The 545055-nt window shown below is 45.5% G+C and overlaps 43 protein-coding genes and 4 long non-coding RNA genes across 97 annotated transcripts in view; 23 read left to right on the forward strand and 24 right to left on the reverse strand.

Annotated features, from left to right (window-relative positions):
• si:ch211-202p1.5 (uncharacterized protein LOC103909337 homolog) overlaps positions 1-872 on the forward strand; it is a 2160-nt gene extending 1288 nt beyond the window's left edge. Inside the window, exon 3 of the mRNA XM_058079904.1 lies at positions 20-872. Coding sequence (XP_057935887.1) covers positions 20-152 — 133 coding nt within the window. The 3' untranslated portion in view covers positions 153-872. The remainder of the gene's footprint in view (positions 1-19) is intronic.
• Positions 229-2262, reverse strand: LOC131134525 (protein CEBPZOS-like). The gene is made up of 4 exons (XM_058079917.1): positions 2105-2262; positions 1836-1953; positions 1693-1737; positions 229-868 (listed from the first exon to the last, which is right to left on the reverse strand). The coding sequence occupies exons 2-4, from the start codon at positions 1951-1953 to the stop codon at positions 786-788; spliced, it is 246 nt and encodes an 81-aa protein (XP_057935900.1). The 5' UTR covers positions 2105-2262; the 3' UTR covers positions 229-785.
• Positions 2263-3638: 1376 nt separating this feature from the next.
• On the forward strand, positions 3639-4520 carry nkx2.2b (NK2 homeobox 2b). Its single transcript, XM_058045890.1, has 2 exons — positions 3639-3801; positions 3943-4520. Exons 1-2 carry the CDS (start codon positions 3639-3641, stop codon positions 4401-4403), a joined length of 624 nt encoding a protein of 207 aa, XP_057901873.1. The 3' UTR covers positions 4404-4520.
• Positions 4521-10167: 5647 nt separating this feature from the next.
• Positions 10168-11304, forward strand: nkx2.4b (NK2 homeobox 4b). Its single transcript, XM_058078950.1, has 2 exons — positions 10168-10552; positions 10709-11304. The coding sequence occupies exons 1-2, from the start codon at positions 10168-10170 to the stop codon at positions 11302-11304; spliced, it is 981 nt and encodes a 326-aa protein (XP_057934933.1).
• Positions 11305-11753: 449 nt separating this feature from the next.
• On the reverse strand, positions 11754-26732 carry xrn2 (5'-3' exoribonuclease 2). 3 transcript variants are annotated; one of them, XM_058089847.1, is made up of 31 exons: positions 26512-26732; positions 25242-25369; positions 24417-24528; positions 23981-24092; positions 23839-23897; positions 23685-23774; positions 23535-23607; positions 23298-23348; positions 23044-23201; positions 22896-22970; positions 22532-22665; positions 21413-21470; positions 21220-21327; positions 21099-21143; positions 20890-21021; positions 20732-20776; positions 20277-20380; positions 19563-19698; positions 17893-18000; positions 17732-17821; positions 17574-17646; positions 16957-17040; positions 16757-16854; positions 16592-16671; positions 16440-16496; positions 16259-16327; positions 16025-16153; positions 15556-15698; positions 13309-13366; positions 12419-12635; positions 11755-12023 (listed from the first exon to the last, which is right to left on the reverse strand). In XM_058089847.1, exons 1-31 carry the CDS (start codon positions 26584-26586, stop codon positions 11958-11960), a joined length of 2967 nt encoding a protein of 988 aa, XP_057945830.1. In that variant the 5' UTR covers positions 26587-26732; the 3' UTR covers positions 11755-11957. The 3 variants fall into 3 exon arrangements, with proteins under 3 accessions (XP_057945840.1, XP_057945830.1, XP_057945827.1); XM_058089844.1 differs by having other exon boundaries at positions 11758-12023; positions 20277-20383; XM_058089857.1 differs by lacking the exon at positions 20732-20776 and having other exon boundaries at positions 11754-12023; positions 20277-20383.
• An 11259-nt stretch (positions 26733-37991) lies between these two features.
• Positions 37992-47539, forward strand: LOC131130134 (uncharacterized). The gene is made up of 3 exons (XR_009129960.1): positions 37992-38051; positions 41604-41737; positions 47245-47539. It is a non-coding gene; the product is annotated as an uncharacterized LOC131130134 (long non-coding RNA).
• On the reverse strand, positions 38041-39562 carry LOC131130126 (insulinoma-associated protein 1a-like). The gene has a single exon (XM_058074321.1). It carries the CDS (start codon positions 39560-39562, stop codon positions 38606-38608), a length of 957 nt encoding a protein of 318 aa, XP_057930304.1. The 3' UTR covers positions 38041-38605.
• cfap61 (cilia and flagella associated protein 61) lies at positions 40227-53400 on the reverse strand. Its single transcript, XM_058074309.1, has 26 exons — positions 53139-53400; positions 52816-52966; positions 52671-52747; positions 52530-52597; positions 52296-52440; positions 51052-51184; positions 49778-50038; positions 49408-49493; positions 49247-49286; positions 49025-49161; positions 48834-48957; positions 48470-48547; positions 48173-48379; positions 47926-48054; positions 46725-46852; positions 45265-45357; positions 45026-45194; positions 44733-44910; positions 44319-44429; positions 43819-43841; positions 43126-43308; positions 42737-43064; positions 42524-42606; positions 42241-42446; positions 41606-41699; positions 40227-40683 (listed from the first exon to the last, which is right to left on the reverse strand). The coding sequence occupies exons 1-26, from the start codon at positions 53279-53281 to the stop codon at positions 40522-40524; spliced, it is 3537 nt and encodes a 1178-aa protein (XP_057930292.1). The 5' UTR covers positions 53282-53400; the 3' UTR covers positions 40227-40521.
• A 484-nt stretch (positions 53401-53884) lies between these two features.
• On the forward strand, positions 53885-58046 carry crnkl1 (crooked neck pre-mRNA splicing factor 1). Its single transcript, XM_058086148.1, has 14 exons — positions 53885-54063; positions 54350-54502; positions 54567-54658; positions 54769-54927; positions 55020-55186; positions 55260-55438; positions 55523-55693; positions 55766-55957; positions 56035-56094; positions 56151-56231; positions 56319-56558; positions 56637-56738; positions 56827-57075; positions 57149-58046. Exons 1-14 carry the CDS (start codon positions 54016-54018, stop codon positions 57461-57463), a joined length of 2208 nt encoding a protein of 735 aa, XP_057942131.1. The 5' UTR covers positions 53885-54015; the 3' UTR covers positions 57464-58046.
• naa20 (N-alpha-acetyltransferase 20, NatB catalytic subunit) lies at positions 57497-59975 on the reverse strand. 2 transcript variants are annotated; one of them, XM_058086171.1, is made up of 6 exons: positions 59732-59957; positions 59163-59187; positions 58919-59009; positions 58490-58625; positions 57804-57949; positions 57497-57733 (listed from the first exon to the last, which is right to left on the reverse strand). In XM_058086171.1, the coding sequence occupies exons 1-6, from the start codon at positions 59782-59784 to the stop codon at positions 57648-57650; spliced, it is 537 nt and encodes a 178-aa protein (XP_057942154.1). In that variant the 5' UTR covers positions 59785-59957; the 3' UTR covers positions 57497-57647. The 2 variants fall into 2 exon arrangements, with proteins under 2 accessions (XP_057942154.1, XP_057942144.1); XM_058086161.1 differs by having other exon boundaries at positions 57497-57949; positions 59732-59975.
• Positions 59874-69397, forward strand: cd109 (CD109 molecule). Of its 7 annotated transcripts, none has more exons than XM_058086091.1 (34): positions 59875-60425; positions 60753-60924; positions 60992-61158; positions 61229-61257; positions 61349-61588; positions 61658-61783; positions 61860-61899; positions 61967-62048; positions 62126-62219; positions 63590-63722; positions 63786-63895; positions 63976-64221; positions 64309-64410; positions 64493-64558; positions 64676-64849; positions 64920-65066; positions 65178-65255; positions 65567-65636; positions 65706-65823; positions 65884-66001; positions 66081-66194; positions 66278-66496; positions 66566-66698; positions 66777-66953; positions 67019-67100; positions 67174-67402; positions 67466-67637; positions 67694-67884; positions 67953-68087; positions 68159-68224; positions 68388-68527; positions 68601-68757; positions 68836-68938; positions 69006-69397. In XM_058086091.1, the coding sequence occupies exons 2-34, from the start codon at positions 60860-60862 to the stop codon at positions 69179-69181; spliced, it is 4299 nt and encodes a 1432-aa protein (XP_057942074.1). In that variant the 5' UTR covers positions 59875-60425; positions 60753-60859; the 3' UTR covers positions 69182-69397. The 7 variants fall into 7 exon arrangements, with proteins under 7 accessions (XP_057942118.1, XP_057942074.1, XP_057942083.1 ...); XM_058086100.1 differs by having other exon boundaries at positions 60761-60924; XM_058086109.1 differs by having other exon boundaries at positions 59875-60140; positions 60672-60924.
• A 1306-nt stretch (positions 69398-70703) lies between these two features.
• On the reverse strand, positions 70704-122556 carry col12a1b (collagen, type XII, alpha 1b). Of its 2 annotated transcripts, XM_058065484.1 has the most exons (77): positions 122428-122556; positions 122169-122332; positions 119922-120038; positions 117860-118003; positions 117702-117758; positions 117222-117473; positions 116941-117105; positions 116035-116208; positions 115670-115960; positions 114984-115586; positions 113033-113311; positions 112686-112961; positions 109010-109279; positions 107454-107720; positions 106894-107086; positions 106596-106720; positions 104969-105118; positions 104273-104392; positions 104036-104200; positions 103814-103960; positions 102723-102865; positions 101299-101428; positions 99890-100035; positions 99690-99819; positions 99403-99539; positions 97879-98008; positions 97656-97795; positions 97434-97566; positions 97328-97345; positions 95226-95365; positions 95009-95138; positions 94771-94910; positions 94535-94664; positions 94210-94349; positions 94008-94137; positions 93791-93930; positions 93498-93627; positions 93278-93417; positions 92698-92827; positions 90665-90804; positions 90460-90589; positions 89963-90102; positions 89713-89842; positions 89391-89530; positions 88619-88748; positions 87671-87813; positions 86336-86465; positions 86113-86255; positions 85194-85323; positions 85001-85120; positions 84786-84932; positions 84585-84701; positions 83119-83271; positions 82965-83039; positions 82326-82465; positions 81207-81330; positions 80996-81139; positions 80677-80841; positions 80562-80600; positions 80348-80486; positions 80028-80170; positions 78993-79102; positions 76862-77020; positions 76420-76497; positions 75883-75969; positions 75556-75609; positions 74952-75047; positions 74604-74657; positions 74115-74168; positions 73988-74041; positions 73779-73850; positions 73676-73711; positions 73528-73594; positions 73260-73445; positions 73102-73170; positions 72782-72952; positions 70704-70866 (listed from the first exon to the last, which is right to left on the reverse strand). In XM_058065484.1, exons 2-77 carry the CDS (start codon positions 122245-122247, stop codon positions 70745-70747), a joined length of 10662 nt encoding a protein of 3553 aa, XP_057921467.1. In that variant the 5' UTR covers positions 122248-122332; positions 122428-122556; the 3' UTR covers positions 70704-70744. The 2 variants fall into 2 exon arrangements, with proteins under 2 accessions (XP_057921467.1, XP_057921468.1); XM_058065485.1 differs by lacking the exon at positions 97328-97345 and having other exon boundaries at positions 94762-94910.
• A 1581-nt stretch (positions 122557-124137) lies between these two features.
• LOC131123730 (cytochrome c oxidase subunit 7A2, mitochondrial) lies at positions 124138-125706 on the reverse strand. The gene is made up of 4 exons (XM_058065487.1): positions 125549-125706; positions 125147-125236; positions 124367-124451; positions 124138-124296 (listed from the first exon to the last, which is right to left on the reverse strand). Exons 1-4 carry the CDS (start codon positions 125564-125566, stop codon positions 124238-124240), a joined length of 252 nt encoding a protein of 83 aa, XP_057921470.1. The 5' UTR covers positions 125567-125706; the 3' UTR covers positions 124138-124237.
• A 763-nt stretch (positions 125707-126469) lies between these two features.
• Positions 126470-132919, forward strand: myh6 (myosin, heavy chain 6, cardiac muscle, alpha). The gene is made up of 2 exons (XM_058065486.1): positions 126470-132326; positions 132430-132919. The coding sequence occupies exon 1, from the start codon at positions 126505-126507 to the stop codon at positions 132304-132306; it is 5802 nt and encodes a 1933-aa protein (XP_057921469.1). The 5' UTR covers positions 126470-126504; the 3' UTR covers positions 132307-132326; positions 132430-132919.
• A 422-nt stretch (positions 132920-133341) lies between these two features.
• LOC131135128 (complement C1q tumor necrosis factor-related protein 3-like) lies at positions 133342-134149 on the reverse strand. The gene is made up of 3 exons (XM_058081057.1): positions 133958-134149; positions 133758-133895; positions 133342-133677 (listed from the first exon to the last, which is right to left on the reverse strand). Exons 1-3 carry the CDS (start codon positions 134121-134123, stop codon positions 133406-133408), a joined length of 576 nt encoding a protein of 191 aa, XP_057937040.1. The 5' UTR covers positions 134124-134149; the 3' UTR covers positions 133342-133405.
• On the forward strand, positions 133671-139103 carry LOC131135146 (uncharacterized). 2 transcript variants are annotated; one of them, XR_009131547.1, is made up of 3 exons: positions 133671-135804; positions 135921-136030; positions 138297-139103. It is a non-coding gene; the product is annotated as an uncharacterized LOC131135146 (long non-coding RNA). The 2 variants fall into 2 exon arrangements; XR_009131541.1 differs by having other exon boundaries at positions 133680-134280.
• On the reverse strand, positions 134151-138140 carry LOC131135114 (cell cycle control protein 50A-like). Of its 3 annotated transcripts, XM_058081045.1 has the most exons (7): positions 137736-138134; positions 136993-137106; positions 136818-136925; positions 136669-136756; positions 136460-136606; positions 136195-136398; positions 134154-136125 (listed from the first exon to the last, which is right to left on the reverse strand). In XM_058081045.1, exons 1-7 carry the CDS (start codon positions 137967-137969, stop codon positions 135956-135958), a joined length of 1065 nt encoding a protein of 354 aa, XP_057937028.1. In that variant the 5' UTR covers positions 137970-138134; the 3' UTR covers positions 134154-135955. The 3 variants fall into 3 exon arrangements, with proteins under 3 accessions (XP_057937010.1, XP_057937019.1, XP_057937028.1); XM_058081027.1 differs by having other exon boundaries at positions 134151-136398; positions 137736-138140; XM_058081036.1 differs by having other exon boundaries at positions 134152-136125; positions 136195-136606; positions 137736-138137.
• Positions 138232-147209, reverse strand: LOC131135107 (filamin-A-interacting protein 1). 3 transcript variants are annotated; one of them, XM_058080991.1, is made up of 6 exons: positions 146437-147209; positions 144170-144402; positions 142486-142659; positions 142161-142339; positions 139539-142095; positions 138232-138517 (listed from the first exon to the last, which is right to left on the reverse strand). In XM_058080991.1, the coding sequence occupies exons 2-6, from the start codon at positions 144380-144382 to the stop codon at positions 138407-138409; spliced, it is 3234 nt and encodes a 1077-aa protein (XP_057936974.1). In that variant the 5' UTR covers positions 144383-144402; positions 146437-147209; the 3' UTR covers positions 138232-138406. The 3 variants fall into 3 exon arrangements, with proteins under 3 accessions (XP_057936974.1, XP_057936985.1, XP_057936994.1); XM_058081002.1 differs by having other exon boundaries at positions 144170-144426; XM_058081011.1 differs by lacking the exons at positions 142486-142659; positions 144170-144402 and having other exon boundaries at positions 146437-147208.
• A 1108-nt stretch (positions 147210-148317) lies between these two features.
• Positions 148318-150549, reverse strand: LOC131135136 (lactoylglutathione lyase-like). The gene is made up of 6 exons (XM_058081071.1): positions 150466-150549; positions 150287-150369; positions 150075-150215; positions 149568-149635; positions 149402-149491; positions 148318-149336 (listed from the first exon to the last, which is right to left on the reverse strand). Exons 1-6 carry the CDS (start codon positions 150529-150531, stop codon positions 149242-149244), a joined length of 543 nt encoding a protein of 180 aa, XP_057937054.1. The 5' UTR covers positions 150532-150549; the 3' UTR covers positions 148318-149241.
• A 306-nt stretch (positions 150550-150855) lies between these two features.
• bub1 (BUB1 mitotic checkpoint serine/threonine kinase) lies at positions 150856-159765 on the reverse strand. Of its 4 annotated transcripts, none has more exons than XM_058076076.1 (20): positions 159574-159765; positions 158394-158437; positions 158243-158319; positions 158126-158175; positions 157865-158052; positions 157701-157774; positions 157292-157589; positions 154909-155028; positions 154697-154807; positions 154556-154634; positions 154365-154458; positions 154134-154305; positions 153990-154053; positions 153234-153916; positions 152989-153089; positions 152760-152921; positions 152519-152676; positions 151445-151619; positions 151268-151374; positions 150856-151188 (listed from the first exon to the last, which is right to left on the reverse strand). In XM_058076076.1, the coding sequence occupies exons 1-20, from the start codon at positions 159651-159653 to the stop codon at positions 150990-150992; spliced, it is 3036 nt and encodes a 1011-aa protein (XP_057932059.1). In that variant the 5' UTR covers positions 159654-159765; the 3' UTR covers positions 150856-150989. The 4 variants fall into 4 exon arrangements, with proteins under 4 accessions (XP_057932059.1, XP_057932052.1, XP_057932068.1 ...); XM_058076069.1 differs by having other exon boundaries at positions 158394-158449; XM_058076085.1 differs by having other exon boundaries at positions 158394-158499; positions 159574-159704.
• A 494-nt stretch (positions 159766-160259) lies between these two features.
• Positions 160260-164895, forward strand: syncrip (synaptotagmin binding, cytoplasmic RNA interacting protein). Of its 3 annotated transcripts, none has more exons than XM_058067715.1 (12): positions 160260-160414; positions 160810-160969; positions 161133-161251; positions 161321-161542; positions 161617-161793; positions 161877-162012; positions 162083-162288; positions 162355-162504; positions 162574-162695; positions 162765-163146; positions 164210-164289; positions 164357-164895. In XM_058067715.1, the coding sequence occupies exons 2-11, from the start codon at positions 160810-160812 to the stop codon at positions 164249-164251; spliced, it is 1716 nt and encodes a 571-aa protein (XP_057923698.1). In that variant the 5' UTR covers positions 160260-160414; the 3' UTR covers positions 164252-164289; positions 164357-164895. The 3 variants fall into 3 exon arrangements, with proteins under 3 accessions (XP_057923698.1, XP_057923702.1, XP_057923687.1); XM_058067719.1 differs by having other exon boundaries at positions 164213-164289; XM_058067704.1 differs by lacking the exons at positions 164210-164289; positions 164357-164895 and having other exon boundaries at positions 162765-163712.
• Positions 164896-165304: 409 nt separating this feature from the next.
• senp6a (SUMO specific peptidase 6a) lies at positions 165305-175489 on the forward strand. Its single transcript, XM_058072163.1, has 24 exons — positions 165305-165555; positions 166335-166428; positions 166509-166572; positions 168205-168311; positions 168390-168503; positions 168584-168601; positions 168689-168759; positions 170025-170089; positions 170157-170499; positions 170673-170905; positions 172084-172215; positions 172296-172329; positions 172389-172577; positions 172653-172846; positions 172914-173092; positions 173156-173272; positions 173339-173461; positions 173533-173625; positions 173695-173945; positions 174040-174119; positions 174196-174278; positions 174375-174443; positions 174522-174672; positions 174893-175489. Exons 1-24 carry the CDS (start codon positions 165525-165527, stop codon positions 175127-175129), a joined length of 3072 nt encoding a protein of 1023 aa, XP_057928146.1. The 5' UTR covers positions 165305-165524; the 3' UTR covers positions 175130-175489.
• Positions 175490-176147: 658 nt separating this feature from the next.
• On the forward strand, positions 176148-194850 carry myo6a (myosin VIa). Of its 5 annotated transcripts, XM_058086313.1 has the most exons (36): positions 176148-176290; positions 178343-178477; positions 179713-179782; positions 179861-179934; positions 180505-180634; positions 180729-180834; positions 180894-180949; positions 181038-181135; positions 181234-181398; positions 181594-181674; positions 183864-184044; positions 184122-184266; positions 184344-184501; positions 184576-184667; positions 184748-184820; positions 184998-185125; positions 185211-185306; positions 185384-185554; positions 185664-185702; positions 185809-185902; positions 187334-187464; positions 187533-187610; positions 187700-187829; positions 189451-189541; positions 189863-190013; positions 190102-190310; positions 190389-190467; positions 190631-190791; positions 191004-191042; positions 191307-191342; positions 191522-191560; positions 192041-192138; positions 192217-192351; positions 192772-192798; positions 193382-193600; positions 193664-194850. In XM_058086313.1, exons 2-36 carry the CDS (start codon positions 178361-178363, stop codon positions 193861-193863), a joined length of 3897 nt encoding a protein of 1298 aa, XP_057942296.1. In that variant the 5' UTR covers positions 176148-176290; positions 178343-178360; the 3' UTR covers positions 193864-194850. The 5 variants fall into 5 exon arrangements, with proteins under 5 accessions (XP_057942296.1, XP_057942304.1, XP_057942313.1 ...); XM_058086321.1 differs by lacking the exon at positions 192772-192798 and having other exon boundaries at positions 193664-194847; XM_058086330.1 differs by lacking the exons at positions 191307-191342; positions 191522-191560 and having other exon boundaries at positions 193664-194849.
• Positions 192862-203957, reverse strand: LOC131137894 (interphotoreceptor matrix proteoglycan 1-like). The gene is made up of 17 exons (XM_058086300.1): positions 202707-203957; positions 202237-202461; positions 201992-202158; positions 201628-201668; positions 200659-200705; positions 200447-200577; positions 200193-200342; positions 199810-199868; positions 199681-199701; positions 199352-199536; positions 199218-199270; positions 196506-199131; positions 195899-196428; positions 195590-195809; positions 195288-195498; positions 195146-195189; positions 192862-195071 (listed from the first exon to the last, which is right to left on the reverse strand). The coding sequence occupies exons 1-16, from the start codon at positions 202753-202755 to the stop codon at positions 195156-195158; spliced, it is 4749 nt and encodes a 1582-aa protein (XP_057942283.1). The 5' UTR covers positions 202756-203957; the 3' UTR covers positions 192862-195071; positions 195146-195155.
• Positions 203958-204738: 781 nt separating this feature from the next.
• mei4 (meiosis-specific, MEI4 homolog (S. cerevisiae)) lies at positions 204739-214438 on the forward strand. Of its 5 annotated transcripts, none has more exons than XM_058086483.1 (6): positions 204739-205108; positions 205809-205914; positions 206437-206592; positions 206661-207118; positions 207225-207350; positions 207842-214438. In XM_058086483.1, exons 2-6 carry the CDS (start codon positions 205893-205895, stop codon positions 208112-208114), a joined length of 1035 nt encoding a protein of 344 aa, XP_057942466.1. In that variant the 5' UTR covers positions 204739-205108; positions 205809-205892; the 3' UTR covers positions 208115-214438. The 5 variants fall into 5 exon arrangements, with proteins under 5 accessions (XP_057942466.1, XP_057942451.1, XP_057942474.1 ...); XM_058086468.1 differs by lacking the exon at positions 204739-205108 and adding an exon at positions 205336-205720; XM_058086491.1 differs by lacking the exon at positions 204739-205108 and adding an exon at positions 205336-205720 and having other exon boundaries at positions 207845-214438.
• On the reverse strand, positions 208571-214409 carry snx14 (sorting nexin 14). The gene is made up of 28 exons (XM_058086407.1): positions 213758-214409; positions 213029-213149; positions 212874-212947; positions 212713-212791; positions 212597-212640; positions 212443-212530; positions 212290-212374; positions 212072-212228; positions 211934-212009; positions 211827-211871; positions 211674-211754; positions 211492-211606; positions 211266-211421; positions 211069-211193; positions 210946-211004; positions 210733-210865; positions 210479-210665; positions 210331-210414; positions 210157-210257; positions 209971-210082; positions 209866-209906; positions 209667-209786; positions 209468-209591; positions 209230-209394; positions 209060-209155; positions 208888-208979; positions 208747-208800; positions 208571-208677 (listed from the first exon to the last, which is right to left on the reverse strand). The coding sequence occupies exons 1-28, from the start codon at positions 213886-213888 to the stop codon at positions 208672-208674; spliced, it is 2751 nt and encodes a 916-aa protein (XP_057942390.1). The 5' UTR covers positions 213889-214409; the 3' UTR covers positions 208571-208671.
• Positions 214439-214594: 156 nt separating the features above from the next.
• On the forward strand, positions 214595-217259 carry psmb6 (proteasome 20S subunit beta 6). Its single transcript, XM_058086509.1, has 7 exons — positions 214595-214863; positions 215386-215453; positions 215525-215590; positions 215667-215732; positions 215801-215930; positions 216872-217016; positions 217081-217259. The coding sequence occupies exons 1-7, from the start codon at positions 214702-214704 to the stop codon at positions 217206-217208; spliced, it is 765 nt and encodes a 254-aa protein (XP_057942492.1). The 5' UTR covers positions 214595-214701; the 3' UTR covers positions 217209-217259.
• On the reverse strand, positions 215865-218385 carry LOC131137993 (uncharacterized). The gene is made up of 4 exons (XR_009132017.1): positions 217705-218385; positions 217558-217606; positions 217075-217184; positions 215865-216966 (listed from the first exon to the last, which is right to left on the reverse strand). It is a non-coding gene; the product is annotated as an uncharacterized LOC131137993 (long non-coding RNA).
• Positions 217579-220807, forward strand: LOC131137951 (kunitz-type protease inhibitor 1-like). Its single transcript, XM_058086441.1, has 10 exons — positions 217579-218074; positions 218214-218374; positions 218448-218589; positions 219474-219644; positions 219720-219761; positions 219832-219960; positions 220033-220083; positions 220157-220327; positions 220393-220452; positions 220518-220807. The coding sequence occupies exons 1-10, from the start codon at positions 217684-217686 to the stop codon at positions 220694-220696; spliced, it is 1497 nt and encodes a 498-aa protein (XP_057942424.1). The 5' UTR covers positions 217579-217683; the 3' UTR covers positions 220697-220807.
• Positions 220808-220918: 111 nt separating this feature from the next.
• LOC131137929 (pleckstrin homology domain-containing family G member 3) lies at positions 220919-232481 on the forward strand. 4 transcript variants are annotated; one of them, XM_058086360.1, is made up of 18 exons: positions 220919-221033; positions 221487-221530; positions 224584-224945; positions 225084-225184; positions 225403-225472; positions 225542-225588; positions 225663-225813; positions 225923-226054; positions 226131-226313; positions 226384-226476; positions 226545-226631; positions 226850-226877; positions 226954-227040; positions 228874-228906; positions 228979-229001; positions 229221-229289; positions 229391-230564; positions 230691-232481. In XM_058086360.1, exons 2-18 carry the CDS (start codon positions 221494-221496, stop codon positions 231449-231451), a joined length of 3438 nt encoding a protein of 1145 aa, XP_057942343.1. In that variant the 5' UTR covers positions 220919-221033; positions 221487-221493; the 3' UTR covers positions 231452-232481. The 4 variants fall into 4 exon arrangements, with proteins under 4 accessions (XP_057942343.1, XP_057942374.1, XP_057942353.1 ...); XM_058086391.1 differs by lacking the exon at positions 221487-221530 and having other exon boundaries at positions 220930-221033; positions 224638-224945; XM_058086370.1 differs by lacking the exon at positions 220919-221033 and having other exon boundaries at positions 221050-221530.
• A 95-nt stretch (positions 232482-232576) lies between these two features.
• Positions 232577-240494, forward strand: cep170bb (centrosomal protein 170Bb). 4 transcript variants are annotated; one of them, XM_058086286.1, is made up of 18 exons: positions 232577-232762; positions 232978-233118; positions 233185-233274; positions 233347-233425; positions 233569-233627; positions 233813-234092; positions 234154-234654; positions 234721-235679; positions 235739-235879; positions 235950-236055; positions 237449-239020; positions 239095-239299; positions 239368-239521; positions 239597-239689; positions 239788-239867; positions 239961-240054; positions 240132-240183; positions 240259-240493. In XM_058086286.1, the coding sequence occupies exons 2-18, from the start codon at positions 233014-233016 to the stop codon at positions 240390-240392; spliced, it is 4704 nt and encodes a 1567-aa protein (XP_057942269.1). In that variant the 5' UTR covers positions 232577-232762; positions 232978-233013; the 3' UTR covers positions 240393-240493. The 4 variants fall into 4 exon arrangements, with proteins under 4 accessions (XP_057942269.1, XP_057942261.1, XP_057942245.1 ...); XM_058086278.1 differs by having other exon boundaries at positions 233813-233915; positions 233991-234092; positions 239368-239689; XM_058086262.1 differs by having other exon boundaries at positions 239368-239689; positions 240259-240494.
• Positions 240495-241064: 570 nt separating this feature from the next.
• tnfaip2a (tumor necrosis factor, alpha-induced protein 2a) lies at positions 241065-247005 on the forward strand. Of its 2 annotated transcripts, none has more exons than XM_058086420.1 (13): positions 241065-241321; positions 241744-241854; positions 241954-242429; positions 242566-242777; positions 242847-242961; positions 243030-243152; positions 243222-243316; positions 243389-243481; positions 243662-243788; positions 243858-243983; positions 244656-244805; positions 244885-245009; positions 245107-247005. In XM_058086420.1, the coding sequence occupies exons 2-13, from the start codon at positions 241755-241757 to the stop codon at positions 245300-245302; spliced, it is 1938 nt and encodes a 645-aa protein (XP_057942403.1). In that variant the 5' UTR covers positions 241065-241321; positions 241744-241754; the 3' UTR covers positions 245303-247005. The 2 variants fall into 2 exon arrangements, with proteins under 2 accessions (XP_057942403.1, XP_057942413.1); XM_058086430.1 differs by having other exon boundaries at positions 241957-242429.
• ckbb (creatine kinase, brain b) lies at positions 245362-248506 on the reverse strand. Its single transcript, XM_058086454.1, has 8 exons — positions 248339-248506; positions 247619-247812; positions 247163-247317; positions 246747-246879; positions 246278-246449; positions 246066-246189; positions 245803-245992; positions 245362-245728 (listed from the first exon to the last, which is right to left on the reverse strand). The coding sequence occupies exons 2-8, from the start codon at positions 247803-247805 to the stop codon at positions 245550-245552; spliced, it is 1140 nt and encodes a 379-aa protein (XP_057942437.1). The 5' UTR covers positions 247806-247812; positions 248339-248506; the 3' UTR covers positions 245362-245549.
• Positions 248507-249703: 1197 nt separating this feature from the next.
• Positions 249704-255276, reverse strand: LOC131104391 (photoreceptor outer segment membrane glycoprotein 2-like). Of its 3 annotated transcripts, none has more exons than XM_058051635.1 (5): positions 254138-255276; positions 253304-253404; positions 251620-253233; positions 250676-250922; positions 249704-250241 (listed from the first exon to the last, which is right to left on the reverse strand). In XM_058051635.1, exons 3-5 carry the CDS (start codon positions 252198-252200, stop codon positions 250026-250028), a joined length of 1044 nt encoding a protein of 347 aa, XP_057907618.1. In that variant the 5' UTR covers positions 252201-253233; positions 253304-253404; positions 254138-255276; the 3' UTR covers positions 249704-250025. The 3 variants fall into 3 exon arrangements, with proteins under 3 accessions (XP_057907618.1, XP_057907708.1, XP_057907530.1); XM_058051725.1 differs by lacking the exon at positions 254138-255276 and adding an exon at positions 253512-254063 and having other exon boundaries at positions 249704-250208; XM_058051547.1 differs by lacking the exon at positions 254138-255276 and adding an exon at positions 253512-254061.
• cdc42bpb (CDC42 binding protein kinase beta (DMPK-like)) lies at positions 250631-274835 on the forward strand. 2 transcript variants are annotated; one of them, XM_058050869.1, is made up of 38 exons: positions 250631-255189; positions 255636-255727; positions 256272-256355; positions 256478-256573; positions 256667-256815; positions 258946-259039; positions 259121-259321; positions 259711-259959; positions 262452-262671; positions 262757-262864; positions 262933-263066; positions 263148-263390; positions 263627-263737; positions 263831-264075; positions 264157-264262; positions 264348-264472; positions 264548-264653; positions 264763-264911; positions 266333-266430; positions 266581-266660; positions 266895-266966; positions 267034-267105; positions 267182-267287; positions 267362-267498; positions 268937-269076; positions 269145-269226; positions 269293-269509; positions 269722-269784; positions 269855-270096; positions 270173-270527; positions 271026-271123; positions 271205-271289; positions 271363-271480; positions 271563-271680; positions 271897-272118; positions 272468-272576; positions 272661-272722; positions 272790-274835. In XM_058050869.1, the coding sequence occupies exons 1-38, from the start codon at positions 255021-255023 to the stop codon at positions 272889-272891; spliced, it is 5259 nt and encodes a 1752-aa protein (XP_057906852.1). In that variant the 5' UTR covers positions 250631-255020; the 3' UTR covers positions 272892-274835. The 2 variants fall into 2 exon arrangements, with proteins under 2 accessions (XP_057906852.1, XP_057906930.1); XM_058050947.1 differs by lacking the exon at positions 271897-272118 and having other exon boundaries at positions 250634-255189; positions 272790-274833.
• Positions 273484-277359, reverse strand: vipas39 (VPS33B interacting protein, apical-basolateral polarity regulator, spe-39 homolog). Its single transcript, XM_058051413.1, has 18 exons — positions 277018-277359; positions 276761-276860; positions 276543-276683; positions 276430-276468; positions 275611-275675; positions 275472-275528; positions 275306-275398; positions 275191-275224; positions 275025-275127; positions 274933-274960; positions 274788-274861; positions 274644-274719; positions 274424-274558; positions 274325-274366; positions 274075-274251; positions 273882-273971; positions 273709-273813; positions 273484-273638 (listed from the first exon to the last, which is right to left on the reverse strand). The coding sequence occupies exons 1-18, from the start codon at positions 277108-277110 to the stop codon at positions 273618-273620; spliced, it is 1473 nt and encodes a 490-aa protein (XP_057907396.1). The 5' UTR covers positions 277111-277359; the 3' UTR covers positions 273484-273617.
• Positions 277360-277993: 634 nt separating this feature from the next.
• On the reverse strand, positions 277994-291759 carry brf1b (BRF1 RNA polymerase III transcription initiation factor subunit b). Of its 2 annotated transcripts, XM_058051218.1 has the most exons (19): positions 291558-291759; positions 290955-291142; positions 282423-282503; positions 282153-282326; positions 282044-282075; positions 281901-281973; positions 280530-280679; positions 280365-280458; positions 280167-280293; positions 280066-280105; positions 279896-279991; positions 279531-279833; positions 279386-279453; positions 279239-279320; positions 279119-279171; positions 278778-279061; positions 278662-278710; positions 278431-278590; positions 277994-278358 (listed from the first exon to the last, which is right to left on the reverse strand). In XM_058051218.1, the coding sequence occupies exons 2-19, from the start codon at positions 291136-291138 to the stop codon at positions 278312-278314; spliced, it is 2097 nt and encodes a 698-aa protein (XP_057907201.1). In that variant the 5' UTR covers positions 291139-291142; positions 291558-291759; the 3' UTR covers positions 277994-278311. The 2 variants fall into 2 exon arrangements, with proteins under 2 accessions (XP_057907201.1, XP_057907285.1); XM_058051302.1 differs by lacking the exons at positions 290955-291142; positions 291558-291759 and adding an exon at positions 284375-284609.
• Positions 284325-290458, forward strand: LOC131104161 (uncharacterized). Its single transcript, XM_058051085.1, has 18 exons — positions 284325-284461; positions 284543-284580; positions 284645-284719; positions 284787-284911; positions 284980-285117; positions 285192-285269; positions 285406-285576; positions 286786-286882; positions 286965-287188; positions 287276-287441; positions 287540-287739; positions 287901-288018; positions 288090-288298; positions 288397-288514; positions 288603-288772; positions 289036-289133; positions 289222-289337; positions 289410-290458. The coding sequence occupies exons 1-18, from the start codon at positions 284340-284342 to the stop codon at positions 290420-290422; spliced, it is 3276 nt and encodes a 1091-aa protein (XP_057907068.1). The 5' UTR covers positions 284325-284339; the 3' UTR covers positions 290423-290458.
• A 198-nt stretch (positions 291760-291957) lies between the features above and the next one.
• On the forward strand, positions 291958-294891 carry xrcc3 (X-ray repair complementing defective repair in Chinese hamster cells 3). Of its 3 annotated transcripts, XM_058073997.1 has the most exons (8): positions 291958-292118; positions 292598-292735; positions 292804-293016; positions 293097-293263; positions 293355-293567; positions 293645-293682; positions 293769-293987; positions 294089-294891. In XM_058073997.1, exons 1-7 carry the CDS (start codon positions 292058-292060, stop codon positions 293980-293982), a joined length of 1044 nt encoding a protein of 347 aa, XP_057929980.1. In that variant the 5' UTR covers positions 291958-292057; the 3' UTR covers positions 293983-293987; positions 294089-294891. The 3 variants fall into 3 exon arrangements, with proteins under 3 accessions (XP_057929980.1, XP_057929971.1, XP_057929983.1); XM_058073988.1 differs by having other exon boundaries at positions 293769-294891; XM_058074000.1 differs by having other exon boundaries at positions 293097-293251; positions 293769-294891.
• A 156-nt stretch (positions 294892-295047) lies between these two features.
• serpina10a (serpin peptidase inhibitor, clade A (alpha-1 antiproteinase, antitrypsin), member 10a) lies at positions 295048-298651 on the forward strand. The gene is made up of 6 exons (XM_058073978.1): positions 295048-295247; positions 295670-295960; positions 296023-296313; positions 296388-296661; positions 296722-296869; positions 296940-298651. Exons 1-6 carry the CDS (start codon positions 295232-295234, stop codon positions 297117-297119), a joined length of 1200 nt encoding a protein of 399 aa, XP_057929961.1. The 5' UTR covers positions 295048-295231; the 3' UTR covers positions 297120-298651.
• Positions 298247-311209, reverse strand: ppp4r4 (protein phosphatase 4, regulatory subunit 4). Its single transcript, XM_058073954.1, has 25 exons — positions 311027-311209; positions 308395-308468; positions 308127-308229; positions 307893-308040; positions 307759-307832; positions 306483-306589; positions 306163-306270; positions 305937-306058; positions 305753-305863; positions 305524-305663; positions 305325-305444; positions 305139-305216; positions 304962-305045; positions 304700-304885; positions 304517-304622; positions 304201-304348; positions 303987-304131; positions 301921-301959; positions 301783-301854; positions 301644-301707; positions 301482-301550; positions 301314-301404; positions 299730-299791; positions 299224-299653; positions 298247-299091 (listed from the first exon to the last, which is right to left on the reverse strand). Exons 1-25 carry the CDS (start codon positions 311123-311125, stop codon positions 299052-299054), a joined length of 2820 nt encoding a protein of 939 aa, XP_057929937.1. The 5' UTR covers positions 311126-311209; the 3' UTR covers positions 298247-299051.
• A 1027-nt stretch (positions 311210-312236) lies between these two features.
• On the forward strand, positions 312237-322156 carry LOC131129962 (ankyrin repeat and SOCS box protein 2-like). The gene is made up of 11 exons (XM_058073966.1): positions 312237-312492; positions 314257-314402; positions 314581-314853; positions 315924-316034; positions 316108-316277; positions 317487-317642; positions 317718-317963; positions 318059-318230; positions 318320-318899; positions 320814-320967; positions 321048-322156. The coding sequence occupies exons 3-11, from the start codon at positions 314588-314590 to the stop codon at positions 321182-321184; spliced, it is 1992 nt and encodes a 663-aa protein (XP_057929949.1). The 5' UTR covers positions 312237-312492; positions 314257-314402; positions 314581-314587; the 3' UTR covers positions 321185-322156.
• A 271-nt stretch (positions 322157-322427) lies between these two features.
• si:dkey-85n7.8 (COX8 domain-containing protein) lies at positions 322428-323562 on the reverse strand. Its single transcript, XM_058082615.1, has 2 exons — positions 323397-323562; positions 322428-323154 (listed from the first exon to the last, which is right to left on the reverse strand). Exons 1-2 carry the CDS (start codon positions 323529-323531, stop codon positions 323041-323043), a joined length of 249 nt encoding a protein of 82 aa, XP_057938598.1. The 5' UTR covers positions 323532-323562; the 3' UTR covers positions 322428-323040.
• Positions 323563-328222: 4660 nt separating this feature from the next.
• Positions 328223-333602, reverse strand: ubr7 (ubiquitin protein ligase E3 component n-recognin 7). 2 transcript variants are annotated; one of them, XM_058065227.1, is made up of 12 exons: positions 333448-333602; positions 333016-333159; positions 332768-332901; positions 332621-332681; positions 331242-331337; positions 331101-331154; positions 330909-331014; positions 329146-329210; positions 328914-329084; positions 328678-328843; positions 328542-328603; positions 328223-328453 (listed from the first exon to the last, which is right to left on the reverse strand). In XM_058065227.1, exons 2-12 carry the CDS (start codon positions 333151-333153, stop codon positions 328364-328366), a joined length of 1143 nt encoding a protein of 380 aa, XP_057921210.1. In that variant the 5' UTR covers positions 333154-333159; positions 333448-333602; the 3' UTR covers positions 328223-328363. The 2 variants fall into 2 exon arrangements, with proteins under 2 accessions (XP_057921210.1, XP_057921211.1); XM_058065228.1 differs by lacking the exon at positions 333448-333602 and adding an exon at positions 333236-333401.
• A 1549-nt stretch (positions 333603-335151) lies between these two features.
• Positions 335152-338361, reverse strand: tmem251 (transmembrane protein 251). 3 transcript variants are annotated; one of them, XM_058065232.1, is made up of 3 exons: positions 338203-338316; positions 338035-338115; positions 335152-335758 (listed from the first exon to the last, which is right to left on the reverse strand). In XM_058065232.1, exon 3 carries the CDS (start codon positions 335748-335750, stop codon positions 335397-335399), a length of 354 nt encoding a protein of 117 aa, XP_057921215.1. In that variant the 5' UTR covers positions 335751-335758; positions 338035-338115; positions 338203-338316; the 3' UTR covers positions 335152-335396. The 3 variants fall into 3 exon arrangements, with proteins under 3 accessions (XP_057921215.1, XP_057921212.1, XP_057921213.1); XM_058065229.1 differs by having other exon boundaries at positions 337959-338115; positions 338203-338314; XM_058065230.1 differs by having other exon boundaries at positions 338035-338361.
• LOC131120499 (uncharacterized) lies at positions 338324-348429 on the forward strand. Its single transcript, XR_009127058.1, has 4 exons — positions 338324-338674; positions 339032-339124; positions 343949-344102; positions 345611-348429. It is a non-coding gene; the product is annotated as an uncharacterized LOC131120499 (long non-coding RNA).
• LOC131120346 (runt-related transcription factor 2-like) lies at positions 348152-464497 on the reverse strand. Of its 7 annotated transcripts, none has more exons than XM_058065220.1 (11): positions 464424-464497; positions 464274-464346; positions 462787-462835; positions 388595-389096; positions 388240-388363; positions 369035-369303; positions 367191-367347; positions 363420-363524; positions 352611-352778; positions 352173-352334; positions 348152-349437 (listed from the first exon to the last, which is right to left on the reverse strand). In XM_058065220.1, the coding sequence occupies exons 5-11, from the start codon at positions 388295-388297 to the stop codon at positions 348956-348958; spliced, it is 1401 nt and encodes a 466-aa protein (XP_057921203.1). In that variant the 5' UTR covers positions 388298-388363; positions 388595-389096; positions 462787-462835; positions 464274-464346; positions 464424-464497; the 3' UTR covers positions 348152-348955. The 7 variants fall into 7 exon arrangements, with proteins under 7 accessions (XP_057921203.1, XP_057921202.1, XP_057921206.1 ...); XM_058065219.1 differs by having other exon boundaries at positions 464260-464346; positions 464424-464489; XM_058065223.1 differs by lacking the exons at positions 464274-464346; positions 464424-464497 and adding exons at positions 389354-389505; positions 463287-463451.
• Positions 464498-545055: the final 80558 nt, after the last annotated feature.

Consider the following 545055-nt stretch of genomic DNA (forward strand, 5'->3'; position numbering starts at 1 on the left):
ATACATGTTGTCCTTGCAGCAAGGTGCTTCCTTACGGGTTTGGCTCGGGTCGACTGAGGAGGGAAGTGGGTCGCTGCACGTGCACATGCGTGCACGACATACACTGTGTGGGCTTCTGCGCCACGCAGGTCAGACCGGTAACAAGACGCTGAGCAGGAAGGAGTTTGTCATCAGGGGCGGGACATAAAACCTGTGACTTTGGTGTGACTTCAAAGGTCAACGGAAGGTGGCCGTTGCTTTTGCAATAGAAGGGCTGGTTGACATGTCAACATATTGAAATGATATGGAAATATTACACACATATGGTAATGTCAATATACATATGTATACTTCCTATTTTTACAGGTGTGACTTAGGCTGGCCACAATAAAAGGCCTCTCAAAAAATGTGCAGTTTATGTGGGGGTGGGTTTATGGTATGGATGGAGTGGTCCATGGCACAAAGGCTATGAATACTTATGTACTGTGAATACGTATGTATACGTCTTGCTTTATTTGTACTACATGTGCAAACAAACAACCAGCATGGCCGACGCTGGTGACGTCTGAGTCAACATCCTACAAACTTGTTGTGAAAGTCCTTCCAGCGCATCCCCGGTTTCCATGCAGCGGCACCCGAGTGAGCAAGTCGCACGTTAACCATTCACGCCGCGGTCCTGTGATGCTCAAGTGGGACACCCAACATGACGACCGGACCGCAACGTCCACGGGAAGACAAACTTCAACAAGAGGAAGCAGATGGGCTGACCCAAGACGGTGGGTGGGAACAGGAACAGGAAGCAGTTGTCAGTCCCGTGTGGCCATCCAGTCCAGTTGGTCTCTCTCCCGAATGCCGTGAACACCCGCCAGCTCATTGGACTTGTAGTAAACTGTCAAGGGAGACATTTTCATCCTTGTTGCCCTTTCACAATAAAGCTCACATTGGGGAAGCTTTTGAATACATCATCTCAAGCTCATGTTACTTAAGATGATGTCACTGGTATGTGTTATTATTTTGATTGACATGTCAGACATCCGGCGGCACGGTGCTTGAGTGGTTAGCGCGCAGACCTCACAGCTAGGAGGACCAGGGTTCGATTCCACCCTCGGCCATCTCTGTGTGGAATTTGCATGTTCTCCCCGTGCATGCGTGGGTTTTCTCCGGGTACTCCGGTTTCCTCCCACATTCCAAAAACATGCTAGGTTAATTGGCCACTCCAAATTGTCCATAGGTATGAATGTGAGTGTGAATGGTTGTTTGTCTATATGTGCCCTGTGATTGGCTGGCAACCAGTCCAGGGTGTACCCCGCCTCTCGCCCCAAGACAGCTGGGATAGGCTCGAGCACCCCCACGACCCTCGTGAGGAAAAACAACTCAAGCTTGCACTGGACCTTGCCATCATGGCTTTGTTGAAGAGTCTGCCAATCATGTTCAACTGGGTCTGGTACTGATACTTCTACAGTAAGTAACCATTGAGATTCATTACCTCGTCATGTTTGACCAATCAATCAAAAATGTTGACTCAGCCAAAAATGAAAATGGCCTAAGTCACCCTCTTGACATAAGCCATTGTCCAGTCGGGAGGGCATAAAGATCCCGGTCTGACTTAGGCCATGCTTTTATTATGGTGACAACATGTCACCCAAACACAGGAAGTGAATCAATTCTTTCGGCAGCACAGCGCCCCCCTCAGGCTAAAAGAGTTTGACTCACCTTCTAGAATGGCTGGAAACCTTCTGCTCATCCTGCTCCTCAAATCTCAACACACAAATGATCGCCATGTTAAATTGCCAAATATAATGCCATACAACGATGAAAAACAAGAAAGTGATTTCAGTGTACGTTTGTGTGTGCACCTTGGCTGCTGTTCATCATGTCAAAGAGCTTGTAGGCTCCAAAGATTCCAAGTAGCTCAACAACAATGACGACCTTCATCAATTTTTTGGCCAGTGGTGCCAAAGGTTTAGGAGACATCTGCAAACATCATAAATATTACGATAAAGTACTACTGTAGTGTCACACAGTAGTTTGTAGTAGTAGCTCTACGAGCGAAGCCTTTCGAAGGTGGTCAGTAAAACGGAAATATTGTTACACAAATAAATTAGAGCCACACAAATCTTCTCACCTCTCGTTGGCGACCAAAGCAGTTAGTTGGTTGCACAAAGATGTGTTTACTGGTAAAATCGTGTTTTTAAAGGTGGTAGTTGGTGTCCCTCGGTGACAGTAGAGAGCAATTAGCTAACTACGGAAGCTTACCGGGGACAAAACAGTGCAAAACGCGTTGTGGTTACTTCCTGCTGGACATGACACGGAACGCAGGTATTTACGCTTATGCTTAATCACGAGTGTCATTTTAAAACAGTACTTACAATTATATAGTTATTATTATGGTTAATTAATGTATTACAAGTGAACTTTAGATTGTTGGCTAACACACATTTTTTTCTTTTACGGCTTTCCATACAAAAGGAAGTCAGGCTGCAGTTAACCTTTAAGCCAGCAGGTGACAGCATTGGCTCAGTCGTGTGTACTTTATACATTCCGTATTCATTCCTAACGTTTTCTTACCTTTTTGCATTTTGATTTTCCCCCTCTTGCTTGTAAGAACACTAAGATCGTAATTTTTTTATCATTTTTATTAACCACCTAAAGAATATCTTTATTCAGTTTTAAAATTAATATTTAAAATGATCATCGTGATTTTTTTACAACGATCAAGTAGTACAGTATATTAGCGCAGTGTTGTACATAATAATCATACGATAAATAGGTTGTATTTTCGTTCATTAGCACACACAAACATATTTTTATGGAAGAAATTCCATTCATTAAATATAAATAACATTTATTTACTTTAGTTTTTTTCAATAGTTTGCTTTAAATGTTCGTTCGCTTTGAATTTTCTTTCGTATTTTAATGATTTCATACATTTAGTGATTAAAACGGTTGAAATGTCTTCTGTGTGTGGTCATGAATAAACACCATAATCGTTGTATTCAAGCTGAAAACCATGACAACTGTTTGTGTGTGTGTGTGTGTGTGTGTGTGAGACCATCCTGCTGGGTGGTCGGCCTGTGCAAACAAACACACGATGAGCCCAAAGACACAAAGACTGACCAGCCTCCACATTTAAACCATTTATTCCCCATGAATACTTTTTAATGGCCTCTCACGAACACACACACACACACACACAGATGTGAGCCTGCAAGGCAGTGTCATAGAACACACACACACACACACACACGATGAAGAATGTTTGAGTAAAAAATGTACTTAATTAGAATACAAATTAATAATAGAAGCGTATTAAAGATATTTAACATATTTTCTTATTAATATTATTATTAACGCGTGGCGTTATTATATTAACGTTTTTTATTATTATTAATTATTATTATCACAATTGTCATAGGCATAATTCATCTTCAAACATCGCATGAAATGATAGCGTCGAGGGTGTGTTGTACTTCCTGTCTCGGTTTGCGTGGGCCAAATATGGTCAGAAGCTAAACAGGAAGTTGATGAGTGACTAATGACAGTCATTGACCCTCCTCGTCCCCCCCGCCCCCCGCCTTTTTAACGTCCACGCGCCTGTCACGCGCGTGCTGCGAGGCGCCATGAGCATCATTGATGGAGCAGAACCTTTAAGCGGAACCATGTCTTTAGCGAGCGGCACCAGGAGCGGCTTCTCAGTCAGGGACATTCTGGACTTACCCGCCGCTTCCGGTTCGGACGACCCGGAGGAGGCCGACACCGACGAGACTCCCGCGAAGGCTCCTTTCGGACGAAACCGCGAACTGGACCACCTGCAGCTGTCAGGTGAGCACATCCGGTCAACTTTTCAGGTGTCACGTGCTTCAATTTGACGTTGATTGACGGGGCTGGCGGAGGACCGGAGGTCGGGACGGAACATTCCCGGGCTTTCTGTGGACGTTGACGGTCATTACCTGTCCCGCGCAGTGCACGCGCGTCAGGATGCGTCCGTGGACGCGCGGCGGGAGACGGCGAGCGGCGCGGCGGCGCGGCAGTCCGGCGGCAAGAAGCGGCGCGTCCTCTTCTCCAAAGCGCAGACGTCCGAGCTGGAGCGGTGGTTCCGGCAGCAGAGGTACCTGTCCGCCACCGAGAGGGAGCACCTGGCCGGCCTCATCCAGCTGACCCCGAACCAGGTGAAGATCTGGTTCCAGAACCACCGCTACAAGATGAAGAGGGCCCGGGTCGAGCGCAGCCTGGAGGCGCTGCGGCTGCTGCAGGCGCGGAGGTTCGCCATTCCGGTTCTGCTGCAGGACGGCAAGCGCGCCGAGCGGGTCAGAGGTCAGGACCTGCGTCTGAGCCTTCCTGTGTGCGCGTACGCGCACGTGCCGAACCCGGAGCAGGCCGGCCTGAGGCAGCTGACGCAGACCTGGACCGGCTGGACCTGGTGAAGCGGGGCCGGACCGGTCCGGGATTTGACTCTTTCGATGTTGATGGACTTTCTGTGTTGACAAGAAGAAAAAACACGTGAGCAAATCTTCAAATTCAAGCACTTTTTTTTCTTTCGAATGAAATTCTGTTTGGTTTTTTTTATATTTTAAATGTTAACAAATATAATAATGTTAACATTGAATCTTTTTATTGTGACCGATTTGATATTTTAGTGTTAATTGTTTACATGGATCCCATTTCTAGAACGGAATAGTAAATATTTCATATCATGTCAATGTTTTGCCTGCTGACTGTTTTTATCTTCAATAAACTTGTACAACATCTTATACTTTCTTGTCTATTCTTTTATTTCAAAGTAAACTTCATGCTATGGAGTACTATGGAGTACTACGCTGTCCATGTATGATCAAGTGTATTTCGTGTGTTTTTTGCAATGTGGTTAAAAAGACAATTTGAATGTTAAAAGTCTCTTGTAAATATTCAATCGTGAATTTATATTATATTTTATTTATATATATTCTGAAAGGCTAAAACGTTGAAATGATATTTTCTTGTTCTTTAAAATGAAAAAGATGGTTAAAAAAAAGAGAAATGAATAATTTCTTCCATAACAGTGGTTTGTGATTTCTACCGCATTGAGGTTATTATTTTTCTACGATTTTGTTTCTGCTGGGAATGTTTGATGGGAGGATTTAGTGGGGGTCACGCCCCCCCCCAGCAGGACCACCTTCCGCCTGAAAGAAACAGAAACGCCAACAGAATATTTCAAAGTTCTCATTTGCAAAAAAAAAAAAAAAAAAAAAAATCCTCTGGTTTGACATTCTATATCTTTGGATTGGATTATTATGCTAGATATTCATAATAATAATTTGATGTGTTTTGCTATAAGATAAAACATGCTATGTATTCAGAATCATATTTGTATGTATTTTATTGATAGGACTATTATCATAATTCACTATTAAAGAACCAGTGTTTCATTTACACAGATCATTTATTCACGAATCAATAGTTAATTAATGTATCGTAATAACAATAAATAATTATTAGCATAAAGCTAAAACTGATTTGTTTTGAAATACATGAATAGGACACACTCGTGTACATATTTTTAATAAGATGTCATCCTATTCGTATACTTTTATTTTGAAATGACTTGAAGGCGAGAAGATCTCGTGCTAGTTAGCTAGCATCGGCATCACCAAACTAGAATAAAATGGAGGCCATCAGATATGAAAGTTCCTTGCTGTCACGGAAATAGATCAGCATTCATATATATACAAATAATAATAATAATAATAACATATTTATATAATGTACATTCTTACATTCTAGCTGTCGATGGGAGCGAATCAGGGTTGCCAGATGTATGATACAAATCCAAACGTCCCATAATTTCACCCTTTAATGCGTGACACAAGCATTCAAATATTATTCAATATTACGGAAATATTAAAGGTAAAATCTACACAAAGTTGAAAGGAGAACCAAAAGAATACAAAGTTGTTGACAAAGTGAACAAACATGACCCATCGCCATCATCTGTCATCATCCATCATTCATAATAAGTCGCTTTGCATTCTGTCATATTCATACGCTGTACTCTTTTAATTTCTACTGTATTTCATATTTCATATCTCTTTATTTATCAATATTGTCATCAGTGATTAGGTTGTATATAATTCCATGTAACATGTCTTTCTTTGATTAAAAAACGTGTTAACATTTAAAGAATGTGCGACATGAATTATTAAGGACCCCAAGTGTGGACATGCAGTTCATCAAATAGACGCCAGATGGTAGCAAAAACCAAATTACTGCCTTGATGCGATTTTACGCTGTGGCGACTCCATAATCAGAAGAAGAATGATATTATGTTTTGTATTCTTTTTGTTCGAGATGCTATTATTGTTTTATACCATTGTGCGTTTTATAGGAATTGTTTGAATTTACTATTGTTATGTTTTATACTATTATTACATTTTATATTACATTATATACTATTGCAATGTTTGTCAAAAGACAACATAAAGCCTTTGAATATTTATATCATTTGTAGTAAGTATTAACACATGATATGATTTAATTTAAAATGTAAAATCTAAAATACTAACATACTAACCCCTTACGTTTTTTGTCAAAAATCATCGCCCTCAAGCTCTGGCATTTTATGCCATTTTTGGATGCTTTTGGGGCCCCTGTTGAGTGTGTGTGAGGTTTCCTCGTTTTTTTTCACCAGAAAAGTGCATTAGAAGCAAGTTGAAAAAAATGAAAAAAAAAGAAAAAAACGACATACTAACCCCTTACGTTTTTTGTCAAAAATCACAAAATTCAAACTCTGGCATTTTATGCCATTTTTGGATGCTTCTGGGGCCCCTGTTGAGTGTGTGTGAGGTTTCCTCGTTTTTTTTCACCAGAAAAGTGCAATAGAAGCAAGTTGAAAAAAATGAAAAAAAAAGAAAAAAACGACATACTAACCCCTTACGTTTTTTGTCAAAAATCACAAAATTCAAACTCTGGCATTTTATGCCATTTTTGGATGCTTCTGGGGCCCCTGTTGAGTGTGTGTGAGGTTTCCTCTGTTTTTTTTTCACCAGAAAAGTGCATTAGAAGCAAGTTGGAAAAAAATGAAAAAAAAACGACATACTAACCTTTTACGTTTTTGTCAAAAATCACCGCCCTCAAACTCTGGCATTTTATGTCATTTTGGATGCTTCTGGGGCTCCATTTGAGTGTGTGTGAGGTTTCCACTGTTTTTTCACCAGAAAAGTACATTTGAAGCAAGTTGAAAAAAACGAAAAAAAAAACAGAAAAAAACGACATACTAACCCCTTACGTTTTTTGTCAAGAATCACCGCCTTCAAACTCTGCCATTTTATGCCATTTTTGGGTGCTTCTGGGGCTCCATTTGAGTGTGTGTGAGGTTTCCCTTGTTTTTAAATTTCTTCAACTGCACTTTTCTTCTGCAGGAGGATGTAGAAACCTCCCCCATCGTCATCGGAGGTCCCGGCAGAACCCAAAGAATGCTAAAATGTCCACTTGTTCCATGTGTTGATTATTGTCAAAAATTGTATTATTATTATTATTATTAACAGACAACCACTGGAGGGTGTACCCTCCCTTTCGCCTAAAGTCAGCTGGGATAGGCTCCAGGATACATTTGACATTGACATGCATCAACCTCATGGTGGCACTACACACACGCAGACACACACACACAAACACACACACTCACGTTCTTTCAAATAAAACCTTGTTAATGTTTCTAACAATTCAATTTGGAAGTAGTTGACAGCACCCACACTCTCACTGTGTTCTTGGAGCCAGGTGGTCTGGACCCCCCCCCCCCCCCCCCTCCGCCCCCCCATGGCCTCCGTGTTGGAGTGGTGACCTCTTGAAGGATTAAAGTGAGAGCAGAACCAGAACAAAACAGAACCTTGTGGGCCAATCAGAGTCTTCAACAGACTGGCTGGGGGAGGGGAGAAGGGGGACACAAAAAATCCAAGACTGGTCTTTAAAGTAAAAATACGGCAAATTAAAAATGCTGCAATCACATAGATGCTGTTGGCTCAAAGAAAAATGCAAAAGAAGATGTTAGCCAGGCTAACAGGATGTTAGCCATGATAGCAGGAAGTTAGCCACGCTACCAGGATGTTAGCCATGATAGCTGGAAGTTAGCCACGCTACCAGGAAGTTAGCCATGTACCAGGTTGTTAGCCATGATAGCAGGAAGTTAGCCACGTTACCAGGATGTTAGCCATGATAGCAGGAAGTTAGCCACGATACCAGGAAGTTAGCCACGGTACCAGGTTGTTAGCCAGGATAGCAGGAAGTTAGCCACGCTACCAGGATGTTAGCCACGCTACCAGGAAGTTAGCCACGGTGCCAGGTTGTTAGCCATGATAGCAGGAAGTTAGCCACGCTACCAGGTAGTTAGCCATGATAGCAGGAAGTTAGCCACGCTACCAAGAATTTAGCCATGGTACCAGGTTGTTAGCCATGATAGCAGGAAGTTAGCCACGCTACCAAGAATTTAGCAATGGTACCAGGTTGTTAGCCATGATAGCAGGAAGTTAGCCACACTACCAGGATGTTAGCCATGACAGCTGGAAGTTAGAGGTTAGCCACGCTACCAGGAAGTTAGCCATGCTACCAGGTTGTTAGTCATGATAGCAGGAAGTTAGCCATGATAGCAGGAAGTTAGCCACGTAACCAGGAAATTAGCCACAGTGCCAGGTTGTTAGCCATGATAGCAGGAAGTTAGCCATGCTACCAGGATGTTAGTCAAGATAGCAGGAAGTTAGCCGTGCTACCAGGATGTTAGCCATGGTAGCTGGAAGTTAGCCCCACTGCCAGGAAGTTACCCACGGTACCAGGTTGTTAGCCATGACAGCATGAAGTTAGCCACGCTACCAGGAAGGATGAAACTGTGTTTACATGCGTTGCTGTAGACCAGGGGTCTCAAACTCAATTTACCTGGGGGCCACTGGAGCTAGGGTCTGGGCAAGGCTGGGCCGCATCAGGTTTTCCAAAAAAAAAACAAAAAAAACCCCGCATTTATTAAAAACAGAAAAATATACAAACTTTTTCAGTGCTTTGGTTCCGATTTTCAACAATAAAAGCTCTGATAAAACATTCCACTGTTCTCAAATATCTTAAGTTTTATTTTTCTACACAAAATAAGATGAAAAATAAATAAACAAATCAAGGTTAAAGAAAATCAATCAAGCAGTAATAAATAAATAAATATAATAATAACAATAAAACGGCAAATAATAAAAACTTAAGAAACCACATATAGTTGGTGGGTAGACAAATGATTTTTTTCAGATTAAAATGAACAAAGCATTATTAGAGCCCTGTAGACATGACAAAACACGACTATAGTCACATTTATACTCTTTTTATTTACAACATATTGCGCAACTCTTGAGACACATGCTAACTCGCAAACTAGAGAGCTAGTGACCTAAACGGTAGCCTTCGAGTTATTTCCTTTAAACTTAAATAGCCAAAAACTTACCACTTCCACACGGATAGGGAGGATAACTATTAACAGTTATTTAACCTTTAACATGAACATGAATCAAACGAACGTGTTTGAGGCCCCTGCTGTAGACTTTCTCATGTTATGTTTAGAACACAATGAATGCAAACATAAATAAATGAAATAAATGTGTGCTTTTTATATACGTTGAACACATTGCTGCATTTGATAACAATTCAATCATTTACACAAGCTGGCCTGTGCTATGGTTGCTGTGATTAATATGAATAGAAATGTCTATTATTCTAGTCTATTATGGGGAATATGATACTTTGTAGTATTGTACTGTGTATACCGTATAATAATGCATACTTTATATGCAATATACGTATGTACAGTATCTACATGTAATACTGTATGTGTACATATACACTTTTGCTGTTTGAGCAGCTCATTGAAGGTCAATGACGTCATCAGGTGACACGTGTGACTACCCTTTTTCAGGTTCCACTGAGTCACGTGACGTCGGCATCCTTCTGTTTTTTTTAGAAAACTTGTAAACTTTGTAGGACTTAAAGCAAAAAGGAAGATCACGCGCGTGCTGTCGTCTCTGCAGGAATGCGCGTGCACGTCCAACATGTCAATCAAGGCTCTCGGCCCCGCCCCACCCCCCACCCTCTCAGGCGGGATAAGGTCTCCTCTTGCACGTGGACAGGAAGCAGCAGGACCGAGGGAGGGAGGGGGAGCAGGACCAGAACCAGCCGGAGACACCCAGCATGTCCCTGAGTCCAAAGCAGTCCACCCCCTTCTCGGTCACGGACATTCTGAGCCCCATGGAGGACTACCGTAGGTTCGGCGCCATGGAGCCCGCCGGGGGGAGCCTCGGAGCCCAGCTGGGGGCGTACCGGCACCAGCAGGTGTCCCACGCCGCCATGCAGCAGCATCAGCACCAGCATCTTCATCAGCACCTGTCCTCCTCTTCCTCGGCTGCGCTGCAGGGCCACGGGGGCTCCTACCATGTGACCCACGGGGTGCCACAGTTCTCCGGTTCCGTGGGGGGGTTCTGTACCGGAGGAGAACTGCCGGCCTACCAGGACTCTGTGAGGGGGGGCGGCCCGGCGGCGACCTGGTACAGCGGCCCGGAGCCGAGATACACACAAAGTTAGTTGTTTTTTTTTATGCGGTAGAAAAAATCTTAAAAATTATGAATTATGAAAAAAAAGTCATAATTCATTTGACGAAATTTCATCTTTTATCAGAAAACGAATTGAAACGATTCGTTTTGAATGTGAACTGAGAAAAATGTGATTTATTTAGTTTCCAGGCTGGTGGGCTCCTCGGCAGGCATGAACATGAGCGGCCTGGCGGGGTTGGACGGGACCGGCAAGGCCATGGTGAGCCTCCACGCGGCCCCCAGGAGGAAGCGGAGGGTCCTGTTCTCTCAGGCCCAGGTCTTCGAGCTGGAGCGCCGCTTCAAGCAACAGAAGTACCTGTCCGCCCCCGAGCGGGAACACCTGGCCGGCCTCATCCATCTCACCCCGAACCAGGTGAAGATCTGGTTCCAGAACCACCGCTACAAGCTGAAGCGGCAAGTGAAGGACAAGGCGGCCCAGCTGCAGCAGGACGCGGGCGGCCTGTGTCCGGCGGGCCGCCGCGGCTCCTCCGCGTCCTCCTCGCCGCTCCACGCCAAGACCGTCAAGCCGAACCGGAGCGACTGCAGCGGCTCCAACCGGACCGCGGAGCGCCACTGCAGTTCGGCGGAGAACCTGACAGCGAGCCAGCAGCTGGACGAACCGGACCATAACCATAACCTGTCTCCGAGTCCGCCCCTGGGCCTGCACACGGACACGGGTCTGCTGGACTATGCCGGCGGCATGGTCGGGTCCAATTTACTCTACGGCAGGACTTGGTAGGACTACACGAGGATGGACGGGTTCAAGGAACTTACTGAGGAACTAAAAGACTTTTTTTTCAGCTTTTGGTTCTTCTGAGACACAAACTCTAGCGATCAGAACCTCCACCAAAATGTCATTTCAACTTCTTGTGGGAAGAGAAAAACATCTTGGGAATTTTCCAATTGTCAATAAACATTTTCATCTTTTACTAAATCAATAAGAAATATTTATCATACCACAGTAATCAATATTTAGCATCATAATTATTCCTTTATTTGGCATATATGATTTATACAATTATTCATTCGAATAAATAATTATTCATGACTACTAGATATTTAGAATATAGATTAGAATGAATAAATATTTCATACATAAGAATGATAATAGAATGATTAGTAAATAAACCATTTGAATGATGAATAGATCATACGAAATAAGGCCAAATAAATTTGAAGATAATGAATAAGAGTGAAGTTGAGCGATGTTTTGTAAAAAGAATAAAAGTGTTAAAGTTGGATTCATCCACGTGATCTTTTATTTCATACGTTAAAAAGATGTTGGAGAATCTCTCAAAAAGTACAAAGTGGATTTAAAAGTGGACAAAATTAGAATTACAGAGGAGGAAAAGGAAGGACTGTTGAGGAAAAAGCAAAAGCGGCGTCTCTGGTTTACTCCCAGGTGTATCTCTTGGAGGGGGGCGGCATGCCGTAGCCTCTGTTGGAGCTGTTGAAGCCCTAAAAGGAAAACAAGTCTTTAAGTGTCGGCCGGCTTGATTTCAAAACAAAACGTTTGGAAGGTTTAAAATGTAGAAATTATCTTTCCAACATGGAATTTTTGGAAAATGGAGTCTAAAGAATAAAAGCCATAGGATTTGTGTGAAGATAAATGAAATACTACATTTACACGCCGACACGTAAAACATCTTTAATATTCATAATATACATCATGTTCCGGTCAAAATGTTGACATGGGAGATCATAAAGAGAGTTTGAATAAAAAGTTATTTTGGTAAAGAGTTAAATAAAATAAATCACATCCGCATTCTGAATATTATTTTGAAGTATTGGACTAAAAGGATGCTGATGGGGAGGAAACCAAAACAATCTTTTTCAAGAGAAAAACTTTTTACCTGGTAGGGTTGTCTCCGCTCGTCACGTCCCCGGCGGTCCTGCCAGTTGTCTCTTTCCTCGTAGCGTTGCTGGTAGCCGCTGGGACCCGCCCCCCCGCCGCGTCTCGCGTTGTGTTGGTACGCCGCCTGCTGAGACTGCTTGGCCCGATCCCAGCCGTGACCGCCACCGTGGCCGCCGCCGCCGCCGCCGTGTCCGCCACCACCACCGTGATGTCCACTATCGCAAAGACAAGGACATCAGTCTGCACACTTTTCTTTACTCATCCTATATAAAAAGTACATTTCAAAATAAAAGTTTCAGTAAGATGAAAGAAAAAAAAAATGTCTGATTGTAGACCATGACAACGTATCCCAGGCAGCATCCATCACTTATTTGTACTTTCCTGCCTGGGGATTTCAACTGAAACGGATCAACAATGCTGACGTACAGTAGACGCGCACCCGAGGGTTCATCTAGAAGATGCACCATCAGCTCCAATCAAAATACATCACTTGCTCCGAGTATGATGTTAGCGTAAAGCGGCATCGCTGGGAAGAACAGGAAGTGGATTTGTGTTCCTTCCATTGGAAGGTTAACAAGACAGAATGGACGCCGCTAATGAGCAGTGACCTGAGCTGACCCCCCCCTCGCCACAATGGGCCTGAAAAAGGTTCTGCTGCACAACTTGAGGACGACTTTGGAGAGGCACGTCGCCGGTTTGGTTTCGGCAGAATTAGTGATGCCTCATTAAGCTACACAAACCTCCTCCAGGGAAATTGAGCTTAAAAGAAAAATCTGAATTCAGCAGCAAGACCCACATCGTCGCCGCCGCCGCCGCCCCCCCCCCCCACCCGTGCTGGGGTCGGTTCCGCTGCTGCAGCGAAGCGTTGAACAAAAGGTGCGGACTCACCGTTGAAAGTGAGGCTGGAAGGACGGTCGCGTTCCCATGAAGCTGCCGGGTCTAGAATCTGAAACAGAACAAAGACCACAACGGTCACAAGAGGTTCTGCTCGCTATGCAGGACCAAGCGGCCATGTTGGACCCACACATCAACACGTGTTTGTTTGCACATGAAGAAACGAAAAAAAAGTGTCAAGTCAGCGCGTCAGTGGACATGAAATCACCCCCGTCCTCGGGTAAAGTCTCATTGGGCGGGGAGGGGAATCAAACATTGGCACGTTTTGTTGAGGAAACGAAACAAGCATTCAGACGGCGGCTTTGTGGACGCCTCAAGTGGGTCGCTCCATCACGCAGACCCTTCACAAAGACGCACTTAAGAGGCGGACACAAAGAAAACGCAGCCAAAGCTTCTCCTGCATCCACCGTTGCTATGGTGATGGCCAGCTGCACCTTTCTTTTAGTCACGCACACTCGGCAGCACCAGGAAGTACACACGCTAAATCACATGATCAACGAAAAACTAAAGAGTCTCATGAGAAACTAAACCAGAACTCCGATGGTCACCATCATCGCCATCCTTCAGCATCTTCTCTAAAGGAAAATCCACACAGTGGAAACATTCCCACACCGAAGGAGAAATGCATAAAATGATTCTTCACATAAGGAAGAGTAACAAATGTTGATAGGCAGCTAGGAGAGGAACTCTTGTTTGCGTTTGGTATCATAGAAGCGATGAAGAAATCTAACAGCGAGCGGGAAAAGACTTTGATTGGAGGTTAATTCCTCCAAGAAGTAGAATAACGGGCGCCTGCTAGCGTATCATCTGATGATCTCTTCCACCAACAAACTCAAGTGGACCACCCAGTGGGCTTCCAATTACACTCGGGTCTTCCTTTGCTGGGTGCCGGCGTGGGCTGAAAGCAGAGAATGACAAGTGGACAGCTGTCAATCTCCTTAATTAGCCATGATCTGAGCGCGTCTGGGCCTCCAGTGTGGACGCACAAAGGCCAACAAAGGATTACGCCTTCAATCCCGCCAGCGCGCATTGGCCACTCTATTAGGGACGGATTACGAGGCGCTCCACAGCTAAACACCGCTTTTCAATGTAGCCGGCGACTATTTGACTCGCATCCCGGCTGGCAGAACAAATAAAAAACACTAACGGCTTTTTGTTTGCGTGCAGAAGGTGGGCGGGGTCAAGCAGCAGCACGGCTTCTTATCTCATGGAAATGTTTTGTGGTCGAGATAACTTTTTCCATGAAAATGTCCCGTTGTCAAGACGACGTCTCATTCCGTGAAAATGTTACGTCTTCAAGGCGACCGCGGACGAAAGATGAAAAGTGAATCGATGTTGGAAGTGACTGAGGAGGTCAGACTTGTTAGCTTGTTGCTTCAGTGCATGGCGTCCATAACGGCCCCCAGCAGAGCCGCAATGTGGACCCTTCCAGGGTGCCAGCTGGTGGGGCCGTCGTGCACAAAGCCCTCTGCCCGCATCACCACAGGGAGCTAGGGGGGGGCAAGCGACGGCATCAAAGCAGAACGTGTTAACTTGGCTTTGGAGCCTCTTCGTGTGCCATCAGCGACTTTCACAGCGCGGCGTTCGTGGCGCCGCTCTACCGCAAACTCATACTCAGCCATGTTGTCCACTCCCGCAATCCTTGCAAGCCAACCAAGAAAATGAGTGATCCGGGTAATATGGTGGCGTTATTATTGGTTACCAATATCAACGTTTATATATTTTGATCTATTTTTCACATTTTGCTGCTTGGTTTCACTTTATGTCTACAATGTTCTGTGGGCCAATAAGTCGCAGACCACAAACGGCCCCTGGGCTGCACTTTGGACACCCATGCTTTTATAACGTCAGGGATGTTGTAACATGGGATGTTTAGACACACCCTACAAACCTTGCAATCCTACCTACACTCAATGTTGCCACTCGCGCCAGTGAGCTATGAGATGTTTGTTTTGGGGTTTTTTGGACACTTGATCAAACTTAACATTTGTCAAATCAAAACATTGCTGCGTGAGACCTGAAAATGTGAAAAGCTCCCTTCTGTGGAACTGCAGTACTTTGGCACTCCAAGCATCATGAGAGCTGTGGTTCTATCACCGTTTTACGTTTCAAAGCATGTAAAAAAAGTAGCAAAGGACAGTCAGGAGATCCAACAACTGAGGTTCAAGTGAGCCTTGAGGTTATTTGTAGGAAATGCAAGTCCATTGTCATGAGAAAGCTTTGTGATGGTGTTTGTCTTACGTTGGTAGGCCTGATGATGGCCGCCGCCACCCCGGCCACCATGGCCGCCACGGGGGGAGTGGTAGTTTCCTTGGTGGTTGTAGTTGCTGGGAGGCGGGGCATTGCTGTACTGTCTTCCATCTTGGTTTCTGTTCAAGGAATGACTGCAGGGAGGAGAAGAGGGCGTCAAAGATCTTTCCTTCATGGACTGTTCAGTGGAAGACTTGCAAGGTGCACATCATGAATTCCAAACACGCCGTCTTCAGGAGGCGCCAGCTGCTCAATGATTCCCATTTCTTAATGATAATGTGGACGTGCAGAGGAGGAAGCACACATCATAATCAAGCATGGCCGCTAATGGCCAGCAAACATTTACACTCTTTACAAAAGATTGTACTGCTAATTTAGCAACAGCACTCATCAACTTGCTTGCTTGGAAGTACACACACAAAGCACACATGAATACGTATAAGAGCTGGAAGAAACCCACCCCAGAGCTCTGAAGCCTGACTGGTCCAAGTGAGCCTGCTGCCTGTGTGGGTTGAAACCCAGCTGGGGTCTCCAAGGCTGATTTTCCCGCCTGTTCCAGTCCTCTGGCTTCAGCACGTTATTGGGAATCCTGGAAGAACAGAAAGCAGCTGTTCCATCACGACACAACATGGCAGATGTTGTACGTTGATGAAGGCACATGAATTGGTGCCAGAGAAAAGTTCAAGTCACTCACTTGGCTCCAGGAAGCAGGACCGCCTTGAACACGAAGCCGTCTGCGTACTGAGGATCACTGAACTTCACTCTGGAGAACATTTCAGGTGAAACATATGATGATTATTCTGAGAAGTCATGGTATAGAGTACATAAAACTCTATGGATGCACCAAGTTCTACTAGGAAAGACCGAGCTCTTACCCGATGGCAGTGTTCTGTGCAAGGTCACGTAGCATGGGTATAGGTGACCTCACCGTCCTAAAGGGCAGAGGTCAAGCAGGAGTGAATCAGACGGTAGATCAGCTTGCCTTGCGGCTGGCACAGCCTGACTAGAATGTGCAGGCGTTCCTTACTTATCTGGTAGAATAGGGTCGTCATCGAGTGATAAGATGCCTTGGATTCCATGACAGAGCTCAGCAGGGATCTCAGTGCCCTAAAGACCACAACACGCATCAGTACCAAAAGCAGTCTTCTCTACTGGACTCGCATGCTTTGATGCCAACTTCTAGTCCTGTTACCTCATGAGATTCTGCACGGTAGAGTTCTTGGATGAAGTCCGAGAGCAGGTGAGACTTCCCAACAAACACCATGTCGCTTCCCAGACTGTTTCTCCTCACTGGAGCACAACAATGCAGTTCAATCATTAGCATCTCGTATCCTGCCAGAAGTCCAAGGACCGCTGACAAACGCATCAACAACTCATCAAAGTGCCACTCGCCTTCTTCTGTCGTGAGGTCGGGATAGACGTCAGCCAGAGCCGCCCGCAGACGCCGCTCGTCCACAAACGGCAACAAGGCCACACCTTCAACAGGGAAGACAGATGGGAAAAGTCCACTTTGTTTGCAGTCAATGTGATATGCAAGCTTCCCGAGCACACCACCATCTCGGCCAGGATGTCCAAAGTGTGGCCCAGGGGCCAATTTGGGCCTGCAGCACTATTTTTTTTTATTTTATTTTTAATTGGACCTCATCATGTTGTAACAATACATTATTGGTGAGCTACTGTACATTACAGCTATAACACAAAACTAAGCTGCCTTGTATATTAGCTAGCTTTTGAGTGTAAAGTTGCTGTGTGATGATTTTAGCAGTAATTTGTAAGATGACAGAGAGTCAGACTGTTACATTGAGTAATGACTGTGTGATTTCAACCACGTACAGCTTGTGATTGATTGACTGATTCGCAAGCGAACATTCGAAGTGAACAAAAAGGCACGAGATTCAAACATAGCCATAAATTAGCTACACAGCTGTATATTCATTTTTATGTGTGCACCCCTCAGTAGAAAAACTTGACACCCGTGCTCTTGGAAATGAATTGTGGACCAAGCTCACCTTGCCAGGCGTACTTTTTCCCATTAAGGTCAATGGCAAAGTCGTCAGGATAGAAGTCGATGATAGACGAGTCCTGCATACCAAAAAGTTGGTCTCTATTTAGTCAACTCAGAAGATGACAACGCATCTGTGTTGCTTATTCGTGGAGTCAAACTCACTGGACTGCTCATCAAGTTCCGCCAAGTTTCTGGCAGGAAGTTACCACTGGCAGCAGGAAACACACCCATCAGTTGTTCCAGAGGCTTGAACTGAAACCAATAGAAAAACCACATTGTTGCTTTCAATTCCGTACCAACCAGCACTTAAGTCACTTTCTTACCGGTTTGGTTTCTTTCTCAAAGTCAGTGAACATTCCTTGGATGTCCTTGAAGTCTGAGGCAAAGGGGGCGTAGTGAAACGGGAAGAACCACTTCCAGGACGCGCAGCCCTGCAAGGACACATTCACTGTTAACCTCAGAAAGAGGCAGCAGGTACGTAGCGGGGCACAGAATGGAAATTAAAACAAACATTTCAACTGGAATATCTTTCACGAAGCAAAGAACTTTTTCAACAGAACCTCCAGGGAGCTCTGACATTTCAGCATCACACTCCTTTCTTGTCACTCTGAAAGCTGCCAAGATGAAGTCACTAGACATCTTCCGCCATGTCAAAGCACTCATCCTTGCTGGGCAAACACGCCACGGAGCCCGCCCGCACCTCCCACGAACCACCTCTCACATAAATCCGCTCCATCTTAGCCCGTCTCACTGGTAAAGATGCTCATTTAAATGTTAATATGGCCGTTAGCATGATAAAAGGCTGAGAGGCCTGCTCGCCATCATTTATGCTAAACAAATCACGTTTGGTTTCCACGACAACTTGCTCTATGATTGCCAGGGGTCCAAAGGTCACAGAAAATGATTCATGTAACAATATTTCATCTTGATTAGCTTCAGCAAGACAATATTTTGTCAGTGGATGATTTTGGAGAGAATGATTTATCTGCATCACTAGTGGCATCTTTCATTTCATCACCTTTTATTGTCTAGAAAAAAGTGCTTTATAAAGAAAAAGTACTATTATTAGACAGTATTTATTCTATTATTTTTATTAGCTTAAAAAAACGGCAAGTCAAATTGTGTAAAACTAGCATTCCGGCTGTGGGTTTGTGCTTCATATGCTAGAAAAAAAGTCAGCGGGGATGATAAAAATGATTTAGGGACTAAAGTGTGAATCACGTCTTCAGTGTTTTGGGTAAAGTCCGCCCCCCTCAGGGGTCACTTGGCGAGCTGTGCGTGATCGTAACGGCGAGACCGTGAATGTGCAGCAGCGGCGAGCAGACACGTCCCGTCTGCCGAGGACCTTTTAATGAATTCATCCAGAGCGGCCCCCTGAGACCTGCTTTGGGTGTGTGCGCATGTGGAGACCAGCCCCCACCCCCAAATCTGTCCCCCTCATTCTGATCCACCTCAACTCTTGTGAAGAGGGCGCCAATTATTCATTCAGCATTTGAAAACAATAATAGCATAGCAAACAACGCCTCCGACATACTTGAACGTCAGATAATGAAATTGTTACTCAGGTAACAACAGATATGCACGTTAAAAGAGACTGCTTGCAACTCACTCAACAGGGCATGCAGGGCTCCAGACTCGGGGACTACAGTGACTTAAAATTTAAACTTTTAGTTCTTAAGTTGTTAAGTTTTTCCTCTAATTTCCCTGTAATACTCCAACACATGGTTCACCATCCACCCCGTTTCTGTCGCTGGCTTTGTCATAGATTCAGGCATCATGTCTGAACTTTTAACACCAAGAGTCAATTAAGACCTCTGTCAGCAAACAAACATTCTCTCTTCCTACGGCACTCAGCCATGTTTGTAGTTTACATTCCACTTAAGATGGTGGACCTTGTAAGATCCCAGTGAGATATTTCCTGCTTCCGAAGAGATAGGCATAAAACATTTGTGCAGGTATCATTGAGGAACAGGAAGTGACGTGTAAGTCTGACCTGGTAGTAGTAGCGCAGCACCCAGCACAGACCCTCCACATACGACTGGACCACCTTGTGCCTAAAATCTATGTCAGACAGTTCCACGTCAAACTTGCTCTTGTAGTAGCGCTCCTTCCAGCCTTCCTCCCACAACCTGCAAAACACACACACACACGTACGTTTGTTTTTTAGGATGGCAGTGGGGGACACAAGTCCATAAAGTGGGCAAGTCAAGCTAGTCCACGTCTTCCAATAAAGTGTGTTTCGTGTGAAGATGCCCCCTCTGAGACTGATACTTGCTAAGCTTTGACATCTTGGGGTATTCTCTCTTGTGCGCACATAATAGAGGCCGTGCGACGTCTGTGCCGCTGATGCCTGCCGCGGCCTGCAGGGAGCGCCGCCTCCAGAAGGGGAAGTCTCCATGAATACCAATTCATCCCCGTGGATTTAGCAGATTTGTTAAGTGCGTCACACAGGAATTTACTACCACGTTCCTGCTTTCCATCTTAATAACCTGAAGAGCAGGCTGTGTGTGTGTGTGTGTGTGTGTGTGTGTGTGCAGGTTAAACAGCTTGTGTTGTGTATTAATGAGTACGTCTCTGGTTCTTCTTGTTCCAGTGTTGTCGTGTTATTAACACATTGGCAGGAGAACAGTCGCCGTTAGGTTTCTTGTACACAACAATGAATCCTACACACCAGTCGCCGGGTGGGTGGGGGTCCGAGAATATTTACCTGATGTTGTCTTCTGGCTCGGGCTCGTCGTCGCTGTCTGCACTTTTCCTCTTTATACCTCTGTTGTTGTTGGCATCGTCACTCGGGCCAGCAGACGCCTGTGCCTGCTGAGACAGCACACGACCAAGCAAAGGATGAAGAACATCAACACTTTGTCATGGAAATGACTGACATGTTTGGGAATGCTTTAAAAAGGAAAACTTTGGGGGAAATTTTGGCCATTATTCAATCTTTAGGTTACTTTGTCATGAACACACATCTTTCCATTTTGTGTGCATTCTAAAAGAGAAAAATAGCTAACACGAGGCAATTAATGCATGTAACAGGAGTTACCTATTTTGACTAAAAAGCCTCCAAAAATGAAAATAAACAAAAATGTTTATTTACATAACATGACATGCATGTCCTTTAAGTGAGTCCCAATGTGAAGTTAATGTTTAAAACAAGCAACTCACATTTCCACCGTTCCTCAACGCGGCTTTCAGGGACTGGGCGGCGTCCTGCATAATAAAACCCATTCAAGTGGCTACTTATGGATTTTTTTGGACTTATGGTTTGAATCAGAGCGTTACTCGTTCATTACACCCCCTCTTAAGAGCCAGCAATAGCACACCTTGTTGGACTGCATCCTCATGTCATAGGCTTGGTGGCGAGCATTCTCCACGGGGCCTGGCTGGTAGCCTCTCCCCAGCGCATGAGGGGCAAACTGGCCTGAGGGGATGTAGGAGGGGCCTTGATGCTGCATCTGCGTTCATTCAATGGAGGGAGGAAAGCCCGGTGAACACGGGTGCCGTGAAACAAGAATCCCTCCATGCTACTCACCTTCATCCTGTTTCGTTTCTCTTTCATCTTTCTCTTAAAGCTTTCCTATGACAGACAAGCCTGATCAATGACAGCATTTCTACAGAGCTGACCGGTCACATGTCCTGTTTAGAAACCTTACGTCATCTTCTTTGCGTTTTTTGAAGATGTTGTCTTCGGCCACGCCCACCGCCTGCATGATCAGCTCAACTCGCTCCAGGTTCACGTAGCCGTTCTGCGTCAGGTAGCCCTGCATACACAGTGTCCGTCAGCCACCACACACACACACACACACACACACAACACAAGAAACACACAGACGACACCGTACGCACTCCAGTTTTGTGCACAACGTCTTTGTAGATTTTGACCAGTCGATCGATCGCCCCTTCTCTGAAAGACAATTCAAAGTTACTTGTTAGGGTGACAAAACTTTTAATGAACCAATCACCAATGCATGTAATTCTTCAGGGCTCTACATTACAAACAAAATGACTTGCCCATGGGGAATCCTTAAGGTGAGAACTACTTGCCCGAACTTGCCCCATGTAAAATGAAAAGACTGCCATAATGATATCATCTCATTTTTGTTGCATCACATGAGAATCTCAAATAAAGATGAAATGATTATCATTTCTTGTGGTTGTTTTCCTACATAGATCATGATGTTGCATGGAAATCTGGATTGTCAAAAGACTTCTAGGCACTTTGCCTTTTAGATGTTGTGCACCACAATGAAACATTATTGAATAGACACATTTGTGTACTAGTAAAGTGTTTTGAATCCAGAAAAAAATGCTCAATGCTCAAACAATAATTTGTGAAGCAAAGGTGAGAAAAATCCACAGAGCAATGGAAGCGCTAGATTTTGTAGCTTGTGCAAAATCTGCACTTGGTATTGGATCTAATGGGTGGTGTTTCATTGTGACCACTTCAAATTGTCACAGCAATGTGATTCACTCACCTGTGCCATCATTTGATTTGCTGCCGCTAATAAAATACTTGTTTAGGAGGCACTGCTTCATCACTTTTTGCTGTTTTCCTTCACAAGTTGTTGAAGAATTAGACCATGTTGGCAGGGACGCCATGATAGATGTTTTCATAGTCAAACCATCGCTGATTGGTTGATCGCGAACAAGAACGGGTGTGGGTAAAACGCGGACTGTGGACCGCGGTCTAAATAAACAATTCTGATTGGTCCATTTCAAGATTTGCAAGGATTGGTTTGCAAATTACCACCGGAATTACACAGTCCGTGTTTTACCAACACCCAACAAGAACCGCTTTTAAAGTGCACTTGTCATGCCAAAGTGCACTTACCCGACGGGAATATCACTGATTGGATTTACTTGCCCCAATTTTGTTTTAACTTGCCCCGGGCCATCGGTACATCGTTATTGTCAAGCCCTGTTCTTATACATATAGACATACATCCACAGAAGTGTGGACATCACCTGATTTCTAAGGACGGCAGGTGAGGGAGGAAGTCGTTTCCAACAAAGAAGCACATGAAAACCCAGTCGTCGACGCTCCTCTCAAAGTCAAAAGGAAAGGGCAGGCTGGCCATGGTCAGCTCTCTTGACAGATACTGAAATACACCACAGCACCAAAAAAGTCAAAAGCACTCCAACATATGTCAATACATGCTAAGCTATGCAGTCTGTGTCTTATAGTTGACAAAGCAAACAGTTATTGGTGTGAGTCCTGTTATCTTACAAGTTGGCTTATTCATGAATTAATTTGATGCTTTGATTATGCTATGGGCCAATAAAAACTAGCCATGGGATGTGACATGCGGAGTGCAGGTGTATACCGTACCTCCCTCAGCACACACAGTCTGATGAAGATGAATTCCTGCTCGGACGCTGGCACCGTGTTGGCAAACTCATCATGCTGGAAGACATTCATGTTCATCATTTCACAGAACAACAAGACGAGATGCGTCACGTCAGAGGCGGCCTCACACCTCTCCTTGCTTCTCTCGCGCCATGCCCTGACATTCTTTCATCTCGTGACCAATCTGTCCGCAGAGGGTGCATGGGCGGGGCTTGAAGGGCTTAAACTCCTCCCTGATGATGGTGAAGTTGGGCTCGTGTGTGGCCAGACCCAACATGATCAGGTCGGCTGGTCACAGAGAAGGTTAGTTTGACATTCAGGACAATAATGCATGTAATCAATGCGATTAATAAGGTGAATTCATGACATTTCCAGAGTACTCACCGTCAGCGCCACACAGGCAGTGGTGTGTGTTGGGGTCGTGGTTGGGCTGAGCTGTGGACCACCAGTAAAATGTGACTGGATGTAAATGCTTCAATGTTTGCATCTTTAGTGCAAATGTATTTGTACTGCATCCAATTTTTTTAACCCCATTTAACCCCTTCAGTCCCAAAGGCTATGCTTGTTCACATGACATATGTGTTGGTCCATGAATCATTGTGGATGATTAGCGAGCAGCACCTCTCTGTCTCCTGACGAAGTCCATGATCTTGTGCTCCCCTTCACCAGGAACACTGGCATCAGATAGGAAGACCTGCAATCAATGTACATTTGTACCTAATGCAATGTAGCGATCATTACAACTGAGCAGCAGCAGCAAGATGAGCTCACAGTGACATTCTGCCATCCGGGGTTGTTACTGAGTCTCTCTGCAACGTAGTAGCGAAGACAGTTTGCCAGGTTGTCCATGAACTCTGTCCCCTGGTGACAAAAGAGGTCAGTCAATTACTCGTCAGACTAGTTAACAACAAACATGAAAACTTACTGGGGTGATGCAATTGCTGTCAAACCTCTCCTTGATCTCCTCTGGTGGAAGGTACCCTCCTGGGGGGGGGGGGGGGGGGGGGGACACTCGTCACCACATGTGATGTTTGTGCCATTAGTTTGTCTCTATTTGTCCCACCAACCTTTTTGGATGATCTCCTCCCTGATGCGTTGCTTCTCGTCCGCGAGCTCCAGCCCTTCCTTGGAGGCCCGAAAACGCCGAGAGCGCTGCTGGTTCATTTTGGCACGTGGAGCCTGGTTAGAGACGAGATGGTTTCTGTGCACAAGTGGCTGTCCGAAAGGTCGCACTTCACAAATGGATTTAGAATAGAATCAGCCGATACTACTCTCGCTGTGTTCAGGTTGCACAGCAGCAAAGTGGACAGTGATGACTGTGGTAAATGTATGTCTATGTCTAGTAGTCATGTGTTTACACGATCTAGTATATAATAGTTAGCTTGCTCCATCCAGCAACAAACATGGGTGTGGGGAACAACAGTACACATATACACCCTGATGAGGTCCAGTTCTGTACTGCCAAAAAAAGAAGAAATAACAAATGAGAGATAAGTTTCTTACCACGCCGTCAATGGCCATGTATAAAATTCTTCTTGGCCTCACGATATTGAACAGGCGATCAATGTACTCAAAAATAGCAACCATCATCTCATCTTCGTTTTTAGGCGCCGGTCTGTGAAGGCAGACATGAAAAGTGAGCAGGCGACATTTGAATTAAAAAAAATATTTGTATAGAACTGCAGGGGGAGAAACGCTTCCATTTAATCACACACCTGCTACACGGTCATTTTAAAATCTAAACCCGCGGTGGGCAAACTACGGCCCAGGGGCCACATGCCGCCCACTAAGTGTTTGAATCGGGCCCGCCAGTTGCTTTCTAAGTATTTCAACTTTTAACATACAAACTGGCAACATGACTTGCAAGTCGGATGCCTTATTTAGTTTAAAAAAAACAAAAAAAGGAAAATGAAATGACATAGTTTGACGTAGTCTGATGTTTAAAGTGCTCCTGAAAAAAGGGACATGCCAACATACTGATAGTATAACACTTTTACAGATGAAATTAGACAGATAATTCAAGGGAAATTATGAGCATAAAATAGTGTGTAATGTTCTGGCCCCCCTGGACAATTATGTTAACGCGGCCCACGAGTCAAAATATTTGCCCACCCCTGATCTAAACTCCTTTAAAAAGTTTTAGGTCTCACAATAACGTACACAAAAATACCATACTTACTGAGGACTAATGAAAAACTAATTAGTAGTAGTAGTGGTGGTGGTGGTTAGTATTAGCTAAGTTAATTCCTCATTAACTACTGTAATTTGGTGTACCTAATTGTAAAGCGTTAGATAAAGATAGCGTTTTATAAAGATAACAGTTCCTACTTGTCTTCCGGATGCGTACAAGGATGAATAATCCCGTTCATGTCCAAGTACAAATTGTCAAATTCCACCTCGTTAGGGTTTGGCTTTGTCGTGTCGACAGGGATGCGGACTCCATTACACTCCCTACCCTGCAAGGCACAAACATCAACGTCAGTGTTTTAGATTGCAGTATTAAAACACAAGGGAAGAAAGTAAACAATATGAAATATTTTTAATAATTTATTGGGCCCATGCCATGTTTGCATAAAATGTTACGGAAAATACTTGATTCAATTCAATACTATTTACTCTATTGATGGGAATTATAGGAATGGTAGAATCGTATTTTAGCCATGCACGATAAACTGTGCATGCCCGCTCGATTAAGAGATTCTGTGGGAACGTCCTTAAAAATCTGAAATGTCATTCAAATCTGACGGTGCAAAATATGTTCATTTTGTCCCGGAATGACCGTGTCCATATAACGGCGTGGAAATTAATACAGCGTGTTTCTGCAAGTGAAACTTAGGACACTTGATTTGCTTCTTTGGGCTTTTTAATTTAAAAAAAAAAACGGCTACTCCGTTGACTTTTAAAACAAATGTCCTAGCCCAACTTAATATACATTTGATCACATTCAATGTTAAAGCAATGGGAACCAAAGGCACTATTTCCCAGAATTTATATATTGTTTCTTTCTTGGGTTTGAGAGATGAATGAGGTAATTGAAGTTCAAGTCATGTTTTACTGTATATAATTCATCAAACAACTTGATTTTACATATTTCAAAATTGTGTACCATTCCTAGGAATAGTGGTGATCATCAGATAGTCATTGAAGTACATTTAGGACAAATGTAAATGCTTCGGGTTAGGCTCAAGTACTGAAGCTGAATGTTTTGCTGCCACTCACTTCCCACAGAGTTATTGTGAAGGTGCAGAAGAGGTGTGATAAATGTGTGTTTTCACGCCTGTTTGTTACAAGCCTGGCTAAACATGTTCCCAATTCATTACATGCACAGGAAATGACGGCAACTGCTTGATGTTTCGGCGTCAAATCAAACAAATAGACTGAAAGTGAAACGTCCCACCGTGGCAGCACTGGCGGGAAAATGAAACCATAACAGGGGAAAAACTGAGCTCCATTTCTCTTATTTTTCAAGTTCATCGGATTCAATGAACCTGGAGTGGCATTCGCGGCCAACAAACAAAAGACGACACAATAGCAGTAAGACGTCGTCATATAGAATGCACAGACGTCTCCATTGCTAGCTAAGACGCTAACTACCTACCTTCTCCTCCACACAGTGTACAATAATGGAGGGGTATTTCCTACTAAGCCAACGGAAAAACGCCGGGACTCCCATCTCCGGTGAACTATCGTTTCTCGTCGGTGTGATAAAAACCTATAAGCGCGGATGAAATGTTTTTTTTTAAAAAGTGTCAAGTAAAACAGCAATCACGCTATGATTGAGTCCGCTATGCTTGCAATTACGTACATGCTGCTTGGCTATATACTTCCGGGTTATGGCGATCGTTTCCGGGGAATTCTCAGAACCGGGCGGGGCCACAGCGACGCCCCCGGTCATAAGCACAAGTGCAAGTACAGCACAGCTTTGGTACGGGTTTTCATCCTCTCATTCAATACGTTGCAATAGACTTCAAGCGATTTAAACTTCATTAATTACCAAATTAAATTAATTTAAAAATTACACTAAAAATAGTAAATGATGACTTGTGTGTGTGACAAATGCAACCTGAGTTATGACATCACCACTGCATTGTACCTGTGTCTAATATATTTTTATCATATTTTTATTTTTTTCTGAGCATTCTGTCACTAAGAGGTTACTGTATGAGCTACAGTATATTTATCATAATATCAAAGACAATGCATTGACTTATGGATATCTGCACTGGAAAATATAAAGGCAACTGGTAAATATTTTTGTAAATCTTCCATTTGTTCACATTTGAGCAGCTATGTTTATCAAGCATCTGCTTTCACAACAAAGGATGTTGTATGGCCTTGTGGATGCTTGTCACCGGTGTCCATAATTCCTATAATCATGTTCCAATTTCCAGCATCTAAACTTCCACCATGCTCCTCCTCGCCTGCCACGGCTGCTGCAGCACTTTGAAAGTGAATGACAGCTTCCCCTCTTTGTGGATGCGATGCGATGTGAGACGAAGAGGTCATTTGTCTGCCTCTCTCGACGACAAGAAAACACTTGGCCCCCCTCCAATGCACATTTTTCATCAATATTTACACAGCATGTGCAGACAAAATAATGCAAATCACATGAAGCCTATGAAACATGGAATATGCTTCAGATTAAATAAATATGAAAAACATGACATGTTTTTTATTGTTAAAAGAGCAGTTTAATGTTTATTATTATTTTTTAACTAAAGATTGTTTAAATAAATTGTATTTATTTTACACATTTTATTTTATTTTAAAAATACATTTATTTATTAATTTATATTATTTATTAATTTGATTTATTATTATTATTGTTAACTGTCACACTGTCTGGAATATTTTGGTTAGCCTACTTTTTAGTATATACACGAAGTACACGAATACACAAAGTGGAAGTTGGAAGCTAAAACAATACAGTGGAAGCTTGCCCCCACCCGCCAAACACTACTATTTTTTTCACTATTTTTTTGTTAGGTTGCACATTGCCTCAAAAAACAAGTAAGCCAAATTTGACTGGACGATGATTGTCCTACAAATGTCAGCAATCGCCATTATTGACTATTTTCTTCTTCAGTAATTATATTGCATAGTAATGAAAGTGCATCTGTCTCTTTTAGCGGAAAATGCCATGAAATAAAACTCACAATCCTAACCAAAACAAAAAAAAACAGACCCTGTCTCTGTACAAAAACCCACTAAAAACCACACACACACATTTATGTGGTGCATTGTTAAACTAATCATTTAAACTAGTCATATTTGAGCTGGGCCACATATCTGTGTTGGCAGAGGAAAATGCAATGTTTCTGTTGTCCTTCAACCCATCTTCTTTCACCGGGTCATCATTTGTGACATGTACATGTACCTTCTCCCAGGTAATTCCTACTTTCCTAAAATGTTGGCTTTTCAACCGTATTGAAAGGTTGCATTTCTTTGGAAACCATTTTGCAGTGTTTGCCGACCAACGCCTCAGTAAGTTTTTCCTTGTCACTACTTTCAAATAAATGCGACACATCGGTTGCTTGGTCTTCGTTCTGTTGAAAAGCAAAATATTCCCACACCGCATGCTGGCCCATGAGGCTAACTTGCTGTGTGTATCAACTCACGAGTATAGACCCGCCTCCACGTACTGGGACAAAGAGAGGAGGGTTCACTCACTCCGTTCATTCCAACGTGCACAGACAGATGCAGAGAGAACCCTTTTGTCATCCAGCCTGTAAAGAGAGATGAGAAATTAAACACGTATACATCCATGTCAGTTCATCAAAGCTGGTGAATAATCTACTTTAAAAAAAATTTTTCAATTAATATATTTATTAAAAAATGTTTTGAAATATTTTTTTGCAGTCCACAAATCCTTCAAATACAACCCTGCAAGTCCCCCTTTCCTCAAACACAACACACACACCCTCAACTGTTGTTGACAAATCTTCAACTGCGGAAGGTGCTCCAAAATATGGCACAGGCTCCCCATAAACTGCATTTGATTTAGTATCCCACCTCATCCTGACATGAGGAGGAAATACATAGGAATTTTTTTCCTTCCCCCTTGCAGTGCCCCCGAGGGAATGCCGCCCATAGCTAGAACTGCCACGGCACTGATGACATCAAGACAGGCTTTGTAGCCGACTTCAGTTTCTGGTTGACATTTTGTTGGCAAGCTAGCTCCTTTTTTAGAAGCTAAAGATATACATTGGACTCAGGTGGTGTATTAATAACACACGCAGTAAGTTTTCCTCAATTGTCTCTTTCCAGATGTTTAAAAAATGGACGGTAGGTGCCCCTATATGAGCACTGATAATGTTTCTGACGTTTTAAATGGACACCAACTGTTAAAAAAGGAATAAATAATTGAGACATGCAAGCAATGTCTTACTCCTCCATCACGTGGAAGTCAAACATCGCTGCACTGCTCCCTAGTGGCGAAACTAGGAACGTCCCATTCATTTATTTGTCAAAACCAACTGTCTCAATCATAAGTGCCATTTTGCTTACAAGAACAATGTCCCAAATTACAATGTTCTATCAATTCAGACAAAATAAAATTCATCTTACAAAAGTGACCATGCATTTTGTGTGCGTTGATTGAAATCATATCATAAAAATGCATTTCATATCAGTGGACACGGTGGGTTAAGGTGGTTCTCATCAGCATATACCGCAACTAATTGTTTCCAGACTGAGCCGTCAGGATTCAATATTAATAAATGGAATGTTTTCATGGTTAATAGGGGTGTCAGCAGACACAAGCCCACACGCCAGACCGGCTCTATATGAGAGACCTCATAGGCCTGCCTCCACCCACCAACATAAAGAAACAGTACCAGTGACAAAAGGGCTCACTCCGTTCATGCTGTTCTTCACGCAGGCACATGGCTGTGCAGCAAATCCTCCCCGGCCTAGCGCTCCCAAGAATGTTTTTTTTCTGAAGAAGAAATCTTCTCTCGCTTGAATCTTGCGGAATCTTGTGACACCCCTCGCGTTTATGGCATAGAAAACCTGTTTGCAATCTTCTAAATACGAGTTTTAAAATGATCAAGAGTCCTGTAGACATGAAATAACACCCCTATAGTCACCTTTAAATTTGTATTACTCAGTATATTACATACAATCAGAAAAAATAAGACATACTAGATATAAAAAAGATAACACAGACACACACTGTTTCTGGACTTACTTCCCGCGGTGGCTATGGTCTCCTCAGCAGCGGCTTTACATGGCCATTACCCAATATTGACATGATTGAATAAGCTATACGAGTCATAAACAAAACTGTGTCACAGTAAATGTGTTCCCCTAGCGGACCTTAATGGCAGGCGGACAGGAAGTGATATCGGAACTTGAAAGTTGAGATTAATCTTGTCTCGGGGTATGGCGCTAACCGTAGCGTGTTATTCTTTTATTATTATTGTACCTGTTGTGAGATCATTTCAAGTTTTTCTGGCCCTTGACTTACTGAATACTGACACCTAGTGGCCAATAGAGAATACTGCATTCACAATTAGAATGCACCTGCTGCCTTGTATGTGTATTTTACTTAATTTAGGCCAAGAATGAGCACAATATGGTTAAATACCTATTGGCTCCATGAGGTGACTGGACACCTGCTGCCCCCTGGTGGTGAGACTTCAGCAGTGCAGGGCGGATCATCATCATTATCCTCATCCTCATCCTCATCGTGGATGACAAGAATGAAGTGGATGTGTAGAGAACGATGTCACTCAGTGTTAAAACAAAGCTGAGTGAGATGGCGGTGTTCCTCAGGTGGACATGCGACCGTCGTCTTGTCCTCTTGTCTGACCTTCAAAGGTGGACCTTGCCTTCCTCTCGTGACCTTCAAAGTGGAAGCTTTGTCAAGAAGGAAAGAAGGAAAGTAGACAAACTTAGGATAACTTGGAGCGTTTTGATGTGTGACCGGCTGCTCGGCCGCTCGCCATTAGCCGGCACATCAAAGGTGGACGGCTCCTCAGCGGGGGGCCGGGGGTCGAGCGTAGGCCGCCGCCGCCTCTTATCTTCGCTTAGCGAGCTGGAGGCTTTTTAGCGGCTCATGCACAAACAAGCTGGGTTGGTCTCGTTAGGAAGGAGGCGGAGAGGGGGCGGCACGGTGCCTCATTACTCCGTGCCATGACGCCACGGGAGCGGCTAAAACCAGAAGAAAGGAGTTGAAGACTTTTGTCTCACACGCCCAACGTTCCCCCGAGCGGGTGCAGGAGCTTCTTTGGTTCCGCTCAAGCAGGACAGGAAGGACATTTGAAGTGGTCCCTCATGTTCACTCTCACCTTCTGGTATCTTATCTGCTTCCGCTTCAAAAACATTCTTCAAAAAGCTAGCATGCTAACACTAGCGAGGAACAAAGACGCATTTTATTTTGAAAGGCTGCATGAATATTTCATAAGTTGGCGGCAAAAAGAGCATCCGACGTGATGTCGACATCAAAGCGGGCATTTCAAATGGGGAACATCCGCTTTGGGTCGCGGCGCCGCCTCCTCATTTGTCAGCAGTGAGCAGCCTTGCCTTGGAAGTACCAGACGCTTCCCAGGGGGCGGACCGCAAACGTTCCCGCCGCCGCACCGCATGGGGCGAGCCAAACAAAAGCACAAAGCCGCAGCAAAGACGCTTTGTAGCCGGGTTCTAATGTGGAGGCGGTCCGCCGATTGACCCGCAGAGGTCAATGCCGCTGTTTGTTTCTTTAATGGACCGCTGAGTCTTTACAACACCGGCATGATTGGCCCACTTTGGTTCCTATGCGGTCACATGACATCCCAACCTGACTTGGGGACTGAACTAACCGTGCATTTGCACTCGGCCCCTTGGGGCCTGCCCACGTCACACTGAAAGGACGGTTCCCTGCACGGGTACGACTGGAAGAGGTGGACCAGGGCCCGCCAACGCTACACACACACACGTGCACACACACACGCACGCAACATAGCCGAAGCATAGAATGACTGGAATGCGATCGCTCCTCGCAGGTTATTGATGATAACCACACAATTGATATATAAATCAAACACAAACACTCAAAATAATTAAAAAGTCAAACTCATTCACCTCGACTACATTCTGGATCCAACAAGTTTATGAATGTACATGTTTCATATATTTCATATTCATATCACTTAGCCATAACACATTTACTGCTTATTACTTTATCCTGACACTGACAATATTTCATCATTCAAACCTCACTTCCTGTCGGTAAATATGAGCCATTTTCTAATTAAGACAATACAATAAAGCATATATAAATCATACCTCACAATAAATAACATGTAAGCGATATGTAAAAATTAAAAAAAAAAAACAGAATAGACATATAGCTTGTGTATAATGTTAAAGGGAAAAAGTAGTAGTAAATAAAATAAGAATATAATATAAAAAGAAGTAAAGAAAGTAACACATTTGAAATTGTTAGAATAAGTAAAGACATTAAGGCCAAGTGAATAAATAGCTTTTCAATAAATATGTTATTATGTTAAATAGAATATAATATTACAATATATAATGATATCAATATTTTAGTAAAATATGACAAAAACACACAATTCCTACATTTATGTTTGATATGAAGCAGTGATGAAGAAAAACAGGAAAGGTATTGAATATAACATATTGAATATAAAAAGAGAATAGAATAAATAAATAGAATAATAAACAGTTAGAATAAGACATATATAATACCGGAGTACAATTTTAAACTGAAACAATTCTGGATATTGATGAATCAATAACTTAAATTAATAACATTGGAAATGATCGATGAATGAGATATGAATAATATCAATAATCATAATAATAATTGTTATTGTGGTGACTTTAAGAAGCTCAGGAGGTCGGGTTCAGACTGATTGGTGCTGCTTGTTAGCTCGCTTGTTTGTGGATTATTATGTGTATGTTTCCTTGGGTCAGGGGTTCTGGAAAAAACGCACTTTGACGTTTAAAGAGCAGCCAGTGACGTCACCATTCAGGTGAGGGCGCAAAGACGGACGCGAATCATTGACGGGTTCTTTTGTGGAGTTCTGCTGACACCTGCTGGCGACTTCAGGCTACTTACTATCAGAGGTTAATACGAATAATGAAACAATTATCAAACACATAACATTTACATATTTACGTTTGGAATTATGTGGAAAAAGTTCGTGTTTACAGTTTTTATTTGTTTATGTGTCATTTGCACATCAGGTGACTTGTCAAAGCGGGATAGAAATCTGTTACCGCAGAGCAACGTGACAACTGAAGGTCTCTTTCGCCACCCAGTGGCTGAATGCAGTACAGTCCGCTGAGTGTGTGTGTGCGTGTGTGTTGTGTGTAGGATGTTGGAATGACATGTATCAACATGTTTGAGCAAAAAACACCTCTGTGTGTTAGCATCATGGAAATTATGTGCATGTGTGTGTGTGTGTGTGTGTGTGTATGTCAGCTGCATCATGGGGATTGTGTGTGTGTGTGTGTGTGTGTGTATGTCAGGTGCATCATGGGAATTTTGGGTTTGCCTGTGTCAGGTGTATCATGGGAATTGTGTGTGAGTGTAATATTTGCCAGTAATGGAGATGCTGTGACATGAAAACAAGAATATGTTCTTTAAAGTACTTTAAATATGAATATATATATGATGATGGCGTTGTGTCCCTGCTCGGCCCCCCATGTTGAACCAACCAGCAAAAATAAAAGAAATGCTGAGAAAATAATCATGTTAATCATCATAATGTAATAATTGAGATGTTGAAGATGTATTTGTGTAGTACATACAATCATGCCATTCACGTAGAAGCACATGGCGACTGTCAGCTCTGTGTGCCGCTACATGGAACACACACACACACACACACAAACACACAGTTATAGTTGTTGAAGGAGGCGAGTGTCGATTGTCGTTTTCAGTCCAACAATACACAAAGCTCTTCACGGTGAAATAAACAACCTTGTCACGTACAAACACACACACACACACACATGTGTAGTAAAGTAGAACCCACACGTGGGTCAAGGTCACTCAATCACTAGAATGATCCAATGTGTTGTACACAAAGATACAACCCCTACACTATACCACATCTATACAAACATCCACTATACATTCATTACACCATCCTACATTGACCTTCAGTGGGGACCCAATCCACTTCTTAATAGAATCACATCTATCACGTCACAATAACACAAAGCATCAATAATATAGAAAAAGACAAGATGACAATGTGTGGCATGATGGGATTGGGGATGAATACTATTATTACTACGAAGCAACAACCCCACGTTATCTTCCAAGGCATCATCTCTAAACATCTCCAAACCTGTACACTACAACATTGATTCATTCACTACCACTATCACGGGGGGTGCTGGAGCCTATCCCAGCTGTCTTTGGACGAGAGGCAGGGTACACCCTGGACTGGTGGCCAGCCAATCACAGGGCACATATAGACAAACAACCATTCACACTCACATTCATACCTATGAACAATTTGGAGTGGCCAATTAACCTAGCATGTTTTTGGAATGTGGGAGGAAACCGGAGTACCTGGAGAAAACTCACGCATTCACGGGGAGAACATGCAAACATGCAGAGGGTGGAATTGAACTCGGGTCTCCTAGCTGTGAGGCCTGTGTGCTAACATCATCTGGAGGAGGTCACATGGAGATCCTAACTCTGATCCTAGTTGTTCTTTCATTGACTAATATTTAATTTTGTTTGATGATCTGAAACATTAATGTTTGACAAAAAATAAGAACTCAAGAAGGGCAAGTAGAAGACTGATGGACACTGAGAAAAATGACGGACACAGAAGAAAAGTAGAAGAATGATGGGCATATAGGACAAGGAGAAGAATGATGGGCATGTAAAAGAATGATGGACACGCAGGACAAGTAGAAGAATGATGGTGCTGGCTGACTCCACTATGTAGTGTGGTGTAGTGTGTCAGTGTCCCTGGGGTCCAATTAGGACGTCTCCAAGGCAGGTCTCAGCTGTGATGATGGTGCTGAGGGCACGAGGGAGGTGATGCTGTTGCTACAGCAGGGACCTTTGTGTCCGTCCCTTCACGGGTGTTGCATGTTCCAACATGCACGGACTCCTTCGTGTCCATCACTGCTCTAGTCCCGCCCATCACAACCCCAGCATGGGTCTTGGCGTAAGGGGAGGCAGGAAATGCTTCTGGAAGAGGAAGCCATCCAGCCTTCATTTGCATAATTCCAAGATGGCTTCCTGCCGCAAAAAACACACAAGCTGCTTGACCTCTAGTGACCTTTCAGCAGCTGCAGCTCTCAGCTGCTCCGGGAATCAAACACACGCATCGCCAAAAACCCAACACCACATTTCTATTTCCTGTCCACTGAGATGCCATCTCACCACCAAGGATGCAAGTCTCATTTCTACAGCTAAACAAGACAAAGATGCTAAAGATGCTAAATATGCTAAATATCTTAAACAAGCTAAAGATGCTACAAAAAGACTTCCTGATGCTGTCCACGAGGACTTTTTCCAAAACAGCTTGTGAGAAATAAGACGTTCCAATCAGCTGTTGACATCAAGAAGGAGATTAACGTGAGATGAGATCAGCACCATGTGGTCTGATCATCCATGTTCACCTGCTATATTGCTAATCATATTTGCAGCTTTGGGAGGATTAGACGAGGACGTCCACCGAGCAGCACCTCCATCGTCAATTCATCTTTCTTTTCCAGACGGGAGTCCTTCGTTAGTGTTGCCTCCAAACACGTAAAGTCACACCAAAAAGATGCCGGAGTGTACTTGTAGCTTTTCAGTACCTCCAACCCAAGAAAGATCTCCATCAAAGTCATCACGTCTTTGCTTTTTTTTTCCATGTCTTACTATGAGGCTGTCTTCACATAAATTAGTACTAAACTAGTTTGTCACATGAAAAAGCTTGAGTACCTTGTGTGTTTTAAGTGTGTAGATATAGTCTAGAACAGGGGTGCTCACACTTTTTCAGCATGCGAGCTACTTTTAAAATGACCGAGTCAAAATGATCTACCCACTACAAAAATGCAAAACATCTATTTATTTTCAAATGTATTGAGGATTATTTGTACGTACAATGTATGTTGATGTACCTTACATAACCAAATGAGCCAATATTGCAAAACACACATAATTAACTATTAACATTTTTTGTAATTACCTGAGTTTACTTTGATGACTTGCACTGAATTGAACCAGCCAGGGATGCATAGTCCGGACAGTAGCTGCTGATAGCCAGCCTCAAGCACACTTCCAAATGTTTATCAGTCATGGATAATATCCGTATCATAATATCCGTATAATATTCCATATCCGTATGGAAGTGATATGTTTTTTGCCTTTTTACTTGGTCCAGTTTTTGCCTTTTTACTTGGTCCAGCTCCTTCACTCATTTTAGTGACCATAAACTTTAGCGAGGGCTTAAAATCTCGCAATTCGCCGACTAGCTTAGCACTTTGCATCGTTGTTTACGCATGAGCGGTGACCTAAAGGTCAAAATTCAGTTGTCATCTGACTGGTTGTCCTGTATGTCAATCAAGTAACGGGGATGGATGATAGGCTGACATCGTAAGTTCTGCTGCACTTAGAGACGTTGTTTGATTTGATTGGTCGCCCGAAGGGCAACATTCAGTTGTCATCTGAATGGCTGCCCTGTATATCAATCAAGTGACGGCATTGATGCTGGGATGATATTTTTTTAATGTCACGCCGCGATCGACCAGCGATCGACCAGTACCACCGCTCGCGATCGACTTAATGAGCACCCCTGGTCTAGAAGTAGGGTCATTGTATTTTGTACCTAGGCCTTCAGTAGGTACTTGGCATATGTATGGCATAGAGCAGGGGTGGGCAAATATTTTGACTCGTGGGCCACGTTGAGTTAGCAAAATTGTCCGGGGGGCCAGAGCATACGTATATTAAAAACACACACACTATTTTATGATTATAATTTTTCTTGAATTATTTGTCTAATTTTATCTGTAAAGGTGTTATACTATCAGCTCTATGTTCTCATGTCCCTTTTTTCAGGAGTACTTTAAACATCAGACCACATCAAACTATGTCATTTAATTTTACAGTTTTGTTGGTTGTTTTTTTTTTTTACTAAATAAGACATCCGATTTGCAAGCCGTGTTGCCATTTTTTATGTTAAAAGTTGAAATACTTAGAAAGCAACTGGCGGATTCAAACACTTGGTGGGCCGCATGTGGCCCCCAGGCCGTAGTTTGCCCACCCCTGACATAGAGTGTTGCTGCTACTGGAACCCAAAATGTATCAATGAAATCCCTGAGTCAATCTAATCTTATTAATATTGGTGAATCTGAGTGAATATTACCTTCGTAGAATAGTTACTCAGGATGCTCCGATCAGGGTTTTCTGCTGCCGATTCTGACACCAAGGCACCCTGGCAAATAGATCATTGTTATGCTATTTTGTGCTCATTTGTCATTTTATAAAGTCTAATAAATAATAATATAATTAAAAATGTCCAAGACTTGAAGCAAATATTCTTTAACCCTTTGTAGTTTGCAGTATTCAAAATGAGATAGTATCAGCATCATAAGGCTGGCCACACTATGAGTTTATTAAACATATTTATGTTTTATATTTATTTGTTTATTTATTTGTTTATTTATTTATATTTATATTTATAAACAACATTTATTATTAAACATCCACATACAAATAGTGTTTTTGAGGATAAGACGTGATTAGTGTAATGATAACAAGAGACTTGAAAAAGTTTGTACGTACCCCATGAACGTGACATCCGCTTGTGGCTTCCATGTGGACAAAAATGAATTCTGAATTAACCACATTGTTTTAAAACAAAGTGTCACTGTGGAGAAAAGTCACATTTGGAGTCTGAAGACCAGAAGCTAGGCGGCTAACTCCAGCTAGCTGCTAGCAAGCTAGCTGGCTTCCACGAGTGCCAAGTACAGCCATTGCCAGCTAGGCAAAGTGTGTCAACAAAGATGCAAGAATAGTCCAACTGCAATAAGTTTGGTAAGGGGGTGATCAAACGTGCTGGCATCGATTGGCATAGTCTGTGTCAAACTCGATACCAGACAACCCCACGTGACGTTGCAGACACGTGAAATTTGCCGCCACGCACAGGATCGGAGCGTCCCTAAGAGTTACAGGTACATACGTATATCGTGTCTGTGTTTGAAAACGAGGTAAATCAAAGGTTTAGTTTTGGTCTTTATTATATTTGGACATTTAGCAAAGACTGTGCAGAAACATCCCAAAGCAGAGTAAGAGCAAAGAGTCACAATGTTATTTGACATGATTGCATTCAGCTATAAAAATGTGCTCATCAACAATGAAATCATTTGGCTACACAAACACACAGTAATAAGACAATAACTTAATAAATACATAAATAATAAATACAAACTAGATATAATGGTCATAGAGAAAGCTCTGTGTGAAACAATAAAGGTATGAAAGATGTGTAAGGCAGTTTTACAGCAGGATTTGTCATTAAAGGCATTAGTGGCTACACAAATCATCATGCTAACACTTGTGCTAACACGTGGTACAAATGATAAAATAAACAAGATGCTTCATCACCCAACTACTTTTCCTCTCATTCACTACACATTTGCGCCAAAACCAAACAAACTTTCCAGTGGCTTGCCTTCACAGAGATTTTTAGCATTTTAAAGGCCAACTCAGCACTTCCATAACACAATCACGTGATAGTGGCGTTTCGGGCGAGGGCGGGGCTGTGGGCGTGTTTTCGCGGGAAGACGTGCAGCAGCCGAAAGTGACACTCGCTGCTCGTCCCGTCGTTGCTCAAGTTGAGGGGCGCTTGGTGCGCGTGCGCGGCGGCCAGGTGTTTGCGCAGGTAGGCGTGACCTTTGAACTTTTTGGCGCACTTGCCGCACTCCACCTGTTCGTCCTCCGAACCGGACTCAGAGGGTTCCGGACTGGGCGTGTCCCGGTCACCGGAGATGACGTCGACGAGTTTGGGCTTGTGCCAGCGGCGGTGAGATGCCAGGTTGGCGGGGCAGCTAAACACCTTGGCACACTCGGGACACCGGTACTCCACCCGAACTATTCTGGAGCACTTGTGCTGGGCCAGTCCGAGTGGGTCCGGGTACGCCTCCCTGCACAGCTGACACACAAACTCACCGTCGCCTCCTGGAGTCTTCCGGTCGACCGGAACCTCCTTAATCCTTAGACCCAGGACCGGGGAGGTGGTGACGTCATCGTCAAAGTGCAGCTTCCGCATTGACTTGCTTCGCTTGGGGAGCGGGGGTTTACCTTTCGCCCGCTTGGTCGCGATCGCGGTGCTGGATTCGGTTCGGTTGCCCATCTTGAGGTCCGGGCCAAAGATGTGGTCCAGAGCCGCGAGCGCAGCCGCGGCGGGAAAGGACTCGGCAGAGACCGGCGAGCCCAAACTGAACCTTCTGTCCGGGTCCAGCGCTCTGCTAACGGGCCGGGTGGGGCTGTACAGACCCTGGTACATCACCTCCGGGTCGCCGAACTGGACTGCTTCGGTGGTCCTCTCCGGGGCAGCCGGCCAGCAGGGGGGCATCGGCGGTAAAAGTGAAGGCTGCGGCTCGTCTTCCTCATCCTCGCCTCGGAACCGGTACGAAACCGGATTGGACCTCTTGCTTCTCTTGACGAGGAAGCCTCGTGGCATGATGGCAAGGCACTGTGTGCGTGTGTGGAGGGGGGGTTTGGGGGGGTGGGGTCCACGTGCATGAGGTTCTGTTTAGGTTCTGATGGCTTGTCAACATTGCTGCACTCTTTTTAAGGACACTTTAACCCCCACCTCCCATGCCTCATCCTCGACCAATCACAGGGAGGCGCCCCCCGCCCCACCCACCACCACCAACCGCCCCAACCTCCCTTGCATTTGTGTTATGAGGATGAGGAGGGGGTAGATGATGATGATGATGGGGTGGCCGGGGCGACGCAGATTGCAAAGCAGATGTTCCTGAGCGGCTTCTATTGCCCCCCCCCACACACACACACACTTGATCACTTTCTGCGCGTGCACACAGACACGTGCATGGCGGTAAGTGCGTGCACACACACAATCAATAATTGCTTTGCATCACAAGGACGACTTTATTGGAAAGCAAATGCACAATGGAACAGGGGGGCGTATTGGGGGTAAGGGGGTCACATTAGAAGGGTCACACTGAGAGGGGGTTCCAGGCGCGTGCTGAGTGTAATTATGTGTGTTTTTTGGCGGTGGGGGGGGGGGTGTCCAAATGGGCTTAAGTGTGATTATGAAAAATTATGGTGGAATAACGTGGTCATGTGACCTGAGCAGCCAATTGTAACAAAGTTGTCATCATCTTATTGTCCATGCTGACATTTTAGAAAAGAATCAAGTTTGTTCATTGCAATGCTAACTTGTGCTATTTGACAGCTGTTGGCTGACTGTGTATGTGTGTGTGTGTGTGTGGCTCATTAGCATACAGCTGGAAGAGCATATGATTCTTATTTCCTACATTTCATTTACAATTTTTTATTTTACACTTAAACCATTCAAGTGACCTCAATAAGGCGCTCAGTATATTAGGGACACCTCTTGGTGTCACGACATGCCTGTCAATCAAAAGTCACCATTATACAGAATTGGATGTTGTGTTACTTGTCCAGGGGGCAGTAGAACATGGGCAGCAGGTTGCTGTTGAAAGACAAATACTTGGCAGCGCTCCTCCTCAGTGCCGCTTTGGTGGCGACGTCCTTCAGCACGTGCTGAGCGGGGACGCCCTCGTCTAATGTCACCCTGTGTGTCAATTCGCCATCCTGCAGGGGTGGGGGGACAAAATGTCACTCAGCCAGGGGGTCGTGTGATCGTAGGATGTCATCACAATTCAGATTTTCCGGTGACAGATTTCTTTTGAGTACGGTAAGGGAATGCAAAACATCTTATTACAGCTCTCGTGTAAATAAGTCAAATAATATATTGTGTAAATAACTAAAAAGTGCTAAATGCTAGAAGGTAGAATATTACTATTTTCAACTTGTACAATCCCCACTTAAAAAAAATAAATGACCACATGTTGACAATGTTTCCTAGGACAATAGACATTTTTTTCCAAATACTCTGACTTTAGACTTGTATTTATATTAAAATATTCTAATATATTTTCCTGGCTGTGTTCCAGTAACAATGCAATATTTTCTCATGAAATGATTACTTTGTAATGTAAAATTACATCTTTTGTCTTACATACAATAAGCATTGATATAATGTACAGAAGTGTTCATTCATTTTCTACCGCTTATCCTGACAGAGGGTTGCGGGGGGTGTTGGAGCCTATCCCAGCTGTCTTCGGCCGAATATAGAAGTATCATTATTATTATTATTTAAATAATAGTTGTGGTTTGCTTGTAGTAAAGTGCAAGGATGCAGACAAGTGTGTTGAAGCGTAGTATTGATGTAGGCCCGCCCCCCATCTTTACTGAGCACTGCTTTCATTTTATCCACTTGTCCGTTTCCGTGTCGCAGTGGGAAGGCCGAGTGCTCCCAAACAGACTTTTTCGAGCTCTGGCTTCTCCTTGGCACTACGACTAGGCAATAGACAGGACTGCACTGTAGCAGACGCCATAAACACTTCCTGTCGCTCACTTATACCGTGTAGGGAATCGTACGTCTCTATACCGTCCAGTAAAATACGGTTCAAAATACGTGTACTAATACAGATTATCATGTTGGACAGCAGACCTTCACGTTGGCTGAGGTGAAATGAAAAAGCTCCTCCTCAAAGTCACAGAAGCGGTCGTGAAAGATGGCCAGACACCAACTCTGCTTGAAGAAGCTGCAGCACGGGGAGGCACAAGGTCAAAGGTCAGGCTGGTGGGTTCACTCTAAATATAACCTTCATCATGTAAACACAACCAAACATCATTGACCCAAAGGCTTCCTCTCACTTTCATCATCTTCTTTTCATCACAAGACCTAAGTCATCTAACTTTAAAACACACACACACACTTGTCTGTGTGCAATCAATGATTACAACAGCCGCTGATGACCCGTCAGCTCCTATAATGACTTTACGAGTCAGCTGACCTGCCGGCTTTTCAGCACGTTGGGTGGTGGGGGAGTTTGGGCTGTTGTTACGCGGTTGGGGGAGCGACGCGGGGGAGCGTCTTTGTCTTGTTCCGCACTGTCCGCAAAGACAGATTGGCAAGCTGCATAAACAGATTAGGAGGCGGAGGACAATAGGCGGCCATGTCTGGGGAGGGGTCAGGGGCGGGAGGGGGGGGTCATTTGTGTGGAAACCTCAGAAGCAGGTCACCTGCTGTCTAACGCATGCACACACATGGCAGGCAAGAAGAGATTGGTGATTGGTGGGCACCTGTACAAGTCGTGGATCTGACCCAGATGTAGGCGGATCAGGAGCTGACCCAGGAGCTGCTGGTGCTTGCCGTACAGACACAGGAGGTTGGGGATGGGGAGGGGCTTCAGGGACAAGCAGGTGAGTGTCTCCACCACCTCGTTGTGGTCCAGATGGAGACAGAAGTAGTCGCTGCTCTTCGCCTGGCCCGTTGCCACATGTCGGCCCTGTAGGGGATGCGTGGGGGGAGGGGCTTCATTTAGATTTATGTGGGTGTGGTTAGAAAGCAAGCGTGTAAACGTACACGTCCAACAGGACGTCCTGGCAGGCGGTTGGCAGCTGGTTTGGTGACGTGAAGATAGTTGAATCTTCCTGGTAACGTCCCACCTGCACACACATACACACACACACACATGTATATGATAAAGCATTGTGTCATATCTCATGAGATTGTGTACTTGCATGTACTGCACAGATGTACTCATTCAGAACGTAGAACACAGTGTGGGAATTGGACCTTGGATCTTGGGTCGCGTGTAAATGGGAACCAGTCGGGTCAAGGCGTCTGGGGACTTGTCAGCAGGCTCAAGCGTGGGGTCAAAGTGAGTCAGCAACATGGCCGCCAGCTCCTGGCCCACCTCCTTGGAGTTGAAGCTTGCGTGGGACCACTCGTCGCTGTAGTACGAGCGAGAGAATTTGGTAAGTGGGCCCGCGCCCCAGATGGCGGCGTCATTTGTGTGAAACATGGCGTCGATGACCAGTCGGCCGTCGAAGACCAGGAAGGAGCTGCTGATGCTCCTGAAGGCGTCATAGTCCACTCCTTTGTTGGACAGGTTGATGAACACCTGGCGGGAGGACACGCGTGTACAGGTGATGTCATACATGTCCACATGACACTGGACTTACTTTGCATTGCAGGTGGAGAGGTTCTGAAGGGGTGCTGAAAGAGACCAACGTGAGAGGATCAGGATGGCCTCCATTGTTCATGTGGGTCAGCACGCAGTCCCGGTGGATCCGGACCCGGGCTTTTTTCAGGGCTGACATCACAGAACTCTCCACAGCCGGGTCAGTAAAGTAGGAAACACCGGGCTCATGGGGTGGTTCACTGGAGACGCTACTGTCGGATGGATCCGTGGGTGAGTCGCAGCCAAGCGACTCATTGGACACATCACTCTCAGGTGGCGACTCATTGTCAACACTGGCCTCAGGAGTTGTTTCATTGGATAGACTGGGATCAGGAGCCAGGTCATTGGATGTATCAGGCTTGGGAGACTGGTCATTGGATACATCGGGTACGGAAGGTGGATCATTGGATATATCAGGGTTGGGAGACTGGTCATTGGATACATCGGGCTTGGGAGGCTGGTCATTGGATACATCAGGGTCAGGAGGCTGGTCATTGGATACATCAGGGTCAGGAGGCTGGTCATTGGATACATCAGGGTCGGGAGGCTGGTCATTGGATACATCAGGGTTTGGAGGCTGGTCATTGGATACATCGGGTACGAAAGCCGGGTCATTGGATACACCGGGCTCAGGAGACTGGTCATCAGAGACACCAGGATCAGAAGGCGGGTCGTCGCATACACTATCGGATGCACTGGGTTCAGGAGGGGGTTCATCTGAGACACTGGGCTCAAGAGGTGGGTCATCAGATAATCTCGGTTCAAGAGGCGAGTCAATGGGCTCAAGAGGTGGGTCATCAGATACCCTGGGTTCTAGAGGCGAGTCAATGGGCTCAGGAGGTGGGTCATCAGATACCCTGGGTTCTAGAGGTGAGTCAATGGGCTCAGGAGGTGGGTCATCAGATAATCTGGGTTCTAGAGGCGAGTCAATGGGCTCAGGATGTGGTTCATTGGAGACAATGGGCTCTGAAGGCGGGTCTCTGGGGTTACTGGGCTCAGGAGGTGAGGTACTGGGGACATCACTCTGAGGTAGAGAGTCATTGGGTGCACTGGACTCTGGGACTGGGTCACAGTCAGGAAGTGACGTCTCCATCGGTCCGTCCCTCTCAGGTGATGGATGTGTGGATGCGGCACAGCCAGGAGGTGGGTCATGGGACAGGTCAGCATCAGGAGGCGAGTTTCTACAGGCAACACGTTCCAGAGGAGGTAGGACCAGGTGAATACGGGCCCCTCGAACTCCAATATGAAGCAACATCTCCACGGTGGTGAAGACGTCAACGCCGTTTCCATAGACTATGGCGTTACCTGGAGAGAACGGCAGCGTTAGCGTGATGCTCCCAAGAGGTTCATGAAGAAACATGACTGGTACATCAACGTCATCATCATGACTGTAGGAAGGAAGGAATATTGCCAGGATAGAATAAGGAATGCTGTATTAAATGAGAAGAAGATGATGAGGATGTTTCATGAAGCCTGAGGAGCAGAGATTGCTGCTGTCCATGGTGCTGAACCATCAACTCCCTATTGCTCTTTTTATCTTAGTGTGGTCATGTAAGAAAAAAGGTTTGTATTAGCTGTTAGTGTGTGTGTGTGTATGTGTGTGTATACCCTTCTTCTTCACAAAGTTGTCAAGCAGCCACTGGCGGGCGGTCTCACAGTCGTGGGGGTCGTTGAAAGTGAACAAATTGGACGGTACCAGGCCAGTGTACCTGGGTGGGCAGGACAGCGCCGGCTGCTGGTTGTCTGTGTCCTCCTGGTTCTGACCTGCTCCTGTCGGGCACGGAACCTACAAGATGAAGAAGAAGAAGAAGCACAAATACAAACAGTGAAGATGTGAACGTTTGGATTGTGTGTTATTTATTGATAGGAAATGTTAAACAGGAGCATGGAGCAGAACTCGCCTGGTACTGAAGGCCCGTGCAGAGGACCAGGTAGTCGTAAGGAACTTTAGCACCACTAGACACCAGCACGTGTTTGGACTTCCTGTCGATGGCGACCATCTTGGCGGCGACCTCGGTGACGCAGAAGCGCAGGGGCAGCTGGTCCAGGTCTCTGCGGCTGTAAGCGTGGCTGCAGGAGGCGGGAAACCATGATCACAACCCACACGCTCAACACAGGGCAGGGTATCGCGTGCACTCGCCTCGTGGACAGGAACTTGGCGCCACGGACGCTGCGGTCGTTGGGGAAACCGTGCGTTGAGATGAGAGTGAGGTTGTTGAACCTCAGGTGAGGGCTGCGGAGACATCAACACTTAGCATGAGTCAGGACTTTTGACTTCCTGGACGTGTGTCCCAATACTTGCATTGCAAAATGCACATTTTGGAATGGCCTTTTATTGTGGCCACCCCAAATCATGAATACATCTTGGAGGTGGGCTCAAAAGGAACCGTGTTGTGTTGATATTTTTGTTGCCTGCAGACGGAATGGAAGGTAGCAGAACAATAAGCTTGTTGTGTTGATGTCCAAAGAGAAGAAATAATATCTGTTAGTAGAATAATAATCCCGGCAGCATGAGACAATGTTTACATGCTAATCTGCAGCAGAAGGTGGATTGAGGCACATTATTGCTGTCTGCATGTAAATGAGGCGCCGCTATCAAGCGCTGACAGACGGCCATCGTCACCCCGAACCGCAGCCGGACCACAGCCGAGCTCTTTATCCGTCTGACCCCGTCCTGGCTGCTAATGGGGGGGGGGGGATTTACTGCTTCTGGAATCAATGAGCACACAAGGAAAGCGTGCGGGGGCAGGGCTGGGTTTGGGCAGGGCTGATAAGGGGGCCCCAGCGGGCTGACCCATCTTTCACCCTAGCCATCATTTGGGCGTTCACTAACGGGCTCGTTAGTCAACTCGTTAGCGGCATCTAACATGGACGCTGACAGGGACACAGTGGAGGCTAATTAAAGGCAAGCAGCGCCACGCACGCTCATCACCAAACAGCTGCGCTCTCCAACGCTGCCTTCACCGTCTTGCCAGCCGCCACTCAACACAAGCACCCTGGTTGCCTGGCAGCTATCAGCTGGTCCAGGATCAGCAGCATTTCTACGTCACTGACCTTTGCTGAGGAAATGTCACAAATGACACCTCCAGTCCTATTTACTGTACTACGTGTGTGTACTGTGCAGGCCGCTTACCATTATGGCCACTTACCAGCATGGTGGTTGCATTCACATGTTCTGAGTGTGGATGTATTTTCTGGGATTTCCGAGCATACTTAAAAGCAGCAAATTGGACCTCCATAGTAAGACTTCTGTTAGTGAGTGATAAGAATATTGGTGGGGGCTGTTTTCTTTAAATGTAAAAAATATGAACGTGTTACCCTTCATCTTTTGATTAAGGTGGAAAGAGTTTGGACATTCCTGATGTTCTGAACACATCATGTTAATTACAATGTAATGCCACACGCTGGTGAAATGTGGCTTGATCACGACTGTCATTCTCGCAAAGCAGCACAGATTAGTTTCCAGTCTTCTCTGTGGGAAGATGACAAGCAGATGGTGTTTTTGGGGTGGGGGCTAATGGGGTTCATGGCCACCCACAACAAATCTGTGCCTCAGGCTTCCAGTGCAATGTGTCATGTGTGTCTTTGACGTCCACTCACCAGAAACAAAGCACCTCAAGGAAGGACAGGCCCGTGTTGGACGCCCCCACCAGGACAATCCTGGAGTTGACCGTGACCTTTGGCTCCATGGTCAGCTTGCGGCTGATGAGGCTCAGAGCAAAGGGGGCCTGAGAGAGAAAAACAACGACAATGTGTCACATTTGCTGCTTTTAGCCGGGTGACTGCAGGGCATGTTGCAGCCTAAAATAATTGGTGTCGTGGTGAGAATGATGAATAATCATGAATAATCATGAACGTCATTATCACCCATGGGCTGTGTGATGTCAAGTGTTAAACACAGATGAGGTTAGCTTTCACTCAACCTCTTAAACTCTGCCTTGGGATTCTTGCGAGAAAAAGGGAAATGATATTTGATTGGATGGTGTTGGTATGAAAGTACCACGTTGTCCACGTTTAAACGTTCATGCGTGATATGCCTTTTTTATAAAATTGCTTTTCTTGCGCTTTCAATCACAGTCACTGATGTTGGACCTCTCTTGTCTGGCGACTTCTTCCACAGCAAACTCATCCGAGCATGGTTGGCTGGACCCAGCAAGAGGGCGGCGTCTTATACTTTCCACAGGATATAGACAGCAATCAGCGATCAGCTGCAGCACGTCCATCAAGATCGGAGGTGCCGAAGGGGGCCATTTGCGGGCTGGGGCACATTCTAAAAATCAGCGGTAATTTTACAAGCGAAATGTCAAAATATTAAAAGAAAAAAGTTGTAATCTAAGGGGAAAGGTCATCACTTGAGGAGAACAACCTAGGAGGAATATTAGGAGGAAAATAATGTCATTTTAGTAGCATAAAGTAAAAATATTAAAGAAAAAAGTCCTAATCTTCAGAGAAACAAACAAAACAAAATAAAGTTGTTGTTTTTGGAAAATTAGTTTGTGGAAAAACTTGTAACAAAATAAAGAAAACAAAAAAAAATGTAATATTAAAGTCATACCGTTGCAGCAAGAAAACGTGTGCAGATTAGAAAGTTGAAATATTTGGAACATACACAACAGCCAATATGGGGACAAAAGACTGAAGTTGATACTAATAATACGTTTTTCTATCTACGTGACAATGCTTTTTTTACTTAAAATATATGTAACCTTTGAGCATATTTGACTAAGTGGCCATTTTTCACAATGTGGCCCCCTAGAAAAAGAGGATGCGGGAGGAAACAGCACCATCTAGTGGAGCCCACCTGCAACTCCGTGATGCTGCTGGCAGGAGCGTTGATGCCCAGCTCCTTCAGAGGGTAGATGATCTGACGCCTCGGACGCACGGGGACGGCACAGTTGAAGACAAAGTCCAGCTGGTGGACACAGCAGTCCTGAGAGCAGAGCAGGTTCAGAAAGTTCAGTCCAGTATTTGCTCGTTGGCAGCGACATCGACACCTGCTGCCCCCCCCACCGCAGTGAAACAAAACCATGAGACGGCGTGAGCGTCACCTCCTGGCTGGAGCCGAGCGGGTGCACCCGGTGGTACAAGCAGGACTTGTTGGCCAGCCGCAGAGTCTCCTTGAACACGTGCTTGCTGAAGTGCTGGAAGCAACGCTTGAGCACAAAGTGACGGACCCGAGCGTGCTCCTGGTCACCGTGATGGCTGAAGTAGATGAAGTTCTCAATGTTGTAGTGGGCCCGAATGTACTCCATGTCCTGAGGAGGCAGAGAGGACACTTCATTAGGTACGCACCCTAACGACACGCAGCACAAACACCTCTCATCTTCGCAACCTTCTATCCTCACCGTCTCGTCTCCGATGATCAACGTGCCAACGATCTTGTCGTCTACCTCGGCCACGAAGGCCTGCAGAGGACACCCGGCCTGCCCAGCAGAGACATTGGCATGAGTGTGTGTGTGTGTGTGTGAGGTAATTATCAGAGTTGGACAGGCAGCAGTGACAGCTGGGGCGTCAGTTGGAGAAGAAACTCAACGGAATTGTCACCAATCTGTTCCTTGGCGCGTGCACGTGCTCGTGCACCGGCCTTGTTTCTTTGAACCATTCAAGTGGTCTACATCACCTTCTTAAATGGCAACATCATGAGGTTCTGGTCACAGGAATTGCTAATTAAAATAGGGACGGTGTGTGTGTGTGTGTTTGGGGACTGACTGTGTCAGTGTGAGTCAAGACAAGGTCCAAGTCCTTCAGTAGGGCGCGGCCCAGCCTATAGTGCAGCACCAGGTTGGACACAGCGGGCTGGTCAGAAGCGGTCGCCGCTCGCACTGTGATGTTCCTGCAGGGACATCCCATAATTTTTAACAGGAACTTTAGCAGCGAGCCCCGCCCACAGGTCAGCCCACCTGAGCCCGTCACGGTGCAGTATGTAGAGGTCAGAGGGCAACAAGCTGCTGGCTCGTGGGGGAACTCTTAGGAAGTTCTGCAAGAGCGGGAAGTCTGGAGAGAAGGTTGGCACCGTGATGATGCAGAAGTCCAGGTCCTGGCAGAAGACACGTGTGACGCCTCCAAGTATTACAATAATAAAACAATAATAGAACAGCATGACGGTGGGAGTGGTTACTCACAGGGAAGAGCTGGAAAATGTATGGAATAAAGTCCAGTGATCTGGAAGAGAAGAGGAGGAAGCTGCAGGTTTCCATGGTAACAACACATTGCCACACAGCAGCAGCTGCTAGGTGGGGCGTCCAAGTGAGGTAGGTCTCACCCACTGAAAGTCTGTCCTCACCTGATCTCGTAGTTCTTCTCCGAGAAGAAGAACTGAATACAGAAGGCGTTGGGTTCCTTTGAGGTCCATTCAGACGAAGCCTCCTGCTGAGGAAACCACAGCAAGTCGTCACACTTTGACCTAGAACCTTCAACCCTGGCCACATATGGGATCCGATTAATTAATTGTCTTACGTAATCATACAACTCATTAGTAATATGCCAAGAGACAATACAAAAAAACAAACTATGTCCAAAAAAAGGCCCCCAAGCCACATTTTGGACACCCCTGTATTACTGACTTCATCCTGAGTGTTCCGTTCACAGGGGGGGCGCCTCCTTCTGGGGACGTTAGGTGTTGCAAGACTGAAATAAAGCAACATGTCGCTCACCAAGGGTGAAGCCGGCTGTTCTGGTTCTGCTTCTGCTTCTGGTTCTTGATCTGGGTCATCTTCTGGCTCTTCTTCTGGTTCTTCTTCTGGTTCTTCTTCTGGTTCTAGTTCTTGTTCTGGTTCTTCCTCCTCATCGGAAAGATCGTCGCCTGGTTGTCGTTTGCACAAACCATGAAAGTGTCTCAAGTCAAAATGTTCCTGCAGTTTCCTCACGTCCACCTCAGCTGTGACGCTGATGAAACCCGTGATGGCGCCGTCGCTCTGTCACGACACACCGCATCCGCATTCACTTTTACATCATCACTAGTAACTTCAAATCAGCTTTCATACATTGTAACAATGTTTCATTGTTTTAAATCATCTTTAGTCAATGTATTTTATTCATTTTGGAATATGTTTTTTTTAATAATATTTAATGATATTAAATAGTAGGGGTGCTCTGATCGATCGGTCAAAAAAATCCAAAAATACTTGCTTTAAAACGACGATCCCCTCCCCTATCAGCCCCCACTGCAGCATTCAGAACAAACATGTCAGGACTTCCTGTCTCACCAGGGTTTTGTAAAGCTTCACATTAGTGCGGCATTTGGGGGCGAGCACTTAGCAGGGTGTGGTGCGTTTGAGACTAGCGATGTGATCGTCCGTCAGGTAGCAGCTAGAAAACAAAACCCGGTCCCAACCCACTGTACTTGCAAGTGTGGGCAAAATTTGGGGATGAGTACGGATTTGGGAGCATGCAGAACCTATGTAGAAGTTTGAGTGCAGGAGGGACTTTAGTTGTGTGCGGGTCTGCGTCAGGCTAGGTGCCCTCTGCAACCACTTCTGTGGGTGCAAGTCAGTCTCGGCACTTAACCAGTATGGCTGTCCAAGGAGCGCATACAGCCAGTCGTACATTTAAGCATTTCAACTGCATGTATATGATCGGTATCGGTATCGACCTATTTCAGTCCTGGATTATCAGGATCAATATCGGGAGCATACATCCCTGATCGGAACATCCCTACTTATTAGTCTTGAATATTGATCATCAGCACTGGGCTGCTTATGCTCGTTGTAGACAATATGTTTAGTAAGTTTAGTGAGAGCAGGTCTTGGCCACGTGTCAGCTACAATCTGACATATGTAAGCCCCGCCTCTTCCCCCCGGGAACCAATCCTGGCAGGATTCTGACAAGGCGTCAAAGCGCCAGCAGACGGCCAACATTCACTGTGGCGAGGAAGAGGACCGATGCGAGCGCAGATGTCAAGATCCATCCAGGATCCACTCCAACAGACCTCACACACGGCAGCGTGGTTGTGCTCGTCCTGGGCCTCGATGAGCTCCGACAGGAAGTAAGGCCGGTCCATGTAGGACAGCAGCCTGGTCTGCTCAGCCACAATGTGCATGACGTCATCATGGTCTTCAACCCTGACACACACACACACAGCTATTACTTTATTTACGTGTGCCACATTGTAAAAATGACATAGTTTTATTTTACTGTGAGGTAACTAGCTAACTAAGTCACAGACTCAACTTCAAACTAACTCACCTTTTTGCCTCCAGTGAGACTTAGGGCATACATTAGCCTACCTCCCCTTCCTTTGTTCATCCAATCACTAGTCACAATGCTCACTAAAGCTCTGTTGATGCTTAGTGGCCATCATTGAGGGGCTACTGTACAAATAGTTTACTTAGCAACATCACTGCATTCATTCATTTTCTACTGCTTATCCTCACGAGGGTCGTGGGGGTGCTGGAGCCTATCCCAGGTGTCTTCAGGCGAGAGGCGGGGTACACCCCGGACTGGTCGGCAGCCAATTAGAGGGCACATATAGACAAACAACCATTCACACTCACATTCATACCTATGGACAATTTGGAGTCGCCAATTAACCTAGCATGTTTTGGGAATGTGGGAGGAAACCGGAGTACCCGGAGAAAACCCACGCATGCACGGGGAGAACATGCAAACATGCCGAGGGTGGAATTGAACTTGGGTCTCCTAGCTGTGAGGCCTGTGTGCTAACCACTGGACCGCCGTGCAGCCCCTACACTACAACATCATCTGGAGGAGGTCACATGGAGATCCTAACTCTGATCCTAGTTGTTCTTTCATTGACTAATATTTAATTTTGTTTGATGATCTGAAACATTAATGTTTGACAAAATAAGAACTCAAGAAGGGCAAGTAGAAGACTGATGGACGCTGAGAAAAATGACGGACACAGAGAAAAGTAGAAGAATGATGGGCATATAGGACAAGGAGAAGAATGATGGGCATGTAAAAGAATGATGGACACGCAGGACAAGTAGAAGAATGATGGTGCTGCACACAGAGATGGCCGAGGGTGGAATTGAACCCTAGTCTCCTAGCTGTGAGGTCTGCGCGCTAACCACTTAACCGCACCTCACTGCATTCAAATATTACAAATAATGATGTGGACATTATGTGTGAGTGTGTGTGTGAGTGAGTGTGTGTGTGTGTGTGTGTGTGTGCGTGTGTGCGTGCGTGTGTGTGTGTGTGATGCAGAATCACCTGGCAGGACGGACAAGAAGTCTTGGACAAAGTCTTTGTCTCTGACACATCAATGCTGTCAGCTGAGACTCGTCTTCTTCTTCTTCTTCTTCTTCTTCTTCTGTCAGACGCTGCAGAGGCTCGAACAAGTCGGCCAGAGATGGTTCTATACACACAAACATATACAGTATGAATTCATAAGCATGTATAAAAATGAAAGTGTGGATGTTGTATTGCTGGAATGATGAAGCTGACCTAAGTAGACAGATTTCGGGCTCAGCAGGCACACGTATTCAAGCTCAGCTGTGGTATTGAACACCGCTCTGCATAGAAACAACTTGTCAGAATGCAATCTGGTATCTATACATCTATACATCCCTGTGATGTCTCAATGACCTGATGATGTGGCAAAAGCTTGCCGTGGCGAAGTCGTGCGCTGACACAAACAAGTGGATGAAGAGAGTGTTCCAAGGCTGCAGACACCAGGAGAAGATGAGGACGACGAGAAAGAAGATGAGAAACAAAGTTCACGTCTACTCACCGTAAAGGCCTCAGCTCTGAAGCGTTTCTGCAGGAACGTTTCCCACTCAGCAGCATCCACCAGGTCCCAAGCAGGATAGTCGAAGAACGAAGCGTGGGCCACCACCTCGTCCTTGTCATTGGCCAAGGTCACCGCCAGGTTGGCTTTTTCCCTCCACGAGACACAAGAGGAACAAGAACTCATCACAAGATGGCTAAGAGGAATGATACAATAATAAACATATTGCGCAATCGATGTATCTCTGACAGTGTCCAAGGTTGATGGATGTTTGGAAATGTATGAACAGTTACATATTTGTGTCACAGCTGCTCGTTTCCTCTTACAGGAGATGAAGGACATTGACTGGACCAAAAAGCTCCTCGGTCGCAGGGGTGATGAGCCGGGTGATGCCCTCGGCATCAGCTGATTCACTTCGCCTGGCGCTCACACTTTCCACTTGCCCACTGCTTGAAGTTATGTTCCTCATCCTGTTTTGAAGCTTCTACTGCGGCAGCAAATAAACATCTGTCACCTCCTTGCAAGCACCATACCTCTCTCCAAAATATTAACAAAAATATTGATCTTCCTAAAGATAGCACCAGTAGTTTGTTCTATTAATCGTGTGATGCTCAACAAAAAGGTCACAAAACAAGAACTATCTAGATGTAGTATAAATATAAATATATGTGTATAAAATGTACCACCTCCAGAAAAAAATAACCTAGCAAAAGTCTGTATGGTTGAATTCCCACTAACAAACATCGTTACTATGGTGACGAGGAGTCGCAAAGCATGATGGATACTTTCTTACAGCCCACGAGATCCACCATGTACCCGGTAGTGATGAGTAACTCGATCCCTCTTACTGACTCGAGTTCGCATGAATCACTCACTGATTTGAGTCGGTACTCTAGTCACCCGTGGTAGAAAAATGTTGTCTCGCATTTAATCACGACCTGACACATTAGCTGGATTCTTTATTTAAGGTACCGATATGATGGGATGAGTTAGTGAACGAGTAAACGAGCCAAGTCATAGTTTTAAAAAACCCACAAGATTTTATCGACTCGTTCATGAGTCACACATCTCTGGTACCGGTAGCAAAGCTGGAACACTAGTACCCAGAGCGCATTGCGACGCCTCGACACAGTACTCAGAAACATTTAGGCGCTTTTTTTTAAAACTTCGTCTTAATTGAGTTAATTAGGTTTTAACGCCAAAATGGCTTCGACGGCAGCGGGCAAGCAGCGAATCCCGAAAGTGGCGAAGGTAAAAAAAAAAGTCGTGACAGAAACATGGCAAATGCGGCCAAGCTAATGCTAAAGCTAATGCTAACTGGAGCGCTAAGCCATAAATGTTGAATCGAAGCAACTGGACATTTCTTGTTTGAAAACGTTTTATCTTACGTCCAAAAGTCTTCCTGATACGTTTTCAACAACCAAGATTCAAACTTTGCTGTTTACTGTGGCCATTCACCCGGATGACGATCTACACACACATAGCAGTCATCGGAGTTCGAATAAAGTCAACCAGGTGACTTTTTGTCTGTTTCTAGGTGAAGAATAAAGCTCCAGCTGAGGTTCAGATTACAGCTGAGCAGCTTCTGAGGGAAGCTAAAGAACGAGAACTAGAACTTCTTCCCCCACCACCAAAGCAAAAGATCACCGATAAAGAAGAACTCAATGACTACAAGCTGAGGAAGAGGAAGGTGAGCATCTCAACACACCCAATCGTGCTTTTAAGACAAGATCATGTTTTCATTGGCTTTGTAGGCATTTGAGGACAACATCAGGAAAAACCGCACCATCATCAGCAACTGGATCAAATACGCACAATGGGAGGAAAGCTTAACAGAAGTTCAGAGGTATGTTTGCCTCCTTTAGTTCATCCAAAGCAGCCACCAATTAGATTTGCCAGTATTTTACAGCCCTGAGCGTTCACATAATAACGGCAGCAATGGAATATCCTCTTTAGAGCTCGCTCAATTTACGAGCGAGCGCTGGACGTGGACCACCGCAACATCACACTGTGGCTGAAGTACGCCGAGATGGAGATGAAGAGTCGGCAGGTCAACCACGCTCGCAACATCTGGGACAGAGCCATCACCATCCTGCCCCGCGTCAACCAGTTTTGGTAAAAGTGCACGTGTGTGTTTGCGGCCTGGCTGGACATGCAGCATGGAGGATGCGTGACTCTCTCTGTGTGTGTGTGTGTGTGCGCCACAGGTACAAGTACACCTACATGGAGGAGATGCTGGGCAACGTGGCGGGCTGCAGGCAGACGTTTGAGCGCTGGATGGAGTGGGAGCCGGAAGAACAGGCGTGGCATTCCTTCATCAACTTTGAGCTGCGCTACAAGGAAGTGGACAAAGCTCGCAGCATCTACGAGAGATATATCCTTCTACCGCCGCTTCTTCGTAGTGACGATTACGTGTGTACGTGCAACACTCCTTGACTCCTCTGCACTCGTCATGGTTCACCCTGAGGTGAAGAATTGGATCAAGTATGCTCGTTTTGAGGAGAAGCATGGCTACATCGCTCACAGCAGGAAGGTGTTCGAGCGGGCTGTGGAGTTCTTCGGGGAGGAGCACGTGGACGAGAACCTCTTTGTTGCCTTTGCCAGATTTGAGGAGACTCAGAAGGAGGTCAGTTTGTGTCGTCATTCCGCTGGCGTGTGCTCTTGTCCGCACCCAAAGATGGTGGACTGACTGATGTTTCTGCCTTGTCAGTTTGAGCGGGTCCGTGTGATCTACAAGTACGCTTTGGACAGGATCCCCAAGCAGCAGGCCCAGGAGCTCTTTAAGAACTACACCGTGTTCGAAAAGAAGTTTGGAGACCGGCGGGGAATCGAGGATGTCATCGTCAGCAAGAGAAGGTTCCAGTACGAGGAGGAAGTCAAGGTGGACACCCTGATTGCTCTCATCTCAGTTGTTCCGTCCGTGGCTCCTCCTCGCTCATGCTTGTGTCTGTAGGCCAACCCACACAACTACGACGCTTGGTTCGATTATCTCCGCCTGGTGGAGAGTGATGCCGATCCCGACACGGTGCGAGAGGTGTACGAGCGTGCCATCGCCAACGTCCCGCCCATCCAGGAGAAGAGGCACTGGAGACGCTACATCTACCTGTGGATCAACTACGCGTTGTACGAAGAGCTGGAGGTCACGGTGGGCAATGTTCTCCTCACGTCCCCCAGAGGGCGTCCTCAAATGCTTAACGGGGACTACATTGTGTGTGTTGTCAGGATGTTGACAGGACGAGGCAGGTGTACCAGGCCTGTTTGGATCTGATCCCTCACAAAAAAGTAAGTCAATGACGTCTCACGTTGTGAACACATTTGACAACCATCTTGTCTCTCAGTTCACCTTCGCCAAGATTTGGCTGCTCTACGCTCAGTTTGAGATCCGACAGAGGAACCTACAGGGAGCGAGAAAGGTCATGGTGAGGGTGACCGGTTCATCTTTGCGTCCCCACACTCTCGAGTGAGGGGTGAAAGGCGGCGAACTTATTCAAGGCACTTCTTTTCAGGGCACAGCGATCGGGAAATGTCCAAAAAACAAACTTCTGAAGGGCTACATCGAACTGGAGCTGCAGCTGCGGGAGTTTGACCGCTGCAGGAAGTTGTACGAGAAATACCTGGAGTTCAGTCCTGAGAACTGCACCACCTGGATCAAGTTTGCTGAGCTGGAGACCATCCTGGGCGACGTGGACCGAGCCCGTGCCATCTTTGAGGTCGCCATTGGACAACCACGGCTGGACATGCCCGAGGTACTGCATGGCACGCCTCAGCCCGTCTGGAATTGAAAAGACATGAGTGACCCAAAGTGACCATTGTGTGACTGGCAGGTCCTGTGGAAGTCCTACATCGACTTTGAAATCGAGCAGGAGGAGTTCGGGAACACGAGGAACCTTTACAAAAGACTTCTGCAGCGCACGCAGCACGTCAAGGTGAGCCCCGCCTCCATCTGGAAACCACAGCAATGTTTGACACGTGAAGTGAAGCAAACCCCGACCTCCACGACCATGTGGTTTGCAGGTCTGGATCAGCTACGCCAAGTTCGAGCTGTCCGTGGAAAGCAGCGACAGGCTGCAGAAGTGCCGTCAGATCTTCGAGGAGGCCAACAAGAGCATGAGGAGCTGCGAGGAGAAGGAGGAGAGGCTCATGCTGCTCGAGTCCTGGAAGGACTTTGAGTCAGAGTTCGGTTCCGACAGCAACAGACAGCGAGTCCAAAAGCTGCTGCCCGAGAAGGTGAAGAAGAGGAGGAAGCTGACTGCGGAGGACGGGGTATGTTGCCCTATACTTTATTTCGGCATCTCCACTCGGGAATGTTCTGGAAAGGTTTTCTTTTTCTCTGCAGTCGGACGCCGGCTGGGAGGAATACTACGACTACATCTTCCCCGAGGACGCCGCCAACCAGCCCAACCTCAAGCTGCTGGCCATGGCCAAGATGTGGAAGAAGCAGCAGCAGGTTGCCACGGAGGAGCAGCTTCAACAAAAGACTTCAGAAGATGTTGCAGAGGACCCTGAGAGGGAAACGGTAACTGAAGCGGAGAACACGTATGATGACCGAGATGACAGCAGCAGCAGCAGCAGCAGCAGCAGCAGCAGCAGCGAGGACGACCAAGATGATGGGGAGAAGCCGGCGAAAGACAACAATGATGCTCAGGATTAGATTGACATTTGACATCATCATTACAGAAGGACGTCATCTTTAAAACAAACTTTATTTAGAATGTACAGCAATTGAAGAGTTCTGAGGACATGTTGGTTTACTCTGTGGCTCCCTGATGTCCACCAGCGTGAGGAGCTGTGGACAGTCCTTGTGTGACGCGAGGGTCAGAGAGCCACAAGGATTGTTATTCGATGTCTTCGGGCCTCACGGGATGCGGCAGTGGAATGATGGACTTCTTCTCCGTGTCTCTGGACAAAGCTTTCCTCATGTCTGCAGACACGGAGATGACACGTGTCTACGTCCACCAACATCACGAGGACAAACACAACAAGCATCTCACCGTAAGCGTCCTCGTCTGGCTCTCCGTTGCTGGCCGAGTAGTACTCGATGACAGTCCTGTAGACGCTGTAACCCAGACGCTTGTACATGTTGACCGCCACCTGGTTGGACACGCGCACAAACAGATCCACGAAGAAGCCGCCCTTCCTGAGGGACAGGACCAGCGGCTCAGCAAAACAAAATATTTTGTACTTGTGATGGAAATAAACTATTATGTCTGTGGCAGCATCAGGAATTTAACTCCAATCATTTAAACATGGACCCATGTGACCACTCTACATGTTTAGCAATCCAAAGACAACTACATAGCCATACAGCTCAACTAGTTCTAAAAATCCAAACAAAGCCAGGTGGTCCGCCATTTAGTGGTTACGAATGCGTTCTCATTATAAAACATTTACTTTTGGCCCGTAAACACTTGCTCAAGAACAAGTTAGCGTATGTCCGAGAAGGCAGGGTGGAAGAAGACTGTCACACCCATCATTAAGGATAAAGATTGCCAGAAGGGTCACAGATTCAGTCCGCTTCCAGACTAGGATGGAATCGATATTTTAGGATGCTAATACAACCAGAGGAATTAAAGTAAAGATTCCTCCTTTTTAGGACCAACCAGGGTATACCCTGAGAACCACCTGGAAATGTACGGTGGTGCAAATCCGACATTCTGTCTGGTGTGATGTCACAAACCTCTCAGAGATTTCCTCCAGCATTTCCATGAGTTTGGCAGCCAATCCCAGCCTTCGGAACTCGGGAGCCACGGACAGGGCGGTGACGTGACCATGCCACTCTTCCCGAGCCACGGATCCCTCCGCCTTCCCCATGACTGCAAGAAGATTCATCAACAACTCATCGCCACTCACACACAGACTGTACGGATGTTATGGTACTGTAGTGACGGGGAGGATTGTGAGGTTCTGGGATGCTGTTCGGGAAGTGGCCTGCAGGGGGCAGTATCGTGTTGCATACTGGGTTCGACCCAGCCTCACTTGTTTACAGCCACCCTGTCGTTCAATTATTCAGCCAATGTTACGATATTAGTTATTAGTCCTTGGCCAAAGAAAGTTGTGGAGCGTTTCTAGACGTTATTGGTGTCACGTTAAAGGAAAAAGAACTTACTGTATCCCATCAGTTCACCTCCAGGAGCCTCAGCAACAATAAAGTACTCAGGCCAGTGGGCCAGGTACTGCAAGTAGAACGGGATCCCATACTTTAGTACAAGTCAAAGAGAAATGTTGAATTCATTATCATCACTAATGAACACAATGAACGACATGAGTCAAGTCTTGTCTGCTTGCTGATAAACTGCTTCCCATAAAGCTAAGCTAAGCTAGGGCTACATCTAGCTCAACATGAAGGATACAGTTTCTGTCAAAGGGTCCAAGTTGCTGTGGAATGAAATGAAAAGCAGACATTTATATCGTTAGGCAACAGTTTCACTTGCGCTCCCTTATAAGATCATTTCGTCAGTGTATTAAACATGACATCATTTATAAACATAGGTGGCGCCAATATACATCAAATATTGATATATCCATCATTATTAAGGTTCATTGATACATTCAATGTATGTACAATTGCAAACAAATGCAATTTTGCCTATAATTAGCATAGTTTGCCATTCACAACACCTAGCTTCGGCGGTTAGCTATCATTTAATGGTCGTACGATGTAATGCAAATAGATTGTGTCATTCTACACGAAAGTTGGTAGAAACATGAACCAAAACATGAGTTATTTCATGATATAGTGATGTTTTCGTGTGGTGCCCCTCAAAAATCCGATTGCTGAACGGAGTTTGTGACGGAATGAAAATCGCTACGGATCCTGCCAACGTCGCTACGAATTTAACATACAAACGAACAATGCAAAGAATCCATAAACAACATAAAGCGCCTGTCAACGTGTTCAAATAAGTCGAGTTTCTCTTACATGTTGTTGAATTTAAACAAGTCGTCGCACGTGAAGGGTCTCAGCGTTGTCATCTTGGCTTGATTTAACACTGATACTGCACGAGGAGCGCCCCCTAGCGGCCGGAGGTCGCTAATGCCAGCCAAGTGGAGTACGACAATAGTAACGCTCAGGACTGGTCGCAAATTAACCTTACATGTATGTTTTTGGAATGTGTGAGGAAAACCACGTACGCACGGAAAGAACATGGAAATTCTCCTGACTGTGTGGCCAACATGCTAACCACTTGCCCATGTAACGGGGATACAGGACATAACAGTCACCATTACGACTGCACTTGAACGCCTCATGGCACGAGGAGAACAACTGAGCTGAAAGGAGACAGGACGTGGATGTTAGTCATTGCTCTGTGCATTATAAGAACAAATAAGTAGGTTTAATGACTACTTTGTGAATTAATAGTGTTTTTATTTGATTTATATTGGTGTTCCAAGCTATATTGGTGACAATGTGAGTGGGGGTTCCCCCGAAAAATGAGGATTTATCGTTGTCTGTATCTGTTTAGCATAATGCTTTGTCATGCTAACCTTTCCCCTTCAGTTTGGTATTAAATTAATATGCAGATTTAAACCACAGCCACCGTAAGTGGACCAAAAGTGACGCTCAAATTCAACCCATTCAAACGGAAGGATTCCAATATCAGACTGGAACAAAAGTAGGATTATTTTTCTATAAGGAATCATGTGAAACTTTCTCAAAAATGTCACTATGCGAAATATACATCTGACACGGAAGTACTATCAAATGAATAGACCAATTAATTATGTTGGATACTTCAAGTTAATGAAGATAAAAAGGTGACTTTTCTGCTTCTAAAAGAGAGAAGCGTAAAAAACAAACTTTCTTTCGGATACATGAACACCACATGACCTTTGTCTATTATTTTGATTCTTATTGAAAGTAGACCTAGCCGCTATTGTGCTGAAGGTCCCCACCTAGTGATCAGTTGATGAGCAGGGCGTTGGCGTGTAAACCGATCCAGGTTCTCAGCTCCTCAGGGGAGGCTGAAAGAGAAAAGGCGGCCTATTTGGGCATAAAGAAAAACGTCCAGCGTGGAGCTACTCACATCTTTCAGGTGAGGCTGACCTGATGGAGCATCTCCAGGTGTTCATGGCGCTGCTCGCCCTCGCCACTGCCCAGAACATCACACACAGGTGAAGAAGCCATGGACTTAGTCAGTATGAAAGCATGTTTCTCATGATGTTCCTGCGCTTGTTTCAGCTCTCAGGATCATCCATCTTACCTGCTGCTGGCTCCTACCTACCTTCAAGAAGCTCGTCCAACATCCTTGTCCATGACCATCTTGATTCCTACTCCCGTCCTGGTGTCTGCTCGCATCCTTCATGACACCCATGTGGTGGCCTCAGAGTCCGTCACAGTGGAAGGAGGTACTCAGCTTGGTGTTCCTCACAAAGAAACATTTAAAGTGCGACTCTGATTCCAACTCTTTGGTTGAAGGTTCCACTCGGCTCCTGACTCTTTCACCTGTGAGTGTCTTCCACCGTGATGACACTTTGACTGCATGAACATTGTGCAACTTCATCATCATGCAAACATCTGAGCTGTCCGCCCCTGCAGGTCAACATCAGCGAGTCCAGTTACCAGCAGCCCTACATCCTGGAGGTCACAGGTTACGTGGACGGCACACAGGTTTTGTACAACAGCACACATCTGTACTTTCAGCAGAAAGATCTCTGCACCACCTTCATCAAGACAGACAAGATCAACTACTATCCGGGTGAGGCGGTCCGCATCAGGACTGTGTCCGTTCAGACCGACGGGAAGGCCTGCGGCAGCTCCGTGGACATTGTGGTCAAGGTGAGCCTGATCAGGGTCCATGATGCATAATCAGCTTCACGGGAAGATACTAACGCCGATCTTGTCCAGGACCCGCGAGGGAACCTGCTCAGGCAGTGGCGGTCTGTGGAGGCGGTCCTGGGGGTGGTCTCCAGAGAGTTCCGTCTGTCTGAGAAGCCGCCGCTGGGCCAGTGGACCATCTGCGCGCTGGTGGACGTGAGTGTGAGAGGTCTCACTCGGTCACCGATCCGCGGACCTTTCCAAACATCCAAAGATTCCCTTTTCTCCGCAGGGGGCCACCGTCTACAGAAACATCCATGTGCTTGATCACGGTACATGCACGCTCCTCCTGCTCATGTCCAGGGTGCTGTGCGGTCTACTAAATGTGTGTACTTGCAGAGACACCAAAGTTCCTGGTGCTGCTGGATGTTCCTTCCATGATACATCACGAGGACACGCTGCAGGGCGCCGTCACGGCAAAGTCACCAATCTTCATCACTCTCCATCCTCCTCCTCGTGTCACCCCCTTGCTAAACACGGCTGCTTGTGTCCTGGCAGGTACATGTCCGGGCGGCCCGTGAAAGGACACGCCAACATCACCTTGATGCATCGCTCCCACGGATATCAAGATGCTTATGATCAACTCACACAGGTGCCTGGCACACGCACACCCACATGGGACTATGGGATATCTTCAAGTAGCTAAAGTATGACAACCTAAATACAACACTGTATACAGTGTGGTATTGTATCATATAGTATGATGTTTTATTGTGTAGTACAGCATAGTATCATATGGTATATCAGATTTTCTAGTATGGTAAAGCATAATGTAGTATATGATATTGCATGGTATGGCGAAGTATAGTATAAAATTGTATGGTATGGAATTGTATAATATAGTATGTTTTAAGATAGTATAGTACAGTATGGTATAGTATAGCAAAGTATATTTGAGTATAGTGTGGTATGATATAACATGGTATAGTATGGTATATAATGGTGTGAAAAAGTGTTTTTTCCTCAGCCAGTCCTGAAGCAGCAAAACGGCCCCAGACCATCACACTACCACCACCATATTTTACTTTTAGGATGATGTTCTTATAGTATAGCAAGGTATATATGAGTATAGTGTAGTATGATATAGCATGGTATATAATGGTGTGAAAAAGTGTTTTTCCTCGGCTACAATTTGTAGAACCCAAGGGTTGGAGAACCCGGGTCGGTTTCAGCTTGAGGTCACCAACAGATGGCCGGACATTTTGCTAGACATCAGAATTCATGCTCTCATTGATCACAGCAAGTCTTCCAGGTCCTGAAGCAGCAAAACGGCCCCAGACATCACACTACCACCACCATATTTTACTTTCAGTATGATGTTCTTATAGTATTGCAAGGTATATATGGGTATAGTGTGGTATGATATAGTATGGTATATAATGGTGTGGAAAAGTGTTTTTCCTCAGCCACAATGATCCAAGACACACCAGCAAGTCCACATCTGGACTTTTTTGTAGTTTTGTAGAACCCAAGGGTTGGAGAACCTGGGTTGGTTTCAGCTTGAGGTCACCAACAGATGGCCGGACATTTTGCTAAACATCAGAATTCATGCTCTCATTGATCACAGCAAGTCTTCCAGGTCCTGAAGCAGCAAAACGGCCCCAGACCATCACACTACCACCACCATATTTTACTTTTAGTATGATGTTCTTTTTCTGAAATGCAATGTTACTTTTACGCAAAAGCTACATTTTGTGTTTACTAGTTGTGTGGTCATTGACTAATATTTACATTTTTTTGATGATCTGAAGCATTTAAATTAGGAAGGGGGCGAAGACTTCATCACACCACTGTATCATGATATATAAAGTACGGTACACCACAGTACAATGTGGTATACTATGGTATTGAATTTTGTATTGGTGTTCTTGTACTGTGTAGTACGGTATGATACTGTATAGTACGGTATGGTATACGGCAGTAGTATACTGTGGTGAAGGAGCGTTTGTGTTTGTGTTCCAGATCGATGGCAGCGCTGACTTCAAATTTGTGCTTCCTAACTTCCATCCCAGGATCACTAGATCTTCCTACAGTGGAAGCTACATGGAGGAAGAATCCCTAAAGATCACAGTCAACGTGACTGATCATGTGACAGGTGCTCCAGCCTTGCAAACCTTCTGACGGACCTTTGTCTCATTTTGTCTCCCGTCCTCATCAGGTGTGACCCATGGGGCCAGCGCCAAGGTGTACGTGTCCATGCAGAGGTACAAGCTGTCCTTCAGCGGTTATCCAAAAGTACTGAAGCCATCCATGAGCTTTACAGCCAAAGTAAGACACCCCCCACCCTCATGTCTTCATGTTGTCCATCACGTTGGAGACAAACTGTCTCATGCTTGCTTACGTTCTAGGTGCAAATATACAAGTACAACTATGAGCCCTTGTCCATGGAGGACCTCCAAAAGACACTCATGGTGTCCGTGATGCAGTACCGGGCGTGGAACATGGACGCTGGGGACCAGTTGGTTCCCAGAATGCATCCACATGATTATATGGAGCAGACGTCCTCCCAGGACCTGGACTTTACCATCCCCGAGGACGGTGTGGTGGTCCTCAACTTCCTGCTCAAGAACGACACAACAAGTCTGACCATCGATGTAAGTGGCGCCCACTCCCACGCCCCCCCGTCCCCGCCGGGCTCTTTGTGTCACTGCCTACTGACTAACTTGGCATTTGACCTTCAGGCGTCCCTGGAGGACAGCCACAATATGCTCCGGCTGGACACCTACTACAAGTCCCCCAGTCGGTCCTACGTCCAGATCCATAAATACTCGGACAGCGCTGAGGTAACAGATCTAGAAGCTAGATCTAGAACAGATCTAGAAGCTTCCACCAGAAGATGTTTGAAGGCTCTCCCCAATCCTTTAGGTGGGTTCCCCCTTCATGCTGCACGTGGACAGCAGCTTCCCGCTGATGGGGGGCGTTCACTACGTGGTAGGTTTCTTCATGACCCCTCCCTTCAGCGATGGAACACTCGCTCTACTGCAGTTGACCACCAGGTGGGGCAACCATGTCTGACGGCGTACGTTGTGGTTGGGACTTCCTGGCCAGGTCAAGTCCAGAGGTCAAATTATTTCTGCTGGGAAGAGTTCTGCTCATCTCACGCTGACTCCGGAGTCCTCCTGGGCGCCGATGGTGGCCATCGTTGTCTTCGCGGTGAGACCAGACGGCGAGGTCGTCAACGACATGGTCCGGCTGCACATCACTCCATATCTACCCAACCAGGTGGGCTGGCAAGACGTCTGTGGACGTCCGCAAGGCGGCGCTGATGCTGTCACCTACGGGTTCTTCTCAGGTGTCTCTGAAATGGAGCGAACCAAAGACCAGACCCGGCAGCGAGGTCACGCTCACGGTGTCCGTAGAAGAGCCCGGATCTTTGGTTGGGATCTTGGTGCAGGACAAGGCAACAGAGTGGGCGGGGCCATACTATGACATGACAAAGGTGAGGGCGGGGCTGTTTGTCTTCCCGTCCTTTTTAAGTCCGTCCATGAAACTCTATCCTTGGACACGCCCGGGATGTTGATCTTTGTTTTGTCTTCTGTGTCTTTGGCAGGACCAGGACTATGGCGCCTCCATGGAGACCTATTATCCTGACGCCCTGAAGATGGGAGATCCGTTCTCTGTCTTTATGGTCCCTGCACACCTTTTTGTCTCTTTGTGTCCCTGCAGTCTTCAATTTCAAACACGCCTGTGATCAAAAGTGTTGGGACACCCCCAGGGAGTCACAAAGTGAAGACAAAGTGTCTTTGCAGCAAGAACATGGAAGACGTGGCTCTTCCTCAAAGTCTGAAGCACACCAATGTCCCAATACTTTTGCTCATGTCGTGTATCATGTCAGTCTGGTCACAACATTAGGTACACGTGTCTCCGTCGTATAGAGGACGTACCTGATGGTGTCCACAGGTGTCTTCTCTGTCCAATGTTCTCCATGTGTTCTTCCAGTTGTGTCACCTTCTGGTTTTGACCGACTCTACGCTCCACGCTTACCATCCTGGGCTGAAGGACCATGCAGGTAATGATCTTGAGAAGGTCAAGAAGACGAGGACCATGTGATCCTGGTGTGGCTCGTCTTCTTCAACAGGTGAGGAAGACTACTCCATGTTCAGCATGGACTCCGAGTACCACAGTGGACAAGAGTGGGAGCCTCCAGAGATCGGGAGTTCTCCGGAGACGTGGATCTGGATGGAGACATCCACAGGGTGAGACAGCTTGCATCACGGAGACGATCGGATCTTTTCATGACGAGGATGTTCTCTCAGCGAGTCCCGGTCGGCGGACATCACAGTGACGGTTCCTGACAGCGTCACCACATGGACCGCCGTCGCCTTCGTCATGTCGCAGAACCTCGGCCTCGGCATCACCGAGCGGCCCGCGCAGGTGTGAAGGTCACGACCCCGACAGGCACTCCATGACGCCTCAGTCCAACGCCGCCTTTGTGTCATGTGACCTCCTCCAGCTGACCGTCTACAAGGAGTTCTTCCTGTCCTTGAACCTGCCACCTGCCATCATCAGAGGGGAGGAGCTTCTGCTGGAGGTCGTCCTCTACAACGACCTCTATCAGGACCTGCAGGTGGAAGTCGTGGTGACACGGGGGGCGAGGGGGGGCGGGGCTAGGGCGTGTCAACATGTCAGTTGTGTGTCGTCCCCCTTCAGCTGATGGTCGTGGTCGCTCAGAGTGAAACCTTTGAGTTCATCTTCCCGGACGACGAGCAGCTCGCCATGCCGGGCGTGAGGCGGGTGTCCTTGGCCGGGAAGAGCGCCACCTCCGTCCTCGTTCCCATCAGGCCGCTGGTCCTGGGCGAGATCCCCATCTTGGTGAAGGCCAGCTCGTCTGTGGCGTCCGACACCTTCCGAGGGAAAGTCCTGGTCAAGGTGGGGTGGAGATGACTCAGCAAAATCAAATATCTGTCCTCCATTTTGTGTGTGTGTGTGTGTGTGTAGCCCGAAGGCATTGAGCAAACGTTCTCCACTTCGAGGCTGTTGGACGTTCCACCAATGCAGTCGGAAGCGTTGACGTTCACGTTCCCTGACGGCGTGGTGGCAGGAAGCGAGACAGCCTGGCTGACGCTGGTCGGTACGTAAAGACGCAAGACTAATCCCGCTCCGTAGGTGGCAGCGTAGAACGCACTGACTGGTTTCCACGGCAACACAGGCGACATCCTGGGCCCGTCCATCAGCGGTCTGGACTCTCTGATCCAGATGCCAAACGGATGCGGGGAACAGAACATGATCCACTTTGCTCCAAACATCTACGTCCTCCAGTACCTGAGCGCCAGCAGGCAGGCCGAGCAGGAAATGACGGACCGGGCCGTGGCGTACATGATGACAGGTGATCCTTGGCGGACATCTTTGTAGCGTTTCAACAAGGACGCCGGCTGAGGTTTGTGTCCTCAGGTTATGAGCGAGAGCTGTCCTACCAGCGAGCAGATGGCTCCTTCAGCGCCTTCGGAGAGCAGGACTCGTCAGGAAGCACGTGGTGAGTGGAAGCCGGCCGAGGCGGAGGAAACAATCATGGCGGACGTGAGACAGAGACGCTGCGCTCTGTCCAGGCTGTCCGCCTTCGTCCTGAGATGTTTCCTTCAGGCGCGCCCGTTCATCAGCATAGAAGAACACGTGCTGTACGCCATTGCCGCCTGGCTGGGAAACCAGCAGGGGGCGGACGGCGTCTACGAGGAGCCCGGACGCGTCATCCACACGGAGCTCCAAGGAGGTCTGGACGGGCCCGTCTCCCTCACGGCCTACGTCCTTATCGCCCTGCTGGAGGACCCGAACATCAAGGTGAGACCTTGACCTTACTGGTCGTGCAGGTCACCATAATGGCTTCTGGTGTTTCTCCGTCAGGCCCAGTACGCCTCCCAGGTGTCGGCAGCGCTGATGTTCTTGGAGACGCGTCTGGTTCTGGGCGTGTCCAGTAACTACAGCCTCAGCCTGCTCACCTACGCCTTGGCGCTAGACGGCAGCGCCAACGCCCACGTGGCGCTGGATGAGATGATGGGTCGAGCTGACATGACGGGTGAGTCCGTGTTAGCATAGCTTAGCATCACCAGGTCACTGACCAGATGCCTTCAGATGGCGTGCCGAGGTGGACGTCACCTGGCAGCGGCCTGGCGGAGTCATGGCAGCCTCGCACGACCGATATCGAGATGGCGTCCTACGTGCTGCTGAGTCTGCACATGACGGACCGCCTGGCCGAGGGCGTCGGCCTGGTGAAGTGGCTCGGCCGCCAACGCAACCCGGGCGGGGGATTCGGGAGCACTCAGGTGAAGGTCCAGATGTTGAGTGACGTTCCCAGCGAGGAAAGGGTCTGATGTCGGCTGTTGTGCGTCAGGACACGGTGGTGGCACTCCAGGCTTTGTCCGTGTCCGCAGTCCATCTCGACCGTGACGTCAACCTCACCGTCAGCGTCAACGGCGCCGTCTTCCACATCCACCAGAACAACCGCATGCTCCAGCAGAAGCAGCAGGTACTCCTCCTCGCCGCGTCCTCTTCCTGTTCCTCGCCACGCCGACTTCCTCTTCTTCGCATGTCCCTCAGGTGGACGTACAGGACACGCTCAACCTGGCGCTGTCGGCGGAGGGTCACGGCCTCGCCTTCCTTCAGGTAGCAAACATCAGCGGGGTTCACTTGAAGGAAGTTGTTTTTAATGGAGCCGGGATAAGCTCCGCCCACCTAACAAGGACATGTCCTTGGATTGGAAGGTTAACTTCATTCATAAAAAAACATGTAAACAGGAAGTAAGAGTCCTCCTCCTCCTTGTGGTCAGCTCAACGTCTTCTACAACGTGAGGGCGGAGGAGGCGATGCGACGAAGACGAGACCCCAGCGAGCACGAAGCGTTTGACGTGCGTGTGCGCCTCTTTGACGAGCCCACGAACCCACGCGCGCACCTGGAGGTGTGCTGCAGGTGTGTGAGCCAGCGTCAGCAATGCGAAGCGAGGTAAGGGTTGCCATGACGATGTCATGTGACGTCACTGCAGCCTTTGGAGTGGGCGGGGCCTGAACGCCACGGGCATGTCCATCATGGAGGTCGGTCTGCTGAGCGGCTTCAGCATCCCGCCGGACGCCATCCGCCTGGATCGCGTCGTCAAGAAGGTGGAGACGCAAGCGGGGAAGGTCATCCTCTACCTGGACTTGGTGAGTTCACGTCAAGATGGCGGTGACAGGAGACGTTCCCGTGTAGCAGTGACAGAAAACGTGCACGTGTGCGTGCAGGTGACAACGGAGAAGATGTGCGTGATGATCCCGTTCTTGGTGGACGTGAAGGTGGCCCGGGTTCGCCAAGCGTCGGTGCTGGTCTATGATTACTACGAGCCACGTGAGTCGCCGTCACGCCCCTCAAGCATTTCCCGCTTCTTGATGCTGACCTTTGAACCCTCACACAGGCCGCAAGTCGGTGAGGGTGTACGAGTCAAGATGGCGACAGGAAGTGACCTCGTGCTCCTTCTGTGGTGACGACTGTCGCCTGTGCACTGACTGGCCAGAGGTCAGCTCCGCCGCACGCTTTAGAGTCCGCCCCCTTCACGCCCTCTTCCTCCTCCTCCTCCTCACACTCCTGTGATGTCACCTCATCTTCATCATCATCATCATTTATTTTGTGTGTGTCTGATCAATCAATCAATGGGATTTGTTGTCTTGAGTTTTGGAAGTTCTTTCCTCGGCCAGCAGGCGGCAGCCTCGGCCAACCTTTCAATGACGTCACTAAGGTTCAGTGATCTTAGTCGCCATGACTACCAATGAATTACAAATATGTGTACATCGCTGCCAATAAAATTCATGAATGATTCAAAGTATTCGTGTTTGTCAGCTTTTTAAGAAATATTACAAACGTTCCATCATACATTAATATTAACATCGTAGTACTATTAATAGCATTAAGTTAACAGTATGTGTTGTATTGCTTTGTGTGGCTAGTAGTATTAGCAGTATAATTGGTTGTATTGTTAGTAATATCAGCAGTATGGGTAATGCTCGTATTATTATAAGTATAGTAGTAGTATAAGTGGAATATTTCACAGCTCGGTGAAAGCGATGATCACGTTGTCCGCTAGGGGGAGCTAGTGTAGGACGGTGTTGGTCCTAACCTAAGGTGTCTGTGACAAGGACCAGGACAAATCCAACGAGTGCCAAGGTGAGCGAGACGAGCGTCCAGTGTGGGTTTTATGTGTCACATCGGTACCGACTTCCTACACTCCCTCGTTTTTCAGGGTGCGGATTGCGTCCACTTTGTGTCTGCGTGTGAGGACATGCGAGCAGTAAGAGGCCTTGTCTCATGTGATGGACGAGCTGACCTACTTGACTCATCTTTGAGACGCCGAAAGGTCAGGACAGGGGGACTGCAGGTCAAAACAAACGTTTGATGCCTTCCAGTCCAGCTTGAGGACAACTATTTCAAAGTACGCTCCACGCGTCTCGCTGACATGTTGACATCTTGTTGATGGTACTTCATGTCCCATCCGTCCTCACCAGGTTGACAAGAACGTCTGGACCAAGAAGCCTTGATTACACCCTAAATATCAGCATGTGCACGCACGCCACGGAATGATGTCCCAAATATCGCCTTGTCCCACATTCACCTCCTGCCCCAACTTGTCCACAGGGTCAAAGGTCATGGACTTCTAGCACCATCTTTAAAGAAAAGGTCAGAGATTTTAGCAGCCAGGATCCTCAGCAGGACATTTAGTGGACACTTCCTGCTGTGGGACGAGTGATGGCGAGGACGTTCCTGCTGGCCCGCTCACATTCCTCAGCACTGATGTGACGTTCCAGCGGGAAGCTCACCCCTATCACGTGACCTCATGACGCCATTTAAGGCCACCATGAAGGCCGGCGTGTGGGCCAGCTCACACACACACACACACGTACACACACGCGCGTACACACGGGGTAGTTTTCAGTAGTTTTATTGAAAAATGCCTCTTGTGTGAGAAATAAATAAGAACGTGCATTTGGCGACAAAATGCATCCTAACGAGGTGACGGCTGATTACAGGACAGAAATAGAAAAAGCTGCGTTTAATGAACCTGCGCTGATACAAAAGCAAATATGTTACAACCCCCCCCCCCCCCCCCCCCGGTGCCCACTAATCAATATTCACACACGCTTTGAAGAAGAAGACGGCGTCTTATGATGTTAGCCTGTCGGACGCCTTCCTCGCCAGCGACCTCTTCCGGCGCCGCTCCTGGGATGACTGGCCTTCCTCGGGGACCGGGACCGCCCGTGCGTCGGGAGCGGATGGGTAGCGGCCTGCTCGGAGAGAGCACGCCGCCCGCTTCAACAAAGAGGACTTTCTCAGGGGGCGGGTGTTAGTAGGCGGGAGGGGCGGGGCCACTGCAGCTCATTTGCATGTATCCGTGTTAGTCAACAAAGTGTCTTTCACTTTATTGGGCAGCGACTGGCGAGCCGCTCACGGGGATTCTAACCGCTGGCCTTCACACGCCATCGCATGCATGATGAGATTAGATTAGATTAGATATGATTATAAGACTGATGGCAAGCAGCAGGTTGCTAGGCAACAAAGCAAGTAGAGTTTGTTTCCACAGTTAGTATTTCCCGTTGTTGTTGTTGTCGTCCGCATGCTCCTCCTCCTCCTTCTTTGGTCTCCACGATGCAAACGTTAGTATCGATCCTGGTTCTGGTTCTTGGTGTTTGGCGGCAAACTTTGTTAAAGCCTCCTTCAAACGGCTCCACGGCGCACGAGCGAGCGTTTCAGGAAGTCAGTGAAAGCGGCACAGGCGCCAAACAAACGACTACGCGGAACCTGGAAGGACGACACGTGTCAACACAACAAACCGGGACTCGGGTCCTCGCCTTCTCACGCATGCACGCCGACGCATGCACGCCGGCGTCCGCCGCCCGAACATCCATCGTTCTTCATCCATCATTCTTCATCCATGCTGACCTCATTATACCTCATAACCAATACTAGCCTCATTATACCTCATAACCAATACTAGCCTCATTATACCTCATAACCAATACTAGCCTCATTATACCTCATAACGAATACTAACCTCATTATACCTCATAACAAATACTAGCCTCATTATGCCTCATAACAAATACTAGCCTCATTATACCTCATCATGAATACTAGCCTCATTATACCTCATAACGAATAATAGTCTCATTATACCTCATAACGAATACTAGCCTCATTATACCTCATAACGAATACTAGTCTCATTATACCTCATAACGAATACTAGCCTCATTATACCTCATAACGAATACTAGCCTCATTATCCCTCATCATGAATACTAGCCTCATTATCCCTCATCATGAATACTAGCCTCATTATACCTCATAATGAATACTAGCCTCATTATCCCTCATCATGAATACTAGCCTCATTATCCCTCATCATGAATACTAGCCTCATTATACCTCATAACGAATACTAGCCTCATAACGAATACTAGCCTCATTATACCTCATCATGAATACTAGCCTCATTATACCTCATAACGAATACTAGCCTCATAACGAATACTAGCCTCATTATACCTCATCATGAATACTAGCCTCATTATACCTCATAACGAATACTAGCCTCATAACGAATACTAGCCTCATTATACCTCATCATGAATACTAGCCTCATTATACCTCATAACGAATACTAGCCTCATAACGAATACTAGCCTCATTATACCTCATCATGAATACTAGCCTCATTATACCTCATAGTACTCCATTATCAATGCCCATCTCATAATGTTCCGTCATCAATAGTAAGCTCATAATACTTCATCATCAATACCAACTTCATAATACTCCATTGTCGATGCCCACCTCATCATGTTATGGCATCATTAACATCAACCTCATAATACTCCATCATCAATACTAACTTCATAATACTCCATTAACACTAACCTCATAATACTCCATCATTAATACTAACTACATAATACTTTATCATCAATACTAACTTTATAGTACTCCATCATCAATACTAACCTCATCATACTCCATCATCAGCTTTTTCAGTATATTCGTAGTACATGTGTAGTAGTATACAGTACTCGATGTACATCATGCACGCGTGATGAGCGTTAAAAAGCGTTAGCATCATGTGCTGAGCGTGCTAGGCTAACAATCTTTAGGCGCTAGTGATGTACCGGTCGTCCTTGGCGATGCCAACAGGAAGTGACGTACCTACGTATCCTTGGCCGTTGTAAGGAATACCGACACATTGGGAGGAGTCGCAGTAGCCCGCAGGTCCGGGTGGGCCGCGAACGCCGGCATAACCGGGACGACCGGGAGGACCACGTGGTCCTGTGGAGCCTGATGGTCCTGGAGGTCCTGTCCTACTTTCTCCTGGTGGACCTGGTGGGACAAACATGATGGACAGATGGACGCCATATTGTGAGTGACAAACACGACAAAGGAAAAAGCAAGCAATGTGATGAAGATAAGGACAAGGAGCCAACATGGCCGCCCATCGGGGGCGAAGTCAATTGGAGGTTGAAACGTACCAGCGGGCCCCCTGGGGCCTTTCTGTCCCACTCCTCCTAAGCCTCGCTCGCCCTTCTCTCCCGCCGGCCCTGAAGGCAACACGCACAAACCAATGACGACTCAGCATTTTTGGCGTGGCGACACCATGTGATCTTGAAGCTCCAGCAGGACGTCCTACCTGCTTCTCCGGCCTGACCCGGTAAGCCTGGATTTCCAGGGAAGCCATTCCTTCCGGCGGGTCCCACTTCTCCACGCGGTCCGGTTCTGCCAGGGGGTCCGGGCGGGCCGGGGGGGCCCGGGTTGTTGTTGCGGTGAATGCCGGTAGGGATCTGGTTGAGTAGGTTGTTGACGCGGTTCATCTGGGCTGCAGCGGGACACATCGGGTCGGGTGAAGTCGGGTTCGGACCGCCAAGTCAGGTCGGACCGCCAAGATGGAGAAGACTTACCGTTGACGAGCTGCTCGCAAACCTGCCTGGCGATGGAGCGCATCATATTCTGAGGAGCAAAGTCACCCTGTGGAGCACAAAATCCAGAAGGTGAAGGTCCAATCTAGCGCTAATGGCCGTCATCGGTACCACTTCCTGTTCTACCCACTCGCTCTCCCTTGTCTCCCTTCGGACCCACGGAACCCTGAAAGCACAAACACAAAGACTCAGTCCAGCGGAACTCTCAACCAGACCTGCAAGCCAACACTCACAGCAGGTCCAGGAGCTCCGGTGTTTCCTGGTTTCCCTTCTGGCCCTGGCGCTCCTGGAGATCCCGGGGGTCCCTGCAAGGAAAGTCCAATGAGAGCAAAAAGCAGGACCAGTTCTAGCAATTGTGGTTCTGTTTAGAGTATGGTGGTCCTGATGACAGAACTCTTACTCTGCCATGGTTTGCTGACTAAGACAAGTTGGAGAGTCTTACCATGGGCCCAGCAGGTCCTCTGGGTCCTACAAGTCCGTCCTTTCCTTGGGGGCCCTGAAGACCAGAAGAGGACAAGTCAGCTGATCATGTTCACTCCTTAATACGTCGGCCAGTAAAGGCAACATACCCTCACTCCGGCTGGGCCGATGGGTCCAATAGGCCCGCGAGGTCCTGGTGAGCCCTGCAGTCACACACACACACACACACGCACACACACACACAGTAAATCTTCCTCCACGAGAAAGTAATTTTTTATTGAGGTTCCGGTCGTTAGGCGCTGCATTCATTGGAAGGAAATATATTCCACATCCTTTTATTGGCCTTTAGGAGGCGTGGCCTGGCAGCCATGACAAAATGATATACAGTATACAAGCCCCACCCACACAAGCCACACCTTGCTGGAGGTCAAAGGTTAGCAATGAAAGGTTAGCAAACACGGCCCAGTCTGCATACTGGTTCTTGTCAGTCCCGGCCAGTCCAGACCGTCCTGCCACATGATTATATATTTGATGTATGATAGGTTCCGCCCAGGGTGGTCTCCACCTTCAACCTTCCAGAACCCTCGCTAGCTGAAACCGCATCTGGAGCAAAAAAGCCAAATTCACCAGAACCTTACCTTTTGTCCAGGTAGGCCCGAGTCACCGGGTTCTCCTTTGGGTCCAGGACGGCCCTGAAGGAAAAACCACAGAGAGATGTCTCACTGTGTACAATCTTTCCCATGTCGTTTAGGAAACATGTTGATTAGCACGCTTTCAGCTAACAGGAAGACATCACTGACATGAGTCTAAACGCTTCCAAAATAAAAGACAAAGAATGTTTGATTTATTAGCTGGAATCGTCCATGACGTAAAGGAAGGCTTTTTACCACTCAGCTCATAATCCCTGCTCATCCTGGATTTACTGTATCTCTTTCTCCCTCTGTGTGTGTGTGTGTGTGTGTGTGTGTGTGTGTGTGCGTACTCACAGCCTCTCCTGGTATTGAGCGTCCACTGGGTCCTTGTGGGCCGGGCAGGCCCATGGGTCCAGGTGCTCCGATGTCTCCATGCGGTCCCGCTGGTCCCTGTGAAAGAAGTGAAAGTTCAAATGTATCATAGTCACTTCATTGCACTACTGTACATATTACTGTTATTATATCTTGTCACATTCATATATATATATATACACATTTATACCCCTGTATATATCCACACTGTATCATAGTCATAGCCTGTTATAGTTTGTACACATATCTGTCCATTTACAGCTCCATTCTATTTCTTCATTTATTTACTAATAATGTATTTATAAATTTGCACTTCTGGTTGGATGCGAACTGCATTTTGCAATAAAAATAAAGTTGAATCTAATCTAATCTAATCATCAGCACTAACAAACAAAAAACAACAAATAGTACACACAAATAAATGACAACAATCTTTATCATCATTATTACCACTAATATTAATAATAACTTAGGCCTGCTTTGCATCACCGACAAGCTTCCCATTATTCATTCATTCTATACATATAGTTCTATACATACATTTATGTCATAGTTGATCTAAAGTTGTGTGTATTAAGGAACTTACCGGAGAACCGAGCTCTCCTCTTTCACCGCGTGGTCCTTTGCTTCCAGGTGCACCCTGAGCAGGAAGAGGAAGGTGCTGATGTCAGCATGATGTCTGGTCATGTGACAATATGACAGGGAAGAAGCACTACAAAGAAAGCATGATGCTGCTTGTGCGGTTGCCATGACAACCTGGCCGTCTTTTATGTTTATTTGCTGTGCATCTTCCAGCATATAATCTTGACATAAAATGTCCGCCACAATGGCGTCCACCTGCTGGTGGTGTGTGTGTGTGTGTCGTCATGGCGACCGCTTTCAGCAGCGATGAGGTGCGTGTGCTGCTTCTTACCACCGGTCCCTGCGGTCCCGGAGGGCCGTTGCTGGTCGTGGTGCACGTGCACGCGTTGGGCAGCGACGGACACTTGGTCTCGTCTCTCTGATGGACAAAGGACAAGAGGAGACGTGGGAAAGTGTGGTGAGGAGGAAGAGGAGGAAGAAGACCCGAGGGGAGCCAGGAGGCGTCAGGCTGACAAAGTCCAGACTGTCAAAGCTACAAATGTTCCTCTCAGCGCACAAAGCTACGGATGATCTACACGCTGTAGCTCTACGTCGCATGACTAATGAGTAAAAGGTGTGCGTGTGCGCGTCACATGGAGTGTTTATTTGTCTGACTTTGTGACACAGGCGGTGCTGATTGGCCTTGGAGAGCAGCTGCGCTCGTCAGGAAGCTTTTTAACGAGACACGTTGCTGCGCTTTGGAGGCCGTGAACTTTGCGCGCACGCACTTTGAGCCAAAGCAGGTGTAACGCGCACGGCGTCCCAGGTGAAACAAGAAAGACAAGTACTTGGACGTGTTTGTTGCGCAACGGTCGCCGTGGTTACTGACCAGGGATGGAAGGTCGCAGCATCGGTCCCTGCTGGTCCACGCCAACGTGCACACAATATCGAACATCTGCAGCTGGAACTGCAGAGACGGGAAAAAGAAAAAGATGCACGTCTCTGACACATCCTTCATCACCGACAAAGAAGGAAATCCAAACTTTACGACTTTCATTTGCACGACAAAAGACTTTATCTGCAGTTGTGGAAAAACTCTCTCAGCGCCACACTCCATCTTTCCTTTTAATATCTGACGAGTGGCTGAGAGAAAATCTTCTCCTTCTGTTCCAGCTTCACACACATTGAGATAGTCCAAAGTTCTAGAAGGCTTCTGTCACTAAGCACAGTAAAAGGATCCGCTACAATACAATACAAGCAGGGGCTGCAATTCATAATAAGAGATGAATAATAAAACATTTTGCTTGGCGGTCAAAAGTTTGGACACTTACACTTGCTGACTCTCCTCGGGAGCCGATGGACTTAGACATTTTTCCCAGGACTTGGTAGCCGTCTTTGGACGTGCTTCCCGCAGCTTTGATGGGCTTCTCGGCCACGGTTTGGCAGTCCACGTTGAGTTTGACGTCCGTGGAGGAAACCAGGATGTGCAGCTTGAGAGGAAGAAGAGATACAAACATTAGATTTTTTTATTTTTAATTTTGGAATCATCACTGTTCCAACTGAGTGGACCACTGCCTCCCTTCAAAAATAAAGCATTTATTTTTTACTCTTGCATTAGCAATATTAGTATTTATGTCTGTACAGAATAAGTCATCATTTTAACGCTATAATAATAATAATACATTTTATTTGTATAGCGCTTTTCAAGATACTCAAAGACACTTTACAGAAAAATGAAGTTGAATAAAGCAAGTAAACAGAATAGAAGACACACCAAAATACAGCATTCATTGGTTAATACACAATTAAAACATGAGTAAAAGCGGGGCGGGGCACAGCAAAGCATGCTGGGAAATGCTTAATCTGCCCATTCCACAGCTGCGTGTTCTTGTGTTACTGTAAAAACTGCAGATTTTGCCCGGCCATTGATAGAAGTATCAAGAGGTGGTTGATCAATAATAACTTTATTGAAACAAACAACTACACCAACAGCCATAGTCCGATATCTGCATATAGGAAAAGTGACATCTCAAGCAGGAATGATCAGACTCCTCCACTTCGATGTAAAAACATGTCCAGGCGGGTGGGGGGTAATGTCCAGTTTGACCCACAACGTCAAGTGGGCTTTGAGTTTTGGCCCCCAGTTTGACACTCCTGGTTTAACCAGTCCAAAGCCCCCCAAATCCCTGCCGCTCCATCATCACCATCATCACCATCATCATCAGGCTCACTGAAGCCACAGGGGACACGGCTCCATCGTCCGTGTCATGATGTTATGATGTCACAAAGCTACGTCACTCGGCACTAAGTTGGAAGCCGTGCCGAGTACACAAAGACGTGTATAAAGAATTCCCACAGACACTACATTGCTTTCCAGAAAGAAACGGACCATGTGTTGAGCGAGAAGAAGAGCGGTGCCAAGCTCTTCAGTCCACCTGGCAACATACAGATGCAGGCTGCAGCTTTATGACCCAGCCTGACTTCTGACCCGCGTGTGGAGGGAAGGGGGTGGTGGGCGGGGGGGGTCATGCATGCGTGTGAAGCCAGCACATCTGACGCAAACATGTGCAGGACTTGGTCCAAGACATCCATGAAGAAGTGCATGTGAAGAAGCCAGGGTTAGACTTTGACGCTCGTGGACGCCTTGTGACTCCATCTGGAGTCTACAAGCGCTCATTTCCACGTCTACTCTGACATTTTCATTCCTCGGCCGCCTCAGCAACAAGAAGGAAAGATTCCGATAAAAGACGACAACCAAGATGGATCGCGTCTGAGGGGGCGTGTCCTGAGAGGGGCGGCGGGTCATCATCAGAGCGTCCATCTAAATCACTGACATCCTCCATTGTTATTACAAATTGTTAAAACTCCAGGAGCCCCCCGCCCCCACCCCCTCCATTGGCAGCCCTGCAGCATGCAGCAGCACGCTGGGAGGCTCAACCACAAGAATTCCCAAATGTGCTACCAGAAGCGAGCGAGCGAATATGAGGCAGGCGTGTGTGGGGGAGAGGCTCCCCCCTTCCTCCCTGCTGGTGCTGCTGGGCTCCTATGATGTCATTGTTTTACTGCAATAGCACTGACCCAATATTTTCCAGGCGAGGCCGCCAGCAGGGACCGCGGGGCCTACGAGTCGACCCTAATTGTGCGGGAAAAGCAGCGGGCTGGAATGTTTGAGGATTGTTGACCATCAGAGGGAATATTTGACTCCATCAGGAACCATCTCTCTGCAGTGCGGACATGTTTGCTAACAAAGAAGTTTCCAACCGGCAGCCACCATCGATTCCATTCATGGAATGTCAGGCATCATTACATAATCCCAGCGTAAGGTTCTGCTGAGACCATCAAGAAACTTCTGTTAGCTTTGGGAGTCAGCGGGGGATGTGTCGTGTTATGGACTTGCTCCTAGCCCATCTTTTCCAAATCCCAGTGACTTCTGGGTGGGATGGTGTTCATTACGGTGCTCACCTTGTGAAAGCTTCCATGGAAGATCTGCTTGACCTGAGGTTCATCGAAGGTGACCCGCTGGATCTCCCCGCGTTCGTCCTTGTTGTAAAAGGACACGGTCTGTCTGGCGGCTGAGGACACCGGGAAAAAAATACTGAGTTCCGGAGTCACAACAAGCTCCTTGAAGCATTGATTGGCCAATCAGAGAGCTGCATCACAATCAGTAAATCTAATAAACATGTTCCTTTTCATTCAAAGCTCACATGGAATAAAACAGCTACATTGGATTTATTCTGGTGGCCCACTAGAACCTCAAATAGACTCCAATGGTGTCATGTTCAAGGTTAATGGAGCTAAGAAAACATTTCTGTCTTTAGAGCAGAGTTGGCCAAAATCCTCCCCTAAAGATGAAATGAAGCATCAAGAAGAGGATGAGGCCCACTTTGAAGAGAGAAACAGTGGAAGGAGATATTACGCTAAGAATAATAATCCTAATTATTGTCATATATTTCACATATCTTAACCGACACGGTGGTTTTAACGCATTTAATAAAATTACCATCATTATATCCAAGTGGCCCCCGCGTTCTTTAATCTTTCTACATGTGTGCAAAATGTTTGGATACCTCTGGTTTCGAGGAACTGGTCCAAGCTGTCAGCCAAGAACCAAAACCACTGACTTCCCAAAACCGGGCCTTATAGCTTTCAGGAAACTTGTCCTAAGAGGTTTCCCAGGGAGCCCAAAGTGGCCCCACTTTTCCCACCGAGGGCCGCATACGCTCAGCTCCATAAATATTGGGACATCAACGCAATGCTTTTGCACTTCCAAAACCGATCAGTGACCAATTGATCAGAGCACCACTACTTATAAATAATTATGTATTTCATTAATAACCAATTCTTGTGTTTTTACAATCTAATCTAATAAAAAACAGTTGGCCCCAGGCCACACCTTGGACACCCCTGCTTTAACGGTTGTAATGTTGTGGTGGAGTCATGTTTATATTTATGTATATTTATATTTATGGCAAAACATATATATATATTTATATTTACAGTCAATGGTGACTCCGGTCTCTGGTTTGTGATCCGAACTGGACACCTGCCAGATGTCAAAGGCCTCAGTCGGTGAGTCGGGTAGGAGGCGGAACATGAGAATGATGGTGTAGACATGAGGAAGGCCTTCAGGGTGCACGTCTCTGTCACCAGAAGACATGTTGCATGATTACAAAGACGCTTTTCTGCCCATGCAAAGGCAACATTCCACGCGTGTTGACTCGGGACCACCATCAAGTTCTGGTCGGTCGTACTTCTCTCAGCATCATGAACTCAGTCACTTAAAGCAGAATCATGGTAACAAACAGGAAGTCACTCACGTGCTGGGCATTGCCAGGAAAGCGTTTTTGTGGAGTCTGTAGGATGTGAAGCTGTTGAAGGATCCAGGCTCCATGGAGACGCCTCTCACCTGAGCGTAGGTTTTCTCTGTCAGGTTAAAAGTCTCCAGCATCCTGAAACCTGTCCCATAACAAGTCATGATAGTTTGTCTCCTTCAGCAGGAGGACACGCATCATTGGGGTCTGGTCTACTCACCAGGAGACACAAAGCCGTTGACGAAGATCAGCGGGCACGCTGCACGACAACAAAACAACATGAAAGGACGTCCTCCTTCCACTTCCTGTCCACTCTCACCCTGACGAACACTTACTGGATGTGGCCGTTTCACAAATGAAGGTGATCAGGTTCTCCTTGATGGTGTCAAAAGCATCAAAGTCATCCACAACAAAGACGTGTCTTTCGCTGGGCTTGCTGCTGATCTCCTGCAGCTCCACAAAGTCTACGTCAGCCACGCCGATGGCAAAGACGCTGTAACCTGGGAGACGAGGTGAAAAGAAAACACTCTCATGTCCTTCAGCGGACAACAGAGGACTACAATGATGAAGACACGTGAAGACTTCCAATCTTCAAATGTTTTACTGCTGTATGAGGCCCAGGGAGTTTGAACACAACTTTAGCAAAGTGCTTACCTGCGTGTTGCAGCTTGGCAGCGCTCTTCTTCACTTCATCCTGAGAACGTCCATCTGTGATGACCACCACCACCTTGGGGACGTTCCTCCTCATGCCGTTCTCCAAAGAGAAGGCCTTTTCATACGTGTGCTTCAGAGCCACTCCTGAAAAGCAAAGCGTATTTATGGATGTGTGTGTGAGTGTGTGTGGGTGAGTATGTGAGAGACTGACCCGTTTTGGTGTTTCCTCCTCTGTAGCGGATGTGATGAGGCGCCAACATGGCGACACCTTTGTCTTGGTACGCGTTCAACTTGAACTCTGTCTTTGCGTCGTCGCTGTACTGCACGAACGACACCTGGATGCAAAGTGACATCATCGTCTTAAAAAAAAAAAAAAAACTAGTGCAAAAAAACAGTAGGATGACCAAAACATTACACACAGCAAGCACAGCAAATCTTCTTCTTAAAGCAGGGTTATCCAAAGTGTGGCTCGGGTGCCATTTGCTGCCTGCAGCTTGTTTTTTGTGGACAAAACCGCCCCCTGTTTTTATGCCACAGCCTGTTATACATCATATAAAAACTTATTTCCCTGCTATTCAACCTATGTATACCATTTATACAGTACAAAATGGTCCTATTATGATGGCAGTGAGTAAATGTACTCCCTTAAAGTATTTCCATAAAGATACACTAATCGCTGTGGCACACTTGTATCGGTTTTGTCAGATGCGTATATTATGTCATATTTTATGGATTGTACATTGGTTAGCATTGGTGCATTAGCTAATACAACAACTGTGAAGGTCAGACTTTTGACTGACAGCTCACAGGAACCAATAGATCTGTTTTGACTGTCTGCTGTGACACAAGAGCCGATGGACTTGCAAGAGTACCAACAAGTACCAGCCCCTCTTCTGACATGTGTAGTTCAGTCCAGTTGCATGGAGGAAAGGAGAGCATGGACTGTGCGTCAATACCACATCCACTTTGTGCCTTTAAAGTTTTTTTTTCTGTCTTATTTGACCAAAAACCGTAACAAAACTCTTGGAAAAACAAGATAGAGACTCAGGAAGCGATGGAGTGAGTGAAGGCTTTGATCAAGAGTCTCAATTTGCACACATCTGGAACGCCTCATTCGAACTTTGGAAATACTTTAGTGAAATACTCAGTGTGGTATCACGTCATAATTGACATGGCATTACATATGGACTCCAGCTATGGCCAAGCCGTACAGTATATGATGTCTTAGTACATATACAGGGCTTGGTTTTACCCCGTATAAAAAATGACAAAAGCAGAAGATTCTTCTACTACCTGTTGGTCTTCATTGTGGACCGGCGGTGACACAAACCTGCATCCCAGCGGGGCCGATGACGTCAAAGGCTCCGATCATGCTGGAGACGAAATTCACAACTTTGGTGAAGCTCTCCTCGCCGATACTCCACGAGCCGTCGATGAGGAACACCAAGTCTGCCTTGGCACCTTTGCACACTGTGGCAGGAGAACAAACCGTGAGGAGCTTTATGGGCCACCGGTACCAGACCAGTCCACCATCAATGTGTTCACAAAGAAAGCAAGGGACTGTGTTTCTGTCACAGTTAGTGCTCCATTGGGTCATGCATGGCATGGACTTCTTTTTACAACAGCGCCGTTTTTAGGGGCCTGTTCCCTTCGTGAACCAGCGCCACATGTGGCAGCCATTAATGTGCTGGCACGGGCTCGGCCTAGAAGGACCTGGCACTCGGAGCCAAGTCACGGCCAAAAGGCTTCTTGTGGAATTTTCAATCTCGGCCGAGCCTGAATGAAAAGACCTGATCCATTCAGACCAAATGTTCACTTCCTGACGGCGCTCATCAAGTCACATGATTCAAATGCCTTCGTAGATCAGCCGTCAGTCACGTGAAGGCAACACGGCCATCCTCAACTAAACAAAACCTCTTCATAACTCAAACACATGGAGAACATGTGAATGACAATAGGTGACGCCTACCTGCCCATGATGGGGGTATGGTGGGCGGGGGGCTTGGGGTAGGCGGGAGCGTAGGTGCGGGCGTTGGCTTGACCACTGCAACAAACACGGAGGCTGTCAGCAGCATGTTTGGATGAGCTCATGTTGTGGATGGGTGCTGGACACAAACACTCACAGGTTCTCTCTCTGGCGCTGACGCCGGGTCCTTCCAGGTTGGGCGTCTGGACAAAGACGGTGGCGGTGTAGAGGGCGTCGGGAGAAAGTCCATCAAAACAGTACTGGGGAAGGCCGGCTGGGATGGTGATCTCGTGTTGACCTCGACTGGACGCTGTGAGCGAAGCAGAAGGTGATAAAGGAATGGACACTTTGAAAGTTATTGTCAACGTGTTGTTGTTGGCTGGTTTGTTTAACCGCTTATGCCCAAAGTACCCCATGGGGGCTTTGCTGTTTAACTAATAAATGATAATATAAAAATGCAATAAATTCCAGTGCGTCATTTCTCTACTTAAAGCTTTCTAACTTTGCTCTGGTTTGTTTGATTAGAAACAGGATTCAGAGTCTTAATTCCAATTGAATTTTTAAGAGCCAAAATTCCATATTCACAGCATCAATACAGCGTTTCCCATAATTTCCATTATATATGTTGGCCCACAACAGATTCATTTGGACCGCCACAAATATATTTTCCGCCACCTGTTCGTATAACGTGACTGTTCTGCCAGAGAATAAGATGGTCAGCGGGGAGGGATCAATGTTGCCAATTTTGCTAATTTGTCCTATAGTTAGCGAGTAAGTACTAAGATACTTTTTCAAAAAAAACAAAAACAAAAACAAATCTAGTGAAAAGACTTTTGGCAATTCAACATGAAACCTGCAGCGGGCGCCTCTATAAAGCACAATAGAAAGTACGGACAGAATAAGACTTCATTTGTCACTCATGCTTGGCAGAGGCGTCATGGCCTCCTCCCCCACAAATAGATTGCAATCCTGTGGGGAAAGACATGAAAGTCTCACTTGACTGTGATAGCAACACTTGCAGATGTCATTTCCAGGCAACATGGCCAGAGAGGTTGAAACTAAGTGTGCCGTGGAGGTTTGAAAGGACACATGAAGGTCACATGATGAGGTGATGTCATCACACTTCTGAACACGAGAGGTTGATTTCAGCCGGATATCCGACCCCCTGCTCGCGGCTTCAGCTGCCATCTGCGTCTCACGCGAGCAGAGCCGTGTTTGTTCTGGCAACACGTCACAGTGCTCCGGCCCCGCTAATCACTACCATATAGATATTTACATGCTGGCCCCCCCCAGCCGCTTCCTCCTGCTCTTTAACCGCTGACCCGTCTCCGTGTGACAATCCCAACCAGATGGCAATCAAAGAGCCAACAGTCATTGAAGAGGATGTCCTCTTTGCAAACAGACGCAATTAAAAGACGGTGGTCAACACCTGCAGCGTGGAATAATCACACGGAACATAAACGGCCTGAATGTGGGCGCCCCAAACCAATGCATCGGCGGCATCCTAATGATCTCATCTGGAGACGTGCCTCCAAACATCTGCTGCCCGTATCCTCACAGGCTTTCCAGAACGGAGCCACACGTGTAGAACCACTAATAAGTGATGAAGAAAGCCGCACTCACGGTCTACTGGGTTCAGTCGGAGGCGGTACGATGTGGCCGCTCGGTGAGGCGTCCACTTGACGCAGAACTTATCGTGAGCGATGTTGTATGTCTCAATGTTGGTCACGTTGAGGAACACTGAGGGAAGACAAGACCTTCAGCTGAAGCACACTGACCTGCTTCTGACTTTGACGAGTGGAACTAAGAAAAATCACAACATACACGTTGTTCCGCGCCCATCGAGTGGCACACTCGAGCCGCCGCTGTACTGTGCCAGGACTTTGACGTCATAGGTGGTGCCGGGCTTCAGGTTGTGCAGAGAGTAGGAGGTCACATCACCCACAAAGACGTCGATGGACTGGTCAACGCCTGCCAGAGAAAGTAGGTGGAGTCAAGCCAGGAAGGAGAAGAAGATCAAGGGTGTGGAAGCAGCTAACCGTGTGGCGAGTAGATGAGTCTGTATCCTTCCACAGGAGCCGACACGGGGTCCCAGGCCACTCGGAAGTGTGTGTACCACTCATCTGACACGCGCAGGTTCCTTGGACTCAGCCGGCCCACTGAGAGACAAACACCGCCACGCGTCAGAATTCCTATTCCTTCAGTCAGCGACCAACAGGCTGTCCCAATCACCTGTGCGTCCGTTCCCATTGAGGAGTCCTCCGGGGCCCTCTGAATAGATGGCCTCCACTGTGATGTTGTACGGCGTGTCGGGGAACAGGTTCTGCAGCCTGGCGTTGTTTCTGTTCCCAGGAACGACAGCCTGATGGGGACAAGCTTCCAGGTTACGACATTAAAATAAATACAACATAGACCTAAAAACAAGAAACTTTGTCACATGTCAAGTTGTTTTGCTTCTTTCCACTACAGCGGTTCTGGTTCTGTCCAATCAAGTGAGTTTGGAGGTTTAGTTGGGTTTCTCTCTATTAGTCACAAACGCTAAACAATTATGGGAAAGGTGGGAGTTACGATCCTGAATGATTTGGTGCCAGAATATGAATGTTCATTCATTTTCTATGTAAATTTTGTGGCGGAATTTCGCAAAATATTGGAATTTTTGGGGGGTTGTGGAGCTATGGTGTCGTGTCTCGAATGAGCGGAACATTTTATTGTTGAGTAATTTGGGAAGTGTGGAAGAAGCCGAGTGTGAATAAATGAGGGAGTAAAAATAACGTGTATAAAGATGGTCTGCCATTCCTAAATGTTAGCCAACAGGTGCTTTGCTAACACGCGGGAGAGCTTTAAGGGAGGCGGAGTCACATCTGCATTTCCTCCAGCTGCCATCCATGGTTCAGCTCCTCATTAATAACATTATAATGATTATGTTTGTTTAACTGACTCTGTAATTACTTCAAACAATCAGCGTCATGTGATTTATAAGCCCAGGATGACATGTGACTTCATCGCATAGTTTGGACACAACATCACGGCGAAGGCTGCGTGGCGAGAGCGTATTGAGCGGACATGGATTGAAAAAGTCGATGTGTGTTGCATACACACATTTACATGTTTGTTGGAGCCCCTGAAAGCATCATGTGTGCGGTCCACTCACATATTCCGTAATGGGGTCTCCCGTCATGGGGGCATAGATGATACGGTACTGCCTCACGGGACCCTCAGCGTGGTCCCACCCGATGGTGAGAGAGTTGGTGGTGGCTTCAAACACCCGCAGGTTCCGCGGCCCGGCACGGGGTACTGTGGAAAAAACACACGTTGAAAGATGAGATGTGCTTCGGCTAAGAATCCTGCCAACATCCGCTCATGCTGGACCTTACATGTTTTCCCGTTGCCCTTCAGTGACAGTCCTTCGCCATCAGGGTACATGGCGGACACGCTGACCCGGTAGGGAGTGTCCGGGATCAGGCTGTCAAGGAAGGCATTGTTGACATTCCCGGGAACCAGCACCTTCGTGGAGATGACACCCGAAGGTCAAACAACACGGTGATGTCATCATTTCTTTTGCTTGTTGGCAGCCACAAAGCACATCCCACATCATCACGTTATCTCCAGCGTCTCTGCTGCCAAAGTCTTCCTTCCAAACCCTAACAAAGGAGGACGGATCACGCAAACACCCTTCATCCACCCTTGCTGCTGAGAAGTGGAATCTAGCGACTCCACCGTCTTGATCCCGGTCTTCATGCCAGACTGTTTACAGCACTGAGCTCCGAGTTGACATTCCATCCAAAGATTAAGTTTGATTTAAGCGTGTCAGTGATTAGCTCGTCAACATAGTTAGCTTGGAGATATAGTCAGACAAGTGCTGGGTCTTTGTGTAGTAGCACTTAGGGCCCGGTCTAACTTGGGGACAGGAGGGGTAAGGAACTAGGGAAGGACTTGAGTTGAAATAATGGTGGATGAGGAGCAACCCGGTGCAACGGAAAGTCGTGACCAGAAGAAGAAGGTAAATATTGTCGTGATTTTTGGTCAGCTATAATGACAGTATAGTGGATTTGCACAGCACTACGCTGCCAACATTCACAAACCGAGAAACTAAACACACAGTCTACACCAGGGGTGGGAAAACTACGGCCTGGGGGCCACATCCGGCCCGCCAAGTGTTTAAACACGGCCCATCCCGTTCTTTTCATTGAAAGTCAACATACAACCTGGCATCATAGCTTGAGCCAACCTTACGATGGTTTAGGTAGCTTTTTTTTTTTTTTTTTAGCAATTTGGTGATTTGATGTGGTCTGCTGTTTACAAAGTGATCCTGAAAAAAGGGACACAAGCACATATAGCAGGTTGCATGACACTTCTAGGTGGACTGTAAAATATATAGTCTGGCCCCCCGTCAATTTTGTTAAATTCATGCGGCCCACAAGTCAAAAAGTTTGCCCACCCCTGGTCTACACGGTATACTTATTAAAATGTACTGATGGAACAATTCTAGAAATGGAGCAGCATGTTTGTGATGAACAGAGCGCATCCCAACATTCTTTGCCAGTAGAATTGCTAACGATGTTAGTTCTCCTGGCCTTTAATGATGATAAAAAAATGCAACTGAAGGTTAGCAATCCAGAGATTCCATCAAACAGAAGTAGTGAAGTAAAGGTCTGTGTGGTTTTAGCAGCTCTACTATTGGCAGGCTGACGTCCCAGATGGTTACTCACAAACTGGGATGGTGCGGCTCCGCTCACGGGGGCGTATTCCACACGATACTGCTGCACCTGGCCCGAGGCCGCCTCCCAGCGCACGTTGAGGCTGTTGGGGGTGGGGTTGTACACCTGGATGTTACGTGGTGGTGTGCGTGGAACTGGAAGGTCAAAGAGGTGAAGAGAAAGTCTGGTTGAGGAGCAAGAAGGAACAAGATGAAAGTGCTCATCACCTGAATGAATCAATCTGCTTCTTTTCTCGTTTAGGCAGCAAATGAAAGCATGTTGGACGCAATTTGCTTGACTGGCTTTCCTCAAGGAAAAAGAAATCAATATTCTGTACAGTGAGCGTCCTGACGGAACGTTCTTTGTGCAGAAGCTAGTCTTCTAAAGCAAACCAGATGTGTGGACGCATACATGGCACTTGGATCTCTTTCACCTCCCCAAAATAGGAAAACAAATGAATGGAGTAGGTGGATGCAGACAGAAAGACTTTGTGGTCAGCAGTTACACAACTGCTGTTGTGTAACCTCCATTAGAGCCTGCAGACCACGCCGTCCACAAGCTTCTTCTTGGAGCCTTCACTCGTCTTTGCTCATCATCTCTCCTCGACTTGCTGCGCCTTCACACGGGTCTTTACGACAAACTGGTGGCAGTGTTTGCGGAATCTTAGCGGAGCGCTCCAATTAAAACGTGACTTTGCTGAGTGAGCGCGTCACGCCGTCTGAGCAGAAACAATTCCAGCACACACAGCAGGACATCAAACCGCACAAACACGCACACGCACACGCCCCCGCCCCCATGTTTGGGGAACGTCAAGAAGCCAGCGAGTGCAGCTTGGTGAGAAATAGTTCAAAATGATTTCTTTCATCATCCTTCCTGGATTTTTATGATGACCCTGCGGTCTGAAGGAGGTCGTCTTTCATGGTGACCATCCTGCCGTCACATTGGAAACCAGTGACTTACGTGTGCGTCCCATCTCAGACTGGCGCAGACCTTCTCCCTCTGGGTAAACGGGGACGACGGTGACGGTGTAGGAGGTGTCTGAGAGGAGGTTCCTCAGGATGGTGCTGGTGGTGCCTCCTGATACCTGCTCCTGCTCACAGGAAAAAACACCACCAAGGAGTCAAACAAATGGGCCATCGATGTCAGGATGTCAGGGGTGTCCAAAGTGTCACCGAGGGCCATTTGTGGCTTTTTTTTAATTTTTTTATTATTGGCTCATGGAACATTCTAAAAATAGAATTTAAATCAGCAAACAATTGAAACATCTGCAGTAATTTTACAAGAACAAAGTCCAAATATTAAGAAAAACGTAATGTAACGAGTCATAATTTTACAAAAATTATTAGGACAAATGATGTCATGTTAGTAGCATGAAGTTTAAATATTACACACAAAATGTCACTTTTTAAAAAGCTCTAATAAGCGACAAATAAAACAAATATGTTGTAATTTTTGGAAAATTGCAGGATTAGGTTGAGGAAAATGTTCTGAGAATAAAATCTAATTATTATTATTATTAATAAAGTCAGAATTATGAGAAGAAACAAAGTTGAAATAGTTGGCAAATTTAAATATACATAATACATAACTTCTTAGCATATATATATGCGTTCAAAAATATCACAGTGACCCTCCAATCCTATCATTTTCAGTATGTTGGCCTCGGTGGAAAAGGTTTGGACACCCTGATCTATGTCGAGACAAGTGATGTTAACGGTAACAAGGGACAGACCATGTCCTCTGCGCCGCCGGCCGCAGGCACGTAGAAGAGGCGGTACTGACGCACGTTTCCCTCCGCGGGCTCCCACTGGACCTTGAGGGTGCTGGTGGTGGGATCTGTGACCTGCAGATTCTTCACGCCGCCCAGCGCCTCTGTCGAGCACAGCAGGCAGTTGTTCTGTGAGTGACAGCTGGCGTTGCAGCTCAAAATGATGCCAGATAGATTTAACCCAAAGTGTCAGACGACACTTGGCGACATCTGCTGGCTTACATTTATTTTTTACTTTCACTTCCTGTTTCACCATCATTCAGAGTCGTAAAAACAAGACACTCACTCGTCTTCCCATTCTCCGACATGCGTTTTCCTTCCACGTCGGGGTAAATGGGCACCAGGGTGACCTTGTACTCTGTGTCAGGCTGCAGGTCTCTCAGAACGGCGTTGGTCACCATGCCAGATTCCTGAATCTTTATACAACGGAAACACAACATTTGTTGGTCTTCTTTTGACTCCAATCACAGCATTTTGTGTCACTGATTGATGCAAAGAGTAAACAAACTTGTTTTCTTAACAATGGAATTAATGACCATGAGCTCGTCTCCTCCAGCAGCGGGCACGTAGAAGATCCTGTACTGCCGGACGTCGCCCTCGGCCGCGTCCCAGCGCACTCTTAGGGAGTTGGTGGTGGGGTCGCTAAGGCGGAGATTCTTCACGCCACTCAAGGGTTCTGAAAGAGAGACAAGTGACAGCCCAGCTTTGTCATTTTAACCGTCCTTGTCCTATCCTTGGGGAGGACGGGTGTGCTTTGGGAACATCTGGTCATCTCCCACAGATGTGCACATGCAAAGCGCTTCATCCTCATGACAGGAGTCATGCTAGCATGTTTTGCTAAACATCATGATCTGCTTCTAGCACATTCCAATGCTTGTTGATGGGCTTCACGATCGCTGACGCTGACAGATCGCATCCATATCTCAGTGCAGTCTGACAGAAGATTAAATTATCCGACTGGGACACACAGACATGTCTGGAATGTGAGGCTGTTTGCTCCCATTGTCTCCGAATGCCTCATTCATGCACTTACTGGTCTTTCCCTTATCAGCCTCGGGAATGCCCTCCACATCCGGATAAATGGGAACCACTACCACATTGTAGACGGTGTCTGAGTCCAGGTTTCTCAGCATGGTGCTAGTCGTGCCACCTGACACCTCCTCCTGCACAGAATATTCTATATTAATGGCGTTAAACGGGTGGCGGGGTCAGATGATGCGGACAAGGCAAACGGCCACCGTTTGTTGTTCTCCATCAGGCTCTGCTGAGTAGGTGACCTTGTAGCTGCGAACATTGCCCACCGCCGGCTCCCAACGCACTGTCAGAGTGTTGATGGTTGGGTCCACCACTTGCAGGTTCTTTACGCCCCCGAACGGATCTGACAAGGACGAGGCGTTCAAGTCTTTCAGTCACATTCACATTTCAAATCTCAAATGAGCTGTCTTATTAGCGAGGTTGGGACCATCAGTTGTGTTGTGTGTGTCCAAACCTTTGGCCTGGACTGTAGAATAGTCTGCAGGATGCACTTTGCCATGCAGGAACAGGCTGCAGGATTAACTATTTCATGTCGAAACAGGCTGCAGGATCAAATATTCCATGTAGAACAAGCTACAGGATCAACTATTCCATGTAGAACAGGCTACAGCGCCAACTATTCCATCTAGAACAGGCTACAGGGCCAACTATTCCATCTAGAACAGGCTACAGGATCCAATATTCTGTGTGTAACAGGCTGCAGGATCAACTATTCCATGTAGAACAGGCTACAGGGCCAACTATTCCATCTAGAACAGGCTACAGTATCAAATATTCTGTGTGGAACAGGCTGCAGGATCAACTATTCCATGTAGAACAGGCTACAGGATCAACTATTCCATGTAGAACAGGCTACAGGATCAACTATTCCATGTAGAACAGGCTACAGGGCCAACTATTCCATCTAAAACAGGCTGCAGGATCAAATATTCCATGTAGAACAGGCTACAGGGCCAACTATTCCATCTAGAACAGGCTACAGGATCAAATATTCTGTGTGGAACAGGCTGCAGGATCAACTATTCCATCTAGAACAGGCTACAGGATCAACTATTCCATGTAGAACAGGCTACAGCCGTGTTTTTCAACCTTTTTTGAGCCACGGCACGTTTTTTTTACATTGGAAAAATCTTGTGGCACACCACCAACCATAAATGTTACAAAATGTCACCTTGATCTCACATGTGCATCAATAAGTCTATCGGAGGAACAAGGTAGGTGTTGTTTTTCGTCTGTCCAGTCTTGAAATTTAGTTTGAATCAAAAACAAACTTTGCTTAGTCCAGTGCCGATTGCTGGCCTCCATTTTTAAAAGTGAAGAACGTCTGGAGTTGTGTGTTACGTCATATCTGAGCATGCACTGAAAGAACGCACCCGGGATCAATTTAAACAGGAAAATAATATTTTATAATTAAACTCGGGACATGTTTTATATAGATATATATTTTCTTTTTGAATAAAACTGCACTTGTGAATGGCGTCTAGAAGGGTTTAGATTCTGCTCCACAGATGGCGCTAATGCACACGAAAGCGGCTTGCCAACCGCCAATAAACAACAGAAGAAGAAAAACACCACAAAGAAGAATGCACCCTGACAAATTTCCATTTGAGCGGGAACAAGATACCTCAATTGGATTGGTTAAAGGAATATTCCATCCCTGTTCAATTATTTCCATTTGAGCAAATATACCAAATGCAATTGGAATATTTGGGTCCATATATTCATGGCTATTGACATAATATTTGCAAATGATGATTAATAAATGTTAATTATAAAAAGTGATATTGGATAATTCCTCACGGCACACCTGACGGTTTCTCAAGGTACACTAGTGTGCCGCGGCACAGCGGTTGAAAATCACTGGGCTACAGGGCCAACTATTCCATCTAAAACAGGCTGCAGGATCAAATATTCCATGTAGAACAGGCTACAGGGCCAACTATTCCATCTAAAACAGGCTACAGGATCAATTATTCCATGTAGAACAGGCTACAGGGCCAACTATTCCATCTAGAACAGGCTACAGGATCAAATATTCTGTGTGGATCAGGCTGCAGGATCAACTATTCCATGTAGAACAGGCTACAGGATCAACTATTCCATGCGGAACCATCCACAGGATGAACTATTTCATGTGGAACAGGCTACCTGATAAACTATTCCAGAATCAACAATCAGTTGTTGCTCCCTTGTGATGCTAATTTCAAGTCTCATATGTCTGCTGCTGGCGACTCACTCGTCTTCCCATTTTCGGACAGCGGCAGTCCCTCCATCTCATGGTAGACGGGCACCACGGTGACGGTGTACTCGGTGTCGGCCTCCAGGTTCTTGAGCACAGTGGAGGTGGTGGATCCAGAAACCTGGTCCTGGTTTGGGGAAGGAGAGGCGGCAGTGACTTGGGGGTAACTTTGTACACACGCTCACTGGTGTACTGGTTATTATCAATGAACAGTAGGACATGGGCTGCACGGTGAAGAGTGGTTAGCATGTTGGCCACACAGTCAGGAGATCGAATCTCCGCTTGGGCATCTCTGTGTGGAGTTGTCATGTTCTCCCGGTGCGTGGATTAATATTGTCTATTGGTATGAATGTGAGTGTGAATGGTTGTTTGTCTATATGTATGTGCCTTGGGTGTACCCCGCCTATTACCCCAAAATTCAGCTGGGATAGGCTCCAGCATACCCACACGACCCTAATGAGGATAAGGGGTATAGAAAACGGATGGATGGAATAATAGGACATTTGGGTGTGGAAGGTCAAGCTCTTCCATCAAGTTCACTTATCCATAGATTCTGCTCTTTTGACATGTGACTCACCACATCCTGGTCTCCGCCTCCACTCGGCACCCAGATGACAATGTACTCGCGAACGTTCCCCTCGGCGGGCTCCCAGCGCACGTTGAGGGTGCTGGTGGTGGGATCAAACACCTGAAGGTTCCTCACCATGCCCAGCGGCTCTGGGAAGTCACACGGCTCAAATGCTTCTTTATCTCTTTGGATAACAACAACACACGATCTGGTTGTCATGTGACCTCACTTGTCTTGCTGCTGTCGGTCAGACTCGGACCGTCGCCCTCGGCGTAGACGGGGACCACGGTGACAGTGTAGCGGGTGTCTGGGAGGAGCTTCTCCAGGACGGTGCTGGTGGTGCTCTCAGACACTTGCTCCTGTCAAATTACACAACATGATAGTTTGTATAGCAGGGGTGTCCAAATATTAAATTTAGCATTTACATGGAAGTTGGCCTTTTGGATTTGGAGTTTTTGTGTTGGATCGGACCATCTCTAGTAATAATAATAGCGTTGCTACCTTCTGCTAGTTGACACTCACCATGATCTCCAGGCCTCCATCTTCTGGCACGTAGATGACTTTGTAGCCCTGGACGTTTCCGTCTGCAAGGTTCCAGGTCACAGTGAGAGTCGTGATGGTGGGGTTGGTCACCTTCATGTTGCCCACGCCGCCCAGAGGCACTGCAGGAACGTTTGGAATGTTTGTTTTCCAAGGATGTCACACGGATTGGTGTCCCTAAATCCATACACTGACTTACAAGTCTTTCCGTTCTCAAATTGCCGTTTTCCCTCCCTGGCCGGGTAAACTGGTAAGACGGATACAGAGTACGCCGTGTCAGGAAGAAGGTTCCTGAGGATGATGGAGTTGACACTGGCAGGAACTTGCTCCTGTTGGAAGTTCCCACATTTAGCGTATGACAGCTTCAACTTGTTTTCTTCTGAGTCGACCAGCCTTCTCACCATCTCCTCGCGGCCGCCAGCGACGGGCACGTAGAAGACCTTGTACAAGCGAACGGCCCCGTCAGCCAGGTCCCACTTGACGTTGAGCGAGGTCATGGTGGGGTCAGTCACCTGCAGGTTCTTCACACCCCCGAGTGGCCCTGAACACAACATATGATGTCAGTGATACGAGTCTGACATCTAAAGTCCACACAAACGCCACAAATGATTTTGGACAACTGAATACTTCTATCACACAAAGCAAGGCCATAAAAAACATGTTTAGAGGAGTAAATAAGTCAAAACCCGCACATTCCAAAATCCGTAAAGAGTGGAAGCCACTTACGCGTCCTTCCATTTTCAGACATGGTCTTGCCATCTCCCTCGGCGTAGACAGGCACCAGGGAGACGGTGTACAGGGTGTCAGGCTGCAGGCCTCTCAGGGTGGTGCTGGTGGTGCCAGCAGACACCTGCTCCTAAAGTGGAACATGTGAGAGCTTACAGAAGAGCGAAGAGTTCTGTGGGAGGGGCCAGTAGCTGCGTGGAGCTCATGTGGTGGCATGATGGTCCTACCAGTCCTACCATGCTCTCAGCTCCTCCGGCAGCAGGAGCGTAGATCACTTTGTACTCCTTGACACGACCCTCGGCCGGCTCCCAGCGCACATTGAGCGTGGTCATGGTGGGGTTGACAACCTGTAGGTTCCTCACACCACCCAGAGGCTCTGAGGGACAGGAAGTGTAACATGTATTATGAACGGACACCTGAAGACATCATTCAGACACTTAAGAGGTGATTGGGAATGCGAGAATGTATTCTCACTGGTTCTTCCTTCTGCTGAAACATCTCTGCTGAGGCCAGTGGGGTACACAGCGGTCATGGTCACCACATACGGCGTGTCAGGGGACAACTTCTGCAGGATGGTGCTGGTCTTCTTGCCTCCGACCTGCGTCTATGAACACACACATGAGTAGAAACACGTTTGTATTCTATCTGTTGTTAATACTTTACATATACAGTACAGTGAGCCGAGACGTACTGAGAGAGCCTCGCCTCCCGCAAGCGCAGCGTAAAGGATCTTGTAGTTCTGCACGGGGCCGGGGGCCGGGTCCCACCTTACCGCCAGCGTGCTGACGGTGGCGTTGTAAACCTTCAGGTTTCGAGGAGGCTCCGGCCGCACTGAGACAGCACAAAACAAACAAAGGCTGTTTAGACGTGATGCGAGCTTTCAAGAGATATGACGGCAGACAGGATGATGATGATGAGGAGGATGATGCTCCCGCATGGAGCTGAAAGGATGAACGGCTGGATGGAAGAAGCAGGATCATCATAGGATCAGTATGTGATGTTGAAGCAGGTTTAATGCAAGTGATTTACCAAGACATTCCTGTTTTATCTTCAATGTGATCATACAATCCAGTACTGTATGTTACATTCTTCATACTATTTGAGAATCATTTTAAATTCTTACCATATCTTTTTATGGGTTAAAAATAGAACATAAGGAATATTTTTGGCAAATGACTCATAATGGCAAATGAACCTGCAAAACATGCAACGAGTCTGATGAGGTGACACTGGTGTGATGATGGAATGATGTTACATGAGATGAATGATGGACAGCAGCCATTGACACACTCACACTTATCTAATGTATGGATGCACCACCTACCCTCATAGTCTGGTGCACCAATCAGATTACAGTGTGCTGTTTAGTAGGCGGAGCTTAATTGGGCTGTACCTCAATTAGTGTACTTGTTTACTCACAGTCTTTTGAGTGCATAAGTGCAGATTTGTGTACTTACACTAATGTGAAAACGTGTTTGCCCCTTCATTTCTTATATTTTTGTCACACTTAAATCAGATTTAAATATTAGTCAATGACAACACAAATGAACACAAACTGCAGTCTTTAAATGAAACTTCTTAATATTAAAGGAGAAAAAAAATCCAAACCTACATGGCCCTTTGTGGAAAAGCGATTATCCCCCTGTTAAAAAATAACCTAACTGAGATTAACTGAGCTGTATCAGACTGGAAGAGGTTGTAAAGCCATTTCTAAAGCTTTGGACTCCAGCAAACCACAGTGAGAGCCATTATCCACAAATGGTGAAAACATGGAAGAGTGGTGAACCTTCCAAGGAGTGGCTGGCTAACCAAAATGACGCCAAGAGTAGAGCGACGACTTATCCAGGAGGTCACAAAAGACACACCACAAAGTCACAAACAATGTATCAACTTTGCCAGAAAACATCTTGATGATCCCCAAGACCTTTGGGAAAAATACAAAAGTTGAACTTTTTGGAAGGTGAGAGTCTGATTACATCTGGCATAAAAGTAACACTGCATTTCAGGAAAAGTACATCATAGCAACAGTAAAATATGGTGGTGGTAGTGGGATGGTCTGGGGATATTTTGCTGCTTCAGGACCTGGAAGACGTCCTGTGATAAGTGGAACAAAAAAATCCCAAAGGAGAATGTCTGGCCATCTGTTGGTGACCTCAAGCTGAAACCAACCTGGGTTCTGCAGCAGGACAATGACCCAAAACAAACCAGCAAGTCCACCTCTGAATGGCTAAAGAAAAACCAAATGAAGACTTTGGAGTGGCCTACTCAAAGTCCTGACTCATTGCAAGTTATCACAAATGCTTGATTGCAGTTGTTGCTGCCAAGGGTGGTCCAACCACTTATGTATTAGCTTTAGGTGGGGAATCACTTTTTCACACAGGCCCATGTAGCTTTGGATTTTTTTTCTCCATTAATAATACAGTTTCATTTAAAAATTGCATTTTGTGTTCAGTTGTGTTGTGTTGTTATGGACGGAAGTGTGCAGTGATGGCCACTTAACCTCGATATTCACCATCTTGGCAACATAGCAAAAAGGGAGGGGCTAGCAAACAAAAGGTTTGGTCTTTTGTGCTTCATTTGAAGCCGGGGGTACACATGATAAATAAAAAGTCCTAAGAAATGCTTCCATGTTTCATTATTGTGTAGAAATCTCAGATATTGGGGCGATATCGGTAAACAGAAAAATGGAATTGTTGAAGTTCTAGAGGTCCTTCCTTCATCATGTAAGTTTTGTGTCGTTCACGTTAGCCTCACGCACACACTCAACATTTCATGATAAGGAAGTTGACATACCGTCCACAGCCTTTAACACTAAAAAGAAAAAGGAAGGTTATTTCAATGCAGCAGAAAATACTTTTTGTAGGCACCACACTACCTCCTCACTGCTCGCAACACTTACATGTGCGCTCGTTGCCCATCAAGTCTTCACTTTCAGACTCATCTGGGTAGATGGCCGTCACAGTCACCGTGTATTCAGTGTCCGGGTCCAAATTCTGCAGAACGTGGGATGTCTCATCGTTGCCCAAGATAGTCTGGTGATGAACGCACAAAGACAAAGTGAAAAGAAAGCAGCAAGGGAAGTGTGTGTGTGTGTGTGTGTGTGTGTGCGCTGCGAACATACAGACTGGACGTCGTTCTCGCCTTTCTTGGTCCATCCGATGCGGTACAGAGCCACATCCGGTGCTCCATGCTCCCACGTGGCCCTGAAGGAGGTCAGGTCCACCTCAGAGAACTGCAGGTTCTTTGGTGCTGGTACAACATCTGGTCACACAAACCAGGCCAAACAGATGAGTTTCCTGAATTCCCATTTTGTGCAAAAAGTGCAAAAAAAAAAGCTTCCAGACCCGTGATTGCGTTTCCAAGCATGGGGATGGCCGGCCCTTCGTCGTAGACTGCCGTCACAGCCACGTCGTACTCAGTTTGGGAGGTCAGGCCGGACAGGTCCAGGGTGGTGATGTCACCAGCGACCTCACGCTATCACAGGGAAACATCAGGATCACCTTGGACTCCACTCAGTCTTCATTCAAGATTTATTCCCTTTACCCCCATCCAAGAATGGAAATAACATGAAAACAAGATTCATTCATTTTCTATCGCTTATCCTCAAGAGGGTCGCGGAGGAATGGTTCAGAAGCTGTCTTCGGGTGAGAGGCGGGGTACACCCTGGACTGGTGGCCAGCCAATCACAGGGCACATATAGACAAACAACCATTCACACTCACATTCATACCTGTGGACAATTTGGAGTCGCCAATTAACCCAGCATGTTTTTGGAATGGGGGAGGAAACCGGAGTCCCCGGAGAAAACCCACGCAAGCACGGGGAGAACATGCAAACTCCACACAGAGATGGCCGAGGATGGAATCGAACTTGGGTCTCCTAGCTGCGTGGCCTGCGCGCTAACCACTCGGCCGGAAATCAGGATTATAAAGGAATTTGTATTGGATTGAGGGAAATAATCAGCAAGCACCTAATCTCGGATTATATAGACAGTATTGAATAACATGAGTGCAAATGTGACTGTAGGGGTGTTATTGTATATCTAGAGGGCTCTAATAATGGTAAAAGCCATATGTAGAAAGCTTTATATGAATAAGGAGTGCTACTTTGGGGAAAGTGATTTATCACGATAAACAAGGGATTACTGTACGAGGGCTGTCCTATCTAGTCTTTCAGCATGGACCGTTGAAGAAGATATTCCATTATCTGCTGGAAAGTCCTCCCAGGGGAGTGGAAGCTGTTCTGGCTGCCCCACATGTGGCGGCCTCTGTTAGAGTAAGGTAAAAGTCCCAGCGCAGGCTGGCTGTGTAAAGCTTGCTTAGCGAGGACGCTCTTGCTTTTCAAGTGGAAGTGTATTTGAGTCACATGGGAGATGAAAGATGAAATGCTGAGACGCGTCTGCACACGAGCTTTTTCCATCCTATGCTGAGAAGCAGCAGACAGGAAACGCTGGCATAGGGCCGGCGTCGGTGCAGCAGAGAGCAGAAGCCTTCAGTGGTAATCCAGAAGACGAGCGGAGCTGCTTTGTGTCATCCATCAGGACTTTCTGGAAAAGTCTGGCCGGCGTGCAGTGTGATTCATCCCAGACTGTTTGTCCTTGGAGTGAGAAATAATGAAGACAGAGTGGGGCAGGGATGATGGGAGCTAGACTTTCCACAATGCCATGAGGTCTCATCCACCCTGAAATGACCTTTGTAACTCGATTAGCAGCCACCTCGCCGCTCGCTGGGAGGGGAGTCGCAGCAGAAAAGCGCTGCCCCACCATATACTGTACGTCATCCTCCTCCGCTCTTCAGGTAAACTCCCACTGAACGGAGCCGTTGGAGCCAAAGTTACAAGAGACAGCTGGTGAGCAGGCGGCGTTTTACCTCTTTGGCGTCTCCGTCCTCTGCCCTGTAGACGACCAAGTACTTGCGCACCAGTCCGGGGGCGGGGTCCCAGTTGAGCCTCATGCTGCTGTGAGTGACAGACGAGATCCTGAGAGCTCCAGCAGGAGGCATAGGCACTGAGGGAGGAGGCCATAAAAGTAGTTCTAAACCAGGGGAGTCCAAAGTATGGCCCGGGGGCCACAAGAGTATTCGATATGCAACAATGGAACATTATGGGGCTTCTTCATCAAAACTAAGTACTGGATTCTTTTCAACAGAGAACATACACGTGACTCCGGTGCCCTTCTTTGGCTCGCTCGTAGCTTCGCCGTGCTGAGCCAAAACTGAGATGGAATACGCCGTGTTCGGAATCAGCTGTGTCAGCTGCACGTCACTCACATCTCCTCGGACACGGACCTGCGAGCACAGAGCACGATGTGAGCGAGGAAGAGGGGTCTCATATGATTCATAGCTAAAGAGTAGTTACCTCCTTATCCAGCTGAGGCTCGGTGGCGTTGATGGAGCGGTACAGCACAATGTAACCGCTGGCTCCGCCCACCCTCTCCCAACGAACCCTCATAGTGCTCATGGTCTCGTCATAAACATTCATGGACGTGACGGACGGCAACGGCACTGAAGGGGAAGAGACAATGTGAGCTTTTCTATCCAAACACTCTTCCATCACGGCCTTTTTACAAGACCATGGCAGCCACATACACATCACATGACATTTACAGCCAATCACTGACAGCTATGAACCCACTGGAAGCCATAAGAAGACTTGCGTCAAATGCGTCCTATACGACTTTGTGCTTGACTTGAACTCATAAAGTCTCTAAGTCACGCATAGGAAACATTTACACTAGGGGTGGGCAAACTTTTTCATGGGCCGCGTTGAGTTAACTAAATTGTGGGGGGGCCAGAACATATACACACACACTATTTTAACAGTCCGCCTTGAATTATTTGTCTAATTTTATTTGTAAAAGTGTCATTCTATCAGCTATATGTTCTCATTTCCCTCAAACTACGAAATTTAATTTTTATTTTTTTTAACTGAATAAGACATCATGTTAAAAGTAAAACACTCCGAAAGTAAATGGCTTAACCCAAGACCCCCGCTATTGGAGGACTGGCTTTGTGTGATGAACACAATACATGACATGGAACTGTTAACACATAGATTGAGGACTGAAGAAGACATGTGTGGAGAAAAATGGGTGAAATGGACACTGTTCACAGACAAAATCAAGGAAATTACTCAAATTGCACCATGACAGGGAATGTAGGATAACCAAATTGTGTGATGTGTATGTCCAGTGCCCCCTTTTTGTTTTTGAGTGTGTTTGTATTGCTGTTGACGTTTTGTATAGAAAAATAGAAAAATAAATAAAAATAAAGTATATAAAAAAAAAAAAATACTCCGAAAGTAACTGACGGGCCGGATTCAAACACTTGGTGGGCCACATGTGGCCCCCGGGCCGTAGTTTGCCCACCCCTGATTTACACTCTCAGTATATGGCTTCCTCAAAATGGCAGTGAGTGAGGCAAACGTTTCTTTTTAGCAATTTATAGAAAACAAACACATAGAAATTTGGCATGGCGAGCACAACAGATGTAACATCCCAAATCAATTAGTAGTGAACAACACGGCTAATGTATTCTGTGTGTTTGACTTGAAATGGATTCTTATGGGTTAAGATGGTGACGCACGCTGGCAGCATTGCATCATGGGATATGTTTACTCCACACTCGGATCAGAGATTTATGTGGTAAGAGGAGAAATGTTTAGCAGATTAGCAGAGGGAGATCAGGTAAACATGACTTTAAAGCTGGTCACCAGCAGGAGCGTGGAACACCACTCCAAACACGGACCAAGGAGGAAAAAACTCTTACAAGTGGTCTCGCGGCCCACCAGCGGCTCGCTGCTCTCCTCGCCAGCCAGAGAATAGACGCTCACGAGGTACTCGGTGAGAGAGCTCAGATCGTCCAAAACCGTAGAGGTCACAGAGCCGTCCAGCAGCATCTATAAGAAAGAAGAAATGACAGCTCATCACTGGCATCTGTTTTCTCTCCAAACAAACATCTTCCTGCTCGGACACTGCAAAGCAAGGAAATGATAACATTATCAAAACATCTGCATGGTGTTCAGCCTTTGCATCCTGATTAGTTTACACAAACACAGCAACTGTCTCAGGTGATTTTACAGGAAAAAAAGACACATTCTTGAATCCTGGCTGCTCGTAGATGAGCGTAGATAAGAAGGTTGTGAAAAGGTTTCCAAACGTAAATGTGGTATAAGTCAAGTGCTTTACGGGAGAACATAAACAGACCAGAGACAAGACGCTCTGCTCGTGGCGTGAGGTCTAGAACTTCAGACTAAGTGGATCCAGAGGAATCTCTGCCTGACTGTAATCAGACTCTCCCAGCAATAAAAGCACAAAAGGATGGAACACAGCCAAGTCTCCATCTGACAAGATGAGAAGTGGTTTCACTCCACCTGAACAAGACATTTCATGGGAACATTATTTCGGGATGTCGCCATCCAATTGGGACGATATTAGCAAAAATCATATAAAATCTCGGCTATAGAAAGTCTTTTCCAGATCCCCCCCCCGGCACATCTATCTAGCAGTGACTGGATAGAGCCCATGTGATCACAAGAATAGCAACAACAGTGTTTACTGGAGTGCTAAAGTGACAAGAAGCAGGAAAAGATGTTGCAGCTGAGAGCAAAACCTCATCGTGCACAAGTTTCCTGTGGCGGCACAGAAGTGGGAAAAGTTTAACACCACCAACCTCATCTCACACACGGGAAACGCCCACGGCACGGCCAGAAGTCATTAGCTATAACAGCCTGTGTCGGCTCATTGAGCACCGCAAAAAAAAATAAATGGTTGAGTTTTCCTCATACCTACTGTTGCAGACTATTGTTATCCGCGGAATACCACTTTTCTAACATTCCACACCACAAAATCTATCCATTTTCTATACCGCTTATCTTCACTAGGGTCACGGGCGTATGCTGGAGCCTATCCCAGCTGTCTTCAGGTAATATCGGTATCAGTCAAGATTCAGGACTTGAGGAGACGTTCAACCAGTAGATTCTTGTGTTAGCTACGACGACACGCTAGCACCTCACAATCTTAGAATCTCTCAAAAAGTCGAGATAAAATGTAGATGGAGTCTATGTTTCACCTTGATGGACAAAGAAATAATAAATGTAAGACACACTTCATCTATTTTTCAGACTCAAGGCAAGGGGCGGAGCCTATCCAACACCTGTCAACCACAGGATATATTTCCAAGTTATGACATACCTCCTGTGCAGGTCCTCCGGCCGCCCTCACGTACACGACGCGGAATCTCTCCACGGGAGTGTCGGGCGCGGTCCAGGTGGCGCGGAAGGAGCGGTGGGTCACCTCGGAGGTCACCAGGTTGGTGGGCGCCTCCAGCGCTTCCCCTGCGGGGGCACCGGCACACATGATGCGACTCGTCAGGCGGTTCAAGCGGCGAACTCATCAACCGCAAATGTGACATGAGGACTTTCTTCCAAAAGCCTGTGCTGTAAATCACGCTTGTACTTCCTCTTAAAAGTGATTTACACGGCGGAATGTTCCACTCGCGGACTTTATCACCTTCTGAGTGCTTTATTCTGCTTTCATTCTGCCTTCCAGCCAGCAAGCATACACATGGCTGTATACTATGACTTATAGATACAGTATGGATTCATGACTTCACTCCATGAGATGCAACGCCCCCTCCAGTGCTTTTAAAAGCAGCCGTAAAACTGCAAAAATGTTAAGTTGTCACTCTTAAAGACAGTCAAACTTTCAGAGGTTTCCATCTGCACCACACGACCAGTAATTAGTAGAAGGTGCAAATCTGACTCTGAATTATGGCAACCAGGCCAGAACTTGGTTAGTGGCTCCATTCATTCATTTTCTACCGCTTTTCCTCACGAGGGTCGCGGGGGTGCTGGAGCCTATCCCAGCTGTCTTCGGGCAAGAGGCGGGGTACACCCTGGACTGGTCGCCAGCCAATCACAGGGCACATATAGACAAACAACCATTCACACTCACATTCATACCTATGGACAATTTGGAGTCACCAATTAACCTAGCATGTTTTTGGAATGTGGGAGGAAACCGGAGTACCCGGAGAAAACCCACGCATGCACGGGGAGAACATGCAAACTCCACACAGAGATGGCCGAGGGTGGAATTGAACCCTGGTCTCCGAGCTGTGAGGTCTGCGCGCTAACCACTCGTCCGCCGTGCGTTAGTGGCTCCAGTTTTGCCTTATTATATTCTTTATAATGCAATCCTTTAATGGTCTGATGTTATGAAAACAAGCAGTGCAGATTATGTAGAAACACGTCCATCATTGTCACAACCTTTTATATTCCCACCTGGGCCCTTGACGCTGTTACAAAGGTTGACGGTGAGGTCATCCACGATGTCCAGCAGGAACTGGAAGTCGTTGACGTTGTACATGTGAATGGCATCGGGGTCGGAAGCGATGGACCGCAGCTCATTCTCATCTGCGTTCTTCACGCCTGGGAAAATAGACAAGCGTTTTCCGAATAATATTTCCCTGATGGACGTCTTAGCTTTGCGTCACAGCGACCCACCAATGGCGTAGAGCTCAATGCCGCTGTCTCTCAGGTTCTGCGAGTTGGTGATAATTTCGTCCTGTGATTTTCCATCTGTGATCAGGATGCCGATTTTACGAGATTCTTCGCGCATTCCCACGTTGGGTTTGAAGTTGTTCTGGAGGATGTAGCTCAGCGCCATGCCTGGATCACAAGAAGAGACGTTTCATCACTCAGCTTTTGGAGCAACCCCCAATGAGGATGCTATGCTGTCACCTGTCATGGTGTTTCCTCCTTTGTAGGGCAGGTTGGCTATGGCATCCAGCAGGGATGCCTTGGTTGAGTGAGCGTTCAGGTGCCACTCGGTCTTGGGGTCACCGCTGTACTGAGCCAGACCTGCAGAGAACACAGGAACAGTTGCTCATCTTTTGATGGACACCGTGACTTGGCAAAGCTGGCAAGGACACGCTCCAAGGTGGCATCCGTGGCGAGTGTGTGGAACATGGAAATCATACGTGTCAAACTCGAGGCCCAGGGGCCGGGATCAGCCCGCCATATCATATTATGTGGCCTGCAAAAGTCTGGAAATCATGCAGGCCAAAAAGACGCTTTTTTTTATTTACTATTATCATTAATAGAATTGTAATATAACTGTATACTTAAATGTGTGCTTGGCACCTTGACTTATTTCAATGGAAATGTGTTGCTATCGCAGTACAAAGTGAACATGCTAATTATCAAATCATAATATCATTGAGGTGATTATAGATTAATATGGTTGCCACAATTACAGGTGGCCCTCTGAGGGTCACCATAATGGCGATTTTGAAGCTCCTGATTTAAATAAATGAATTCTGTACAACATTCTGATGAACAATAAAAAAGGAATTTATGATTGGGCCTGCCCACAGTGTAGTAGTAGTAGTTGTAGTTGTAGTAGTAGTCAGTGGCGTGTTGATGAACAGGAAGTACCAATCTGGACTTTGTCCGGACCGATGTCAAAGACGCTGACCATGCGAGCGATGAAGTTGCGAATGGTTTTAAAGTTTATGCGGCCAATACTCCAGGATCCGTCCACCAGCAACACCACGTCGGCCTTGGCTGAGGTCTTACATTGTGCGTCTGCGTGGACAAGACACAAGGACAAGGCTGAGTGCTGAGGTGTCTCATAGGGGGCGGCTGCTGTCCAATGTTTGGGAAGGTTGTGAGGACAAGGTGGGAAAATAGATGAAAGAAGGAGCAGTGGAAGTGACATCACAACAGAGCATACATGGTCCTGAGACATTTTACAACATCTGCTTTGTTTTTGTACATCCAGCGACATCCGGGCAATGAGGCGAATCAGTGATCCGTTGGGACTCTTCTTCCTCACAGTCCATCATTTTATCACTGCGGGAAACCTGTTGGAGTGAAAAATGGATGCTCTGCGGCGGCCACTGAAAAGCTGGAGCCTGTGGCCTGCGTGTGTGATTGAAAACAGGTTAGACCACAACAGATGCAAACATTTTCAACGTGACACCACTGGCTAATCGTTAAGGAGGTCGGACCATACCCTTGTAATGCTTCACATGGTTCAATACCCCCCTGTGATTGACAGGATACATTCATGAGTCCTGACTGCGTGTGTGAGAGGGCAGTTGAGTTTGCTGATGTTGTTTTGGCACGGCTGGGCCGAGAGTAGCCTGTTTTGTTTTTGCAATAAAAATATTGTTGGCTGAACACCTCCTGGTTATCAGGACAACGATATCATCTTTATCCTTTATGATAATCGCCACAGTCAAGCAACTGAGACAACTTAGTGCGGCCAATATCAAGTATATAGTCCACAGAACTATAGGCTGTAACTACTTCTTGTGTTTATAGACCAATGTGCCAATTCATGCAATAACATAATAATAAGATGTTTTTTAGTGTACGTAAACGTAGCGACGGTGCTCCCATGGCTTAGACTACAGTATTAGTGTTAGTGACCCTCCAATGCATGCTTTCAATGGAAGCATCTCCTAGCAGAGCCAGTTGTCTGCTCCCCATTACGGCCGGAATTCCTGCCCAGGGTCAGTACTTCCTCGGGGTCCGAGAGTAGCATAACATTTTCCAGGCCGCGAGCATGTCAAGGGTTGCTGGGATCGAGGATCATTAAGAGCATGTAATTGTGTTTTCCGGCTTGAGACAGGATGACAGTGGTGGCATTCCTAAAAAAAAAAATCAACATTTGGGCAGCAGAGACTCCCAAGGGGAGCTGATCGGTAAAGATCTTTGTGATGGTGATGCCACCTTAAATATGTAACTTGTGCTGCAATTCCCAAACATGAGTGTCGACGCTCCTGCACATCTGTGCTTTTGCACATCAATTAACTCACACTGACAGAGAAACGAGGTGAGCCAAACAGCTCTGGGTAATTAGCCTTAATCGTAATCATGTGCGGCCGGCTTCATCTCGCCATTCCAGTGTCATTGATGTTAATTGCCTCCGACAACGCCAAGTTCAACCCTCTGGCGCTGATTTGGGAGAAGTCAAGGCCAATACAAGCTGCTGAGGAACAACCGGAGCCGGCCCGTGTGTTGTAGCGGGAAGCGTGTCGGAGACATCAGCTTTTACCAGAAGGACCGAATGCGGGCGGCTCGGGAGCGTCAGAGAGCGTCGTCTTCTCCTCTCCCGCCAGAGGCAAACTCTCTCCTCCGTCGAACATTCCGAACACCGCCACGTTATACTTTGTTCCCGCCCTGATACGACACACATAAAGAATTCCCGTTATTCCCACATTGCCGATACTTTCCCACCTGGGATAAAGCTACACTTTTTCCACACATCCCCTTCTTGATGCCAGCTACTTGACTTACGGTTACTATTGCCGTGTCTCATGCTAATGCTAACGCTAATGCTAAGATGCTCTCACCTAAGTTCCTCCAGAACCACAGTGTTATCATAGGGGCCCACCAGCAGCTCGGCCAGGTCGATATCATCCCCAACGGGATGGAAGGTCACCTTGTAGCCTCGAACGTTCCCGGGTGACGGGTCCCAGGAGACCCTGAAACTGGTCTTGGTGGGCTCTGAGGTCTGCAGGTTCCTCGGAGCCTTGTAAGGTGACACTGGAACACAAGAACCCGGCCGGAACGTCAAAAGGCTTGGAAGGTTGACAAAACGATTGTTTTCATCAGTGCGCTCATATCGTGCTATTGCTAAGTGCTAAGTGGTCGAACGCGGCAGTGCATGGCTAAGATGTGGTTCTGTGTCAGTGGTGTTTAGAGAGAACCTTGCATACTGGAATTAGCATAACGTTATTGTGTGTTTTCTTTCATTCCTTTGTGCAGTCAAATAAGCAGTAATATTATTTCTATACAGTATATTTCTATTTATGAGCAGTGTGTGTTTTCGGTCGAAGGATGGATGTGGTCGTTTGAGCGTGAAATGTTTGCCGTGTTTGTGTGGTGTGATGTTGAACGATGGCCAACGTACGTGTGCTTCCTACTCCTTGCCTTGCTTTTCCTTCCCCGCGCTTGTAGACGGGATGGACAGTGATGCTGTACGAGGTCAAAGGTTGCAGCCTCTTCAGGACGGAGGAGGTGACCCCGGCTGGGATCTTCAAGACCACTTCCCTGCCCCCGGCGCTGGGAACATACTTGAGACGGTAGTGGAGTACCTTGCCGGGTGCCGGCAGCCACGTGGCTTTCATGCTCCGCTCCGTCTCGTCCGACACGCGCAGCCTTTTCACCTCGGCGGAGGCTGCGAGCAACACGGGGACGAAAAGACCTCGCTTTAGCTCCTCATAATTCATAGAGTGAAGACATCAGCACATTGCAAGCACGTCCCATGAAAGGCAATTATTCATTACTTCATCAGAGCAAGGAAAGTTTGTCAAAGTACTTTTAAGCCTTTTAGTGCTGGAAAAAAGCTGTGGAACGTCTGACTGACTGAGTGAAGACATGTGTTCAATTATTTCAACGCTACTTGCATTTAGCTGACATGGACGTCTGTGCTGCTTTGACAAATGTTTCCCTGCTGGATTCATGTTTTATCTATGTTATATGGGGGGGTTGAGTGTTTTCAGACATGTTGACATACCTATTGGCTGTAAAAGAGTGTGTTTATTAAAAAAAAAAAAAATGCAATGACCGAGCAGTCCAGCGTGTACCTGACTCCAGCATACCCCTGTGACCCAAAAAGGACAAGCAGTCAAGGACTGTCCCGGGTCTTCCCCGAGGCCTCGTACAGGTCGGACACCTCCACAGAGAGGAGTCTGGTGCAGATAGGCATTAACCACCTTATGGCCACGTCAGCCGCCCAAACAATGGAGGCACGGAACATGGCCCGCTCAGACCCAACATCCACTGCCTCCCTCGGGACACGGTCAAAGCTCTACCGGAGGTGGGAGTTGAAACTCCAGTCCCCCACACTACATTTGGGCCTGCTGGGTCTGACTGCCATCCTCCCACACCAGGTGGTGATGCGTTGACAGCTCCGCCCCCTCTTCACCCGAGTGTCCAAAATATATGGCCCCAGATGTGGACACCCTTGTAAGCACCATAATGAACCATAATACATTCAAAATATTATTCAAATAATGTTAGAATATTATGAGAAGAGGGCTGCACGGCGGTCGAGTGGTTAGCGCGCTGATCTCACAGCTAGGAGACCCAAGTTCAATTCCACCCTCGGCCATCTCTGTGGGTACTCCGGTTTCCTCCCACATTCCAAAAACATGCTAGGTTAATTGGCTACTCCAAATTGTCCATGGGTATGAATGTGAGTGTGAATGGTTGTTTGTCTATATGTGCCCTGTGATTGGCTGGCCACCAGTCCAGGGTGTACCCCGCCTCTCGCCCAAAGACAGCTGGGATAGACAAAGATTATTGCAGAAGAAAGTTGAAAAACCCAAAGGAAAGAGGGAAAAGACCAAAGATTTTTTTAAAATATAAATATATATATAACTTATTTGCATATCTCCAAACTTCAAAGCGAATTATTAATAAGCGAATTACACAAAATTATTGTTTGTCGAGCAGGCCACTCACCATCAGTGGTTTCCTGTCCTGAGAGCGCCTCGCTGTCTTTGTGCTCATAGGCTGCAACCACAGAGACCTGGTAGAGCGTCTCGGGGCTCAGACCTTCCAGCACGGTGTTGGTTTCGTCCCCTCGGACCATCTTCTCGCCAGACTCTTGGGAATACATGGACTGCCATCGGACTCGGTACATTCTGACGTTCCCAGGAGCGGCCGTCCACCACACGGAAAAATTGCTGTCGGTCACGTCCCGCGTCAGCAGGTTTTTAGGGGGACCCACCTCTAGAATCAGAGAATCAAAAAGACATGAGATTTGGACATGCTTTTAAAAGCCACCCTTGGTGTGAATTCTATACTTCATCCTACCCTCATGTGACTCAGGTACTAAAGCAGACGTTGAGCTGAAGATTTATTTACGCCACATGAGCGCAGCAGGCAGACATATAGTCGCTGGCGTTCCCACAGGCCGATGGAAGAAACATAAGGCGACGGTGAAGAAGGCGAGGAAGACGAGCGACAGCATGGCCTGACGAGACCCCGCTGAGACCCGGTGATATTTTTACCACGCGTGAAATGATTTGCTTTCCCAAGCGTGTCAACAGAAAGACATCTTTGTGGGCGGCATTGACATGCTTTGTGACAGAGTGTGTGTCTGCACACAAACACAATAACACATAAAAGATGTCTGGCGGAGCAAATGATCTTCCCGTGACTCTCAAATGAAAAGGAAACGTGCACCAGCACAAATAAAAGCTCATTTTCATAGCTGGGCTTTTATTTTGACACCACTGGGCCCTAGCCAAAACTTACTTTGTTGCTGGGAGCACGCAGGCGATCATCGAATGGAATATCGCAAGGAACATCCCACACTATGTGGACTATGGCGCAAAATACCACACGGAATATTGCGAGCTATACCGCATGGAACATTGCATGGAAGATCACACAGAATATTAAATGGAATATCACATGGAACATCAAATGGAATACTACAAATATCACACAAAATATTGCATGGAATAGCCCATGGAATACCACGTGGACTATCATATGGAATAGCACATTAAATACCACGTTGAATATCATATCGAATAGCACATGAAATACCACGTGGAATATCATATGGAATAGGACATGAAATACCACGTGGAATATCATATGGAATAGGACATGAAATTCCACATGGAATATCATATGGAATAGCACATGAAATACCACGTGGAATAGCACATGGAATAGGACATTAAATACCACGTGGAATATCATATGGAATAGCACATGAAATACCACGTGCAATATCATATGGAATAGGACATAAAATACCACATGGAATATCATATGGAATAGCACATGAAATACCACATGGAATATCATATGGAATAGCACATGAAATACCACATGGAATATCATATGGAATAGCACATGAAATACCACATGGAATATCATATGGAATAGCACATGAAATACCACATGGAATGTCATATGGAATAGCACATGAAATACCACATGGAATAGCACATGAAATACCACATGGAATGTCATATGGAATAGCACATGAAATACCACATGGAATGTCAAATGGAATAGCACATGAAATACCAAGTGGAATATCATATGGAATAGCACATGTAATAGCATGTGGAATATCATATGGAATAGCACGTGAAATACCACGTGGAATATCATATGGAATAGCATGTGACATACCACGTGGAATATCATATGGAATATCATATGGAATAGCACATTAGTTATATAGTTACATTAGTTATATTATTAGTTATATTATTATGAAATAGCACATGGAATATCACATGTAAGAGGACATGAAATATTACATAATGCAGAATATCCTATGGCCTACGATATGGAATATGTGGCGCTGAGCAGAAATGCAGTCAGACGTGTTTCCAGGGTTTAATTGAAGACATCTTGTTTCTCAATGAGTGATTGGAAAGTAAGTTCCAGAATAGAAAGAGAAGAACATTTGATGGTGGTGAATAAATCACTGCGGTTTGCTGAAAAGTCATGAAACTTGTGTGGATTTTGGCCAGCCTGAGTAGTTAGCGGCGAGGCAGTTAGCTGCTGAACATTAACAAGCTCCATGGAATCAGTGTTTCCTCACAAGCTGACCGGATGACATGTAAAACACAGGTACGCATAAACCTTGATGACAGCGCTGCTAACGGCTCGCTAACGGCACGCTAACTAGCGCCACGTGAGGCTGGCTTGTTTCTGTGGAGCAGAAAAGATTGAGCGCAGGTTTTTCAGTGAAAAACGCTGCTTGCAGTGGAAAGTCTGTTGGCGTCCTCCACTATGTAAACTTGGCTCCTCCACACGTTCCATCTTCCATCAGACATTTAAAGAACCCCAAGGAGCCCAGGATGACTCAGCACTTTTTACGCGGGTGGCCCAGATGGGGAAAAGTGTTGTGTTATCTTTTTAAAAACGGCCTGTTAATCAAAGTCAGCGAGGGACCAAACAACAGGGACACGGCGCCACGTCGGTGCGGAATATTCCACAGGTGAGCTGGAAGGTTCGGCTTTCTGCTTGGTCACAATTCTCATCATGGGAGGCAAGAAGGACAAAGCCTTATGTGTCTATCCTCATCTCTCCCAATTCTAAAGATGCACACACACCAAAACAATGTTCCTTTGTCCGCTTCCACTTCTAACCTTCCCTCTCCAAGTTTCTCCTACACTCAGGAAGTGCTCCTTGGGCTTCCTCCAGCTGAGTCTGGGATCAGACAAGGCTACAGTACTTCCCAATGTGTGCATTTTCTCCAGCATCACTTGATAGGACTTCTGACGTTCCACATTCTGTGTTCAGCCTCCAACACAGACTGTCTGAGCAGAGTTCCCCTCACTAGATGTGACGGGAAGAATACGCCATGTCCCAGTGCCTCGGAACACCTCCAGTACTCCGTGAACGCAACACAGCGGAACAAACAGACACGACGCATCAGAGCCACGAGCCAGCTTCATTCCAAGCAAGTGTGGAAATGTCAGCAGTTCACCTGAGAGTCATCAGAAAGGTCTCGGATTTTTTTTTTCCTCTTCACAATCTTCATAACAGAATTCCTGAGCTTCCGTCTGTTTTTAATTCCCTTCCCTGACCAGGAGTGGAGCCAGCCCGGCAGACTCGGGTTCATGTGTGACACTCTGGGAATGTGGGAATGAGGAACTGTTACCTGGAGGTGGACTAACTAACTGTTTAAACACCTCCAAACTAAAATGGCATGTGAATTGCGTACTTTAGTAGTCTTAAGTGTAGTCTTTATAGTAGTCTTTAAGTATGTTCACACTGACAAGTACACTGTCAGTACTCCAATGCTGTACTCAAAACAAACAAATCAAACTGCTGAGCGTGCAGCAATGGACCCTCAGTAGTCCCCATTTTGGCTACGTCACGGAAAGGGAGGGATTAAAGTGAAGTACACAATGTACACAGTACTTATGGACTTGTACTGACGGACTATCGATGAGACATGACAAGTCATTCCAACATGACGGGAGCTTGTCAATAAGTCAACACTGAAGCTAAAGGCTAGCATGAGTGGTGTGTGTGATGATGATTGCCGCACACAAACACGTAACAACACAAACACAACAGCAACATTAGCATCAGCAGCAAAGCATCACGGATCATGGAGTGTCACCATGGCAACAAGAACAAATCGCATCTTCACCTTCTTTGGTGGTGCCATACGTCTGCAGTGGTGGTCCAGACCCAGACTGGTACTCAGCGGTGACGGTCACCAGGTAAGTGGTCCGAGGTCGGAGCCCCTGCAGCACAATGTCAGTCTCATCGCCGAGCGTGGTCACTTCCGCCCTGGCGCCTGCCTCTCCGACAGGTTCAAAGGTCAAGCGGTAGCGGATGACGGCTCCTGGCGCCGGCTGCCACCACACCCGGAAGCTGTCTGTGGTCTCCTCTGACACTCTCAGGTTGCGTACCGGACCTTGTTCTGCGAGCGACAATCAGCACTTTAATTTCACGTGTGGACCACCGAGCTGCTTCTCTGAGAAGCTCATTTACCCTCCAGGGTGGTCTCGTGGCCGCTCAATGGCAAACTGTCGCCTCGCTCATACTGAGCAGAGACGTTAACTTGGTAGCGGGTCAGGGGGGTGAGGTAGGGAAGGACGGCAGTGAGGGTGTCCCCGGGGACGGACATGGACACCAAATGGGCGTCAGGGATGTCCACAGGCTTGAACTGAACCAAATAGGACTCCACGTCGGTGGCGTCAATTTCCCAAGAGGTGCGGAAGCTTCTGGAGGTGACCTCGGAGAAGGACAGGCCTCTGGGCTGGACTAGCTCTGAAGACATGTACAAAGGTGAAAGGTCAATCAAACACCTTTAGACTGGACTAGCTTTATAAAGAACAACATTAGAATATGTAACAAATGGGTAACACCCCATACGCACCTTATCTTCTAGGGAATAAGAAGATGTAGCAGGAGGGATCTGCGTTATAACTTGGTAATATTGTTGCTCTATTTAGCGAGTGATCAGACTCCTACAGATACAACTTTTCAGGAAACCAACTTGCAAAAAATGTCGTAAAAGGAGAGAGGGAGAGGCTGTGAAAAGGGTGAGATGGGATTGAAGTGGTTTAGACTGGCACAGGTACAAATGTGTGTCCTTTATTTGGTGGATTGATTAACCATGGGCACACATGGCTCTTCTCAACAAGCAGCAGGGGCTGCTTTCAAAGCGCTAATAAGCGGTTCGCGCAGGCCTCACAGCTAGGAGACCCGAGTTCAATTCCACCCTCAGCCATCTCTGTGTGGAGTTTGCATGTTCTCCCCGTAATCTGGTTTCCTCCCACATTCCAAATTGTCCATAGGTATGAATGTGAGTGTGAATGGTTGTTTGTCTATATGTGCCCTGTGATTGGCTGGCCACCAGTCCAGGATGTACCCCGCCTCTCGCCCGAAGACAGCTGGGAAAGGCTCCAGCACCCCCGCAACCCTCGTGAGTATATGCGGTAGAAAATGAACTAATGAATGAAGTGTCCATTACAATTACATGCTAATGCATCATGGACAATTATGCAAATGAGATGATGTAATTGAGTCACCTCCATTGCCACAAATAGATTGCAGCCCTGTGGGGGCACTGAAGAAAACCCAAACTGCTAAGTACTAGCTAGCAAACATTAGCACACACCACGCTAGCTGAGCGCTGCTAAGAAAATAAGCACAAGAAGAAGGGTCAAGCGCAGCAAGTAGACAGAGACGTAGACAAGAGATGTGATGGCTTCGCTGTGGGTAGGATAGATGGGAAAGTGATGGATGTGAATGCCACTGTCATGTATCGATGACATACATGACAGTGGCGTGATAGATGTACTGTAGATGCGCCACATGTGAACATGATAGATGGAGATGTGATGGACAAGATAGATGTGACAGGCGTAATAATCTATGTTCGTATTTGGGTGTTAGGCGGAGAGCTAGTGAGAAGTGGTGCAGCCTTGATGCTGACATGAATCATATGGTATATGATATCACAGATGATATCATATGTGCTATTTTAGGCTTGGCTTTGACATGATACTGTATTATCCTCTGTACTGTATTATCGATATCACTCTAGAAGAAATGTGCTCTTCCAGCATGCGAGTCAAAGTGTCTGTCGGCACAGTAGAAAGCAAAGTGGAGAAAGTCGAAACGAGCAGATGTCACATGTTGGAACTCGACGAGCAGATGGTCCGGCCGACTAATGGCTCCAAGGAATGCATGTCAGCGTTTGTTTATTGCCCCGACACGTAGGACACACCTACACCGTCACCTGGCGCTGCAGCCGGCTTTTAAAACATGTCTGCAAGCGCCACTTGACCCACTTGTCCTCTTTCCAGTGCAGGAACTCTGCCTGACATCACGGCTGCAAAGGTCACCATGTGTGAAGCACATGAAGACAGGAGGAGTGTTTGCACGGCTGCTTTTGCATCAGACAGTAGAAACAAAATGGAGGCAGGTGACTTACGTCTCTTCTGGATGTTGCGAAGCTCCTGCTCGATCCTCAGGCAGATGGACTGCGTCAGCTCTTTTGAGATCCTCTGGAAAGCGTCAAAGTCCTCCACGGTGTACACGTGCGTCTCGGCGGGCGAGTTGGCGATGGCCTCCAGCTCGGACCGCACGGCGTCCTTCACGCCCACAGCAAAGATCTCCACATCAGCGTCCCTCAGCTTGGTGGCCGGCTGCTGGAAGGCGTCGGAAGACTTGCCGTCCGTGATGAGGATGGTGACACGAGGAACGTTGGCCCGCGCACCTCTAGCCAGTTGGAAGATCTTGTCCCTCACGTAGGTCATGGCCTTGCCCGTGTTGGTGGAGCCACCTCGGTACGGGAAAGACCTCACCGCCTTGACCACGCCGCTCAGGTCGTGGTGAGTGTTCAGGAAGAACTCGGTGTGCGGGTCGCGACTGTATTGGACCAAGCTGATCTGGACTTTGTCTGGTCCAATGTCAAAGGTGGTCACCAGCACCTCCAAGAAGGCTCGGACCTTAGCAAAGTTGGCCAGGCCGATGCTGTAAGACCCGTCCACTAGGAGAACCACGTCAGCTTGGACGTCCACGCCCAGAGAACATTCTGGAATGGGAGACGAGCACAATGAGCGCCTGTGAGGAACGCGTGTTTGTACCAAGGGAGGTTGCCCATGAACTTCTACTCACCCACTGACACCTTCACTGGCTGAGTCCTCTGCAGGACCACCACGGGCTCGCTTGGCGTGAGGCCTTTCAGGGCAAACAGGCTGACCTGGTACTCCATGTCTGGCGAGAGGTCCCGGACCACTACGGAGGTCTGGCTCTGGCCCACGTACAGCTCCTGACGCTTGCCACCAGCCATCATGGGGATCATCTGCACCTTGTACCCAGAAACATCGCCGGCGGATGCGCTCCAGCTCATCCTCATGGTCTTTGAGGCCACCTCCAGGACCTGAAGGTTGGAGGCGGGCTCGACGACTGCAAGGAACCACAGAGTGGACATTGTGAACACACAAAGAGCTTACATGTGAAAGATCTTGACAAAATCTCACCTTCTTCTCCACTGGCCAGGGAGCTGAGCTGATCTTCAACGCCCGCACACACCTGACCGATGACCTCCCTCTGAACATTCTGGATGCTGTCCAAGGCGGCCACTGTAAAAATGTGACTTCTGGAAGGAGATGAGGCCAGCTCCTTCAGCTTCTCCTGATCACTCTCCTGAATTCCTACAACGTGGGATGAAGTGACTTCAGTGACTTCCTTCTCCTTCATCTCTGCTTTCTATTACGCCTCACGGAGACAAGTATTTGGACCACTGAAGACAAAGTTGAGTCTTTGCAGCCACCAGTGTGTGAGGTCAGAGGTCACAAGATGTTGCATCTGTTCTAGTTCTTCCACACCAAACTCCTCTGTGCAGCATAGTTGGTAATGTAGCGTACGTGAACTTTCTTGGAGCAAGTAAAGGTGCGCCCAATTTTTTTAAATGGGCATGGAATTTAAATATATACAATATGTACTGTACACAGTTACAGTATGTACAGTACACAGTGCAGTATCTAGTGTACTTTGTGGCACAGTGTACATTTTATGTATCATTCTCTTTGCACTGTAGCTTTGGTGTCCTGCTTCACACTTGGTCTTCTGTGTTGTACTGTAAGAAAATGTGTGTGTGTGTGTGTGTGTGTGTGTGTGTCTACATGGGGTAAGTGGAGCCCCCTTCAGGTTGTTCCCCAGCGGTGCTTTTATCTCTTCCAGCTGAAGATGAGCTGATTGTTTATCTCAGTGCCATGGCAACAGAACACTTGTGTTTCTGCGTCCACTTTGTGGAAAGGCTGACGGCGCTCACATTCCTGCTTTCCCCCATTAACCGTGAAAGAATCTAAGCAGGATTGCACTCCTGTTGCTAAGGAGCAAAAGGGAAGCAGAGAAAAGAAGAAGGTTGTGTTGTGACGGCGTACCGACAACAAAGATCTCCACGCCCGCGTTTCTCAGCCGCCTGGCGGAACGTTGCGCGGAATCCTCCCACTGGCCGTCTGTTAGGATCAACAGCACTTTGGGAAAAGCCGTCCTGGCGCCCGCCGCCTCCGTGAAGGTGTTGGCCAACAGGTAATCTAGAGCGTCACCTGCAGCAATCAAACACAAAGACATGAATAAAGAAATGTTTATCATATTTTCATGCTTAATTGCCCCCCCCTGCCCCTCTGGCTATAACGCATTCATGTAACGGTGTTGCGCCCACCTGTTCTGGCGGGGTATCGGTGGTGCACCAGCGCGCTGATGGCGTGCATCACAGTGGGTCGGCTCATGTGTTGGTCCAGTCTGAACCCGGTGGGCGTATCCCCGCCGTATTGAACCACTCCCACACGGGTTTTGTCTTCACCGATCTGGAAGGAGCCGGCCACGGCCGCCACGAAACTGCGAACGCTTTTGAAGTTGCTGCGGCTGGCGTCCACCAGGAAGACCACGTCTGCCACGGCGCTCACGGAGCATTCTGGAAAAAATTGATCAGCAATCAGACATCACGTATTCTCTGGTGTTTTGTCACCAACCGTCACGCTTTCCACTTCTCGGCACATTTCTGGCATCTTTAGCCACAATTATCACAATGGCGGCTGTCGAGGGTGATACTTTTTAAGCGTCCATCTCAATATTGGAGTACTAAGAGTGTACTGCATTTTTCCGTTCTTCTCAGTGTACTCAGTCTATGAAAAAGACTTACTGAGGGAGGTGGAGTCTGGTCTTCTTGACGGTCCTCGCGAGGCGCCGCCCGACTCAACTGCAAAGGAAAAATCATCTTAAAATTGGAGCTAAAAACGAGCTGTCGGTATGTCACATGACACCTTTTCAGGATCACAACCGGCAGATTCAGGCACTCACTTGTGATCTGGCCCGAAATGGGAAGACTTTCCTCTGAGCTAGAGTACGCGGATATGCTAACAGAATATTCCACATCTGCATTAAGGTCGGAGATGGAGGTCGTGGTGGCCGACGGCGCCAAAGCGAATTCTCGTGTTAGTTCTCCTGCGGGGAAGAAAAAAAACAAACACCATGACGTGAAACGTTCATCACCCGCCCCTGCCAGACGAGACGCTTGAAAAATGTCTCTTCTCAATAGCAAGCTTTCCATTTACATTACTGACAAATCTGGAGCAGATTAGGATCAGACCTGATTTGACCCTGCATAGCTCCACGTTGGAACCTTTAGAATGTAAACGGAATGGCGGCGGGAACAACATGGAGATTTAAAGACGTCACTTCAAGCATGTTTTCATGTTTTAAAACACTTCCACATTTCGACACTGTAGCGTGGGCACACCCACTCCGCTGTGATTGGTCACACTCCCAAACTACTTCCTGACGACTACGAACAACACTTTCTATTATAGCGGGCATAGGAGTTGATAACGAATAATTAGAGCTAATTACGAACTCAAACGGTAGGTACCTCTCGTGCTCCTCCTACCTCGCCTGCCCGAGGAGGAGCACTCATTGTCAGACACACTTTGTCAAAGGCACCGCTGGTGCCGTGGATCTCAGAAGCCGGACGTGAGGGCGCCGCGTTTACTAACTGAAGACAATCTTGACAAAACATTAGTGGAAATGATTGTCATGGTACGTTTTTTGCGGAACTACCATGTTGCAGACGGTGAACACTGTGGTTCTCTCCATCTCCGTGGACGCACAGTGTGTCCAACATGAATGCGCCTTTCCCGGGGAGAGCGAACGCTTCCGGCTTCAGCAACAGTTGGAGGATATTTTACATTCATATTCACAAAAACAGTCCCATGTGAAAATATTTTAGCTTCCCTTGTAAACAAAGAAGCAGAGCTTGGGGGAGGGCGGCGAGGAGGTCCACCCCTCTGTGACATCACAAAGGGGCAGTTTAACCACGCCTTTTGAAACAGAGCGTTTTGAGCCATCCCAAACTTCTTTTAGGGCTCACTTCCAAATGCGCAAACCTCTTTATCTGAAACTTTGGCATGGTTCAACACGAGAATACAACATTCTAACTACATTTATAGGTCAGGGAATTGGAAAAATCATAATATGTCGGCTTTAACACGTCCATGTTTTGACATTTTTGTGCTTTATTTTTTCAATGATTTAACATTTTAATCCTTAAGCCTTTCAACAAGTTCACGTTTCAAAGTTTTAGTGCTATAACATTTGAATGATTGGACATTTCCACCTTCATTCATTCATTCATTTCTACCGCTTTTTCCTCACGAGGGTCGCGGGGGTGCTGGAACCTATCCCAGCTGTCTTTGGGCGAGAGGCGGGGTACACCCTGGACTGGTTGCCAGCCAATCACAGGGCACATATAGACAAACAACCATTCACACTCACATTCATACCTATGGACAATTTGGAGTGGCCAATTAACCTAGCATGTTTTTGGAATGTGGGAGGAAACCGGAGTACCCGGAGAAAACCCACGCATGCCCGGGGAGAACATGCAAACTCCACACAGAGATGGCCGAGGGTGGAATTGAACCCTGGTCTCCTAGCGGCGAGGTCTGCGCGCTAACCACTCGGCCGGAAATCAGGATTATAAAGGAATTTGTATTGGATTGAGGGAAATAATCAGCAAGCACCTAATCTCGGATTATCTCGGATCTCGGATTGCCGCCTACATTTCCACCTTTTAGGGTTTTAATGTTTAACAATTTAACATTTCGAGGTTTAGCATGTGATTTAATGTTGTAATGCTTCTGCGTTTTAATGTTTCAAAACTTCATTTATTAATGTTTTCATGTTTCAACATTTGACTTACCGTTCTTCTGTTGTCACTCTTTAATGTTTTCTTGTTTAGCCCCAAGTAAAAAAAAAAAAAGATGTTTTTCTTGGCAGCATATGTGTGGCTTCAGAAATAACAACAAAGTCTTCTTCTTGATTGCAGGGCGTGTCGCTGGTGTTGGACGTGCTTGCGCTCGCTCACCTGTGTCAGAGGTCACGTGTATCCTGTAACCGTCAATGTCGGAGCGTGACCGTTTCCATGACATCTGCACCGTCCTCTCATCCAAAATGTGAAAGGTCAAATGTGAGGGTGGCTCCACTGCGGACACATAAGGGGAAACGTTAAAAAGCTGCCAGTGGATGCGCTGTTGTGTATTTTGTGTTGTTGGATTAGTTTGAACACATAAAACAACTTCCAACACTCCACTACATTCCAGAAGGAAATGGACAGAAGACAAATGAACATTCTGGAAGCAAAGAAAAGCCATTGTTGAAAAAAGGACAACAGAAAGAGAATCCATTGTCCGCTAATTTTCAAAAGTTTTTTTCCATCATTTTTTTTTTACTAGAATGAGGTTGAATTGTATCCACTAGAGTGAAATTTTAAAAAAGGAATGAATTCCTGAGGCTTTTCTTTGCTCACATGAAAATTAAAACATGTTTTCATGTCAAAGATAAAGTGTTAAAAACTACAAGGCGGATCCCAGCATCAATCCAACTGCTGGGAGTTGAATTGTAACTGACGCTGGATCGAGTTCTGGTTCTGGTCTCCCCACAGGCCTGGAGTCCGTGAACAAAGGTCAAAGGTGGTGTGACGTGACCGACCTCCGTCATGCATGTGTACATGAAAAGTTGTTGGCAACAACTTGTGGACAAAATGTGTCATGTACACAAAGACCGTGTGTTCTTCATCAATATTTCAAGGTGATATTCTTCAGGTTGACGTTGTCACTACGCAATCCGTACCGGAAACACAATCCTTTCTGCACATGTGCAAAACGCGTCTGCTAGCAAGGGAATGTTTGGATGAATGGAAGGTACTCTAAGTAACTTAAGAAAAACCGGCTAACAGTCGTTTACATTAAATATGATAGCATTTTGAGGTTTGTTTTTGATTATTTATTTGTATTTATTTATGCAGATCTATTGGTTTTCCTTTGTTTGCTACGTTTATATGAAGTATAGTGAGTGACAATGTATTCAGAAAGGTCAAAAATACTAATATCACAGTATGCGACCGCCCCCCAAAAAATTGAGTGGAGAAAGTGACGTAGATCTCGCGCATGTGCAGAACCGATCGTGGTGCCAGTACGGATGGAGTAGTAACAGGCGTGGAAAAGCACTACCTAGCTAGCTAGCTTCATTTCACATTATAATCTTTCCTAGTAAACCATAATGACAATCTCTGTTATAGCTGTCGTAAATAACTAACTCGGGGCTCTAACTCAAAGATTCTAAAGGCGCAATTAAATCATTTTTGCTGACAGAATCTTCTTGCAATTAGCGTAACTGTACTGTGTCACATGACTTAACCTTACCTAGCTAGAATTGCCTGGCATTAGCTACACTCTAATGCACAATCATACCAAGAAATATGCTAGCAAGCTGTCACTTCTTAGCGTTTGGTGACAAAAAATGCTTACAAAAGCGAAATTCAAGATTCTAGTTCCAGTTTTATTCTCTCTTCATGTCTTTCCTGAATCTTGTAGAAGCTTTGGTGAACACCAGCAACCTCTTGGGTGAAGAATATCACAGTGAAATATTGCCATCAAGTCTAGATTGAGGTCCAGACTTGAGCGGGAGCTGACATGGCGGCAACAATGGAGGAACACCAACCTTGGCCAAGACGCTTCTTCTGCCTCCACAACATTACTAAAGTGTCCAGAAGACGTGCGCGTTTCATCCAGATGACGTCAATAAATGTTTGGTTCCTTATAAAAACACTTCAAACTAAATCAGGACTGCTTTTTCACTCAACTTTTTGTCAAGTGTATTTAGACTTTCGCTCCTTTACTTGACAGGCTGACTTTAAGCACGAGCTCCTCCTAGCGGCCACCTGTGTTATTACCGGAAGCCCGCTGCTGTTTTTCATGGAAATCATCAAATTATGCATCATAACATTTCATATAAGGATAACAAGAAATATCACATAGAACAACAGGCATTTAACAATCAAACAAATGAAAAATATATAGCAATATAAAAACAGGAAATATAGATAATATAACAAGAAATAAAATTAAACATTATGGTATAATCAGATATTTTAATGCAATATGCATTTGTGGTCTCAATTACATGAATAAATGATCACCCACTCCACACACACACACACACGCACTCACACACTTGCTTTCTCCTCAGTTTTTATTGACATCTACAGTAAGAAGCACTAGGAAAGGCAGAGGTGAAAGGTCACATGTGCTGAGGGTGTGGGGGGTGGTCTTACCTTGGTCCTGGGCCTGGCATGAGCAGGACAGCAATAGCGCCAGTAGGGCAGTGAGAACCACAGACGGAGCGCTTTTCATTTTCACCTCCTGTGGATCACCACAGCATGGAGATAGCTGCCAGGAGGACACCAAGTGAGAAGAGCAAAAGTGTCGGATGAGAAATCTAAAAGCATAAAAAAATAATAACACTAATGATGTAATAATGAGAACCTCAGAAGGTTCTGGTCCGAAAGAAATCCTAAAAGACCTCAGACTGACCTGGAGATTGGCCTGGAATCTTCTCAAAGGTGACCAAAAGTGTGTCAAAGGAGGAGGAAGAATGGGTTCGGATCAGCGAGTTGGTCCGAGGTCCAGGTCCCGAGAGCTCAGCGGGCGACGTGGAGTCTTCCTCCAAGTGGGCCGAGTCTCCTCTCAGCGCGCTACTTAACGGGGGGAGGGGGAGGGGCGGGGTGCCCACACACCACACCGAACCGGACCAGAACTCGCACTTGGAAACTTTGAGATGGTTTAGTGCATTCCATTGTGCTGATGGGGCGGGAAAATGTGACAAAGAAGTGCGCTCATAGAAAAACTTCAACTTGGAGCCAGTATTACTGTTTGGAACTCATATCAATAACTTCAACTCTACCCAAGTCTACCCGGGTCCACCATCATTACACACCTCGTCACGTGCTCCGTGCAACACCTGAGACAGCCTCGAGTCCGAAAAATAAACCCTTCCATCCTCCCTCAACGGCCTCTAGTGGCCGCTACGAGAACTTCAACACGACCACTCATAGTGGACCAACGGATCGCAGGTGGGCTGAGATTATAGACCAAGGTTTGGACGTCTGTGTGTCCCAACCCTGGGCAGACGTTATGGGACGGCGTTGACATATGAAGTGTCTTCCAAATGGCCACAACATAGTAAAAGCACTTGGAAACAGCGACCTCCAGCGGCAGCACATCGCCATAAACGCAGCATCGCAGGCTGAACTGTATGAATTATTAAAGCTGCGGAAGGACATCTCACTTGCACAAAAATAAGCAATAAAGTAGATAGCTAAAAAAAATACTATTGAATAACACTGCATGGTAATGTAAAGTATAATACTAGTATTATACTATACTATATTATATACTCTATCCACGTATACATCGGCATTACACCACTACTTTTCTCCAATTTCGTTGTACTTGTATAACGACAATAAAGGCCATTCCATATAGTTAGCATCACCTTCACATGTAGGAATTGTCCATTGTCTGGGAAAAACTGTTGATTTGTTTGTTTATTTTTCTCTATCGTGTATTTTGTACTGCTTAACTGACTCTGTACTCTTGCTGCTGTGCAATACAAATTTCCCCACTGAGGGACGAATAAAGATATATCTTAATGGTGGTTGTGTATATCTGTCCTGTGATTGGCTGGTGACCAGACCAGCTGGGATAGGCTCCAGCTCACAATGAGGAATCTTCACAGCTTGTATAAACACTTGCCTTTGACATTTTCCACCTTAAGCTGCCGACTCTTTACTCCTACCCGTGAACGAGGGTCACATGACTTCAACATATGACATCACAGTTGCTCACCAGTCATCTTGCAGTCAGCCCAGGAAGAATTTCCATTGTGAATCAATCCAATGCACGTCTGTCTCGGTTGTTGCACTTGCATACTTAACACTTAAGCCTATTGGGTGCAGAAGTTCACACCTGCACACTTAAGAGTTCATATTCAGAAATATGGACATACGCGGAATGCCAGTACTTGGATGTTACACTCAAAACGGTGCGTGTGCAACGACTGGCACTCAGACGCCATCTTGGCTACGTGGCAGCAGAAGAGGGACTAACTTGAAAGCAGTGGAAAGTAGTGGATTGTCAAAGAAGGTAGTAAATATTGTGATGATAATTTCCAGTAATGACACACTCATGAACCAAGTACTTACTGAAGAGTAGTTACCGAAGTGTACTGACTCATGAAAAAACTTTGACAAGTTTAGACTTTTAATTGATCCTCAGGAAGAAATAAATATTGATCCCATGAACATCATCTTTTTTACAACACGCGGACGACGTATACACCAAGTCAGTCTTTCTTCTGAGGGTATGACGCCTTCACCAGCTCGTACAACACGTAGCCCACACCTGTGCACATCAACACGCACATGAGGTTTCCGGCGAGGCTTTTTCGTCACTCGCTTTTCACAACACTCACCCAGGACGGTCAGCGCCATGGTGGTTCTGTAAAGCAAAGCGTCGGTCGTTCCGCCTTTTAGATGGACGGGGAGGCCATTGTCCTCCTGCAGGGAAGAAGACGTTAAAATGTGCTATCCTCGTGGGTCCCAAATGACATAAGAACACCACCATCGGCTAGCATACGGTAGCTTTCAGACAGCAAACCGGCAAAAAATGGACTATATTAACAATTGCCAGTTAAATTGAAGCAGCCCCTTTAAGTCACAACATGATATCTCACACAGGAATGTCGTGAGGGCTTATCATCAAGTTACTGCAGAACTTTTAAAATCAAGTCAAGCTTGCAGAATAAGAAAAATACTACAATATATCAACATGTACGCTATTCATCATCACACTTATGCAAGCAGCCGCACATTTCCATTCCACAAAAGACAACTCGATGGATCTTTGTCTGCTTGGCTGTGCACACTTCCACTTGATTGGCGGCTGTGGTTTCTGGACGGCGACAAGCCACCGCAGCGCTTTAAGTTTAAACTTTGTGGCCAACGTGGATTGTGTGCGGAAAGTCATCAGGTTCAGAGTCTTCTTCGTGTCTGTGCTAAAACACTTTTCTGTGTCTCAATTTGTGTACTTATACTTTGCTCTTAGACCATTGAATCTGAAAACGTTACAACCTACAGTCCCTTTAAAAGCATGACTAATATTTTCAATATTATATAATCATCAAATCAAATGTGTTATCCGTGCCCATGATGCCACCAGTTTGTGTTGTCCCTGTAGAAGAAATAAGTCTGACCTGGAACAGTTTTTGGTTCTTGGGGACCTGATTGTCCACCTGACGCCGAGAAGAGCTGCAGATGGTCCGCCGCGCCACCTGCTGGAGGGCCTGGGAACAACAGCACAGCCGTCGTGTATAAGGAAACGCAGACCATGTGAATACATTTGATAACAATTGGTGTTGTTCTTTGTAGTTTAAACACGTGGTATGCTACAATGTTAAAAGACCAAACAGCTAAAAAATAAAGAGAAGTTATGTCATAGCGACAACATTAGCCGCCTTTGACCGCTAGCTAGCACTTTGAGGCTAAATGCAGCTCGGTGTACTCTTCCATTACAAATATACAAAACAATATACGACCCAAAACTAACTAAACCCTTACAAAAGTAGAATGGCAATTAAACTAAAATACTGTCTTACAAATATGCTTCTATTCATCGTTAGCGTCGTCCGTAGTCGTCTTTCTGGCACAAGGACATCAAACTACTTCCTGTTGCTCTTCTTCGCCAATCTTAACGATCTTCTTTGCTCACCGCACGATCTGCTGCCCCCTTTGGTCGCAACTGGTACTACCTGACTCACTTGATAACGTCCAGATAATTACCACCATTACAGTATTAATACCAGTCGACTATCCTGCGTTTTCCACGGGAAACTACCGTATTTTGCATACTTTCCCTGCGCCTCCTATTTTTAAATTGAATGTAAAAAATCTCTGCTTCCAGTCAGTATTATATTTAATGATTCTCTGTCACTTTTCAGAGTGAAGTTACTGCAAGTGAGTGATTTAACATTAACCATCATACAAATGGCTTAGGTATTCATGTCCTCAGTCCTCCTGACATTGTTTTAAGTGTACACTTAATAATACAAATTGTTCATGTGGTCCTTACCACGCTGATAAAAATACACGCTGATAACACACATACACTGATGCACACAATCTCACAAAAACACACAATCTCGCAAACACGCACTTAAAGACAAGTACAATTTAAATTTGAGACAAAAAACATTTGTTCTGTTCTTCATAAAAACAAGTGTATGTTTAGGGGTGTGTGTGTGTGTATGGGCATCGTACTGTACGTGCTGCAGGACACTCTGGCCGAGTGGGTCTAAATGAAGACGTGTTAGGGATGGGGATCATGATAACGAGTCTGGCATCTTCCTAAAATGGACCGGTGACAGTAAAAGGTCTCCTATGTGACCTCTCCTTGTCTCCTCAGACAAAATTAGCGTCCACCTTTTTTTCTCCTTTTCTTGGCTCCTCTCCTTATTGGGTGTCGCGGGTGTCTTTAAAAGCGTATTTGTGCCGCCTCGCAGCACAGTCCGGCTTCACCTGGTTTCTCTACTCAGTCCTGTGAGTCGTCTTGAAAATGTCAGATGCAATGATGGCAGAGTTCGGGAAAGCCGCTCCGTATCTGAGGAAGTCCGACAAGGAGCGCTTGGAAGCTCAGACAAGGCAATTCGACATAAAAAACGAATGCTTCGTGGTGGATGACAAGGAGGAGTACGTGAAGGGACAAATCCAAAGCAAAGACGGAGGAACCGTGAAGGTCAAGAAGGAGGACGGGACGACAGTGACCGTCAAGGAGGCGGACGTCCACCCGCAGAACCCCCCCAAGTTTGATAAGATCGAAGACATGGCAATGTTCACCTTCCTCCACGAGCCGGCGGTGCTGTTTAATCTGAAGGAGCGCTACGCCGCCTGGATGATCTACACCTACTCTGGCCTCTTCTGCGTCACGGTCAACCCGTACAAGTGGCTTCCCGTCTACGACGCCGAGGTGGTGGCCGCCTACAGAGGGAAGAAGAGGAGTGAAGCTCCACCGCACATCTTCTCCATATCGGACAACGCCTACCAGTACATGCTGGCCGACAGGGAGAACCAGTCGGTCCTCATCACCGGAGAATCCGGGGCTGGCAAGACCGTCAACACCAAGAGGGTCATCCAATATTTTGCCAGCATTGCCGCCGTCGGCGGAGGAGGCAAAAAAGACTCCAGCAAAGGGACGCTGGAAGATCAGATCATCCAGGCTAATCCGGCACTAGAGGCCTTCGGTAATGCCAAAACCCTGAGGAACGACAACTCTTCTCGCTTTGGAAAGTTCATCAGAATCCACTTCGGGACCAGTGGCAAGCTGTCCTCCGCAGACATCGAGACCTACCTGCTGGAGAAGTCCCGCGTCACCTTTCAGCTCAAAGCCGAACGAAACTACCACATCTTCTACCAGATCCTGTCCAATCAGAAGCCGGACCTTCTGGACATGTTGCTGATCACCAACAACCCCTACGACTACTCCTACATCTCCCAGGGAGAAGTTACGGTGGCCTCCATCAACGACTCCGAAGAGCTGATGGCGACAGACAGCGCCTTTGACGTGCTGGGCTTCACCCCGGAGGAGAAGATGGGGGTCTACAAACTGACGGGCGCCATCATGCACTACGGCAACATGAAGTTCAAGCAGAAGCAGCGTGAGGAGCAAGCCGAGCCAGACGGGACCGAGGCGGCAGACAAGTCTGCCTACCTGATGGGGCTCAACTCCGCCGACCTCATCAAAGGGCTGTGCCACCCCCGAGTCAAGGTCGGCAACGAGTACGTGACAAAAGGCCAGAGTGTAGACCAGGTCTACTATGCCATCGGTGCCCTGGCCAAGTCCGTCTACGAGAAGATGTTCAACTGGATGGTGGTCAGAATCAACCAGTCTCTGGACACTAAACAGCACCGGCAGTACTTCATCGGCGTGCTGGACATCGCCGGGTTTGAGATCTTTGATTTCAACACCTTTGAGCAATTGTGCATCAACTTCACGAATGAGAAGCTCCAGCAGTTTTTCAACCACCACATGTTTGTCCTGGAGCAGGAGGAGTACAAGAAGGAGGGGATCGACTGGGAGTTCATCGACTTCGGCATGGACCTCCAAGCTTGTATCGATCTCATTGAAAAGCCCCTGGGGATCATGTCCATTCTGGAGGAAGAATGCATGTTTCCCAAAGCCAGCGACCAGACCTTTAAGTCCAAACTCTACGACAATCATCTGGGCAAGAACAAGATGTTCGAGAAGCCCAGAGCCGCCAAGGGAAAGTCAGAAGCTCATTTTGCTCTGGTCCATTACGCCGGCACCGTGGACTACAACATCTCCGGTTGGCTGGTGAAAAATAAAGACCCCCTCAATGAAACGGTGGTCGGTCTGTACCAGAAGTCGTCACTCAGGCTTCTGAGTGTGTTGTTCTCCAGCTACTCGGGTGGCGACGGCGGCGACAAGGGAGGCAAAGGAGCCAAGAAAAAAGGCTCCTCCTTCCAGACGGTGTCGGCTCTTCACAGAGAGAACCTCAACAAGCTCATGACCAACCTGAAGACCACACACCCCCACTTTGTACGCTGCCTGATCCCAAATGAGAAGAAGACTCCTGGAGTCATGGACAACGCCCTGGTCATGCACCAGTTGCGCTGTAACGGTGTTCTCGAAGGCATCCGAATTTGCAGGAAGGGTTTTCCGAACCGCGTCCTATACGGAGACTTCAAACAGAGGTACCGGATCCTCAACGCCTCCGCCATCCCGGAGGGTCAGTTCATCGACTGCAAGAAGAGTGCGGAGAAGCTGCTGTCGTCTCTGGACATCGACCACACGCAGTACAAGTTCGGTCACACCAAAGTCTTCTTCAAAGCCGGCCTGCTGGGGACTCTGGAGGAAATGCGAGATGAACAACTCTCGCGAATCATCACAAGAATCCAGGCCAACGCCCGTGCGCTGTTGATGAGGGCGGAGTTCGCCAAGCTGGTGGAGCGCAGAGATGCTCTTCTGGTTGTCCAGTGGAACCTTCGCTCCTTCCTGAGTGTCAAGAACTGGCCGTGGATGAAGCTCTTCTTCAAGATCAAACCCCTGTTGAAGAGCGCCGAATCGGAGAAGGAGATGGCCAACATGAAAGACGAGTTCAATAAGCTGAAGGAAGCTCTGGAAAAATCTGAAGCGCGTCGAAAGGAGCTGGAGGAGAAAATAGTGACTCTTCTCCAAGAGAAGAATGACCTGACTCTGCAAATTCAGTCGGAGCAGGACACCCTAACAGACGCCGAGGAACGATGCGAGCAGCTCATCAAGAGCAAGATTCAACTGGAGGCGAAGCTCAAGGAGATGAGCGAGAGACTGGAGGACGAGGAGGAACTAAATGCGGACCTGACAGCCAAGAAACGGAAGCTGGAAGACGAGTGCTCTGAGTTAAAGAAAGACATCGATGACCTTGAGCTGACATTGGCCAAGGTTGAGAAAGAGAAGCACGCCACAGAGAACAAGGTGAAGAACCTGACAGAGGAGATGGCGTCCCAGGACGAGAACATCATGAAGCTCACCAAAGAGAAGAAAGCTCTGCAGGAGGCCCACCAGCAGACACTGGATGATCTTCAGAGTGAGGAGGACAAAGCCAACAGTCTGAACAAATCCAAGGTGAAGCTGGAGCAGCAGGTGGATGACCTGGAGGGCTCCTTGGAGCAAGAGAAGAAAATCCGGATGGAGCTGGAGCGGTCGAAGCGGAAGCTCGAGGGGGACGTGAAGCTGACCCAAGAGAGTTTGATGGATTTGGAAAACGACAAGCAGCAGCTGGAGGAAAAGCTCAAGAAAAAAGACTTTGAGGTTTCCCAGGTCACCTCCAGGCTGGAGGACGAGCAGGTTGCTTCAGGGCAGCTCCAAAAGAAGCTGAAAGAAAACCAGGCGAGGATCGAGGAGCTGGAGGAGGAGCTGGACGCCGAGCGTGCAGCTCGAGCCAAAGTGGAGAAGCAGCGCTCAGATCTTTCCCGTGAGCTGGAAGACATCAGCGAGCGTCTGGAGGAGGCCGGTGGAGCCACGTCAGCACAGGTGGAGCTCAACAAGAGGAGAGACACCGAATTCCAAAAGCTCCGCAGAGATCTGGAGGAGTCCACCCTTCAGCACGAAGCCACCGCCGCTGCGCTGAGGAAGAAGCACGCCGACAGCGTGGCCGAACTGGGCGAGCAGATCGATAACTTGCAGCGGGTTAAGCAGAAGCTGGAGAAGGAAAAAAGCGAGCTCAAGCTGGAGCTGGACGACTTTGCATCAAGCATGGAGAGCGTGGCCAAGAACAAATCCAACGTGGAGAAGACGTGCCGAACGATGGAGGACGCCATGACGGAGTACAAAAGCAAATACGAGGAGGCTCAAAGGTCCATCAATGACATGACCACCCAACGGGCCAAGTTGCTTGCGGAGAACAGCGAGTTTGGACGTCAGATGGAAGAGAAGGACTGTCTGATATCTCAACTGACCAGGGGGAAGAACTCCTACAACCAGCAGGTAGAAGACCTACGCAGACAACTGGAGGAGGAAGTCAAGGCCAAGAACGCCCTCGCCCACGCTGTGCAATCTGCTCGCCACGACTGTGATCTGCTCCGAGAACAGTTTGAAGAGGAGCAGGAGGCCAAGGCTGAGCTACAGAGAGCTCTGTCCAAATCCAACACCGAGGTCTCGGCTTGGAGGACCAAGTACGAAACCGATGCGATCCAGAGAACCGAAGAGTTGGAGGAAGCGAAAAAGAAGCTGGTCCAGAGATTGCAGGAGGCGGAGGAGGCCATTGAGGCGGCCAATGCCAAGTGTTCGTCCCTTGAGAAGACCAAGCACCGACTCCAGAATGAGATCGAGGACCTGATGCTGGACCTGGAGAGGTCCAATGCAGCTTCTGCAGCGCTGGATAAAAAACAACGGGCTTTCGACAAAATCTTAGCAGAGTGGAAGCAAAAGTTCGAGGAGTCGCAATGTGAGCTGGAAGCCTCCCAGAAGGAGGCCAGATCTCTCAGCACCGAGCTCTTCAAGCTAAGAAATGCTTACGAGGAGTCCCTGGATCATCTGGAGACCACAAAGAGAGAGAACAAGAACCTGCAGGAGGAGATCTCCGACCTCAGCGACCAGCTAGGCGAGGGCGGCAGAAGTGCTTGTGAACTTGAAAAAATGAGGAAGCAACTTGAGCAGGAAAAGGCGGAGCTCCAGTCAGCACTGGAGGAGGCCGAAGGTTCCCTGGAGCACGAGGAGAGCAAGATCCTGCGAGTCCAGTTGGAATTCAACCAAGTGAAGGCCGACATGGAGCGGAAACTGGCAGAGAAAGATGAGGAAACGGAGCAGGCCAAAAGAACCTACCAGCGAATGGTGGACTCGCTCCAGTCCTCTCTGGAGTCTGAGACCAGGAGCCGCAATGAAGCGCTGAGAGTGAAAAAAAAGATGGAGGGCGACCTCAACGAGATGGAGATCCAGCTCAGCCAAGCAAACAGGCAGGCGGTCGACGCCCAGAAGCAGCTGAAGACCCTCCAAGTCTTCCTGAAGGACACCCAGCTGCAGCTGGACGACACCCAGCACGGGAACGATGACCTTCGGGAGAACATCGCCGTCCTCGAACGTCGAAACAACTTGATTCAAGCCGAGCTGGAGGAGGTGAGGGCCGTCCTGGAGCAGACGGAGAGAAGTCGCAAACTGGCCGAGCAGGAGCTGACCGACTCGACAGAGCGCATGCAACTCCTCCACTCCCAAAACACCAGTCTGATCAACCAGAAGAAGAAGCAGGAGGCCGACCTCCTCCACCTGCAGAATGAAATGGAGGAGGTCATCCAAGAGAATCGCAACGCCGAGGAAAAGGCAAAGAAGGCCATCACAGATGCGGCCATGATGGCTGAAGAGCTGAAGAAGGAGCAGGACACGAGCGCACATCTGGAGCGCATGAAGAAGAACATGGAGCAAACCATCAAAGACCTGCAGCACCGTCTGGATGAGGCCGAGCAGGTCGCAATGAAGGGCGGCAAGAAGCAACTCCAGAAACTGGAGGCTCGAATCAAGGATCTCGAGAACGAGCTGGAGGCGGAGCAGCGCAAAGGAATCGAGTCCGTCAAAGGCATTCGCAAGTACGAACGCCGCATCAAAGAACTCACCTACCAGAGCGAGGAAGACCGCAAGAACGTGGCTCGCCTCCAGGACTTGGTGGACAAGCTGCAGGTCAAGGTGAAGTCCTACAAACGTGCCGCAGAGGAGGCCGAAGAGGCGGCCAACGGCAACGTGGCTAAAGTACGCAAGCTGCAGCACGAGCTGGATGAAGCTCAGGAGCGGGCCGACGTGGCGGAGTCACAGGTCAACAAGCTGAGGGCCAAGACCAGGGATGGAGTCGCCAAGAAAGGCCTGGACGAGTGAGGAGCGCCACCGCCGCTAATGTGCGTCCGGTAGTGGTCACATGATTACATCACATTGAATGTAGCGCTAAGCTAACATAGCACAAGGACTTCAATGCTAACAATGTCATCACGTGTTTGACAGGCGCCTTCCTGACGACGGACGGACCAGTCACGTGACAACACTTCCTTGTTCAGAGGGTGGCAAGTTACAATGGCTGTGATCGAAACCGCATACTACTACTACTCATACTAACTATTTGAGTATGCGGCGTGTCTACACTACATTCGCCAGAAATGTTGATTATGTATCAGCTTACTACTCACACTCAAATTACCCAGGATGCAACGCGACGTGACGACACCGCGAAAAAAAAAACGCTGGCTGAACACTGAGCAGCAGGATGGACCAAACGGCAGTGTCAAGCACGATATATTGCGAGTTGGTTCGCTTCTTGTTTTCAAAGTAAAAGCAGTGATTTATCTCTATGTTTTTTTTGTATGAGAAAAGTAAAATGGTGTTTTATTTTGTAAAAATAACCAAAAGTGCGTTGCTCACTTCGGTTAGCTTAAATTTAGCCGATTTAGTCCGAAAGAAATTGTAAACGGTTTTTATTTGGACAAATAAATGACACACTCGGGATCTAAACGGTCACTTTCTCACCTGATTAAAATAAATTTGAATAAAGTGATGTATTTAAAGAGTTTAGAGAGAAATCAGCTTCAGCCTGTCGATTTCGGGTCGTGCATGAGCGCAATGCATTGTGGGCTATGTAGTACGCTGTAGTGTAAACGCTTTGCATACTGTCTGATGGATTGGGTATGCAGTGTGGAGTGTGGACATGGAAGTATGTAGTATTTAGTATGTGGTTTCGAACACAGCCAGTAAGTCACTGCTTTTCAAGGTAGAACAGAAGTAAATTGACACCTTTCATCACAATGCAGCTTCCTGTCTTTTTCTTTAAAATAAGAGTCACCTTTATTGAAGTCACTTATCAACATAGCGACACAAATAAAATGGGTGTGGCCTATCATCAAATCATCACACACACACACATTGTCGTGCTGCAAGTGTTTTATTGCTTCCTGTCCAAAGTGTAGGTCATGTGACCCGATGGGGTTTACAGGGGCTCGATGAGGAAGCCGCTGAAAGTGCTGAGTCTGCTCTGGTCAAAGGTACTCTTGTTGACCCACAAGGTGACCCACAGCTTGTCTCCCGCCTCCAATTCCAGCGTCATGCCGTTGGTGGCGCTGCCGTGCGTTCCCCTGGTGTCGTAGACAGCGAACATGTTGACGCCGTTTTTCAGCACCGCTGCGTTCATCGCGCCAGAGTTTCCCACGCTGGCGGTGAAGATGATGAAGTAGATGCCCTTGACTGGGGCTGTGAAGATGCCTGGGGGGAACGGAGGGGGGGTCATTGTCACTGTGCTAGCTTACAGTGGATGTAGAGAAATGCTATGCTAGATGTGGTACCTGTGTTGACGTCATAGCCATTACCCACGTTGGTCACCACCCTCTTGAAAACCAGCGTGGTGTCTGTGTTGAAGGGTCCTACGTGGGTCCAGTCTGTGGTGCTGACCAGCGCCGCCGAGAAGGCCACATGCGTTTTGGCTGCGGGATGAAAGGTCGCAGGTCAAGTCTACTCGTTAAGACCTCTTGTCGTTCTGACTTACTTGCTTCTGCGGCATCCCTCTCCAGCTTATCCACGCGAACTGCCAGATTCTGGAGGAGGAGCTGTTGTTCTGGGTCAGTCCAGTACTGGCCGCCCATCATCAATTGAGCACGAAGCCCAACTACGACGCACAGCAGCAGGGCCGCTCTGAACCACACACACGCCATCGCTTGACTGCGGAGGTCGGTGGACTCGCTCTGTACGCAACGCTGGACCAACGTGTGGACTCTGAACTTTGTTCACAAACATTCGCTGGACAAATTGTAACCAGAACCTTCCAGAAGTCATGCTAGGTTACTAACGGGCTAGCTGCTAGCTACTGATGTAAGTCATGACAGGTTACTAACGGGCTAGCAGCTAGCTACTTATGCAAGTCACGCCAGGTTACTAACGGGGTAGCAGCTAGCTACTTATGTAAGTCACGCCAGGTTACTAATGGGCTAGCTGCTAGCTACTTATGTAAGTCACGCCAGGTTACTAACGGGCTAGCAGCTAGCTACTTATGTAAGTCACGCCAGGTTACTAACGGGCTAGCAGCTAGCTACTTATGTAAGTCACGCCAGGTTACTAACGGGCTAGCAGCTAGCTACTTATGTAAGTCATGCCAGGTTACTAACGGGCTAGCAGCTAGCTACTTATGTAAGTCACGCCAGGTTACTAACAAGCTAGCAGCTAGCTATGTAAGGCTGGTGACCGCCTTACATAATGACCGTACAATATACAGTATCTAGCATAGCTACTTATGGAAGTAATGCCAGGTTACTAACGGGGTAGCTGCTAGCTACTTATGTAAGTCATGCCAGGTTACTAACGGGCTATCTGCTAGCTACTTATGCAAGTCATGACAGGTTACTAACGGGGTAGCAGCTAGCTACTTATGTAAGTCATGCCAGGTTACTAACGGGCTAGCTGCTAGCTACTTATGTAAGTCATGACAGGTTACTAACGGGCTATCTGCTAGCTACTTATGCAAGTCATGACAGGTTACTAACGGGGTAGCAGCTAGCTACTTATGTAAGTCACGCCAGGTTCTAACGGGCTAGCAGCTAGCTACTTATGGAAGTCATGTCAGGTTACTAATGGGCTAGCTGCTAGCTACTTATGTAAGTCACGCCAGGCTACTAACGGGCTAGCAGCTGGCTACTTATTGAAGTAATGCCAGGTTACTAACGGGGTAGCAGCTAGCTACTTATGTAAGTCACGCCAGGTTATTAACAGGCTAGCAGCTCGCTATTTATGGAAGTAATGCCAGGTTACTAATGGGCTAGCAGCTAGCTACTTATGTAAGTCACGCCAGGCTACTAACGGGCTAGCAGCTGGCTACTTATTGAAGTAATGCCAGGTTACTAACGGGCTAGCAGCTGGCTACTTATTGAAGTAATGCCAGGTTACTAATGGGGTAGCAGCTAGCTACTTATGTAAGTCACGCCAGGTTATTAACGGGCTAGCAGCTCGCTATTTATGGAAGTAATGCCAGGTTACTAATGGGCTAGCAGCTAGCTACTTATGTAAGTCACACCAGGTTATTAACGGGCTAGCAGCTAGCTATTTATGGAAGTAATGCCAGGTTACTAATGGGCTAGCAGCTAGCTACTTATGTAAGTCACGCCAGGTTACTAACGGGCTAGCAGCTAGCTACTTATGTAAGTCACGCCAGGTTACTAACAGGCTAGCAGCTAGCTACTTATGTAAGTCATGCCAGGTTACTAACGGGCTAGCAGCTAGCTACTTATGTAAGTCACGCCAGGTTACTAACGAGCTAGCATAATGACTGTACAGTATACAGTATCTAGCATATTACACCAAAAGGATGCAAGAACCACTGTGATATTTTGCAAAGCAACACATGTACGTGAATATGTTGCGAAAAAGTTTTTCCAGAGAAAAACTGGAAAAACAGTTATATTATCTGTAAGCCTATTATTAGTATCCAAATATTTCAACTTTCTCCTTTTGTCTGACAGGAGATTTTTGAAGAACCATCTGGGCGTTCCATTCCTCATAGGTTGTTGTTTTGGTGGTGAAGAACCAGCAGGACCACCCACAGGAAAAAGCTAACAGAGCCCACCACCAGGTAGGCGACGCCCAGAAATGGGTTCTTGCCTCCCATCCAGGAGGAGGTGCTCAAGATCACCCATTTCCTGCCCTGGAAGCTCCGAACTGGATAATCTGATTGAAGTGGTTGAGGCACGGATGAAATTTGGTTAGAGGTCGGGTGAAGGACGCGGTGAAGGATACTGTAAACCACGTGCAGCGTGTAGTTTCCTCGTGCAAGAGTCGGCATCTTCTTGGTTTTGTGGATGATGCGGTAAAGCTTGCGGAAGGTCGGCAGGGCGGCGTTGCGCATCCAGACGATGAAGTCCTCGTTGATGAATCCGTTGTTTTCGGGGTCCTGGTCTAGCTCGCTGACGGGCCGGCGCCAATTGAGCGGGCGGCTGGTCCCTGGTGTGGTCAAACGTCAGCAGCTTTGCAGAGCTCATGTTGCTCCAAATGCTGAGGATACCTTGGAAGACGGTTGTGAGGTTTTGGTCCTGGCCTCCTGGGTTCTTGAACTTCAGGTGCTTATCCGTCCACCAGGCGATGCCCTTACCCGTCAGAGGGATTCGGACGTCGCCAACAGTGGGCACATTGCGAAACAGATCCAGAGTGTCTGCCAGTGGAGGAAATGCTTTTGAAGGCGCTCTCAAATACGGCGTTCCTTAAAGGTCTCACCGTTGAACATGCTGTTGGCTATGGCTCCACAAGGTGCGATGGGTTTGTTGTCTCGGAAAGCGTACGGCTCACAGTCCTTGCTCGGTTCCTGGGAAGACAGGAAGTGATGACATGACAGTCTGACAGACAAACTTACACTCCCAGTCTACCATCAAGGACTCCATGTTGCCGTTCAGCTGGCTGTCGTGGCGAGAACTGACGAAACGGCGGTGGTTCTGGTAGAAGTTGGACAGGCCGTAGTACATGAAGACGGTGCTCTAAGAGGGACAACACAACAAGAGGTCACATGAGGACAAAAGTAGCCAATAGGACGCGTTGTCGTACATCAAAAGACCGATCCAGGAAGAAGGGGACGGTGCACTTGCACGTGTTGTTCCAGCTGGAGCTTTTCCAGCAGCTGAAGCAGGAGCTGGATTTGTCCATACCCGTGTAGTCAATCTGCAACAACAGTCAAACGTCACATAGTGTCCACGTCCGCCAAGCCTATAGAACAATCAAATCTTCCAAAAAAATTTTATAATATAAAGACTATAAATCATATACATTTTAGGGGTGATCGATCAATTTAAGCAATACAAAATATGAGGCACGGTGGTCTAGTGGTTAGCGCGCAGACCTCACAGCTAGGAGACCAGGGTTCAATTCCACCCTCGGCCATCTCTGTGTGGAGTTTGCATGTTCTCTCCGTGCATGCGTGGGTTTTCTCCGGGTACTCCGGTTTCCTCCCACATTCCAAAAACATGCTAGGTTAATTGGTGACTCCAAATTGTCCATAGGTATGAATGTGAGTGTGAATGGTTGTTTGTCTATATGTGCCCTGTGATTGGCTGGCAGTCCAGGGTGTACCCCGCCTCACGCCCGAAGACAGCTGGGATAGGCTCCAGCACCCCCGCGACCCTCGTGAGGAAAAAGCGGTAGAAAATGAATGAATGAATGAAAATATGAGGAGCCGTTTGGTAGGTGAAAGAGTCGAAAGTGAGTCGAGTCAAAGGAGTCGCTCTACACACTAGTGCCCTGTATGGGAGTAGAACTGCAATAGCATGCATACTAAATGCGCATGTGTCTACCTTAACTTCCTTAATATTGGCGGACGTCGCCGACAGGGCGATGCCGATGGGGATGAAGAGGAGTCCAATGATGAAGAGGGCCAGGCATACGGCTCCGGTCGTGAGAACGGGCTTCCATGCGGGTAGTTTCTGCTGTCGAAATGACGACTTGTGTGACTTCTTCTCCGTATCTGCCTGTCGGGGATTGAACACAGATACTTGCCCGCCGTCGGCATTTGCAGTGAAGCGAGACATTATATTGGCTCCTGTGGCGAGATTTAACTTCCTTGTTGTCGTCAGTGTCCCTTACAAATATGTCCCACGGGGAACAAGTCATTTTCACAATCATTTTGTGTAAGTGAATGGCGTCACACCGGGATCGAACAACAAAGTATATATTTACGAATAACCGGCGAGCGGTGACGTCACTCTGACGTGCAACGGAGGCGTCGACCCAAATAAAAGTCTGATTACTGTAATATATTGTTTCACATACGTGACACAAACTTGAATATATATTTTATTTGGATGCTCTCAAATATTCAATACACAGAAATGAAAAACGTATGTATTTATTGGCAGGCGCCAGATATCCAGCATAGAAAACAACATGGACTCCAACGTGGCCAAACGATCAGCAGACCAGATCCCAGATCAGGCCTCATGAGAACGCCATGGCAACGCCTGCTGCCTCAGCTCTCACCTCCTGGCGCCGAGGACTTCCTCAGTTCGATTTTCAGCAGCTGGCCCTCACGTGACTCTAACCTTGTCGCCGTGGATACGCCCAGAGCCTCCCAACCGGGCTGGAAGATGAAAACCCGTTTAGTGGAAGTCGATACTGCACAATACGTTTTATCGTATTTGACGTATGTATTTCACACATGAGCTGATCTAGCATGACTGACGGTTGATGATGGATTGACAGATAGAGTGGTGCATGGCATGTTTTGTAGAACATTACCAATGGATTCGGACTACAATGTAAATCAGGGGTCTCAAACACGCAGCCCGCGGGCCAAATGTGGCCCGCAGGACACTAGTTTGAGGCCCCCGCCTTGATATGAAAGTTTAATGTTCGTGCGGCCCGCGCAAGCTTGATATGGATGCTGTATGGTATCATGTACCCAGAAAAAAGGATTACGTTTGATTAATGTTCATGTTAAAGGTTAAATAACTGTTAATAGTTATCCTCCCTATCCGTGTGGAAGTGGTAAGTTTTTGGCTATTTAAGTTTAAAGGAAATAACTTGAAGGCTAGCGTTAGGTCGCTAGCTCTCTAGTTTGCGAGTTAGCATGTGTCTCAAGACCCTGCAGTTGCGCAATATGTTGTAAATAAAAAGAGTATAAATGTGACTATAGTCGTGTTTTGTCATGTCTACAGGGCTCTAATAATGCTTTGTTCATTTTAATCTGAAAAAAATAATTTGTCTACCCACCAACTATATGTGGTTTCTTAAGTTTTTATTATTTGCCGTTTTATTAGTATTATTATATTTATTTATTACTGATTGATTTTCTTTATTCTTGATTTGTTTATTTATTTTTCATCTTATTTAGTGCAGCAAAATAAAAATTAAGAGAAAATTAATATATTTGAGAACAGTGGAATGTTTTATCAGAGTTTTATTGTAGAAAATCGGAACCAAAGCACTGAAAAAGTTTGTATATTTTTCTGTTTTTAATAAATGCGTTTTTTTTTGGGGGGGGGGGGGGGGGACCTGATGCGGCCCAGCCTTGCCCAGACCCTAGCTCCAGTGGCCCCCAGGTAAATTGAGTTTGAGACCCCTGATGTAAATGATGGAAAAATGAAAGAGTCGGCTCTCACCGCAGATTGCGTGGGCCTGCACGGCGCCGAGGTAGCGGGCGTGATGGTTAAGCTGCTGGTCATTTTGCTCCCGCCCGAGGGTTGGCGAGGGGGACGGAGGACCGTCCCGGCGGGGATCTGGTCTGAGGGTCTCAGGTGGATGTGAATCTTGTTGTCCTCCGTTGTCACGATGTTGTTCTTGTAATTTCGAAGCGATGCGGCACCAGAGTCCTGGATCACGGTGCAGCTCGCGCCCGTTCCGGGACGCTCCGGCGAAGCACGCGCTTGCGTTACCGGGCTGGTGCTGACGGTGATGATGGACACGGCAGGCTGGCAATCCTGAGAGTGGCTCTTGCTGGGACTTTTGGCTCGAGAGATGGTTGTTATGGTAACCGGGGACATGGCTCGGTCGGACATGCTTTTCCCAGTCACCCCCGTGGCCTTCGGGACAATGGTGATGCGAGGTTTTTGATGGCCCAGGGTGGGGATGATGGTGGTGCTGGAGAAGAAGTCCTCAGCTCGCGGGCTGCTGATCTCCAGGGTGGCGCTGCTGTTCGTAGTGTCGGGGGTCACCCGGATGTGAAGCGGCTGGCCTGACGTTTGGGATGAGAGAAGAGGCGTGCGCTTCATCCATGGCATCCAGGACCTCCCGGCCTCGGATTCCGCCGACACCGGCGGGTGGCGTTCTGGGACTTTGGACTGTTGGAGACCCCGCTGCCTGAGATTGCTCATGAGGTGTTTCTCCTCTAGGACCGACTTGCGGATGAATCCCGCCGCTGTGTCGTCGTCGTCGGCGGACTCACCGGCCAACACGTCAGTCTGCACGGCTGTGGACGTCAACGCCGCGTCCACCATCCTCCTTCCGTTCATTCCAGGCCTCAGGGCGCGGCTGTATCTCCTGGTGGCTTCCAGTTCCTGGCTGAGGTTGGCCGCCTCGTGACCGATACTCTTCCTCCTCTCCTGCTCCTCCACAAACCTTTGCTGGAGGACGGAATAATCCACCTTGAGCTGGGAGAGCTGGTCCTCCTTGGTCATCAGTTCGTGGATCTTCTCCTTCAAGGCTTGAATGTCTAACTCCAGATCTCTGCTCTTGGCTTCTTCCATCTTGCAGCGCATCCTCAGCTGGGCCTCCGGACCTGTGATCTCGCCTTTCTCCACAGCTTTGCTCCTGGCCAACTGACTTTTGGTTTCTTCTACAAGTTTGGAGAGAGAGTTGGCTCTGTCCTGCTCCGTCCTGAACTTCTTCTCCAGCAAGTCGTATTCATCCTCCGTCTTCATCAAATCCCCCTGGACAACCTCCAGCTGCTTGAGGCGGCTCCTGAGGCTTTCAGTTTCCAGCATGAGCTCTTTGATTCTGATGTCGTCATCCGCTTGTTTATTTGTCCTCGTCCTCTCCATCTCCTCCAATTTCTCCATCGTTGCTTTCATCTCACACAGCTTCCTGCTCAGCTGCCGGCAGCTCTCCTCCTCGCTTGACAGTTTCCCTTTGAGTTTGTCCTTCTCCTCCGTCACAGTTGTGACTTTCAGCTCCATCTCAGATTTGACTTTGAGAAGTTTTTTGCTCTCTTCGATCAGCTTCTCCGTGACCTCCATGACTTTACTTTCCTCCGCCTTCAACTTCCCGCTTAAATCTTGGCTTTTCTGCTCTTCGCATTTCAGTTTGTCGGCCATGTTTTTCCTCTCATCCGCCAGAATGACGGTGAAGGACTTGAGCTTCATGAGATCGTCTTTGAGTATCACCTCCGTCCTCTCCAACTTGGCCTCCAGGGAGTCCACTTCTTTGAGCCGAGTCTTGATCCTTTCCAGCTCGCCAGCCAGGTCCGTCACAGCACGTTTATCCTTCTCCAGGTTTGTGTGGAGCAAAGAACATTCCGTCTGGCTCCTGCTGAAAGCAGCCTCAAGCTTCTCCAGATCGGCCATTCTCTTGTGCAGCTTGTCCACCTCCAGCTTCAGCTCCTTGCTGACGTTCACCTCATCCTGGAGCCTCTTCCGAAGCTCCTTGCACTGGGTCTCCATATTGGTTATCTCCTCATCTTTGCCTTCCATTTCCAGCACCTTCTTCCGGAGAGTTTCCAGCTCAGCACTCATGGCTGGAAACTCACCTTTGCTGATCTTCTCCCTCAGCTCCTGCAGCTCCTCCTCGGATTTCTGCAGCAGCTTGTTGCTCTCCTCCAGCTCCTCCATCTTGGCCGCAAGTCCAGCTAACTTCAGTCGCAGTTGTCGGCTTTGGGACTCTTGGTTGGATAGTTTGGTGGTCATCTCCTCGTGCTCTAGTTTGGAAGTGGCCACCTTGTGCTCCAGTTCAGCCTCAAGCTTGAGGACCTTTTGGCTGTCTGACTTGGCAGCATCGGCGACCTCCGCTAACCGCTGCTCTTTCTCCTGTGACTTCTGAGTAAGCTCCTGGACCTTTTGGCTCTGCAGCTCCAGCTGCTCCAAGTGCAGCTGCCGCTCGTCCACCAACATGAGAGCCAAGGACTTGAGCTTGACCAGCTCTGCTCTGATCTTCTCCAATCGTCGGCTGTGCTCGTTGTCCTTACGAGCCTGGAAGGTCTTCTCCTGCTCCAACAGCTTTTTTAGCCTGGAAACGCATGCGAGAAGAAGGTTTGGGACAAGGAACACGCCTGATGCCTTCTCAGCGCTCACCTCTCCCTCTCCTGCTCCAGCAGGTTGGTGAAGTCGTCGCTTTTGTTCATGAAATCGGCGTGTTTGCGCTTCTCGCTGTCGAGCTCCATGACGGTGCGGCGGTGACATTTCTCGGCCAGCAGCAGCTGCTCCAGCATGCGGCGGTACGTCTCTTTCTGCTTGTGGTCCAGACGCTCCAGCTGAGGACAGACACGCATTGTGGAAAAACTGGGAAGCTGAACGGGAAGATCTCACTGCGCCGGGTTCCTACACGCCATCACCGTCTGCACCAAATACACAATGATGCTAACCGCTATCTTCGGAAAGGAAAAGCTTTGGTCTTCACCTCGGCCATGGGCTTCTCGTACACGTCGTCCGTACAGCCACCATCCTGGGTGAGCACGCCATCCCTCTGCAGGGCCTGCAGCGCTCCGGTGGGAAGGGCTGAGCCGTAATGAGATTCCAACTTCTCCGTTGGGCTTTTCTCCAACCTCAGCAGGCTGATGATGTCCTCTCGGGCCTGACCACACGAAACCTCGTCTTGAAAGCTTTCCATATCGGCCGGCTAGTCTATGCTCACATCGGTTAAAATATTGCTTTGTGATTTATTGCATTTGGTCCACAGTTAACTCATAATTAATCTCATATAGAAAAAGTTCTTATCTGTAATAAGTACTTCAATCATTTTCAAGTTTTTAATACAGCAATCAGAATGAGACTAGATTGCTTTAGTGATGCTGATATTGGCATAAATAATAGCAATATTGGTAGATATTGTTATGATGAAAAGCGATTTTAAAAAGGCCCCTCGGCGTTGCGTTGCTAGTGCAAATAGCACCGACGTTAGCCTACTTCTTAGCTTATAGCAGCGGCGGTACGGCCTCGTTGTTGTCAGTCAACATTTTTGTTGGTTTTTACCATTTTTACACAACAAGCAAGGACTCTTTAGCAACAGCTAAGTGGCGACAACAACCTCATGAGGACGGTGAACGTCTAAAACAAAATCACCACGATGAGGTTGTTCCACGACAGGAGATGAAGTGGATGATGTTGGACAATATCGGACATTCCTAGTTTGCTTCTGTTCATTCATTCATTCATTTTCTACCGCTTATCCTCACGAGGGTCGCTGGAGCCTATCCCAGCTGGACTGGTGGCCAGCCAATCACAGGGCACATATAGACAAACAACCATTCACACTCACATTCATACCTATGAACAATTTGGAGTGGCCAATTAACCTAGCATGTTTTTGGAATGTGGGAGGAAACCGGAGTACCCGGAGAAAACCCACGGCCGAGGGTGGGATTGAACTCAGGTGTCCTAGCTGTGAGGTCTGCGCGCTAACCACTCGACCGCCATGCAGCCTGCATCTGTTCATTTATTTATTTATTCTGTTGACTTGATTTTTTGCAAGTGCCTTACCACTTTACCACAGAATTGGGATCATTATTTTATTTCATTTTTTTATTTATCTTTCCACCCTCGGCCATCTTTGTGTGCATGTTCTCCCCGTGCATGCGTGGGTTTTCTCCAGGGACTCCAAATTGTCCATAGGTATGAATGTGAGTGTGAATGGTTGTTTGTCTATATGTGCCCTGTGATTGGCTGGCCACCAGTCCAGGGTGTACCCCGCCTCTCGCCCCAAGACAGCTGGGATAGGCTCCAGCACCCCCGCAACCCTTGTGAGGAAAAGCGGTAGAAAATGAATGAATGAATGAATATTTATTTTGCAGCCTGCAGCTTGTTTTTTACGGGTCCATAATGTAAAGGAACAAAACGATTCCAATGGAATGGTCTTTCACAAAGAGATTGACGTTCCTAGCAACTCACAGCTCGTAACCCAAATTTTAGCAAACATCAGCTGAGAGAAGGCTCGCGTTTAAAAAAGTATTCAGATTGTTGTGACACTGAGGCCGTCAAGGCTACCTTTGACAGCCCTGGTATGTACAGTACGTGATCCCTATGTACGGTATATACGGTATATACGGTATACACAGTACGTCATCAATAAGCAAAGAAAGCCACACCTGGACCTCCCCCTCCATGATCCCCAGAAGCTGGAGCAAATCATTCTTGGACAAGTTCAATTTTGCCGTCTTTTTCTCCTTCTCCTCTCGCTGGGGTTTGACCTTCCCCTTGGAAGGCTCTGCCACGTTTTCCTCTTGCTTCTTCAAGCACTTCGATTTTGGCTTCCCCTGTCCGTCATCTTGGCTTTCCATGGTGCACTTCCTGGCTCGCATGTTGGCCTGGTGTGCCTGGCCTGGGGGGTGGGGGACAAAGACGCCTAGCAAACAATCATGACAGCTCAATGAAGACAGAAGACGTGTGGAACTCGCTTCCAGATGACAAACAATGATGACATCATGTCCTGCGGAGGCCTGCTGATGTTCTGGATGAAAGTAGCTGATGACTCAGCCTCAGAGAATCCAGGCGGCGACCTTGTTATTAATAGCTCCTCCACGTGGGGGGTTACATTGGGAGGCGGGAAACAAGAAGCCACAATGTCACTGTTATCCTGGAACTATTTGATGTCCCACTGGAAGCCTGACGGACATGTATTTTATTTTTACTAGCGAAGAACATGATTGGAACATCAGATACTCTGTTCCAGCAGCTTCAGCTTTCCTGTTTGGTGACGACGCAGTAAAAAAGTCCTCCCAGCTGAGAACATGTTCAGGTAAGCATCCACTGTAACACTGTATAATATGAGGAAGCTCCTGTTAGCATCTTTAGCATGTTTTTGTCTTCATGCAAGCTCCCACCCCAGCTGGACTTCCATACCGAGTTACGTGGATGGTTTGTATCCCAACAAAGTCTAACTTTGGTCCCTTCCTTGTCTCTGTCTGGTCATTCCTGTCCTCTGCTGTTTGCAGGCCACGTGGTCAGGTGACTGATGGACACCATATTATCACATACTACAGTATTAATTGGCCCTGTACCCTAGAAACCGCCCATGAATGATACGGGAAAAGGCCCAAATGATACTGTGTCAAAGCCCAGGGCAGTGATACTGATAAAATATAGAGTTTAACCATGTCCAGTATCAGCCCCTGTAGCGCTGCTCTGGTATCGTGCCCGTGAAACAACCAATCAGAGAACAGCGCACGAGCGTGAAGACACAGCGTTTGTTTTGCTGCCGTCTGTGCTCTGTCAACATGTCAGCGTTTAAATAGTCAATAGTAAAAAGTATAGTAAATATTAGCATAATAGTAAATATTAAATAGTACGTGAATTGGCGACTCCAAATTGTCCATAGGTATGAATGTGAGTGTGAATGGTTGTTTGTCTATATATATGTGCCCTGTGATTGGCTGGCCACCAGTCCAGGGTGTACCCTGCCTCTCGCCCGAAGACAGCTGGGATAGGCTCCAGCACTCCCGCGACCCTCGTGAGGAAAAGCGGTAGAAAATAAATGAATGATTGAATAGTATGTGATAATAAGATCATCACATGGTTTGTCTGGTATCAGGCCAGGTATCATGCCCCCAAGTGTCAGTATCAGGTAGAGGGCTGATACTGGCACTGGCACCATGTGATAACCTCTAATTACGGACCATATTATTATTATTGATATATTGTCATTGTGTATGGCTTTCCAAATAAAGTGTGTTGAACAACATTTGATGATTCTCGTGTCTGCATCGGGGTCTAAACCAAGCCGGTGCATCACACACCAATCTGGTGTGGAAGCAGCGTTTATGAATGATGTTAATTGCCGATGGTGACCACCTGCTTCGTTGCCCCGCCCTCATCAAGTTGGATCCAAGCCGTGACGCCATTTTTGCTACCGAGTGTCCACTGTCAGCCTCCAATGCATGACAACATGCCCACAAAACCAGGTCTTCTCTGATTCGTGGTTTTGCGGGTTTGCCCCTTCAGCTGCTCTGCCTGACATGAACACAAACACTTGTTTGCTGCCATGGCAACAGCCTTCCTGACAGCAAACAAGAAGACGACCCCCGACGCCTGAGCTGAATTAGCAGCGTGATGTCATGCTGTCTCATCGGTCGGCCATCAGCTGTTGCCCACAACTCAACCCACGGTTGCCATAGAGATCACAGACCAACAACAATATAACACTGTCATGCAAGTGTAAAAAGAAGTAAACACCTTTCACTAAGAATAGGCTTAAATGTGATTCCCGTCTCTTGTTTGAACTTGTCATATAAGCGTAAAAAGAAGTGAAGCCTCACGTTCATGATCAGTATCACTACAGGTGTTTGATATGGTACATGAGTGGTGCCACACAACAAGACACTCGTGCACGGTACCGGCGCAGAAGATGGCGTCTCACCTGAGGGTCACACTGCGCTTGTCTTCGTTCTCAAAGGAGACGTTGATCTACGGCTCATCTTCATGGCGTCCGAGTTGTCCAGCCTGCCACACCACCTCTATTTATAAGCTGAGGGCTCGGATCAACTGTCAGCTGCCAGCCTGGCCACGCCTCCACTTCCTCCTCCGTGCGGCGTAGTAAAGATTGACATGATTATATTGCAGCATGTTGTTACGTTCCAGTGCTATTTGGGCAGGTATAGACTTGATCAATCACACAAAAAGACTTGATGGCGACTGCCACTGCCTTCAAGGGGTCAAAGGTCATAAAAGGTCCCTTCCGCAGCATTCTGAAAGTAGCTGCTATCTATTGTACTTGCTCCAAATGTACATGCATGTTCAATGTCCATAGGTATGTGCCCTGCCATTGACTCTCGCACATAGTCAGCTGGGATAGGCTCCAGCATAACTATGCGACAACATTTTAAAAACAGCAGCACTTTTCCAAGGCTAATTTCAAAATATGAAGAGAAAAAAAGAAAAACAAACAAAACAAAATAGTAATTTTTGGAAAAAGGGACAGCCGTGATAAAGAAAGTACAAGTAAAATGTAGAAGTGTTTTAAAAGTGTATATATATTTTTTTTTTGTCCCGTCCAGCCATTGGGGCAGATAGTATTGTTGATCTAATGCCCTTACATGCTAAACAGATTTGCTCTGTGTCAGGAAAGGTATTGCCTACAACTTCCCTGTACCATGAAATTTTATTTGCCGTTATTTGATGTTTTTGTTATGCCATTTGGAGCGACCGGACCGGAGCAAGAAGAAGAACAGAAAAGAAGAAGAGAAAGGTGGGGTGGGGGGGGGGGGGGGGGGGGCAGTAGAGGGAGAGACAATACAGCAGCAACAAGAATTCCCATAACAACAACAGTGACAAACAGAACAGTTAAATGTCAATGATGGCTAAGGGTCACAATGGAGATGATATCAGTGAAATGAAACAGTCCAACTTACCAGTAGCAATAGTAACAATGAAGACATGACCCATGATAGTAAACACAATTACAGCCATACAGTTACAGTAATTAAAATCTCACTGCTTGACATCATTATTACTGTAATAATAGCATACTAATAGCATATAAACATCAGGGATAAGATGGTAGATTGTGTAGAGAAGCACCCATGTGCTGTGAGTGCCCATATGGAGGTGTGTTGTGTATGTGAATGCGAGTGTGTGAATGTGTAATTGTCACTGAGAATGACAAAAGGAGAGAGACTGCCTTCTACCACCCAGCAAACCCCGCCCCGCGCAGCCAGGTCAAGCCCCCACCGCCAGAGATCCTACGGCCCCGTGGGTGTGGGCAAAGCCAGGGCCGACTCCCCAAGACCCGCCCCCAAAGCAACTCCCCGAAGAGACCAGCAAGAGGCCATGGAGGAGCAATCCCAACCGGCAACAGGGCGCCAGCAGGCCGGAGGAGAGCCGCACCCCTGAGACCAGCGGGAGACCATACCCCACTAGGGCAGAAGGGCATCGAAGGCCACACACCTGTGGGCACAGGGGCGCCCCCGCCAACCGGAAGGGAGCCCGTCCACGGCCGGAGACGCCGCCCCCCACACACCCCCAGGAAGCAGAACCCGGCCCGCCCCAGGTAACCCCAGGCCTGACCACCAACATAGGACCGCCCCGGGCAGGACAGAAGAGGCCCGGGCACACTGCCCCACGGAGGACCGGGCGGTAGAGATGGAACGCCCTGCGCCAGACCCCCGCAGAGCCCCCCCCCCCCCCCCCCCCCCCCCGTATATCTATATGGCCACATACACATATATATATATAATTATAATAAAACTAATCATTATTTATCTAAGTATTTAAAACAATAAATACATAAAATAATCACTCAATACGCACACACGCAAGCACACTCTGTGGACGTCCCCGGGTGGGGCGTCCGGGGCATCACAGGGCGGGGGACCCAGGGGTCCCAGACCCACAACCAGGCCCCGAGCCCAGGGAGGTACGGACCGCCAAGGCATAGCACCCCCAGACTCCCCTCGACCATGGCATCGGGGCTACGGCAGTGTGGCAGACAAAGGAGCGGGCGAGGGGAGGAGGCCCGCACATGAGCAAGCGGAGGGGGCGAGCAGGCGAGTGGTGAGGCGCTCCACCGCGCCGGCCGACACCCGCCGGGCAGCTCACCCCCGTGAGGGAGAGCCATAGCTCCAAGTCATGGGGAGGCCAAGCACCAGAGCCGAGGAGTTAAGACCAGCGCAAGGCCACCGACGGACCCCACCATATTTAACCCTATAGCACCCCATGTTTGTCCTCATTAGGGTCACCAGAGGGGGGTGGGGGTACACGCTGGACCGGTCAGCAGCCAATCACAGGACAGAATGCATCCATGTTATGTTAGCATATGCTATCGTGGCTTGGCTGGTTGAGGAGCAGACACTGTAAGTTCTACCAGAACCTTCCGGGTTTTTTGGGGGGGGTCAGAAAAGAACACTTGGTGAATTTGAAATTTGAGTATTTTATCGTAACGTAAAGGAAATGATTGGTGTCACCCATCACTACTTTCCACTAAAGGAGAGCCGAGCACGCGAGGCATTCGTTACATAAGCTCCGCCCCCAACTACGCTAACTGTTTGTAGAAAATCCAAATGACGTTTGTGCTTAACACATTTGTTTATTCAAGTTCAAATATAGTTAATATATTATATATTAACCATATAGTTAATATAGTTCAAATATAATAAGAATAAGTATTACGATTCCTTTATGTTATCGTCTACAAATTATCGTACATGTCAACAACCGTGTCTTCTGGCTAAGGTGACATCAAGGGCGCCATCTTGTGGGGATTTAAGATCTCGATCCAGTAGCCATCAGGATCCCGAATGAAGGCCAGCCCCTTCCTCTTCCCTACAAGAAAAACACTTCATGTCTACCTGGACGCCCACGTTGTGTCCAGATAGACTAGTCCTCACCTGAGTCCGGTTTTTTGATGAAGGTCACTCCTTGGGATTCAAAGTATTGGCAAGCGACGTGAACGTCAGGCACCGCGATGCCAATGTGACCTTTTGGAAGCAACACACGCGAGGACGACGTCACGTGACAGAAAGTTGCATTCTGACGAGCAGCTGCAATTCTCACCGTAGCCGATGGGGTCGCTGTTGCCGTTGTGATAAGACGAGCTTGCATCCTTTTCAGAACCCCAGTTACTGACACACACACACACACACACACACACACAAATTTGTTTTGTCTTCTATGAAAAGATGAACAAAGTGAAACGTTATTTGTTGTCATACATACGGGCGACTATTACAAAAAAGAGCACATTTAGGCAGGGGCGCCAGAAAAAGTTATAGGACAAAAAAAAAGATAATTATTAAAAATTTAAAAGGGGAAGGGGGTGGCAATGTGTAGGCGTTCAGAATAGCTGGCCGTGCCCCTGCATTTAGGACAGTAAAATGGTTAAATATTTCTATAAATCCCTTTTTGTTCATGCCAGGAATGCTATCCATTCAACAACTGCTCATGATGCAACCCTAATGAAAATGGATGGATTTTTTAAAACCTTCTGGTCACCTGATTGCGGTCCGGCACGTGCAACCTCTTTTACGGCAAAGATAGCATTAGATGACAAGGATGCCTTACTGCGTCAACTCCAAGGTCCCTCGGCGGGAAAACGTCCATGCCGTCCTCTCCCTGATATCATCTGGAATCTCGGCTTTGTCCTCGTAGCCCAGGAAGTACAAGCTGAAGCGCACGGAGGGGAAGTCGATCTTCTGCAGCAGTCTGACACACACACACACACACAGTGTTGGGAGCGCTGTCTCCGTAGCAGCACTAAAGTTCTTTGGTCTCACGTCAGGCCCAGGACGCGGGTGTAGAAGTCCAGGGAGCGAGCGGGATCCTTGACCCTCAGCATGGTCTGCTGCATCATGTAGTCCTGCACACAAGTAGTGTTAAACTACTACAGGGGGGCCCTGAACGCCCCATCAGAAGCGAACAGGTCAGCCTAAAATGTGGTCCAGAGAAGTGAGACCTTGGTGGCGGGGTCTGCATCCTTGCAGGCAGCTGTCACAAGTTGGTCAGACAAACCAGCGTCCATGACTTGTTTGGAGCGCTTGCTCTGTGCTGCATTCAAGTACCACTGGGAATGCTGTGTTTTCCGGTTGACACTTATTCCTCCCCCCACACGTTGCAGTTTGCAACACAGCGGATGAAAGTGTTGCCGCCAAACGGAGATGATCGTCTTTGCAGAGGCAGACACAGCCTTTCCACAAGCACCAGCAAGTGTGGAATACCAACAATAACCAGTGCACATGAAGGCATCACAAAAGGTGTGGAAAGGAAAGAATGTGGCCTGTCTGGACACGCCCACGTGCGCGTGTCTGAGGTGCCACCTGCAGGTCAGACTGAAGACACCAAATGCTATTGCTTGTTTGTCTTTATTGTTTTCTCCGTCCAACACCAGAAGATCATAACACCTACTCATCAACTCCGCTAAAAAGTCACTAGGGGGCGTAACACGGGAGGCCGGCCGTGTGCGGATGGGGTGGGGAGGTGTCATCTGCGAGCGGCCTTGATGCTCTCCAGCAGGAGAACCACCAGGCGGCTCTTTAGTGACGCCATCTTGCTGCTGTAGTTGTCCTGCAGGACGGACTCCAGGCGGTGGCGGAGGGCGCTCAGACTCGCCAACGGGCCGCACTGGGGGATGTTGAGCAGCGCGTGGAACAAGTCCAGCCACATGTCGCTGTGAGGGTTCCTGGGAGGAAAGAGCGCTCACGTTTGTGGGATGGATCGAGAGGCAGCGCTAATAAATGTGCGACGCGCACAGGAAGTACCTTCGAAACACGGCGGTGGTCCTCCACACGCCGCCGTCGTTCACCACTTGCATGTACGTCCCAAACAGCATGCAGTGCACCGTGCCCGCAATCCCAAAATAGTCCGTCTGGAAACACAAACACGTTAGAGAGGATGACACCACGATGTGACCATGCACCAAATAGTCATGTGATCACCTGGTAGTTCCAGGGTTTCCCGTGGAGCATCTCAGTGCATTGGAATCCTGATGTCAGACACTTGGCGGTGAAAGCCGTTCCTTCTGGGAAAAGGTCCATGTCGATACTTTGACCCAAGTCGATGAGGACCAGACCCTGCTCCAAGTTGTCACAAGCAAACTTGTTCTCCAAGAACCTGAGCAAAAACAACCGTGTACAGGTTTACAGTGAAGGATTATGATGGTGCCCCCATCTCAGGTGGGATCTCCTTGTCATGCCAGTAATGTTGGAAGCCATCAGGACTGTCATGGTTCCATTTTCTCTCATCAGTGAACAAAAGGTTCTTACACCTTTCAGTGTTCCATGTTTGGTTCTTTCCTGCAATTTTGTGGCGTAGAAGCAGACTTGGACGTCTTCATTCATTCATTTTCTACCGCTTATCCTCACGAGGGTCACAGGGGGTGCTGGAGCCTATCCCAGTCGTCTTCGGGCGACAGGCGGGGTACACCCTGGACTGGTGGCCATCCAATCACAGGGCACATATAGACAAACAACCATTCACACTCACATTCATAATTATTAGAGCCATTTAGCCATTAAATAACACCCCTATAGTCACCTTACCACTTGTTCATTCATTTATTTTCTACCGCTTATCCTCACGAGGGTCGCGGGGGTGCTGGAGCCTATCCCAGCTGTCTTCGGGCGAGAGGCGGGGTACACCCTGGACTGGTGGCCAGCCAATCACAGGGCACATATAGACAAACAACCATTCACACTCACATCCATACCTATGGACAATTTGGAGTCGCTAATTAACCTAGCATGTTTTTGGAATGTGGGAGGAAACCGGAGTACCCGGAGAAAACCCACGCATGCACGGGAAGAACATGCAAACTCCACACAGAGATGGCCAAGGGTGGGATTGAACTCGGGTCGCCGCGCTAACCACTCGACCGCTGTGCAGCCCCCTTTGGTCTTTTTCCTTCTTAAAAGTCTGATGGTCATTGAACGGCCCTCTGCATCAGTTGATTTGGCGTTCCCCTGGTGTGACGTGTGTGTGTGTGTGTTTCCACAGCGTGCTAGCATACGTACTCGTGTGAGAGCATGAAGTTGTCGGGTTTGATGTCGGCATGGATGATGCGGACGGTGTGCAGTTCTTCCACCATACGCAAGATGCACAAGGTGAAGTAGATGACGAGCGGCTGAGGCATGACCTTCTCGCCGAGTTGCTTGTACACGTTGATGGCGTTCTGAAGGGGTCACACAAGAGGTGAGAAGGGGAGGCCGCCCCAAAACAAAAAAAAGAGGGCGGGGGACCCGTGTGGCGATGTACCAGCAGGGTGCCGTAGTGATGCAGGTCAGCCATCAGGATGCTGCCGTTGGTGAAAAGGTGAGCAGAATGGACACGGCCGTACAGGCGACGCGTGTGCGGCGGCAGGCGAGCGTCCAGCTGAGTGTTGATGTAAAACTCCCAGGGATTGGACGGCTTCTGCACCTGTGGGCGGCAAAGATCAGCAAGCGGGCGATAGCAAAGATGCCGCGCGTTACCCACGCCTTCTTACCTTCAGCACCATCTGCTCTGAGCTCTCGGGGTTGGTGGCCTGATAAACCGTGGCGAACGCTCCTTTGCCCAGGACGCGGTCCACTCGCAGAGACCAGTTTCCTGTCAGAGGGCACAGTTAGCATCCACGCTTAGTGTCATTTCAGGACCTCATTATGGATCATTATGTATTCTTCCGCACTGCAACTAGACACTGTCATTGAAACGGGAGTTCAGAACATTCCGAATAAGACTGGCTGCGTTTACCCACGCTGATGCTCATCTTGGGCGTGATGTTGGGGAGGCTGTGCCGCCAGCTGACGTATCGCGAGTGCGAGCTGAGAGGCGGGTTCATACGTGACAGGAGTTCAGAGATGAGGTCGCTGCTCCACGGATTCGAAAGCAGCCCGGTGAGGCTCGCCCCGGGAACGGGGTCTTTTTCCGGGCTCGCCATAGGCTCATCGTGCGAGGCGAGCGGCGTCGGGCTCATGGGCACGTCACATGGAGGTTCTGGACTCATGCAGACATCCAGACCCCTACGTGGACTGGGGAAAGCGTCCAGGTTGGGCTGGGCTGTGGGGGTGGGCGGCCAGTCGGACGCAGCGGGAAGGTCCCCGGCTTTTTGCCTGCTGTGTTCTAAGTTGTTCGGGATGCTAAACGGACCCCTGAGAGAGGTGCAGTCTGCAGGCGGCGCCGGGTCAGAGGCCACGCCCCAGTGAAGTCCACTGGTCCTGGGGGCTGATGAGTCACAGGGGCCGAGCGTCTGCTCCCTGAAGGAGAGCACGGTGGGCGGCGGGGGCATCATGGTGGAGGTGGATGCAGTCAGGTGGCAGTCGGCGCCGGCGGCGGAGAGCGGCTCCCCCATGATGGTGCAGTGTGACGCTGCTGAGGCCACATTGGATGCGGCGTCGGGCGGCTTGTCGTCAGACGGACTCTGCTCCATGATGGGGCTGTGGGAGGAGTCACACGAGTCAGCAGGCTTTGAACAGGAAGTGACGAGCGGGCCGGTTGGGCGTGGCTAACCTGAGCTTGTGTTGACGTCTGATGAAAGCATTTTCATTGGCTTCTGTGCCATCACACTTGTTGTCTGCCGACAAGAGCAAAGTGGTCCATCAGACCCTTAGGGACATACCAGCCGCCCCCGGCAGAGGGCGGGACCTTTGTTACCTTCGTCCTGGAAAACGTTGGCGGGCGCTTTGTGTGTGAAGGGCGTGGACACGCAGTGTGCCAGCATGGCGAAGTCGGCGGTGCTGTTGGGACACGCCGCCAGAGAGCTGAGCACATTGTCGCGAGCGCCCCACATGGTGGTCTCCTCAGGCGTCTTGTCCTGGGGACAGTCCTGCAGGGACACAGCACCACTTTCACTTCCTGCCCATCATCATCATCATCATCACACACCTCACTCATGCTGGTCTTTTTCCACTCGGACAGTGGCAGCTCAGACAAGGCTCGGACTGGTTTACTCTTGTGTGCGGCTTGGGGCGGGGCGGACCTGGGGACCAAAACACCTTATCATGTGACTGTCACTAACAGCCACTTGATTAGGCACACCCGCACTTCTATGTGCTAATTCCATGAAATGTTCTTACGTGACATTTTCTTTGTGACAGTCATCCTGGTAGACGGTGAAGGGCTGGTGGGCGCTCACGTCGGCCAGCAGGGCGGGGACTGAGTGGAAGGGAGCGCCATTAATGCCAGGAGACGCAGGCCAGGATCACCTCACTTTTTACCATATGTTGAATTCCCGTCATCCAGCGGCCTCCCGCCAGCGAGGAAAGCTGAGATGTTGTTGGAAGGGTCCTCCAGGAGCGTGGGGGCCTGGAACATGTCCATGATGACACCTGCATCACACACACACACACACACACAAAAAGATCATGAAGATGTCATGAGGTCACACCCGTGTAACAGAACTTTCTAGAAGGTGTAAAGAAGAACTCACCCAGAGCCTCGCGTGTGTTGACAGTAGGAGATGGCAGCACCCATGATGGAGTGGCGTGCGCCAAAGCCAGTGAGTTGTTGGGAGTGATGTGGGAAACGCTGGCGGTGCCTTCCTGTGATGCTGACACACACACACACACACACACACACACACACACACACGTGGTCTAGTCAGTGTACATCAGGGGTCTCAAACTCAATTTACTTGGGGGCCACTGGAGCTCGGGTCTGGATGAGACTGGGTCGCATCAGGTTTTCCAAAAAAAAAAAAAGAAAAACGCATTTATTAAAAACAAAAAAATAAAAAAAAACTTCGCTTTGGCTCCAATTTTCTACAAGAAAAGCTCTGATAAAACATTCCACTGTTCTCAAATATCTTACTTTTTATTTTTCTACACAAAATAAGATGAAAAATAAATAAACAAATCAAGAATAAAGAAAACCAATCAGTAATAAATAAATATAATAATAATAATAAAACGGCAAATAATAAAAACTTAAGAAACCACATATAGTTGGTGGGTAGACAAATTATTTTTTTCAGATTAAAATGAACAAAGCATTATTAGAGCCCTGTAGACATGACAAAACACGACTATAGTCACATTTATACTCTTTTTATTTACAACATATTGCGCAACTGCAGGGTCTTGAGACACATGCTAACTCGCAAACTAGAGAGCTGGCAACCTAAACGGTAGCCTCCAAGTTATTTCCTTTTAAACTTAAATAGCCAAAAACTTACCACTTCCACACGGATAGGGAGGATAACTATTAACAGCTATTTAACCTTTAACATGAACATTAATCAAACGTAATCATTTTTTCTGGGTACATGATCAAACTTGCGCGGGCCGCTCTAACATTAAACTTTCATATCAAGGCGGGGGAATTGCTGCAATTACTTTACATTGGGAAAAATTGCAAGAATGTACACGACCACTCGAAAGTTTGGGATCACTTGGAAATTTTTTTGGCCAGTCTGAGATACGCCTTTTTCTTGGCAGTCCTACCATGAAGTCCAGCATCTTGAAGTCGCCGCTTCACCGTTGATACTGACACTGGTGTTTGATGGCTACTATTTAGTGCAGCTGCCAGGTGACGACCTGTGAGGCGTCTTTGTCTTAAACGACACACTCTCAGATATTTGTGCAGCGTTTTTCTGTCCTTGTTAGACCCAGTTTGTGCTGCTCTCTGAAAGGAGTAGTTAACAGCATGGTAAGAGATTTTAGTTTTAGTTTAGTTGGCTTTTCTAATAATCTATTAGCCTTATAAAATGATGAACATGGATTAGCAGCCATACCAAGAGATTGACGCAGAGGACTGACAGTTGTTGATAGTAGGCCTCTATGCAAAAATGTACATCCTTCTTTGAAAATAATCTGATTAATTTTCATTGTTTGTGAAATTGATACAAATGTTTGTGAAATGGAAAAAAAAAATTGTGAAATGCATGAAAATGTGTTTTTCTTTGCAAAACAAAGAAATTTGCAAGTGATCCCAAACTTTTGAGCGGTAGCATACGTATGGGTCATTACGGTAATCAACAGCTACTGCATGTGTATGTAGATTAGATTAGATATACCTTTATTCCTATGTATGTACAGGATGTTACCAAAGTGAGTACACCCCTGTTTTCTCGCCTGGCGTCTGGGAGAAGCCTCTGCAGCATCCGCTGTAGAACAACCAGGTTTAAAGACAGCTACTTCCCCCTGGCCATCAGACTGCTCAATGCCAAATAAGCCCCTTTACCTGCCCACACGCACAACCAAAACTTGAAAAAAAAAAAAAAAAGAGTAGTCAGGGTACAGCTTGGATTTAGAAAATATGCTTATGACCTCCTTAAAATCCAAAAGTGCAAAATGTACACTACCGCTCAAAAGTTTGGGATCACTTGCAAATGTCTTTGTTTTCCAAAGAAAAACACATTTTCGTGAATTTCACAAACAATTTTTTCCATTTCACAAACATTTTTATCCATTTCACAAACAATTAAAATGAATTGGATGATTTTCACAGAAGGATGTACATTTTTGCATAGAGGCCTACTATCAACAACTGTCAGTCCTCTGCATCAATTTCCTGGTATGGCTGATAATCCAAGTTCATCATTTTATAAGGCTAATAGATTATTAGAAAATCCATCTAAAAATCTAAACTAAAATCTCTTACCATGCTGTTAACTACTCTCTTCAGAGAGCAGCACAAACTGGGTCTAACAAGGACATAAAAACGATGCACAACTGAAAGACTTGTTTAAGACTTACGCTTATTTCAAAATAGAGTTGCTTTGCTGTTAAAGGTTTCCAAGAAATCGTTTAAAAAGCATAGCGGGCTATATCTTGCCGTTTCTGGATGGATCGTCTTAAATGTTTCGAACCTACCATTCAGCGTCTCCAATGATTCCGATGGGCGTCTGTCTTCGGACCCAGAAGTGTCTTTGAGCAAACTTTTCCTCTGCTCAGCCAAAACGGATGCATGACGGAATTCGTCTGAGCCGATTGTGTTGCCGCCGGGCGTTGTGGGGAACCTCCAGCTTTGAGAATGTTCTGGTAGAACACTGGACTTTTGAACGAGGCTGAGCGGGGGTCTGCTGCTCAGGCAAGAAAAGGCACGAGGACGCCCAAAGTCCTTCAGGTCAGGCTCGGGATGCTCACCTTCCACCCTGTGTGCTGCAGGCAGCTGATGACAACCATTCCATTTAATGAAGTTAATATTGTGAAGGAAAGGAGGAAGTGATGAAGGATGAAATGAAGAGTAGGAACAAACACCCATGCCAAGTTGTGATATCACCTTGCATGGCAGGATAGGTTTCATTTCAAGTTCAAGGCTGTCGAGTCTGCTCTGATTCCTCACCTTTTCCTCTCCTGTCAGCCAGAAAGCACAGGTAAGAAAGAAGGCAGCAAAAAAAATAAAAAAAAACGACTAAATCCCGTCAAGGTCATTTGATGTCTTACGGATTCCTGTCTGCTTGTTCTGCAGCTTCTCTTGCATCTTTTGGAAGAACCTTTGAGCTCGCACTTCCTCGAAGCACAACTCAGAACCTTCACACGCGAGCGCATCCTTGGAGTACTGCGGCACCAACGTGACGTTGGCGCTTTTGCCGGAGGAGGAGATGGCGGCGGAAGTCTCAGAGCGTGACATCCTGGGGGACAAAATGCATTTTCGTCAGGGCAGGGTAGACTTTTGAGTTGTAGACGTCTACAAAAGTGACATACGTGGTGACGGTGATGCGGGACGCCGCTTTGGCTTGGAAGTCCATTGCGGCCTGGGTGAGAAGATGTGTTGGTAGTGGTGATAATAATAATCACAGTAATAATCATGATGATGAGCACCTCTGAGTGACGAGCCGCCTCCCTTTGTGAAGACATCTCGTTTGTTAACCGGGAGTCTCTAAGCGGCTTTTGACCTCCTGCGCGACATCCAATGAGAATTCATGAATGAACGAAATGAATGACAAGATGATCGCTAGCACGAGGAAATGACCTCTGGGTGCCGTTCCCTGGCTTCTGCTTGTGGATTGAAACTTCCTGAGGATGAGACTGGGATGAGTGTTGGCATTCCAGTGTTAAGTTCATGTCATGCTCTTATTCTGGAAATACTCAAGACAGTTATAAGAAATAAAAGACATGAAGTTGTATGGCATCCCATCAGCAGTGCAGTGCAAACATTTTCTTGTTAGATTACAACTTTTTTTCTGAATTGACTTTATTCTCAGAAAATTACAGCAAATTTTTCCAATTTTGCTTTTGTTTTTTTTATTATTTTTCTTGTTAAAAACAAATGACACATGAAGTATAAATGAAATGGAAAGTGCACTTTTTTATATTTTGTCCATCATCCACAATCCTGGTGCGAGACAAAAACACACGTTCTTTTTTCCGTGTGGTAAAGATAAACGGGCAGCTAATTCCTGCACACAGCTATTCCGACTACAAGCCCGCCTCCAACGATGCCTTATGGTTTTATATCCATGCTATATCACAATAACGTAATATTTACAGTCACATTATGTAATGAAGCGTTGTTGGTGGTTTTTGGAGTTTCCTTCAAGAGGCTTTCAGGTACATTTTACCTGTTTTGATATCTTTAGAATGCACAGGAAAGAGGAAAAATGTGTGCTCATGTCTATTAAGGATTGGGAAAAGTGAAGTTTTCCTTTAAATTGTAGTTTTACAATGTGCTGCGGAGCAATAACAAAAAACAGCCACAGGCCTCCAATGGCCCCCGAGCCGCACTTTGGACACCCCGGTCTAGTTCTTAGCAGTTCCAAGCAGTATATTGATTGAGAGGGTGGTTCTGGCTGAGGAGCGTTGACGTTCACACAAGGCAGAACATTTCAAACCAAAATAAGATTTGAAAATGGATCCTGAAAATTGCCGGGAAGCCATGACAACACTGTTTTGTGTTGTTTATTCGGTTGTTTCATTTAGCTAACCAGCTGGAGGTGGTGTCAAGTTGTCTGGTCCAGACCAGACAGACTCTATCGGTGGTCCAAAGTAAGAAATGAAAGGTACGCTTTTATCTGAGCCAATTATCTTCAATAGAACAATCTCAAGATGTTTAATGAGTGTTACGGTAAGTTAATTCAAAGCAACGCGAGTTGACAAAAACGTTCCGCCTTTATTAACTGTAGCTATATAAAATAAATCATTGGAAGTTTTACCTGTATTCGTGTAGCCCAATTTCAGCCGACCTTGCCTGACTCTTCAATGTTTTCTGGTCAGCATCAGAGTTCTCACCCATTGCTTTTTCACAGAAAGCTTCACTGTTGACGTTCTTTTCCCTTTTCCGATGACGGCATTTCAAATTTCAGACTCAACCAATAGCAATGCAATAATTTCACTAAGCAGTCTTCTTCGTTGATATTTTAGTGGGCACAGCATCATTGCTCTGCTGCCACCTGTCGGAAATAAGACGTAACGTATTCGCCACCGACTATAGTCTCGTTCAAGAATTTAATTTTCTTACTTAACATGCATACTACTTACTTAAATGAACATACTTGATACACAAATCTACACAATGTACAAATTGTATGTTTTGATTCTGATCTTTATTTACAAAAATGAGCGAAATGTTCAAATAAAGAGTAAAAGCGACAAAAATCGCGGTAATACATCAATTCGCGTTTCCGATTGACTTCAAAATAAAAGTATAGTGCGGATTTCAAAATGAAAAATGAAGTTAAAACCTGTCGCAGACGCCATTGTTAAACAACATAGTTGACAAAGATACCAATTAAGATATTATAAGTACAGCACAGTTGCGATTGATTCTTATTAAATTGATTAAAGTCAATATTCATAACCGGAAGTATGAAAAATGTGCTGCCCATGAAAAGTACTTAAAGAAACCCCGTGCTTTTAGGCCTGCGGCAGAGCCATTTTGTTCGACTGGACTAAAGAAAGCCGACATAACACCGGCACCCTGCTTAGTTTTTAGTTTTGGGGACAAAAAGCTCATCACGGCGGATCTGCATCGCGTTCACCTTTTGGAATACTTAGGTTTGTCACCTGCGCGCTAAAAGTTGCACGTGTCGCCTTCAAAGGCAGTGTGAGGCACACCGACATTGGCTAGGTGTTAGCATTGCTAGCCGGCATTTTGTACAGCAGGCCTGCTTTCATTACCTGCTTATTTAACAGTAAACACGTGTATGGCCCAAGTGCCCAAGTTAGTATCGGAGGTTATTTGGAATTGCTCCGATTTGACGCCGCGTTGGGACGAAGCAGTAGGCATGCAACGTTCGAGCCAGCCAGTAAAAAATAGCTAATGTTAGCCCTCAGAGGCGTGGTGGACTTGTTATGGAGTATAGCTGTAGTGTTTGTGTACACGTCGGGAGGCATCTAGAGTGCAACATTGTGCTGTGATAATAAATGCTGCTGCTATCTCGCCCGGGCAGATGTCGGAGGACATGGCCACGGATCACGTCAACGGCAACGGGACGGAGGAACCAATGGACACAACAGCAGCCGTCACACGCTCGGAACACTTCCAGACCTTGCTGGAAGCCGGCTTACCGCAGAAAGTGGCGGAGAAGCTTGATGAACTCTACATAGCAGGTTAGCACAAGTGTATTCCTCCTAGAATAACAGAGTTGATCCGCTGAATCCGTGTCCTCAGTGAAAAGTATGATCATATTGACTGGACTGGATGGACAAATGTGGTGAATGTCCAGCTAGCACAATGTGGACTTGCTTTCTAACAATGCTGTCCGTCTGTCAGGGCTGGTAGCGCACAGTGACCTTGATGAAAGGGCTATTGAAGCTTTGAAAGAGTTCACAGAGGAGGGGGCCTTGCAGGTTCTGGTCCAGTTTAAAGAGAGCGATTTGTCACATGTTCAGGTACGCACCAAAAGGGTTCGGGTCTGATGCAGTTTCATGTTGTAACGTGGGTTTGTGGGTTTGTTTCAGAATAAAAGTGCCTATCTGTGTGGCGTGATGAAGACCTACAGGCAGAGGGAAAAACAAGGGACTAAAGTTTCAGACTCCACTAAAGGACCAGACGAGGGGAAAATCAAAGAACTGTTGGACAGAACGTGCTATACTCTTGATGTCACAACAGGCCAGCGAAAATATGGTGGACCCCCACCCGAGTCGGTGTACACGGGACCCCAACCCACTGTGGGAACAGAGGTACATTTGCTATTTTTTGGAATGAGACCCTGGAGAGGTGCTGGTCTTCAATGTGTTTCTGCTTTATATCAAAGATATTTATAGGGAAGATTCCCCGTGACTTGTTTGAAGATGAGCTGGTTCCTCTCTTTGAGAGGGCGGGGCCTATCTGGGACCTGCGGCTCATGATGGACCCTCTGAGTGGCTTGAACCGGGGCTATGCCTTTGTCACGTTCTGCGCCAAAGAGTCTGCTCAGGAGGCAGTGAAGCTGGTGAGTGGAGAGCGAACCCCTCCCTCGGTACTCCCTCATCTCACTGTCCCGGATTGGAGCCTTGTGATGTTTTCATCCCGCAGTGTAATAATTACGAGATCCGCCCAGGCAAACACATCGGCGTGTGCATATCCGTGGCCAACAACCGGCTCTTTGTGGGCTCCATCCCCAAAAGCAAAACAAAGGAGCAGATTGTGGAAGAGTTCTCTAAAGTCACAGGTAAAGAGGTCCCCTCCTCTCTTCATTGTAGAGCAAACGTTCAGCCTGCTTCCCTCCTCTCTGCCTCTAGAGGGCCTCAGTGACGTCATTCTCTACCATCAGCCGGACGACAAGAAGAAGAACAGAGGCTTCTGCTTCCTGGAGTATGAGGACCATAAAACTGCTGCTCAGGCCCGGCGACGGCTAATGAGCGGCAAGGTGAAGGTCTGGGGCAGCGCGGTGAACGTGGAGTGGGCGGACCCCATTGAAGACCCCGATCCCGAAGTCATGGCAAAGGTACCGGTTGGGATTCGTGCTCGGTCATGCTCAAATGTGTTCCATCATGTTGTCTTCTTGTTGCAGGTCAAGGTGCTGTTTGTGCGCAACCTCGCCAACAGCGTCACAGAGGAGATCTTGGAGACCAGCTTCAGCCAGTTTGGAAAGCTGGAGCGAGTGAAGAAGCTGAAGGACTACGCCTTTGTTCACTTTGAGGAGCGGCAGGGTGCCGTGAAGGTACGTCCCAGGAGGCGCTGGCTGATGTCTGCCGAGTGAGAGATTGAGTGAATGAATGAATGTGTCCAGGCGCTGGAGAACTTAAACGGCAAGGAGCTGGAAGGAGAGCCCATAGAAATAGTGTTTGCCAAACCGCCAGACCAGAAAAGGAAGGAGCGTAAAGCTCAGAGACAAGCTGCCAAAACACAAATGTAAGACCTGCTTATTCCCTCCATGTCCAACTCACTGCAACCAAGTGACCTCCTTTGTTTGTTTGGCAGGTATGACGACTATTACTATTACCCTCCCCCGCCCCACATGACGCCTCCCACTAGAGGGCGGGGCCGAGGCAGCGGCCGGGGTGGTTACTCGTACTCCCCGGACTACTACGGCTACGAGGACTACTATGACTACTACGGCTATGACTATCACAACTACCGTGGCGGCTACGATGACCCCTACTATGGCTACGAAGACTTCCAGTCCCCAGCCCGAGGACGGGGGGGCAACAGGGGCGCCAGGGGCGCAGCCTCCCCGGGCAGAGGGCGCGGCGGAGCCGGCCCACCACGAGGCAGAGCCGGCTTCACCCAACGCGGTGGACCCGGACCGGTCCGAGGAGGTCGGGGCACCAGAGGAGGCTTGCAGCCGCGAGGGCGAGGAGGGGTACGTGGTGCGCGGGGTGGCCGCGGTGGAAATGTGGGAGGAAAGCGCAAAGCTGACGGGTACAACCAGCCCGATTCCAAGCGGCGCCAGACCAATAATCAGAACTGGGGCTCCCAACCCATTGCTCAACAACCGCTCCAAGGTGGTGACCATTCTGGTAACTATTCCGGGTACAAATCTGACAACCAGGAATTTTATCAGGATTCTTTTGGCCAACAATGGAAGTAAAGCAGACTCCATGTGATTGGCCCGCGACGTCCGCTCCAAATTGGTGACATCTGGCAAGAGGTCTTTTTGTACATATTTTAATGTTCTTTTTTAAGTCCATTTGGCTTCTAGCTTTATGTATGTTTTTAGCTTTACATGTTTTAATTAGCTAAGAAGAAAAACAGTTTGTACTGTCACTACGTCATGCGTGTTTTGTTCTTGAAGAAGGAAAAAAAAAAAAAGAAAAAAACGGTAAAGGACCGTCGTGGTCCTCATTTTTGGCTTTACCTTTTGGCTTGTATTCTTTGCTGTTTGTCTGCTTGAATAAACATACACACACTCGTGTACAAAACCTCCAATTGTGTTGCCAATTCATGTTTGGGCAAATTCTCTCCTCAAATTGCCTTCAAATTGTAACGCTCCTTGGAAGAAAAATGGAGATAAGGTTTGCCAGCGGTGTCACCTCGCATGCCGTCCAAAATCACCCCCCCCCACCCACACCCTCAGGTGCTGTCGTCACGTTCTCATCCTCATGCCCACACTCGGCTTCTTTTGTCTAATTGGCTGTCATGCGATGTAGCGTAAGCCCTGCCCCTACACGTGTGTCAGTCAAGTCTCTGGGTCGGGGTGGGGTTGGGGGGGTGGGCGTTGAAGTTAGTCGCTGGTCCCCAGAGGACGACCTGCTTCCTCAGCTTGCATGTTTGTGTGTCATTTGTTCTCCGCATGAGAGGCTTCTTCTTGTCCACTTGTCACAAACCGCAGCAAGTCGTCCTCTTGAGGCCGTGTGTGTGTGTGTGTGGACGTGACCTCATGGCGCTTCCATGTCTAATTGCTGCCTTTTTGTTACCCCGATTAGCAGGGCAAAGGTGTCGAGGCCCTCCCTGATGTTTCGCCGTGAGGATGCACGGCATCCCGCGCTGCAGGCTGGATGCGACGGTAAGGTGACACATGACTCCAGCTTTGAACTTGATCAACTGTTGATGTGCGCTTTGTGATGGCGCAGACGTTTGACGAGAGGTGGGGGAGGGGCTCCCTGCGTGGCTCCCGACCGCACCGCATCAGGACCCGCTGGTCGCCGTACGACAAGCAGGGCCGACCGGCCGGTCTTCACGGTGGGGATCGTGTGAGGAGGAGGAGGAGTACGACTTTCAGCGTGAACAGTCTTAAGTGTTTGTCGGGAACGTTTGTTATAAATTCTTACTGTGTGATTGACTGAGCCTGTTCACTTGTACGTGACCTTTCACCTTTACATGTTGTTGCTGTAGTTTGGCAAGAGAAGACTTCCTGGTGAGGATGCGGAGGAAACTTCATTTAAAAATGCCAAAAAAAGTCACCTGTTTTTCAAAGGTGCCCTGCCTTTTTTATCACAAAGTTAGTATTTTAATATATATTTTTATTTCAGAGGTTTGTTAGGCTCGTTTTTTGCCAGCTTATTTTAAAATGGTAACTTTTGATCCCCAAGAAGAGTCTTTTTGCTAACAAATGTTTATTTTGTACTGAATATTGACTTGTACATATTTTTCTAATAAAGACTTGATGCTTGAGTTGTTTTTTTATTATCTCCGCAATAACCTGCGGGGGGGAGGAGAGCAATAACTATTTACCTATATAATGTGCAGATAGCATACACAATATACAGTATGTGTAGCAATCAAACCTGAAGCAACATGACTGGTGTTATGAAATGGCACGCATAAAACAATATGATTAACTGATCTAAAGCATTGACAGCATTTTCACTGTTTCCGGAGTTTATGATTCCAAAATGGAATCCATGCACTTTTGTCCTCAAAATTTGACACAAAATATCCTCTATTCCATTTGGATGTAAGGACAAAATGTGACCTGGAATTACCGCTGTAAAACCGGATGCACTGTACACGTGGATGTCCAAGGTCTTCCGTGAAGTCCCAACTATCATTCATTGGAAAAGATGTGTCTGTCACCCACGTCTCAATTCATCAGGCCTCCCAATTCAAACAATTGAAATCATAATATGCATCTTTAAAACAGATCTGTTTTTGAACAGATGATAACAAGTATACCTTTATTGTGAAGTCAGCGTGTTTCACTTCCGTAAGGAGAGAATTTCTGCGGCTAACTTGCTTATCGGATCTAACCTGCCCTGAAGAGGAGCAACACTATCATCCGAGGACGAACATGGAATAAACATGGCCCAAAATAGAGGCCATTTCTTGCACGGTAAGCCCAGGTCTTCCGGTGTCGAACGACCCACACCCAGCCCTCAAATTTACGCCTGACAAAGACAAATATCAAGCGGTGTCACAGAATCAGTCCAAAATAGCTGCAGCTAAGTGGCTAACGTTAGCCTGACTTGTCTGCCTGATAGGGCTTCTCTCCTGGCAAATGCTGCCCGCCTGCTCGCTGACAGCCTGGGGGGGTTTGGAATCAGGAGATGGCGGGATAAGACAGTCGGTCCGGTCCAGTCCGGTTCGGTGGACTGGAGAGCAAAGTGAACTAGCAAGTGTTAGCTGAAACAGTTAGCGCTAACTAGCTGCCTTTGCAGTATGAAGGGAGATTGCAGCATAGGAGGCCTTCTTGTGGTCGCTCCTCCACTTTTACAAGGTCTTTTAATTGAACCGACATTTTCTTTCAAATGCTCAAATACCAGCCTCGTCATTAGCATCAACTATGCTAGCTCCAGGTTATATAGCATTAGAATTTATAGGATGAAACACTGCAGAAGTGCACAAACAGTCTTTAAATGAAGCTGAGGCGAAAAGATGGAATAAATATATTTGTACATAAATAAGCCCACTAACATGTTAGCAGTATCTCTCAGTGTGATGTGAAGCATCATCTTTGGAAGTGAAAGGATGTGATGGGCATGTGTACCTAATGAAGTGGCCATTGAGTGTACTGTTTCAGAGAGTGAGCCGAAGTTTGACAGCGTGTGTTTAGGGAAAAGTATAGTTTTTTGGTTCCACTGACGAGCCGTTCTTTCTTTTCTGGACGTGAAGCTCTGGAAAGATCAGAGGCTCGTCCAGACGGCGGCTACAAGCGCAACTGGAGCTTCTCTCATGCTGGAGGCGGCGAGGAAGAGGAGAAACTCAAGTTAGCGCCATTCTGTGTTCACTTGTATCGCTCTTTTGTAGAAACTTCTTTTGTTGCTTATTCTCTTTGCCCCCCCTCAGGTCCGGTGTGGTGAGCACGCCGGAGACGGTCAAGCAGGCATCTGCATCCTTAGATGGAAAAAAGGTAACCACCCTTTTGGATTTTCAACACTTCCTCCTCACCTTCTTCCTGTACTGATCCAACATCTCATCCACAACCTTCTCAGTTTGGCAAACAGAAGGTTCCTAAGTATGGAATTTGATTTTTAGAAATTACCAGGTCTGGAAAAGTATGGAAAATATGGGGGGGAATCTTCATTTTTCCATTTGTTACTGTGACAGACCTCACAGCTAGGAGACCCGAGTTCAATCCCACCCTCGGCCATCTCTGTGTGGAGTTTGGATGTTCTCCCCGTGCATGCGTGGGTTTTCTCCGGGTACTTCGGTTTCCTCCCACATTCCAAAAACATGCTAGGTTAATTGGCCACTCCAAATTGTCCATAGGTTTGAATGTGAGTGTGAATGGTTGTTTGTTTATATGTGCCCTGCGATTGGCTGGCCACCAGTCCAGGGTGTACCCCGCCTCTCGCCCGAAGACAGCTGGGATAGGCTCCAGCACCCTCGCGACCCTTGTAAGGATAAGCGGTAGAAAATGAATGAATGAATGTTACTGTGACACGTCTGATTCACACTGCCTGCGCCGGGGCTCAAACACAGGCCCTCGGTAATGGGAGAGAAGAGCGCTGTCCGCTCGGCCAAAAGCCCGGACGGTCCACCGAATGTTCAACGCAGCTCTTAAGGCAGAGGCGGTTTACCAACGTACACTTGTGCAGCCGCACTGGCTGGCGTCCGTTACATGACCACTGTTTAGTTTCCTCAAAGATACAATTAGGAATAACTAAAGAAGAAAAAGAAGGATCTGCTTTTCTAAGGCAGCTGCAAGGGCAGCTAAGATGTTTTATGAGAGCATACAGTCCTGGCACAAGTATTGTTTTTTTTTTTTTACAGTTTGCTTTTTCAGTGTTGTCGGTTATTTTTGTCAAATGTTACTATGGTACATTGAAGTATCATTACATACATTTCCTATGTGGCAAAGACATTTATTGAGTTTTGCGTGAAGTTTTTGTGAAGAGTCAATGTTTGCAGTGTTGACCCTTCTTTTTCCATTCCATCATGGCATGTTGACTTCTGGGCCACATGCATTCTGGGGAAAAAATCAGTCAGAATTTACAGGAATTTGCAATTTCTTAATTGCATATATAAATTAAGAAATACATAGAAATACAAAAAAAAACCTTAAATTATATTAGGAAAGCAGGAAGTGAACAAATGTAACAGTTACTGATTGTAAAAGTACCAGATGGAGGGGTAGGATTTAATAAGCTTTGCTTCTTCCTACTCCTTTTGGACATGTGGAACTGGGAACTTATTATGGGATGCACTCAATTGTAATGTGATGCATGTTCAAATGAAATTTTACCATTAAAGGGATTATGGTTTGTGGAGTTTCCCGGCCATAGACCCCCCCCCCCCCCAAAAAAACCCAAACAGTTATTCATAATTATTTTTTATTTTTATTTTAGCATTTTTTTCAACACAAAACCTTCATCTCAGGGGCTCAAAAGTAACTGGACAGATTAAATAGCAGAATATGCAAAGCTGACATGTTAGCTTTGTGGTATAGCTGACAAAGCTACTACTAATGTGTTTTTTGGGGAGGCGTTTGGGGGCCAAAGGCCAATTAGCCTCACATGCAGCTTTCTCTCTGTGTGTGCAGAGTCCCTCTCTGAAGCACTTCACGTCGGCGGAGCCCCTGCGGACGTATGAAAACCGCTCCAGCAGTCACCTGAGGCCTCTGCAAAAGCTTCCCCCCAAACGGCTCAGGTGGGCCCCCCCCCTCTGGTGCACAATAAGACACGCACACTGCACTTCTTACCCCAGTGTGAAAACGTCCTCTTGCAGCATAGCAGCACCCTCGCTCGTGCCCAACAGAAGCAACTGCATCACCAACGGGGTGGTCCTGCAGGGGCGCCACTTTCAGCACGCTCAGATGACCTTAAAGAAACCAGTCCAAAGGTGAGCCATGGCGTATTGCCCTGCCGCCGGGGGCGCTTCCTTCTCATAGCTGATGTTGTCTTTTTATGTCTCGTCCGCAGTGTGGATGTTAAGCAAAGGTAAGCTGTCGTCATCATCATCGTCATCGTCATCGTCATCGTCGTGGTGAGTTTAGCAGCATCAACACAGGCTTTGTACATCAACAGGAACGACTTGACCATCACGCAGCCGGCGCTGGAAGTGGACAGCATTGTTCTCACGTGTCCTGACACAGCAGGTGTGTTGTGTTCTTTCTTTGTGGAAAAATACTCATTCAGTATGAGAAGATGTGGAAAAAGAGCCTGCATGTCAAATTAGTCAGACTGTAGCCGTACTTTTTAATATTATGCCTTTTGGCTCTTTTTTTTCCCACCGTTGGATTTATAATTGTTGTAGAAAAAGTAATAATATCATAGGAATATTAACAGTCATCATTTGCCACATTGCGGTTCGGATATCACCCTTTTATAACAGGTTTTCAAAAGTATTTGAATTATTAACTCATACATAGTATTGAAACAAATGATATGTATTTGTAATCAAAATAAAGCATTTTCAAGCAAAAAAAAAAAACACTGGTGAGCGGGTGTCAGTAATGTTACTGTAATGTGCGGTGAGACACACAAGCACCAGACTTGAACACCGGATCAACATGCTTTTATTGCAGGTTTGAATGATCTCACAACGAGCGCAGTTTATAATAATCCTAATAATAACGTTTTACTTTACTTAACTACCACGACCATCACTTCCTGTCCTCCACGCATTTACTGAAAAATACACAAGCACTATTCTTTTTAAATAGATAGTTTTCTTCTGATTATGTCTACTATAGTAATGAAAAGCACGCAGACCAGGGTTCGATTCCACCCTCGGCCATCTCTCTGTGGAGTTTGCATGTTCTCCCCGTGCATGCGTGGGTTTTCTCCGGGTACTCCGGTTTCCTCCCACATTCCAAAAACATGCTAGGTTAATTGGCCACTCCAAATTGTCCATAGGTATGAATGTGAGTGTGAATGGTTGTTTGTCTATATGTGCCCTGTGATTGGCTGGCCACCAGTCTAGGGTATACCCCGCCTGTCGCCCGAAGACAGCTGGGATAGGCTCCAGCACCCCCGCGACCCTCGTGAGGAAAAGCGGTAGAAAATGAATGAATGAATAGTAATGAAAAGTTGACTATAGCGGTGTTATGTATTTCATGTCTAGAGGACTCTAATCATGTTAAAAGCTGGTTTTCTACACAGGAAGCTGTTTTTTTTAAACAAGTTTTCTATGCCTTATCTCCGAAATTATTCCATTTATAAATAACGAATAAGGATAAATAAGGAATCCTAGCAAATTGACTTATCGCCGACGTGTCTGGAAGCAGTGAAGCACAATAAAGGAGGGATTACTGAATTGTATTTTTAGAATGTGCCGCAGCCTGATGAAAATAAAGAAAGAGCTTTCGACTGCACTGTCCTTAAGAGAACGTTGATGACTTCTGTCCATGCAACCTTGCAGAAGGCGAGAGCTTGAACATAAAACGTCGTGTCCCGCAAAAGAGGAAACCGTTGGAAGCCAACCAGGTGAGCTGACCAGCGGGGGGGCGATGCCCGAGCAGCACATGAGCTGTATATTCCCATTTCTCACCAGGCGGTGCATGCCTACCAGACCGTGTGCGGAAAGTGCAGCATGCCGTGCGAGGACAGCACCAAGTGTCACGCCTGCGGCAACAGTCCGGCGTGTCTGTCCTTTCAGCAGGGCACGCTGTCCTCGCTGTCCCCCCGCTCGTCCATCCGATCCCAGCCCTCCCCGGGACCAAACAGCGGCCTCCTGCAGAACTTTTACAAACCCTCTGCCGGCAGCAGCCGGACCATTCGGGCTGTGAATGTCAACGGCCCCTGTCCTCTGATGGCCGCCACGTCCAGCTGCTACAACGTCCGGAATCCACCCAGAGGGAGGCGGAAGACCCAGCAGCATGACATCGAAGGCCCCAGTGAGTCCCCTAATATCTGTTAAGTCCTCTCTGGTTTCAGTGCACAACATATAAACATAGACGTATAAACCTTCCAAATGTCAGAATATAATTAGATGATAAGTGAAGCGTCTCTTCTGGACGAAGTCAAATGGAAGAAAAATGAAAGGTCTTCTGATGTTTGATGTCCGCAGTCGTCTTATCCAGCGATGATGAGGCGGACAACGCCAGCACAGGAAGTGTCAACAGACTGGACAGCATCTCACCGCAGCCTGCTGATTCGGCGCACTCCTCTCCAGCACCCTCTTGTGGCAGAGTGGAGGCGGCGGTGAAAAGTGGCGGCGAAGAGGAGGAGCTGAGCACCGAGTTCTTTGAAGATGTCAACGTAAATATCATGATACCACGGCCGACCAGGATGAAAGACCAGGTAGGTTCGATTCCTACATGCTAGTCTTTCTTATTGTGACATGTGGGGAATGCTGTCAGCGTTCATCCGCCCATCAATATTGGGCCATTTTTGTAGAAAAAAAAACTGTGATTGGCATATGTCAGGATAGGTCGTTCAAAACCGATGGGCATGCTCTCACATCGGGTTGCCAACACCCGTATGGAGCCGACAATGGAAGCACTATGGTCCGAGAATTCCAACTAATCTGTAAAACCTCACGGATTCCGTGTGAATTCATATGATAGCAGCATGTTTGATCACCCCCTTCCCAAACATATTGCAGGTCCACCTATCTCGCATCTTTTGTTTACACACTTGGCCTGGCAATCCGTGGTTCGCTAGCCAGTTTGCTAGCTACGTAGTTATCCACTTAGCTTCTTGTGTTTGGACTACAAATGTGACTTTTTACCACAGTGACATTTTGTTTTTAAAACAGGCCTTGCATTTAGTTTGGAGCTTGTTTTTGTCCCACAGGAAAGCTACAAGTGGATATCATGTACTTGTTTATGATACTCCTGTATCATGTTTTGTTGTCATGATACTAATTATGTCTCGTCCTCAAAACGCTAATTATGTGTGGTTGTTTAATAAACATAAAGACTTGGTGTGTCCGGACGTATGATGGCGATGTTGAGTCAGCTGATTTTGAAGGGTCAAAAAGTTTTCTCGGGCTGCACGGCGGGCGAGTGGTTAGCGTGCAGAGCTCACAGCTAGGAGACCAGGGTTCAATTCCACCCTCGGCCATCTCTATGTGGAGTTTGCATGTTCTCCCCGTGCATGCGTGGGTTTTCTCCGGGTATTCCGGTTTCCTCCCACATTCCAAAAACATGCTAGGTTAATTGGCCACTCCAAATTGTCCATAGGTATGAATGTGAGTGTGAATGGTTGTTTGTCTATATGTGCCCTGTGATTGGCCCACCTCTCGCCCGAAGACAGCTGGGATAGGCTCCAGCACCCCCCGCGACCCTCGTGAGGAAAAGCGGTAGAAAACGTACGAATGAATGAATGAATGAAATAATATTTGCATCAACAATTCAGACTTTGTGCCTTTTTGGGTATCGTAGCATGTCTTGTCATAGGAGCGCCCTCTGCTGGTTGCCGGTATTAGTAAACGTTATCTGCATGCACCAACACTGGTGTGGTTTTTCTTGCTGCAGTTTGGAAAGCAGCCATGTTCCCCCAGAAGCAAGCGCTCCAAAGTGGAGTCGAGCAAGTGCGACAGCATCATCCTGCAGTGTCGCAGCGTCCGAGTGGGAACTCTGCGCAGAACGGTGAAGAAGCCTGTCGTGGTAGGTCTTTTCCCTCCTCCGAGAATGTCCTTCCTCTCCTGGTAGATGCGCTTTGATGGTTTTCCTCGTGTGTCCCGCAGTTTTCTGTGGAGAACATTCAGCTCGAAACTGAAGGTACGTGTCAGATGTTCCCTCGTGAGACCTTCACGGTGCTGAGTTGCTGTTTTTGCCAGGTGCCGAGTACAACACCACCGAGAAGGTCTGCCTTCAGGCCTCCGAGCTGATCAGCTGTGAGTGGTGCAGCGTTCGCAAGTTACCCGTCCTGTTCTTCCAGACCACTTCTCAGGAGTGTGTCCGCCTTCGCACGCAGCTCAACATGTCGCAGGAGAGCGGCGGCCAGTGGTACGACTGCGCGGGAGAACGTGAGTACAAGTGGAGAATGTTGGAGAAGCAGGCGCATGGATCTGGCGGTGACAATTCCTTTGATGTGCTCCAAGATTGTGACGAGAAGTACATAGTCCTCATCTTCGTGGAAGGCCTGGAATTGAAGGAGCAGATGATCCTGGAGGACATCTTGGGGGAGATCGGCAGGACCAACAACATCAGCAACTTCCCCGCCAAGTTGCACTTTGACGAAGCCAACGCCCGACTGGTCAACTTCAACAAGGCCGCCAAGCAGAAGGACGACAAGGTGGTTCTTCCGGCTTCTTCTGCTGCTTCTGTTATCTGCTGTCTCACCGGCGCCGTCCTCTCTTCAGTTGAAGACCGCCCAAGGTGCCCGTCCGTCATCGCCAGTCAGCGGGACGTGCCCGCTGGCACCCACCAACGTGGCCTTCCGTACGCGTACATCCACCCGCCAATACAGCAGCGCCTTCTTTGATGACGACGACGACGATATGGCTGACCTTCAGCCCACCTTCTCGGGACCGGTGGTCAAGTGAGTGCTGCTGGCCGCTGGCTGCCCGCCGTCTTCATGCTGATGGTCTCGCTGCTCTTGCAGACTGATCGTGTATCCCCCACCTCCTGCCAAAGGTGGCATAATGGTGACCAACGAGGACCTTCACTGCCTCAACGATGGCGAGTTCCTCAACGATGTCATCATCGACTTTTATTTAAAGTAAGCGAAGCCAAGATTTGACCCTCTTCTTTGTTGTTCTTCTTAACGCTGGCGTGTGCTTCTCAGGTATTTAGTTTTAGAGAAATTGAAGAAAGAAGATGCGCAAAGAATCCATGTGTTCAGCTCCTTCTTCTACAAGCGACTGAACCAGAGGGACAGGAGGAACCTTCCAGAAACAAGCAGCCTTCCGTCAGTAACCGCGTCGAAGCCGCCTCTCATCCGCCACATTTCTCTCACTTCCTCTTTCGCTGCGTCCACAGGATCCACAAACGGAGGCACAACAGGGTGAAGACGTGGACGCGGCACGTGGATCTATTCCAGAAGGACTTTGTCTTTGTCCCCATCAACGAGTCGTGAGTGAGACAACCAGCAGGGGGCAGCCATTTGACATCACGCCCCTGACGTTGTTTTGGCCTTTTTAGGGCTCACTGGTACCTGGCAGTCATCTGCTTCCCTGGCATCAACGTGCCGGTCCGGGAGCCCGACTCCGCCCCCGTGGAGGACTTTCCCGTCGAGGACGTACCGGATCACTGCCGTCCACTGTCCCCAGACACAGATTTACTGGACCGGCACTCGGAGGACCCCCGCTCTGATGTCCTGGTCCCATCTGACGAGCGGACTGCGTCGGAGAACTCCGGCGCCACCAGCAGGGGGCCTGAACCAAAATACCTCAGTGAGTCCCAACTATGTTAACAACTACATCATCAGTAGCGTTCCTAGCAACTTTTCACTAACTGGGACGTGTATTTTGTTTTATTTTATTTTAGGCGCGTTGCACAGAATTCGTGTTTGTTACACAAATAACGATGACACATTCACCTTCTCTGATGACCAAAGCTCCAGTCAGGTACTTCCTCTTTTCGTTGTCTTTGTCCATCTGACCTCCGGGGGCTGCTATGCATAGTTCAAGTTTCCTTGTGCAGGACGAGTGCAGTGATGACGGAGCGCCAGCAGATGAGGCCCTCGCTGCCTATGCCTCGCCCTTGAAAGTCAACCTGTGTAAACAGTAAGTGTGCACTTACAAGTGTCGGCCTGCGGGTGGTGCTCTTGCGCTGTGACTGCTTTTAAAGGGTTCTCTGTTGTCCCACCCCCCCTCTCCCAGGCCTTGTATCCTCATCATGGACTCCCTGCGTGGTCCCACCAGGTCCACGGTGGTCAGAACTTTGCGAGAGTGAGCCCAATCGTTTCCGTCACTGAAAGTTTGGATGGCGTCGCGACTCTTGACGCGGCTGTGTCTACTTGATTTCAGGTACCTGGAGGTGGAGTGGGAGGTGCGCAAAGGGAGCCATCGCACCTTTGGGAAGGACGTGATGAAGGGCTCGAGTCCTCGTGTGCCTCAGCAGGACAACTTCAGCGACTGTGGCGTTTACATCCTGCAGTACGTGGAGAGCTTCTTCGAGGTGAGCGGGTGGCGTACTTTCTTTTTCCGTAAGCCTTCAACCTGGATTCACGTACCACCATTAGAAGTGTACTTTTACACTTTTGATTGCCACACTCAGTCTTTTGAGTCCATTAAACTTACTGCTACTTACACGGGACACTACAATTGGTTACCTCCGCTGACTCCTCCTCCTAGTTGTCGGCCATGTTTGGACGTGTTCTGTTGGTCTTCCCATTCAGAATCCCATCACAAGCTTCCATCTACCCATGAACCTGGCAGAGTGGTTCCCACAGCAGAGGATGAAGACAAAGCGTGAGGAGATCAGGAGTCTGATCCTGCACATCCAAGCGCAACAGGAAGTGGACAAGAAGGAGTCGGAGCGGCTCGAGGCTTCGTCCGCTTCCTCTGAGGAGCCGGAGATTGAAGAGACTTGTGGATCCCCGGGGGGTCCGCGACATTTAGCAGTCTCACCCTGAACTTTGACTGTATGCTGCTGCTGCTGCTGCTGCTCCACTTCCTCCTCCCGCCATCCAAACACCTTCAACTCTCTTTTCAATAAAAGTCAAGTGCAAATGTTACTGTCGTTCCTTTCTTTTCCTCCGGCAACCTGTTGCAGCACACAGTCTTCATCCTGTGGGTGCTTGTGTGGTGTCATGAAATCAACGGTTGCTAAGGCTTTATTTTGAAAAAAGAAATTGTCACGTGATGACATTGTTTAGTGCTTGACTAATGTGATTCCATAGGAATCTGTTTCAAGTTTGTTTGCAAAACACCAATAATTGATGTGTTTGTTTACATATGTTACATTTTGCTTGATAAATCTGTTCTTGACACACTTTTGTGTAGCATAAATGTACTTTGAATTGATCAACAAATATATATTGTTCTATATTATATGTTATATGCCTGTGAATATTCTCATTCATTTGAGAATACTCTCATAAGTCTATTTTACTCCGCACGTTTGTATATTTCTATCCATCTCGTATCTCTCGTACTTGTGTACGAACAGCGACCCCCACAGGCCAACACTCAAAACAGACGACTTTCCCAGCTGCTGACGTCACTGGCCACTCACTCAGTGGGGGTGACCGATACTGCTCATTTTGGTATCGATTGGATACCGAGTAAATACAGCACCGGTATTATCGATCATCTAAGTTGTATATGTTTTTGCCATCAATTTGTTGTTGGTCAGTAGTACGATATAAGTAAATAAATCCTTTAAAGTATTTTAGTATGCAACAACTTATTCCCGGATAGTATAGAAATATAACGGTACAAGACAATGCACAATATATATACATTTAGTGTGTATATGTATCTATATACATATAGTATTTTTAAGTATATCTATATATCCACCCACCTATTCATCCCCCAAAAATATACATTTAATAATCACTCGAGCATCGCTCCGATACAGAAATTGTCCTTGGTATCGTTATTATCGACATTAGACTCGATCCGCCCAGCCCTCTTTTCCCAGGTTTGCTGCGGGATTCGGAGGCTTGAGGGCGGGCACAGTGCGGCCCAAGCTGCCGGAGCGAGCACGGATCAGCTGGCGATACCTGCCGGAGCTTCACTTGGGTCGTTGTTCTCCAGGGGGCAGCTTGCGGGGTTCCGCTCACTGAAAGGTAGGACAAGAACCTTGGCGGAGGTCCCAGCGGCCGCAACGACGGCAGGCTGGCTGTCTGTCGGCGAGGTTAGCTAGCAGGCGGCTACAGAGCCCTAACAGCCGGCCCCTTACGGAGCCTGACACCGCTCTGTTCTCCATGGAGCAAAAACAATAGGAGTCGTATTCTCTCTTATTCGCTTCTATTTTGTCTTATTCCGCCGATTACAAACACTTATTTCCATTTTATCGCCAACACCAGACCGCATTCAAAATACACTGCTTTTTGGTTTTACTTATTGTTATGTGCTGACTTAGTTCAGGTACAGACCGCGTCAGGCGTGTAATCTACAAATATGTCATCTGTCTGAAATTCGGCACCGGTGTGGTGAAGTATTGTGTCTCTTATTTGAAGAGAGGCTTCATTTGTGGAGTGAATTAAAGAGCGCTGCCATTGCATCGCATTGTGGTGAGAGCGGACTTTTGAACAAGCATGTTCTCAACAGCTCCACGCTGAGAGGATAACATTCATGCCGAATCCAACATGGCAGTCTTCGTCATCGACAAACGTCTTGCTTTGTTGGGTGGGAATCAAATGCGTGTTGCTGCGGGGGAAGTCAAGTGTGTTTTTCCCCGTGTGTATTTTTGCATGGATGCAAAGCTGAGAGACGGCCATAGTGGTTGATGGTGGAGATGATGCTGCTAAACGTTGCATATTGAGGGGTGCGTTCACGGTCAAAGTCCAGTCAGGCGTGCTGCTGCTTGGATGTGTGATTATGTAACAAGTCTCTTTCTTTTTGTCAGCACCGCAAAGCTTCTCAACATCTCAATGGAAACTTTGTTGTTCCCAATAAATCCTTTTGGAAGTTTACACACACACACACACAGTGATCATGTTCCCAACAGGACAAGACTCCGTGCTTCCTGGTGAAGGAACAAGTTGGGTCAAAGTCCTGATCGGGAAAGCCAGTCTTTTATTGTCTTGGGGCTGACGCACGAGTCGTTACGAGATTCGGTACGGGCCGCCATCTTTGACGTTTATTTGCCGTGTTTACAACAAGGAGGCTGCGGAGGTGCATGATGGGAAATGTCACGTTCATGAAGTAGTGCCTTAAATGAGAGTGACCACTCTTGGATGAGCCGTCGGTGAGGTCACGTTTGTCCGTCCTGTTGGCGACCCAGTACGTGTGCGCTTCAGGCCCGTCTAGTTGCGTGGCGTGAGGTTGTCATGTGACGTGTGCTAAGTCTTGGTCAATGTTTCATGGATTTTACTGCTCTTCTTTGGCCTCCAATGAGGATGTCGGTCATGTGACACTTTGGACTCTGTGCCGTTGACTTCATTATGTACCGTGTCGCTTTTGATTGACACCGAATATGTTTTGAATATTTTGACGCAATGTCACTGAGGGTGGTGTACCTAATCTTGTGGCCAGGCTGTGGCTTTAAGATAAGCTAAGGTGCGTCTGTGTAAATGTGTCAGGTGACAACTTCCTGCTGCTTCAGGGGTGTGGCCAGGCTGCTGCGCTGGCAGAAAAGTAAGGATGATGATGATAGAGAAGATAAGAAGCGTATCGGGCGGGCAAAGGTGGAGAAGATGGCCGCTGTCACGTGTCCGCGTCAAACAGGAAGTGTGTGAAGAGAAAACGGCCAACCAATGACTCCACGGCGCCGCCCGCGCTCATTGTGAGCTCATGGATTGTCTTCCCCACACGACCCGCCAACAGAACCTCACAGGTCCAACAATGAGCTTTTTGTCCAATGGGACGCTGGGCCTGCACGCCGTCCACTGAATCAGCTGATGTTGGTTGGACAACGTCAGCCATCATGTGACCACTTCCCTCTTTTACATCAAATAATGATGTCACCCAGTGATTATGTTGACATCTGTTACATCATCACCACAGTGACACCATTGGCTGCCAATCAATACGTGTCTAATTGGTCATGTGACATGCAGGCGGCAGAGCTTGGCAATCGGGTCGATCCGCGCGTCCAAAGCGCCGCTTAAAGTCACGCTTAGGTAGTAGAAAGCGTCCGTCCCAAACACATCTGACTGTTGTTCGCTTTCTCCCAGAACCTCCCGAGCGGCGCCATGGAGGACGGCAAGCCTGTGTGGGCGCCCCACCCGACAGATGGCTTCCAGCTGGGGACCATCGTGGACATCGGCGCCGACAGCCTCACCATCGAGCCGCTCAAGCAGAAGGGCAAGGTGAGCCACGTCCGTGCCGGTGCCATTGTTGTTCTCTTCTCTGGAAAAGCCAGGCATGCAGTGAAGGAATCCATTGTAAAAACACACACACACGCACGCACGCACACACACACACACAAACACACACACACACACACACACCTGTACGCTTAGATGAAGTCACATGACTAGAGTGCAGGGACGTCTTTGTGTCATTCCCTTTCCTCAGGAGTGTGCAAGAGAAAAACCATTAGTGTCTTTATTTGTCTTGGCACACCTGTTCTGCCACGCCCCACTAAGCTGAATGTGAAGAGCATGTTTGGCCATGCCCACTAAGATGAATGTGAAGAGCATGTTTGGCCACGCCCACTAAGATGAATGTGAAGAGCATGTTTGGCCACGCCCACTAAGCTGAATGTGAGAAGACCATGTTTGGCCACGCCCACTAAGCAGAATAAGCAGAATGTGAAGAGCATGTTTGGCCACGCCCATTAATCAGAATGTGAGACTAGCATGTTTGGTCACGCCCACTACAGAATGTAAAGAGCTAGTTTGGCCACGCCCACTAAGCTGAATTTGACTCGCATGTTTGGCCACGCCCATTAATCAGAATGTGAAGAGCATGTTTGGCTACGCCCACTAAGCTGAATGTGAAGAGCATGTTTGGCCACGCCCACTAATCAGAATGTGCCGAGCATGGTCGGCCACGCCCACTCCAGAATGTGAAGAGCCTGTTTGGCCACGCCCACTAAGCAGAATAAGCAGAATGTGAAGAGGATGTTTGGCCACACCCACTAAGCTGAATGTGAAAAGAGCATGTTTGGCCACGCCCACTAATCAGAATGTGCCGAGCATGGTCGGCCACGCCCACTCCAGAATGTGAAGAGCCTGTTTGGCCACGCCCACTAAGCAGAATGTGAAGAGCGTGTTCGGCCACGCCCATTAATCAGAATGTGAGAAGAGCATGTTTGGCCACGCCCACTACAGAATGTGAAGAGCCTGTTTGGCCACGCCCACTAAGATGAATGTGAAGAGCGTGTTCGGCCACGCCCATTAATCAGAATGTGAGAAGAGCATGTTTGTCCACGCCCACTAAGCTGAATGTGTGAAGAGCATGTTTGGCCACGCCCACTAATCAGAATGTGTGAAGAGCATGTTTGGCCACGCCCACTAAGATGAATGTGTGAAGAGCATGTTTGGCCACGCCCACTAAGCTGAACGACTATGACGACTAAATAGGTGTTGTTTCGTTGCAGACCTTTCTGGCTGCCGTCAACCAAGTCTTTCCTGCAGAGGACGACGTCAACAAGCATGTGGAGGACAACTGTGAGTTTGTCCTCACCGATATCTGAGCGATGCTGTGCTGAAGACGTCTAATCTCGTGTCCCCCCCCCCCTCCTCCAGGTTCCCTCATGTACCTCAACGAAGCCACGCTGCTCAACAACGTGCGCGTCAGATACAGCAAGGACAAAATCTATGTGAGTAGGAGTGCTGCTGTGGTTGCATGCAGTCGTCTAATAGAGATTTCACTTCCTGTTTCTTACTAATTCATGTTGTTGGGAATTTGGTATGCCTCTCTATCAAATCAAACACTGTGTATGAAAAATATCAACACCGCCATGAATCAACGTCCATCAAACATGGTACCTACCTACGCTGAACATTGTCCTTCATGTCCTTAATGCCTAATTTCTGGACCAGATGCGGTTTTTCTAGTCCTTGGGGGCAACAGATCATTAGTCTTCTCTAAAGTATTATTTTTCAGTATGGTACATATCACATCTTTGAAGATATTTGGCTTTCATGTTTCCAAACCTTTACAATAAGCTGCCACTTTACATTGCCTACATTCATAAGAACCCTGAGCCAGGAGGATGGTGGCAATGATCATCATGATGGAGATCATGATGATGGTGGTGATGATGACGGGACAGTGACACACAGTGGCGGAATGAGGAAGTGCAGCTTGTTTTTTGTTTTTTTTTTCTGTATGATTTTCTCCCACGTGCTCGGTCTTGCAATGTGTGTGTTTTTGTTGTCATCATCAGACGTTTGTGGCCAACATCCTGATCGCCGTCAACCCGTACTACGACATTCCAAAGCTTTACTCACCGGAGACCATCAAGCAGTATCGTGGAAGGTCGCTAGGCACGTTGCCGCCGCACGTCTACGCCATTGGTGAGTGGCTACTTTGGAGGAATGAGCATTTCCTGCTATTTGTCATTTGGCACTGTATGTGTGTGTGTGTGTGTGTGTGTGTGTGTGCGTGCAGCTGATAAGGCCTACAGGGACATGAAAGTTCTGAAGATGAGCCAGTCCATCATCGTCTCAGGGGAGTCTGGCGCCGGGAAGACAGAAAACACCAAGTTTGTTCTCAGGTAAGGCGGATGGGTCGTCGCTATGGAAACACCATCAATCACCCCGTCTCCGCCCACAGGTACCTGACATCATCTTACGGGACGGGCCAGGACATCGACGAGAGGATAGTGGAGGGTATGGCTCACCCGTCAGCCATGTTTTGCATGAGTCAGCATTTCTTCTGGATGATCGTGTGTGACCTTTCTGGTTCTGACCCAACCAGCCAACCCGTTGTTGGAGGCCTTCGGGAACGCCAAAACTGTGCGCAACAACAACAGCAGCCGCTTTGGAAAATTTGTGGAAATCCACTTCAATGAAAAGGTATGACAAGAACCTTCAGTTTGCTTTTTCTTTAGCCGAGGCCATCATCGCCTTCACCTTGTGTGTGTGTGTGTGTGTGTGCGCGTGCGCATGGACAGAACGCCGTGGTGGGCGGCTTTGTGTCCCACTACCTGCTGGAGAAGTCACGCATCTGTCGGCAAAGCTCAGAGGAGAGAAACTACCACATCTTCTACCGACTGTGTGCCGGCGCTCCCGAGGACATTCGCCAAAAGTTTTACCTCAGCTCACCCGACACGTTTAGGGTAAGAGAACATGTGACCTGGGACTATAGCTGGGGTGTGCAAACACAGGATGGGGGCACTTATACTCAATAAAAAAACAGGCTGGTCCTTAAGTAGCTACCAGATAACACTGACTAGGGAACGCTTGGATGGAAGGTGGTTCTGAAGGTCCATGATGATGTCTCACGAGTGTGTGTGTGTGTGTGTGTGTTGCAGTACCTGAACAGAGGATGCACTCGCTTCTTTGCCTCCAAAGACACAGACAAGCAGATCCTACAGAACCGCAAGAGTCCCGAGGTAGAGTCCATGCTGTACCTTAAAGGAAAACCTCTTTTGTGTGTGTTCTAAATGTATAAAAACTGATAAAACTAGCTCATTACTGCACATATGGGAACCACTTATTCCACCTAAAAAGCACCAGTAGCGCCCCTTTTCCATATAATGTGACTTGCATACTCCCGCACCCCCACCCTGCAGTCCACTACCACAGCTTCAAACACTCCTGCAGTAAAGAAAGATGGTGGAACCAGTAGAGCACATGTTTTATTCTGCTGTACACAACCAGTCCAAGGTTCTCCGTTTGTCCATCCATCCATCCATTTTCCTCCGCTTATCCGGGTCCGGGTCGCCAGGGCAGCAGTCTCAGTAGGGAAGCCCAGACTTCCCGGTCCCCGGCCACCTCCTCCAGCTCCACCGAGAGGACACCAAGGCGTTCCCAGGCCAGCTGTGAGACATAGTCCCTCCAGCGTGTCCTAGGTGTGCCCCGGGGCCTTTTCCCAGCTGGGCATGCCCGGAACACCTCACCAGGGAGGCGTCCGGGAGGCATCCGGACTAGATGCCCAGGCCACCTCAACTGACTCCTCTCGATGTGAAGGAGGATGGCTGAGCTCCTCACCCTATCTCTTGGGGTGAGTCCAGCTACCCTACGGAGGAATTGGAGATATTCCGACTAGACATAGTTGGATTCACCTCGACCCACAGTTTGGGTTCTGGAACCAAACTCCTCGAGAGGGGCTGGACCTTGTTCTACTCTGGAGTTGCTGCAGGGGAGAGGCGGCGAGCTGGTGTGGGTTCTCCGTTTGTAGTCTTGATAATACTACTACTACTACTACTAATAATAATAATAATACATCCACCCTCGGCCATCTCTGTGTGGAGTTTGCATGTTCTCCCCGTGCATGCGTGGGTTTTCTCCGGGTATTCCGGTTTCCTCCCACATTCCAAAAACATGCTAGGTTAATTGGCCACACCAAATTGTCCATAGGTATGAATGTGAGTGTGAATGGTTGTTTGTCTATATGTGCCCTGTGATTGGCTGGCCACCAGTCCAGGGTGTACCCCGCCCAAGGACAGCTGGGATAGGCTCCAGTAACCCCCGCGACCATCGTGAGAATAAGCGGTTGAAAATGAATGAATGAATTAACATTATTAGAGCCCTCTAGTCAGGAAATAACACCCCTATAGTCAACTTTAAACTCATATTACACAAGATAATAGAAAATAAAGAGAAAATAAGACATAATATATATGACACGGGCTGGACGGCGGTCGAGTGGTTAGCGTGCAGACCTCACAGCCTGGAGATCTGAGTTCAATTCCACCCTCGGCCATCTCTGTGTGGAGTTTGCATGGTTTTCTCCGGGTACTCCGGTTTCCTCCCACATTCCAAAAACATGCTAGGTTAATTGGCCACTCCAAATTGTCCATAGGTATGAATGTGAGTGTGAATGGTTGTTTGTCTATATGTGCCCTGTGATTGGCTGGCCACCAGTCCAGGGTGTACCCCGCCCAAGGACAGCTGGGATAGGCTCCAGCACCCCCGTGACCCTCGTGAGGAAAAAAGCGGTAGAAAATGAATGAATGATAATACATTTTATTTGTATAACGCTTTTCAGAGTACTCGAAGACGCTTTACAGTAGAGAAAAAGAAATAAAAATAGAGTAGAGTAAAAGATGCATTAAAATACAATATCCAAACATTCAGAGCTGGGGCGGGGCGCAGCAGTTAGGTATAAAACGTTAGACATTAAAAAGGGATTTAAACAGGTAGGTTTTGCGTTGTTTTTTGAAGGTCAGGGCAAGTTCCAGAGGGTTGGGGCAGCGATGGAGAAGTCTCTGTGTCTCCCCAGGTTCGGAGCTTGGTCTTACAGGGGAGTGCCAGGAGGTTGGAGTCTGAGGAGCGAAGGGGGCGTGGGGAATTGTGTGGAAGAAGGAGGTCTGTGAGGTATGGGGGGTCAGATTGTGGAGAGCTTTGTAGGCGATGAGAAGGACAGGAAGCCAGTGGAGGTTTTTAAGGACCGGGGTCATGTGTTGACGGTGAGGAGGCGAGCAGCTGAGTTGTTGAGGGTTCTGGATGTTGCACCGTAAAGAATACTGTTGCAGTATTCCATTGTGGATTCCGGATGTGATAAAGGCGTGGATCAGGGATTCAGCAACAGAGAATGAAAGTGATGGACGTAGTCCTTGTGTCGCTTCCGCTGGTGCAGCACATCAAGTCGGGACCCCTGAAGGACCCGCTGCTGGACGACCAAGGAGACTTCCATCGCATGATTGTGGCCATGAAGAAGATCGGCCTGGACGACACGGAGAAGCTGGACTTGTTCCGAGTGGTGGCGGGCGTGCTGCACCTGGGCAACGTGGACTTTGAGGAGGCTGGAAGCACCTCGGGTGAGCTCGCGGGGGAAAATGTCAGCGCTCAGCGGGTCTTGTGGTCGTGCTAACGGAAGCGTGTTGTCGTCCGCCAGGCGGCTGCGCCATCAAGAACCAGTCCAGCCAAGCGCTGGACCGCTGTGCCGAGCTGCTGGGCCTGGAGGACGAAGACCTGAGAGTCAGCCTCACCACCAGGGTGATGCTGACCACAGCAGGGGGCACCAAAGGAACGGTCATCAAGTAGGCGCATGCACGCTCATTCTTTAGGACTCGGTGTTTTCTTCCCGGTGTTCGATGACGTGCTTTGTGCTCCTCAGGGTTCCTCTGAAAGTGGAGCAGGCCAACAACGCCCGGGACGCGCTGGCCAAGGCGGTGTACAGCCGTCTCTTTGACCACGTGGTCACCAGGGTCAACCAGTGCTTCCCTTTCGACTCATCTGCCAACTTCATCGGGGTCCTGGACATCGCCGGCTTCGGTGCGTACCCTGATCGCCGCTCTCCCGCTGTCGGGACGGAGCGTCACCGCTGACTGATGTCACTTCCTGTGCAGAGTACTTTGAACACAACAGCTTTGAGCAGTTCTGCATCAACTACTGCAACGAGAAGCTGCAGCAGTTCTTCAACGAGCGTATCCTCAAGGAGGTCAGAGCCGCCTTCCAGATCCTCCTGGACCAGATACCCTGTCACGCCCCTCCCAAATGAAAGTGTCCTTTATGTTTCAGGAACAAGAACTGTACCAGAGGGAGGGGTTAGGAGTCAACGAGGTCCACTATGTCGATAACCAGGACTGCATAGGTAGGAAAACCACTTGTCCAGACCTTCACTGGTTTCAAAAATGGAACTTATGGATATGGGACCAGGACCCTCACTTATAAAGCTTGCGTACGCACAAAATGGGGCCCCCACTTTTGGAGACACCAATTTTAAGTGATGAAGTGAAATCCATCCATCCATGATGTCCACTGCTTGCAGACCTGGTGGAGGCCAAGGTGCTGGGCATCCTGGACATCCTGGATGAGGAGAACCGCCTCCCCCAGCCCAGCGACCAGCACTTCACTGACACGGTCCACAACAAACACAAGAACCACTTCCGCCTAACCGTGAGTGAAGCAGGAAACAGGAAGTGCTTTTCGTGATGAACATCTTTTGTCCTTCAACATGTGTCATGATGTGTGTGTGTGTCAGATACCCAGGAAGTCCAAGCTGGCTGTCCACAGGAACGTAAGGGACGATGAAGGATTTATCATCAGGCACTTTGCTGGAGCCGTCTGCTACGAGACGGTGTGTCCTCCTCTCAAACGAAGAGTGTGATGTGTGTCCATGAAGACACGCTCACTCTTCAACTTGTTGGTCCTCAGACAAAGTTTGTGGAGAAGAACAACGACGCCCTGCACATGTCTCTGGAGAGTCTGGTCAGCGAGTCCAAGGACAGCTTCGTCCGCCAGCTCTTTGACACCTCCAACAATAGCAAAGACGCCAAGCAGAGGGCGGGAAAACTCAGCTTCATCAGTGTTGGCAACAAATTTAAGGTGACGCGCGCACACACACACACACACACACATAAACACACACACACATAAACACACACAACATTTGAGACTACATTGTTGATGTTGAACATGTTTTTTGTGACGGCAGACTCAGCTCAACATCCTGCTGGACAAACTTCGCAGCACGGTCAGTGTGACCCCCCCCCCCCCCCCCCCCCCCCCGCCCCTTCCGGTCCAAATGTCACCTCTGCATGATGACCTCTAGGTGACATTGTGTTCTTGTTGGCGCTCAGGGCTCCAGTTTCATACGCTGCATCAAACCCAACTTGAAGATGGTCAGCCACCAGTTTGAGGGAGCTCAGATCCTCTCACAGCTACAGTGCTCAGGTCAGTCAGTCACGTCCAAGTCACACTTTTAGTAAAGCACGAGTGCTGCCTGGTTTAGCCCTCTTGTAAAGCACAAGTTCCACACTGTGTCGTCTTTTAGTGGAGCACGAGTTCCACACTGTGTAGTCCTTTAGTGAAGCATGAGTTCCACCCTGTGTAGTCTTTTAGCGAAGCACGAGTGCCACTCTGTGTAGTCTTTTAGTGAAGCACGAGTGCCACTCTGTGAAGTGGTCTAGTAAAGCACGAGTGCCACTCTGTGAAGTGGTCTAGTAAAGCACGAGTGCCACTCTGTGTAGTCTTTTAGCGAAGCACGAGTGCCACTCTGTGTAGTCTTTTAGCGAAGCACGAGTGCCACTCTGTGTAGTCTTTTAGCGAAGCACGAGTGCCACTCTGTGAAGTGGTCTAGTAAAGCACGAGTGCGACTCTGTGAAGTGGTCTAGTAAAGCACGAGTGCGACTCTGTGAAGTGGTCTAGTAAAGCACGAGTGCCACTCTGTGAAGTGGTCTAGTGAAGCACGAGTGCCACTCTGTGTAGTGGTCTAGTGAAGCACGAGTGCCACTCTGTGTATGTAATATCACAATATCAGCCACCTTTGGGGCCGTCCACACTGGGAGGAGCTGCAGGCCGCGCCATCGGAGGACCAGCACCCGGGCCCCCCGACTCCGATAGACGGGCGGACCCCCACATTAAAGGGAGGAACCCCCAGCCAGCCGTGTCGAAGGGACCCAAGGATGGCACCCCCTCAGCAGACCCGAATAGCCCCCAGTGTGGAGGACCCCCCTGAGGAAACACTGGTGTTAGAAGCTGAAGACTAAGAGCATAAAATAGGACTAAAAAGATAAAAACGTTTAAAAATATTAGTTAAAAGCCTGATTAAAAAGGTGCGTCTTTTCGTGGTCTAGTAAAGCACGAGTTCCACTCTGTGTATTAGTCTGTGTAGTGACGCTTACTATCCTGTGGTAAAGCACTAGTACTGCATTGTTTAGCCCTCTAATAAATCATGAGTGCCACATTTTGTAGTCCTATAATAAAGTAGGATTACTTCATTGTTCAGCCTTCTAAAAAAAGGCCAAGTGCTGCTGACTGTCTAGTCTGGTAGTAAAGCACGAGTGCTGCATTGTCTAGCCTTCTAGTGAAGCACGAGTGCCACACTCTGTAGTCTTCTAGTAAAGCACAAGTGCTGCATTGTTTTGTCCTGGAGTATGAGTACACATTACAGGTGTGCAATAGTTACTAAGAGTAATTAGTTGCTCAACGCCACCAGGAGGTGCTGGAGAGCAACAAAAAAGTCAACTTGGAAACAGAAGGAGGTCTTCTGGGACAGCACTTGTTAATAATAATCAATCAGCTGCTGGCTGTGGAAGATATTCAAATTGAGACTTATGTCCTAGAATTGATGAGGTTACAACACAGACTGTGGTTCTTGAGCAGGTATGGTCTCCGTACTGGACCTCATGCAGGGCGGCTTCCCCTCCAGGGCTCCCTTCCACGAACTCTACAAGATGTACCAGAACTACATGCCCCCCAAACTGACTCGCCTTGACCCACGCTTGTTCTGCAAGGTTAGTGTAATCGGGTCCAGCTGAGACCGGAGATCAGTGTGACCTTCATGGCGCTCCTTGTGTTCCAGGCATTGTTCAAAGCTCTCGGACTTGATGACAACGACTACAAGTTTGGACTGACCCGAGTCTTCTTCCGTCCCGGCAAGGTGAGACCGGATGAGTCCAGTTTCGCCCAGCGGAATGTGTAGCTTCTTTAGGGACGTGACCAGTTTGTTTTCCCCCCTCTTGGCTCCAGTTTGCGGAGTTCGACCAGATCATGAAATCTGACCCTGATCACCTGGCAGAACTGGTAAAGAAGGTCAACACCTGGCTCATTCACAGCCGCTGGAAGAAGGTTCAATGGTGTGCGCTGTCGGTCATCAAACGTAAGCACCTTGCATTATTTAGCATGACGTTATTAGCATTAGCTATCCGATTAGAATGGATTATTTGGATCTGTTATTAGCATTATTTAGCATGACGTTATTAGCACTTGCTATCAGATTAGAATAGATTATTTGTATCTGTTATTAGCATTATTTAGCATGACGTTATTAGCATTCGCTATCAGATTAGAATGGATTATTTGTATCCGCTATTAGCATTATTTAGCATGATGTTATTAGCATTCGCTATCAGATTAAAATTGATTATTTGTATCTGTTATTAGCATTATTTAGCATGACGTTATTAGCATTCGCTATCAGATTAGAATGGATTATTTGTATCCGTTATTAGCATTATTTAGCATAATGTTATTAACATTCGCCATCGGATTAGAATGGATTATTTGTATCCGCTATTAGCATTATTTAGCATAATGTTATTAGCATTCGCTATCAGATTAGAATGGATTATTTGTATCTGTTATTAGCATTATTTAGCAAGACGTTATTAGCATTCGCTATCAGATTAGAATAGATTATTTGTATCTGTTATTAGCATTATTTAGCATGATGTTATTAGCATTCGCTATCAGATTAGAATGGATTATTTGTATCCGCTATTAGCATTATTTAGCATGATGTTATTAGCATTCGCTATCAGATTAAAATTGATTATTTGTATCTGTTATTAGCATTATTTAGCATGACGTTATTAGCATTCGCTATCAGATTAGAATGGATTATTTGTATCCGTTATTAGCATTATTTAGCATAATGTTATTAACATTCGCCATCGGATTAGAATGGATTATTTGTATCCGCTATTAGCATTATTTAGCATAATGTTATTAGCATTCGCTATCAGATTAGAATGGATTATTTGTATCTGTTATTAGCATTATTTAGCAAGACGTTATTAGCATTCGCTATCAGATTAGAATAGATTATTTGTATCTGTTATTAGCATTATTTAGCATGATGTTATTAGCATTCGCTATCAGATTAGAATGGATTATTTGTATCCGCTATTAGCATTATTTAGCATGATGTTATTAGCATTCGCTATCAGATTAAAATTGATTATTTGTATCTGTTATTAGCATTATTTAGCATGACGTTATTAGCATTCGCTATCAGATTAGAATGGATTATTTGTATCTGTTATTAGCATTATTTAGCATGACGTTATTAGCATTCGCTATCAGATTAGAATGGATTATTTGTATCCGCTATTAGCATTATTTAGCATAATGTTATTAGCATTCGCTATCAGATTAGAATGGATTATTTGTATCCGCTATTAGCATTATTTAGCATAATGTTATTAGCATTCGCTATCAGATTAAAATGTATTATTTGTATCTATTATTAGCATTTGTAATTATCTTAACCATTAGCATTCATTATTATTAACAGTCATTAGCATTCCTTAGTATTAGCATCTATCATTAGCATTCGCTGGTAGCATTCATTAGCAGTCGTTATTGTCAAGCTGCCACCAGCAGGTTGAGTTGTGTGCGTTTGTGTGATGCTCGGCTTTGGACGCAAGCATATTTGTAGTGGGCGGAGCCTGAAAGGAGCGGTGCTGAGTTAGCAGCTTATGTTTTGTGTTTGTGTGCAGTGAAGAACAAGATCTTGTACAGGACCAGTGCTTGCATCAGCATGCAGAAGACAGTGCGCATGTGGCTTTGCAAGAAGAAGCACAAACCTCGGTGGGTCAGGTTCTTCAACCTTCGTGGGGGGGGGGGGCGTGTCTGACGTGTCCATGTGACCGCATGAGGTCTCTCATCCTCTCACAAAGATGGCGGCTCAACCTTTTCTCACCTTTTTCTTCCTCTTCATCTCTTCTTGTCCCTTGTCCTCACCTTCATCATCACCCAGCTTATTTCCTCCCACACCCATCGTGTGTGTGTGGGTGGGGGGAGGGGGGCGGCCATCTGATGGCAGCTTTAACGGAGGAACGGCGAAAGAAGAACCGGCGTCCTGTAGGCGACGTGTCGCGGCATGCTAACGTGCACTCTTGTGTGCTTCAGGATCGACGGCCTGGTGAAGGTGCGCCACCTGAAGGAGAGGATGACGCGCTTCAACGAGGTGGTGGCGGGCCTGAAGGAGGGCAAGGAGGAGATGAGCAAACAAATCAACCAGCTGGATGCCGCCATCGACGCCCTCATGCTCAAAATCAAGGTGGGCGTGACACCTGATGATGATGATGATGATGATGATGGTGATGATGTCACCGTGCGCATGTATGACGGGGCGCTTCATTCACCAGCGCACCATCATGTCCCGCCTGGACATCGAGCACGAGTACCGGGCGCTGGTGACACGCTCGGAGCAGCTGCTGACGGCCATGCAGAACAAGAAGAAGGAAGAGGAGGAGCGCGAGCGTCTGCGGCGCATCCAGGAGGAGATGGAGAGGGAGAAGAAGAGGAGGGAGGAGGAGGAGCAGCGTCGCAAGGAGGAGGAGGAGGAGAGACGTCTGTAAGTGGGAGGAGCTTAAGTTCATAAGGTCATGTCTTGTTCCTGAAGACTCCTGATTGACGTGTCGCTCCTCCTCAGCAAAGCTGAGATGGAGCTGAAAAGAAAGCAGGAGGAGGAGGAGAGGAAGACGAGGGAGGAGGAGGAGAGGAAGCTGCAGGTCAGTTTTGTTTTGTTGTTCTCGTTTGGTCTCTCCAGGGCTTTGTTCCTCTGGATTTAGTCTTCGGGTGAACCAGCTTTTGCCAAAAATGGCCCCCGGGCCACACTTTGGACATCATTTGTTAAGCATCTATCCAGCAGTGAACACGTGCGCATGTGTCCAGATGGAGATGGAGCTGCAGCTCCAGGCCGAGCGGGAAGAGGAGCTGGCCCGCCAGGCGGTCCTGGAGCAGGAAAGGCGGGACCGCGAGCTGGCGCTGAGGATCGCCCAGAGTGAGGCGGAGCTTATCCCCGACGAGGCTCAGAATGACGCCGCCCTTCGCAGGTAAAAACGCACCGCGACATCGTCACTGAAATGTGCCAAACGGTACCGGGACTTGGACCTGGACCTGGACCGGGATTGGTCTGGCAATGAATGACTTGAATGACAGGTGTCATATGATCAAGAAGTCCTTCCTGGCTCGGCTTCTGCCCTCTTGACGAGGACGAGACTTCCTGTTTAACGTTATTCTTCTGTGTCTTGTCTTCTTCTCCCAGTACCGGATCCTCGGTTCCGTCCTCTCCAGAACGAGCAGCGTAAGACAACTTGACAACCCCTCTGACCCCTCCCACTTTCTAACCTCGCCCCCCCCCCCCCTCCCCCCGTAACCGTGACCCCTGCATGTTGGTACCACCCGCCGCGGCGTCTTTCACTCTGATTGGACCTGATGGTCACCATGTCTGGCCCGTCCAGAATGATCACATCTGGACTTCTTTGGATCCATCTTTTGATCAAACGTCTTCTTCTGATTGGTTGTCGATGCCGCTCGTCTCACCGTTGGTCTGGTTTTGTGTTTGCAGCGGCGCCGCGGGTCTGAAAGTGAAGAGTTTGACCATGTAGGTAACAGCGCCACCTTTAGTCTCGTGCTGAGTCAGCACCGTTGTTCACGCCTCTGTCGCGTCGCCATGGAAACGCCACTTATCTTTAAGTTAAAAGCCCGCCTCCCATGAACGACAGCTCATGGTCGGCAAAGGTGAAAGGTCGCTGAGCTCATGAAGTGTGTTCTGACCCGTAGGGAGGAGATGGCCCAGGAAATGACTGAGCTGCTGGCGAGGTGCGTGTCAACCTCAACGAGCTTCTGATTGATCACTACTGATTGATGTCAATCATCTCCAATATATTTCTGATCAATTTATTAATATAGCGCCGATCAATGAATCCATGAGCAATGCTTTTATTGTGAAAAGAGATTGAGGTCATTTCCTGTCCAGACGTCACATGCAGGTCCGGTTAGGATGCTAGTCGTGAAAGGGATTAGAGGACCAGCCAGGTCCCGACTCCCATCTTGTTGGAGGCGTGGCGGGAACGTGTCTGCCCCCGCCCCTTTTTTCCCCTTCCCTTTCACTTCCTGTCAGTCATGCTTGTCTGAACTGAACTTGATGGCACTCACGCGGCGGTCTGGTTCCGACGCTAACCGCTGCCGTCAGGTGGCCCCGCCCATCTACTTCCTGTCTAACAGTTTGAGCGGAGATGTCTCTGCTGGGGACGTTTGCCGCTGACTTCCTGCGTCCTCCTTGTGTCTTCCCTGTCTCAGAGGTCCTCAGGTGCAAGCGTCCAAAGCCGTCGCCAAAAAGTACGAGCTGAGCAAGTGGAAGTACGCGGAGCTGCGGGACGCCATCAACACTTCCTGTGGTGAGTTGACCGTTTCTCAACCAACGCTGCTTTTCACGTCGGCAAGCGCTTTGAGTCATCTTTTCTTGTCGTCCGCAGACATCGAGCTGCTGGCCGCCTGCAGGGAGGAGTTCCACCGCCGCCTGAAGGTCTACCACGCTTGGAAGTCCAAGAACAAGAAGAGGAACACCACCGACGCCGACCAGAGGGCTCCCAAATCCGTCACCGACTACGGTATTTACTATTCCGAATGTTTTCTAGCGACCGCCGAATCCTTCACAATAAAAGCCCGTATAATAAGATGAGCTCTTAATTTGAGCTCACCTTCCTCCAATATGTGTCTGCACACGTGTGACGCGCGCACACACGCACAGCTTTTACTGTACACTGAGGGGATGTCTGACATGCCGATATCTTAATTTTCGATTGTTGAGTGTCGAGTAAAATGGTGGGCGGCACCCATCGCCACATTTGGTGACCAAAATTAATTATTCTAATAATTATTATTACACACATGTTACTAAAGGGTGTCATTACACGGGATTGACATGGCACCATACTGACATCACCGTGTGTGTGTGTGTACGCACGTGTGTTGCATCACTTGCCGTAGCTGACGTGTGTGTGTGTGTGTGACGCCATGTTTACTTCCAGGTCATGCGCCTCCTGTGAGAAAAGCACGTAAGTGGTCATTTAGTGTTTAGCACTACTAACCCCGCCCCCCATTTAGCCCCCCCCCACTGCCCACTCATCCCTGCTGGATTTATTTGGGTTTTTTTTTTTTTAGTTTCTTTGAAGGGAGGGGGAGGTGTTTCCATGGCAACCTGCTAGTATGTGATTTTTATGCTTCTGCTGGAGGGAAAGGTGGCTGTGAGGGTTCTGGCTGCATTTGTCCAATCACGTGACGGAAGACTTAAAAAAAAAAAAAAAAAAAGCGTTAGCGTCCCGTCTTCAGGCAAGCCCTTTCCCAGTCCACATTGCTCCAGAACCAGAACCAGTGTACAGCCTTTCACCCTCACTGACCCTAGCAGAGACCCAACCCGGGTCCAGATGTTGTTCACATAAGCTGTAATGAAAGGAGTCTGATTGGTCCATCTAGAAGCTTCTAATTGCTGCTCTGCCTAAGCTCCCGCCCGCCCCCATGAAGAGTTCTTCCTTGTGTGAAAGTGACAAGCGGGTGGCGCTGTCCTGCATGGTGGTCCACATGGACATCGTCCACCGGGCGTGGCTCACCCACATTTTTGTTTGGCCATCCCTTCCACAGCCCAGCAGAACCCGGCACCCCCGGTCCCGGCCCGCCAGTACGAGGTGGCCATGACCCGGCAGCAGCGCTACTTCCGCATCCCGTTCATCCGGCCGGGAGAGCAGTACAAAGACCCCACGAGCAAGAAGAAGGGTTGGTGGTACGCCCACTTTGACGGGCCCTGGATCGCCCGGCAGATGGAGCTGCATCCCGACAAGCATCCCATCCTGCTGGTGGCGGGTGAGTCCGCCCCGCTTCATCGCTTCGGGCAGCGCCAAAGTCACGTGCTTGTTGTTTTCCCAGGAAAAGACGACATGGAGATGTGCGAGCTCAGCCTGGACGAGACGGGCCTGTCCCGGAAGAGGGGGGCCGAGATCCTGCCCAGGCAGTTTGAGGAGATCTGGGAACGCTGCGGTGGGATCCAGTACCTCCGCAGCGCCATCGAGAGCCGGCAGGCGCGGCCCACCTACGCCACCGCCATGTTGCAGAGCATGTTTAAATGAGGCCCCCCCCTACCCCCCAACCCCCGGGCCTCTAGCCAAGGGACCAGACAGCAAGCTAATGAGCTAACGCAGGGAATCGTGTTTATTTTCCTTTCTTGTCCTTTTTCTTCTTCTTTCTTGCTGCCTTCTGCTTCCTGGGAGGTTGTGGAGCCAGGCGGGCAAAATAACGAAGACGTCTACTCGTTTTCTGTAACGACGAGGCCTTAAGTCTACATGGACATCACCCTAGCGAGCGTTGCTAATTGGCGTCTAATCGTACTTATTTCTTCATTCTAATCATTCCTTTTCATTAATGATGATTATTATGATTATGCAACACGGCGGCCCATTCACACAAACATAAACAGCTGCACACGATGCTAACGTTAGCATGGTGATGCTATCCAGCTGCTGTCCTTGCTAATACTCGCCGTATTGGAATCAGGACTCTCTCTTGGATATACGCGGTTCGTGCTAGCTAGCAGCTGGCTACATTATCATTAGCATTAGCAACAACAGTGTGATCTTCTTCAACAGGGAAACTCATGTAAAAAATCAATCACTTGATAGCTTCGCCGTCACATGATTAGTTCTGACATCTTTGTGCCGACCGAGCGCTGGTCAGGTACCTCGTGAGCCATCTTTGGAACTGGAAGCACACTGGATCTTTTTTCTACAGCCTAAGGCCCGCTAGTTTGTTTTGGAAAGAGATTTAGCAATAAGCTAGCGCGAGCGATGTGCACGTGAAGCCACGTCGTCCCCTTTTCACGAGACACTTTGAAACGGGCCTCACCGGCCTGAAGCACGCCTCATGAGCATCACGCCTGTGTCTGTGTCGCCGACGCCAAATGAAGGCGGGGTGCCATGAAGGGGCCGCTGCCATGTTTCACCCCCACGCGTGTCTCACGTCCTCCGCTCTCGTTCCTCTTCAATAAACGCACTGGTGTTTCACCTGGACTTGTGGGTGTCTTTCTAAATGTGTCTTGCTAAGGCGAGACAGAAAGGACAAGATGGTTGACTTCAACTTTGTTTTTGATGTTTGAAAAGACAACCCCCCCCCCCTTTGGAGAAACTACAATAGCTGGCAATGATGTCACTGCAAGCGCTATGTTTGGTCCATGAACGCCCCTTGAGGACGTGAAGACGACAGTTCGTTAAGACAAGCTAACGTCTTCATTTGACAAACGGTAGAAAAAACACCAAGATGTTCCTGCTGGATGTTCTCCACTCTGTGAAGACAAAAAGTCAACTTTGTAGAACATGAAAAATGAAGCCCCCCCGGGGACCACCCGACTCCTCCTACCTGCTGGCTTCTAAGCGCCCACCAGCTCACGGCTGCTTTTGGACCTGAGGCAGAGTGGGATCACATGAACGGTTGTCTAATTCCATACGAACAATCTTTATATGTAAAATAATATATTTTGGTGTTTGGAGCCTGACGTCACCTGCACACGGCACCGAGTCCGGGCTCCACGTGACACTCGGCGGCCGGCCCGCAGCGGTCGGGCTGCACGACGCACACGCTGCGACACGGCAGGCCATCCGCGGACACGAAACCCGGCTCACATTGGCAACGTGCCTCCAGGGAATGGCGGTCCGACACACAGCGGGACCAGGGGTCACAGGCCAGGAACTTGCAGGGGTCGGCCTGGTCGGCTGCGGGGGGGAAAGGTCACAAAAGGTCACATGATCAGATTTAATGTTCATCGACATTCAGGTCAGCAGCTAGCGGGTTCAAAGGTCACACCTGGTTCCACGTCCAGAGAGCGGCTGTCGATGTGTATGTGCAGGTGCTCGGCGGCGGCCCAGCAGAACTCCTCCAGGACGCAGTGGACCGCCTCTGTGATGTTGTAGGGCACCGACTTGGCCAGCTTCATGCGGCTGTTGACCACCACGCTGCCTTTGCGGAAGTTCAAGATCTCCAAGTTCCTGAAGCCCGTTAGGTTGGCCTGCATGTAGGGCAGCAGCTGGGGGGGGACGGTGGACAAATTATTGCCAACCAAAGCCTTCATGAAGACCTCTTGGTCCATTTTTGCGTAACTTTGAAACGACTCACCAAGTTGAGGAAGGTGTCCTCCAGGGACCTGTACTCTGGTGATGTCTTGTTGAAGAGGTCCTCGGAAAAGTCCATGTTGGTCACGCGCAGGCTGAAGAAGACCACCAGCTCCCGGCCGTGGCTGGCCGTCGTCGTGGTCGGCGTGGTCAGGTATCTTATCGGGGGTGGTGCGGTGACACTCGCCCACACCTGCTGCTCGACCGAGCCGCTCCCTTCGTCCGGTGACTCGGTGGTCATCGTGTCCGCTAAATCCAATTCCTCTTCCGGGCCCTGTAGAATCTCGGGGACCACAGCCGGTTTGCTGGTTTGCTTTTCGGCCACTTTCAGGTCTTCATCGATAACGGATGTTGCACCTGGTCCAGGGACCTCTGCCACCTCAAAGAGTCCAAAGTCCACAGTTGGGCCATGATGGGAGTCCGGTCCAGCAGCGGATGTTGCTGGTGGCACCACTGAAGCTGGTGTCGCTGTCACACTGGCGTCATCTTCTTCAGCTTCCTCAGATGCGCCGCCCCCCTCGGGGGGTGTCACACCTTTTTTGAAATGATGAAGAAAAGGTGAAGCGAATGGAGAGAACGTTTTGCTGTTTGGTCATCTGACTTCAACTTACCAGCTGGATCCAAAGACTCTGCTGGTTCTGCGGTCCCGCCACTGCTCACACCATCAGGGTCCTGGAATTCCGGTCCACCTTCCACCTCATCACCCAGATGGACCTCAACAGGAATTACGGGCATATTGTCCTCTGGTCGGACAGGTTGAAGGGACTCTGATACAACATCACCCGTGTTCTCTCTGAGAAGAAGATCTTCCTCTGCCTCAACGTGGGGAAAGACCTTGATGGATTCAGCTGCTGGTTCTGCATCCGGCTCAGGAACAGCAAACACTTGGCTTTCTGGTTCTGCGGTATCAACTTCTAGTTCTCGCTGTAACATCCCTTCTGCTGGTGTTGAGAGAGTCACCTCAACTTCCTGAGGTTCTAATGCTTCAAACCAATCCGAATTGTCACCTTCTTCCTCAGTTTCTGCCTCAAGAATATCTACTGTGTGTCCGTCTGAGATGTCCTCAGGATGTCCTCCTGGAAATGCATCCGGGGGCAGAGTTTGGTGTGATATTTCCCCTGGATGTGGTTCCTCTAGAACTAGATCTTCGCTATGTTTTGAAACAATAGCCGGCGTTTGTGATTCTGTTGTCACAACGTCATTCTCCTCCACATTTCTCTCTAGTTCTTCTTGAGACACTGGAGGAACTTCAACAACTTGTACTATTTCTTTTGGAACCACAGTGACGTCTTCAACTACTTTCCTAACATCAACCATTTTCTCCTCTGTTGTTGTGGAATCTGTAAGAACTGATTCTTCTGAAAGATCAGGCAACGTTGTCTCTTGAACATGAGGCAAAAGTTCCTCTGAAAATTCTGGTAACGTTTCCTCTCGAACATCAGGCAAGAGTTCTTCTGGAACATCGGGTAACCCTTCCTCTTGAACATCTGGCAAGAGTTCTTCTGAAACATCAGGTATCCTTTCCACGAGAACATCGGGCAAGAGTTCTTCTGAAACATCAGGCAATGTTTCCTCTAGAGCATCGGGCAACGGTTCTTCTGAAACATCAGGCAAGGGTTCTTCTGGCGCACCCGGCAATGTTTGTTCTGGAACATTGGGCAAGAGTTCTTCTGAAGCATCAGGCAATGTTTCTTCTGGAGCATCGGGCAAGAGTTCATCTGAAACATCAGGCAAGGTTTCTTCTGGCGCATCAGGCAATGTTTTTTCTGGAACATCGGGCAAGAGTTCTTCTGAAGCATCAGGCAATGTTTCTTCTGGAGCATCTGGCAAGAGTTCATCTGAAACATCAGGAAATGTTTCTTCTGGAGCATCAGGCAATGTTTCTTCTGGTGCATCGGGCAAGAGTTCTTCTGAAGCATCAGGCAATGTTTCTTCTGGAGCATCGGGCAAGAGTTCATCTGAAACATCAGGCAATGATTCTTCTGGCGCATCAGGCAATGTTTTTTCTGGAACATCGGGCAAAAGTTCTTCTGAAGCATCAGGCAATGTTTCTTCTGGCGCATCGGGCAAGAGTTCATCTGAAACATCAGGCAATTTTTCTACTGGAGCATCTGGCAAGAGTTCATCTGAAACATCAGGCAATGTTTCCTCTGGAGCATCGGGCAAGAGTTCATCTGAAACATCAGGTAAGCTTTCCTCCGGAGCATCGGGCAAAAGTTCTTCAAAAACATCAGGTAACCTTTCCTCAGGAACATCGGGCAAATGTTCTTCAGAAACATCAGGCAATGTTTCCTCCAGAACATTGGGCAATAGTTGTTCTGGACCAATAGTGAATGGATCTTCCAGAACAGTTGATATTGTTTCCTCTGAAGCATCTGGTCCAGTGTCTTGATGTTTTACATCTTCTTCATCTGGATGCGAAGCTTCATTTTGTCCTTCTTGTGTTTCCTGAACCTTTGTTACTTCTACTGTACCGTCCTCTATTTGCTCAGGTGCTTCTTCAACCTTTACCTTCTGCTCAAGCACATAATCTGATTGGGCTTCTAGTGCCAACCCTTGTGTCGTTGTGTCCTTGTCCTCCATTCCAGGAAGCTCAAAAACCACAACTTCTTGGTTTTGTGCCATCTCTTCTTCCGGCATGTAAACATCAGTCATGTCATATTGGGAATTGTCTGGTTCAGAAACCTGAAGGACTTCTTGAGCAGTTTCCACCGCTAACTCTCTCTGTGGTTCTAATGATTCCGCCTGTAAGTCCTTGACGTCCCCAATCGGGGCTGTGAAGTCTGGCAGGGACTCTGTTCCTTGCTGGACTACCTCCATGGACTCAGTGGGCATCTGGCCTGTGACGGCTACCAGCCAAGTGGTGGTGACAAGTCCCGAAGCCAAAATTTGATCATCACCAGAAGATGTGCTGGGCCAAATGCGTGCGGTGGGGGTCACCAGATCCACAATGGTGGGGGGGCTCGTTGGGTAGTTTGTGTCGTCTCGAATTAGTTTGCCAGTTTCCGTATGATGGATGCTTTCAATCTTATGAGAAATGATGACCTCTTCTTCTTCCACGTTGGATGGATCTTGTGCTTCTGGTGCAAATGTAAAGTCATCCTCTGAGGGATCCAGTAGCGTGACCAGGGCGTTCTCCTTCTCTGAGGGGCTGAGGGGGGGTGCCGGTTCGACTTTAGCCGCCCGTGGCTCGTCGGTGAAGACTTCAAATTCATTGTGGGAGTCTGGTTCGCTGGCCTGGGAATAGTTACATGATCAGAATTATCGGAATCATGCAGCTCCTTGGCCGCCTTCATGTTCTCACATCAGTTATGTCACCTTACCTCCACGCCAACGTCCGCCAAGGGGGATGACGTCTGTGCCAGAAGGGCAGCCGCTGACAAAAATATACAGGATATGCATATGTAGATTTTATTTTGTCACCAGAAAGTCAGTGTGTAGGAAGTCTACCGCATACCTGGGTCAAAGTTCAGAGAGTCCAAGTCCACTGGAAGAGACGCGTCCTCTCGCAGAGCTTTTCTCACCATCTCCCTGAGGTTGGAGTCTGGTGATGATGTTGGACCGGCATCTGCCGCGTCAGTGTGGATTTCTGAGGAGGTGGTCTCAAAGACCAGGGAGTAGTGGACGGTGATACCGCCGACCCTGAATAGGACGCAAAGAAACAAATCGAACCAAGACTTTCTAATTATGAGGACTGGAACGCTACAAAGACATAAAACAGTAAAACAGAACAATCAAGGGACGTAAACACGTCCCGCAAGCTAGGACGCTAAAAAGAACAATTACCCGTCAGCATCTTGCATCTCGCTTGCATTGGAAACAATGAGAGAAGAATTAATGAAAAACGGATCTTAGCGATGAGCTCGTCAGTTAGCCCTGGACAGAATGCCGATGTCCCAAGACCGAGACTCTTACCTGATCCGCAGCACATGGATGCTTTTAAATCCCGGAAGTTTGTCAAAAACGTGCTGCATCTGTGAAAGAAAGACTTGTTTTGAAAGCGAAGTCGCTAATCGTCTGGCAGGGCGCCATCGTGTGGGAGCGCATGAATGGCCGCCGTCTATCTTTAGCCTGCTGGACTGTTGAGTGACATAATCGTCTTTGGAGCACAATCGGGTAACTTCCTGCTGGGAAAGGACCTGACGTTGACTCCCTTCGCTACACCAAACCTCTTGGGAGGAGGACATGGACCCCTAATGTTCTGTCTCGACACCCAAAGCTTCTTTACTGTCAACTTGAAGCAAATCTGTTCCAACTCTCTCTGAGTCACCAGAAACGGATCTAGAAACTCTCTGTACCTGGTCCTGCAGGTGGTGGGCCAGGTCTATGTACTGAGGTGAGTCCGGGTCATCCAGCAGCTCTCGGTATCCCGGATCCACCAAGTCGATGCTGAACTCCACCGTCTGCTCTGCCAGACTTTCAGGGACGACGTTAGGAATGTCGGAGTCCTTTGGGACAACAAGTTAGCACAAGTTAGCACTGATGCTGGCCTCACTGTGTCCCTTCGGATCAATCCTGTCTCCATCAACAAACACATGCATGGTGCTGGTACCTCCTCCTCGGCAGTCCACTCTTCGTCAGGGGCGGGGCTTGGTGAGGAAGTAGCCTGGCCCAGGAGGACGATGGTGGCCGTCTGAACTTCTGGACCTGATGGAACTTCTGGACTTGACAGAACTGCAGTGTCTGGTACGATAATTGTAAGAACATCATGACAGTGTGTGCAGCATGTCCAAAAACCGTAGTCCTAGGTAGTCCAGTTCTTACCTTCCATGTTGGGAACGAGGGGCGCGTTTTCAGGAGTCACCTGGTCTCTGCAGACAACATGGAAATACCGTATTTTCTGGACTATAAGTCGCTCCGGAATATAAGTCACACAAGGCCAAAAATGCATAATTAAGAAAAAAAACATACATAAGTCGCACTGGAGTATAAGTGGCATTTTTTGCGGGTAATTTATTTTCCAAACTACTTGACCAAAACAGACATTACGTCCTCTTGGAAGGCAAGTTCTACCAATAAAAGAATAGAGAACAGGCTGAATAGGTGTAAGATATGCTAACACAATGGTTATTCAGCTACACAAAAAATAAACAAACAGAAAAGGTGTCCAGTGTTTATGTAACATAAACACTTTTTTCAATTATAAGTCGCTCTGGAGTATAAGTCGCAGGAACTGCCAACCTATGAAAAAAAGTACGACTTATAGTCCGGAAAATACGGTAATAATCAGAAATCAATAACCCCAAATAAAAATAATTATAAAAATAATTCCCAACACAACTTGGAGTCGGTGGGCACATAGAAGTTACTGTCCCTGTCCCCACTTCAAAGGAAATCGGTTTCAAGTTCCTGTCGCCATTGTGTTGGTACTGATACACTTGCAGGAAGTGTAGTTTCAAGGTGTCGTCTTCATGATATCAAACCAATGAAGTTTGGTGTCATGCCCCACCCACGTCCTGAGGCATAGTCGAAATTGTTGCGCAATATATCATTGCTCAACTGTCTCATATTGGTTTTCCATTGGGGCTCATGGGACTAGTTTGTATGACTAATGGTTTTCTCCCCAAATGGCTGCTTCAGATGGGAGGAAAGTCGCGGAACGATAATAATAATAATAATCATAATAGTCGTTTCCAGAGGGCCTTTGCACCGTTATCGCTTGGGCAATAATAAATGAATTTGAATAGTACATGAACACAAATTTCGAGTTTTTCCTTGAACATTGATGCCTACCGTTGCGATGGCTGCCTCTCGTCTCTCAGGCGCTTCATCCTCTGCCCACGCACACAAAACACAAAACAACACACACATGATTGACATCGATCCAGTAAATAAGGATTACTCTTAGGTTTACATACAACTAAGTACATTACTTCTTACTACTACTTGGCAGTACTTTTACAAGAGACAAGCATCTTTAGTGTCTTTGAAGTACTACCTCAGCATGTTGTGTTACCTTGTTTTCCGGCAGACCAAACGTGCTATATTAATATGATGCTAGCTGGTTTAGCATGTTACTGCCACCTTGTCTGCCACCACGCCGGTATCGGACATGCAACGACCACATCAAGCCACAGAAGATACTGTTGCAGCTCACCCGGTGGATCAGGTTCAGGTGTTCCTCGGAGCTGCTGAAGTTTCTGGCAATGTCGGAGATGCACAATGACTCCTGTTGGCACGCCTGAACCCATCTCTGGTACTCTGTGGTGCCAGGAATCCGGTCTAAGAAGATCCTGTAGGCCTCCCACACGGCCTCCTGACACACTAACAAAAAAGACCGCACGTCCGTCAGGAGTCATGGAGCGGTGGGCTGGGGCTGGGGCTGGGGCGGGGCGGCCGTACCTCTGAGCTGGTAGTACGCCTGATGGCTGGCCAGAACATCGTCGACGCTCTCCTGAGGACAGATTCTCACCCCGGAGTGAAGAAATACCGACCTCTTGGGTCGACGCCTGGAGACATCGAATGTCGCGGGCAAAGCGGGGAATGCCGCCTCGGGAGCAGAGGGGACCACAGCCTCCTTCTTCGGCACAACTGAGTCCGAGTTGAAGTCCAGTCTGGCGCTCCGGCCTGCATTGGAAGAAGAATTGCTTGATTGTGATTGGATGTGAACAGAGGTCATCGATATATCCATCAATCATCGAAGAACTGGAGATGAGCCGTAGTCTCCACGGCAATGATGGGACGTTTTTAAAAAACAACAATGGCTTCCGAGCACATGTCTTTTCCGGCAACTAATCCTAATAGTAATACTCATGGCCGAGTCCGCTGTGATGTTTGTTCATCCTGCAAATATTCTTCTTCATGAGACTCACCTCTGACCTGGCAAGCGAGGACAAGCAGCAGCCCAAAGGTCCAGAGCATTGTGGGACAAATAAAAACTTCCAAGTGCGTCCAGCGGCTGAGGGTCTCTGCCGGCTGTTTCTGTCCTCTACCTCTGCTTCACATTGAGGATCCGCCCCAGACCTCTTCATGAAAGGATGCAGAAGGAGAGAAAGGCGTCTTTCCTCTGCTGAGGGGACGGAGGGACAGTGGCAAGTGAGGTTAAAAAAAGTCCACTCTGTTTTAGGAATAATCTGTTTATCTACTGCTCAGACGTAATCCCTCTTTGCCCTGCGGCCATCGCAGCGCTCACGTCATCCTGTTAGTGGCTTTCTGTCCATCGGACCACCACTTTGTCCACTGTGGTCCTGGGGGGGTGGTCCCCAACACAATTCCCAGCAGGACGTCAAAGAAGTAGAAAGTTAAAACACAGCCTATTGTGTCTGCTTGTCCAGTCCTAATTGACTTTACCGACTGTCCTTACTGTTTGTCCTTATTGACTGCCTCTACTAATTGTCTTTACCAGCTGTTCTTACCGATTGTCTTGACTGTCCTTTCCGACTGTCCTTAGCCACAGCTTGGTTACTGTTTTTACTCTCCGTACCGATTGTCTTTACTGACTGTTCTCATTGATTATACTGACTGTCCTTTCCGATTGATTGTTTTTACAGATTGCCTTTACTGACTGTCCTTACAAACTTTACTGATTGTCTTTATCGACTGTTCTTACCGCTTGTCCTTAGAGCCTTTACTGACTGTCCTTACTGTCTTTACCAAATGTCTTTACTGTGGTTACTGACCGTTCTTACCGATTGTCCTTAGAGCAGGGGTCTCAAACACGCGGCCCACGGGCCAAATGTGGCCCGCAGGACACTAGTTTGAGGCCCCCGCCTTGATATGAAAGTTTAATGTTAGTGCGGCCCGCACAAGTTTGATATGGATGCTGTATGGTATCATGTACCCAGAAAAAATGATTACGTTTGATTAATGTTCATGTTAAAGGTTAAATCACTGTTAATAGTTATCCTCACTATCCGTGTGGAAGTGGTAAGTTTTTGGCCTTTTTAAGTTTAAAGGAAATAACTTGGAGGCTACCGTTTTAGGTCGCTAGATCTCTAGTTTGCGAGTTAGCATGTGTCTCAAGACCCTGCAGTTGCGCAATATGTTGTAAATAAAAAGAGTATAAATGTGACTATAGTCGTGTTTTGTCATGTCTACAGGGCTCTAATAATGCTTTGTTCATTTTAATCTGAAAAAAATAATTTGTCTACCCACCAACTATATGTGGTTTCTTAAGTTTTTATTATTTGCTGTTTTATTATTATTATATTTATTTATTACTGATTGATTCTTTATTCTAGATTTGTTCATTTATTTTTCATCTTATTTTGTGCAGAAAAAAAAGATGGAAGTGGAATGTTTTATCAGAGCTTTTATTGTAGAAAATCGGAACCAAAGCACTGAAAAATTTTGTATATTTTTCTGTTTTTAATAAATGTGTTGTTTTTTTTTGGAAAAACTGATGTGGCCCAATCTCAACCAGACCCTAGCTCCAGTGGCCCCCAAGTAAATTGAGTTTGACACCCCTGCCTTAGAGTCTTTACTGACTGTCCTTATTGTCCTTACCAATTGTCTTTACCGTGGTTACTGACTGTTCTTACCGGTTGTCTTTATTGTCCTTACTGACTGTTTTTACTGACTGTCCTTATTTTGTCTTTAGCAAATTTCACATTCCACCGTCAGTCTGCGTCAGATCACCGGGTGAAAACTATGTAATACGTAAGGTACACCTACTGTACCTACCTGTGGCGCTGTGAACAGACGTGCAGACAGAACAACGTGACACCAAAACAATAGAATCAAGAACTCCGACACATGAAGTCTATTGTCTTCCACTATCGAAGGATTGTAAAGGCCAGGGGTGTCTATTACGTCAGAGATCGCCATATTCGTTTGGGTCGATTGCATAAATGTCGCTTTGTATAAATGTCATATGACATCAGTCAGCTGATGTTAAGTTCCCCTCCAGAACGCGGTTTCCATTTGGATGAAAGGCTGAAACAAAGTCAAAGTACTTTGCCGTTTTGACCTGTTTTCATGTGGACAGCCCCTCAATCTTCAAATGTTTTGGTCAATTTTATGCTTTCAAGTGTGTGTGGACACCATGGGGTCCTTTTCTGTTCCCAGTGGACGTCCAACAAGCAACGTCCAACAAGAAGCATGCTTGGAGGAGCACAGCACGGGTCCAACAGGAGACCTTGTTTTGTTGACGTCCAGCAGGACAGACATTGTGGTGTCTACATGGTGGATGTTGACAACGTAAAAGGCAAGTGGGTCAGAGTTGAAGATGTCGTCAGAGGCTCAGAAGACAACTTTGGACAAAACTGAAAAGGAGGTCAGCAAAAGAAGATTAGAAAATTCATTTAATCTCTAATCCCACAACACACACACACACACACACACACACTACCAGCAGCCTTTGTACACATCTAAAAGTAATCATGGTGGTCGTAGTAGTAATACTATACTACATGGCATGGTGCTAAGTAGTAAATAGCAGTAGTATTAGTGTAGGTAGTATGAAGTAGTAGTACACGCCATATTGATGGACGTCATAAATAGTAATATTAGTATCTGTGGTTTTAGTACACAAATAGAGTTGTGAGCGTGTGGACTGTTGTGCTGCCGTCCAGACGACAATGACACATAATCCAAAATAATCCACTTAATTTTCTCTCTCCAACTTCTGTGTTTAACCTTTGGCAAGTAAAAATAAACACAAACAAGGGCGGCACACCCACCTCCACCATCAATCAGCTTGTACTCCCATTTCAAAACACATTAACAGCAACTCACATGAGCAGGAGTCTTATTTGTGTCTTATTTTCTCTTATGTTTAATATATTTTAGTAGTAGTGGAGTAGTATCTGACAGTTTTACGCTACTGGTACAATTTGTCTGCCCATTGCAATCCTGTGGCAAACCCCAGAAGATGTTGGAGAAGAAGGTGGAGACCAGAGACATGACTTACCTGTTATTTTACCTGTTGTATGTCACCTGTGCCAGGAGACCAAGTACTTTGTTGTGTTTATCAGGTTGATGAGACGAAAACAATCAGCCGCTCACGTTGTGGTCAAGCTAGCTGTTAGCATCGTTAGCTCGTCCACGGCAGCCGTCTAATGGAGAAAAGAAGGTTTCAAGGTAATTCAGCCTTTTGGTGATCATTCTTTGTTTTATTATTTAGCATTTACATCACGTTTGTCTACAAATGAAGAAACATTACGACACAATTACGACAAATACCGACAGTTTTTAACATTAGCTGCTAACAGCTAAAACGGTGTCTTTATTGGCCAAGTATGGTAGTTTTTGTCACTGTACTGCATAAAATATGTACAATTGGAATACTTGAGTACTTTTTATTCTGTTGTTTATTATTTAGCATTTACATGACGTTTGTCTACAAATGAAGAAACATTACGGCACAAATACGACAAATACCGACAGTGTTCAAAAGTAGCTGTTAGCTGTCTAAAACCTGTCAAACGGACTAATTATGTTTTCTAATCAAATACAACATAGTAGAACTGAAAATGCTAACAATGAAACGGTGTCCTTATTGGCCAATTATGGTGGTTTTTGTCACTGTACTGCATCAAATATGTACAAATGTAGTACTTTGTATTCTATTGTTTTTATTTTATTGCTCTCCTCCAATCCAAGTGATGCTGGCTGTGGCAGTGGCTGTAGTGAAGAGCCGGGCGGCGGGCGTGAGCGGGCGCCAGCGCGTGGAGGCCTTGGCGGCCCGCCTCAGAGACCAGGAGGACACGTGCAGGAGAAAGGATGACCTGCTGAAGCTGATCACCATGGTGACAGCAGGTGTGCCTTGCCACCAAGGTCGCAGTCGCTTGTGGCGAGGACGTAAAGGTGTGTCTTCCATGTTGCAGGTGGCGATGCCGCAATGGCAACTGGCCTCAAGGATCTGTCTTCGTCAACAAGCAGCCCCTCGGACACTCCAGAACTCTTTCAGCCATCATTTCTGTCCAATCAGCACAAGGATGCTCAGCAAAAGGTGGCGGCTATTCCTCCTGTGGACTTACTGCAGTCACTGTGCGGTTTAGGCCGAGTGGGTGTCGGTCCAGACTCGTGGCTCGGTCCAGGTGAGAACGCGGGCCGGCTTTTGGAGGACACCTTGTGTCAACTCCTTGACTCGGTGGTGACGGCGTTCAGGGACCTCTGCCCCGCGGGAATGGGCGAGCTCGCCCTGAAGGCTTGCCGAGCGTGGGCCCAGGCCTGCAACCGGTTCTGCTGTCAGAATGCATCGTGTGGCGACTTGAGGACACGCGTGCACACGTCTCTCAAGGAGCTGACCGCCATCTTGCTCCACGCCAACCAACGTCACTCTGTGAGTAACCCTTGTTTCTGTATGAGTGGCTAGTATAGTGCTGATGCATCATAATCATATCCAGTAATATCATATACAGGACACATGACACCAACTTGTCTTCCAGACCTCTGAGATGCTGACGGCCTGCTTGGTGGCACTGGCAAGCAGTCGCATGGCAAAGTCCTTCCTGGTTGCGCACTTCCTGTGTGAAATCAGCGCCCTGGCGGACTTGCTGTGGCACACCCAGCAGGTAATCACACGCTCTTGTGACCATGGATATCCTTGTAGTGCGCTGACCAATAAGACCCTTGCACGGGCTGAACCAATGAAAATGAACCAATATCGTATCAGCAATCATAAATCGTAGTATAAATCTATTAAAACAAATCGTTACACCCCTAGTATCATGGACAGAGCCTATCCCACATGACCTTGGGATAGTGTTGGTACACAGCCAATGGCAGGGCAAGTGCGGAGGTGTTGGAGCCTATCCCAGCTGTCTTTGGGCGAGAAGCACCCTGGACACCCTGGACTGGTCAGCCAATCACAGGGCACAATTAATGCCTAATTAGTTATTTACAGTATATGCAAATACTTAGCGATACTTCGTAATAGTTTGGAGACCGAAATGTCTGGCCCAATCAGATGCTTGTACACGCTGTGGTCATGTGACAACACTTTTCTCCTCATTGATCACATGCGCTGATGTGAACTATAGCGAAGTCTGTACTTTGTGTGCAGCAGGACTCTCCTCTTGATGTGTTTCCTGTGGCTCTGTACCAAAACTCGGGTCGCCTCTTGTGGATCCTGGAGGAGCTGCTGCAGAACTCAGAGGTCGCGGGGCAAGAAGAGGAGCGGTGTGAGTGGACGGATAGCCTCCTTCACTTGCAACGACGATTGTTTGCACTCTCTGAGGAGTTCCCGCTCTTTGCCATCTCCGCGTGGAGGATAGCGGCGCTCTATTCCTCTGCTCCAAATGAATCCTCGATCATCACGTCACAGAAGCAAATATGAAAACTAACAAGAATGAACTCCATCGTCTTCATCTGATGAGGTGACTGACAAAAGCCATGTTTAGCTGCTCTTCACTCACGGGGTCACATGATCCCCCTGCATAGTGACCAGTGAAGAATGAGGGGGGGGGTGTATTCATCAAGCTGAGCTTCATGTAGAGCTCACAACCTGACTTGCAGTTTTGAGAAGATGAAGACCACGCCACCTCCTTCAATCACAAACTTTTTTGTAGCAGGTTGGATAGCGTTAATAATATTTACCACCCGCTGGGACTGACTGATGCTAACTAGCAAGCTAACACTGACGCTGCATGGTTTGGGTAACTATGGCAAAGGTGAATGCTCCCTGGCTGACTAGTTTGTTGGTGCGGAAAGGTTAAGTTGCTAGATGGCAGGACTGGTGGCCACCACTAGATGGCAGCAGTACACATGAACAGAATCCAGAAGACACCCGAAATGCTCACGGATATTTTAGTTGGAATGCTTTGCTCAGTATTGCACTTTTCTCATCCAGGATGTGGATTTGGTTTGTTTGCGTGGTTTCCACGACTACATCCTTCAGCGCTGAGGAGGAAAGATGGAAGGTGTTGAGAAGCATTGGCTGAGCTGTCAATGTTGCTGGTGCTGCTGTACCTCAAGTTCAGGAAAGAGCTCCAGCAGGGCGATGTCCAGCAGGACATATGACATCTGAACAGGGCAAAGAAAAGAAGAGTTCAAAGCAAACCAATCAAAACTCGTCTTCATTTTGCTCAACCAAATCTTTATTTTCATCACCTGCTTGTTGAGGAGTGGCTGCTGTAGACCCTCAAAGAGAAGCTGGACGCCGTCGTGTTTGGCCTCCTCGCCAACACACTTATCAACAATGTCTAATAACACATACACGCAGAGGACGAGCCGGGGCTCAGTTGGACATGTCCGCCGACAAGTCAAGGAGTTGCAGACTCACCAGGCAGATAGGCCATCATCTGCTCAAATGTCTGCTTGGCCCTGGTCTGCTTGTCCAGGCTGCTTCGCTCCTCGCTGCTCTCACAGAAGATGGCGTCTGGCAGAACACGCATCGCAGGCATGTTTAGTGGTGGATGCCTAAAAGATGGCGTCTAATATGGTCGCCCTGACCTCGGAGCTGCGTGATGAGTGAGACCAGACGGTGCTCCTGCAGGATCTCATCCAGCTTGGACTGCATGTGCTGCTCCATGTATGCCTCAAAGGTGTTCTTCAAAAGGATCCTGCCGGCTGACAGTAAGTGGTGCAACCACGGCGGCATGCGGAACGCCAGTCGACCTTGGTGATGAAAAGGTTAAGATGTTTGCTGGTCTGACGCGTGCGGCGCCTGGTCGCGAGCATGCCACCTTACCAACGTGCATCATGTAGTCGTACATGCCCTCAACGCCGACCGCCTCCAGGAAGCAGTTGTGGTTCTGTCGTCTCTCAGCGCCAGCCGCCATGTTGGCATTGTTCCTGAAGAGCCGGTTGAGGAGCTGAGCGGGATCAACATCACATGCTGGTGAAATGCCGAGCCAACATATGGACAAACGAGGGAGCTGACGTCATACCCGCTTGTTGGCATCTGCGCCAGGACTAAGGATGGTTAGTTCGGGACGGCTGGGCTTGGCTTTGGGAGATTCGCACGAGTTGAAGAAGGACTGGATGAACGGCTCCAGGTTTTGTCCTTTCTGGAAAACATACCACACTCAAGCATGCTAGCACGCCCTGCTGTCCACTCTAGAAAGTGCATGGAACCGTGACCCTCACCTCTTTCATCAACTTCCCGGGAACAGACTTGAAGATTTTCCCTGCAGGACAAAATGTTTAGTTACAAAGAAGAAGAAGAAACGTAAAGAGAGGCGCTGATGGTACCCAAGTTGACATCAGGCAGCATCCTGTCCACAAACTGAGACTCCACACTATGAGGAGACAGGAAGTCAGCCAGCAGCTGACTGTTGCTGAGCTCTGTATACTGCAGGAGTCTCTACACACACACACACACACACACACACACGTGTCAGTGATCCTCCTGGGTGTAGTTTGTCTAATGTGTATTACCTGTAAATACTCTTCAAACTCCTCCCTCTTGGAGGCCAGGAAGTCATGATTCTTCGGTCCAAGGATGCGTTTGGGAGGAAGCTGCGCATCCGCAAAGGTGCCTGTGAGCATCACGTCTTGAGTTTGAGGACAGCGGTGGAAGGAAAGGCAACAAACGACGAGCGGCGACGTTACCATGAAACTCTGTGAGCTTGGACTCCAACACGTAGAACTCCATGTATCTTCTGTACACCGACCACCTCTCTGGATCGTGGCCCACTGCAAGAAGATCTGTCAGGATGACAACGTTCGGCAGAGATGGGAGTCTTGGGCGTCGGCTCACCTTCCCTCCTGTCGTTGCGCTCCACATCAATGCAGAAGACGGGAATTCTCTCCCTCTTGGCCTCGTCCTCGTAGAAGTCGATGTACGGGATGGTGATGGTCCAGGCCGAAAGGTTCCTCAGGCTTCCCGGTGTGCAGGCGAGCTCGGCGGGAGAGTCGTCCTCCATCACCACCATGGCCTCCTCCACCTGTGGGGGACAGCCGTGTCACATGACCAGACGGCTTGAGGCAGGCAACATCGAAGAGGATTCTCACCACGTCGTCATCTGCATCGGCCATGGCATTGGGCGGCAGGATGGCGCCCTCCATGGTGGTGCTCTTGAACACACCTTTGAGCTTGCTGCCAATCCTGCTGATCCCAAACGACTCCCCTCGCTTGGAAGTGTTCCTACAAGCAGGTCACATGGTACACGGCGCCCCACGCAGGACCACTGAGCACTGATTGCACTGATTGGTTGGTTGACAAACCTGCTGACTCGTAAGCTCCTTGTTGGTGACTCGGCTCCTTTCAGCAGGTGTCTGAAGTACTGACACACAAACACACAGTCATCTTCCCACTTTAGGAAGTGTGCACATGTTTGGTGGTCCTACCTCGTCGCTGTGACAGAACATGGGTGTGAAGACGTTCTCCAGAAGAGACAGGACGTGTTCGTAGGCCTCAAAGAGACAGCGCATGGTCTGCAGCTTGACCACGGCGCCGTACGGACCTGCAGCCACTGAATAAGAGGTCATGTGATCACACCTCAAAGGAGCGTGTCAAAGGGGGATGGAAAAAAATGATGTCTTACCGTTCCTTATCTCGTCCACGATGAAGCGGTCCAAGTTGATCTTGTCCACGCTTTCATCCAGGCAGTACGTCTCGTAGATGTGCACCACCTCGCCGTGCAGACGTCGCAGCTCCGAGTCGCACAGCTCCGGGCTCAAGATCTTGTCATTGAGCTCCTCTGGAGGATGAGGCGGCAACATTTGTGTCACATGACGCCATGCGGTCACACACGCTCGTGGGGCTCTCACCTACGGCCAGGCAGAACTGCAGCACGTGCACGGCGCCCTCCTGCTTCAGGAAGTTCATAAAGCGGAACAGAAGGTCCTGCTGCTCCCTGATCTCCCTCAGCTCCAGCTTGAGCACCTGCAAGGCCGACAGTGGGGATCATGAACGGTCGATGGATGCACGTGGCGGTGCGAGGCTGACTGACCGAGGGCTTCTTGTGGCTGCAGGCTGCGTATTTGTGCAGGAAAGGAACCAAAGCTGACGGAGCTTCTGTGGCAGCTTCTGGCTACATGCACAAACACCACAAAGGTCACATATGAACACAAATGTCAACATGTTCACGCTTCTGTGGACTTACTGGAGTGTCATCGATAAACTTCAGCACCATCAAGTTGACAGTGTCCTGCAAAAGCAATAGGGAGCACGTTCAAAAGAGTCAAGTTGCACCGGAGAAACCCAACTCACCGGATCGGCCATGAAGTCCATGGTGGGAAGGATGACGGAGCCTGCCATGACCTCCCTCAGCAGCAGCGCCAGAGACCTGGCAAAAGCAGACGCTCAGCGTGGAGTACTTCCTGTCTGCGGGATGTGGCACGAGCGTACCTGCACTCTGTTGCTTTCGGAGGCATCAAGTATGGGAACAGCATCTCGCTCAGCTTCCTGAGGTACAACAGCTCGTTCTTGCGGCTGCGCACGGCCACATGGAGGTCGGCACCGTACTCCTCCAGAGACGCTTGCTGCAGCGTGTGACCTTGGTGGACTGAATGAACCCAACGTCAGCATGCGCCACGACCTTGAAGTGCCAACGCAGTACATATTACCTTTAGCTTGAGCTTTAGCCAGAATCTCCACATGTTTCACCGCAGCTTTCATCACTTTGTCTGCAAATACAGCGGGAACGTCCACCTGTAGGTGCAGCCTCACATGTTACCTTTGACCTCTTACATGAACGCACGCCACAAGGAGAGCATCACCTTTTGAGCTCGGCGGACAAAGACAGATGCAAAGAAGCGAAAGGTCATGCGGAGTTCATCCACACACGCCTCGTCATCCGTGATGTCCCTGCGGTCCACAAAAGGAAGTCCAGTCGGGCTTTGGGACAAGAATGACAGGCACACAAACACTCACCGATACCACGGGTACACAAAGTTCTCCAGAACCAGCTCAAAGACCTGCAGTCAGAGTGACAGAAGTTACAAGTCAAGACTTGTTGACCGTGATCCATGCTGGACATGATGTCTGACCTCTGCGAGGGACGAGTCCACCTTGGAATGAACCTTCAGGCCCAACCACGGCTGGTAGTTCTCCAGCAGCAACGTGGGCCTGGGCACAGTAACAACACATAAACAACATGCAGTGCTGAGGACACAAAGTGCTGTTACCATGGCAACGCAACATAACCTACCGATGACGCTTGCATTTCACCTTGCCACACACGGCACAACTGTGACCCGAAGGGAACAACTCTTGTTCCCGACGCTGTGACAACACATAAAACATCATCATCATCATCATCATCATCACGAGAGGGCACCCTGATATTGCCCACTGAACACTCACTGTGTGTCTCGCTTTCCTGCTGAAGAAGACATTTGGCAGCAGCGAGTCTGGTTCCAGAGCACAGTAGAATGTGATGACACCCGCCAGGAAGGACCAGAAGCCCATCAGGATGTGGATGTACCTGCAAGGACAACAAACACCTCATCACATCATATCATAGCAAGTACTACCACCAGGCTGTAAGCAGTACAGGCATGACATCACTGCACGTTTAACTCTTTTTAAGTAAATGCTCACTGAATATTTTTAATATAGCATGTATTTCAACTGTATGTATTTCAACATGCGTGGGTTTTCTCCGGGTACTCCGGTTTCCTCCCACATTCCAAAAACATGCTAGGTTAATTGGCCACTCCAAATTGTCCATAGGTATGAATGTGAGTGTGAATGGTTGTTTGTCTATATGTGCCCTGTGATTGGCTGGCCACCAGTCCAAGGTGTACCCCGCCTCTCGCCCGAAGACAGCTGGGATAGGCTCCAGCACCCCCGCGACCCTCATGAGGAAAAAGCGGTAGAAAATGAATGAATGAATGTATTTCAACTAGTTTAAAAGTGCTCAGCCGTCACGCCGTGACGTCATTACGTACAATAAGCTGCTTAGCACACAGATTAACTGTAAACACACACTGTGGACTTTCACATGAAATATATAGTGTCTTAAACAGTAACCATACATTGTTGTGTTAATTTAATGTATAGATATACGGTGTGAAAGTAAAGCACAGTTACCTGTTGAGCAGCAGGGTGAGGCCCATCATGAAGACCAGCAGGCAGCAGAAGACTGGATATTGACGACCCGCTTTACTCACAACGTCCAGCCTCAGTGTTCGCTTTAAAGTCTCCATTACACCCCCCGCCATCCTCCCTCAGCATAAAACTGCTAAATGTCCTCCATATTTTACAATGTGTGCTGCGAGGACGGAAGAAGTTGAAAGTCGCGCTCCGTTTAGATTTGAGCCAGCTAGCTAAAGGCTATACGAGACTTACAGCGATTAAAGTAATATCGTCACAAAATAACACAAAGCATCGCCAAGACTTGCAACATTGCCGCTCCTCAACTTCACTGGTTGACTTTATAGAAATACTTTGAAGTCATGTCAACTTTTAGGCGACTTCTTTGACAGCTCATTTGTTGACGGGTCCTTGTTGGGTTGCCAGATGTGATGGAATCCCGCAAACCTGCTCTTGCAGCTAAAGTTACAGAACTAGTTTGAAAAGACGTTCGAGCAATCATTACAATGTCATTGGCGTTATTAAAACCGTAATTACTCAAGGGCACCCGAGTAGTCTTGAGAGCTACAATAAACCAAGTCGTGAGTCGTGAGACTCGAAAGAGCCTTCATATTCGCAAACATGGCAACCCCAGTGTCACTTCCGCTCATTTGAACACTTGACTTCTTTGCACATTTCAGCGTTCATAGAGAATAAATAAGGAATGTTAAGTGGACATACATTTAATACCTATTAAGGTATTTTTTGTCACACTTATTTAAATAATAAATATTAAATATATTATAAATATTTTAAGTATTAATCAATGACAACACAAGTAAACATAAAGTGATCCCCTAAAAGTATTGGGTTTGGGTTTGGATCGATCAAATCCAAATCCAACACTATTCAACCCTCCACTTTCAAAACGCAACACTAGAGGGCGGTAATGCACCAAAGTCATGGATGCCAACCGCCACAAAACCGAGGAAGAAGACTCCACGAGAAGTGTATACAGGAACAAGATGGCGGGAGCTACAGCGACAATGGGTCGTTTGGACCAACACGGTTCTTTAAAAACCAATCTGGTGCCGGACTGGACACGTAAAGAAGTCAGCACCGGGGTAAGTATCGCCGATGGTGACCAGTTGAGCCTTAAGTCGGTTCAGTTGACGTTCGGTTGAGATTTTCTGAAACTGAAAAGCGGCTGAATGAGACAGCAATTCCGTGGCTACTAGCTAGCTAACGTTGTTTACAAGCAGAACGGAAGACTGCAACAGGGTCGGTTAATTCCATTCACTTAAGCGTGTTCATGTATTTCATATCCGCAGCTGTAAATTAAAATGTGTGCGTTTGTAAAAGTGACCTGTTGTAATGAAGCGAAAAGGATTTTCCACTTGAGATTTTTTGGCCCAGCATACCGAGTTCTATTTGCTTGGAACACCAAATTAATTGAAATAACTTCAAATAGCGTTGTTAGGATATAATTTCACAGTGAGTGCATGGCATCCTTTTTGCTTGGGTCTATTCTATATGAGAACGAGGATCCAGCAAGGCAGTGTTTTGAAAAAACATTGATCTATGAAGTCATGTGTAATTTAGCACTTCCCACTCTTTATCATATTTTTATCCTGTTTGTGTGTCAGACCACCATCATGGCGGTGGAATACGATGGAGGCGTGGTCATTGGTGCCGACTCCCGCACCACTACTGGGTAACTATCTTATTGTGATTATCATCATTGCGTGCGTGTGCCGCTATGTTAAACTGCTTGTTGTGTGTCAGAGCGTACATCGCCAACAGAGTGACAGACAAACTGACGCCCATTCATGACCGAATCTTCTGTTGCCGGTCAGTGTGCACCACTTCCTCCTCTCCCACGCAGTGGCTCCTCTGCTTCACATGTTGGTGTTTTGATGTGTTGCAGGTCTGGATCAGCTGCTGACACTCAGGCCATCGCAGATGTGGTCGCTTACCAGCTTGGCTTCCACAGGTGCCACACGTGACTGCGTGCACACTTTGACAGGCTGATGTCTGATGAATGTTTGTGTGCGCCCCCAGCATCGAGCTAGATGAGCCCCCGTTGGTGGAGACGGCCGCTAATCTGTTCAAAGCTAGCTGCTACCGCTACAGGGAAGAACTGATGGCTGGCATACTGGTGGCAGGCTGGGACAAGAGGAAGGGTGGACAGGTAAAGCAACACACTATACTACACCACGCTAGGGGTGCAGGGGTACATCATCCTCATGTTTTGGTATGTACTTACCGGTAGGGTAAGGGAACACAATGCAAAATAAAACTGCTTTGCTTTTGAGTTTTTTTAATGAAGCATAAAACTGCAATTAAAATCTAAGGTGTTCCAGGTATTTTTTTTTCAATTTTCATCAGCTTTTAGGCAGACTGTTTCTCACTTGCAATATAAACTGTTTAGGATATAGGACATTACGTGTGGAGAGGGCCGTTCACCAGTGCGTGCACTCACACCAACGCACTCGGTGCAAACTGAATTGCAAGACTGTGGTCTGTACAGGTGTGTTGTCCCTTGCTGGGTGGACCAAAACGGCCCATTATTGTACTGCAATATTGTACGTGGCATCCAGACACTACACTACACCAGGGTGGGCAAACTGCGGCCTGCAAAACGTATTCATCCAGGCCACCAGGCATTTCCAAATTCCTTTTTTTTAACCCTTTAACATTGAAACTGTAACTGTGGCACACCTCAAACAACACGGCAACACACACAATGCACAAAACTTGCCTACCTACTGCACCATGTGGCCATAATTCAGCCGCAAGGCATGCTGGGTATGGTTTCTCACATTTTGGCTTGATTTCCAAATACGTGGATGTCGTCAGAAATATAACTCTCCATATACTCTCCATATCCACTGTTTTGTTGTTCATCGTTCATATTGTTGTTGCCACTGGACTACCCAGCATGCCTCGTGGGCATTTGAAAGTAAGTTTGAAGTTGTGTTTAGCGCTCAGTCATGGTTAGTATTTGATTTACGTGATGCAGTAACTTAGTGTGGATGTGTTGTTTTGGTTTCATTGCACCGTGAGCTTGCCCACCACGACACTACACTACACTGTTGCAGCGGCAGTAATCAACAAGTGTCTTTGTGTCAGGTGTACTGCGTTCCTATTGGTGGGATGCTGGTGAGGCAGCCGGTGTCTGTTGGCGGCAGTGGCAGTTCGTATATTTACGGCTTCATGGACTCCAACTACAAAGCAGGAATGAGCAAAGAACAATGTCTTGAGCTGACTGCTGCAGGTACACACACACTCACACGCGCACACACACTGTATCTGAAAGTATAATTGCGTGTCACCCTCAGCATTATCCCTTGCGATGGAGAGGGATGGTTCCAGCGGTGGCGTGATCAGACTGGCTTCCATTTCGGAGGATGGAGTGGAGAGAAAAGTCATCCTAGGAAACCAGCTGCCGAAATTTTCAACACACTGAGCACATTCGCATCCACGGCTGTTCATTTTGACATTAAAAACGTTAACATAGCATTGTTTGGATTCCCTTCTTCATCACCTCCAGTGAAAGTATGTGTCCTTAAATTATATTAAAAAAATGGAAATTTAAATTAGAACTATATAATGAAATGTATGAGCCACGTCTTCAATTGTAATGCCAATCCTGTCCAGCAGGTGGAGGCAGCCACTAAGCTCACCTGGTGTGACCATGCACATTGGAACAACTAGCTGAGATCACAACATGTGAACTTTGTTCAGTGCGAAATTGTTTGTTTTATTTAGTTGAGGTGAAATGCAATGCATTGACGTATGAAGTTGAGGAAACTCACCTGTGTGACGTCACTGAGCAGGGCGGGGTCATTGTTCCGGTGCGTCTTCCTGTTTTTGAGCAGGTGACAACACTTGAGCGGCCGCAAACACGCCTGACGTTGACGTCCGTTGAGACTGAAAGTGAAATGTCTTCATCGCCTTCCTACCTCTTCCTCTTCCTCCTCGTCCTGCTGCGGGACGGCGGTGCGGCCGAGGACGCCAACTGCTTGGCCAGCTTCCGGTCCGGTCAGGACGACTTCGTGCTGGATTTGGAGGACGCGGTGAAGGAGGGTGCGGTGCTGTTGGCTGTCGCTGACTCTCCCACAATGGCCGACTGCCGGCGCGCGTGCTGCGCAGAGTTCAGATGTAACGTGGCGCTGATGGAGCCGCGTGACGCGCGCGGCAACCTCACGTGTACGCTCTACGACTGCGTGCACAGGAACCACTTCGTGTGCAGGTTCGTCAAGCGGCAGGGCTACCGCAGCTTCATCAGAGAGGCCGAGTACCGGAAGTACCTGGAAGGCCCGCTGGGACCAGGTGAGTGTACCCGAGGAGAGGTAGCCCTAGACGGGATAGATCTGCGCCTGCGCTGATGCTGGAGACAAACGTTGCAAGTTGCTGCATGCTGAGCTGATGAAAACAAGTTGGTCACGTGTCACTGTCACCCCCCCCTCAGCTGAGCAGGCTCCGCCCATCGCCAACGCGGGCCGTGACCGGGTGGTTCAGCCCGGAGCCACCGTTACCCTGAACGGCATCGAGAGCCTGGCCGTCGGCCACGCCCACATCGTTGACTATCGCTGGACGGTGCAGAGCGCAGACGCTGACGTCACTATGGAGGTGACACGCCCTCTTTGCGCGACATTTTAAATGGGATGAGTAATCGGGGTGCAATTTTGTGTCACGGTTGTAGGAGACCGACCTGCCCGACCAGGTGCGGCTCTCCAACCTGCAGCCGGGCAACTACCGCTTCCGCCTGACTGTCACTGACTCCAACGACCAATCACACAGCGCCGAAGTCGGCGTTCTCGTCTTGAGCCCTGAGCAGTCTACCTGTGAGTCATGTGGTCTTTGTCTCGTGTCAAAGTCGGTCAATAGGAGATCATGTGTTTATAGTTACAGTCTGGGATGGCAAGGGGGAAATAGTGAGGCGGGGCGCATCAAGTATTCACTGCCCAGCATGCTTTGTGGTACTTGTCTTAAAAAGTGTAAAAAGTGGCTAAGGTTACATGTACTGTAATGTAACCATAGTTTATTATTATTATTATTATTATTATAGAGTTGCCCTATCTTTACTTACTAGTTACATGTTGTGATTAGTGTGCAGTTAGCATCCTGTCTAGGCTTGTGTTTGCTTTAGAAAGTACTTAGAAAGGGGGTCACACAGTGGCGTCATTAGGTCTATTTTAGGTCCCCTAAATAATTTGATATTTTTTATAGATTTTTTTTTTTTTTACAAAAAAAATCTGACAAATTTCATATAATAGGGCAAAAGCAGGCTAATAAGCAAGCCAATAAGCAGGCTAATACTAGCCCACTAGTACTCGTAATCAGAAGAAGAATAATGCTGATACTAATAATAATAGGCTAATTAATAATATAATAATGATTAAAAAAGTTATATCCTGGTTCTTGTTTGTTATTTGTTTTTTTTTAATTTTTTAATATTAAAAACTTTAAAAAAAATGTCTACTACATTCATTCATATCCTGTGCATCTACAGGGGGCTAAGGCCCCCTCCTGTCCTCAGAACCGAGTGACGCCCCTGGGGCCACAAAATATGGCACTGTGGGCAGCAGGTTAGTAAAGAAGCTACGCCGAGGCCTGCTAACATCGAAACAAAACAGGAAATGTTGTGGGTGTGGTTTACTGTCATTGCGTCATCCCTGTTTCAGCACACCACATGCCTGTATGTGACCTTTGACCTCCTGTGTTGCAGTGTACTGCTTGGTGCCGATGAAGGCGGGGCCTTGTCGCGCCGCCTTTCCTCGCTGGCGTTACCATGCCGATACAGGCGAGTGTCAGCCATTTACGTTTGGAGGTTGTAAGGGGAACCGCAACAACTTCCTGTCAAAAGATGAGTGCGTGAAGGCCTGCGCTGGAGTCACAGGTGACTAGTGCACACACACAAACACACACACACATGCGCGCACACACACACTAAGAGTGTGTTCTTGATCCACAGGAGCACCATCAGATCAATCACGCATCGCTGTGCCAGCTGACGGTCAGTCCCACAATGCACCTTTCACATCACGCGTGCAGCCTTTCCAGATTGTGTGCATGCGTGTGTGCAGAGGTGTGTGGCGTTGCGTGTCTACCTGGTCAGCTGACCTGCCGTAACGGCTGCTGTTTGGACAAAAGTCTCGAGTGTGACGGTGTGATTCACTGCAGCGACGCTTCAGATGAGGACCACTGCAGCCAACGTAACACGCACCCACCCACCCACACCCACACACACCCACACATCCAGTGACCTTTGCCCTCTTTTTGGTCAGTCAATCAAACGTTCTCTCGGCTGCTTGACATTGACGTCAATCAGAGAAAAGGTACGAATGCTAAATTTGTCTGACAATTGCTAAAGCTACATGGTAACGTTGCAAACACCCCCCCACCCCCCAGCTCGCTGCATCGAGGCCCCCCGCACAGGCCCGTGTCGCGCCAGTCACACACGCTGGTACTACGACCCGCTGAACGCACGCTGCCAGCGCTTCACATACGGCGGATGCAACGGAAGCGACAACAACTTTGTAGAGAAGACGGAGTGTGACCGCACATGTCACGGCGTGACTGGTAAACACACGCACACCTCACTTGTACGGTGAAAACCTGATGACATCACTTCCTGTTCTACACAGAGAAGGATGTGTTCGCCACAGGACCGTTTGAACGCCTCGAGGAAGAAGAAAATGATTCGAGTACGTTTGAGGCTCTCCACTCAAACAAAGATGGAGGACAGGAAGTGACATGACTGTGTTTTCAGGCTCCATTGCGCTGGCGGTGGTTCTATCAGTGGCCATCTTGGCGCTGCTGGCGATCCTGGCCTACTGTTTCCTGAAATCCAGGAAGAAGCGCTTACACCAGAATGTGGTCGCAAGCCCCGCCCACCAGGCGTCAGAGCAGTACACGCTGGTTTACAATGACACCACCACCCCTGCCTGACGTCATCGCTGCAGCCATGTTGTTTTTGGAAGTTACACAGTGTTTTCTTATTAAACTTTTTTTTGTACGAAAGTGAAAGAGGCCTTTATGACGTAATCTGCCATGAATGATCGCACATAAAACATGCATGTAATATGTAACGTATTGGTTTGTTTGTAAACATACATGTGTCGGGCTGCCCTCTAACGGGGAGCGGTGAACTGCAGCTAAGAAAAGTGGCTTTGATTTGAAAGATGCGCATGCGTACAAAGCAGCTGGCGGGAGAACAGCGGCAACAAGAAACTTGAGCGAAGTTTCCGGAAGTGAAACCAAGTTGTATTTATCCTTCAGGAACCAGGTGAGTCCCGAATTAAAAACACCTTTAATATTTTCTGTCACTCAACTTTCATTTGAAATAGTACCGCAAAGGTTCAGCTTGAACGATGTGTGCTTGTCGGACATCGAAAGTGACGTTTGGAGTGGCAGCTGTTGGACTCATATTATGTTCTGTTCCCATTCGGCCCGCATCTCCTCCTCGACGGAGCATCCAAGTGTTTGTTTTACTTGTTTTGTACTTGTTTTCTTTAACCTTTGGGGCGTTTGGAAGAGAGTGGCATTTAATGTTTTGAGGCGTGTCTGCTGACGTCACAGAGAGTGGCTTCTTACTAAACTGGTTTAGTCACGTGACTCAGGTGATGCTTCTTACGAAGATCACCCATGTTGTCATAACTTCTATGTTTACTTTTGCAACTGAACTGCACAGAGCAGCTTCTTGAATGCTTCACCATGTGTGTGTGTGTGTGTGTTTCAGGTAGGTAATGCCAGAAAGAAGTGGTGACGTTGACACGCGTGAAGGTGAGTCGTGTTTGTTAAATGTGTGTTCCTTAAGGATGTTGTGTTGTTGTGAAGGCCGCTGCCAGTGTCCATGACAATGGACAATAGACAAAGGACGTCTGTGTGTGTGTGTGTGCGGTTCTGTTTGTGACAGTTTGTTTTTGTTGTAAATCAACAAAAACACAGGAAAGTGCAGGGAAGACCTCCGCCAAGGCAAACACTTGAATCCCACTGTAAGACGTCAGTGTTGAACATTCATGTATTTGTTTCACAACAAACCAAAACTTGAAATTATTATTATTTATTCAAAATTATTTAAATTAATTGTACAAATTACTGTTTACGCTGTACATTGTTGTTCATATTTGATCTTATTGGTCTTATCTTATTAGATATCTTATCTTATCTTATTGGTCATCTATTTATTCTCCACATTCATTCATTCATTTTCTACCGCTTTTTCCTCACGAGGGTCGCGGGGGGTGCTGGAGCCTATCCCAGCTGTCTATGGGCGAGAGGCGGGGTACACCCTGGACTGGTCGCCAGCCAATCACAGGGCACATATAGACAAACAACCATTCACACTCTCAATTTGGAGTCGCCAATTAACCTAGCATGTTTTTGGAATGTGGGAGGAAACCGGAGTACCCGGAGAAAAACCACGCAGGTCTGCGTGGGTTTGCGCGCTAACCACTAGACCACCGTGCGGCCCTAAATTATTATTCATTCATTCATTTTCATTTTCCCAGCTGTCTTCGGGCGAGAGGCGGGGTACACCCTGGACTGGTCGCCAGCCAATCACAGGGCACATATAGACAAACAACCATTCACACTCGCATTCATACCTATGGACAATTTGGAGTGGCCAATTAACCTAGCATGTTTTTGGAATGTGGGAGGAAACCGGAGTACCCGGAGAAAACCCACGCATGCACGGGGAGAACATGCAAACTCCACACAGAGATGGCCGAGGGCAGGGACCGAACCCTGGTCTCCTAGCTGTGAGGTCTGCGCACTAACCACCAGACCGCCGTGCCGCCTAAATTATTATTATTTATTCAAAATTATTTAAATTATTTGTACAAATTACTGTTTACGCTGTACATTGTTGTTCATATTTGACGTCATCTATTTATTCTACACATTATTATTATTATTATTATTATTATTATTATTATTATTATTATTATTATTATTATTATTATTATTATTATTATTATTATTATGCAGGAGCCAGGCAACGACATTTCGTTGGCAATTTCACTGCTGTGATAATAAATTGTATATAATAATCGTGAAATGACAATAAAGGAAGTCTATCTATCTATCTATAAAAGCACATCCATTTGGCTTGGGCGTCCAAATAAGTAGACGTCCACTAGGGGGCGGTGTAGAGTCATGTTGTCTAATTGGATTAAGGGGTGCAGGTAGTCATCAGTGTGCATCCTGAGCGTCGTCTGACCTGCTGGCAGGTAGGAAAACATCAAATTCTGACTTGGTTTCTACTGGTCTTCGCGTGTCCGTGCTCGTCCCGCCCTAGTGTGTGTTTGTCTGGTTCTGAAGAACAGCGTATAGATCAGCTCAGCCCGCCTGCAAAGGCTTGTGGGTAATGACATTCCTAGCACAGAGATCTTTCTCTACGTCACACACATCCGCCCACCCAAATCCATATTTTGATTGTGGTGATTAGATATTGATCTTAGATGTGTTTGTGTGTGTGTGATTGTGTATGTGTGTGGGACATTATTTTACACTAGCCGATAATCTCAGGTCACATGACCAGACTCTTAATCACCATAGAAACCATGGAAGGTGTGTTACATAAGACATTGGTTGATGACTTTCCAAAGTGTGGCCCGGGTGCCATTTTCAGCCCACGGCTTGTTATTTTACTGTCCCTCAGCATGTTGTAAAAATAAAATGTTGTAAAAATCATTATATATTAAACCAGGGGTCTCAAACTCAATTTACCTGGGGGCCACTGGAGCTAGAGTCTGGGCGAGGCTGGGCCGCATCAGGTTTTCCCCCCAAAAAAAACACATTTATTAAAAACGGAAAAATTAATAAACTTTGCTTTGGTTCTGATTTTCTACAAGAAAAGCTCTGATAAAACATTCCACTTTTCTCAAATATCTTAATTTTTATTTTTCTACACAAAATAAGATCAAGAATAAAGAAAACCAATCAGTAATAAATAAATATAATAATAATAAAACGGCAAATAATAAAAACTTAAGAAACCACATATAGTTGGTGGGTAGACAAATATTTTTTTCAGATTAAAATGAACAAAGCATTATTAGAGCCCTGTAGACATGACAAAACACGACTATAGTCACATTTATACTCTTTTTATTTATTTATTTAACATATTGCGCAACTGCAGGGTCTTGAGACACATGCTAACTCGCAAACTAGAGAGCTAGCGACCTAAACGGTAGCCTCCAAGTTATTTCCTTTAAACTTAAATAGCCAAAAACTTACCACTTCCACACGGATAGGGAGGATAACTATTAACAGTTATTTAACCTTTAACATGAACATTAATCAAACGTAATCATTTTTTCTGGGTACATGATACCATACAGCATCCATATCAAACTTAGCGCGGGCCGCACTAACATTAAACTTTCATATCAAGGCGGGGGCCTCAAACTAGTGTCCTGCGGGCCACATTGGGCCCGCGGGCCGCGTGTCTGAGACCCCTGTATTAAAGTCATTTACTTGCCAGCGTCACATCCTTTCATTTTATGTAGCTGTAAAGACCTGACATGAGTCCTTATGTACCTGCGAATACTGTATGAGTCCCTATGCAGCTGCAAAGACCTGTCAAGGTCTCTATGCAGTTGTGAAGACATGTGCAAGTCTTTATGTACCTGCAAAGACCTGCCCTGTACAAACCTTTGTGTGGCTGTGAAGACCTGGTTTAAGTTTTTATGCAGCTGCGGGACATGGCACAGGTCTTGATGTAGCTACGAAGACCTGCTGGTGTCTGACTGTTAAGTCGGTCATTGGTTGGTCTGCAGTGACATCATCTTCGGTGCCGATCTGACCTGTCAATCATCTCTCCTCAGCCTCACCCATTGTCAGTAATGACCGCCCGTCGTCATCCTGCGACTCCTTGTCAGGACGACGCCCCGCCAGCCTGATCTCGTCGCTGTCCTCGGGGTCCGCATCTTCCCGTGACGAGGGCACGCCCCCAAGATCTTACGCCAGTTGCAGCCTGGATCCAAGCCCTGGTAAGGGAGGAACAGGTCACGTGCAGCCGTGGACACGCCCAAAATGTGAGCAGGAGGGGCGGGGCCTTGGCCTCTCCTCGCCTCACTTGACCAGAAACATGGCACCCAATGCCCAGCCCACCTACTTGGACCGCGTTGTCATGGAGATCATCGAGACGGAGAGGACGTACGTGAGAGACCTGCGCATGATTGTGGAGGTGAGAGACCATCATGATTGATTGATTGATTGATTGATTGACTGATCAGGTGACGATGGCAAAGAGTAAGTCGGAGGATGTCGGAGGATGCTCCATCTCCATCACACAAATACCCATAATGCAATCCTGTCTCTTCAGGACTACCTGGCCCACATCATCGACCAGGTGGACCTGGCCATCCGTCCAGAGCAGGTGTGTTTCCTCTTCGGGAACATCGAGGACATTTACGAGTTCAACAGGTGAAGAAACAAAGGTTGAAACTTCCTGCTCAGGTGTCTTCAGGTGTAACGCTGTGGGTTAGTTCCCAGACTGAAGATCTTCTCGGAGGTTCTTCTCAAATGAGAAGAACTTCTCACCTTTAACTAGCTGACATTCATCATCAGCGCCCCCCGCTGGACATGTTGGCTCATGACTGATCTGTGGTCACCATCACTTCTTCTGTCTTCCCTTCTGGCAGCGAGCTGCTCCAAGATCTGGACCTGTGCGAGCATGACGCCGTGGCGGTGGCCAGATGCTTCGTGATGAAGGTGAGGAAGACTCCCGTCCCATTGTGTGGACATGTGTTCTGGTCCTGAAACCATGTGCGTGTGTTTCAGAGCCAGTACTTTGACATCTACACTCAGTACTGCACCAACTACCCGAAGTGAGGCCCGGATTCTTCACCATCTTTGACGTGACGTGATCACCATCAATGACCTTGATGTGACCCTGTTGCAGTTCTGTGCTGGCGCTGACCGAGTGCATGCAGGACTCGTCTCTGGCCGTCTTCTTCCGGGACCGCCAGGACACTTTGAAGCGCTCGCTGCCTTTGGGTTCATACCTGCTCAAACCCGTTCAGAGAATCCTCAAGTACCACCTGCTGCTTCAGGTGCCCCGCCCACAAAGCGCCATCCATACGGCCGTTGATAACATGACGCTATTCATTCTGTTCGATAATAATGATGATGACACTTATTGATGAGGACCCCCACGTTTAGGAGATCGCTAAGCACTTTGACCCTGAGGAGGAGGGATACGAGGTGGTGGAGGAGGCCATCATCACCATGACGGGCGTGGCCTGGTACATCAACGACATGAAGCGCAAACATGAGCACGCCGTGAGACTGCAGGTCAGCGTGGACGCGCCATGCATACGCACGTGGTGACTGGTCGTCGCTGAACACCGTGTGGCCTTTACCCCCACAGGAGGTCCAGTCGCTGCTGTTGAACTGGAAAGGTCCAGATCTGACAACGTACGGAGAGCTGGTTCTGGAGGGAACCTTCAAGGTTCACCGTGCCAAAAACGAGAGAACGCTCTTCCTGTTGGAGCGCGTGTTGCTCATCACCAAGCGGCGTGGAGAGCACTACGTTTACAAGACGCACATCTCTGTGAGACGCTCACACGACAACGCAGTCCAAAGTTTAGACGCGCGTGTTGATGTGATGATTGTGTTGTCAGTGTTCCACATTGATGCTGATCGAGAGCGCCAAAGACAGTCTCAGCTTCAGCGTGATGCACTACAAGCAACCCAAGCAACCTCACACTGTGCAGGTCGCCATTGGAGCATGTGAGGGGGTGTGGCTTCGGCATGTCATATGACACATCTGCTGATGTTTCAGGCCAGGTCAGCGGAGGAGAAGGAGATGTGGGCTCATCACATCAAACGTATCATTCTGGAAAACCACCACGCCATCATCCCACAGAAGGTCAGGACCGGTGAACATCAAGTAGTTCGTAATAATACAGTAGTAATAAACACATCATATGCAGTATAACACTAATGTTTTTAATCATTAAAGTTGAATAATAATACATCATTTGTAGTAAATACTATAATAAATACTGGTATAGAATATTTGAAGACTGGTATAGAATATTTTGCTAATATTTTCATAATTTTAATAATAAATAAACTGTGTTTCAGGCCAAAGACGCCATCTTGAGTTCCAGATGTAAGTCATGGTCAAATCAGGATTTATGATGTCATTGTGATCTCACTGATGATCCCCCCCCCCCCCCTCCCCGTAGACCCTCACAAGTATCGCTCCAGTCCTGACACCTTGAAGAAAGTTGTGTCCCGTTTGACGGATGAGTTTCCACGGCGACGATCGGCAGGTGAGCAGTCAATCCACCTCGAGGATTGATTGGTTGGTTGTACATGTGTATGTGTCCTGTGATTGGTTGGTTGGTTCTACATATGTGTCCTGTGACTGGTTGGTGGTTGTACCTGTGTGTCCTGTGATTGGTTGGTTGGTTGCACATATGTGTCCTGTGATTGGTTGGTTGGTTGCACATATGTGTCCTGTGATTGGTTGGTTGGTTGTACCTACGTATGTGTCCTGTGATTGGTTGGTTGTTTGCAAATATGTGTCTTGTGATTGTTTGGTTGGTATGTGTCCTGTGATTGGTTGTTTGTACCTATGTGTCCTGTGATTGGTTGGTTGGTTGGTTGTACCTATGTGTCCTGTGATTGGTTGGTGGTTGTACATATGTGTCCTGTGATTGGTTGGTTGGTTGTACATATCTGTCCTGTGATTGGTTGGTTGGTATGTGTCCTGTGATTGGTTGGTGGTTGCACATATGTGTCCTGTGATTGGTTGGTTGGTTGGTTGTACCTATGTGTCCTGTGATTGGTTGGTGGTTGTACCTATGTGTCCTGTGATTGGTTGGTTGGTTGCACATATGTGTCCTGTGATTGGTTGGTTGGTTGCACATATGTGTCCTGTGATTGGTTGGTGGTTGTACATATGTGTCCTGTGATTGGTTGGTTGGTTGGTTGGTTGCACATATGTGTCCTGTGATTGGTTGGTTGGTTGCACATATGTGTCCTGTGATTGGTTGTTTGTACCTATGTGTCCTGTGATTGGTTGGTGGTTGGTTGTACCTATGTGTCCTGTGATTGGTTGGTGGTTGTACCTATGTGTCCTGTGATTGGTTGGTTGGTTGTACATATGTGTCCTGTGATTGGTTGGTTGGTATGTGTCCTGTGATTGGTTGGTGGTTGCACATATGTGTCCTGTGATTGGTTGGTGGTTGTACATATGTGTCCTGTGATTGGTTGGTTGGTTGCACATATGTGTCCTGGGATTGGTTGGTTGGTTGCACATATGTGTCCTGTGATTGGTTGTTTGTACCTATGTGTCCTGTGATTGGTTGGTGGTTGGTTGTACCTATGTGTCCTGTGATTGGTTGGTGGTTGTACCTATGTGTCCTGTGATTGGTTGGTTGGTTGTACATATGTGTCCTGTGATTGGTTGGTTGGTATGTGTCCTGTGATTGGTTGGTGGTTGCACATATGTGTCCTGTGATTGGTTGGTTGGTTGGTTGGTTGTACCTATGTGTCCTGTGATTGGTTGGTGGTTGTACATATGTGTCCTGTGATTGGTTGGTGGTTGTACATATGTGTCCTGTGATTGGTTGGTTGGTTGCACATATGTGTCCTGTGATTGGTTGGTTGGTTGCACATATGTGTCCTGTGATTGGTTGCTGGTTGTACCTATGTGTCCTGTGATTGGTTGGTTGGTATGTGTCCTGTGATTGGTTGGTGGTTGTACATATGTGTCCTGTGATTGGTTGGTTGGTTGTACCTATGTGTCCTGTGATTGGTTGGTTGTACCTATGTGTCCTGTGATTGGTTGGTTGGTTGTACCTATGTGTCCTGTGATTGGTTGGTTGGTTGTACCTATGTGTCCTGTGATTGGTTGTTTGTACCTATGTGTCCTGTGATTGGTTGGTGGTTGTACCTATGTGTCCTGTGATTGGTTGGTGGTTGTACCTATGTGTCCTGTGACTGGCTAGTACAGATTGTTACCCTTCCTTCCACCCACAGTCAGCTGGGATAGACCCTATTGAAGACAAGCACTATAGAAAATAGATGCATTTATGGCTGATTATCGTTGGATTGATTGATTACGTATTCATTATTGATTGATTCTCTTTGGTATGCAGAGGCGAACAAAGGAAGCGAAAAGACCTCCAAAGGTAAAGACATGGTGTTAATGTTAGATTATTGATCATGTATCAGCTTGATGACACGATTGTCGTTGTTTGCAGGAGAAGTGGGCGTGGTCTCAAAGGTAAGAAAAATGCATCCATCATCAGATCAACCTGTCAATCAAAACACAAGTTAAGAATAGTAACTGATGACTGTCCAGGAGTAGTGGCCCCGCCTTTGCTCACTTACTAAAGTCATGGACTTGACATAGTACGCATGCTAACATGCACATGCTAACATAGAATTGGATGCATTGAGTTGCTACCAGTGTTGTTTTGTGACTTTTCATGACTTGTTGAAGGAGGAAAGTGTGTTGAAGCAAAAAAGTGTACTTGATGAGGAGGCAGGAAGCGATGCAGCTGCTGAGCAGGTAAACCTTCAGCGATAGCGGTACCGATTCAACTGAATAATAATTGAAGTCTTTTGTTCCGATGTCCGTCTTTAGTTTTTGAGGTTCTGTTCCTTTTCCAGATGTCCTTAGATGAGCTGCTGCCAGAGGAACATCCTCCTGATTCCAACCCTTTGTCAGAGGAGTTGCTAGGTGAACAAGTTCCTGGGTTCGTAGAGGAACCGCCCTCTGCCGCCGCTGAGTCACAATGTAAGCCACCAAGTAGCGGCGAGTCGTCTGAAGACGAAGACGGCGACCAAAACAGCAGCATCCTTCCCTCGTCCGTCCTGGACAAAGCGGGCGTCATTGCTCAGCACTTCAGCAGCATCAAGCGAGGTGTTCTGGTCCAGGACGACGTCTGCTCACTCGGGGCTTCTCCGCGGTTGCCCGTGGCGACCGAGCACATCGGACCATCTTCGCAGCTCAACAGCAATGACTTGGATCTGAGTGATGTCTCAGCTTCGACTGATGTGACGCTCTTGTCTCCTCGAGGGGATGTGGGACAAGGTGCCCTGCAAAGGCGAGACTCTGTCCTCTCCAGCCAGGACCAGCTTCTCATTGGCAAGATCAAGACTTACTACGATAATGCTGGGAACCGGGACGCCAGCTTCCGCCTTCAGCGCCGTGAGAGTCTAACGTACATCCCAGCAGGCCTGGTGAAGACGTCCATTAGCCGCCTCAACAGCTCCCAGACCAGCTCCTCACCCCCTAATGTGGACCAACCTCAATTAGCACCAAATTCACCCTCAGGCCTTCTTCAAGGTCCTGTGTTCTCCAGTGACTGTTTGGATGCTCAGAGTCCAGAAGATCCTAAAGGTTCTGGGTCGGCCACAAGTGGAATCTCCGGTGTCGAAAAGTTCAGACCTTCGTCTGAAATGGTCCAAGTCTGGCAGGTGATGGAGCGAAAGCTCGCAGAGACGTCCTCTCTTTCTGAAATCAAAAACCCAAGATTTCACGAGGACAGTGGAGCATCGGTTCTCTGTGCCGTCACAGGAGAATCCTCCAATCCTTCATCCCTCAAATACAAATCCAACGACCCGATCCGGGCAGGAAGTCCGACCAATCCTCCCGTCGCCCTCACAGCTCAGGTTCCTCAGCTCACGGCAGATGAAGACGACACAGCTGAGAACAAAGTCCGCCATCTTGCTCGTCAGTACAGCCAGCGGATCAAAACGGTCCAACCTCTCGTCCGACAGCGAAGTTGCGGAAGTCTGACGAACAGAAACAAGTTGACCTGCGTTGTGGAGGAAAGCTCAGGTAGGATCACTAGAACCCGCTCAAGTCATGCCGCTTATGTCGACAACCCGTCTATGCAGACCGTATTGTATTAAGTATTGTTCACGTCATTATTATCACTAATGATATTCGTCAATTATTTGGTAGGTCGACCCAATCTGAGTCTGGGAACCGTTCCTCCTGTGAGCCCTGTGGATCAGGTCCGGCCCGCGAGTCCTGACCCTGCTGGTTTCTCCCCGGGTCGCACTTGCCCCCGCAGTCCTGTTCATGCTCCTCAGCGCACTGAAGGCTTCAACTGGCCTGACGTGCGAGAACTGCGGTCCAAGTACTCCAGCCAGAGCCGATCCGACCAGAGTGGCTCCACCTCGGAGCAGAAGTTTGACGCTGGCCCTCGGCGGCGTTCCCGGTCCTCCTCCGGTGACATCAGTGACGTGCCGTCTCAGCAGTTGCACAACAGCCGAACCGCCAGCCACCACGAGTCCTGCAAACGACTCCACAGAACAAATTCTCTGGACCCTCGGCTCGCGGCGCCGCACATGAGTGAGATGGCGGAGCTCCTAGGCCAGCAGGACGCTAATGACATCGATGACCACGTCTCAGACCAGGTCCATCTCTTCGTCACGGGGAAGCTTTCACCAGGAGAACCATCGCCGTCTGCGAGCGCCACCAGAGACGAAGACGACGTTTACGTTCAGATCCGCTCGCCAACCAGCCGGGAGAAGATCTCCATCATGGCCGTCATAGACCGTTGCCGGGCCTACCGGGAATCTGACGAGTACAAAGAAAGGAGCGAGTCGCTGAAGTCCGCTTCGTGCTCTGGCGATGACTTTCAACGAGCGAGCGCCACCTCGGGACAGAAGAACTCGGTGAAAAGTCTCCGAGAAAAGTTCCAGAACCTCAACTCCTAACATCCTCTTTGTTGCCGACATGTCATGTGACGGGTGGGTGGGGGGGTCACATGATCTTCTGGAAAGCATCGCCATAACAACAGCAACAATTCACAAAGAAAAAAATCATTTTATTTTCATATGCAAATGAGATGCAAATTTCACTTTACTACTTTTACTTTGCTGTAACATTCATCAACTGTATAAATACACATGTATACTACAATATGTATGTGTACCATACATGTATACTCTAATACACAACATATTTATACTATACTTATATATACTTATATATTTATACCCTACATACACTGTAGAGTGCATTTATACTATACTAGTTACACTTCAGCATACTTCTATACTGTATATATAGAAATGATATCTATACTATGTATTATGTAATATATTTGTATTATAAGCTGTTATAGTATATACAGTTTGTAGTACATATTTAAAGGATACCATTCATTCATTTGCTATGCCACGAAATCCTCACTGTACATACCATGCACTATATAGTTATACTAACTATATACTGTATGTACTATTCTATCGCCTTTATGTTTACATTATACACAATGAATGTATATTTGATGATACACTTTACAGTATATTTATACTACACTACACACTTGCCTCCAACAAGTGTGCCATGACGGCATCTAACACGCACGCGCAGTGTTTGCTATGTTGGTGTGAATGACGTCACTACAGGTCGTGCACGCGGTTCTGTTAGCATCTGGAAGATGAGCTAATGGCACGGGTAGACACGTGACGTCAAAAAAAATGTGCACAGCGGCTGTGCGCGCGTCCACGTCTTCCTCGCGACGCAGCCCTACGTGCGTGTGAGCGCGTGCGCATGTTGCAGCAGGTTGATGATCAGGATATTTGTCAAGAAGCATCGAGTTATCCCGGAAACCACCGTGCCTTCACAATAAAAGCGTAGACATTTGTTCAGGAAAGGCGGCGTTCCGAAACACGTCAAGAAATGTTAGTTTTAGCTTTTTATTTGGCTTTCATCAGTTGTGTTCGTACATGTATAAAACCTATGAGTCCACCTGATGGAGAAACAGGTTTAGCGTCTGGTCTTTTATTTTTTGGAGGCAAAGCCATGTGACTTCCTGTACGGGCCTAACACCGATAATTGACGCAGCGGGTGTCGTCTTGTGCGTCAGGAGCAGACAGATGCCAGAGCATCATCATCATCATCAGCGCGGGGCTCCCTTCCGGTCCGGACCACAGCGTCGACCACACGTAGCTCCCCCCAGCTCGCCTTGTCAGTCCGGTTCGGATTGACGAGGAGCTTCGGCTGCATCCATTGGTTCCGAGGTGAGAGAAGCTCGGGGCGGCCAGGGCGTGGAGGGGGGAGGGGCTTGTGTAGCTGTCTATCACTCGCCGGTTCGTGTCGGTCCGGTCCGCGTTCGGGTCACCAGGTAATGCCTACACATGTGATCTCTGGGTGGGGCTCGGCGGAGGTGGGCTGAAACGTGAAGACGATGATGTCACAGAGGTGAAGGGCATAAATGTGATCTGTCACTCCCCAGAATGCTCCGGGGCCCCCCCTCAGCGGGCCTGACAATATGAGCGTGACGTCATGGTTCCTGGTCAGCAGCTCTGGCACTCGCCACCGCCTCCCCAAGGAGATGATCTTTGTGGGCCGGGAGGACTGCGAGCTGATGCTGCAGGTGAGTCAGGTGACCTGATGACCTCCTGATCTGTCCATGGATGATGACGTGTCTTTGTGGCGGCAGTCTCGTAGCGTGGACAAACAGCACGCCGTCATCAACTACAACGCCACGACCGACGAGCACCTGGTCAAGGACTTGGGCAGCTTGAACGGGGTGAGTCACGAGTCACGTGACGTCCTCGCCGCGAGAAAGTGGACGCTCGTTCATCTTGTTTGTTTCTCGCAGACGTTTGTCAACGACCTGCGGATTCCCGATCAGACGTACATGACGCTCAAGGTCTCCGACATCATCCGCTTCGGATACGATATCCTTCACACGCTCTCGCTACCTGGGTGGCGTTTTCCGTTTTTTTAGGACTTTTTTGAAGTAACATTTGAAGTAAATGATGATTGTTATTTGTTGATTCATGTATTTATTTATTTTTCACTGTCCTTAACGGTCATCCACATTCTCACGTCTACCTTCTGGAGAAGAGTCAACACAAGGTCCCTGAAGAAGCTCTCAAGGTCAGTTGGAGGCGTGGCCAACTCCTAATTAGCAAACACGGTGATACTCGTACGGTATTACGAGTATCCGCGCTTCAGGAAGTGGACTGTGTAAACTCTATTTCGTTTGTACGCATTTGCAAAGGCGCCATCTTGCTAATGCTAATGCTAATGCTAACAAAGACCCTCCACCTCTGTCGTTGCAGCATGAGAAGTACACCAGCCAGCTGCAGATGAGCATCAAGAGGGCGGAGCTAGAGGAAGGCACCAAGGCGGAGAAGAACCCGAGTACCAAGAGTCTGACTCAGGGTATGGAATCTGATGAGAAGTGTCAATGCAGTGTCACTTCCTGTTTCACATCCCTCCCCTTCTCGTATGCGACAGAGGCTCCGCCCCCCCGGCCCACACCCCTCTACGGGCAGCCGTCCTGGTGGGGAGAGGAGGATTATGGGAGTCCAGCTGAGAGCAGAGATGAACCTCATCCAGGTAAAGTCCGACAACCTTCTAGAAACCGTGATCCCGGCTGAAATCCAAACTTTGTGGTCAGAGATGCAGAAGGAATCTTCCTCGGTGGATTTTCCCGGAAGTCTCTCGGATCCGCCAAGCAAGACCCTTATCCCGTCGTATCAGCGTGAGGCCAACTACTTCGAGATCCCCACCAAGGACTTGCAGCTTCCTAAGGCCGTGGAGGCGGAGCTGCAAGAAATCCCCACCAAGGACACAGACACGCCCCCTGCTCCGCCTCCCAGCGAGACGCCGCCTGTGGTTCAGAGCCACGCCTCCTTCACCATCGAGTTTGATGACTGCAGTCCCGGCAAGATCAAGATTAAAGATCATGTGACTAAGTTCTCCTCCCGCCAGAGGAAGACTTTGCCCCCCGCAAAGATGCGGGCCGCAAGCGCTACACCCGCGGAAGTGATGTCATCAGAGAGCAAGGTGGCGGATTGGCTGGTGCACAGCGACGTCAGCATGATGAGGCGCCACCCGACGTGCGACGACGTTTACAGCACCAAGAGCGACCTCGCCATCAACATCAAGATGCTCAAAGGTCAGAGTTGAAAGCTAACAGTTGGCTGGGCTAATGCTTAGTTAGCATAACGTGTCCTGTGTGCAGGTCATCACCATGACGACGGAACTCAGAGCGACTCCGAGGACCCGGTGCTCAAAGGACGTAGCGGTAAATCCCAGCACTCCGTCGACTCCCGCTACTCCGTCCAACTTGAACCATCCCCGGCGCTGGAGCCGCCGCTGCGCCCCAGCCCCCCTCGGCCCCGGTCCCCTGCCACCGACCCACCAAAGCCCCCGGAGCACCTCAGCCAGCAGGCCTTCATTATCGAGTTCTTTGATGACAACCCACGCAAGAAACGCTCACAGTCTTTCACTCACAACCCCGCCCACACGGACTCGTACTCCACCCTGAAGGCCAAGCTGGAGCGGCGCAAAGGGGGGGAGAGGCCGGCGTCGGTGCACGGCCACGTGCCCCCGACCCAGCAGACCTCGGCCCCCTTCAAGGGTCACGCCCACGCAGGGCCCCAGAGATCCAGCTCTCTGAAGAGGGAAAAGGGAGAGGCGGAATCGGCTTCGTCCACTTCCACCTCTCGCTCTACGTCGGCCATCTTTGTTCGACCTTTCGGCAGCGTTGGGAAAAAGTCAGCGCTCGCTCAGGAGTTTGCTGTGGAATTGTTGAAGGACGCTTGTCAACAGGACTCCTACCTCGCCGGGGACATCATCTCATCTCCGCCCATGTCTGCACCGCCAGTGATGGTGACGCCTCCTCTTCCTCCTTCGCCCAAAGAACCATCAGCCCCGCCCACAGTGGCCAACACTGCCCACACCGCTTTGCCTCCGACGTTCACAAAAGCCGCCTCCCTCGCTTCTGACGGCCTCAGCAGGATCAGCCCCCCCCGACCTTCCTCTGGCGCCGTGCTTCCGCCCCTTGGGGGAGACCCCAAAGGCTGTCAGAGGTTGCTGAGGAACGAGGAGGACGACAGCGTCAGCGAGGCCGGCACCTACACCATCGACACCGACGCCCAAGACCAGGAGGTGGAAGACGCTCGCAGCATGATTGATCAGGTGACCTCACTGGAACGCTTTCATGAGCGACGTGAACGTTAAATGTCTCCTTTGTGCAGGTCTTTGGGATCCTTGACTCGCCCGAGTATGGCGGGCTGACCCCGGGAACATTCAGACCTGTGATAGATGAAGACCAGGACGACCATGCTAACATTGCTAGCGCTGCAGAAATGCTGCATGACTTGGGTGGCCCATTACAGGTAAACGGTCCGTAAGCTAGCATGATTCCTCCTCACTGCCCACCGGCCTTCATCGCTCTTCTTGTTTTAGATTCCCGCTGCTGGTCTGGAAGGACCAAAGTGGGTTTCCCGTTGGGCTAGTCTAGCAGACGGCTACGTTCTACCTGCTTCCACACCTCCAAGGCAAAGTCAAGAAGGTGCTTTTCTTTGGTTTTCAACATTTGCTATATCATTCATTCATTCATTCATTTTCTATTGCGCACGAGGGTGGCGGGGGTGCTGGAGCCTATCCCTAAACTGTCTTCGGGCGAGAGGCGGAGTACACCCTGGACTGGTGGCCAGCCAATGGCCTGGCACATATACACAAACAACCATTCACACTCACATTCATAATTATTAGAGCCTTGTAGCCATGACATAACACCCCTATAGTCACATTAACACTTTTATTACCCAATATTCATTCATTCATTCATTTTCTACCGATTATCCTCACAAGGGTTGCGGGGGTGCTGGAGCCTATCCCAGCTGTCTTCGGGCGAGAGGCGGGGTACACCCTGGACTGGTGGCCAGCCAATCACAGGGCACATATAGACAAACAACCATTCACACTCACAATTATTAGAGCCTTGTAGCCATGACATAACACCCCTATAGTCACATTAACACTTTTATTACCCACGCTTTTATTCATTCATTCATTCATTTTCTACCGCTTATCCTCACGAGGGTCGCGGAAGGTGCTGGGGCCTATCCCAGCTGTCTTCGGGCGAGAGGCGGGGTACACCCTGGACTGGTGGCCAGCCAATCACAGGGCACATATAGACAAACAACCATTCACACTCACATTCATACCTATGGACAATTTGGAGTGGCCAATTAACCTAGCATGTTTTTGGAATGTGGGAGGAAACCGGAGTACCCGGAGAGAACCCATGCATGCACAGGGAGAACATGCAAACTCCACACAGAGATGGTCGAGGGTGGGATTTAACTCTGGTCTCCTTGGTGTGAGGAGTGTCAGTTTTTAAATGAAACTTTATTATAAAGGGAGAAGAATAATCCAAACCTACATGACCTTGTGTGAAAAAGTGATTGCCCCCTCATAACTTTACTTAATTGGGATCTATCAGTCTGGAAAAACGTATAAAGCCATTTCTAAAGCTTGAGACTCCAGCCAACCACAATGGTGAAGCATCCCAGGAGTGGCCGGTCAACCAAAATGACCCCAAGACCACAGCAAGGACTCATCCAAGAGGTCACAAAAGACCCCACAACAACATCCAAAGAACCAGGTCTCACTTAGTACCTTAGTTAAGGTCAGTCTTCAACTTGGGTTATGCAGCAGGATAATAAGACATCAAAAAGGGGGTAAACACTTTTTCACACCCCGGTATATAATATTTTTCATATTTTTCATATTTTTCATATTTTTCATATTTTTCATATTTTTCATATTGTTCATATTTTTCATATTGTTCATATTTTTCATATTTTTCATATTTTTCACATTTTTCATATTTTTCATATTTTTCATATTTTTCATGTTTTTTATATTTTTCATATTTTCAATATTTGACATCCTTGAAGACTTGCAGATCCTCAGTCAGCAAGCGGAAGGTTGCAGCTTGGAGAACCCGGAATCCTCAGAGTCCAACCGCAGCTCTCGGATGAGAAGGCGACTGCCTCAAGTTCCTCCAGAAAAGTTCAATGGCGCCACCACCAACCTCCTTATTCGTCGAGATGGAGACCATGTGGACAGAAGTCCTCTGGGAAACTTGTCCGTCCAGGATGAAGTGGATCCCGACAGTCTGAGTGACGCCAGTCGCTCCGAGGACACTCCCGTTTCGAAGCAAACAAACAAAGATCAGTTCAGTTCTAGGTTCAGTTCTTGCTCAGGTCAAGAGAAACTGTCCCCGTCCACAAAACCCACCATCTTCTATATTGGTTCTGGAGAAAATCCAACCAAACCCGACCCAGCTAGATTCCCAGTGCAGTGTGAGAGGTCCGCAGACCCCCACGTGAAAAGTCCCCCAACCACCATACTGATCCGACACCTCAGCAGCCATGAAGGCCAAAGAGGGGGCATCAAACCAAACAGTTCTGCGCCAAACCTCCAAACACAGGACAAGGATTCTGTTCCCACAAAGGACTCCTGGTCCCTCGCACGTCAGGAGAGTTTCACCAAAGACGGACCGACCGACTGCATCAAGAAACTTCCACACATTTCCAGTCACCCGTCCATCCGAGACATGGAACAGAGGAAGTTCATGGACATGGAGGCCTTTCTTCAGGAGACCAGATCTCCTGGCTCCGGGCAGAGCTCCAAGAGAGGTGGCTCGTCCAGCCATGTGGATGATTCGCTTTCTGGCGAGTCCGATGTGGACACGGCAAGCACTGTGAGCCAGGTCAGTAGTAAAAATGCGTCCGCCGGTTCAGCTTTGAAGAAACGCCCCAAAGCCAATGAGCAAAAACAAACGACGTCCTCAAGCCAGGAAAAGGGACGGAAGATCACCGCCCGTGAGCGACTTTCGGAGAAACGGCGAAACCAGACGGCGGTTAATGCTACCAGCAAAGCGGAAGCAGCAAAGCGCTTGCAGATGCGGCGCAGTTCCGGAAACCGTGGATCACTAGATCTGTCCGAGGGCCAGCAGGCTTCTGACCAGGAATTCCAAACATCTAATCGGAGTAAAAAGCTTGTCCACCAACCTCAGAAAGACGACCCCGGAAAGATGCCCAAATCATCAAATGTCCAGGTTCTTACTCGCTCCAACAGCCTCTCCGCGCCGCGTCCCACACGAGCATCGATGTTGCGTCGAGCACGCTTGGGAGAAGCCTCGGACAATGAAGGTACGGAGACGGACAGGGCCTCTCAAAGTTCTGACCATGCTGTTGCTGGACCTAAAGCATCCCAGGAGGTGAAAAAACTGTCCAGACTGGACATTTTGGCGCTTCCGAGGAAGAGGACGGGTTCTTTTACGGCTCCGAGCAACAATGAGACCTCCTCCATGAACCGGCCTAGTTTCTCCGGCCGGAGCACTGACGCCACTCTTGCCACCAGGAAGTCCTCAGCGGGCGACACCCGCCAGCCTTTGAGCAAAGTCGGCGTTCCAGGGAAGAACTCATCCAACCGTTCCAGTGGAACCAAGTACTCCAACAGTGGTGAGTCTCGCGTCTCATTGGCTGAGCGGATGTCTGAAGGGTAGCGCTTAGACCCCTAAAAACTTTTTTTTCAGGGGTCCATTCCAATGTCTCCTCTTCATCTGACGAAGACTACAAGAGCAGCGCTACTTCCCAGAAAACTAAACGCTCCACGCAGACGCCTCGAAGCAGCAGGACAGCCCCCGGCCGCTCCAAGTCCGTCTCCCTGGAGACAGAAGAGGATGAGGACCGGAGCGACCCGTACCAGAACTGGTCCACTCACAGTGCAGAGATTGCCAAGTATGCAAAGATGGCCGACCTACGCTTGTCTTGATCAGACGTCAGACTAACGTGGGTTTGATCCCCAGGCTCAGCCATGACCTGGCTAAAGACTTGGCCATTTTGGCCAAAGAAATCCACGACGTGGCCGGAGATGGAGACCCAAACGGCGCCTCCGGGGACCTGACGGCCGCTTCGCCCGGCTCACGTCCTGACACGTCAGCCATGTCTGCCAGGGAGGAGGTGGGACGCAACGTAACGTATCCAAAATTGACAGAATTCAAAATTCCCACATTCACATCTGTGTTGTCTTTCCAGCTGGTCCAAGTTATCCCGGACGCCGCTTTAAATTTTCCTAAGCTGCCAACGGGTTCCGCTTCTGTGCCGGAACTGGACGCAAACATGAACGAGGTCACTGTTTGATTGATGTTGATGGTTGACTTGGGTAACCGATAATGTCAGTTGGGTCATTGTGGGCGGCGTCCTTCAGCCTGTCAATCATGTTTCAGGCCCCACAGAGTTTGAGTCCGCTGTCGCAACTGTCGCACGCCATCCGGGACAACACCGAGCAACTGGCCGCCAAAATCAAGTGAGAAGCTTCTTCTGCATGGCAACGTCAGCCGAGGCCTTCATGGTCCCGTGTGTATGGGTTAAAAGTAGTCTGTGTGCGTGTTGCCTTCAGGGTGGTCTTCCACAACAAAGCGGATGTGTTGGAGGAGATGGACAAGAAGATGGATGCTGACAAGGAACTTCCCGTCCTAAAAGGCTCCAGTCAGGTTGTGGCAGGCCTTTATGAAGCAAATAACGGCGCTCAGCAGGTCATGTGATGTGATGTGTCGGTGTCGTGTTGCAGGAGATCACATCCATCGTGACGGAACTCAGAAGAGTCCAAAGGCAGCTGGAAGGTAACGTAGCTTCGGTGACATGAAGAATTAAAAAAAATAAAAACAACTTGATGTTTGATTGCTGTGCCTCTGCAGTCATCAACTGGGTTGTGGATCCGGCCGGGAATCTCCAGTCCCGCGGTCAAATCCCTCGGACGACATCAAAGGAAAAAAAAGCTGCCAGCAAACAAAATGGCGTCTCTCAGAAAGCAACACGTCACATGCCGTGAGAGGTTCATGTGCTAATTCTTACCATTACATCAATATGCTAGTTAGTTGTTAGAAACCACAACACAGGATTTGATGCCTCTATAGGGCACCTTAGGGTGGGTGGGGTGGGGCGGAGGGGGGGCACTCACTGGATTTGATGTGACAATGTATGCTGGTGACAGTTGAGCTTTTATTGTGAAAAACCACATGAGCAAGTTGTATTTATGTGACGCTTGGTGCTCCAACCATGTGGCGTTATGTTTTATGAATGTTTATGATGAAAAGATGCCTCTTCTTCTTCTTGTGGCTTCACGTCTTCACACCCGGAAGTGGCGAGAAAAATCACCTTCGGAAAAAAGCTGATTGGCCGAAAGGTCAAACGCCTCACAGCGGTCGCTAAACAGGAAGCACTCGGATGTACTGATGACATTTGAAGTGGCAGAAGAAAAGATCATTTTTGTCTGCTTGTCATCTCATGGTTGCTATAGCAACACCCGCTTATAAGCCACGCCTCTAGCTGCTGATTGGTGTTCTATGACTTGAATGCTGTTACGTTTGAATGAAATAAGAATGTTCATTTCTAATAAAAACAGACTTAATGTGACAGCAACATGTTATGTCATGATATAAACGTCCGGCAGGGGGCAGTGTCACATCACACCGCGCGTTGTCAATTTTCATCGATGACCACATACAAACAAATATAGAAACAGATAAGCAATATCATGATTGATCATTTTGTTGTTCAGACAGTCAACAAGGACAAAAGTGAGCAGGAAAAGAATGAAGGGAGGAGGAGGATCAAGTGAAAAGGTGTCATATTATTTTGGGTATCTTCTTTCGGTCACCTGACCTCACCTGCAGTTGGCACCGCCTCTTCAGCTTTGATAGACAAGCTGCCGCATCCATTTTGGAGTCTTTTCACCTCGAGACATTAAAGAAGACTCACGTGAGTTAACCCTTTCCAAATTAAAAGCCATTCCTCACTTCTTGTCCTTCTATTTTTAAGCTAATTGCGTGGCAGACACCTACAAGTGTAAATGAGGCACCCAAGTTAGCATCCAAGCTAATGCTAACAGGACGTCTACAATGGGGTTATTTGGGTAATAATAATGGGTCAATAATCTTGGGTTCGATTTTTAATTATGTTTGCGATGCTATTTACACGTCAGACATGAATGTAGCATCCACCTGAGGCGCAGGTGTAGCATCTACGTCAGGTATAGATGTAGCATCCACCTGAGGCACAGGTGTAGCGTCTGCATCAGGTATAGATGTAGCATCCACTGAGGCATAGGTGTTGTATTTACGTCAGGTAGAGACGTAGCATCCCCCTGAGGCACAGGTGTTGCATCCGTTGTGAACATTCAGGAAGAGCCGCCATGGAGGAGAAACCAGAAGGAGAGTGGAGGAGGAGGCTACCCAGGTTGAAGATCACTGGAAGGTTCTGGAAGAACAGCAGACAGCAGGACCCCACAGCAGGTCAGAACCTGTAGTGGACCAGTCAGAACCACAGCAAGAACAACAAAAAGAACATCAGGTAAGCCCTTGATGTGCTTTTTTTTCATCATGACCTTCAAGAAGACGAGTCAGAGGAGACCAGCGGGAAGTTGACGGTCACAGATGCAGAGCCTGAGGAGACCAGCAGGAATTTGACAGACATGGAGGCGGAGCTTGAAGAGACCAGCAGAAAGTTGGTCATCAGGGAGGAGGAGCTCTTCAGTCAAGACCCTCCCAGCGAGGAGGACGAGGACCAACTCCAGCGTGACCTGGAGGCCCTGAAGCTGCACATTCTGATGGTTATCAACCGCACCTTCGACTCTTCGTCCTCGGTGGAGTCCAATGCCCTGAGGAGCGCTGTGGCAGCCATGCAGCTGCAGGAAGTGCAGGACCGGCGGTGGGCGGGTCACCCTGAGGGGCGTGTCCCAATGTGGCGTCCTCAGAAATATCTCAGTGCTCACAATGCGCTCCTCGCCAAGGTGGTGGAGTCCAGGCTGGCCAAGGCTGCCGAGGAGTCGAGCGACGCTGACGGACTCTCGTCTCCCTTCAAGAGGCAGGTGAGCGTGTGACATCACTTCCTGTCCAAAATTTTATTACCATTCCATCAATCCACTTGCCGCTCATTATTATTATTGTTACTATCAATATTATCATCATGTGACCATGATGTCGCCATGGAAACCATGTGTACAGGTGTGTCGCATGGGCAAGCGTGTGAAGGCGGACCTTCTGAGGGTTTCACTGGTGGTTCAGGACTCTTATGGCACCGACGTGGACGTGGTCAACATCTACGCCGGCTTGTGTCATGGTTGTTTCTCCGCCCGATTGGCCCAAATGACTTCTGCTGGACTGGAAGCAGATGACTCCGCCTACCTGCTCTTCTGGGCCAATTGCTACTATCCACAGTGAGGACACGCCCCCTTTATTTCTTAACCACACCCTTTGTTATCTTTGATTGGACTGTGCGTGTGCAGGGAAATACTAAAGCACGAAGACCTGCAGAGGAGCATAAAAAGTTCATGTCTGGGGTCTCTCCTGCCAAAGGAGGAGGTGCAGAACCTTGAAGAGCAGTACATGAAGAGGAAGGAAGTGAGTCCACTTCTTCTAATGAAACAGAACGTCAGCAGCTTGAATTTTCTTCTTGTCTTCTTCCCAAGCACCAGATGGACATGTGGCTGAACAACATCCTGCACCGAGAAGAAGACAACTGGTCCAAGGACGAGACACCAGAATCCATCGACAACTACTACTTCTCTCCGCTGGCCATCGAAGTCATTCAGGTCACACTCGCGACTCGTTGCTTGCGTCACACACGTGACCTGTGACTTGGAGACGTCTGTGTTTTCCAGGTGATAGATGGATCCCTGAAGGAGTGCAGCAGTCTAATCAATGATGGCAGAAAATATCAGAAGATCACTGCCCGCCTGGAGAGCTTCCTTGGCAGGTGGATCATCTTCACGACCACTTGGCTGACGTCCATCTGTGACGACATGCATGACTACGAGATGTCTTTCAGGTACAAGAAGAGTATGGAGAAGTTGGTGAAGAGGAACCATGGCAGTGTATCAGCGGTGGTGAAAGCTCACTTGGCTTGTGAGGAGCAACTCAGGTGAGATGATGATTGCTGAATGATCTATTAAGAACATTGGTAATGATTGATCATTGCCACGCCTCTTCCGACCCTCAACAAAGCTTGCGATGGTGAATGTTTATTGATGATTGGTTAATGGATGATTGATGGGTGGTTAATTGATGATCAAATGCCTATGATGAGCCGTGACCTCCTCAGAGACTACGTCGGAAGTCAAACAGGAAGCCTGACAGAGGAGCACAGACGTCGCTGTGAGGACATTTTGGATGAGCTGAGGGATGGCGGCTACTCCTGTTTCACTCGCCCCATCCACCAACAACTGAAGGTATGGACGCTGGTGTTTGGGAGACTGTCCACTCGGCCAACACTGACCGTGTCTGTGTGGATACTTCAGGTGTTTTATAAACAGCTGTGGACTTCCAGCTGGTTGGACCAGTCACTTCCTGTCATCGACGCTTTGTTGGACTCTTTGTATGAACACTTGGCTCATCTGGCTGACATGAAACCTTCCTGCAGACAGGTTAGTGTCTTCTGTTCATCACCTGTCCGTCCGTCACCTGTCCGTCCGTCACCTGTCTGTCCGTCACCTGTCTGTCTGTCACCTGTCTGTCCGTCACCTGTCTGTCCGTCACCTGACTGTCCGTCACCTGTCTGTCTGTCACCTGTCCGTCACCTGTCCGTCCGTCACCTGTCTGTCTGTCACCTGTCCGTCCGTCACCTGTCTGTCTGTCACCTGTCCGTCCATCACCTGTCTGTCCGTCACCTGTCCGCCCATCACCTGTCTATCACCTGTCCGTCCGTCCGTCAACTGTCTATCACCTGTCTGTCCGTCACCTGTCCGTCCGTCACCTGTCCGTCCGTCACCTGTCTGTCCATCACCTGTCTATCACCCTTCCGTCCGTCACCTGTCCGTCCGTCCGTCACCTGTCTATCACCTGCCTATCACCTGTCTGTCTGTCCGTCACCTGTCTGTCCGTCACCTGTCCGTCCATCACCTGTCCGTCCATCACCTGTCTATCACCTGTCTGTCCGTCACCTGTCTGTCCGTCACCTGTCCGTCCGTCACCTGTCTATCACCCTTCCGTCCGTCACCTGTCCGTCCATCACTTGTTCATCTGTCACCTGTCTATAACCCATCTGCCCATCACCTGTCCGTCCGCCCATCACCTGTCTATCACCTGACTCCCTGCAGCGCTTGCTGTGTGTCCTCCATGAGGATATGGTTTTTGAATATGTGAAGAGGATGATGAAGAGCAGGATGAAGAGCAGGGAGCAGCAGGTGGGCGGAGCTCAGCAGATGTCCGAAGACGCCCAAAAGATGAATGACTTCTTCAGTGCGGTGGTGAGATGCCATCATGTCTCCTTGTGTTTAGATGAAGTTATTTAAGCTCCACCTTCTGCTACCTTGTGGCCGCCATCAGGGCTGCGGCGGGTCGTTGCGGCTAGAAACGATGCTCTGCGACTTGGCCGCCATCCTTCGACTACACGACCCTGGGAGCGTGAGGCTGGAGATGGTTGCCTTCGCCACGAAGTTCCCCACCCTCAGGTTTGCCCCGCTCATCTTCTGATTGGCTCACCTGTCACCTTGTGGTTAAATAGGAAGTCAGAGTGGATCTGTGTCGTGTGTGTGTGGTTCCCCTCAGTGACGTCCCGCTGTCGTTGCTGCTCACCCTCAAATCAGACCTCTCGGCGGCTGATGTCGGCTCCATCAGGCGCAGTTTGGAGGAGCTGTGTCTCTGTCCCGCCTCCACCAATCAGAGCTCAGTGTTCTTCTCCAAGCTCAAAGTCCGATGGGTCGGTGACAGGCAAGCTCACTCGGACCAGACCCAGTCTGACTGATGCAGCCCCCCCTACGAACGCACCCCCCAGGTCCAGTGTGCAGAATGAAGGCTCCAAAGTGTTTCACAGACTTTATTTGGGATGTTTCAGCGGTCCAAACAGGAACTAAAAATTGTGGAGGTGTTAGCGTTCTAGTGGCTCACTAATGTCCCGTAGGACTCATTCAGGTTACAGTGACGTTTGGGGGCGGGGTGTGGTTAGAGTGCGTGGGAGGGGGGGTGTCAGAGAAGAAAGGCTAAAGTGCAGTTCACTTCTGCTCGGGCATCAGATCATCGATGGAGTCTCCGGACTCGAGACGTTTCTCCATTTCGACCAGCAGGTTGACACCGTCCACCACCATCTGGACCAGCTCCACCTCAGAGAAACCCAACCGGTCGGCGTTGGAGATGTCAAAGACTCCACCCACCGCTGCAGTGTCCACGCCCCCTGCAGAGACAAGACAAGGACTTGAGACCAAACGGGTCCAAGAGCAGACCAACGGGTTCCGACAAAGGTTCTACCTGTCCCTCTCTTCTGCAGCCTCAGGCGTTTCAGAATCTCTCCGAAGAGCTCGTTCTTGCTGAGGTTGGGAAGTTTCACGTGGACCCCGGCCCGTAGACCCGTTCCCAGGTTGGACGGGCAGGTGAGGACGTAGCCCAGGTGCTCGTTCCACATGAACTCGTGGCCGCGCTCCTTGAACAGGTCCTCAATCTGCACGATAAGACCGCCTTCACGTAACTGCCGTGCCTCGGCGCAAACAGGAAGTCAGAGTTGCGCTGCTGACCTTGGTGAGTCCGGTGCAGAAGCGTGAGAAGACCTCCCTCATGTTGCCGCCTTTTTGCATGCTGATGACTCGCAGGTGGTCTTCCTCGTTGACCCAAACCAGGAAGGTCTTGTTGTCGTTGTGCCTGCAAGCAGACGGATAAGCGTCATCTTCTGCAACAATTTGCCAAAACTACGCCTCCGCCGTGTGAGTAAGACAAAACCGGTTCTGACCAGATCCCACGGCCGTCTGGCCAATCGCGGGCCATGCCAGATGCCAGCAGCAGCGGCGAGACAGGCTTGTCAAACAGGAAGTGGTCATCAATGAGCTGCTGCTGCTCCTCCTCAGTCATGTTCTTCAGGGCGTAGTAACGACCTTTTAAGTCGCCATCGAGGGCGTCCAGACCTGCACAAGGTCAGGGGTTACACGTGGAGTCTCGCTGATTTTTCTTATATTTGTTGTCATAGTAACTGCAGGGGATTGGGACAGGAAATCATTGGTCACCTGCCAGCCCCGAGGCTCCGCGGGAGAAGCTATTAATGCAGGGCACCAAGAGCACCACCTAGTGACCATTCTTTTAACAACATGGACAAAGCCACTTCCCTGTCCTTAACAGCAGGCCAAATGCTTCAAACAAACTTGCCCAGTAGGGGGCGCTGCAGAGAGTACACATGTAAACGAAAGATGATTGTGACGTCATACTTTCAAGGGAGAGGTTCTCGATGGCCCGGCGTTCTCCGCGGCTGCAGTGTGGCGGCAAACAGAAGCCACGGATGCTGCGACCCGTCCGAACCCGAGAGCTCAGAACGTAGTTTGGATCCAGATCATCTCCACCCTGAGAGAAGATGTCAGGACTGGTATGATCCAAACTTTGACTCATGTTGGCTGATATTACATTTTATTATGTTAGATTATGATTATGAGCGTGATGCACCGCTTTGTTGGTTTTTACATGTTTGAAATCAACAAAACCATTATCAACCGTCACGTGTTATTACACTTGCATAACATAAGTTTATTGTTGACGTCAGTCGTTTTATTGTTGTTGACAGTCGTTTCTATCATTCTATCGTATTGTTGTTAGTTGTTGAGCGTTATGTTTTTTTTTTATTGCTTACCTGCAGGTTGTCTGCGTTGAGGTCAGTCTTGTGCTTGTCGGTGGGTTTGTAACCTCCATGGCGGTCTTCGATGATGGGGTCCAACAGGTCCTTGAACACGTCGTAGGTTTCCTCGTCTCCGGCGACGCAGCCCACCGTCATGATGAACGGATGGCCTGAGATCATGTCACAAAGGTACAGTAATCATATGTTTGTAATTGTAATATGGTATGTATGTTATGTAACTAGTGGGAATGGAATCTATGGTATAGAATGATGGAATATTTTATTTGCTTTCGATTGGTTGGATGGCTGTCAGGGCCCCCGCCCCCAGCGACCCAGGGTCGAATTAAGGAGGCAGAAAGAGGCATAAAGCCTTGGATCCAATTAAAGGTTCTAATAAGGCCACCTCCAAGGTGAGGGCGTCACAGGCAGTCACAGTTGATTTTGAAAAGGGGGGGGGGGCGACGACGTTACCTGGGTTGTCCACCCCGGTCTGGATGACGTCATCCAGGGTGAAGCCGCTGGGCGTCTCTTTGTCACGCAGGTGAGCGTACATTTCGGGCGTGAGCACCTTCGCCATGTGGTTGTTGTGCTGGCTCAGGTCCGGGTACTCCTGCTCGGCCGAGTAGTTCATCTTCAGCTTGTTACTTCCGAAAGGCATGACGATGCTACGTCACAAGAACACAATCAATCAATCACGTCCACTTGATCGATCCGCCAAGGTCACGCAGAGTGGCCGTGCTTCTGCAGTGACGCAGCAGACTGCCGTTAACCCTTCACACGCCGGTCACCTTCACCTCGTGACCGCGCACGGATTGGCCGCCTCTCACGTGCGCATGCACGCCTCACGCAATTCGACGGCGTCGCGTGCATCGCGTGCGTGGAGGCAAAAGAAGATTAAACTCTTATCGTTTGGAAATAAAGGTTCATCTGCACATCTTTGACATTTGCTGACTGCGCAACACCCGCACGCGGACATGCGCAGATCTCCGATGCGTGAACAAGCAGTCGATGAATAAAGATGACATTATGAAATTACGGTAAACAAGCAGTAAACAACTGGTCTTTGTTCAGGCAGCCCCCCCACACACACGCACGCATGTGACGTCATACGAGGGTGCGCACACGCCAGTATGCATTGACTGCAGTGTTGCAGGATTGATCAGGTGATTGATGCTGGTCAGCGGTTCTTACCTGTGGTTCCGGTCGAGTGTTGCGGTCTCAAGCGGGTCCGGTTCTGCTGCGGCGGATTAAAGCGCGTTCATCTTTTTATACCCGCCCCTTGCACCTCATTGGCTCCTATTTACAGTCCATTCATTCCATTGGACGGGAAGCTGCTGCGGGTCACGTGACATGCCACTTGTTATGCAGACGACGAAGACCCGAGGATGAGTCGGAACCATCTCTGTTGTGTTTCCACTGCATTTTGCTCCCGGCTCACCACGGAAAGCCTTTATTTATGCACACGCCCCCCCACGGTAGCACCGGCCCATCAGCCCATCATCATCATCATCATCACCATCCTTCCTCGTCTGACTCCACCCCTTCTTCCATTTTTTATTGACACATGAAAACTCTCCACTGCTCAGCTGACCCCCCCGGAGCCAATCACGGTCCTTCTCTCCTTCTTATTGGCTGCGACCAGCAGCTGTACTGCTGCACCTGAGAGGACTAAATGATTGGTTGAGTCGCAATCGATTGATTAATTAGTCACATTGATTAGTCGAAATGCTTCTTGGGGGGGAGGGGGGGTGTGGGGACAGGAGATTTGACCTCTGACCCGTATGCACCATGTGAATGTTAATACAGTTTGAAGAAAAGAACGGGTCCTGCTGCTCTCCTCAATATGCAAATGTGCCCTCCAGTTAAGTGTGTGTGTGTGTGTGTGTTACGTAAGAGTGACTTAATATGCTGCTAATAGTCTGTTTGAGCCAATAAAAGACATAAGCTTCTTTGGGAGGAGGAAGTGGAGGAGGAGAATGAAGTTGGACCACAGTGATGGACGCAGGAGGAGGAGGAGGATGATGATGATGATGAAGAAGAAGAAAGTTTTTGTGTGTACTCACAGCATCAACTTGTCATCGTCTCCTTTGTTGCGATTGGTTGCTTGTGTGTTATGTAACAGCGTGTCACAGATGCATTGTGGGACATTTACACAGCATCAGTCTGACCTCATTTCAGCCATCGCCATGACAACCAGCCAGCAGTGAACACACACTCACACACACACACACACACACACACACACACACAGTGACAGTCAGGCCCTGATGATGATGATGCTGATTGGCTGTTTGGAGGAAGGAAGGAGTGAAGAAGATGGGGGTGTGATGGAGGAGAACATAAGGACAAGGAGCAGTGAAGGGAGAAAGTGGAGGGCTTTCAGAGGAGAGCGGGAGGGAGGGGTAATCTGGGACACATAGGATCACGTGACCGTTTCCAGGACAACGGGCTGCTCATTGATAGGCTGCTGCCGGTTGAGATGTAATGCCACAAACGGCCGCTAGGGGGGAACACAAACAAACGTTTATTTCTGAGAGAAATGTGCTGACAAAAGAAGCAGATCATTCTCATGAACCTGAAATATGGATTTTTATTTGCAGAAAAAAACGTTTTTATATCAAAGTTACATTTAAAATGTGAATTTGACAGAAACAAGGCTCAAGATGATCTGTGTATTGTTGGGCCGTGTCGTGCGAGGCTAAGCTAAATAGATAAACACATAATCCCGGACATAAACATGCTTGTAGCCAATCCACACAGTGAGTGGTGTCGTTGTTAAAGTGGTCACAAGGCCGCTGGTGTTTCAGCCAGATGGCTGCTTCGTGGGACGTCCTCTTCGGTGTTCATCCTGGTCCAGCTGGCATCTGGACCTGCCAGTTCAGCCCTCCCCGGCCTCCGTGGACACGTTCAGGTTGGGGTCGTCGTCCACTTGGTAGCACTTCCCCAAGCTTTTGATGATCTTCACGTTTGATCGGGCTGTTTCTGCCAGGCTGTTCTCCAGAATCCAGCCAACCGACTCCAAGTCTGGATCCCCCAGAAGGAGAACATTCTCCATGGCCGTCTGCAGGAAACGGACCCCTGTCAGAACCAGTAGCTGGCAGGAGAAATCATAATGCACAGGAAGTGTGTTTAGTGCCCTCTCGTGGTCGTACCGAGGACAACCGTGTATAGAAAGTTATTGCGGGTGGGGGGCTTCCTGATTTACAACAATAACATACTTTTACCGGAGTTGCATTATTTTTATTGCTGTATCATACCTTCCAACATCCGGGCCTAATCTTACACGTCACTTCCTGTTTCCTGTTAGCACGTGAGTAGTGTAGGACTACATTCAGGTACTATTTTAGCTTGCCTGCTAAATCAAATGATTGTGTTGGTTGGAACACGGAAATGTTCTACCAGAAGACTAATCGGAGACCAAAATGGACCTAAGTTGCTTATTTTTTGTGTCTTCCAGGAAACGGGAAGGTGTACTAAGTATTTAAGATGAGATGTCGACCATCTTGAGGCCTGTGGTTGACACAGTACCTCAAACAACCAGATGAGCAGCACGCCCACGCCCATGGACTTCATGATGCCGGTGTAGTGGTCCAGCAGGGCCTGCCGGCAGCCCCCCTCCCACAGGTTCTGTTGCTGGCTCCGAGCGTCATAGTTGAAGTGGGCGGAGCTGTTGCTGACCTGGTGTTGGATGCACGGGCGGGGAGAAAAGGTACTGCAACAGCTGAATGGAACACCGTCAATCAAGTACTTCCCCTGCACGTTACTCCTTAGACGTCTGCAAGGGACGAGGAACAACTCTTAGATGGGGACCAAAAGGGGCCCAAGAGGACACAGAAGAACCAGCAAGCCATTGACCATTGAAGACAAAGAGGGACCAATGAGGACGAAGAGGGACCTGTGAGGATGAAGAGGGACCGGTGAGGACGAAGAGGGACCGGTGAGGACAAAGAGAGACCTGTGAGGACGAAGAGGGACCATTGAGGACAAAGAGGGACCATTGAGGACAAAGAGGGACCATTGAGGACAAAGAGGGACCATTGAGGACAAAGATGGACCATTGAGGACGAAGCTGGACCTGTGAGGACGAAGCTGGACCTGTGAGGACGAAGCTGGACCTGTGAGGACGAAGCTGGGCCTGTGAGGACGAAGCTGGGCCTGTGAGGACGAAGCTGGGCCTGTGAGGACGAAGCTGGGCCTGTGAGGACGAAGAGGGACCAGTGAGGACGAAGAGGGACCAGTGAGGACGAAGAGGGACCAGTGAGGACGAAGAGGGACCAGTGAGGACAAAGAGGGACCATGGAGGACAAAGAGGGACCATGGAGGACAAAGAGGGACCAGTGAGGACAAAGAGGGACCAGTGAGGACAAAGAGGGACCAGTGAGGACAAAGAGGGACCAGTGAGGACAAAGAGGGACCATGGAGGACAAAGAGGGACCATGGAGGACGAAAAGGGACCAGTGAGTGCTCCTTACTCCACCACGCTGCTGCTGCTCATATCCAGATATCGGTTACTGATCCACTGGACCCGGAACCAGTCCCGGTATCCCGTGTTTCCACAGCACTGGAACTGGATCTGCAGCAAGTCCAAGGTCTTCTTCAGGTAGCAGCGACCCGGCGTATCGGTGTCCTTGTAGTGGCGCATAGCGTGCCGCAGTCCCAGGAAGAGCGACTCCTGCAGCTGGCCGCCCACGCTGTAACACATCAGCGCCCCCACCAGGACGCAGAACGTGAAGAAGAAGGTGCAGACCACGTAGGGCATCATGACCAGCTTCCAGCGTAAGAACTTGTTTGGGTCAGCACAGTCCAGACAGATCTTCCCGCCCAGGAAGTTGATGCAGCAAGCGGCCAGGCCCGTGGCGATCAGCATATGTGGCACATGAAGGACCCCCCGGTCTGACATCACTTCCTGCCATTTCTCGATCTCCACTTTCAGGAACAAACCCACCCAAAAGAGGGCGGCGCCGGTCACCACCGAGACCCAGTTTAGAATGCAGAGGATCTCAGCGAGCTTCTCTCTCTCTGCCTTGCTAAAAGTCACTTTGCAGACCGCCATGATGTTGTGGATCACATGTGCAGGGTCACCAGCGGCCCCACATGCCGCGTGCGCTCCTCGCGGCCATCTTGGTTCTCTGCTAGGGAACCTTGCAACTCAGCGAACAAGAACATCAGTTGAAAGGTCGAGGACTCAATCGGGAAGGTAGGACGGTCCTTGGTAGATTGCCTGCTCCAATCAGATTCCACTTTAGTGTCCTTAGCTCCGCCCAGTCGATCATGGTTGACTCAACTTTAAACACAAAACTCACGGAGAGAGCGTCATACATCAACGACTGTCATACTGTTCTTGAATGACTTGTCATGTATGACGAGAACATCATACGTGGAGCAAGCGTCGTATGCCCTATGTGGCATGAGCCATCGTCATACATGAGGGAGTGTCATACGTGAACCATCGTCATGTGATGTGAGCCAACCTCATATGTGGATGAGCGTCATGCGTGATCCAGAGTCATACGTGATGCAACCGTCATACGTGAACGAACGTCATATGTGAACCAGCATCATACATGCGAGCGTCACGAGTGTAGCAAGCGTCACGTGTGAGTAAGCCTCATACGTGGAGTGACCGTCATACGTGCGCGAGCGTCATAAGTCAACGTCATGCATGATGGGCGTGGACGTCAGACATGAGCGGCCGTCATACGTGAAGTGAGCACATATGTCGGCGAGCAACCGTCATACGTGGAGTTAAGTGTCACATGTGACAATGTGATTGAGCTTCATATGTGGAGTGGACGTCATACGTGACATGAGCATCATACATGACGGGAGTGAGGGACACGTGGAGCGGACGTCTTATGTGAGGCGGGTGTCATAGCGAGCGTCATTTGCGGAGCGGGCATCGTACACGAGCGTCATCCACGGCGCGAGTGTCATACGTGCTCGTCCGCTGTCGAACAGGACATGGCGGACGTGAAAGGTCAAAGTTCAGTCCATCGATAGAGGCGAAAGAGGCGACGCTCGCTCCTCAGATAAGAAGCTTAGCGGGTATTTCAAGGTGACGTTTCGTCACGCAGGCAGGATGTGACCTTGGGGACGGAAGGTGAAAGTTAGCCAACTGAATTCCAAACAATCAGAAGACATTTTCCAAAGCATCACCTTCAAACATCTTCATCGAAGATTTGATTTGAGTTCATTGACTTCTTCAGCTAGAAGATCTGTCCCTGAAGAGACGTGCGAGGACATCGCTTGAACGGCCACTAAAACACAAACAGACGTCACGTCATTGCAACCCGAAAAGCCGAGTGAGGATGAAAACATGAAGGTCACGGTGATGGAGAGCCGCTCTAACACACAAAAGCTTTACCGTCCAGCAGCGGGTCATTAGTTGTTCTCGGCGGGACCAGGGAAGCAAGTACTGAATCTGAGTAGACGCTGAGCGGCCGTCATGTGCTCCTAATCTCCTTACAGCTAATCAGCCTCATAAGAAGCTAGCAAATCTCCAGGCTCCACCTGGGTGCCCCATGGCCACGCCCTCCAATGCCGCACTGACCCAGTAGAGTCCAGACCCATCCAGGAAGTTAGTTAGGTCAGAATCCTGGCAAAGAACAGGATTTGTGGGTCGATAATTAATTTGCAAGTCACTTCCTGTTGTTGCGTGAGGCGTTTCCTCCTGACAAACGTTTTTTTTTTTGTTAGTGGTGGTCCCTGAGTTTTAGTTTGCCTTCTGTTCTGCGACAATGCATGTAGTTCCGCCATCTTGCCACTAGATGTCAGACAATAACAAAAAAGAGGCCCTGTCACTCTTGGCTGAGTCCTGGTAAATGATGGAAATGGAATTGGTCCATTATTGATTTTTTATATCCATTATCTTATATATTAATTATTCTTCCTCTTCCAACTCCTTTGAACTTCATAATCTTATTTTGTTCTGACATCCGGTACAATGAAGAAATGAATAAGTCGTGTCTGTCGGCCTTTGTGAATTGTTACCATTTGCTGTTATCCGTTGACACCGTCGTCTGTTGTCACCGTCGTGACGACTCACGCGTCGGTTCTCGTCTCCTCCTGGCTCCTGTGGGCCCGTGATGTGACGTCACGTATCCCTGCGTTTCCGGCAGGGAAGGTTGGGCTGTCCCTCTCGGTTTTATCAAGTGACAACAACCTAAAGGGGTCAACATCCGGGAGCATTTGCTTCTGTATGCACACTAAAACATAGATATGTATTTTGGCAAATTGCAGATGAGGTTAATAGTTGTAATATGGTTATGTAATGTTGTATGATGTCAACCATTGAAAGAAATGACGCAAATTCCCCATTAAACTTCACCGAGGACTTCACTGAGGACCAGCGTCTAACGTCTTTTGCTGTGAAAGTCCCCCGTACCGGAAGTGGTTTGAACTGTCGTCATCTTGTCCTGGAAGAGCCGAGTCGACCTGGATTCAGCCATATTCCTGCTGATCAGCCACACCGGTGGCCCGCCTGGAAAGCGCCAAAAAACCCGAACAGAAACCCTCCAGCACGCCCTCCCACGGCGTCCTAGGGGGGGCCGCCGACTGAGTGACTCGGTCCGGGTGGAGCCGGGCGAGGTCCCGAGCTTTTAGGCCGTCGGCCAACATGGGGCAGCGGCGGCTAACGTGAGGAGACATCGCGGTAGAGGAAAGTCCAGATTTGCGGTGGGATTAAAGCACACTCGGACGCGGGCCTGTCGGTTGAACGGATCGACGCATAACGGACTGACGGTAACCCGCGGAGAACCTCCACGACGACGCCGCACCATCGGGAATGTTGTCGCGGAGCTAACGAGAAGGCGGCTATTGGAGCTTAGCAGCAAACGAGCCTAAAAGGAGGCTAACGGGCGGCCACTGCGCGAGGATGTCTGCCCAGGTCCGACTGAAGCGGCTGGAGGAGTCGCTGCTGGAGCGGAAGGTGGAGGGATGTCTGAGCGTGGAGACCCTGCTGGACCTTCTCATCTGCGTGCACAGCGAGTGCTCCAACTCGCCCCTCAAGAGGGAGAAGCACGTCAGCGACTTCCTGGCGTGGGGTAAGATCCACCAGCATCGAAAAAAACACCCCGTGGAATCCTAGACCATAGTGAAGCCCCTTAGCTCCGGGACCATTCTGGCTAGTTTTGGAGATGTTTGGGGCCTCCTGGAACCCTGCTGGAGGTTGACAGTTTTGAAACGGGGGTCCTTTACAGCTGGGCGTGGCTTAGTTAGACGTTTTGGGGTATTTCAGAGGATTGCAATGATTGGATATATGATTCTTTCAAGTGTATGAAACAATTATTATTATTATTACACTGATTATTTGGAGGTCTGACCACAGAAGACAAACTCATTGATCATCAAATAACTTTGATGTGTGTGTTAGACTGATTTGTAATAACTATCAATAAGTGTATGTTTGTGAGGGAAGGTGTGAGTTTTTTGATAAAGTGTATCATATTGATGTTTAATAATTGATCAATAAGTGTGTGTGTGTGCGCAGTGAAACCCTTCACGTCCGCCGTCAAAGACATGAGACTGCACAGAGACGACTTTGAGATGTTGAAGGTGATCGGGCGAGGAGCTTTTGGCGAGGTAAAACTGTTTGAGACTGTGTGTGTGTGTGTGTGCGCGCGCTTCCTTTTCAACAGGAAGAGTTTCCAGTGCATTTCCTGTTTGCCGCTCAGAGCTTCCTGGCTTCTTCCCCTGAGGCTTCTGACAATCACATCCATGTTTTGCTTGTTGACGACAATGTAAAAAAAAAAGAAAATATGGAGACTAGTCTGCAGTGGGTTAGTTTTGCTCAGTGACCAGACAACTTTATTGCTATAGTCAATCAGCACAAGGCCATTGGAGTGTGTGTGTGTGTGTGTGTGTACTTTCTGAACATACCATTGGGAGGGTGCGTCTCAGCCACACCTTCCTACCGCCTCAGGACATGGACAACTCTCACAGGACTCTCTTAGCGAGAGGGCACGCACACGCACGACTGAGAGTGTGATGCATCATGGGTAATTTGGATGTTATTATACCAAATTGTCTGACGCAACTTACATGTGATTATTTTTTTTCACGTGGCATCTGCAATCACGCCTGCACGTCATGTCTTCATCATGACACCTCCTTTGCCGTCTCTCAGGTTGCCGTGGTGAAGATGAAGCACACGGAGAGAGTTTACGCCATGAAGATTCTCAACAAGTGGGAGATGTTAAAGCGAGCAGAGGTAAACCCGTGTGCTTTACTGGGATCGTGTTGGCGTACGCTCTTCACGGTTTGATGCTGCTCTAAAAGTGACTCTTCTGGTCTCAAGCGTCTGCTGGATGTGTTGATGACTTGTGTGTGCAGACGGCGTGTTTCCGTGAGGAACGAGACGTGTTGGTGAAAGGAGACAGCCAGTGGATCACGACGCTGCACTTTGCGTTCCAGGACGACAACTACCTTGTTAGTATCGGCCGTCGTGCTGCCTTCACATTCTTGGTGTGTCCAAATCGACCTGTCATGTGACCATACGGTGGCATACGCCCTCTTCTGCAGTACCTTGTGATGGATTATTATGTGGGTGGAGATTTGTTGACACTGCTCAGCAAGTTTGAGGATCGCCTGCCAGAAGACATGGCCAAGTTCTACGTGGCTGAGATGGTGCTCGCCATCCACTCCATCCACCAGCAGCACTACATCCACAGGTAACATGTGACCATGAATACGTGCATATGTCACTTCCTGTTCCCATTCAATATTGATATCTGGCCATCCATCCATCCATCCATCCATCCATCCATCCATCCATCCATTTTCCTCCGCTGGCCATCAGTCCATCCATCCATCCATTTTCCTCCGCTTCTCCGGGTCGCGAAGGCAGCAGTCTCAGTAGGGAAGCCCAGACTTCCCGGTCCCCGGCCACCTCCTCCGGGAGGACACCAAGACGTTCCCAGGCCAGCTGTGAGACATAGTCCCTCCAGCGTGTCCTAGGTCTGTCCCGGGGCCTTTTCCCAGCTGGGCATGCCCTGAACACCAGGGAGGCCCGGACGCCTCCCTGGTGAGGTGTATCTCTGGCCAATAATATTATATATTATTAGGACAGTATTATGTTATATATTAGAATAATACATAATTTTATATATATATATATATATATATATATATATATATATATATATATATATATTTATATTAGATTAGAATAATATTATATATTATTATATTAGATAATATTAGTAATATCTGGCCGATATTAGCAAAAACCTGGTTTCCTGTGGTGGCACAGAACCGGGCAAGTTTAATACAACCACCCTCGGTATGCATTGGAAGCGTCATCACGCGGAAAAATTCCCACACGACAAAAAGTAATTAGCTATAACTTCATCGTGGGTAAAACATTCTGTTTGAATAATATCACTCGATCTAAGTCCTTTCTAACATTCCACATAACAAAATAGGTCTTGTATGTATGACTCGTGCTGATATCGTTATTGGCTGATATTCTGGGCTGCAGTATCGATATTGTATCACTTTTTTCCTCATCCCTATTTCTTACTTTTGCCGTCAAAGTGCAGACGCTTGCTACTTTCTTTGACTCCATAGTGGCTGATTTTGAATAATAGCAGCAGAGACTTGTGGTGTAGCTCTGTTAATGAGCAAGGCACTACAGCAGGGGTCACAAACTCAATTTACCTGGGGGCCACTGGGGCTAGGGTCTGGGCAAGGCTGGGCCGCATCAGGTTTTCCCAAAAAAAACAAAAAAACACATTTATTAAAAACTGAAAAATATGCAAACTTTTTCAGTGCTTTGGTTCCAATTTTCTACAATAAAAGCTCTGATAAAACATTCCACTGTTCTCAAATATCTTCATTTTTATTTTTCTGCACAAAATAAGATGAAAAATAAATAAACAAATCAAGAATAAAGAAATCAGTCAGTAATAAATACATATAATAATAAATTACATAATAAACAAATAATAATAATAATAAAACGGCAAATAATAAAAACTTAAGAAACCACATATAGTTGGTGGGTAGACAAATTATTTTTTTCAGATTAAAATGAACAAAGCATTATTAGAGCCCTGTAGACATGACAAAACACGACTATAGTCACATTTATACTCTTTTTATTTACAACATATTGCGCAACTGCAGGGTCTTGAGACACATGCTAACTCGCAAACTAGAGAGCTAGCGACCTAAACGGTAGCCTTCAAGTTATTTCCTTTAAACGTAAATAGCCAAAAACTTACCACTTCCACACAGATAGGGAGGATAACTATTAACAGTTATTTAACCTTTAACATGAACATTAATCAAACGTAATCATTTTTTCTGGGTACATGATACCATACAGCATCCATATCAAACTTGCGCGGGCCGCACTAACATTAAACTTTCATATCAAGGCGGGGGCCTCAAACTAGTGTCCTGCGGGCCGCGTGTTTGAGATCCCTGCACTACAGAGTCAGCCACTGATGATGTCATACATGGGGCGAAGGAGCTGGGGGAGTACGACTTTGGGTTTGATGTCCAAGCTAGCAGTAAAAGGTGGACATTTTGGGATAAAACACAGTTGGACATGTCAATTTTTCGCCGCAAACTAAAAAATATGCTAACCGGGCCGTACACTAACCAAGGTTCTACTGTATTCACACTGCTTATTATTCACACACATCCAAAGACACGCTAGTTTGCGGCTAGTTCTTGTCTTTTCTGCATGACCACGTGTGCACGTGTCATGGTACTTTTTACAGAGCCGGAATGCCAGAGGGCATTTTCTTCAAACATTCCAACTTGAAGCTTCACAAAAGGTTCTTTTGTTCCAGAGACATTAAACCTGACAACGTCCTGCTGGACGTCAATGGCCACATTCGACTCGCCGACTTTGGATCTTGCCTGCGTATGATGGAGGACGGCACGGTAACTCACACACACACCCAAAGTGTCCCGTGTGATGGAGATGTGAACTTAAAAGCTTATCCTTGTTGTCTGACTCTGCAGGTGCAGTCTTCTGTTGCCGTGGGCACGCCAGACTATATTTCTCCAGAGATCCTGCAGGCCATGGAGGACGGGATGGGCCGCTATGGTCCGGAGTGTGACTGGTGGTCCCTGGGCGTGTGCGTGTACGAGATGCTCTATGGAGAGACGCCCTTCTACGCCGAGTCTCTGGTGGAAACCTATGGCAAGATAATGAACCATGAGGTCCGAAGAGCACGAGATCTTTCTTTTGACCTTATTAGGTTCCGAATGTTTAAATCCAAGTCCATTGACACAGATGTGGAGGCATGATTCAGACCAGATTTTTCATGTCTCATCCTCTGGTGCCATTTCGGGGTCGTCACTTTGTCCCCAGGCTCTCGTTCTACTTCCTCTTTTCTAAATCTGAACTGGCCTCCCTCAGTGGACGCCCCTGTCCTCCATTTCAGTCTGATTTATACTTTTACTGGTGCAGAGCAATGCAGGTGTTATGAACTATTTGTGGGGGGGAAAGTTGAAAAAGGAAGTGTATGATCATAGCACAGATCATAGTCGTGATCGAAATGGCGTGACGTTGTAAAAGCACTCAGCGTGCCCTCCGTTCCCTCCTGCAGGATCGTTTTCAGTTTCCCTCCAATGTGAGCGATGTGTCCGATTCGGCAAAGGATCTCGTCCAAAGGCTCCTGTGCTCCAGCGAGCATCGGCTCGGCTTGAACGGGATCGACGACTTCAAGAGCCACCCTTTCTTCAGCGGCATCGACTGGGACAATATCCGCTCCGCTGAAGCGCCCTACATTCCGGATGTGTCGTCTCCCACAGACACGTCCAACTTTGATGTGGACGATGACGTCCTGAAGAACCCGGTGAGGATGACTCCTTGGTCTCATCATTATCATATTATCATATTGTATGATTTAATTGAAATATTAATTCATTCATTTTCTACCGCTTATCCTCACGAGTGTTGTGGGGGGTGCTGGAGCCTATCCCAGCTTTCTTCGGGCGAGACGCGGGGTACACCCTGGACTGGTGGCCAGCCAATCACAGGGCACATATAGACAAACAACCATTCACACTCACATTCATAATTATTAGAGCCCTGTAGCCATGACATAACACCCCTATGGTCACATTAACACTTTTATTACCCAATATTCATTCATTCGTTCATTTTCTACCGCTTATCCTCACGAGTGTCGAGGGGGGTGCTGGAGGCTATCCCAGCTGTCTTCGGGCGAGAGGCGGGGTACACCCTGGACAGGTGGCCAGCCAATCACAGGGCACATATAGACAAACAACCATTCACACTCACATTCATACCTATGGACAATTTGGAGTGGCCAATTAACCTAGCATGTTTTTGGAATGTGGGAGGAAACCGGAGTACCCGGAGAAAACCCACGCATGCACGGGGAGAACATGCAAACTCCACACAGAGATGGCCGAGGGTGGGATTGAACTCCAGTCTCCTAGCTGTGAGGTCTACGTGCTAACTTCTTGACCGCCGTGCAGCCCCTTTTAATTGAAATATTCAACACAAATATTTGGTTAATAGTAATTCTGTATATATATATGCGTACTATATGTTCGATGTTTTATATCAGGCTCCGGAACCTTCTTGGCAAGGAGAGCATGAAAGACCATTTTTTGAAAGTCTTTCCATGAGCGCCATGTTGTATTTTTTAAAGACTGAATCCAAATAATATTATTATACTGACACCCTCCGCTCAATACGAACCATTCCAAAACCTTTTATCATGACTTCATTATCGTGCTGGCGGGAAATGGAATTCCTCCTCGTGTGAAGGTGTTGATCCCAAATGAAATCACCAAGGAGACGTGGCCTCAAACATCCCAACAAGTTTAGTCTTGAATCGCATCAACTTCAACTTCAACTTCATATTCGTCTCGAGGAGACGGAGGTGTGGTTGAGCCAGCAGTTCTAGAAGCTAAATGGCCCCCCCCCCCCCCCCCCCCCCCCCCCCCCCGAAATCCAAGCTGCTCCTCATCAGATATATCCCTTCTAGGGCCGTAGCATCCCCCTCCAGCTTCAACACCAGGGTGTCAAGTAATGGAGGACCACAATGGTTGTGCAGCAAACTTTGGGTGGATGACTGTAACGCGTTCCACACTTCGTTCCACACTTCGTTCCACACTTCGTTCCACACTTCGTTCCACACTTCGTTCCACACTTCGTTCCACACTTCGTTCCACACTTCGTTCCACACTTCGTTCCACACTTCGTTCCACACTTCGTTCCACACTTCGTTCCACACTTCGTTCCACACTTCGTTCCACACTTCGTTCCACACTTCGTTCCACACTTCGTTCCACACTTTGTCTCAGTTGTGAAACTTTCTGGTGGCCTCGGGTCATCCTGGATAGGATTGTGATGCCAAAAGAAACATGAAAACATTCCTGTTTTCAGTATTTCTCTTGATATATTAGTCGATATTATCGTCACTTTTGCCTTTTGGAGATTGATACACGACTGAGTCAAATGTATTATTATTATTGTTGTTGTTATTGTTACTATAATAATAATAATAATTATTATCATTATTATTAAAAATAATATAATAATTATTATTAGAATAATAAATTATAAATAATTAAATATTATTAATTATTGTTTATTATTAATAATAATTATAATTGATTGATACACGAATGAGTCAATTATATTATTATTATTATTGTTATTGTTACTATAATAATAATAATTATTATTATTATAAAAAATTATAAATAATGAAATACTATTAATTGTTATTATAGTTTATTGTTAATAATAATAATTAAAAATAATAATAATTATTAAACATAATATAATAATTATTAGAATAATAAATTATAAATAAATATTACTTGTTATTATTGTTTATTATTAATAATAATTAATATATTTAATAATAAATATAATTATTGATTGACACACAAATGAGTCAACTGTATTATTATTATTGTTATTGTTAATATAATAATAATAATAAAAAAAAATAATTATAATAAATAATTAAATACTATTAATTGTTATTATAGTTTACTCTTAATAATAATTAATATAATTAATAATAATAATAATTATAAATATTATTATTATTATTACCCCCTGTTAGCAGTCCTCCAAGGAACATGGATTTCTCTGTAATGTCCCAGCAACACGTCCATCAGTAGGGTCAAACCAACCATTCCCACGGCGGTCTAATCCCAGTTCACGTTTCCTATGAGTGGGTGGGTTGGTGAATTCTGCTTCACGATGCTAGCAACGTTTGAATCCTTGTGCGCTCTTTGTCGCTCCGTGTTAACCAATGTTCCAACAAAGTGACGTTTGTTCTCGCTTGGTCTTCAACAGGACATCAGTCCGCCAGTGTCTCACACTGGTTTCACTGGGCAGCACCTCCCATTTGTGGGCTTCACGTACACCACTGACAGCTGCTTCTCGGACCGTGCCTCTGTCCGCCGAGCAGAACTCTGCAGGGAAGAGGGAGGCGGCGGGCAGGAGGTGGAGGCCTTTGAAAGGAGGATCCGCAGTCTGGAGCAGGAGAAGCAGGAACTCAACCGCAAATTGCAAGGTGAGGGCTTGACTTGTGTTCCCAATGTCGCCGTGCACCGCTTGGTACTCCGCACCTCTGACCTTTTGTACGTGCGTACCCGTAGAGTCCACTCAGGCCCTGCAGGCGCCGCATCGGGGAGGGACGCTCAGTCGAGACAAAGAAATCAAGAAGCTGAATGAGGAAATCGAGCGTCTAAAGAAGAAGCTGGCAGGTCAGAAACGGACACATTTCTTCTTGGAAGACCAGCGCTTTGATTCACCCCCTGTTTTGCTCTCCAAGACTCCGATAGGCTGGAGCATCAGCTGGAGGAGGCGGTCACTCTGAGACAAGACTACGAGAGCTCTGCCTCTAAAGTGAAGAGCCTGGAAAGACAGGTGAAGACCCTCAAACAAGAGAAGGATGACGTCCACAAGGTTAGATGCTCCTGATGGACTCGACCTCATGGTTCCTCCTCTTTGTCGTTTTCTAACCTTTCTTCTTTCCCTGCTGAGCAGCAGCTCTTGGAGTCTCTGGAGCGTCTGAGGAGCCAGTCCAAAGAACTTAAGGAGGCTCATTCTCAGAGGAGGTTGGCCCTGCAGGAGTTCTCCGAGCTGTCGGAGAGGATGGCCGAGCTGCGCTCCTCAAAGCAGCGTCTGTCACGTCAGCTTCGAGACAAAGAGGAGGAGCTGGATGGCATCCTCCAGAAGATGGAAGTCATGAGGCAGGAGATCCGCAAGACGGAGAAGAATCGCAAGGAGGTGATAGGAGTTGTTCCTTGATTGCTGAAGTTGCTCCTTTTCACCACTAGAGGTGACAAAACACCTTCAGCCAGGGTGGTGTCCCCCCGTGGTCCACGTTATGGTTGCCCCCATGTTGCCTTTTTTTCCATTCACTCGCTCCACAAATCTTTAGAAACACTGACCAATTCCCTCCTGACCTTGTGTTGTAACAGGAAGTTCATAGACCGCCAAAGTAAAAGTTTTTTTTTTTTCAGCTGGAGGCTCAGTTGAATGAGGTGACGGCGGAGGCATCCAAGGAGAGGAAGCTGAAGGAGCACAGCGAGGTTTACACCAAACAGCTGGAGACTGAGCTGGAGAGTTTGAAGGTGAGACGTCACGGCAGAGCTTTTTCCCACATGGGACCGACGTCTTGACGATGTTGGACATCTATCCTGGTCTTACACGGGCGCCGGTCTCAGTCTCAACAGGGACGAGGAGCAGCGGCAGGAGGGGCGGAGTCCCAGCAGGAGCTGTCTCGGTTGAAGGCGGAGCTCGACAAAAAGGTTCTGTTCTACGAAGAGGAGTTGTTGAGGAGAGAGTCTGCACATTCTTCTGAGCTGAAGAACCTGCGTAAAGACCTCCACGAGTCGGAATGTTTGCAGCTGGCCACCAACAAGGAGCTGCAGCAGATCAGGGACAGGTTGGACAAGGACAAGCGGGACAGGTGAGTCTTGGCCAGGGAAGTTCTGGAGTGGGTCACGGGTCACGGTCTTGGCTCAATTTTGAGCTTTTGGCCTCCTTGCAGACAAGCGGAGATGGACGAAGCCATTGCTGTCCTGAAGGAGAAACACGAGCGAGAGAAAAACCTCCAGATGGAAGAAAACCGCAAACTGATGACCGAGACAGACAAGGTGACTCGCTGATCACATCTGCTTTCGATGAGGTGGAGCTGCTGCGTGTCCATCAACGCTTTCTCCCCGCTTTGTCCTCCATCAGTTGTGTTCCTTCGTGGACAAGCTGACTGCTCAGAATCGTCAGTTGGAGGATGAACTTCAGGATCTGTCTTCCAAGAAGGAGAGTGTTGCTCACTGGGAGGCTCAGATCGCTGAGATCATTCAGTGGTGAGCTGCATGTTGCTGCCATTTGAATGACCACCAGAGGCCGCTGTTGTCACGTACTGTGTGCTGTTTGTTCAGGGTGAGTGATGAGAAGGATGCTCGCGGTTACCTTCAGGCTTTGGCCACCAAGATGACAGAAGAGTTGGAGACTCTACGCAGCTCCAACCTGGGGACCAGACCTCTGGTAACAGCCCCCCCACCCCCACCCCACCGAAACTATCAAAAGATTTGCATGTGCTTTGGAAGATGAAGATGTTTTTGTACGGCGTGCTGACTCATTTCCCACAAACCAGGACCCCCTGTGGAAGGTGCGTCGCAGTCAAAAGTTGGACATGTCTGCCCGCCTGGAGCTGCAGTCGGCTCTGGATGCCGAGATCCGAGCCAAACAACTGGTTCAGGAAGAACTACGCAAGGTCAAAGCTTCCAACATGGCACTGGAAAGGTCAGAAGTAACACATAAATATAATAACATAAATATATTTATACATACTGTATATAGCCATAATGTATATGCAGTTGACCCTCACCATATCTCATTTGGAATTACAAGGGGACCTATTAAGCTTTTTCCACTTTTCTGACCTATAAATATAGTTAGAATGTTGTATTCCGGTGTTGAACCATGCCAAAGTTTCAGATAATGAGGTTTGCGCGTCTGGAAGTGAGCCCTGGAAGAAGTTTGGGATGGCTCCGAACGCTCAGTTTCAGAGAGTTATTTCTAACTCTGGCTCCCTGTGACATCACAGGGAGCTGGACTTTCTTATATGAGAGTCCACAACTCAATGCAAAGGGCGGAAAATGGGCGTGATAGATCCCCTTCAATAAATCATTGCTGTTTGGTGGTTGACAATGGCCTATTAGTCAGAAAGAATGTCATTATACTAGTACTAGTACGCTAGTACTATGTTGGTGTAGTGTTAGTACACTAGTACTATGTTGGTGTAGTGTTAGTACACTAGTACTATGTTGGTGTAGTGTTAGTACACTAATCCAGTGTGTATACAGTGTCAGTGTAGTGTTAGTACACTAGTACTATGTTGGTATAGTGTTAGTACACTAATCCAGTGTGTATACCATGTCAGTGTAGTGTTAGTACACTAGTACTATGTTGGTATAGTGTTAGTGTAGTATTAGTACTATGTTGGTATAGTTTTAGTACACTAGTACTATGTTGGTATAGTGTTAGTGTAGTATTAGTACTATGTTGGCGTAGTGTTAGTACACTAGTACTATGTTGGCGTAGTGTTAGTACACTAGTACTATGTTGGCGTAGTGTTAGTACACTAGTACTATGTTGGCGCAGTGTTAGTACACTAGTACTATGTTGGTATAGTGTTAGTGTAGTATTAGTACTATGTTGGTGTAGTGTTAGTACACTAGTACTATGTTGGCGTAGTGTTAGTGTAGCATTAGTACTATGTTGGCGTAGTGTTAGTACACTAGTACTATGTTGGCGTAGTGTTAGTACACTAGTACTATGTTGGCGTAGTGTTAGTACACTAACTTAACATTTTCAAACCTAAAAATGGCTAAATGAAGTAAAATACAAATATACGACTCTCAGAAAATACATTCAATGACTGGTTGTGATATGTAGTATTCCACACTGGCCACTAGGTGGCAATAATGTTACGTTGACGAGACAATAGCCAGGCATAAACAATGAACAACAAGGAACTGTCCAAATGCTACTGTGTACATCTATATTATGTCATATTTTCTATTATTATGCCTGCTATATTTGGTGATATGTGTGTGACGGTGACATAGGGGTGTTATTGTATGTCTAGAGGACTCTAATAATGTTAAACGACACAAATATGTCTCCTCATCTGTCTTCTCACGCTTTACCCGTCTGTGCAGTAAGCTGAAGGAGTCGGATGAGAGGAGCAGAGAGATGGTGGAGCAGATGGAGAGTCTGAAGAAGGAAGTGGACGACACCCGCTCACGCTCAGACAAGGGTGAGGCCGCATGCCGACTCCTCCTACTTCCTGTATGACCCGGATGCAGCTACTCCCCACGAGCTGCAAGTAGCATGCATGCATGCATGAGCGTCTGCAATCACGATGTTGAGGCATCACACACTTTGACCTTGGATCTCCTGTCTGCAGCGCTGAACCTTCCAGACTTCCAAGACGCCATTTTTGAATACTTTAATACCTCTCCGTTGGCGCCTGACCTCACCTTCAGAGTAAGTCGCCTGTGTTTCACAGCAGCATTCCCACCATGATGATGTAACTCAGGTGTCGTTTGAGGTTCCTCCTGCATGCTCAGCATGTGTTCACCACCTTCTACCAGGAACCGGGAGGGGTTCCCGAGGAATAGCTAAATGTCAGCTGTTTCTATGTTGCTAACCGCTAACTCTGCCGTATGAAGAGCATGCAGGATTCTTTGTCTTCATTAATTCAACCTGTGCAACCTGCAGACTGCTGATATAGACTCCACCCCCCTGAAAACCGACACCACGCCCCCCTCGTCCTCCGCCTCCGAGAATGAGGTAAGTCTTTGCTCGTGAGTTTCAAAGAAGACCGTCTTACATTGAGACCTGTCCTGTTCGTCTTGAGGATTTGAAGGCGTTGTCGGTCTCAGCGAGCCCCTCCCTCACCTACCAAAGTTCATCTGTGACCCCACTAAAGGTAGCGTAGCCTGGCACCTTGTGTGCAAGGTTTGCAAATTCAATCCAACTATGAATACCTTGTTGTTCCTCTGCAGCCCAAAGCTCACCAGCTCAGCATTAAGACCTTCTCCAGTCCGACCCAGTGCACCCACTGCACCTCCCTCATGGTGGGGCTCATGCGGCAGGGATACGCCTGCGAAGGTAACGCTCCTCCACGCTCTTCCACAGGAAGCTCATCACGCACCCCGTAACCACCTTCTGTCTTCTCGCCCCAGTCTGCTCCTTCATCTGTCATGTGACCTGCAAAGACCACGCCCCGCTGGTTTGCCCAATCCCGGCTGAGCATGCCAAGAGGCCGCAAGGCGTCGACGTCTTAAGAGGCATCGGTACCGCCTACAAGGGCTACGTCAGGGTAGGAGGAGCCAATCCACCAAACTATTGTTGTACAGAGATACTACAAGTACTATGTTGGTATAGTGTTAGTACGCTAATCCAGTGTGTATACAGTGTCAGTGTAGTGTTAGTACTATGTCGGCATAGTGTTAGTACACTAGTACTATGTTGGTATAGTGTTAGTATGCTAATCCAGTGTGTATACAATGTCAGTGTAGTGTTAGTAATATGTCGACATAGTGTTAGTACACTAGTACTATGTCGGCATAGTGTTAGTACACTAGTACTATGCTGGAATAGTGTTAGTACACTAATGCAGTGTGTATACAATGTCAGTGTAGTGTTAGTACTATGTCGGCATAGTGCTAGTGCACTAGTACTATGTTGATATAGTGTTAGTACACTAGTACTATGTTGATATAGTGTTAGTACACTAGTACTATGTTGGTGTAGTGTTGGTACACTAGTACTATGTTGGTGTAGTGTTAGTACACTAGTACTATGTTGGTGTAGTGTTAGTACACTAGTACTATGTTGGTGTAGTGTTAGTACACTAGTACTATGTTAGTGTAGTGTTAGTACACTAGTACTATGTTAGTGTAGTGTTAGTACACTAGTACTATGTTGGCGTAGTGTTAGTACACTAGTACTATGTTGGCGTAGTGTTAGTACACTAGTACTATGTTGGCATAGTGTTAGTACACTAGTACTATGTTGGCATAGTGTTAGTACACTAGTACTATGTTGGCGTAGTGTTAGTACACTTGTACTATGTTGGCGTAGTGTTAGTACACTAGTATTATGTTGGTGTAGTGTTAGTACACTAATCCAGTGTGTTTACAGTGTCAGTGTAGTGTTAGTACTATGTTGGTGTAGTGTTAGTACACTAGTACTATGTTGGCATCATGTTAGTACACTAGTACTATGTTGGCATAGTGTTAGTACACTAGTACTATGTTGGCATAGTGTTAGTACACTAGTACTACGTTGGCATAGTGTTAGTACACTAGTACTACGTTGGCATAGTGTTAGTACACTAGTACTACGTTGGCATAGTGTTAGTACACTAGTACTATGTTGGCGTGGCGTTAGTACACTAGTACTATGTTGGCGTGGCGTTAGTACACTAGTACTATGTTGGCGTGGCGTTAGTACACTAGTACTATGTTGGTGTGGCGTTAGTACACTAGTACTATGTTGGTGTGGCGTTAGTACACTAGTACTATGTTGGTGTGGCGTTAGTACACTAGTACTATGTTGGTGTGGCGTTAGTACACTAGTACTATGTTGGTGTGGTGTTAGTACACTAGTACTATGTTGGTGTGGTGTTAGTACACTAGTACTATGTTGACATGGTGTTAGTACACTAGTACTATGTTGGTGTGGTGTTAGTACACTAGTACTATGTTGACATAGTGTTAGTACTGATGCAGTATTGATGGAGGGTTTGTGTTCAGATTCCCAAGCCCAGCGGCGTGAAGAAAGGTTGGCAGCGAGCGTTCGCCGTGGTGTCCGACTGCAAACTTTTCCTTTACGACGTTCCGGAGGGGAAGTCCACCCAGCCTGGGGTGGTGGCCAGTCTGGTGCTGGATCTCAGGTACCTCCCACACCTGGACTGGGTTGTTTGTCGGGGCCACTTCCTGATCAGGGAACGTTTGCTTGCAGGGATGAAGAGTTCTCCGTCAGCTCCGTCTTGGCGTCCGATGTCATCCACGCCACCAGGAAGGACATCCCTTGCATCTTCAGGGTACGAGGCCGCGCCGCCGCCATCCCACCTTGCACGCAAAGTTGACTCTTCTGGTGTCGCGTTCAGGTGACGTCATCGCAGCTCAGTTCCTTGCTGTGTTCCGTGTCTCTGCTGGTTCTGGCGGAGAGTGAGACGGAGAAGAGGAAGTGGGTGCGCATCCTGGAGGGCGTCCAGAGCATCCTCACCAAGAACTCGGTGAAGAATCAGCAGGTCCACATCCTGCATGAAGCCTACGACGCCTCGCTGCCCATCATCAAGAGCACGCTCTCTGCCGCTGTGCTGGGTTGGTAACAGCCGTCACTCAAACTCCTTGCTGGTCTTGGTCTGATTGTGGTGGCGTCTGCTTCCTGTCATGTGTGTGTCCCGTCATGTGGTACGTGTTTTACCCATCGGCGTGGTCCTTCCGTGTTCCCCGCCGTGCGGTGTCCTGCGATGGTGGTCTTTCCTGTCATGTGACCTTGTCTGGTCGTGATTGTCTTCTGTTTGTGCTTGCAGACCGGGAGCGGGTCGCCCTGGGAACCGAGGACGGGCTGTTTGTGGTGGAGGTGACCCGAGACGGTGAGTCCGCAGTGGAGTCGGGCATCGTGGGCGTGACGTCGGTTTCAACTGTCTTTGTCTTGTCTCGAAGTGATCGTGCGGGCGGCGGACAGCAAGAAGGTTTATCAGATCGATCTGATCCCGAAGGAGAAGATCTTTGCGCTGCTGTGTGGGCGAAACCGCTACGTCCACCTTCACCCTTGGGGGGTGCTGGAGGGCAGCGAGTCCACTTTTGACGTCAAGCTGACGGAAACCAAAGGATGCCAAGCTCTCACCACGGGGGTCCTGCGGCCCGGCGGCGCCGCGTGTCTGCTGGCTGCTGTGAAGCGGCAGGTCGGAACCTGAGCCGACAAGCTGAGTGGTCCGCCGCTTTTCTCCTTCCTGACTCCCGCGACTGCTCGTCTTGCAGGTTCTGTGCTTCGAGATCACTCGTGCCAAACCACATCACAAGAAGCTGTGGGAGGTGCAGGCCCCCGGCACGGTGCAGTGGCTGGGGATGGTTCGGGAGCGGCTCTGCGTGGGCTACCCTTCGGGCTTCGCGCTTCTCGCCCTTCAGGGCGAGTCGTCGCCCATCAGCCTGGTGAGCCCAGCCGATCCGTCGCTGGCGTTCTTGGCCCAGCAGCCCCTGGACGCCCTGCATGCATTGGAGGTGGGCTCCAGCGAGCTGCTGCTCTGCTTCAGCCAGCTTGGCGTCTTCGTGGACGGACAAGGACGCCGCTCGCGGACCCAAGAGCTTATGTGGCCCGCCACACCGCTTGCCTGCAGTACGTACTTGGGGGGGGGACACCAGAGGGCATAAGGGCCGGGGGGGACCATGGGAGGACCATCGGGGCCAGGGGGGGCCATAGGGAACAGGGGCACATGGGGGGGGCCAGGGGGACATAAGGGGCCGGGGAGGACATGGGAGGACCGGGGGATCCAGGGGGAGAACCGGGGGCCGGGGGAGTTCCAGGGGGGCCATAGGGGGGACCATGGGAGGTCTGGGTGGGCCAGGGGGACATGGGGGGACCAGGGGGGCATAAGGGGCCGGGGAGGCCATGGGAGGACTGGGGTATCCAGGGGGAGAACCAGGGGAGTTCAGGGGGGGCCATAGGGGCCAGTGTTGGACCATAGGGGCCAGTGTTGGACCATAGGGGCCAGGGGGCCAGAGGTGCCCCTTAGTTTGTATTTGATGTTAATAGGGTGGCCTGCCAGGTACCGATAACGTCTCTTTTCCGTCCAAGAGACGTAGATAACCATCCTTCTCATCTCTTGGACTGCAGGCTCCAACTCCTCCCACCTGACCGTGTACAGCGAGTACGGCGTGGACGTGTTTGATGTTCACACGGCCGAGTGGGTCCAGACCATCTCCTTACGCAAGGTACCCCATCAGTGCTCGTACAAGTTGGGAAGCTCAGACGTCCCGGCTGACACGCTGGCTCCTCTGGTTGTCCATCCTCAGATCAGACCCCTGAACGTTGAAGGGACCCTCAACCTGCTGACTTCAGAAGCTCCTCGCCTCATTTACTTCAGCAACGCGTCCTCAGGTAAAAGCACCCCAAGGCCTTCGTTTGCAGGCTCCTCTCTCAGGAACTCAACCCCCTTCTGTCCTCTCCTCAGAGGGAGACCTGACCATCCCAGAGACGTCGGACCACAGCAGGAAGTTAATGGTTCGAACTCGCAGCAAGAGGAAGTTTCTCTTCAAAGTTCCAGAGGAAGAGCGACTTCAGCAACGGAGGTGACGCTCCACGACTCCCAGGCTCGACTTGGGAGGCCACCGCTGACGCTGACCGGACAAAATGGCTTCTCATCTTCTGTAGGGAGATGCTGAGGGATCCTGAGTTGAGGTCCAAGATGATCTCGAACCCCACCAACTTCAACCACGTGGCTCACATGGGACCAGGAGATGGCATGCAAGTTCTCATGGACCTCCCCCTGGTAACCTCCTGTCTGCACGTTCTCCTTCCTGCATGTTCTCCGTCCCCCTGTTGCACGTTCTTCGTCCTCCTGTCTGCACGTTCTTCGTTCTCCTGCCCGCACGTTCTCCGTCCTCCTGTCCGCACGTTCTCCTTCCTGCATGTTCTCCTGCCTGACAGTTCTGTTCGTCAGACTGACTCCTCCTTTCTTCTCCTCCTATCCTTCCCTGGTTTTCAGGTTGGTGATGTGGGCCCCCCATCCCCGTCGCCCTCCCCATCATCCTCCACCTCCCGTCACACCCTCATCTCCTCCCCCTCCCACTTTGAACACATCTATCACATGACGTCATCGTCAGCTGGCGTCTTCTTGCTGAAAGACTCCGCCTTCTCCTCCTCCCAGCAAAGTCTCCTGCAGCCCTCCTCCTCCTCTTCCTCTCCCTCCATCTCCTCTCTGGGAAGGGTAGGCCTGCCTCCCCCAGCCAACACACACACACACACACACACAAATGCCCTCCCACCACCACAACCCCCCCTCCTCCCAGCATCCTCTGCTGCCTGCTGTGTGTCATTTGATGATGTCATCAGTTTTGGTTTCTTTTTGGTAATTGAAGAAACAGTAACAATAATAACCCTTTTAATCCGAAGTCTAAAATAAGGCGGGAACACAAAGACTGACAGATGATCAATCAACCAATCAAGTGGCGGCTACTCCTGGTTGCTAGGTTGTCATGTATGCTTTCCCTTTGTGTGTGTGTGTGTGTGTGTGTGTGTGTGTGTGTGTCTGTGTGTGTGTGTGTGTGCACACGCAGGGTGTGATGTCTTCCACTCAAGAGGATGCCGGCAAAGATAAGCCCCGCCCACTGTCCAGCATCTCTCGGCAGCAAAAGAGCAAGACGTACATGACCCGCACGGCGTCTGGTACGTCCTGCTACCCAGCATGCATCAGCACGCTTGACAGTCCCATCTTTTTTTTTTTTTTTTTTTTACAATTTTTTCTTGCAGATTTTGGGGGAGGAGCTTCGTCTCGCGGCGCTCATGAAGCGGACCAGGACTTGGACCGAGAGGTAACGCCGACACCATCTTTGTTTTGTTCGCATGGCGGGACGTTTACACTGATTGTTGTTTTTGCAGCCGGACTCTTACTCCACCCCATCCAACAGCTCCAACCCCAGCAGCCCCCCCAGCCCCAATTCCCCCCATCGCAGTCAGCTGACTCTGGACTCTGAGCCTTGACGCACGCACACACACACGCACACACACACAAGCACACGCGCAGCTGCAGGGGCGACATGGTTTCCAATTTTAATCCAATTTTATTGCGACGGCGTGACGAAAGCTTCCCGCTCTTATTTTGGTTTTAAGTTTGTCTTGTTGCTAGGAAACGCTGCTGACGGCTGCCTTGTTTAACCCCCCCGCTATGAAATCAGTTTTCTTCTTCATTCACATCATTTCCTGTTTGACTTTGGAGCAGCTGTTGCTAACTTCCTGCCGGGAAAAACAGACACTGTATTGAAGTTGCACATTGTTGTTGTAGGAAAAGAAAAAAAAAAGAATTGATTATGTATCAGTGATCATTATCCTTCCACTTGCCCTTAACCTTTGACCTTACTTGCCAGGGGGTCGGGGGGCACTTCTGAACACTACTGCTTAGATTCCCCCCCCTCCAAAATCACCAGTTAAAAATGTTTGTAATGACATGACAAGATAACACCACAAATAAAAGAATCTACTGATGAAATGTGCTTCCTTTGCGTCGGCGAGCAGGATGTGGCGAGCAGGGTGTGAGACGGAGGAGCCAATCAGAGCAGAGCATGCCATCAGGTCAAACATGAAAGACGCGATGGAGTTGTTGATCATGACTGAAGATGACGGGACATACTAGTATTTGTTAATGACAAACTTTTTTATTGTTTCCAACTAAAAATGCCTTCATTTTCGCCGCCCAGTCGCTGATGCTTGTCAGTTTTTCCAGCGGATTTGCTGCACGACAAAGAAAGGGTCGGATGTCACATGACGATGCGGCCGAACGACAATCCCTCTTCTTCCTCACCGGGTTGTTGAGCAGCTCGTCGATCTTCCTGTCCTCCACCGACCCCGCCTCCACCTTGCCTCGGTATCCCAGCAACAGCTGTCGGTCTTTCAAGTCCCGGGCCGTCTGATTGGCAGATGGAGGTCAATGCACATGCGCAGCGTGTTGGCTTTGCCCCGCCCCCATGCACTCACGTTGATGACGATGTCGTGACATTTGTGTTTCTGAGCCAGAGCGATCCTCACGTCGGCATCGTCCACCAGGCCCACGTAGTCCTGCAGCACCTGTCAATCAAGTGTACTTGGAAGGTCATCAGAAGCTGAAGAACCACTGAGGTGGACTCGGATTCTTCCAGATGTCTCTCTCTCTCGCTCGTTAGGAGCTCACCTGCGTGGGGGCGGAGTTTTTCTGCAGGATGTCAACAACTTTTTGGAAGCGGAGCGGAGATTTTTTCCTGGTGAAGCCGAGCCAGTTGCGGCTGGTGAAAAGTGCGTCCACGTCGGACCACGCCTTCAGCTTGGCCCGCGCCGCCAAGGCAGTCACCAAGAACTGCTTCTCCGAGATCTGGGATCACAGGGTGGCAGCTCCTCGCATCCCGAATCAACGCTCAACGTGCATCAAACTCATCCCTGCTCACCTTGAAGCTCTGCCGGATGTTGAGCGGACTGCTGAAGCTCCCCTGGAGAAGCAGAAGGACTTATCAAAGTGAGCAAAGTGGAAGTGAAAGTGGACTGACCTCCGGCTGAGTGTAGTGGTAGAAGCAGCAGTAGTACAAGGTGGTGACGAGCGGCATGTGGAGGATGGAAGCTCTCCTGGGGAACTTCTGGAAGATCTCCAGCTTCCCGCTTTTTTCAGCCTGACGGTCTGCTGCCTGGCAACCACAAAGAACCACCAACCAACCTGACTGGAGAACTTTTGGAAATTAAAAAAAAAATACAAAATGGTGCCTGCATCACCTCCATTATCATCTGCCTCTCCAGCAGTGACACCTGATCCTGAACCTGGACCTGGTCTTCGGGAGAAAACTGCAGACTGCAAACAAACGAGTCAACCAGCATGAGCGCCTTCACCGAGTCCAGCTTGCCAATCGCCTCCGTCACCTCAGGCAGCTCTTCAGGAAGTCCCGCCTCTTATTTTCATCTGTGATGCTCAAGTGGTCTTTGTACTGAAGCAGCTGTCGTCATGGAGACAACGAATCAAGCGTAGTACTTATTTTGTACTAGTAGTACTACTGTGTGATCCTACCGTCGCCTCCTCCATCCTCCCGAGAGCTCTGCCGAGGAAAAGAAAATCAACATCCACTGAAAATCTGGAGAGGAAAAGGAAGTGGGCGGCACCTGAACAGATCCAGTAGGAGCGTGTGCTCGCCGCTTTCCTTCAGGTAGAGGATGAAGTGTCTCAGGGCCGTCTGTCTGGACTCCAGCTCTCTGAACAGAACCTCTGACACCCTAAACCATTAACAGTGCACAACACACACACACTCACACACACACACACACTCACCTTTGCTCAGAGTTTTCTTCAGATGAATTAGAACCTGAAAACATTCCAGGTCAACAAACGAGGTGTCGGGAAAAAAAAAAAACAATCATTCAGAAGCGTCCAAATTGGTAATTACAGCAGTGATGACGTTTCCATCGTGGGCGGCGACGGCAAAGTCCAGCAGTTGCAATTTGTCGTGTAAACAACGGAACTTGTCCAGGTAGACCGTCTGAAACACAAATGGTAAGTACGCCGCACACACACACACACACACACACACACACACACACACACACACACACCTTTCCTTGCTGCATCCTGTGCACCGCCTCTTGAGGGGACCAATCACTGACCAGATCCTGACAACAAAAACATCATCATGACTCATCTGTGTGTGGGGACCAGACCCCCCCTGCACCTGCCCCGGTGACTCCGCGGTACCTGTGTCTCATGCTTGGGTCTTTGGACTTGGGGAGCCAGGATCCTGGCACACGAGTCGCTGAGCCCTGAAAGAACCAAAACATTTCATCCCGTCTTCCCGTTTTTTTCTCTCTCCATATTTAGAATACATTCACATGTCCAATGGGGGGGGGGGACGGACCATAGTGGAAAACCAAAGGATGCCACTTTGATGTCTCCTGAGTCCAGCAGATCCACTCAGGAGAATAAAGTGGATCCCAGCTTGTGAAAAAGACAGGAAAAAGATTTATTTAGTTTGCTTTTTGGGGGTTATTTTGTAAAATAGTTCAACTTTCTTCTAAAATAATCTTCTGAAAATTTATTTTTGTATTTCTAGGACTTTTTGTTTTGCTTCTCATATTTTTCCTTCAATATTTCCAGTCTGAGCTACTAAATAATGATTTGTTATATTATAACTTGTTTATATATATATATATAATCAACTTTTTTCACTTAATATTTTGACTTTATTCTCAAAATCATTTTGGGTTTATTTCTTTAATTTTAACTAGTTTTTCATGATTATGACTTTAAAAATTTGTATTCATTAACATTTTTCCCTCGTAATATTACATTATTTTCATAATATTTTTTCGACTTTATTCTTGTAAAATGACTCTAGCTTTTTCCATTCTTGCTGCTGTTTTTTTTTCCAATTAAATAAGTTTCAAATGTTCTGCGGGTTGCAAATGTCCCCACTTTGAACACCCCCGAATAAAAGGGACGACCGCAACGCCTCCACGTGGACATGGCATCTGTAAAGCCACTTAGGGGCGTGCTGCGTGGGAAGACGGGTCTCACCTGTGTCCGCATACGTAGCCACGTTCCCTCCTTTTATTCCTGCAGACCAAACAGACAAGGAGTCACATGACCTGATGCTGCTTCACCTGTCCCGCTTCCATTTCCTGTCTGACCTTTGAAGAGCGAGCTCAGAGAGTATCCAGAGTTGACCTTTCCGAGGCTCCGAGTGTCCACGTTGATCCTGGGGGGGAAGGCGGCCTCTCTGTCCGTCCTGTGACCGGACGCCGCCGTTTCTTGGACGGACCACGAGATGCCTGATGAAGAGACACAGGAGGGACGTCAGGGACCAGGCTGCATCCCGGGAGGCAGGACAACCAGGAAGAGATCTCACTTCCCACCGGCTCGCCGCTCCAGTTGACCTTTTCCACGTCGTCATCTTCGTCTTCGTCCAGCAGTCGGATGCTGTTGACCGCCTGTTTGGATTCCTTCAGCTGAAGCACAAAAAGGTCCAAAGAGTTCTTTTGAAAAGCAAACTGATTGGACCCACTACATCACGTGGTACAGCCTCCACACCCCCTCGGGCAGGTAAGACCATCGACATTAAACGCCCCAAATATCGACACCTTCGTCAAATATAAGCAAACCCACTTTGCCCAACTCGTCGTCTTCATCGTCGAAGGTGAAGGCTTTAAACTTGGAGCTGTTCCAGTAGTCTTCCTCATCAGCTCGGCTCTTCATCATCGTCCTGCTAAAAACAAGCTAGCCGATTAGCTCTTGGACACCCGATGTCACTAATTCATCAATTTGCTCGGACTGTCGCAAATATTTTACGTAATGCCTCCACTGCGCCACTAAGCGACTACTTTACAAACGCCATGTGTTTGTAAATAATAAAACTTTGCATTATCTAACACAAATCAGCGAAAGAGGAACTGCTTTTCCGCTTTGAAGAAGGCTGGTGACCGCGGTGACTGCTGGGAGATGTAGTGAATGAAGATAACCAGGGGTCACGTGAAAAATGACAAGCCAGTAGGAACAGTATATTTTCAAATAAGTGGCGGCAAGGAGATTCACGGCGTATCGTAAATAAACCTGTGGTTACCCTTTATTATTATCATATATCATTATTATATTATCATTATATTATTATTATTATGCATTTATCTCTTAAAAAAAAAAAAATGACACACATTAACAAAATGTCGACAAAAATGACGCCTAGTTTTGACTCGAGTGTTAGGACGGGCCATGACGTCACATTCTAGTCTCCGAGCTTCTGCAGCTGATGAGAGTCAGTGGGTGTCACATGACTAAAATTGTCCAATTAGACGGAGGAGCGTCCGTGTACCTGCAAGCCAACGAGCCGGGCAGTTTGTCAAGTAGCAATCTTGTCGCTTGATGTGGCGACATATTTTCTCAAAAGGCGTCGTTGGGGACTTTTCTAATATTGTTTAATATCGTTTTGTTCTGTATTTTGTGTTCTCACTGAGCAGCGGCGAGTTAATGGAATGGACACAGTATAATCTGTTAATTAGTGTTCAATTGTGCTCATTTTTAAACGTGCTAATTCTCAATAGCCCCTACAGCACTTGACATAATATGTAAATTATATGCAAATGAGACGACTATGACGCTATGGATGTAGCGATTTATAGGACAGCCAATAGCGACATTTTTTATTGAAAAGTTGACAACAGTGCAGCTGGGTGAATTGATCAGGCACTGGACTGTTGAGGTTGGAAAACAAAAACAGAGGGTCAAACTGTGGCTGAGGATCAGGATACGAAACATTAAGACAGCATGGCTTCCTTCCACAGTTTAATATCTGCTGCTAAATGACTTTTTACAAGATTTACTTTGGAAAATCTTTCACAATTTCATATTTACATTCTTTTAAGAATAACTTTAAATATTTAAAAACATAGCGGGAACATTAAAAAAGTTACAAGACGTTGTCCTCCTCATGTTCGTCGTCCTCGCAGCCAAAATCTAAGGCACACAAACCGATAATCAATCAATTGATCACCACAGCATCCTTTCACAGTAAAAGCTTAAACTGACGTTGAACAAGCTGCAGGGCGCTGACACACTCGTCCTCCTCCTCCTCCTCTTCCTCCTCCTCCTCTTCCTCCTCGTCCATGATGGGAGCGGAGCTGGACTCCGCTTCAGGTTTGGGAGTCTGAGATGTGGTTGGTGTTGTCACGGTAACAGCCTCTTCCACCTGAGAGGTGGAATCATCGATCAAGTTTTTGTAGAGATGAAAGGCTTTGATGGCAGGAGGCGGGGACTCACCGGCGACACGCGTTTCTTCTTCGGGGCTTGGGAGAAGAGGGGGCCGAGCCTGGAACAAACATGGACGACGGTCAAGCGGAATAGCGCCATTGGTCCGCGGACAAGGGAGGGCTTACCTCCTCCCCATCATACTGGCAGTCGCGGCCAGGTCCACGATGGCACCTTTGGCCAACTTCTTGTGGCGGAGTCTTTTTCGTGCAGGTCTGGCAGGGGGTGCGGCGGGGGCGGTCTTTTCCGGGCTGCTGCCCCCTCCACTTTCTGCCTCCCCGCTGTTGAGGTCTTTGAGGACGTCATAGTTGATCTTAGTGGAGATCTTCTTCTTCTCCAGCATCTTCTTGATGGCCTCTCCTGCTGTGGACGCCTGGATGGCCTCCTTCTTCTTCTTCTTGCATTTCTTGGGCTGCAAAAAGATGAAAGGTCATCGCCATCCCATCATGAACGCGAGCCAGCAACCAACCTTTTCTTTGTATGTCCCTTGCTCTTTCTCTTTTTTAATTCTTTCTTCTTTTTCTGAAACACAAATAATCAATCAATATTTGTCAAGTATTGGTTTCTTAGTTTGGTGTCTCTGGAGGACCTTTCTGCTCTTGCAGGTATTCTTGGTTCTGCTGCATCCACAGTTGGGTCTTCACCTGGACCTCCTTGTCACTCAGGATGTACTGCAGAGAAGAACCGCATGAGAACACAACGACCCGGAGACAGGGGGTTTTATTGATCAGCTCACCTTATCGATCTCCTGTTCATCAATACCGTCCAGATCCAGATCTCCACTCCCCGAATTCTCGTCCACTTCTGTAAAAAAAAAATAAGGACAAAAAACGAAATAGTTTTTGTTGTGATTGACGCCACGAAGCAACGGCTTTTCTCACCTAGCGTTGTGTCCTCTATGTCGGGCTTGCTGAAGACCTGGAAGGTTTTCTGGAGGTCCAAAGCGGCAGCACTTGCCATAATGGTGGCAACAGAGGGGACCCGCTGCAGGGGTGGCCCCCCATCGCTCCCCGGCCTTGGCTCACCGCCGTCTTGGTCCTTTTTGCACAGCCTCTCCTCTTCTTGTATCACCTGGCACAGGAAGTCCTGCGTAAGGTGCTGGGTGGCATTTTGGAAGTCATAGTCTTTAGCCTCCAGCTGCTCCAGGTCAGTGGTCGAGTCCGGGACTTCCTTGTCCTGAGGGTCTGTAGACAAGAGGTCTTCATAGTTCTTAGCACATGGAGAGGATCTGCTCAAAGACGCTCACCTATCTTGTTGACGTAGGCGGCGTATATTCCTCTCAATTTGGGTCGACTCTTCTCCAGCTCGCTCTCGATCTGGTCTTGGTAGCAGCTGATCTCTCCTGACGGAAGGACACTCAAAGATCAGAAGGACTACAGGGTCACATGACATCCCCGTGCAGAACTAGGATCTGACCTTGGACCTCATTCAGCTTCTTGGTCAGCTCTTGCTCCAGCTGCAGAGGAACGCAAGCATGAAGAACGTGCTTTGACGATGGAGATGACGATGGGACGTACCTGCTGCATCTTGGTCTTGTGCAGGGCGGCAGTAAAAGAGGGGGGGTCACATTCCTGCTCCAGATCCACCCTCATGAACTCATCGATGGTCAGCTGACTGGTGGGCGTGTCCTCAAACTCTGTTAACCTGTGAGAAGAGGACAGCCGTCTCCAACATGGAGGACGTGACCCTCACATGGACAAGTCGGAGGTCCTCACCTCTTCCGTAGCGTGGCCTGACAAACCTTCACCACCCCGATCACGTCCTTCACCGTACGGCGGAACTTGTGCATGCGGGCCGCCACGAGGAGCGCTGAGGGCGAACAGGAAGTCAGCTCTAGACTTAACGGTGCGGGTCTGAGGATGCTTTATCGGGATTCGTACCGGCACCGCAGAGTCCAGACGGACGGCGTCCCGTGTGCATCCAGTCCCTCTTCATCCTCTGGACCAGACGGAGCGCCGTCATGGACACATCATGGGTCTGTGCCCCAAACTCCAACATGTGAGCAAAGCGAGGGATCAGCAGACATGGATCTGAATGGGGGCGGGGCAGAGCCAGTCAATCATGCTGCGTATCCTCACTGGGGTGATGCTGGAGCCTACCCTACGCCAGTGATTTTCAACCACTGTGCCGCGGCACACTAGTGTACCTTGAGAAACCGTCAGGTGTGCCGTGAGGAATTATCCAATATCACTTTTTATAATTAACATTTATTAATCATCATTTGGGGCGGCATGGCGGTCGAGTGGTTAGCGCGCAGACCTCACAGCTAGGAGACCAGGGTTCAATTCCACCCTCGGCCATCTCTGTGTGGAGTTTGCATGTTCTCCCCGTGCATGCGTGGGTTTTCTCCGGGTACTCCGGTTTCCTCCCACATTCCAAAAACATGCTAGGTTAATTGGCCACTCCAAATTGTCCATAGGTATGAATGTGAGTGTGAATGGTTGTTTGTCTATATGTGCCCTGTGATTGGCTGGCCACCAGTCCAGGGTGTACCCCGCCTCTCGCCCAAAGACAGCTGGGATAGGCTCCAGCACCCCCGCGACCCTCGTGAGGAAAAGCGGTAGAAAATGAATGAATGAAGATTGAATTTGATCTTTTCCTGTTTAAATTGATCCCGGGTGCGTTCTTTCAGCGCATGCTCAGATATGACGTAACACGCAGATCCAGACGTTCTTCACTTTTAAAAATGGAGGCCAGCAATCGGCACTGGACTAAGCAAAGTTTGTTTTTGATTCAAACTAAATTTCAAGACTGGACGAAGGAAAAACTGGCAATACGGAGTTATTCCAACAAGTGAAAGAAAAACTTGGGGAAGCCGGTATCACGTGATGTTGATGTTTACGTTTTACTGGGCATGCCCTATTGACTATTCTGATTGATTTTCACGGTGCATGTAGACAAGAGATTGGAATATTCCTTTCCATGGATACCATTGTTTCCCGAAAGGTCATTCGGAAAGAGAAAAAGTGGTGATGTAAAAACGTGGCTACTGTGGAGTGTCTGTGGTGTAAAGACTGGCAGAGCAATGTAATATTGGTCCGTGTGGCAACACCTACCTTGTTCCTCCCATAGACTTATTGATGCACGTGTGAGGTCGTGGTGACATTTTGGAACATTTTTGGTTAGTGGTGTGCCACAAGATTTTTCCAATGTAAAAAACGTACCGTGGCTCAAAAAAGGTTGAAAAACACTACCCTACACAATACAGTAAACAGTAGAATAACATTCAGTATTTGGGGGAAAGTTCTCACCAATGGCGGGAGCATTGATGCAGAGTTCACGAGCCAACAGCAGGAAGGTTTTTCCCAGGATGTAAACATTCACCTGAACACATCACACCAAAAGCGGTCATGAGTAGTGCCTCTAACTACACACCAGTATTATGTGGTTCTACCTGCAGCAGGTCACTCAGGTCCAGCAACATGTCTGACAAGCGGTTAAAGAATCATTACGCCCACACACACACACACAGTCACACACACACACAAGGCATTGTGGGATACGTGGTGTTCCTTCAGTGCGACACACCAGGTAGAGGCAGGCGGCGATGATGTGTTCTGTTTTACGTCCACGTGTCAGGTGACGGCTGACCACCATCTTGAAGAAATTGAAGGCTGTGTCCAGACAGTGCTGGTTGAGCTGCAGCTGGTTGCCTAGGTGATGGATCTGACATCTCCCTAAACACAAGCACGCATCCACACGTTGACGGAAAATGTGAGGGCCGAGTGTGGAAGATTTCAGAAGCCGGGTGATGACGGCTACGGAATACTCACCGCTTTGCAGAGTCTGTGCTCTAGACTCTTTCCCTACGTTGGTGTGGAATCCAGAACCTAGCAGAGGAGTTTTGACTGGACCTGACACACACACACAAACACACACAAATACAATGTTAAATACCACTTCTTGGATTATAACAATTGATGTCAAGTTGGAATCACGTTCGATTCCCCCACATCGCAAAAACATGTATGTTAGCTTCATTGGCGACTCATAATTGTCCATAGGTATGAATGTGAGTGTGAATGGTTGTTTGTTTGGCTGGCCACCAGTCCTCGCCCAAAGACAGCTGGGATAGGCTCCAGCACCCCCCATGACCCTCTTATAAGGATAAGCGGTAGAAAATGAATGAATAACAAAATTACAGGGCTGCACGGTGGTTGAGTGGTTAGCACACAGACCTCACAGCTAGGAGACCCAAGTTCAATTCCACACTCGGCCATCTCTGTGTAGAGTTTGCATGTTCTCCCCGTGCATGTGTGGGTTTTCTCTCCGGTTTCCTCCCACATTCCAAAAACATGCTAGGTTAATTAGCGACTCCAAATTGTCCATAGGTATGAATGTGAGTGTGAATGGTTGTTTGTCTATATGTGCCCTGTGATTGGCTGGCCACCAGTCCAGGGTGTACCCCGCTTCTCGCCCGAAGACAGCTGGGATAGGCTCCAGCACCCCCACGACCCTCTTATAATAATAACAAAATAATAATAACCCTCTTATGAATAACAAACAGATGAGTGGTTAGCGTGGAGGCCTCACAGCTAGGAGACCTGAGTTCAATCCACACTCGGCCATCACTCCAGGGTGTACCCCGCCTCTCACCCAAGGTTAGCTGTGATAGGCTCCAGCATACACCCACAACCGTGGTGAGGTGAAGCGGTATCAAAGATGGATGGATGCAAGTTGGAATCTCACTTGTTCTTCGTTTATTGGCCGACGACCAGCATATCTTGGAGGTGTATGCTGCCACCTACTGAAGTGTAGCATGTAATAGCATGCCTCTTTAAAGGGTGACAGTCTACAGCAGGGGTCGGGAACCTTTTTGGCTAAGAGAGCCATGAAGGCCAGATATTTTAAAATGTATATCTGTGAGAGCCATATACATTTTTTTAAACATTGAATGCAATAAAATGTGTGCATTTTTATGTAAGACCAACAGTTTTAGATATAATAGGCTCTAATTACGTAGACCAGGCACACTACCCCACGCCAATGGGGTGTGGCCAGCACACTTTCGTGAGCAGCGCAGTGTCCAATAATAAATCGAATACTTGCTGCCATTAATGCAACTTCTGCTGCTGCATGGTTTTGCACCGTACTCCGTACATGTATTTCATTCTTTTGGCCATCTTCGTCAGAAGGCTTGGTTCTGCAGCTTTACCTAGGTGACTATTTGACTAAAGGAGGAAAGTTTGCATTTACATGTTGACATCTCAATGACCGAGGTAGACTACCGCATTACCCAGTAATAATCGAGTTTTGGTGTTTGACCTGGAAAATATCATCAGGAAAGATGGATATGGTTGGCCGTATTGCAGTAGAAAATAGATGGACGGATTAAAATGCATAAGAAAGTTGTTGATTATTTTTAACAGTCATTTCTGTGATGTTTACTTTAAAATGTTAGCAAAAATACATTTTTATTGTGGTAAGAAACGCTTGAGAGCCAGATACAGTCATCAAAAGAGCCCTACCTGGCTCCCGAGCCATAGGTTCCCTACCTCTGGTCTACAGACTTCCCTTCCTGCTTCCATAATCCTGGCCTTTAAACTCAAACTCTCTCTAACCTGGATTGCTGACGCCGGAATGTAAGTGTACTCGTTCTACTGACTCTTCCATATCTCACACTTTCTCAGTTTCTGACTTGTTTACTTTGCAAATTGTATATTATTTAATCCTGCGGGTGGAATCACACAATGGCTCCCAGGTGTGCAGCTGCCAATCATCTCACCTGGCTGCAAAGTGAAAAGTTTGGTCTCCTCACTCAGACAGGTTTAGCAGTTGGTTTGAAGATGAGGACAGCTGCTGTCATCGTTGGGTGAGTTGGAACTAAAACATACGCCCATGTATTTTTAAGCTAACTCAATGCTTTGGTCCTTTTTTTTTTTTTTGCTTTTAGCCTCACCCTGATCTGCTTCACCCGTGGAGCAGTTGAAGGTAATTCAGTCTTTTACTGGTCTTCTTACTCAGGTGACCTTTGACCTTCTGTCTCTGGTCCTAGTGGAGTGGGCCTGCAGGGATCGTTATCTGTGGATCCACGTGACCTCCAAACAGACGGTCCAGTTTGAGGCTGTAGGTCGGTTCGCACCTTCACCACCATACAGTGGTCCAATCCTGACCTTGTGACCCCCCGCCCCACCCAGATGACAATGGTGTCCATGCCGTCAGTGCACCGGAGGCCTCACACTGCGGTTACACCATCAGCACCTTGGCGGATGGATACACCACCTTAAGAGCTTCTTACTACTCCTGCTTCACACACACGCAGGTAGACCCCCCCCCCCCGCCAACCCCGCCATTGATGTACAGACTCTTGCCCTTATTTTTTCCCTTCAGGATGACCACTTGTTCACTTTTCAATTTAACGTGATGCTGAGTGACGGTGCCGAGTGGATCAGCCGACCGCTTTCAGCCACGTGTTCCGGTCTCAGCTGGCTTCACCGAGAGATCGTATGTGAGGAGGACTACATGGAGGTGGGAACATCGTCTCAGCGCTTCTTTCTGGCTCATCGGCCCGACATCAATCGTTCTCGTGTGACCGCCATCAGGTGAACGTGCAGCGAGAATCTTCATGTGCCGCTCAGCCAGATGGAGCCGGACGAGAGTGGCATGCCGCCTTGTCCCAGGTAAGTCGACCGGCCATCTGCTGAGGTGACCGTGTCATCTTGCCAGATTTTCAAGACTGAAGTCTTCATAGGTCTCGGGTCTTCTACTTGTCCCTACTTGATCCCTCCCTGCCCTGCTTTGTTTGCCGTGCGTCAGGCTCGGAAGATTGCGAGCTCGGCTCTTCAGCTGATGTTCCTGCAGCGTGATGGACAATTGACCCCCATGTCGGTCATGGAGGCGGAGAGTAGAGGTTACAGCCTGACCCTGAGCGCCAAGCGGGCAGTGCTTCGATCGCCGTACAATTCTGCAAAGGCACAGTTGATCACGGTAGGTAGCCAAGAACATGCCATGTTGGTCAAGTCGTGGATGTCATGCACGGCAGGAGTGGACACTCCAACTCCACCACATGTACGTACAGCGGAACCCCGTGGGAAGTGTCAATCTGTTCCAAAACATACGCTACCTGAATCAATTAGTATAAAGGTAAAATCTGTTCCAGAAAGCCAAAAGATGAACCCAACTGCCTGGTTCAAACATTTTGCATTAAAGTTCATGTTAATATTATGCGCTAACGATGGATCTGCATGATTGATCGATAGCTGGGATAGGCTCCAGTACCCCCATGACCCTCTTATAAGAATAAGCGGTAGAAAATGAATGAATAACAAAATTACAGGGCTGCGTGGTGTTTGAGTGGTTAGCATGGATGCCTCACAGATAGGAGACCCAAGTTCAATTCCACACTTGGCCATCTCTGTGTGGAGTTTGCATGTTCTCCCCGTGCATGCGTGGGTTTTCTCTCCGGTTTCCTCCCACATTCCAAAAACACGCTAGGTTAATTAGCGACTCCAAATTGTCCATAGGTATGAATGTGAGTGTGAATGGTTGTTTGTCTATATGTGCCCTGTGATTGGCTGGCCACCAGTCCAGGGTGTACCCCGCCTCCCGCCCAAGGTTAGCTGGGATAGAAAGCCAAAAAATGAACCCAACTGCCTGGTTCAAACATTTTGCAGTAAAGTTCATGTTATTATGTGCTAACGATGGATCTGCGCGATCGATCGATAGCGCTGCGCCCGAGATGGATCCATCGTTAGCTCACAAATCGATCGATTTCTGCGCTCACGATGGATATAACTGCCTTGCACTGGAGACCGATGCTTTGACACTGCGCTGACGATATGATGACAATCGTTGATCTGCTAATTGCATACAATGACAGGGTTAGGGTTGGGGGTTAGGGTTCACACTCCCCCCGCCGAGAACGGTAACAAAGTGAACTGCTTGACAATTAATCAAAGATTTGAAATTTGCATGCTTGTTGATTCTTGTAAGTAACAACGCTCAGCGCTGCCATCTGTTGGCATCTAAAACTACACACATCCATCCCGGGCGCAGTAATATACCATCGATGGTGAGGGCAGAAATCGATCGATTTGTGCGCGATGGATCCATCTCGGGCGTAGCGCTATCAATCGATCGCGCAGATCCATTGTTAGCGCACGTAACATTAACACAGTGACTGTTCTGTTTTTTCAGTTGGACGGCGTCCCTGTAGAGGTGGTCCATGCGTCTCTGTTCTACAAGCAGCAGCTAACGGTGGTGATGATTGACATGTCGATGGCCTGCACAGTCAGTATGTCCTTTTTATTAAACTATGCCGGTGGTGGCTAAGGCCAGATGGTACAATGAACCAACAGGTATTGTTTATTATTCAGATTCTGGTTCTTTTGATGGCGCTCGGCTGGTCTGGGATGTCCCCCGGGTGCTAAAGCCTCTGCTTGAAGAAGGGGTTGAATTCAAACATCTGCACCACAGTCTGGGGGTGGGAGGTGTGCTGATGGATGAGGCTAGCATTGCTGCTAGAGGTTTCAGTCTGGCTCGGCAAGAAAATCTGGTCCAAATCGTGGTTCCCTTTGGAGTTGAGGGGGGCTACAAAAAGGTAACGTAAATCCAAGTCTCAAATAGGCATTGAACCTATCGTAGCAGAATTCATGGTCTCTAAATGTCCATTTGTTTTTAATAACAGAGTTTGGTGGTAAACAACGTGTACAAGGAGAAATTTGTGATCTCTCTTCTATACGAGCAAATGTTCTCAGTGGTGTATCAAGATGGCAGCAGCGTTGATACCAAACACAGAACGCACCGGGTGCTTGACACGCCACTACGCTGTCGTTTGCCCTTCAGCATTGACCGTACGTCTGATGCTTCCGTTAAGTCCAGCTATAAACCTCCTGCAAGACTTCTCAGTCTTTGTTGTGGGATGAACTCTGGTATTGGTTTCCATCTGTAGAGACGGTGAGTGAGGAGCAGGTGTTTAACGTCTACCTGGGAAATATTCCCAGAGATGTCATTTTAGAAGAAGTCCAAATCAACGGGAAGCTGTTGGAGACGGACCAACAACAAACTGTCGTCAGTCCCGTCATTCATCCCAACGGCAGTCGAGCTTACCAACTCAAAGTCCCGTTTCCAGATGCCGTAGTTCAGAAGATGGTAAGAACTGGTAGTTTTTGTTGTCATGCTACGGTTTTGAATATCCAAGGTCATGTAAATAACGACTTTGTATATGTGGAAGACTCCTCGGCAAGCAGGAATCAAATGTGGAATATCGAGTCTGAATTTGGTAATTCTTAGATGCCAATCTTTTCCAACAGTATGTGGGTGAAGGTATGGTCCAGTTCTCCATTGATGTCAACTTCACTTTAACCATCATGCCCCAGAGGGACTCCTACTATCATCAGACCTTTATCACAGCTCGAGCCTTTAGTGCATGTAAGGACACGCCCAAACATTTGTCACGACATGAATTATTCCCTGTTCAAGCGCAACATTTTCCCGTCAAGTTCCACCAGAGATCACAGCTCGGTGTTCTGACCGAGGAATCTTCTTCAGTGTCATCGCACCCCGTCAAGCTGAGTCACTGTGGGAGGTGGGCGTCCACAATGAGCCGCTGACGTCCGAACTGGCCACTCAAAGGGGGTACAAACTCCTCAACGATGGTCAGAAAACCATCCTGGAAGTTCCGGTGTTTTCCGTGGGATACACCTATGAAGTTAGTGACAATGTAGTACAGGAGCTACTGGTGACTCCTGGAGCCAATCATCTGCGAGGATGGACAAAGTAACGTTTATACTGGCTGCCTTGTTTCAGGACATCAACTTATCAAACTTTTATGGGACATTTAAGCTGCTCCTTCGAGATGCCAGAACTTTGGAGGTTCAGACCTCCACATCAAAGCATTGTCTCTTCAAAACCGAAGACATGATAGGTAAGCCGCACCCGTGACTGCTCTGGATCAGAAGCCGGGTTGAGTTCCACTACCAAGCGTTGCTAATTGCGTCCTTCTGTGGTGTCAGTCTGCTCTGCAGATGGCACCATGACGGTGGTGACGACGCCAACATCCACCTGGCCCACAGTGGACCCTGAAAGAACCAGTCTCCTAGACCGCACCTGTAGACCCAAACAGACTGACATGTCTAGGGTCCTTTTTGAGTTCAAGCTGGACTCCTGTGGGACCAGGACCACGGTACAATTCAAGATTCTATTAATAGATTTAGTTTTCAGGGTTGCAAGTGTAATCGGTTTTAATCGCAACAGCTGTAAGTTCAAATCCGGAAATCAGGAAACCACTGCCAAAGGCTAAAAGCGGTTTGTCACTGGGTAAATTAGTTTAAAATGACTTCCCACTCGTCTGCATTGTCAGTGCATTCTTGTGGGCATGGACATATAAAATTAAGTGTCAAGTTCTGTCCCACCACAAAACTTCACCTCAAACCCCAATTCCACCAGGTTGGAGACTCTTACGTGGTTTATGAGAATGAGATCCTTCATGACAGACAGCTTATTGCAGATGGTCCGACTTTCATATCCAGAGATTCTCAGTTTAAGTAAGTGAAGACACAGCATCATGGACACTTGTTCTGCAAGCGCTGATTCTTAAGAACTGATCTCGGAATCTCTGATCTGTGTTTACAGGTTAACTGTCAGGTGCTTCTATCCACTCAGTGGAATCAGCAGACTCTCGGTAGATCGGGTCTTCCGCTCAGAAGCTCCTGGGTTTGGTTCAGTCAAAGTGTTCGGAAGCCTCACAGGTTAGCATTTAAATTGTCAATGGTTTGCTTTACTGTGGAAAAAGTCATTTAACAATATTAAATTGCCCACAGATTCAAATCTGGTCCCCACCTTTGACTGTTTACATAAGGTTTCTGGGAATGCAATTAACAGCCAATCAGAACCAGTCAAGGAACCCAGCCAAACAAGAGTTGAGCCCAGACCTAGTGTCGGGCCTTGGCCCAAACCAGCACCTAGTACCTTCACAAGACCAGGAGACCAAAACAAGCTACAGTTCAACCTCCAAAAGCAACAATCAGAGTTCAACTTTCCTCAGGTTAATGAGAACATTCCAGCTCCTCCAAGAGATGTGGACAATGCTTTGGGTCCATTGAAGAGATTAACCCACCAGGACAAGAGACCAGGATACACTCCTGAAATTTACTTTGAAAGTAAAGTCCTTCCAATTCCTGCAGCATTCAACGAGGTTGACCATTCTGTCAACATCTATGATGAAACTGGAGGTGAGAGCGCGCCTGTCATTGTTCAGTCTGAGGTACAAAACATCCGAGTTAAGCCTCAAAGAAGATTGGCTTTTGAAAATTCCAGCCAGGAAGTCATTGACACGTCAAACTACAGTCCCTCAGGCCATGCCTCTGGTCCAAAGGCAGGTGGCAAACACCAGACACCAAATCTTCAAGTTAACAGGCACCATGGGGCAAACACACCAGACAGTGTGGGGAAACCATCTTCAACATTGAAAAAAGTCATTCAAACTGCAAGCAGTCCTTTATCAGGACCATCTGGCACTGTGCTTGGATCGAGCCTTGGATTCTTGCTACCGGATCATGGAAAAATGTCTGGCAGGGTACCCACCATTAACATCCCCATCAGGAACAACCCAGATTTCAGCAACAAAGAATTAACCAATCACGCCACACCCGGTAAGCAAGCCATGAATCCCACTGAAGGCAACCTGGGATCCAGGGGTTCTTTCAGCAGTCCTGGTGGGACAGCTGTGGACATGAAGACCTCTGGTATGTATGACTGTGACCAGTCTGGTCAGTACTCGGCCAGTGTTCACCATGGCATCGTGAGAGCAGCATACACAAGTTCTTACTCCTAGGGACACGATTTGAATAAAAGTTGACTGAATTTCAAATGTTGTCCTAATTCTAAGTCGGCATGTTTACGTATTACCTGTGGTGTCCCACAGGGGTCGCTATGAGGCTGCAAACTATTCATTCTGTACATAAACATTTTTATTTAAGGTACTGTATCTGAATATTTTTTTTCCTGACACTTAAGTGCTGGGGGGGGTGACTTGCAGCAGCTTTTGGAGATCATAACAAAATGAGTAAAGGCTGGTTTGACAAATGTTTGGAAATTGACAATTTAGAAATGTGAAAGCGTTTATGAAAGTACATTTTTGGGTGTTTTAGATTACAATCTCTGAAAACGTCATGTCTGCATAACAAAGGGCAGTGGAATTGTAGAGAAACCAGCACCTTGCTCACATTCATATTTCTATTACCATATGAATCACTGTGTGAAATTATCCTGCCCACACACATTGTGGCATGTCAGAGCTTCCATAAGCAATTTTTGCTGACCTAAATATTCAAATGTATTTTGAATGTATTATAAAACGGACTCACCATCAGTAGACACAAACTGTCCCACAGCAGAGGACACGCCTCCACTTCCCTCTACAAACTGGACCTCTGAGACAATGATGTTGTCCTCCAGAACCGAACCACAGCCGGTGCACACGGCACTGCCCCGAGCCTGGTCGACATCGATGTCGGCCCCCCCACAGGTCCTGCACAGCCTGGAGCTCATGGTGCTGAGGTCAGGGGTCACAAAGGTGGGAGCAGGTTAACTTCCCAATTAGTGATGGAAGTGGTGCTTGGGCCACAATTCAAGGTGAAATTGCATTATTTCAAATTCAGACTGTCACTATTACACCGTAATTATCCTACTGTACACAAATTTTGCTCTGCAATGTACACAATTCAAAAGCTCAGAGTATATGCACTATATTCACTATAAAGTAGCAGTAGTCATTGTTTTATCTGTATGTCTGGTACATAACTTTATTGACAATGCTATAATGCTTATTTAACTCAATTACATAAACATAATGCGGATAACAAATGGTATGTGTGATTGAGGACAAATTAGCAAGTAATGAAAGTGGTAATGAGTATAAATGCTGCCAGTAAATATGTAATAGCTTTTTTTAAGCCAATTTGACTTACCAGCAACAGAGCCTCGACAACAAAAGAGTCCTATTTGGCGATTAGCAACAACAACAATATCTTCGAGTATACATCTGCATTTTTCTGTAACACTCCATCTAATTATCAACAACAATGCGATTTTATTTGTTGGATTAAACAGTTATTGTAATGGGACGGAAAACTGATCATTGTTTAGGTTTTTTCCGCCTTCCGGAGTCGCGATGAGATGACGTCAGAGGCGCGGAATGATTTCTTTAATGGCATTTAAAAATCAAATTATTCACAAAAATTTACAGTATACAAAAGTTAACTGTGTAAATTAATAGTTTAGTGTTTAATTGCCCACATTAAAAATTAATGTCGGCTTTGTTTCGTTTTTATCCCATCAGCGCGAATGGAACACTCCAACAGGCTCAGGATTATGACGTCACATTTGCGCGGGTGAGCAGGAATTCGGAAACACTGACAAACAAAGTTGGACAAACAACAATGAGCGTCTTTTGGACTTCAAGAGAGACATGATGTCCTCATGGCGGCAGCTGGAGCTTCACCCGAGGATCATCGGCGCTCTCGGAAGAGGTGACGAGCCATGTTGTCTTCTATTTCCTTTAATTATAACAATTAATTAAACACTTGCAAACGTGACATAGAAAATAGCAATAGTCAATCTGTCTTCAGTTTACAGAATGTCACACAGCACCTTGTTGTTGATGTTGGGAGTAGCTCACCAAAGGACCAAAGCGTTGTTTATTTAATGGAAAACAAAATAGCTCCCAAAATAGGGTCAAAAGACCCTATGTTGGCAGTCACACGAATAAAAGTATCGTTCATTTAGTCGTAGTAGCTCTCATTGTTTATAGGTCAGAAAATTGGAAAACGAATAATAGGTCCCCTTTAAGAAAAATATGCAATCTGGCACAAAAAGCTTGGAAGTAAGTTTCATGTGAAACCAGTTAACTTAACTAACAATGTTGGTCCTTGGCTCTACAATGCTTTTCATGTTGTATGGCACCACTTTGGTTGTTAGCTTGGTTACGCTGCTTTTTTTTCCTCTCCAGCTGACATCAAGTCCGTCAGGGACGTGTTGTGCATGTCAGGTCCAGATCTGCAGAGACTCACCTCCTTGTCGACGTCTGACGTCCATCAACTCCTTACTTCTGCCGCCGAGGCCTGCAGACGCCAGGGTCCTCTACCAGGTGTCGTCCACCATCATGTGAACCCTCACCTGACTTGACAGTATGCTGACCCGTGTTTGTGTACGTAGCGCTTGAGTTGCATCAACGCGAGCGTTACACGTTGGAGTCTGGTTGCAGACTCGGCACCGGCTGCCCTCTGTTGGACCGGCTGCTGAGAGGCGGTCTTCCTTTGGGGGGAGTCACTGAACTGGCAGGAGAGAGCGGCGTCGGGAAGACCCAGCTGGCTTTGCAGTTTTGCCTCTCTGTACAGTACCCAGTCCAACACGGTGGTTTGGACTCAGGTTAGTCAAAGCAGGGAAAATGAACACCACGGTTGGGAGATTGATCTGCAGTGTATGCATACGTGTGCATGTACGCGTAGGAGCGGTGTTTGTGTGCACGGAGGACACTTTTCCCAGCAGACGTCTGCAGCAGCTGATCACAGAACAGTCAAGTCTTCGTTCTGATGTCCCTTCACATGTGACCAAGAGCCTTCACTTCAGTGACCACGTTTATGTTGAGCACGCTGCTGATCTGGTGGGTGGTCTGGTGGGTGGTCTGGTCGGTCTGGTCGGTGTGTCTCCATGTACTCCAGTCGCCTTTCTTTCTTCAGTCACACCTTGTTCATGTTTATCGTCAGGTGTCTCTTCACTCGTGTCTGACACATCGCGTGCCCCTCTTGCTTGCTCGGGGTCTAGTCCGGTTTGTGGCTGTGGACTCGGTGGCGTCTCTATTCAGGTCAGAGTTCGGAGTGGCTGATTGGTTAGAGAGGACGAGACAGCTGCTGACCGTCTCCTCGATGCTGCATTACTTGAGTCGTGAATTTAATGCAGTTGTTCTCTGCATCAACCAGGTAACTAACACACACACACACACACACACACTTGTCCTCTGCCTCAACTTGGAACATCGTGTGTTTGTGTCCGGTAGGTGGCTGACATCTTCAGCAGCTCCGAAGAATATTTGGGGTAAAGTCACTTTGAAATGCTAGCATGTAACACATTGACACTGGTTGTGTGTGATTCGTTCAGATTCCATTGCTTCTGTCTTTCAGTCCTTCTTCCTTGACTGTGTGCCCGGCTCTGGGCTTGGCTTGGGCCAATCAAGTGATGGTTCGTCTTATGATGCGGCGTCTCAATATGACCGTAACCAAGGGCGACCAGGACAGCAGCCTCCGCAGGTTAGAGGTGGTGTTTGCGCCTCACCTGGCTCGAACGGGACAGGACGCGGCCGTGTGGAAGGAGGGCGTTCAAGGAGTTGAGAGTTGACTAAAGTAAAAAATACAGTGATCAACAATTGTTCAAAACAATGGGGGAGTGTTATTATTATTATTATTATTCATTCATTCATTTTCTACCGCTTTTTCCTCACGAGGGTCACGGGGGGTGCTGGAGCCTATCCCAGATGTCTTCGGGCGAGAGGCGGGGTACACCCTGGACTGGTGGCCAGCCAATCACAGGGCACATATAGACAAACAACCATTCACACTCACATTCATACCTATGGACAATTTGAAGTCGCCAATTAACCTAGCATGTTTTTGGAATGTGGGAGGAAACCGGAGTACCCGGAGAAAACCCACGCATGCACGGGGAGAACATGCAAACTCCACACAGAGATGGTGGAATTGAACCCTGATCTCCTAGCTGTGAGGTCTGCACGCTAACCACTAGACCGCCGTGCCGCCCCATCATTATTATTATTATTATTATGTATTATTCTGAACAAGGTAATGGACCAAATTGCAATTGATACAAGCATGTTAATAGTTTTTGTGTTGATTGTATTGTGCACACATGTATTGATGTCAGTCAGGGATGGAAAGGTAACAACGCTACAAATTGGTTGAACATTTTTGTTTTTTTTCATTAATTTGTGATTTTTTTTCTTCATTCATCTGTCATATAATCTGGCAAATAATTCCTTCACATGATTAATAATGTGTTTCCAAAGTGGTTGTGTGTGAATTATGCAGCCTTGTCTTTTCAAAATGGATCTTTTGGGTGTGAATGTAGAAACCGAGCTGCCAATCACAATACAGTGGTTTTGAATTTTATACATTCATGGCTGAAAACAGTCATTCAAAAACACGTATTACAATATCTTTTTTTTTTTTAGAAATATTGTCAGCGTACCTCACAATTCTTTCCAAATAAAGTCCAATCTAGGTACCACAACTTGTGTAGAATTATATTTTGACAATACCACTGTATAGTCAGTTACTTCCGGTGTGCGCTATGAATGTTGGAGGTGGGAGGTGTCGTTTTTTTTCCTCATAGAAGATACCATCATCATCGTGGGAGGCGAAGATATCCATCTAGGAGGCTTGTTTGTTTGAGTATTGACTTCCGGTAGCTCGAGATTATACATTATTGGACAGGCGTAGACTTATATTTTGAAGAACCCGCAAGAGGAAACAGCTATTTCCGGTCTATTCTAGCTTTACGATGATAAGCAGTTCGTGAATATTCGAGGGTGGAAGACATCGTTTTTTTCTGCTAGAAAACATCGTTGGAGATGAAGCTCCGAGGAGGTTTGTTGTTTATTTCGTTGTTGACTTCCGGTAGCTAGAGGACCGTTATTGGCCAGGCCACCTGGCGAGGGATCGTTTCAAGTCGGTGTAGTTCGTGGGTGTCGTAAACATGTCGTCTCTCTGCAGCTCATGTTGCTTGGACTCGGGATGTATTGATCCAACTGTGACTAGTGTGGAAATGCTACATAATGACGTCACAATGCTGATCCCGAGTTAATGCTTCACGCAGCATATCATATCTTCATTGGCGATGCAAATATTTCAGAAGTGACCATTGCTTTTTGTTAGAATGTCTCCAGTTTATTGAGAAATTTGAACCCTGTGGTATGTCACAAGATAAGTGTGCTTTGATGCATATAAGTTATTAATTATTGAAATAATTTTTGTGTTTTGCTTGCCAAATTTTGTTTGTTTTGTTCCAGCAATGATGCCCTCCATGCCTCTGACCTTGGTCATTATGCTCGGCCTCCTGGCTCCACTTCGCTGCCAGCCCGCCATTGACGCCCCGGTTCGGGACCTGATGAACAGGAACTCCGACTTTGCGACTCGACTGTACCGCGCATTTGCCAGCCGGACCGACAACAACGTGTTCCTGTCCACAGTCTCGGTATCGCATGGCCTGGCAGCGCTGCTCAGCGCCACAAGTGGATCGAGCCGGGATCAGCTCCAGCAGGTCCTCGGTCTGGCCGGACTGGATCTGCAGACCTTCCCAGGTGGGTCAGGTTTTCTTATTTTGTTTCCATTGTGAGATTTAACACCCTCATCCTCCGTTCAGACCTGTTTCAGTCGATGACCACTGTCCTGCTGGGGGGCGGGGCCCTGAAACTGAAACAGGGTGTGGCCATTTTCCCCGACACCAGCATCCAGGTGTCCGCTTCATACCTGGACCTGGTTCAAGCCAAGTACGGTGGAACTGTTAAGAGCCTGACCTACGCAACGCCGCGGGAAGCTGCTGACACGATCAACAACTGGGCCCAGGAGCAGACCAGGGACCAGGTTCAGGATTTGGTGGCTGACCTAAACCCCCAGACGCAGCTGCTGCTCGCTACCGCCGCCCTCTACCAAGGTGTGAGCGCCAGGCCTCGCATGTCGCACCTCGGCTATCAAGACTATTGTAACGCCTGTTGGTTTCTTTGTCAGGCCAGTTCAGCCAAGCGTTCAATGCCAGCGTGACCCAGGATGAACGTTTCTACGTGGACAAGTATCACGTGGTCATGGTTCCCATGATGTTCAGGGCGGACAAGTACTTCCTGGCATACGATCGCTTGCTCAAAGTTGGCGTATTGAAGCTGCCGATGGTCGACGGGGCGGCCATGTTGGTTGTGCTTCCCGATGAAGACGTGGACATCACTGCAGTGGAAGAGGAAGTGACATCAGAAAAGATCCAGTCCTGGATCCGACAGCTGAAGAAGACGTGAGTCCTTGGTTCTCGTCCGTTTGGGTGTTGTGTACTGTATTGCTGTTGTCCTAACAGGAAGTTGGAGGTGCAGTTGCCACGCTTCCTGTTGGAGAGTTCCTCCTCTCTGGGGGATGTCCTGCGGACTCTGGGGATGGTCCAGGTGTTTCAGGATGACGCAGACCTGAGCTCCATGGGCGCCGCTCAAGGCACCAAACTTTCGCAGGTGACGAAATCAAGCCCATCAGCCTGAAAGGTTCCACATCCGGTTCTAACATGGCCTCGCTTGTCCGCAGGTGTTCCACAAAGCCGTCCTGTCGGTTGATGAGAGCGGCGATGATGGAGGCGCTTCCGCCGTCTTTGCCACGCCGCCCCCTCGACTCACCATCAACAGACCCTTCCTTTTTGTTGTGTACCATCAGACCAGCGGCGGGGTGCTGCTGATGGGCCGCGTGCTCGATCCCACCAAGAAGTAAAAGCCTTGACACGGCAATTTAAAGGCAACGCGTCTCCCACACGACCAGAAGTGTTCAGCCTTTGGGCTCTGCATGTTTCTTGGTCCCGGTACAGATGCTACCCTGCTTATGAACAAATACCCCGTCTTACTTTGGTTTGGTTTCTGTTTTAAGGAGCGAAAATGCAGAAAAAGAGCAAGACGTTTTACGCGATTAAAATCTAAATATTAAGAGAAAAAAAGTTGAAGAAAAATTGGCCGATATCATTTTATGAAGAAAAATAACGTCATTGTTGGGCTGCACGGCGGTTGAGTGGTTAGCACGCAGACCTCACAGCTAGGAGACCTGAGTTCAATCCATCCTTGGTTTTCTCCGGGTACTCCGGTTTCCTCCCCCATTCCAAAAACATGCTAGGTTAATTGGCCACTCCAAATTGTCCATAGGTATGAATGTGAGTGTGAATGGTTGTTTGTCTATATGTGCCCTGTGATTGGCTGGCCACCAGTCCGATCCCAGCTGCCCGAAGACAGCTGGGATAGGCTTCAGCACCCCCCGCAACCCTCGTGTGGATAAGCGGTAGAAAAAGAATGAATGAATAACGTCACTGTACTAGCATAAAGTTGACATTTTAAAGACATATTCTTGAAGTCCTAATATATAATAAAGAAAAGAATGAATAAAGTTGTGAATAAAGTCAAAATATTATGGGACTAAAGTCATAATTAGTGAATAAAAAGTAAAATAAAAACAAGTGTAATTTTACGAGAATAAAGTCATACATTCATTCATTTTCTACCGCTTTTCCTCACAAGGAAAAGGGGGTGCTGGAGCCTATCCCTATAGGTACACCCTAGTCCGGTACACCCTGGACTGGTGGCCAGCCAATCACAGGGCACATATAGACAAACAACCATTCACACTCACATTCATACCTATGGACAATTTGGAGTGGCCAATTAACCTAGCATGTTTTTGGAATGTGGGAGGAAACCGGAGTACCCGGAGAAAACCCACGCATGCACGGGGAGAACATGCAAACTCCACACAGAGATGGCAGAGGGTGGAATTGAAAGCTGTGAGGTCTGTGCGCTAACCACTCGACCGCCGTGCCGCCTTAAAGTCATACATGAAATGAGAAAAAAAGACCAAACAGATATCATACTAATAGACTTTTCCACATACTGTATATCAGATGCATTTGGAGGGGAAATGTACCGTATATGTAACGTATTACCATATTACCATATTACCATATCTACATGTGTTGAGTGTAACCAGCTTGTAAGTTGGCTAACATCCGTAGTGACCACTTTATTAGGAACACACCATAATCAACCCCTTTGCATGAGTTGACCTTTGACCCGTTGTAACTGTTTGAATATTGTGCTTGTTGAGCGTGACGTTTGTCCCCAGATCCCTTTGGACGTTAACGGCAGTCCAACGCTGACCATGCTCATGTAAGTGAACGTAACAGTAATATCAATATATCAATATCAAAGAAGGACGTACCGGTGTCAAGTCATTGCACTTTAATAAAATTGTGTCAAATCTCGCGTGAGTGAAGTTCCCTCAAGCTTGAAAGACAACAGCAAGCATTTTAGGTAGTTGGTGTGTTTTCCTTTACACAATTCAACAAATATATCTGGACGTCCAACAAAGTGGGCCAGCCGTGCGGCATGATAAAATCATAAAAATATTCTTTGAACACAATAGCAGCACGATAGTTTGTCACAGAATATCACAGAATAACCCAATTGTTCTCCGGACGATAAATAAAAGTCAAAATTGTACGCGTACAACAATTGGCACTCGAACCCGACCAGCACTGAAAACACTGAGATGTTTGCTTTTACCTGACCAATCAAAAGATGTTTTCATCCAAGCAATCAAAGTGGAGATGAACACACCCCCTTTTCCCTGACTCCTGATTGGATGAGGCTGATGTCAGTCCTGTCATCGGCCTCCCGATTGCACGTTGAAAGAGTTGGACTTCCTGTTGAGCCAAAACCAAACAAGGGGAGGACTTTACAACAAGCAAGTCAACACTTGATGTTACGTGAATTGTTCAATGGGACTTCCTTCTCATTCAACAAAGCTCTTATTGTGAAAGGTAGCAGCAACTCACATCAACAACTTCCTGGATTTGCTGACCTCCAGCGCAGTGCTGTGCTGGTCTATGGATTTACTGCGTTGGTACAAGAAGCTGTTCCTGTGATCTCCAGGGTCTATCCTGGTGCTGCTGTCGTCTCTGTGGTCCAAAGCACTGGTCCTGGGTTTTCTTTGGCCTAAGGTATTTGTCCGTCTGTCCACGGCGTTTATTCTTTGGACCACGGTAATAGTTCTGGGTTCAATGGGACTGTTACCACGGTCTACATTACTGGTTCTCTTATCCGTCCTGTAATTCCAGTGGTCCTTGTTAATGGTCTTGTCATCTCTCTGGTCTAAGGTGGTCGTGGTTTGGCCTTCTGAAGCAGACATGTCAGAGTTGCTGCAGATCAGCACCGGTCTATACGAGGTGGGTGGAGACTCGAAGTGGGTGGTTCTTGAGAAATCATCTGGTTTCGAGAAAGACAATGACAATGGTTCTTGACTGATAAGATACTGAAGCAGGTCTGGAACTGAAGATGATACCTTTGCTGTGTAACATGGAGGAATTCCGACTCCCGGAAGAACCACTTAAGTCTTTCCTGTTCCTAGAACACAGAATAGGATTAGTGCATAAAAGTAGATTTAAAGGTCCCTCAAAGACTCCAGAGGTCGGGTTGCCTTGACCCCAGGACCATCCTCCTTTTTCTTCTGTGGCTGAGAGCTGGTTCAAACCATTCCCACCAGCTGTCTTCGAGCGAGAGGCGGGGTACACCCTGGACTGGTGGCCAGCCAATCACAGGGCACATATAGACAAACAACCATTCACACTCACATTCATACCTATGGACAATTTGGAGTGGCCAATTAACCTAGCATGTTTTTGGAATGTGGGAGGAAACCGGAGTACCCGGAGAAAACCCACGCATGCACGGGGAGAACATGCAAACTCCACACAGAGATGGCCGAGGGTGGAATTGAACCCGGGTCTCCTAGCTGTGAGGTCTGATGATCGCTATCTTAATTTTGTTATTGTTTTTTGTTATTGTCCGAATGGACTTTTTCCCACCAATTTAACCTTAGGTAGACTCTAATGGTGTCATGGTGTCCATGGGCATGTCTAACCGGTGGGAGACCTTGGGGAAGACCCAGGACTACGTCTCTCAACTGGCCTGGGAACACCTTGAGGTCCGCCGGGACAATCCTGGGCTTCTCTGCTTAGGCTGCTGCCCCTGTGACCCTCTCCCTAATAAGCATAAGAAGATTCATTCATTCATTTTCTACCGCTTTTCCTAACGAGGGTCGCGGGGGTTGCTGGAGCCTATCCCAGCTGGCGAGAGGCGGGGTACACCCTGGACTGGTGGCCAGCCAATCACAGGGCACATATAGACAAACAACCATTCACACTCACATTCATACCTATGGACAATTTGGAGTCGCTAATTAACCTAGCATGTTTTTGGAATGTGGGAGGAAACCGGAGTACCCGGAGAAAACCCACGCATGCAAACTCCACACAGAAGATGGCCGAAGGTGGGATTGAACCCGCGTCTCCGAGCTGTGAGGTCTGCGTGCTAACCACTCGACCGCCGTGCAGCCCTGCTGTAAACATGAGAGTCAAATTTTGGACTTCATTCATTCATTCATTTTCTACTGCTTTTTCCTCACAAGGGTCGCGGGGGGTGCTGGAGCCCATCCCAGCTGTCTCGGGGCGAGAGGCGGGGCACACCCCGGACTGGTCGCCAGCCAATCACAGGGCAAAATTTTGGACTTTTCCATTTAGGTCCGCCAGCAACAACGTATGTCAAACGATGATTTATGGATTCAATATGATGTTCATTCGTTTCTGAATAGAGAGGAACCTCGGTTAGTATCCATTCTAGTTAGCATGTTTTTCATGGCAAGATTCAGTTTAAGTAGATTGTCTCATTAGCGTACATGAATTGATTGGCTCACACTCCTGATCGGAGGCGTAATCACTAAGACGTAATTCCACGACTACCCTGAAACGTGAAACTGTTGTTGGGTCAGTTTACAATTCCGGCCTTGAACTGAATCAGAACCAGAATTACAGCTCACTGCAGTGGAAACGGTTCGCTGGTTCTGAGAAGACAAACGAATGAGACTTACAGAGTTTGTTGCGATGCGTCAGGTTTGCAGACGGACGGTTGACTGCTGAGAGAACGACTCCGGGACAGTTTGACTTGACTCGTTTCCTTGCCTTCATCACGAGGGAACGTTCATTTGAAGTCGTATGTACGTGTGGTTCTAAAAGGTTCCGTTTGTGTTCAGTCTTACCAGATGAGGACATGGACAAGGACAGTGACTTGGACTTGGTCGTAGACAGACTGGGATTTCGGTCGCTTCCTGTTGCATAAGAAATAGATTTACCACCAAAGATGAACGAGTAAGAACGACTCGTTTTGGCCAACTGCAAAAAAAAAAAATCAGTGTTCTCACGTCGCCTCTCTGACTGTTTGACCGAGTTAGATTTTGCTTCGCTCTGCTGGTGCTCCAGTTGCTCCTAGAACCATGAAAGATCATTCAACAAGACAGGAAGTAGATCAGCCTGACGGCGGCGTGGGACCTTCACGCTCACCATCTCCAGCAGCAGAGTCTCTTCTGTCTCTTTCTTCTGGTCCAACACATCATTGTCCTTCCTCCTCTGAAACTGCCGAGGCACCAGACGCAGCATGAGGAGACCTTCAGCTATTGAACTTTCAAATGTGCTGCTTACCGGTTCCGTGAGGTCCATTTTGTCCAGGTCCAACACAACCTGAAGAAGAGAGCAGGGAACTGGGTCACGCTCAGGTCCAAATTCTAATTATTTTTAAAGCACCAAATGAGAACAGAAGCGACTCTTTTCATAAGCAGAAGCTTTCGGAGAACACCGTAAGTGCTGTGGTGTTCAAGATGGGGGGGGGGGGGGGGGGGTCCATTTAAGGTTCCCTGCTGTTAGTCACGATGTGCTTAATGGTGTAAAAGGTGTGTTCTAAATGGATTAATGGCTCCACACAGTGGGCACACAGTCAGGACTTTGGGAAGACCTGGGTTCCAATCTCCGCTTGGAAATCTCTGTGTGGAGTTTGCATGTTCCCGTGGGTTTTCTACAGGGCCCCCGGTTTCCTCCCACGTTCCAAAAAGGTTCATTTGTGACTCCAAATTGTCCATAGATATGAATGTGAATGGTTGTTTGTCTATATGTGCCCTGTGATTGGCTGGCCACCAGTCCAGGGTGTACCCCGCCTCTCGCCCGAAGACAGCTGGGATAGGCTCCAGCATATCCTAGACCCTAGCGAGGGTAATTATAGGTTATCGCATGGTCGCGTGCCAGTATCAGCCCGAGACCCGAGACTGACACTTGGGGGCATGATACCTGGCCTGATACCAGACAAACCATGTGATGATCTTATCATCACATACTATTTAATCATGAGCTTATTATCACATACTATTTAATATTTACTATTATACTAATATTTACTATACTATTTACTATTTAACTGCTGACATGTTGACAGAGCACAGACGGCAGCAAAACAAACGCTTTGTGTTCACGATCGTGCGCTCTTCTCTGATTGGTTGTTTCACGGGCACGATACCAGAGCAGCGCGCTCTGAGTGGACAGCTACGGGGGCTGATACTGGACATGGTTAAACTCTATATTTTATCAGTATCACTGCCATGGGCTTTGACACAGTATCATTTGGGCCTTTTCCCGTATCATTCATGGGCGGTTTTTAGGGTACAGGGCCAATTAATACTGTAGTATGTGATAATTATAGGTTATCACATGGTTTGTCTGGTATCAGGCCAGGTATCATGCCCCCAAGTGTCAGTATCAGCTGATTCTAGCACACGGGGGCATGATACTGGGCCTGATACCAGACAAACCATGTGATGATCTTATTATCACATACTATTTCATCATGAGCTTATTATCACATACTTTGGTTTTTCCATCATGTAACGTGCCAGAGAGTTGAATTTTGATTTGAGAGAATCAGGCTCGTATTCATCCCCATTTTCTTTTCTGATTGATAAAATAATGTAGCGACCCTGACGTGTTCATGTTGACATGTTGTGCTCTTGAGTGTCTGACTGTTCCGGGTGACTGTGAATGCACCAGGAGTGGGGGCGTGTCGTGTTGAGGAAGCACTGTTGCGTTGCTGGCGGTGGTTGCAACGGCGTGGTTACGGCCGACAGTAGCCAGTATTGTTGTGTAATAAAAGCTTGTTAGCGATCACAGTCGTGTCCTTTCCATAGCGTCGGCAACGACGTTACAATAAACATAGACACGTATTTGTCTAACTCAAGCGGGGGAATACTTTTGGAATACTTCGTTCGTTCTTGCAGTTGCAGTCGCCCTTGGTTTTCCGACTTGTATTTGCATTTTTAGTTTTTTCGATCATTTCAAGAGTGTCCTCCTCATTAATGGTGATAAAACGTTCCATTTGTAATATTCGGTTTGCTATTTTCCCTATTTGTCTTTTGCCGGGAGTGTCAACCGCTGACATGTTGACAGAGCACAGACGGCAGCAAAACAAACGCTGTGTGTTCACGCTCGTGCACTGTTCTCTGATTGGTTGTGGACATTGGTTCTGATCTGTGTGGACAGCTACGGGGGCTGATACTGGACATGGTTAAACTCTATATTTTATCAGTATCACTGCCCTGGGCTTTGACACAGTATCATTTGGGCCTTTTCCCGTATCATTCATGGGCGGTTTCTATGGTACAGGGCCAATTAATACTGTAGTATATGATAAAGTGCCATAGAAGATGGATGGATGGATGGCTCACCTTGTGAACGGCCATGACCACGTCTTTGTCCTTCTCTGTGCAGAGGAGCTTCTGGACGCAGAAGTCCAGCTGCAAAAACAGATGCTTGTCAGCCGGCAGGCGTAGCGATGCCCGCAACCTGGGCAGCATCTGGCAGAGTTTGTACCTGGTGGAAAGCCAACGAAAGGAAAATCAATGTCATGCTGCTACACGGGGATTTGCAGTGGTGGACTACCTGACGTTGGCCACAGGATCGTGGACCAGTTCCAGTGCTGGGATAAGGAAGTGTCGGTTGAAGTACTTCCTAGAAAAAATCTCATTGGCCTTTTCACAGACATCAAGAAACCGTAGACGATTCCAGTAACTCCGCCCCTGAGCCAGAGCTGAAGAAACACATTGAGTCCCTCTTGTGGTCACTTGGAATTTTCAACTCGAGTTCTTTCAATGAGGGTAGGATGCTTATGGAGCAAAAATCTGAAGTACTGCAGGTCACCCGCCATGTGGTATATATACCAATCCACAACCTGAGAAGAAAGCACCAGAGAACTGACCTTGGATCAGCCACTCCATCATCTTGCGGCGGTGTTCCTGTTTACGGTTATAGCGAAGGAATGTGCAGAACATCCGAGCAGCCTCTCTCTGCACCGGCAACACCTTCTGCAACCACAGTGGACATCACTCGTAACATCTGCTGTCCTCCGCTTTACCGTGTGGAAGTGGTTGAGTCAGCTGACATTGCTAGTGAGGATGGCAAAGATGCGAGGAGACAGACTCTGGTGCAGCGGCTCGCCGGGGAGAAGTTTAGCAAGAATGCCGTAACGCTGCAGCAGCTTCTCATGCAGCCTCCAGCGCAGAGAACCTCCAACCTTTTCCTCAGCCGACAGCAGAGCCGACAGCAGTTCAGAAGACTGGAAGGAACCCTGGAGGAACCCCACAACACACTGAGAAATCTCCTTCTACATCCCAAACAGGAAATGCTCTTGTTAGTTTTCTGACCTTTTTGTCTTGCGTCAATTTCTCTCCTCTGAACAGAACCACCTCCAGAGTTTCTTCCAAGTGATTCATCAGAGCATCCAACACCTCAACGACAAAATCAACAAGAGTAGAAATGAGAAAGAAGATCTATGTTGGGGAGCTTGGGAAAACTGTGTTATTAGTCCTGGGAACTCTGACCTCCAGAGCGTCGTCCTTCAACAGAATCATAAGCTCTTTGTGGACCAGAGGAACATTTGAATGAAGCAGCTTCACCACCTGAGAGAAGTCCAAATATTATTTTGAAAGGACACTTGAGCCTCGAGAAGAAACTTTGATGGCCGCTCTTCTTGTTGTTCAGAGGATATGTCTTTCCGTAAATCTGACCTGATGAAAACTGGCGGCTGCGCTTCTCCGGACGCTGACTTCGGGATCACAACAAAGACTTGAAAACGACAGGTACAAGTCGGACAGGAAGTGGGTGGACTCGGCAAATGCCAACATGGTCTGAAGAGTCAAACGTTGCAGTCAGCGTCCCTCAGCTTCGTTTTTAATGTGTGGTGTGTTTATTGTCGTATCTTCTCACCGGTAGGTTGTAGCAGCAGTTGCACCGAATCAGGGTTGTCTGGTCGTCAACGTTTTCTGTTTTTTCACTGTTGACGCCAACAACACAGAGTGACATGAACGTCTCCAATAAGTGGACTTTCTGCTCATCCGACAGACAACCTGAAAATGAGTTTTCAGGTTTTTCCGAGTTGTGGACTGGAGTTGTTCCGGACGATGACAGATCAGCGAGACACAGATTGTATTCTCACCTGCAAGTTGACTGCAGATTTTCCCAAAATGGAACGACAAGGATGCCAAGATGCCGTCACCTGCCTGGAATACCGACATCACCAAGGGAACCACAACGCGGAGTCTGTTCTCTGAGGAGGAGGAGGAGGAGGAGAAGGCAGGTATTAATTAGCATTCACTGCGCTTCGACTCCCTGTCACTCACCACTGTCGATCTTCTCCATCAGGTTGATGATGGCGTCCAACGCTGCGAGACGCACGCTGCTGTGCTCATCTCTCGCCAAGTCAACCAAGTCAGGCAGAAGCTCCCTGCTGGTCTCGTCCACACTGGACTCGCCAACGAGACAAACATCATCATTAAGGTGTGTGCTTGATTTTTTTTTTTTTTTTTTGCTTATTGGAATAATAATAATAAATGATAAAATATTGACCCCGACGCCATGGCGATGCTCTCCAACTGGCGGCACATGCATGCTCGAACCTCAAATTCCGGATCCTGACACAAAGAACGAGCCAATGGCATAAGCTCTTTCTTCACTCTGAAAGAAGAGAAGAAGCTTAAACAGACACACCACCTGTCACCCGTACCCTGTGGACTCCCCTGTGGACCCCCAGGCCAAAAAACCAGGCTCAACCAAATGAGAGTGGAGAGCGTTAGTCATTGACTTGTCAACTCGATGTCCAGCGCGACTCTTAGTGCGTCACAGACTGAGGTTTACCAGCGTACTGCAACGTGATCGCTAATATTTACATGTGAGTCTCCAGTTTACAGCAGACTTTGCCCAAAATGCGACAGTGGGCCAGACGAGCGTGAAGAGAATGAGAAGGTAGAGGTTGGAAGACGAGAGGTCTCAGCACCTGTTGAAATAAACCAAAAAAACATCAAACCTTTGGAAGTAAGTCAATCTATTGCAGTGTTTTCCAACCTTTTTTGAGCCACGGCACGTTTTTTACATTGAAAAAATCTTGTGGCACACCACTAACCAAAAATGTTCCAAAATGTCACCACGACCTCACACGTGCATCAATAAGTCTATGGGAGGAACAAGGTAGGTGTTGCCACACGGACCAATATTACATTGCTCTGCCAGTCTTTACACCACAGACACTCCACAGTAGCCACGTTTTTACATCACCACCTTTTCTCTTTCCGAATGACCTTTCGGGAAACAATGGTATCCATGGAAAGGAATATTCCAATCTCTTGTCTACATGCGCAGTGAAAATCAACCAGAATAGTCAATAGGGCATGCCCAGTAAAACGTAAACATCAACATCACGTGATACCGGCTTCCCCAAATTTTTCTTTCACTTGTTGGAATAACTCCGTATTGCCAGTTTTTCCTTCGTCCAGTCTTGAAATTTAGTTTGAATCAAAAACAAACTTTGCTTAGTCCAGTGCCGATTGCTGGCCTCCATTTTTAAAAGTGAAGAACGTCTGGTTCTGCGTGTTACGTCATATCTGAGCATGCGCTGAAAGAACGCACCCGGGATCAATTTAAACAGGAAAAGATCAAATTCAATCTTGCTAATATTTTATAATTAAACTCAGGACATGTTTTATATAGATATATATTTTCCTTTTTAATAAAACTGCACTTGTGAATGGCGTATAGAAGTGATTAGATTCTGTTTCACAGATGGCGCTAATGCACACGAAAGCTGCTTGCCAACCGCCAATAAACAACAGAAGAAGAAAAACACCACGAAGAAGAACGCACCCTGACAACTTTCCGTTTGAGCGGGTACAAGATACCTCAATCGGATTGGTTAAAGGAATATTCCATCCCTGTTCAATTATTTCCGTTTGAGCAAATAAACCAAATGCAATTGGAATATTTGGGTCCATGTATACTATTGACATAATGGCTATTGACATAATATTTGCAAATGATGATTAATAAATGTTAATAATAAAAAGTGATATTGGATAATTCCTCACGGCACACCTGACGGTTTCTCAAGGTACACTAGTGTGCCTCGGCACAGTGGTTGAAAATCACTGATCTACTGGTCCATACTGGTACCTCCTGTTTGATTGTCTCTTTTGGTAGAACATCAATGGCACACAACAGAGTCTCCAGCCAGGCGTTGCTCACCACTGTCAAGAAAATACAACATCAGAACCAAAAGGTGTCCTCACCTGCTTAGGGCTTGTTACCTGCATCTCGGTGGTTTAGGTGGAGCAGGACTGTCTTCAGGATCGAGTAGGTGTGGGTGTGGATCAGGACGGTGTCGTCCTGCAGGACGGTCAGAAATGACACCGCAGCTGCCAGTTGGATTTCAGCTCCGGCTCCACTGAGGACCTCCTGAGTTGGGCGGGATAAAAGCTCACGTCCAACGTCCCGTCTATCGTTACGGTGAAGGTGAAATAGATGCGATTCCACAAACGTACCCGAACCTTTGGTACAACCCAATGGAACGTCTCTGCTGGATTCTGACGGATCAGACTTGGCAGGTTAGCGATGACGCTCGCTCTCTGTACCTCCTGACCCGCACTAAAATATAGAAAACGCAGAAGAAATTAAGAAAGTTTTGGTTCTTTGGTTGTAGTGTGGTGGACCCACAAGTGACAGGTTTTCTGGTGGATGGTAGACATGGGGACACATGAGTGGCCTGGACTTATACCACTTATACTCTTGTGTTTTCACGTGGAATCTCACCTGAGCAGGTAGACGGCTCTGTCGATATCATTGAGGTCTTCATCCACCGTCAGCTGACTGATTTCCTCTGCGGTCTGACCAAAAAGAAGAACAAACTATGGAGTTGAGTTTTAGCTCGAGCAACGTTCTCAGGTGACCAGCAGTTTTCATTGGGAATCATTTTCATCACGTTTTTTTCCTTGACAAACAACCAAACGATAAATAGTCAATGTGAATACACTCGAACAAAAACTATGACAATTACACACAGTTACAGGAAGGATCCAATCAGGGCGACTGTCTTTGTGAGGTCGGGCTGATAGAATTTTTCATTCATTCATTTTCTACCGCTTATCCTCACGAGGGTCGTGGGGGGTGCTGGAGCCTATCCCAGCTGTCTTGGGGCGAGAGGCGGGGTACACCCTGGACTGGTGACCAGCCAATGGCATGGCACATATAGACAAACAACCATTCACACTCACATTCATAATTATTAGAGCCCCGTAGCCATGACATAACACCCCTATAGTCACATTAACACTTTTACTACCCAATATTCATTCATTCGTTCATTTTCTACCGCTTTTTCCTCACAAGGGTCGTGGGGGGTGCTGGAGCCTATCCCAGCTGTCTTGGGGCGAGAGGCGGGGTACACCCTGGACTGGTGACCAGCCAATGGCATGGCACATATAGACAAACAACCATTCACACTCACATTCATAATTATTAGAGCCCCGTAGCCATGACATAACACCCCTATAGTCACATTAACACTTTTACTACCCAATATTCATTCATTCGTTCATTTTCTACCGCTTTTTCCTCACAAGGGTCGTGGGGGGTGCTGGAGCCTATCCCAGCTGTCTTGGGGCGAGAGGCGGGGTACACCCTGGACTGGTGGCCAGCCAATCACAGGGCACATATAGACAAACAACCATTCACACTCACATTCATACCTATGGACAATTTGGAGACGCCAATTAACCTAGCATGTTTTTGGAATGTGGGAGGAAACCGGAGTACCTGGAGAAAACCCACGCATGCACGGGGAGAACATGCAAACTCCACACAGAGATGGCCGAGGGTGGAATTGCTGCTAGAATTTCCACCACAAAAATGATATTCCATCCAAGGAGAAAGAATATATATGCACACATTCCAGGTTTGATGCTATGGACGACACCACAGTCCAAACTAAGTCAACCATGTGGAGCATTATTACCCCTAAAACTAATTTGAGTGTGGAGTTTGCATGTTCTCCCCGTGCATGCGTGGGTTTTCTCCGGGTACTCCGGTTTCCTCCCACATTCCAAAAACATGCTAGGTTAATTGGCCACTCCAAATTGTCCATAGGTATGAATGTGAGTGTGAATGGTTGTTTGTCTATATGTGCCCTGTGATTGGCTGGCCACCAGTCCAGGGTGTACCCCGCCTCTCGCCAGCTGGGATAGGCTCCAGCAACCCCCGCGACCCTCGTTAAGAAAAGCGGTAGAAAATGAATGAATGAATCTTCTTATGCTTATTAGGGAGAGGGTCACAGGGGCAGCAGCCTAAGCAGAGAAGCCCAGGATTGTCCCGGCGGACCTCAAGGTGTTCCCAGGCCAGTTGAGAGACGTAGTCCTGGGTCTTCCCCAAGGTCTCCCACCGGTTAGACATGCCCATGGACACCATGACACCATTAGAGTCTACCTAAGGTTAAATTGGTGGGGAAAAGTCCATTCGGACAATAACAAAAAACAATAACAAAATTAAGATAGCGATCATCAGACCTCACAGCTAGGGGACCCGGGTTCAATTCCACCCTCGGCCATCTCTGTGTGGAGTTTGCATGTTCTCCCCATGCATGCGTGGATTTTCTCCGGGTACTCCGGTTTCCTCCCACATTCCAAAAACATGCTAGGTTAATTGGCGACTCCAAATTGTCCATAGGTATGAATGTGAGTGTGAATGGTTGTTTGTCTATATGTGCCCTGTGATTGGCTGGCCACCAGTCCAGGGTGTACCCCGCCTCTCGCCCGAAGACAGCTGGGATAGGCTCCAGCACCCCCCACGACCCTCGTGAGGATAAGCGGTAGAAAATGAATGAATGAATGAATGAAGATAGCGATCATGTGCTAGCAAGACTGCTTCACATCCATTTGGTTTTTGCTTTGAACCTTTTGTGTTCTCTGTGTGGAGTTGGCTTTATACTATTGGGACTCAAGGGATTGATGGGTGAGCTGGAGCCTATCCCAGTCGACACCCACACTGATGTTGAGGGCCCAATGAAGCTAACGTGCATGTTTGTGTGCCGTTAAGGTACAACATGTAAACTCCACAAATGTTCAAACCCAGATTTCAACCCAGAGCCACCTGTGATATAAAACTGTTCTGCCGTGCTGTAATATTCATCAATATGAATAATCATCATAGCAATAACCACGAAGAAGAATGAAAAAGAATGATGACATCAACAAGAACGCTGAGCCATAGTGCGTCACTCTGCGGGTCTCCCTCAACTTCCGGTGCGTGGGCCGCTCTTGCGCCCACACTTCACGTGACCACCATCCTCATCATCAGTCACATCGTGTTGACGCAAACTTAACATGTTCCACCCGTGTAAAGCTACAAATGCGCTATAAGGAGGAAGAAGGAAGGAGGAAGAAGGAAATACCTTCACACTTCGGCGGTTTGGTCTCTCGATGAGCGCGAGCTCCTGCACGTGTATGTCCTCCAGCGGTCTGCTCACGAGTCCGGACTGGCAGGCCGTCATGCTTCCGACCGGAGACCAGCGACTTCGTGTGTGAACTGGTCTGAGCGGCTCTGAGTGTCGACCATCCCTGGAGCAACCGGGGGCGGGGGGAGTGGGGGGGACGGGAGAGAGGGAGGGAGGGTGGGAGGGACGGATAGTCACCGTTTCCACGGAGATCCGTGCTCGACGTGACGTCACAATTTTTTTACGCTTCCATCCAGATCCACTTTGAGACTTTGTGGTGAAGCTGATGATGAAGATGACAGCCTGGGGGTGTGGGCGTGTGCGTGGGGGGGGGGGGGGGGGGGGTGGAGTGGGCTCCAGTCTTGCAACTCCTTGGATTCACCTAGCAGCTTTTAACAGTATGTGACACAATGGTAATTGTAATTATATAATACTAGACGTAGTAGTAGTAGTAATAATAATATGAATATGAATAATAATAATGTGTCTTGTGTTGGACTATGGACTGGATTATGGACTGGTGATTATGAGGGATTATACAATACAATACCACAATACAATACAATATATATTGTTTATATTTTATAATATTATATTTTATATTATATTATTAATATTATATTATATTATATATACATGAATTATAAATTGTTTATATATAAATATAATTATAATTGTATATATTAATATAATATATATATATTATATTATACATTATATTATATTTTATAATTATACAATACAATAATATAATAATAATATATAATAATAATAATAACAACAACAACAACAATAATAATAATAAAGTCAAAATATAAAGAGTAATATGTAATGTTAGGATAAGTAATATCTATTTAATAACAAAGTTAAAATACAGAAGAAAAAAGTTCTAATTTTATGAGAAACAAACAAAACAGTAAATAAAGTTGTAATTTTTGGAAAATAAGGTTGCAAAAAATGTGAATAAAGTCCAAATATTCAGAGAAAAAGTAAGAAAAAAAGTTCTTTTTTTCGTAACTTCTTAGCATATCCACACGTGTTGCTTTACAAAAAAATCCAAGTGCCCCCTGCTTACTTTCATTTTCACTATGTGGCCCCTGGTGGAAAAGGTTTGGACGCTCCTGGTCTAAACAGTTCTGTCGTAAGTGGAACAGAATAAGAACGAGGCTGTTATCTCAAAGACGTTTACTGCTTTTTAATGTGCCTCTCCTCACGTAATGCAGTGGAGCTTCCAGTACAGTGTGTGTCTTTATCTCAGCACATCTAAAAATAGCACTGGCCAAAGTCACAATTGTCTTCCGCCGATGACGAGCAAACAAAAGAGAGAGGCGCTTTCTTTTTGTTTTGTTTTTTTACATCCCTGGTACTACAGGTACTGATGCACTGCAGGATTAGTTTTGTTATCATCCATAGTGTTGCTGCTGGTAAGTTCTTCCGAAGCTCATTTCCATGATTGCATTTCTTCTCCAGCACCATTATTAACACGTGTGACAGTTAAGGGTCAGGAAGTTAAACTTGACATGATACGGACGGACATATAAAAGGCGTTGAATGGGCTGGCCCCCAAATACATCTCGGACCTCATCCAAATCACTTAGGTCCGAGGACCAGCTCCAACTTGGTGGTGCCCAAGACGAGACTAAAGACCAGGGGAGACCGAGCCTTTTCTGTGGTTGGCCCCAAGCTATGGAACGCTTTCCCTTCCCAAGTAAAAAAAGGCCCCCAACATCGAAAGCTTTAAGTCTCGTCTTAAAACCCACTTTATTCTCTGGCTTTTAACTCGGAGTTAGTCGTATGGTCCTGTGTCTTTTAGTTTCTTCTTTTTTATTTTAATTGGTTTTATTTTTTATACTTTTATTGCTTTGCTTCTATGGGCGTCACGGCGAACAGGGTTCAATTCCACCCTCGGCCATCTCTGTCAAACTGAAGATATTATTCCTCGGAGACTCGGCAAGCCCCCGTCCAATACAACATGATCAGCAAAGACGGCAGACGTTTATTTGGAATTGTTTATTATTTGAAAATGTCTAGCCCACAAAAAACATACAGCGTCTACAGTGGAGCCGCGTGGGTTTTATGAAGGCTACAGTTTGACCCTGGAACAGATTATTTCTACATTTAAACAATTAGCTTGCCGATCTCTGTGTGGAGTTTGCATGTTCTCCCCGTGCATGCGTGGGTTTTCTCCGGGTACTCCGGTTTCCTCCCACATTCCAAAAACATGCTAGGTTAATTGGCCACTCCAAATTGTCCATAGGTATGAATGTGAGTGTGAATGGTTGTTTGTCTATATGCGCCCTGTGATTGGCTGTCCAGGGTGTACCCCGCCTCTCGCCCTAAGACAGCTGGGATAGGCTCCAGCACCCCCCACGACCCTCGTGACGATAAGCGGTAGAAAATGAACGAATGAATGAATGAATATTGGGTAATAAAAGTGTTAATGTGACTATAGGGGTGTTATGTCATGGCTACAGGGCTCTAATAATTATGAATGTGAGTGTGAATGGTTGTTTGTCTATATGCGCCCTGTGATTGGCTGTCCAGGGTGTACCCCGCCTCTCGCCCTAAGACAGCTGGGATAGGCTCCAGCACTCCCCACGACCCTCGTGAGGATAAGCGGTAGAAAATGAACGAATGAATGAATGAATATTGGGTAATAAAAGTGTTAATGTGACTATAGGGGTGTTATGTCATGGCTACAGGGCTCTAATAATTATGAATGTGAGTGTGAATGGTTGTTTGTCTATATGTGCCCTGTGATTGGCTGGCCACCAGTCCAGAGTGTACCCCGCCTCTCGCCCGAAGACAGCTGGGATAGGCTCCAGCACCCCCGCGACCCTTGTGAGGAAAAAGCGGTAGAAAATGAATGAATGAATGCTTTGCTTCTTGTTTTTAATATTTTAATATCTATTTTACTATTTTATTTCTTATTTGATCTTTTAGTTTGGAATTAAATTCAATTTGTACTTTTATTTATTGTATTTTATTTTTACTTTTGATTTTACTAGTCTGTGCACTTTGGAAACTCTGTTTATAAAATGTGCTATATAAATAAGGTGGATTGGATAAAAAAAATAATTGTATATTTTATTAGCTGTATAATTCCCTTTCATCCAAATGTGCCAAAAGCAAATTGATGGTCAACTATTGTTGTTTTGCAAGCTGAACTAATGTGAGTGTCCGGGCAGCGTAAAGGTCACATGGTACTAGAGCCCCTGCTGTAAGATGAGAGGCAGCTGCCTGCAGGTCAGCGTCCTAAAATAAAAGTGGTCCCTTGTGTAGACGTCCAAACGTGTGGCAGCGGACCGCCTGAAAGGGATTGTTGCACAACTTGGTGAGAACTTTTCTCCTTTTTTTTGTTTGAAGATTTTTCAATGCTAATCACTTTTTAGTGGAGGCAAAACAAGCTGCAGACTAACTGAAAACAATGACTAGTCTTTGGAACTTGCATGATCTCCATGTGACACACAAAACGTGTTTTCCGTCATGTGACATGAAAACTGTTGTCTCAGTGCCGTCATGGCGGCAGATGGCGTCCCCCACCCGGCCACGCTGGACGATTACTCCCTGTACGGGAACCTGAGTGACGACGAGCTGCTGCAGCTGGCCATCGAGCGCAGTCTGGCCGATGTCCATGCTGACTTCGCCCTGGACACGCCCCCTAACCCGCAGCTTCCTGACCCAAAGACCAACAAGGCGAGCGACAGCTGCCAAATTTCACCTGTGCAGAAAACCGCTCCCCACTACAGCTCGCCAAACCCTCCCAGTCAAAAGCCTCCTGATGCGTACGTATGCCATCGCTACTGTATCTGCCTTTATTCGTACCACAAGGGGACAAGTGCCACATGTTGCTTGGTTCATGCACTCATTGATTGGACAAGGAAGGTCTGCAAAGACCATAGTGGGCCATGAGACCTTCTCTCAGGTCCAGCACCCGTGTGGAATGTATACAGTCCACCATCTTGTACTAGAAAGTCTTCCCAGATGTTTGCAAGCCGCTTCAGCTGTGAAGCGAAGAACTTATCACGATATTTTTGCCCGGCCTTACCCTTCATCTAATCCAGGGGACTCAAACTCAATTTACCTGGGGGCCACTGGAGCTAGGGTAAAAAAAACAAAAACAAAAAAAAACAGAAAAATATACACACTTTTGCAGTGCTTTGGTTCCGATTTTCTACAATAAAAGCTCTGATAAAACATTCCACTGTTCTCAAATATCTTCATTTGTATTTTTCTGCACAAAATAAGATGAAAAATAAATAAACAAATCAAGAATAAACAAAATCAGTAATCAATCAGTAATAAATAAATATAATAATAATAATAAAACAGCAAATAATAAAAACTTAAGAAACCACATATTTTTTTCAGATTAAAATGAACAAAGCATAATTAGAGCCCTGTAGACATGACAAAACACGACTATAGTCACATTTATACTTTTTTTATTTACAACATATTGCGCAACTGCAGGGTCTTGAGACACATGCTAACTCGCAAACTAGAGAGCTAGCGACCTAAACGGTAGCCTTCAAGTTATTTCCTTTAAACTTAAATAGCCAAAAACTTACCACTTCCACACGGATAGGGAGGATAACTATTAACAGTTATTTAACCTTTAACATGAACATTAATCAAACGTAATAATTTTTTCTGGGTACATGATACCATACAGCATCCATATCAAACTTGCGCGGGCCGCACTAACATTAAACTTTCATATCAAGGCGGGGGCCTCAAACTAGTGCCCTGGGCCCCGGGCCGCGTGTTTGAGACCCCTGATCTAATCATTTACTCAGAGATCCCTGATCTCTGCTCTGATTGGCTGTTATTCTGGTGTGTGAGTGTGTTGCAGGAAGACCTTTGATGGGACTGTCGGTTGTTTCATGACCGGTTCTGGGAAGAAGATGCTGGCTTATCGAAGGTGTGACGGCACCGTGGTCCACATCGCTCCAGAACCTCAGGAGTACATTTGCGGCTGCACTGGTGACATTTGAGGTCAGATGGAACACTTGCATCTCATGGCTGTTTTTGGGCAGGGAGGAAGAACCTTTGTTTCAAGCCATCCGGGTCGGTGACGTGGGCCGAGTGAAAGTTCTCATCACGTGTCCTGGAAGCAACCTGATGCTCCCCAGCAAACCAGGCTGGATGGCCATCCATCAGGCTGTGTTGTTCGACCAGGAGGCCTGTCTGAGAATCCTCCTGTCGGGTAAATAGCTATAAATATATATAATTATTTCCCCATGTGCAACATCACAAAGTCATTAAAAGTCATTAAAAAGTATTATCATATTATTATTATAGTTTTATATTATATATATATAATAATTATTATTATATTTATATATATTATTATATTATTATTATATTATTATAAATAAACTATTATAAATTATAAACTAATTTATAAAAAAATAACTATTATAAACTATTATAAATAGTAAATATATTATTATTATATTTTTATATTATATATATTATTATTATATATTATATTTATATATATATTATTACATATACATTATTGTATTATTATAAATAAACTATAATTGTTATTGTTTTTCTTCTTCTTATTATTATATTATATTATATTTATTATATTTATTATATTATTATTATTATTATTATAAATAAACTATTATAAATAGTAACTGTTATAAACTATTATAAATTATAAACACATTTATAAAATAGTAACTATTATAAACTATTATAAATGACAAACTATTATAATTATAAACTATCATAAATAGTATATATTATATTATTATTATATTTTCATATTATATATATTATTATTATATATTATATTTATATATATAATTGTTATATTATTATTATTATATTACCATAAATAAACTCTTATAAATAGTATTATTATTATTATTGTTATTATTATTATTACCACATAAACACACCGTTGATTAGCACTACGGATTTACAGGTACCGGGTATCTGTACTGTATCAGTTCAATTGTGAAAGGTACCCATCCCTATACAGTATATAGTGTATATATACAGTACTACACAGCAGTATATACTACAGCTCTTTATTTACACTACACTGAGGAAGCATCCCGACCGGATGTTCGAGCCACCTCATCGAGCAGCATCTCGACCTTGACTCGACCTGCGTTGTCTTTACTTGAGACTTGACTCAGGACTTGGGATTACAAACCTTGCAAACACTGGCTTTCTCTGATGATAATAATAATAATAATAATAATAATAATAATAATAATAATAATAACAATATTATTATTATTAATAATAATAATAATAATAATAATAATAATAATAATAATAATCTAACTGTTAACATAGCAAAGAAAAACATGATGTCATGTTTTCTGCATTGAGATTCTTTTTTTTTTTTTTTGCTTTCATGACCAACCGGTGACTACGTTGGCGTTCTCAGCCCAGCGGGGGATGGTCAACAAACGCACAGACCGTGGTGAAACTGCCCTGCTGGTCGCCGTAGGCAGGGAGCATTATCAATGTGCTCAATTTCTCCTGGAGAACGGAGCTGATCCCGACATGCCCAACCAGGATCAGGAGACTCCACTGTATAAAGGTAGCAGCACCGTGTAGCATCCCGAAGGCGACGAGTGACTGCAATAGTTTTTGGTGATTCTGTCCTGACTTGCAGCCTGCGAAAAGAACAACCCTGCACTGGTGGCGTTGCTGCTCAATCACGGTGCAGCGATCAACACTCAATGTTTTCAGGGCTGGACGGCCCTCCAGGAGGCCGCCTGCCGCAACAACGTGGAGATCTGCCAGATGCTTCTGAAGGGAGGAGCCAAACACAGTCTGAGTAATATTTACGGCATCACACCTTTGTTCACGGCTGCTCAGAGCGGGCAAGTGGACACGCTGCGCCTCCTGGTCAAACACGGTGAGTCAAATTCTCAGGTTGAACCTCGAAAGGATCAGGAAGAAGTGAAGAACCACTTGGGAACGGCAGTCATCCCGTTTCCTGCTGATTTTCAGGTGCAGACATTAACAGTCAAGCTTCCGATGGAGCGACGGCGCTTTATGAAGCTTCTAAAAACGTACATGAGGAAATTGTGAAGTTCCTTCTTTCCCAGAAAGCAGATGCCAACAAAGCGGGAAAAACCGGACTGCTGCCGCTTCACATCGCCACCCAGAAGGGAAGTGACTGGTAGGAGCTTTTATCGTTTTTCATCATCGTGCGTTTGAATTCCCAAAGGGGCCTCCCAACAGTGAAAAACGTTCCGTTTTCCTTTCCAGCATCGTGTCCTTGTTGATCCCGGCGACTAGCAAAGCGAGAGTCCGCCGCTGTGGGATCAGTCCGCTTCACGTAGCCGCCGAGTACAATCGTGACGACGTCTTAGAGTCATTGATCCAGGCTGGTTTTGATGTCAATGCTCAGCTTTGCGAGCAGCGTTCCAATTTGTATGAGGACCGACGTAGCACGGCGCTCTACTTTGCCGTCATCAACAACAACATTGACAACGTTCGCTTACTGCTGGAATCTGGCGCTGATCCAAACCTGGATGTGTTCAGGCCGCTCATGGTGGCGGCGAGGCAGGGCTGCGTGGAGACGGTCACGCTGCTGGTGGAACACGGTGCTGACGTCAACGCCTGCATCCCCACCCACCCCACCACCTTCCCGGCCATTTATATGTTCTCCATGAAGTATCTTCCCATGTTCAAATATCTACTGGACAACGGAGGCCACGCCCTCTCCTGTTTCCAGTGTGTGTACGGGGCCGGACCACACCCGCCGCTCCAAACCACCAGGTCTCACAGAGGTCACCTGGACAGCCCTGCGAGAGGACCCCCAGACAACCTCGGGCGAGGCGTTCAGGTGCTCAGAGTGGGGAAAACAGATCATCCCTCATTTTCTATCATGTCTACTAACTAAACTATTCAATACTAAATACTTAGTTCACAAACAAATTCACATAATTCACAAATACTGAAACTTGCTGATATAGTTCATCTTCAAACAGCTAAAATAATGCATAAGGCTAAAAATAACCAATTAGCTAAAAATGTCATCCAATACTTCTCTACAAGAGAGGAGAAATATGATCTCAGGGAAGAAGTACATTTGAAACACTTCTATGCTAGGACTACGTTAAAAATTTCAGTATGGGGAATCAAACTATGGAATGGATTGAGTAAGGAAATCAAACAATGCACAACGATGAGCCAATTCAAGAAACAATACAAGCAGTTGATGTTTGCTAAATACAAGGATGAAGAGTCTTGAACCAGTCATGATGTGCTATATATATGGGATGCACTCAATTGTAATCTGATGCATGTTCAAATGAAATGAAACCATTACCATTACCATTACTAACTAATGATACAATAAGGTGTTGTGAAACAATTCCCGGTCCAAACTCTTTACAGTAGGGACACGGGCCTGCTGACCTCCACTGAGGATGTAGTCGGCCAGTGGAAGGAATACTTTGACGACTTTCTCGACTCCACTGACATAACTTCCATAGAGGAAACAGAGTCAGAAGATACTATGCGGAGAGTCCCATCACCGGGACTGAGGTATCCGGGGTAGTCAAAATGCTCCTCAGTGGCAACGCTCCGGAGGTGGACGACTTTTTCCCTGAATTCCTTAAGGCTCCGGGTGTTGAGGGACTGTCTTGGTTGACACATCTCGTGTTACATTGCGTGTAAGTCAGGAACGGTACCTCCTGATTGGCAGACTGGGGTGGTGGTCCCCCCTTTCGGGTGACCGGAAAGTGTGTTCCAACTATAGGGAGATCACACTCCCTGAGAAAGGATGTTAATGGTACCTTATGCTTGCCCCCCATCTGCGAACTGCCTCTTGGTCATGTGATTGAAACCCAGCAATTGGGTAATAGGAGTGTAAAGGTGACTACAGGGTGTTATTTCTGGTCTAGAGGCCTCTAATCCTGTTAAAACTCGTATTTAGAAGGTCCTAAACATCTTTTCTATGGCTTAACTTTAAAAATATTCCACTAATGAAACAGGTACGCTACTTTGCCAAGGGGATATATTATATATAAGGTTATATTGAGAATAGGTCAAAGTCATTGTATGTATAGGTCATTGTATGGTCACATAAGTACGAGGTACATGATTTAAAAAAAAAACAAAAACCTTAAACTGTATTATGGAAAGCAGGAAGTGAACAAATGTAACAGTTACTGAATTGCTAAATTGCTAAATACAAGGATGAAGAGTCTTGAACCAGTCATGATGTGCTATATATATCACTATATTGACACTTACTATGGTACCCATTATGTTATTATATGGTCATATCACCACGTTCAACTTCGGTACGTGACAAAAAAAAAAAAATAATAATAATAATACAAATAAAATAATTTAAATTTAATTAATTTTAAATTAATTTTATTTTTTTTAAATTAAATTAAAATTAATTTAAAACAAGTAAAATAAAATAAAAAATAACTTAAATTATATTAGGAAAGCAGGAAGTGAACAAATGTAACAGTTACTGATTGTAAAAGTCCCAGATGGAGGGGTAGGATTTAATAAGCTTTGCTTCTTCCTACTCCTTTTGGACATGTGGAACTGTGAACTGATTATGGGATGCATTCAATTGTAATCTGATGCATGTTCAAATGAAATGAAACCATTACCATTACCATTACCTGTTCCCATTACCATTACCTGTTACCATTACCATTACCATTACCATTACCATTACCATTACCATTACCATTACCATTACCATTACCATATATTTGTGCTTGATCCACAGTTCTGCGAAATGATTTCCGCCCCCAGCATCAGTCGGTGGGCGGGGCCAATCATTGACGTGCTGTTAGACTACGTCGGTCATGTGACCCTCTGCTCTCGACTAATGGAACACTTGGACAGTTTTGAAGATTGGAGCATCATTAAAGACAAAGCAGGTGTGTGTCAACGTAACTCATCGGAACTCCGGTAAATAAAAGACGACAAGCGAAAGAAATCATTTCGTGCTCCTTTGCAGCCGTGCCACGGTCACTGCTGCAGTTGTGTCGGATGCAGATTGTACAGCTGGTTGGACGGCGGCGGCTGAAGAGGTTACCGCTTCCTGGAGGTCTGATCCGTTTCCTGCGACACCAGGAAGGTTACGGTGGCGTCTGAAGAATTGCATGCAACGACTTGATGGGGTTTTCACAGCAGAACTAAAACGCAAACGTGAGTGGAGCACGGAGTATGTTTTAATGTTTTAACGGGTTGCGGTTGCACGGTGCCACTCTATCAATGCCGCCGTGTGAAAGCATGGCAGAAACTGCCAGTGGTTACGTTGCTGCTAGCTGCTAAGCAGTGTAGGGAATAACCGCGTTCAAAATATTCTTTTTTTTCCCAGTAATGGCAATCGAATTCCTAAGTCTTTTAAACGTTACAACGCAGCCGAATGTTAAATATGATGGCTTGTCACGTGCTGACTGCTTGCACTACGTTAGTGCTTTATTGACGACTAGATTACACAAGATTTTTGTCTTACCTTTTTTTGACTGCATGAATACAAGAATTTCCCCACTTTGAGACAAAGAAAGCATATTTTAATTCACCATTAGTGATGATGATGTTGATGATGTCCTTTCTTTCTGTTGGACGTCTACAGGAAATGATTTCCTCAAAGTAAACACATTCCTGCTCAAACACAAACTTCCTGTTGATGAAACTCAATGTGTTCCTGTAGATCAGTGGTTCTCAACTGGTTTGGCTGCAGGACCCACCAGCCCCCCTTAGTGGCAAGTCCCCCCCCCCCAACTCAAAATTCTAAAATATGTAATATTTAAAGCAGGGCTGTCCAAAGTACATACAGATATGATTCAACAAGAAAAGATATCGGCGGATATCTGCAGCTGTGTGCCAGACAGGGGCGTCACTAGGTTCTGAGAACGGGGGGGCTTAGCCCCCTGGAAATGCACAGGATATGAATGAATGTATAGTAGACATTCAAAAAAATCAAAAAAACGGACCGGGATATAACTTTCCCACTTTTGGACAGATTTAATAGAGATACTCAATTGTTTTAGGCCTCCATTAAATTTACACAAGTACACACCATCTACACTGCAAAACCACTGCTCAAGCTCTGCAACCATTCTGTCCAGTGACAGTGATTTTAAATTTTAAATTTTAAATTTTAAATTTTAAATTTTAAATTTTAAATTTTAAATTTTAAATTTTAAATTTTAAATTTTAAATTTTAAATTTTAAATTTTAAATTTTTAATTTTTAATTTTTAATTTTTAATTTTTAATTTTTTATTTTTTATTTTTTATTTTTTATTTTTTATTTTTTATTTTTTATTTTTTATTTTTTATTTTTTATTTTTTATTTTTTATTTTATTTTATTTTATTATTAATAGCCTATTATTATTATTCTATTATTATTCTTCTTCTGATTATTACTACTACTACTGTTAGTAGTAGTAGTAATAATCTAGTATTAGCCTAGTATTAGGCTAGTATTAGCCTGCTTTTGCCCTATTATATGAAATTTGTCAGAGATTTTTTTTGTAAAAAAAAAATCAATAAAAAAATATCTAATTATTTAGGGGGACTGAAGCCCCCCGAAAATAGGCCTAATGACGCCACTGGTGCCAGATGATGTCCTCCCACTTAACCTTGACAAAGTCACCCATAAACATGGCATGAAGCAAGCGAGTAGCACAGACAGAACATGAGGTGCCTTCACGTACAATGGGTCATTACTGTTTTATTTTTTTAAACCTGCTACCCACCAGTTGAGAATCACTGTTTTATATCACCATTTGTTGGATTATTACCACAATCCTTGGGTCAACTCCACCTAACAAACTCCAAATTTCACCTGAGGTCAGACAGGAAGAATAAAAAGTCGATAATTGATGTGGCGGCGACTTCACCGTCTTTATTGTCGGCAATCAAATGTAAGAATGGCTTGTTTCGCATTTGGTATTCAAATAAAGTTGGGATCCTTTTGATGATTTGATGGGCAGACTGCTTCAGCTTCTGGGCGTCTGGCGGGACCTCTGGCGATACTCTGGCAGATGGTAGAGAATCCAGGCCGATGGCGCCAACATGGCCACCGCAAACACCGACATCACCAAAAAACTTTGCTATCACAAAGAGAGGAAAAAAACAGTCACAGCTGCCATTTCAGCTACAGGTTCATGAAGACCAAGTTCATGAGTACCATGACGACCACTTCAACCTCCAATTGCTTCAAACTGTTAACAATTTAGTAGAATTTCATTTCTTACGTGAAAACCCAAAATGTCCTTTGATAATACAAGAAAAAAATAGAAAACATAACTCAATTCCTGCCTTCCAGACACAGAATCTGTTTCTCGTTCCTTACCCCGGCTCCGATACGGTTTCTGGGAGGTTTGCTGTAGATCTTGCACGTGTTGTCCCTGAAGATCCCCTTAGGACAACAAAAAAAGCCCTCAGAGACGCCGATGACCTTCTTCACAATTCTGCTGGCCATCATCATAAATGATGTTGCCTTTACTTTGAGCTGCTGAAACACACACACTGACAGGAAGGGGCGGGGCATAGGGGGTCCCAGTGGGGGGCTTCAACAGAACAGAAGCGCTGATTACATTTTGTCCAGAGAAGAAAAGGCGACGTGATGGAAACATTGAAGCAACACATGCCCTTGTGAACACACACACAGATTCAGCACTGGGTGGTTCAAGGGCCTCAGAACGAAGATATATATATATTTTTAAATTTAGATATATTAAATTAAAAATATTAAAAATATTTTATCTTTGTTTTGAAGATAAATATATTTTTTATATATTTTTTTCCAAGTAATATATCTAAATTAAAAATATATTTATTTTTGTTTTGACTCCAAATTGTCTAGGTATGAATGTGAGTGTGAATAGTTGTTTGTCTATGTATATGTGGCCTGTGATTGGCTGGAAACAAGTCCAGGGTGTACCCCGCCTCTTACCCGAAGACAGCTGGGATAGGCTCCAGCACCCCCCGCGACCCTCGTGAGGATAAGCGGTCGAAAATGAATGAATGAATATATTACATTGACACAAGATTAGACGTACAGTACGTATATACCAGGGGTCGGCAACCTTTCACACCAAAAGAGCCATTTGAACCCAGTTTCCACCTAAAAAAAACACTGAGAGCCGCAAATACATTTTGACATCTAAAATGGGGAAAAAACACATTTATTAGAAAGTAAAAAATAAACTAAAACTTATTAGTGCTTTGACTACCCTTTTGAAGATGGGCTATAAAGTGTTGCTTAAGAAATCCACAAAGTGCTACAGAGAAAATTAAATTTATTTTTTAATGAACACATTTTGAACATTCTGAACATTCTTGAACATTCACATTTTGAGTTCTTGAAAAATAATAACAATGTCTAAATGTCTCTTTCAAATAAATTAAAAGGCTGAACTTAAATAATCCATGTAGCAAACAAAAGCAAAAACGTGCTACAATGTCCTCATAAGCTTCTTGGATTTCGAGCATATTTTAAATTCAAACACCATCTGTTTATCTTTTAATAACTGCATAATATTTGTACAGACATTCAGTCACTTCACATTCTTTTGCTTTTTTTGCACTTTTTGTAGTTTGCACTTTTTGCTGGTTCCTTAAAAAAAAAAAGTTATATTAAACATTGCTCATTCGAACAGAGTCCAGATTGTAGATTCCTACACCAATGTTACAGCAAACTCTCCTCTGGACAGCCACCGGACTCTGTTGTGCAGCAGCAGATCAGAGTACGTGCTCTCCACCTCATCCAATAATGCACGGAATTGGCGGTGATTTAAACCATTTGCCAATATTTTATTGACAATTTGAATGACAACATTCATGACCTCTGTGCATTCTGGAGGGAATGTTTGCGCGCACAATGCCTCTTGGTGCAGGATGCAGTGAAAAGTCAGAAGCTTTCTATCCAGTGATTTCTGCAGCAGCGCCACAAAGCCCCTGTGCGCTCCAGTCATGCTTGGTGCCCCATCGGTAGCTACTGACACTAGGTGGGTTGTTTTTATTTCTTTGGCTCGTAAACACTCAAAAACAGCCTCACAGACATCCTCCCCTCGTGTCTGGCATCTTAGTGGTATCAGCTCAACCATTTCTTCCTGCGGTCCAGTGGAGTTCACATATCGGCAGAACAGCGCTATTTGTTCAATATCATTTATGTCTTTTGACACATCACAGGCGATTGAGTACGCTGCAGCTGAATTGATGTCTTTAGTTTGTTGTTTTGTGATATTTTCTGCCATTTTTATGGTTCTGTCTTTGACGGTCTTCGCAGAGAGAGGCATCTCTCTGATTTTCTGCACAATTTCAGACTTGTTTTTAAAGTCCGCAAATAGGTGTTCTGAAATCTTAAGGAATGATTCTTTCATATATTCTCCATCTGTGAACGGTTTCCCATGCCTGACTATTTCCATAGCGGCCACAAAACTTGCATGCGTAGATGAATTTGAAGACTTTACCCACCTCTTGAATTGATTTTTCGTCAGATCAGCCTTCCGTGCCAGTTCCTTAACAGCCTTTTTTCTCTCTTCTCCCTCTGGATATTTTTCAGCAAAGGCTGCGTGTGTATTATTGAAATGTCTTGCGACATTTGACCGTTTATTGTTGGCCAGTTTTTCACCACAAATTAGGCATACTGGTAGGCCACTCTCGTTAGAGGTGAAAGCAAATGAATCTGCCCAAGCATCAATGAACGATCTATTTTCCTCTGATATCTTTCTTTTCTTAGATTTCTCCATATCTGTCCTTGTTGGGGTTGAAAATTGGTATGACGTTCGGGCGGGAATACCGGCTTTCGCGAGTCTGACGTGTTTTTTGAGCGACAAAAAACAATTAAATATACTTATTTATTAATATTTCAATATTTAATATTTCAAGATCGCATCAAGATCTTCCAATTTAGAACTAAAACACTAAAAAAATAACTAACACAAATAAAATACACATAAATACTTTTTTAAAGTAATTTATTTTCCCAAGCCACTCGGAGCCGCAGTTTAAGGATGAAAGAGCCGCATGCGGCTCCGGAGCCGCAGGTTGCAGACCCCTGGTATATACCATCTTTCAAAAAGCAGTTTTGGTCCCCTGTAGTTTTTGCTCCCAACTGCGTCTTTATTAGGAGTGCATGTGTGGTCTAAATCAGGGATCACCGACAGGGTGCCCCTGATTCCAGGTACCAGGTTGCTCCTAAAACCACCAGTCTCCCGCCAGCCTCTTCTAAAAATCACCCAAATAGCATCACTTACCTGCGAGCTACATCTCATGTTTCTACGTTTAAATCACAATTACATATAAACTGGAAAGGACAATATATTAATACAAATACAAATACCTTAATCCAGGGGTCTCACACACGCGGCCCGCGGGCCAAATGTGGCCTGCAGGACACTAGTTTGAGGCCCCCGCCTTGATATGAAAGTTTAATGTTAGTGCGGCCCGCGCAAGTTTGATATGGATGCTGTATGGTATCATGTACCCAGAAAAAATGATTACGTTTGATTAATGTTCATGTTAAAGGTTAAATAACTGTTAATAGTTATCCTCCCTATCCGTATGGAAGTGGTACATTTTTGGCTATTTAAGTTTAAAGGAAATAACTTGAAGGCTACCGTTTAGGTCGCTAGCTCTCTAGTTTGCGAGTTAGCATGTGTCTCAAGACCCTGCAGTTGCGCAATATGTTGTAAATAAAAAGAGTATAAATGTGACTATAGTCGTGTTTTGTCATGTCTACAGGGCTCTAATAATGCTTTGTTCATTTTAATCTGAAAAAAATAATTTGTCTACCCACCAACTATATGTGGTTTCTTAAGTTTTTATTATTTGCCGTTTTATTATTATTATTATATTTATAAATTACTGATTGATTGATTGATTTTCTTCATTCTTGATTTGTTTATTTATTTTTCATCTTATTTTGTGCAAAAAAATAAAAAAATAAGATATTTGAGAACAGTGGAATGTTTTAACAGAGCTTTTCTTGTAGAAAATCGGAACCAAAGCATTGAAAAGTTTGTATATTTTTCTGTTTTTAATAAATGCGTTTTTGTTTTTTTTGGAAAACCTGATGCGGCCCAGCCTTGCCCAGACCCTAGCTCCAGTGGCCCCCAGGTAAATTGAGTTTGAGACCCCTGCCTTAATCATTTGTACAAAAGACTTGTTTACTAGTGTCCATTCTCTTTTGCTGCTTGAAGTGAACATGGTTAAACGCAGCTCACATTTACGAGGGGTACCTGAATGCAACAGGGCAGCCGCGTGTGTGTGCCGGTGTGTGTTGTCGTAACATTTGATGTTCAACTAACAATGTGAGCTTATAAACGTGAGTAATTTTATTATTTCTCACTCTTTCGATGTTAGACGCTGTTTGCCCCGTGATAAAGGAGTGTGTTGGGATTCAACCGCCGAGCTGGTCGCTAACCGCTGAGCTAAGTTAGCCATTAGCACGGATGGATATTGTTAGCATGCTATTTCAGTGTTTAGTGTACTGCTTGTAGCTGAGATGTTATGTTGCTAACTGCTAGCTTTATAAGCATTGCAGTAGGATAGATGAATATCATTAATTAATCACAATAGCATATATTACAGACAGATTGGCTATTTGAGAAGTGTGTTTCAAACTGCTAGCCCTTCGCATTCATCAGGACCCAGGAAGTAATTCTCGGTTTCAAAAAAGTTGGTGACCCCGGTACTAAAGCAGGAATTCAAATAAAAACCATAAGTGGATATTCTTCTCACTCACTTTGTAAACCTTAATGCTCAGTACATTTTACTGCATTTAAAGAAATCCCATAAAATTGACTGAAAATATGTGAATTAATCTTAAATGACGTGGTGATTTTGAACGCAACTCATGTCAGTTTCCTTTTTTTTGTTGCCGATTTAAAAATGTATCATAAAAATGTCTGGGATAATTGCGTTATACAAGTCTTTAAAATGGCTGTCAAAACATTTGGAGTACACTAGTGAATTATGATAATTATAAATAATGCATGTTAAAAATATATAATTCTCACTGATATGTGATGAGAATGAATGAATTGCATTCAATTCAATGAACTGAAATGCGAAATACTGAATTCTGCACAGGCCTGGTGTAGACAATACATGTGATACTGTAGTATCATTTTTTTTAGTAAACAGAGAAAAAGCATAAACGCAAACTTCACTGGCCCTGACATTTTATTTTTAATTAAAAAGGAAGTTGACTGATCTTTGACCCCTGAAAAGAAAAGTGAACAAAAAGCATTCTACATGAAGAAAAACCACAAAACAGACAACGAGAGGACATCGGGAAAAGGTCGGCGGGCTTCAGGCACAGTCGAAGCGTCTGTCAACTTGTCTTCTTTTGCGACTTTGCTGCTGCTCGAAGAACTCCCGAATGTCATCCGAGGTCACGACCTGTCACACGAAAAGGCGGCAGTCTTTGGACCGTTTTCATGATCAACCCAGCTGGTCAGATGTGGTCTTGAAGGTCCACGCCGCTTACCTTTCCTTCTGCAGCAAATCTCTGCAGGAAGTCCTTCAGTTCACTTTTCATGTCGTTGTATCCTGACAGGAAGTAGAATCAAACTCAGCGCACATGTTTATGGTCTGACAAGCCGATAACGGTCACTTTTGCTTACCGTGGATGATCTCCAGCTGCTGTACTCTGTTTAGGTTGTCTAGTGCTGACATCAGAGGGTCGGGACTTTGCTTGCGCTCTTCTTCACTCTTCCCTTTGTTCTCGTAAGCGAGGACCGTGTCCAACTCATCCAGCAGGAAGGAGAGACCTGCTTCCGACAGAGTCTCCTGAAGACATCAGAAGACACGTGTGACCAGGAGCTTTGCGAGTGAAACAGAAAGTCAAGACTTCTGGTACCTGGCAGGCGTTGCAACGGCACAGCTTTGAGCGCCACCCCGACGGCCAAAATACGGCCCCAGACTGCACCCGCTTAACATCCATGGCTTGAAGCTGCTTGAGTCTGCAACTTGGATCCTCTTGCTCCTCCCGACGGACTCTCTTGCAGCTCGGCTCAGCGATGTCGTCAACCTGAAGTCACGAGTCCATTTTTAACGACGGGTCGATAAGCAATTGATGATGTCATCCTCACCTTATCAGACCCATCCAGGTGTGCACCCGTCTCCTTCACCTCGGACTCAACCGCAGGAGCCGGAACTGGACAGGAAGTGTGAGATTAGATAGGAAATTAATCAGACAAGTGGGCTTGGGTCATGGGGTGTCCAAACTTTTTCCAGTGAGAATATTCAAATAATTAAAAAAATAATATTCCTGTCGACTCCGGTTTCCTCCCACATTCCAAAAACATGCTAGGTTAATTGGCCACTCCAAATTGTCCATAGGTATGAATGTGAGTGTGAATGGTTGTTTGTCTATATGTGCCCTGTGATTGGCTGGCCACCAGTCCAGAGTGTACCCCGCCTCCCAAGACAGCTGGGATAGGCTCCAGCACCCCCGCGACCCTCGTGAGGATAAGCGGTAAAAAATGAATGAATGAATAATCCTGTCCCATTTCCGCCATTTTTTTTCATTGTATTTATGATTTATTTATTTTGCAATCAAAATTTCTAAAAAAAAAAATTATTCAGTCTTTGTTTTTCATATTCCGACTTTATAAAATATCTTTAGTATTTCAACTTGATGCTACCCCATCATTATTACATTATTCTAGTAAATGTACAACTTTTTCTCTTAATATTTGTACTTTAATTGTGTAAAATATTATTGATTATATTTTTTATAATGTGGCGCAAGCCAATAATAAAACAGCTACTTTGGACCCCCCTGATTTATGTATACAGTCGTCCTTGCTATACCGTGGTTTGGATATCGCTCCCTCACTGTATACTGTGTCGTGTTTTTTCAAGAAATAATGAATAAATGATGCCGGTTTTGTGGTTGACTATTATGGGCTATTATTTGTCAAAAGAAGCGATATGTTGTATTGTGGTCACTAGACATCAGTCATGCTATGAGACAGGATGTTAAATTAGCTACACTGCATGGAGACTGGCTGCTGAGCTGACATGCCATTGCTGAGTTTGAGTGTGGAAGTGGTACGTTTTTGGCTTTTTTGTCCATCTTCCCCATTACATTTGAAACACTTCTAAATTGGCTAACTAATTAGCTCAGTAGCGAGGTCGTAGCCTGAACAATGTGATGTATAGAAGGAATAATGGGAGTATAAAAGTGACTGTATTTGTACAGAGCTCTAAAATATTAAAACACGTTATTTAGAGTCAAACATGTTAATACAGTAAACCTCGGATATATCGGACTCGGATATATCAGAAATTCGCTCACAACGGACAAATAAAAAAGAACCAATTTTTCTGTAATGCATTTCCAATAAAAATTCATTGCATATATCAGATTTTTTATAACGGATTTCGCCTATTTCGGACAAAATCTCCAGTCCCGTTCCAATGCATTTCCATTAAATTTCCCTCGCATATCGGATGGCCTCATCGTGGCGCTCCGATTCGCCGAATCGTGACAGGCCGCTATACGAAGTCATTTGCAGCGTCTGCAGCGTTGCCTGCGCGTCCAGGTACATTGGAAACATAGTCAAGGAAGTGCCTTTTTATAACGGATAAAATCCGATTTACGCATATACCGGATATAAATCCGATATATGCGTAAAACGGACATTTTCCGGTATACGCATATAACGGATTTCGCTTATATCGGACAAAACCAGTGGGAACAATTGAATCCGATATCTCCGAGGTTTACTGTATTACATTTTTTAATCTTACTTTGCGGAAATTCGCTTATGTGGCTGAACCAATGAACCGCGTTAAAGGAGGGGCAACTGTAGACTTTATTGATCGGAAAAGGAGATCAGACAATTACCTGCCAGGTGAGAAGCGTAGCACCACAAGAACGTGTTTCTGGTCATACACGACTCACAGATCATCTCCTGCAGTTCTACACACTCTGGAACTTCACAGCCCAGGTGCTGAACACACACACACACACACACACACAATTAGATTGCGTATCGTACAAGTGACTTTATCAATATTAAAGTTGAGAAGAACACACCCGACCGTGCAGCCAGTCCTCGCATAACACACACTGAATCATTTCATCTTCAACCTGTGAATACAATCATTGAGAAAATAAATAAGCTTTGAGAGGTTTTAACCCTTTTAAAAAAAAAAAAAAAAGAAAGTCTCATCTCACCTGGTCTTCCGGGTCAGGGTACGGCCGACGGCAAGTACAGTACTCTCCAAAAAAGTTATGACTGTATTTATTCAGATTGTTGACATCATCCTTGTCCTAACACACAAACAAAAAATACCTGATCAGGATGCTTGAGGATAAAAAAAGTGTTATATAAATATTCACAAAATGTACCAGCGCACCCCCCCCCCCCTCTCAAATCTCATTGAAATGAGATGAGGGAAATGAGTCTTGCATCATGTTTAGTTAGACTAATCAACATCTACACCAGTGATTTTCAACCACTGCCGCGGCACACTAGTGTACCTTGAGAAACCGTCAGGTGTGCCGTGAGGAATTATCCAATATCACTTTTTATAATTAACATTTATTAATCATCATTTGCAAATATGATGTCAATAGCCATTATGTAAATAGTATACATGGACCCAAATATTCCAATTGCATTTGGTTTATATATATAAAACGGAAAGAATTGAACAGGGATGGAATATTCCTTTAACCAATCCGATTGAGGTATCTTGTACCCGCTCAAACGGAAAGTTGTCAGGGTGTGTTCTTCTTCGTGGTGTTTTTCTTCTTCTGTTGTTTATTGGCGGTTGGCAAGCAGCTTTCGTGTGCATTAGCGCCATCTGTGAAACAGAATCTAAACCCTTCTATACGCCATTCACAAGTCCAGTTTTATTAAAAAAGAAAATATATATCTATATAAAACATGTCCTGAGTTTATTAATAAAATATTATCAAGATTGAATTTGATCTTTTCCTGTTTAAATTGATCCCGGGTGCGTTCTTTCAGCGCATGCTCAGATATGACGTAACACGCAGATCCAGACATTCTTCACTTTTAAAAATGGAGGCCAGCAATCGGCACTGGACTAAGCAAAGTTTGTTTTTGATTCAAACTAAATTTCAAGACTGGACGAAGGAAAAACTGGCAAAACTGGCAATACGGTGAAAGAAAAACTTGGGGAAGCCGGTATCACGTGATGTTGATGTTTACGTTTTACTGGGCATGCCCTATTGACTATTCTGATTGATTGTCACAGCGCATGTAGACAAGAAATTGGAATATTCCTTTCCATGGATACCATTGTTTCCCGAAAGGTCATTCGGAAAGAGAAAAAGTGGTGATGTAAAAACGTGGCTACTGTGGAGTGTCTGTGGTGTAAAGACTGGCAGAGCAATGTAATATTGGTCCGTGTGGCAACACCTACCTTGTTCCTCCCATAGACTTATTGATGCACGTGTGAGGTCGTGGTGACATTTTGGAACATTTTTGGTTAGTGGTGTGCCACAAGATTTTTCCAATGTAAAAAACGTGCCGTGGCTCAAAAAAGGTGGAAAAACACACACACACACACAGGCCAGGGACTCACAGGAAAGAGTTTGCATCGTGCATCTGCAAATTTCTTGTTTCCACAATCACAACGGAAGTTCCTGCAAAACACAATAAGACATTGTGTTACCAATAACGCCTTTTTTATAGTGTAGTGTTAACTGATCAAAAGGTTAAAGGTCACCACCTCTTGGTGTAGAGCTCAAACAGGTCATGACCTTCATGGCATTTATACGAACACGCCAAACACACACCGGCGGCTTCGCCTCCTTTTGGCGTGCATGTGTTGCAGGCGTACAGAGCCTGCCGCTTCACGTAACCCTGCACACACATTCACCAAATCATCTTCATCTCAACTTACATTGAAGTTACTGTAGTGACAGGATGAACATATAAAATTGCTGCTCGGCGGAGATATTCATCATTATCATTCACCTGAGGGTACGAGCAGTGATCCGGGTCACTTCCCGCCAATACAGCAGAAGCCTCTTCTTCCAACTCCTCATCCTCCTGCAAGACGTCCACCAAAGACACCGTCTGCTCCTCTGACGTCACCAGGTGCTCCTCTGACATCTTGAGCTGCCACACAATCGCGAACGACGACAATTACTTTCCTGTCTGAACAATTTGAACACCTCCACAATCACACACGCACAGTTGGGCGAATGACTCAATCGGGTGAGCAGTTTGCACACTTGTCGACTGCATATAATCACCACATGAACAAGATGAGGAATACCACCCACACTTGGTGCTATTCAGCTTCACAATGAACGGCATAGCTGCTCGAGTCGTGTGCTAGTGCTAAATCGGCGTAAGGGATTCAATCTGTTGCCTAACATGTAATAAATAATAAGAACGGATTACCACGCGTAACGTGATGTTGAAACCCACAGTCAGTCGATGCAGTAAAAGGAATTAATCATTATCATTCACAGGGCCTCTTGACTTTGTTGTCAAAATGTTAGCTAATGCTAGTTGCGAAGACAACATCCGGTTTACTTCCGCAATGGTGTTGTAGTACAAATTTCAGACACCACAGTTGTTCAAATAGAAATTACCATAAATAATTACAATTGCATGTGATGTGTTAAGTAATAATTACAAAACATATGAACGACAAACTTTATTTTATGTCGGAAACATGAAGCGCTGTTCAATGACGTCATAGACGTGCGCAGGAAAGATGGCGGATTCCACAATTTCAATCGTTCTGAAGTCGAGAAACGGGGAAAAGCAGAAAATAAACGTCAAAGTGGAGAACACGCTAACATCATTAATCGGAGGAATTCGACAAGCTACACAAAATATCTCGCCGCTTCTGAACGAACTCGTAGAGGGGGAAAGAGTCATCGGGGACTGCTCATTTGGTGAGTACTTTTTAGGTTTGCCTTTCTTTCATCAGCTGACGGAAGCCTGAAGAGCCATCTTACATTGGAATGTTCTAATAGTAGACTTTAGTAAATACACTGTTCATAACACTCACTAGCATGCAGGAGATATTCTGTAAATAGTACTGCAATACCGCTCATATAGTTTGTAAATGGGGGTGTGACGATACACAGCTCACAACAGGGGAGTTTATCGTTTCTTAAAAAACGTAAAGTGAAAAAATATGTGACAGGACAAAGAAAACCTTTACATTTTTTTAACTGAGCCACACGTTTTTAAAATGATGTGTGTATAAATCTTATTCATGGACTAACAAGACATGAACCTTTTTATTTTGTGTTATATATTACAGCAGGTGTTTTAGTTCAATAAAAAACGAAAATATATACATTACACATGATGGAATTATTTTACAAATATTACGTGTAAGTGATTATATTTATGATGGAAATGTAAGGGTTTGATTTTGAGCTTCTGGGTATGTCTGTCTTCAGTATACAACCATAAAATAAACATAGTTTTCTAGAAATTATTTGAGTGGAGTGATTTTTAAGATCACAAAAAGTCAAATAGACAATAGATGTTGAAATTGTTCTGTTATTCAAATGTATTTGCACTAACATTCAGTGGAACCTCCGTTAGCGTACACCCAGTTAGTGTTTCTGTGAATGTCAAAAAAGTTTGCGTACACTTTCACACAAAATGGGTCACATTTTAACAATTACTTTGGCGGTTTCTGCTGTGTATTCATATTTGTCAGCGCTTCCCCTGTTCAGGTTCATAGATAAGCTGGAGCCTATCCCAGCTGCCCTTGGGCATGAAAATCGCAGTGAGGTCCAAGCTCATATTCATGGCCACAACATGCTAGCGATATGCTCCACCTTAAAGTACTTTTTATTTGCTTGATTATATTAATTATCTATGTTTAGTATGACCTTAATGTGTTAAAAATTATTCACATTCTTCCTTTGCTACAGAAGATGAAGATAGCGATGAAGATAGCGATGAAGATGACGAGGCAGAGAAACATCAAAACTCGGACCTTCCACCCTCTGCTAAAAGATCCAAAATGTAGCGACTGAAAGCGCTAACTACTTTTTCACTAAAAGGTTCATCTTCCACTGTCATTTATGTTGTAAATAAAAAAAGGAATCTTGGATGAATCAACAGTGTCTCACATAACTGTCTTTTATCCTCATTTTATTTGACAGATTACATTAAAATTCAACACAGAAGATCATCAAATTAAATCAGAAGAGTCTTAATCAATTCCAGCGTGATTAGGTAAGACCAAACTGGTCTCCCCTCAAGCTAGGTCTCACTGCTCCTCTGAGATCCTTTAATGGTGTCTGACAAAACATCTCCTGTCACGTGACACGAAACGTCTAATAAAGTGTCCATACTGGTGTTCCAGTGGGGTCCAGTCACGTGTCAATCAGCGGCGGGCTGCTGTGATTGGGTGGCTTGCAGAGCAGCGAGAGGCAGATGGGTAGGACGCAGTATCCGATGGCGCGAGGGTTTGCCCTCGTGCAGGAGAAGAGGAAGAGGAAAAGTTGCACGTAGGGGAGCAAGATGGCCGCCACCCAGATCCACACAGGAAGTGCTACTAAGCGAGCATGGATGCTTTGACTGGGCGGAGAGGACGGCCGGATCTCGGCACTCTGCACGTGCTCCAACCGGAAACGCTGGACGTCAAAGACGTAATAGACGGCAAGAAGGCTCGTAAGCAAGTAAAGCGCCATGCCCAGCCATCCCATCCGCTGGCGGAAGTTCATCATCCTCCATGCTGTGGAGAAAGACAAATATGTTGGTTGGAGTCAAGCGGGCAACATTTTACACTTAACTACTGTACATAAAAAAAATGCATTTGGACAAAACACAACCCCAAAACGTCTTTGTGCCAGAAAATGTGTCTCGGGTTCTGAATATTAACATCTTATATGATTACACTGGGGAACAATATTTTTTCAACTTTCTGTTGCATTGGATTTTTTAACTGATTCTGAATGATTTTTAGGTGCTGATTTCAAATCTGAAATTAGTTTTTCTCCATAAGCTCTAGTTTTCATGCAATTTGAGATAGATGAAATAGTCTAAATATATGAACTTACGTAACCCAAATCTATGCGTTTTGAGATTATATACATAGATTCCATTCCTGTTCCAGTTTTCAAAGGTTTGCCTTCATTAAACGATAAAGACATTGGACATGATACGAACGAGGAAGACAGTTGTGACAATGAATTGCCAGAAACTGATCCGAGGAATGTTCTTCAGAGACTGAATCTCCCCCAGTCCCCAAGCCTCTTCCCCAAACTGAACTGAATGACTTAGTTTGGGATTTAGGTCTTTCAAAGAAAGCAGCTGAGCTTTTGGCATCAAGATTACAAGGCAAAAATCTTGTTGATCACACTGTTAAAGTGTCATATTACAGAAAGCGCGACCAGCTTTTTGTGACCTTCTTTTCTGAAGACAGACAGTTTGTTTACTGCCATGATATCCCAGGTCTTCTCAAAGAACTGGGTGTTCCTCACTATGATCCAACTGAATGGCGGCTCTTTATAGACAGTTCTAAACGCAGTCTCAAGTGTGTTCTTTTGCATAATGGCAATGTTTACGGGGCAGTGCCTGTAGGTCATTCAGTTCATCTGCGGGAAGACTATGATGACATCAGAATGGTCATGGAATTCTTAAAATATCGTGAGCACAACTGGATCATTTGTGTAGACTTGAAAATGGTAAACTTCCTTCTTGGTCAACAGAAAGGTTTCACCAAGTTTTCATGTTTCCTCTGCATGTGGGACAGTCGAGCACGAGACAGACACTGGGTCCAGAAGGACTGGCCTGTTCGTGAAACCCTTGAAGCAGGCATGCCAAATATCACACATGACCCAATTGTTGACAGAGATAGGATCATCTTTCCTCCTCTGCACATCAAACTAAGTTTGATGAAACAATTTGTCAAGGCACTGGATACCGAAGGTGAATGTTGTCGTTCGAGAAGATCAAAGCATGTGTGTTTGATGGCCCACAGATTCGAACCCTCATTCGTGATGATCAGTTTGTTGCCAAGATGACCGCCTTGGAGAGGGCAGCATGGTTATCCTTTGTGGCAGTCGTTTAGAACTTCCTTGGAAACAACAAGGCAGAGAACTACAATGAACTTGTGAACAGAATGCTCCTCGCTTTTCGTGCTCTCAGGTGCAACATGAGCATCAAGCTTATTTCTTGAACAGCCACCTTGACCAGTTCCCTGAAAACCTGGGGGCTGTGAGTGACGAACAAGGAGAGCGGTTCCACCAAGACCTAAAGATCATGGAAGAACGCTACCAAGGTCGCTGGGACAAAAGTATGATGGCCGACTACTGCTGGAGTATTAAACGAGATTGCCCAGATGAAGTGTACAAACGCAAATTCCTGCCTGACTAAAATACTGTACTGACAGAAAGTGATAAGCGTTATTAGCTGTGATTGACTCTTATCTGAAGAACGTTGTAAATTATGCTTATTTCACGTTGCGATAAAGACTGTTTTCTGAGAAACGCTTCCAGAAAAACATATGGCACTTCTAACAATGGTGTACTTTAATCTAAAATCACATTTTAATGTTCTGTTTCTTTTGCCTTGTTAAATATACTGATTTGTGGCTGACATTGCAATATCCTATAATAATGCTCGATTTTTTTCTATTTTTAATAAAAATTAAAGATTGCATAAAATCTGTAGCTTGCAGAAAAAAACTAACTTCAGATTTGAACTCAGCACACTTAAATTGACTAAAAACAAGTCTTACTTTAAATGCAACATTTTGAGTGTTCCCCAGTGTTATCGTCAACATTTTTACTGTAACAAGAATATTTAACCTGTACAGACGTAATGTTTACACATTAGGGTTCCCACGACATCGCTGTATTATCCGATAGGTGTTCAATACAGTTGTACTCTTTCATTTCAAACAAACGTAAACTCGATGAACGTCTACTCACTTTTATTTTACTACGTCGTGTTCCCATGAGCGGCATGTCCGTCTTTCAAAGAATGAAAAGGTGAAAAGACTCTTACCCTACTTTAGATCGACTTTGCCACATTAAATGCCTGCTTCTTGTGTTGTCGTACAGCCAGACATGGCTCGTCTCTTACTTCCTGTTTTGTCACGTGACAGTTGAAACCAGCTTTAGTCGGGTGTGTGTCCCCATCGTGTGTTCATATGCAGTACTGCAGGAAACGTACATGCTTTTGAGCAAGGATTGTAGACAGTCCACATTCAATGTATCCACCGGCTCTTAACTAAATGGCCTCAGGTCCAATGTCTGAAGGGGTACGTGACTGTAAAACATTTGGGAACCCCTGGCCTCCACCGTAGCCAGAAAATGGTGAAGCCTGATGATGTAATGAGAATCAGGTGGTGTCCCATTTCTTAGCGGCTTCTTCCACTTGGCCCTCAGATTTAAGGGGTAGAGGAAGGGATTCAGACGGATTCATTGTCTGATACAGCACTGTTATTATACTCCCACTAATGTGTGCTAAACGCACCCTTGGTTTATATTACCAACCTAGCTTCCATGGTCATTAATCATCATTGTAATGACTTAGTTTCACCGCTAGAGGGGTTTAGAGCCCAGACAGACACCCTTGACGTGCTGCTGCTGTAGTAGGAAGTAGCACTAGATGTGGAATCAATGTACCCAGGAACAAAGTTCAGGTAATGTTTTAAATGTTATAAATACAGCAAAATATTGTATATTATCATGGATGTACCATTTTAGGGTTTGAGTCTCAACAGATGTTGCTACATTCAACCTAGCAAGGGACTGAGGTTTTGGGTTTTAAGAGGTTACGGTTCAATATCGATAAGGGTTTAGATTAAAGGTTATGGTCTGTAGAGTTTGGTTTAAGGGTGAGTGTTAATTTGAAGGGTTTTTAATCGGGGTTAGCGTTAGGATTAATGGTTGGGGGTTATAGAGTAAAAGTATTAGACGGAGGTATATCTAAAGGGGCGGAGCTGCAGTGTGGTGATTGGTGTGTTGATTGGTGGATAATTATGTCGTTCATCTCGCAGGAGTTCCCATTCCAGACTGTCCTGTGCTGTGCCGGACTGGCCCGCCTGGTGTAAACCTGAAGGTATACGGCGGGGGTCTTCAATTAAAATTGAGTAAGTTCCGTTTATGCCATTTTTTCACAACAAAGTTGACTTTTCACCCTCTCAAACAACGTCTTTCTGTCGAAGATTAGCGATATAAAAATGGATGGCTAGATCGTTCGCGGCAAGTAAACAAACAATTGGTTCATTTTGAGTGACGTCACCGCGTTAGCCGTCACGTGAAGTACGTACTAGCTAGTTAGTAATTACCGCTGCCATAAAGAGCATCACTGAGGTTTGTTGATAGCTAGCATCTTTTATCTACTCACAATTTGACATGTGTGCCCCCACGTATCAATATTGTGGCTTTTTATGGGCGTGCCCATTTGTGGCTTTTGGTGAATAGCGGGGGTGTTTAGTGGGTTAAGTTTGTGTTGACTTTCTCTAAAGTTTCATCACACTCAAACATCCTTCCGATTAATTGCTATAATTAGCGCTCACATGGTTCCACTTGATGAAGGGTGAAGGTCGACGAGGGTCTCATGGTCTTCTGGCTACCTTGAAGAACCTTATAGCGTATTGTGCGGTTTGGAGCTAAAAGGTACCATATGATATGTTAGCAAGGCTCTGCTAATAAAATCATACTGTCTGCCATCTCCATCATCATCGATAAGCGTCACGGCGGGAGGTTCCAGACGAGCTGAGTGATCTGATCACACGGGTTGGGGGGGGAGTGATGGCTGCTGACAGGCATAAATAGAGGCTTCCATGCCAGGGATCAAACACCATCCCTGCGTCTCCACTCTCTCATTAGGATGGAAAAGCCGAGCGCCGCCATCCGATCCGTCTCCACTTTTCCTCAAAGGAGTCTCACTTGAAAAGACGAGCGTCCGTCCAAGTTACAATGGCGCTGTTTGCCGAGGCCGCGCCGCGCCAGAATCAACAGTCAAAGAAAATAAACGCAGCCCGCCTGGCGTTTCAACGGCAGGCAGGAAATATGTTTGCTAATTAGTAGCTCCACATTGCCGCCTTTGGATCCTGCTGCGGCCGTCCAACATCATTCTCCACGCCGGCTAATATACGTCAAACACACTCCACGTTCATCTGTTATTACGCTTCCCCGTGGAGATACGAGCCGCCGGCCTTGGCCACCATCGCCGTGTGGAGGTTTTGTGATGAAAACAAACCACCGCGTTTTGACGTGTGATCCAATTAAAAAGTGGCGACCTCAGCCCAGGCTGCAAATCAAACGGCAAACTGAAGATATTATTCCTCGGAGACTCCAAGCAAGCCCGCGTCCGATAAAACATGATCAGCAAAGACGGCAGACGTTTCTTTGGAATTGTTTATTATTTGAAAATGTCTAGCCCACGAAAATCATACAGCGTCTACAGTGGAGCCTCATGGGTTTCATGAAGGCTACAGTTTGACCCTGGAACAGATTATTTCTACATTTAAACAATTGGCTTGAAATGAATTATATATATTATAAATTTAATTTATTATGATATAAATTATTTAGGCGGCACGGCGGGCGAGTGGTTAGCGCGCAGAGCAGGGTTCAATTCCACCCTCGGCCATCTCTGTGTGGAGTTTGCATGTTCTCCCCGTGCATGCGTGGGTTTTCTCCGGGTACTCCGGTTTCCTCCCACATTCCAAAAACATGCTAGGTTAATTGGCCACTCCAAATTGTCCATAGGTATGAATGTGAGTGTGAATGGTTGTTTGTCTATATGTGCCCTGTGATTGGCTGGCCACCAGTCCAGGGTGTACCCCGCATCTCGCCCGAAGACAGCTGGGATAGGCTCCAGAACCCCCCGCGACCCTCGTGAGGAAAAGCGGTAGAAAATGAATGAATGAATAAATTATTTAGAAATAATCTGTTCCAGGGTCAAACTGTGGTCATAACGTGTTTGTCTTACTTGTCATTATTGTCATTATTAAATTATCACTTTTTCCATCTGTTGATTTTTGACAAAAATGGTAAGGGGTTAACCTTATGTTTTTTGTTTTTTCCCAAAAATTTTTCAAATGCACTTTTCTGCTGCAGGAGAATGTAGAAAACCTCCCACATGATCATCAGAGGTCCTAGCAGAACAAAAGGAAGGCTAAAATTGTCACTTAAAAAAAAAGTGCTTATTTCTGTTGTTGTAGGTTTCTTTTGTCAAAAATCACCGCCCTCAAACTCTGTCATTTTATGCACTTTTTGGGTGCTTCTGGGGCCCCTGTTGAGTGTGTGTGAGGTTTCCCCTGTTTTTTTTTTTTACCATAAAAGTGCATTTTCAGCAAGTTGAAAAAAAATGACATACTAACCCCTTACGTTTTTTGTCAAAAATCACCGCCCTCAAACTCTGGCATTTTATGCCATTTTTGGATGCTTCTGGGTCCCTGTTGAGTGTGTGTGAGGTTTCCTTTTTTTTGACCAGAAAAGTTCATTTGAAGCAAGTTGAAAAAACTGAAAAAAAATGCGACATACTAACTCCTTACGTTTTTTGTCAAAAATCAGCGCCCTCAAACTCTGGCATTTTATTATTATAAGGTTTCCCTTGTTTTTTTGACCAGAAAAGTTCATTTGAAGCAAGTTGAAAAAACTGAAAAAAAACCCAGAAAAAAACGACATACTAACTCCTTACGTTTTTTGTCAAAAATCAGCGCCCTCAAACTCTGGCATTTTATGCGCTTTTTGGGTGCTTCTGGGGCCCCTGTTGAGTGTGTGTGAGGTTTCCCCTGTTTTTTGACCAGAAAAGTGCATTAGAAGCAAGTTGAGAAAAAGTGTGAAAAATTTAAGGGGTTACCCTTATGATTTTTTGTTGTTTCTTTTTTCAAATGATTTCAAAAGCTTATTTGAGCTGCAGGAGGGTGTAGGAACCTTCCCCATCATCATCGGAGGCCCTGGCAGAACCCAAAGAAGGCAAATATTTCCACTTGTGTTAATTATTGTGTTAATTTTTGACAAAAATGTTAAGTTTGTGGTTTTTGTTCTAATTTTTTGAAATGCTTTTTTCTGCTGGGGGATGTAGAAACCTCCCACACAATCCAAAGACGGGTTGAACTGCCCCCCTTTCGCTAGAATATTCCTCAGTTGCTAACCAAGTAGATGAAACTAACATTTGCTAATCCCGAGTCTAACGTTTTTAAGCTGTTGTCCTGCTAGCGAAATCCCAGGCCAGACTTAAAGTTGAAAGGTTTGGAGAAATTGTGTCATCATTTGTGGTCGTGATGCAGGAAAAGAAGCCCAAGTATCCAATCAGACTCAGATGAGCGGCAGGACGTCAAAGGAAGCTAGATTGGGTTTCACAGACAGTCCAGGTTGTGGTCCAGGTTGTGGTCCCGGTGGGCCCTTGATGTTGTGGTGAATCTTGACAAGGATTATTATTAGGATCATTATTGATCTGCCTGGCGTACGCCTGCGGTTTCAGACCTGACGAGCTTGCCAGAAGGAGTTTTTGGCAGGTTGTCCAGCAGCTTGTGGTCTCAGGTGGTCTGGTGGTCAGGACGTGTGATGAACTTCTTCTCGTATGAAGATAAGAAGAAACTTATTTCTGAGTGACTTCCTTTCTGCCAGGAGTTTCTTTCGGGTCTGCTGAAGCGTGTGAAGGATGATGATGATGATGTGTGACCGTGATGAAGTCAGGTATGATACCTGCAAGAACCACAAGAACCCCCTCAGAACCCCCTCAGACCTCACGCAGAAACATTTTCATCATTCCGGTCTGTAAATCATTCCTCGGCGTCAAGGAATATTCTTTTTTCCACACACAAACGGTAAAAACAGGAGCCTCCGACAGGGCTGACGCTCCTTGGAGACCAAGACGATCCAGACTTGATGGCGGTTCACCCCCCCCCCCCCCCCTTCCCAGCTACTAAGGTGGACCTTTCCAAGCCAGTCAAAGATCCTCTATATGACAGGAGTGGTTAAAAATAAACACGTGACAGAAAGCAATTAGCAGCACAAATTTGCTCCAATGAATCACCAGGTTAGAAGAAAAGGGGGCGGGGTCAGGCGTTTATGCTTAAAGACATGGGGGGTGGGATGGGTGGGATGGCGGGGGTCCTGGCGACGGCCGACTTAAGGTCTGCTTTGCATGAAGTCTTGGCAGCGAGCGAGCGTATCTTCATGTCGCGTACCCTGGCCTTGGCTGCCATGTTTCTGACAGCGAGGATGAAGAATAATTTGAAACAGGATGGGAGGGGGGGGGGCGTTTTGGTCCCGGGGACAAAGCTTGTCTTTGTTTGTGTGTTGTTGCTCTCCATGGTACTGACATTTGTCATTCTGACACGGTTCTTCTTTTGACATTTACAGTACATTTATCTGGCACTATTTAGGCCATAAATAAACTTGCCCCCCCCCTAAAAAAAAGGCTTCCAAGGTGGGGAGAGGGTCCTGAATGTTGTAGCTCAAGCGCTGACCCGGTGTGACTGCAAAATTCTGGTCTCCGTTGCCAGCTCATCATTTCTTTCCAAAAAAGACATTTATGAAAAGGGGCGGGGGCGAAGGTGGGGGCGGGCAGGATGGGTGGGGGTCTGGCATTGATTTAGCTGGAAGAGGCAGCAAAAAAAAGTGTTGGTGGAACTCAGAGCGGCGCTAACTTAATAAGCAACAAGCTAGGCTGCCTTTGCTTTGCGTCTGCCTGGGTGGGCGCACCCCCAATCCCCAAACCCCCGCCCCCCGACACCCACCTCCCACATGTCCCCACTAGCGGCCACTGGAGTGCGCCAGAGTACACACTTGTTGATGGACTTGAAAGAAGCAAGTCAGCATGACTGAGGGCGGGGCTTATGAGGGCAGATGGGCACCTTGGCCACGCCCACCCTGCTTTCATGCATGGAGTTATGTTGACAAGACACTTTGGACATTAATTATTCATCTTTGGTTTTCTCCATCCATCCTCTAAGAGGCGCCAGTCCCGAGTGTACCCCGCCTCTCGCCCAAAGTAAGCTGGGGTAGGCTTCAGCACGCCCTTACGACCCCCCCCCCCCCGCATAGAAAACGAATGGATGGACAAACATCGGCATCGGAACTTGTTTGGCACCAGAGTAAACATACCAGGTAAGTTGGCATGCATGTACACAGATATTCATGTAAATATTCATGTAATATCTTCAATATTAACAAGATCCGGAGCCCCCCCCCCCACCCCCTCCCGAACTACTTTGATGCCCCCAAATGACCTCCAAGTCTGGTAAGTCAGTCAAAACCGCGGGGGGCTCGTAATTCGCTGTGGATGACTATGCATATTTTGGATCGTGGTGTCCCGGGGTACCCACTGAAAGCCCCCCACAGATGCCCCCCAAGCAGGGGTTCGAACCCAGATTTTGACCGTGTGGCCAACATGCTAACCATGTAGCCACATGTAATTAGGTGTATTCAAGTAAAATATTTGCTTGGTTTGACTTAAAAATGTATAGTATAAAAAAATATAATAATAATAAATATAATTATTTGAAAATAATAATAAAAATAAATAAAAGTATAAAGTGGGTCACGACTGAATGAAGTAAAATATGTCCTTGGTTTGACTTTAAAATTAATAGTATAAAGTTAAAATATATCATATTTTAGTATAATAAATATAAGAAAATAATAAATATAATTGTAAAAAAAATAAAAATAAATAAAAGTATAAAGTGGGTCACGACTGAATGACTATTGGACTATTGAAGTAAAATATTGCTTGGTTTGACTTTAAAATTAACAGTATAAATTAAAAAAATATAATATATAATAAATATAATATAAAAAATAATATAAACAATAATAAATATAATAATAAATAAATATAATAATATAATAATTTAATAATAATATAGTAAAGTATATAAGTAATAAGTATAAAGTGGGTTACGACTGAATGACTATTGGACTATTGAAGTAAAATATTGCTTGGTTTGACTTTAAAATTAATAGTATAAATTAAAAAAATATAATATATAATACATATAATATAAAAAATAATATAAATAATAAATATAATTATTAAAAATAAATAAAATAAAAGTATAAAGTGGGTCACGACTGAATGACTATTGGACTATTCAAGAAAAATATTGCTTGGTTTGACTTTAAAATTAATAGTATGAATTTAAAAAAATATATGTAATATAATAAATATATAAAACTAATAATATAAACAATAATAAATACAATAATAAATAAATATAATAATATAATTATTTAATAATAATATAGTAAAGTATATAAGTAATAAGTATAAAGTGGGTCACGACTGAATGACTATTGGAAGAAGCCCAGTTGATCCCCCCCCCGCCCCGATGTAAATGTCTTCTTTAAGTTCGTTACCAAAGACTAGGAATGGGGGGGTGGAAAAAGGTAAAACCAGGAGGAGCTTATTTTTTTCCTTCCTTTTTTTTCCATGCAATTTAAATTCAGGGAAATCCCTGAATTAATGTTGAAAACACCTCCTATCCACCCACCGCCGCCCCCGCCCCCCTACCCCCCTTACCCCGCTCTGCTCCACTCACTCCGATGGGCTCTATTATGTCTGGGAATAATGTAAAACAGCTTCCCTGCATGTCCGTGTCTCTCTGGTTTCTCAGCACAGCTCGGAATGACAGTTAAGACGGCGGACCACCCCTTCCTACCCCCCCCCCCCCCCTCCCCACTCCACCCTCCAGCCTGTCGCCACCGACCCGATCCAAACACAACGTGGGTGCAGACAGAGCGGCAGGCCGGAGGTGACATCGCTCGTTATTCCTCCTTGTGAGCAAAACACGGAGAGAAGCGGCGACGACAACCTTTGGACCACCGAGGTGGTCCGAGGACACGTCAGAGACCAGGACGTCATAAAAGTCCGGATTTATTCTGGAAAGGAAAGAAACTGTACAATCATCACAAAGCCAATTCCACTCACTGGTGTCACTGTCCCTTTAAGAAGAGGAAAGGAACAACATATGACCTTTTTTGGTTGGTGGGCGGGGCCTCCATGAAAACAAACGTCCAAGATTCCAAGCCATAAAATGTCTTGATACTCAACACAAAGGACGGCAACAACAAAAAAGCTTTTGGAAAACATTTGGAAATTCCCACAGATGTGGGTAGTTATCGGGAAGAAAAAACAATCGTTCCAAACGATCTGAAAGCTTTTTATTTGCTTTCTTGAGTTACAAGACAAAAACGTTTAGGCTGCAGGGAAGGGAATGTCGCTTGTGGACAGAATCTCAGCTTCCATGCGGGGACGGCTTCGTGCAAAGCTTAAGACCAAAATAACTCGGTGAAATCACCGCTTGTGATCGTATTTGATGAAAACATCTGATGTTAGCCGTGTGCTAGCTAGCTAGCTAGCTCAGTGTGTGTGTTTACATAAGTGCTTCATCAAGTCTTTTATTTCTTTTGCGGCAAACTCAAAAAGTTTGTTCCTGGCGCTTTAGTGCAAAATATTCTCCGTCCTGAGGGCCCCAAGGGAAGATTTTTTATTTTTTAATGATTTGTCTATGAATTTAGTAGGAAATCATACAAAAATGATGTAATGTGCTTGGTACCAAACATTCCACAAAGATTGCAGAAACAGAACAGAACCTCTGTTTATGTTTTTAATGCCCAAAATATGTAAATCTAATTCATCTGTTCCAGATACCCATAAATATGAACTAAAATATTTTTTATAAGGAATAATAATTGCAAAAATAATTGCAAAAGAGGAATGGGTGGAAGATATTCTTGTACATTCTGCCGAGGGGGAATTGAATGATGTTTCTCACCTCCTTTATCAAAGTGCTGGGACCTCGTTTGGCCCCGTGGTGGGTTATACAGCAGCTGTACTCCATAAAAAAACAGCGAGTCAGCAACATTTAGGGTGCTTTGGTGGGCACGCCATTTCCTAGCACAGGGTAAGGGACCAGTTCAGGTGCAAAACAGTCAAAAAAAAAAAAAAATTGGCAAAGATTTTAGACAAAAACAGAATGATATGATAACTGGGGAGTACAAAAATAACCTTCCAAAAAAAGTTTTTATGCCCATTTTAAAAATGTTGACCACAGTTTGACCCTGGAACAGATTATTACTAAATAATTTATTCATTCATTTTCTACCGCTTTTCCTCACGAGAGTTGCAGGGGGGTGCTGGAGCCTATCCCAGCTGTCTTTGGGCGAGAGGCAGGGTACGCCCTGGACTGGTGGCCAGCCAATCACAGGGCACATATAGACAAACAACCATTCACACTCACATTCATACCTATGGACAATTTGGAGTGGCCAATTAACCTCGCATGTTTTTGGAATGTGGGAGGAAACCGGAGTACCCGGAGAAAACCCACGCATCCACGGGGAGAACATGCAAACTCCACACAGAGATGGCCGAGGGTGGAATTGAACCCTGGTCTCCTAGCTGCGAGGTCTGCGCGCTAACCACTCGACCACCGTGCCGCCCGGATTGGAAGTTCTAAATAGTAAAAGTGAAGCAACCTCCTGGATGCATACTAATTATGCTAATTAGATTAGAAATATTACTAAAATGGGTAAATATGGAATGCCGGATGAGACAAATAGTAAAAAAGAAATAAAATGCACAATTTTCTGTGGAAAATCCTACTAAATTCAGATTTTTTTGGAATACTGAATGTGCAAGATGGGACAAATGTTACAAAAATGAGAAGCCCTAAAATCGCTAGCATTGATATCGATATCGGCCGATTTCACTCATGTATCATCAGTATCGGCAGCATAAAACCCTGATGGGAACGTCCTTAGTAAAAAAAATAGTAAAAAATGAACCTTTTTGTCACCTGAAAATTGTGAATGAATTTTCATCCAAAATCCTTCTAAGCGATTTGCTGACAAAGTTCTGAAAGTAGCGTCGTCGGAGAACGATAAGATGGAAGCAAATTGGTATCACTTCAATGTTTTTAATAGAAATTCCACCATTTTTGTATAAAATGTGCTGGAAGCGACGTCATAGAGGATATGACAAAGACTTTTTTTTATTTTTACAAATTGCACATAACTTTTTGCACAAAATCCTACTGAATTCATTTTTCCGAATATGAAATGTTCTAGCAGCGACGTAACAGAGGATGACACAGATGGTAAAAAGAGACGTCCAAGTCCGCTAAAAAAATGGAAAATTCTTTTTTTTTTTTAAAAAAAGAAATTGCACTCATTTTTGTACAAAATGCTACTAAATTCATTTTGAATAAGAATAGGTTGAATAAGGTTGTGTTGCCAGTTATGAGCCAATCAGGCGAGAGGATGAGGTCATGTGATGTCTTTCATGGAGGATGACCAATAAGTGCTTCGATAAATCTTAACTACGAAGATGAAAAAGGACAAGAAGAGGCGAGCGTCAAACACTCGGACAAACTTTCACAAAGTCGTCTCTTTTACGGAAGCGAATCCAGAAGATCCGAGGGGGTCGGGAATGTTGGGGGAAGGGGGGGTCCAAAGTCATGGCAACTTTGCCGCTTGCGTGACCCGCCGGTGGACGTAGCGTCCAGCATGTGCACGTTTAACTGAGAGGACTTATTGCTGAATAAATATGTGAGGTTGGCTTCCGGGCGGACGCTCGTATCTTTGGGCGGCAGGAAGGAAAGTCTTAAATTATGTCACGTTTTTAACTTAGTCGCAAAGACGCAGCAATGTTTTCAAAAAATAGAATAGATAAGTTATGGCTTCATAAGTTAACAGGAAGCAACGTACACCTTTTAAATAACCGTCCTGTCAGTGCATCTGTCCCCGACAAAAAAACAAAGATGGCCGATGCAGAAAGCGACAGGATACGAAAGAAAAGGCTTCCCTTGCTGCGGCGTCGGCGTGGGAATTAGCTGCTGCTTGCCGCTCCGATTCCCAACATTCCAGGAAGACGAGTTCGCACAAGTCCAGACTTCGTCACTGACGAGCTTGTTAATAAAACATAAAAAAAAAAAAAAACCTTTCAGTCTCGTGCTGCTTCAGTAGGGCCGCCACACCGCCTCGTCCATGCCCCGCCCCCCCGTGTTGAGGATGGTGGGGGAGTTACTGTGACTCCCGTCCCCGTCCACCCCGCCCTCCGTCTGGCCCGGCAGGTTAGGGTTGACCAGCGAGGTGCCCGTGGAGGCGCTGGTGCACGGCGGCACCATGCGGGACGGCGAACGGTCCCCGCCGGGGACCATGGAGATCTGGTAGGACCCGGATGAGGCGCCGTAGTACAGGTAGGGGGTGCTGCTGGTCTGGAAGGGTCCGCTTTGGCTCTGGGTGGAGCCCGGGTACGGCGGGGGCAGGTACGTGTGGTAGTGGGTGCCGCCCAGCGACATGGCCGAGGTGACGGGGGGCGTGTAGGTGAAGGTGGCCGGGTAGTGCATGCGGGGGCTACTGAAGCGGCTCTCCGTGAGGGACGACAGGCCCGGGAACTGACGCTCAAACTGACCCGGGAAGGGGCTCAGGTCCGACGATCCTGGAAGACAAAAATGAGAAACCATTAGCTTCGGTGATGGGGCCATTTTGACAAAATAAACAAACCCTGAGGCGGACATTTTTTCAACATTTTTGGGGGGAAGAAGATGGAGGACTCTCATTTAAAGCGCTAAAAGTCACCATAGGAGTCCTCGCTTGTTAGCAAAAACAAGCAAATCTTATTGGTTAACTTCTTAAGTATATCCTCTGTTACATTTGACCCTGGAACAGACAATTCCTGTGGGAAAATGGTATCAGATTGTATTGTGTTTTCCACTTTTCTATTGTTTTATTCATCATCTTGCTGACAAAGCATCACACGGATTTATGTGTGTGTGTGTGTGTGTGTGTGTCGCTGTTCTTACATGTGTGTGTGTGTGTGTGTGAATGAATCAGGAGCCGCACATGTGGGAACACTTTGTGCCCAAACAGTTTCCATGAGATCCATAATGAGGCGGGTCTGAGCTCTGATGTGGCTCCTCCGCTTGCCTCCCGTCGGCTCCAGTGTGTGTGTGTGTGTGTCTCACCCTCACTTTGCTGCCCCCTATTAAGAAATACCCCCCCAAAAAACCGCTAACTGGCTGCGGTTGCGTGCGGCGCTGGGTGCGGAGTTTATAGCGAATGGGAGGTCCCCACTCCCACTCCCACTTTTGTCTCCCCTTAGTGGCGGAGTCCTGTTATGGCTTGCTTATCGTAAATCACAAGGCGTCTTCCATGTCGCCATGTCTGCTGGGGACAGACTAGCGGGGACCGGGGCAGGGGGGTGGATCAGCGTGTGTAATGTGCAAGCGTAGCTAGCGTCAGATAGCATATGCTGCCAATTAAGACCTTCTAAACATCTTCTTCCCACCACGGTCTGATTCCCGTAGAAGTAGTAGGTGTTGGGCTACGCCTTTTTAACAGCCCGGTTCGAATGCCGAGTGGCGTTTGTGATGATTCGCCAGAAGCGGATTTATCGTTTTGAACAAGAGCACAGTTGGAGTTTTTTGACAAAACATTTCCGAAATGAGACTCGACTAGTTGAACTTGTGACACATAAGTTGGACTGTGTGTGTGTGTGTGTGTGTGTGTGTCGGGGCGGGGCATTTAGCACCTAAGCGTCCGTATCAGCTTCTGCAGGCCACCCTCGGGTGGGGGTGAGGGGGGTGGGGGGGGTTCTTGTGTAGCCGTATTGTGTTACTGAGGTGTCAACATGATCCGCGGAGAAGTGAGAGATCCTGCGTTACGTCACACGGGAGATATGAAGGCGTGCATTCCCTCGCAATGACGAGAAAGAATGGCGTGCACGTGATGAAGCTGCAGAAGGGGAAATCCAAGCTAGCTCATGTTGGCATCGTCGTGCACGCACACGCATGCACACGCATGCACAGGAGGAAGAAAAGAAACAGGTACTATGTGGTCAAACAGGTGGAGAACCATGTAGAACATAGAACTGGTCTTAAAGTGGCGCTTCTCTTTAATTGGGAGAGAAGGCAGGGGGTGGAGGGGGGGGGGGGGGGGGGGTTGGGGGGTGATGGTCTGCATCTGGGTTTCAACAAATTGCAACCCAGATGCCGCTGCTACACCAAAGAGACTGGCTGATGTAATTAGTCCCAATACCTTGACAGAGTGGCATTTTGCCCATAAAGACGCTTTATTTGTCAGTCCCAAGTCCCAAGTCCCGAGCCTATTATTACCCACAATCCTTCTGAGATCAAAGGCTCGCAGCCACAAACAAAAGAAAAGAGAATCCCGACATCCAATAAGCTACCACGAGAGACAACAAGAGCAGTGAAGGGGTCGCCATCTTTGCTTTTCTTTCCGTTTTATAGCAGAAGTCATGTGACTTATTTGTTCACCATGAACAGCTTTGGTCTGGTGTGATGCTAGCATGACCTTGGAGGTCATACGAGGTATTGGTGACTAACATGGATGTTGACTTTTTCATGATTAATGTGGAGATGAAATTAGTTATTAGTGATGGAGCTAAAATGAGTTATTAGTGACTAATGTGGCCATTAAATTAGTTATCACAAACTAGTGTGGAGGTTAAATGAGTTATTAGAGATTAATGTGGAGAGCAAATTATTTTTTAGTCACTAATGTGGCTATTAAATTAGTTATCACAAACTAGTGTGGAGATTATATGAGTTATTAGTGATTAATGTGGAGATTAAATGAGTTACAAGTGACTAATATGGCCATTAAATCAGTTGTTAGGAACTAGTGTGGAGATTAAATGAGTTATTAGTGATTAGTGTGGAGATTAAATGAGTTATTAGTGATTAATATGCTATTAAATTAGTTATCAAAAACTAGTGTGGAGATTAAATGAGTTATTGGAGATTACTGTGGAGATTAAATGAGTTATTAGTGACTAATATGGCTATTAAATCAGTTGTTGGGAACTAGTGTGCAGATTAAATTAGTTATTACTGTGGAGATTGAGTTAGCAGCGATTAATGTGGAGATTCAATTAGTTATCAGCTATTAATGTGGAGATTAAATGAGTTATCCAATTAATGTGATGATTAAATGAGTGATTAGTGACTAATATGGCCATTAAATCAGTTGTTAGGAACTAGTGTGGAGATTAAATTAGTTATTAGTGATTAATGTGGAGATTGAGTTATCAGCGATTAATGTTGTGATTAAATGAGTTATTAGCAATAATGTGTAGATGAAATGAGTTGTTAATGATTAATGCGGAGATCAGATGGGTGGCTACACAGTACGGTGGATGAGGTGGATGTCTACCTGGCAAGCGTCTAGGCACGTCGCTGATGGCGGGCAGGCCCGTGCCTCGGCTGGAGGAGAGGGGGGTGGTGGAGTGGACTGAGGGGGACGCCATAGGACTCAGGTAGGACGGGTACGTCTGTTCATAAGACCAAGGAGGAGAGGACTGGGACTGACGCGGGTCTGATTGGGGAGGGAGGATGAACCAAGGGGAAGGGAGGAAGCAGAGAAAGATAAAGAAGTTTTAAGTTACATGAAATGATGGCCGCCTGGCGGTTTCGGAGTCGCTTGGTGTGTTATGCAAGATGACATCGCTAATGTTTATCTTCCTTTTGTTGGAGGACGATCTGGACGACACTTGAACGCGTCACTAAAGCAACATGCGACTACAAACCTGAACCAGTAAAATCAAGCACTAAAGACCTGTCGCCATGGTGACGGAGGGTCAGGCGGGCTCACCGGTTATCTGTGTCTGTCCCTGCGGGTTGAAGGTGTTGGCCGCCGTGTTGAGTGCGGGCCGCGGGGCCTGGGCGGGCACTGTCACCCTCACCCTCATCCTCTCCAGTTCACTCAGGCGGTCTGAGAAGAGGCCCGACTTTGGCGGGTCCTCCAGCTTCTGGCGATGCCCTGAGGACAAACGGAGTTGATCATTGTTAACATTGCTAACAAGTTAGCATTGACACTTTTATCGCTAACTTCTTTTGACATCGGTACGGCCATTAAGACGGCTCCAGATGTAGTTCTGGACCACGCCTATTCACGATTTGCGGGGACCCAGCTAAAGTCTAAGCTAAAGGCTACATCGTGACTTCAGAATCCAACGGATCGCCTGGAAGTGACTGCTTTTATTTCCATTATTCCCAAAGGGAAAACTACATTCAGAATGGAGGTGGAAGGAGGTCGTTTTACGAAAGCGATGCCAGGACCTTTTTTCATCCCACTAGAAAAGATAAAACAAGGAGAGGAAGTTTTATGCCCTACTTTTCCACTTTTAACCCGAGGCTCCTCCTGTCATCAGGTAAACACAGTTTCTCACGCCACGACCACGCCACGCCACCATTATCCCTACAGGATCCTTCAACCCATGCCAAAAATATTAGTCCCGCTCTCTTCCTGCATTCCTTATGCTCGCCATTCTCTCGTTGAGGCGGGACCTGTCCAAAAGACAAGCTGAGCAGCAAATTAGAATGAAATCATTTAGTCTTAATTCAGCGTGTTTCCTGCGGACGCCAGCTCAGTAAAAGTGGGACAATGAAACCGATGACATGGTTTGGTGTCTACTCAAGTGCGGAGCGGAGTAAATATCAAACTCCCGCTGTGCTTGGCAGACCTCCAGCTGGCCCACAAACAATCAGGCTGCTGCTTCAGAATCTGACCCAACCTGCTCCGTGTTAGATGCTGGGAAAAACGTACTGGCGTCCACGGATTTTTTTAGAAAAACTCAATAGTGTCAAGGTGATTTGGAGGGAATTTTGCCTCATGGAAAACCAGTTTTTGCCCTGCAGCAGACGGACTGGATGAAGGACCGGATCCTGGGTAGGATCTTTCAACCCAAAGCTTTGTTTATGTCTGCTAAGTTGGCCAGCAGGTTTGGATGCCGGCACGTCAAGTTGACACCTTTTTCAAAGATTTATGGAAGCAGAAGGTTTAACCTGTTATCCGGTCCGGGAAGTAGGCCACATCCGATGCGACAAGACAACTTTAGCACGCTGGCTCATCAGGCTGAGCAAGTGTAATGGTAATGGTTTAATTTCATTTCAACATGCATCAGATTACAATTGAATGCATCCCATAATCAGTTCACAGTTCCACATGTCCAAAAGGAGTAGGAGGAAGCAAGCTTATTAAATCCTACCCCTCCATCTGGTACTTTTACAATCAGTAACTGTTACATTTGTTCACTTCCTGCTTTCCATAATACAGTTTACTTTTACAATCAATCAGTTCCACATGTCCAAAAGGAGTAGGAAGAAGCAAAGCTTATTAAATCCTACCGCTCCATCTGGTACTTCTACAATCAGTAACTGTTACATTTGTTCACTTCCTGCTTTCCATAATACAGTTTAAGGTTTTTTTTTTTAATAATGTACCTTGTACCGAAGTACGAGGTGATATGACCATACAATGACATTATGTGTACCATAGTAATATGATACACATATTATATAGTAATATATAATAGTAATAGTCATATTTATCCTCTCTTGTAGAGAAGTATTGGATGGCATTTTTAGCTAATTGGTTATTTTTAGCCTTATGCATTACTTTAGCTGTTTGAAGATGAACTATATCAGCAAGTTGAAGTATTTGTGATTTTAGAAATAAGGAGTTAGTATGTTCTCTGTAGGTGCCATTATGAATTATCCTTACTGACCTTTTTTGCAGTACATTTAGAGAGTGAAGATTGCTTTTATAGTTATTAGCCCATATTTCCACACAATAAGTAAGATATGGTAGAACCAGACAGCAATAAAGAGCGTAGGTCAGTAAACGTCACATGGACTGGACATTGAGTTAACAGTCCGGGCTTTTAGCTTGATGGCTTGCGCTCTCCATTCTCGAACTGAACAAGTTGGTTTACACTTGCATAACTCGCTCCGGTCCCTGATCTACTGCTGCTGCTGCTACAAGACCGTGGCTCCAAGTAGTCCCATCACATGTCCCCCACGCTGTTGCTGCGGGGCCTCCATCTTCTGGAGTCTGACGCAAAATGTTCTACAGAAAAAGGCTCAGAATGGGTCCTTTAATAAAGAGCTCTCTTTTGTCCCTGCTGTCATTTCACAGCATGTGATACTCTCTGAAAAGTCATACATTCTGAGGAAAAACTCGGCAATTTTGACAACAAATACTGTTGCCCTGCAACGGCATCAAATCCTACTCGGTTAAAACAACAGCCCACGCCACAATGACATTGTCTTCATGGCCTTACGGTAAGCGTGCTTTTTCTCCGTGGCTTAATTATACCTTTCAGACAACAGCTGCCAAACTCTGGATGTCTCAGCTGTTTTACCGGAACCCAGGCCGGGCACGGGAATGACCCCGAGGTATTTAAAGAAGCGGGAAAGTCGGATGATTTCACCCGTTGTAGGGAAAGTCCCTGAGATTCCCATCATCCCCTGTTGAAAAGCGGCGTAGATTTGCGATAGAGTCTGCCACTTCTCTGCCCCGGCCGGCAGCCGGAAGCACGGACAAATTCGCCCCAGATGTGCGGGGCTCCATGATGGCCGCCTGCACACACACACACACACACACACACACACACACACACTTGTGTACACACACGCGTGTGCACATGTGTGTGAAGATTAGCGGGGATAACGGCAACAGATCTCTGATCACGGATCCAAGCAGACGATCACCGCAGCCTTCCAAGAGACACGAGCTCAGATTTGCGTCGCGACAGCAATTCTGCCGAAAGAAGAAAAAGTCGGCAAACGGGATCAAATCCTGTGTAATTAATGGCTCCTTCAGATTGGATGCGAGTACAAGGATCTTTGTACGCTCATTTGTTACTGCTGCAGGGAGATCCAACCCCCCCGTTTCATAGACAAGGGAATGATTTGTGTCGAGATTTACAGTGACAGTTACGGTGTCATTCAGGGAGCTGCTTTAAGGCGTATGTGAGTGACGCCAAAGCTATCTTAGCTTAGCTTAGCTTAGATTAGCTTAGCCTCGAGACTTGAAACAAGGCCGGCTTTGTCTGAAGTCCAGAAATGACATTCTATCCCGGGTGACTTGAGAAGGTTTTTGCCACACTGTGATTTATGCTAAGCTAGGCTAATGTTAGCACTTATGGTGGCTTTATGGTGATTTATAAGTGTGAAATCCTTCTTTTTCAAGCAGAAAAATGGTTTAACTTGGGGGACAGTAGTTTGTAGCGTAGTTGATGAAGCGCAACAATCCTAAATGTTATATACTTGAACAGTATACAGAACAAATCATCCTGTTTATTTTTAATTTTTTTAATCGCTATTAATCGCGGCAGCATCGTTCAACAGGATTCAAACTCTGTCCAAAATATGCAAGTCATTTGGGATAGGAGAGCTAGTATTATGCTGTAGAGCCCTAAAACCTTTAGAAAACTTGCTGTATGTTTTAGTGTTATTTTTAATCATGATTAACAATGATGGCATTGATCGACAGATTAAAAATAAAAGAACAAAAACCAGTTTGGGATAGGTGAGTCAAGTTTTTTTTTAAATTTTTTTTAAATAGACCTAACACTTTTGAAGCTTGCCGATATGATCGGAGAAACTGAAAGGGAAATTGTTGTTAATCGCAATTAATAGCAACACCATCAATCGATTAAAACTGAAAGAACAGAATATGTGATTGGTTTGGGACAGTGGAGCTGTATTATTATTTTGTTTTACACAAATTATTTATTTTGTTTTAATATTAGATTAATACCAATGCCATTGATTCAAACTCAAAGAATTAAACACGGTTTTGGACAGGAGAGATATTTTTTCGGATGGACCTAAATCTTTTAGAAACTTGCTGACGATCAGTTTGGGATCAAATAACTTTTTTTTGGTAGAAATTTGCTGATGTGATCGGAGAAACCTGTACTTTTTGAATCAAGATTAAAATTGATAACAGATTGAAACTCGATCAAAGACTAAAAAGTGTTTGGGACAGACATGCTATTATTTTGCTCAAAAACCTTTTTGTTGACACAAAGACCTACCAACGACCCCTCGGTGAAGCTAAAGAGTCCAATCCAATCTGCTCAAAACTCCAAAACTGGTGCCATGATCCCTACGCCGCTTACAGCCACTAGGTGGCATATCTGCATGGTGTCTGAGGACTGCTATGATCTGCCCTGATTTGTTAACACGATGACAGTCCTCGGTGTGTGCGTGCACATTCGTCCTCTCTTGTGATAGCCCCCCCAAGTGCAGATTATGAAACGATAATCTGCGGCCATAATTAATCTTTTTATGGCAATGTTGTTTTTTTTTCTTCAACGCTCAGACACGATTAATCATTCCGGAGACCGGCGGCGGAGAGAAGAGTAAGAGCTATCAGAGGAAAAAAAGTGTGGTACGGGTGACAGCCAGGCGCCCGTCCACCACGGGGGTCTGGTATCGAGGGAGGCGGGGTGGGGGGCGGTGGAGGGGCGTTAGGAAGAAATGAGGGAAGATGATAAAACCAGAGATGGAAAAAAAAGAGGAAGAGGGGGAAAAAGCGAGTGAAGAGGCGAGAAGGAGCCGTGCTGACTGTGGTGGAGCTCTGCCAGGCGTCTGTGTGGTCCATGCAGGAAGCACGCCATGGAAGGAACGGGCACACACACACACACACACACACACACACACACACACTCATGACAATTCCCAAAGGCGGTACTATTACTTCACGCTAAAAACACATTAGAGATTATTCATAACGGGAGAGAAGCAACCCTAGACGCTCTTTATTTCTCGACGCTGTTCTCACTCTCTGCTTCTCACTCCGCCCTCAGACGTTGAATGATTTTGTGTTTGGCGTTGCACACACTTGGCACGCCTTCAAGGGACTTCATGAGACGTTCAACTGACTGACTGCCTCTGGAAAAGCCTGAAGGTTCTTTCTGTTTTCCGTCTCCCCTCTCTTTTCTTTGCTCTTCATGTTTTTGCTGTTTTTATTTGACTTGTCAGGCCTCCATTGTTCAGACTTTTTTTTTTGTTGCTGTCGTTGTAAGGCGGTAAAGATGTGTGTTGACTTTTATCACGGCAGAAATATGGATGGTTCCAGGCCTCAACAGACACTACTTTATATTAGTTTAGTATTAGTAGTCTAATGACAGCCAATACAAATTGTTGACTGCAATCATAAAGGTTGGTTTGTAATTGCGATGGGAAACGCCATTCATTTGACTGACCCGAGTTCTTATGACTCACTCACTCACTGAAGTGAATCGAGTATTCGATTCATTCATCAAAAAGCACGCACAGAAACTTGCATTTGTCAAGCGGCGCCGGGCAGGAAGGGGAAAGGAAAGTTGATATGAGGCAACGGATCTGTTGCTTTTTCCACAAGGTTATTACTTTTATACAAATGCAGTTCGAGTAACAGTTGCTCAATCAGTAAGTAATGTTACCTGTTTTTTTTTCTCATTTTTTTATTTAGTGGTAGTAGGGTTCGGGAATTACTCTGGAGTTACCAGAGATGAGTATTGTATTGAAAACCTCAGGAGTAAGTTTTGAACGACTCGTTTATAAAGCGCACAGCTCAAGTAGGTAATGCCCTGGCAGCCCACAGAGCTCAATCTTAGATCACCTGCTGATTTTCATACATCAGTTTGTATTTCCATGGCAATGCACAACTATATACTATGTACTACTATTTGGACATAATTATTTGGCCATAGAAATTGCATTTAAAGGGGAACTATTTTGCGTTTCCCATTTTTCTGACCAATAAATGTAGTTAGAATGTCATATTCTGGTGTTAATCCACGCCAAAGTTTCAGATCATGAGGTCTGCGAATTTGGAGGTGAGCCCTGAAAGAAGTTAGGGATGGCTCAAACCTGCCCACTTTGTCATGTCACAGAGGAACAGACTTCCTTATATGGGCATGGCTGTAAGCCTGATAAGCTCTCTGGCCTCCCCCAAGCTCTGCTACTCTGCTTATGAAACAAGCTCAGACAGAAGTTATAATATTTGGTGATTCCCAGCAAGACGAACATTTTTTTTCCATCTGTCAACAACATTTCACAGGGGACTTTTTTGTGTGTTTTGTCGGGTTGTTGCGTCACATGTTGATGTTCACTTTTGAGCAACACACAACGGTTTGGCACTGGATTGTAGAAGAATCAAAATACACCGTATTCTTGCAGCCATTCACTTTTAAATGTTTGCTTTTCTCTATCAACTTTTGAGGAAGCCGTGGTTCTCATTCGCTCGACAACTTCAATTATTTCATTGGTTTGTTTTGAGTGACGTCACTGCGTTTGCCGTCACGTAACCGTAACAAGTGAAGTAATCCGCCAGCATGATTATATGTTCATTCATTCATTCATTTTCTACCGCTTATCCTCACGAGGGTCACGGGGGTGCTGGAGCCTATCCCAGCTGTCTTCGGGCGTAAGGCGGGGTACACCCTAGACTGGTAGCCAGCCAATCACAGGGCACATATAGACAAACAACCATTCACACTCACATTCATACCTATGGACAATTTGGAGTGGGAGGAAACCGGAGTACCCGGAGAAAACCCACGCATGCACGGGGAGAACATGCAAACTCCACACAGAGATGCCCGAGGGTGGAATTGAACCCTGGTCTCCTAGCTGTGAGGTCTGTGCGCTAACCCCTAGACCACCGTGCCGCCCCCATGATTATATGTTGTTATTATATTTGCCATTCACTTTAATGGGTCTGCATAGGGCCATCATCGAGAGCCGCCATTTGGTGATGGTTGATATACAGCATTAAAGATTAATTAAATTAATTAAAGATTATTTAGGCTTTGGGTCACTACAATCTACAAGTGACTGACAATTGCAAAGTCATGAAGGTTGTACAATAATATATTACACAATACTGTAGTTCTTCTGTCCAAGGCTCCATTTTATGATGCTAGCAAACCTGAAGTGACTGTTCTGAAGTACTAGCTGTCCATGCCTCGTGTGTACATACCGTATGTGCGTATGTGTGGGCTTTGGCATGAACGCGTCGTGAACCACGAATACGGTCTCTGCAGGCTCTTCACCAGACTTGTTAACACCCTGACCAAAACCCAACCAACACACAACCCCCCGAGCCCCTTTCGCCTGACCACTAATCCCGACCACTGACACACAACAGACACGCTCGCGCCACAAAACTCAAGCTGTGTGACACCGCAGTGGTTTTTTTCCTCTTCCACCTAGCATCAATTAAACAAAATATCATGGAATTTACAAAAAAGGAAGTGGACCGTGAACATGTGTGTGTGTGTGTGTGTGTGTGTGAGCGTCACAGCAGCACCTGTAAACGGCGTATTGGTTCAAGCGGCCCCTCCCTGCCCATTAGCTGCAAATTACATTTAATGAGGCTTATTAGTTGCGCTCACAATCAGCGCTGGACTGACGACACCATTAGCACAATAACACACTAAAAATGTGGCAGGAGCGTGCGCACACACACACACACACAGATGCACTTGAGGCTTGAGGACGGACATGCAGGGACGCGCACACACACACACACACACCAGCATACACTGGCAAACCACATGACAACCAAGAGCCGTGGTCATTAAACACAATGCAAAATCGACTTAGCCTTTTGCTAATGACTCAGTGGCCAGAGGGACATGATTTATTCACCCTCCCACCCCCACAACCTCCCCCACACCACAGATCTCCCGTTCAAGCTGATCTTTGTCAATCTGTGCAATTAACTACATAAAGTTCAATACCACGGAGTTCAAACGGTATTTGTTCATGAATTCATTCACGGATTCGTGCGTGGTCGCCCTTTACTCAAGGAGGTGTCGTCATACGCCCGATTTAACATTCATCCAACATGGCGGCAGACTGAGACATCCACCAGTAAGTGCCAAGAACGCGAGTGACCATACACTAGTTGCCCCGAGTCTGGGTACCCGACCATACCCCAAAGCAGGGTGCCATCCATCCATTTTCTATTCCTGTTTCCCAGATTCTCTGATTTCACGACTTTGGCGGGCGAGATGTGTCCTGGCCGATGTCGGGGAGTACAACTATTGCGGCGATGTCATCCCGACCACGCGGTGGCGTTAGTTGCGGAGACGGCGCCTGCACGGAGACGTCGAGTCACTCTCATATGCAAAAGAGTACAAAAAGTACGCCAAATTAAAAAAAACACTAAAAAAACAACAAGTTGTGTTCAGACGAGAACAACAGAGGCTGTCCAACACGGAACCAGCTCACCTGATGACGGGCTGGACATGAATCGAGATGTCTGAATCTCATCTGTTCACAACCAAACAAGCAGCTTGTTAAAAAAAAAAAAAAAAAAAAAAAAAAGTCATGTGACGTGCGACAGCAGATGCACAGGAAACGCTTTTGATCAAAGCCAGCATCTCGCGAGCGTGTGAGTGAGTGTTTTCTTGGCAGCTTTTCCTCTCCCAGGGAACGAAGCTGCTGCTAATCTCGGTGTCTCGCGGCTCCGCTCTGTCCTGCTGCCACATGTGCCGCCGCTTGTTTGCGACGCCATATTCTTCGGAATATTTGCTTTACAATTTATTTTTCTCAATATTTCATTCTTATGAACGGGGAGGGGGCAAACAGCTGCCTGCCAGACCCGTTGGCACTGACGGCTAATGTATAGTAAAAACTTTTATACGGCCATTAAAAGGAGCTGATGCGAGCACTCTCAGGAATATTCCGTCTTTTTGTGTCTCTGCTTCATGTCCATTTAAAGCACTGCTTCCCAAATAGTGGGGCGAGCCCCACTAGGGGCAGGGAGGACGTTCAACATGTACCCATCATGCACTTTGACCTCTAAATACGCCTGTATGCTTCACTGCTCTCCAAGTTCAGCCTGTACAATACAGATAAATAAATCAATATTATCACTTCCTTGTTAATATTTAGGGCGGCACGGTGGTCAAGTGGTTAGCGCACAGACCTCACAGCTAGGAGACCAGGGTTCAATTCCACCCTCGGCCATCTCTGTGTGGAGTTTGCATGTTCTCCCCGTGCATGCGTGGGTTTTCTCCGGGTACTCCGGTTTCCTCCCACATTCCAAAAACATGCTAGGTTAATTGGCCACTCCAAATTGTCCATAGGTATGAATGTGAGTGTGAATGGTTGTTTGTCTATATGTGCCCAGTGATTGGCTGGCCACCAGTCCAGGGTGTATGTACCCTGCCTCTCGCCCGAAGACAGCTGGGATAGGCTCCAGCACCCCCGCGACCCTCGTGAGGAAAAGCGGTAGAAAATGAATGAATGAATGAATGTTAATATTTAAAATCGGGGGACGCAAAAACATTTCTACCCCCCCATCGGGGGCATGGCATCAAATAATTGAGAACCAGTGATTTAAAGCATTGGAAGAAAACCTTGCACAGCATACGTCTGAGGTGCAGCACGTATTTGTTCAATTGGATGCCGCAAGTGGAAAATAATTGGGGCGCGGCATCAATTAGAGTAGAGGCCACCGGATCACAACATGAGGAAATACAGTAAATTGGTAAAGAAGGACTTTCTTATGAGGGCAGGGCTTCACGTAGCCAAAATGCTAACTAGCACCCACGCCTGCAAAAAAGCCACACCTCTCACCAAGCAGCATCTGCGGGCATTCAAGCCACATTTAACCGACTGACTAATTTGAGACGTCAGCGAGAGGTCAACCTAAGAAAACTACAAACCAGTTCATTTTAATGGTAGCGCATCATCTTTTCCAGTGGAAAATGGAGACTAATGAGCTAATTGCCCTCGGTGTTGTGAAAGACATGATTAATCAGGCATTAAACCAACAACCCCCTCCGCTGCTGACATTTAAACATTTCTTCTTAAGCAGGACACTTGATTTCATATTTTGTTCTTTTTGTATTAGCTGAGGATGTGGGGGAGCTAAAGGTTTTTATGAAAACGATTAATTTAATTTTTCAATATTTATTTCCTTTACATTAGTGGCTATTTTTCGATAAGATTTTGTATTTAAAAAATAAAAAAAATATTGTGATAAATATCGTATAAGGGTTTGAATTCATGATAGATTTTTCACTATTTATTTCCTTTACATTAGTGGCTATTTTTCGCTAAGATTTTTTATTTTAAAAATAAAAACAATATCGTGATAAATATCATATAAGGGTTTGAACTCATGATAAACTTTAGAGGTGTAGATATTTTCCAAATATATTAAAATAAAAAAATTGATGTCAACTGTGTTTATTTACAAGTTAGAAAAATGTTGGGCTCTTCAAAGCTTGCTGAAATGAAGAATTGTGCCACGTCCTTTGCAATAGTCTTTTCAGTTTGGACTTTGGAGGCTTATTAAACATGTATTATTAAATTATTATTATTAAAAAATATATACAATGACACAAAGCAGGCTTCGCTACACATCTCAAAACAACGTCCATCTAATACGTTGGAGCAGAGTTACAGCATATATGTAAAAAGTGTATAAAGTGGGTGTGGACTAATATAACTCATTCATTAGCATTAAAGCTACAGTCACCCAAAATGGCCTGTTGCTAAAAGTACTCTTAAACTGTCTAAATTCCAGCAGAAAAATATTAGAACATGGGACCTTTTAAATGAAGTGCTTTGTGTGTGTGTGCGTGTGTGTGCACATTGTGGTACTCACTCCGGGGCTCCCGCGGTCCGTCCACAGTGACCTTTATGGCTCTGTGGTAAGTGGCGACTTGTGGCGGGTTGGTGAATACTGTGATTGTCAAAGTGAAGCTCTTGCCTGCGGGGACATCAAACAACATCAAATGACACGCCGTCCAGCAGAGACAATGCGCCACATTCACGGCCAAAAAAGCATCCCGCAGTCACAAGTGTGCTTGTGGTGCCACAATAGCCAATACAAACCGGGTGGAGGGGGGTGGGAGGGGGGCATTGAGGAGGATTAATGACAGACACCGCTGGCGTGTGTGTGAGAGGGTCTATTTAGCTTGGCTGGCACGCTCTAAATGGAGGTTTGACTGCGGGAGACAGTGTGTCGTTAAGCAGACTCTGCAGCGTGAGTGGGCGACAGGCATTTTAATAGTCACTTCCTCTCGCCATAAGAGTGTGTGCGTGCGCCTGTGTATGTGCGAGCGTGCGCGCGCGTGCACCAGGAATGCCGTGAATCAACGCTCCAGGTCAGCAGCAGCATGAACAGTAAAAAGGTATGCGTCATGTCACCGTGGCAACGAACGGCGAAACAGGAAATGGGGGGGGGGGGGGGGTTATATGCGGCGACTCATCGCCGCAGCTGTCCGCACGTGGGCGTCCTGCTCGTTCACTGACTGTAAACATGAGGACAGATGCAACAGGTGTCCTGCAGGACGGCCGTGACTGGGACGCTAGGAGCTACAACTGAAGACTGACTTTATTTCTTTTACACCAATGTATGTTTACTACAACACCTCAACGTGAAGGGGACCTAAAAAAGGGCGTATCCTCGTGTTAAACCACGTCAAAGTTTCCGACAACGAGGTGGAAGTGAGCCTTGAAAGACTTTTGGGATGGCTCTGAACACAAACACCGGCTCACTTCCTTATATATGTGCGTGCCCGGGTATAAGCTCTAGGCCTGCCCTCCAACCGGCCACAGCAGAGTGGTCCGTGGGTGGAATAAATTAAAACAGACTGTTTTGGATATCCAAGGAAATACAGCTGGGATAGGTGCAGATTCTGGAAGATCAAGAAAGCTTTTGTGCATCATGTGTAGCTGCTCTATAGGAGTCCACACCTCACTAAAAAGGGCCAAAAATGAGCATAATAGTCCAGCCCCTTTAAACCAATCAAAGTTATTTGTGGAAAAAAGGCGCAATAACAAAAATTATAAAACACTAAATAGTTGACCAATATCAAAACAGCTAAATTCCATGCTAGCCTAGGTGGTGCGGTGAAGACACTTTCAGTGAAATTTTGGCAATTTTGGTTTTTCTTTGGTTAGTTTTTGGTCGAAACAATGCTAATGATGATAACCATAAAACAGGAAGTACCACATATAGCGGTTGTTTCTAACTTTACCGAAGTACTTCATGTTAGCCGCTACAAGTGAAAGGATAACGTTTATTATTATAGATTTTACAGCTGAGTTAGTTTATCCCTAATTGGAATAATAAACATGAAAGTAGCATCTCCATGTGTAGCTTGGAACGCCGCGGGGAAGCAAGAGTGAATCGGGCGATGGGCTAAATGTCAGCTGATGGATGTTATACAACATCTACAAAGTGACGTTTGTGTGATGGACCCAAAATACCTGCATTTTTAATGTCAATCATCTGGGAAATCTTCTGAAAAAGTAAGGAAAATTATGGCAAACAAGGGAAATTTGGATAACCCACTAGGATTTCCCCTGACGCAAGACAAAATGGTCCTGGTGTGATGACTGCTGGTGCAACCGTGCTGCTTTTATTCTGAAGGCCTGGCTTTACCGGCTACAGGATGTATATGCTGATGTTGCTCCGGCGTTACTGGAAACCGTGCTACTAGGGCGTGAAAGTTAAACATGTGAATAACACGGGAGGCGTGTGGGAAAGATGGTTTCCTGGTGGGGGGGGTGGAAACAGGAGGCAACCTGCCAACTGTACGTTTCCAAGGTGGGTGCGCTATGAAGTGTAATGATGCTATCAAGAGTATCTGTTTACGCTAGCCTGCCATGCTATCAATCCCGGCTGTCACACCTCGGCCGTGTCATCACCCCCCCCGCCCTCGCTCCCCTACGCCAGGTATTCATTTCAGACACCTCGTAGTCTGATCTCGCCGGGAGCTCCTATGTCACTTCCTGTCGCCAGATTCTGTGTCACCGACATGCGTCTCCACAGCAACGGGCCAACCACCCTGATAACTGTCCTTTTTGCCCCTCTTCTTACCTCCTCGGCCTCCCCAGACAAAGCTGCGGAGGATGGGAACGTCTCTCTTCTTACAGTATCGTGTACGGAGCACACCTTCACATCGTGAAAGGCATTTTGGAACGCTGTGCCGCATGTGTCCGTGCTGCACGGAGCGAATGTGAATGACACGTTTAAATGTTTGTTATTACATCGTCTTTTTAACAACAACTATCTCCACCGGCCGCCATGAAGCAACTACTTCCTCCACAGGCCACACCCCCTCCACTCAGGAAAGACAAAGGTGGAAAATCGTTATTTTTAAGTGCTGCTTTTTTATTTTTAACGCTAAACTATGAGCTGACAGTTAATGAACGCACTGTTCAAGAGCTGATGATTGGTTGGTCATGAAAAATGACAGCAGCATCGAATATGCTTTGATGCGACTTTGAAAACATGGCGGCCGACCTCAATACACGACTTTATGAATAACGCCGGGGTATACTTCCCGCAGAAATCCTCTTGAGAAAGCGTCTTTATTCTCCCTGCGGTATCTGCTGCCAAACTGCAGGGGGCAGTGTATCCAAACCACTTGTCTAAACTACAGCTGAAGAAGTTTGCAATTGTTTACTCGACTTCCAAGTAGGAAGTGCTGCTGAAATGAAAAGACCTTGCGGATGCGGAAAACATAAAACAGTGTTAAGAGAAACAGCAATATATTTTTTAAAACTTATATTATACTCTAAACTTACTATATTGGATAATATGAACGTAAAGTTGACTATAGGGGTGTTATTTCATGTTTAGAGGGCTCTAATGATGTTCAACTTGGTTTTGGTAACTATGAAAATATTCTATTCATAAAGAAGAAATCCTTCTTTGCAGAAATGATATTACAGTCGGGTCGGGAAGGGAAGCAAGTCACCGTGGTAAATGAGGGATTACTGTACATGCATTTTGAAATATTGCACAAAATACATATTCGCAGAAATAATTAAAAAAATATTTTAAGTACATTTGCCCACATAAAAAATGTTCTTAAAGTACATTCACACATATATGGTAATTTTTGTACACATTTGCACATGTAAATACCTTTTTAATACATTTACACATTGTATTTTCATAAATTATACATTATATAATATATTATATGTATGATAAAAAAATACATTTTTACAGGTACAAAAAAACGCATTTTGTTCATATAAATGCATCTTTAAAAAACATGTGTTAAAACTTTTAAATGCATTTTTAAATACACTCTCCCATATAAATGTGTTTTTTAGAAATACACTTTCACATACAAAGCATGTTTGAAATCCATTTTCAGATATAAATGTATATATTCACACATAAATCATGATATAAATAATAATCTAATGTCATTTGTGGATGTGTTTTGATTATATGTTTCAATTGTTTTCATTGCTCCACCTCAAAACCACTGACAAGGCTTTTATCACAAAACGCAACTTATTTTCTTTTCTTCTTGGTGAAAAGAAAAGAAAGAAAAATGCAAGAATGCATGGGCCGTTATGGAGTTATGCTAGGCCGAAGGTGAATCAAGGTGTGGAGCGCGGGCCTCACCTCTGCCGCTGCGGCCCACGAAGCGCAGGTCGTTGAAGCGAGCCACCTGGTTTTTCATTACGCCCGAGGCGTTCCGTAGCTCTGCCGAGTAGTTCTCGTCATTTCCCGCCATGACGGTGACCACCGTGCCGTCGGGGATATCTCCCAGGGCCACCACCTGGCAGGAGGAGAGAAGGTGACTCAATCAAACATGGAAGACCACCACAGATATGGAACCGTTTATAGTCAGGCTTTTGTATGATTTGGTTTTCGCTGATAAATCAAAATTATAACCCAATTTTCATAAAACATGCAGGGTATTTTCTAATAAAAGGAAAATAGAACTCCGGGAAACTGACTGAAGACCTCCTCCAACGATGAAGAATCCTAATTTGGGTCAGCCTACCACCCTCCTGTCATTTATTTTTTAGAATATTTCCTAAAACAACATAAAATATCCTTTCTCGCAACGTCACACGGGTGTCGAAACGATTCCATCTGCACCAAAACGTAAAAAGACACGCCTGGCTCACGTCCATCTTTAGCATAATCTGCACCACCTTCTACAGAGGGACCATCGAGAGCCTGCTGACCAACTGCATCTCCGTCTGGTCTGGGAGCTGCAAGGCCTCGGACTGGACGTTACTGCAGAGAGTGGTGAGGACAGCGGAGAAGATCATCGGGACCCAGCTCCCCCCCATTAAGGATCTGCTCTGACCCCACACACCCCCAGCATGGACTGTTCTCTCGCCTGGCATTGGGGAGAAGGCTCTGCAGCATCCGCTGTAGGACGACCAGGTTCAGAGACAGCTACTTCCCCCTGGCCATCAGACTGCTGAATGCCAAATAAGCCCCTCTACCTTTACTTACATTATTATTATTTATTTAAATTATTTAAAATATTTGGGCAATTTACTGTTCACGCTGCACTTTACATTATGTTGTACATATTTGGTGTCTATTCTATCTATTTATTCTCCACATTATTATTATTATTTATTATTACTTATCTTCTTTTGTGTCTGTTATTATATGGGAGCCAGGCAACGACATTTCGTTGGCAATTTCACTACTGTGTTTTTGTGCAATGACAATAAAGGGAGTCTATCTATCTATCTATCTATCACACTGTCAATCCTACATCCGGACCGGCAACACAACCAGCCTGGTTGGAGGTAATTATACGCCTTAACCACATCTGACAACCTTCACCTTCCAGCTGATATCATAACCACCACATTGCACAACAATAACAACAACAAAAACTACAACAAGGCCTCACTCAAGATTCCCATGAAGATTCCTGCAGGGAGACAGCGGGACACAAGAAAAACGACTCAAACGACACACAGGTAATAAATAAAACGGGTAATAAATAAAAAACAAATATAAAGCTTCATATTTTTAGTTTTTTAGCCAAGCTAAGCTTTGGAATCATGTTTGAGACCACATCTAAAGAGTCATCAAAAGCTTCTTTTATGGGAAACAAGCTGGAGTTAAAAAGCTTGAGGGTGTAGAAAAAAATTTAACATTGATATTTTTATATATATGAAGCAAAATTAGGTGTGAAATTATTTCTAACAAATGACTTCATGCATATTTTACATTTTTGTTTGTAGCTTTTTCACTTGAATCCCCCACTAACGCCATTAATCAATTCATTTTGTGGGAAAACAGCATGAACATGCTTTTTAACATTTTAATAGCTTCATTAATGTCAAAATGGCTTCCTTAAACGACAACATAAAAAAGAAAAGACTAATTGATTCCTTCAGCGACTGGGGAGGATTTAGAGAACATCCACAGTCAAGTTAAATCAAAGCAAGTGTTTGAAGGCAACATGTTGCATTTGTGCCATTTCTTACCTTAAAAGCCACCGGCAGCGTCTTGTTGCATCGCCAGTGCGACGGCAGCACCGAGCACAGAAAGTTGGGGCTGTCGGTGCGCACCAGCTCGGCCGGGTGGTCCGCAATGATCTCCGCCATGCTGCGGTTCTCGTGGGCGCGCAGTCTGGGCACCGCCACCGCCGCCGCGTCGGGCTGCCCGGCTCCCGGCGAGCTCACGTCGGTCATCTTGCCCGGGACCGGCTGGAGGCTGTTGGACGGCGGGCTGAACCTCCGGCTGGCGCTGGGATCTACGGGAATGCGCATGACAACGGGGCGGATTAACAAAAAAACACAAAAAACAAATAAAAAGTAGAAGAAATCTGAGTGGGAATGGAAGCGTGGAGTCCCGTGGAAGACTGCGGTGGTAGCTCCTTTCTGCTTCTATGGGGCAGGAGGAGGAAAACCACGCGTGGGGAGTGTAAGAAAGAGGAGGGAGGTGGAAGTGTGTGTGTGTCTTTTTAAAAGTCACCCCCACGCAGTTTTTTTGCGCGCGCACACACGCACATGTGTGGCTATAAATAACGTCCACACGTGGAAAAATTAAAACTCTTCTTTCTTTTTTTTTTTTAGGGGGGGGGGGGGGGGGGGGCGGTGAAGTCACGGCAGCTCCATGTGTGCGTGGGAGAATCCCCCGATTAAAAGTCAACCAAACGCGTGTACGTACCCACATAATCCACCATCTGATCATCCCTCAAACGCACTTTTGTAACGACGTGCTGCATTCACGTACCGTCACAGTGTGTGTGTGTGTGTGTGTGTGTGTGTGTGACGGAGAGAGAGATCCTCCCTACGAGTCCCAACGTATTAGTCTGTAACCCAGATGCTGTATCATTTACAATCAGCTAGAATGTATAGATAAATATTACAACAGGATTATGTATACATCTTTTAACATTTTTAATTTCATGTTTTTCATATTTTTAGTTTCTAAAATTTGTTATGTCATCAACCACAAATGCCCCACCAGGCTGCCTTTTAGACCACATTGCTTACTAGTACAAATTCTATTTTTATTTATCACAATGTCTAATTTTGTGGACTAACTAGTAATATTTTAATCAGAAAAAAACCCAATTAAAAACTTAAAGATTGTATATGTTGATAAAGGATATTCATTTGAATATATATTTTTAGCTTAAGTGCAGTATATTCATTATATTATTATTACCTTAACTCAATCGTGCAAATAAATCATAATTAAATTATAATTAACATATTAGTCCTGAGAGTAGTACTTGAATTGTCACGAGCAAACAAATAAAAAAGTAGTACAGTAGTACTAAAGTAGAAGTAGTACAAGTAACACTTAAACATGTGTACTTTTTACTAAAATACACTAAAATAGTGTTCTTACTAGTATGACTAATAATTTCATGAATTAATCAAAATTGTTTTTAGTGTGCAACCATATTTTCAATGCACAAAATGTTCTTGCCTCTAACTAAAATATTCCTAAAAAATGTAAAAACATCTCTAAGCTAAGAATTAAAAAAATATACATAAACTAACTAAAGAATATAGTGCCATTTAGTATAGATGTAGTAATAGATGATAGTACTATATGGCTGTATGATAAACGCGTGTACTATATGTGTTCCTCTGCAGAGGGCATCATTGACCCTTGCTTCATTCTCTCTCATTCATGACCCCCCCCCTAGATTACCCATGGGTCTCCAGCGAGTCTCGCCGCCTGCCACATCACAGCGGCGTGTGCGATGCCACTGCACTACTGCTTGACTTTTCCATGGCACTGAAGCAGCGTTTACTGCCGACAAAGCGCTTTATTCTCCCAGCCGGCGACGACTCCTAAGCAGACTCGTTACTGTTTGGCCCTCGGAGGTGGAATGGAATGGAATGGAATACTTTTTCACTCGCGTCTTAAACCCCAGTAAGTGTGTGGCCCCATCCTGATTTTTAAAAAAATTATTTCAGATCATCAACAAATTAGTTGAATGAACAAAATGTTTGAAATGAAACTTTTTCTTATTAAGGGAGAAAATAATCCAAACCTACATGACCTGTGTGAAAAAGTGACCCCCCCCCCCCCATAAAAACACAAGTTAACTGGGATTAATTGAGATCTATCCGTCTGGAAAAGGTTATGAAGCCATTTAGCCGTTTCTAAAGCTTTGGGACTCCAGCAAAGCACAGTGAGAGTTATTATACACAAACGGCGAATACATGGAACAGTGGTGAACCTTCCCAGGAGTGGCCGGCCGACCAAAATGACCCCAACTCATAGCAGCAACGACTCATCCTAGGTCACAAAAGACCCCACAACAACATCCAAAGAACTCACTTGCCTCAGTTAAGGTCAATGTTTATGACTCCACCAGAAATGGTCTGCGTGGTCTGAGTTCCAAGACCAAAACCACTGCTGAGGCTGGTCTCAATTTTGCCAGAAAACATCTTGATTATTAATATTAACTATTATTATTATTGTTATTAAGACCTTTGGGAAAAGTAAGTATAAAATAAGACAAAAGTTGAACTTTTTAGAAGGCGTGTGTCTTATTACATCTGGCTAGGCCGGTCACAATACCAAATTTAGTTGGGCGATAATTGAATTCAATTATATATCGGGTTATATTATAATTGTATTTATATATCGTTGATATTCAATATTATGACAACACATTTTAATTAATTAATTTCATGCATGGATGCCTGCATGCGGTGTAGTGTCTTGTCCAAACTAGCATGTTAAGAAACTTGAATCCGGTATTGGAAGAATACAGTATGGTGAGTTATGGTGAGTCCCAAATCGGACTCTCCAGACTCTCTCGGTAGCATTGCGTCAATGAAAAGAAAAGTGAAAAATGACCGTAGTCCGGATGCAAGCCAGTCAAACACCGCAGGTATAAGTTCAAACTTACACTAAAACTCAACTTACACATCCACCATAGGAACACAACTTACTCTTAAAACGAGGACCTATGTGGACCCTCGGTGGGAAAAGTTTGGACACCCCCTCTTTATGGTAATTACCAACTTTAAAAGTAGAGTAATTTAGTATGGAATTGTCCAAAAGGTGACCGAGTGGCGTCAGAGATCATACATTAAAAAATGCTAGCTTGCAGCCTGGCCTAGGAAGCGCCGCAAACATATCTGCTCATGATAGACGGCTTGTATCATCTGGCTTTGCTTGCGCGTGTCCAACACCTGCACCCCTCCTGCATTGTGTGAAGCATCGCATCTGCTGCTTCAGGTCCGCAGATGTTCCTTGGAACAAAATCCAACGCAAGAAAAATGGCTCAGATGAAATCATTATTAGCTCCTAAACCATCGAAACCGGCAATCAAATGTCCTTACAGACACTAAGGGGCATATTTGCATGCTTTGATAGACAGGAATCTTTAACCTAGCATGCCCCCCCACCCCGTTAGGTGACAGAAACGTTTTCACACCCGCCTGTTTTGGAATACTATTGAGAAATGGATAATATCTATGTTTACTTATCTGTAGTGTACAGACTGAACCAGAAACTGAAACCAGAAAAATGCAACAAAATGGAGAGCAGTAAAAACGTATTCAAGAGTCAAATTGCATGTTGAGTATGATAAATTTGTACATGCTGGCAGGTCTGCACTAACATTAAAACTACCCCCCCCCCCCACAGTTTGAGAAACACTGCTTTAACCTCACACAACACACATTTTATTCATCACGCTACTTCTGAACAGCACTTTCCAGCTTTGTTTAGCAACAGCGATTGTGTTGTCGAGGCGTTCGCCGAGCGCAGCTGGCGCTGTTGCTCGCCGGCCTGGCTCCCAGCTGCGAGACCTCTCTCTCATCTCGAGTGTTATTCATCTACCGGATCGAGTCGCTGCACGGTAGCAGCGTAGAACCGCAACTGCTCCACATCGAGAAAGGATATTTATTTTATGATCTATGGGAATATTGGAGTTCCGCCTTGCTTGCTTTAAAAAAAAAAGTTTCAAAAAAAAAATCAGCTGACGCTAATTTACTGTTGATTGCGCAGTAAAAGCTTGTGTTCTGAATCCAGCTTGGAGTGCTGGAGGCAGTACAGACCGCAAATATGTCCATACACCGTCTATAGCGCTGTCAGCTGAGTAGCAGTGTCTGTCGCACAAATAAAGACGACCGCCACTGAGGCGCTATGCGTTCGTACAAACGCATTCCTCCGTGCCAATAAAAGCCATGGTTTGGTTGTAGTGTTAAAATCATGTTAGCCTAAGCTCTTCTTTCATTATTTTGGGTGTTACTTGAACCCTGTCGAGCGAAAAGAACTGGATCCCTCAACACAGCTAAAGTTCCAGTCGCTAGTAAAATAGCAATATTAAACTAACGAGTTGTCAATAGTCATTCAACTCTGAAAATTGAAAGGGCTCAGCAGTGCAGAAGGAAAACAAGATGCCATCTGTAAAAAAAAAAAAACAGGAATCAAACCGTGTTGTTTCAATGAAACGTCAGTCCAAACTAAAACAAAAGCAATTATATGCTAGGACTACGTTAAAAAGCCATAGCATTTCAGTATGTGGAATCAAACTATGGAATGGATTGAGTAAGGAAATCAAACAATGCACAACGATGAGCCAATTCAAGAAACAATACAAGCAGTTGATGTTTGCTAAATACAAGGATGAAGAGTCTTGAACCAGTCATGACGTGCTATATATATCACTATATTGACACTTACTATGGTACCCATTATGGCATTGGATATTGGTCATATCACCTCCTACTTAAAAAAAATAAAATAAAATAAAAATAAAAAAAAATAAATGAATTAAAAAATAAATTAAATAATAATAAATAATATTAATAATAATAAAATAAATAATAATAATAAAATAAAAATAAACTTTATTAGGAAAGCAATGTGAGTGTGAATGGTTGTTTGTCTATATGTGCCCTGTGATTGGCTGGTGACCAGTCCAGGGTGTACCCCGCCTCTCGTCCAAAGACAGCTGGGATAGGCTCCAGCACCCCCGCGACCCTCGTGAGGAAAAAGCGGTAGAAAATGAATGAATGAATATTAGGAAAGCAGGAAGTGAACAAATGTAACAGTTACTGATTGTAAAAGTACCAGATGGAGGGGTAGGATTTAATAAGCTTTGCTTCTTCCTACTCCTTTTGGACATGTGGAACTGGGAACTGATTATGGGATGCATTCAATTGTAATCTGATGCATGTTCAAATGAAATTAAACCATTACCATTACTTTTGCTCAGTGGGAAAGCAACATTTTGCAGGTTTCGGAGGCTGTGACATCACGCCACTGCACGCCATTATCGAAGAAATGATTAAAAAAAAAAAAAAAGAGCAACAGAGCCTGGCCTGTTTTCCCGGGCGCACACTGTCATCATAGCGGAGGAGGAAAAGTACAGCCACTTAAGAGCGGCGGATTGAGGCCTCATTTCACAGCACTGCATTTTTCAAGACACTTAATTATAGCTTTTAGAAGAGGCCAGTGACGAGGCCCCGGCTCGCAGCTACAAAAGGGGATGTTTCCATGTTTGGACGCCCACCAGCGGAGATGCCTGCCAGTGCGGCCAGTCGGCGAGGCTGCCAGGTTGGGATCAGTCCCATCAGGGAGTAAAAATCAGGAGCGTGAGACGGGTATTAGGGCATTAGTGGACCAGGACGCCAGATAGCTGACCCTGCTTGTTGATGACGGACAGTAACCTTACCCTTGGTGACCTCATTATGTTCCGGATCTCATCTAAGCCTTTAATGAGTGTTTGTCACTGAACCTGTGATGTCAGGGTTTGTTTGGGTCAAAAGCGGCACACATTCTGCTGTGTACCCGCTAAAACTTTGGTTGGAATAACGCCTCTGATATTCCACTCCCAGCCTCGGAGTGAATGGAGGGAACGAGACATGGAGAAATTGAGTGGGTGTCTTCTCGCTGCTTGTGGTGTGAGGGAGTAGGGGGGAGGCGGGGGCATGAAGACAATTTCCTCTCTGCTCTTATTATTGCTCTGACTGTCTGCCGCCTAGCGCCTTCACGGAGGTCCCTAATTGAGCTCGCTTGTGCTGAAAAATAGGCACCAGAGACGAACTCCTTTTGGGATTGGGAGACAAAAAGCGAGGACAAAAATGCACCAATCAGCTTGCATCGGTAAACACTGATCAGGCTTTCTGCGTGAAAACAGAACAAACTGACAGACTAATGAATACAAAACTCAAGAGTGCAAACGATGCGTTCAGTTCCACTCACAATGGTACAGTTCGGATTGGTAATCCCTGACTGGAAATAGTCCAAAAAAGCTCGATAACTTTGTCTTCTACTCTGAATTAATGGGCAACCCTGACAAACAACTGCGACCAATACCCCCCAAAAAGCTTGCAGAACATTGGGACGGTCTGGTTCGCCCACTTTTCAACTGTACCGCCTCAACAAGAACCACACAGCGTTTTGTACGTATATTATTCCCAAAAACATGCCAAAAATGATTTCAACTTCTTGCCGCTTTTGTCATCAAATAGCAGCTAGCAAATATCTTTACAACCTCAGGCATTTTCGTCCGGGTGGCTCTGTGCAGCCTTAATGTCACCAGCGACGCTATTATTAGTCCTTCCCTTTTGTTCCGCTGCACCAGCCATCAAACTCTCCCTGGAGCGGCCCAGAGAGTCTCCGAGGCGGCCTGCTTTTCGCTTCTATCACTCAATCAACTCCGATCACGCTATTAATCAAACCACCCCCCCCTCGGCGGGCGTGCTGGAGGGATTAGCTGGAGGGGAAATGCAGCGTATCAAGGAGTGGTACTGGAGCGCGGCTGGGAACAGGAACCCTGTGAGGAGCGTTTTTCTTGGATGGAGACCTTCTGTAGGTGCTAAAGACAATACAGACGCTCAAGTCGGGGCCAAAATTCCGCTCGACACATTTCCCTTCCTCTGTGTGTTTCGCTGGCCCACTTCCTCTCTGCAAACCGGCCGGCTAGTATCCAAATATTATGAGTACATCGGCAAGACACGCTGCTCTCATGTGTCCGGGTCCGTTTTGGACTTGTGTTCACGGCGCAAGGTAAAACTAACAGCAGATTTATTGGGCACCCTTTTGACTCTGTTGATCTCAGTGTCGGTCCGTCACGAGCCGGATGATTTATGTGATGGAGGGTGATTAGAGGGTAAGGTGAGGTGGATACAGGGACTACGGGGACCGGGACTCGCCAGGGAGATATCAGCTATCACGTCCACTTGGAGATGGGGGGGTTGGAGGCAAGGACGGATAGGGAAGGAGGAAAGGTGCTAAGGGTGTAAGTGGAAGTTCACTGGGTTCAAACTGACGGCCTACAGTATATAGCAACGATTCTCAACTAGCCGGTCCGACATTTGTTAGGATATCATGGTAAGCTTGAGTCGCACGGGAAATGGAGTGACGGTGGCTCCTGGTACTGGTATATAGACGTAACATCGAGGAGTGACGGTGGGTCCTGGTACTGGTAGTATATAGACGTAACATCAAGGAGTGACGGTGGGTCCTGGTACTATATAGACGTAACATCAAGGAGTGACAATGGGTCCTGGTACTGGTATATAGATGTACCATCAAGGAGTGACGGTAGGTCCTGGTACTGGTAGTATATAGACGTAACATCAAGGAGTGACGGTGGGTCCTGGTACTATATAGACGTAACATTAAGGAGTGACGGTAGGTCCTGGTGGTGATATATAGACGTAACATCAAGGAGTGACGGTGGGTCCTGGTACTGGTATACAGACGTAACATCAAGGAGTGACAATGGGTCCTGGTACTGGTATATAGATGTACCATCAAGGAGTGACGGTTGGTCCTGGTACTGGTATATAGACGTAACATCAAGGAGTGAGGGTGGGTCCTGGTACTGGTATATAGATGTAACATGGAGGAGTGACGGTGGGTCCTGGTACTGGTATATAGACGTAACATCAAGGAGTGAGGGTGGGTCCTGGTACTGGTATATAGATGTAACATGAAGGAGTGAGGGTAGGTCCTAGTACTGGTATATAGATGTAACATTGAGGAGTGACGGTGGGTCCTGGTACTGGTATAGACGTAACATCAAGGAGTGACGGTGGGTCCTGGTACTGGTATATAGACGTAACATCGAGTGGTACCGTCTTAAAATCCAAAACCTTTCATGTCTACTGCTTGCAGACCAAATTGTCATTTATAGCAATTGTCTATCATTGGCAGTAACGTGAAGTCCTGTCAAAAAACTGGAATCAATCAATCAGATAAACAGAAAATAAAAACAAAAATAATAGCGGAGAATGCGGAGATAGCGGCCGCAGCCTTGGCAGCGCACGTTGAGGGTTTGGATCTCCTGATCGCATTCCAGCCGGGAGCCACACCGCAATGCTGAACTCTGCAACCTGGACTTGTAGATCCAGATATGATTTGAGCTCATCAGGAGAGGAGGAGGAGGTGGAGGAGGAGGTGATGAATTGAGCCTCCAGAGATGACACTGAACGACTCATGGCAGGGACTCTGCAGGAGGTGCCTGCAAATCTAAAGGCCCATTTCCACCGAGTTGGTCCAGTTTGGATCAGTAAATCTTGATCAGGGTTAAGTTTCTATTGCAGGGTATGTAGGCGGGATGGCAATAGCTACACTCGTTAGGACAGTGAAACCGCTGCACACAAACGGGTGAACGTTACCGTGGTATTTTATTTTTCAAACAACACCAATACACCCCATGGCGGCACTATTACGTTTAGTTTGGCTATGTCTCACTTTGTGACGCCCTTACTTTCACTTTGCATTTTGAGTGCGATTGACTTGACTACATGTATACTAGCATATCCTTCAAAGCATTTTCAGCACATCCTATAGGGGGCGCCATAAATGGCATTTACAGTTGTGGATCCTGGATGTACAAATCACTCATGAATTCAATGAAAAAGCATCACGAAGTAAAATACGTTGATATTAATTATCATGCTGGAACAGCCTCCAGTATGGCTGAATGACAACAATTCTGCAAAGATGATTTTTATGCCCCTGTGTTGCATGAATATGAACATAACCCCCCCTCTACCCCCTCCCTGATTGTTTCAAATAAGCAAAAAGAGCTCAAATTGCCTTTAAAAGTGTTTGTCAGCAAAAAAAAGACTGCTATTTTTGTTTGTGCCAAGTGTACAGCCTTCCAGCCAACCTCCCTTCATTGCAAACAGGAGGAAAACAATGCGAGTGAGAGGTCTGTTGTTTAGCTTTGAATTGTCTTTGACAGAGGTGAGCGTCTTGACGTTCCAACGAAAAAGCATCACAAAGTAAAATACGTTGATATTAATTATGTCTATATTGACATTTACAATGTCATCACTTTAAATTGATTTTAAATTGATAAAGTTGCACATTGTCCCTGTTAAATAAACAATAAACATAAACAAAGATACGTTGGAAATGCTGACTGGAACTGTATAGCTCCGCGTCACATGTTGGATAACTGTAATTATGTTCTCGAACATTCCCGTGCGCTCTGCTCCTCGTCAGGGCTGACGCCACCGAGTCCAAGACCAAGCGAGACCGCCGGGTCCCACCGGGACCATCACGGGTTGTGAAAGGCTGCTTCTCAAACATTTCATGGTGTTGTATCATGGCAGAACCTTCGGCGGGATGCGGTCATGTGCTGACACTTAAATTGCGCGCTTGAAATACGACCGCCTTAAATCTTCCATGCCTGTTTTTTTTTTTTCATAGCCTCGTAGATCATACTTAAATCTCTGCGCATCCTCGGGAGAGCTTGAACGCTCCTCCTTGTTGTTGCAGACTCACTGACAGACGATTAAAGACGCCCACCAGGAGCATCCATCCAGTTTTAAACAATACCGGCAGGCTGTCAACCACTTGACGGCCTGCCAAAGTAAAGTGTCCGTTCTTGCCCTGTAAACAGACTTTGAGGCGACACCCTCTCTGAGCTAAGATGCTAAAAGCTACAGCTACGTTTACATTCACACACTTTCCTTTTCATCAGTAATTAAGTCACGTCTGTCAAGTCAATCAAGTCTGATGATTGGCTGATATTTACAACAGGCCCTCGGGGTGGGCTTCCTCCACGCTGCCTGCCGTGTCCATAAAAGCCTTCATGCTGGCCTCAAATGCCATTAGAACCCGATCGCTTGCATGCTTTTTAAAGGTTCATTTTTATGTGAACACGGTGACTGTAATTGTGCGCCCGAGTGTAATTATGCGTGTAATGCACGATTTACATGACCTTTTTTTTTTTTTTTTTTTTTTACACTTCATTTGGTATTTTCTGTCGATATTTTGGCAAATTGTACTGGAAACATCGTCAGGAAGAACTTATCTTTCTCCCTGACAGCTCCAGAGGATGTTCTTTCTGAGAAAATATTTACACTAAATTACACTTTATCATTGCCAGGATCTGCTAAAAAAAAACAACACATTTTCAACTTTCCAATGCTAAATCACATACGCTCACAGGTCACATCATTAGGTACACCGGCGTCATCCAAAATGTATGGAAACATCCTCAATAAAGGTCATTTATCACTGTTATAATTTAACAATAGGTTTATTATTGTGGTTGAGAAGATGGTAGGAGAACCCCCAAGCAATGATCCAAGACTTTGGAGCGGTCTAGTCCGAGTCCTGACCTGAATCCTATTGAGATGCTATGGCATGACCCTAAAAAGGCTTCATGCTGGAACAGCCTCCAATGTGGCTGAATGACAACAATTCTGCAAAGACGATTTTTATGCCCCGTGTTGCATGAATATGAACATAACCCCTCCCTCCCCACCGAGTGTTTCAAATAAGCAAAAAGAGCTCAAATTGCCTTTAAAAGTGTTTGTCAGCAAAAAAAAAGACTGCTATTTTTGTTTGTGCCAAGTGTACAGCCTTCCAGCCAACCTCCCTTCATTGCAAACGGGAGGAAAACAATGCGAGTGAGAGGTCTGTTGTTTAGCTTTGAATTGTCTTTGCTCTGCGGGAGCGTGCTGGCTTTCGCACACTCAGGCAGAGGCGAGCGTCTTGACGTTCCATCACAAGAAACACACAGAGGAAGACATCTGTCAGAAAAAATATCACTCTAATAAAATATTCCTGCTCCTCTGGGATGCAGCTTTGCTCATTCAGCATCACGAGGAGAAGAAAAGGCCCGTTATTAGTCTGGGTCCAAAGGACGAGAGACAGACCTAGTTCCAAAGCGGCGCAACAGTTGATGGCAAACTCTGAAAAGCCGGAGACAAAGAAAATGAGTCTTCAGATGACTGTACGAGCGCAGCTGACTGAGAGAGTGACAGCCCGTCGACTCCAAACAACACGCACGCTTTGATCTCGCCGAGATGCTTGGCGACGCGACGGCATGGAGGCGCAGGTAGCGTGGAGCGTAACATGAAAACGACAGCGACACAGGCGGAAATGGAAGTCGTGAGCTTTGTGAAGTTGCTCGGCGAGCAGAAAAACCTTCTTAAACTGTCAGATTTGAAGTGAGTGAAACTTGATGCAAAGTTTGACAACGTGAGCGATAACTCGATTAGGGCGGGAGGGAAGATGATGCGAGGGGAAATGTCTCATGCTCTTGAGCAATGTCACAACGTTGCACACAACACCAAAACTGATTGTGGGCTTTCGGATAACGGAACGCAGCAAATTTCTGCTAAATGAAGGCGAAGGGCTATTATTAGCATATTTGTCGACCGGACTCTTGAAAGAATTTAGCAGCGCAAGGGGGTGGGGGTGCATGACCCCCCAGCAAAAATCAGATGCACCAAATTTAATGGCATCGTTCTGACTTAATGAAAATATGCATTATCGTGCATCAATATCTTGTTCATTCATTCATTCATTTTCTACTGCTTATCCTCATGAGGGTTGCGGGGGGGTGCTGGAGCCTACATTTCATCCCGAGGGCTTTTTTTGGGAAATGTTTTTCATCAGGTAATGACACAGCACAAGCCTTTAATTAGCACATTTTTCTTCAATTGCACAAACACGTTCAATCAAAAAACATTTTTTGGAGAATAAATCTTGGGATTGGGCTGCACGGTGGTCGAGTGGTTTGCGCGCAGACCTCACAGCTAGGAGACTCGGGTTCAATCCCACCCTCTGCCATCTCTGTGTGGAGTTTGCATGTTCTCCCCGTGCATGCGTGGGTTTTCCCTGGGTACTCCGGTTTCCTCCGAAATTCCAAAAACATGCTAGGTTAATTGGTGACTCCAAATTGTCCATAGGTATGAATGTGAGTGTGAATGGTTGTTTGTCTATATGTGCCCTGTGATTGGCTGGCCACCAGTCCAGGGTGTACCCCGCCCCTTGCCAAAGACAGCTGGGATAGGCTCCAGCATATACACAACCCTAGTGGGGATAAGCGGTATAGAAAATGGATGGATGGATGGATGGAGGAGGACGGGAGCTTTAGCAAAAGCAATCCATGTAGATCCATGTACGCTAAGCTATCAAAACAAAACATCAACAAAACAGAAGTCCAATATTGAATAATATATCTCATTCATAATAACTTAATAATCTGCCGACGGCCACTAAAAGACAAGCTGTGCGCCAAAAATGGTGCCTGCCGACATTTTTCTCTAGCTGTACCTGGAGGGAAGTTCACCAATGTGGGCATGTGGACGCCCCCCACCCGCCCCTCTCCATTCAACATGAGCCGCACGCCGTGTTCAAGTTCAAAGACACACCTGCACACACTTCTTTTGTGTCTCTGGGGTGCGTTCAAGTGCATTCTGTGTTGTGTTTGAGCGTGTGCCACAGGTGGTACCACGCTCGTTATGTTTGTCATCACCCTTTTTCCTTCCTCAGAGCGTGGGGGGTGGGGGGTTGGGGATTGAAGGAGGGAAACCGTGTGGGATAAATGACCGCCGCCCCTGCACTGCCAGATGGGAGGTGCTTTGAAGGAGCCCGCCTACGGTACAGTTGGTCCTTGAACGCAAACGGATCTCTTTGCATCCTGCAGTTCCATGAAAGACAATTCAACACAAAAGAGAATTAGTCTGTTCCGGGGTCAAACTGTGGTCAACAAAAAAGCTGTAAAATTGCACACGCAACGCTTGATGTGGCATTCAAGTGTAAAAAGAAGTGTGTGTCATGTTGGTGATGCTTGATGACTTTTGTCATCGTTCCCCCGGCATTTACTACCCATTAGCTTCCTGTTATCACAACTTTGTTATAAAAGGCCTGAGTGGGTGTCGCCATACAGGACGCTCAGGTGCGTTTGATCTGTTGTTTCCGGGCTGGGCGCTGGCTTGGGGCGGCTGTGTGGGCAGGTAATTTGAGCAAATGAGGAGCCAACGGGGGCCGGCGTATTATTAATAACACCCGATACCCTGCACTGCATTGTTCACACACACACACACACACACACACACACACACACACACACACACAGCTTTCTTTTCTTTCCTTCCGAGTCCTCCGGTCGCATCTGCTCAACACCGCCCACCCCTCATGGCATGCACATGCACATACGGCACGCAGGGGACGGGGGTGGCCCAAAAAAGAAAAGAGGTGGATTGGTTCCAGGTGCCAGTTTGAGTGAGAGCATTAATCAAGCGGACAGATCTTCCTGTCATGGACACCTTGAGTGCACACACACACACACACCTAAACCCCCCGCCCCCCCCGACTAGACATCAGCAGCAATCCAGTCACCTATTTGTCTCATTAAGAACAGTTGGACTCACGCTTTGTGTATTAATAACGCGACAAGATGACTACCGTAGTGTACAATACGTCAACCACGGTAAAGTTACATGCTAACTGGGGCGGTTGCTAACCAAAGTTCAACTATAGTTCACATTGTTTTCTATATGTAAAACTATATCATTCTCGATTTTGGAAGTTTTGTTCATATTTTGGGTGTCTGGACCGCATGAATTGGATTGGACTTTATTTTCAACGGGAAAAAAATCGCCTCTGATTTTGTACGTTTTGGTTTTTGTCGAAACTTTTGGACCAAATTTATGATGAAAACCAAGGTACCGCTGTATTAATGTGTCCATTTTGTTACTGTGAAGAAACAAACAATGCATTTTACAGGTTCTAAAATGCTGTTTTAATGCATTTAAGCAAACTACTTTTAAAATGCATTTTCAGTTACTGACAAGGGCGGCACGGCGGTCTAGTGGTTAGCGTGCAGACCTCACAGCTAGGAGACCAGGGTTCAATTCCACCCTCGGCCATCTCTGTGTGGCGTTTGCATGTTCTCCCCGTGCATGCGTGGGTTTTCTCCGGGTACTCCGGTTTCCTCCCACATTCCAAAAACATGCTAGGTTAATTGGCCACTCCAAATTGTCCATAGGTATGAATGTGAGTGTGAATGGTTGTTTGTCTATATGTGCAGGTCCAGGACCAGTCCAGGGTGTACCCCACCGCTCGCCCAAAGACAGCTGGGATAGGCTCCAGCACCCCCACGACCCTTGTGAGGGAAAAAGCGGTAGAAAATGACTGAATGAGTTACTGACAACTGTCAACAGTTCCTGAAACATTTTGAGATTTCAGTTGGCTGCTCAGATGCTCAATCATTTCTCCTTTCTGCAGTTTTCCACCACAACATGAAAGTAGCGACTTCAAGGCCTTGCATTAATCGCATAGTTAAAATCCACGGCCGACGCCTCCCTGAATGGAATGAATTTAAAAGACTTCCTCATTGAGGCAAAGACGTCTTGTGTGTTTCCTCACGGAAAAGAGTCAAACGGACCCAAAGAACACGATGAACATCCCACCTATGTTGCTCCTTTCATGACCCGGCGCTCAGCCAGGTGACATGTTTGGATGCCGCATTCCTCCGACACTGAACCAACACAACCCGGCAAGAAAAGCGCCGTGTGTGTGTGTTTGTGTGTGTGTGTGTGTGGTACAACAGGTAGAGCCTTGTGTCGACACATCATTAGAGGACGAAAACAAACATCCGTAAAGCTTCACACAAAATTTGTGCAAAACTGCTAAGGGGAATCAAACAATACCTGATCCTGATAATCCCTTTTCTTAGCTAGCATCCTGGTACCGAGTTAGTCGTAATCATGATTTATGAGCTTGATGATGAGACAGTGAGGACTCATCGCAACCTATTTGAGATGGATTGACGGTGACAGAAAGCATCAGGAATCATACTGGAGCGTGCAAAAGCCAGGACTATTTGTTGTTGTACAAAAGTTCAAAACCATGTGATGTGCGTGTTGTGGTTGGTGGTGATCGCATGTCAGTATCACAAGTGTAGCGATCCGGGTTCGAATATCGATTGGGATCTGTGGGCTTGTCTGTGTGAAGTTTGCAGGGTTTTTTTTTTCCTGGCTAATGCAGCTTCTTCCCCCATCCCAAACCCCATTCAGGTCAGCCGTGACCCTGATGAGACTAGAAGATGGGTGGATGGTAGATGGATGGATGGATGGGTGGATGGAGACATGGATGTTGTGTTTGGCAGGCTACTTTGTGGCTCCTGAGGGATGGCGAGCAGACAGGTTGCTTGCAATGACTCGTGTGGTAAAAACAACTTTGTGGACCAGAAACTGGACCTTTATGACTAAAAAGTAACAGATTCTTCCTTGCTTTGTGCACCACTGGGAGGGGTGTCTGTAGATTAGGAGTGGGGGGGGGGGGGGCACATCATGAAAAAGGAAAGCATACACTTTGATATTTTGTAAATCAACACATATGCAAATAAGTTACAGTATATATATTTCATGAGAAAACTGCATTCAGCTTTGTGAAATAGGTGGAAAAGAATATTATTGGTAGCAACTTTGCTCTATTTTTCCCCATTTTTGCTATTGTTTTTTTTATTTTACAACTATTTCAACTTTCTTCTTAAATAATCTTTGCAAAATTTCTCTTCGTACTATTATGACTTTATTTACATAATTTTCCCCAACCTAATTTTAGAAAAATTACAACTTTGTTGTTTCTGATCCATCGGCCACCAATCGGTATAGGCCGATATCAGTCAAAAAAATTATTAACATTCCTTAATATTTGTATATTTCTAATATAGTTCTACTGTGTGCTACTAAAACAACCTTATTCCTCATGTTACAAGATTATTTTCGGAAAATTGAGACATTTTTCTTGTAAGAATACAACTTTTTTTTTCTCTTAATATTTTGACTTTATTCTTGTAAAATTAATTGCTATTTCAACTTTCTTGTTGTAATTTTTTATCACAGTGTATTTTTACTTTATTCTTGTGAAATTATAACTTTTTCTGCAACCTAATTATCCAAATCTTAGAACTTGAATTGGTTTTGTTTGACTTTACAAAAAAAAAAATATATTTTTTGTAAATTACTGTTTTTTTATTGCAACAATAGCAAAATGGAACAAACAGCTGTGGGTTGCAAATGGCCCCAATGCCGCACGTTGAACACTTTAGCTGATCTTTAGAAGACAATTACCATATTTTCCGGACTATACGTCATAAATCAAAAATGCTTCAAGAAAAGGAAAAAACATACATAGTAAGTCACACTGGACTATAAATCCCATTTATTTACAAATTCCAGACCATAATTAGATATGAAATATGGAAGCCAAGTTATTCAACGACTCAATAGAACAACAGGCTGACTCGGTGGCCAATGCTAATATTGAATAGGCTAAAAACTAACATAAGCCAGCAAGTCCAAAGCTACTGCTGAAAGTTACTGCTAAGCAAGTTCACCAAGCTCCCGATCTCATTTCCTTGTCACTTTGAACATCTTCGCGTCTGCCAGCGGCCATAAAACACAAAGCTGACTACGAGCTGACTAAGTCATTGCGCTGTCCAAGAACAAAGATCACACCTCAATTAGCCGCCTGGGATTAGCAGGGATTATAAAACAATAATGTCATGCTAATAGAGCCCTGTGCACTATTCTATCCCTGCTGGGCTTAAGTTAGATCAGGAATGCAAACCATAAGCTAGGAGTCGGTAAAATATATATTTTTTTCCCCATCAAACTAATGAAGGGGATGTGTGGTTGGCTCACTTTGCTCTAGAAACGATACATGTGCAACTGAGAATCCATGAGTGACAATTTATTCCAAGATTATCACTTATATGTCATGTATAGAAATATTTGAATATTTTAATAGCCATCGCTGCACAGTAGCAGCCCCCCCCCGTGCCCCCACCTCCCCCCCAACGCTCATCACCACTCGCAGCTTTGCCAGCGACCTATTGATGAGCGGGCGTCACGTCTCTCCCGCTGGGGGCGGGGAGGGGATGGGTGGGGGTGCGCTTGTCTGGTTGACTTTTAAGCCGTGCGGTGAGATCTAAAGCCGCACTTATGCAACACAAGCTCTCTCTCTCTCTCTCTCTCTCTCTCTCTCTCTCTCGCTCACACATACTGTATATGCTTTCCCTGCAAATTATCCAAGATTTTCTTTGGGGGGGCAATTTTTCCGCCGCAGTCTTCAGATATTTATCCCTTGTGGATCTGGGACGGCGAGCGCATTTTTTGAAGGATAATTGCCGCCATGACTTAATGATCTCTATGTAATTAAGCTGGTAATGGCCCTTTAAAGCGGCCTGGTGGTTGAGCGGTGCCACACGTGTTGAGGACTTGTCTGCCACCAGGCTTCTCTGTCAGGAAGGCAATTTATTTAAAAAAAAAAAAAAGTCCATAAACATATTTGAAGCCAAAACACCAAGACAAATGTTCACAACGGGAATATTGGCTCCCTTGTGATTTATCTGCGGGAATGTGCCGGCAGCCCAAATGAAAAGTGTCCGCGAGTGACGGCAAACAAAACAACATTTTTTTTAAAGCAACTTGTGTTGCTGACATCGAACAGAAAACCTTCCAGGAGAAACAAGTAGAAAAAACACCAGCGATGGCTCGGATCTCATTTGGTGTCCAGCGGCAGGATTAAAACTGACTGATGATGGAAAAGATGATTAATCCTTAGTCCTCTCAAAATATACACAGCAATTTAGGTGTCCAACGTCAGCCTGCTTCATTTACTGCTTTTCTACGACTTCTCCAAATAGTTTAAGACGCTCATACAGCGCTGATACATAATACATGTTTTCATTTCAATTACCAACACGCTGGTGGTCCAGCGTACGTGGAGGGGACATTTTGTGGCTCTGCTGACAGATTTTCACATCGAGCAGCAGATACGGTGCAGGAATGGATTTGCCATCGGTGTACCCGAGCGTCAGAAGGGCATCTGTAGCGCTGTCTGCTCTCAATTTCGGGGTCAGAGGCTAATGTGGTAATGAAGCCGGTGTTTGCTGGAAGACTTTCTCTCTTCCAGGCTCTCCAAGCACATTAGAGGCATGCTGCTGCTGCTTCCGTGGAGGCCACAGCGGCCGTGCGGAGACTTCTTCAAAACGTTTTTCATTTGGATGCAGCAGCCGGCGAGGCACGGGGATGTCAATGTTTGTTTAAAAGTGAGGGTTTACTCACAGGGGACGCTAAAACACCAGCTTATGGGGTCGAAGTAATCACAATGCACAACACAGGTGACTGAAAATCATGACGGTGTGATAGAAAATGAAGGATAAAAAAAAATGGCTGCTTGGTGAGCAACAAAAATAGCTTGCAGCATTTTACCTTCACAATAACCAAATAAAGTGATGGAAATGGATGATTTAGAGCATTCGAACCCCTCCCTGGTGTTAAATCTGCCAGATAGCTACCTGATGCAAAGTAAAAGCTGCAACTAACCAATCATCTGAAGCGTGTTGTTTGGGTTCATCAAGTCATCGGTTCGGCCCTCGACGGAACCAATCAATACACACCAAACACAAACAGTCAGAAAAGAGGCCGATGTGTCCATCACTGGGTTTCAAAGTCAAAGCTAAAGTGCGTGAATATTTTGTTTTTTTCCTAAAACGCACAGATAATGTCTGCTTTCATGGATGGACTAAGGACATTAGAAAATATTCATATATGAGGCTGAAATGCACCTAAAGGTCCACATTGATGTTTTTGTATGAAAATAGCAATAGCAATTTTAGGGAATATGCTAACCCTAACCCCCAACATCTAACTCTAATCCTGACCCTAACCATATTGGAGTAATTGTAAAAAAGTGTCTTCATAAATGCGTCCATCCCTGAAACATCAGCCACCTTTTACGTTTGGTCCGCTTGCCGTCCAAAAGGACTTGTCGCGCTTCAACAAAAAAATGAACCAAATGAAGAATAAATAAAGTGTGAAGTTTAGAAGTGCTTGACCATCCACAAAAACCTCAGCACCCGTCGTCTGCCCCGGCGACCAGAGACCCCCCCCACCACCCGAGTCCAGAATGAAGGAAGCGGAAGGGTACTCACCCCAGAAGAAGTTCTGCTGGCATGGTGTCACGGTGCTGAAGAGGCTGTTTGACGCCATGCTCACGTCTGGCTGCAGCGAGATGCGCTTTTGTTTCTCGGCGGTTTCCGTGACCCTTGACACGTCCTAAACCGAGAGCATGTCATGAGGGGAAAAAAAATATGGGAAAAGCCCGCCACAAAACATGCGTTCCTATATCAACTATGACGACGACCACAAAGAACAAGCCGGGTTGGTTTTTATGGCGGGGGAAAAAAAAAAATAAAAAAATCGCAAAGGCAAAAATGTCAGCTTTTTTGTGGACAGATCAGATGGTGCCAGACTGGCTTGCGTGGCGAGTGTGGTTTGAGTACTTACTCGCTTAGCGCCGTCCTTGTGACTGGTGCTGGCCTGCGCCGATTAACCATTTACGCTCCGGGTCGCCCTCAAACGCCAACCTCCTGAGCCGCGCGTCTGTGGTTCTGTGGTTGTTTTGGAGGCGAGCGGAGCCCTCATGCAAACCCGACAAGCGAGCAGCTTTAAAACTCTTTCCTGCCCTCCATGTGCTGTCACTGGAGAGCCTCGCTCACGTGCCCCCAAGACGTCATCACGGCGCTGAGGATGAGGGGGGCGGACCCGCGTTGTGGCTTTCCTCCTTCCTCCGCCTCCTCTTCTTTGCTTGCGCGTGGTTCAGCAGCCTCTCCAGGCCCTCTGGGGGGCAGGGGGATCAGGCTGCGACTCCTCCATGCATCAGGAGGCTTCAGTCGGGACCCAAAGCCTCTCCGCTTGCCTCCATCACCCCCACCCTTCTCCTTTCTGCCGCTCCCCTCCACCGGTCTGCCTCTTGGGTCCGTCAGCGAGGAGCGAGACAGCTTGGCGACTGTGAAAAGAAGAAGGCAGAGGTGGCGAGCAGCTGGGCTTATTTGCGAGGGGGGTGTGTCTGAAGGAGGGGTGGTGGTGGGGGGGGGCAATTTGGAACTTTTACGCTACGTTTGCAGCAGAAGCATTGTGATTGTTTAACAACTGTAATCAGCGTGCGAGTGCGCCGTCACTGCGCTTCCGGACAATTCCTGTAAGATCTAGTAAATGCCGACCACCTGTCCCTCCTCGTTTCTCCCTAACGTGACGCTGACTCACCGGCCGTGCACAACCATCACCACTGCTGTGAGTCGCCGTCGCAGGTGCGCATCAACGCGGCATGGAATGTGTGGAATGAAGCCGGGGGTCGGCTGGGGTCGCCAACTTTGCCGGTGACTCAGCAGCTGAGAGGGAGAGTTTCATCCCGAGGGCTTTTTTTTTGGGAAATGTTTTTCATCAGGTAATGACACAGCACAAGCCTTTAATTAGCACATTTTTCTTCAATTGCACAAACACGTTCCATCAAAAAACATTTTTTGGAGAATAAATCTTGGGATGGGGCTGCACGGCGTTCGAGTGGTTAACGCGCAGACCTCACAGCTAGGAGACTCGGGTTCAATCCCACCCTCGGCCATATCTGTGTGGAGTTTGCATGTTCTCCCCATGCATGCGTGGGTTTTCTCCAGGTACTCCGGTTTCCTCCCACATTCCAAAAACATGCTAGGTTAATTGGCCACTCCAAATTGTCCATAGGTATGAATGTGAGTGTGAATGGTTGTTTGTCTATATGTGCCCTGTGATTGGCTGGCCACCAGTCCAGGGTGTACCCCGCCTCTCGCCCGAAGACAGCTGGGATAGGCTCCAGCACCCTACGCGACCCTCGTGAGGAAAAGCGGTAGAAAATGAATGAATGAATCTTAGGATGCATCATCATGGAACTCGTACTGAAATCACATGAAAGACTAAAAATGTGTCACAACGTGCACCTCTACTGTTAGCCTGTCCAAAACCTTGTAACTTTATTTACAAGTTCAGCCTAATCGCCACTAAATTTGGTGCTAATCACCACTAAATTTGGTACAAGCTTTTAGGGGACTGACAAGCACATTGTGTAACATTTGCGCACGATTGTTTGACTACCTTTGGCTACGTTCACATTGTAGGCCTATTCCGATTTCTTTGCCCAAATGCGACCTGCTGTATCTGCTGTCTACATGTCAGTGTGAACAGCACAATCCCGATTTTTTCAAATGCGTCTCAGGCCTCATTTGTACCTGGATACAAATCCGATATGAATGCAATGCAACTGCTGTATGGCACGAAAAGGGAAGGGGTGGTTTATCGTGCAAAACTCGGATTAAGGGGTACTCACCGATGTGGGCGAATTTGGTTAGCGAAGCAACTTTCGTCATGGCTCACCACTCCTGCCAAACACACGCAGCTTGGCACCAAGTTGTCCCCAAAATGTTTACCGTATTTCCTCTTCATCTCCTACACGGAATCATTTTGTTGAGCTAATATTGTCTCCTTGCTACAAACGGTTCAGGAGAGCACGTTAGTAATGAATAGATCGATACTAAAATACCGATACTTGATACCAACTCATTCATGCTCTAAAATCGATTCCGAAATCAAATTAGTGATACTTTTGATACGTTAGCTAAATGATTGTGTCCTTTTTCTTAGCTTTGTTACATTTTAAATCACTTAAGGGTTTAGAATACACCAATAAATGACTATAACGTCATGTATTACGTATGCTATGATTACACAACTTTTTAAAAATGTACCAAACACGTCAGCGAATGTGCAGAGAATCGGGCCGATACATTTTTAACCCAGTATCGTCTCGGAAATTAAATCAATGGTATCGTTCACACTGCAGCAATGTTTACTTCCGTAAACACGGAAATGCCTGCGATGTCATGCTTTTGCGCATGCTCACTTTTCATTAGCTTGTCGGATTTGTTTTTTTTGGATGTAATTTTTCAACACAACCCATAGGGGGTGCTATAAATATCATTGACAACCCTAAGTGAATGGAACTATGAAAACTGGTGAAGTTTAGTTTAGTTTTCAAATTGTTATTTTTTTCGCTTAAATCGTACTTACTCCTTACTCAAGCATTTATACAACATAATAATTAGTAAATAAATGAGAGCATTCTAATGTACGTTGTTGGAACATTTTGACATTTCCTTGGTTTGAATCGCTTCTAATTCCAAATGAGATGGAATTAGACGAAGTAGTGGTGGAATAAATAGATGAAAATGGTGTTGAATTTATACTACACAATTCCTCAAGTCCTCATTTCTCTCTGTATTTTGGTACAGTGAAGAAATTGACCCTGGCATGCTGCTGTGTCAATATTTGCCGTCTAAAACAAGAACATGCCCCCCCGGGCCATAGGACCGGCCGGGATTGGCCACTCGGTTGGCAGCAGGCAAACACAGCCCGGGCATCTCCGAGCGCACGGTGGCTCTTTCTACGGCGAGATTTAATGCACGGTGTCAGCCGTGGCATTTACCTTCCTGCTAAAAATACGCCCGGCAATGATCTGCTCCGTGCACGTGTTGCCTTTCTGGGTAATCAGCCAGCAACTTGAAATGTTATCCTTTTGAATAACAGCATTTAAGGCGGCGTGGATGAAGGACACGGGATGCTTTGCTGTCAAAAGCGTTAAAAAGCGCGGGACGAAGTGCAGGCAAATTACGAGCGTCCCGACGGGAGCGCAATTTGGAGATCATGATGGAGCCTTAAAAATGGAATGAAAAATAAATCATAAAAGCCCGCTGGCATATAACGTCTTGTGTGGCACGCCATGGCGGTTAACAATCTCAGCCCAAAGATGATGATGATGATGATGGCGGCGTCGTTTTGGATATCATCAGGAATTAACAAGTGCAGGAAGTTGATGATAGTTTGCTTCAACGTGAGGATGTCAGGTCAGGGGTTCACCCGGCGTCACGGACCATGGTAGCGGTCTTCGCCTCTGAGGACTCCACTAAGTCCAGATCTGATCCAGGACCACGTCAATTAAAGGTTCTGCTTTTGTTTACACAGAATAAAGTTTCGTTGGACTCGGAGACAAACAAACTTTTTTTCCCATCTTGTCTTCGCTTTGAAAGACGACGGTCCTTGATTGGAGGGATTTGGACAATTACGGCGTAAGCGGAGCCTAGCGTGTCACGCCAGAGCGCATTCGCGACGTGGTCTGGGGTTGAAGCGAAGTGGAGCGTTTTCATGGCTTGAACATGTCTAATCGCACTGCGCTTGTATGTAAACAACGCACGGACTTGAGGGAAGAAGTCTTCAGAGAGTTTTTTGGAGCTCCCATCTGTGTCGAGACAAATTCCTGACAGCTGTGAAGGCTGGAATACAATATGGAATATAATATTTAATTCAGAAGATTTTCTCCTCCGGTGGTCACATAAGCTACCGACTGAATCCCAGATGAAGAGCCTGGACTGGTGCTGCGAGGTCTGGTCCTGCCCCGAGGACTGTGGTGGAAGGCCCACCCTGCCAGACCAGTTCTACCACTCAGGACCACACACACCTTCCTTCCAACGGAGCTGCCTTGTTATCACAAACGTAGCGAGGTGTTGCTTTGGATTCTACTCGTTTTCCTTACTGGAGTCGGATGTCAAAGCGTAGCCGTCAATGGTCTCATTTTCATCTGGAAAAATAACAGATTTTGCTCTTCTTTCCCGGCACACATCCGGTTTAATAGTTCTCCCGTTTTGCCAGAGCAGCACAACTTCCGGTCTGCTTTCTGGTGGACAACCAGAATTTCCCAAATTTTCCGTAAAATTTCCCTTGCTTTCAAATTTCAAGTATTTGTGGAAGGTGGCCATCTTGACTAAGATTAATTGAATTAATCTTAATGATTGATGAAAAAACATTATCAGTGATGCAGAAAGACAAAAAATTGTTAACAGCGGTACATGTATGTTATACATTTTACCTGTATTACGTATTTATAGATTATGACCGACTTACGATGAATGAGATGTGTTTTCTGTGAAAAAAAACGGCCTATTCTGAGAAAAAAAGCAAATAATGAAAAATGAATGTGCGGGGATCCACTGTAGTATGAAAGATAATATATCTATTCTAACTTGTTGCCATCATATGGCGTCTTTTTTAACTTCGATAAGTTAGCCAGTTGCATGGCGGTTGAGTGGTTAGTGTGCAAACCTCACAGCTAGGAGACCAGGGTTCAATTCCACCCTCAGCCAATTCCACCCTCCGTTTTCTTCCCACATTCAAAAACATGCTAGATTAATTGGCGACTCCAAATTGTCCATAGGTATGAATGTGAGTGTGAATGGTGGTTTGTCTATATGTGCCCTGTGATTGGCTGGCCACCAGTCCAGGGTGAAGACAGCTGGGATAGGCTCCAGCACCCACCGCGACCCTCGTGAGGATAAGCAGTAGAAAATGAATGAATGAATGAATGAATGAAGTTAGTCAGTTGCACGGTGATCGAGTGGTTAGCGCGCAGACCTCACAGCTCGGCGACCCGAGTTCAATTACACCCTTGGCCGGTTTCCTCCCACATTCCAAAAACATGCTAGGTTAGTTGGCGACTCCTCCACTCCGTAATGCCTTCTGAAAAAAGATCATAACAACCCTCGTTTACATAATCAGTGACCTGCATCTTCACTCATTGACTGATGGCTATTTTCAGAGAAGAGAGCTCCATTCGGGTATTTTTGGTGAACTTTCCAGATCCACAGAATATTAATATTATTTTAGGACTACGTAAACTGCCGGAAACTTTAGGCTCTCGTTTTTAAGCAGGAAAAAAAAGTTTGTTTTTAGCCTTTTGGGGTCTTTAGAAATTGGCAGTAGAACACAGGGTGGTTTCAGCCAAACATTTTAGTGTCCACTAAAAGTTAGGAGACCCGAGTTCGATTCCACCCTCAACCATGTCTGTGGAGTTTGTATGTTCTCCCCTTGCATGCGTGGGTTTTCTCCGGAGACTCCGGTTTCCTCCCACATTCCAAAAACATGCTAGGTTAATTGGCCACTCCAAATTGTCCATAAGTATGAATGTGAGTGTGAATGGTTGTTTGTCTCTATGTGCCCTGTGATTGGCTGGCCACCAGTCCAGGGTGTACCCTGCTGGGATAGGCTCCAGCACCCCCTGTGACCCTTGTGAGGATAAGCGGTAGAAAATAAATGAATGAAGTTAGCCAGTGTTAATTAAAAACAAAAAGGGTAGGCTTTGCTACACATCTTAAAATGCCAACTATCCTTTCAGTCATTTGACCATGTTTGTCATATCCAGAACTGCTGCCCCCTGCTGGGACAGAAAGACATTGCCTACAAGACTAAAAGTCACATTTGTGATCTGTAGCTCAAAGACATCTTTGGCAGTGAATGAGTTAATAGTTAATTTGGCTCCCGTCTGTCACGCATCAAAAGCGCCATGCTAGCAAACAGGCGACTTTGATTGGCTGGAACGGGCAACACATGTAAGCCAGTATCGGAAACTGGCGGTGCGAAGGCCAGCCATCTCCTTTGTGACCCGCCGCAGGCAGAAGTCACGTAGAGGTTCGCTGCGATGCTGTCCAAAACTCACGGAGATGAGGAAATGTGATCCGCGGCGCCGCATCGGCAAAGAGGATGTTGACGTTCTGTGAGGATTGTTTGGCGAGTTATGATATTGTACGTTCTAGCGGAGTGCAGCGCTGGTATCTTCATCTTCCGCTGAGCTTTGTGGCGTCTGGACAGCTGTTTTTGGAGTCACAGAGAAAATAGAGTCGGTCTTTAAGTAATAAGGGGAAATGTTTAATATGGAAGCTAAACACGCATTAAAAATAGCTTTTTATGATTGCATTAAAATGTGTTAAAAAACAAACGGGGGTGTCGGATCATCAGATGATTGGTGGAGGCTGCGATGAGGCTGCTGCGGCTGACCACCGAAAGGCTGAGCTATTTTGCTTTTCCTCGTAGCTCGTTTTAATCAAGCTCCCGTGCCAGGGTAAACAGTCCCGACCGAGGCTGCGCTTCAAAGAGGGCAGGCCCGCCGAGACCCAAGCAATGGTTTCTACGTGCTCGCTGACAGGTCGCTTTAGCTTGGACTTGCATATGCTGTACACGTACTAGTACAGGTATTATACACGCTACCATGTTGAATGGTACGCAGTGAATTTGTATGGAATTTGGGGGAACATGAATTAAATGTGTGGAAAGAAAGTAAGAAAATGTAGTAGGACAGAAAGTCAATCAACTTCCAGGGTCAAAGCCAAGTCTAATGCAGCGAAAAAGAGGCTTCGCTACACGTCTTAAAATACAACCTGCAGCTTTGCTAGTTAAATGTGTGGAAAGAAAGTAAGAAAATGTAGTTGGAAAGAAAGTCAATCAACTTCCAAGGTCAAAGCCAAGCCAAATATAATGCAGCGAAAAAAAGCGAGGCTTCGCTACACGTCTTAAAATACAACCTGCAGCTTTGCTAGTTAAATGTGTGGAAAGAAAGTAAGAAAATGTAGCAGGAAAGAAAGTCAATCAACTTCCAGGGTCAGAGCCAAGTCTAATGCAGCGAAAAAGAGGCTTCGCTACACGTCTTAAAATACAACCTGCAGCTTTGCCAGCTCAGGCATGAGAGCTGGACATTTGATCATTTTGTCTTCCTTCAGTTAAACGCCTAACATAAGATGATGCTGCTGTTAAAGTCATATACATGAAAAAATATGGATATTTTGATTATCAATTTTTTTTTTCACAGTTATTATATATTCTGTGATATGGTTGTAGTAGCCAAGGTCTGTGGTCTAATTAGCAATGCTAAACCTAGCATGTTAAGTGTCTGCATTCTGTCTTGGATGCGGTCCATTTAAGTTGAGGAATATGGAACATTGAAAAATTCGTCATTCATTTTGAATGGGAAAAAAGTCTCAAATAATGTGCAAAATTTGGGACTTTTGAATTGAGAGAGTAAAATGGCCGACAAATCCAGCAGAGACAAAAATAAAAGCAGCTTACACCAGCATGGAATTCGCCTGGCTGTGGATCTGTCGCTATGGCAAAGGATAGCGGTGACATAGGTGACGCCATTGTGGCTGACGATAGTAACGAGCTAGCGGTCCGCTTTGGTGCTACACCGGAGCTCTACATCAAGCCAGCTGGAGCCTATCCCAGCTGTCTTGGGACGAGAGGCGGGGTACACCCTGGACTGGTGGCCAGCCAATCACAGGGCACATATAGACAAACAACCATTCACACTCACATTCATACCTATGGACAATTTGGAGTCGCCAATTAACCTAGCATGTTTTTGGAATGTGGGAGGAAACCGGAGTCTCCGGAGAAAACCCACGCATGCACATGGAGAACATGCAAACTCCACAGACATGGTCGAGGGTGGAATCGAACTCGGGTCTCCTAACTTTTAGTGGACACTAAAATGTTTGGCTGAAACCACCCTGTGTTCTACTGCTGATTTCTAAAGACCCCAAAAGGCTAAAACCAAACTTTTTTTCCTGCTTAAAAACAAGAGCCTAAAGTTTCTTGACATAGTGCGAGTGTTTACGTAGTCCTAAAATAATATTAATATTCTGTGGATCTGGAAAGTTCAGCAAAAATACCCGAATGGAGCTCTCTTCTCTGAAAATAGCCATCAGTCAATGAGTGAAGATGCAGGTCACATTATGTAAACGAGGGTTGTTATGATCTTTTTTCAGAAGGCATTACGGAGTGGAGGAGTCCCATTACGTGCAAAGTCAGCACAGTAACGACATGCACAGCGTCGATGATGCAAGTCCAGTGCAAGGATGACAGTCACATGATCCCCTCCCTCGTATTGTCACATGATGACAAATGTCATCACGCAGTGTGAGGACCAATGCAGGACGTGTGTGTGACTCAGAGTATGGGGGGGTGGGGGGGTGATTGGGTCATGGCAGCCAACCTCAGTGATGTTATACATAAGCAGCCCATTATACTGAACCTCTCACGTCGCCTGTTTATCTGCTGCCCAGAACAAAGCCAGCATCTCTCAGCAGAGAAGCCAGGCTTTATGAGGAGGACGTCGGACGGCGTGGCAGCGACAATGCCGCAAACAATACACTCCGCTGTCTTGGATTTTTTGTGATGGATAATTGGCCTCTTCACATGATTTCATAACACCATGGTTCCACACTCGGGCCTTGTGCGGCACAATAACGGCGTTACAGGAAAAACAGCAAGTCAAACGTATGGAGAAGAGGCTGCTTCTCGTTTTGAGAAGATCCTGATGGATGACGAAGAGCCCAGCTAAAAGTTTGTGGGCCATTGTTAGAATAAAATGTAGCTAGAATGAATATAGCGTTAGTTATCACCCTTATATCCATGTGCTTAGACCAGGGGTCTCAAACTCAATTTACCTGGGGGCCACTGGAGCTAGGTTCTGGGTGAAGCCGGCCCGCATCAGGTTTAAAAAAAAAAAAAACCCTAACGCATTTATTAAAAACTGAAAAAAAAAAAATCAATAAAAAAACTATCTTCAATACTTTTGCTTCTGCTATACCCTACACTTTTTCAGTACTTTGGTTCCGGTTTTCCACACCAAAATATCTGATAAAACATTCCACTGTTCTCAAATATCTTAATTTTTATTTTTCTATACACAAAAAAAAATAAACAAATTAAGAATAAAGACAATAAATCAATCAATCAGTAATAAATAAGTAAAATAATAATAAAACAACAAATAAGAAAAACGTAAGAAACCACATACAGTTGGTAGAGAAATGATTTTTTTCAGATTCAAATGTACAGTATTAACAGTTATTTAACCTTTAACATGAACATTAATGAAACTTAATAATTTGACCCAATTAGCAAGTTAGCATCGTACTCAGTTCCATCTGGGAGCAGCGTGGTAACTTTAACAACATGTTTGATGAGATGCTTTATGTTGACGTGTATTTCCGTTTTATTCCAAATCATTTCCTGCATTTATTTGTACCCAGCGTCATAAGCCTTTAGCTTCATTGCTAATCCAAAGCAAAACAGGGCGGGGTAACAGGGTAGGGTAACAGTATGGGCGGGGCAAAATCATGTTAATTGTGTCCGGTGTGCACACAGCTTTAAGCTGTTATTTCAACATTAAACTTTGGTATCAAGGTGGGGGCCTCAAACTAGCGTCTCGCGGGCCGCATTTAGCCCGCGGGCCGCGAGTTTGAGACCCCTGGCTTAGACAATAGAAAGTCTTTGAATGTGCTAAAGAAGAAATGTTCCCGTGACCCTGACCAGAGACCCCCAGTGACCCCCAGGTCCTGGAGGTGCCCGGATGCGCCAACAGCAACCCTGCAAGAATGTGTCAAGATAAGAACTCATAAAATAATAAAAGTAATCACTCTCACATATACACACACACATAGACAAACAAATACAGCTCGTGCAACTGCCTTCTCCCCCCTCCCCCTTAGAGTTGCACGACCATGTAGTACGGACCCCCGAAAGTGAAGTGTGAACTTCATACTCAGAGTGGAGCGGCATGTCACTGGGTATGTTGTTTCAATCTCCTGGCTGCGAGTAACTTTGAATATTGTTGTCGGTCTCTTCTGTATTTACGTGTTTTTACAAGTGTCATAGGAGTTTGAACCAGACAGCCATATTCTCTTTGTCGCCATTATTTCCTAGTTAAAGAAGTTTAGTTAAATGTGTGGAAAGAAAGTAAAAAAATGTAGTAGGAAAGAAAGTCAATCAACTTCCAGGGTCAAAGCCAAGTCTAAAGCGGCGAAAAAGAGGCTTTGCTACACGTCTTAAAATACAACCTGCAGGTTTGCTAGTTAAATGTGTGGAAAGAAAGTAAGAAAATGTCGAAGGAAAGAAAGTCAATCAACTTCCAGGGCCAAAGCCAAGTCTGAAGCGGCGAAAAAGAGGCTTTGCTACACGTCTTAAAATACAACCTGCAGCTTTGCTAGTTAAATGTGTGGAAAGAAAGTAAGAAAATGTAGTAGGAAAGAAAGTCAATCAACTTCCAGGGCCAAAGCCAAGTGTAATGCAGCGAAAAAGAGGCTTTGCTACACGTCTTAAAATACAACCTGCAGCTTTGCTAGTTAAATGTGTGGAAAGAAAGTAAGAAAATGTAGTAGGAAAGAAAATCAATCAACTTCCAGGGTCAAATAACAACAAACTTATGCACTTTGCCGTCTTATTTCTCTCAAGTGTTAGCTAACACATGCCGAACGACGATGAAGCACAGTAGCAACAGCGCATAAACGTAATTAACTGTCGTTCATTTAATTAGAACCTACACACTGTATCATGCTGACGGTATCCTAATTGAATTACGACCGTCGCCAAGTTGCGCAAGCTTGACGCCATCAGTCAAAATGCTTTACGACTTTCCACTGTCCCGGGCCGGTAATTGATGAACCGTAACTTCTCAGGCTCATCCCAAAATGTGGAAAGTGTGAGTCACTTCTAAACAAGGATGTTGCTTCTTGTGGTGGCAACACATTCGAGCTCTGCAAACAAAAATCATTCATGAATCCGGATTTTGGATGCGAGTCCTGATGCGTTTACGGTGTCACATTTTCCAAAAAAGTGAAAGCGATACTTTGCTGAGGTTTGTACTACGTGTGCGCGCCTTATATATCTGGGGTGCCCCTGCATTATCTTACAGTTGGCGGTTAGAGGACGTGCGTTTGCGAATTGCTCTCCAAACATTCCAGCAGACTGCGAGATGAAATGCTGGAATCTGCAGCACGATGCTAATTTGAAGACGGAATAAATCTATAAATCTGACTGCATTTCTTGCCCGGGGATACGCAGCCGTGGTAATTACAGGTTGACTTTACAGACTGTCAGACAACTCTCATCAGCGCCGCTAATAGTATAAGCAGCAGGCGGCTACGTGCTTACTCACAGTCTCGCGGCGGGGGTGAGCGGAGGCAAGAGGCACCGAGGGCCGGGTTCGCATTGCATCTGATTCTGACAAAAGAGTTGAAAAGTGGTTATCTTTTATCGCCAGACTGTGTGTCGGTGGCGGTCAATGAATTATTCATGATTTGTGAAATCAGATGTTCATCTGCCTTAAAAATAGAACAAACTGCTGTCATTTGAGGCCAGAGTGTACCCCGCCTCTTGCCTGAAGTCAGCCGGGATAGGCTCCAGCATACCTGCGACTGTAGTGAGCATAAGCGGGTTGAAAATTAACTCGATAATTTTGCCATCCTTAAAGGGGAACTGCACTTTTTGGGGGAATTTTGCCCATCATGAACACATATTCTCAGGGAAGAAGTACATTTGAAACACTTATATGCTAGGACTACGTTAAAAAGCCATAGCATTTCAGTATGTGGACTCAAACTATGGGATGGATTGAGTAAGGAAATCAAACAATGCACAACGATGAGCCAATTCAAGAAACAATACAAGCAGTTGATGTTTGCTAAATACGTACAAGGTTGAAGAGTCTTGAACCAGTCATGATGTTTAAAATAAAAATAAAAATAAAAATAAAAATAAAAATAAAAATAAAAATAAAAATAAAAATAAAAATAAAAATAAAAATAAAAATAAAAATAAAAATAAAAATAAAAATAAAAATAAAAATAAAAATAAAAATAAAAATAAAAATAAAAATAAAAATAAAAATAAAAAAATAAAAATAAAAATAAAAATAAAAATAAAAATAATTAAGATAAATAAATATCATTAAGTATCAGTCTTGATGTGCTATCTATATATATATATACTTTTATATATATATACTTTATATATACTTTTTATATCTGACTGCTGTGCCCCGCCCCGCTTTTACTCATGTTTTAACTGTGTATTAACCAATGAATGTTGTATTTTGGTGTGTCTCCTACTCTGTTTACTTGCTTTATTCAACTCCATTCTCCTTTAAAGTGTCTTTGAGTATTTTGAAAAGCGCTATACAAATAAAATGTATTATTATTATTATTATTATATATATCACTATATTGACACTTACTATGGTACCCATTATGTCATTGGATGCTCATATCACCTCGTGTTTTGGTACGTGACCAAAAACAATACATAAATAAATAAATAAAAACTTAAACTATATTAGGAAAACAGGAAGTGAACAAATGTAACAGTTACTGATTGTAAAAGTACCAGATGGAGGGGTAGGATTTAATAAGCTTTGCTTCTTCCTACTCCTTTTGGACATGTGGAACTGGGAACTGATTATGGGATGCATTCAATTGTAATCTGATGCATGTTCAAATGAAATAAAAACATTACCATAACCATATTTCTTTCCTTTTTCTGTATATTATAACACAAGAAAAAGTTAAACTGAGCCAGCTTACACTGCTGTCATCGGGATACAATTATTTAGACTATGAGGCCCTCTAAAAAAAAATGTAATATGATAACATGCCGTATTTTGATGATCCAAAACAAGACTGAACCTCTTTCTCGCCGCATTGATACTAGCTAGCTAACGACACCTCGCCGACCGCTCGCCTCCGCGCCATTCACATATGCAAGAGTGGATTTGCTCATCAAGATGCTCTTTGCCGTCAGCCGTTATTTTTAACATACGGAGTGGAGAACACGTCCTGTGCTGGAAGATACGGCCATCCCAATGAATCCCATCCCTGAAATGAGTTTAAGGTTTTTCGTGGGAAACCTTGGAAATGCTTGCCTTGGGAGGCGTTCAGGGCACCTCCAACTGGTAGTAGGAAGATGACACTATGTCTGTCAAGTGGTCTGGGAATACGAAGTCTGGATGAAGCATCCGGGGAAAGGGAAGTCTGGGCTTCTCTGCTTGGACTGCTGCTCCCATGACATAACGTACCGTGTCGATTCTGCCCATGCATCTTTTGTGCTACTTATTCTTAGTCGGGTCAAGGGCAAGCTGGAGCCTATCCCAGCTTTTTTAGATGTTTCATGGTTCTTACTGGCAAACGACACGAAGGCCTTGCCGTAACTACCCGAGCATGGATTGGATCCACCGCCCGGGCTAACGAGACAATGCGTTAGGACAATGCAGCATCTGGTAGCAGTTAAAGTCTTGTTTCTCTGCGTCCTGCAGACTGCTTTGGCGTGTCAAGTTCACACGAAGACATAAAGCTAAGTGCCTGGAAGACGTCCCGCAGGAGGTTCACTTGGGGGCTCACCGGTAGAGAGGCCAGGGAACAAACACTTGAGGGTTTGGGAGCAGAGAAAGGTCAAAGAGCAGAGGATGCGGTCGTCGCCTTTGTCTCATTGGACAATGCAGTGATGTCCTCTTTGCCGACCCCGTTTCCTGTCAGTTTGGGGGTTCATCAGCAGCTCCGACATTGTGTTTCTGCACCGTCAAGACTTTTCCGGGGTATTTTTGCAGCCTGGTGTTTGCACACCTGGCAAAATGGTGAAAGTTTGTCTTGGGTCATGTGTGTTTATGCAGGCCGGCCCCCAGAGGTAACCCCGACATGCTGACGACCGGGAGGCTGCCGCTGCCTGGCGATGTGCTAAAGTGGCCTCGCTTGGAGACGAGCCACCATGCTTTTCAGCAATCAAGCCTCACCGCCTCTGGAGGTGTGTGTGTGTGTGTTTGCATGTGTGTGTTTTGCATGTGTGTGTGCATGTCGGGCTTGCATGTTGGCAGCATCCTGCTGTGTTTTTCAGAAGTTCGGCAGCTCATTGGCAGCATCGCTCAATATGATGCAAAAAAAAAAAAAAATGCATGCCACTAATGAAAGCCACCAGTGTGCTTCCAAATTGGATGACAACGCAAAAGCCATTATGTAACCAAGACACCGTAAACATTGCTAAATTGTCCCTCTTCAAATTATCCTTGTTTATTTAGTCTCAGCCATACAGTCAATAGTTCTGAAACTGTTTTTAAACCGTTAGAAATACAGAAAGCTCCTTAAAAAAAAAAATCGACAGTGGAGGCGTTGCTTCAGTCAGGATAGTTATTAAAACGTTTACAGCATATGTTGTTTTGTCACGTCATTATGGTAATGGTAATGGTTTAATTTCATTTGAACATGCATCGGATTAAAATTGAATGCATCCCATAATCAGTTCACAGTTCCACATGTCCAAAAGGAGTAGGAAGAAGCAAAGCTTATTAAATCCTACCCCTCCATCTTGTACTTTTACAATCAGTATTGTTACATTTGTTCACTTCCTTCTTTCCTAATATAATTTAATTAATTATAATTTCATTATAATTTAATTTCATTTACTATTATTATTATTATTATTTTATGTTATTATTTTTATATTATTTTTATTATTTGTCTTATTTTTATTTTTGTTATTTTTATTATTGTATTTTTTGTATTTTTTTGTATTTGTTGTATTTGTTGTATTTGTATTATTTGTATTATTTGTATTTTTTGTATTATTTTTATTTGTAGTATTTGTATTTGTATTATTTGTATTTAGTTAGTTTGATTCCACATACTGAAATGCTATGGCTTTTTAACGTAGTCCTAGCATATAAGTGTTTCAAATGTACTTCTTCCCTGAGATCATATTTCAAGTATTGGAACTATATCAGCAAGTTGAAGTATTTGTGATTTTAGAAAAAAAAATTAACAAAAAAAACAATTATTTTAATTAAAGCCGCAAGCAGCACTGAATGGTGTTCATATTCAGGAAGCGACTGATGCATCGTTTCAGGATGTCATCTTCATCATACGGACCAATAACCGCATGATCAACAGCATCACATTTTTGTCGCTAATCAAAGTATACGTCACCATCCCCTGCCCACATCCTAAAAATCTGTGGGGAACTTGCCATCGTCCACCGATTGTAGCGCGGTGGTGACCTTAAAATGTGAAGTTTTCCACAAACGTTGCAGAGTCTCCATCCGTGTTAAGCCCCCCCCCCCCCCAAAAATGTGAGAAATGCAATGACTGCATTGTAAATAATGAAAGTACATTAAGAATTGCACGTTAATGTAAATGTCAGATGTTTCCTGTTATTTGGGTGTAATTTGATTTCAGTAAGACGAAACCGAAGACGAATGCTTATCAGACGCGAGCAAACTCCAGAGTGAGGCAGCCATGAATGTTCCTCTTTCACTGGCCTTTTGATAATGGTGTTTTTGGCCGCCGACCAGCGGCGCTGCACCTACAGTATGCATAAGTCAAATATTTTTCTTGTTCAAAAATACACGGCTATATCGAGAAGGGGACCGGGGCAAAGATGATTTAATAGACACGCCACAGAGCGTTGCTGAAGGTGCCAAAAGTCCTGCGAGTCCGGTGGTCTTCTTGCCAGGGATCAGACTGCAGCAGATGCCGCGGTTCGAGTACGAGTTAGCCAATTAGCGCATATCAAAGCACATTTTCTTTTCAGGATGGACTTATATTTTTTCCTGGATGAGAATGACGCAGCATGATGAGGATGAGAGGAAAATAAACTATTCTGAAGGATATTATTTGTACGTTGATGAAGTTCATCAAAAGCTACATTTACAAATCCAACTTTAGAGTCGGTCCAACACACATATTTGCTGTACAGGCGGCATTACCAAGTAGCATTTAAGCACTTTGGAAAGTTTTTTTTTTTTTTTTTTTTTAGAATACAGGATTCTAACGTTACCACTTGTTGCTTTCATTCTGAGAAGCAGAATAGACCAGCATATTTTCCAAAGGACACTTTCATTGAAAATAGTCTGCAGGATTATTTCATCTTTAAAATCAGTTTCCTATGAGAGCCTTTTTATAAAAACGTACACATCACACTCCATTTATCAACGTTAACGTCAACGGTCACCCAGCTAAAAATAATATTTGTCTTGGTTTATTTTCCAGTGTGTCAAGACATTTGATGAAATGTTATAAAAAAAAAAAAAGTACAGTTTTTGTGTTGTTCCTTTGGATGGTCAGCAACAGGAATAGATGTTTCCAGAAGGCTCCACTAAAGTTACGCCAGGAGGCAAATGAATCACGGCGAGAAGGCTTGATGGCTTTTCACTCCCATTTAAATTCTTAAAATAATCTCAGGGCACACATTGAATGTTTTACACGCAAATAGAATACATAGAAATTTAGCACGACGTTATGCATGGACTTCAATAATGAAGGTGCCTTACAGCAGTATTGTAAAACCCGGGGGGAGAGGGGGGGGGGGGGCAGGGGGCACAGAAGGACATTTTGTAAAGCATCACATTAATATGTTAAGACGTTTTATATACACTATATATTAAAAAAACTGCATCTCAGCTTTGTGATGGGCCGCATCAGGCAAAAAAAACAACACATTTATTAAAAGCAGAAAAATATACTTTTTCAGTGCTTTGGTTCTGATTTTCTACAAGAAAAGCTCTGATAAAACATTCCACTGTTCTCAAATATATTAATTTTTATTTTTCTGCACAAAATAAGATGAAAAATAAATAAACAAATCAAGAATAAAGAAAATCAATCAATCAGTAATAAATAAATATAATAATAATAATAAAACGGCAAATAATAAAAACTTAAGAAACCACATATAGTTGGTGGGTAGACAAATTATTTTTTTCAGATTAAAATGAACAAAGCATTATTAGAGCCCTGTAGACATGACAAAACACGACTATAGTCACATTTATACTCTTTTTATTTACAACATATTGCGCAACTGCAGGGTCTTGAGACACATGCTAACTCGCAAACTAGAGCGCTAGCGACCTAAACGGTAGCCTTCAAGTTATTTCCTTTAAATTTAAATAGCCAAAAACTTACCACTTCCACACGGATAGGGAGGATAACTATTAACAGTTATTTAACCTTTAACATGAACATTAATCAAACGTAATAATTTTTTCTTAAACTTTCATATCAAGGCGGGGGCCTCAAACTTGTGTCCTGCGGGCCACATTTGGCCCGCGGGCCGCGTGTTTGAGACCCCTGATTTACAGTATGTAGATGTGGCCCCCCCAGGTTCTTATTTTAATGGGTAGGATCACATGAATGATGGTGACATTTATGCCGAATCTCCATCTGCACCTCTTCAGATGGAATGACGGATGGAAAGGTGTAAGTGCAACAAAGCGCCAGAAAAGGTCTACTTCAATTTGGGTGACTTTTTAACAAATCCTCAAAAATGGATCTATGATTCCAGAACCCGATCCGACTCCTGGCTTCCAGCGAGATACCAAAAAAGTTGACACTAATTACAGCCAGACTCCGACAGCTTTGACGTGAGCGACTCTGCAGCGTTGTGTTAACAGCAACAATTTGACAAAAAGGGCTTCATTACATGGCCTCATCTCCACGCCAGCAGCTTCTGGGGGGAATTCGCTGGAGTTTCCTGTGGGCTGAGAGACGGATCATCACGGATCATCACGGATGCCGAGCGTTCAAAGTGACTCATCTCGCTCCTGCCAAACGCCCTTTTTATTTACAAGTGGCTTTAGCATCGACAACAGCTGCCACATAAACTATCGCTAATCCCGATATGGGCACCAATGACTCCCCACCTCCTGACGCCATGCGCTGCCAAGGGAGGGGGACACTATTCCACCCCAGCAGCCATGACTGTGCTCGCTGCTGATGAAGGAAACGAGAGACCCATTACAACAAACAACTCATCGGTTCATTTGAGTAATCTGGAACGTCCACCACCACAGTCCAGTTCGTTTTTTTCACGGGTCCAGTTTGGATCAGGGTTTGGTCACCGAGGTAGTATTTCCAAACCTGACATCTCGACTTCCCATCCCGTCCAGGGCATGTCCAGCTTTCAACTGCTTATCTAATAACCATGGAATATTATTCATTCATTCATTTTCTACCGCTTTTCCTCACGAGGGTCGCGGGGGTGCTGGCTTCGGGCGAGAGGCGGGGTACACACTGGACTGGTGGCCAGCCAATTACAGGGCACATATAGACAAACAACCATGGGGTACAACAACCGGAGTACCCGGAGAAAACCCACGCATGCACGGGGAGAACATGAAAACTCCACACAGAGATAGTCGAGGGTGGGATTGAACTTGGGTCTCCTAGCTGTGAGGGCTGCGCGCTAACCACTCACCCGCCGTGCAGCCTCATTCAGCGTTTTCAAATTCTCACACACTGATTTTTTATACGGTATTTAAATTTCTACGAATAAATACAGTATTTAATGTGGGTGATTATTGGTGATTAGGCTGAACTTGTAAATAAAGTTACAAGGTTTTGGACAGGCTAACAGTAGAGGTGCACGTTGTGACACATTTTTAGTCTTTCGTGTGAGTTCCATGATGATGCATCCCAAGATTCATTCATTCATTTTCTACCGCTTATCCTCACCAGGGTTGTGGGGGGTGCTGGAGCCTATCCCAGCCATCTTCAGGCGAGAGGCGGGATACACCCTGGACTGGTGGCCAGCCAATCACAGGGCACATATAGACAAACAACCATTCACACTCACATTCATACCTATGGACAATTTGTAGTCGCTAATTAACCTAGCATGTTTTTGGAATGTGGGAGGAAACCGGAGTACCCGGAGAAAAACCATGTAAACTCCACACAGAGATGACCGAGGGTGGAATTGAACTAGGGTCTCCTAGCTGTGAGGGCTGCGCGCTAACCACCACTTGGCCATTTGCATGTTGAAGCAAATTTTTATATCCGATTTTTTGCCTGAATGAAGCATTTTAGAGCATAGAAATGGCTAGATAATCATCATGTTTAGCATGTTTTTGGAATGTGGGAGGAAACCGGAGTACCCGGAGAAAACCCACGCATGCACGGGGAGAACATGCAAACTCCACACAGAGATGGCCGAGGGTGGGATCGAACTCGTGTTTCCTAGCTGTGAGCTAACCTGCGAGATAACCACTAGTCCACAGTGCAGCCTCCATGAAATATTACACAATGCAGATTTCCGTTGTACTTCACATATAACCCACCCCCCCCCCCCCCGGCCCCTCTTTACACTTCACAGATTGATACATTACGCTGTTTCACGACTTACTCGTATCAGTGTTAATAAAATTCCAAATGTGCGGCGGAGAGAATCCACTGAGGCTCGTAAAACGTGTTTCAGAAGTCAGACATTTCTCCAGCCTTTGGATGATAAGCAGCCAAAATGACTACGATATCACTACTCCTGTTTGTGTTCATCTTCCTGGTCTCCTGGATGGGGATCACCATGGGACATATGGTTGCCATCCGCCAGTTGATTTTCTCGTTAAGGAGGACGGACAGTATAGACCAATTCAGATCTTTGATCCAAGCATGAAGCCATCACTTGGCTGATTTTGGTCTCAACAGAGGACCCTCGGCTCTGGAAGTCATTTGGGGCTTTGGTGTTTAGGTTCATTGTCTTTGCGGACACTGGAAAGGACTGAAGGCTTCTGTGCTGGCAACGTGTTGCCACTTTGATAGCCCGTGCTGTTCCTCGGTGTCGTTTTCTCCAGCTTGCAGCAGTCGGGGAGTTGGGGGAGGGGGGGGCTCCCGTGGAAACACATCGCCTGTTGGGTCACGTCCTAAAATCGCATCCAGATTTCTGGGTAACTTTCATGTTCATTGTAGCCAAAGACAGAACATTACTCAGCGGAAATGACTGCGGCGCTTGACAAGGCCCGCCGCTCCCCACGAACCGATGCGCATCCAGCACGCCGAGGTGTTTGGTGATTGACTAATGTTGCACTTTTGAAAAAAGGCCCAATTACAGCTTGTGAACTTGGCTTTGGTGACGCTGTCGTTTTTGGCAGCCTGAAACTGCACACCAGACCAGCTCAGGGTTGTCATCCAGCCAATCACAGACACTCCACTTGTGATTAGAGCGCGACCCACGAAGGGCATCCATCACGCCCCCTCTGCAGTGACTTGTGACCCCCGTCTTGGGGTGGGCGGCATGCTTTTTAACACATTGTGGAACCAGTCGCTGCACTCGGACTGGTTGGTCTTAAGTCAAAAGGCTTTGAATGGATGATGTGTTTACAGGCAGAAAAAAAAAACAGACTATCGGGTTGCGAGATCTGGAAAGCATTGATGTCCGCGTTCCGCCCATTGTCACATGAAACTGTGGATGGTTTGATCGGCAGCAGATGATTCACCCGACGGATACAAGCGTTCTGACAGGCTACAAGACAACGCAAATCTTTGAAGAACAAGCTTTGTTTTATTATTTATCATTAGCACCGCCAAGGACCACTTTAAATTTGCAGTACTTGTGTACTAAATTCTCTGTATGCATCCGGTATCCATGAAGGCGAACAATCTGGTGATACGAAGGTTTGTAGTCTTTAGGGCGTTTCCTCTGCGCATTGATACTAGCTAACTAACACGACGTGTCGCTAATCGCGAGTCTCAGCGTCATCCACAGATGGAACAGTGGATTCCATTTCGCTACAAAGACTCATGCTCATTAGCCGTCAGCATTTTTTTTTTACCCGAGGACTTGTGCTGGAAGACACAGCCATCCCAATGAGAATGGAGAGTAAGTGTTGTCGCTGCTGTTGTTGTTGTTGTTGTTGTTGTTGACAGAACTAGCATAAGTATGTGTATCAATGCGCCTCAAAAAGACATTTCTGTTTTAAATGATTAAAATACAACAATATACTGCAATTATTAGATGTTATTAGTGTATGTGTTAACGCATAGTTAACATTTTTTTTTAGGTTTTCATAGTCAAAATAGGTGTAGCCTATAAGCTAGCTGAAATGAACTAGTCATTCATTCATTTTCTACCGCTTATCCTCACGAGGGTCACGGGGGTGCTGGAGTCTATCCCACCTGTCTTCGGGCGAGAGGCGGGGTACACCCTGGACTGGTTGCCAGCCAATCACAGGGCACATATAGACAAACAACCATTCACACTCACATTCATACCTATGGACAATTTGGAGTGGCCAATTAACCTAGCATGTTTTTGGAATGTGGGAGGAAACCGGAGTACCCGGAGAAAACCCACGCATGCACGGGGAGAACATGCAAACTCCACACAGAGATGGCCGAGGGTGGGATTGAAATAGGGTCTCCTAGCTATTAGGTCTGCTCGCTAACCACCCGACACCTGTGCAACTTGGCCATTTGCATGTTGAAGCAAATTTTTATATCCGATTTTTTGCCTGAATGAAGCATTTTAGAGCATAGAAATGGCTAGATAATCGTCATGGGGGGGGGGGGGGGGGGTACATGAATAAAAATGAACAACAATGACCGCCGTGCAGCCCATGTGTGTTCATGTTTTAAATGATAATGGCCATTATTGTGAATTATGGGCATTCTAAACAAAATGTACAGTTCCCCTTTAAGTACCAGTTCACTACTACTATTGGACAATATGTAAACGACCCCCGGCGCTACACACGTTAAATTGGTGGAGGACAACAATGTCATTCAACCATTCATTTCATTGTCGTCTCGTTACAAACAGGACATTCCTGATTTCACGGGAGAATATCTACACCAGGGGTCTCAAACACGTGGCCCGCGGGCCAAATGTGGCCCGCAGGACACGAGTTTGAGGCCCCCGCCTTGATATGAAAGTTTAATGTTAGTGCGGCCCGCGCAAGTTTGATATGGATGCTGTATGGTATCATGTACCCAGAAAAAATGATTACGTTTGATTAATGTTCATGTTAAAGGTTAAATAACTGTTAATAGTTATCCTCCCTATCCGTGTGGAAGTGGTAAGTTTTTGGCTATTTAAGTTTAAAGGAAATAACTTGAAGGCTACCGTTTAGGTCGCTAGCGCTCTAGTTTGCGAGTTAGCATGTGTCTCAAGACCCTGTAGTTGCGCAATATGTTGTAAATAAAATAAATGTGACTATAGTCGTGTTTTGTCATGTCTACAGGGCTCTAATAATGCTTTGTTCATTTTAATCTGAAAAAAATAATTTGTCTACCCACCAACTATATGTGGTTTCTTAAGTTTTCATTATTTGCCGTTTTATTATTATTATTATATTTATTTATTACGGATTGATTGATTTTCTTTATTCTTGATTTGTTTATTTATTTTTCATCTTATTTTGTGCAGAAAAATAAAAATTAAGATATTTGAGAACAGTGGAATGTTTTATCAAAAATCGGAACCAAAAAAAAAACTGAAACCAACTGAAAAAGTTTGTATATTTTTCCGTTTTTAATAAATGCGTTTTGGTTTTTGGAAAACCTGATGCGGCCCAGCCTTGCCCAGACCCTAGCTCCAGTGGCCCCCAGGTAAATTGAGTTTGAGACCCCTGATCTACACGTATCTAAAAGTGCCTGGCAAAGTTTCCCAGGAAATGGGCGGCTGCTTCTTTGTGACTATTTGTCGCCCCCCCAATCAAACAGAAGTAAGGTTTTATTTTTAAAGGGTGTTTGTGCACATTGCCTGAATGAGAACAGCAGACCATATCCTGTTTTTGAAGGCCCGGGTGTCTTTATTGCCTGCACATCAGGCGGCGTGTTTCGTCATACGCTAAGGGACACTTAAACGCTACCTGATGTTAGCACCAGCGCAAGCGGACGCAAGCGGGATTTTTTTTTTTTTTTTAAGGCGTGCCTCAGAGTATGCACAATAATTTTGCCATTTAGTGCGGTCGTGTGATGGTGCGCTGCTGCTGTTATATCGGTGAGGAATGTACCATTCTATTTTGGAGTGGACCACTCGGTGGGTTGCGGGCTGCTTTGGTCACCGGCCCAGCCACGACTTTTGGCTCTAAAGCGGCCGATGGCGTTGCCTCTTTGACGTAGGACATTCTTGAGGTCAATGTGTCAACATTTCTACACTGCAGCATCCTTAAGAAAGAATTATGACCAACGCTGAACTCAAACCAAGCGTTTGCTTAAGTTGGACTTAAGTTGATTTCTCTGCTTTGACTATTATATTCTACCTTCTTCTACCTTGTAGCGAGTGTTCAAAGAGTCCTTGTTCTGTCTGTGCTATTCATCCGCGTGAATGCAGCTTGTAATTACAGAGCAGCGAGCTTTCTTTTGAATCGCGCTACAAACTGTCAAGCGCGCCACTCTGAGAGCGAAACAAAATAAGCAACATTTCTGCGGGCCCGTTAGCGGGCACGGGACGAAGACTGCAGTTTATTTTCCCAGACAGGGTTCATTGGTGGAATTTCACAATTAACTGACAGACTTGAAAATATTTATGGAAAGCGGCAAAGTGAACAATCAAAAAGCCTCTTTCGTCAGCGTTTGTTAGTATTTTGGCCGCGTTTCAGACGGACGCCGAAGTTAAATAAAGTTGGAACAAACGACACTTTCAGTCTTGAAAGACAAACTGACGTTGATAATCACGTTGATGCATCCATCCGTCTTCTGTGCTGCTTATCCGAACTAGGGTTGCTGCAGTATGCTGGAGCCTATCCCAGTACACCCTGATTCATACCTATGGACAATTTGGAGTGGCCAATTAACCTAGCATGTTTTTGGAATGTGGGAGGAAACCGGAGTACCCGGAGAAAAACCACGCATGCACGGGGAGAACATGCAAACATGGCCAAGGGTGGGATTGAACTTGGGTCTCCTTGCTGTGAGGCCTGCGCGCTAACCACTCTTCCGCCATGCAGCCCAATGAAGAACAATAAAAAATATACGACAATAATAATATAATTTTTACTATATTAAACTCTTCTGAGGGTGGCACGGCGGTCAAGTGGTTAGCGCGCAGACCTCACAGCTAGGAGACCAGGGTTCAATTCCACCCTCCGCCATCTCTGTGTGGGTGCAAGTGTGGGTTTTCTCTGGGTATTCCGGTTTCCTCCCACATTCAAAAAACATGCTAGGTTAATTAGCGACTCCAAATTGTCCATAGGTATGAATGTGAGTGTGAATGGTTGTTTGTCTATATGTGCCCTGTGATTGCCTGGCCACCAGTCCAGGGTATACCCCGCTTCTCGCCCAAAGACAGCTGGGATAGGCTCCAGCAACCCCCGTGACCCTCGTGTGGAAAAGCGGTAGAAAATGAATGAATTAATGAATAAACTCTTCTGCACTCTGTGTGTATGCTAGCGGCCCCACCTCCACCCACCGAGACAAAGAGGCTCTATAACTGAGAAAAGGGCTCACTCCCAGCTGACTTCGGGTGAGACACCCCGGATTGGTGGCCAGCCAATCACAGGGCACATATAGACAAACAACCATTCACACTCACATTCATACCTATGGACAATTTGGAGTTGCTAATTAACCTAGCATGTTTTTGGAATGTGGGAGGTACCCGGAAAATCCCGAACAAGTGAAGCCACTGTGAGGATCAGCCCTTTTACAGGGTGAAAGACCAGCCCAGTGTTTTTATTCTAACAGCCGTCTAGTAGTCTCAAGGACAGTTTACAATTTAATTCAAACAGGAGTAGAGACAACGATTATATCCCAATGAAAGTTTAGTAAAGTCCAATTCATCGCTGAAGAGGAATTATCAAGTCTATTATCATTATCATGATTATCATGCGCTATGTTGATGTTGACATTTACAGAGGGAAAATATTCCATTCCTAACACCACAAAAGGCACAGTAAGAAATGGCAAAGGACAGCAGTACTGGTCTTTTTCCCCATCCCCACCGCCGTCTCATTTCAGTTACTGTGAAGAGTTAATATAATTCCCTAGTTTTGGATTCATGGAGGAATACCGCTCCATCATGCAGCGTCAGTTGGTAACCGTGGCCGCAGTACACTCGTGGTGTCGTTTACCTTCAAAAAACATTTCATATGTGCGCTGGCTTTGATTTAGAGCGGAGCAAATAATGGGAGGCAGACAAGCTGTAGCAAGGGCCTCCCCTCGGGGGTCCAACTGCCTGGTGGGTTCCTCCGAGTCCCGGGCCTGAGGTTGAGACCGAGGCTAACAGGCTGGGGTTTCACTGGAGATAAGCGCAACATGGCATTTAGTCATGAAAGGCCTGGAAGGATGAGGACAATCAGTTTAACCAGAAGCGTGGAGATCCTTGTCGCTTGATTCCTGCACATTCCGGGTCCATGCCTTGGTTTTCGTTCCCAAGTTCAGACGGCAGCATATCCTGCACTGTCTCAACTAGTACGACTATTGACGGACCTTTGAGGCACCACAAACTGGCTTTGAGATTTGGATAAGGACTGGATATCAACAAGCTGAGATGTGTTTTTGTTTCTTAAAATATAGAAAAAAAACTATGAATGTTACTTTCCAAAGTGGTCCTGGCATCCTTTCATTCGTCAATATTTGATCCTTAGTGTGAGTATTTCATTTGTTTCATTTGTATGCATTGTAACCCCGCTCCGAATTCCAGCACAACGTGCATTAAAAAAGCAGTCACGAGAGGCTTGCATCTGGAACGCGCCTCCACAAGCCCAGCGTGTGTGCACCACTTTGGAGGCCTGCAGCCAGCCTCCAAATGATAGCGCCACAAAAACACAGCGTGGACACACACTCATTTGTTAACACTCCCTTGGACATATATAAACCAGGGATGTCCAAAGAGTGGCCCGTGGGCCATTTGAGGACTGTATTTTTTCTATGGGCATCATATAAAATAAAACTGGAAAAATTATACCTATATATTTTACGCTTTATAATGTGTTGAAAAAGGTATCATATAAAATCATATAAAATAAAACTGGAAAAATAATACCTATATAATATCCAATACCTATATATTTTATTTCATTCAACACCCATTTTGTTGGAAATGTTGATCCAAAATCAACATCAAGCTAGTAGAAGGGTTCGTAGGGGGGGCGAGTAATCTGTGCGTCAATAAGTGTTTTTGAGTCAATGCCACAAAAACACAGCATGGACACACACTCATTTGTTAACACTCCCTTGGACATATGTAAACCAGGGATGTCCAAAGAGCGGCCCGTGGGCCATTTGGGGACTGTATTTTTTTTATGGGCTCATCATATAAAATAAAACTGGAAAAATTATACCTATATATTTTACGCTTTATAATGTGTTGAAAAAGGTATCGGAGGAATATTTATATTTATATTCATTACAACACCCATTTTGTTGGAAATGTTGATCCAAAATCAACATCAAGCTAGTAGAAGGGTTTGTAGGGGGGCAAGTAATCCGTGTGTCAATAAGTGTTTTTGAGTCAATGCCACAAAAACACAGCATGGACACACACTCATTTGTTAACACTCCCTTGGACATATGTAAACCAGGGATGTCCAAAGAGCGGCCCGTGGGCCATTTGGGGACTGTATTTTTTTTTTAATGGGCCCATCATATAAAATAAAACTGGAAAAATAATACCTATATATTTTACGCTTTATAATGTGTTGAAAAAAGTATCGGAGGAATATTTATATTTATATTCATTACAACACCCATTTTGTTGGAAATGTTGGCCTGCAGCCAGCCTCCAACTGATAGTGCCACAATAACACAGCGTGGACACACACTCATTTGTTAACACTCCCTTGGACATATGTAAACCAGGGATGTCCAAAGAGTGGCCCGTGAGCCATTTGGGGACTGAATTTTTTTTTATGGGCCCATCATAGCTATATAATACCTATATATTTTACGCTTTATAATGTGTTGAAAAAGGTATCGGAGGAATATTTATATTTATATTCATTACAACACCCGTTTTGTTGGAAATGTTGATCCAAAATCAACATCAAGCTAGTAGAAGGGTTCGTAGGGGGGCAAGTAATCCGTGCGTCACAAAAACACAGCATGGACACACACTCATTTGTTAACACTCCCTTGGACATATGTAAACCAGGGATGTCCAAAGAGCGGCCCGCGGGCCATTTGGGGACTGCATTTTTTTTAATGGGCCCATCATAGAAAATAAAACAGGAAAATGAAAACACAAAAGCATAAACAAGTACCTATATATTTTACGCTTTATAATGTATTAAAAAAGGTATATGAGGAATATTTACGGTTTACACCAGGATTGTGTTGCCAGTAAACAATGGCAAGCGAAGTGAGAAGGGTAGGGTTCCGGAGCTGAATCTAATTTAATCATTACAACACCTTTGAGGCACCGCAATGAGACGACTTTAACACCAGTTTGTGCCCGATAAATTATGAAATAACGAGGTCTTTAGAATCAACATGTGAAGAGCCAATACGGTTGGAATGAAGCTGTAATGTCAACGATGTGTGATTTATTCCAAGTGGAAGGCTTTAATATGCGACACATGGCTTCAATAGATAGCGAACGTCTTGTCAGGACTTGCTAGAGATGTAAAAGTGACGATACGGGAGTCTTGTCAAAGAAATGATGGAAGACAGACACAGCTGGGTGGTGGCGAGTCCACCAGAGAGACGACAACGTACGCCACACATCCAATACCCAATCTGGAGAAACTTGGAAACTTTACATCATTTCGGACCTTCATTCATTCATTCATTTTCTACCGCTTTTTCCTCACGAGGGTCGCGGGGGGTGCTGGAGCCTATCCCAGCTGTCTTTGGGCGAGAGGCGGGGTACACCCTGGACTGGTGGCCAGCCAATCACAGGGCACATATAGACAAACAACCATTCACACTCACATTCATACCTATGGACAATTTGGAGTGGCCAATTAACCTAGCATGTTTTTGGAATGTGGGAGGAAACCGGAGTACCCGGAGAAAACCCACGCATGCACGGGGAGAACATGCAAACTCCACACAGAGATGTCCGAGGGTGGAATTGAACCCTGGTCTCCTAGCAGTGAGGTCTGCGCTAACCACTCGATCGCCGTGCCGCCCCCATTTTGGACCTTTTAGGACAAATTCATAACAATTGACTTTTAGCTTCTCTGTCTTGTCCAGTCTCGATGACAATGGTTTCATTCTGCATATTCATTTTACAGCAGTGGTCTCAAACTTGCGGCCCGCGGGCCAAATGCGGCCCGCAGGATGCTCGTTTGAGGCCCCCGCCTAGTTTGATATGGATGCCATATGGTTTCATGAACCCCGAAATGACAACTTTAAGCTGTGTGCACACAGTACACAATTGACGCGATTCTGCCCTGCCCATAAGCAAGCAAACAAGCCCGCCTGTTTTGCTTTTTCTCTCATCATCCATGACTGAGATCAAAACACTGAAAAAGTGTTTTTTTTTTTTTTTGAAAACCTGATGCGGCCCAGCCTCACCCAGACCCTAGCTCCAGTGCCCCCCCCAAGTAAATTGACTTTGAGATCCCTGTTTTACAGCAAATTGAAGGGTAAAGTTTACTAATCGTGATTGGAGTCTATGGATGTCTGTTATAAGGACAAGATTGCGTAATATCGTCTTCCTGTTATGAGCAACAAGTGGTTGATTTCCAAGTGTCCGCGAATGCAGCGGCTACTGGCGCCCTGAGGAGTTACACGATGCACCTGAATGCACCATTCTAAGAAAAAGCCACGTCCATTATTGTTATTGTTCATTTTTATTCATGTACCCCCCATGATGATTATCTTGCCATTTTTATGCTCTAAAATGCTTCATTCAGGCAAAAAAATTGGATATAAAAATTTGCTTCAAATTGCAAATGGACAGGTTGTACGGATGTGAGTGGTTAGCACACAGGCCTCACAGCTAGGAAACCCGAGTTCGATTCCACCCTTGGCTATCTCTGTGTGGAGTTTGCATGTTTTTTTCTCTGGGTACTCCAGTTTCCTCCCACTTTCCAAAAAAAAAAACATGCTAGGTTAATTAGCGACTCCAAATTGTTGGTATGAATGTATGAAGGTATGAATGTGAGTGTGAATGGTTGTTTGTCTATATGTGCCCTGTGATTGGCTGGCCACCAGTCCAGGGTGGACCTGAAGACAACTGGGATAGGCTCCAGCATGCCCGCGACCCTTGTGAGGATAAGCGGTAGAAAATGAATGAATACAAATTGAGTAATAATAGGCTGTGTTCAACTATAACATAGTATGAGTAATTAATATACAGTATTTTTCAAAAAATGTGATAGATTGAAGGCGTGAAATTGGAAGTGCAATGCATCATGGGACAGTATGTGTGCCTAACGATCATAATGATACCTCAAAAGAAGAACCCCTGCTGTTTGGGTTTGGCGTTAGGCAATACAACTGTATACTTCCCACAGCCTCCAAAATAATGGTTTCTGAAGTCGGTAGCCTCGTCTGGACACGCTTGCTTTAGTGCTGACGGTTTACGAGCTTCCATCGCACGATTCAAATGGATGGCTTTGAAGCTGTCCTTTTACTGCCATGTTTTTTCTCGCGCATTACAAGAGAGAATCAATGGGAAGGTTAAGGAGGCCTGCCATTGGTTTCCCTTTGCGGAGCGGAGAAGCAGGCCGTGTGTTCACGTTTGTGCTCCGACAAGGTCCGACTGATCGGTGGCCAGTTTGCTTCCTTGTCACTCGTGTCTTCCTAAAGAAAACCCACCAAAGTCCTTTGTGACTAAAAGGGAATGAATGACCCAACTGGAGCAAATGACACATTTTCCCCCCTGGAATTTACAGTTTTTTTTTTATTATATATTACAAATGCTTTATGTTAGGAACACAACTTCAATAGGGAAGTAGTAAAAGCACACTGCCAGGATTCTCAAACAGACAGGAATATATTTGGGATAATTTGTCCCAGCGGTTATTCCGACGACTTGTGTCACAGATGGCGGTGTGAAACCAGCGCGGGTCTTGGAGCCGGTCTCTTACATCTGCTCTACATATTCATTCCAGGGCCTCTTAATTTCTTGGCCGACACCCGCACACACTCTTACACTCTTACACACATCTACCGATGTACTGGATGGGGCGCTCATGCAGACCAAACATGGACGAGGTGAAATGTTGGTGTAGTTTAGCTAAACATGAAATCATCAGAGAAACATGACAGTAGGAAGGACTAAGGACTCGGATTTTTCATCTGGCCTTGAGATTTTGATCGGGACTGGATATCAACAAGCTGAGATGCGTTTTTATTTCTTGAAATATAGAAAACCGTTATTTTCCAAAGTGGTCCTGGCATCCTTTCATTCGTCAATATTTGATCCTCAGTGCGAGTATTTCAGCTCCGAATTCCAACACAACGTGCATTAAAAAAGCAGTCACGAGAGGCTTGCGTCTGGAACGCGCCTCCACAAGCCCAGCGTGTGTGCACCACTTTGGAGGCCTGCAGCCAGCCTCCAAATGATAGTGCCACAAAAACACAGCATGGACACACCAGTGATGTCCAAAGAGCGGCCCGTGGGCCATTTGGGGACTGTATTTTTTTTAATGGGCCCATCATATAAAATAAAACTGGAAAAATAATACCTAGATATTTTACGCTTTATAATGTGCTGAAAAAGGTATCGGAGGAATATTTATATTTATTACAACACCCATTTTGTTGGAAATGTTGATCCAAAATCAACATCAAGCTAGTAGAAGGGTTTGTAGGGGGGCAAGTAATCCGTGTGTCAATAAGTGTTTTTGAGTCAATGCCACAAAAACACAGCGTGGACACACACTCATTTGTTAACACTCCCTTGGACATATGTAAACCAGGGGTGTCCAAAGAGCGGCCCGTGGGCCATTTGGGGACCGAATTTTTTATGGGCCCATCATAGCTATATAATACCTATATATTTTACGCTTTATAATGTGTTGAAAAAGGTATCGGAGGAATATTTATATTTATATTCATTACAACACCCATTTTGTTGGAAATGTTGATCCAAAATCAACATCAAGCTAGTAGAAGGGTTCGTAGGGGGGCGAGTAATCCGTGTGTCAATAAGTGTTTTTGAGTCAATGCCACAAAAACACAGCGTGGACACACACTCATTTGTTAACACTCCCTTGGACATATGTAAACCAGGGGTGTCCAAAGAGCGGCCCGTGGGCCATTTGGGGACCGATTTTTTTTATGGGCCCATCATAGCTATATAATACCTATATATTTTACGCTTTATAATGTGTTGAAAAAGGTATGGGAGGAATATTTATATTTATATTCATTACAACACCCATTTTGTTGGAAATGTTGATCCAAAATCAACATCAAGCTAGTAGAAGGGTTCGTAGGGGGGCGAGTAATCCGTGTGTCAATAAGTGTTTTTGAGTCAATGCCACAAAAGCACAGAATGGACACACACATTTGTTAACACTCCCTTGGAAATAAGTAAACCAGGGGTGTCCAAAGAGTGGCCCGTGAGCCATTTGGGGACTGTTTTTTTTTTATGGGCCCATCATAGAAAATAAAACTGGAACAATAAAACACAAAAGCATAAACAAATACCTATATATTTTACGCTTTATAATGTATTGAAAAAGGTATATGAGGAATATTTAGCGTTTACACCAAAATTGTGTTGCCAGTCAACAATGGCAAATGAAATGAGAAGGGTAGGGTTCTGGTGCTGAATCTAACTTATTTATTACAACAGCCATTTTGTTGGAAATGTTGATCCAAAATCAACATCAAGCTAGTAGGAGGGTTCAGAGCGGGGCGAGTAAATTGTGAGTCAATAAGACATTTTTTTGGTGTCTGAATTACACCCATAAAAAACAGTTTTTATTCCAAATTCACCACAGCGCTTGGTGGAAAAGGGGCATTCCGGGTTGGACCTGAGGTCCTTGAAGGGGCAGCGATCAACTTAGAAGTTTCAACTTTCATGAAAGCCTGTGGGTGAACGTGTTGCACATTCAGCGCCATTTTTTACGTCCTCTAATTGGCTTCTTGGGCAGGTCATGTGGTCTCCCAGTCTAACGCTCGAGTCTGCTTCGGGTACAGAAAAGGAGTCACGGAAATGATCATCTTTTTGAGCGGGAGACCTCTGCGTTATTGCACATTTCAGCGCTTATTTCCTGTCCTTTCGCCACCTGTTCTGTGGTCTGTCGGCCTTCATCGTGCGGTCTACCCCCTGACCAGATCAGCGCACCGCGTGGGACACATTTGACGGCCTACTTTACGGCTGACAAGTTCAGCGAATTAAAGAATCTCGAAAAAAAAGTCTTTCACCTCACGCTATTTCATGGCAGACGACAACTAAATCTTGCTGACACCACAAACTGCCAAAGCAAATATTTTTGATTTATCCTTCGTGACGCCGGATTCATTGTGCAGCGGCGCCAAATGTAGAAACGCACACATCGCAGACAATTAACTCTACAGGCCACAGACAACCGAGCGCTTTCACAAAAGGAGGCATAAAATAAAGGACGCGGGAGGCTGTGTGTCGGAAGTGGAACCAGTGAAACCCCATTGTGTTCTTTGGACTTTCATGCCTTTACGTTCCAGCTTGGTGCCACAGTAAAAATAGTAAGAAGACAGAAAAAAAACACACAGAATAAAAACAAGCCTCCACAAAGTGCGCGCACACACACACACACACACACGTTTACTGGAAGAGTGACAGAGCATTGTGATGGCAGAAGAAGAAGAAAGAAAACAAGTGGTAAAAACCACTTGGGGAAAAACAGCCTCCATTATCAGGGGTGGAGATCTGCCACAAGCACATTCTTCATCCAATACTCACGTTACACAAACCCCTTTATTTACATTTGGATCAGTAATAAAGAACCTGGCTCCACCCACAAATATTCCTTAGCTTACCATAAGAGATGTTCACTATAACTGGGAATTCTCTAAATCGGGGGCGTCAAAATCGTTTCCACTTTGGGCCACATGGTAGTTATGGTTACCGCCTTAACTGTGAAACCATTCATTCATTCATTTTCACCAGGGTAGCCTATCCCAGCTGTCTTCAGGTACACCCTGGACTGGTGGCCAGCCAATCACAGGGCACATATAGACAAACAACCATTCACACTCACATTCATACCTATGGACAATTTGGAGTTGCTAATTAACCTAGCATGTTTTTGGAATGTGGGAGGAAACCGGAGTACCCGGAAGAAAAAACATGCAAACTCCACACAGAGATGGCCGATGGTGGAATCGAACTGGGATCTCCTAGCTGTGAGGCCTGCGCGCTAACCACTCGTCCACCGTGCAGCCCTATGAAACCGTATTATTGTATAATCACTAGTTTATGTGTTAAAGGAAGCCAATATGAGGTGTAAGAAAAAGGGGGAAAATACATCCAAATACAGAACGGTAGATGGTGCGTTCAAGGACCGTCAAACAAAGTAGGACAAATCGCCGCTCGCATTAAACATTAAAAACTGTGATTGTAATATTTACTAATAATATTTTCTGAGTGTTCCTAAATAGGCTTTTCTACTCATGAACATTTACAATGTAAAATCAGTATCATAAATAAACAACCTTATTTTCAGCTGACAATAATCAATCAATCACGTTTAATGTTCATCGCATGTTTAACACGACCCTGAACATACAAAAATGGACCCATTATGCTCATTGTTCGGCTTTTTGTACTGAGTTGTGGACTCCTGTAGAGCAGCTACACACAATAACTAGCACAGGGGGCTTTCTAGTACTTCCAGAATCTATACCTATTCAGCTGTATTTCTTTAGATTTTGTGGTTCCTGTGAAAACGGTCTGTGTTAATCTATTCCACCCACGGCCCGTTACTTACTGCTTGCCGTCCTGACGCTTCCACATGACCGAGTCACGTTGGAAAGGCGTAGGGCTTCAGTGAGTTTGTGGGCTAGTCCAGCTACCTAGTAGAGATTAAAAAGTGATTTAAAAAATGATTAAAAGTGATTAAAATGCATTTCTTTTGCTGGTAGGCCACAGAGTTTATATGTAAGGTCCCTCTGTGACATCACAAAGGAACAGTTTTACCACGCCTTTTCAAACAGAGCGTTTTGAGCCACCCCAAACGTCTTTCAGGGCTCACTTCCAAATGCGCAAACCTGATTATCTGAAAATTTGGCATGGTTTAACACGAGAATACAACATTCGAACCACAGTTATAGGACAGAAAAGTGGTCCACTTTAAAGTCCCGTTTAACTTAAACAATACAAGAGGAAACCCATCCATTCCATAATCCTAAATAGATGAACATACATTCATTCATTCATTCATTTTCTACCGCTTTTTCCTCTCGAGGGTCGCGGGGGTGCTGGAGCCTATCCCAGCTGTCTTCAGGCGTGAGGCGGGGTACACCCTGGACTGGTGGCCAGCCAATCACAGGGCACATATAGACAAACAACCATTCACACTCACATTCATACCTATGGACAATTTGGAGTGGCCAATTAACCTAGCATGTTTTTGGAATGTGGGAGGAAACCGGAGTACCCGGAGAAAACCCACGCATGCACGGGGAGAACATGCAAACTCCACACAGAGATGGCCGAGAGTGGAATTGAACCCTGGTCTCCTAGCTGTGAGGTCTGCGCGCTAACCACTAGACCGCCGTGCCACCCGATGAACATACAATTTCTTCTTAATAGGAGACATAAAGTCTAAGCATGTCTGTTTGACAAAAACAAGACATGTTTGAATCCTGCCGGACTTAAACGTATTCATTCATCCCAAGCTCCAGTTTAGTCCAGTTGTAGAACGCCTGCTTTGGAAAATAAAATACATTTTTTGACAACAGGCAAACCTCAAAACGTGGAGTGAAATACTAATGAAACGTTCACAGACAGCAGTCTAGAACATTATTATGGTTTTAGAAGAGCATTGGAAGGAGGAACTGAGTGTGTGAAAAGCGCACTGAAAGATGCCGAGGGGAGGTGTTGAAGGTCACGACCCCGACACGTGTAGCTACTTGAACCTTGAACTCAGCCGCCAGGTCACGGCCGGGAGGCTCGGAGGGGAAGCGCTTTATTGTTGCGGCTTACGAGCTCTTTCGCCGGAGCTGTTGGGAGCTCCTAAATCATTCCGTCTCGGGGGCTGCCGAGTCCCAGCCGACTGGCTGGAGAACACTTCTGGACTTTTTAAAAAATATTAGATTTATATATTTATTTATATAGATTAGATACCGATATGTATTTTCAAAATAATAGTCAGTTTTTATGTCATTTTCAATGCTATGTCATTAAACTATTACAGTTAATGGTTCAAATAAAAACATTTTAGTGCTGTCAATCGATTAAAAAATTAATCAAGTGTCTATTCAGATTAATCACAAGTCATCATTTCTTGCCTGTATATAATAACACATTTACCTTGGGGTTCATTCATTAGTACAAGTACTTCAATGAAGTACCATAAACGCACCAAAAACATGGAAGCTCGTGGACGGCTGGTGAAGTAGCCACCTATGCGTCGGTAAAATCGATTGATTCATCGGTCAAGAAAACGAACCTAATCAGCTGTGATGTGGTCATTGATGGGATAATTCTGTGTCTGGCAACTTGTCCTTGTTTAATTGCCTCCATGACTTTAATTCATTGAATATTTTATTTACATGATTAAGATTAATAGCTTAGTTTTCATGTCATTTTCTGTGCTGTAATTCAAATTTTCTGAAGTAACCTGCTAATATTTTAGCTACATACATACGGACTTTAGTCTTAAAGCACTTTAACATAGAGAGAAACGATAAAATATAGCTGGAAAAACAGAAGAAAACGGAGGTAAACATAATGAAGCAAATAAAATCGATGTCTAATACTGTGTCAATCAACACAAAACTTTAAATAATTGCATATTTTATTTATATATATATTTTTCATCATGATTAATAGCTTAGTTTTCTAATGTCATTTTCTGTGCTGTGATTCAAATTTTCGAAGGTAACTTGCTAATATTTTAGCTACATACGTACGAACTTTAGTCTTAAAGCACTTTAAAATAGAGAGAAACGATAAAATATAGCTGGAAAAACAGAAGAAAATGTAGGTAAACATAATAAAACTAAAAAAATCAATGTCTAATACTGTGTCAAAGACATCTATTGTATTTTTTTTGTACTGAAAAAAAAAAAAAAGATAATAAACAAGTGAAAAAAAATCCCATCCAGTTTGAGTACTTTATGGCCTGCAAGTTGATCCTTTGAAACCCAGACCGTGTGCAGCGTCCCCATCATGACCAGTAGGCGTTCCCCATTGATGAATAGTAAACGCCGGTAAGAGAGGGCTGTGATGATGATAACCTTAAATGAATCCTGGCCTCTCCTCCACGGTTTATTAGTTCAGGCCAGAGGCCACTTGTAGCCTTGCAGAGTGGACGGTAATTGTGTGCGCGCTCCTTAAGCACCGACCACAGCAATAATAGACTGAATTATGCAATAAATTCCCTCCAGATGTGCGGAGCACTCCGCTCACGCCCACCCGCTCCAACTTGACAGTTCGCACACCCACAATCTACACACACACACACACACACACACACTGTGGCCTAGGTGAAGTGTTTGCATTGTCAGATTGTTTCCATACTGGTGTTAGCATGCTGCGTTTCTTCAGCTCGGCTGTAATTACAAGCAGTATTAGCTGATAGTGTTTAGTTAACCTCCTAATAGATGTCCTCCTCGCTCACAGAGAGTCCATTCAATAATAAGCAAGCGTGCTAATACCTAGCGCAACTCCGCACGCTCGCGTTGACGCTTTCAAGTCGTCTCCAAAGGCACAAATAAAGACAAAAATGAAGATAATGCGGAGCTCTACTGTTTTGAACTTGACCCTCAACAAAAGGCTCAGAGTGGGAATCTAACCGTCTATTTGTGTCCTCCCCCGTGGAGGACCAGGAAGCGTGAAGAGGAAAAAGAGTGGTCAGGCTTAGTTATTACGGAGTCGGATTTCTAAAATTCCCAAAATGTTCTCATCTTCCTGTGCCGTGTACTTCCGCTAACCGTGCTTGCTTATTGGCTAAGCTAACCTTGGCCCGTGGACAAAACCACCAGCTTGGCAGCCATCTTTGTCCACCACTGATGTAGCTGCTACACAGCGTCATCTAGTGGCCGAGCGACATAAGACGCAAAAATCACTTATCAATATTCCGTCAATATTTTGGCAACAGTAACAATAATATCGGGGCGGCACGGCAGTCTAGGGGGAGCGCACCTCACAGCTAGGAGACCAGGGTTCAATCCCACCCTCGGCCATCTCTGTGTGGAGTTTGCATGTTCTCCCCCAGTCCAGGGTGTACCCCGCCTCTCGCCCGAAGACAGCTGGGATAGGCTCCAGCACCCCCTGCGACCCTCGTGAGGAAAAAGCGGTAGAAAATGAATGAATGAATGAATGAATGAACAATAATATGGCGATTTCACAGCCGTTACAGTGGCGCAGTGTAAGCTAGGCCTCTGGCAGCGTGCCGTTGCTGTCATTCTAATGTTTGGAAAGATCTGAAGCATTACGGAACAAAAAAGTCAAGTGGTAGACCCCCCAAAAAATGACACCCGCACTGAGCCGGAGGATCTGATTGGCCGAGTGACGAATTCAAAGACCTGGTCTCCTTCAACGCCATAAAACTGCCCGTTCATCAAATACGGACAACGTAACCGTGACGGTCCTGATGGCATGACAAGGTTTTCTACCCGGCACAGTGCAGGGGGGTCCATCATTATCTGGGGTGCTGAACAGGAGCTTCAAATGGTGCAGGGCCGTCAAACGGTTTGGAGAGTTTTTGGAGCAATTGTGTGAAACTTTAGATCAGCTGATGAATAGATGATTTCACTTTGAAAAAGTCATTTATTGAAAACAACAAAGTGCTTTTTTTCACACCGCATTGCTTTAACAAAATTTATGGGGGGGGGGGCAGACTATATATTTTACACGTAACAGTCCACCTGGAAGTATTGTATCTGTAAAAGTGTGTGTGTGTTGCATCCCTTTTTTGAGCATTTGTTTTTTTTTGCAGCAGACCACATTAAAATAAGGAAATTGATAAAACAGCTACTTAAACCATCAAAAGGTTGGATCAAGCCATGATGCCGGGTTTAAGTATATCACATTCGGTATGTGACAAAAATAAATAAATAAATAAAAATTAATAAAATACATTTCATTTATTTTATTAATTTTTATTAATAAAATAAATGACTATTTTATTAAAAAAATAAAAATAAAAATTAAAAAAAAATTTAATTCTATTAGAAAAGCAGGAAGTGAACAAATGTAACAGTTAGTGATTGTAAAAGTACCAGATGGAGGGGTAGGATTTAATAAGCTTTGCTTCTTCCTACTCCTTTTGGACATGTGGAACTGATTATGGGATGCATTCAATTGCATGTTCAAATGAAATTAAACCATTACCATTAAGTTTAAATTGGAAAGAACGGGCGGGCCGTATACACACACTTGGCGGGCCGGTTGTGGCCCCCGCGCCGTAGTTTGCCCACCCCTAATGTAAAGCCTCATTAAGATCCAAATTTGAAAAAGGGAAATTCTAGCTATTTTTACACTGGTCTTAAGATTTTATTTAAATATTATTTTGGATTATTTTCTTTAACATAGAAATGTAATGTGGTACATAGTGTATTTATAATATACGTATAAAATATTGGTTAAAAATTTCTCATCACATACAGTCGATCAATTCCTGATTCGGTACCGTATGACATCATCATGTGATAATTTGACTAAAGTCGATGTAAAAAGTGTTTTTTTTTGGCGTTTATAACATTTCATCACCAATAAAAGGAAGCGATATCGGCGACAGTACCAATAGTTCAACTGGGCCACGAGGTTTCACATAACGTAACCCGTGCCCCCCCCCTCCCCCCCTCGCCTGCTGTGGTTCTGTCACACGGCTGTATTGAGTTTGCCAGGTGAGAGGCCGCCCGGACTAATCAGCAAAGGCAGACTAATTTGCCCAGAGACATGTTCCAGAGCCCCCAGTCTCCCCAGCGGCTTTCTCAACCTGCTGGCCCAGGTGGCTCAGACGCTTCAATGCCCCCCTTTACCTGCTCGGAACCAAGGAGGGGGAGGGGGGGGTGGCTGGAAAAAAAAAACAGAAAACAGGAAGCGGAAAGTGGACTGTGCAGTGAGTCCAGGTGCATATGTTTGGCTTAAGGAAGGGGGCCGGGGGGGGGGCGGCTTCTGGTAGCCGGGGTCTTTTCATCGTCTTTATCAAACCCCTGGGTCTTGTTTGTTCAGTTCCTCCTGGCAGGGGGTGGGGGGGTTGCCGTTATAAATTAGGGGGAGCGGCGGTTGATGTGGAGGGCTTCCTGTCGTGTTCCCGGGGTCAAGTCCAGTCTCAGCGCTACTTTTCATTTGTCTTAATTACAAGAAGCCAGTGGTTCAACAGAGTCCGCCGCACGGCTCGAATCCCTGACAGAGTTCTAATCAGCATGCCGAGGTCTGATTCCGTCCCAGCGACTTGGAAACGTAACGTTCCCGGGCCGTGGCGACCAGCGTCGGACATGACGACATTTCAAGGAAAGAATGACTTCTGTTCTTTTATTATGGCTTTCTAGTCGCCATGGCAACATATCCACTATTAATTACACGCATCCCCGGTAATGGTAATGGGGCCGTGTTTTTGTTTATTCAGTGTGAGGGGGGCTAAATCAAGAGCCCCCGTCGGCTCCTGGGTGGTCGTGGCAAGTGCCAACGATGCCCCCGCGGTGTTTAATTACCGACATTTATTTGTTTGCGTTGCGAAGGTGCAGGCTGGGATCGGTTCCAGCGTGTCCTCATCACAGGAGGGCCGTTCATCCCAGCGAGACTGCGGTTGCGTCCCCCGCAAGCCCGACGTCCAGACACCTTCGGGCCCGTTCACGTGTCTCGCGACTCGGCAACAGCGCCAGACGGTTAAAAGCCACAGTGACATCACATCAGCAAACGCCGTCGTCGGGTGTTAGCTCGGGTTTATATCAACACGTCGAAAAAAAAAACTTTTTGCAAAGTTGCGTCTCCGAAACAGTTTCTGTGTTTGTTCGCACATGTGAGCGCCGCCGCTGCTGCATCCACGAGGCCTCGGCGAGCCGGCCTCGCCTCATCTGGCAGCCATTACCTGCACACATGCTCTCGTCTGAAGGTCGATCCGTGGGGTTAAACAAATCCAGGCGACAAAGCGCAGCCCCGCCAGGAATGGGCTCCATATATCAGCTGCGGAACGGACAACATGACGGGGGCTACCGGGTCTGGCGTTCGGTGCCAAAGACATCGGAAAACGCCAAAGCGGGTTTACTTCAGGTGCTGGATGCACTGATGGAATAAACAGAGATGTGCCGGCCGGGAGGAGCGGGATGTCTCCCTGGAAATAAACGACACGGATCATTCCTGGTTCCAAGCTAAACAGTACCAGGCACGTTGTCCCGAGAAGGAACGGGGGGAATCTGGTAATTACGTGCAGCGATACGCTTTAAGCGGCATTCCTGGCCGAGGCGAGGCATGAAGGCATCTCAGCGGGGATGGCACGGAACTGACAAAGCGTCCAACGTTCTCAAGAGTCGGGTTCAATTCCGATCCCAATCAAATGAGATTGAAACGCAGATTCCGCTTATGTTTCTTCCATTTCCTATTTCTCACTTCATCATGTCCCAATTGATCCTGACAGGCTAATTATCATTTCATCCTAAATTGATCCTTATCCATACGGGCTGGCTCCCAACACAGAAGGGGGGGGGGGGGGATTTGGGAGCATTTGGCGATGGTTCAGTCATCTGTAAGATGTATCGCTTGAAGGGCGGAGAGAAGCTCGGAGAAAAGGAAGGGGAGACGTTTGGAGATTGCGTTGCGGGTGTTCCCTTGATGTCCCTGACAGGAACCAGATTGGGAGCTGCGTGGCGTCGGCGCTTTGCCTTTTTTTTTTTTTTTTTTTTTATTCGTCTGGCTCTGACGGGTTTTTCCTGGCTTGCGCGGTCCCCAGTTCTGAGACGCCGTGGGCCCCGCTCGCGGAGCCAGCCTCCCGTTTGGGAAGAAAATAACAAACGCTTGAAAAAATAATAGTCCGAAAAAGAAGAAGAGGAGTCGTCGCCGTGGTACAATCCTGCTATTGTTCGTGCTAGCGGGGCAGAAAGGAGGGTCGGGCCCACGTTCTTGGAGACGTTTTACTGGCTGCCATAAAGAGAGCCGGCCGACGCCAGACTGACAGATATGCTCGAACAAAAGTGCTGCGCGGTTCCGTATCATCGACTTTTGAGTTGTGTTACTTGGCAACATCCGTGTCATTCATCGTGCTGACGGCGGCGGTCGGAGTTGCTTATGATGGCACCGACGCGCACCGCGCACTCGACCAGGCAATCGCGGGCGGCACACAGCGCCGGATGTCCAATTTGGACAAGGAACTCCCACATACGCAGAAAAAGAACTCATCTGGAACCCCGACTGCCATGTTTGAACCTGAATGCGACGCTATATGAGGCGTCTACGCGGGGGAAAAATATTTAGACTTGTCAGGAAGACATAAAGTTGCCAGTTATATTCGGGAGACGGCCTAAATATACGCTGAAAGGTTTTATTTATGATGTGAAACGTGAAGCTTAGCAGTGGGGGGGGGGGGGGGGGTTGGGGGGGGGGCGGATTGTGCTTTGACAGGGGATCAACTTTTAGCGATTAAAAACGTATTTCAGACGGGAACAAAGATGAGAGTCTGTATGAAGACATTTACAGAACGTGTATGATCACTGGGACAAAGCCGTATTTCACTTCTCAGCATTTTTTTTTTCACACCACACACACACACGGCAAAGATACACACACACACACACAGCAAAGACACACACACACACACAGCACAGAAACACAGTTGGGTCTGTGCTTAATCAGTTGTGTTTTTAAGTGTTCTCTCGTGAAAGAAAAACGTCTGGTCGTGGGTGGCGTCGCTGGGTCACTGAGCCCACAGAGTGGAGCGGTTCATAAGAAAAAGGCCCCCCACTTAATTCCGCGCCATACATGGCATTAGCTGATTTACATGCGGACAGCTATCATTTTGTGAGGAGGCTGACATTGATAAATGAGGTGTTTTACCTAATAGGTAATAAAAACAAATTACAGGTCTTAAGAGAAAGGATGTTCTTCATTTGGTTCTGTTTTCTGTCTCTGGGAGGGCAAATGCCAGATTGTTTCCATATGATGGCGGCGTTCATTTGTTAAGAGCACAGACGGAGATTAATCAGGCTACTTTTTTCTGATGATCCATCCGCAATTCAGGGAGGATATTTTTGGTAATGGTTTAATTTCATTTGAACATGCATCAGATTACAATTGAGCGCATCCCATAATCAGTTCACAGTTCCACATGTCCAAAAGGAGTAGGAAGAAGCAAAGCTTATTAAATCCTACCCCTCCATCTGGTACTTTTACAGTCAGTAACTGTTACATTTGTTCACTTCCTGCTTTCCTAATATAGTTTCAGTTATTTTTTATTTTATTATTATTATAATTATTTAATTATTATTATATATTATTATTTAATTAAAAAAATCATTTCTTTCTTTTTTTTATTTTATTTTTGTCACGTACCAAAATACAAGGTGATATGACCATATAATGACATAATGGGTACCATAGTAACTGTAAAAAAAACCCTAATAATAATCAAAAAATAAATTCAAATAAAATAAATAATAAAAAAATAAACTCCAAGTTTTTATTAATAATATAATATAAAAAAATAACGAAGTTTTTTATTATTATTTATTTCTTTATTTTTCAATCATTTTTATATTTTTATATATTTTTTTATTTTATTTTTGTCACGTACCGAAGTACGAGGTGATATGACCATATAATGACATAATGGGTACCATAGTAACTGTAAAAATAAATAAATACATTAAAATAACATTCATAATAAAAAATTAGTAATTATTAGCAATTACTATTATTATGAATAATAATTAGTAATATAATATGATATAAAAAATTAAAGGGTACCATAGTAACTGTAAAAAAATAAATAACAATAATTAAAAAATAAACTAAAATAAAATAAATAAAAAATGAGTAATTATTAGTAATTACTATTATTATTATTAATAATTATTAGTAATATAATATGATATAAAAATCAAACTAAGTTTTTTTTTATTTTATTTATTTATTTATTAATAATTTTTGTTTTTTTTTTTCATTTTATTTTTGTCCCGTACCAAAGTACGAGGTGATATGAGCATCCAATGACATAATGGGTACCATAGTAAGTGTCAATATAGTGATATATATAGCACATCATGACTGGTTCAAGACTCTTCATCCTTGTATTTAGCAAACATCAACTGCTTGTATTGTTTCTTGAATTGGCTCATCGTTGTGCATTGTTTGATTTCCTTACTCAATCCATTCCATAGTTTGATTCCACATACTGAAATGCTATGGCTAGCATAACGTAGTCCTAGCATAGAAGTGTTTCAAATGTACTTCTTCCCTAAGATCATATTTCTCCTCTCTTGTATTCGCAATTAAAATGGTAGGAACGGCCGATCGAGGGCATTCCACTTCCTGAACCGTGAATGATAAATCGCGACATGTGATTCTACGTTTTCTTGACGGCGGAATAGCCATCGTCCCAAGAACGTAGGAGATGTTTGTGAAGAGAAAGAGCTCCGATCCTGCTGGTGTTTTGACTATTAGCCTGTTAATCACGGCGTGTCAAGGCGCCTCAATGCGGCGATTATGCGGCTGCCGCTCCCACTGCTGATCCGTGAAAAGCCCCAAATGAAATTAGCGAAAGTATAAACAATCTACTTATGCTCATTGGGGATTCGCAGGTTGACACGGCGGCCACGTACGATGACAAATGGCAGAGCGGAGAGCTTTTTCTTTCATAAAAAGAGAAGCTATGTAGTGAACGGTACTTAGTATGTGAGGGTGGTGTTATTCTTACGTTTTTTGGAATCAACCCTAGACTGGAGTCGTCCCACAGAGGTCATATACGAGCTTGCTGGGATTCCTTCAGCAAGGCGTGAAACTGCTTCCCCTTGTGGCGCAACGCTAGCCTGACAGAAGACAAGCCCGCCTCTATTCGCCGTCTCGGCAGAAGAACCAGGCGGCCACATCCACCCACACGGTACTCGCTTCCTGCCTGGACACATTAGCGTATCGGGAAAACCAACCATTGGAATTTGAACAAACATTTCAAGAAAAATGTCTCAGGTCAACCAAGAGCCTTGGTTTTAGTCAATGTATTCCAAAAGGTCAGACATTTGAAACCTATGAAAACCAAGGCAATTTTTTAATCAATTAATCGAGTTTCTTCCATTTATCCGGGTCATGGAGACAGCAGTTGGGAAACCAGACTTCCCGGTCTCTGACCACCTCTCCCAGTTGTACTGGGGCAACACGGAGGCTTTCCCAGGCTTTTTAACATTCATTCATTTTCTACCGCTTATCCTCACGAGGGTCACGGGGGGTGCTGGAGCCTATCCCAGCTGTCTTCAGGCGGGGTACACCCTGGACTGGTGGCCAGCCAATCACAGGGCACATATAGACAAACAACCATTCACACTCACATTCATACCTATGGACAATTTGGAGTCGCTAATTAACCTAGCATGTTTTTGGAATGTGGGAGGAAACCGGAGTACCCGGAGAAAAAACATGCAAACTCCACACAGAGATGACTGAGGGTGGAATTGAACTAGGGTCTCCTAGCTGTGAGGGCTGCACGCTAACCACCTGACACCCGTGCAACCTGTCCATTTACATGTTTTATATCCGATTTTTTGCGATGATAATCATCATGTTTAGCATGTTTTTGGAATGTGGGAGGAAAACCCACGCATTCACGGGGAGAACATGTAAATTCCACACAGAGATGGTCAAGGGTGGGATCGAACTCGGGTTTCCTAGCTGTGTAACCTGCGAGCTAACCACTAGTCCACAGTGCAGCCTCCATGAAATATTACACAATGCACTCACATTCATACCTATGGACAAATTTGGAGTCGCTAATTAACCTAGCATGTTTTTGGAATGTGGGAGGAAACCGGAGTACCCGGAGAAAACCCACGCATGCACGGGGAGAACATGCAAACTCCACACAGAGATGGCCGAGGGTGGAATTGAACTTGGGTCTTCTCGCTGTGAGGTCTGCGCGCTAACCACTCGACCACCGTGCAGCCCTTCATTTTTTACAATTGGAAAAAAATGTTTTGCTTAACTTTATGTTGAATTTAGAAAGTCAGACGTGTGCCTGCAGTTTGTCATCGACGGAGGTTTTATTTATTTAACATATTTTTACACTTTTAAGACCTTAAGAATTTCTATTTTAATTTTGTCGTTTTGTTCATGTCAGTTAGGACGCAGCTGGGGGGCCAACTGAATTTTTAATGGGGCCCAGAATTCCTAGCCGCATCCCTGTTTGAGGGATGATGGGATATTGGAAGACGGTGCGTGCTGAGTGATGGGAGAACGACTACAGCAGTGTTTAGAAACACCAGTTGGCCAGTTTAATGCTTAGGAGCCGGGGTGTCTGCACCGAGCAACCCCCCCCCCCCACGCCCCCACCCTTGCCTCCTACTGCTGTAAGTAGGATGGTGCATGCAGCCTCACTGCACCGCACTCCAGCGTGCCGCTAGAATGAGCCCCCCTGGAAACAGATGGAATTCTAAACAGCATCAACTTTTCTTGACTTGATTATATTGAGCCTTTCCAAGCTCTGACATTAAAAAGAAAAAAAAGGGGGGGGGGCCTTAGAAGCTAATTGCCGTGGGTCTGGCGCGCACATTGGGCATTGTGTTGATTTGAGACGCTGCAGTAATGTCAGAGCCTTTTTCTCAGGGCCTTAAAGGGGTTTTTTTGGGGGGTAAGGGGGGGGGGGGGGGTACTGTCACATCTTCCGTGCTTTTGCGGTGGGTTTGCAGCTCCACACAGGCTGCATGTGAAGCCGCTAATTAAAAGCAAGCCATCCGTAACTGTCTGGCTCACCAGGCCGTACTCATCCATGTGGCCCCCATAGGTTGTACCGGCCCCCTCCCACACGCGGCCCCCCTGACTGCTGGCGTCTGCATGGGAGTCATTTCAGGAGAAAAAATATAATTCCTTAAGGCTACACTGGCAGAATTACAGTACGTTTACTTGATTCAATAAGAGACATATTTGGACATTTTTATGTTCTGGTCTGAATTTTCCAGGCTTTTAGTTTAGTTTTGTTTCTGAACAATTTCTATACAATTTATTTATATTGCGTCAATGTCTGAGGATTTATAAAAAAAATGCAACAGTCAGTAGAGGAAAAGTCACTTTGATTAGTAAGAGTGTTTCCAAAAAAAGAAAAAAAAACGACAGCCAAAGTCTGACTACCCCCCCCCCCCCCCCCCCCCACTTAGATGAGTGAAATGTGGAAAATCCCACTGGTATCAAAGGCGCCGTCAACGTTTGTGTTCACTTATATGCAGATTTTTAAACTGACTTGGAAAAAAAATAACATTGTTTGGGATGCAGTCCAGAACCCCCCCCCCTCCCCTCCCACCCCCCCGTCTGCATTCCACTGTGCCCTCCAAGCAGTTTGATGGGTGTGCCACAAAAAAAGCAAGGTACAGTCAAATCAAATCGTAGTTTTTGTACACCCCCAGTTTTCATGATTCAATTTTCGTCAAATGTTTTTGCCAAAATTGTGCATAGTCAAAAAGATGTTTATTTAAGCTAATTTCACATATAAATCTTCAAGCATAAAGATATAGGTCATTCAGAGGATGGATTCAAAGACACTGTGATATGTGATAATTATATTAGGTAATATGTAGTCGATATAGGGGTGTTACTTCATGTCTAGAGGGCTCTAAAAGAGGTATTTACAAGTGCTCTGACTACAAAAAAGCAATACTACTTCGCAGGAATTCATTTAACACGTTCAGATGTGGAACCAATTAACAGTGATGAATGAGGGATTAATGTAGATCGTTTGTACTGTACTGTACTATACTATACCAAAGCACCCTAACCTCAAACTCATACCAGGCACATAAGGTCGCGTGGGCATAGCAAAGCATATTTATGGACAATTCATTAATTTTCTACCGTTTATCCTCACAAGGGTCGCAGAGGGTGCTGGAGCCTATCCCAGTTGTCTTCGAGCGAGAGGCGGGGTGCACCCTGGACTGGTGGCCAGCCAATCACAGGGCACATATATAGACAAACAACCATTCACACTCACATTCATACCTATGGACAATTTGGAGTGGCCAATTAACCTAGCATGTTTTTGGAATGTGGGAGGAAACCGGAGTACCCGGAGAAAAAAGATGCAAACGCCACACAGAGATGGCCGAGAGTAGGATCAAATTTGTGTTTCCTAGCTGTGAGGCCTGCGTGCTAACCACTCGACACCCGTGCAACCTGGCCATTTGTATGTTGAAGCAATTCATTCATTCATTTTCTACCGCTTTTTCCTCACGAGGGCCGTGGGGGTGCTGGAGCCTATCCCAGTTGTCTTCGAGCGAGAGGCGGGGTGCACCCTGGACTGGTGGCCAGCCAATCACAGGGCACATATAGACAAACAACCATTCACACTCACATTCATACCTATGGACAATTTGGAGTCACCAATTAACCTAGCATGTTTTTGGAATGTGGGAGGAAACCGGAGTACCCGGAGAAAACCCACGCATGCAAACTCCACACAGAGATGGCCGAGGGTGGAATTGAACCCTGGTCTCCTAGCTGTGAGGTCTGCGCGCTAACCACTCGACCGCCATGCTGCCCATGGACAATTCAAAACACCCTAAAAAAAACCCCACCTATATTTACAGTGAGTGCTTTGTAAAGCGGTGTGAGAAATTTCAAGTCAATGCGACTTAAGTGGTTTAATAAGAGCGCCACCATGAGGTGTCTGAAATAAAACAGCACAGGCTATACACAGTAGATGCATGTTTTCCCAAAGCTTCTGCGTGCAGTTTCGGGAGTAGGAGCGTTACAGCATTGGGGTGTCATTTTTTCACATGGCTGACTTTCTATACGGGATGTGCCAGACGGCTTGCAAAGAAAAAAGCACATCATGATTCCATTCCATTTGAGCTTTCTTCTCTAGTTCCAGGCTGCAGTCAGCGTACGCCAAGGCCAAAAAGGTCGGGTAATTTTGTTGCATTCCTGTGGATTTTCCGAGACCCCTCATCAAACCTCCAAACAAATATTCTCATGATGTAATGAGCTGGAGACGTGGACAACAACACCAGCGCTCAAACGCAGCACGAGGCCATTGCCAAGGGTTTACAGGCCGGGCAAACTCTTTAAATATTTACAGACTTTAGCAAAACAGTCCGCGATTATCCCGTTTTGTCACAGACTCTCATATTTTCCATATTTTCTTCAAACTTCAAGCCCGGCTTTCGGAGAGGGATCAGTTTCAAATCTCTTTGTACATAAACTAGCCTTTGACTCAGCGTCTTCCTGTCGGAAGGAGCAATTAGCGCCGCGAGACAAAGATCTCAGACATGTTAAATGGCTGAGAATAAATAAATGTGCCTTTTGCTGTTGGACTCATCCTGGTCCTGGTCCTGGTCCAATGGAAGCTGAGGCGGTGGTCCGTGTCCGACGGAGCCGCTGCAAGAGCTCCGCTTCTGCCAGGACTTTTTAATTGCTGCAAATATACTTCATTCATCCCGGCCTCCCACTAAGCCTCACTGCGGAGGCTTGGGGTGATTTGTGACGCAAAGTGATTGCCCAGACGATCCATTCATTCTTCCCATCATGAATGGAGATTTCATCTTTTTTTTGTAATTCACAAGATTGATTTACAGGCCTGAAACACAATTGAGACAATCTAGAACTTGGGTGGGCAAAACCTTTGACTAGCGGGCCAAATTAGTGGGGGGGCTACAAATATTCATTCATTCAATTTCTACCGCTTATCCTCACAAGGGACTTGGTTGTGCTGGAGCCTATCCCAGCTGTCTTCAAGACGGGCGAGAGGCGGGGTACACCCTGGACTGGTGGCCAGCCAATCACAGGGCACATATAGACAAACAACCATTCACACTCACATTCATACCTATGGACAATTTGGAGTTGCCAATTAACCTAGCATGTTTTTGGAATGTGGGAGGAAACCGGAGTACCCGGAGAAAACCCACGCATGCACGGGGAGAACATGCAAACTCCACACAGAGATGGCCGAGGGTGGAATTGAACTTGGGTCTCCTAGCTGTGAGGCGTGCGTGCTACCCATTCGACCGCTGTGCAGCATATATATATATATATATATATATATACACACACACACTTGATATGTAATTTGACACCAGTCCAGGCTGGACCCTGCCTCTTGCCCAAAGACAGCTGGGATAGGCTCCAGCATCCCCGCTACCCTCGTGAGAATAAGCAGCATAGAAAACAGATGGATGGAAGTAATTAGTCATCAACAATTGGAATTATTTGTCATATTTTTGCTGTGGGGAAAAGCCGGGAAAAGGCAGACCTAGGACACGCCTTGGTGTCCTCCTGGTGGAGCTGGAGGAGGTGGCCGGGGACCGGGAAGTCTGGGCTTCCCTACTGAGACTGCTGCCCCCACGACCCAGACCCCGGATAAGCGGAGGAAAATGGATGGATGGATTTTTGCTGTGAAAGTGTCACTTTGAACATGTGCAGGTTGTTTCTTAAATGCTAAAAATGTTCAAATGAATTGAATTTTTCATATATTTACTGAACATATCACTCAGAATAGACACGAATAAAGGATGTGGGATGTACAATGTGAGCTATAAAACCATAAAACATCATCTACCAGGAGTATGCGTCAAAGGGGGAATCTGCTGGCACCAAAATAGATGAAGTGAGTCGTTCAAGAATCAGTCAAGAATAATGAGAGGTGCAATTTAGCATGCAAGGAAACGAATCAGTTCAACTTCAACGGATGGATAAAAACTTCTCATGCTGAAATGAATATAGGAGACCATCTCAACATTTGGTCGTGAAAAGCAAAGTCTGTTGACACACACACACACACAGTCGCCGTTATGAGATAATACCAGTTTATTTTCCAGCATCCCGTCTTCTTTTACTACCTCTTGCTATTTTCTCTCAACACTCATCAGAAGAAGCGAGCGCCTTCGCTCTCCGGCCAGATGGTTTGAGTTTATGCGTCGCCACCCGGCGCTAATATCAGACATGCTTTGAATTGATCCCGCATCTTAAATATCAGATCCACGTGTAGGCGGGTTCTGTAAACTGTACCTCTAGTCTGTTTATTGGTGTATTTATTTGAGTGGATAGTCGGAATGGAGGAAGACATAAGTCGATGAAAGCGAAGGGGGGGGGGGGGGGGTTCTAATGTGTTTGACTGTTAAGACTGCGGTCTTCGGAGGTGCCCGATGCTCCTCCGTGGGATAATAAACCCCATTACGGGCTGATCCTCCATCGTCTTCGTGCTACTTTGCAATCACGGGTCACAGCGCCGGAGCTCTAAAATGTCCACCATCGCCACCCTGAGGAACATCTGCACGGCTTGTCTGGACTCCAAAGGGCGCCGGAACATGTCAACATAGCTGTGGTCACGTTGTTTTCTTATGTTCTATGTTGGGCCTCTGCCCCCACCCCCCACCCCCACTACAGTGGCCCATGCATGCTCTTAGAGAAACAACAACTCTTTCTGTCGACCTCAAGTGGTTTGCTTACGCTTCATCAGTTGGCAGGGCGACTGAGCCTCGGCCCCGCCAACACCCTTCGTCAGGGTCCGAGAATAGAGCGCAGGGCTGAGTCAGCCTTGGCGTGACCGCCCGTGGGGACAGGAAGAGAGGGAGAAATGTGGACTTGCCAGGCGAGGCCAGATGCAAAGCAAAGGAGGCGGAAAGAGGGAGGAGGGAAAACAAGTCCTGGTTCCCGTTAGGTGGGGATTGTAAAAAGATTCCCCACTGTGACTCGTTGGCCGGTCGCCGTTTGACTCCATGACTCCGCTTTTGACCTTGTAGCCCAGAAACACGAGAGGCGACTTAATCACCCTGTTTACTGGAAATACCGCTGGCAGGGGACAGATGATGCATTCAGGGCTCTTGCCAACCGTTGTGGACAACACGGAACAATGGCTACCACTCGAAGGACGCATCTGTGCATCATTTCAGTGTATCCCTTCAACTATTTTTGTGTACCAAATTTACTACCTCAACCAAGGAGGTTATGGCATTTTTACAATGAGCACAATTATGCAAAGTGGACTAAAGCAATTTTTTTCAATATTTTTCCGAGCTGTCACCATATTTACATTTTAAAACATTTCATTTATTTCAAGTATTTTACACAAATCTGTCAAAATCTGTTAGTGAGCACATCTCCTTTGTCAAGATAAGCCATCCACCTAATACTTATGGCATACAGACACTTATTGTGGGACTGAGTGGCATTTGTGGCACGTCTTTACCTGGACACAATAAAAGGCCACTCTGTATTGGTTGGGTTGCCTTTTTATTGTAGCCATTCTAAAGGCACACCATAACAGCACCGGTAATTAAGCTGTGGCACTATCGCTCCTTTACCTGGACACAATAAAAGGCCACGCTGTGTTGGTTGGGTTTTTGTTGTTGCCTTTTTATTGTAGCCATTCTAAAGGCACACCATAACAGCACCAGTAATTAAGCTGTGGCACTATCGCTCCTTTACCTGGACACAATAAAAGGCCACGCTGTGTTGGTTGGGTTTTTGTTGTTGCCTTTTTATTATAGCCATTCTAAAGGCACACCATCACAGCACCAGTAATTAAGCTGTGGCACTATCGCTCCTTTACCTGGACACAATAAAAGGCCACGCTGTGTTGGTTGGGTTTTTGTTGTTGCCTTTTTATTATAGCCATTCTAAAGGCACACCATAACAGCACCAGTAATTAAGCTGTGGCACTATCACTCCTTTACCTGGTCATAATAAAAGGCCGCTCCAAAATGTGCATTTTTACTGTATTGGTTGGATTTTTGTTGTTGCCTTTTCATTGTAGCCATTCTAAAAGGCACACCATAACAGCACAGGTAATTAAGCTGTGGCACTATCGCTCCTTTACCTGGTCATAATAAAAGGCCGCTCCAAAATGTGCATTTTTACTGTATTGGTTGGATTTTTGTTGTTGCCTTTTATTGTAGCCGTTCTAAAGGCACACCATAACAGCCCCAGTAATTAAACTGTGGCACTATCGCTCCTTTACCTGGTCATAATAAAAGGCCACTCCAAAATGTGCATTTTTACTGTATTGGTTGGATTTTTGTTGTTGCCTTTTATTGTAGCCATTCTAAAAGGCACATCATAACAGCACCAGGAATTAAACTGTGGCACTATTGCTCCTTTACCTGGTCATAATAAAAGGCCGCTCCAAAATGTGCATTTTTACTGTATTGGTTGGATTTTTGTTGTTGCCTTTTATTGTATCCATTCGTTGTGGACAACACGGAACAATGACTACCATCTCTAAGGGTGCATCTGCAATTAGCCAATTTATTTGACTCTAAGTTCAATTTACCAAAGTCCTTACAGTTTCTTCTTCATTGTTTCCCTGCTTATGGGGCTTGGGGGGCATCTGGGCATGCCCGGACTCAAGGGGGTGAGGGTGCCGTGGGTTGTGATTTTGGGTGAATGAAGCTGCCAATAGCAGTAATACAGTAATACAGTTGGCTATGCTGTGCTTGTGTTTGTGTCCATCTGCCCCCTGCCATCCCAAAGCTGGCAACTGTAAAGCTGTCCAGTATTTAATGGGCTGAGAACATCCAATTCTGGGCTTTTTTTTGCATTACATCGTTAGAGAATCGAATGCGTTCTTCCCTGAAACTATGCCCCCTCCTCCACCAAGTCTTTGGTACTAGACTAATTGTTGCTAACTAGCAATTCAAGACAAAACGATGTGATTCTGAGAATCTAATCTCGAATTTACTTTTTATCTTGTGTTCCCCAAAAATGTAAGAAGATGTAGCAAGAAGGTAATCAACCCCCCCCCTTCCCCAAGTGTAAACATGTTTGATAGTTGCCGTTTACAGCAGCTGGAAGCGTCACCAAACACGGCTGACGGCTTTTCGAGCGTGCATGTACGCACGCACGTCCGACTCCATTTGGAAGTGATCTCCCGGTGCGGTGTGGAAGCTCAAAGCTCTCGGCCACATCAAGAGAAGCCATCCGTCCTTAGGAGACGCAACAACCCCCCCTCCCGCCCTTTCTCGGGCGTAATAACAGAGCCATCAAATAGCCATATTTATAATCTCCGAGCGGGCCAATTTTAAAGTGGTCAGCTCCAGAGGTAAAGGAATTGTTGAGAGCAATTTGTGGTTTTCATTCTTAAAGCGGCACCATCCCAGTGGCAAACCAAATAAAGTCTGTTTCCCTTTTTTTTTTCCATTTGTCAATAGCAAAGCTGGCTTGAGTTACGTCTTTGGCGCTCCGCTGATAGCACTCTGGGATGATTTATTTCAATTGGGCTCGGCAAAAATGACATTATTATAATTCAGCTCTGTGTTTGTGCGGCAGCAAAATTAGAGCATTTATCAATTTCCAAAGCGCCGTCATTCAATAGCGGCCGGGACAATGATGCTATTGGCGGTTAGCCATTTAAGAAGGAAGATCACATGTCGTCGACTTTAAGGCAAACTATCACAAAATCATTTTTGAGGACGCATACAGGAGTTGACTGAAAGCAAAGGAACTTTTTTTTGGTACGAGGTTCCACTGCACTAGAGAGAGGAAGTACTTTTCCGTAAGTTGGATTCGGTGATTGGCACACAGCGAGGGAACACGGCGTCCCGGCCTGTCACTCGCCGATCACCTGACGCCGACGGAAAAGGTGACGGTTATCATCATAATAGCACCAGTAATTATGCTGTGGAACTTGTGGCATATTGCTCCTTTACCTGGTCATAATAAAAGGCCGCTCCAAAATTTGAATTTTTACGTATTGGTTGGATTTTTGTTGTTGCCTTTTATTGTAGCCATTCCATGGCACACTATAATAGCACCAGTAATCATGCAGTGGCACGTCTCTCCGTTACCTGGTCACAATAAAAGGCACAATTTTTCTGTACTGGTTGGATTTTTGTTGTTGCCTTTTGTTGTAACCATTCTAAGGCACACTGTAATAGCACCAGTAATTATGCGCTGTGGCACTTGTGGTACTTCTCTCCTTTACCTGGTCACAATAAAAGGCCAGTCTAAAAGGTGCAGGTTTTTAGCATTGGTTGGATTTTTGTTGTTGCCTTTTATTGCAGCCATTCTAAGGCATACCATAATAGCACCAGTAATTATATAGTGGCACGTCTCTCCTTTATCCGGTAACAATGAAAGGCCACTCTGCATTGGTTGGATTTTGTTGTAGCCATTCTAAAAGGCACACCATAATAGCACCAGTAATTATGATGTGGCACTTGCGGTACTTCTCTCCTTTACCTGGTCACAATAAAAGGCCAGTCTAAAAGGTGCAGGTTTTTTGTCTTGGTTGGATTTTTGTTGTTGCCTTTTATTGCAGCCATTCTAAGGCATACCATAATAGCACCAGTAATTATATAGTGGCACGTCTCTCCTTTATCCGGTAACAATGAAAGGCCACTCTGTATTGGTTGGATTTTGTTGTAGCCATTCTAAAAGGCACACCATAATAGCACCAGTAATTATGATGTGGCACTTGTGGCACTTCGCTCCTTTACCTGGTCAGAATAAAAGGCCAATCAAAATGTGCAGTTTTACTGTATTGGTTGGATTTTTGTTGACTCCTCCAAATCATTTTTGAGGACGCATACAGGAGTTGACTGGAAGCAAAGGAACTTTAGTGGAAGATATTTTTTTTGCCTTTTATGGTAGCCATTCTAAGGCACATCATAAAAGCACCAGTAATTTTGCTGTGGAACTTGTGGCATGTTGCTCCTTTACCTGGTCATAATAAAAGCCCGCTCCAAAATTTGAATTTTTACGTATTGGTTGGATTTTTGTTGTTGCCTTTTATTGTAGCCATTCCATGGCACACTATAATAGCACCAGTAATCATGCAGTGGCACGTCTCTCCTTTACCTGGTCACAATAAAAGGCACAATTTTTCTGTACTGGTTGGATTTTTGTTGTTGCCTTTTGTTGTAACCATTCTAAGGCACACTGTAATAGCACCAGTAATTATGCGCTGTGGCACTTGTGGTACTTCTCTCCTTTACCTGGTCACAATAAAAGGCCAGTCTAAAAGGTGCAGTTTTTTTGCATTGGTTGGATTTTTGTTGTTGCCTTTTATTGCAGCCATTCTAAGGCATACCATAATAGCACCTGTAATTATATAGTGGCACGTCTCTCCTTTATCCGGTAACAATGAAAGGCCACTCTGCATTGGTTGGATTTTGTTGTAGCCATTCTAAAAGGCACACCATAATAGCACCAGTAATTATGATGTGGCACTTGCGGTACTTCTCTCCTTTACCTGGTCACAATAAAAGGCCAGTCTAAAAGGTGCAGGTTTTTTGTCTTGGTTGGATTTTTGTTGTTGCCTTTTATTGCAGCCATTCTAAGGCATACCATAATAGCACCAGTAATTATACGTATAGTGGCACGTCTCTCCTTTATCCGGTAAAAATAAAAGGCCACTCTGCATTGGTTGGATTTTGTTGTAGCCATTCTAAAAGGCACACCATAATAGCACCAGTAATTATGATGTGGCACTTGTGGCACTTCGCTCCTTTACCTGGTCACAATAAAAGGCCAATCAAAATGTGCAGTTTTACTGTATTGGTTGGATTTTTGTTGACTCCTCCAAATCATTTTTGAGGACGCATACAGGAGTTGACTGGAAGCAAAGGAACTTTAGTGGAAGATATTTTTTTTTGTACGAGGTTCCACTGCACTAGAGAGAGGAAGTACTTTTCCGTAAGTTGGATTCGGTGATTGGCACACAGCGAGGGAACACGGCGTCCCGGCCTGTCACTCGCCGATCACCTGACGCCGACGGAAAAGGCGACGGTTATCAGCACACTCTGCTTTCTCTATACGTTGAGATCATGTGACTCTCAAGGGTGGATGAAGTATGATGAATGTAGTAAGGCGAGATCGTCCGGGAAGGATGATGAAGGACTTGCTATAGGATTCAAACGTGTGCACCATTTGTTACATCACGTCGCTTTGAGAGGAACATTGTGTGATAAGAGCATCCATTTACGGGCAGATGTTGTCGTGGGCGGCGACTCTCTCAACAGGGATCAGATTATTCCCAATCACTAATTATCATTATCATGAAAATGATGATTCCCAATCCGACACTTTGGTCTTATTATGTGTGCTCTATCAAATTCATTTCTGTGTATCCCTTAAACTATTTTTGTGTACCAACTTTACTACCTCAACCAAGGAAGTTATGTTGTTTTTACAATTAGCACAATTATGTAAAGTGGACTAAACCAATTTCCACATAAGGCTTCTGTTTTTCAATATTTTTCCCAGTTGTCACCATATTTACATTTTAAAACATTTCATCTATTTCAAGTATTTTATACAAATCTGTTAGTGAGCACATCCCCTTTGTCAATATAAGCCACCCACCTCATAGTTATGGCATACAGACACTTATTGTGTGACTGGGTGGCATTTGTGGCACTTCTTTACCTGGACACAATAAAAGGCCACTCTGTATTGGTTGGGTTTTTGTCATTGTCTTTTATGGTAGCCATTCTAAGGCACATCATAATAGCACCAGTAATTATGCTGTGGAACTTGTGGCATGTTGCTCCTTTACCTGGTCATAATAAAAGGCAGCTCCAAAATTTAAATTTTTACGTATTGGTTGGATTTTTGTTGTTGCCTTTTATTGTAGCCATTCCAAGGCACACTATAATAGCACCAGTAATCATGCAGTGGCACGTCTCTCCTTTACCTGGTCACAATAAAAGGCACCATTTTTCTGTACTGGTTGGATTTTTGTTGTTGCCTTTTGTTGTAACCATTCTAAGGCACATTGTAATAGCACCAGTAATTATGCGCTGTGGCACTTGTGGTACTTCTCTCCTTTACCTGGTCACAATAAAAGGCCAGTCTAAAAGGTGCAGGTTTTTTGTATTGGTTGGATTTTTGTTGTTGCCTTTTATTGCAGCCATTCTAAGGCATACCATAATAGCACCAGTAATTGTGTAGTGGCACGTCTCTCCTTTATCCGGTAACAATAAAGGCTACTCTGCATTGGTTGGATTTTGTTGTAGCCATTCTAAAGGCACACCATATTAGCACCAGTATTTATGCTGTGGCACTTCGCTCCTTTACCTGGTCATAATAAAAGGCTGCTCCAAAATATGCAGTTTTACTGGTTTGTTGGATTTTTGTTGTTGCCTTTTATTGTAGCCATTCTCAGGCATACAATAGCATCAGTAGTCAATTGCGCTGTGGCACTTCTCTCCTTTACCTGGTCACAATAAAAGGCCACTCTAAATGGTGCAGTTTTACTGTATTGGTTGATTTGTTGTGACTCCTTTTATTGTGGCCATTCTAAGGACTACCATAGTAGCACCAATAATTAATTATGCTGTGGCACTCGTGGCGCTTCTCTTCTTTACCTGGTCAGAATAAAAGGCCAGTCCAATGTGTTATCGGAATGTCGAGCATCTGAAGGTCCTTCATCTGGTGACGGCTGCTGCAGGTTTTACGGTCATGGAAGAACAACAGAGTTGAATCTTCAGGAGAGAGAGATGTCTATGAAGGCTTCTAACGTAGACTTAAAATATTCAGACATCTGGTCGTATCCCGACTCCACCAAAACTCAAACCAGATGCATTTGACCTGAAGGCCAATCATCCAAGTATATAATTTGATCTTCTCTCTATCTGTAAATGGAAAAACGGCGGAATATTTCAATATTAATGTCGCTGTTTATTGATGCCGACCGCTTTGTTATTAACCTGTGGCCCCCTTTCATCTTGCTGTCCTTTCTTTTGGCTCCGTGTGCCCCCGAGGGGTTGTGCTCACGCATGCCGCCCTCCTAATCAGCCACTGTGATATGCAAATGAGCATTGTTCACACACATGCGGTGGTTGGACAGAATACATCAGGGGGCAGCTGTTGGATTTCAGGCATGGAAGCCCAGCGCGAGTACGGCGTAGGACTTGTGTCCTAACAGGGGGCGCTCTCGAGACGTGGAAACTTGGCCCGATTCCACAAAGGAAAACTCCAACAACTTCCTGTCAAACATCTGTGAATTACAAAAGGATCACCGGCGTTCCGTGTTGCCTCAACACTGGCTGTGTATTTGTGCGACCTCTTGCAGGAAGCTGACCGCGTCTGCATGCGTATATCGCCGAGAGGAGGATGTTATCAACACGACGGCGATGATAGATGAACGGCGTCCCACAGGGACGGACTGAGCCCCTGTACACCGGGCTCTTTAAAATGTATATAAAACTCCTGGATCAGTTTTCAACCTCTGGCTCTGTCCATAAATCAGCCAGAGAGCGAGGCCTGGACTTGGACAAGTATCTGACGGGCTCCGGGCGACTTGGCCTGTCCGTCATCCTGCCACTACTAAAGCAGGCGTCTTAATTAATGTAACCATTGAACACTGCATTTCGTAACAAACACAGAGCAGCTCTTTCTTGGCTCTCCTGGTCTTGTTATTTTTGGTAGCCCTGAAGGATACGGCCAGTAGAAGTTGCAATATTAATAAGTGAATCTCTATTAAAATGTAAAAAAACAAAAAAACAAATATGTATACAAGCAAGCTCAAACGGGCTCGGAATGTTTGGAATAGGGATTTCGGGCTTGATGTGTTTTCCCAGCGTTGACATCAAATTATTATTATTATTATTATTATATTATATTATTATTATTGTATTATTATTATATTATTATTGTTATATTATTAATAATAATATGATTATTTTATTATTATTAAAATAATAATATTTGGCCTTGTATTATTATTAATAATAATAAAAGGCCAATTATTAAATATTATTATTATTATTAATTATATATTATTATAATAATATATATTATGTAATATAATAATATAAATAAATATAAAATAAGGGATTTCAGGCTTGTGTTTTCCCAGCGTTGACATCAAATTATTATTATTATTATTATATTATTTCATTATTATTAACGTATTATTATTTTATTCTTATTAATTAATAATAATATTATTTTATTATTAGTGTTATATTAATATTATTAATATTATTATTTTATTATTATTAAAATAATAATTGGCCTTTTATTATTAACAATAATAAAAGGCCAATTATTAAATATTATTATTATTAATATTAATATGTTATTATAATATTATATATTATATAACATAATATAAATAAATATACAATAATATAATAATTAGTTATATTATATATTATATATATTATTATAATAATATACAATATAATAATAAATAATAACAATATAATAATAAATAATAACAATATAATATATTATATTATTATTATTCCGTCACCTCGTTTCATCATGGCCGACAAGCGTTTAGCATATGTGCTCTAAAGATTTGTCATTTTCCCAAAGATCCCCTCCCGCTGGCGTGCAGAGCCGCCTTTAAAGAGTTAAGATCATTTTCAAGGAGGAGAAGTGAAGCGCTGACTTTCTCCGAGCGAGTGATGACATGGATGTCTTTTTCTTTTTCCACCACCGACTGCTCAATCTCAGAGGGGAGTTTTTCCCCCGCGAGAGGGGGAGCGTCATCAGTCTGACAGGCGCAGGTACAAGTTAATGTCTCTCCATTAGCAAGTCTCTGCCGTGCTCAATGCCATCTCCTTAGACGCCATAAATCTCATTCATTGGAGATCCCGGCCAAGCTGATTTATGCTTACAACGTCTTGCAGACTTTTCATCCTTTATCCTCCTTTATTGCCTCCACCTTTCCATGTACTTTTTCACTCCGCTCCCCGGGCGTCTGGACTCTGACTTAGCGCTGAAGCTAGCCAATAAACACACACAATGGCAGGGCTTATAAGATCTCCTCGGAGGGGGGTCTAATTGGACGTAGCATCCTTTACGGCACAGCCAGAGCAACAAGGATTCTGAAGGGATTGGGTAAAGTTTTTGAAAACATATCGAAAAGTTAACAAACAAGAAGACGTCAGTGAAGCCTGCAGAGATATCACACTCACTCCATCATGTATTTTGACCAGATCAACCCGGACCCTGTCTGAGGAAGTGAGCGTGCAGATTTACGGGGCCGGATCATTCCCTGAATGTTCCAGTGCTTTTGATGGCGTTGTAACTGCAAGTACTTGATGCACTTTCCAGATCATTTGAGAGGGAAGCGTGGAGCGGAGGAAACGCACCACAACCTGGTGAGGATTGAGAGGTTCGAATCTCCAAATGAGAGTTAGCTGCTGAAAGCATAACCCTCTCCCAACACCTATTAAGACAACGTACCGCCATAGTTTTTCATACAGTTCAAAACCCTAAAGATGCTTCAGAGGTGTTTCGGTCACTAATAATTAGTCTTTTGGGTTTGCGTTCAAAATAGTGGACAATTTGTTTGAGATCCATTATATTTTTGGAAAATTGCGGACAGGAGACAGGAGCTAAGGGACAATGACTTTTGGTTACGTTTTTTTCCATTAAGGGACAGGGACCTTTTGTGATAAAAAATAGGTTACAAACACATTGACACAGCATAATGCGCCATATTGTAGGATAACCAAGACATGTACGCAAACCAAGGCAAAACACGCTAAACAAGGTTTTCAGGTCTGTTCGTGTCCTTATTCATCAGGCGATGGAGACAACAGCTACACTGCGGCCTTTGTGGTACCAAGATGCCAATCTGACTTTGCTATGGTTGGGTATCGTTTACATCAGGGGTCTCAAACATGCGGCCCCCAAGTTTTTGGCTATTTAAGTTTAAAGGAAATAACTTGAAGGCTACCGTTTAGGTCGCTAGCTCTCTAGTTTGCGAGTTAGCATGTGTCTCAAGACCCTGCAGTTGCGCAATATGTTGTAAATAAAAAGAGTATAAATGTGACTATAGTCGTGTTTTGTCATGTCTACAGGGCTCTAATAATGCTTTGTTCATTTTAATCTGAAAAAAATAATTTGTCTACCCACCAACTATATGTGGTTTCTTAAGTTTTTATTATTTGCCATTTTATTATTATTATTGTAGGAGCTATTTATTAGTGTGTTCCTAGGTTTCTGATATCTGTTGATTTATTTTTTGTTGTTGTTTTGTTTGGAATACTTGATAATATTTTCTTGTTAGTTATTTATTTATTTGTTTATCTATCATATTTTGTTGGGGTTAATTTGTAGTTAATTTCTGGGTTTATTTCATTGGATAACACCCTGGGCACCTGCAATATATTTAGGTAGGCAGTGCTCACAGGACCAGCATGCACCGGGGTGGGCCTATGGTTTTTGTACCAGCGCAAGAGAGGCAACAGGAAAAGGCCCTTGTTCCTTTTTTGTTTGTATGTTTGCTTGCTCGGTAATAAAAGGAAAGAAGAAGAAACGGAACAAGATTGTTTGGACAATGACTCTTTTGCCTGCGTAAAACAAAACCCATGGTGCATCAGTGGCCGATTGATTATAGTGTAAGTTACGTTTATTATTTTAGTGAAGGACAAATAGCCACTACAATTATTATCATATTTATTTTGGTGACTGGAGAAGCACTAGGAATATTCTAGAACACTCCTAGAACACTAGGAGTGTTCACGCTCGTGCGCTGTTCTCTGATTGGTTGTTTCACGGGCACGATACCAGAGCAGCGCGCTCTGATTGGACAGCTACGGGGGCTGATACTGGACATGGTTAAACTCTATATTTTATCAGTATCACTGCCCTGGGCTTTGACACAGTATCATTTGGGCCTTTTCCCGTATCATTCATGGGCGGTTTCTATGGTACAGGGCCAATTAATACTGTAGTATGTGATAATATAGATTCTCAGTAGTATTTAAAAGAACGTCAAAGGTAACGGGCAAGTTTTGATTTCTATTCCTACAAAACGACATCCCTTAAGATGCATCAATTTTAGAGCGTTGAAAAGCCGTGACACATTTCTCAGTGGTAAGCGACACAGTCTCCTGTTAATGATCGATGCTCCTTACGGTGTGTCCAACGATAATCTACACCATTTGTATCTTGGCCCACTGAAGGTAGTATTCGGTATAAAAGTGATTTACATCGCCTAATACAAGCCCAAGTTGTGTCTATTTTTGATACCTGTTGATCTATTTGCGGGACCCGGCGGGGAAACACGATCACACGCGATGTAAATCATCGTCACGGCTTCTTGACTGAATATGCATATGTAAAATATATTAAAAGGAGCATTGGAGAGCAAGAAGCTAAATGATACTTATGGTTGGACACAATATGGCCGACACTGATATATTATGCATGTGTTGGCTAATATTATTGCTAGATTCTGGCCTGCTGGAGGGGATGGAGAACATAAAATACAGACACCAAACAAAGCTCGGAGTGCTTCAGACATGATGTTATCGTATCCTCTGACTCCACTGTTGACACGCTCAGCACCGTCTGCGCTGTGGCGTCACAGCCGTTAAAATGGAGACATGGCAAAAGTTAATAAACAATGACTTTCCCCTTTTCATGACTGCATTCATGGCAGCCGCCACTCTACTGGTGCTTATCATATCACGGCGCCATCCAACATTGGCTTCATTTCCATCAAAAGACGTGCCGTATCGGCCCTGATATCAAGACATCGGAGAATATTTCCCCTCCAAAATCAGTTCATCTCCAAATTCTCACAACGGTCGGGTTTTAACTTTCAGTCACCCACTGAGAGTCAAATGGAAAGAGTCGTTCAACAAGTGCATCGAGGTCCACACTCCCTGGTGTAAAAAAAAAAAAAAGTTTTTTCTCCGACTTTAATTCCACGCTAGCTTTGGATTGAAAGCTCAGTAGTGAAGATTTACCACAGTGTGCACGATTTAGACCAGGGGCCTCAAACTCAATTTAGCCCTCAATTTTGGCCTGGGGGGCACTGGAGCTAGGGTCTGGGCAAGGCTGGGCCGCATCAGGTTTTCCAAAAAAAAAAAAAATGCATTTATTAAAAACAGAAAAATATACAAACTTTTTCAGTGCTTTGGTTCCGATTTTCTACAATAAAAGCTCTGATAAAACATTCCACTGTTCTCAAATATCTTAATTTTTATTTTTCTGCACAAAATAAGATGAAAAATAAATAAACAAATCAAGAATAAAGAAAATCAATCAGTAATAAATAAATATAATAATAATAAAACGGCAAATAATAAAAACTTAAGAAACCACATATAGTTGGTGGGTAGACAAATTTTTTTCAGATTAAAATGAACAAAGCATTATTAGAGCCCTGTAGACATGACAAAACACGACTATAGTCACATTTATACTCTTTTTATTTACAACATATTGCGCAACTGCAGGGTCTTGAGACACATGCTAACTCGCAAACTAGAGAGCTAGCGACCTAAACGGTAGCCTTCAAGTTATTTCCTTTAAACTTGAATAGCCAAAAACTTACCACTTCCACACAGATAGGGAGGATAACTATTAACAGTTATTTAACCTTTAACATGAACATTAATCAAACATAATATTTTTTTCTGGGTACATGATACCGTACAGCATCCATATCAAATTCGCGCAAGCCGCACTAACATTAAACTTTCATATCAAGGCGGGGGCCTCAAACTAGTGTCCTGTGGGCCACATTTGGCCCGCGGGCCGTGTGTTTGAGACCCCTGATTTAGATGATCTTAGCAAACCTCATTATGAGACAAGGGAATGTCTTTATGACTAACAGCCTGGCTGGTCTGTAATGCCTAAAACAGCAGCGGTACCCACTCTGGTGAGTGGAACAGATGTGTACAATGTGCGGCTGGTGTATTAGCATCTGTCCCACTGACGATGAAGGCCTACTGAAGCTGCGGGACATCATATGTTGACCCTTGGGACATGGCTTCACACCACCGAGCCACAAAGAAAACACACTGTGGTATCTCCTCATCGTTCTGACTACCATCAACAGTCGCACGGCTACGAATCCCCGGGGACCGTAGCAGCGTCGCCGCATACTCTCACCCTACGAGCATACTCAGAGGAGAAGGTGTAGAGGCGGTTACATATCACGTAGTTTATCATATACAAAATTCCAGAGTAGGCCTGTCGCCCTTGGAGACCAGGGCACGGCTGAGACCTGAAGGTCTTTAAAGATGTTTACATCTACGCTAACGCCAACGAGGCGATGGAGACAGCGGCTACACTGCGGCCTTTGTGGTACCAAGTTGCCAACTTTGCTATGGTTGGGTATCGTTTACATATTAGTCCATACCATTGCTATATAAATAGGAAACATACATTTTCTCCAAAAACTATTTTAATACTTTCATTCATTCATTCATTTTCTACCGCTTTTCCTCACGAGGGTCGCGGGGGTCGCTGGAGCCTATCCCAGCTGTCTTTGGGCGAGAGGCGGGGTACACCCTGGACTGGTGGCCAGCCAATCACAAGGCACATATAGACAAACAACCATTCACACTCACATTCATACCTATGGACAATTTGGAGACGCCAATTAACCTAGCATGTTTTTGGAATGTGGGAGGAAACCGGAATACCCGGAGAAAACCCACGCATGCACGGGGAGAACATGCAAACTCCACACAGAGATGGCCGAGTTGGGAATTGAACTCGGGTCACCTAGCTATGAGGTCTGCGTGCTAACCACTTGACCGCCGTGCCGCCCTATTTTAATACTTGACTAATATTAATAAAATAAGTCATAAATTCACCAAGAAATTGATATTTGATACACCATTCTGGCGACGTGTTGTGTTGTATTGTTGGTGCTCGGAATTCTGGGCTTTTTGAATGCACCTTACTCTCTGTTGGTGGATAATTAGTGTTGGACTTGAGCGCCGCCGTTGGCGTGTTAAGGTTGGCAATAAAGTCAGATTCTGTGGGAATGTTGCATTACTTATAACACGGTACTTGCTCAATAGCACAGTCAAATATTTTATTGTTAGATTTATTGCGTCGGCATTCATTTAGCACCCGAATGAGGCACCAATATGTAGCTACTTCTTTTCCAGTCTGGTTAACACAGTTTAGGTTCGGCACTGCTACCATTATGTACCAGTTTTGGTACACAACTTCATGGCATTGCTCAGGTAGGGCGGGTCCCCACGGGGGGCACTGAGGTGTTGGGGTGGGGGGGCGGGACGGTGAGCCGACTACACTCAAAAATAAAGCTTGGCAGTTCTGTTTGTGTTTTAATTCATGCAACTCATACGGTTTACTTACTAAATCATAAACCTTATGTTAATCAACTTGAAATATCATAATTTGTTGGTTCATTCATGTTATGATGGTGTACCCCACAAAGACAGCTGGGATAGGCTCCAGCATACCTGCTATCCTAGTGAGGAAAGCGGCATAGAAAATGCATTTTATATTAATTCTGGGTCAAAAATGTGCATTTTGCATGATAACATTAAGATAAAATGTGACATGAGCACCAATAAATAGATAAATTATCATCCTATGTATCTTTTATTCCAATCTGATGTTGGCATCCTTTTCTTTGAATCCATTTCATTTGAAAAAAAATATTTTTTTTTGTCCAGTCAGGATGGCTGTGGTTTGATTCTGCATATTCATATCATAAAAATATGATTTTAAACATGACAAGGCTTTATTTTACCGTCTAAAGTTTCATATGAATTTTATCGCACCAACAGGACAAGTTTATTCAGACCTTACTTGGACACAAAAAAAACGTCCTCGCTTTGAATCCTTAGAATGACTACTCGGAGCGTTGCTGTTGTTCTGGGCTGGTGTTTGGGAAAAGAAAGCGCTGTGTCATCATGGGTAAGGTAATACAGCGATGGCGGCTGGGGGCTATAAAGTGGGAACATGGCGAGTTCCCAGGCTGGAGGCCTCAGCGTGTCTTTTCTTGGACACGTGTCCCGCCGTGTAAGAAGTGGGGAAGATAGCGAGCACAAGGAAAAGTCAGACTTCCCCTGCATCACCCCCTCCGTGGATCCGCTGCCAGCCCCACATAAACACAGGGAACCTGTGGAAAGTTTCACGGCTCCCCTGGGTGGGGTCTGCCTTATTGCGGCACTCATTTTATTTACGTCTACGCTCTCGTCTTGTTTTAAGAAAATTCGAATGAAGTGTACATGTGACTGTTGCTTGTCAACTTTTTAAAAAATGGCCACCATAGTTGTCACCTCCTCCAAATTTTTTTGTGACATAATATTTGATATCAGGCCAACAGAAAATGGAAGATTCATGCTGTCATTTGCATAGACTTGTTAAAAGTCACCCATTGGCAAGGAGGCCTCACACGGTCGGTTCTAGACCATCAGAGCAAGACCGCCATCTGCAGGAAAGCATTGGAACAACAACACTTTCTTCCTCAGGAGGAAGTCATCACACGTCACATGTCACGCTTCTCAGGTGAGTGCCGCCATGTATTATCCCGTGACTGTGGGAGAGGTTGCGCGGGTGTCGTGTTTGTTTAGTCAGCGGGGACACCCGCCCTGGGCCACCCACCTACAGGTGCCAAAGCTCCAGTTGTTAGCGAGCCGCAGTCATCCACCCTCCCCCCCGGAGCAGTTTCACTTCACCCTGCATGACTGGCTGATCTCACAGTAAGCGTGGAAGTGGTCCAGTTACCCAGCAGAAAATTGGAGATTTACAAAAAAGGTGCGGGTTCCTTGAAGTTGATCAGTGAGCCACTCCTGATTTGTATTCTTATTATCACTCCTCTGTCTGGGTAAAGGTTGGTCTTTCAGATTCTGTCACAGAACCTGACCCCGATTACCTTGCAAATGTGAATTAATCACAATATTTACCCATCATGTGAGGGAGCCACCCTCAGCAACTTCAAGTTGGGATTTAGTTTCTCCAGAGACTTACCCTCCAGAGGGTTTTTGGTTGAACTATGAATCATGCAAAGCTCTGTTCCAGAAATGGTAATGGTAATATTTCATTTGAACATGCATCAGATTACAATTGAATGCATCCCATAATCAGTTCACAGTTCCACATGTCCAAAAGGAGTAGGAAGAAGCAAAGCTTATTAAATCCTACCCCTCCATCTGGTACTTTTACAATCAGTAACTGTTACATTTGTTCACTTCCTGCTTTCCTAATATAGTTTAAGTTATTTTTCATTTTATTTTACTTTTTTTAATTTTACTTTAATTGAAAAAATGTAAACATTTCAAAATTAATTTAAAATTCAGGAATCAGTAACTGTTACATTTGTTCACTTCCTGCTTTCCTAATATAATTCAAGTTATTTTTCATTTTATTTAACTTTTTTAAATTTAAATTTAATTAAAAAATGTTTAATTTAAAATTCAGTAATCAGTAACTGTTACATTTGTTCACCTCCTGCTTTCCAAATATAATTTAAGTTATTTTTCATTTTATTTTACTTTAAATTTAATTAATTCTTTTTTAATTAATTAAAAAATCAGTGATCAGTAACTGTTACATTTGTTCACTTCCTGCTTTCCCAATTTAAGTTATTTTTCCATTTTATTTTACTTTTTAAAATTTAAATAAAAAATTGTAAATTAATTTAAAATTCAGTAATCAGTAACAGTTACATTTGTTCACTTCCTGCTTTCCTAATATAGTTTAGAAAAGAATAAAAGCGAATGCAATGAGCATAATAGTGGCCGACTATGTTTGTCCACAAAAAATGGAGCTGGAGTCGTGTTTGTATTATTTAGCAGGATCTTGACGCGCCAAACAAAACAAAAAAAAAAAGTCCTGAAAAGCACCCAAGACACACACTGGTGCCTTGCCCAAACCTGAACTCACAGAGTGCGCAGTCCAACATTTCACGGCAATAACGCCGCAATTACACGGCAAGGGGAGAATGTTATAAAACGTGCTCGGCCCGTGCCCCAGGAAGTGGCCTAAGCTCCTCTAACCACTAGAAAGAAACACGCTTGGCTGCTGGAATACCATTAAGAGCTGGCTGCTGGAACGGCAAAGCCTCATTTGCTAGCCTTGCTTATCTAAATAGCATCTGAAAACTGCGGCCCGTGCTGATTACGCAGCGTTCAACCAGAGCAACGGTTGTGTGCCGTTTATTAACCATGCTAATATGTTATCCAAGTTTTGCGACTATTATCCATTGTATACAGGTGGTCTTGGGTGTACGGCAGTCCGGGTTTTAGAGTTTCTGAGTTACGTACGAGATCCTATCCATCCAGCCATCTTTTTTCACTTATCCAAGGTCGGGTCGCAGGCTAAGACGAGAAGCCCGAGCTTCCGTCTGCTTGGCTGCTTTATCCAGCTCCTCTCCAATGAATCTAAACCAGCTGAGAGAGTCTTTCCAAACCGTTCTGGGTCTTCCCTTAAGGCAGGGGCCTCAAACTCGTGGCCCGCGGGCCGCAATGCGCCATATTGTAGGATAACCAAGACGTGTACGCAAACCAAGGCAAAACACGCTAAACAAGGTTTTCAGGTCTGTTTGTGTCCTTATTCATCAGGCGATGGAGACAGCGGCCTTTGTGGTACCAAGTTGCCAATCTGACTTTGCTATGGTTGGGTATTGTTTTCACCAGGGGTCTCAAACACACGGCCCGCGGGCCAAATGCGGCCCACAAGACGCTAGTTTAAGGCCCCCACCTTGATACCAAAGTTTAATGTTGAAATGACAGCTTAAAGCTGTGTGCACACCGGACACAATTAACATGATTTTGCCCCGCCCATACTGTTACCCTACCCTGTTACCCCGCCCTGTTTTGCTTTGGATTAGCAATGAAACTAAAGGCTTATGACGCTGGGTACAAATAAATGCAGGAAATGATTTGGAATAAAAGGGAAAATACACGTCAACATAAAGCATCTCATCAAACATGTTGTTAAAGTTACCACGCTGCTCCCAGATGGAACTGAGTACGATGCTAACTTGCTAATTGGGTCAAATGATTAAGTTTCATTAATGTTCAAGTTAAAGGTTAAATAACTGTTAATACTGTACATTTGAATCTGAAAAAAATCATTTCTCTACCAACTGTATGTGGTTTCTTACGTTTTTCTTATTTGTTGTTTTATTATTATTTTACTTATTTATTACTGATTGATTTATTGTCTTTATTCTTAGTTTATTTATTTATTTTTAATCTTATTTTGTGTATAGAAAAATAAAAATTAAGATATTTGAGAACAGTGGAATGTTTTATCAGATATTTTGGTGTGGAAAACCGGAACCAAAGTACTGAAAAAGTGTAGGGTATAGCAGAAGCAAAAGTATTGAAGATCGTTTTTTTTTTTAATAGATTTTTTTCCCAGTTTTTAATAAATGCATTATGGTTTTTTTTTTTTTGAAAACCTGATGCGGCCAGAACCTAGCTCCGGTGGCCCCCAGGTAAATTGAGTTTGAGACCCCTGCCTTAAGGTCTTGTACCAGTCGAATGTGCCCTGAGCACCTCCCCAGGGAGGCATCCTAACCGCCACCTCAACTGTCTCTATTCTAAATTCACTGATAACTTCTCCGAAAGCAAAGCAGTCCAAAGAACCAGGGAACCGGGAAGCAGGCGAAGAAATAGAAAAGAAAACCTTTACAGTTTAAACAAACCCAACAACAAAAAGTCAAAGTCGAAACGTTGCAGCTTATCTGCTTTAGTCATCAGGTGGGAACACAAGAGTCAAGTTTGACAGTGTTGTCGAAAAGGGTTTCAAACATGTAAGAGGATACAGGATCTTACCGAGAGCAGCAGACTGATGCTGCTGGCCAAGGTTCTGCTAGATCAGCTCTCCGTTCCGCATAAAGCATCGGATAAAGCACCTTGGCCTCTTGACAGGTCCATGTTCTCCGTTCTGGTGCTCTGTTGTGACGTGTTTACACCAACGTTAGCTGACCTCTGGTTCTGGCCCACCAGAAGAGGAGAACTCCAGAAGAACGGGGTGCATGATGGCACGAGGCCAGGCCAAACATTTTAACTTTCATAGACAAAAACAAAACTCTTGCCTTTCCTCTCCTTCGTTTCGCACAGTTGCTAAATATTTTTTTCTCCCCAAAACAAGCGTCAAGACGACGGCCGACTCTTTGGCTCTTACGATTTTTTTGTGCTGGTCTTGCAAAAAGCCCCCCCCCCCTCCGTTTTTCTGCCCCCGGTGCTGATTATTTTGCTTTGTGCCTTGTCTTTCCTCCTAAATGTGTTATTCATCCTGTCCTGCAAGTCTCCAGACACGCTTTGGAGCTGAAGATCAAATAAACAGCCGTGTTTTGGCCCCATGTCGCTGTAGGCCTTGACTGCATCTACCTGCAACAATAAACCTTCTACGCTGGTTTATACTCATCCCGAGACGTCACAGGAACACGAACACAACACAAACTGGACGCCGTGTGTGCGTGGATGGAGCACGGCGGCGGCGTTGGTGAACGCAAGCAGACCGTGGTGGAGCGGAGGCTGCTGGCAGGTAGCGTGGACTCCGTCTGGCACGGTCAACGTTTACCTTGGAGTCACACCAACCATCTGCATGCTATAAGGACTAAATTGCCAGCTCCGTGTTTGAGACAAAGCGGTCCACATAGACCAGCGTTGTGTTTGTGGGACTGCATGCATGAGGCTGCGCGAGATCGATGTAAACACAAACTGAAACATAAAAGCGGGACTGACAGCTTAGGCATTTCTCGGTTTCAGACTATGGAGAATTAGGCGGATCCAAGAACCCGTTACATCTGTCAAACAAGTGTAGATTAAAATGGTTTAGTTCTAATCTAACCTGGGACCGCCCATGATTGAGATTTAGTCTATGAAGATTTTAATGCTGCGTAGTTGGGAGAATTTGGTCTTTGATGGAAAATCCACTTCATAGGATCCTACGTGAGGTGACATGGAACCAAAGCTGTAGATCAGGACTGTAACTGGGGTCCCGTGGCCCATGAATGACTTCAAATCGGTTCTGCAAGAACAGTTCTCAACTTGAGACTTAAACATTTTTGTACTTGGTTCTTTAAAAATTAGCGCATGTAAACGTGATGCTTGTTTTCATGTCTGACTATTGATTTATCGATTTCAATAGTTTATCTCATCGGATGGCCTTTAATGCTAACTGATCAAAGGGTCTAAGAGATAAAACTAAATAACAAGGCCAGTCAAAGCTCGGTTTTCGAATGTCCAAGTTTCGTACAGTTTGGTTTTCCACAAAAAACTGATTTTGTCTCGGTTAGCACCAAATAGAAGACCCCGGTCCGGATCCCTTTACAGACCTGTGATCAATAAAAGTGATTGGGACGTATGATAACATAATCATGCTCACGGGTCGACTGCTATGGGAGTTTAATGTACTTAAAATGAGAACCATGGCTTGCTCAAAAGTAAGAAAAGTCAATGGAGAAAAGCAAAGGGATGGACCGATGTCCATGTTCATTCTTCCAGAATCCAGTGCCAAACCACCGTGTCTCATATGCTCTGAAACTGGAGCTCTGCTCAAAAGTGCAAATGTGATGCGACAACCTGACAAAACACACACATTGGAGGGGAAGTATCCACCCTAGAGTCGTGGCATATTCATTTATAGCACAGCAACGAGTGGATCGCTAAGGAGTGGATGGATGTTGGAGCAAAACAACAACATCTTGCACTGACGGCGGACTTGCGAAGGAAGGGTTGTTTCTTACTCAAAAGGTAAACAAAGAAGGAATTGTGTGACAAATTGAGGTAAAGAAATGTTAAACTTTAAAAAGGAACCACCGATCATTCCCTTTTCTGTGTGTTAAAACACGGGAAAATTAGTTAATTTCAGCTAGCTTACAATGCTGTCATTTGGTTACACCTATTTTGACTATGAAGCCCTGTTTATAAAAACAAAACTAAACATTACATCATTTGATACACTGATAACATGTAATAGTTTGCAGTATATTGCTGTATTTGATGTTTTAAAACACTACCAGAAATTCATTCCTATTGATACTAGCTAACACAACACCTCGCTAATCGCTAGCCTCAGCGTCATTCACAGAAGAAAGAGTGGATACCTAGCTCTCGATTTCGCTACAAAGACTGCGTGCTGGAAGACACAGCCATCCCGACGAGAGCAAAGATTGTTAAGTGTTGTCGCCATTGTTGTTGACTAGCATAACTGTATCAATGCGCCTCGAAAAGACGTTTCAATATTGTTGTAAATCATCCAAATACAGCAAGATACTGTAAGTATTACGTATTATCGTCAGTGTACGTGTTAATGCAGGACCACAGCATGGATACCAAACCATTGATACTAGCTAACATGACACCTCGCTAATCGCTAGCCTCAGCATCATTCACAGACGAAAGAGTGGATACCTAGCTCTCGATTTCGCTACAAAGTCTCAAGATGCTCGTCTTGTGCTGGAAGACACAGCCATCCCGACGAGATCTAAGATCGTAAGTGTTGTCGCCACTGTTGTTGACTAGCATAACTGTATCAATGCGCCTCGAAAAGACGTTTCAATAATGTTGTAAATCATTCAAATACAGCAAAATACTGTAAGTATTACGTGTTATCGTCAGTGTACGTGTTAATGCATGACCACAGCATGGATACCAAACCATTGATACTAGCTAACACGACACCTCGCTAATCGCTAGCCTCAGCGTCATTCACAGACGGAAGACTGGGCACCTAGCTCTCGATTTCGCTACAAAAAGACTCAAGATGCTCGTCTTGTGCTGGAAGACACAGCCATCCCGACGAGAGCAAAGATCGTTAAGTGTTGTTGACTAGCACAACTGTATCAATGCGCCTCGAAAAGACGTTTCAATAGTGTTGTAAATCATCCAAATACTGCAAGATACTGTAAGTATTACGTGTTATCGTCAGTGTACGCGTTAATGCAGGACCACAGCATGGATACCAAACCATGCAACGTTGTTAGAGGTTTTGAACCTGATCTTTCTGGCAAAGTGACTCCTCATGCCCAAAGATAAAGATAAACGGTTCATTAGTATTTCATAGCTGCATTTTGTACAAGTCCGTTCCTGGAGTTCTAGCATCTGACGGAACGGAGGGGGCCTTTTGACCTTTTAAGATCAAACCCATTTTGTCTTGTGTAGTACTTCTCTTCCTTTGTACTTAAACCACATCTTTTCCTTTGCTTTGGCATCCCTTTCAACGTCTTTTTTTATCCTTTTGCAGCGCGTGTGTGTTGGCGTACTTTGTACTTTATAATTAAGGTTAAAATGGAAGGACTCACGCACACTTTCATGTTACATAGGCAACGTGAATCACTAGACACTAAGCGATCCCACAGATAAAAGCTTGTTATGGATGAAATTAAGAATAAGAATAGATTCTTGCTGGGTTGCATGCTCGCTGAACGTGTCATTGATTAAAAGTGTACACTGAGAAAGGACAAGGCGGCATTGTGACACAACATCATCCAGTCCACATTGACTGAATTAGGTTTCGATGGGCTCAAGGGTCGGGCCCACACACAAATACGGCGGTTTAGGCAGCTTTTAAATGTTCATGAATAATAATATTCCCAGCGTCTGGAGGCGCGCAACGCTAGTAATTCAGCTGACAAGAAAATGAAAAGCTTTCATTGCCCCCAGACGTCATATAGGGGGAAGCAAAGTTTAACAACTGGGACAATCGCAGCTTGAATGTCATTTGGCCAAGTCTAACCCCCCACCCCCCGTCCCCCGTCCCGCATCAGCTTCAGACCCTCGATTGCTTTTCCAGAAGGATGTGGGACCGGCTAGTGAGGCAGCTGTTTTAAATAAAGTGACAATTTTTAATGGGGTTTCAAACCTCAGCGTCATTGCACCGTGCCAACTCCTCGGCGATGACATGTGTCCGATCTCCACGTCTTAAATCGAACAGGACACGGAGGAAACATCTCGGGCTCTTGGCTGGGCCGAGCAAGAGGAAGTGCTTTGTATGCTAGCGCTACATCCCGGCTATTATTGTGCACCATTTAGGACTTCAAGCGTGTTGCCGCATGGCGTCTTCTCCGTCCATTTTAACCCGCTCTTTTATTGGTGCCGACAGCTAAAGTGACAAGAAGCCAGAAGGCGAGATTAACAGGAATCACAATTACTGTCTTCTTTGCTGGAATTCTCAGGAGAAGCCAATTTTGTAGCAATTTTAGCTAGCCAATGGCGACTAAGTAATCGTAATGAGCACCTTTATGTTTTCACACCCAGCCTCGTGCCCCTCTGTGGTTTCATACCCTGACAGTTTGATCGCCCTAATCATTCCAGGAGAACCCTGGAAGACTATTTGTGGACGTTTCCATACACGACGACCATGTTGCCAAGAGGGGTGCCGCTAATTTGATTTGTCTGTTAAAGGCGGTAAAGGCGCCCGATTCAACATTCCAAACTTACCTCTCCATGGCTGCTTGGTCCAGATACTCCCAGAGAACCCCGAGGTGGTCTGCGGAAAAACACAATTCCTCAATATTTCAATGGTCATGTGCTGCTTCATTAAATAGCATTCATTAATGAACGTATTACAATTACAATAATCACCAAAGTTTAGTTTTAATTAGGTTTCCTGCTCATTAATCTTAAGCAGGTCTGTTCAACAGCATTTTGACCCAAGGCATTTTTATATGCTTTAACAGCTCTGTAATAAAATAAGCAACATTAATCAACATTAGCAGTACACTTGAGCCAATCGGGGAACGTGGAAATAAACATAAGAGAAACAACACTGCCCTCTTGTGGTGATATACGGAAAGGACTGTACTGTACTGTACTGTGGTCCCCAACCTTTTTGGACCCACACTAACATATAGCGATGTAATATTCTAACATTTGTAGATCAAAAAAAGCATAACAGATCCCCTTTAAACACATTATTGCTTTTGATATGGTGTACTTACCTTTGTATGCCGTATTTTTTCATTGCATTCATGAACAAAGGGGGTCTCAAAATAATGTGACAATATCGTTGATGTATTGTTAATTTGTTACTGTGACACGCCCAGGTAGCACAAACCTGGTTCCAGGGCATTTTACCGAGGGGGTACCACCCCCTAACTGCTTGCCTTGCCTGTTTTTTTTTTTTTTAAATCAACAATGTCACAAATCTCTGCGTCAATGATCACCGCGTTGAGTTCAACTGGTACTTACACGATAAAACTCAAGGCTGCGATGATTGACGCCGAGGGCTGCTACAGTGAAACTCGACGCTCCTCTGGCGCCATCTTGTGGCGAAAGTGGTCATCAACATTCTGAAGAACGACGTTTGGTAACTCCAAAGTCGCCAAGACGGATGAGAAAATGTTGCATCAATTTCGAGTTCCACCAGAATGTGGTACTTATTCAAGGTTTCTTTGGTGGGAGGGCGGTAATTTAGAAGAAGAACCACAAGAATACCAAATGTTTATCTCCTGGGTGCCGCCGCCTCCTCACCCGGATGTGCTAACTTTGGACTGAAGTGCTCAGCAATGCAAAGCTAGCCGCTAGCTTCTGCCTTTAAGTGTTCCGATGTTCAAGAGGCCAAAGAACGAATTGTTGAGGCCTGTCTAAGATTACAAAATTTTTCATCAAACCATACAGATATTCTATCCCGTGTAGCTTCCTCAAAAAGCAAGATCAAGAGATCCTTTAAACCTGAATCTCCAGGTAACACCAGGAGGGCATGTACGACATTTATGTTGATGACCACACTCGCCACAAGGTGACGCCAAAAGAGCGTAGAGTTTCACTGTAGCAGCCCTCGACGTCAATAATCACTGCGTGGAGTTCCACTTGAACACTTTTTATTTTGCAAGCACCGTGAAACTAAAACACAGCAAAACACTTAATAAAACAAATTGTAGCCCTTTATTACAAAAACAACTCGCCACATACCTCTCTTCGCCTACCTGGGGTGCAAGTATGACGCTGTTAACCAATAACCTTGAATGGCCACACTCGGATTCAAACTTCCTGCAGTCCCTGACGCAAACACGCTCACATAAATACTACACCTGTCAAACAGTCTTCTTGATTTCATTATTAGGAGGTAAACTTACAGATTTCAAGTGGACTGTCAGCACAACGACCTGCTCGATGCTCGCCGACACATGTGGCAAACCGGCGTGTGACGTCACAAACGTACCCGGATTTATTTTTTTAAAACGGACTCACCAAATGGAAACAAATTGCCTACACTGACCACTTACAGTGTAATAATAATAATAATAATAATAACAATAATAGTAGTAATAATAATAATAATAATAATAATAATAATAATAATAATAATAATAATAATAATAATAATAATAATAATAATAATAATAATAATAATAATAATAATAATTCAATCTCTCACCAACTCCTGAGAAAGTTGGTTTGTTCTCTGACATCAGAGCTTCAAGCAACGCAATCATTGGTCTAGATTCGTGTAGTCCCGCCCACAGACTTTGATGGGTGGTTGTGACAGATAAGATTAATTCATGAAGTTACACACACATCCGTGAAATAGGTTGGTTGAAATTGGTTTGAAATTGGTTTGAACAGCTACTAGGTGTTCTCACCTGTTAGCTTTAGGCTGCCACGCCTCCACCGGCGGCCATTGTGCTAGCTAACCAGGGAAAGGTTGGCTAGCACAAGGAGATCATTTACAAATTACAAATGATATTACATTACTGTCATGTCCAATGTGATATAGTGAAAAAAAGGTTCTCTCATACAGTGTGGAAGTGGTACGTTTTTGGCTACTTACTTTGTTCTTCTTCCCCACTTTGTTTGAAACACGTAAGTTTAGAATAAATAAACTGGAAGCTAACATGTTAGCTTGGTAGTTTTGTATGAGTGGCGGCCATGTCTTATGTCCCTTCAGTGATCCTGTCGCCTGCACAGCTAGTGTTGCGCAATGTGGTGTAAACAAAGATTAATATGAGTATAAATGTGACTATAGGGCTGTTATTTCACGTCTATGGGTCTCTAATAATGGTATTAGCATAGAAAGGGTAGAATTTGCAGTCATCGAATTCCACCACAGCACACGTTTCGACATCCCACAAACACAACATAACCCTAAATCTCAGACGGCATATTTCACAGAAGAATTCCACTCAAGCTTCTTCTGCTTTGACATGGTCAGTATTTCCTAGAACTCTTCTGTGGGTTCCTATCATTCCATTATATGACATCTCATTCCGACTGTGCGCCCCCCGCAGAGAGGAGCGCCACCATGAACTCCTTCATCGGTCACAATCACCATTTGGATTACAGACATCAAACACAGATCCGGCCAGTACAAGCACTCTTGTGTACTTTCACAATATGAGCCCACGCCACATGATGATGAAGAGCTTCTTGGGTAGAAGCAGTAAAACATATTTCCAAGCGTTGAGGATTCCCTTGTATTCAAATATTTGTGCAGGAAAGATTCATGATTCAATGTATATCTTGGCCCGAGATGTTTAAAAACCTTCCATATGTATGATGGTGTCGGAAACCCATAGGATATGGAATCACCATAACGGACTCTTCCTCCTAATTGGCCAGAAAAGTCAAACTGGCAACTCCATGGTGAGGTCCATCTTTCACCTGACAATCGCCTTGGATAATAAAATATTATTTCAAATGACAAAATTACACGGCTGCGTGGTGATCGAGTGGTTAGCATGCAGACCTCACAGTGAGGAGACCCGAGTTCAATGCCACCCTCGGCCATCTCTGTGTGGAGTTTGCATGTTCTCCCCGGGGAACAAAAACATGCTAGGCTAATTAGCGACTCTGAACTGTCCATTGGTATGAATGTGAGTGTGAATGGTTATTTGTCTATATGTGCCCTGTGATTGGCTGGCCACCAGTCCACCCCGCCTCTCGCCCAAAGACAGCTGGGATAGGCCCCAGCATCCCCCATGACCCTTGTGAGGATAAGCGGTAGAAAATGAATGAATGAATAACAAAATAACAAAAATTACAGGGCTGCGCGGTAGGAGCTGGTTGGCAAGGAGGCCTCACAGCTAGAAGACCCGAGTTCAATTCCACCCGAGTTTGCATGTTTTTTCTCCGGGTACTCGGGTTTCCTCCCACATTCCAAAAACATGCTAGGTTAATTGGCGACTCCAAATTGTCCATAGGTATGAATGTGAGTGTGAATGGTTGTTTGTCTATATGTGCCCTGTGATTGGCTGGCCACCAGTCCAGGATGTACCCCACCTCTCGCCCAAAGACAGCTGGGATAGAGTGGACGAGTGGTTAGCGCGTAGACCTCACAGCTAGGAGACCAGGGTTCAATTCCACCCTCGTCCATCTCTGTGTGGAGTTTGCATGTTCTCCCCGTGCATGCGTGGGTTTTCTCCGGGTACTTCGGTTTCCTCCCACATTCCAAAAACATGCTAGGTTAATTGGCCACTCCAAATTGTCCATAGGTATGAATGTGAGTGTGAATGGTTGTTTGTCTATAATGTGCCCTGTGATTGGCTGGCCACCAGTCCAGGGTGTACCCCGCCTCTCGCCCGCAGTCAGCTGGGATAGGCTCCAGCGACCCTTGTGAGGAAAAAGCGGTAGAAAATGAATGAATGAATGAATGTTAAATAACCCGCCACGGGGCTATAGAAAGTTTCGAATGCCAGATGACGAAGTTCCAAAACGCAACTGAATGTAATCTCAGGAAGTCCGCATCCACAATACGTTCCCTCCATTCATTATTTATTACTTACTTCAACACAGACAGTTTCAGCCTATTTCTGCTATTCCATTGCTATCAAAACATTTAGCATCTGCGTTCAACTTCCAACGTCCACAGTACAAGAATCAAATGACATCCTTATAGCTCGCGGCCACGACAACAAGGATGAACAATTTGTCATTCCAACAACTGAACGGAGCAATTCCGGCCAAGCCAGGCTCCTGCATCATCCAATATTTTCGCCACCTGCCTCCCTTCTTACCGCTGAACCGCAGCCAAACCCAAAGTGTAACAACAGTCTCCTGTTCGCTCACTCAACCTGCAACTCCCAATTGGACGAACCTGAAGGGCCCGTGAATCACGAACCACTTAAGTAAAAATATCCCACTAACAAGCAACTAGAATAGAGGCTAGCAAACAGCTGCGGGAATGTTTGCATTTGCGTCCAAGCGCGTTAACACGTCCCATGCAGAACCAAACAGCTCTGTCGCTGAAGCACTTCGAGAAATCTGGAACAGCTTTACTTCCTCCAGCTCGCATGTCCAGTCATGTGAGCGTTTGGATAACAAGTCAAGGATTTGGACATCAGGTCAGTAAAAAACAGATGGATCATTCAACCATTCATTCATTCATTTTCTCCCGCTTTTTCCTCATGGGGGTCACAGGGGTGCTGGACCCTATCCCAGCTGTCTTTGGGCGAGAGGCGGGGTACACCCTGGACTGGTGGCCAGCCAATCACAGGGCACATATAGACAAACAACCATTCACACTCACATTCATACCTATGGACAATTTGGCGTCGCTAATTAACCTAGCATGTTTTTGGAATGTGGGAGGAAACTGGAGTACCCGGAGAAAACCCACGCATGCACGGGGAGAACATGCAAACTCCACACAGAGATGGCCGAGGGTGGAATTGAACCCTGGTCTCCTTGCTGTGAGGTCATTCAACCAATGCTCCACATATTAGCGTTAAGAGATCAATATTATTCACTTGTTCATAGTCGTACGTTGTTGGGGATGGTCCGATTCGAGAGAGTCCAGATTATTGTCCGACTCCAGTTCCCGCCTGGGACATGTTTGTAAGTGTTTGGTAGCGATGTGTAGAATAACAAACATGTCCCTCTTTGAAGTAGAGTGGAGACAAAAACAGACTAATTTGAGGGATGGTCTGTGTACAGTACAGTGTGGGCGCTAAAGACTCGCTTGTCACTGAGTCGACAACGTAAAGTCTTCCGGTCCAGACCAAACACAAAACCGGCTATGCAACCGCTTCTTCAGTTTGCTTGATTATAAAAAAAATACATGTTGAATACTATTCTCATTTGTATTTACCGCAAATGTGGCACCATTTTGGACCAAAACTAAAGCAATCTTCACTCGCTAAATGTACCGCAAAAAAAGGTCAGTAAGGATAATTCATAATTACGCCTACATCGAACATACTAACGCCTTATTTCTAAAATCACAAATACTTCAACTTGCTGATATAGTTCATCTTCAAACAGCTAAAATAAAATAAAATAAAATAAAATAAAATAAAATAAAATAAAATAAAATAAAATAAAATAAAATAAAATAAAATAAAATAAAATAAAATAAAATAAAATAAAATAAAATAAAATAAAATAATGCATAAGGCTAAAAATAACAAATTAGCTAAAAATGTCATCCAATACTTCACTACAAGAGAGGAGAAATATGATCTTAGGGAAGAAGTACATTTGAAACACTTCTATGCTAGGACTACGTTAAAAAGCCATAGCATTTCAGTATGTGGAATCAAACTATGGAATGGATTGAGTAAGGAAATCAAACAATGCACAACGATGAGCCAATTCAAGAAACAATACAAGCAGTTGATGTTTGCTAAATACAAGAATGAAGAGTCTTAAAAAACAAAACTATATTGGGAAAGCAGGAAGTGAACAAATGTAACAGTTACTGATTGTAAAAGTACCAGATGGAGGGGTAGGATTTAATAAGCTTTGCTTCTTCCTACTCATCAATTTGGAGTGGCCAATTAACATAGCATGATTTTGGAATGTGGGAGGAAACCGGAGTACCCGGAGAAAACCCACGCATGCACGGGGAGAACATGCAAACTCCACACAGAGATGGTCGAGGGTGGAATTGAACCCTGGTCTCTGAGCTGTGAGGTCTGCGCTCTAACCACGAGACCGCCGTGCAGCCCCAAGACTTAATCATACTTGGAATATCAGCTTGTAGAACCATTTACTGAGGTGAAATTGTCCAGGTACCTGGTGTCTGTTTATTCACAGTTGGGAATTGAACAGTTATAACAATAACAGCATTCAACCCCAGTCCAAACAAGTCTACATGATTTGTATATCATAAATTCATTCAGTTCGAAAATTGCTTGGCATGTTTGCCCACACTTTTACTCCCGACACCCCGCATTCCTGCTGGCCCTCGATTAGCCGTTAAGCTTTTTGCGCTGTTATTATTGCAAGAAGGTCTCGGGTCATAAGACTTTAAACACCAGAAAATTCCTGCCCTCTGGACCGCCCAGCGCTCTTGTCAGGTTGCATCCAGTAATGCTGTGCATTACCCAAAAATCCTAGGTATGATTGGAATGGATTTCCATACGTCCCTGCGCTTTCATTTTTACACGTATAGAAAAGTAATCAGTTCATCGACCAATCAGGACGTGGATGAAACCTTTTGTTTGCCTGTGAATTGTAATTGTTCATCTTAAAGATTTTTGGGCCCTTTGTATTGAATTGTGGACTCCTATAGAGCAGCTACACACAATAACCAGCACAGAAAGCTTTCTAGATATTACAGAATCTGCACCTATTCCCGTTGGATTTCTTTGGATTTCTTCATTCCTGCTTCATTCCTGTTTGTTTTAATGTATTCCACCCATGGCCCGCCTCCAGGCACGGAGAAGGACGTACGATTTGTGCGGCTAGCTGCGAACCCCCCCTTTTTTTTTAACATAAAGCCATATGTGTTGGATCCCCAATCTGATCGGGAAGTAGAGACTGGACAGTCCCAAGTCGTTACTTCAAGACGTCTCTCAATGGTAAGTAGCTTTAGCATTTTATCAGTAACATCTAAATCAGGGGTCTCAAACTCAATTTACCTGGGGGCCACTGGAGCTAGGGTCTGGGCAAGGCTGGGCTGCATCAGGTTTTCCAAAAAAAACCCCCACAGTTATTAAAAACAGAAAAATATACAAACTTTTTCAGTGCTTTGGTTCCGATTTTCTACAATAAAAGCTCTGATAAAACATTCCACTGTTCTCAAATATCTTAATTTTTATTTTTCTGCACAAAATAAGATGAAAAATAAATAAACAAATCAAGAATAAAGAAAATCAATCAGTAATAAATAAATATAATAAATAATAAAACGGCAAATAATAAAAACTTAAGAAACCACATATAGTTGGTGGGTAGACAAATTATTTTTTTCAGATTAAAATGAACAAAGCATTATTAGAGCCCTGTAGACATGACAAAACACGACTATAGTCACATTTATACTCTTTTTATTTACAACATATTGCGCAACTGCAGGGTCTTGAGACACATGCTAACTCGCAAACTAGAGAGCTAGCGACCTAAACGGTAGCCTTCAAGTTATTTCCTTTAAACTTAAATAGCCAAAAACTTACCACTTCCACACGGATAGGGAGGATAACTATTAACAGTTATTTAACCTTTAACATGAACATTAATCAAACGTAATCATTTTTTCTGGGTACATGATACCATACAGCATCCATATCAAACTTGCGTGGGCCGCACTAACATTAAACTTTCATATCAAGGCGGGGGCCTCAGACTAGTGTCCTGCGGGCCACATTTGTCCCGCGGGCCGCGTGTTTGAGACCCCTGGTCTAAATTGTTTGGTGGAACTATCAATGGTTGTGGCACTGATTGTGGTGAAAAACGGCGACGAGTTTTGCTGTATGGAAGCAGGAATTGTGCAAATTCCGTGATTTTTACTGAAGAAACAATACAAATATGATTGAAGTCATCCAGAATAAACATTTACTGAAGGAATGATTGAGGAGACTGGCGGCCGGTCATTGTCAAAGCTCCATCCTTGAACATACGGTATGTAAAACACACACACAACAAATCCAGAAGAATCATCCCGGTAATATCTTGCAAGCTGGTAGTTCTGCCACTGATCCCCCAAAACAAAAGCGCTATGGGCTCAGACCGAGTTATCAGCGTGTTCATCAGCCTGGTGGGTCTCGGGTTACTCCCATGGGGGGTTATGTCTTGAAAACACAAGAGTTAATCAGTGACATTCAGCGAGCTGGAATATCTGGGAGTCAGCGGATCACATTTCCCAGGTAAGGCCCAGAGGAATGTGCTATGTACTGTACGTGTTATCAACTCATGACCAGGACCTGATGAAAGGTCCACCTTTTTTTCATGATTAAAAATGATGTAACTGGTGACACGGTGACAGTCTTGGATGACATGTGATGCTGGGTATGTTGATAGGGGAAAGGGTGGATGGATGGGGGGGGGGCAAAATTGGCAGCACAAAGACAAAAGCTAGAATTCCGGAGACAGAATTCCTCAGGAGGACACACATTTCATTTTTGTGCAGTAATTATGCTACGCCAGTGATTTTCAACCACTGTGCCGCGGCACACTAGTGTACCTTGAGAAACCGTCAGGTGTGCCGTGAGGAATTATCCATTCATTCATTCATTCATTTTCTACCGCTTTTTCCTCACGAGGGTCGCGGGGGGTGCTGGAGCCTATCCCAGCTGTCTTCGGGCGAGAGGCGGGGTACACCCTGGACTGGTCGCCAGCCAATCACAGGGCACATATAGACAAACAACCATTCACACTCGCATTCATACCTATGGACAATTTGGAGTGGCCAATTAACCTAGCATGTTTTTGGAATGTGGGAGGAAACCGGAGTACCCGGAGAAAACCCACGCATGCACGGGGAGAACATGCAAACTCCACACAGAGATGGCCGAGGGCGGGGACCGAACCCTGGTCTCCTAGCTGTGAGGTCTGCGCACTAACCACCAGACCGCCGTGCCGCCGGAATTATCCAATATCACTTTTTATTATTAACATTTATTAATCATCATTTGCAAATATGATGTCAATAGCCATTATGTCAATAGTATATACATGGACCCAAATATTCCAATTGCATTTGGTTTATTTGCTCAAACGGAAAGAATTGAACAGGGATGGAATATTCCTTTCCCCAATCCGATTGAGGTATCTTGTACCCGCTCAAACAGGAAGTTGTCAGGGTGCGTTCTTCTTCGTGGTGTTTTTCTTCTTCTGTTGTTTATTGGCGGTTGGCAAGCAGCTTTCGTGTGCATTAGCGCCATCTGTGGAACAGAATCTAAACCCTTCTATACGCCATTCACAAGTGCAGTTTTATTAAAAAAGAAAATATATATCTATATAAAACATGTCCTGAGTTTAATTATAAAATATTATCAAGATTGAATTTGATCTTTTCCTGTTTAAATTGATCCCGGGTGCGTTCTTTCAGCGCATGCTCAGATATGACATAACACGCAGATCCAGACGTTCTTCACTTTTAAAAATGGAGGCCAGCAATCGGCACTGGACTAAGCAAAGTTTGTTTTTGATTCAAACTAAATTTCAAGACTGGACAGACGAAAAACTGGCAAGACGGAGTTATTCCAACAAGTGGAAGAATAACTCGAGGAAGCCGGTATCACGTGATATTGATGTTTACGTTTTACTGGGCATGCCCTATTGACTATTCAGGTTGATTTTCACGGTGCATGTAGACAAGAGATTGGAATATTCCTTTCCATGGATACCATTGTTTCCCGAAAGGTCATTCGGAAAGAGAAAAAGTGGTGATGTAAAAACGTGGCTACTGTGGAGTGTCTGTGGTGTAAAGACTGGCAGAGCAATGTAATATTGGTCCGTGTGGCAACACCTACCTTGTTCCTCCCATAGACTTATTGATGCACGTGTGAGGTCGTGGTGACATTTTGGAACATTTTTGGTTAGTGGTGTGCCACAAGATTTTTCCAATGTAAAAAAAAAGTGCCGTGGCTCAAAAAAGGTTGGAAATCACTCTGCTACGCAAACACTGGGAATCAGGAAGGGGAGTTTGGCTTAACCAATTGCAATGCCAGTGCTGGAGAGCCAGGCCAAGCGGTCCGAGAACTAAAGTCAATGTGAGTTCCTCATCCAGGTCTTCTGTGGAGGCCTTACTAATGATCAGGAAACTTTATACGAACCGTTTCTTGGTGTATTGATTTGGTTCTGATTTGGTTTCAACCTTTATCCAGGCAGGAGGTCTTGAGATCGAGCGTTTTCTCTCTGAAAAGCGCAAATATTTTGCATTACTTATCCAAAACACTCCATTCCCAACACCTTCTTGTACCGTAATGCAGCTACGTTAGTTACAGATTTCATTCACAAGCAACATCATTGAACATACAGTTCAATGAAGGGTGAAGGAAAATACATTTCTGGGGATCACAATCGATGAAAATATGAGCTGGAAACCTCATATTACAACATAAGGTGGCCAGAAATATTTCAACATTTAATAAAGCAAAATTTGTTCTCAATCAGAAATCACTCTACACTCTTTATTGCTCTCTGTTTCTACCATATCTTACTTATTGTGTGGAAATAATAATTTTTTTTTTAAATAATAAAAAATAAAATAAAATAAAATAAAATAACCAATTAGCTAAAAATCTCATCAAATTCTCTACAGGAGAGGAGAAATATGATCTCAGGGAAGAAGTACATTTGAAACACTTCTATGCTAGGACTACGTTAAAAAGCCATAGCATTTCAGTATGTGGAATCAAACTATGGAATGGATTGAGTAAGGAAATCAAACAATGCACAACGATGAGCCAATTCAAGAAACAATACAAGCAGTTGATGTTTGCTAAATACAAGGATGACGAGTCTTAAAAAAAAAAAAAAAAAAAATATATTAGGAAAGCAGGAAGTGAACAAATGTAACAGTTACTGATTGTAAAAGTACCAGATGGAGAGGTAGGATTTAATAAGCTTTGCTTCTTCCTACTCCTTTTGGACATGTGGAACTGTGAACTGATTATGGGATGCATTCAATTGTAATCTGATGCATGTTCAAATGAAATTAAACCATTACCATATTCATATATTTTTATATAATAAAAATAATAAATAAAATAAAAATAAAAATAATAATAAAAATAATATTAAAAATAATAACATAAAAAAATAAATAACTTAAATTATATTAGGAAAACAGGAAGTGAACAGTTACTGATTGTAAAAGTACCAGATGGAGGGGTAGGATTTAGTAAGCTTTGCTTCTTCCTACTACTTTTCAGACTTGTGGAACTGTGAACTGATTATGGGATGCACTCAATTGTAATCTGATGCATGTTCAAATGAAATTAAACCATTGCCATTACCATTACCATTACCATTACCATTACCATTACCATTACCATTACCATTACCATTACCATTACCATTACCATTACCATTACCATTACAGTGGACCCCTAAGCCAAAATCGCATTGAATAAAAAAGTCATGTGAATTCAACTTAAGTTACGTGGTGTCTTCGAACACAACTCTTCATAGATAGTAGATGATACGAACGCACTGAAGAGTCTTTGTCCGTGGGCAGAAGTGTGCCATTGGTAAAAATAAAAGCCCCGTCTTCCTTGTAAATAAACGCCTTACTTCAAATAGACACTTGATGAAATAAACACGCCTCAGCCACTATTTCAGGAAGTACGGTATACATCCTTGAGAGATGAAGTAAATAGTGAACAACCCTGTTTATGTAGGAAAACGCCTAAAACGCATAATGTCATCAAACGCTTGCAGTGACCCTTTGATGAGATGCTTGTGCAACCTTTGCCTACACAGGTTAACCCCCCCCCCCCCCCCCCCCTCCATGGAAGGTAAACACGAAGAGCTGGCAAATAATCAAAGTTTGGAGTTGATTCATGCAGAGACAGAGAGGATTAGAAACGCAGACGGGCGACGATGAGAGGACATGTCTGGTGAAAAGGCCTCTTCAGCGGCCTCCTTCATGGGCTCCATATGGGGATCAGTCCATGTTTGGCTGAGAGGGAACATGCTCCCACAGTCCTAAGTCACAGCAACCGCAATGTTGGCACTGGAGAAGCTTGGTATAGAATGTAATACTGTATGAAGGGAAAACGTTGACTTTTTCCCAACAACATCAATTAGACATGCTGTTCTGTTTGAGGAGACCCAGTTGGCGCACGTAGAATTCTCCATGAGAAAAAGTGAACTCCACCTTTGAAGATTCCGTAGGTTTTACTGTACATTGATTTTAAAGTGCTAATGCTCTAATGTCACCATTCATAATAATGTGTCATATTTTAACACCCGCTAAAATGATGAGCAGATGTCAGGTTTAGCATGTTCAATAATTAGTCTTTGTTTTCATTCATTCATTCATTTTCTACCGCTTTTCCTCACCAGGGTCGCGGGGGGTGCTGGAGCCTATCCCAGCTGTCTTCCGGCAAGGACTGGTGGCCAGCCAATCACAGAGCACACAAAAACAGACAACTTTTGGGGGGGAAATGGAATTTTCTTATTCATTCATTCATTCATTCATTTTCTACCGCTTATCCTTATAAGAGGGTCATGGGGGGTGCCTATCCCAGCTGTCCTTGGAGCGAGAAGTGGGGTACACCCTGGACTGGTGGCCAGCCAATCACAGGGCACATATAGACAAACAACCATTCACACTCACATTCATACCTATGGACAATTTGGAGTGGCCAATTAACCTAGCATGTTTTTGGAATGTGGGAGGAAACCGGAGTACCCGGAGAAAAAACATGCAAACTGGGGTGGAATTGGACTCGGGTCTTCTAGCTGTGAGGCCTCCTCGCTAACCACTTTACACCGCGCATTCCTGTCATTTTTGTTATTTTATTATTCATTCATTCATTTTCTACCGCTTATCCTCACAAGGTTCGCGGGGGATGCTGGAGCCTATCCCAGCTATCTTTGGGCGAGAGGCGGGGTACACCCTGGACTGGTGGCCAGCCAATCACAGGGCACATATAGACAAACAACCATTCACACTCACATTCATACCTATGGACAATTTGGAGTGGCCAATTAACCTAGCATGTTTTTGGAATGTGGGAGGAAACCGGAGTACCCGGAGAAAACCCTTGCATGCATGGGGAGAACATGCAAACTCCACACAAAGATGGTCCAGGGTGGGATCGAGCTCAGGTTTCCTAGCTGTGAGGCCTTTGTACTAACCACTCGACACCCATGCAACCTGTCCATTTGCATGTTGAAGCTAATTTTTATTCATTCATTCATTTTCTACCGCTTTTTGGTAGGGTGGAATTGAACCCTGGTCTCCTAACTGTGAGGTCTGCATGCTAACCACTAGACCGCCGTGCCGCCCATGTCTTTGGTTTGCGAACCTTAAAAGTGAAAAAAAAAGTATCTTACTGAGAACTCTATTTTTTAGTCAGTTTAGTGTTTATGAAATATTTTGGGCCAAATGGGGGCGGCACGGCGGTCAAGTGGTTAGCGCGCAGACCTCACAGCTAGGAGACCAGGGTTCAATTCCACCCTCTGCCATCTCTGTGTGGAGTTTCCATGTTCTCCCCATGCATGCGTGGGTTTTCTCCGGGTGCTCCGGTTTCCTCCCACATTCCAAAAACATGCTAGGTTAATTAGCGACTCCAAATTGTCCATAGGTATGAATGTGAGTGTGAATGGTTGTTTGTCTATATGTGCTCTGTGATTGGCCGGCCACCAGTCCTTGCCTGAAGACAGCTGGGATAGGCTCCAGCACCCCCTGCAAGGAAAAGCAGTAGAAAATGAATGAATGAATTGGTCGAAATGACCTTCATTTACGGCTTTGTACAGTGATTTATGGCAGGTAACAAAAAGGCGAGAGACTGACAAAGTGTGTGATGAAAAAAATTATGCGCAATTACATGTTCAATTGTGAAGAAGAGGATGACTTTAGCTGAGTTTGTTCCCAGAAGGTGGATGAGGATGATGATTGACTTTTCTGGTAGGCTACTGTTTAACTAGCCGGGCTACATTAAATGTTTGGTGCTTTTTAAAAACAACCCAAAATATTTATTAGTCGTACATTTATTAGTGGTTAGCGCGCAGACCTCACAGCTAGGAGACCCGAGTTCAATTCCACCCTCGGCCATCTCTGTGTGGAGTTTGCATGTTCTACTCGGAGACTCCGGTTTCCGAAAACATGCTAGGCTAATTGGCGACTCCAAATTGTCCACAGGTATGAATGTGAGTGTGAATGGTTGTTTGTCTATATGTTCCCTGTGATTGGCTGGCCACCAGTCCAGGGTGTACCCCGCTTCTCGTCCCGAAGACAGCTGAGATAGGCTCCAGCACCCCCCGCAATGGTAGAAAAGAAGCGGTAGAAAATGAATGAATGAATGAATGAAATAAAATGATGAATGAAAATGAATGAAAAGTGAAAAAAAATTAATTTATAATAATAATTAATATGAATTATTTTATGAATTAATTATGAATTATTAATATAAAATAATATGAAGATGAAGTCATTTTTACTTTCAAGAAATATGAGCAATATGCAATATGAGCATCTCAGAGACTATAATTCATAATTCATATTTCATGTTACCCTACACCCAAACAAAACACTTGAGACCTTAGAAAACCTCGACTGCTTCTTCAAAATATCAAATGTGGTTTTGATCATTTTCACTTGTGGCGCAAAATAAGAACAGCATGTGTGTTTATTTTCACGCGCGAGTGAAAGACTCATCAATTTGATGACACGAGATAAGGAATCAAAACTGTCATTTACGCTTTCTTTTTCCAGCAACTGTTGCACGATGATGAAAAACAACTTGTCTGTCAATCATTCCCCAAAGAAGCAAAAGTTGGCAGGTGGAAAATAGGAGTCATTTGAGGCGGAATATCTTCAAGCTTGGCAGATGCGTGGCGGTTTCTGTTGAAGTCATTTTCTTATTCAGTTTTTGGTTTACATCTTCATCATAACCAGACCACCCGACGCAATCGGATGGTGTTGAAATATTTTTCTGGCGGACTACAACGACGTCCATGTGACGAGGTCAATTGTTATTTGTCCCAAATGCAGAATTAACGAATTTTCTAAAGAATTCCATATAACAGGACGTTATAAACATCCCATGCGTTCTGTGTTCTTGAAGGCAACATGGAGTAAGGAAAAAAGGATACAGGTCCCAAGCTAATCAGGTCTGTATATTGTAGTTATTTTCCCTCTCAGGTTAATAATTAATAACATACGTATATATTCTACATATATGTGTATGGACAAACAGTGGTTTTGCATTATGTAGATATAAACTGTGTGTGAATAGAAAAACATATCCCGAGGATGCGTGTACGTGAAGGGACAGACAGCTGTGTGCATTATGTGTGGACCGAAAAGCTGAAGTAGCCAAAGTAATTAATGGCTCGCGACGCGAGCTTGATTGCCTACTTCTTTTGGATCAACTCCTCCACGACTCACGTGTTTGAGAGCCTGAGAAGAAATCTTTCCAAAAACAAATTATAATCATCAACAACTACATTTAAGATGTTACTCTCCCAGTCTATTCAAAGGGATCACATAGCCAGCTAAGCGATTCAGCATGCGGACTTGGATATATAGACAAGGGACGGACAGTCGAGAGTAAACAAGGTGGAAGATGATGAAGTACCTCAAAGAAAGATTCCTTGTCAGTTTATGTTATATATCATTCATGTTATCTTTCATAATGAAGGGATGTTGAGTACCGTAAAGGGGAGACCGGGAGGGGTTCGGTCCACTTTGCGGACCTCATACAATGCTCCCCTCTGTCCGTATCTTCCAGCCAGCTATGATTGGAGCTCTCGCACACACCCAATTACTGTACCACCCACCTTAGCACCAAATATGCTTCAGGACCACAGAAACGCCATTTCAGCTCCCCCCAAGTGTGTCCGATTGCATTGCTTATTCCGTCAATATATTGCACTGAATGGAGGGGTGTCCCTATCTGATATCGATAGCAGATATCAGGATGATTTCAGAAAAAAATACATTTAAAAAAGCGTATCGGATCATATCAGCCTGCATCTAAAATCTCCGATATTGGTGCTCCGATACCAGCAGTGGATTCCAGACTCCGGATTGAGCCCACAACAACAGAGTGTGCAATCATGTTAAGTATGGAGTTGGAATGATGCCGATATTAAGTCCAAAAAATATGTTGGAGCTGAGTTCCCGAGGTGGCACACAAGTCATATCACACGGGAGACTCCCACGGTAAAGTCGGGTTTAAATGCTTAATTTCTGCAAGGTAGCATTCAATTTTGCTAAATGGAATATTTTTGTAGTTAGAGCATAGAAAAACTGTTTATGACCCTCTAAAAACATTTTTTATACATTATTAGAGCCCTGTAAACATGAAATAACAACCCTATAGTCACCCATATTTCTGCAAGGTAGCATTCAGTATTACTAAATGAAATATTGTTGAGGTTAGAGCATAGAACACCTGTTTATGATCTTCTAGAAACGTTTTTCATACATTATTAGAGCCCTGTAAACATGAAATAACAACCCTATAGTCGCCCATATTTCTGCAAGGTAGCATTCAATATTACAAAATTGAATATTTTTGGAGTTAGAGCATAGAAAACCTGTTTATGACCTTCTAAAAACGTTTTTTATACATTATTAGAGCCCTATAAACATGAAATAACACCCCTATAGTCACCCATAGATCTGCAAGGTAGCATTCAATATTACTAAACAAAATATTTTTGTAGTTAGAGCATAGAAAACCTTCTAAAAATGTTTTTTCTATACATTATTAGAGCCCTGTAAACATGAAATAACACCCCTATATTAACCCATATTTTTGCAAGGTAGCATTCAATATTACTAAATGGAATATTTTTGTAGTTAGAGTGTAGAAAACCTGTGTATGACCTTCTAAAAACGTTTTTTTTATACATTATTAGAGCCCTGTAAATATGAAATAACACCCCTATGTTTCTGCAAGGTAGCATTTAATATTACTAAATGGAATAATTTTGTAGATAGAGCATAGCAAAACTGTTTATGACCTTCTAAAAGGTTTTTTATATATAATTAGAGCCCTGTAAACATGAAATAACACCCCTATATTTCTGCCAAGTAGCATTGAAAATTACTAAATGGAATATTTTTGTAGTTAGAGCATAGAAAACCTGTTTATGAACTTCTAAAAAGTTTTTTTAATATACATAATTAGAGCCCTGTAAACATGAAATTACACCCCTATATTTCTGCAAGGTAGCATTCAATATTACTAAATGGAATATTTTTGTAGTTAGCGTGTAGAAAACCCGTGTATGATCTTCTAAAAACGTTTTTTTATACATTATTAGAGCCCTGTAAATATGAAATAACACCCCTATATTTCTGCAAGGTAGCATTTAATATTACTAAATGGAATATTTTTGTAGATAGAGCATAGCAAAACAGTTTATGACCTTCTAAAAGGTTTTTTTAATATACATAATTAGAGCCCTGTAAACATGAAATTACACCCCTATATTTCGGCAAGGTAGCATTCAATATTACTAAATGGAATATTTTTGTAGTTAGCGTGTAGAAAACCCGTGTATGATCTTCTAAAAATGTTTTTTTATACATTATTAGAGCCCTGTAAATATGAAATAACACCCCTATATTTCCGCAAGGTAGCATTTAATATTACTAAATGGAATATTTTTGTAGATAGAGCATAGAAAAACCGTTAATGACCTTCTAAAAAGTTTTTTATACATAATTAGAGCCCTGTAAACATGAAATAACACCCCTATAGTAACCCATATTTCTGCAAGGTAGCATTCAATATTACTAAACAGAATATCTTTGTAGTTAGAGCATAGAAAATCTTCCAAAAATGTTTTGTTCTATACATTATTAGAGCCCTGTAAACATGAAATAACACCCCTATATTTCTGCAAGGTAGCATTTAATATTAGTAAATGGAATATTTTGTAGTTAGAGCATAGAAAACCTTCTAAAAATGTTTTTTCTATACAATATTAGAGCCCTGTAAACATGAAATAACACCCCTATATTTCTGCAAGGTAGCATTTAACATTAGTAAATGGAATATTTTGTAGATAGAGCATGGAAAAACTGTTTATGACCTTCTAAAAGGTTTTTTTATACATAATTGGAGCCCTGTAGACATGAAATAACACCCCTATAGTCACCCATATACTACCTAATGTATTCATCCATACAATGTTTTCTAAGAAGAAGTTTTTCTAAGAAGGTTCCGCATTGACACCCCCCCCCCCCCCCATGTCCAACTAGCTGATTCAATGATCATTTCAAGCCAATCAGCCTCCGCCTGAATCAACAGGTCAGAAATGTGCAGCTAAACGATGCAACAGGTTAGCTTGAAATGAGACGGCGAGGAAATCACGATGTCAGCCATGTCCAGTGATGACTATCAGTTTGTCCTCCACGGGCAGCCATGCTGGTCTAAAGGACAGTCACAGAGAGCATCTGTTGGCTTCTTATGTAACTTCATGAGGCTGAGGTTTTTATGGTTTGGCTTCACACAGACCAACGCTCTCAGTGCTGGGGGAGACGGGGGAATACTTCCCAATCATATTTTCCTTTGACTTTCTATGGCTCTCTGTGACAGATGTGCACAAATGCATCAAAGTGCACGTGCACGTGTAGAGAAAATATTCTCAACCGTGCACACATACTTACATACATCTGTGAGCTACTTCCACTGTTTTTTTTTTTTTATTACTCTCCGAGTGTTGAAGGATTTGCTGTTTGATAGAAAACAGGAGCCAGTCACGGTCAAGGAGCTAATGGGAAGAGACGGGCTGATAACGCTACGTCTAGACAGCACAGGGCGCAGCGATCCGGGACAAGCGGTCTTCCTGGCGGTATCGGCCACCACAGATAATCCTCGTCTCCGTACTATTTTATGGATGGTAGAAGGAAATGTTCAATGCCAAAATTGTCAAGGGAGCATAAAGATGACCTACGGTTGATCTATCCTGTATTGATCCTTTATGGGCCGTGGTTGTTCTTGTTCGATGCCACCGTTGGTTTGGTGTTTGCATTACGCTGCACTGTTTCGTTATCAGTCAGGCTGAGGAGTAAAAGAAACTGACATGTCGGCTACAACCATGACCAACAGGGATTTTAAGCTACCGCTACAAAACAAAGCTCATTTTGGCATTTGACCACGCAACTGAGCAGAAGTCAAATCAACCAGTCAAGGTTGACCTCCATTTTTGTATGCCTTGGTTTTCCATGAAGAATCATAATAAGTCAAAACAATACGGCAAAACTAGTCCTTTTGCTAGTCCAACGTTTCTATTAAAAGTGTTAGTGTTCATATTTTTGGCGTTCTGAACAGATTAATTGGCTTTACATTGTTTTGTATGGGAAAATTTGTTTCAGTTTTCATATGAGTTGGTTTTCCAGGGGACCTTTTGGAAGGAATTCATTACCAAAACCGAGTTACTTACTGTATTTTCTGGATTATAAGTCGCTCCGGAGTATAAGTCGCACAAGGCAAAAAATGCATAATTAAGTTAAAAAAAAAAAACATAAGTCGCACTGGAATATAAGTCACATTTTTTGCGAGTACCGTAATTTCTGGACTATAAGTCGCTCCGGAGTATAAGTCGCACAAGGCCAAAAATGCATAATTAGGTAGAAAAATACATACATAAGCCGCACTGGATTATAAGTAGCATTTTTTGCGAGTACCATATGTTCTGGAATATAAGTCGCTCTGGAGTATAAGTCGCACAAGGCCAAAAATGCATAATGAAGTTTAAAAAAAAAATACATAAGTCGCACTGGAGTATAAGTCGCATTTTTTTGTCAGTACCGTATTTTCTGGACTATAAGTCGCTCCGGAGTATAAGTCGCACAAGGCCAAAAATGCATAATTAGGTAGAAAAAAACATACATAAGTCGCACTGGATTATAAGTAGCATTTTTTGCGAGTACCATATTTTCTGGACTATAAGTCGCTCTGGAGTATAAGTCACACAAGGCCAAAAATGCATAATGAAGTTTAAAAAAAAATACATAAGTTGCACTGGAGTATAAGTTGCATTTTTTGTGAGTACCGTATTTTCTGGACTATAAGTCGCTCCAGAGTATAAGTCGCACAAGGCCATTTTTGTCGCATTTTTTGTGGGTAATTTATTTTCTACTACTTGACCAAAACAGACATTACATCCCCTTGGAAGGCAAGTTCTACCAATAAAAGAATAGAGAACAGGGTGAATAGGTGTAAGATATGCTAACACAATGGTTATTCAGCTACACAAAAAATAAACATGTGATAATAAACAGGTGTCCAAAAGTTATGTTCCATAAACACTTTTTTCATTTATAAGTCGCTCTGGAGTATAAGTCGCAGGAACAGCCAACCTATGAAAAAAAGTGTGACTTATAGTCCGGAAAATACGGTAAATAGATTCAAGATTCCTGTTTATGATTTCTAAATAGATTATTATTGCCCAAGTAACCGCCCTATAATGACAATTACAATCCTATTATTCTTTGTTTACACCACTGCAGGGACATAAGAGATGGCCACCGCTAACATAGCAAGCTACAAAGCTAAAATATTGCAAATGAAATGGGGGAAAATGACAAAGTTAGAAGTAAAAAATGTACCACTTCCACACAGAAAGGGAGGATAATTTTTTCCACTCTAGAATGATGACTGATCTCTAGACACAGATATATAAATATTACAGCAGCTTTGGCTCTAGAATTACAAGATAAACAAAGTATTCTTAACAATGTTGATATCATTGTTAATATTAGCGAAGTGTGGTGTTCCACTGTAGAGTCAGTCGAGTTTTTTTTTATTTATAAGTCGCAGGAACAGCCAACCTATGAAAAAAATGACTTATAGTTCGGAAAATACGGTACATTTCTGGGCGGGGGACACCACCCCGTGTCCAAATCTGTCTGAAACAGACTCCTTCTCACCAATGATAGACCATGAATACTTTATTTATAAGGTATAAGAAAATCCCCATACTACATAACACAATTAAATTCACTAATGATACAATAAAAATACCTTGCAGGATATTTTATAGCTGGCAAAACCCAATAAAATGAGGATTTGTACACATCCAGGCCCAAGTTTCTTAGTGTTCCATGAGTGTGCTGACTGCACGAGGACACAAGTGGACTCTGTTTACATTGATGATGAAGAATGGGGGGCACACAAGCTTACATCAGGGTGCGCTAAGCCACAGGACAACGTAGCAATAAGGAGGTGATCCTAAACATAAACACTTAGCAAAGACTCACACGTTTGTCTCCTGAGTGGGGACAAATATGACGGGTCCCCACAAAGCCTTCTTGCGATGTTTGGCTGGTTTGGGTGGGCTTTGCAAACAAGCACAGCTGAATAATAATCACTAATAATAATCATATTATTCTAATAACTAATTTACCCATTAATCTAATCTAATTTACCCATTGTCTGTGAGCTTGACGTTTTAAGGCAGGGGTCTCAAACTCAATTTACTTGGGGGCCACTGGAGCTAGGGTCTGGGTGAGACTGGGCCACATCAGGTTTTCCAAAAAAAACTTTTTCAGTGCTTTGGTTCCGATTTTCTACAATACAAGCGCTGATAAAACATTCCACTGCTCTCAAATATCTTAATTTTTATTTTTCTGCACAAAATAAGATGAAAAATAAATAAACAAATCAAGAATAAAGAAAATCAATCAATCAGTAATAAATAAATAAATATAATAATAATAAAACAGCAAATAATAAAAACTTAAGAAACCACATATAGTTGGTGGGTAGACAAATTATTTTTTTCAGATTAAAATGAACAAAGCATTATTAGAGCCCTGTAGACATGACAAAACACGACTATAGTCACATTTATACTCTTTTTATTTACAACATATTGCGCAACTGCAGGGTCTTGAGACACATGCTAACTCGCAAACTAGACATCTAGCGACCTAAACGGTAGCCTCCAAGTTATTTCCTTTAAACTTAAAAAAGCCAAGAACTTACCACTTCCACACGGATAGGGAGGATAACTATTAACAGTTATTTAACCTTTAACATGAACATTAATCAAACGTAATAATTTTTTCTGGGTACATGATACCATACAGCATCCATATCAAACTTGCGCGGGCCGCACTAACATTAAACTTTCATATCAAGGCGGGGGCCTCAAACTAGTCTCCTGCGGGCCACGGGCCGGGTGTTTGAGACCCCTTTTTTAAGGGATCTTTATGGGAGCTTAGTGAGCCCTATCTTCCTATTTTTGGGGGGCGGCCGTGGCTCAGGAGGTAGAGCAGGTCTTCCGGAAAACAAAAGGTTAGCGTTTTGATGCTCGTTCCCTCCACCAAGTCACGGTTCCAATGCTCCTACAACCAAAACCAGCTCCAAATTGTTCACAATGTACAATTATTCCTCAATACCAATAGTTCTCAACTGGTATCTCAACACAAAAACACAGCTCCAGATATCTGCTAGAGAAGCTCGCACCATCGGCTAGCATCTCTGCATTGAATCTTCCGAGCTCTTAATAGTCAACACCTCATATTTCAGAGCCTTATCAGCTCCAGCAACCAGGCTCCTCTTCTAGGCCCGGCACGAAGACGCCATCTTGCTATATTTACTTTCCCCCCGGTGATGCATGCTTCAGTACACGTGTTTTTCCCTGCAAACGTGGAGAATCAACCATAATTCATATAACAGTGGTGGGGAATGTAAACATTAGTGCAACTAAAAGCTCAGAATTCCACGTTTATCCGCCTTGAATGTATCAAACAAATGACAGGACTCTATTTTTTTGGTTGATTGTCCGGCCCACGCTGTGGTTGAAACAACATGGCAGACACGCCCGCATAGGTTGAAGTCATTTACTTTGTGGGAAACTTTCAGTTGTGTCTTCTCTCATGCGGATTTCTCTCATATGTCAGGAACATTCGATTAGAAATCAGCAGTCATGTCACTGCAAATTCCAAAACCATTCACACCAGTTTAGACCAGTTCAGATAACCTTAATTTGCACTAAATTCACTATGCATTGCATAGGGAGATCGCTCTACAGTGTGTTGAAGGAGAATATTCCAACATTGTACAAAATATGTGGCGGAGACCAGGGTTCAATTCCACCCTCGGCCATCTCTGTGTGGAGTTTGCATGTTCTCCCCGTGCATGCGTGGGTTTTCTCCGGGTACTCCGGTTTCCTCCCACATTCCAAAAACATGCTAGGTTAATTGGCGACTCCAAATTTTCGATAGGTATGAATGTGAGTGTGAATGGTTGTTTGTCTATATGTGCCCTGTGATTGGCTGGCCACCAGTCCAGGGTGTACCCCGCCTCTCGCCCGAAGACAGCTGGGATAGGCTCCATATTTGAACATTACTAGAGGCCTGTAGACAAGAAATAACTCCCCGTATTCACTTTTACTCAATTGGTTTACATCAAATAGAGCAGGCTACGGGACCAATACAGGACATAACAGACGGCCGCTGCTAGCATAGCAAGCTAGCGAGCTAACAAGTTAGCCTCTCCGGTTTACTTATTCTAAACTTTGTGTTTCAAACGGAATGGGGAAGAAGGACAAAGAAGCCAAAAATGTACCACTTCCACACATAATGAGAGGAGAACCATCTCAGCCAGCAGCCAGTCTCCATGCCGTGTGAAAGGTAATGTAATCTCAGGGCATGTCTCATAACATTACTGACATCTAGTGACCAGAATACGATATATTATATATTAATTATATATTCCTCCCACATTCCAAAAACATGCTAGGTTAATTGGCCACTCCAAATTGTCCATAGGTATGAATGTGAGTGTGAATGGTTGTTTGTCTATATGTGCCCTGTGATTGGCTGGCCACCAGTCCAGGGTGTACCTCGCCTCTCGCCCGAAGACCGCTGGGATAGGCTCCAGCACCCCCGCGACCCTCGTGAGGAAAAGCGGTAGAAAAATGAATGAATGAATGTACACAATATGTGTCATGGACACCCATTCCTATGCTGGAGGCATGTACACCTTGTTATGTACTACTACGTCCCTTTAAAGTATTAAAAAAAACAGGAAATCCAGCCGTGCAAAGCAAGCAATTACTGTCACGGAGGATTTTCCACATTAATACAAAAATGATACAGATTAGACCACAAATGTACTTAATATATAACATACGTAACCGTACTTAAACTACAGGAAGTCTCTTTGGATGGCTGCAAAAGGAGAATACGTACATTGAGCAACACCTGGTATTTATAAGCGTAAAAGAAATCTAAGAGCGTATATAAGACAGAGCTCAGCTTTCACTTTGTGCCAAGCATCCGGTTTTGCCCAGTCTCCATCAACGGGAGCTTTGTGGGAATGCCACGCTGCAGTATGCGGTGGCCTACATGTTGCAGGTAGGGGTTGCCAGGTAGAGGTCAAAAGTGGAATTGCCGCCGTTGGTTTCGGTCAAATCTCAGAGGGCTTTAATGACTTGACTTGCATTTCGTCGGAGTACGACTCCATACCTGAATTCAACATATGTGGGACATCCCAATAATAAAATAGGAGGGGTGTGGTCACTTTTGGAAGAAACTGCAGTAGTCCTGAAAGTTGCTTTGAAGAAGGCAGCAGATGACGTGTTTACGGCTGTGGGTAAAAGGGAGGGAGGGTGATTTACACACAACATACCCCCCTCCCCACACCTCCATTGTAATAACGTACAGATGACCGGAAGGGGTTTCCACTGTTACGCCAGACATACACTGCAAGTGTTTATTCGTGCTGGATGGAGTTGAACCTTCACTTGCATGTTCTTCAGTCTGTTGGACAAGCACAAGATTGTTGTCCTCATCAGCCCTGGAAAACTGTTGACTTGACTTCAGAGCCTCCAGAGAGTCAAACACTGTCAAAAGCTTCATCAGGGTAGACTACAGCATATTATTATTAGTCAAAAATATTGAAATATAAGTTATATATATCATATTCTGGTCACTAGATATCAGTAATGACATGCCGTGAAATTACATTACCTTTCACACGGCATGGAGACTGGCTGCTGGCTGAGATGGTTCTCCTCTCATTATGTGTGGAAGTGGTACATTTTTGTCTTCTTTCACCTTCTTTCCCATTTCATTGAATCACATTAAAACACAAAGTTTAGAATAAGTAAACTGGAGAGGCTAACTAGTTAGCTCGCTAGCTTGCTATGCTAGCAGCGGCCGTCTGTTATGTCCTGTATTGGTCCAGTAGCCTGCTCTATTTCATGTAAACCAATTGAGTAAAAGTGAATACGGGGTGTTATTTCATGTCTACTATACTTACTATACTTATACTTACTACTATACTATACTATATACTTCATTCATTTTGTACTGCTTAGCCTAACAAGGGTCACAGGCGTGCTGGAGCCTATCCCAGCTGTCTCCGGGGCAAGAGGCGGGGTACACCCTGGACTGGTGGCCAGCCAATCACAGGGCACATATAGACAAACAACCATTCACACTCACATTCATACCTATGGACAATTTGGAGTGGCCAATTAACCTAGCATGTTTTTGGAATGTGGGAGGAAACCGGAGTACCCGAAGAAAACATGCAAACTCCACACAGATGGTCGAGGGTGGAATTGAACCCTGTGAGGTCTGCGCGCTAACCACACTGCCACTGTGCAGCCCTCAAATGTATTTATTTGTTTTTATTAAACTTTTATTCAACTTATTTCAACCATCTTAAACAATATTGAATTCTACTTTTGCTGAAATTCACTTATCACGGTCGGGTCTGGAACCAATGAACCTCAATAAGCGAGGGAAGACTATACCTTTGAAAAACTGTCCTAAAAGGACCCCTAATTAGGTAACCCATCCACTACTGCGTGGATCCCAGGAACGTTAGTCTTCAATCCAAAATGAAACATGGTAGAAGTCCTTCTGAGAAAATGAGCAAAGGAAGCCATTTGCCAGACTTTGGTTCCCCAAATCATTTCCCCTCATTTCTTCTTTTAACATCTGATTATGTAACATAAAGAGAAACACTAAACTGTGCCGATGCCAAAGCAAATGTGGCCCCAGCAGGTAAAAGCGTGCTGGAATGCTGAACCTCCCTCCTAATTTGACTCAGGAAAACACATCTTCCAACGACGGATTAGCGTGATTAAAGCCCAAGCGAGGGCTTTAGACCAAACATGCACAAGCGGCGCTGATGGTCACGTGGGGACAAACTTTTTTTTCCAGTGGCGTGTAAGCCGATGTGCATTCCTCACACCTAAAGCTCCCAATCCCATGCTAAATGCAAGAGATGTCCGTAGATTTGAAGGAATATGGCAGTTTATTTTCCTTCTTTGGGAAAACATTCCAAGCGTGTGTGAAGGCGTACGTATAGGAGACCGAGAATGAGGCGAAGCCTGAAAGACAAAATGCGGGGACGTGTCGGCTAACGCAGAGACGCTCAAGAACACGGCAGGTGAGGCTGACGGTGACGCTTCCAACAGACTGCTGTGTGTTCCTAAAACGTGCCCCCCACCCCCCCTCCCCAGGTTCCTCGCTCATGAAAGCTGCCTCATAAAGTCAGTAAACTTAGAAGACCGTCCACTTTAGCCCCACGGCACTTATTTTCTTCTGATACCTGAATGATGAAACGGGCACAGAGCAAATATGACGCAGACAGACCTTCCATTATGAAGCTGATGCACACCTGCAGGAGGTTCATAGAGGAGATGCTGTCCACCAAGGGAGGTCGGTGGAGGAGACCGAGGTCAACACTGCGCCACAGTGGGTCCAATATTCCCCTTACAGGCGCGGCCACTGTATGGGTCCCAGGTGTGGCTCACAAGTTCAAAGGTCAGCGCAATGATTGAATCCCGCCATGAAGATTTGCAATGAGGGGTGCACACAGACACATGGGTACCCCAGACGTGGGATGCAATGTGACCTGATGGGAGAGTGGTGGCAGTTCAATTCCGATGATTGGACAGTCATAACACTCAGTAACGTATGTGGTCTTATTATTTGGATGGACAAGTCGCATGTAATGGTAATGGTAATGGTAATGGTAATGGTAATGTAATGGTTTAATTTCATATGAACATGCATCAGATTACAATTGAGTGCATCCCATAATCAGTTCACAGTTCCACATGTCCAAAAGGAGTAGGAAGAAGCAAAGCTTATTAAATCCTACCCCTCCATCTGGTACTTTTACAATCAGTAACTGTTACATTTGTTCACTTACTGCTTTCCTAATATAGTTTAAGATTTTTTATTTTTAATTTTTTAATTTTTGTTAATTAAGAAAAAATGTTACATTAAAAAGAAATATATATATTTTTTAATTTTTGTCACGTACCGAAGTAGGAGGTGATATGAGCATCCAATGCCATAATGGGTACCATAGTAAGTGTCAATATAGTGATATATATAGCACATCATGACTGGTTCAAAATTCTCCTACCCCTCCATCTGGTACTTTTACAATCAGTAACTGTTACATTTGTTCACTTCCTGCTTTCCTAATATAGTTTAAGGTTTTTTATTTTTAATTTTTTAAATTAAAAAAACATTTACATTAAAATTTTATTTTTTTAAATTTAATTTTTGTCACGTACCGAAGTAGGAGGTGATATGAGCATCCAATGACATAATGGGTACCATAGTAAGTGTCAATATAGTGATATATATAGCACATCATGACTGGTTCAAAATTCTCCTACCCCTCCATCTGGTACTTTTACAATCAGTAACTATTACATTTGTTCACTTCCTGCTTTCCTAATATAGTGTAAGTTTTTATTTTTAATTTTTAAATTTTTTTAAATTTAAAAAAATTTGTACATACAAAAATATATATATATATTTTTTTTAATTTAATTTTTGTCACGTGATAGGAGGTGATATGAGCATCCAATGCCAGAATGGGTACCATGGTAAGTGTCAATATAGTGATATATATAGCACATCATGACTGGTTGAAGACTTTTATTCTGTGTCCAGTGTGAGTGACTTAAGTATTTCATTTGGGTCTAAGACCCGACTTCCACACAGTAACTGTCGTACATAACAAGCCCACCTGTATCAAGATGGGGGTGTCAGGAAACTCGTTGTGGTGAATGAAACCTTCTGTGAGGAAGGAAGCAGGAAGTGTGTGAAACCTCTCTTTTCCAAATGGAAATGATAATCTGTCAAGGAAGACCTCCCACCGGCTCACCACGTACTCCGTCTTGAAGGCACCACAGAGAGGTTCTCAACCCATCCTGGAGGGGACCAAGACATTTGATGAAGGTGAGCCTGACTGACTCCAGGCCTACACAGCTTTCGCTGTTGGATTTTTGGCAGGAGGCGACTGGAACCGCTGCTGTTACACGAGTGCCCAGTCGATGCCGCCCGTGCCAAAGATACGTAAAAACCAGCAGGTTGTTTAGTTTGGAGACGTCGAGAGACACAAGCTGCACACTCGGTGAACTTCGGGCAGGACACAGCAGTGATGTACGATACATAGAGCGAAGGCGTTTGGATGATTTATTAGCTGTGGAGATACCCACTCTGTAAAGTCAAACAGGATTGTCTGGCTGTGGCAGATGCAATGAAATTCTGAATGAACAGCTCTCTTATTAGGCATTGAACACAGCGTCTCTCTATCGTCCTGTCTGCCCTGAACACGACTTCATTGGTGTTGCATGATGCCGTGACAAGGGATTCATTTAGCTTTTATCATCAGTAGCCATGTTTAGGAGTTTTTCTCTCTCCGAATGACCTTTCCCGAAACAAAAAGGAATATTCTAATCTCTTGTCTAGATGCGCCGCTATAATCAAACAGAATAGTCAATGGGGCATGCCCAGTAAAACGTAAACATTAACAACACGTGATACCGACTTCCCCGAGTTTTTCTTTCACTTGTCGGAATAACTCCGTATTTTTTCGTTTATGTTTTTCGTTCATCCAGTCTGGAAATTTAGTTTGGATCAAAAAGAAACTCCATTTTTAAAACCGAAGAACGTCTGGAGCATACACTGAAAGAACGCACCCAAGATAAATTTAAACAGGAAATGCTAATAATAATAATAATTAATGCTAATATTTTATAATTAAACTCGGGACATGTTTTATATAGATATATAGTTTATTTTTTTAATAAAACTGGTTTAGATTCATACCTATGGGCAATTGGATTCACCAATTAACCTAGCATGTTCACCAAATCACCAAACAGCAACTTAACACTCAAAAGGTAGCTAAGAAATATATAATACAAGTATCAGTTTCATTCATTCATTCATTTTCTACCGCTTATCCTTACCAGGGTCGTGGAGGGTGCTGGAGCCTATCCCAGCTGTCTTTGGGCGAGAGGCGGGGTACACCCTGGACTGGTGGCCAGCCAATCACAGGGCACATACAGACAAACAACCATTCACACTCACATTCATACCTATGGACAATTTGGAGTAGCCAATTAACCTAGCATGTACCCGGAGAAAACCCACGCATGCACGGGGAGAACATGCAAACTCCACACAGAGATGACCGAGGGTGGAATTGAACTCAGGTCTCCCAGCTGTGCTGCACTAACCACTCGACCGCCGTGCAGCCCCTCAAGAAGTAATTAAAAAAATTAAAACAGAAAAAAAAACCCCAGTTCAATTCCACCCTCGGCCATGCGTGGGTTTTCTCCGGGTACTCCGGTTTCCTCCCACATTCCAAAAACATGCTAGGTTAATTGGCGACTCCAAATTGTCCATAGGTATGAATGTGAGTGTGAATGGTTGTTTGTCTATATGTGCCCTGTGATTGGCTGGCCACCAGTCCCGGGTGGACCCCGCCTCTTGCCCGAAGACAGCTGGGATAGGCTCCAGCACCCCCGCGACACTTGTGAGGATAAGCGGTAGAAAATGAATGAATAAACAGATTTCATAGGGTCCTATGTTAATTAACATTGAGGGTAATTGTGTTAATAAATTGTCATTGTCAAACTGTCTCATTGTTTTGAAATGAGAAAAAGTGTTCTATTGAGAACTAACTGCTCCCCTTGCAGTAATAAATTCTCACCATCTTTACCCCCAAATGTCAGAGTTCAAACAACTTAAGGCGAGATGATTTCCATGCATGTCTTGTATCCGTGCACCACCTAAATTATGCTCTGCCTCTCCCTTAAAACAATAGGACAAGAAGGGAGCAATGGGGGCTCGTAAAGTTAAGGGTTCACCGGCTTTCTCTCCATCCTTGTCGTTTTTTCCCTGCCGAAGTCTCCCTAATGGGAACCTGGTGTTTGTTCAAAGACGAGGATCGAGAGTCCTGCCTGGGTGGATTCCTAAGGAAAGCCCTGATTTTACTATCAAAAGACGGCAGTCGGGTGGACTGCAACACTGCTGGCCAAGTTTCCACCAAGATGTACTCTTCACCACAATAAAAGCCCAAACAGTAAACCCTGATCTGGTTTGGGTTTTCTGTGTGTGGGCAACATAAATAGTAGCTGTCCCGTCTATAATGGCCTGAAGACGCTTCAACCCTCGTCAAAGGTCCCCATTAATGCATAATGGTGTTATAATGGTTATATGGTCATGGTAATGGTTTAATTTCATTTCAACATGCATCAGATTACAATTGAATACATCCCATAATTAGTTCACAGTTCCACATGTCCAAAAGGAGTAGAAAGAAGCAAAGCTTATTAAATCCTACCCCTCCATCTGGTACTTTTACAATCAGTAACTGTTACATTTGTTCACTTCCTGCTTTCCTAATATAATTAAAGTTTTTTTTGTTTGTTTTTAACACGGCGGTCTAGTGGTTAGCGCGCAGACCTCACAGCTAAGAGACCAGGGTTCAATCCAACCCTCGGCCATCTCTGTGTGGAGTTTGCATGTTCTCCCCGTGCATGCGTGGGTTTTCTCCGGGTACTCCGGTTTCCTCCCACATTCCAAAAACATGCTAGGTTAATTGGCCACAAATTGTCCATAGGTATGAATGTGAGTGTGAATGGTTGTTTGTCTATATGTGCCCTGTGATTATCTGGCAACCACTCCAGGGTGTACCCCGCCTCTCACCCAAAGACAGCTGGTATAGGCTCCAGCAACCCCCGTGACCCTCGTGAGGAAAAAGCGGCAGAAAAGGAATGAATGTACGTTTGTTTTTAAATTTTAAAAATTAAAAAAAAAAAAAAAAAAAAACATACAATGACATAATGGGTACCATTATGTGATACAACTACACACTGTATATCCTTTAAAAGAAAGAAGGCTTCGCTACACATCTTAAAAAGAAGGTTCCAGTCAGCTGTACATTTGACCATCAACGCAACCTCGGAGCCTGACCCAGAGGACTCCATTTAAAAGATTGGAACAGCCTTCCCGCTGCTTTCTTCCATCCCAAATTGGAGCCTCCATTAGAATAAAGAGCCGTGATTCAGTGACGTAAACACAACCTTGTGTTTGGAAACCAGAGAGAAATGTTTCACAGGTTTACAAAGGAGTCATGTGTTCATCAACATGACCTTTAAGATTTATGCAACTTTGGGAAGTTGCCAAGAGAGTGCTTCAAAGTGGAGAGAACATGAACGTTTCTGTGAGGGACGAGGCTGCGGCAGGGAGGTCACAGAAACTTCACAGAGTACCCATTTAGAGGTAATAATATCTAGTGGATTTGTCTAGTAAGCATGACGATGAACATTTCAGAAGGATCCATATCGGCCTATCCAACCCTCCATCAAGACGCTCAATGGAAGCTGTCCACTAAAACAGTAGTTGTTGCTCATACGCCCAGGAAACAATATTTTTTTTTTGCACCGCTGTTGCTGGCATCAACTGTAAGTAGGTCAAAGATGCTGCCAGAAGATCGTATAAATATTTGCCTGGTAGTCAGCAGTCAGTGTGACTCACATGTCTGAGCTGGACTCAAACACACACATTTACTACACTTCACACCCAGCAACATCCATGATATTACACAGCATATTTAGGATGCTCTAAGGCAGGGGTCTCAAACTCAATTTACCTGGGGGCCACTGGAGCTAGGGTCTGGGCGAGGCTGGGCCGCATCAGCCCCCCCCCCCTCCAAAAAAAAAAAACGCATTTATTAAAAACAGAAAAATATACAAACTTTTTCAGTGCTTTGGTTCCGATTTTCTGCAATAAAAGCTCTGATAAAACATTCCACTGTTCTCAAATATCTCAATTTTTATTTTTCTGCACAAAATAAGATGAAAAATAAATAAACAAATCAAGAATAAAGAAAATCAATCAATCAGTAATAAATAAATATAATAATAATAATAAAACGGCAAATAATAAAAACTTAAGAAACCACATATAGTTGGTGGGTAGACAAATTATTTTTTTCAGATTAAAATGAACAAAGCATTATTAGAGCCCTGTAGACATGACAAAACACGACTATAGTCACATTTATACTCTTTTTATTTACAAATTATTGCGCAACTGCAGGGTCTTGAGACACATGCTAACTTGCAAACTAGAGAGCTAGCGACCTAAATGGTAGCCTCCAAGTTATTTCCTTTAAACTTAAAAAGCCAAAAACTTACCACTTCCACACGGATAGGGAGGATAACTATTACCAGTTATTTAACCTTTAACATGAACATTAATCAAACATAATATTTTTTTCTGGGTACATGATACCATACAGCATCCATATCAAACTTGCGCCTGCGGGCCGCGTGTTTGAGACCCCTGCTCTAAGGCAAGGACGTTACTGCTAATAAAAGTCATATTTACAGCACTACATTATGCAACTCCAGCTTGGTACTCTATGCGGGGATGCAAAAACAGAGTCCAATTGATCATGGGACCCAATGCTCGATGGTTGTTATTTTATATATTTTGAAATTAGACATCATATCAGTATTTATTCTACCTTAGGAGGAACAACATTCATGTAGTCTTCAACTATCTCCTTAATGATGGAATATTTTGACATGGAACTTGTTTCTCAGGCCAGATATGACGTGTGATCATCCCAAGTTTAATATCTGATGCACCGCTGGAGCAGAAACAGACAATTGATAAAAACCGGTGGGGGGGCGGTCAACGTGCAACCAATATATTTCTCACTTTTGTTAAATATTACATAGGCCTTGTTTTGGAAAAAGGAAGCCTTTTGACTTCAGTGAGTCACCCATGTGCAAAATAATGCATGAATGCCTGCCCTCGTCATCTACTCAATAAGTCTCCATGCATGTCATTTAAATTCCTGGCTATGTGCAAACACAAGATGAAAACTCTTCATTAACACAAATAATGTGTCATGTCTATGGTCGCCTTGCACTCTGCCAGTATATGCCCACAAATACTGCAGGAGAAACACAAACCCAAGCAGAGACACAACAGGACTTTTGTTCTCTCTGGCAACAATCCTGGCTGCTCCTGCCTTCCACAATCCACACTTCTCATCTTGTTTTGGAACGGCAGGAGGAATGTCCAATTTGGACACACACACACACACACACACAAATCCAAGGCACTACACACAAGTCCCAACAAATATATTATGTCTAAAAGTCACTGTGTTGAAATATTACAGTGGAACCTTGGTTAGTGTTCATTTGTTCCGTCAGGTCCGACTTAAACCAAATCAATTTTCCCATAAGGAATAATGTACATCCAACTCATTGGTTACAGAAGGTGTAGTTTACAAGGGTAGTTTTATATGCAGACAACCATTGGAAATGAATACATTTACCTTCATTGGAGACGTTATATTTGACCTGACGATTCCCAAAGACACAATATGGCAGCGAGATCAACACCTTCCTGTTTTGCCATGAGTTATTATTGGGAACTGTCACTTCTTAAGTTGCATCATATTGTACGTTAACTGGACAATGCACGTAAATAAAGGCCAAATTGTGGCGTAGATGGGGGGGGGGGGTTGGGGGGGGGGTTGGGGGGGGGGGGGGGGGGGCTTGGGCTGGATATGAATGAATGTAGTAGACATTCAAAAAAAATTCCAAAAAACAAATATGGAACAAAAACCGGGATATAACTTTTATTTTATTTTATTTTATTTTATTTTATTTTATTTTATTTTATTTTATTTTATTTTATTTTATTTTATTAGCCTATTATTATTACTATCATCATTCTTCTTCTTCTGATTATTACTAGTACTACTAGTAGCAGTTGTAGGCTAGTATTAGCCTGCTTATTGGCTTGCTTATTAGCCTGTTTTTGCCCTATTATATAACATTTGTCAGATATTTTTTTGTAATAAAAATAAAAATAAAAATAAAAATAAAAATAAAAATAAAAATAAAAATAAAAATAAAAATAAAAATAAAAATAAAAATAAAAATAAAAATAAAAATAAAAATAAAAATAAAAATAAAATAAAAATAAAAATAGGCCTAATGACGCCACTGGCGTACATTACTAACGTTAACCCAAAAACAATGCTAACCAGGGCGGATGCTAACTAAGGTTTCACTGTACTGTTTTTTGGTGTTTTGTTTGGAGAGTCAGCAACATTATGAAATGGTTGCATAAGACTTTAGGAATGTCCGTGACACAAACACTTCTATTTTGTCCACTGTTTCCACCGAGTGGTACGGCTTATAATTCCTTAACAAGGCATGTAAGACAGGGGCCTTAACACTTGTGTCCCACAGGGCTCTATTATCAGTCCAGTCTTTTTCTCCCGTTTTACTACCACTAGATCTTCCCCACCCGTAGCCCCAACAATGTTTTTTACTGTGCAGACAACACATCCACAGTGGGTCTGATAGGAAACCAGTCAGGTTTTATACATGGAAAAATAAATGTGGGGGTTGACAGGATCTCATTTAAAGTCACGCTTCCAGCTTTCTCAGCGGGAAAGCCACAGAAGTGTCACTTATTCTTCCGGCTACAAACTTCTTCATCTCCAAGAGAAATCCACTGCGTGAATGCAGCTATGTCCAGATGCTTGTCAGGAAATTTCTCATAGGAAACAATCTCGGGAAAGTGCTGGAAAGCTCACGTCTCATTGATGCTAACTGCCTGGCACGAGAAGCTGCCGTGAGCTGGGTTGGTTGAGGTTGATTAGCAGTCGGCATTCCGGAATACCTGCCATTTCTTTATTTCTGCACGGAACTTGTACTTTTTTGGCTGGATTTATACAGTAATGTGGAAGTTGGACCTCTGGGCGGATTGGTGCGGTGCCGTTTAAAAATGAGAAAGGAAGTATACCATTACGTTGAGGGGCTTGAAAGAAATATTTCTGGAAGCAGGTACCACCGAAACGGTTTGGGAACAGTTTGACTTCATCATACTTTATAGTACACGTACTGTATACCCTTATTTAGCCCCTTAAAATATCTAAATAACTAAAATATATACGCAAGGCATTCGGAAGAGATTTGGTCTCCGGAACAACAACTTTAATTGAAGGTATGAATTATCTCACCACAGACACAGTAATCTGTGATATATCCACAATAAAAAAGGACAGTGAGCTAAAACTAAACACCAACGTCTTGAGACACATGCTAACTCGCAAACTAGAGAGCTAGCGATTTCCTTTAAACTTAAATAGCCAAAAACTTACCACTTCCACACGGATAGGGAGGATAACTATTAACAGTTATTTAACCTTTAACATGAACATTAATGGGCGGCACGGCGGTCTGGTGTTTAGTGCGCAGACCTCACAGCTAGGAGACCAGGGTTCAATTCCCACCCTCGGCCATCTCTGTGTGGAGTTTGCATGTTCTCCCCGTGCATGCGTGGGCTTTCTCCGGGTACTCCCGTTTCCTCCCACATTCCAAAAACATGCTAGGTTAATTGGCGACTCCAAATTGTCCATAGGTATGAATGTGAGTGTGAATGGTTGTTTGTCTATATGTGCCCTGTGATTGGCTGGCCACCAGTCCAGGGTGTACCCCGCCTCTCGCCCGAAGACAGCTGGGATAGGCTCCAGCACCCCCCGCGACCCTCGTGAGGAAAAAGCGGTAGAAAATGAATGAACATTAATCAAACGTAATAATTTTTTCCGGGTACATGATACCATACAGCATCCATATCAAACTTGCGCGAGCCGCACTAGCATTAAACTTTCATATCAAGGCGGGGGCCTCAAACTAGTGTCCTGCGGGCCACATGTGGCCCGCGGGCCACGTGTTTGACACCCCTGATTTAGAATCAATCGGTAAGGCGTTATGTAATACTGAAGCTGGGCTACTGCTCCGATACCCAATAAAGTCTTTATGGATGCCTGCTCAAATACCTCACAAGAAGGAATTAGTCTAGTCTAGTCTGGTCTGGTCTAGTCTAGTGGGTGACATCATCTTGGCAGTGAAGGCCACCCCTGAGACCAGCTAGCCATACATTCTTCTGATAGTGTTAGCCATGTGTTTATTGTCGCAGCAGAGCCTCCATTTGTGAATAGCAAGCCTACCTGGCTATCACTTTTAGCTTTGTCAGAATCCACACAGGAACAGTCGTCCAGATGCTGGAAATAAACACCACGCATGTGCTTTGTTCTCACGGACACTTCCTCCATTTCTGGCCAGACATGGAGAGCTTGGCTAAATGTAGCCAAAGTTTGCTTCTGTTTTGCTTCATTGTTGCTTGATTTGATTGATTGATCTGAGAGTGGGTGGGACAATCAAAGCATTGTCATTAATCATAATAAGATAATGCCAGGTAAAGAGCATTTCCTGATGTCCCCCGCCAAAATAAAGTCACACTGGGAGTAAGCGATAAGTAAAATTGGAGTTTGTAGAACTTCTGGATTATTTGGGTTTTTGCTAAATTTAGAGCCGAAATGAAATATTTTATTATTAAGGGAGAAAAAAATCCAAACCGACAACATAACTTTGTGGAGATTAATTGAGCTCCATCAGCGTAGAAAATAAAGCCGTCATAAAGCCGTTTCTAAAGGTTTGGGACTCCAGCAAACCACAGCGAGAGCCATTACCCACAAATGGCGAAAACACTGAACAGTGGTAAACCTTCCCAGAAGAAGCTGACCAAACAAAATGACCCCAAGGGTGCAACGACGACTCATCCAAGAGGTCACAAAAGACCCCACAACAACATCCAAAGAACTACAGGCCTCAGTTAAGATCAGCGTCAGCTTTTCAGACAGAGAACATCATACTAAAAGTAAAATATGGTGGTGGTAGTGTGACGGTCTGGGGCTATTTTGCTGCTTCAGGACTTGGAAGACGTCCCGAGATGAGAAAAAATCCCCAAGGAGAATGCTGGGCATATGTTGGTGATCTCAAACTGAACAACCTGGGTTCTTCAGCAGGACTATGATCCAAAACGCACCAGCAGGTCCACCTCTGAACGGCTGAAGAAAACTACGTTTTATGCTCAGTTGTTTTAATTAAATTAAATTTAGGAAATAAATAATAAATAATAAATAATAAATAATAAATAATAAATAATAAATAATAAATAATAAATAATAAATAATAAATAATAAATAATAAATAATAAATAATAAATAATAAATAAATATACATAGACTTTCTTTATTGTCATTGCACAATAACACAGCAGTGAAATTGCCGTTTAAATAATTAAATAATTAAATAATTTTTTATAAAATAAAAAAAGTTTTTAACACTTTTTCACAATTTTATCGGAAAATTCCAGAATTAATTGGCCTTACAAAAATTTATTTTGACAAAAAGCTTGACTGTGTTACACTACTTGATCTCGACCTCAGTCATTGGGGCTGATGTACAAATATGTACAATATTTAAGAATTAAAACCGCTTTTTGGCCCCCAAAATTGGTGTGGCTCCAAATTGGATAAGCTTTAACATTGGATGTTGAACTGTACATCAAAGCCGTGATGTAAACAGAGCAATGAGGTGTAGGGGATTTCACATACTTCAGTTCAGGTTGACATCTTGTCTTCTCCTGGACAAGGGAGTCTTGCACAGCCTTCTCATCCTTCATCAAGATCGAGCCGTCTGCATTTAGCCAGGAAGCCAGGAAAGTCTGCTCGCTCCCTTTCCTCTCCACTTTGATCTTCTGTGGAAAAAAAGCGTTTTAGTAGCAGCAGTCAGGCGCCCGCTTAACACCCCCGTGTGTGAAAGTGCTCTTTCCTAAATTCATCATGTGAGGGAGAGGAAATTCCTCGGACAGTAAGTGGAGACATTTTTGGAGCAGATACGCCGGAGACCGTCTTTGTTTCGTCTTGTTTGACAGTCACTGACAATTTCAAGAGCTCGTTTGCGTGGACCTTTTCCATTTTGGTCGACGAGGGGGCGGCCAGGTGCACGGACTGGAACCCCCACAAAAACGTTAAGTTAAACTTGAGCGCTGACCTCGCGAGACGTTTTGTGAAAAGTAAACAGTTGTCATACGGTGGAGATGTGCGGTGCGGAATCGAGGAAGCCCAAGGACACGCGGAGGGTAATGTTTCGTGTACGGAGCTGTGGCGCAAACATGGCCGACATGTGTTTTGGAGATATGTTTATGCAATCAAAAACATGGACGCTGCAAGTGGAAAAATACACGCACGGTTACATGCAAAGGTGAGATAAAACCATTTGGATGTAGGAATGTTTGGCTCACTTTGGGCTCGTTTATCCCAATCAAAATCCGTTTTCTTCGAGGAAAGAATAACATTAAATACAGGAAAAATACTACAGGAATTTATCAAATAAATAAAACAGAAATAAGAAATCTCCTGCTAGCTTCTTCTCTGATTCTGGACATTCATTCATTTTCTACCGCTTATCCTCACGAGGGTCGCGCGGGGTGCTGGAGCCTATCCCAGCTGTCTTCGGGTGAGAGGCGGGGTACACCCTGGACTGGTGGCCAGCCAATCACAGGGCACATATAGACAAACAACCATTCACACTCACATCCATACCTATGGACAATTTAGAGTCACTAATTAACCTAGCATGTTTTTGCTAGGTTAATGCTAGGTTAAAACCCACACATGCACGGGGAGAACACCCTGGACTGGTGGCCAGCCAATCACAGGGCACATATAGACAAACAACCATTCACACTCACATTCATACTTATGGACAATTTCGAGTCGCTAATTAACCTAGCATGTTTTTGCTAGGTTAATGCTAGGTTAAAACCCACGCATCCCGAGGGTGGGATTGAGCTCGGGAACTCGAGACTCGGGTCTCGGGTGCTAACCACTCGTCCGCCGTGCAGCTCCTGATTTTGGATAAACATTTGCAATAAAAGTCACTGTTTTCATTATGAGATTAAATTCCGCTCCAGCAACCTTCCCTTTTCTCTTTAGTTGCCATTGTTCCCTCGCAACACTAGCACTAAATATCTATCTAAATCTACTGTACTTGATTAATCGATGATTCGACCCACCATCGTCCCTCCCCATGTAGCATGACTGCTAATGTTAACAATTAAAGGTCAGCGTTGCCACAACAGTCAAGGTAGTGGTGACGTCGTCTCTTCTAACCCGGACCGTTCAGCAGGAAACAGTTCCGCTCCAGTCCTGTAGATGTCAGTAAAGCGGTTTGTCTTGCAGACAACCAAACAAAGCACAAAATAATCAAATAAATTCAGCTTAAACGCCATTCCCGTCCATTGCCAACACGTTTCAAAGACCCTCTGTCTGTAAAAGTACCTGTCCTGAATACATTAAGACCAAAGGTCTACTTCTCATGGCGGTTTCTAAGCCTTCCCTTCACACGGAGCCAACCATCTGAAGCCAGCAAAGTCCACACACAAACCAGGATTCACAACATCACTCCAGTTGTTTATTTTCCAGCGCCTGCCAAGTCTCGGTCCAAATCAAACAATCAAGACGACTCCCAGACAGAAGCTCATCCAAAGCATCCTTGTCTGGCTCACGAGATGATGAGACGACATTTCACTACAAATTTCTTACCGTAAGAACACCAAAAGACGATAAAACAGACAAGAAATAAACCAGACTACAAGAGTACTTTTTAAAGTTTTCTGCGACAAAGTAGAGGAACTGAAGACTTGGAGCTGCCGGTGCAGGACCATTGCTTCCAGTTCTGTAGGTTCAAAATGTAAATCTTATGTAACATTGCACTGCAGCAGTTACCAGTCAGTTATTATACAGTAAACCTCGGATATATCGGACTCGGATATATCGGAAATTCGCTCACAACGGAAAGATAAAAAAGAACCGATTTTTCTCTAATGCATTTCCAATAAAAATTCATTGCATATATCGGATTTTTTATAACGGATTTCGCCTATTTCGGACAAAATCTCCAGTCCTGTTCCAATGCATTTCCATAAAATTTCCCTCGCATATATCGGATGGCCGCATCATTATACTAATCTTGTTGATGTCACTGGCTATTGTCTTTCTCCTGGCTCCAGATTTAGGACAAATATAAAAGTGAGTGACGTCAATAATACTAGCACAGCAGTGAATGAGATCTTAACCTCACTATTGGAAATAACGTAGGCCTGACGGGGGTAACAGGGCCTAGCTTAATTAACAATTTGTTATGCTCAGAGTCCAATAAAGTTAAATTCTCATTATCTTACGTCTCTTTTCATTGCCCAGTCCAGGTACATTGGAAACATAGTCAAGGAAGTGCCTTTTTATAACGGATAAAATCCGATTTACGCATATACCGGATATAAATCCGATATATGCGTAAAACGTACATTTTCCGGTATACGCATATAACGGATTTCGCTTATATCGGTCAAAACCAGTGGGAACAATTGAATCCGATATATCCGAGGTTTACTGTATTAGTTATTAGTTATGCTGCAGCACGCTAGTGACAGGATTATTTCTGCTCAAAAACGCCACAAGTTCCTTGTAATATTACAAGATTATTCTTGTAAAATTAGGACTTTTTGTTGTTATATCCATCCATCCATCCATTTTCCTCCACTTATCCGGGTCCGGGTCGCGGGGGCAGCAGTCTTAGCAGGGAAGCCCAGACTTCCCGGTCCCCGGCCACCACCTCCAGCTCCACAGGGAGGACACCAAGGCGTTCCCAGGCCAGCTGTGAGACATAGTCCCTCCAGCATGTCCTAGGTCTGCCCCGGGGCCTTTTCCCCGGCTGGGCATGCCCGGAACACCTCACCAGGGAGGCGTCCGGGAGGCATCCGGACTAGATGCCCAAGCCACCTCAACTGACTCCTCTCGATGTGAAGGAGAAGCGGCTCTACTCTGAGCCCCTCCCGGATGGCTGAGCTCCTCACCCTATCTCTTAGGGTGAGTCCAGCTACCCTACGGAGGAAACTCATTTCAGCCGCCTGTATCCGCCATCTCATTCTTTGGGTCATGACCCAAAGCTCATGACCATAGGTGAGGGTGGGAACATAGATCGACTGGTAAATTGAGAGCTTTGCCCTCCGGCTCAGCTCTCTTTTCACCACGACGGTCCAGTACAGCGACCGCATTACTGCCGAGGCTGCACCGTTCCGTCTGTGGACCTCACACTCCCACTTTCCCTCACTCGTGAACAAGACCCCGAGATACTTAAACTCCTCCACCTCCTCATTCCCAACCCGGAGGGAGCACTCCACCCTTTTCCGACTGAGAACCGTGGCCTCTGATTTGGAGGTACTGAGTCTCATCCCAGACGCTTCACACTCAGATGCAAACCGTCCCAGTAAACGCTGAAGGTCGCAGTCCGAAGAAGCCATAAGAACCACATCATCTGCAAATAGCAGAGATGAGATTCTAAGGCCCCCGAACTGGACTCCCTCAACACCTTGGCTGCGCCTAGAAATTCTGTCCATGTTTGTTGTTATATTCCAGCTATTATTGTTGACTTTTGTCTTGATAAATTCTATTTTTAGAATGTGCCAAAGGGCATTAAAAACAAAAAACAGCTGAGGGCCAAATACTTTCACCTGTTTTCAATATATTTGTATAACACACCCAAATTAAACATGCAAACTGGTGCTCCAGCACATGTGCCGTCACGGATGAATACAGTAGACGTTCGAGGACCACCGGCGAATGGCAAAAATCCACGAGCAATTGAGACGCTGTGTTGATGTTTATTTTTAACACTCGGCCATAAACTGGATGCCTCATGAGATTGGGCACAGGTAGAGGTGTGTTTTCAAGTTAAAGAACCGCCACGTTGGCTTCTATTTAGTTGGAAAACTTTCACTTTTTGCACAACAATGGTGCATTCAAGGACCGCTGAACCAAGTGATGAAAAAACATTGTCATTGAAGCATACAGATACTGTAAAAAATAGAGTTGTTAATCGATTAAAATATTTAACTGTGATTAATTATGAGTGAACTATGGACAAAGTAATTGATCACAGTCTCCCAGCTGTTCACACAGAGAGGACTTGGCTGCAGATGACCAAAATGTATCCCAGCAGGCATCTTCTGGAATTGGTATATACATATGAAAGTATATTTAGTGTCTATTTACAATTTCACCAACTTTTATTCCTTAGTCTGAGTAGAGTATAAAGTATAGTCTTCTATATGCATGGGAGAACGTTACATGGTGCGTTGAAGAACCGTCAAGCAATGTGGGACAAATTGCTACTCACATTAAATATTCAAAAACTGTAGGAATTTATAAATACATATATTTTTAATACAACAATGTATCCAAACAACTAACTGTTTGCCACAAAAATATTTACATGCCTACTTATAGATAAAAACATATTTCTATCTGTGATTAAATTTGATTAATTATGAGTGAACTATGGACAAAGTAATTAATCACATTTAATCATAAAAGATTTAATTATGAGTGAACTACGGACAAAGTAATTAATCACATTTAATCATAAAAGATTTAATTATGAGTGAACCATGGACAAATTAATTAATCACATTTAATAATAAAAGATTTAATTATGAGTGAACTATGGACAAAGTAATTAATCACATTTAAATTTCAAAAACTGTAGGAATTCATAAATACATATATTTTTAATACAACAATGTATCCAAACAACTAATTTTTTGCCACAAAAATATTTACATCCCTACTTATAGATAAAAACGTATTTCTAGCTGTGATTAAATGTGATTAAGTTCCTTGTAATATTACAAGATTATTCTTGTAAAATGAGGACTTTTTGTTGTTATATTCCAGCTATTATTGTTGACTTTTGTCTTGATAAATTCTATTTTTAGAATGTACCAAAGGGCAATAAAAAAAAACAGCTGAGGTCTAAATACTTTTGAATATATTTGTATAACACACCCAAATTAAACAGGCAAACTGGTGCTTTGCTTTTTAATCTTTGAATTGTACAAGCGTAACCATGCTAAATAGTGCTAAAGAGTGCTATGTGGTGCAAAAATGTCATCAAATTAGCAGCAAATGGAGCAGAAAGTTGGAAAGGAAAAATCCCATTAAATATGTCAAACAGTGGAGCAGTTTAGTAGGGAATTAAAAATGCACTGATGATGTGAAATTTGGCCAAAAATAAGTTTCCGCGTGGGGAAATCATTAAAACTTATGTAATTCTGCAAAAGCATCATGAAAAAATGAGCATCTAAGCCTTCCGCATATTCAACACTGATGAATGACAAAGTGGGTCAACAAATCAGCGTCTTACTATAATATGTCTGACTCCCTGTGTCATCAAATAAAAGGCTAAAATCACCAAACAGCAACTTAACACTCAAAATGTAGCTAAGAAATATATAATACAGGTATCAGTTTCATTCATTTTCTACCGCTTATCCTCACGAGGGCCCCGGGGGTCAGTCATTCAAAGTGGTGAAGGATGACAGTACTCTGGTTCCTTCCCACAGTCCAAAAACATCAACGTTAGCTTCATCGGAAACTTTAAGTTGTCGAAAGGCGTGAATGATGGACAGTTGGCTGTCAAACCCTTTAGTTGTTTTTTATTATTATCATAGAAAATATTAATTATAGGTCCTGCTCTGGAGGTTGTTTTCATTTTGGGTTATTTGAGAATATTTCAGTTTATTTGGTTGTCTGGTGTCAAATACCCTTGACCTATTTGTTTATAGATCGTATTAAAGCAACAATCACTGCCTGGCTTCCATGGCATGTGGAAGAATCGGAGGTTTTATCAACTGGAAATGTTAATCATGTTATATAATATGGTTGAGAATTTACACAATTATAATGGCTACATATCAACATTTAAACCACTGGTCGTTAAAGGTAAACACATCTCAGGTAGACAATACAGATGGAAAATTGAGGTGGTGCAGGGTCGTCAAACGGTGGACGGTTACATGCAGATGTTGCGGCTTCTATGTCATATTTTGTTATCAGAATATGATTTGCAAACAGGAAAGATTTTATGGTGATATATTTTCCATTTTTATGAGTTCCGGCCGGGCTGTAGACCTCACAGCTAGGAGACACGAGTTCAATTCCACCCTTGGCCATCTCTGTGTGGAGTTTGCATGTTCTCCCCGTGCATGCGTGGGTTTTCTCCGGGTACTCCGGTTTCCTCCCACATTCCAAAAACATGCTAGGCTGGCCAACAGTCCAGGGTGTACCCCGCCTGTCCGAAGACAGCTAGAATAGACTCCAACGACTCCAACGATCTAAATTTCAGATAAAAGATGTCAGCGGTAAGATGCATAGTCACACAATAAAAATTCCCTAAACCACATCATGTGAGTGATTAGCATATTAGCACCTGGTATCAGTCATGTGTTGTGCTGAATGACGTTCAAGCCAACGTCCTCGCCGTGTTTGGGCTGCCTTGTGTCTCCCAGGGAGGATACAGGAATGCCGTTTTAAGTTATTTTGGGTTTTAAAGCAGCGCCAAGGTTTTGTGAGGTCTGACCCTGCATGGGAACCCTGACGTAACAGTCAATATTGGGAGGCCCCACTCCTCGGGTGCCAGACTCATCTGACAATCTCACCCACTCAGTGCGCACAAATAAACAAGCTGGAAAACATCTTTTATGACGAGTCCTGTCTGTTATTCTCATTATGACATTCATGACTATCCAGAGTCTGGATTGCCCTCGTTAATAAGGACCATCTTATTGGGACTATTTGTGCTCACAGGCAGGAAATGATGCTTAGACGCCCTCATTTATCGCTTGAGCAGGATAAAATGACGTCAGCCTGGTTGCTTCTTGTGTCTTGTCACTCTTTGGCTCAACATTTGCACAATCAAAAGGTTTTACAGAAAAAAAAACACTTTTTGCAAAATGTCCCCTAATGAGCTACCATGACAGTGGATGGTGTGGACCACCCACTATTTCATTACGGCGGTCAACTGAAGCTGTCAATAACTTGCCGTACATCCGGTTACATACCGTTTGGGTAAATGATCATTTAGGTTCTTGATTACGCAGAAGTCAGTGATTGTTTTACAAGCCGCACATACCCACATCATAAAATGGTATGGTCCGTGAGGATCAGGTTGCCAATCACAAGCTATGAAAAAACTTGTCAACCAATTAACATTCAAAAGGTAGCTAAGAAAAATCGTTTTTCAATTTGAAACTTATAATGGTACTGGTACTGTATATTTCCTAGCTACCTTTTGAGCGTTAAGTTGCTGTGTGATGATTTTAGCATTGTAAGATGACACTTTCATTACCTCCTGCCAAAGAGTACTGTGTTTAGTACTGTATATAAAGCATCACTAATTAGCCGCACATACCCACATCATGAAATGGTATGGTCCATGAGGACCAGGTAGCCAATCACAAGCTATGAAAAAACTTGTCAACCAATTAACATTCAAAAGGTAGCTAAAAAAAATAGTTTTTCAATTTGAAACTTATAATGGTACTGGTACTGTATATTTCCTAGCTACCTTTTGAACGCTAAGTTGCTGTGTGATGATTTTAGCATTGAAAGATGACACTTTTATTACCTCCTGCCAAAGAGTACTGTGTTTAGTACTGTATATAAACCATCAGTAATTAGCCGCACCGCTATGTAAGTTTAAGTTTAATTCAAGTTTTTATTCAAGTTTAAGACAAAAGTAGACGATTTTCCACCAGAATTTACGGTAATTACTCTTTCAAAACAACCCTGTCACCGTTACCGGCAGTGCTATAGCAACCATCTGGATGTCGCTTCAGTCATCGTCGTTCACTACAACTACATAGGCAACTAATAGCTAGTTAGCATGAGTTGTGGTTGCTCACTCTCAGCAAAACATTGTCTACCAGCGTTTGGATGAAGAACTGACTTTTTAATGAGGTGCCAACAGTAAGACCACCGAATGTGATCTATGTACAGAACGAAAGTGAAAGTCCTGGGTTTTCATGACATCATGGACAGGAAAAAGCAGTCAAGAGACCTTCTCCAACGTAAAGATAACAGAGTGTCAGGATGACATGACTCCACTTTCATGGAGCAAACACTACCATTGAATTTGTAAATGTAGGTCAGCGCTCCTGATCGGGTTTAGGCCAGCAGAGAAGGCCTCGCCACAGCATGACGATGAGACGGAATGTAGGTCAAGCCCAGGACTGAGAGGTCACTCCAAGTTGTGAGAATTCACCGTTTGCTTATGATGTCATTGCATAACAACGCTCCAGACAGAATGAAGTACAAGTAGCTGTACGAGTAGTAGTTAGCTGTAGACACAAAACAGCCTCCCAAATGTCTCATGGCGAAGAGAAGAGGGAGAAGGACAGGGAAGATGGATGGGAAGGTCATGCAAACATTGACAACTGGAGGCAGCCACCATATTTCTAGCTGGTGTTATTAGTAACTAGGACACATGTGTTATGTCTGTAATGGACATGATAGATTTTGTCCTGTAAATGTAATTTCCACTATCAACATAAATGATCCTAAAAACACAGAAATATTGTAAAAAATACATCACAAAGCAACAAGGTTATTTTTCATAAGACATTCTTTACACTGTACAAAAAATATAAACTTTGTTTTGGCTCCCATTTTTCATGAGCTGAACTCTAATACAGTTGCCCCCCCCCTCCCCAAATTATTGCCGGTCTGACTTATAAAATCATCCTCATAATAACACGGGATACTGTTGTGAGTGTAACGGTGACTATAGGGGTGTTATTGTATGTCTCGAGGGCTCTAGTAATACTAAACACATGTAAACACATTGGAAAGATGGATGGATGGATGATGGATGGATGATGGTGGATGGATGGATGATGGGTGGATGGATGGATGGATGAATGGATGAATGGATGAATGGATGAATGGATGAATGGATGATGGATGGATGGATGATGGATGGATGATGGATGGATGATGGATGGATGATGGATGGTTGAATGGATGATGGATGGACGGACGGACGGATGGATGGATGGATGGATGGACGGATGGATGGACGGATGGATGGATGATGGATGATGGATGATGGATGATGGATGATGGATGATGGATGATGGATGATGGATGATGGATGGATGGATGATGGATGGATGGATGGATAGACGGACGGATGGATGATGGATGGTTGAATGGATGGATGGGGGATGGATGGATGGATGGACAGATGGATGGATGGATGGACAGATGGATGGATGGATGGACAGATGGATGGACGGATGGATGATGGATGGTTGAATGGATGGATGGATGGATGGATGGATGGATGGTTGAATGGATGGATGGATGGATGGATGGACGGATGGATGGATGGATGATGGATGGTTGAATGGATGGATGGATGGATGGATGGATGGATGGATGGACGGATGGATGGATGATGGATGGATGGTTGAATGGATGATGGACGATGGACGATGGACGATGGATGGATGGATGATGGATGGATGGATGATTGATGGATGATGGATGGATGGATGATGGATGGATGATGGATGGATGATGGATGGATGGAATGTTTTGCCAAGATAATTCATCCACCTCAATGGCATGTCAGTATTACTGCCCTCGTCCTATATGTCTTAGGTTGGCCACAATAAAAGGCCACTCCAAAACGGGTCATGAGGTTGCGTTTATATTTTCATTGAGTGCAATTGTGAAGTTTTTAAACCACAAAACGTCAAGTATAAAGTGTAATGTATGGCGTCTGATCATTAAATGTGCAGCATTGGGGGCGTGGCTCCTTTTGGGGCGCATTTGGCTCAAACCCTAAAATAGAGGAATAAATGTAAGCATTAAAAAATGTTGAAAAAGGTAAAACGGTTCCATGAGACTGCAAGTACGTGTGGATGTGTGGATATAACCTGAGAATGACACCTTAGAGATGTTAATATTTATCCTTCACTAATCCAATTCATTGCTCTGCTAGTATTTCAATCAACACGTCTGCTTTCTACTACTTGATTGAAGTACTTGAAGGTCCACGTCAGCGTGGCTTCTACCGCTAGGGAAGGGATTGTACTTACTGAATGAGTTGTTGGAACATCTCAACCCCGATGGGCTGTGGGTGTCTGGGATGTTTTTAGTCATATTTTAAGGAACGACATCTCTCCGTACGAGACAGGAAAGACTGCAGACAGGCGACATAATCACATTTAATCGCAGATAGAAATACGTTTTTATCTATAAGTAGGGATGTAAATATTTTTGTGGCAAACAATTAGTTGTTTGGATACATTGTTGTATTAAAATATATGTAATTATAAATTTCTACAGTTTTTGAATATTTAATGTGAGTAGCAATTTGTCCCACATTGCTTGACAGTTCTTCAACACACCATGTATCGTTCTCTTATGCACATAGACGACTATACTTTATACTTTACTCAGACTAAGAAATAAAAGTTGGTGAAATTGTAAATACACACTAAATATACTTTCATATGTATATACAAATTCCAGAAGATGCCTGCTGGGATACATTTCGGTCATCTGCAGTCAAGTCCTATGTGTGAAAAGCTGTGAGATGATCTGTCATCTTTCCCTCGGCTGGTCCAGTACCCGATGTTCCCTCTAGCATCTGCTCCTCATCCCCCAGAGCCCCCAAGCTTAGAGCATCTCAATGGGAGGGAAAGCCACATTTAATAGCAGTCTGCCCTAAAGCTTTCAAAAGATATCACATTTAAAAAAAGAAGGAATGCAGAGATTCCTAGATTTAGGTGCATCATTGATGTTGGGCCTCCTGCGGATTGAAACAAAGGACGTTCTGCCTGAAGGGTAAAGATTAGAAGTATTCCATGCTGGAAGTGTATTTGTAAAAAAGGAAGTGGTAATACTGCGGGAGCTGAGCAACTTATCGTGTCCAGTTTTTCATTTGCTGCGGTTAGAGTTCATCCAAAAGGTGGCCGCAGGTTTTGCTGTGCTTCCGAGCGGATACGGTCAAAAATGTGGAAGAGATACGGGGACACCATAAGAGGTAAAAAGGGCCGCCAAAGGGCAATCATCAAGGGGTAAGATGGCTATCTGCATGGGGAGTCATACTGGCATATGGAGGCCATACGCACCACTGAGCCATATTATGACAAGCTTGGGGAAATGTATTATTTATTCATTTTCATTAGATTACAGTAAGACTCTAAATCTAGTCGTCTAGTGATTTCTCTTCATCGTTATGTCATTTTATCATCTTTTATCTTTATCATCATTGTGAGAAAATAATCAAATAAAAATGAACAAATCAGCAGTACGGAGTTGCAGTGTAGCACACAACTATGGTGCGTTCAAAGACTGCCAAACAAAATGTATGTTTGATCAATAAATAATAAATAATAAATAATAAATAATAAATAATAAATAATAAATAATAAATAAACTGACAAAAACATGAAGCATGAAGATATAAACATGTAATAAATAATAAATAATAAATAATAAATAATAAATAATAAATAATAAATAATAAATAATAAATAATAAATAATAAATAATAAATAATAAATAATAAATAATAAATAATAAATAATAAATAATAAATAATAAATAAACTGGCAAAAACATTATCAGTGAAGCATGAAGAAATAAACATGGCAGAAATGTAAAAAATAAATAAATAAACTCAATATTAATAAACTGACAAAAACATTATCAGTGAAGCATGAAGATATGGTAGAAATGTAATAAATAAATAAATAAATGAATGAATGAATGAATGAATGAATAAACTGACAAAAACATTATCAGTGAAGCATGAAGATATAAACATGGCAGAAATAAATAAATAAATAAATAAATAAATAAATAAATAAATAAATAAATAAATAAATAAATAAATAAATAAATAAATAAATAAATAAATAAATAAATAAATAAATAAATAAATAAATAAACATTATCAGTGAAGCATGAAGATATAAACATGGCAGAAATGTGGCCTTAGTAACAGTGCTTCGTGTATTTTGGACATTTTACTTGTATTAGCAGAGATTTTTTCAATGATTCCAACTTGATGAGATGAAAAATTTGCAGAGCTATGAATCCTGAATCGTGGATAACCAACTCATCCATCCATCATCTTCATCTAAGCAGGGAAGCCCAGACTCCAGGCCGATAGATAATGATCATCACGCTTTCAAATTCAATATTAGCGACAGGTTTGTTATGATTGTGTCCAACACGGGGTTACGCCATTTCTAATCAGGACACAACATTTCTTTGAAGAATGTCTTTGGTGCTCGGCAGCGATCCAAACGGCACCAGCACACCAACAAAATCCCCGTGGACGGGACATGTGGGACCTCCTTGGAGCTGAATGAGTCCAGTGTGTTCCTCCATCTGGTTCATCTCAAAGGTGTGTCCTCCAAACCTTGGCCCTCTCCTCGTTATGTAATGTCCACGCAGTATAGATTACGTAACAATTACCTCCTTACCTTGCATGACTGGCCCGCTAAACACTTTGCTGATTGTACGTACACGTGTGTATGGTTTATGCGAGTGTGTAGAACCTGACGGTGGATCGTTCCAACTCCCGAGACAAATCCATCTTTTACAAAGACATGGTTTCCTTCACGTTTTGAACGAAGGAGATCGTTCCCAAATATGAGAACGGTGGCCAGACGGAGCGTTGTAAAAGTTCTAAAAGGACCCACCTGACACATCCAGAAGTTACATAAGTCCCAGAAGAAACAACATCTTAAAGAGAACGCTATAATATAATACAAATACGGTTACGCAAGTCGTTTATTAAAAAGCTCAACTGGTTTTTTATCTGTTATCATAATCACATCGATTCAAAGTTATGGTTGGGATTCTTTCCTCTGAGCCACGTGTGAGAGAGTCAGGGACATTTGCAGAAAAAGAAATCCAAATCAGGCACAAACTCGTGTTTATATAACGACGGTACTTTTCTCAGTGTTCCGTGTATCGGCATCTTAACTTGTATACCTTTTCTTCCGCATTGACGTTAATCCAGGATAAGCTGTAGAATTCCTGCAGGCAGGCAGAACTTTAGACTGGAAGTGGATCGCTCAGCACTTTAACATGAGAATGGAAGCGGAGTACTGAGAGAAAAACACATTTGTACATATGTGAGCAGTACCAGGCTATAAGTGGCATCCACGTCATAAAATGGCGTATTGAATCAGGCAGTCCTTTATTGACAGGAGCCAATCACGAGCTACAAGAAATCCCAAGGAGCTTATCAACCCATCGCAGGACGTCATTACTCAATATAAGAGTGTCATCTTAGATAGAATGTCTAAATTCATCACACAGCTGCTTAACACTCAAAAGACAGCTAAGAAATATACAAGAAAGTACCAATACCAGTTTAAAATAAAACTTCTACCCAAAATGCATTATTGCCAGGTAAAAACAGTTAATTGGCCAAGGAAGTATTTTTTTATTTTAAACTGCTGCACGGTGTTCAAGTGGTTAGCGCAGAGGCCTCACAGCTAGGAGACCCGAGTTCAATTCCACCCTCGGCCATCTCTGTGTGGAGTTTGCATGTTTTTTTCTCCAGGTACTCCGGTTTCCTCCCACATTCCAAAAACAGGACGCCATTAGTCAATATAAGAGTGTCATCTTAGATTGAATGTCTAAATTCATCACACAGCTGCTTAACACTCAAAAGACAGCTAGGAAATATACAAGAAAGTACCAATACCAGTGTAAAATAAAACTTCTACCCAGAACACGTTATTGCCAGGTAAAAACAGTTAAACTGGTACTTAGCTGCACGGTGTGGAGTGGTTAGCGCAGAGGCCTCACAGCTATGAGACCCGAGTTCAATTCAACCCTCGGCCATCTCTGTGTGGAGTTTGCAAGTTTTTTCTCCGGGTACTCCGGTTTCCTCCCACATTCCAAAAACAGGATGCCATTAGTCAATATAAGAGTGTCATCTTAGATATAATGTCTAAATTCATCACACAGCTGCTTAACACTCAAAAGACAGCTAGGAAATATACAAGAAAGTACCAATACCAGTTTAAAATAAAACTTCTACCCAGAACAGGTTATTGCCAGGTAAAAACAGTTAAACTGGTACTTGGCTGCACGGTGGTGGAGTGGTTAGCGTGGAGGCCTCACAGCTAGGAGACCCGACTTCAATTCCACCCTCGGGCATCTCTGTGTGGAGTTTGCATGTTTTTTCTCCGAGTACTCCGGTTTCCTCCCACATTCCAAAAACATGCTAGGTTAATTAGCGACTCCCAATTGTCCATAGGTATGAATGTGAGTGTGAATGGTTGTTTGTCTATATGTGCCCTGTGATTGACTGGCCACCAGTCCAGGGTGTAACACCGTCTTTCGCCAGAAGACAGCTGGGATAGGCTCCAGCATCCCCGCGACCCTCGTGAGGATAAGTGGTAGAAAACTATTGAATGAAACTGATACTTGTATTGTATATTTCTTAGCTACCTTTTGAGTGTTAAGTTGCTCTTTGGTGATTTTAGCCTTTTATTTGATGACACAGGGAGTCTGACATATTAGCACTTCCACACATAATGGGAGGAAAACCTTTTTTTCAGTTAATTATGTTGAACATACCATGGCTGACTTTGTGTTAAGGTAATGTAAGGTAAGGTAAGGTAAGGTCATAATGTTTTGTGACATTACTGCTGCCTAGCAACCAGAACACTACATATCACTTGCATTTCAATATGTTTGACTAATAATAGGCCATAGTTTGCCACAAAACAAATATGAATTCTTTAATTTCTAAAAAAACGCGATATGAAGAAGGAGCCATAATCAAACCACGATATTGCGAGGTACGACTGGATAGAATAATTTTCAACTCAGTCTTATTTTATTCATGCAATTGAACTGCAATGGATGGTAGGCGATAAAGGGTCCATTGTTCAACTCCCTGGAGTTTATGATGAAATGTCTGAGCAGCTGCCAGCATCTCATCGTCTTCATGTCAATTTTATAAAGCTTCTTTTTAGCAGCTCGTTGTACTCTGACCCAAATTAACCTTCCTCGGATTTCTCCTTATTATCCTGCTAACTCCAAGGTGGGGCAAAGCGAGAGAGAGTCCTGCTCGGTAACACGACGGAAGGCCGGAATCTGTTTTGGTTTAGATGGAATCACACTGGGAGTGCTGAAAAGCACACATTCCATCACACTTTGCTTTGTGCGGCCTAAGCGGAGGCTGCTGTGATTTGTTCTTTGTCTACTTTTATTAGCCTTATCTGGCCGACTCCTGACACTGAAATATGTGTCGAGAGCTCATAGGCAGATGTGATCTAAGCTCAGCACGCTGCACAACGCTGCAACATCAATGGGGCAGGTGAGGCTATTGGCATTTATATTATATTATATAATATACTATACAGTAAGACGATTGCTTTCATTTGTCTGCAGAAGCAACAATAGGTGATTGGTTATATATGTACGAGGGGTGATCCCATTATATATATGGCGATATACGCCGATATTTGCTTTAAAACACCGATCCCCTCCAACGATTAGCATGTCAGCAATGGAGCCGAGCTGATTGACGGACGAGAGCCGGCATTGTGTCTCCTCTCCGCCTGCATCTGCGGTTCAGAAGGCAGCGGATGCAGCTGAAGGGGTCCGGCAGAGGGATGCAAACCTGCGTTTTAATTCAGGTTTTTAGTTTATAATTCATTCATTCATTTTCTACCGCTTATCCTAGCTGTCTTCGGGCGAGAGGCGGGGTCCACCCTGGACTGGTGGCCAGCCAATCACAGGGCACATATAGACAAACAACCATTCACAACCCAAACCCAGAAATAGTAGGTCTTAATAAGTCCATCGAAAGTTGAAATGACAAACTTAAACATGAATTCAGTTGCTTATGGGTTGGATTTCCTACCTAGCAACCAAAACTATGAAGGGTGGAGGCCTACATCTTGACCACAGACAGATGGAGCCTATCCCAGCTGTCTTCGAGCAAGAGGCGGGATACACCCTGGACTGGTGGCCGGCCAATCACAGGGCACATATAGACAAACAACCATTCACACTCACATTCATACCTATGGACAATTTGGAGTGGCCAATTAACCTAGCATGTTTTTGGAATGTGGGAGGAAACCGGAGTACCCGGAGAAAACCCACGCATGCACAGGGAGAACATGCAAACTCCACACAGAGATGGCCGAGGGGAGCAGGGGTGCTGGAGCCTATCCCAGCTGTCTTCGGGCGAGAGGCGGGGTACACTCTGAACTGGTGGCCGGCCAATCACAGGGCACATATAGACAAACAACCATTCACACTCACATTCATACCTATGGACAATTTGGAGTGGCCAATTAACCTAGCATGTTTTTGGAATGTGGGAGGAAACCCACGCATGCACGGGGAGAACATGCAAACTCCACACAGAGATGGCCAAGGGTGGAATTGAACCCTGGTCTCCTAGCTGTGAGGTCTGCACGCTAACCACTCGACCGCTGTGCCGCCACAGTACTGCATAAAATGCAATAAATATGATACTACACACAAAAACGGTCCTTTGTATAAAAGATTGAGAATGAAAGCAATAACTATTGACTTTGGAGTGTAGGTATGTAACACCGCCGCATCTTCATCAATCAGTCACGGTCAGCTGAATGAATCCCGACGTGAAGACTGACAGCATCAAGCTATCGTTCCTGGTGAGAACCTGGAGCAAAAGTAAAAATGTAACACTAACTTGCTTGGCAGATGAAGACAAATAGCCTATTGAGCTTGTACCGCGCTTGGCGAACAATGTACGTGTTATTGCGGCCGTCATCCATCTTCATCTCGGGTCTCCTGTCCACTCCCAATGTCTGCCAGCACTTGACCTCGACCACGGTTGTGGGTTTGTCCACTATAGTTTCAGATATATTCATCATTCCTCGCATTAACAGTAGCTGGTACATTTCTGGTCTTGAGTGTTGAAATTGGCCGATGAGATGATGGAAGTAAGTCATCTCGTACTGTCAATCATGAAAAGAAAGGACTGGGAAGTACTTTTTTTTGCTACTTATGAATGGAGGGATCCCAGTGAGCCTTGGAGCTCTACGTGGTCTGTAGTGTACCAGCTGAGGGGATTTATGGTTATATCAGTGGGTACTTTGGCATTCCTGTGTGTGTTCTATACTGCAGAAGTATTTTGATGCAAAACTTCTGTTGGATTGCATAACCTCGTATTACAGAAGCTCCAAGTACAGAAGTACGCCAACAGTTTCATCAAAACTGGAATTGCTGACAGACCGAGAGGAACCTGACTGGATGGTTGATGTCTTAAGGGGATGCCATGACTTCATAGATCTGGTGGGTGCAGAGTGCTACAGCGGTGTCACAGTAAATGTGTTCCCGAGGGACGAGTCAGTTAGTGACGCCAATGTGCAATACTACATTCACCATTACAGTACTTTTATTTGTATTTTTATACATTTAGTTAGGTCTTTTAGTCATTTTAATGCTTGAAAATCCTAATATTCATTCATTCATTCATTTTCGACCACTTTTTCCTCACGAGGGTCGCGGGGGTGCTGGAGCCTATCCCAGCTGTCCCCAGGCAAGAGGCGGGGTACACTCTGGACTGGTGGCCAGCCAATCACAGGGCACATATAGACAAACAACCATTCACACTCACATTCATACCTATGGACAATTTGGAGTGGCCAATTAACCTAGCATGTTTTTGGAATGTGGGAGGAAACCGGAGTACCCGCAGAAAACCCACGCATGCACGGGGAGAACATGCAAACTCCACACAGAGATGGCCGAGGGTGGAATTGAACCCTGGTCTCCCATCTGTGAGGTCTGTGCGCTAACCACTCGACCGCCGTGCCACCCAAAATTCTAATAATGAATTTAAAAAACAATAAGCGAGGGAGTGATAAGTGAACCACGTTATTGGGAGGGATGACTGCGTATTATCCACAGATTTTTGGCATACCTACGTCTCCAGTCAAAGGTCACGGTCCATTTCACAGCTGACCTCCTCTACCAAACACCACCACCATCCCGTCACAACAAGCCTTCTCCAACCCCCCACCCCTACAGGACCCCTCAATGGGGCGTTATGGGCTGTTTTCATGACACAAACCAGCTTTTCTCTGCCACAGCGTCGTTTCAGGAAGAGTCAATCCGATTTTTGTGGATTTTTTGGAAGATGTTGACGTTCCCACTGAAGTTAGACCTGCTTTGAGCAACATGAGCTGCTGTTTTCTGTTCAATAATCCATAGTTCGGCTTAAACGTATGAAAGATATGAAAAAGCGGTTGCCCCCCTTCCTGATGTCGCATTTTTTTTCATGTTTTTTTACCATTTAAATGTAAATATGAGTTCAGTTCAAAACTCATCTAAAAGATGACTTCCCCCCCCCACACACACACATGCCGTATAGGCAGACACAACCTGAGTATGCCTTCATTAAAGCATCCATTCCACACATAACTGGCTTAGGTGAGTGGCCAGTTTAGTGGCGTGTCTTATGTAAGATAGCACCTGGGATCCTGGAGGCACGCAAGAAATGTGCCACATGACCAGGCGCTTTTGGGGGGGATTTGCCTTAGACAAGCCCTTGTATTAAGTGCGTGCTTTAAAGCGGAGGGAAGGAATAAGAAAGAAGTATGGCCTGTAGTCGGAGTACAAGCTGTACACTGACTACTCTACAGTAAAGCATTAAGACCTTATCTGCAGGCCCAACTCATTCATCCATTTTCTACCGCTTATCCTCACGAGGGTTGCGATGGTGCTGGAGCCTATCCCAGCTGTCAGCAGTGAAGCCAAGCTGATTGACGGACGAGTGCCGGCATTGTGTCTCCTCTCCGGGTACAGAAGAGGGAGTGGCTTGCATCTGCGGTTCAGAAGGCAGCAGATTGCGGTTGAAGGGGCCCAGCAGAGGGGGTCAAACCTGTGTTTTAATTCAGGTTTTCAGTTAATAATTCATTCATTTTCTACCACTTATCCCAACTGTCTTGGGGCGAGGTGCGGGGTACACCCTGGACTGGTGGCTAGCCAATCACAGGGCACATATAGACAAACAACCATTCCCACTCACATTCATACCTATGGACAATTTGGAGTCGCTAATTAACCTAGCATGTTTTTGGAATGTGGGAGGAAACCGGAGTACCCGGAGAAAACCCACGCATGCACGGGGAGAACATGCAAACTCCACACAGAGATGGCCAAGGGTGGGATTGAACTCGGGTGAGGTCTGCGCGCTAACCACTCGCCCACCGTGCAGTCCGACTTCATTTCATAGTATTAAATCTAGTAGTAGTAAATCTACGACTTGACTCTAAGTCCCTCGTTTATCACGGGCAATTGCTCCCAGACCTGACCACAATAAGCGAATTTCCGCAAAGTAGGATTCAAAGTAAGAAGCCAAAAACCACCACTTCCACACAAAATAGGAGGATTTTTTTTTTTCCACTATGTCATGGGGGCTGAATCCATGCAGTACTAAGGTCTCAATGAAAATTACCAATACCTGGTGACCAAAATACACATATAAATTGTCTTTCAATATTTGTTGACAAATAATAGGCCATAATCAACCATCATCAACCATCATTTATGAATCAACAATTGGTAAACCGGGATAGAATGTTAACCACTTAACCACCAAGTAACCACTCATCCACCGTGCAGCCCAGTACCAGAACTGACTTGACTAAATTGTGGTATTGACAAAATGATATAAAGTCTTCTATTATCTTCATTTTGTGGCCTGTTCCTTCGGTGCAGTATTTTGTACGTTAGATTTTTTCAGCTTCTATTGTAATCTTTTGTAATCTGCCCAGGGCCTTCAGAATCAGTAGCGCTGGCCCCCGCCACATATGCACTGCTAGCAATGGGCTATTTGTGTGTGTTATTGTAAAGCTGGGTTTTGATGCAACATGTAGGCCAGGGGTGTCAAACTCAATTTACTTGGGGCCACTGGAGCTAGGGTCTGGGTGAGAATGGGCCGCATCAGCCCCCCCCCCCCAAAAAAAAACGCATTTATTAAAAACAGAAAATTATACACACTTTTCCAGTGCTTTGGTTCTGATTTTCTACAAGAAAAGCTCTGATAAAACATTCCACTATTCTCAAATATATTAATTTTTATTTTTCTGCACAAAATAAGATGAAAAATAAATAAACAAATCAAGAATAAAAAAAATCAATCAGTAATAAATAAATATAATAATAATAATAAAACGGCAAATAATAAAAACTTAAGAAACCACATATAGTTGGTGGGTAGACAAATTATTTTTTTCAGATTAAAATGAACAAAGCATTATTAGAGCCCTGTAGACATGACAAAACACGACTATAGTCACATTTATACTCTTTTTATTTACAACATATTGCGCAACTGCAGGGTCTTGAGACACATGCTAACTCGCAAACTAGAGAGCTAGCGACCTAAACGGTAGCCTTCAAGTTATTTCCTTTAAACTTAAATAACCAAAAACTTACCACTTCCACACGGATAGGGAGGATAACTATTAACAGTTATTTAACCTTTAACATGAACATTAATCAAACGTAATAATTTTTTCTGGGTACATGATACCATACAGCATCCATATCAAACTTGCGTGGGCCGCACTAACATTAAACTTGTTTGGCCTGCGGGCCGCATGTTTGAGACCCCTGATGTAGGCAGTCGTACGTCGCAATGCAACAAGATTTAGTTTGTATTATTTCAGTCATCCGTTAATTTGTTAGCTTCCGATTATGGATCATTTATCAAGATCTCAGATTACAGCAAATGGTCTGACCACCTTGGATGCTGGCTGCAACACTGATAAGAACCCGAGCAATTATCAGACCCAAACAATTATCAGGTGAAATAATAGTGTGTCTGGGGATGCCAGGTAAATACGTAAATACGCTAAAATCTTTGCTTTTCTCTCCTTGCTTGTGATTTAATCTCGAAGCTGGATTACAGAGGAACAATGACCCTCTTTGGAACATTTAAACGGACACAGGCGTGTTCTTTGCCTAACTGGAAGGACATCAACCATAAAAGCTGCTCTCCTATTCTGTAATCTTCCTATCAAAGTCCCTGAACAACAGAGGAACCCGAGAGGAACTTGTACAGAGATTTGGGAACAAACTTAGGTGGGTATCGGTGTGGCTTTGTTAATTGATAACACGACCCCCCACATCGACTCTCATTCCGGCTTCTTGCACATTTCGTGACAGTTCGCTGGCTGCATTCCTGCTGAACCCGATCATCTGTGCCAATGGGGGTTAGCTCGTGCTTGGAAATACCACTGGCACCCTGCACAGAATATTCCCTGCGCAGATGAATATTCCCAGTCCTTCAGGTCTTTGTATTCTCAGGGCTTTCAAACGATCGCAACTGGACTGTTGCAGCAGTCACACTAGATTGGACGGTAGTGGTCTAGAACTAGAAGTCTAGAAGGAGTCATGTTCGATTTGCGTTGTATCACCATTGTTAGCATCCCATTCAGATGTAATAATGGTCATGGACCCATCTGAAACCGACTATTATATCTGCCCCCCCCCCCCCCCCCCACACACACACACACTTCAGAGATGGCTTCCCTTAGTCCTCTTTCAAACCATCTATCTTCTCCATGCAGAAAGTTATCTTTTCTCTATGAACTGAACGTAGACCACAAGGACACGGCCTGAAGAGTTAGCTCGGATCTATACTGGATCTTGGACCAAGTTCTCTGGTCCTATCTAGTCTGGTGTGCGTCCCATCTAGTCTTTGGTCCCTCCTCTGCATCCTCACTGATGGACCCCCAGAGACCAGAGTAGTCATTGTAGTCGATATTTTCCCAAACGATAACCGTCTCTGGCTCCTTCCTGTTCGACGATCCTGGCATCGCTCCCAATGTCTGAGATTAGCATAGCTGGCATGTCAACATGGAGGTCATCGCTATTCCCGTTCTAATCCCGTTCATTTTTCTGTCGTGCCACAACAACTCCTTGGACGTGGAGCATTTCAAAGGGAAGCAGTGTCACCTTTTGAGATGTGTGAATGTGTTTAATCCCGAATTACAACCCCCCCCCCCCCCTCCCTCCTGATGAAGATATTAAAGTTGAATCAAAGGTAAACTGTATTCTTTCATTAAAAAACCAGACTGGGATCAAAAGCTGGCCACCATGGGAGCAGAAACAATGACCAGAGCTGGGACGGCCTTCCGGGACCTCTGTCACTGGGAATGAAACGGTGTCATTAAGTACATGGGAAGCTGGAAAATGGTCCTTTTTCCATTGCAGCTCAACTACTATTGACGCTTAGCGTTGGCAAAAAGTACTTTTTAATGTAATACAATGTAACCAAAAGCTGTATAACGATATAATGATAATACTTTTTTTTAGCCTTATATATGTATATATTTTGTATATAAATAAAATATATATACAATTACTGAAGCCTCTTGAAGTCTTTTTACTTTTCTAGTTGATGGGGGGGGGGGGAATATAAAAAGTTGGCAGGTCTGTAATTGGCGTAGATGTATTTGGGTGTTTTATCTTATCATCTTTAACCAAGGTTCAAGTACAAGCACCCCCCCTCCCCACCCGAGCTGAAGAGGCAGTGATTACCTTGTCAGCCCACCCCACCCTAATGGAGCAGACACACGAGTGCACCCTTGGAACTATCTCCTCTTGGTCCGTGCCGCTCTCAACACGCAGTAGCAGGAAGTGGTCCGCTGTGTATGCCAACTAGGGATGATATTATTCGCCCACTCATCAATATCCGGTGATTTCCATGAAAAACCACATGATCGGCATATGCTAATAAATGTCTTTCATGATGTCATTGATGATAGGAATGGGCGGCATTCAACCCTGATGGGAGCATCCCTAATGGCAACACAAGATGCCCATTCCAAGGCTACAAAACATTCCAAATGACCGGCTTATCCTGGCATTATGTAATCAGTCTATGAAGGAGAGGGGAGGGGTCACACTGGACTTAAACAGTGGATCATCTCTGTGTGGAGTTTGCATGTTTTCCCAGTGCTTTTCTCTGGGTACTCCAGACTATAAGCGGCATCCACGTCATAAAATGGCGTATTGAATCAGACAGTCCTTTATTGACAGGAGCCAATCATGAGCTATAAGAAAAGTCACAAGGAGCTTATCAAACCTTGGTAGGACGCCATTACTCAATATAAGAGTGTCATCGTATATAGAATGTCTAAATTCATCACACAGCTGCTTAACACTCAAAAGACAGCTAAGAAATATACAAGAAAGTACCAATACCAGTTTAAAATACAACTTCTACCCAAAACGCATTATTGCCAGGTAAAACAGTTAAACTGGTACTTGGCTGCACGGTGGACAAGTGGTTAACACAGAGGCCTCACATCTAGGAGACCAGAGTTCAATTCCACCCTCGGCCATCTCTGTGTGGAGTTTGCATGTTTTTTCTCCGGGTACTCCGGTTTCTTCATTAATCTTAATCTTAGATAGAATGTCTAAATTTATCACACAGCTGCTTAACAGTCAAAAGACAGCTAAGAAATATACAAGAAAGTACCAATAACAGTTTAAAATAAAACTTCTACCCAAAATGCATTATTGCCAGGTAAAAACAGTTAATTGGCCAATGAAGTATTTTTTTTATATTAAACTGGTACTTGGCTGCACAGTGGACGAGTGGTTGGCGCTGAGGCATCACAGCTAGGAGACCCGAGTTCAATTCCACCCTCGACCATCTCTGTGTGGAGTTTGCATGTTTTTTCTCCAGGTACTCCGGTTTCCTCCCACATTCCAAAAACATGCTAGGTTAATTGGCCACTCCAAATTGTCCATAGGTATGAATGTAAGTGTGAATGGTTGTTTGTCTACGTATATGTGCCCTGTGATTGGCTGGCCACCGGTCCAGGGTGTACCCCGCCTCTCGCCTGAAGACAGCTGGGATAGGCTCCATCTGTCTGTAGTCAAGGTGTAGGCCTCCGCCATTCATAGTTTTGGTTGCTAGGTAGGAAATCCAACCCATAAGCAACTGAATTCATGTTTAAGTTTGTCATTTCAACTTTTGATGGGCTTATTAAGACCTACTATTTCTGGGTTTGGGTTGAACCATTGAACCCACATCAGGGGGTTTATATTTCTTCATCCTCCCCTGCAGCCTTCCTAAACAGCTCGCCAGCGTACATCTCGGATATGGAGTGGTATTAGATTTTATTAAAGGTGGGTTCTGTGCTGTGGAAGCCCCCTTCTGATATAAGATCAAAATGTCACATTCCGCACTTTGATGTTGGCGCTAGTTTACCCCCAAGAACATTATATGGAAAGGAGGAGGAAGGGAAAACAAGCGTGGCGTAATCACGGGAGAAGTCATTTCTCCTGACTTCCTGTTATTGAGAACACGCCGCAAACAGGCTGATGGCACGGTATCAGGCACATTAACCACGTTTCCTCTTCCACTTTGATGTGCGGAGAAACAGCCGCACACAAACACAATGGAAGTGGAACAGGAATAAATGATGGCGGGAGGAACCGCTCGGGAAATGAGGAGACATTGGGGACATTCCGAGTGAAAAACAAGGGGACGGATGGTGAAACTAAAACTTGAATGGGTGTCTTCTTCTTGAACTGTTCTTGCTAAATTGACCACAAAATTCAAGCATGGGGGGGGATGAGGTGGGGGGGGGGGGGGGGGGGGTTCCTATGTTTGGATCTGCTTCAGATGTTTTTGGGATACGGCTGCAAGGAAAAGAAGCCGGTTCAAGTCTGGTTCATGGAAAACAGCAGGCTTGGAATAACCCTCCAAAGTATGCAACTAAAAATGACATTTCTGTAGCTGGTAATCTCCGACTGACCACCTAAATAGAAAATTATACATCACACACAAAGCGTAAGTGAAAAATAAAAAGAAATATTATATTTAACCCAGAAATGGATATGTTTGTATATAACATTTCCCTCGGAGTTGCGGTTCTCCTCTGCTCCCTGGATGCTGTAGCGGCACGCAAGCTGTAATTTGAAGGCAAACACGCTATAAAAGTGGGATGTTCCACTATTATTAGTGGTGACAATGTGAAAGCTCTGCATGAAGACCATATTAAAAGGAATTGATCACAAACTTTGCTTTCTTGAGAACAAATAATCCCCAACTATTTCCAAAACAGTCCACCGAAATAATAACAAAATGGCCGTCAGTCTGTTCGGTTCCCTTTGTTTCCTTTCATGTTTGAAGCATACACGGCTCAAAAGAAGGCTACACTGGACATCTTCCTGTCAGGGATCAGACAGAACGAGGACCACACGAGCGTCACAGTTCAAGATGTTTATTGAAGCTCCAGCAGAGATCAGGAACGAGTCTTTATTCGGCAGAGGCACAGGCAGGGGTCAGGCGGAGATCGGGGTCAGGGCAGGTCAGGTCGTTGTGGCAGGTGGTCAGGACAAGGCAAAGGTACCGGCAGGGGTCAGGCGGAGATCGTGGTCAGGGCAGGTCAGGTTCTGGTTCTGGAGTCAGAGTCGAGCTGTGGGCTGAAACAGAGAGCAGAGCTTCGTGCAGGCTTGCAGACGATCCGACAAGAGGCACTGAGTGGGGGAGGCTTATGTAGAGCAGGCAGGGCAGGTAATCATTGGCTGCAGGTGTGCAGAGTGTGTGTTGGAGGGAGCTGGGTGTGGGGTTGGCTGGCCAGGCAAAACAGAGGGAGAGACTCACCAGGAGGAAAATAGCATGGGGAGAATGGATCATGACAGAACCCCCCCCTCAAGGGACGGCTCCTGAAGTCCCCAAAGCTGGTGGTGTGCTAGAATTCCTCTGACAGGTCAGAGTCGGCTGCAGACTATTGGGGTTCAGGTGGTCTTGGCTGGGTGGCCTGGCGAGGTGGGCGGCCCCGTCGAACGGCAGGCTGGTCAGGATGCTGCTGATGGAATTCTCTAATGAGAGTTCGGTCCAGGATCCTGTTCGATGGCACCCAGCTCCTCTCCTCTGGACCGTAGCCCTCCCAATCGACGAGGTAGTGAATGCCTCGACCCCATCGTCTGGAGCGGAGCAAGCGCCGGACGGTGTAGACAGGATCTCCATTGATGAGACGAGGAGGAGGGGGAGCAGGTGTCGGGCGGACCAGTGGACTCTCCTGGAAAGGTTTCACTCTAGAAACATGGAAAGTTGGGTGTACCTTCATGGATCGGGGAAGTTTAAGTCGGACTGCCGACGGACTGATGACCCTTTGGATGGGGAAGGGACCAAGGTAGCGAGGAGCCAGCTTCTTCGACTCCACCCGAAGAGGCAGATCCTTGGCCATCAGCCACACCTTCTGGCCAACCCGGTATGTTGGTGCTGGGGCTCTCCTGCGGTTGGCACTGGTGGTATAGCTGCTGACCGACTTGAGGAGTGTAGCACGGGCTCGGGACCAGGTTCGGCGGCATCTGCGTGCATTGGCCTGGGCAGATGGACAGGTGGCCTCTTCTTCCTGACTGGAAAACACAGGTGGCTGGTAGCCATAGACACACATGAAGGGTGACATGCCAGTAGCAGAAGAGATGAGGGAGTTATGGGCATATTCGATCCATGTCAACTGTTGTGTCCAGGCTTGAGGTTTGCGAGAGGCCATGCACCTCAGTGCTTTTCCTAGCTCCTGATTAGCTCTCTCAGATTGGCCGTTAGATTGGGGGTGGAAACCAGAGGTTAGGCTCACAGTAGCTCCTAGGAGATGGCAGAACTCCTTCCAGAAAGTGGAGGTGAATTGTGGCCCTCGGTCTGAGACAACGTCTCTTGGCAATCCATGAATGCGAAAAACATGGTCGATGACCAACTGTGCAGTCTCTTTGGCAGATGGTAATTTAGGTAGCGGAATGAAATGTGCCATTTTACTGAATCTGTCAACAACTGTAAGGATGACTGTCATACCGTTAGATGCAGGCAGGCCTGTGACAAAATCCAAAGAGACATGGGACCAGGGACGAGTGGGCACAGGCAGAGGCTGGAGTAGTCCGGCAGGAGGCTGGTTGGTGGACTTGTTTTGGTTGCAGGTTGGACACGCTCGCACAAATTCCTTGACATCCCTCTTCATAGAAGGCCACCAGAAGCGCTGAGCGAGGAGATGGTTGGTGCGAGCGGAGCCAGGGTGGCAGGCAAAACGGGAGTCATGACCCCATTGTATGACCTGGGATCGAAGATTCTCCGGGACAAAGAGCAGGCCGTCAGGGCACGCACTAGGACCGGGCTGATCCTGGAGGGCCCGTCGAACCTGTTCCTCCACCTCCCAGGTCAGGACTGCTACCATGCAGGGATCAGGCAGGATTGGGGCAGGCTCTGTGGAATGTGTGTCATCAATCTGGAACTGGCGGGAAAGAGCATCTGGCTTGGTGTTACGTGAACCAGGACGATATGACAGAGTGAAGTTAAAACGGGTGAAGAATAAAGCCCAGCGGGACTGCCTTGGGTTCAGGCGTTTAGCAGAGCGGATGTACTCCAGATTCTTGTGATCGGTCCATACCAGGAACGGGACTGTGGTTCCCTCCAGCCAGTGGCGCCACTCCTCCAAGGCTAGCTTGACCGCTAGCAGCTCACGGTTGCCAATGTCATAATTGCGTTCTGCAGGGGACAGTCGACGGGAAAAGAACGCACAAGGATGTAATTTATTGTCCTCACCTGCCCGTTGAGAGAGGACAGCCCCGACTCCTACATCAGACGCATCCACCTCCACGACGAATTGTCGGTCAGCATCCGGCATCTGGAGGATGGGAGCTGAGGTGAACCGGTCCTTCAGGGTGGCAAAGGCCTTGTCAGCCTCTGGGGTCCAAGCGAAGGGCTGCTTGGTACTGGTCAGCGCAGTCAAAGGAGCAGCGACTGTGCTGTAGTTCCGGATGAATCTCCGATAGAAGTTGGCGAACCCCAGAAACTGCTGCAACTTCTTTCTGTTCTCCGGAACAGGCCAGTCTGCCACCGCCGAGACCTTCGCTGGGTCCATCTGGATACTGCCATCTGCCACGATGAACCCCAGGAAGGTTGCTGACTTAACGTGAAACTCGCATTTCTCCGCCTTGACATAGAGGGAGTTCTCCAGGAGGCGGCGGAGGACCCGCTGGACATGGCAGATGTGTTCGGACATATCCTTGGAAAAAATCAAAATATCATCCAGGTAAACGAAAACAAACTTATTCAGCATGTCTCGCAACACGTCATTCACCAGGGCCTGGAACACAGCTGGAGCGTTGGTGAGGCCAAATGGCATGACCAGGTACTCATAGTGGCCGGATGGGGTGTTGAAGGCCGTCTTCCATTCATCCCCCTCTCGGACTCGGACAAGGTGGTAGGCGTTCCTGAGATCCAATTTTGTGAAGATGGTGGCTCCCTGGAGTAGCTCAAAAGCAGAGGTCAAAAGAGGCAAAGGGTACCGGTTCTTGACTGTGATGTCATTCAGTCCACGGTAATCGATGCAGGGTCGAAGTGAGCCATCTTTCTTCCCCACGAAGAAGAATCCGGCACCGGCTGGAGAGGAAGAAGGGCGAATGATCCCAGCGGACAAGGAGTTACTAATGTAATCGTCCATAGCCTTTCGTTCAGGAGCAGACAAAGAGTACAGACGGCCCTTGGGTGGAGTGGTACCTGGGAGGAGGTCAATGGAACAGTCATAGGGACGGTGTGGTGGCAGGGACATGGCTTTGGATTTGTTAAAAACCTCGCGTAGATCGTGATAGCACTCAGGAACGTTAGAAACGTCAATAGCGGAAGCAGGTGGGACTGGGCAGCGGTGCAGAGAGGCAGAGTGTAAACAGGTCTGATAGCATCTCTCACCCCATTCCTTGATGGTTCCAGAGACCCAATCAAGGTGTGGATTGTGCAGGCGGAGCCAAGGGGAGCCTAGGATGAGAGGTTGATTAGGTGAGCGAAGTAGGTGGAAGCTGATTGTCTCACGGTGGTTGCCTGAGATCATCATGGAAATGGGTGAGGTGATACTGGTGATGGTGCCCAGAAGATGGCCATCCAGAGCGCGGACGGGAATGGGTTCGGGTAAGGGGCGACTCTCAACTCCCAACTGGCAAGCTAAATCAGTGTCCATCAGGTTAGCTTCAGCACCAGAGTCTATCAGAGCGGACAGGGTGTTGGTTACATTGGGAGAGTGAAGAGAAACTTTGAAAAGAGGTTTACTGAAGTTGGAGGATTGCAGGTTTGTTGGGCTCAGCCGGACCCCTCCTACTTCCGGTGAGCCCCGTCTTTTACTGGACAAGTGGCGACACGATGCCCTTCTCCTCCGCAGTACAGGCACAGGTTGAAGTCGAAGCGATGTTGGCGCTCTTCGGGAGAGAGCGAGGCACGACCGATCTCCATGGGTTCAATGTGATCAGCAGACGCAGAGGTTGAGTGCGTGGTCAGAGATCGGCGATCACGAAGAGTCTGGCGCCCCCTCTCTTGACGGCGGGTCTGGATCCTGCGGTCAATGCGGACAGCTAGGGCGATTGCTTCATCCAGGGTGGAAGGTCGATCATGGGAAACCAGCTCGTCCTTCAAGTAGTCTGCCAGGCTATGGAGGAAGACATCCACCAAGGCCTCCATATTCCAAGAACTGCGTCTCGCCAGGGTTCGGAAGTCGATTGAGTAGTCTGCCACTGACCTTCGACCTTGACGGATCGTCATCAGAGCCTGTGATGCTTCATCTGTAGACGATCCCAAGTCAAAGACCTTCAGCATCTCCTCAGCGAACAGGTTGAAGGAAGAGCACACAGCTGTCTGGCGTTCAAATTCAGCCGTTCCCCAGAGTCGTGCACGGCCAGTCAGATGGGTGATTGCAAAACCCACCCTCGCTCCCTCCGTAGCGAAGGTTCTAGGTTGCAGAGCAAACTGTAGTCGACAGCTGGTAAGGAATGCCCGAACCTGTGCAGGATCACCATCAAAGCGTTCAGGGTTGCCGACCTTGGGTTCTGGAGCAGTGGTGGTGAAGAATGGAACAACAGAATCAGACATGTTCGGATCAGACTGATGTGGGGTAGGTGCAGCGGGCGGTGGCTGGTTGGAGAGCAGATTAGCGATCTCAGCCAATTGCTGTTGCTGTTGCTGAATCTGCTGCTGTTGTTGCTGGCTGAGCTGAAGCAGAGAGGACATGTCAGCAGCCATGCGGCTCACCTTTCCCTCAGTGGATTCCAGGCGTTGCATAGCGGAGGGTGTTTCGGGTCCTCTGCTGGGAGAACTGCGCGCTGGGTCCATGTTGGTCGGATCGTACTGTCAGGGATCAGACAGAACGAGGACCACACGAGCGTCACAGTTCAAGATGTTTATTGAAGCTCCAGCAGAGATCAGGAACGAGTCTTTATTCGGCAGAGGCACAGGCAGGGGTCAGGCGGAGATCGGGGTCAGGGCAGGTCAGGTCGTTGTGGCAGGTGGTCAGGACAAGGCAAAGGTACCGGCAGGGGTCAGGCGGAGATCGTGGTCAGGGCAGGTCAGGTTCTGGTTCTGGAGTCAGAGTCGAGCTGTGGGCTGAAACAGAGAGCAGAGCTTCGTGCAGGCTTGCAGACGATCCGACAAGAGGCACTGAGTGGGGGAGGCTTATGTAGAGCAGGCAGGGCAGGTAATCATTGGCTGCAGGTGTGCAGAGTGTGTGTTGGAGGGAGCTGGGTGTGGGGTTGGCTGGCCAGGCAAAACAGAGGGAGAGACTCACCAGGAGGAAAATAGCATGGGGAGAATGGATCATGACATCTTCCCATGGAATGAGGCAATCTTTGGAGGACAGGTGTTCGGACATGGGTGGGCTGCGCTTCATTCTGACATTCTGTGATGGACATCAAACGTTTCCTTACACATGAGTCCTTGACTCATGGTGTCATCTTAAATAGAAAACTAAAATCATCACACGGCAACTTAACATTCAAAAGGTAAATAAGAAATGTACAGAACAGGTACTAATACCATTCATTCATATTCTACCGCTTATCCTCACGAGGGTCGTGGGGGTGCTGGAGCCTATCCCAGCTGTCTTCAGGCGAGAGACACCCTGGACTGGTGGCCAGCCAATCACAGGGCACATATAGACAAACAACCATTCACACTCACATTCATACCTATGGACAATTTGGAGTCGCCAATTAACCTAGCATGTTTTTGGAATGTGGGAGGAAACCGGAGTACCCGGAGAAAACCCACGCATGCACGGGGAGACATAACATGCAAACTCCACACAGAGATGGCCGAGGGTGGGATAGAACTCCGGTCTCCTAGCTGTGAGGTCTGCGTGCTAGCCACTCGACCACAATGCAGCCTGACTTCATTTCATAGTATTAAATCTAGTAGTAGTAAATCTACGACTCGACTCCAAGTCCCTCGTTTGTCACGGGCAATTTCTTCCAGACCTAACCACGAATTTCGGCAAAGTAGGATTCAAAGTAAGAAGCCAAAAACTACCACTTCCACACAAAATGGGAGGAGATTTTTTTTTTCCACTATGTCATGATGGATGACTCCATGCAGTACTGAGGTCTCAATGAACATTACCGATACCTGGTGACCAGAAAAGTACATATAAATTGTCTTTCAATATTTGTTGACAGATAATAGGCCATAATCAACCATCATCAACCATCATTTATGAATCAACAATTGGTAAACCAGGATAGAATGACGGATGAGATGATGGCTTTTGAGAGTTGATATTTATTTAACATAGGTGCATAAACAAAACTATGCATCATCATTGTTGGTAAAATTGGATAAAACTCAAGTCGAAAATAGTAATTCATATATAACAAATTTTGGGTTAGCATCCCAATGATTTAAATATGATACCAGAAGTACCATCAAGACTGCAAAGCCAGATGCGCCATTTCAACGGAATAGGTGCTAAACTGTTTTTCATTCAACGTTCCGCTAAATTAACTGTGCAAAATATGCTTCCCCACGAAACAAAATGCTCAGTCACAGGGCCAGAAACGTGAGCGCGGTGCTTGTGTGGGCAGCGTGCATGGAACAGGAAAAGAAACAGGGAGGAAAAAAAATCCAACTAGTCAAAACAAGTTAAACGACACCTTATGATGCAGATTTATATGCCTGCTTTCATTCAAATGAGACAACTTACTCAAGACTTTTTGCCACAAAGTTGGATTAAATCCCTAAATAAAATTAAACATATGGGAAGTATATGTAGTCCCTAGTAATGAATGATCATTTAAGATGATCAATATGAACCGGTGTAGCCAATCACGGCACACAGCCTGACACTTCCGGACAATTATGTGACATTGTTGGAAAAAAATGTAATGGTAATGGTTTAATTTCATTTGAACATCCATCAGATTACAATTGAATGCATCCCATAATCAGTTCACAGTTCCACATGTCCAAAAGGAGTAGGAAGAAGCAAAGCTTATTAAATCCTACCCCTCCATCTGGTACTTTTACAATCAGTAACTGTTACATTTGTTCACTTCCTGCTTTCCTAATATAATTTATTATTTTTTTATTTTATATTTTTATTATTTTTATTATTTCGTATTTTTATTTATTTTTCGTCACATGCCGTTATATTTTTTTTTTTATTTTGTGTTTTTATTTATTTTTCGTCACATGCCGTTATATTTTTTTTATTATTTTGTGTTTTTATTTATTTTTTGTCCCTTATTGTTATAATTTTGTATTTTTATTTTTTATTTTTATTTATTTTTTGTCACATACCGTTATAATTTTTTTTTTATTTTGTATTTTTATTTATTTTTTGTCACATATCGTTCTAATTTTTTTATTATTTTGTATTTTTATTTATTTTTTATCACTTATCGTTATAATTTTTTTATTATTTTGTATTTTTATTTATTTTTTATCACTTATCGTTATAATTTTTTATTTTTATTTTGTGTTTTTATTCATTTTTTTGTCACATACCGTTATAATTTTTTTTATTATTTTGTATTTTTATTTATTTTTTGTCACATACTGTTATAATTTTTGTTATTATTTTGTATTTTTATTTATTTTTTGTCACATACCGTTAAAATGTTTTTATTATTTTGTATTTTTATTTATTTTTGTCACATACCGTTATAATTGTTTGATTTTATTTTGTATTTTTATTAATTTTTTTGTCACATACCAAAGTAGGAGGTGATATGAGCATCCAATGACATAATGGGTACCATAGTAAGTATCAATATAGTGATATATATAGCACATCATGACTGGTCCTAGACCAGGGGTGCTCATTAAGTTGATCGCGAGCTACCGGTCGATCGCGGAGGTGGTACTGGTCGATCGCTGGTCGATCGCGGCGTGACATTAAAAAAATATCATCCCAGCATCAATGCCGTCACTTGATTGATATACAGGGCAGCCATTCAGATGACAACTGAATGTTGCCCTTCGGGCGACCAATCAAATCAAACAACGTCTCTAAGTGCAGCAGAACTTACGATGTCAGCCTATCATCCATCGCCGTTACTTGATTGACATACAGGACAACCAGTCAGATGACAACTGAATTTTGACCTTTAGGTCACCGCTCATGCGTAAACAACGATGCAAAGTGCTAAGCTAGTCGGCGAATTGCGAGATTTTAAGCCCTCGCTAAAGTTCATGGTCACTAAAATGAGTGAAGGAGCTGGACCAAGTAAAAAGGCAAAAACATATCACTTCCATACGGATATGGAATATTATACGGATATTATGATACGGATATTATCCATGACTGATAAACATTTGGAAGTGTGCTTGAGGCTGGCTATCAGCAGCTACTGTCCGGACTATGCATCCCTGGCTGGTTCAATTCAGTGCAAGTCATCAAAGTAAACTCAGGTAATTACAAAAAATGTTAATAGTTAATTATGTGTGTTTTGCAATATTGGCTCATTTGGTTATGTAAGGTACATCAACATCCATTGTACGTACAAATAATCCTCAATACATTTGAAAATAAATAGATGTTTTGCATTTTTGTAGTGGGTAGATCATTTTGACTCGGTCATTTTAAAAGTAGCTCGCATGCTGAAAAAGTGTGAGCACCCCTGATCTAGACTCTTCATCCTTGTATTTAGCAAACATCAACTGCTTGTATTGTTTCTTGAATTGGCTCATTGTTGTGCATATAATACAAATAAAATAAGCTAATCATAGAAAATAAAAGGATGCATCATTACAAACCCTACAAATGGCGGTCCTTTAACCATCCAGTGCAATGCTACGTTATAAATATCGTCTGAGACGTGTGTCTAATCTGACATTCTTTGGATTCCTGCTCCCATCCAGAAAACACCAGTGGGGCGTTTTGAAGTGGCATTTGATTTCCTGTCTGATAGCATCTGATGAGTCTTCCGTCTATTGTCGGTCTGCTCTTATAGCTTCTTTCAAGTGTGGTGGCGTTAGAAAGAAAACACACTGCCTTTATTAGATATTATATTAGATATTATTACAGTAGAGACAACTAAATATGTTTTTTTTTTGTTGCTGTGGTGTCGTTCTGCATGCTGCTCTGCGTTATTAAAAGAGGAGACCACCCTGGCCAAGGATGAAAGACTAAACACGGTCCAGTCTGCGGCAGGACCTCCCTTCACCACTAGAGGCTGCGATGAGTCACACAGCAAGATGCTGCTTTTCCGGTTGCCATGCCAACATAGTGTAGTCTCTTAATAACAAGAGGCTTTCTGCTTCCGTCTTACTGCTGCAAGGAGCTAAAGAAGCTTGCTAAAGCGTCCTGCTAGGACTGCATGTGAAACCGCTTTAGGGATAATTCCTTCCTTTAGGGCAGGGGTCTCAAACTTGCGGCCCGCAGGCCGCATTTGGCCCGCGAGACGCTAGTTTGAGGCCCCCACCTAAACCAAAGTTTAATGTTGAAATGACAGCTTAAAGCTGTGTGCACACCGGACACAATTAACATGATTTTGCCCCGCCCATACTGTTACCCTACCCTGTTACCCCGCCCTGTTTTGCTTTGGATTAGCAATGAAGCTAAAGGCTTATGACGCTGGGTACAAATAAATGCAGGAAATGATTTGGAATAAAAGGGAAAATACACGTCAACATAAAGCATCTCATCAAACATGTTGTTAAAGTTACCACGCTGCTCCCAGATGGAACTGAGTACGATGCTAACTTGCTAATTGGGTCAAATGATTAAGTTTCATTAATGTTCATGTTAAAGGTTGAATAACTGTTAATACTGTACATTTGAATCTGAAAAAAATAATTTCTCTACCAACTGTATGTGGTTTCTTACGTTTTTCTTATTTGCTGTTTTATTATTATTTTACTTATTTGTTACTGATTGATTGATTTATTGTCTTTATTCTTAATTTGTTTATTTATTTTTTTAGCTTATTTTGTGTATGGAAAAATAAAAATTAAGATATTTGAGAACAGTGGAATGTTTTATCAGATATTTTGGTGTGGAAAACCGGAACCAAAGTACTGAAAAAGTGTAGGGTATAGCAGAAACAAAAGCATTGAAGATATTTTTTTTATTGATTTTTTTTCCAGTTTTTAATAAATGCGTTTTTTTGTTGTTTTTTTTTAAACCTGATGCGGCCCGGCTTCACCCAGAACCTAGCTCCGGTGGCCCCCAGTTAAATTGAGTTTGAGACCCCTGCTTTAGGGATATTGAACACACTCAAGGACGGTCGGTCGGTCGGTCAGTCGATGTTGGCTCATATTGAAATAAAAGGATAAAGGATCATCCTGACCTTTTCCAATGAGGAGGGTGTTTTGGGAGCATGGCTCTTCCCGTTTATTCCAAGAATGCCTACGACCTCCTCCTAGGGATCCCGATGGGAACTGCGTCGCAAAATAACCTGGAGGACACAAAGGCGTGGACCATCTTCTCTGGTTATGAAATGTTGGGTAACGTTATGTAAGAGCAAGGATGTGCGTTAATAAGCATCCGGGGGGGGGGGGGGGGGGGGGGGGGGGCAAACAGGACTCCAGACCAAATCAAACGATCATGTTAGCCGACGGAGGAAACCTCTCGGTTGCTAAATCTGCATCAAATCCATTCCAAGTGATACCAATGATTGTTTACATTCGGTAGAGATGCTTCACCATGTCACTTCAAGGACGGACCTTGTCCAATTCTGTGGCTTCTCCTGCACTTTGTTTGTTTTGACATTTCTAAGGAGAAACATCTAAACCATGCAGATTAGAGGAGCGCCAATAGAGCGCCATTTCACGCTCTGATCTTTCCAAACACGTCACGCTGTTCTAATGTCAGGGACACCGGCTGCTCTTCACATATTTACCCCAGGAGCCTTTTTAGTCCGCGTTTTGGATTCCGTCTTATTTCCGCTCTTCCTTAAGCACCTTAAATGCATGGAAAGAAGTGGAGAAGCTAAACAGGATTGGTTGGTTACTTTGCTGAAGGGAAATACCTAGAAAAAAAATGGTCGAAATGAAAATGGGATTAAATCGCTTTGGTTCTTTATCGACATTCCTTATCTGTGTTTTCCACTTTTCCTGGAAGGTTCAAAACATTCATTGAGAACATGGCAAAAAGATGAATATTTATACTGTTTTTATGTTACCATGCAGGAGCAAATGTTATTCATAGTCAGAAATATGTGAAATAGAATAAATAAGTAATATAAAATAAATACAATTACATTAATATTTTATATCATAATTGACTTTAATGCAGCATTGAGATGTTTTTTAATACCATTTTTATTATTTTTATACATGTTTCTAATTTTTGCAATTGTTGCAAATAAAGCTCATCAAGTGGCCAAAAATACAATAAAATTATATATGTTGATTGGAAATTTTTAATATGCTATTTTGTTGATGAACATTTATAACACATAAAAAATCATCCGGGCAGCACGGCGGTCGTGTGGTTAGCGCGCAGACCTCACAGCTCGGAGACCAGGGTTCAATTCCAACCTCGGCCATCTCTGTGTGGAGTTTGCATGTTCTCCCCGTGCATGCATGGGTTTTCTCCGGGTACTCCGGTTTCCTCCCACATTCCAAAAACATGCTAGGTTAATTGGCCACTCCAAATTGTCCATAGGTATGAATGTGAGTGTGAATGGTTGTTTGTCTATATGTGCCCTGTGATTGGCTGGCCACCAGTCCAGGGTGTACCCCGCCTCTCGCCGGAAGACGGCTGGGATAGGCTCCAGCACCCCCCCACAACCCTTGTGAGGATAAGCGGTAGAAAATGAATGAATATTGGGTAATAAAAGTGTTAATGTCACTATAGGGGTGCTATGTCATGGCTACAGGGCTCTAATAATTATGAATGTGAGTGTGAATGCTTGTTTGTCTATATGTGCCCTGTGATTGGCTGGCCACCAGTCCAGGGTATACCCCGCCTCTTGCCCGAAGACAGCTGGGATAGGCTCCAGCATCCCGCGCGACCCTTGTGAGGAAAAAGCGGTAGAAAATGAATGAATGAATGAATAAATCATCCAATGGAGAAAAGAAACAATTATTGCCACAAACAATTTCATATATATATTGTATGTTCATTATTTTCAAAATATTATTAAATGGTATTTATGTTGAATTGAAATTGTATTTTGAAATATCACAATAATCAGGTTAATCCCACCAATGGCATCCCACGGGGGGGACAAAATCCCCACCCTTGGTCCTAAATGATGTGCTCTTTTTGTGTTTCTTTGGTACAAAAACGGCTTGACAAAAAGCGGCGGGGGGGCGGTCTGACCGAACAAATCCAACCTGCACCCCGTGTCACACGTTGTGGATCAAAGCGGAGGACGTGACGGCTATTGTGTTGTAAATCCTGTTGATATCGACACAAACGTGACCCCCTCTGACTCCCGCTGCTGTAAAACGCCCGGCACACAATCCGTTCAGAAATGGTCTGACGCCGGGATTTGGGGGAGGGGGGCCTGCCAAGAGATGCTTTGGAGAGCTCCTAGAAATAAGATGGAGCGGATTGGCCCCTGGAGTGTTTTGGGGGGTGCCATCCAAATGTTTATGGGGTAGATATGAGATGTAGGAGTTTTTGTGTTTGTGCCTCACACGCCAAGAAGAAGTGTGGTATTTATGCAGGACATAAACTGATCCAGCTTTAGTGTCCTAAAACAGCCCCTCCAAACACTCAATCAAAGGGGCGGCGGGGGGGGGGGGGGGGTTACACACTTGAAACATGCATTTCTGTCCCATATCAGCATGACACGCTCAAGTGAATACTTGTGTGTGTGGGGGGGGGGGGGGGCTGCTTGCACGGGATGAAGGGTGAAAGGTCAATTTGCCTGACATGCTCTCAGTGACCCACATATGCTTTAGCAGCTTAGCATGCGCTGATTGACACTAGCATTAGCGCCTTAAACATCATACTGCAGGTGTGTCCAAACTGCGGCCCGAGATTACATTTTTTGTTGGCCCTTGGCACATTCATTATTAATGACATATTATATTATTCATTCATTCATTCATTCATTTTCTACCGCTTTTTCCTCACGAGGGTCGCAGGGGGTGCTGGAGCCTATCCCAGCTGTCTTCGGGCAAGGACTGGTGGCCAGCCAATCACAGGGCACATATAGACAAACAACCATTCACACTCACATTCATACCTATGGACAATTTGGAGTCGCTAATTAACCTAGCATGTTTTTGGAATGTGGGAGGAAACCGGAGTACCCGGAGAAAACCCACACATTCACGGGGAGAACATGCAAACTCCATACTAAGATGGCCAAGGGTGGGGAAAGACAAAATAAGAAGCCAAAAAGTTACCACTTCCACACAAAATAGGAGGAGAACTCATTCATTCATTCATTTTCTACCACTTATCCTCACGAGGGTCGCGGGGGTGGTGGAGCCTATCCCAGCTGTCTTCGGGCGAGAGGCGGGGTACACCCTGGACTGGTGGCCAGCCAATCACAGGGCACATATAGACAAACAACCATTCACACTCACATTCATACCTATGGACAATTTGGAGTGGCCAATTAACCTAGCATGTTTTTGGAATGTGGGAGGAAACCGGAGTACCCGGAGAAAACCCACGCATGCACGGGGAGAACATGCAAACTCCACACAGGGTGGAATTGAACCCTGGTCTCCTAACTGTGAGGTCTGCGCGCTAACCACTCGACTGCCGTGCTGCCCCATATTATGTTATGCCAAGAAATATTTATTATTGTATGTATTTTGTATTTTAGATACTATTAAGAAGGGTAATGGCTGGTAGTTCTTTTAGAGTTAGGACACCATGGAAAGATCCCAGTCAGATGACGGACAATTCATACTCAACAATTAGAAAAATTCAAACTAGCTTTTTCTAAAATGGTCCATTCAGGTGCATCAAAGTTGCCGCTGCATTCAGGGACTCTTGTAAATCACAGACACGGGTGATATTTACAAAGCGAGCTGCTTATACAACAATAAGACCATGTTAGAAAATGTTCGACTTCTAACAGACATCAATATTAAACAAACCTTTGGACCGATACTACTACTACTACTACTACTACTACTACTACTACTACTACTCCGACTACGACTACTTTTTCATGATTGGTCAACCTTCCCCTTCAATTTGTTAGGAAATGAATCCTGAGTGGACATAAAAGTGAAGCTTAAATCTGGACTAAAATATATGTAGGAAGACAACTTATCTATTTATCAGCGCTCATGTCAAACTTCATCCTAAATACACATTTCACCCAAAATTACTATAATATGAATGAATTATCATCAATATTTCATAGTTTGGTGGAGTTCATATGAGTGTGACGTTCACGTGACCGCCGGTTCATTATTCCCAATTTCCATTCTCCTTTCTTTAGGCGTCCGATCGACAGACACGGCGTCACGGTTAAGACTAGAACGCCATCAATGTCGACGGAAACCTTTTGTGGAACAGTAGACGTCGGCCATGGCGATGACAGAGACGCTATTCTCCTTATTACAAGGCAGCGTAGCATCAAATTGATTGTGAAGCTGTTTTGCAACGTTTATGCTAGGTTTTTGTAATCCTTGACACCAGACAATGGCGGTCTGTGTGTATATCAACATGGAAGACCTTCTCTTTTGCCTGGGGTCCTTAGTCTGTGGTCATAACCCTGAAACAGCGCCCTGCGTTACCCTCAAGTGCTCGGAATCGCACCGTCGCTCAGCTACTTCATCAAGACAGCTGCTGGCGCTACGTTGCTTTTTATATTTTTAGGAGTAATCTACTTCTCTTAGAGGGAGGGAGGGGGTAATGGCAGATACAAATGAGATTTATTGACGATTATTTATCAAAATAACGCTAAGATTTCTCCTCAGGCCACACAGAGCCGGACTTGGGCCTCAGGAGCTAAGCGGGTTTAAAAAATGTTTAGCATTTGCTCATGATGCCAACTTCCAGCTTAAACTCCAAACTTCCATTGTTGGCCGTAATACGCCTTTAAAGTCAGTAAATACGCTTTGGCAGACCCCCCCAACCCCCCCAAGGTTTGTTATGAGGACCTCAGACCTTTTTTTTCTAATCTCTTTATCTTAAGCCCATCAATGTGATGTTGACATTCAGTGCCAATTGAAAGTCACAGAGGAAAGGGAATGACCCGCCTTCCTGCGCTGGTATTGGACGGTTTCCATGCCAGTCATGATAGTGGGACTACTGACTGCTCCTGTTATGGAATACAGGTTATTTCTATGTTTTGGGTCTGGTTTTTAGACTTGTTTTTAGACCATGGCACGGCACGGCGGACGAGTGGTTAGCACGCAGACCTCACAGCTAGGAGACCAGGGTTCAATTCCACCCTCGGCCAGCTCTGTGTGGAGTTTGCATGTTCTCCCCGTGCATGCGTGGGTTTTCTCCGGGTACTCCGGTTTCCTCCCACATTCCAAAAACATGCTAGGTTAATTGGAGACTCCAAATTGTCCATGGCATGGCTACATGGGACGGATGCTAGTGTCTGATAATGACCCCACCCCCCACCCTACATTCCCCCGCCCCCATCTATGGAGGCATCAGTCGTTCGCTCATGCACTAAATTGTTCCTGAAAGCTCTTCTCACTCCGATCCTCCTAACCTGGTGGCCATGACGAGGTCAGCGGAGACCTTCAGGCGTGTTGTTAGCATGACCAAACAAATTATTCATTCATTCATTTTCTACCGCTTTTTCCTCACGAGGGTCACGGGGGTGCTGGAGCCTATCCCAGCTGTCTTCGGGTGAGAGGCAGGGTACACCCTGGACTGGTGGCCAGCCAATCACAGAGCACATATAGACAAACAACCATTCACACTCACATTCATGCCTATGGACAATTTGGAGTCGTTAATTAACCTAGCATGTTTTTGGAATGTGGGAGGAAACCAACGCATGCAGGGGGAGAACATGCAAACTCCACACAGAAATGGCCGAGGGTGGAATTAAACCCTGGTCTCCTAGCTGTGAGGTCTACGCGCTAACCACTAGATCGCCGTGCCGCCCCATATTATGTTTATCAAGAAATATTTATTAATGTATGTATTTTGTATTTTACATACTATTAAGAAGGGTAATGGCTGGTAGTTCTTTTAGAGTTAGGACACCATGGAAAGATCCCAGTCAGATGACGGACAATTCATACTCAACAAGCAGAAAAATTCAAACTAGCTTGCAAACATGCAAACTCCTGAGATGGCCCCGGGTGGAATTGAACCCTGGTCTCCTAGCTGTGAGGTCTGCGCGCTACGAAACAAATTATGATTTTTTTTTTAAATTTAGCTATGTGAACATTTTATGTGGAAAATATTACGGATGTCTGATAATAATCTGTTATCAGCGGTATCAGATTTTTATTTTTCCCCCGATCACAAAAAGCAACTACATTAATTCTATATACGGAACTTTAGGAACTTTTTACAAAACAAGTGCCTCAAGGCATGCTGGGAAGCCCAAAAACTGTTCAAGTCCAAAAGAACAACTACATGCTCTGAACTATTTTTAATAAGATTGGCTCAGTCGTCATTTTTATTGGCGTACTTGAAAGCCTCTTCCCGTGGAATACTTGATGCGACCCCGCCCCACCCAGACTCTAAGTGGAGCTAGAGACCCCTAACTCATGCCGATGTTAAAGGTTTCAACAAAGGCGTTTGGTTAAATACTAGCCCCGCAGGTCTGGGCGTACCCTCAACGTGGTCTTCAACTCTGAGAATGAGCCCCAAGGTCCTTGCGTGGTTCTTACGGGGTCTTATATACGGTCTCTGGTCGAGGGACCCAAGAGGCCCAAGGAGGGATTTCAGACAGGCCAACCAGGAAGAAGCCAGAAGCCTCCCAGGATATTTATGTACACAGCGGAGGTATGCTAGGAATGTGTACGTGTCAGGTGACCTCTCTATATCTCCAAATAAGGTCAGCTGACAACTGTTTATTGCCGCTTTTTCCCAGGTCACCACAGTTTGTGTTTGGTATTCCGAGGAATGTGTGCAGAGCCGTAAAAAAAGATGGCCGCCGTTGGAAATTCACTATAAATTATACGCTCATGGCGAACATAAAACGTCCTTTTAAACTGCCCAATGCATTTGTGCGACCTAATTTATTGGGTCCGTAAGAACCTTTGGGGTTCGAACATTGCTGCCTCGCTCTTTCACGTTTTTGGATGAATGAATGATCGCTTTTTCATGGTTGATGATGGCCTATTATTAGTCCAAAATATTGAAAGACAAGACATATCTAGTGTTCTGGTCACTAGGCATCAGTAATGATAAATTGATGACATAGCAGAAAAAGCTCCCCTCCCATCCTGTGTGGAAGTGGTACATTTTTAGCTTCAATCTTTGTCCTTCTTCACAAATTTGTTCCAAACCGTTTACAATAATGAAATCGGATGCTAACTAGTGAGCTCGGGAGCTAGCTATGATTCAAGCTGTGGCTGTTTTTTATTGTCCCTGCAGAGATCCCGGAGCCTGTGAGTTGTGTAATGTTGTGTAAACAAAACCAGCAGTAGTGCATAATGTAAGTTATGTCTTATTAGTGCTTATCATGTCTATTATGTTAGGTAATATGAGTGTAAAGGTGACTGTAGGGGTGTTATTTGAAGTCTACAGGTCTCTAATAAGGTTTTCTATGCTCCAACTATAAAAATATATAAAGCATTTGTTCAAATCATAGGCAGAAACTCGTGAAGCTGAGCGAAGGGAAGTTGCCACGGCGATAAGAAGTACGCCACCAATGATTTTCAAGAAATGTACTCGAGGGATTGTAGATGTACTTCATCGTACAGTAGTTCTACGATGGATATTATCACATGTACTACAGCATGACAGTATGCCTGGAAGAGGACCTGGTCCAATCTTATCAAATCAGCAGTCCCACCAGATGACTCATAACAATACGATGTCTATGACCCGCCTCTTCCCACTGCGCTCTGGAATGCCGATGACACAGAAGCCCACGTAAAGAAGCAGGCACAACGTGACCTGACAAAAAACTGAAGATAAAACCGGATAGGAGAACATTCATGAGATACTTGAACAGGAAATCGGCACACATTTTGCCTCCGTATCTGCAATTTGGTCCCAGGAAGAGCAGGAAGAAGGAACAAGTTATATATTCATTCATTCATTTTCTACCGCTTTTTCCTCACGAGGGTCGCGGGTGGTGCTGGAGCCTATCCCAGCTGTCTTCGGGCGAGAGGCGGGGTACACCCTGGACTGGTGGCCAGCCAATCACAGGGCACATATAGACAAACAACCATTCACACTCACATTCATACCTATGGACAATTTGGAGTGGCCAATTAACCTAGCATGTTTTTGGAATGTGGGAGGAAACCGGAGTACCCGGAGAAAACCCACGCATGCACGGGGAGAACATGCAAACTCCACACAGAGATGGCCGAGGGTGGGATTGAACCCTGGTCTCCTAGCTGTGAGGTCTGCGCGCTAACCACTAGACCGCCGTGCCGCCCCAAGTTATATATATATTATAATAATATTAAAATATTAATATGAAAATATTAATAATATTAATAATAATA

This window comes from Doryrhamphus excisus, chromosome 1, assembly GCF_030265055.1.
Source record: "Doryrhamphus excisus isolate RoL2022-K1 chromosome 1, RoL_Dexc_1.0, whole genome shotgun sequence".
In the NCBI taxonomy this organism is placed as follows: domain Eukaryota; kingdom Metazoa; phylum Chordata; class Actinopteri; order Syngnathiformes; family Syngnathidae; genus Doryrhamphus; species Doryrhamphus excisus.

What these genes read in the sequence shown, in the direction of transcription:
- LOC131137951 (XM_058086441.1), top strand. Translation starts at nt 217,684, where the DNA reads ATGTCTTCATCGCCTTCCTACCTCTTCCTCTTCCTCCTCGTCCTGCTG. An exon ending in GAGCCCTGAGCAGTCTACCT is followed by an intron (nt 218,590 to 219,473) that starts GTGAGTCATGTG and finishes CCTGTGTTGCAG; the next exon opens with TGTACTGCTTGGTGCCGATG. An exon ending in TGAGGACCACTGCAGCCAAC is followed by an intron (nt 219,961 to 220,032) that starts GTAACACGCACC and finishes CTTTTTGGTCAG; the next exon opens with TCAATCAAACGTTCTCTCGG.
- serpina10a (XM_058073978.1), top strand. An exon ending in GGATCTGCAGACCTTCCCAG is followed by an intron (nt 295,961 to 296,022) that starts GTGGGTCAGGTT and finishes TCCTCCGTTCAG; the next exon opens with ACCTGTTTCAGTCGATGACC. An exon ending in TACCGCCGCCCTCTACCAAG is followed by an intron (nt 296,314 to 296,387) that starts GTGTGAGCGCCA and finishes TTTCTTTGTCAG; the next exon opens with GCCAGTTCAGCCAAGCGTTC.
- snx14 (XM_058086407.1), bottom strand. Translation starts at nt 213,888, where the DNA reads ATGGCGGGGGGTGTAATGGAGACTTTAAAGCGAACACTGAGGCTGGAC. An exon ending in CTCACCCTGCTGCTCAACAG is followed by an intron (nt 213,150 to 213,757) that starts GTAACTGTGCTT and finishes TTGTCCTTGCAG; the next exon opens with GTACATCCACATCCTGATGG. An exon ending in GCAGTTCTGCCTGGCCGTAG is followed by an intron (nt 211,422 to 211,491) that starts GTGAGAGCCCCA and finishes CTCATCCTCCAG; the next exon opens with AGGAGCTCAATGACAAGATC.
- ubr7 (XM_058065227.1), bottom strand. Translation starts at nt 333,153, where the DNA reads ATGTCAGAGGAGCACCTGGTGACGTCAGAGGAGCAGACGGTGTCTTTG. An exon ending in ACCCTGACCCGGAAGACCAG is followed by an intron (nt 331,155 to 331,241) that starts GTGAGATGAGAC and finishes TTGTATTCACAG; the next exon opens with GTTGAAGATGAAATGATTCA. An exon ending in GCCGTTGCAACGCCTGCCAG is followed by an intron (nt 328,844 to 328,913) that starts GTACCAGAAGTC and finishes TGATGTCTTCAG; the next exon opens with GAGACTCTGTCGGAAGCAGG.
- xrn2 (XM_058089844.1), bottom strand. Translation starts at nt 26,586, where the DNA reads ATGGGAGTCCCGGCGTTTTTCCGTTGGCTTAGTAGGAAATACCCCTCC. An exon ending in CGCGAGAGAAGCAAGGAGAG is followed by an intron (nt 22,971 to 23,043) that starts GTGTGAGGCCGC and finishes AATGTCTTCCAG; the next exon opens with CATGATGAGTTTGCCAACAC. An exon ending in TGAGGATGCAGTCCAACAAG is followed by an intron (nt 20,777 to 20,889) that starts GTGTGCTATTGC and finishes TTTATTATGCAG; the next exon opens with GACGCCGCCCAGTCCCTGAA.
- LOC131134525 (XM_058079917.1), bottom strand. Translation starts at nt 1,953, where the DNA reads ATGTCTCCTAAACCTTTGGCACCACTGGCCAAAAAATTGATGAAGGTC. An exon ending in CATGATGAACAGCAGCCAAG is followed by an intron (nt 1,738 to 1,835) that starts GTGCACACACAA and finishes TTGTGTGTTGAG; the next exon opens with ATTTGAGGAGCAGGATGAGC. An exon ending in GTTTCCAGCCATTCTAGAAG is followed by an intron (nt 869 to 1,692) that starts GTGAGTCAAACT and finishes CTCCCTTGACAG; the next exon opens with TTTACTACAAGTCCAATGAG.
- mei4 (XM_058086483.1), top strand. Translation starts at nt 205,893, where the DNA reads ATGGAGAAAAGAAGGTTTCAAG. An exon ending in GGAGAAAAGAAGGTTTCAAG is followed by an intron (nt 205,915 to 206,436) that starts GTAATTCAGCCT and finishes CTCCAATCCAAG; the next exon opens with TGATGCTGGCTGTGGCAGTG. An exon ending in TGCTGTGGCACACCCAGCAG is followed by an intron (nt 207,351 to 207,841) that starts GTAATCACACGC and finishes CTTTGTGTGCAG; the next exon opens with CAGGACTCTCCTCTTGATGT.
- cfap61 (XM_058074309.1), bottom strand. Translation starts at nt 53,281, where the DNA reads ATGAGGAACATAACTTCAAGCAGTGGGCAAGTGGAAAGTGTGAGCGCC. An exon ending in ACCACGCTGCCGTGTGTGAG is followed by an intron (nt 50,039 to 51,051) that starts GTCTGTTGGAGT and finishes GTGTCGTGACAG; the next exon opens with AGCGACGGCGCCATCACGGG. An exon ending in AACAGCCGGCTTCACCCTTG is followed by an intron (nt 49,494 to 49,777) that starts GTGAGCGACATG and finishes TGGTTTCCTCAG; the next exon opens with CAGGAGGCTTCGTCTGAATG.
- LOC131137929 (XM_058086360.1), top strand. Translation starts at nt 221,494, where the DNA reads ATGCCAGAAAGAAGTGGTGACGTTGACACGCGTGAAG. An exon ending in TCCACGGCGACGATCGGCAG is followed by an intron (nt 227,041 to 228,873) that starts GTGAGCAGTCAA and finishes TTTGGTATGCAG; the next exon opens with AGGCGAACAAAGGAAGCGAA. An exon ending in AAGTGGGCGTGGTCTCAAAG is followed by an intron (nt 229,002 to 229,220) that starts GTAAGAAAAATG and finishes GACTTGTTGAAG; the next exon opens with GAGGAAAGTGTGTTGAAGCA.
- vipas39 (XM_058051413.1), bottom strand. Translation starts at nt 277,110, where the DNA reads ATGATGAAGAGCCGAGCTGATGAGGAAGACTACTGGAACAGCTCCAAG. An exon ending in ACCACTACACTCAGCCGGAG is followed by an intron (nt 274,367 to 274,423) that starts GTCAGTCCACTT and finishes CTGCTTCTCCAG; the next exon opens with GGGAGCTTCAGCAGTCCGCT. An exon ending in GTCACGACATCGTCATCAAC is followed by an intron (nt 273,814 to 273,881) that starts GTGAGTGCATGG and finishes TCTGCCAATCAG; the next exon opens with ACGGCCCGGGACTTGAAAGA.
- LOC131135107 (XM_058080991.1), bottom strand. Translation starts at nt 144,382, where the DNA reads ATGCGAGCCAGGAAGTGCACCATGGAAAGCCAAGATGACGGACAGGGG. An exon ending in TCATGGAGGGGGAGGTCCAG is followed by an intron (nt 142,660 to 144,169) that starts GTGTGGCTTTCT and finishes TCGTGTGGTCAG; the next exon opens with GCCCGAGAGGACATCATCAG. An exon ending in ACGAGAAGCCCATGGCCGAG is followed by an intron (nt 142,340 to 142,485) that starts GTGAAGACCAAA and finishes GTCTGTCCTCAG; the next exon opens with CTGGAGCGTCTGGACCACAA.
- brf1b (XM_058051218.1), bottom strand. Translation starts at nt 291,138, where the DNA reads ATGAGCTCCAGGCTGTGCAGGACCTGTGGGGGGGCCGACATCGATGTC. An exon ending in TCGCACTGAAGGAACACCAC is followed by an intron (nt 282,076 to 282,152) that starts GTATCCCACAAT and finishes ACCGCTTGTCAG; the next exon opens with ACATGTTGCTGGACCTGAGT. An exon ending in AAGGGACATACAAAGAAAAG is followed by an intron (nt 279,062 to 279,118) that starts GTTGGTTGCTGG and finishes ATCTTTTTGCAG; the next exon opens with CCCAAGAAATGCAAGAAGAA.
- LOC131130126 (XM_058074321.1), bottom strand. Translation starts at nt 39,562, where the DNA reads ATGCCACGAGGCTTCCTCGTCAAGAGAAGCAAGAGGTCCAATCCGGTT.
- tmem251 (XM_058065230.1), bottom strand. Translation starts at nt 335,750, where the DNA reads ATGATGAACTTCCGCCAGCGGATGGGATGGCTGGGCATGGCGCTTTAC.
- crnkl1 (XM_058086148.1), top strand. Translation starts at nt 54,016, where the DNA reads ATGGCTTCGACGGCAGCGGGCAAGCAGCGAATCCCGAAAGTGGCGAAG. An exon ending in TTGAGGAGACTCAGAAGGAG is followed by an intron (nt 55,439 to 55,522) that starts GTCAGTTTGTGT and finishes CTGCCTTGTCAG; the next exon opens with TTTGAGCGGGTCCGTGTGAT. An exon ending in ACGAAGAGCTGGAGGTCACG is followed by an intron (nt 55,958 to 56,034) that starts GTGGGCAATGTT and finishes GTGTGTTGTCAG; the next exon opens with GATGTTGACAGGACGAGGCA.
- cep170bb (XM_058086262.1), top strand. Translation starts at nt 233,014, where the DNA reads ATGAGCGTGACGTCATGGTTCCTGGTCAGCAGCTCTGGCACTCGCCAC. An exon ending in TCCAAGGCAAAGTCAAGAAG is followed by an intron (nt 236,056 to 237,448) that starts GTGCTTTTCTTT and finishes ACATCCTTGAAG; the next exon opens with ACTTGCAGATCCTCAGTCAG. An exon ending in CAACTGGCCGCCAAAATCAA is followed by an intron (nt 239,868 to 239,960) that starts GTGAGAAGCTTC and finishes TGTTGCCTTCAG; the next exon opens with GGTGGTCTTCCACAACAAAG.
- col12a1b (XM_058065484.1), bottom strand. Translation starts at nt 122,247, where the DNA reads ATGAAAAGCGCTCCGTCTGTGGTTCTCACTGCCCTACTGGCGCTATTG. An exon ending in ACCAGACTCCACCTCCCTCA is followed by an intron (nt 117,474 to 117,701) that starts GTAAGTCTTTTT and finishes AATTTTTTCCAG; the next exon opens with AATGCTCCGTGAGCGCCGTG. An exon ending in GAGGAGAGCTCGGTTCTCCG is followed by an intron (nt 75,048 to 75,555) that starts GTAAGTTCCTTA and finishes CTTCTTTCACAG; the next exon opens with GGACCAGCGGGACCGCATGG.
- xrcc3 (XM_058073988.1), top strand. Translation starts at nt 292,058, where the DNA reads ATGATGTCCTCATGGCGGCAGCTGGAGCTTCACCCGAGGATCATCGGC. An exon ending in ACGCCAGGGTCCTCTACCAG is followed by an intron (nt 292,736 to 292,803) that starts GTGTCGTCCACC and finishes TTGTGTACGTAG; the next exon opens with CGCTTGAGTTGCATCAACGC. An exon ending in CTGATCTGGTGGGTGGTCTG is followed by an intron (nt 293,264 to 293,354) that starts GTGGGTGGTCTG and finishes GTTTATCGTCAG; the next exon opens with GTGTCTCTTCACTCGTGTCT.
- tnfaip2a (XM_058086420.1), top strand. Translation starts at nt 241,755, where the DNA reads ATGGAGGAGAAACCAGAAGGAGAGTGGAGGAGGAGGCTACCCAGGTTG. An exon ending in ATGACTTCTTCAGTGCGGTG is followed by an intron (nt 244,806 to 244,884) that starts GTGAGATGCCAT and finishes GGCCGCCATCAG; the next exon opens with GGCTGCGGCGGGTCGTTGCG. An exon ending in ACGAAGTTCCCCACCCTCAG is followed by an intron (nt 245,010 to 245,106) that starts GTTTGCCCCGCT and finishes GGTTCCCCTCAG; the next exon opens with TGACGTCCCGCTGTCGTTGC.
- naa20 (XM_058086161.1), bottom strand. Translation starts at nt 59,958, where the DNA reads ATGTTCTTTCCGTGCGTACGTGGTTTTCCTCACACATTCCAAAAACAT. An exon ending in TGGACCCTTTGACAGAAACT is followed by an intron (nt 59,010 to 59,162) that starts GTATCCTTCATG and finishes CTTGTACTAAAG; the next exon opens with TATGGGATCCCGTTCTACTT. An exon ending in CTGGAGGAAATCTCTGAGAG is followed by an intron (nt 57,950 to 58,489) that starts GTTTGTGACATC and finishes CCTGTCCCTCAG; the next exon opens with GAAGGGCGGCTTCTTCGTGG.
- syncrip (XM_058067704.1), top strand. Translation starts at nt 160,810, where the DNA reads ATGTCGGAGGACATGGCCACGGATCACGTCAACGGCAACGGGACGGAG. An exon ending in TGATGAACTCTACATAGCAG is followed by an intron (nt 160,970 to 161,132) that starts GTTAGCACAAGT and finishes TCCGTCTGTCAG; the next exon opens with GGCTGGTAGCGCACAGTGAC. An exon ending in AGCGGCAGGGTGCCGTGAAG is followed by an intron (nt 162,505 to 162,573) that starts GTACGTCCCAGG and finishes GAATGTGTCCAG; the next exon opens with GCGCTGGAGAACTTAAACGG.
- LOC131120346 (XM_058065220.1), bottom strand. Translation starts at nt 388,297, where the DNA reads ATGGCGTCAAACAGCCTCTTCAGCACCGTGACACCATGCCAGCAGAAC. An exon ending in CCAGCAGAACTTCTTCTGGG is followed by an intron (nt 369,304 to 388,239) that starts GTGAGTACCCTT and finishes GCATTCCCGTAG; the next exon opens with ATCCCAGCGCCAGCCGGAGG. An exon ending in GGGACAGACACAGATAACCG is followed by an intron (nt 352,335 to 352,610) that starts GTGAGCCCGCCT and finishes CTCCCCAATCAG; the next exon opens with ACCCGCGTCAGTCCCAGTCC.
- LOC131137894 (XM_058086300.1), bottom strand. Translation starts at nt 202,755, where the DNA reads ATGCTCTGGACCTTTGGGCTGCTGCTTGTCCTCGCTTGCCAGGTCAGA. An exon ending in CCCACCACCTGCAGGACCAG is followed by an intron (nt 199,869 to 200,192) that starts GTACAGAGAGTT and finishes TTTCTTTCACAG; the next exon opens with ATGCAGCACGTTTTTGACAA. An exon ending in AGGACACCTTCCTCAACTTG is followed by an intron (nt 195,810 to 195,898) that starts GTGAGTCGTTTC and finishes GTCCCCCCCCAG; the next exon opens with CTGCTGCCCTACATGCAGGC.
- LOC131129962 (XM_058073966.1), top strand. Translation starts at nt 314,588, where the DNA reads ATGGCGGCAGATGGCGTCCCCCACCCGGCCACGCTGGACGATTACTCC. An exon ending in ATCGCTCCAGAACCTCAGGA is followed by an intron (nt 316,035 to 316,107) that starts GTACATTTGCGG and finishes GTTTTTGGGCAG; the next exon opens with GGAGGAAGAACCTTTGTTTC. An exon ending in TCTGAGAATCCTCCTGTCGG is followed by an intron (nt 316,278 to 317,486) that starts GTAAATAGCTAT and finishes TGGCGTTCTCAG; the next exon opens with CCCAGCGGGGGATGGTCAAC.
- nkx2.2b (XM_058045890.1), top strand. Translation starts at nt 3,639, where the DNA reads ATGTCTTTAGCGAGCGGCACCAGGAGCGGCTTCTCAGTCAGGGACATT. An exon ending in GGACCACCTGCAGCTGTCAG is followed by an intron (nt 3,802 to 3,942) that starts GTGAGCACATCC and finishes TGTCCCGCGCAG; the next exon opens with TGCACGCGCGTCAGGATGCG.
- si:dkey-85n7.8 (XM_058082615.1), bottom strand. Translation starts at nt 323,531, where the DNA reads ATGATGATGGCCAGCAGAATTGTGAAGAAGGTCATCGGCGTCTCTGAG. An exon ending in GAAACCGTATCGGAGCCGGG is followed by an intron (nt 323,155 to 323,396) that starts GTAAGGAACGAG and finishes TCTTTGTGATAG; the next exon opens with CAAAGTTTTTTGGTGATGTC.
- senp6a (XM_058072163.1), top strand. Translation starts at nt 165,525, where the DNA reads ATGGCCCAAAATAGAGGCCATTTCTTGCACG. An exon ending in CGGTGAAGAAGCCTGTCGTG is followed by an intron (nt 172,216 to 172,295) that starts GTAGGTCTTTTC and finishes TGTGTCCCGCAG; the next exon opens with TTTTCTGTGGAGAACATTCA. An exon ending in CATTCAGCTCGAAACTGAAG is followed by an intron (nt 172,330 to 172,388) that starts GTACGTGTCAGA and finishes TGTTTTTGCCAG; the next exon opens with GTGCCGAGTACAACACCACC.
- cd109 (XM_058086081.1), top strand. Translation starts at nt 60,860, where the DNA reads ATGGAGCATCTCCAGGTGTTCATGGCGCTGCTCGCCCTCGCCACTGCC. An exon ending in TGGGCTGAAGGACCATGCAG is followed by an intron (nt 65,637 to 65,705) that starts GTAATGATCTTG and finishes CTTCTTCAACAG; the next exon opens with GTGAGGAAGACTACTCCATG. An exon ending in TGGAGGACCCGAACATCAAG is followed by an intron (nt 67,403 to 67,465) that starts GTGAGACCTTGA and finishes TTTCTCCGTCAG; the next exon opens with GCCCAGTACGCCTCCCAGGT.
- LOC131135114 (XM_058081027.1), bottom strand. Translation starts at nt 137,969, where the DNA reads ATGTCTCGCTTCACTGCAAATGCCGACGGCGGGCAAGTATCTGTGTTC. An exon ending in TCCTGGATCGGTCTTTTGAT is followed by an intron (nt 136,926 to 136,992) that starts GTACGACAACGC and finishes TGTCCCTCTTAG; the next exon opens with AGCACCGTCTTCATGTACTA. An exon ending in AGCCAACAGCATGTTCAACG is followed by an intron (nt 136,607 to 136,668) that starts GTGAGACCTTTA and finishes CTCCACTGGCAG; the next exon opens with ACACTCTGGATCTGTTTCGC.
- LOC131135136 (XM_058081071.1), bottom strand. Translation starts at nt 150,531, where the DNA reads ATGGACGCTGGTTTGTCTGACCAACTTGTGACAGCTGCCTGCAAGGAT. An exon ending in ATGCAGACCCCGCCACCAAG is followed by an intron (nt 150,370 to 150,465) that starts GTCTCACTTCTC and finishes ACTTGTGTGCAG; the next exon opens with GACTACATGATGCAGCAGAC. An exon ending in CAGCGACCCCATCGGCTACG is followed by an intron (nt 149,492 to 149,567) that starts GTGAGAATTGCA and finishes TGCTTCCAAAAG; the next exon opens with GTCACATTGGCATCGCGGTG.
- myh6 (XM_058065486.1), top strand. Translation starts at nt 126,505, where the DNA reads ATGTCAGATGCAATGATGGCAGAGTTCGGGAAAGCCGCTCCGTATCTG.
- bub1 (XM_058076069.1), bottom strand. Translation starts at nt 159,653, where the DNA reads ATGGGTGAGAACTCTGATGCTGACCAGAAAACATTGAAGAGTCAGGCA. An exon ending in AGGCGGCTCGTCACTCAGAG is followed by an intron (nt 158,176 to 158,242) that starts GTGCTCATCATC and finishes CTTCTCACCCAG; the next exon opens with GCCGCAATGGACTTCCAAGC. An exon ending in AGACGTCAACACAAGCTCAG is followed by an intron (nt 153,917 to 153,989) that starts GTTAGCCACGCC and finishes CTCCTCCCACAG; the next exon opens with CCCCATCATGGAGCAGAGTC.
- ppp4r4 (XM_058073954.1), bottom strand. Translation starts at nt 311,125, where the DNA reads ATGACGGCCTGCCAGTCCGGACTCGTGAGCAGACCGCTGGAGGACATA. An exon ending in CAGCCGCCAGTTTTCATCAG is followed by an intron (nt 305,217 to 305,324) that starts GTCAGATTTACG and finishes GACTTCTCTCAG; the next exon opens with GTGGTGAAGCTGCTTCATTC. An exon ending in CTTGTCCATGTCCTCATCTG is followed by an intron (nt 301,405 to 301,481) that starts GTAAGACTGAAC and finishes CTCGTGATGAAG; the next exon opens with GCAAGGAAACGAGTCAAGTC.
- cdc42bpb (XM_058050869.1), top strand. Translation starts at nt 255,021, where the DNA reads ATGTCTGCCCAGGTCCGACTGAAGCGGCTGGAGGAGTCGCTGCTGGAG. An exon ending in TCTAAAGAAGAAGCTGGCAG is followed by an intron (nt 262,865 to 262,932) that starts GTCAGAAACGGA and finishes TTGCTCTCCAAG; the next exon opens with ACTCCGATAGGCTGGAGCAT. An exon ending in AGTCTGGTGCTGGATCTCAG is followed by an intron (nt 269,077 to 269,144) that starts GTACCTCCCACA and finishes GTTTGCTTGCAG; the next exon opens with GGATGAAGAGTTCTCCGTCA.
- LOC131135128 (XM_058081057.1), bottom strand. Translation starts at nt 134,123, where the DNA reads ATGGCGTGTGTGTGGTTCAGAGCGGCCCTGCTGCTGTGCGTCGTAGTT. An exon ending in GAGGGATGCCGCAGAAGCAA is followed by an intron (nt 133,896 to 133,957) that starts GTAAGTCAGAAC and finishes TTCATCCCGCAG; the next exon opens with CCAAAACGCATGTGGCCTTC. An exon ending in TGGCTATGACGTCAACACAG is followed by an intron (nt 133,678 to 133,757) that starts GTACCACATCTA and finishes CGTTCCCCCCAG; the next exon opens with GCATCTTCACAGCCCCAGTC.
- LOC131123730 (XM_058065487.1), bottom strand. An exon ending in AGAACCAAAAACTGTTCCAG is followed by an intron (nt 124,452 to 125,146) that starts GTCAGACTTATT and finishes TCTTCCCTGCAG; the next exon opens with GAGGACAATGGCCTCCCCGT. An exon ending in CATGGCGCTGACCGTCCTGG is followed by an intron (nt 124,297 to 124,366) that starts GTGAGTGTTGTG and finishes TGATGTGCACAG; the next exon opens with GTGTGGGCTACGTGTTGTAC.
- psmb6 (XM_058086509.1), top strand. Translation starts at nt 214,702, where the DNA reads ATGGATGCCAACCGCCACAAAACCGAGGAAGAAGACTCCACGAGAAGT. An exon ending in GTAAAGAAGTCAGCACCGGG is followed by an intron (nt 214,864 to 215,385) that starts GTAAGTATCGCC and finishes TTTGTGTGTCAG; the next exon opens with ACCACCATCATGGCGGTGGA. An exon ending in TACCAGCTTGGCTTCCACAG is followed by an intron (nt 215,733 to 215,800) that starts GTGCCACACGTG and finishes GTGCGCCCCCAG; the next exon opens with CATCGAGCTAGATGAGCCCC.
- LOC131104391 (XM_058051635.1), bottom strand. Translation starts at nt 252,200, where the DNA reads ATGGCGGTCTGCAAAGTGACTTTTAGCAAGGCAGAGAGAGAGAAGCTC. An exon ending in AGCAGCAGCAGCGTGGTGGA is followed by an intron (nt 250,923 to 251,619) that starts GTAAGGAGCACT and finishes CGTCCCTTGCAG; the next exon opens with ACGTCTAAGGAGTAACGTGC. An exon ending in TGCTCATCTGGTTGTTTGAG is followed by an intron (nt 250,242 to 250,675) that starts GTACTGTGTCAA and finishes TTCTCCTGCCAG; the next exon opens with CTACTGGTTCTGACAGGGGT.
- nkx2.4b (XM_058078950.1), top strand. Translation starts at nt 10,168, where the DNA reads ATGTCCCTGAGTCCAAAGCAGTCCACCCCCTTCTCGGTCACGGACATT. An exon ending in GGAGCCGAGATACACACAAA is followed by an intron (nt 10,553 to 10,708) that starts GTTAGTTGTTTT and finishes TGATTTATTTAG; the next exon opens with TTTCCAGGCTGGTGGGCTCC.
- myo6a (XM_058086313.1), top strand. Translation starts at nt 178,361, where the DNA reads ATGGAGGACGGCAAGCCTGTGTGGGCGCCCCACCCGACAGATGGCTTC. An exon ending in AACACCAAGTTTGTTCTCAG is followed by an intron (nt 180,835 to 180,893) that starts GTAAGGCGGATG and finishes CTCCGCCCACAG; the next exon opens with GTACCTGACATCATCTTACG. An exon ending in GCTCACCCGACACGTTTAGG is followed by an intron (nt 181,399 to 181,593) that starts GTAAGAGAACAT and finishes TGTGTGTTGCAG; the next exon opens with TACCTGAACAGAGGATGCAC.
- ckbb (XM_058086454.1), bottom strand. Translation starts at nt 247,805, where the DNA reads ATGCCTTTCGGAAGTAACAAGCTGAAGATGAACTACTCGGCCGAGCAG. An exon ending in TCAACGCAGACAACCTGCAG is followed by an intron (nt 246,880 to 247,162) that starts GTAAGCAATAAA and finishes ATCTTCTCTCAG; the next exon opens with GGTGGAGATGATCTGGATCC. An exon ending in GCTGCAGAAGAGAGGGACAG is followed by an intron (nt 245,729 to 245,802) that starts GTAGAACCTTTG and finishes TTGTCTCTGCAG; the next exon opens with GGGGCGTGGACACTGCAGCG.
- LOC131104161 (XM_058051085.1), top strand. Translation starts at nt 284,340, where the DNA reads ATGGCTCCCAGGTGTGCAGCTGCCAATCATCTCACCTGGCTGCAAAGT. An exon ending in ACAGCTGCTGTCATCGTTGG is followed by an intron (nt 284,462 to 284,542) that starts GTGAGTTGGAAC and finishes TTTTGCTTTTAG; the next exon opens with CCTCACCCTGATCTGCTTCA. An exon ending in AGTGTTCGGAAGCCTCACAG is followed by an intron (nt 289,338 to 289,409) that starts GTTAGCATTTAA and finishes AATTGCCCACAG; the next exon opens with ATTCAAATCTGGTCCCCACC.